Source organism: Excalfactoria chinensis, chromosome 1 (genome assembly GCF_039878825.1).
Source record: "Excalfactoria chinensis isolate bCotChi1 chromosome 1, bCotChi1.hap2, whole genome shotgun sequence".
In the NCBI taxonomy this organism is placed as follows: Eukaryota; Metazoa; Chordata; class Aves; order Galliformes; family Phasianidae; genus Excalfactoria; species Excalfactoria chinensis.
Genome location: NC_092825.1, coordinates 67,785,517 through 68,285,585, shown reverse-complemented (window position 1 = coordinate 68,285,585; position 500,069 = coordinate 67,785,517). Strand labels below are relative to the sequence as shown.

Genomic DNA, 500,069 nt, shown 5'->3' with positions numbered 1-500,069 from the left:
TCAGCCTCACCTCCGTCCCTGGGAACATGATGGAACAGGTGATGGAATGTCATCGCAAACAATTGGAAGAAAAGAGGGTTATTGGGAGTAGTTAACATGGATTCCCCAAGGTGAAATCACTCTTGACCAATCTGATAGCCTATGATGTCATGACTGGCTGGATAGATCAGGGGAGGGCAGTGGATGTTGTGTACCTTGGCTTTAGCAAGGCTTTTGACAATTCTCTCATAATATCCTTGTAGGTAAGATTAGGAAGTGTGGGATAGACAAATGGACAGTGAGATGGCTAACTGGCAGAGCTCAGTGGGTTGTGGTCAGTGGCATGTGAAGTCTGTTCGAGGCCTGTGGCTGGCATTGTTATCCAGGGATTGGTACTGGATCCAAACTTGTTTAACATTTTCATCAATGACTTGGGTGAAGGGATAGAGTTGCACTCTCAGCCAGTTTGCTGATGATATGAAGCTGAGAGGAGTAGTTGATGTACCAGAAGGCTATGCTGCCAATAAGTGAGACCTGGACAGGCTAGAGAATTGGGCAGAGAGAAACCTAATGAGGTTCCACAAGGCAAATGTAGAGTCCTACATCTGAGGAGGAATAACCGCACACATCTGTACAGGCTAGGGGCTGATCTGCTGGAAGGGACCTCTGCAGAGAAGGACCTGAGTGTCCTAGTGGACATCAGGTTGACCATGAGCCAGCAATGTGCCCTTGTGGCCAAGAATGGCAATGATATCCTGGAGTGCTTAAAATAGAGCATGGCCAGCAGGTCAAGGGAGGTGATCATCCCATCATCCCCTTCTACTCTGCCTTGATGAGGCTACATCTGGAGTACTGTGTCCAATTCTGGGTTTCTCAGCTCAAGAAAAATGAGAAATTTCTGGATAGAGTCCAGCAGAGGCCCACAAAGATGTTTAGGGGCCTGGAGCATATCCTGTGTGAGGAACAGCTGCTTCAACCTGAAAAAGACTGAGGGGGGATCTTATCAACATTTACAAATATCTAACAAGCAGGACTGAAGTGGATGGCATCAGGCTCTTTTTGGTGCTGTACAGTGACAAGCCAAGGGACAATGGAACACAGAAGATCCATGAATATATGAAGAAACTGATTCATTTATTTAGTTCTTACTTCTTTTTGCAAAACTAGTTTCATTTTCACCTTCTAAAGTTTGAGCAGACAAAGTCACTTCTTCTCCTTTAAATTTCCTGGATGGAAAGAAGCGTACTGTTCCTCCAGTACACACTTTGCTGAGGCACATCAGTCCTCATCCGCGTTTGGGTCTCGTTTTGTCCCTTACCTTGAAGATCCTGACCCCATAGCTCAGTCTACTGACATTACTGTGTAATCTCAACAGCGATTGCTCTTAGAGATCCAGGCACAGCATCAAGTTCGTAAGGAAGAGAACACAGTTGGAGACAATAGTAAATTCCAAGAATATGAAAGCAATTGAAATGAACATCAATGTTAGAATGCAAGAGAGTTTTTGATCCTGAGGAAAAAAACAGGAAATCCATGCACGTTGGTACACAGATGTGCTCTGGTAGGGATCCCCAATTGCACATTTAGCACTAAGATTCTTTTGTCCTTAGCAAACTGATTTCTGAAACTGAAGTGTGTTTTAATGACCCTGGTATGCATCAGTCACATCACTTTTCATCATTTGCAGTAAGATCAGCTTTCAGTTCATATTCCCAGGCAAGTCCTTTTCCCAAGATTCACTCAGCTAATGTTTCCTGTAGTAGAAGCCTCATGCTTGGCTTTTCAGGAATACTTAAATACATAAATACATAGGACTTTTTGAATTAATGCCACCTATTTATCTCCATGGAAACTACAACAGATATAAAACACAATAATGCTATTTGATAGAACTAGTTCTCAGCTACGAAACACCATTTTTCAACAGTCACCACCATTAGCTGGTTTGTGTGGATGAGTTCACCAAGATGTTCTTCATTTTGCAGTGTGACAGGCAGCTGTGCATGATTGTCTAGAACATCACTTGTCTTTTCACATCACTGTCTTCAGTTTTGAAATGCACCACCCACCCCCTTACTGTGCTCACATCCACTGTTCGGTCTCCGTAAATGCTCAGCAAGTGTTGATGAAGATCAGTGGGTGCCATTTTTTCTGTTTGGAGGAATACAATGACACACCTTTGCTTCATACCCCTCTCCCATGTCAGATGCCATTTTGTCAAACTGTGCCTCTGCTGCCATCTGTCACAGAGCAACAAATTATAATGGAATATTGTCAGGAAGTTTTAACCTCTACTGCCATCTCACCAACATCTGTCTCTAATGTCACAGACCAACATAATAAAAGAGGAGGCAATACTTTTAGAGCAGGCCAATATTTCTAGAAGAGCCTGGCCTCCATTTGCCTCCCACCTCCCTGTAGATATTTATAAACATTTATCCAATATCCTCTCAGTCCTCTGAACAGACCCAGTTTACTTAGCCTTTCCTGATAGGGGAGATGCTCTAGACCCTTAAACATCTTTGAGGCCCTCCACTGGATTCTTTCAAGGAGATCCCTGTCTTTTCTGAACTGGGGAGCCAAGAACCAGACACAGTAGTCTAAATGTGGCTTCACCACAACAAAGTAGAGGGGGAGAATCACCTTCCTTGACCTTCTGGCCACACTCTTTTTGATGTGCTCCAGGATACCATTTGCTTTCTTCGACACAAGGGCACACTGCTGGCCCCTGGTCAACCAGTTGTCCACCAGGACCCTCAGATCCCTCCGCGAAGCTCCTCTCCAGCTCATCATCCCCTAACAAGTACTGATGCATGCAAATGACATCACTGGCTCTTGCCTTGTCCACTGATGCAGTTGCACCGTCATAAAAGGCCACTAGGTTGGTCAAGCAGGATTTGCCCCTGGTGAAGCCATGCTGGTTCTCCTATATCACCTCCCTGTCTTCCATGCACCTTAGCATATCTTCCAGGAGGATCTGCTCCATGATCTTTTCTGACAGAGATGAATCTGACAGGCTTTTTACCCTTCTTAAAAATGGGTGTGATGTTGCCTTTTTTTTCCAGTAAACAGAGGCTTCCCCTGATTGCTACGACTTTTCAAATATCATTGAGAGTGGCTTTGTGACTACATCAGCTAATTTCCTCTTGTTCATTGCTGGTGAAAAATGCATAGCTATTGGTGATGGTTGTGTTGAAAAAGAGTGCTTTGTAGCTGAAAATTTGCTCTATTAAATAGTGCAGCTGTGCTCTTTGCATCGGTTGTAGTTTCCATAGAAATAATTAGAAGGCATTACTTTCATAGCAGCCTTCATAGTTGTGGCCCTAGACAATTCCTCTTCACTCAGTGTGGCCCAGGCACACCAAAAGTTTGGACACCCATTCTGTAAGCTGTGTCATCATCACATGTTTTCACATTCTGGATTATTTTGAATCACCTGGTATATTGCTCCTGCATATAAGGGAAACACCTTTCTACTGCTGTGAAAGAAAATACTCTCATGGGTAGGAGGGGAAGAGTTCTTGAGGACTGCACTGATTTAACTCCACTGCTCACAGGAGTGCAGCTTCTACTGATGGACAAGTTTATGCTTACATTTGGAAAGCAGGTGTCATTGTACAAGTCACAGTTCCAACACATGTTGACAGTGCTACCGCTGGAATGTACTTGAATGGTGCATCAACAAGTGGTTGTGACAAAGCTCCTGAGAACTCCAACCCAGCAATAGCTGACCCTATCAGATTGGGTTAAAATGCGTGGGCCCAGGAGAGCCCATGTCCTGGCTGGGAGCTAGAGAAGGGACAGTAGTTTCTGAGCCACAGTCAGGCTCCTGAGCCTGCCTGCCACTGTGGTGTCAGGACAATAAGGGGAAATGGCTGGGAGGAACCAGAGCAAGAATGTGGGGGAAAATCAATAGCAGGGAGCTGCGGAGGAGCTGCAGTAGGTGAAACCTATCCATGTGACCTACTTTAGCAGGTGTAGTTATTTAAATGGAATTTAAATCTCTGAAGATATGTGGGGAACTTCCTGACATCATGCAAAGATGGGCAGGGGCCAGGGCAGGGCTACACATGTCAAGTATGTGATTAACCATAACCATGTCCCAAGCCTTCAGTGCCAGCAGAGATTTCCACATGTGCTGGCTCATTTATTGAGCAGGCAGAGCTCCACAGGGGACACAAAATCACTGGTGAGGTAAGGCACAAAGGTATACCGAAAATAGGATATTTGGAACACAGTTCTGCAGTGTGCTATGTCTCCAGCTGCTGGTTTCAGATATAAGCTGTACCTGCTTTGTTCTTATATTGTCCAGAACTGAGTAACATCTGTCACCACTGTTAACCTCAGGAATTGTAAATAATTAGTTATTATTTATTTATAATTAGTTACTTGTCTCTCACTTCAACATTGCAGGATTTTGAAGGAAAAGATTGGGGAAAAAAAATTAAATTCAAAGGTATCTGCATATTCTGATCTTGCTTCTGGATTTTGTTTTGTAAACTACTACTTGCAGATTTATCCCCCAAATTTTGAATGCTAATACACTTTTTTCTCTTTCATCATAGCTTTTTTTTTTTCCCATCTGTCTTTCACTCCCTCTTTCCCTCTCTCCCTCTCTCCTTACTTTCTTACGTCCCTTCCCGACTCCCTGCCTGCCCGTTTCATATGTAATTACATGATTCAGACCAGGAGAATTAAGGAACAGGAAAACATATGATGAAACTAAAGGTGAAAGTAGAAAAGCCATCAAACTATGTGCTGTTACTGCAAAACATTCTAAACAAAAGTAAACAAGAAATAGAAGCTAAAGGGACAGAGTTCAAAATTTCTGTCAGATCACACTGAAGTGATTTACATTTTACAGACACTGTGGCTGGTTTATCCTTCGTCTGTTCACTTACCTCAGCTGCAGAGGTGAAGCATACTTTTCACAAAGCCTAATCCTCTCTATTAGTAATATTTTCACAGGCTGGTTCCCTTCTCCCCTCCCTTTTTTGGCATCCTTTTCTCCACAGGGTGAAAGGATTATAGCTGTCATGCCCATTCTGAGTTGTGGTGCACACTCTGTCATCCATGTCATTGTAACTCTATATCTTGCTGGCAGTAAAAGAGTGACACAAATTGTTTTCCTGCCAGATTAACATTGTCTAGTAGATTTAATGCTCATAATCTAATGTGAGGAATAATGTTATATGGGCAACAGCAGTCAATCTGCTTACAACAATTGTCCAGCATTGCTGGAAAATAAAATAAAATATAATTAACACCGCAGTTCTAGCCCCGTGGAAACAGTGCACCATTCTGCACAGTTCTGTACCTTCTGAGGCAGTTGCTTATAGTGACAGTGCTGCACAGCTGTAGGATGACATGGGAACGCAGCAAGGGAAAAGCAATTAATTAATGAAAAGGAAAGGAGAAGGAAAAGGAAACTCGAGGTCGAGTGAGAGTAGTGTGTACTCAGTGAGCTGCAGAGTCAAACCCTGGCAGATGAAAAAAATCAGTGTGAGTGCAGCTTGTTGCATAGAACTCTGATTTATCCACTTTTAATTTCAGCAGTTCCAGTGGCATCATAATGTAAGATTTTATAACCTATTAGATCATGCCTGATGTTTATGGGTGTATTTTAGAGTGGATGTGTTATAGATAGGCAGGAGCTGCACAACAGTTTCTTCTCAGAGGTCTTATTCCATCCTCATGCCCTTTTATAACTTTAGTTCAGAAACAGCCCAGTGTTAACCGGAGATAAAGATTTTGGCCAAGAATCAAAAAATAATCAACTTCTCAATTACCATTGAGTCATTCGGATTGCCCTGATCTGAATTGGCCCTTATTTATGTAGCTGTCTTCTACTTCCAAAAGCAGATCTGCATAAAAAAGGGTTAACAGCAGCAATCTCTTTGGGCTCTGCAGTCACCTTCAGAGCAAACAGGTTGCCTTTTCACAGGGCAGAGGTGGTAATCAATCTAAGTTGCTCACCATTTTTTTTGTCTGTGTGAAGGGAGTGGCATAATTAAGACCAGAAACTTGAGGTGACCCCTATATTAGGCTGTGAGATGGCTGAGAAGAGGCATAGAGGTGGGTGGATCTGGGTGCCAAGGTCATGTCCTTATCTGGCCCAACTCTCTGCACATTTCCATTGCCTATGGAGGGCCCCCGTGATGTCAGCCTGCATATTACTCTTAGCAGCATGCATCTCTGCAACTTTAGCATCTTTTTTGTATACCATTCACTTGAATGGAAGGAGAGTAGCCCACTTCTCAGAGGCAGCAGCAATGCCAGTGGTGATGCAGGATGTGGCACTGAATGTTTGTCCTGTTCTGGCTCTTGGTGCTAGAGGACCAGCTGCTGCCTCAACAGACCTCAAGGCATCTGCTTATGTGCACAGTAAGACAGAGGCTTAACTTGTTGGATGTGTTGCTCACACACAACATGCACAATGTCAGGGTTGGCAGCAGCAGCACCTGCCTGCTTGTGGTCCACTACCCCTTCCTATACTCATGTAGCCAGTCTCTCACTAGACACTCTCTCTCATGGCAGTCTTGCACTAGGCAGGCCCATCTGTGTGGCAACATCCTGAAGAAAGCTGAGGCTAAGTTTCGAGCTATACCAGTTGAGACAGGCTGAGAGAGCAACTGCAAGGAGAGGGTGGAATAGACAAGCCCTGTCAGCAGCAGAGTGAAAGGGAATAATGAGACAGTGGATTAGGATGGGAAGAGCATCGAAGAGGAGGTGAGGAGCAGGGTCTTAGCTCAGGAGGGGCTTCACCAGCAACTTCAGGGGGTGAGAGATTAAGTGAAGGAATGGTAACCTTGAACAGAGGGACATTCAGCCTACCTGCCTGGTACTTAGGAGGGAGTGATCTGCAGCCAAGGGATCTTCTCTATATCAGAGGACTATGGCACAGGGACTCTTGAGACCAGAAGGAAGTCTGGCTTTATCTACACAGCAAAGGTAATTTCATATTCCAGGGCCTGAACTAAGTGCAGGTATCAGTGGTCACAGCTACCATTCAAAAAATAAAGTTATGTTTCAATCTTAGATCGTATCTTACAAGTAGTAATTAAACTTTTACAACACCCATGTGAGGTAAGTGAATAATTATCACTCCTATTTTAAAGCTATGAAAGGAGAGATGGCAAGTGGTTTCCTGAAGGCTACACAATGAGTCAGTGGCGATGCTTTCATTAGCAGGCATCAGCTCCTGCTTCTGAGGCCTGTCCATGAGCCACAACAGCATTGCAGTCTACCCATCAAGAGATGAAAGCAAGCTGATTTCTCAAGCACTTTGATGAGAGAAGGAAGGTTAGAAATAGCCCACGGCTGCTTATAGAGAAAGAGTCAGGACTGAAGGAGAATTTCTAAAGTGAAGAGTGGAAAAGTGGCAGGCTTAGAAAAGGGAATGGTGATAAAGTAACTATTGAAATGTGTGGTTACGAAGGGAATAAATCTGGCAAACCAGAACCAAATGACAGGGAAGAAAAATAGGTCAGTGGTGAAGATAAATTTGTCAGAGAGCTTCATGGCATTTGGGAGGCCTAGGGAAGACGTGGAAAGGAAATGAGAGAGGAAAGAAAGACGGGGAGAAATTCCAGTAAAATGTGTAGAGCAGCATTTAAAAGCTGTTGCACTTGGAGGCAGGGAAGTAAAAGCCACTGAGCATGAGGCCTTTCAGTGCCTGCCCAATTACAATCATGCAATTGTCTCCCTCTCAGCAGCTGTGGATCCTGGAGTGGTCTGCCAGGCTAGGTAAGTGTTGGCACCATCATCTTGCTTGCAGAAGAACCAAGGCTCAGAGCAGTGTAGAAACTTACCAGTGGTTGTACAGCAAGGCAAAAAAATTATTACAATAAGTGGAATGTGAAATAGGAAGACAGATAGGGACACACTCTGCAGCATAGGAGAGAACTAGAAAAAAGATGACTGATGTCAGCAGCCCAAATCTATATTTCCTAGCTCTAGAATACATCACACTGAGTAAAATGGCAGGCAGAGGCCATGAGATATAGATTCTTTATGTTTTAAACTACAAGCTAAAGAATACTGGCAGTCAGATACATTAATATATGCACATGCGCGCAAATGCCCACAGACACAATACCCTGACAATGGCTTTGGTATTGTACGTTTCCTTAGATTAATTATTTCTGCAGTTTCTCAACTTTCCTCCTTTTAGCAAAATAAAGATAACAACTCTTACCTACAAAACAGACTCACCTATAACCTAGAAGTGTTTTGCAATGTTAAGTGTGCTTCATTTCCCAAAATGCTCTGTGATTCTCATCTGGAAGCTGCAAATGAGCACCATCCCAGGGGCCTCTTTGCTTTTTTGGTTGTCTTGTGTCATGGAACATGAGCCACATGTCTGACAGCTGGTGGCTGCCACACCAGAATGAGCATCACCTGAAAAAGTAGAACCTTAGAAAATAGCTGCCATCGCTACCAGTAGACTCTGAAAGACCAGCAGAAAGAGTAGAGTTTTCAAGGCTTAAGAAAGTGAGGTGCTTGAGTACAAAAGCTCCTCTTCATTTCAAAAACCACCCTTCCTAAAATCTGCTTCCTCCTTTTCCTCACAAAAAAAATAATGAAGAAGCTACAGCTACTTTTACCTTAGTTTGTGGAAGGCAGAGAAGCAACCTGTAATTTAAAGTGAGAGGAGGAAACCAATTCAACAGATCTGTTGAGTGATTCAGGAAAGAGCAGTGTATAAAATAATGCTTATTTTTAGCAACACTCCTTCGGTTTTAAAGTTATTCCAACTTCACCTCTTCCTTTTTTTGCAGCTTCACGGGCAGATCAGAGGCTCCTTATGCCACCTCTCCTTCCACCTGGCACAGAGGGCCATAGTTCTTCAGCTGTGCAGTGCTACCACCCTCTGGCCACTTCAGTTCCACAGTCCTCAATCTTCATGAGTCTCTGAATTCAGTCATATGCCTCCTACATCTACTGTGAGAAATAAATTTCACCCTTCAGGGTACCTAGTGAGAGAGAGGGGGTGATTTGCACTGTTTGATGCAGCTCTACACAATGCTTGTTTTGGCTGATCAGTTTATAAAGGGATTTCATCTGGGTGAAGGAAGCAGTTTGACATAGCCAAATACAGCCATCTAGCACATATGGCACTGGGGTTTTTCTAAAAGACCACCATCCATTTTACATTGGTGAGTGATTCCTTCTTGGAGGATATCTTTGGTGGGATAAGATGTTCCCAAATCATTTTGAGATTTAAGTGCTGGAATGGCATTTCCTGTGGTACCTTGACCAGGAGATTTTATCTTTCAGCACCTCAGCCACACAGCTGTAACACAGATATCATGCACCTTAGCTTTAGCACATGGGTGTTGCCAGGATGAACTTATTCATTATTTTGATTACATGGGTGTGAGCTTATGAAAATACCCAGTTATGTAGCAGTCCACCCAGATCGCTCTATGCTGACACTACCAACGCACTGAGACTTCTGAAGAGGTAGCTGTCAGTGGTGGCGAGCTTCTCCCTACCATAAACTGTGCTGAGGCCACTAGCTCGTTTCCCAAAGCACAGCAAGAAGATATAGGGTGGGAAGGATTGGAGGAGCAAAAACTAGTTTGCAACCAAAGCCTAAAGTACTCGGAATATGACAGCTATTTCATGTACTGTTACCACAATAGAAGAACAAGCTTATTTTGCAGAAATTGTCCCAACTTTTCATATTTTACACAATAATAATAAGCACAGAGATAAAAATAGGCTCAGAAGCAAAAGTGTGACTTCAAAGTTGAAACACCATGTTCTAGCATTATGCTTTTTTTTTGTGCCAAGCAAAATCATACCTTTTTTAAAAACCTTTATAGAACAAGGAAGTGTGAAGAACATAGGTAATAAAGTACTTTCATGCAGAGTCTTGCCAGCTGTGTAGCTCTTTAAAGGTGATGGAGGATCACTCTAGCCATATCCTGTGTGAAGGAGCAGTGAAAGCATCCATTGTTCTTTATAATTTCCTTGTTACAGCCTCCCCTTACAGGTGATAGGTTGGCACACTCTTTCCTAGAAGCATTGTGGATTAGGAGAGCTAAGACTGTGTAGAGCGCACTCTGAGACTTCACCCAGACTTCTCACCTGCTCTCTAAAATCTGTTTGAAGATGCTATTATGTTTGCAACAGAAGCATAAAAGAGGGAACTAAGAGGCAGCATGCTAGCATGAACCTCCATGTGGTCTTCTAAAGAACCTGGTTCAACAAGATGTCAGAAACGGACATTTTATCTGCCTCGACAAGCCAGTTGAGCATATATGTAGATTTTTCTTTTGGCAGAGTAGTTCATGCTGGAAGTGGTTTTTGGTTTTAATTCTATTGGTGTTGTTTTCTCCTTGTTGTGGTAATATAATGGTACAATCTCTTGTAAGGCGGAAATTTATTCACAGTACATGGTCCACTTTTTGCCTGATAATGGCTATATTGGCCTTATATACATTGAAAGTTGCAAGACAATGTTAAAAGGTTGAACTAGTGTCCCACGGGAAGAGTAGAGTCCCACAGTTGTTATGTGTAGGCTATCCCTGAGTGCCAGCAGTGCTTTTTTATTTCTCAGGTTCAAAGTGGGAGGAGTGGTCATAGTTCAATTTTATCTTAGAACAGAGTCTCATTTCATAGCACTCAAAATGTCTATGGGAGAGGGGCCTACTCTATGTTCTCTGCCCTGAATTACATATAAAAAATGAGTTTGATCCAAACAGTTCAGTCTGTAAATCTTAGTTTAGTCTGTAAATATCTGAATACTGAAGAGCCTATCTTTTCTCACTTTGGAAAAAGAAAAAATATATATAACAAAAACAACCAGAAGAGTGTGGTAGCATCTCTACATTTATGAAAAATAAATAACCCTATCTTTTCTTCTCATCTACTCTCATGTCCATAACCAAGTGCTTATTTATATAAAGAACAAAAACAAGCAAGAAAAAAAAAATGGAAAGAAAGAAAACCACAACCACACATTTACTGTGTCTAATATTTTGCTATGGGAATGTGCTTCACAAAATTAAAAACAACTTTCAAATCTCTAGATCTTGACACATCTGAACTCATCTTTCCCTTTTTCATGTCCATCTATGAGAGAAGTACTGGATACCTGTCTGAAGTAAGAGGAAGCCATGGCAAAATGAGTCACCTTGTATCGTGCCTTTTAGTAACCAAAAGTGGCTTATCACAGGCTGTAGAAAGGAACAAATTTCAAAGGTGTGGAAATTTCCTACAAAGGACGTGCTTTACCTTTCATTCTTCTCTGGGGACCAACAGAAAATGTGTGTCTTTAGTTGATTAAATTTGTGTTGAGCAAAGCTGTTGGCTTCACAACGTGGTTTGACTTTGGAGATACTGCATCTTAAGCCATTTTCTAGTGTTTGTCATATGATGTCCTAAATAATAAAAGAAATATTGTTAACAAAACACAACATAATCATCCAGTAAAGATTAAGTTCTTAAGTAAAACTTCTGATTAAATAAGATGCAACTTATTTTCCCAGCTGCTTTGGATTGGCAAGACATTGTTCCAGAAATACTGTAATACTATTTATATGGATTTGCACGTGTGCTGAAGTGAAAACAAAAGTTTCACTTCAATTGAAAAGAAAAATTGGAAGCTGGCTTTTGTGAGATGTTCAACTCTTCTACCAACCAAAAAGATGAAAGGGAGTGTGTGGGTGTGAAAAGCCCTAAACTCAAAAATACTTATTGACTTAATTTAACTAAAAATATTTAGTTATCTAAATTGGATGTGAAGAATTTGGTGTTTTTGTTTTTAAGAAAATAGGAATGTAAAAATGAGCTTTAGTTACTCTTTTATGAAACGAATTTCAACTTCTTCCAGAAGCTAAATGGCTGTCACTGAGACCAACAGAGTCTTACTGGACTCCTAGGGTGAAATACCATTTATCCATACATCCAGCTGCTACAAGTGAATCTCTTGGGAATATGGCAGCACAGTACTAGTTTGTTTCATAACTTACCATTTTAAAACCCAGACTGTCTGTAAACCCTCTGTTTATAGATGGTTCAGTGATAGCAAATGGAAAATAAATTACCTCAAGCTGTTTATAAAAAAGTAGGTTACGCAGATCTGTGAAGCCTCTCTCAGGTGTACAAGAGGTGATTTTTCTAAGTATTAGGACTAATATGAATTACATTAATCTTTGGGAACAAGATGACTTACAAGTGAAAATGCCATAATCTTATGTCATTTGCTAGAGAAGGAAAATTGAAACAGCTGATCAGCTGATCTATTCATGGCATTTTAATCTAATTTGCACAGGAGTGGGTCTAATTCAATGGGCCTCCTTTAATAAATTTAATGTTATTAATCAGTCATTTGAATCACAGCCCTTGCCTATTTATACTCCCCTCTGCCTCCTTCATGTACGTAATATTAGCTTTGCTGAGGCAAGGGCAAGAGACTGATAGGAATAAATGTTCAGGCAAGAGTCACAGGAATGGCCCAAGAGGTGATGGCCTCCCATAGCTACATTTTCTGATTTCTTGAGCCTGTGTTCACCTATGTCATGCTCCTGGCCACTTGATGGGTCACTTGGGAAGGGAATTGTTGTCAGGGAAGGTTTCTTATCTTGTCCCCCATGTGGAGTGTAACTAATCTGCACAACTTCCAGGAGCCCACAGACCATGCATGGAAGGTCAGCAAGTCCGTGGTCAGCAGCTCACAGCTGGAAAAACATTTAAAAAAGCAGGAAACCAGCAGCCCTTGGACTCCAAAGGCTGCAAGAGGGACAGATAAAACAGTCATTAACTCTCACCTCACAAGACTTGGCAGATCTCTGTCCTTGAATCGGGTTAGAGTTCTTCATTAATTACTATTATTGTCACAGCATTATCTTTGGTGTTTACCGAGGCCCTAATTGGATTACAACGCAATGAATGCACACGTACCCTAATTCTATGGATAAGATAATTAAGAGATTGATCAGGCATGTGCATGTTTCATGTTCCCGCAGTGCTTATGCTGGAACACGCCTGTCTGTGGGAGGACATCATTGGCCTCTTTGCATCATGTGGAAAGAGCAAGCCTTTGATTTGAGCTCCAGGAGCTGAAGCAATGATGGTATAGAATGCGCAGTTATGTGGCATGATGAGGACAGGCAAATCCATGTGTCTGACAAATCTGTTGTTTTCTTTCTTAAACATTATTTTCTGGATGTGGTGGGTCACTGTGAGTAAAGTTCTCAGCTGGGCAACTGTCATACAAATTGTGCTGGATGACTGATGAAAAAAATAGGAATGGCTCCCCAGCCCTTTCAAGAAGGTGCACAATTTCAAGTCAAAGCTGCCACCTCACCCTCCACTGGTAATAAATTAGTTCAATATGCCTGGATGTGCTCCGGAGATGGTCGGATCATACAGCTGAAAACTGTCACATTGTTATCAGCAACGTGGTTCTGCAGTGCCATCCTTACTACCCAGCTTCGCTGAGAACACAAAACTTTGGGTTTTAGTACCTCACCAGAGGAGTTTGTACATGGGAGTTCACCTTTCAAACATAAAACATAACAGAAAATGATGGAAAAGCAGCTAAGTACTTCCTGTGGGGGGAAAAAAAAAGAGAGAGAGAGAGAGAGAGTATGGGAACTCATTGCCTTGGAGAAAGGGTTTGTATTGTCTATTAATTTACCACCCTCAGAGACACAGATTCAGTACCCACATAAGCTATAATACAACCAGGTCACATGAATTGAAAGATGAATGAGTTCATGTGGATCTGATGGGTGTTAATGATGGCTTCCAACATGAAAAGAAATGTGGAAGGAAACAAGTCCAACAGCATTAATACTTTGTAACAGTGTTACCTCCTGTATCCAGGTGTTGCAAAAGTAAATGTCCTGCTACCTTTAGGAGGAGATCCTCATGCATGCGATAATCTTTTAAGGCCCAATTTTATCATGCAGTATCTTAGTATCCGTGTTTCCAATGTAAGGTTCATAATAAGATTAGCGGAGTGTAAATCTTTATGCAGTTTAAATAAATAGTCTCCTGAGTGTCTGGCATTAGGAATGCACTGTTCTATATTTCCCTACAGGCACTGATGTTGTGTGCTGCAATTGAGACATATTTGTCTGTATCATATTACAAAGCATTTGATTTAATTTTAAATGGCACTGTCCTATCTCTTCTTTGATTTGACTATCACGTCATTTGGGTGATTAAAATTCATTGGGTATTTCTTTCCATTTGCCACAAAAAGGCCAAGGCGTGTAATATGGTATATAGAAGGTAGCTATATGGAATGTCATTGGTGCAGCACATGGAACAGCTCAGTACAGATGCTACTGTTGTTACATCAGATTTATCCTATGAATCTTGTCTATCTTTTATAAATATATATGTGTGTATATATACGTATATGTATGTATATATATATAATTTCACACTGACTCAATCTAAATGGTTATTTCCCATATTAGTAACCTTATTTGTTTGTTCTGATATCTGGATGTTTCCTAAACCTACTGACTCATTTAGTACTGATCAGTTCTTAATATGGCCAAACAGCATTAAACATGAAAAAGGAAAAAACATACCAAATTCAGATGCCTCATCCTTCCTCAGATTTGTTGTAATTCCATTGTCTGCTTTACTGATGGACACCAAGAATTAAAAAAACACCAATGCAATCAATAGAGCTGGGAGACTCAAAGCAGTTGTTCACCTATTGGGGTAGATCAGTAACTGGAAGTTCATCTCATCCCATGGAAGACACCTGAAACAGGACAGAGGAACAGGCAAACTACCTTTTTCTCTTCACTGACTCCAGAAAGAGGTTAAAAAATAAACCAATGTCATGTAAATTCATGTTCCAAGCTGTCCTGTTTGTGCTGTGTAGTCCTAGTGTATTTGCCTTTTCTCTGTGTTACTCTGTGTGAGAGGGACCTCTGTTCCAAGGCTGAAAATACAACCAGCAGAGGTAAAACTGCTGTCTGGCTGCTCCTGAGTTGTGAACAGTTCTAGGATCATGACATTTGTTGTAATAAGTCCACTGGCTTAGCGCAGAAGGATTTATATCACTGTAAATCTGGAGTGAACTCTCCAATCACCTTCTTAATTCATCCACCCTGATGGATTTCACAGGATGTACAGATTTCACTTGATAATTCCTGCACCAAGCTTCAATAGTTTGGGGGTCAATAGATTGACTATCTATTTTGAAAGAAAATTCCTTGAAAAGAAAATTCTTGGTTGAAGGCTCCTCCAGCATCACAGCTCTTCCATATCCTCAGAGTTAGTTTCCTATGGCTTGTTGCACAATATGTTGTGAAACCATACGAGTACCATCCCAGTTCCCAGTAATATTCTGCTGGTAAATGAAAAGTTTTCTGTTTGCTTGCTTCTCACAAATGTGCTGTTAATCTTTTAATTACTACAAGGGAACAAAAGCTGCAAAGGTATCTCACATTACAAGACGCAGTTTTTGCTAAAGGACTGCCATGATGACTTCAACAGTGTTAAATTTTTCCGTGATCAATCACAGTAATAGCTGATCAGTGATAAAGACTTTGCTCCTCATGCAGACACTTATTTTAAAGCAGTCATCTCTACAGCACCACCAGCAAAATTTACTTCATGGTTGGCAGTGCTTCACAAAATGAGGGATCTGTGATAAACCTGCCCTTCCCTGTCAACTGCTCGCTGCTGAAAGTGCTCATAATTCACTGTGTCACAACTTACTGCCTGAGCAGGAGCCAGGCAAGGCAATGAAGCGAAGCCTGTGGCCAGGAGAGAGGGGCGGAGGAAGACAACTGCCTTACTGAAAGGCCAGGCCTACCTGGATGATTAGGCCTCCAGCATGCAGTCTTTGGGAGACAGCACTTCCCTTCTTCTTCATGTGAGCAGGACAGGTAAGAGACTTCACCATGTGGATCAATACAGAGTCTGTTTGTCTGTCGCCAGGTGACCTGGTGTAGGGACATGCTGCCCAGAATGTGGCCCAGCTGGCCACTATCTGCCCCTCCTCAGCCCCATTCACCTGCCTTTCTCACACTTTAAAAACAAAACAAACAAAAATGTTCTTGCTTTCTTGTTAGAATGAGTATGTCTATGCCTCTACCCACAGCTGCTATTTTAACTACTTTTAAAGGAATAACTGAGTTTCTTAGGTAATTTCTGGGCTCTGTGACCTGAGGTTTTAACAAACAAACAACAACAACAACAAACAAAACATGGCAACTGATTGACAACAGATCCACAGCTACTTTTACACCATCAGAGAAATATAACAAAAGCATTAGAGGAATTCTTTGGTTTTCTGACTCCTCATCTAAACCAATAGCAAGTTCACTGGAGCCATGCCACAAAGGCTGAGCCCTTGACGCAGACATTTCAATTACCCTGCAAAAACCCAGGGGTCTGTAGGCCCCAGATCAACGGTCAGAGCTGGCATAAGTGTCAGCGAAGGGGACAGTCTGGACTTTCAGACAGCTTTGCCCAAACAAAATTGAATAGCCAGGACTGGGAATCTGTTCTGCAGGTGGTTCCTCAGCTGGAAAAGGCAGATGCTAAGGAGACTTTGCTAATTTCCCCTGCCTGGATACTTGTAATGAGGCTCAGAGCAGGAGAATAGCAAAAGGGCACATCTGTTAGTTTCTCCTAAGCTGGAGAGGGCTGAAAGCCAAGAAAGATAGGAGAGAATTTGCTGGCCTATCTACAGCACGGGAGAAAGTCTGAGTCTAGGGGAAAGCTCCATGCATTCTGCCTCAGAGCAAGGAAAGATGATGAGTGTCACGAGGAGTTTAGGACCAGTACAGGCTATGGGACAGGAATTTTTTCATTTGCATTCAATGAAAACTCTAGTCATTCATGTTACACACATCCAGTGGATATGATCTGCTCTTTCCCAGCAAGGTTAATTAGCCAGTGCATTCAGGCTGTGTCTGGTATTTCTGGGTAGCGTACATATCAGTAAATGCAGTGTCCCTGAGGCTGTTCTTTGGTCCTGCTACAAATACCATGAGGCAGCCAATAATCACATGCCCATCCAAGTGATGAACAAACTGAAAGGGAAGTTGGGAGAAAGATACGAAAATAAATGCGGATTCCAATTTCATGCCACTACTTCAATCTGTCCTACACTCAACTGACGTCCCATCTACCTGAAATCTTGGGCCTTTTGAGAGTGAGTGCTACCATAATCCTGGAGTTTTCCTCTTCCCTTTCAGAATTTTGTCCATTCTGAGAGATGTTCCCATGCAAGTTTGCCATCACTCTAGAGCAAATGTGTCATGGCTGACCAACTGAGTCACCCCCTGGGATCCCCTAGCTGTATCGCCTAGTACTGTATCTGCTACAGAGAGCAAAGGAGCACAGGCATCTGGCACACTTCCTACAGATCAGTCCTACCTGCAGCACCTTGTCACTGGGCCTGTTTGCACCAGACAGAGCTGCACAATGTGTAAAATGCCTTTGCCAGCTAGTATATGGTGGATTCTGGCTTATAATTTGGCCTATGGCTGAATAGAAAAAAGCTTGATGCAAAACCACACTACATTTTTAATTGCTTTTGGAATCATCAGAACTAACCCATCCTGTTCCCATTTCTCTCTTCTTGTTTCTCTTCTCACACTCATCACGCTTGCACTTGGCAGGGGTTCAGAGCTGCAACTGGAAGCATCCTGATGCTCATGAGACCCCATATAAATGCTATTCTGTCTCAAGCCTAACAGCACAGACCTCTTGGAGAACCACACGATGATATGCTTAATTTTTAAACACATTATTGTTAAACCAATATTTAGAAATCCAAAATAAGTTAGCTGTGCTTTCCTAAAGACAGAGCTATTACAGAATAACTGGGATAGTTTGAAAAGCAAACGTGAAGGCCTAATCACTTGTGAATGCTGCACAGCAATAGCAGGCTGTCTTAATGGGAACTTGTGTCCTCCGTCAAACAAATGCTTGCAGATCACAGCAAACAGTCAAGCCCAAAGTCTAGAAAAAACATCTCCAGCAAACAGCACAGGGATTTCATAACTAAGCATATGTTGCAAATGCATGTCAGTAGTCTCGGTTCGGGAAAGAATATTTCTGCAGTCAATGTAAAACACAGTTTCATGACCATGAAGAAAGAAATGAATGGGCATTTATTATTTACTCTCTTTGGAAGATCAGAACTGAGGTGACAAAATTTATTTACTGTTTTAAAGTTATGATACTTTTGATCACATTCATACAACTCTCATTTCTCGTTATAACCACAGCCTCTTTTATATGCTGGGACTGCTACAACCCTGCTGCTCTTTTCACAATTCATTTGTTCTCTTCATTTAATTTACATCCTTATTTCTAAGAATACTGCAGGAAGTCTATGGGGAAAACAGATTTCTTTTTTTATTCCCCCTAAAAGCTGGAGCATGGACTTAGTCATTTGTTAGAACAGCACAGACCAAAGGCAGCAAATTCAGAATTGAAGTGCAGAGCAAGTATCCAATAAAATCAATCGATAAATAAAGCAAACAATCACATTAAACCTGTTCTCAGTCTGAGCAGCTCATTTGACTACTTGTTACATTACAAAGCAAAAGTTTTGCATCTTGCTTGAGGAACACCACACAAACTAGAAGAAATGCCAGCACTGGAAAGTGCAATGGTCTCAGATTGGTCTGCCAGTTGGGAAGACTGGTTTTCTGGTTGTGCTGCACTTGCCATGTTTCTTTTTCTATACCTGTTTTGTGTGAATGTTACTCACTATTCTGGGTAATGTTTTATCTGGAGCTTTACTGTCCCAGCTGAATTCCATCAGCTTCTATTCCTGTAATGTACACAGTCTCAATTTGTAAGACTAAACACTCTAAGGAATTTGAAGTTATGGTTTTTGATTGCTCCACTATCAATTTCACTATTTCATATAAGCTACCATTTAACTGGCAAGTTAGATTATGAATTAACTTCCCTGCCATCTGCCCTGCATGCTTTCTGCAGTTAGCTATATGTACTTGTAGGAGGTCTGGCATTTATTTCTATGAATGACAAAATGCAATAGGCAACACTAATCTCCTACAGGCAGACTTCCATGTTCCATTTTCAATATTTTGATGAATTCCACTGATTTCTTGGTATACTTTAGTGTATATACACAAATTGGTTTAAAAAGTTTTTATTTTGTCTATTATCTATTTAGCTATTATATTATATATATATATATTCATATATATTCTATTTATCTATTTTATTTTTACTGAAAACTTACAATCATGTCTCACATTAGTTACCAGCTACAACTAATTTTTGTGACTGAGTGCACCACCAGACAGTTTGATGACACCAAGCTGAGTGGTGTATTTGATACATTAGAAGGGAGAGATGCCATCCAGACGAACCTGGACAGACTTGAAAACTGGGCACATGAGAATCTAATGAAGCTTACCAAGGCCAAGTGCAAGCAAGCTCTTGCACTAGGGTTGAGGGATTCACAGGTACATGTACAGACTGAGAGAAAAACTCATTGAGAGCAGCCCTGCAGAGAAGGACTTGGGGGTTCTGATGGATGAAAAGTGGGACATGAGCCAGCTGTGGGCTCTTGCAGCCTAGAAGGCCAACAGTATCCTGGGATGCATCAAAAGAGCAGTGGCCAGCAGGGAGAGGGAGGTGACTGTCCTGCTGTACTCTGCCCTTGTGAATCCCCATCTGGAGTACTGTGTCCAGGCCTGCAGCCCCCAGCACAGGAAGGATAAGGAGCTGTTACAGTGGGTCCAGAGTAGGGCAACAAAGATAAGCAAAGAACTGGATCACCTCTCCTACCAAGAAAGGTTGAGGGAGTTGGCCTTTTTCAGCTTGGAAGAGAAGGCTCTTCCAGTACTTGAAGGTCTTCCAGAACTTGAAGGGAGCTTACAAACAGGAAGGAGACTGGACTTTTGCACAGTGTGATAGTGATAGTTCAGTGGCTTTAAACTGAAAAGGGGGAGATGGTAGGGAGAAATTTTTTACTCAGAGGGTGGTGAGGTGCTGGAACAGGTTGCCTGGAGAGGTTGTGGACACCCCATCTCTGGAGGTATCCAAGGCTGTGTTGGATAGGATCCTGGGCAGCCTGATCTAGTGGCTGAGAACCTTGCTGGTGGTAGGGATGTTGGAACTAAATGATCTTAAAGGTTCTCTCTAACCTAAAACATCCTATGATTCTATGATATTTTTGAAAGGCAACGTGACTATCAGGCAATACTATGAAGCCATATGCCTCCTACATGTTTTGAGAAATCAAATATCTCTGTTTTGCTCTGTGCAACATGTCATAATATCACTTAGATACAGTTTAGAAAAAATAATCCTTAATGACTATTGCAGGCATCATTTAGAGCAATGCATAAAATTAATACATAACTCTATTAGCTGACAAAGGGTTAGACAGCAATATGTAACACTGTATTCCATGAAAAAACCACAGTATTTAATCTTCAAGCATTGCATAGGATACATACTTACTTTTAAAACTTGCTAGGTAATAGTGAGACTATTATGTTTCTTCCGTCTGATGCTCCTTTAAAACCATGAACTATAACTTTTTGCTGAACTAACCTTTCTCCCAGTCAGCATACGTGTATATGAATTCCCAGCTATGTTCCTGAAAGCCACTTAGAACAGTGTTCTGGATGAATCATCAAACCATACAATCATCAGGGTTGGAAAAGACTTTAGAGAACTGTCCACCTATCACCAATATTTCCCCACTAAATGCATCTCTTAGTGCAACATCTCAACATTTCTTGAACATCTCCAGGGATGGCAACTCAACCACCTCCCTGGGCAGCCCATCCCAGTGCCTGATGACCATTTCAGGGAAGAAATTTTTCCTAACATCCAACCTCAACATTCTCTGGTGAAAACTGATGCCATTCCCTCTTGTCCTATTGCAACTTCTGCAGGAGAAGAGGCTGACCCACCTCACCACAACCTCCTTTCAGGTAGCTGCAGTGAACAATAAGGTCTCTTCTGAGCCTTCTCTTCTTCAGACTGACAATCCCAGCTTCCTCAGCCACTCTTCATAAGACTTGTGCTCCAAAGCCCCCACCAGTTTCATTGCCCTTCTCTGGATGTGCACCTCAATGTCTTTCTTGCAGTGAGGTGCTCAAAACTAAACACAGTACTCGGGGTGCAGCCTCATCAGGACTGACTACAGAGGGATAATCACTTTCCTGCTCCTGCTGGCAACACTATTTCTGATATTAGCCATTGGCCTTTTTGGCCACCTGGGCACACTACTAGCTCATGTTTAACTAACTGCCAACCAACACCTCCAGGTTCATTATTTTCCACACAGTCTTCCAGCCACTCTGCCCCAGTCCTGTAGCATTGCCTGGGGTTGTTGTGACCAAAGTGCAGGTTCTGACATTTGGTCTTGTTGAACTTCATCCCAGTGGCCTCAGCCCAGCTATCCAGCCTGCCCAGATCCCTCTGTAGGGCCTTCCTACCCTCAGGCAGATAAAAATTTCTTCCCAACTTGGTGACATCTGCAAACTTACAGACGGTATACTAAATCTCCTCTTCCAGATCATCGATAAAGATACAAAGCAGAGAATGCCCCAATACCTTGGGAAGCACCACACATGGCCAGTTCTTGAGGACCACAGTCTGAAACAAGCAAGTTACTCTTGCAGTAGCAAGCTGGTGGGAAGACAAATGCATTATAAGACAAACCTTGTGATGAGGGTTCTGGATATCTGATTCAACTCCAGGCTAGACTTTGAATACAACAATAAGAAAAATATTTTGCCTAACTTTGACATATCATTTGTTGCTATAAATTGCTGCCAATTTAGAACAACAACAGATCTATGTCAGCTCTACACTACTGCTGCACTACTCTCTTCTCTTTAAATTTCCTTATATAAAACAAAGGTTTGCTGTGTTTAGGAGGGCACCACTTGCTTTCTTTGTCCTCAGGCACATTATGTCTATGAAGACTGTAAGATGCTCAAGGGAAGGAATTCCTCTTACTCTGTGTTTATACAAGGTATGATACAACAGAGATCTGATCTTGCCTGGGGCCTCTAGTCTTTGTAATACTGGTTATTATTTAGTAATAATTAAAATGTATTAGCTTCTGAAAAATGAGCAGTAACTCATGTTTAGGTTGTTTGCTCAGCAGACTTTGAGAAATTTGGCCCAGAGCCTCCCTTTCTGCAGGCTTTGTGGCACAACATCAGTTTCTAGACATCTACATTTCTGCCTGCTGCTGTATACTGGCAGTATGTACCCTTCCTAAGGATATCAAATCATTTCTGGAATAACATACTTAATACCCAGCGCATTTGGCTGTATATGGTTTCAAAGTTCATTTTAGCAGTGGGGAACAGGCCACAGGCAGACTAAATGACTTACTCAAAATCACATGATGATAGCCTGCCTAATGGAGGGTGCATCCCAGCACTCTTCATCAAGTCACCAGGATTTTTTAGCATCATACCAGTAACATTTCCACAGTTTGGACATAAAATATTTAGTGTCCCTGCTCACCATAGCGGATGAATTATTCATCCACATTTTGGAGCTCCTCTCTCTTTATCTGTATGAGCCTTGTGCCACTGTGCACAGGCGTTAATACACAGCTTCCAGAACTACAGTTGCCGGAATTCACGACCAGCTCCCTGCTGCTGGTGAGTCAGTCGATGGAAAGTGCTCGGGTTCCACCTAGTGGCCACAAGCTTACCAGCAGTTGTGTCTAAAATTGCTCTTCCATGTCCATCTCCCAGGAATAGTATAGAAAGCATGAAAAAAAAAACATTCGCCAAGGAATTGGTCCCTAATTTAGTTTCTGACCAGCCTTGAACCCCTTCCCTTTTTGGCTCAGGTTTTCCACCAACCGATCACTGCCTTAATTTTACTCCTGTGCTAGGGCTCAAAACCTAGGAGCATCCACAGGTGAGAAATGCTCCAGCTTGGTACCACAGCTGTACAGTTTGCTGCCTCTGCAACTAGAAAAAAGAAATTAGGAAGAATGAAGTGACAAATTCATGTGCTTAACAATGCCAGTATGAGTGCTAGTGGGCCTAATGTTAACAATCCACCTTGCAAATTGCCCCTGGTGAAGCCAAGGGCAAATTGTGCTTGACATACTTGGTGTCCTTTTATGATAGAGTTACAGCATCAGTGTAACTGGCTTCATCTACTTGGATTTGTGCAAAGCATCTGACATTGTCATACATGACATCCTGGTCTCTAAATAGGGGGAAAATGGATTTGATGGATGGACCACTTGCTGGATAAGGAATTGGCTGGTTGTTCACACTCAGAGAGTTGTGGTCAACAGCTCAATGTCCAAGTGAACACCAGTGATGAGTGGCATTTCTTAGGGATCAGTTCTGGGAGATGTGTTATTTAACATCTTTATAGGAGACATGGACAGTGGGATTGATTGCACCTTCAGCAAGTTTGCAAAATACACCAATCTAGTACAGTTGATGTAATGCAGGATGCCCTGCAGAGGAGGCTTGACAGGTGGGCCCATGCCAACGTCATGAAGGCCAAGTGCAAGGCCTTGCACCTGAGCTGGGGCAGTCCCAAGTGCAGAATGGCTTGAGAGCAGCCCTGAGCAGAAGGATTTGGGGGTGTCAATTGAGAATCACAAGTCCGCCTGGAAAGCCAACTATATCCTGGGTTGCATCAAGAGAAGTGTGACCAGCAGAATGAGGGAAGTGGTTCTGCCCCTCTACTCTGCTCTCATGAGATCCCACCTGGAGTCCTATGTCCAGTTTTGGGCCCCCTAACACAAGAAGGACATCATACAAGCAGGTGCAGAGGAGGGCCACAAGGATGATCAGAGAGATGGAACACCTCCCATACAAGGACAGAGCTGGGGCTCTTTAGCCTGAAGAAGAGAAGGCTTCAGGGGGAACCCGGGCAGTCTGGCCTAGTATTAAATGGGGAGGTTGGTGGCCCTGCCTATGGCAGGGGGGTTGGATACTCATGATCCTTGATGTCCCTTCCAACCCAAGCCATTCTGTGATTGTGATTCATAGCAGCCTTCCAAGACCCAAAGGGGGGCTACAGGAAAGCTAGGAAGAGACTTTTTATGAGGGCGTGTAGTGGTAAAGCAAGGGAAAATGACTTTAAATTGGAAAAGAGTAGAGTTAGACTAGGTATTAGGAAGAAACTCTTTCCTGTGAGGGTGGTGAGACCTGGAACAGGTTACCCAGAGAGGTTGTGCATGCCCTACTCTGGAGTTGTTCAAGGCCAGGCTGGATGGGGTTTTGAGCCACCTGGTCTAGTTAGGAAGACAGAGGGGTTGGAACTAGGTGATCTAAAGGTCCCTTCCAATCAAAATCATTCTGTGATTCTATTATTTCTGATTAGTTTCTTCTTCATTCAATTTTCATCCTTTGTGACTGAACTTATTGTGAATTTTTAAAAATAATCTCAACATTTGTTTTGGGTTGATACCCAGTTTCATTTTCATTCACTCCATTTTTCCTTCTCTTTAAATTCTTGTCATTTTTCTCTACTATTAGCTTACTCCACAGGCCCTAAGTGACAATAATCTTTCATCTATGCAAAAGCACTTCAAGCAACTCCTGCAGATCTTTAGCTTCCCACTATCTCACAGCAAGAGGCATTGCTGAAAAGAGACTGAGGTGCTCAGGAAACTCTCCTTGCTGCCGTCTCTCTACTATTAACTCTTGTGAATTCAGGCTTATGCCTAAATATTAAGTAATGTTTGTGGAGATTACCAGTAGAGTGAATGATAAAACTGTAATAAAATGACAGCAGCAGAGCATGCTGGTGATTGTAATAAGCATCTTTAGCTGATGGCTGGAAGATTTTGGCCTGTGAAAAACTAGAGTGCAAGGAGGAATCTGTATACTTAGATAAAGCAGACAAAAGGGACATGGCTAATAATACAAAAGTCAGTCTGTCTGTCCTTCAGAAGTTAATAAATAGATAGATATACAGATAGACATAGATAGATAGAAAGACAGACAGAAAGACAGGAGGAGCATGAGGTGACATGAATACTCATGAGGCTGGAGCAACTTAGGTACAAGCAGGGGAATGCTTACTCCCAAAAGGATGATGGGAGAATTGCCTGATCTGTGAAGGTTTGCATAAACCTGTGTGCCCCTATGTGCATGTCTGTGTGCAACCAGATCATCTTTAACAAAAGTGTTTAGAAATGAGTAGGTGGATACTGAGATTTCATGAGTGCCTAGCACTGTGGATAATCTGTTGCTTCACCTGAATGTGTAGTTCACTGATTGCCAGTAAAATGTGCTAATAGTAAATTTATAAACCCCTTTGGTTCTGATTTTGATTTAAATAATTTGAACTGAGCAATTCTTCCCCGAGAGTCCCCTCACAGCACAGATTAGCCCAACTGCATTGAACTCCTAGAAATGATCTCCACCTTCTCTGATCAGAAGCATCCAGTGCAGCAGCCAGGCTATCAGTGTTAGAGTGTGATTAATAAACGTGGCTATAAACATTGCTGCTGAGTCTCTGTGGTTTGTTTGCTTTCATCTAAAAGAAGAAAGTGAAAATCCCAGAACAATTAACAACAGAATCTAAATACAGTGAAAAAAAACATTGGTAGAGGCTGGAGAGATGAGGAGGGAACTTATTTCAGCCAGACACAAATGATGTAGTACTAAGCCTGGCTGGCCTGCAAAAGAGGCTTCTAATCCAGTGCCTGATCAGCCTTGTATTTCAGGGCCGTATGGTTAATTCTCTTGTTTTAGAGGATTTTTCTCCTGGACTTCATTTTGCATGTGGTATTACTTCCTTTTTTTTTTTTTTTTTTTTTCTCACAGAGGATGCACTGAACAGCCACAGTTGATGTGATGTCTCCTAGCTCTTCAAGCCTAGCTCAGTTACAGAAGCATAGCAGTGATGACGCACAGGTGATGACCCAGGGCATGGGAGAGACGGGATAGGAAGCTTTTTAGAGAATAAAATGGAGTGGGTTGGATGGATTGAATCCAGTCTAGGAACTGTCAAAAGGATAAGTTTGATGTCAGGGATCCCCAGACATAATGGAAGAATATCCCCAGACAACTCAGTGGTGATCCACCAGTCTAGGCACATCCAGCTCAGCCCACAAGGCCACATGTGGCACACTCCCTGCCCTGTGCTATAAAGGTGGCTGCTCTTCTCAGCAGTCTGGCCTCAGGCACACACCAATAACTCAGCAATAACCACATCATCAGTAGGTCGTTAACTCTGCTTCAACTGAATCCAGGGTGTGGGGAAGGCAGTGCTGTGCAGTGCTGACTCAAGTGATGGCAAATAATTGTATGCATTGCAATACACTGGCTGAACATAGGGGTCTGAACAGTGAAGAATATGCAGCTGTGCTTTCACTTTTGATAAAGGAACATGAAAATAGATGTCAAGACTGCAAATAAAATCTTAACTCATGTTTACAACACACCATTTTCTGCTGACAAAAAAAACATTACCTGCAAATTTTCAAATGGAATGTACAGAGTTGCCATCAGGTATTCAACTCGAAAATCTGACTGTGTCTCTTTATCAGACTTCCATAGAATCACAGAATGGTTAGGATTGGAAGAGACCTTAAAATCATCTAGTTCCAAACCCCTGCTATACACAGGGACACCTCCCACTAGACCAGGTTGCTCAAAGCCCCATCCAGCCTGGCCTTGAATGTCTCCAGGGTGAGGGCATCCACAGCCTCTCTGGGCAATTTGTTCAGGGTCTCACCACCCTCAGTTCTTACCTTTGTTGTCTTCAACTTGAGTGGTGCACCTAGAGCCCTTGCCAGTGAAGACTTTCATCATCCCTATCTTACCAGAGAGAAATATCCCTCACTTCACACACTCCTTACTCATGTCATCTCTTTTTGGCATTATATACACTTGTGGACAACTATTTCCAGGGATGAAGTACAGGAAGAGTAAAATTCCATAAAGTAATCTCTGATGAATACCTTGAGGCTTCAAAGAATCACAGCCACTGCCACTGAACCAGACTGATGCTTTAGTTTCACCACAAAAAAGATCAAATATCCCAATAGTTTTATGTTATTGTTCCTCTTTTTTAAATGTTTTAAGAAATATATTTAAAATCAAAATGTTTTGTTACTTATGTATAACCACATAGTATATTTTAAGAGGACTGCTCTGAAAATAATGCAGTCCTCTTCAAAGTAATTTCATTGTGCTGGCCCATGATGTCCAAGGCAGATGCTGGTGGTACTGCAGTACAGGCTGAACCTTGCAGTTTGTTGCCAGATGACAGATGGCAGCAGAGAGACAGCCTGACAAAGTGGCATCTGATATGGAAGCGTGTATGAAGCAAAGGTGTGTCATTGTATTCCCCCATAAGGAAAAAATTGCACCCATTGACATTCTTTGAAGCTTTCTGAATGTTTATGGAGACTAAACAGTGGATGTGAACACACTGAGGCCATGGGTGGTGTGTTACATCAGTGGTGACAGTGGGTCACTTCTGTTGGTGCAGATTCTTACAAGCAAGACACGTAGGCTCTTGTTCATTGCTGGTGAAAATGCACAGCTAATGGTGATGACTGTGCTGAAAAATAGAGTTTAGTACCTGGGAATTTGCTCTATCAAATAGTGTTAATGTGCTCTTTGTTTTAGTTTCAATGGAAATAAATAGGAGGCACTCCTTTTGAAACAACTTATGTATATTCACTCAGTGCAGCCCAAGCAAGCCAAATGGTTGGACACTCATGCAGTGGTCCAAACACTGAGATTTATTTAAAGTACTGACTACTGGGACTGGCTTTTAAAAGCTGCAGACAACAAAGAATTCCACGCTCATTCATTGTTGTGAGGTGTTAGCAATAGTCAAACTTGGCCTGTTCACACTCACACAAACCACCACACTACACACAAAGTAGGTTGCAACAGGCTTGAAGCTTGGTCATTTTACAAACTGTAGCAAGAACAAGGATCTGGGATTTGTAGAAAGATATGCAGGAAAATCCAGTCAACATTAGGCAAGAACTCTGGATGAACACATAAGCAGTGAAGAGTGCCAAAGGAGTGAAGTTAGCTTTGAAGTTAGCTTACATCAAAGCTGGACATATGTGAATTGAAAGGCAGTTTTAATTCTCTTCTTTGGTCATCATTTTCATGCATGCTCCAGGAGCAGCCACCTTGATACATGCAATGCAACAGTGAAGCTGGAGCCCCATCACTAGCAGTTTCTGCATCCCATTTGATTGATAGCACTTGGGTGCTGAGGTGCTGCAAGGGCCAACTGTTCTGCACACAGAGGAAGCCAGGCACCAACTTAGTCCTAAAGGGCTCAGTCAGGGCATGGCCAATCTGATGACAGCAGCCAGGTTCAACAGAGAGTCCAGAGTGCAAGGTGGGTCTGTAGTGACGAGAAAGGTCCAAAGTCAAGTAGGGAAATCAGTCTGTGGACCTAGGCCAGGATCTGGCTTGTGGCCAGGCATGGCCATGGCTGCGATGCAGCTGTAGCCCAGCTCCGGGAAGGGTAGAGGACACAACTGCCAGCTTTTACCCCTTGGAGACAGGCTACTTCCATCTGCAGCCATCATGCCAGGTGCTGAGTAAATTGCCCTATGGCAAAAAACAAACAAACAAACAAACAAAAACAAACAAAAAACAAAAAAAACCACAAACAAATAAAAAAAACCATAATTCCCATGTTTGCACCAACTTTTAAGTCATTTACTTATGAGGTATTTATTATTATTATTGTTATTAATCCTCTCAGGTAGGGGCAGGCTGACATATTGGGCCCTCAGTTCCTCTCAGAAGGGAGTCACCTATGACCATCACCCTCCCTTTCTTACTGGAGGAGGCAGTCTTTAAGCATGGAGCTGACCGCCTCTCCTTAGAAAAGCTTGGAGGAGGCAGTCCTCCCACCTCATCCTCAGCCACTTCACCCTCTAGTTTCAGGGCTTCAAACCTATTACATATCGGAACCTAGCGGAACTGAGGTAGGTCGGGATGGGGGTTGCCCACATCACCAAGCTGGGACCTGCCACCATTCCTCCTCTCCTCTCAAGTTGTCTCTCTTGGTTTGACTATGGCAAGGGAGAGGGCCCACCACTGTCAATGGGTTCAATCTCTGTGTCTTTCTCACAGAGAGTCACACCACCAGTCAATCTCATGCTCACACTCTCAGATGGTCCTTAACCTCTCTACCTCCTCCCTAACTCACACCTCACACAAGTGGCATCCTTCCCATCCTTCTTCCAGCAGCAGCAGGCTCTGGCACTCCCTGCAGCCAGAGACCTCAACCGACACATTTCTGGGCAGGCCCTCCGTCTGAGTCGCCACAGTCTTCTTAAAGCAAGCCCTTCTGCCTTTTCAGTTGTGTTGCTTCTTATAAATAGATTCTGTTTGAAGAAGTTATTGGGGAAATCAAGTACCCTGAGCATTTGCATTTGCAAAGCATTATACCAAGAACCAGAATAAGTACAGTGAAGTTTCTCTCCTTTTTCCTCAGGACTGATCTCAGACCTCCCCTTAAGTGTGTTTTAGAGTGACAGAATGTGCCTGGCAAGGTTTGCAGCTTCTTTCAGCTTTTACTTTCCTTTCTCACTCTATGCTGTAAAACTGTCCCAGAATAGTAACCAGAAAATACCTCTGCCCACATAGCTCATGTCTATGACTGGATTAATGTGCAAATGCACACTGGAATTGACTGAAAATGAATACATGTAAATGACTGAAAGGTTTGCCTTATTCATGATTATTTTTTACTGTTAGATGTTGGCAATACATTTCTGACTCACCATCTAATTATCAGATAGCATTTAAACTAAATCAAGTATGGATCTGAGTTATGTAGTGTCTGACAACCTTTTGACTACTTAAGAATGCACATATACGCATCTGGGACATAAGCCAGCCCAGAACTACCCATTCATGTTCCTAAAGATAGTATTGATACTGCTGTCTGAAATGTGGATTCATTACCTGGTGTACAATGAGTCAGTTCCCACACACTTCCACAAATCAAGCACAATAATGCAAGTTTATTCACTGTATTTGTACATTAAATTCCCAGCTATTCCACCTATCTAATACAGAAAAAACATCAGCTACATACATATTCATACAGCAAAGCAATGATGCGCCATCCTCTTCAGGCTTCTTTCAGAGCACCCTGCCCTTATGCGAGGTTGTTTGAGAGTCGTATGAGTCTCTCAGTGGTCATTTCATGAATGTTCCCCTCACTCTTTTTATCCTAATGTGGTCACCTAAGAATAAGCTTAACAGTTTTCCTCTTGCCAGTTTTCCAAGGAGAGCAATTGTCCTTGATTAATCAGATTACAACAATGGCTAAGACATTCTGTATTAGTATAAGCAGTACTTGATCAAAGGAGTCTACATTCAGGTTCATTAAGCACAGACAATACTTGCGTTTTTCCAAGGGAAAATTATTGTTTCCATTACCTGTATCCTCTATGTATTCTGCTATCACAGAATGGCTTGGGTTGGAAGGGACCTCAAAGATCATCTGGTTCTATTCCCCCACCACAGGCTGAGTTGCCAAACACTAGCTCAAACACTAAGCCCTGGGGCCCCATCTAGCCTGCCCTACAATGCTTCCAGGGATGAGGTATCCACAATCTCTCTGGGCAGCCCATGCCAGCGCCTCACTACCCTCCCTGACATCTAATCTACATCTCCCCTCCTTTAGCTCCCAAACCCTACTCCTCCCCCAGCCCTGTGCCAGCGTCAGCAGAACTGTTTCTCATTTTCACACCCCCTCCTGGGACACAACGGTGAGCGCTGCTATTAACGCGTACCTAACTGCCAGCCGGGAGGAAGTGAATTAGCCGCGCCTTCTTCACACGGTCGCTGGCATTACGTGAGCACTCGAAGATGTTTGTTTTGCCGTTAACAAACAGAAACACGAAAGCACTCTGGAGGCGGATCCGCGCCCCTCGACCGCTCCGCCCCGCGCCTTCAGTTTCGATTCCGGCTGCGTCCTGTTCTGTCCTGCCGCGTCGAGGCAGGCTGAGGCGGAGTGGCGGCCATGTGCGACCCGGTGGTGTGCAGCTTCCTCACCAAGACCCTGTGCGCCTGGGGCGGGCGGCTGGGGCTCGAGGAACTCCAGCAGCACGTCGGCCTCTCGGCGCGGCAGCTACGGGAGACGCTGCAGGCTGCGGGTCCCGAGCGATTCCTGCAGCTGACGGGCGACGGGGTAGCGCCGGAGGTGCTGGCTCTGACCACCGTGCGGGTCTGTATGCGCAAGCAGTGCGACGGCTGCGAGCGCCTGCACCTCTGCAAGCTGCACCTCATGGGCAGGTGCGGGCTGCGACACAGGTGAGCCGACGGCGGGCGGCGGGGGAGGGCAGGGAGGTGACGGTACCTCTTACTTAGTTTCCACTGGCACCGCGCTTCTGTGTTCTGTCTTATTGAAGGAAGGATCGGCCCGCACGGCCTGTCTGGGAACGTTTATTTTCCAGGCTAACTGAAGGTGGCTCCTATTACAGAAAGAAATTAAAGTCGAGGGAACATAAATAAATAAATAAAAAGCACAAATGCAGGAATGCAAATCAAAAGCGTTTTGACAAGAATCTACAGCAACAACGATCTCCTACAGACTTTCCTGCCGCGCCCCCCTGTGTCCGGCATCTCACTCCGCTGCCAGGTGCTGCACCAGGCCTCTTCATGGTCTGCCCCGCCATATAGTTCTTACGTACTCAGACCTGAAGAAGCTGGAGGGGAAGGATCTTGTGTGCCTCCAAGTGGCACAAGCAAAACAGTAGATTCCAGGCTGGATGTGTCTCGGGGTAGCCTGGTCTAGTGATTGGAAACCACTGGCAGGGGGGCTGAAACTAGACGATCATTATGGTCCTTTACAACCCAGGCTGTTCTATGATTCTATGATAAAATTCTCTTCTGAATAAATGTACGTCGGCTTGCTGCTGGGTGAACTAAAAAGTGCAATGATTTCCTTTGTAATGCTGGAACGATGAGCTGTTCTGCCCTCTCAGTAGTGCTGTGTGTGTAACACCGCTTCTGTGTATTAGTAACAGATAAACAGAATCAAATGCCTTACAGGTTGTATTTATGGAAAGAAGGGAGATTGGTTAAAACAAGAGGACAAAAAGAGTGGACCACAATAGATCAAAACAGGATAGTTTTTAATTAATAGGAAAGAACCAAGGTTTGCTTCTAGATCTTGCATCATCTTTTGTGGGAGAGAAATTTGCCTACACTGGAGTCTTCCTGTTCAGAGATATCAGGAGTTTTAGTCAAATTGAACCTGTTTTTAACTTGTATCTGTCCAGTACCTTTCAACTCTTTTTTTTTTTTTTTCCAAATGTATTACTTAACACAGTTGATTATTCATCATTGTATTTTTAGACTGTTTCAACCTTTGACTTAGAAATATGTATTTAGGTGACACAGATCACCATGTGACCGTTGGTGGAATCTGATGCTAACTGTGAAGGAAAGCTGTGGGTGGCTCTCACCTTTGGCAATCTGCAGTTCCATTACCTTCATAGCCATTAATCAAGTGGCTGCAGAATCCAGTTTCCTTAGAAAACCACTTATCCAGACCAAAAATAGTATATTTCTGCCCCTCAAACCTTGTATTTATTTTTTTTACAAAGCAGTGCATATGACACATGGGAGTGGTGGTGAAATATCTGCATAGAAGTCTCTTGCAGATGGATGGCATCAAACACAGTGTGAAGTAAAATGTTATTAGAAGTTTCAGTAGTTAACCAGGGGCTAACAGGATAAACAGAGCAGAGATGTGAGACTGATAGAGTAGCAGGTACTTTTATTGAGTATACCTAGTGGTAATGCTATACTAAATGATGCTTTAGAACAGCAAGAAGTCGGGAAACTCTTTTACCACATTTATATATATATAGGCCATGTTTCTCCTCCTATTAATGAAATATATTTTCAAAGAGATGCAAAGAATGATCATCTCCCTCTCTCTGTCATTCATACTCCCTTAACAGGTTTGTCGTGGATTAGTAAGTGGCACCAACATTTTTATTAGTGCTGTTTACTTGCCTTTGGCCAAAACTTGGAGTTCATTAACTTCTGTGGATCCCTTTAAAAATTCTTTTTATTTTTTAACTTCCCAGTCAGTAAAGATATCATTGTGGTGTGTTCAGCTTCGTTATCTCTTTGTTTGGGGCTCTCAAACTGTTGTACCGTTCTTTACATTCCACACCTAGGACAACAACCTCTTGCATGAGAAAAATTGAGGCCATTGCTACTTCTACCATTGTTGATACTTATCCTCTAAAATTAGCATTATCTCCAGCTGTTCAGGTTGTCTGACTTGGCCTGCCACGTACAGATGTGGTTTTGAGTCAGTGCTTTCTGATAAATAGTCTAGCTACATTCATGTTTAAAATATATATATAATAACACAACTGTATTTCACAGTGATTATGCTGCTTGTTTCATAATCTAGCTAATTTAGTGACAGAGATGATCTGCTTGTTCAGAGACTTTCACAGGCACTTTTGCCAAAGTGCCTTTCTCTCCTTGTTTTTTTCTGAAGTTCCACGTTATCTGAGGCTCTTTAAATCATCTTGACTGAAGGAGTAAATGTCTGTTGTTGCTGTCCGTTTTCTTGCAGAGTTTGTAAGTACTCTCATGATATCACCAGTGCCGAGAACAAAAAAGTTCTGAAGACTCATGAGCTGTCTGGCCTAAATGAGAGTGAGCTGCGAATCCTGCTTCTCCAAAATGACCCTTTCCTACTTCCTGATGTGAGTTGTACTGATTTCTTAAGCTTTTGTTTATATGGAATGGGAAAGAGCAAGAAAGAAGACAGGGAACTGGTATTAATTTCAAACTTTTAAGTTAATTGGAAATATTAAGATGAGCTTGAATTGACTATAAATGGGAGTGGATGTGTGTGAAAACATCAGAAGAAATAATATAGCGTAAGACTTGTAAAAGCGCTATATACTAATAACTATAAATGTAAAACAAAAACAAACAAAAAAACATGTCAGAAATAATAATAATATTAAATATCAAGGAGCATGCAGAAGGGCTACTCTTAGATAAGGACGTGTCATATGTTACTTGTCAGCAGAAAAGAACAGGAAGTTGACAGCAAAGTTCCAGCCTCTTCTGTGTGTTATTCTTGTTCCTCTTAGCCCAGCAGCACAGCCAGAGAATTACTCAAAACAAGCAAACAAAAAATGTAAGCAGCTTCACCAGAGGTTTGCAGATGGTGAGGTAAGGAAGATGGAGGTCAAAGTTCACAATCAGCATAGATGCTTAGAAGGTATAAAAGGTCCTACGAAAAATAGCCAGCAAAACAAATTGTTGGCTCTTAGCCAAGAGATAATGGAGGCTGAGAAGTAGGTGCCCTGTTCTGTGTCCAACGTACGTGCTTTGATGCTCAGAAGCATGAGAAAAATTCATGAGAAAATGACCGACTGACAGTAGCCAGTTTTGTGTAAAATCCGCCCCTTCCAAAGTGCACCGAGGCTTTTGTACATAACTTTCCTACAGAGCTTTATTTGGTTTTTATGCAATTAATTGATTTTGTTAAGTTTGGCTGAACAATCCAGTCTCCTTGATGGCAGTGCTGTCAAGGTACTATTTCAAAGTCAAGTGCATCTTATTTTGCCTACAGCTGTTCCTGGTTAACAGATGAGCAGAGCTCTGCCTGTAGCTCTAGTCTTTTGGGAAGTTACGGTCTCCACAGATCTGTTAGCCTAACAGTTCTATTCTTTTCTTTCTTTCTGCTGTGATAGTGCTGGACATCAAGTGAACAGAGCATTTTTTTGTGGTGTTTTAAGCTATGGTGACTAGCAAGGATGAGTAATAATTTTAATCTATCTCAGCTGTGTCTAAAACTTACGTGTCTCTTGTTTAGTTATTCCCAGGTAGTAATAAATGAGCAAATAGTACCAGTCAGTGATAGCTGTTACTACTCATAAACTATCTGTTCAGATCTCACTGCTTGTGAATATCATTAACTGGCCCCTCCAACAGAGCACTGTAACTTCTGTTATGAAGTGAAATAGTGCAGGAAGTGGAAAATCCTGTTGCAGGCCATTTATAAAGCTGGAGTGAGGGTGTAAAAGCCTACTTTGCTGTTCTTGTTTAGAAATGCTGACTGGGTCTGTGTATGCTGATAAACAAAAATACTCGAGTAAAAGGAATATTTTTTTCTTCTGTGGTCTGAAGTAGAATGTAGTCCAGAATCAGGATTTTCTAATATTTTCCATCACCCGCTCTCAGTCTCTTGTTTTTCTTGGCAAATGCAGGGGGTAGTTTGCTTTCCTGCTGCAGCTAAATAATGCATTCCCAGTGTAGTTAAGGCAATACTTTCATCTGGTTTTGGAGTTTATTATGGTGGTTGTAAGAAAAACAAATCTTATGTGTCCCTTCTGTTGTTGTGAGAACCCACTTAAGTACAGCATCAGACAGACCTCTTTAGGGGTGCTGTGGTATGCTTTGCAGAACCCCATTCGCAGTGAGGTTCAACACTTTTGCTGTTCTTTACATCCTCATAGCATTTTTCCAAAATACTAGGCCGCAGGACTTTCTCTTGGTGATGTCATTCTGCTTGTCTTCTGTCGCTTCCCTGTCTTCTGTGTGCTCTAGCACAGCTTCCAGGAGGATGTGCAGGGGAAGGTCATGGAACAGAGGTGAGGCTGACAGGTCTGTAGTTCCCTCGGTTGTCCATTCTACCCCTCTTAACATGTCTGTGACATTGCCTTTTTCCAGTCATCAGGGACTTCCCCTGACTGCCATGATACACCAAGGTTCACTAAACAAGCATTTTGCTGTTATCTGTCTCCATGGAGCATGCTCTTAGAAACTGTGTGTACAAGCTGTATTGTTAAAGGCAGTCCACTGTCATAGCTTGCGCTCCTGCTGAATGACTGTTGCTTAACCATAACAGATGTGCCTCTACAGCCAGTACCCACAGGTAAACATTGCATAGGTTTGTGTGAAGTCACTGTCTCCTCTTTACAGCGTCTTCCACTGTGGTCCACTGCAGTGGTGGATATGTAAGGTAAAAACAGGTTCAGACTTCGTTTTCCCTGAACAGGAGAGAGATGGAGGTACTGGAGGAAGTTCAACAAAGAATCATAAAACTGGTGAGGGGACTTGAGCATCTCTCCTATGAGCAGAGGCCAAGAGAGCTGGACCTGATCACCTGTAGAAGAGGAGACCCAGGGAGATCTCATCATTGCTTACAAACACCTGAAAGGAAGGTGCACGTAGAATGGAAACACCTTTTCAGGGGTGTTCATTGCCAGGACCAGAGGCAGTAGACACAAACTGGAGCACAAGAGGCTTTCTCTGAATACCAGAAAGCATTTCCGTGCTGTGGAGTCTCCTCCTTGGGGATCTTCAGAAGCTGTCTGCACATGAATGTGTGAGGCCCTCCTCTGGGTAGCTCTGCTTGAGCAGAGGTTGGGCCAGATGGACCCAGAGTTTCTTTCAACCTCAGCCATGCTGGGATTCTGTGAACACCCTATGCAATTTTATCTTTATTAGACCTTACAGCAATTAAATGAAACTTTAAAGCATTTAACAGATATATATCATATTAACAGATATACATCAATATAGGATTTCATTTCCAGAATGAAACAATATGAGAGTTTATGTCTCTTTCCCCACTTCTGTGTCGTTTCTGCACTGCCAGTTGTGTGCTTTTATTGGGGAAGACAGCTGTAGCTGTAGTTCTCCAGAGGCCTGTGGAACTTGTAAATTGAATATGTTAAGCAAGATCAATTAGTATTTGTCTGTTACAAACCTGGACATAAGAACAGCATTGCCAGCAACAGCATACAAGCATTTTTAATATTGTGTAGTGTATTGGTCTTGGCCAGGTGTCCTGCCAGCCTCTCTCTTGTTCTGCTCAAGAAGATGAGAAAAATAACATGGAAAAGTTTAAAAGCTCATAGATCAAGACAAATACAGAGAGATCTCTTACAAGTTACTGTCATGGGCACGTCAAACTTACCTTGGGGAGTATTAATCTAACATGTTGCTACTTGATGCTGATGAAGACAAAACTGTTCTTTTAGAACAACATACTCCCTACCCTTTGGCCCAGATCCAACTCCTTCATTTCCAGTCTCCCTGTCTCTTTGAACCTCTGTCCCAAGCAGCACATGGGGATGAGGGTTGTGGGGTAAGGCCATAACAGTCCTTCTCTGCCACTCCTTCTTTACACTTTCCACTGATTCAATGTGATCTCTTCAGGATGCAGGGGAATCTCTGCTCTGGCCTGCTGTGGCTCCATCTTCTCTTGACAGTAGTGTCTCAGGGATTGTTTCTCAGCAGTGTTGCATTCTGCCACTTGTTGAATACGTTTTCCCAGAGTTGTCACTAGCTTGGCTTCAGCTGTGTCCTGGGGTGAGTCCATTGAAACCATCTGTGTCTGGCAGCAGACAGCCCCTGGCTTCTTCCCAGAGAGCTCTCTCCTGTGGCCCCCCTTGCTGCCAGCACCTCCACACCTACACCCAGCATGCATCGTAGCACCCCAGTAATGTTTTGTGACACAACTAAGCTTAAATATATAAATCTCTAATCTCAAAGTGTACTTCTAATCCTTTTTTAGAAGTACAGTCTTTACAGAAAGGCAGTTTTAGCTCAGTGAAATACCATCTCATTTGACCCTGTATACATATTTGTATGGCAAAGCTTGTTCTTTATTTATTTGTTTTTAAATGGAGTAACTAAACTGGTAAGCTATTATGTAACTGTCTTGCTTAGGAGTGCCAAAAATTAGTGCTTGTTGGATTGGCTCGTCACCTTTTTTTTTCTCGGGCAAAACCGTGTATGAGTTCACTCTCATGCCTTCTCTTTCTGCAGGAAACGTGGTCAGATTACTGTAGTCACAGAGAATGCATATTTTTTAGTCTTGGTTTTTCTGCTGTGGAGGCTAAGTGCCTGTGGAGAACAAATTAAAAAAAAAAAAAAAAGGATTCTAATACATTTTTTCTGTTTTATTTTCTATTTATCCCACTTGCTTCTAGGCCTGCAAATTGTACAACAACAGGGTTAATACCTGCAGCCAGCCAGACAGCTGCAACAGTCTTCATATTTGCCGACATTTTCTCCATGGTGGATGTAAATTTTTTCCATGCAAGAGGTCCCATAACCTTTTGGATTCCTGCACACTGAGAGTGTTGAAAAATGGAGGTGTTGATGAAAAGATGGCTTCAAACATCCAGAGTATACTTGATCATAAACATGCGGGTCCCTGCAAGAAGGAAAGACGTAAGTTGTAAGAAAAAGTAAGTTTAAGTTGAGTTTTGAGTTTGACAGAAGTAGAAAGAAGCCTTTTTTTTTTTTCCTTAACTCCCAGCCAATTTCCATCGTACTTGCTACAAACCAAGGATGACTTCAGAGGAAACTCTAACAAATAAAAGCAGTGAAGAACAGAAATCATCTTTGGAAATAGCTAAGGGCTCCACGGTGCATGTGCAACTTTCAGAAGGTAACTAAATAAGTACAACTTCTTCCACACACACAGAATCATCTTTCCTATTTTTCCCTCTTGCAACAGATGCATATATTTTTTTTTTCCTTTTGCTGTTGAATGGTGTCTCGGCTAAGTCATGTGGGAGGGAGAGCTGCATTCCTATTGCATGCAACATTGCTACTGGGTGGTAGTTTATGATTATGACTAGCTGGAATTTGTAACTGTTACTGCTGATCTGTCAGCAGTAGAGTGCCCTGTAAAATGATGCGCATAATTGTCTGCACACAAATTGAGGTGTTGCAGGCTAGCTAATGTTCTGGTCCAGCAGTGCTATTCATTCAGCCTTCTCATGCAGATCTCAGCAGCAACGAAACTCGTCTGAGCAAGCTTCACTTGCCAACAGGCACCAGAAGTAAAGTCGAAGGTATGGTTTCTGACCCTCCAGTCTTTAAATCAGTGGTTCTCATTGGGATTTGATTTCATTTACAGTCCTACTGTTGCTCTGGTGATGGGAAAGGAGCTTATGTCTTTACCCTACCATAGATTGAAAGTCAGAGTATTAGCCTTCAAGGGAATACTGAGATTTCTGCCCAAGCACTGAACAGCATAGTATGTGTGTGTTCAGTCTGGGGAGCTGTCTGAGGCTCATCTCTGATACTGTTCTGGACTCATTGCTTCCTTCCTAGGAAGGACATATTACTGTAGGTGTGTGAAAAATTTTCTTGCCTTCTGTTCCCAGAGAATGGATGTAGTTTTGTCAGTTACGTGGATATACATTCTAGCATATGAATAGGAACTCTTAAATCTCCTGCCCTTCTGGACAGAAGAGAGTTGGCTTCAAAGTACTAACTCTTAATTACGGAGATAGTCATATCCTGAAAGTGCTTAACTTGGCTACTACAGTCAACTTCTCGCTAATCATGGGATGAAATGAAATGGTAAACGCAATACCTTTCTTTTGGAGCTGTATTTTCAGAAGGGTGAAAGGACTGATGTGGTTCTGGTTGTAGATAAAAAAGATGATTCATCTGCCAGCGCTTTGAAGGACAAAAAAGAAGATAAGTGTGATGAGATATGCTTGTTCTATGTCTGGAAGTACTGCAAACATAATGGTAAGCCTTATTTGAAGTATCTTTGGAGTGCATTATCTGCAGAGGTGCTGCCCACTCGATGTCTCAGAGTAGTGGTGGCCTGTGAGTGTCAGCATCTCAGGACTGGCAGTGGTGATTGTGTCTTCTCATTTGTTTGCTTTGTAAGTCACTAGCAAATCCTGTGAAAACTGAAAATGTTATCAAAGTTAAGTCAGGTGGATACACATAAACCCTCTCTCCTCTCCTTTGTTCCTGTTGGATCCTATGTACATCTGATAATAGGACCATTCCTTCTGCATTAAGTACTTTAAAATGTGATGTTACAGAGTGTTAAGAAAGCACAGCTAAGCTAAAGATTGTTTTCATCCACCCTCTGTCTGTGGCTGTGGCCAATAAAAGGGGTCTACGGAAAATATAAGCATTTCTACTCAGAGACTGCCCCAGAACAGTCTCTTAACCCTCGGATGACTTAGGTTTCCTTGGTTTGAAGAGGTGTCAGTAGATTTTTCTTGTGGTCAGCTTGTCCAGTCAATTTCTGAAGTTCTACTCCCTTTATGACCGCTTGGTCTTGGTCAGAATATGTTCGCTTTTCACTTAGGAAGTGGATAGTAAGTTGCTTGATAATTGTTTGGCCTCAGATGTGTTTAGCATTTTTGTAGTGCATTTGATTTCTTGGAATTATGTAGTTCTCCCTTCAGAAGATCCTTTTCTGAATCAGGGGAGTAAAATACTCTTTCCCACCGTAGAGCTTTTATAATGCCTTTTCTCCACTATTGCTTGGAAGAAAGGCAGCACTTCAAAAATAAATGGTACATTTTATGGGTATTTTATGAACCATAAAAAGTGAAATCTGGCCGATATAGACCAAGTGTAGTTATGTCTACAAGTTTTTAAGTTAATTTAAGCATAATGTTCTCAAGAAAGGATATAATCATCCCTATCAACAGAAAAATCAAAAAAAGGAAGAAAGGAGTGAATTACACTGACTTCTTCATAACTGTGATTAGTTGGATATATACTGTGGTCAGAAACGTGAAGGTAAAAGAATGATGAAATTTGGTCCTGTGTAGCAGCTGCTCCAGTCTCATGTCATATGTCTCAGGTTCTCTCTGCTTCTTTAGGATGAGACTTGGCTTTCAAGTTTATGAACTTTTAGACTTTCATACTGTGAACAGTGCACCAGGCTCAAAGCAACTCTACTGTGACCACCAAATAGCTAAACTCAAATAGCTTGGGGAGTTAGTGTGTTTGGCCATGCCATGTTTGGCTCAAAAGCTGTGAATAAGAGCCTTGGTCCACACTCAGATGTGGAGTAAACAGCAGCTGCCATGACAGGGAGGTCTGGGGGGAAGGGAGGCATGTGCTTATGCAGGGGTGTTAAGCACTAAAATGTGCAGACCTAAATGTATTGAAAGCATAGATGACTTAAGGAAAAATAGAAGTCTTTCTCATTCTGTGTAAAGGTATGTGCGGTGCTGCTGCAGATCTTGCATGCAGGGCAACTGAAGTTATTGCATTCCCATTTTCTGAGAAGCAAAGCAGCAATTTACATGGGTTGACAGTGGTAGGACAAAGGGGAATAGTGTTAAACTAAGACTGGAGATTTCGTTTAGATATTAGGAGGAGGTTTTTCACCCAGAGTATGGTGATGAGGCACTGGAACAGGTTGCCCAAGGAGGCTGTGGATGCCCCATCCTTGGAGGCATTTAAGGCCAGGCTGGATGTGGCTCTGGGCAGCCTGGTCTGGTGGCTGGTGACCCTGCACATAGCAGGGGGGTTGAAACTGGATGATCATTGTGGTCCTTTTCAGCCCAGGCCATTCTATGATTTTATGAATTCCAACAGTGCCTAGAAGTCTTGAAGGCAGGGCATAGAGCTGCCTGTTCAGGGTTTAAATTAGAGTCTTTCTTGCAGGATGTTCTTCAGAGTATTGCAGTCCATTATGCTGCCTTATGCTTGAGGTGGACCTGAAGAAAACGCTCAGGCCTTTCACAATCCATTTTGTTAACCAGTCCATCATCTCTAAGGAGCTAGTGGAATGAGAACCAACTGTATTGGAGTGCTAATGTTTGTGTTACCTGTAGACTCGACTTTTTACAGCTGAGAAACATGATAATGTGATGTATAAACACAAACTTGCTGTCTGTGACACTGCTTTCCCAGCTGCCAAGGCAATGTTGCAGCAAAGAGAAGGCTGTGAACTGTTTTTTAAAATATGCTTGACAGTATGAGTGCTTATGTTGCTTTCCTAGATAAGACCAGAGAAACACAAAACCTTTATTGTTCCAGCACATTTCTAGTTACAGTGATCTGTCTTTATTGCTCATACCAAAGAGTGTAAAAAAAAAGTGTTTTTTTTTCTCGTCCTGCTCTCTGTGATTGCAGAGCTCTTAACTGTTGTCTGATCTTGTTACAGAGAAATGCACATCAGTTCATTACCATTTGCCATATCGATGGCAAGTGTATAATGGAATCACCTGGAATGACCTTTCCATGATGGAGGAAATTGAAAAGGCCTATTGTGACCCAAAAAACATCAGGTATACTGATGGCAGACTGCTTCCTTAAAGTGCTGTTTGAGCCTCTGATTTCTTCTTAGAGATCTCTTACTTCTGTAAATTCTAATTTGTGAGCTTCTCATAATCTGTCAGGATGTACAAAATGAGAGCTTTTTTTCTTTTTAAAAGTAAAGGTGCAAGGAAATATCACCCATTCTATCTTCTAAAGAAGAACGTGCCAGTATCTTGCATTTTAAACTCTCAGCAGGGTTATAAGAAAGAGGAGGATGGAATTCATGGTTTAGACTATTTTAATTTATTTTAAATAATTAGTAGTTAGGTCTCTAAACAGCAGTTTGGAACTAATCTTTCTACAGAGAAAGGCTGTCCCTTTCCTAAGGCAGCTAGTATCTAGAATGTGCCTAGAAAACTTGCTAGGGTCATTCATTGTCCATTTAACTCCTGTCTGAAAGCCACATTGTAAGTCGACTGGATTGGCAGGGGGCCGCAAGCTTGGCCTTGACATTGTTATTTTGGCTCTTGCCTCTTAAGGCAGCGGATATTTTGATTTGCTGCTGCATAGTGCAGATCACAAGATTTCCCAGATGAGGCCGCTATCAAAGCCTTCCTGCCTGAGGAGGAAGAGTTAATTTTTCAAGCCTGTGAGAAATAAAACTCCATGTAGCTCCAGGAATGAAGATGATACGCAGAGTTCACAGCCGTGATTGTGTCCTCCGTTACCACGGACTAAAGAACAGAGCTGATAACTGCAGATGTTTGTGTCAGACTGTCAAGTACTTACCCATTTTTATTTTTCTACTGAGATAAATTGCAGTGTGCATTTATTTACTGTACAAATATCTTTTGCTTTGCTTTGCTTGTAGCATGTCTGTAAAGTCAGTCATTTGGCATGTGCTAGAGAAGATAGTCAGTCCCTCATGGGCCATAGTTTGCTTCTGAATATTGGAAGCAATTTTCCAAGCTGCCACGTGTGCTGTGGAAAATATTCCTATTTTAGACCTCATTAAGTTTATACAGTAAGATTATACTAAAGAAAATTGCACCTATTTAAAATGAGGATTAGAGGATAAAATCTATACTGATAACTGTAATAAACTTCTGAATTTGTTCTTACAGTATAGCAAGTAAAAGTATAAATTTCCAGACAATGACCTGCGCCTCTTCTTTGCTTCGGCGCCTCTCTACGCCATCATCTGTTGTACATCCCACATTTGTACTGACTACAAAGTGGATTTGGTATTGGGAGAATGACCAAGGCCTGTGGACTGAATATGGAACACAGGTGAGTCTGCATCCTGTACATGTGTTCTTCATCATGTGTTTTGAATCACTCCTGAAGAAATGTGTGGAGCCTCTTCTCTTCCCTTGACTCAGACAAGGTTAATTAAGTAAATACTTGTGCTTTAATTATATTGTCAAGTAAGGCATTGAAGCCAGAGCTATTCATAACAGATGTGATAAAATTAAATCCGAGGCGTAGTGGAGGGATCATACCATTTATCCTTGCGGTGAGGTTCAATATTCTGTCTCCTTGTACCTGGATGTTGGAACTGCTTTCCTGACAAAGACCTGCTTGGTGAGTGCAAGAAAATGAAATTCCTTCATTTCAGCTTGTGTTGATTTGGTTGCTTTTGATGATGCATGCTGGTTGGTGTCATCAGATAGATTCACTTTTGGAGCTGTCCATGGCTTTACACGTTATGCTCGGAATACATTGCTTTTTAAATTATTCAGGGTGTAACCTTGCCTATCTTCTAAGCATTGCTCTGATTCCTTGGAGAAGCAAGGATTGCTGTCTCAGATCAAATTTCAACTTTATCCTTTGGTAGACAAATCTTCTTTGTTGGGGGAGTGATCTATGTGAAAAATAGCCACCCAGCGTTATGGAGACAGACAGGTTCTTTAGGGGTCTTGGGCAGAGTGAGGGTGCTAAGTTTGAGTTTTAATTAAATCTTTATTATTTCACATAATTTTGTAATTAACGTATTACCAGATCTTCTGATTAGTATAGCACAGAATTTTATAATCAGAAGATCTGATAAATATTTAGTGTTTGTTCTAATAGCCATGGCCTTCTGCAGATCAGGTCAAGTCTTAACATTTGGCATGCAGTATAGCAATCATAAACTTGGAATACATATAAAGGAATAGAAGTCATTCCCTGAGTCCTTGGAGGAAGCATACAATGGCAGAGGTGTCCCAGGCTACTGAAGGATCACACATTTTGCTATCCAGCAGCAGCTGCAGATCTGTAGCTGCTTGGTTTTATAAACAGTGCCTGCGTGCTGTTACGCTTCCCTGTGCTGTTGTTTGAGTCACTGCATCTTATTTGGCTGAGTGCCTGGGACCTTCAAGGCTGGTTGGGAGGGAAATGTTCATCTGGTGCCCAGGACCCTGAAGTCCAGAAGGGAGGAAAGAATTAAGCCTGGCACCCAAAACCTTCAAGGCCAGTGATTAGAGGGAAGACAGCTGATACATGAGGAGTTCACTTACAGATAATGGCTGCTTACTTTACAAAAATGACCTCGATTATGCTAACCATATTAACAGGAGTCAGGAGGAGGGGGTACAAGTCATGGACGTTCAGGAAAATAAATAAATAAGGCATCTTTTCTGTTTCCTACGCAGCTGCACAGATAGTTTTCTTGGCAGAACACAAAAGTGATCCAGGGAATGAGAAAATGGGAATGGTAGAGGAATCATAGAGTAGCCCAGGCTGAAAAGGACCACAATGATCATCCAGTTTCAACCCCCCTGCTATGTGCAGGGTCACCAACCACCAGACCACGCTGCCCAGAGCCACATCCAGCCTGGCCTTGATTGCCTCCACAGATGGGGCATCCACAACCTCCTTGGGCAACCTGTTCCAGTGCCTCATCACCCTCTGAGTGAAAAACTTCCTGCTAATATCTAAATTAAAGATATGAAGATTATGTTTATAGTAATTCTGGTAACGTGTGTTTCAATAGGCAGCTTAAGTGGAACATTTTACATTGGCTTGTACATTAAACAACTACACTTGTTATGGAAATTTAAATGGGATACGTGCATGTCTAGTGTTATGTATTTTCATGTCTGGTAATGTGTTTGGTAATCACAATAGACAATAGTTTTGTCTTTCACTTGTCTTCCTCTTTCCCTTTACCCAAACTAATTATCTAGGCTCTAATTTTGTCTGTGTTTAATCATTACTCTTTTTTTCTCTCTCTCTTTTTTTTTTTTCTGTTGTTTTTTTTCCCCCTAAAGGGGGAGCAGGATACCGTGAATTCGCCGTCTTCTGACATACTTGAGAATTTGTATCTGGCAGATCCAGATACCTCTGTACAGTTCAAAGTTGGCTTGTATTCCTACCAACTCAATTTTAAAGGTACTTAATTTAAAGATTCTTATTTACAGATAAACTGCTTTACAAAGATTTAACTTGCAAGCTATTTCAAAGCTTTTCAAAGCTATGTGACTTACTTTACTAGTGTTTCCAGATTTACTTAGTGGAAGCGTGGTAGTAGAGGAAGTGAATATATTCCTTGCAAAAGTACTCTTCCTGCTTACTCAGTGATGCCATCCAGACTCACACAGGAGCAAAAATTAAATGATCAAAGTCTTCAAAGAATTCATGGTAAATCTAAAGTGAAGTAAAGTAATTCCCTTAAAAATAAGGCATCTTCCTGTGCTGCTGGAGCAACATTTGAAGAGCATGAGTTACACTAGGGGGCAGCAAGCAAGACAGAGTAAATAACAGAGTTTCAGGGAAGAATAAGAAGCTTACGAAGGCTTTGTACAACTGTTCTTCAGGAGATATGATTGACAATAAATATGCTGTTTTTTGTTCATGATTGTCATTAATGACCCCATCTGCTGGACTTACTACATTTTTTTTCATTTCCCTTTCTCTTTTCCTCTCTAGAAATGACTCAGATGAACACCTCCACTAGAGCAAAAAGACTGGTCCGCAGGCGACCAGAGTTTGTGTCTTATGAAGAAGTGCAGAAGATAAAGGAAAGGTAAATTATGCTCTGTAGTTGTTTCATTTGTGTTTTAGAAGTAATTATAAGACAAAATAGCTGTAAGTGTTGGTAATAAACTTGCAGGAAATTCATCTGTTACTAGGAGCAAACATGTCCACTTGATTATATTGTGAACAGTCTACTTGGTGCATCACCTTATTTCTGAGATCCAGCCATGTCTTGAATTTGAAAAGAAAGAGGACTTTCACAATTGAATATCAGCATACATAGCCCAGCATATAGAATGAAGCAGTTTCCCAATGACTTTGTGGTTTATTCTATTTATTTTTAAATGTATTAATTGGCTGAAGGGGATACTGCCAATTTGAATATTCATAGCAGTTCTAGAATTAGTAACACCTCCTTTGTTTTTTTTTCCATTTGCAAGAGGTCAGAGGGATTTTTCTATTCCAAATCAAGCTTGTCCCCCTCACTGGGATCAATCTGCACTGCCTGACTTAGGATACAAGGTATCTTCCTTTTTCTTTTTCTCCTTTTTTTTTTTTTTTAATTCTGATTGAAATCGTGATTAAAAGGAGGAAGGGAGGAGAATAAAATTGTAACCGGGTAAATTCTAAAAAAGGATAATAATGGCATTTTGGGTGATTGTGCTAAGGATCTAAATGCTCTTCTAGGAGGTCCAGAAAAAGGTGACAAATTCTCATAAACTTCATCTGTTTTGGTTTGGTTTTTTGTTTTGGTTTGTTTTTTGCAAAAAAAAATCACCGAATTCAAGACAAAAAGGTACTAATGACTTTCCTTGGTAACCTGATGGACCAGTTAAGTAAGCGGCTTCTAAGAAGTGTGTAGAACTTCTTCACTGGAAGCTGGGCTGAGATCAAACTCCTTCTTTGTAGGCAGAAAAAAATCCAATATTTAATACTGCCGTGATTGTTGCTGGATAGAGTTTTGACTGGGAACTTAATGAAATCTCTGTATGCTGTTTCAAGTCACTCAGTGCTATCACAGACAAGAAAAATTTGATGAAAGAGTACAGCCTCAAGTAAAACCAAGAAGAAAGAGTGGCAGCCAGTGCTATCTAGAAACATAGACAGTCATCTCATAAGAAAGAGAGAGAGAGAGAGAGAGAGAAAGGGAGGAAGGGAGGAAGAAAGAAGGAAAGAAAGAAGGAAAGAGGGGAGGAAGAAAGAAGGAAAGAAAGAAGGAAAGAGGGGAGGAAGAAAGAAGGAAAGAGGGGAGGAAGAAAGAAGGAAAGAGGGGAGGAAGAAAGAAGGAAAGAAAGAAGGAAAGAGGGGAGGAAGAAAGAAGGAAAGAAGGAAGGAAAGAAAGAAAGAAAACAAAACCATAACAACAAATCTGCCACCCCAAAGTCTCTGTACCTGTTTGTTGCAGCTAGATCAAAAATGTTTTGTTTCTCTGTACTACTCACTGTAATGATATTCAGATGTTGTCCTTTAGGAAGAACAACACAGAGCAATCCTACAGCATGCTAGAAAAATGCTTTTCAGTATTGCGTTTGTTCATCTATATGGCTGTTTTACCCTGATTAAGGAACAGTGCATGAGTTTTCACATGAAGGCTTTCACTTGTTAACTCTTATAAAAAATCCTGTGTGATGCTGATTAAGTTGTATTGACACAGGCATGCTGACAACTAAAGGGAGGGCAAAAGTAATATATTTCCAGACTGAGAATTCTTTCTAGCTATTTTCAGTTGATGGGGAGATCCACTGTTATTCTTACTCTTTGTACTTGATTTTCCTAGTGTTGTTGCATTGGAATGGCATGAGAACCAGAAATACCATATTTCTTTGCTTCCTTGGGCTGGTTTCTGTTACTGAGTTTTGTCCTGGATGTTTATTTTTGCCCTGGCTACCTTCTTCTGTTGGATTATGCCTTACTCAATGTTGTACTATTTTCTAGCAATGTGGATATGGCTAATTAGTCTAAATTGAATTATTCTGAAGAATTAATAGGTAAAATGTAAGTCAGTTGCTCTATACATAAGCTTTCTTCAATAGTTCTTTTTCTTCACAATTAGTAAGAACAAAAAACAAACCTTATTTTTCCAGACTGAAAATTTCAGGTGTCTTAACACCTGCTGATTTTACAAGTAAGAGTTTGTGTGGGAGCCAGGCAGACAGACCTTTTGGAGATTCGGACCTGTGATACCTTGAGCTCTGTCAAAATTAATGAAGGAGACAGCTTATTAGTTGCTTAACTGAGTAATGTAAGTTTGAATGTTTCAAAAGAATGATCAGAAGATAGGTAGCTCAGTTCCTTTTATGTGTGTGAGCTGTGTGTGCTTACTGCTTCCCTTATTTACTCTGAAGTGTTTGGAGTGAATTTTATTTGATTCCATTCATTTAGGAACTTCTGGAGTCACTAAGGTGAATGTGCGAGGCTTTGGAACGTGACATGCAGATCCATGGTACCTTTTGTGGTACTGGTGGAGATGTGTGGAGGAAAAAAGTCATCTTGCTTCCTACAGTTTATTTTGCTTGCTGAACTGGAGCTTAAGACTGTCTCTTACCTTGTAAACTGAGTGCTCTTCACGTGAAAGGCAAAGTTAATGCTGTATCTAAAACAACCCCACAGTATCCTTAGGTACTGGAAATAAAAACCTGGGCTAGATTAAGTTATTTCTGCAGGGACCTAAGCATGTTTTTTTGCAGTAGGCAATATTGGGACTGGCTGGGATTCTGCATGCATGCGGTGATCATCGTAACATCTGACAGTTATGACTTGCTGAATTTCCTTCTCTTCAGACACTGGCATTTAATCCCAGCTAACTTCTCTGTACTGAAAGTAATCAATTATAAAAAGGAACACCTATGAGATAGGGAGGAAGTTTTCTTTTTCTTTTTCTCTTTTTTTTAAAAAAAAAAAAGAGCAGCTCTTCTTTGGTAACGTTGCTTATTTTTTGAGTGTTGAAGTGTCTCAATCTGTAAATCACATGGAGCCGTAGTTCCATAGAAAGTAGTGTAAATGAGAAGCTTATTAGACATTAGCAACAAACACCAGTTGGAAAATTGGCACGAGTCTCCTGTCTTTGTTTTACAGACGGAGTGGGGTTGGCACTTGGTAAACTATTAAAGGCAAAAAATAGTAATGATAATAATTGGTATTATCTTGGAACTTCTCTGTGGGTTTTAAATTGTATCTTTAATGTAGAACTGAGAAATGTGTGTGATGAAGACAGTGTGCTTTTGTGTCAAGGTTAATATTCATACAGCTGCTGAATCTTGACAAGACTGAAGATTGCTGTTGCTGTAATGAGATTGGGAGATGATTTGTCATAAGAAGCCTGTCCGTATGCTTTTTAAACATTAGATCTACTTGGGTCAGTGTAACTAATAGAAGCTGTTTTGCTTCCGAATCCTAAGTTAACCAGATATCAAGGTTTGATGTCCTTTTGTACTGAACTTGTGCTAATAATAAATTATTGTCAGGGCAGTGATTCTTTCTCTGCTTAAGAAATTCCACTCCTTGATTGTGGATTAGCAAATGCTTATCCTCTCTAAATTTTCCTCCTAAGGTCTAAAGATGAAAAGAGCTTAAGAAGTTCTGCTGCTGTGAAGCATTAACTTGCAGTAGCAAGGTGGTGTTACTCTTCATCAGCATATTTGAGGAAATAAAGGCAATCTCCATGGAGATTCTGTGCAAAATAGAACTGGCTGTGTTGCTTATAGGTTGTGTTATTATAAAATAATTGAAGTATCTGTCTTACAGCCCTGTATCATGTTTTTGACCTTCTCTTTTATCAAGGATGTTTACAGTTTCTCAGCAGATGTTATGTAGCTAGAGCGCATTTCATGGTCTACATAAACAATTCTCATGTATATCAGATGTAGTACTAAAATATATTGACATTATTTTCATCTTGCAGGGGGTGGTGAACTGTTGTGTAAAAAAGCATGCAGATAATAAATACTGTCTTGTCCAGATTATTTTGTGTTGCATTGTAAACAGGATTTGCAAAATATTCTTGTATGGAGAAACATGCAACGTGTTGTTTAACCTTGTAAAAACTTTTTAATAAATTCAGAAAAGTAATTCTTCCTTGTGCGACTGACTTTGTTCTTAATCCTTGCAATCCTTTCCTGTGATAAGCCTCTTCTTCAGTAAGTACTTAATGCTCAAACTGGACACAATGCCTAGGAATACATTCCTTTATATGTATGCAGCTGTGCAGTTTAAGTCGTATTTTATCTTCTCTCCAAACTCAGCCTTATAAAATGTGCATCTTTTGACTGAAAGATAACAATCTCATGTTACCTCCTAGGATGCCTCAGCTTTCCATCTTAAAACACATCGTCTTATAGGTGATTTTCAGTTGACTAAAGCAGCAATAGAACTGCATGACATTAGTCTGCCAGCATTAGCATTTCCGGTCTACACAATATAAGTACCAATTCTAGAAGATAGAAGACAAAACTAGAAAATTAATTAAGATGAATTTAAGTGTGTTTACTGTAACATTCCTATTAGACTCTTAATTGCTCTCTTATGCTTAGAATTGTAGCTCTTTTTTAATTGTTCTTAAACATGTATTCAAATGTTTTCACCTTCTATCTTTGAAAAGTTGAGTTACGATGTTCAAAAATTCTATGTGCTTAACAAGTAATAATGTTATCCAATATCATTGTTTTTAATCAATTTTATTATCAGTCTAAGTTATCTTTTTGAGATTACCCTTTCATTGGGATTTATGGTGACAAGTGTCGGCTCCTACTTAGAGGTGATAAATATTTAATTGACCTCCTCACTTTCCGTGTCCTTTCTGAAGAGCAGTGAGGTGTTCTTGCAGAGCAGGAGTGACATAATGATTTACACATTAATTGTTTGTTATTTGCAACAATTTAAAGCATTAAATCGACCTCTAAAAGCATAGTTTGAGGGCTGTTCTGAATGTATATCTGCTGCAGACAGGCTCCTTTGTGGAATATGAGCTAACTGAAGCCCCGTGTCTTCTGCTTTGGTTTATATTTTATAGGAAGTGGAGATCAGTAATATATCCTCTGAATACCAAGAAATAAAGGAGCAGTTTGAAAAGACTATGAGAAACTACACCATCCTTAAAGTACGCAGGATTCAGAATCCATCCCTCTGGAAAGTGTTTCAGTGGTTAGTATTTGTTTCGTCAGCCTCAAAGGCAAGGAGTTTCCAAGAACTGATGTTCTAAATCTATGTCCTAGGAAGGGAAAGAGATTGCCACCTGTATGGGCACCAACTGGAACACAGGTGGTTCCCTCTGAACATTGGGAAACACTTCTGTGCTGTGTGGGTGACAGAGCATTGACTTCCCAGAGGTTGTAGAGTCTCCTTGGGGATCTTCAGAAGCTGCCTGGATTTGGGTCTGAGAACCCTGCTCTGGGTGGCTCTGCCTGGGCAGGGGTGGGACAAGGTGGCCTACGCAGGGCCCTGCCAACCCCAATAATCCTGTATGATTCAGTGTGAGGAAAAAAAGTGGGCAAAGGTAAGGGTGTGCTTGAGCCCCTTTATTCCAGTCAGATTTTTTAAGGCTTACTCAAGAGTTTTAGTACATCTGCTCAAGTATTCACTGAGAGTGATTCCTTACACTTTAAGTTAATGATCTCTGTCTTGCAGAGCTCCTTTTTGTTTTCTGACATGTGCATCAGTGATATCGAATTCTTAGTACTTATGTCAAGATACATACTAACAGGTTAGTGCTGGCAGCAGGGACAGTGACCATGTTCAATCGAATGTTGAAGCAGATTGAGCTGTTGTGTAGGACAGTTGTCTAGTTTAAAACAAAAGCACAAATACTTACTGGTATTCATGAACTTTGTACTTAGACATGTGAAGTGACTCAATTCAGGAAGTTATCAGCTCATAATTTGATAAAACATTTCATCCAGCAGAACTTAGGCACTTCACTGTGTACTTTTTGCCCTCCTCCAATGAGGTGTTTGTGCTAATCAGACAGAGTTTAGCATAGCTGCAAAGTTGTCGGTAAACAAATCAGTCTGGTGCTCTGTTCTCCCCCTCTGCCTGGCTGTAAACTTCTTAGCTGATAACTTCCTGAAGAGTATTACTATGTTGTCTACTTTAGTAGGTTCCAAAAAGCTGCGGAGAGTTGTGATGCTGTGCAACAGTGATGGGAGATAAGTCTCCCATTGTGACTCCTCTTTTGGTACTGATCGTAGCTCACCGTTTGCTGTGGGCTCTAAATTATTAAGTTCTTCAGTGGTCAGAGAAGGGACAGTTCATCTCCTTCTGTTTCATTTCTTTCAGCTGAACTGATTTCTCTGAGGAGGCAGGAGCTCCAGGTGTCAGAGAGTTACACCAGAAGAGATGATAACAGGGAATGCTGGGTGTGCACAGAATGCCCATTTCAGCACAGCCCTGCCCTCTTGTAGAATGTCTGGCCTCATGTATGGCAGTTTCTGTTTACCAGGGGAACACTAAATAAGCTATATCTAGGTTTTACTTGCTACTGGAGCAGGGAGTCTTAGGGGTTAGTATGACCTCCACTCTGCAGAGAATCTGGGGGTGTATGGGAACAGGCAGGAGACACTGGAACATAACTAGTGGGAGCCTGCAGAGGAGCAAAAGCTTTGAGGTCTGTAGTAGTGTCAGTGCTTACTTAATTCTGTCTTTCATCCATTTTTCTCTAGATTTTATTGTATGGATAGTATCAGTAGATTGTTTGTTTCGTAATTTTTTACCATACTGGTAATCTGACTCCCAGGCTGAGTGAAGAGAAAGCAGACTGAAAATCTCATCTGTCTGGTATTTACATGTACATCCTGCCCGTGTATTTAATTATTGTTTATTTGCCGCTTTCTCCCTTTTCTTCCATGATTCATTCTGCCACTGCTTTTTTTTTTTTTTGCTTTTTTTTTTTTTTTTTTCCTCTTAGGCAAAAGGAGCAGATGAAGAGGCAAAGTGGAGGGAAGGAGGTAAAGGAAAAGCTTCTGTTCCATGGAACCTTGGGATGCCTACTGGAAGACATCTGCAATCGCAACTTTGACTGGAGAATTTGTGGGAGCAATGGAAATCTCTATGGGCAGGGTATGTAGGAGAGGACTCTAACTATCAAACCTTAAACTCCCCTGACACTAGGGCAATTACAATTTCAACATTCAAATAAATTAGTAGATAAATAAAAGGTGACATTGGAATCTTTCTTCCCTCTGAAGAGGACAAGAATTTGCTTTGTACAGGAGCATGCCCTTTGCCAGGGTGCTGAAGGAATTAATTTAGAGATTTGAAAAAGCCCTTGTTGTCACAGATGAAATCTTCTAAAGGCTCACAGTCATGATTTGAACTTGACAAGGAAAGGGCAGGGAACTAGAAAGTGTGCATTTGGTTGTGGAAGCTCTTCACGTTTTCTTGTCTCTCCCTCTCAGAATAACACACAAATGCTTATGTTGTTCTCACTTTGTGTGTTTTCTAAAAAATTATTATCATTATTCCTATCATAGTAAATTCCAGATAGAAATTGTACGGTGAAGCTGTTTCACTTGTAAAGATAAATTGTTGTGTGATACTATGTAGGCTGAGTAAGAGGAGACCTGAAAGTTGGGTTAAATGCCTCCTGGAAAATGAGGAGAGACTCAATTTTCACTGTCATTTTTTAGACATCCCTTTTAACCACGCGTTCTTTGTTGCTTTCTAGGAAGTTACTTTGCTAGAGATGCTTCCTATTCTCACACATACTGCAAGTCTACAGGAAAATCAATCATCATGTTCATGGCTCGCGTATTGGTTGGAGATTATGCTCAAGGCAAGGCATACTATGTTCGCCCCCCAACAAAGGGTTTTGATGGGCTTCAGTTTTATGACAGTTGTGTGGACAACACGGCAAACCCTTCAATTTTTGTTGTCTTTGAAAAAAATCAAATTTACCCGGAGTACCTAATAGAGTATAAGGAAGATCTAAAAAAATGCATTGTATCTTAGAGTGATCAGAGTTGTTTGTAGCCCTCGTGTTATCTTCTGCACTGCAGATGTTTACATGCTTCTTTTTAACACGATACTTTTGAGATGTTAACCCAAAGAATTTCAATACTGATGATGGTTGGCAAAACAAATGCTACATTTGTTGAAACTAATTGACTTACCTTTTCCTTTTTCTCTTCCAAATGAAGCATAGATATTTGGATAGCTGCAGTAGAAAAATAAATACTGTGGGACAGTAAATTGAATATTAGATCTTCCACGGGTAGATAAATGTAAACACATTTTCTTGGAAATAGAATTTCTCTTTACAAACAGGTTTGGTTAAGAGAAAAATTAGCAGTACGGTAGTTTTTAAGCAAGATCATATTAATGGTTCTCAAGTTTCTTATGGTGTTATCAATGCTGAAGGCTTTGTGGATAACTAAAGATCCATTTCAGCGCAGAGTACAGCTGTACTTGATCAATCCTCCTGTCTATCACAAATCTAAATGTGTCCATGGATGTAAGAATGACTCGAGTTACTTTTCAATGTTTGTTAATGCTAGTACTAGTTTCAAGACTGACATGATCAGTTGAATTTCATGTCGTAAGATCTCACGTGGAGAAGTTTCATCTGTACAACAGCAGGTGCGGTTCGGATCCAGAAGCTGTTGTATTGCATTATTTTTGCAGGTTTATGGTCACTTGCTTAGTGAACTGTTCAGAAATATGGATGAAGTGACACTGTGAAAGTTAGAGGCTATTAAGCTAAACTGCAATTTGGTGGTTTGGCTGCAGCTAACAGATGTATGCGTATAAAGGCTATGTCGCAATGAGATAGGCTTTTAATTGAATGTGGCCATTAATTATTCTTAATGTGAACACTTGCTTAGCAAATGCTATAGTGTAAGAGAAACATCTTAATAAACATTGATATTTTCTGTCCTAGTCGTCTAGGTTAATCTTCGTTTTTCCCAAAATCAGAAAGACCAATTGTAGAACTGCTATCCTGAGGTATTTGGTGTATGTTTTGTTGCCCACAGCGTGTTTGCATGAGAATTCATTGACAAGCATAGTTCCTCTCAGTACGCTGAGCTACTGATCAGGGCAATCCTGGATACTGCTTTTCCAGGTGTGTTTTCTGATAAACTTGTGTTGTCTTGGTCAGCAAAGCGCAACACTACAAATGATGGTTAAGCCCTATTTTAGGAAGTTACACATTTTCATGTTCTAAAAGAAAAACGTCATATAGAGTTTTTGCTGATGAGTTGTAAGTAAATCTGTAGAAACACGTCTTATTCGAGCAGGCCAGCTGTTGAGAGGGAAATGTGCTGAGGCCAAGGTAAATGTCACTTTCTGATAAGCTTTACAGTAACATGATCCCAGTTATTTGCATCTTGAGCAGGAGCCTACCGACCACATGTAATACTCAAAATCTGAAAGTTACCGAGAGGATGGGGGGGGAATAATGAAAGCTGGAATATCTTATTGTGTAGAAAAGACTGTTTTAGAACTAAATTGAAAACAAGCCAGTAACATACTAAGAGAGGAAGTATGACCTGAAGATCTCTCACTTTCATTTTGACTGAACCACATTTTGCCACGTTTGCAAATAAAATGTTTTCAGTCACTCTTCATCTTGTTTGTGTGCAATTTATCTCCATATGTAAACAGATGAGAAAATGAAACAGACCAAGTCAACCAGCCGCTGGATGTAGTTTTTCACCTTAGTATAGATGTCAGATAAGTATGAAAGATGCATAGGTCAATCCAAAAGTAATACCTCCTATTCATTTCCATAGAAACTACAACAGATGCAAAGAGCACATCAGAATATTTGATAGAGCAAATTCTCAGCTACAAAACACTATTTTTCAGTATAGTCACCAGTATTTAGCTATGCATGTTCACCAGCAGTGAGCAAGAGCCTGCATACCACACTCTCCACCAGCAGAGGTGACCTACTGTCTCCACTGCTTGAAACACACCACTCACAGCTGCTCTGTGCTCACATCCACTGTTTGGTCTCCATAAATGTTCAGCAAACGTCAGTGAATGTCAATGGCTGCAACGTTTCTCTGCATGGAGGAATTCAGTGACACACCTTTGCTTCATACCCACTTCTGTCTCAGACACCATTTTGTCAGACTGCCCTTCTGCTGCCATCTGTTGCATGGCATGTAAAAGAACATTGGTGGGAAGGTTCAGCCTCTACTGCTATACACCAGCATCCACCTCTGATATTGTGGGCCAACATACAAAAGAGGAGACGTTACTTTTGGATCATCCCTCATAGTATATAGTCTGATTCTTTGGCAATATACAAATGAATGTTCAGCTGAGATGTAGTCCTTTATATGAGGTACTATGGTAGTTTGGTTAGATTCCATGTAGTAAGCAACTGCTTAAAAGTCCTAGTAAAACCTAGGACCATAGCAGAACTGTTTTTAAAACACTGGAACAGTATTCAGGGATCCTTATTCTAAGGATGCCTTTGATTATCTAAAGGAGAAACTTATAAATCATTGAACTAAGCGCTGTGACACGTAGCGACGCACTTCCATCCCTCTGCTCCCTGGCAAAGTCAGCCCAAATCACAAATCTAGAAGGAGAGGGGAAGAAGCTACATTTTCACACTGTTGAGAATGCATTTCCAGAAGTGCAGCAGGAAATGCGCTAGGTGGAGACCACAACTGGTGCTTGGGACATTGGTTACTACTGTATGAGGAATGCATACCAACATGCACGCCAAAAACAAAAGACACATTAATCTGCACCACCTTCTGGACCCTCAGTCCCAAACCTTGATACCACCCATCAAACCAACCCCATGAATTTTCAACACATAGTTTTTGCCCCACTAATCAAATTTTCTGAGGTAGTTGTGACATTGCTTGATGCTGAGAGATTGCTTGCGGTGTAGTTGTACCAAGTAGAGCCACAAAAGGTTATTATGGATCCAAAGAAGCAGCAGTTGATGCTGATGGTCCAAAGAAGGGCAACAAGGCTTGTGAAGGGCTTGGAGAATATGCCCAATGAGGAGAGACTGAAGGGGCTGTTTAATCTGGGGAAGAGGAAGCTGAGGGGAGACCTTATTGCTCTCTTCCAATATCTGAAAGGTGCCTAAAGAGAGAGCGGGGTTGTTCTCTTCTCGCTGGTGACAGGACGAGGGGAAGTGGTCTCACATTATGCAAGGGTAAGTTTAAGCTGGATATCAGGAAAAACTTCTTTACAGAAAGGGTTGTTAAGCGCTGGAATAGGCTCCACAAGGAGGTGGTTGAGTCACCATCCCTGGACATGTTTAAAAACAGCTTAGATGTTGTGCTCAGGGACATGATTTAGTGGAGGGTTGTTAGAGTTGGGGTACTATGGTTAGGTCATGGTTGGACTCGATGACCTTACAGTCTTTTCCAACCTGAGTGATTCTATGATTCTGTGGTACAGTTAAGAAAGGCTTTATGACTCTGGCTGGAAGCCACCGCGGACCAGCGCCTGTGGAAACACAAGCACAACCTTTTCCCCAAGTTGTTAGCAGAGCTTTTATATTTTGGTGGCAAAAGTTATGCCATAACTACGTCTGTTTAAACTACATCTGTTCAAACATACCATGTACAACCACAACACCTGCCAGTTGACTTGCTAGTTTATTAACTTCCATTAGTAGTCCAAGCAAGGCGGTACAGGACCAAACATGTGCGATGAAGTAACACTCCTTTCATGTATTAATCAAAACCAAAAGGGAATATAGTAATGCAAATAGCTGCTTGTTAGACACCTCCTTCAAATATGGGCGGTCACAGTGCCACTGCATGCTGGTTGCTGAGTGTCTGGCAGCTGGAGTTCTCCTCCATGCTGTGCAGTGGGGCAGCCTCAGGGCAGGCAGCTGCGTGGCTCTTCTGTTTGGGCAATTTCAGCACAAGTGGCCTGGCCGACCACGTGCAAAGTAATTCTGAAGTCTAATTTTGTTGCCACAAACGCTGCAGCCATCATATTGCACTGATGTTGCACAGTGCCCACTTTATTATAAGCAACTATCATTTGTAAGAGGGTAGGCTTATTCAGAGGGCAGAGAACTCTCTGATAATCCTCATTAGCATTTTCTATAGCCATCTTTTGTAGCAATATTTCCCATGCCTCCTCATTTTCCACCTGTTTGTCCAGACTATCTTTCAGTTTATCAAAAATACTGTATGAAAGGTTCACCAGGGCCCTGCTTTATGCTGGTAAACGAATGCTGGGGCTTACTCTCATGGGGACCTTTAAAAAGGCACCAAGGCCCTAAGGCTTTGGATTGGTCCAAAGCCACAGCATTCAATTTGTACTTGAGACATTGTGGTGGCATAATTTCCATCCCCAGGCAAGGCTTCCATACCAATATCTTGTAATGGGTCCCCATTTGGTCTACCCAGATTCTCTATTGCCTTTTGTGGTGCAGATTCTCTCCAAAAGCTCATGCACATCATGAACTGAGTACTTGTCAAAATCAGTTGTGCCAAGGTCTTGCAATCACGAAGACAAAGAGCATACTGGTCCAGAGTCTAAAGGGTCAGTGTCCTCCTCATCCTAGCCATTTGCAGCAGCTCCCACCACAGTAGGAGCAGTGGGCTCTATCAGCATGGTGGATTCCATATGTTTTTAAGTGACTCAAAAACTGATCTCCAGGGCCCCAAAAGTTCTTTGGCCACAGGGCCATAACACATAGCTGCATCTCACAGCCTCACTCCCACTTCGTCCCACATTTCTGTGTCATAAATCATAGTGCAATATACTCCTACGTTACAAGAGACCCATACCAAAAGTCACCTTAAACCAATGCTTTCCACGTGGTGCTCCTGCAAAATCATTTCCGGTATTTGCCAAACTGCCTTCAGCTCCTTTGTCGCACTCTTTCCCATAGTTCCCCACTGTGCACCTCCATCCCGCAGAAGTGATTGTGGCTGCACAGCTTGTTCCCGTTTCCTTTCAGCAACCTTGGATCCTGCTCCCCTTCAGCTGCCCTGCCTGGGTTCTGCTGTAGTTCCAGAGGTAAGTGAGCTAATGGCAGAGCCTGAGCTCAGGTAACAAATGCAGCAGCTCAGGAAGAAGCTGTGACTCTCACTTCTGTAACTCTGTTCTGCAGATGTTAAAAAATACTGTCAATGCAAAAAGGAGATGCTGGCAGAGGAGTTACTGCCCAGGCTCACAAAGTTTGATGTGCAGTACAGAGGAGTAGCCACTTCTCTTAAACCAGAAGAAACGCAGAGGAGGCTCCAGGAAGGTAGTCTGCTCATTTCAGAGTGAATTGCTGAGATAAAACAAGAGCAAGGATGCAGCTGTGTTTGTGTATGCACAGTATGTGCAAAAAAAGTATCACAGCAAATGCTTCCATAATAGCTTACATCAGCTGATTTTCTACTGCTTCTATTGTTCCTGACCAAGCTATTTGTGTTTGTTTTCTATAGCATTAACTGAAAATGGTTCAGAAAGACAAGTTGGATCGTTTCAAATAAAAGTAAGAAGGGGAAGATAAGGTAAAACAAACAAACAAACAAACCAAAAAGTGCTCATGTACTGCAAAACCTGCAGTACCAGTGAATGAAAAAGCTTCCAGTCACATTATTCATGGAAAAAAAGACAATGCGTGTTTTATAGGTTTACATACTCAAGTTGAATTGCCCATTTAGAAGCCTCATCCTGAAAGGCAAAGAAGTCACACGCTTGTTGTTCAGCTGAGCTCATCTTTGAGTTTATTGATATAAGCAGACAAAATTCTGAATCACACTGTATCAAAAGTACTATAAATGTCATCCTTAGATTTACATAGCAGCTCATTGCTTAGGATACATTTTTTAGGATACATATTGCTTAGGATTTTGTAAGCAGGCAGCAGATTTCTCTGGCTTCTGTTGCCTAACAAGATTTAGTACATTCACTGAATATAAATTTATTTGCCTGAAGTCACTGCTTGAAATACACAGATTAGAAATGAGTTGTGCCGTGCCGGGGCACACTGACTTATTTGATATGCTGGGAACTACAGCTCTTCCCCTGATTCAAAAGGCTGCGAAAGCCTTTACATGGTTTCACAGACGGTCATCAATTTATAGCTAAAATATTTTTTCCTTAAATAAAAAAAAGGGTGGCAGCAAGGCACTTGCCCATTTCAAGTGCACGTGCAGGAACTCCATGGCAAGTGCAGGACCAGCTACACAAGTGCTTTGCATCAAAAGGATTACATCTGAAACTGCTGTGAGACATGGGGATGAGCCTGAACTGGAAGGTGGTGCAGGCACACATATCCAGGAGTGCTTACAGATGCCAGAGCTTAAGTAGTTAAAGAAGAAAGCATTTCTTTACTGGAACAAGAAGAGGAGGCCTTAGAATTGCTTTGAAATTCGATCTTCCTTCCATCAGGGATTTCTGGATTACTGCTCCAGGACAATATGTTACCTCTGCTACACTGCAGAGGTGGAAATCCAGAGGCACCAGAAACTCTCAGAGCTTCTTTCACATCTTCGGTTCACATCATGTCTTATTTGCAGCATCAAAGCCTGGCATGCTAAAGCTTTGGGTCAGTTACTATAAGCTCTCCTTCTGCAACAGCCCCTTCCAGTTTTATCTGCACCAAGATACCCAGTGTTCCTATCAAGTGCATGAAAGTTAGTTTTAAACTCTAAGCGCTAAGATTCCAACCCCAGCTGCAACTCAGATCACACAGTTTCAGCTGAAATTCGGGCTCAAATGTTCTTCATGAAAATCCACATGAAAACAGACTAAACCAGCAGTCAGCTACTGTCCACATTGTCTGGTTTCATTCACCTAGAAATTCCAGGAAACTCAGAGGCAACATCTTGAAATGAAAAAAATCTAACTTGTTGTAAGAAGGTGTTTAAAAATATGCAGCAAGAAAAAGATTCTGATGGCAGACATCTGTAATGCCAGGGTAATTCAAGTCTTAATGGACTGGCAGCATGACATTGTATTGGTTCAGGACCTATTCTTATGCTGAGAAGGTCAATTTGAAGAATCTGGAAAGTTTACTGAATATTTAACATATTGATGAAGTAAGAAACTGGGACAACCAATGACTGAAAGCCAGGCACTGCTACTGTACCGAATAGTAGCATGGTCAGAGGGAACTTCAAAGAAAATGGACTAGAAAAGCAGCGTCCCAGGAAGATTCAGATAGCTGTGCACAACAAGCAGGTAATCTTCTAATTTCTGTGCAGAATCATCCAAGATTTAAAGCTGTTGCATTTCAGATTGTATTTCCAAGTAAGCTGTCATCAGATCTCTTGCTCCTAGGGATTCTCTAGTGTGGTTTGCAGCACAGCAGCCCTCCGCTCCCAGCACCCAGACTGATTGGTAAGCTTATTGCTAGCAGAGGACAGATTTATGCCATTGAATGAACAGCCGCTGCCCTCCTTATAAGACGTTCCGTCATTGGTGAATTTGGTCTCATCACATCACGTTCTGTCAGGAGGCACCTGGAAAAGGAGAATAAGTAGCAAGAAAATGGGAAGGAAGCCACTGAGTACATCATGTTTTCCCATGCCAACAGTAGCAGTACTAGAGCAGGAAAACAACACCTAAAGACCAGCTCCTCATTTCCTTTCTAACACTGACAGAGACTGATAATGAGCACTCGGAGGGCACAGAACAATCATTCTGATATATTTTATCTGCTATTCTTGTTTCAAAAAGACTTCAGCAGGCAAACAGGCAGGGCTTCCTGTTGTCCTGAGGAGACAGGCGTTCTTTCAAGTGCACAGCAGGCTCAGTTAATAAATCTAAACACAACTCTACAGAGTCCACTGAGGAACATCTATGATTTCTGCTAAACAAAACTCTTGTGGTTCATACTAAAGCAAGCACACAAGTCAGAATCTGTTCATTTAACATGAACGCTTGAGTGTAATTTCAGTATGAACGTAGTTGTTTGGAGGTACTTTGCCACACCCTGATTTTAAAGCACTACTATCACCACAGAAAGAAAAAATTAACAGGAAAAATACTCACTTAGCAAGGTTTCGTTTGGCTTGGGATTTACAATTTAAAGCGGCGTGAATCAATAGCTGGCTGAAAACATCTCTCTGCAAAAAGAAGTCAGTAAAGAAGCAAGTTAGTAGGGAACTCTGAAAGTGTTGCTGGTTACAACATCCCATTTACCACCAGCCCCCACGTGAAGTGTTCCTGCTGCTATGTTTGAAAAGCTAACGCTGATGGGAAGTGTTTGCAAACAGGATTCGGTCACAAGCACAGTTCAGTTGTTCCCTTTTCTAAGAATCAAGGGCTCTTAACAATGAAAGCACCTGAGGGAGGCTAATGGAAGTGAACTGAGTCACATCTTGAGTCACATTTTCTATCTATGTCCTTTACCTGAGCATTACTGCCTCCCAGTTCGATTATTTGGTAACGGATCGGGTACAGCAGATCCACAGCTTTGTCACAATTTCCATTTTCAAACTCCACCAAAGCCTGGAATAATGGCAACCCCACACGAGGAGCCAGAGAAAGCACGTAGTCTTCACCAGGTTCTCTGTAGAACAAGAAAACGATAAACTCTCGCAGATCAAAGGAGAGATATGAATATTCAATGCCAGCCTGGCACGGCCTGCAGACAGAATGTTCTTTTTGACTCTTCAAAGCCTGATGATTCAGGTACTGTACTTAGACAGTTATTTTTGGTATGATGATTTTACTTTGGCCTTTTTATTACTCATCAGCAAATGGATTTCATTCTTCTACACATGTTCACACATGTCACAAGGCCAAGCCTTTGCCACGTATCAACTTGGTTGGGAAAAAAAAAAAGCCAGAGAAGTCTGCACTAGTTTTTCTGCCAGTCAAGGTGTGTGTGGAGGGAGAAGAATCTAGATGGGAGTGAAATTTTTAACTGGCAAACTGCAAAGAAATACCAGCAATTATGGGTTCAAAATAGCTCAGTATTTAAATATTCAAATCTATCAGTCACACTTAAGGAAGAGACTCAGTTTAGAGCAGTTATAGATAAATATTTATTAAGTACTGAACTTTTTCTCCTCCTCTCTTTTTATTGCAGGATCTGATCAGGCGTTCTATCACTTACAACTTTTAATCCACCAACTTTTGGGCTTAAAACCGTACCAGTCAGACCATTAACTTGCTTTTAGGATCTACCAGCTACATTTACATCATAGATAGATGAACTTTCTTAAGAAAAACAAAATAAATCACGGTCATTTACAGTTAGGCACTGCAGAGAGTGTGAAAAACACAACGTTGTTAAGTTGAAAAGCTTCAATGCACAATTTTCACAAATAAGTGAATTTAAAAGGAAAATTCTCAAAAACTATTTTAGTGTTGCTTAGAAATCAATTTCCCACACGGGGACTATGACAGTCACACTACCAGCTAACGGGGAGTTCCCTTTGAAACAGAGCAGAAAGAACCAACACAGACAGCTGACACGTTGCACAAAGTCTGTACTGTTATACAGATGACATCATTTATCTGCTGCACGGAACATAACTTTGTGTGAACGCACAGTAAGAAAACACAAAGCAAATGTTCACTTAGTGCCTGTGACAAACAGTACTTCAATTCACGTAACCTACTTGGCAAGTTCTTGAAGAGTTGTTAAAAGCTCTTCAGTCGTTTTGTGGTCTTTGGCTCCAAGGGAGGACATCAACAGGTGTGCATCATTGAAGAGAAGAACGTGATCTTTGGTGTGCTTCTTTGTACGTTTGAGGACACTGTTCCATCTGTCTCCAAGCTTTACACCTATGAGTAAAAATTACTTTTTAAAATAAAAACACCACGTACAAAGACATCACTTAGTAGTACAGTATGTATCAGCATCACTTGCCATGGATAGCACTGCTACTAAACTCATGAAAACAATCTCTCTTACAGACACAAGAGTACTACATACAGAGTAATGCTGAGTTACAGGCTGCCTTATCAAGGCAAAGGGTTCAATGACCGTGAGTAATTTATCACCAATATTTTAGACTGCATTATGTGAGGAACTCTCTTCGTCAAGATTTCTTCTGTAACACTGACCAAGCTTGCTCTGTATCTTCAAACACCTTTCTGACATGCTAGGGTGTGTGTTGGAGGGGGAGGCTAAAAGAAAACTGTTCCCCTTACTGCTGAAGAAGAATTACACTTGGATATCCTACCTTCCAGATGAAGCCTGTACAGCATTGAAGAGCTGTCTATTATATCCAGCATGCTTTTACCCGACTGGAGCCTGGGAGCAATCTGTAATCACAAGAGCTCCTGAGCTTGCTACCAGGAACATTCTCAGATAATCAAACTTCTGTGAACAGTACAAAATTATATTTTCTTTTATCCCAAAACACCTGTCTCACAATTGCGCTGCTAATTGCATTGTTCCCAAATATAGCAATTTGTAATGACAAATGCTACCACGTTGCTTTGCTTGTGTTGTTTTACCTGTTATGAAGTTAAACTCAGTAAGCACAGAGGGTCACCAGGTTTCTTGTTTTTTTCCCCAATCTAGTGCCATAAATGTTCCTTCACTTTGGCAGAGTTAGTAGACAGGAATCTGCACAACAACTTTCTTAATGACAACCTTACTTTAATAACCCTTGTAAATATACGCTATCCTACCAAATTTGATTTTATTTACTAAGATTCTGTTGAAATCTATACAGTACAGAACCAGAGCATATTAGCTCAAAATGGAAAGACTGGCTTCTTTTAACTTATAACTAAGGAGCAAAATCAATTATTTGTCAGAGTAACTTGATTTTATAGGACAAAAGTTTTACACCCTTTTAAAAAGCTTTTTTCTATCCCTTCCCCCAGAAAAACCTGAGACCTAAACAACACAAATAGGAGAGATGCAGGTTTTGAAGCATTTCACCAGATGAGAAATGACTTTCCTAACAACAGCTCTAAGTATCACACATGCACGGCATGCTGTGGAAGGTTTCAATTTCATGCAGAAGGAAGAAAGCACGTATCACGATCTGAAGCATGCCCTCTGAAAAATATTAAAGGCCCCTACTCACGTGATTGTCATAAATTGTCAAAGCAGCCTCATATTCACCCTGTAAAAGCAAACAAGGACCCTGAGACTGATATTCTGGTAGAGCAAGCAAGAGTGATGAGTAGCAACCAAAGATGTAAATACAATTAAGAGATGCCATAGCATTAATTCACTGTCTCATGACTTATGAAAAAACAAATAGAAAAAGTCCAAGATAAAGCAGGTTTCATAAGGTAGAACAACGTGGATATTGAGCTCATTTAGTAATGAGAACAAATAATGGTGTGCATTACACATGAGGGAGAAAGATGAGGTTTCATCTCTCTTTCTAATCTTCCTTTCAGGATTCTTTGAAAAACTTTGCAAAAGCTATGCTTTCTACGTCATTAGTACTAAACATAAGCAGCTGACACTGTGTTCTGTCCAAGGTATGGCACCTCTTCAACAAGATGGGATCAATTCATTAAGGAGTCAAATATAACAAGAGCTTAGCATTATGAAGTCTGAGGAAATTTTGGATTTCAACCTGATACACTGGGCAACTTGCAATCATTACAAAGAAGTTACATTACATTTTAAATGACTTAAATAACAGGGATTAGTAACATTAATGATCAACATAATTAAACATAAATAACACTTATCAATGATATTAGACAACAAGTTTAATGATTAGTGTCCTTTTTCAGTTGGTAATCAGTGAGATTTTCTTCAAAGATAAAATAGAGCAATCTTTCAACATTCTGGCAAAGATAATGGAACTTTGTTCAATGTAATTAAAAATTCTCAAAATAGTGGCACTAGATGACTCTCTTGCAAGAACATCACTGTGCTATTTTATAACAGCATCCCTTGAAACACCAGGAAAAAAAAAATCCCTATAAACACTAGTATTGCCTTTTAACTAGCATTGGACGTATTATCTGTAAGGACCATAAATCAGCAATATGAAAACATCTCATACCTTTTCTATGAAGCCTAAAGCCCAATGCCAGTAATTATGGGTAGTAAGCATATCACTGCCCTGCAAAGAAGTAAACAGAGAGGAATATTATGATTTACATAACAACTTCATTTCAACATATCTAGGCAGATTTCTGTTTTCCTCTTCAACCAGTGAGTGCTTCAGAAGACAGGACAGGCAACAACTTCACATCAGCTGGCCTACATGAAATCTCCCACTGTTACACTTGCTCCTTGCAATGTCAGGGAACACTACAAAAATCAAAGTTCTCCCCAAGTCTTTTTCCAGAGAAGAACCGTGCTTGGGTGCCTCAGAAGAATTCACTCTTCTGCAGCACTCCTTAAGGAAAAGAATACAAAACTTAAATATAACAAGAGTAAGATTTGCCTCATCTACAATGTAAGGGTCTTGACTGAAGTAACTTGGCTAGACAGCATGGAGAAATATCTACCTTAGGAAGTTATTCATCCTACTTACCTAGATTCCCACTTCAGACTGAGTAATCACTTCTTAAACCTAGGCCTTACTACTCGCTACAAAACAGATACCAAATACGTGGGCTGTTCCTCAGGTGAGATGAAGATTCACTGAATGGTACCAGCCTCACACCATCCTTCCCAGCTGACACCAGAAGTTCATAGAATCATAGAATCACCAGTGCTGGAAAAGACCTAAAAGATCATTCAGTCCAACCATAAATGCTCTTCAAATGCTCTAGGGAAGAGCCTATACTTCAAGGCAATGTAATTGCTGTTCATTTCTGTGAGCAGGCTGAGAATAGACAAACAGGAATATACCTCCATTATCTTTAGGTGAAAAATCCTAATACCAGAAAGGTTCTCCCTTCTCATTCTCCCTCAACAGAGTAGCTAAGTTTAATCTTCTCACAAGTGCACAAAGCATCTTCATTATCATGCCAACAACTGCTTCAGTTGCAGGAAGCACAAAGGTTCCTGATGAATGTCAGAACTTCACTGAGCTACAATAAGCCCTTCAGTTATCTTCATTTAATATTACACCACAAAATCAACAGCAGCAGCTCAAGTAGTTAAGTGTTTGGCATGAATCTGATCATACCATATTTACTATCATATGACCATACCAAACGACACATGTGTAAGAATATGGAATTACCTCTGTCATAGTTTTGTGGTGCTGCTGTCAATATTCCACATTATAACATCATGTGCAGTATGGATCATCCATACTCCAGTTCCGTAGAATGGTAGCATCCCAGGTGCTCAGCTCTCGGAGAAGAACTACATATCCCAGAGGACGCCGCGGCCAGAGATAAGTCACGGGAGGAGGACATTTATAATCTCGCTCCCAGGCTGGAACGCTCTCTCTCTCTCTCTCTCGGACTCTCAGGGAGTGAGAAGCATTCCTGCCGTGTCGCCTAGACTTCACAGTAGGCCTCTCGGTTTTCGGGGACTCTCTCTCTTTGTTTTGTTCAATTAATTAGCCTCAATCATTGTATTCCGATATCATATTTAGTAAAATAAGTTTTCCTCCTTAGATTGCTGCCACTGTTTTATTTTCCCTTCCTTTCCGGGGCCCCGGGAGGGGAGGGGAGGCCCTACGGGGCAGCTGCCCTGTCACGGATACAGGTAAATCTAGATAATCTGTGACAGATTATTGGTGGAGAATGCGGGCAGATTGCCAGCAAAAGTGGGCATAATTTGGGTAAAAGTGGGCAAAAACTGCAAAAGCTGCTGTTTTTCCTGCTGTCCTTTTAGTTTTTTACAGAGCTACGAGTTTTTTTTTTCCTTTAAGGAGCTATCTAAAGTTTACGTTTCTGCGCCTGGGAGCTTGACCTTGAAATTCCAGGCGAACTGTCAACATTCAGGAGTAGCTGTACACTCTGAGCATTGCTATCTTGCTTTCGTGAAGAAAGCAAAGAGATTCTCTTGCTCTCTCAGAGCACAGCTAGCTGGCTCTGACTTTCACAGTGTCTGCTAATTACTACCAGCTATGAATCTACTCTCCATTCCAGCTGCTCTGTTTAAGGGATTGAAAGCAATTATGATCTTCTCAACGTATTGGCCATTTGTCCATCCCATGATTTTTTGTTGTGGTATTATGTATATATATAACCTAATAAGGGCACTGATGGAGACACCTGCCTGGTATTTATATGTGATATGGTATAATTTGAATGTTGGCACTTACATCCCAGATGGAATGGTCAATTTTTCAAGCACTTGCTTCCCAGATGGAATAGACAATTTTACAGACACCAAAATTCTCAATCCAGTGTACAGGCTGTACTCTCAGATTGCCGCACATTTTTCAATAGCCGAGTTAGTGCCCATACTTGTGGCCATGTTATCAATATTAATGAATGTATTCCAATACATTCGTTCTATACGGAAGTCTTCTCTAAAACCAGAAAATGCTGACTGGCAGGGAATATGGAAAGGTTTAGGAAAGATCTTAGAAGCGTGGGGACCTGCAGTGTCGTGGGATTTCACTCTTGAACACCTGAGGGACCCTGAGAAATTAAGTGAATACTTGGGTCAGAAATCTAAGGAGGTAAACATTATTTGGGGTTTGGCTTACGCATACCGTGCTCTGTATAATACTATTCTAGAGAGAGAGAGTTTCCGATCTGAGATTCAAGCCAAAAAAGGAAAATCCCAAGTCAACTCTGATCAGTCACAGGAGGCACCAGTAACAATGTCAGTTGCCCCTGTGGAAGGCAAGAAATGGAAACGGGTGTCCACGCGTCTAGAACGAAGAGAAGGAGAAGCAGAGCAGGCAGCAGAAGAACCAGGCCCCTCGTCTGGATCGGCACCAAAAAAAGCAAAAAGAAAAACCAAGAGGCATGAAGAAGAGACTGATGATGAGGAGGAAATTACTTATCGTCGACCTCTGAAGCTGACTGAAATCCAAGCCTCAAGAAAAGAGTTTACACGGTGTCAAAATGAAGGTGTCCTTGCCTGGTTGCTTCGCTGCTGGGACAGTGGGGCCAACAGCTTGTCCCTAGATGGTAACGAAGCTCGCCAACTAGGAAGTATTGCCCAAGACCCAGGTATCGACAGAGGAATTAGCAGAAGTTCGGATGGAGATGCCACTCTCTGGGAGCGACTGTTAGAAGCCGTGAGAGAAAGGTACCCCTACAAGGATGCTTTGAAGCCTAAAATGATTAGGTGGGATACCATCCAGAAAGGTATCCAGTACCTGAGGGAAATGGCCATGATGGAAATGTTGTACAACCCTGGTCCAAACGAACGTGATCCTGAGAAAGTGAGGACCGGTCCTGACATGTGGCAGAAACTCACAAGTACAGCACCAGAGAGATATGCACAGTCACTGGTAACAACTTTTGGAGGATACGAGGACCAACAGAGAAGGCCTCAAGTTGTTGAACTGATTATCACACTTCAAAACATCGAACAGCAGCTCCCCCCACTGCGCGCCGCAGTTTCTGCCATCTCACGGCTAGAAGACCGACTAGATGAAATGTGCAAGAAAATGTTTCCATCAACAAATCGTAGTGATCCCGTGGTAGTATCAGAAACGACTGACGAAGGTCAATTCCCGTATGAGCCACCAGGTTTAGTGAAGGATCTGATCAAAGTATTCCAGTCCTACTCCTACCCTGTATCATCAAAAGTCTCAGCTATTAGACGCACACGTTTTCCAGTTCGAGCAAGGAACAACAGTACAATTCCACCACGTGTTTCCATGTGGCGCTACCTACGTGACCGCGGAGAAGACATGAGGAAGTGGCCAATGCTTTATCTTTATACTGACTCATGGATGGTGGCAAATGCCTTATGGGGGTGGTTACAGCAGTGGGAACAGAAGAACTGGCAGCGGAGGGGTAAACCTGTTTGGGCTGCTGAACTTTGGAAAGACATTGCTGCCCGAACAAAACGTATGGTTGTAAAGGTGCGTCACGTGGATGCACACGTGCCCAAGAGTCGGGCTACTGAAGAACAACAAAACAACCATCAGGTAGATAAAGCTGCCAGAATTGAGGTGGCTCAAATCGACTTGGACTGGCAAAATAAAGGTGAACTATTTCTGGCTCGATGGGCCCATGAGACCTCGGGCCATCAAGGAAGAGATGCAACATATAAGTGGGCCAGAGACCGAGGGGTGGACTTAACTATGGGCGCTATTGCACAGGTTATTCATGACTGTGAAACATGTGCCATAATTAAACAAGCCAAGAGGATGAAACCTCTCTGGGAGGAAGGGCGATGGCAAAAGTACAAATATGGGGAAGCGTGGCAGGTTGATTATATCACCTTGCCACGATCTCGCAGTGGTAAATGCTATGTGCTTACCATGGTGGAGGCAACTACTGGGTGGCTTGAAACATACGCAGTACCCCATGCTACCGCCCGAAACACCATACTGGGTCTTGAGAAACAAGTCCTGTGGCGGCATGGCACCCCAGAAAGAATTGAATCTGATAATGGGACACATTTCAAAAATTCCCTTATAAATACTTGGGCCAAAGATCATGGCATTGAATGGGTTTATCATATTCCCTACCATGCACCAGCTTCTGGTAAAATTGTTGAAAACAATGTTGAAAGCAATGGGTGGTGGAACATTTAAGCACTGGGAAAAGCACCTGGCAGAAGCCACTTGGTTGGTCAATACAAGAGGATCTGTTAATCGTGATGGTCCTAGCCAATCTAGCCCCCTACACACAATAGAAGGAGATAAGGTCCCTGTTGTACATGTAAGGAACATGTTGGGAAAAGCTGTTTGGGTCCTTCCAGCCTCCGGAAAAGGAAAACCTGTCCGTGGAACTGTTTTTGCCCAGGGACCTGGGTGCACTTGGTGGGTAATGCAGAAGGATGGGGATGTTCAATGTGTACCACAAGGGAATTTGATGCTGGGGGAGTGCAGTCAATAATTCTATGTATCTATGTATATATTTGTATGTGTAGTGTGTTTTAGTTATTATAATTATACATTTAATTATGTTACATTTAAATGTACTATTTAGCTATCATAGTTTTATATACGTGTATATATGTATATATGTATTAACCATGATGTAATAATGTAGAATAAGGGGTGGAATGTCATAGTTTTGTGGTGCTGCTGTCAATATTCCACATTATAACATCATGTGCAGTATGGATCATCCATACTCCAGTTCCGTAGAATGGTAGCATCCCAGGTGCTCAGCTCTCGGAGAAGAACTACATATCCCAGAGGACGCCGCGGCCAGAGATAAGTCACGGGAGGAGGACATTTATAATCTCGCTCCCAGGCTGGAACGCTCTCTCTCTCTCTCTCTCGGACTCTCAGGGAGTGAGAAGCATTCCTGCCGTGTCGCCTAGACTTCACAGTAGGCCTCTCGGTTTTCGGGGACTCTCTCTCTTTGTTTTGTTCAATTAATTAGCCTCAATCATTGTATTCCGATATCATATTTAGTAAAATAAGTTTTCCTCCTTAGATTGCTGCCACTGTTTTATTTTCCCTTCCTTTCCGGGGCCCCGGGAGGGGAGGGGAGGCCCTACGGGGCAGCTGCCCTGTCACGGATACAGGTAAATCTAGATAATCTGTGACAACCTCACTGAATAAAACAACCCCCTTCTTCTATTGCTGATTTTGAGTTCCGAATGAGATTAAATTGCTAAGTGAGAAGTGGGCAACAAACGGAGCCCAAATACTCTGGCAGTACAGATAGGCAATCCCAATCAGCAGAAAATTACCAATGGATCAGGCCAAACACAGGCATCTTTAGTAAAGGTCTTAGAGAGCTCTGCTTTCTAGCACATGATTATATTTTAACTGGCTTAATGATGGTTAAAATGAAAAAAAAGATTGCATAAGTGAACGTATACATTTCATTATGACAATATCAGCTGTTATAAGCCTTAACTATGCTGGACCAGGCAAGAGGATACATCAGACAATTCTACTTCTAAATCTTGTTTTATTTGGATAAATGCTGTGCATCACAAATAAAAATTAAGCTTCACTTGCAGGAAAGGACCACATGACAGACTAATGAAGCTGTCCAATACAATGTTTTTATATATAACAAACTTGTCAGGTAAACAAAGCAACTTCAGAAGACTAGTACAGAGACAGAAGTATATCTTCTATTTTCTTATAGTTGACGTAAGAAGCCTTTCACATCCAGAAGCAAAGAAAACTAACCAAACTCAAAAAAAAAACAAAAAAAACAAACAAACAAACAAAAAAAACCTAAAACCAACACCAAATGAACTGCATGAGCTTTGCTTTCTGAACTGTGTGCTTTTGATGTGCTATTTCACAGCCCATCTTTCGTTCACCTGAAGAATTTAGACAAATTCTTCCAGAGATGTCTGATGCTCAATCTAAGCAAAAGGCTTATGAAAAAAAATCACTGCCCACTTTGCTGCTCTGAACACATGCATATCAATGAAACATAGTAATCACAGTAAATTTTTATCTGATGCCACATCTGCCAGCAGTGGCCATGGCTTTATGTCACACAAAACATCCAGCCAGTTCCATCTGCTTAGACAAAAGTAACTGTTATGTGATTGTACAAACCATGCTCATGTTGAAAAGTGGAGTGTTGTTTTACTTAGACAATGCTCCCAGCTAACATAAGGCACTCTGAGAGGACAGACTGCGTGAATGCTTCCCAACTCGTGTGTAACTTGGCATCTGTGTAATCTCAGTAATGATGGCTTGAAGTGGTCCAGAGTATGTGCCCTTCATAACTGACACTTTTCTGCCTCTTGCTTCAAAATCCGGCATGGATAACAGCAGCTCAAGTGAAGTTTTCTACTCATTTCTGAAACTTGCATTGCTTGTAACACGTACACAGACAGAAAGGAATTAGATGAAGTAAAATAGCAGGACTTAGCAGGAACAGGCAAAGAAGACCTAAAGAGATACTTTTTGGAGATGCCATGACAAAGCTTACCTTCCAGTTGTCTTCTGTTTCCTTCATGAATGCTAACCCTTTCTCCACTTCTGCTTTCATTTCATTTATGTGAGCTATAGTATGAGCTGACCATGCATCTGTTCGATTTATACTCAAAGCCTACAAGTGAAAAAATGGAAATTGAGATGAGTCACTAAAACTGGCAAGTAAGCATTTATGACTGGGGTCATAAATCTGTACCAGCTACAAAAGAGTTGCATGCACAGGCATAATACAGTCTACGACAGTTCATTGCAAGCAATTGCTTCTTCCTCTAAAGCCACAGCCAGTCTGAATACTGAGCAAATAACTCCTTCTTGCTCCAAATTCCATGATATCTTAGCCATTGTTAAGATTTGTCAGCAGCAGTTTTGTCTTTGTCACCACCTTCAGCAATCTGATGCAACAGAACCTTGCCAAGTCACCCATTAGAGATTAACTGCATCCAAGAACCCTGGAAGACAGGGATAACCCTGAAGTCTGCGCAAGATCAAACACAGCTACTGTCTTTATCAAAAGCCTATATGCAGACTAATTTTGATCCCCAGGAATGTTGTATTCCCAACTGTTCACTAATCCATGAGTACATGTCTGGAAAAAAAAAAGAGGGACCCCAAACAGAATGAACAGTCAAGAGCAGATTACAGTAAAACAACTTAACATTCTTTAGTAGACATTAACAGCCAGTTATACATGGGGGATGCCACAGAAGGCAGAGAGGATTCCAAGGGATAGTTATTAAGAGTTCCTTGTTAAAATGAGCATTTCTGTGTTGAGCTTTATCTCTTTCTTTCTTCTACTAAAAATGGTGATGATGAAGAGTCAGCTCACAGCATTTGTGCAATACATCACTCAGAGATAGGGAGCACACAACTAACAGTTCTAAAAACATTTTACCATCAAGAACAGGCAGTTTACCTCACGGGCAAGCTCCTCAGCACGATCAAAGAAGTTTGATTCCATCAGTCCAAAAGCATAGTAGCCCTTCACGTAGCTAAGCAAAATGGAAAGGAACAACAATTTACCCACTCAGAACTAGACTTAAGTAAGGATTGAAAAACACACTAGAAACAGCATTTAACAGTCCTTGCAAAGTAATTCACAATACTGAGCAACAGAAACAGCTCACAGCCTATGTATTATAAATGCTCATACTTAACAGAAGACGAAGTCTTACTTATGCCCGACAGAGACTATTCTGGCTCCTCGGGCTCACCAGGCTGGAGGTGAAAGACATCCATTGTCAGGCTGGTGCTGGTGGCAACCCACACTAGGACTCAAGTTCACTAGAATTCAAGTTTGTGGAATACAGAACAACAAGCTACTCCGCATAGGAAATGGGGCCCAGGGATGCCAGCAGAGTAATCAGTGACAAGAAGCATACCACCAGTATTTAAGAGCTGCTGACATTTACCCTTTTGGATAAGCTAGAACTAAGAGTTGCACAGAGCAGTCATAAAAATGAAAAATTAGATGTTCGGGAGTAAGAAAGTGCTGTCACCAAAGTTATCCGAATATCTCAAAGGCAACACATAAGACTGCAGCCATCTGCTCCTTCTTCACTGCCCACTATATGCAAGCACCTTAGCACAGTGTGGCAAAGGTACTATCATTAAGCAATAAAGGCCCAAAGTACAGGGCCATTATATGGTTCTGGGAACTACCCAATTAAGTGGACAACAGTCTGCACCTTGGCAGAATTGTGCCAAAAAAACTTTGCTGTCCTGGCTATTGACGTACAGTGCATCTGTACCTCAATTCATACAACACCCAGAAAATTATACCTACCTATGGATAGACCTATGGAGGCCTTTTTGCCTCTCTCTAAACATTAAGTGTGAGTACTGAAGTACAGCTCTATGTAGATTGCAACCTAGTTAGCAGCTTTCAAATAATTACACAAGATGTAACAATAAAAACAACTTTACCAATTGTCTCAAGATATTTTTACAGTAACTACCTACTTGACAATACATTCAGACTATCCTGAATTAACCCTGGGAAACCAAATCTTTCAGGGCTAAGAAAAAAAAACAAATAAACAGCTACTTTCCTGTCAGTCTTTGCTGCAGCCGCCGTTACAGGATATCCCCAAACTCTGTTTCAGAGTTACACTTGAATCCTGGAAATTCCTCCTTCCACTAAAGTGGTCTATCAATAACAATCAGCAACAACAACAAAAACAAATGGACAAACAGAAGCCTAAAAGGGTTTTGCCACTGCCTTCTGGGAGTACACAATTCTATCTTACTGTGAGTACACAATTCTATCTTACTGTGAGTACACAATTCTATCTTACGTCACAGTACACGAGCCTTTTTTGACAGCAAAAATGACTAAATGAGCTGCCACTCACTTCTGAAAACTAAACAAAACAAAACAACCTCAGTGTCAGCAGGGATACAGGGGAGATGTTCGAGCTGTGGTCAGCTGTAATTCACTTGACTTCACTTTTAAGCCATTGATCTTGTCTACACTTCTGTTTCTAACAAATCCTATTAGTTAGATGTGTTTCAACCTAAAGCCAAAAAGCATCCATACAGCAGATAAAGAGCAATGTTGAAAAAGAAGCGTGACCTACCTGCTCAGAGGAACATCAGGTGTCCAGAAAGGAAAAACCCGAGCAACAGAATCTCGCATTTGTACTTGATATCCTATGGAGAAATAAGTGTCCTGGGAAAACTTGAGGGCTAGCAAGTCAGTCGGATGGTTCTGTAGAATCTGCTCCCATATATCACAAGCTTTTGGACGCTGCCTATAAACAAAAGTTTTGATTGTTGAAAGAAGACATGCACACCTGCCCTGCTGTTAGTTCTAAACATCTGCTGTTCTGAAAAAGAGAAGATTCAACACCAAAAACCTTTTTCCTTCTAGAAGAAATTTTAGGTAAGTTTGCTTTTTTTTCTCTAAGAAACAATGACATGATTTGAACAGGGCACTTTCTGGGAAATCGGATTAAAAAAGTATTTTTACAAAAGCTGAAAAAGACAAGGAAAAAGAGACACGCTTGAACCATAAAAGTTTTCCCATGAGACTGAACTTGAAGTTTGTACAGAGATCTGCTGTTACCTGCTGGGGAGCTGGAAGGCTTTGCAGATGGCTCTGGAGAGGCTGGATCAAAGGGCTAAATCCATCTGCTTGACATTCAACAAGGCTAAGCCCCCAGTCCTAGAGTTGGGTAACAACAACATCATACAGTGGCACAGACCTGGGCATGAGTGGCTGGAAGTTGCTCATCAGAAAAGGAGCTGGGGGTGCTGGCTGACAGCCAGCTGGATGGGAACCAGCAGTGCGCCCAGGAAGCATTCAAAGGTCAATGGCATCCAGGCCCACATCAGAAATAGTGTGGTCAGTGGGATGTGGGAAAGGATTGGCCCCGTACTCCAGAATAAGGAGGCTGCACCTTGACTACTGTGATTGCTTTTGGGCCTCTCACAACAAACAGTGATATTGAGTTGCTGGAACACATTCACTGAAGAGCAATAAAGTTGAAGGGACTGTAAAACAAGACGTTTCAGGAGCAACGGAGGGAATGGGTAATTCTGTTTGGAGAAGGTTGATGGGTCCACATGACAGCAGGTTGCAGGCAGGGGGGTGCCAGAGGAACGGCTTGCCTAGGGAAGTGGTGGAGTCCCAGTCCCACCATTCCCAGAACTATTTAAGAAATGTGTGGACATGACACTAAAGAACCTGCTGTAATGACAGAACTCCGTAGTTCAGGTTGGTCATATTGAAAGCGTTTTACATGCTAAGCCATTCTATAATTTGATTGTTAATCTACAGTCATATGCACAGACACCTTTGTTCCAGTGGGAATTGAACCCATACCGACAGCGCTTCGATAGCTTCCTCTTTACCTTTGCTATGAAATACATGAGGTAAAGCCATGTTCACTTGTTTGACAAATAATAAAAGTGAATGATTACTTTTCTAGAGTGCACAGAAATTCATCAGACTGAATGGAAGAACAATGCTTCACAGAACTACTGATACTGGCACCTCTCACTCTACATTCTGATGTAGGGAGCACTGGAACAGGCTGCCCAGAGAGGCTGTGGGGTCTTCTCTTATGGAGATATTCAAGACTCATCCAGATGCCTACCTACGCAACCTGCCTTAGCAGGAGATTTCACTCAACAACCTTTTGTGGTCCTTTCCAGTCCCTGAAATTCTGTGAAAATTACTTTTGAATAACTGCTAGTGTGAACCAAGGATTGTATTATATTACACCAGACCTTGCATAAAAGTACGCCGCTTCTGCCTAGGGCAGCAGTACGCAGCAACAGCAAGGAGGTCCTGAATGACAAAAACAGCCACTGTCCCCTTCCCCACAGAGCCAACCTCTTACCCACTGGCAAACATGTCCAACGCCAACACGTGAAGCTTCTCCCGCTCAGTCAGAGGCTGAGATCTTGACAGCGTCATCATTGTTTTCATCGCACTGTCCAGATCTTTGTTGAGTCGCACTGTGCTTCCAGTGCCAATAAGCTCTAATCCATTAGCAATGACATGTCCCATCACTATGGAAATCAGCAAGTTACAACATGAGCAGTACAGAAATACAGATAATTCATCTCTATATGAGCATGGAGAGGTTTAGGTTGGTTTGGTTGAAAAGGGGTCTCATTTGTAGCCAAAGAAGACTGAAAAGACTCATAATATGCTTCAAGTTTCCACTGTCCTTCATGACAGGCACTGGAAAAGACTCGAGGTGAAAAACACAAAAACATCACAGCCTGCTCTCCCCTCTAAACATTTACAGAATCCAGTTTCCACTTGCCAAAATGTAGTACAGTAAACACAAAGAAACAGGACAGAAGGGCTGCTCCAAAAGTAATACCTCCCATTTTATTATGCTGGTCCACAACATCAGAGGCAAATGTTGGTACAGCAGTAGAACTTTCCCACCAATATTCTGTAACATTTTGTTGCCATTTGGCAGCCAATGGCAGCAGAGGGGCAGCCAGATAAAGTGATGTCTAACGTGGAGATATGTATGAAGCAAATGTGTGTCACTGAATTCATTCACATGGAAACAGTGGACCCTACTGACATGACTGACTCTTGCTGTACACTTCTGGAAACAAAACAGTGGGTGCCAGCACAGCAAGGTGGCAGCTGATACATTTCAGCAGAGCCAACAACAGGCCACCTCTGCTAGTGCAGATCTTTGTGAGCTTGGCATGCATGCTTTTGGTCATCTCGGGAAAAAATGCATTGCACAATTGTTAAAAATTGTGTTTTGTAGCTCAGAACAAGTTATGTCAAATAGCAGATTCTGTACCCATTGTGCTGTCTGTACCCATTGCAATTTCCATAGAAATAAACAGGAGGCATTACTTTTGGAGATATTTACATATCGTCCAGCACTTCCCCTGCTAACACTTAAAGGTTATACTTACCAAAATTTGGATCTGCAGCCTTTAACTTGGAAAGACACCCTTCAATACCTCCTAGGTTCTCATCATTGCGCCACGTTGCATACTGTGAAAGAGAGAGACAGGGCCAACGACACTGGGCATCTTCTCATCCTCCATAGAACAGCAGAATGGCTTGGGCTGGAAGGGACTTCCAAGATCCCTACTTCCAAACCCCCTGCCACTGGCAGGGCTGCTAAACAGTCAAACAGGCACTAGATCATGTAGCCCATGGCCCCAGGCAGATAAAATTAAAGGAAGCAAAACAGAAGAGAAACTTTACACTTAGCACACAGAGTTTGCTTAGGAAGAAAACAGAAAAGATGTTTTCTTTAAGGTACTCTGGCCACCAACAGAACTAACAATCTTCACTTTTTATGTAGCACACATCTCTTTGATGGTACTCCAGTGTTAAGCGTGACAAGCCTACCAGCTGAATGTTCTCCCACACCTGCAACATTCAGCAGAGCTCTCTACTAACAAGGTTTTCTGCTGACAGCTAGTGCCTGATTCCCATGCTCTGTTTCCTCTGCCTACTAGCAGAAAACACAAAAGAGACCACAGCTTACCTGTTAGATTTGACTTTGCTGTGGACACACCAGCACTGTGACTGCTGGAGTGTTCTTTCCTCAAGAAATAAAACCAAAGACACTTTTTTCTCATCTTCCAGACAGTAAGAAATACAAAAATCAGCTACAGGAAAGACTGCTTGGTGCACAAGGCCCTCCAAAACACATCCCCTCATTTTTGTTTTAGGTCATACCTGCCTTAGCGTAGCATCAAATAGTTTACAGGCTTCGTTGCTTGCAGTGGTCAGGCCAAGTCCAGCATCCTGCCAGGCCTGCACAATAAACACAGTAAGAACCTGCTTATTCCACATGCTGCTTTTCCAGACGCAGCCAACAAACTTCAACAGCGACGATTTTCTGATGCTTTTCAACTGAAACTGTAGTGCACAGTACCAAACCACAAATTTCTGTTTTACAGCACACAAGTGTGAGTTCAGAAACAGCGAGAAGAAAGTCGCCGAGACAGCGGACAGGTCAGGGCTGCTACGTACGGGTCACCTGGCTTCCCCCAGAGGGAAGCGGGCTGCTGTTCGAGTCCCCAGGAGGAGCGAACCTCCCCAAACAGCGCCTCTCAGGACGGCCCCGGACGAGTTCACATGAAGGCAGGGCCGGCAGCCCACGGCCCCTCCCGGCCTCAGCCGCCTCAGCTTCCCGTCCGCGTCCCCGGGCCGCACGGCCCGGCACAGAGGCCGAAGCCGAGACCTGCTCGCTCTCGCCGCCCACTCTCCCGGCAGCTGCGGGACCCCCGGGCACATCGGGCTCGGACGCTCGGCGACCTGCGGCGGCGGGCCGGCCCCTCGGCTCGGCTCCCTCGTTACGCCGCACCTTTTCATGCCCACCCGTACCTTGCAGTCCCTCAGCGGTGCCATGGCCGTCCCGCAACCCCTTCACAACCTTCGCCCGAGCGACTCCGCTCTTCCCAAAGCACGCAGGAGAAGGGGCCGGGCCGGGCCGGCCTCGGGGGCGGGTGTGGGGCGGGGCCGGTCATCCTCTCGGCGCGGCGCCGCCGCCGATCCAGCCGCGCTGCTGCCGCCTGTGGCGCTCCATGTGGGCTGCGGCCCCTGCTGGCAGTGCGCGCGTCCCGCCGCCAGGGGCTGTTTCGAAAGCTGACGTGGGGTTTCTTGCAAGCGGTACCATGGAGGAGGGGGCGGCAGGTGCCGGTCCGCACGCAGAACGTTCAGGCTGCCGCTGGCAGTTGGCACTACTCAACCGGCAGCCGCCGGCAGGGCACGCTGCAGGACGAGCGCTTTCCCCCGCCATACCGGCCATGCCATGCCCGCGCTCCTTTTTCTCCTCCAGCTGCTCACGTTTTCTCAGCAAGCCCTGCGAGCCTCCTCTCCGCGTATGCTGCCGCCGCCCCTGATGGTCGCCTGCCTTGGAGCGGACGGACGCGGCTCCCGAGGGCGCAGCGGCGAGGGATGGCTCTCCTGCCCGGCGAATGGCACCTTGAAACTGCGGTACCAGCCAGCCCCGGGAGAGACAGTGCAGGCAGGGAGCAAAGAGAGGCAGCCTCCCGCCCCACCGCGCTGCCTCTGGCACCTGAACTCGGTTTGGGTGAAGAACACCTCTCTCTGGTCAGGGCAAGTCACGCTCCAGACAGGCCTCTCCTCGGGAAGCGCTCTTTGGCCCGCGGCCTCCAATCTCATCACGGTGCAGTGCTCGTCTGCCTCATGCGCTGCACCCGAGTGCCTGTACCACAACTTGAGCATCGAGGTGTCAGCGAGGTGGGTGACCCAGAATAGCTCACACACATACCGTGATCGCACGAGAAACACCGCCTGTTTGTTGCACTGCTCTGCTTTCCCCTTGGATCCAGAGAAACACCGAGGATTGGTGGCAAAAATGAACAGCCCCCAAAGCAGACTGGCACCAGCTCTCCTCAGAGTCAGCGACAGTGCTTCAGGAACAGCAGATCCGGCAGTGCTTCGCCAGGAAGCAGCCTGCAAATTGAACTCAGTTACAATTCAGAAACCTCCTCTTCACACCTCTGTCATATATCAGAAGAAGGGCACGGCGTTTCACCTGCGTGCCAGAGTGCTGGTGGACTGCAGCCTCCCCGTGTCCATAAAGCCCCAGTGGATATTCTACGCTGTTAAGGACATGAAAACAAATCCGGACTGGGATAAACCTCTAGATATATCATCATTGCATGGCGTAAACACAGTACAGTTAACAGTTCCCAGCTGGACTTTGGATTATGGAATGTATCAGGTCTATTTTACTGCTTCAGTATTTGTGATCGGGACCAAAAGATCCTTCAGTAAGACAGACAGAATTTTTCTCGAGATAGAGAGAACTAATCTTGTGGCGAGCATTGCAGGAGGCATCTTCCGAACAGTGAGCTCTTCTGATAATTGGACTCTTGATGGCTCTGTGTCCTATGACCCCGATTCACCGGAACGACACAAGGGAATCACATTTACTTGGTTCTGTACTAAAAAGCCATCAGACTACAGATACATGAGAATCGGTGTGGGAAATAAATGCCATCCAGCCCAGAGGGATTTGAGGTGGCTGACACCTTCAGGAGCTGTTCAGGTGATAGCACCAGAATCTCTCCCAGGAAACACTGTCTACCACTTTCGTTTAGTCATTCAGAAGGACACGAGAAGGAGTTACGCTGACCAAACCGTAAATGTGCAGTCTGGCTTTTCACCTCTTCTGGATGTGGCGTGCCTTGAAAACTGTGGCAGTGCTGTAATTCCAACAGAGAGGTTTACACTGTCAGGCAAGTGCCTCAACTGTCGAACAAGCAGCCAGCCAGTCTACCACTGGTCGCTTTGGCTGGAAAACTCTACAGAAATTAGCTTTGACTGGTCTTCCAGAACCTCAACAGGCAGGTTTGGTGCTTACCTTTCTATACATGCTCTGACTTTTACCAGTACTGCAGATCAATCCTACGTACTGCTACTGAAAGTGACTACCTGGGGCGGGAGCTCATCGCTCTACAGATATGCATTTAAAGTAAATTCTCCACCCCGGGCTGGCAAGTGTAGCATCAGCCCACACCGGGGTACAGCTTTTCTGACAAAATTTGTTGTCCAGTGCAGTGGGTTTTCTGACAGCAACCTACCTCTGACATACAAGGTCATAGTAGCTTCCGATGTATCCAAAACAGCCAAAATTAACTCAGTGGAGGACAACACGTTTGGCACAATTCTGTACTTTGGCTACCAGCCTAGAATGCCTCCATCACTCCTCCCGGTTGGTGTGCCCTCTCGGAGGTATACCGTGACGCTGTACGTTCAAGTGTGTGATTCTCTGGGGGCATTTACCCAACTGAGCCTGTATGTCAGAGCGCAGAACCCATTGAAAAGTCGACCACTAGCTGTGGTGTTCCATGAACTGCTTGCCTCGGTGAGTGGTTCAAGTGCACCCATGACAGCTTATCTCCAGACCGGAGACTATTTTAATGCAGGATATTTGGCTTATCTTGCAGCCTCTGTTCTAAACTACATCGAAGCTGTGCCAACCCTCCAGATACCCAAGGCTCAGTTGAGGGAAAGCCTGATTAAGACAGCCCTGAATATTTCGGTTGAGAGCACGATGGAAATCAACCAAGTAGTAGCCTCTCTTTTTCAAGTCACAGAGCAACCCGAGGAGGTGAGCGCTCAGTCACAAGAGATTGCCATTTCAAAACTGAGTGAAGTAACTGGAGTGTTGAAAACACAGAGGAACGAGAGCCATTGGTCTGAACAAACCGAAATTCAGACCAGTGGAATACTGAGATGCTTGTCCAACATCCTGAGAGCTGCTCTTCTGCGTCGCAGGAACGTCAATGTTAGTGCAGTCACACAAGTCTTCTCCATCATGGAAAACTTAACTGAGATTGTTTTCCAAGGCAAAGTCCCTGGGGAGGAAGACACTGTCATGGAAACCAAAAACTGGAAGATCACTTTGATGAAGGACGAAAACCGGGATGTTGCAAACGCTTTCTCTACCACAAAAGACTGCAAGAATTGTTTCTACCCAACACTAAAAGACGGAAACTATTCGAGATTGTCTTACGATGCTGTCATTTCCACTGCCCTGTTTGAGTTTGATGAAAACCCTTTCCCTTGGTTGGCTTATACTTCAGAGATCGCAACAACCATCTTGGGCTTCAAAATGGCAGAGACCAAGGCTAATGGGGACCTGCTAGGAATCCTGCCTGAAGAAGCAAACATTCTTATCGCTAGGAAAGATACCGAATCGTCGACATTTCAGTTAGTGATGGGACCTGATAAAACACAAACCTACACGACCGGAGGATTTAGTCTTGAAGTGAACACAGATACCAAGATCATATACTTCCAGATCGTGACAAAATTAGAAGTGGCTTTCAAGGTGCTGGTGTTTACAGGCACTAATGTCACTCAGAGTTTTCCCATTGCCTCTTTTGATGCTTTTCACAACACAACGACGGTGGCAAGTAAAACCAATACAGTTGATAAAGAGTGTAACATCAAGACTCCTTACATCATCTGTCTCCCAGAGTCAGTGCTGAAAGTTGCAGCTCAAGGAAGCGGTGCCCAGAGTCAAAACATTTCCATCGTCTTGCTGACACCCTATATCACAAGGTATCCAAACATGAGGCTGGTGAGCATCCACACTTTTAGCGATCACTGCTTGTTTCTGGGGGGAGTTCAGAACCAGTGGAGGGAAGACATGTGCAGGCTTGGTTCCCTGACCAACTGGCAGCGGGTACACTGTGTCTGCAACATGAAGCGAAGTCACAGAAGTCGGTCGGTCCTCACTGCCACAAATATATCCGCATTTGACATCAAGTTCCTGGCAGCCAAAGTCATTGTCACCCCCAACACAGTAGATCTTAAAAGAAACCTAATAGCAGACATCCCGAAGAACCCCGTGACTCTTCTAACGGTGCTCTTCATTTTTTCAGTCTACTTTCTTTTGTCCCTCTGGGCCATACGAAAAGACAGGGCTGAGATGGTCAGCAAAGACAAAATCATAGTTCTGCCCGACAACGACCCCTTTGATAAAGTCAGCTTTTTAGTCACTCTGTACACTGGCAGTCGCTGGGGAGCTGGAACCAGCGCAGATGTTTTTCTTCAGCTCATCGGACAGAATGGTGTGAGTGATATCCACTGCTTACGGCATCCACAGCTTCCTGCTTTCCGTCAAGGAAGCAATGACTGCTTTCTCTTAACAACGAAGGAAGACCTGGGAGACATTCGCGCCTTCAGGGTCTGGCACAATAACAGAGGCCCATCGCCAAGCTGGTACTTAAGCAGAGCCAAAGTTGAACACATGTCCACTCGGAAGACCTGGTTCTTTATCTGCAGGAAATGGCTTGCTCTTGACAAGGGGGATCGCTTAATAGAAAGGACATTTTCCGTCACCAACCCAAAAGCACCGCTTTCCAGAAGGGACTATTTCTATATTGATCTGGCCAATGGTCTGAAAGAAGGCCACCTGTGGCTCTCCGTTTTTGCTCAGGTTCTCACTGGCACTTACAGCAGGCTCCAAAGGTTATCTTCCTGTCTGACTATCTTATTACTAAACCTGTTTGTTAACATCATGTTCTTTAATGCTGACAAGAATGAAGAATCTCCAATACACTTGAGGTACTTGAGATCAATTGCCATAGGCATTGAATGTGCCTTGATTACAATACCTGTGGAAATGATTATAATGGCCTTATTTAAGTATTCTCAGAAGAACCCAAACGGAAGTCTACCCCTCCTTCCTGGAAATCTTAAAAACTGGAGAGAACGTTTGCAAAAACAGAAACCTTCAGAAACGTCAGAACAGTCTGGCAGTATTAGTTCCCCAGAGAATGTTCCTGGTCACAGCAATTCGCAGGGCCCGATGCATTACAGGCAGATGAAAAGTCAGGGAGCTGCCCAGAACAGCGATAGCATCCCAGTTTCAGAAGGAGGTGCAAGCATCACCGGAGACAAGGAGCAATCAGAAAAGAACTCCTCTCCAAAGATTAAGGCCTGGCAGAGAAGACTACTGCCAAACTCCAATTTTAGCAATAACTACGCAAAAGAAGCAGGTAACTTGCAGGAAGAAAGTGAGGTGCTCAGCGCTACCGCCGTGCCTATTCGCAAGAGACCACCCATCGTTTTTTGTTGGTGGTGTATCTATCTCTCCTGGGCATTAGTGATAGTTGTAAGTGGGGTATCGTCACTTTTCATTGTGCTGTATGGTTTGTCTTATGGCTATCAGACTTCACTGGAGTGGCTTTTAGCGTCAGCAACCTCCTTTATTCAAAATGTGTTCTTTGTTTCAATCATAAAAATCACTTGTTACTCAGCTTTGAACACAGTTCGTCCAAAATACTGTGAACACATTACGTGGTTTACCCATGATCTCTCTTCTGAGATTAAACCAGATAAGGAAGAAATGAATGAAGAAGAGAAGCGAGAGAAGCACTTTAAACTTGCCCAGATCAGAGACACTGAGCTGTATAAGCCTTTAAAAGATGGTGAAATTGCAAAGATGCTGGAAAAAGCAAAAATTAAAGTCAAGGCATTCATTTTCATAAAAGATGCTATCAGTCACCTTGTTCTTTTAGCCATTGTCTTACATTTTGCTTATTCTACTGAGAACACTAACAGTTTCCACTACAACCAGTTCATTCGGAACCAGTTCTCTCCTGGGCTCTCTGCTGTGGTCACGCTAGAAGATATTTACGTGTGGCTGAACGACACCTTCTTGCCTTTGATCCACAACAAGGTCCAGCCAACTTTTCTTACTGACAGCTCATCCAAAATCATTGGTTTGCCCAGGATGAGGCAAGTGCGGGCTAAAGGTACTAAGAAAAAGTGTTTCCACCCTCACAGCTTTGTAAATAAATTTGTGATCAGTAAAAGCCACTGCCTTCACAAATATGGCCAGGACATCGAAGAGAAAGGTGACTATGCTGGCACTTGGACAGAAGTTGCCAACCGTTCTTTTTTCAGGGATAACAGCAGTTGCCACGGGTTTACTTACCAACCAAACAGGACTCCCTGGACTTACTTCTCATATGGACATTTGCACACGTATGGACCAGGAGGATACACATTTTGCTTTTTCCCTGAAGAAGAAAGACATAATTCAACAGCGAGGCTGGATTTGCTGCAAGAGAACAACTGGCTCGATGAAAAGACTTGGGCTGTGATCATCGAACTGACTACATTCAGCTTGGATGGACATCTCTTTTGCAGTATCTCAGTCATATTTGAACTTTCTTATCTTGGGATCATAAAACCAACTTTGTCAGTACACTCTTTTGTGCTCCCCATTTTCTATCAGCAAACAAAAGGTCAAAAGGTGTTTCTTCTAACCACTGTTGCCTTTCTGTTCATGTACACCGCAGATGGCCTTTACAGCATGGTCCACAGAAAAAAATCTACTAGAAGTATTTCCCAGACAGTCAATTTCATCTTAAAATTGGTATTCTTCCTTTTTGTTTCTTTAGAGGTTACAAAGTTCAAGATGGGAGCGGATATTGTCCACTTTTTCTTATTTTATCCAAACAATTTCATTCCTTTTCATGCAGTTTCTCATTTAGATCAGAATTTAAGGAATACTTTGGGCTTTTTGGCATTTCTAGCAGTTCTGAAGACGCTGAAGTATTCTCGATTATTTTATGAGGTGCGTCTGGCTCAAAGATCAATCTTGGCAGCCCTTCCTGGAATCTCCTCTATGGCCTTTGTTGTGGTGGTGTACTTCTTTATATTTATGGCTTTTGGCTACCTTGTGTTTGGCCAGCGCGAATGGGATTACAATAATATGATTCGCTCAGCTCAGACCATCTTGTCTTACTGCGTGTCTGCTTTCAGAAATACTGAATTTTCATCCAGCAGGCTGCTGGGTGGATTTTTTCTCGCCTCCTTCCTGCTGGTGATGACCTGTGTTTTGATCAACCTCTTCCAAGCTATTATTATGTCTGCCTATGCAGATAGGAAACAACTTGTCTGTGAAGAACCATCTGAAGAAGCAAGAGTGGTTGCTTTTGTACTGCAAAGGATGAAAAAGATGGTGCGTTTTCTCATCTGTAAAATAGCCAAAAGAAATGACCCCAGTCTTTGCCGCAGTGCGCTCAACGTGCAGGCTGAGAGGAGACATCAGTGACATTCGGGCCTCAAGAAAAGAAAAGGCAACTAGGGGAAAAATGGTTTATCTTGTAATAAGAGCAAAGCGGGATTTTAAATTCCAGACCATCTCTACTCTGAAACGTTTCAAATAAATGCTTGTAAATTGTTTTCTGTGTCATTTTTCATGGCTTTTGTAAGATTTAAACTTTTGTTACTGATTGAACCGAAATTTTCTCAGCTGAGACAAATTCTTCTGACAATATTTTGCACCCATTTCAGTGGTAAATGTTGCTGGGGTGCGGTCTGCTGACCCAGCTGGGAAGGTAAGCCCCCAGTTGGTCGGTTTCTCACTCCCACACAGCAGGATGGGCAGAGAAATGGAGTAGCAAAGTAAGAAAAAACAAGTGTGGGTTGCAATCTGTGAAAGACGATTTCCTGAACCCCTCTCTTTTTTCTCCTTAACTCAAAGCTCCCCTGGTGAGGCCTCTTGGAAAGATAAGACTGTAACTGACTACTGGGAATTATCTAAGGGAGCAAGTGGTTGGTGTCACCGTGCCACACTACTTCTGCTTAGGATTGTAAAGATAAGCAGAAGGGGGACAAGCAGCATCAATGGAGAACTTGGAGCTATGCTGGAAACCTCAGTGGTGTGCTGTTTATCTTGCTCCACAGCTGCTGCTCTGAACAGCTTTTCTTGTATTCCCACAGTGGTGACTCTTCCTTTCTACAAAGACTCCTTGCTATTATTTTCACAATTGCTCTAGATAGCCATGCTGCTTAGCTTTTACAACTAGGGCCTTTGCCACCACCATCCTTGTCTGATGTGCTGGACACTGCCTGCCCAGGTAGGCAGTTATTATTCAAAGCAAGCTTTAGAAATAGAATAATCTCTCAATTAGAATGGATGCAATAATTTTTTATTACATGAAAATCCAGACTTTTTGTGATAGCATGTGATATCATCCCTTCAGGGAGATCTGTGTAACACAAGTACAAGCTAATGACCAAACACCTTTGTCAAATGACATGTATATATCAACCTACCTCTTCCTCTGTGCAGGAGTCAAGATACTTAGACTGCTATGGCAGTTTCCCTGATGCAGCTGCCCTGTGGTCATGTCAGTGACTCCTCAATGGGACTGACCAGCACAAAAGCAAGAATAAGACCTGTTCCATTATGCGGGTTCTGGTTTCCTGGGGAACCCAACATGGAAAATCATCGTTAACCTCCTGAAACTCCAAGACATTATTTTTTTATGCTGCAAAGTACTTCAGAGATGGCAGACCCACCTTCTAATTTATTCATAATAACCTGTAGAGCTCAGGAGACAATTATAGGAATAAAGGACCCTTTCTCTGGAAATTCAGGAAACTAATGTCCTTCTGTCAGATTTCCAGAAAAGAGGATTGTCTTATCCACCTAATGAGGCCAGCCTCTGCAACACAATCATCATGAACTACCCCTCCTTTCCTTCTACATCTCCATCAGGCCACGCTATGCTACAGATGTCCTGCCAGAAAGCCTTCACTCCTTGCCAGAGCATCACAGCAAATCATAGTATGGCAGCCTTTGAGTAAAAAACAAATGCTCTTCTGTCAATGCTACCACGGTCAAAATTGTAATTAATTGCAGGGGTGAGATGGTGGTGGGAAGCTAAATATATTTGTTCAGAAAGGTGTAAGGGGAGATTAAGTTTGTAGAAAGACAAAATGTCTTTTTCAAGACACAAAATGTAGTTAAAAAACAATATTTTGGTCATGAGCCTTTCTTCATGTCTTAGAGTGATTCATCAGTGTCACAAAGTGGGCTGTAGGGGTGAAGAGACATAACTTGCCTTTTTCTTTCTAGCTTACTCTGACTGAGGAACTTGCCATGAATTGGGGATATTACTGTTAACACAGAGCTATAGTAACCCTGTTTAAAATAATAATAATAATAATAATTCTTATATTAAATCTGTAGAGGACAGGCTTTAATTACATTAAAGATGCACGGGATCTCTGCAGGTGGTTTATATCTGTATATATTTTTCTAACTGTTCAACTAACCTGGAAAGTGAATTTAGCCAAATCCAGTTTTACATGTCAGTTAGGAAAGGAGTTAGAGGTCTGAGGAGGACTTCAGCTCAGGCTGCTCTGTAGTGGCTTTACCTTCTTGTATGCTGGCCTCTCCCCAGAAGTTGTTGTTCTTAAATCAGATGCAAATGGCTGACAAAAATAAGAAAAATAAACATGAGGGAGAGAAATCAAGTTACGGTTAGCACAGAATTTCAGTCAGCACACCTGCATTTCTGTCGCCTCAGGTAGAGCGTAATTAACCGTGCAGGAGCATGTACTGCTGTCACAGAGCAGTCTCTAGAGACACCTGGAGGTCATCAGCACTCTCTGTAAGGTTTCCTGCATGTAACTCATTAAAAAATTGTATTTTCTTGTCTGAGTAGGTGAACCGTTCCCTGACTTGTTTCTGCTAGCCCTTGTGTTGGGCTCTGGGAGCCCTAGAGGTAATGCTCTCTGACCAGCTAAGCCCTGAGCTCACAGAGATCACAACATCAGGTCACCACAGTGCCTGTGGGCTATGAAGCCCAGTTCACAGCATGATGTCTGAAGAAGGGATGAGGCTGTCTCTTGAGACTGCAGTTCACAATTACTTAGTCAGTTGTTCGTTCCTTGTTGAAATTTGGTGACCAGCAACATCCAGCTTAGCAGCTGCAACTGATTTCAGATGTCTTTTTCTCTTCCAGATTTCTCTTCCAGAGCCTTGTGTAGATGAGAGGGACAGCCTTTCACACCACAGAAACACAGAATTGTAGGGGTTGGAAGGGACCTCCAGAGATCATCGAGTCCAACCCCCCTGCCCAAAGCAGGTTCCCTACACCACGTCACACAGGTAGGCGTCCAGGCGGGTCTTGAACATCTCCAGAGAAGGAGACTCCACAACCCCCCTGGGCAGCCTGTTCCAGTGCCGTATTTTCCCGGATACATTAACATCATTTATACCGAATCAGGTGCAACAGAGCAAACTATACTGTATCATTTGTTACATTTGTAATTGTCACCAGTACTGGTTTCAAGGCCTTAGGTTAATAAGGCGCTGCCCCTTTAATGAGGGCGGGGCACGTCCCCGCGTTACGACGTCTCTCAGTCGAGGCGGAAGCGGCGCGAAGAGTTCCGCCGGGCAGCGATGGCTGACAGCTTTTAATGGTAGCAAAGCGGCGTGTGTGGCAGCAGCGTGCCTGTGGTCTGTAAAACGCCGCTCCTTTTCTCCCTGCCGGCCGGGATCTGCAGGCCGCGATCGAGGACCTTGGGATCCCGTCTTGAAGAGCGGGGCGCTGCGGCGGAGCGTAGATGGCGGCGGCAGGACGGGGCCCCGAGCCCAGGTGGGACGGAGGGGCGCTAGCAGCGGGGCGTGTGCCGCCACAGTGCACGGCTGACAGCGAGACGGGGTGCGGACGGGCCGGCCCGGAGTGCGGCCTGCTGCGCGGCGCGGGGCTGCGGTCACGGCTCCGTCCTGTTCTGCGGGGGGATCTTCGTGTAAACTCTTTTCTTGTCTGTTAGAACGTAGCGGCCACGGGTTGCTTTTCCTCGGTTGAGGCTGCCGCTGTGGGATGCGGTCCTGGAAAGGATTCCAGCAGCAGTGAATGGCAGTGCGAGGGCAGCGTGCAGTGATGCTTGTGGATGTGCGCAGAAGAGGAGCTGTAAGGAGCCCGGAGGAAACCTTTATGTGTCCCGTGAAGCCTGGGTGTTTCCAGTATGAGGTTGCACTTAAGCCAGGTGTTCTTTGGGATCGTGGCTTTGTACTGAGAGAACAGCAGAGATGTGGAGACAACCAGGCACCCAACTCCTCTTTGAGAATGAGAAGGAAACGGGCAGTTTGCAAGAAATTTCACAGGCAGTTCCACAGTTTCCTCCTGAATTTGCTCTGAGAACCCCCAGTCTCCATGTGTCAGTAACATAAGAAACGGCCTCTCTGCAGTAGGAGAGAGATTGGTCATCTCCAAGGCACTTGAGCAGGTAGGAGCATCTCCAGGTACATCAAACAGTACAGATGCCATCGAAACAGTTGTGTCTTTGGTGTAATGGACCAGATAATGTCTTGAGGTGTCTTCCATCTCTGTGCATCTGTGAATCAAAGAGCTGGACCTGTGCCCTGGCAGTTACTATCCTGGAGCTCACAGGTCTGTGTGTTGTGGAGTTTTTTTCCACCAGGATTTTCCCTCTGCTCTCATTTTACCAGTGTACCAACTTGGAGGGACCAGGAGAAGTGTGGCAGTGCAAAGACACCTCAAGTTGATTTCTTTCTCTTAATCGGTGTGGAATACAAGTTGTACTGATACGAACCCCTTTTGACAAACTAGTCATGTATGAGGGTATTATGTTAACTATACCCTTATGACTGAAACAGTATATTTTACATAGACAAAATTCAATCCTTTGTGCTCTGAGTTTCTGTGTAATTTCTTTTCTCATGCCTTTGTTTTCCAAATAACTGGAGAACTTTGCCAGACAAAGTATGTGTTACAACAGAAGCATCACTTTGCATGTTGCTTCAAGTAGAGGAAGGACAGCTCTACAAACACAGAATACTCATATATTGAGGAACTGTAGTGGAGTCCCTGACAATTCTAATCTGCACATCATGTAGTTATTAATCCAACTTGATGATGGGAATTTTCTCCCTGGGCTTGTTGAGTCGCTGAACTTTCTAGCTTGTACATTACTTTTGCACTGCCCTTTTTTTTTTCTTTTCTTTTTTTTCCTCCTGCTGAAACAGAGCTTTTACTGCCAAAAAAAGTCACTGAACCGAAAGTGCCATAAAGCGTACAAATCTTGTGATGGCTTGGGATTTTTATTCCTTATTTTTTTGAGTTATTATTACTTATGTTTCCTTTAGGCCAGAATAAAAGAGAGGGGGCCACTGAGTGTTTTGTAGTGTTCTTCTCAGTGCCTGGTGAAGAGAACCCCTTTTAACCTGTTTTTTCATTTTAAGGACCAGCTGACACATGAACCACACTGTCTCCAAAAGTTGTCTTCTCCTACCTGCTTATTTATTTTGTCATAACTTTCTTACTGCTAAGTAAAGTTATTTCTGATTAACACTGCTTACTTGTGTATATGTATGTCTAAAAAGGAGATGTGCATTTAAATTTGTAATAAATGTCAAAACATTTTAAAGTGCCATCTCTAGCTATATCCATTGCACTCTTAAAACACAAACAAAGGGCATATTGAATTTCTGAGTATACCCCATCTATTCTGCTACTTGGTTAGCTCCACCTTGCAGCCCATGTTCTCATACTTGATCTAAGTGGGATCTTAGTCCCAGTTTCTCTTGCTGAACAGATAGGGATTTGAGAGTGGGCTTCTATCCTTTATCAAAGATGCTAGGGATATCTCTCACTTTGGTGGCTGATGCTCATTGATCGCAACAGTTGGGACAGTGAAATCTCAGGAATGCATCTTTCAGGGATATGGATGTGCCTGCAGGAAGGTCTGTGGGGCTATATGCATTAGAGTGTTATGCATGTAGTAGGTACAGCACTTTGTTCTGTGTTCTTGGGCTTTCTCAAAGCTGATGATATGTACCCTATGCCACCACACCTCATCAGTTTTGTGTTTTGTTTTTAAAGGGACTGCTTAACTCCATTAACCAGATGATGCAGTCCTCACCTTGAGCTCAGCTTTAACGAACTGAGACCATCAGTCACATTTATTGGAAAGAATTCTCTTCCCCAAGTTGCTTAATGCTTAACATTTTGCTGATCTCAGGGAAAAACAAGCACTGCCTCTCACAGCAAGGACGTTGTAACATGCAACCCACATAGCAGAGGGTATTTCTATCAGTACCAACTTTGCTTCCTCTAGAGAGATAAATCACTGAAGCTATATTTATTTCTTTAAGGATTATGTCAAGTTGCGGTGTCTTATTCTCTGATACGCTGTTCCCCTCCTCCCGTATTTCCACAAAATCTTGGTGTTCCTATTTTTATGCTGTTGAACAGTGTCATGCTAAGTTTAAGTTGTACTTAACCATGCTGATACTTTGACTGGTACGTGTGGTCCATCATAACTTTTCTTAAAGGACAGCTAAAGGGAAGGATAATAGCTTACATATTAATAGTCTTACTATCTTCACCTTCAGCACCATGGTTATAAATCTAACAAAGCTGTAACGGGGAGCTGTAGTTTGGAGGGAAGACAAAGTCAGTTCAGGATGGGGCAGAATATGGCCATAGCATGCCTTATTGTGCCTATACCAGCAGGGAGATCTACTGAAATTAAACCTCAGATCTGTTTTGCCTTTCTTGCAAGGAATAGCTGTAATCCGGAACTGATGTTCCATTCAGTGGGTTCACTTGGTTGGTCTCCTGTGTTAGCTGCTCTTCCCCAAGTCCTTATAACTGCTGCAAGAAGAACAACAGATTTGCATTCTTTCAACTTATGGGCCATTTTTCCTTTAGAATCGTTAGGATGGGTAATAATCACAATGTGATAAGCATTGTGCTCTGCCTAGAAAGGCCTGTTGGAAGAGCAGAAGAAAAGTAATGAGGGAGATGAAGGGGGGGAAAAAATCACAAAAAAGAAACAACCCAGAAAATATCATATATTAATTTTCGGATGGGTGGAAAGAAAGATCCAGTGATACTGCTGCTCCCTGTGTCGGCACTGTTCTGTCACAACAGAGATCCAGCACTCACTGTGCTTCTCCAAACAGACATGGAAGTGGCCTCTACCGTGCGTACGTGGGCAACTTGCTTTTGTCGTATGCAGTAATTCACTCTTCTTGCTGGCCTTTTACAACTAAGGCCCTCCTAGCAGCTGAGCTGCTGAACCAGAAATCCCCAGCAGCTACCAATAAACGCTACAGCCGGAGCTGTGCTGCTCCGACGTTTCCACTGGGGGGCAATAGTGTGTGCCTGTTAATCAGCGCCCTGTTGCGCCATTCTTGCGTGAAGCTGTTAAATTCTCACCTAATTTGAAATTCTTTACTGAGAAGTGCTGTGTAATTCAGAGCTGGCTGGCTGCCATATTCAAGTAAAGAGTGGTTGGACTAGGGTGCTGGGTTTGTTTGTTTCTCTCCCATATTTACCGGTGCCTTTTTGAGATTCATCTTGTGCTCCTAAAACCTTTTTACATTAGAAAGTTTTTTAGTTTTAAAAAGTCGATATTATTCTGCTCCGTCATCTGGCATGCTCTATTTAAATGTTTCCCTCCAGGTGCTCACAAAACACGCTCACTTTCCCTTCTGTATCCACTTTCCAGGGCTGGCCCCATGGGATAACCACTGGCAGGGCTGTTTGTCCTGCTGCCATGGGGAGTGTCACTAGTTGTCATTAAAAAGCTGGACTTGGGGCCTGCTATCTGACCTCTACCTTGAGGGAAGCCTGTGTCCTGCTGTGATCTTAGTTCCTTCTGAGCAGAGAGAGCAATACCAGCACCCAGCTGAAGAGAGAAGTTGCTGCAACAAGTCAAGTTTAATTCAGTCAAGTGATCTTTGTGAGAAATAATAAAGGTAAAAGTTGCAAATGGCCACACTTGGCTAAACTGCATGTCTAGACTTATTATTCAGTGAATCCAGGGTAAGTTAGCTCAAAGAAAGATCAGCCAGCAAGCGACCTAAGTGTGCCTTCAGGGCGGTAGCATAAAGAAACTGGAGGGAGAGAGAGCTGTTCACCTGGGGATTAGTAAGCAGGAAGAAGGTTCTGCTATTTTATCTACTTGCTGGGCAGTGAGGCAGTAGATTCTTTTTCTGAAAGAGATGAGTACATTCCTGATGTTGAAGAGTGTTTAAATTTGTACCGCACCAAACACAGTAGAATAACTTGGTGTTTACTAGGCTATGTATCCAGTGGCTCCTAGCCTTTCAATAGAGAGCACTCCTTTCCATAGAGAATCAAGCTGTGAATATTTTAATAGATCATCATGATCATTGGATACAGCAGGAAAATCTTGGCAGGAGAAAGAATGGGTTTAATGGGAGAGGATTAAAGGTGTGTCAGTGTTGGTTTTATCTGACGCTTTTTCAAATGAAAGTCTACGTCTATTTGTAAGCAGTTTGTTTCTTTTATAGTTTCTTTAGTTTACTAGTCGTTTAGAAATACATGAGTCTTGTGTAATATCAAAAGGGGCTTTAACCTGTACATTGTAAAGACTTTGTCTAACAAGGTTCCAAGCAGAGAAAATCAGATTACTTATCTGTGTCACTGCTTTGCAACTGACCCTTACAGTTTAGTGGTGATTTATTATTTCTGGCTTGCCTTCCAGATCTGTTAGCAGAATGCTCCAAGCAGAACTGCCCTGAAGTTTTTAGGAGTCCCCAGAGAATTGCACTGAAAGCCATTTCCTCCATCTGTATCATGTATCAGTCACGGCATGGAGAACCACCTTTAGAACAGTGCTATATAACTTGCTCCTTTCTTTTGCTGCGATCATTTCTTCAGCATGGCATTCGAGTCTGTGCATTGACTTTCGCCGTGACACGTGGGCCAACCTCACATATGTCCTGCAGCGTTTTGGGCTTGACTTGGCAGGTTTCTGCTGAGCATGCTCGTTCAGTGTTTTGCTTCATAATCAAACGTGTGGGCAGCAGAATTGCTCTTTTCAGAAGAGCTATGCATGTGCTTAAAGTAAGTATGTGTTAAAAGTGCCTTGGGGCTTACAGCCAAGATGACAAATGCAGAATCCAGTTCTAAACAAGCTGTTCTTAAACATTTCTTCATTACATCCCATCCAGACGTTTGGCATGTAAATTGGACCTGCTGCTTAAAAAATCCCAGAGAAAGGAGAAATACCCAGTGTTAGCGCTGCTGATGACTTGAGTCCATCGAGGTGGCAGATTTGCCTGTCATGGTGATAAAAGGATTAATCTCTTTGGCTTTTATTTCCTCAAGAGATCCTTCATCCTGTAGTGGGTATGCTGGAGAGGAACTAATCCTCACTCTTACTTTGTACACCTGCTTGGAGGAGAGGCAGATACTTTGTCATAGTTGTCGTATTGGGCATCCTATTAAGATTGTGTATGTAGACTGTCGTTGTCTGTCTGTCCCAGAAATGCTTCTGTGCATTTGTTATCTGAGATAAAAATAAGGTTCTTTAATTGCAGATGAGCTTCTTGGAAGTACTAGAAGCTTTGTGTGAGAGTGGAATGTGTGTGCTTGGTGGTTTAGACTGAAGGTGTGAAGCACATGCATAAACTAAAAGTTTATTACACTTAATTTTATTTATTTTTTTTATTATTATTTATTTATTTTTGCAGAAATGTGTCAACCTTGCTTTGTTATGTAACAAACTTTACTTACAATTGGAGCATTGGTCCTGAAATCTGTATGTGTTCACACATACTTTGCACTGCCAGTTAGTAACCTTAACTTTCCTAAGTGCTGCTGTGTAGACCAGCTCTTGGAACAAATGCTATTTCCAATGAAGTAAAACTTGGTACAGCTGATACTAGTGACGTATAAGCCTGGACTAAAATGGAAAGCATTGTGAGTTCACCTGTGCCTTGCAGGCAGTGTCATATGCTTTTCAACTGGCATAGCCAAAAATCTGTTTGTACGTAGATATCATTCCTTCCCAGTGGTAGTCACTGAACAGATTCTGTTCTACATGCCAGAGGTTTATAAGAGAGCTGGTGTCCCTGTATCCAACACACTTCATCTCTGAAGCCTGGCTGTTCTTCTGACTTGGAATAAGGGCACATTCATTCCAAAGTCTGCGATCCCCACTGCCATAAATATCTTTCTTTTATGTTGTTGTTGTTATTTTTTTTTAATTGGTGTTTTGCTTTATTTTAATGAAAGGATCACTGTGAACATGTTGTCTGTTTTAATTCAAGTGACTTTCCTTACCCTATGGGGTTAATTATTTCCCATGTGTAAAAAAGAAGGTAACCAAAAATTGCACACGGTGTTCTAGACTGAATTTCATTCAGGCAGATGAGTGTCTTGTTATTGCTATTGGCTGCTGACACAAAGGTAACTTTAGGTATGTTTGGGGGACTTACTTATATGTTAAACCTAAAATGCAAGATTCAGAAAGCAGACTTCTTATTTCAGTTTGTGTATAGTTTGAAGAATCCTAATTTTAATACTCAGGGAGAAATATATACCGCATACGTGCTTTATATCTAACTGGAAAATCTGAAAGCATTTCAGTTAATTAAATTTCCTCCACATCCCTGTGGGCAAGGTAAAATACATAATATCCAAGGTTTACATCACTTTCCAGAAAATGTAGTTGCCTAAGGTATTTAAGAGTTGGATTTACTTATTAAATCAGTACCCAGACTCATTTGTGTTACATGTGAAGAACTCGTACCACTGAAATGCCAGGAATGGCTGTGGAAATGGTGGTGGTTGAAGGAATTAAAAGGTAAGGGTAACTAATCCTGAAGTTAAATTTCACAGTTTAACAGAGAAGGAATTTATGGACTGAATGGCTGTCAATGAGGCCTTGTAACATTTGAGGATCTTGGGGCTCCCTGTTCTTCTGGAATATTAGATGACAAGTAGTCACAGCTCTACTTCACCTTGCCCTCAAATCACCTTAGTAGCATATGTCTCTAAGGATTCAGTTTCACCACACAGGGTGAGCAGAAATAGCAACTTACTGTCACTGAAAAGGGAAAATACATGTCCCTTATCTCAGCCCTCCCTTTCTGGCACTGCGGTTTTGCTTCTTGCCATCTACTGCTGTTAGCAGTTGTTGGATTCCTCTGCAAGCCAATTTAGTTCACAAAAGCAACAGGAAAAAAAAAAAAAAAAAAAAAAAAAAAAAAAAAAGTAGTTATTTTGTAGTTATTTTCCTTTTGACTACATTAGTAGCTAGTAGTAAATAGTGTGATGCTGTAAGAGCAAGGCCATGAACCCATGTGTTTGATGCCAGGTACTGGATACCCACTCTGTATGCATCAGGGTGCTTCTAACTCTGTGTAGTCCTATCCTGTAGACCAAATGCCCTTTAGTTGGACATTCAGGTTGGAGCATATTAGGTATGCTTCTGGAACATCTTTCACTTGAGCTTTATCTGAAACTGCCTGGTTTATGGGCTTTCAGACTGCTCCATGATGCAGACCAATTGGGGACAGTCATACAATTAGTTCCCAAAGCATGCCCCTGTACTGGGCTGAAATAGAGACACACCTTTAGTGAATTGAATCAGCTCTGCAGGGGAAGCACGCACATGGAAAGCTAAGAGAAGGGGGGATGCTATCCTTTGGCAGAAGGGAGCTGGATGATGGCTGAGATACTGTCCAAATCTGAGTTCCTGGTGTCTACTTTCTAAACTACTTGATGCCAGCTCCAGTTCACTTAAAAAAGCTGACAGGTTTACAGCTGAAAACTGTATACCATACAAAGTGGGAAGACTTTAATTAAAAGTTCAAGTTGTCTTGCCAGGTGCAGAGTGAAAGTGTCCATTCAGGAAAATGGTGCAGGTGAGCAAGGATTCTTGAACTGTAAACAAGTGATTAGATTACATTCATAGACTCGGGCAAGTTTTGAGCACGCACATTGTTAGCTGTGTTTGATCTGATCATGCCTACACGTAAGAATCAGTCCTGGAAGAATACTTGCAGCACTGTGCTTTTTGAAAACTGCAGTGTGTGGCTCTCAAATGAAGTGATATCAGTGTAGGATAAGCTCCCAAATGGAAATCCATGGCCATGGATATTATTGTAAGCACCAGAGCTGATGGAGCACACCATGTTTCATTTTCCACCTTGTAGTTGATAGCAACATCTTTGTAGTGGGTGACTGACGCCTTTCAGAAAGAGGGACAATAGCTTTCCTGTATGCATGTTCTGATTTATAGAACTATACAGGCATTCTGAGTAAAGATAAAACAGTCTCCCTTCCCTCTTCTGCCAGTTTTCTTAAAAGGTATAGAACATAAACGTTTTTGAGGGGACCTGCTCCTCTGTCCTGTGTGGTTTGAATGGGCCAACACTCTCACTGTACAAGGTGTGACTACATGAACCTTGTTTCCATAGGGAGCCAGATAAGAACAGGGAGTCAGTGTTAAGCTCCCAAAACTACGAGGAGGTGCACCAGATGCAAGGAAAAAGACAACAGTTAATCTTTGCAGCACCCACCTTTCTCCTACCTGCCTCATCAGCAGGTTCCCAAGCCTTTTCACAAGCTCCATTTGTAGCTGGTGGGAAGAGATGAGCATTGCAGAACTGGACTGGGATTCTGCACAGCCAATGGAAAGTTGTGGCCTGAGAGGCACTAAGGGAGCATAGGACTTAGATTTTCCAGATCACAGTCATGTGCATTGCTACCTGAATTCTTTCATGGATCAGGCTCCAATAGGCAAGTTTTTATTTCTAGACTTCTGTCTAAGAAATCTGGAAACTTAACTGGGACGTGGGAAAACAACTTGGTTTGGGAAAAAATGTTTACTAGCTAGGATTTGCAATAGCCAATTTTTCATTGGAATTTAGTTTGCAATGCTGTTTGTGTCACATCTTCTTTCAGGCGTGCTCCCATAACTGCATTTTGGAGCTCAAATATTTTTGCTTATCTTGTTAATAGGTTAAAGATGGATCCTCCCAAAAAACCTGAGCCTACAGGAGAGTTCAAGTGTCAGCTGTGCAGCTTAACAGCTCCATACACATACTATGGGCAGAAGCCACCGAACACACACTCTATTGTGTAAGTATAGCCTTTCATGTTTTACAGACTTCATTTATGCTCTAGGCATTGGAAACCTTGTGCTGCAGAATAGCGTGTGCTATTTAACCCAGAAATATGCCATATTGACCCTGAATCTAAGGTTTGGTACTCAGTGACTTTCTTTTTCCATAAGAAAGAAACTTTTTTTAAGTGTCAGTGTTGATACTGAAAGCAAAAACCAGCTTTCCTATCCTGCTTCAGTGCTGTGGACAGACTTGTATTTTGCATATTTCCTAACTTAGTGGCCACCCTACAATTTACCTGTATCATAATTTTCTTACTAGAATACTGTTGACTGTCAGCACAGCCTTTCTGGGAATAGTCTGTGCCTCACAGCTGTGTCAGCTGAGCAACATGTAAACACAGGAGGAATCTCATAGGTATGGTAAATACACAGTTTAAGAGCTGTTTGACACGTGGAGTTTTGAACAGCAGTGCTTTTTGGTACTAGACAATCCATGGGCATACTTTAAAATGTGTGGCAATTTAGCACGTATTTACTTCTTAGAAGATTTAAGCCTTTTCTATCTCTGCCAAGCAGGGATAGTTTGACCAGAAACAATGCAGTTAATGCTTTGTCTGCAGACAGAATATTCACCACAAAACAATGCACTTAGCTTTAAGTGTGTGAGCAGTTCTTTTGAGGCCCTCCTGGTCAACAAATCCATCAGGCAAACATATTTCAGGAACAAACTGGCAATCAGGTGTATACTTGGTGTTTCACCCTTCTAAGACTGCTCGGTTTCTTATAAAGTGGAAGCAGCTGTTGATCACCAATTACTTTGCCTGAGATTAGATTTGTTATCCTTAGACAGCTGTATTTTTATCATTCCAAATCCCACAGTGCTACTGATTTTCCCTTTGTCCACTCAGAAGAAAGATGGACCTCCTTTGATCAGGTACTTTCGTAAAGAGTCTGGATTAAAGCTGAATGTAAATCTTAACCAATCTTAAGCTTGGTTATCCAGCTTAACTTAAGCTTGGTTATCCAAGCTTGGTTTTAACATCTAGACTTCAACTAAATTGTTGAGATTCAAACAGCAAAAGAATAATGATGCAGCATAACACTTCTGTATGTGCAGAAAAGACATAGCTTTATGTACTGTCTGTACTGATTTATTTTCTTATCTACTCACTAGTCCTAAATGCAGTGCCAAACATGAAGGCTTGTACAATGGCATAGACTCTATGCTATGACAATGACTACATCAAGCCTGAAAATCTTGCAAAGGAAGCTTTGCAAAGATAATCCTGTGTTTATGCACTGGAAGACTTGTTAAGGAGTTGATCTGCCATGTAAAGATGCCTGCTTCTTGCTAACAATGGAACAGTGAAAGGCTTAAGCCACACTACTTTTTGTATGAGTGGCGGGAAAAAGGAGTGCACCTACAGATGCTCATGTGCATAGATGTTTCTCTATGCAGGCAATTAACATTTGATAGTATGAGTTAACAGTACATTTTAAATATGTATTTTAATCCATATTACTACAGAAGTCGAGATTGATTATATGCAGAAATAAGCCTGCCTTGCAGGGTGCAGACAGACACCAAACTGACTTCTGCATTGTTTTGCCTAGAGCTCCCAGAAAGAATAAGGCTTTATCTTTCCCAAGCAGGCTGCCAATTTATTAATAAATGCAGATTATTAATAAATGTTACCCTGAAGCAAACAGTGCAGTCTCTGACACTAAGGAAGAATATATTGGATCATTGTAATGCTTTGTGCTAGCAGCTCCTGCTTGCAAGTGTTGAGAACCATAGCTCTACAGCACAGACATAACTAAGAGCAGTAAAATCTCATTTTATACTCAGTGTACTCAGCTTTGGAAGAGAAATCCTACTTAAAGTTGTGCAGTTTAGGTAATAACTTGAGAAAGTACTAAAACTGGCCGTGTGAAGGAGTGCCTGTCATGAAAGCAGACCATAAGAAATACTTGAAAGCAAAGCACTAAAACAATGCCTAATAAGACAGTGTTGGGTTTATCACCAATTGCCCCGATCTTGAAAGCTAGATAGTGGAGTACTGTTGACAGAAAGAGTATAGACAGTACTGGTTTTGAAGAAGGGAGCTGCGTAGCTGCTACACTGCCTTATGTAACACCAGGAGGAAAGACTGCCACCCTTTCAGCCTCCCCAATTTCCCTGTTTGAACTCTTCCCATACTGTGAGATTTACCTTTAAAAGTGTGAAATTATTCTCTTACAGGATTTTGGAAGACAGTTATGTCATGAAGGACCCTTTCACCCCTGACAAAGAAAAATTCCTCATCCTTGGGTCTCTGTGCAATTTGTGTAGAAGAACTGTGTGTGTTGGTGCTGTAAGTAACAAACAAAACAAACTTCTTCAGTCATTTATTTTTGTTCCAGTTCTGCTGGTCTATTAGAGAAGGACCACGCATCAAAAATCCAAACATCTTATTTTTAAGGCTGGTTAATTGTATGTTCCTGTTGATTTCCCTGTGATAAAGCTAATAAGCAACTTTAAATGTGCCATTTACAGAGGAGCACGCTCCAGCCTCACAAACACAGTGCATACTCTTTTCCAATTTCTCAGCAAATGCAAATGCAGGGGAGTTCACATATTACTTCAAGACCTCTAGGTTCCTCCTTACAGTATATTGTATTATAACAAAGGTAGATTTTTTTTTTTCCATAAGGAGGACATGAACATCCATGGATTATTAGGTTTGCATCTGCAACGCAGGCTCACCATTGTATTTGCAAGAGCTCACGTAGAAATTAAACAGAGAGGAGAGTTACGCAATGCTGTGATAGCTCTCTAAAGAAGAATGAATTTGAATAGCAGCCAGCACCAACTTTAAGCTATGAAATCTGAGTGCAGTCCAGAAAGGTGGTATAAAATTACAGTTGTCTTAATAACTTCTCCTCAGTGCTGGGCTGGTCCCTTTGTTTGCTGTGAGTTCAAAGCAAAAATGAAGACAAGTTATTACACAGTTATCACTGTCTGGAGGCTGTACTGTGCTTCTTTAAGGCAGTACAATGAATGAGAAAATTCAGGTTCTACTCCTTTCCTCAGCATGCCAGTTTTGTGGCTGAAAGAGACTTGGAACTCATGCAGTGGTCAGGGTGCATGGATGAGTCAACCCAGGAGGAAATGTCACCTGATCATTTAAATGGACTACAGCATGTATTTGTTCAACCCAACGGCACTGCCCTAAGAGCAGCCAAATCCCAGCCTTTCTTCCAGAGTGGTCATTCCTTATCTCAGAGCAATGTGCTTAAATCTGGAGTGCAGCTAATAGCATGTATCTGAGCACACCTTAATCTTAAGTGTCAGCTTCAGCAGTTTCCAAATTCAACCTTTTCAGCCCTCCCTTTGTTTGCTCTTTTAGGGGCTAGCAGCAGTGACATGATTCTTGACAGAAGTAGCTAGTAATGTGAGTTTAAAAACAGCCAGCCAAACAAAAAGGAAAAAATAAAAGACGTGCACTTCTAAAGGTGTGGAATTTTTTTCTCATGTTGTTTAGTGGCCAGATATGTTTCTAGTAGGACATCCTCAGAGCAGGAAGTGAGATAATGTGGGCAGCTGAGACAGTTAATATGCCAATGCCAGACCATTTCTGTGTTGGAACTGAGGAAATTCTCCTGAGTTAAAAATAAAGGTCAAGTTATGCTCACAAAATGTAGAGGGTTGGAGAAAAGCAGCTGAAAGAAAACTGAGATTCTTGGACAGGTGTAAGGGTTATTCTGAATTGCAGGGAATTTCTGCTGAGCCTGAATGTATTACGCTGCTCTGAGAGGAGTGCAAAATCAGCACTTTTTTCCTGATTATGTTTGTTTACCAGTTCTGAAGTCCATCCTGTCATGTCAGTGAAAGAAAATCACAAAAAGATCAGATCAGTGTTTGCAGATGAGATTTGCTTTTCTTTTGGAATGACCTGAAGATTCGTATGGGAATCGGATGAAGCCTGAGTGCCGAACTCAAGTTTCTATATAGCCAAGTAGCTTAAGGAAGTTGTGTGCATGTGCACAGTGTGGAGGTAAAGCTGTCATGTGAGCAGGCCTTCCTTGTGACAGTGAATGTCCTTGTCTGGGCTGGTGGTTGCCTCACTCAGACGCAAACAGCTGAAGTAATAGCAAGCATATGGGCAAGCGCAGACCACATAGTTAGGGGTAATGAGTTTGATTCTTGCCCTAACAAGTCATGTTTACCCCTCCTATGTAATGGCACAGGATTAGTAACTGAGGCACATTTTGGGCAAACTTGAGCTCATTTTGCTATTTGCATTCACAATTCAAGTGTGTTGAATTTATGAAGGATTTGGCAGATATTTTCAAGTCTGGCAATTAAATCTATCAGGAATATTGAGGTTCAGCCTCTCAGTGTTCTTCCCTGCCGTTGTCCTCTTCTGAATGCAGGTGTGGTTTTTTGTTTTGTTTTTTTTTTGAAAGATTTAATAGCAGTTTCAGTTAATCTAGAGTGTGACAGTATAGAAGACATTAGCAGTGAGCTACAAACAAGCCTCTTTTAAAACCTTTTGCATTCCTGCCTATTTTAGCTGTTGTGTAAATATGTCAGGTATTTGCTTTTTGCTGTCTGAGTCTTCAGGATCCCCCTCATGGTATCACCCAAAGCAAAACCATAATCATAAATTATTGAAAATAAATCACTTGCCAAACTGGCCAGGCCAGATAGTGAATCATTCATATAGCTATGGTTTCCAAATCTATTTAGCAATGCTGCTTAGGTAACATTGAAAGAGATCTGCAGAAATGATAATTAATGCTTTAAACACCCACACCAAAGTAGGTAAATACATATTATTCCTCTTTCACGTAGGGAAGTGTAGAGAAGTATAGAAATAGTAGAGAGGTGAAAACTTATCCAAGGCAATGGGGAGAGCCAGTTATGATAATATCTCTCTGGGTTGTTTCTGGTTCCTGCTATTGCTTGACCCAAGTACATCAGCTGAGCTTTATACAGTTTCCACGATGTTATAAGAATTGAAAGTAAGAAAATAATATTTTCTCAGTCCTCGTTTGCAAAGGAGCTGGAACAATATATGGAAAGCTTTCAGTGACAGGTTGCTAACGTTTCTCTGTTAATTCAAAAATATTGTACTAGACTAATGTACTAAAAATAAGACTTTTCTGACCTTAGGCTTGGCAAAGAGATTACTAGCATTTGTATCTAAGAAGCAGATTTTAGGCTTTTCTTGAGACACCCCATGTTAGTTGAAGGGTCTTTACAGCTGCTGTGCCAGGGAAATTCAAGATTTATGTTCTATATGGTGTTCATAAACTCATGTCTTCAGATTTAAAGATTTCGTCTCTGAGGTCCCACTAAGTTAATTCACAGTCAACTTGCATTGTACTCACCCTACTGAGCCAGTCTTTAGCGCATCATTGATAAGTATTTGGTACAACTGGAAGTGACTCTAATGGTTGTCTTAAAACATGCAAAGAAAAAAAACCACCCAAAACCAAACCAAAAAAACAAAAACCACTGTAAAAAGTGGGATAATAAAAATATTTTTTTAAAGTCTTTAGAAAGACTGAGTGCCCTTTTCCCGTTTCTCTTTTACTGAGGGGGAGAGGAAATGATGTAACCTGACCATGTTAGTCGTTTAAAGCAGGTATTTCCTTTTATTGCAACACTTACTTAAAAATAGGTTTTAAACACTTAAAAGAAGCAACTTTTAAAGAAGAAATGAAGAAAGGGGGCAATTTGCATCTGTTATTGCTCACTATAGCAGCAGCTGAGTAAACGGTGACCTTGGATGTGATTGTAGGTATTAAGTGATAAACGTAACACTACAACTGCTTTCCACTCAACTTTCAGTCATGCAAGGTCAGTCCTGAAGAAGGTTAGGTAGAACATTTCCTTTACATGGGGCTTCCTTTATAAGCATGCTAAAAATAATGCTGCTGTCTATATAACTTTTTGACATGACCTATGTGAGAAGAGAAATAAACTCTCTCAGTCAGCTTTGACAGCTCAGTTTTGCCTGAATTAAATGAATATCCCCCTCTCCTGACTTGGTTGTGGATGTGGTAAAACATGCTAAAGAATTAAAGAATTGTCCAGTTAAGGATGGAGGCCTGTCAGGACAGTGATCAAAGAAGGGCTTGGATATACTTCAAAAGTGTAATTTGTAGCAGGTAGGCTACCTTATCCCATGACTGAGAGAGGAGTCTGAGGACTAAAGGTGTGTGTACCTGGAAACCAGATGTGCGTGGTTCACAGGCATGATTTTGCATAAGCCCCATAGGTGGAAATCAGCAGAAGCTGGCAACTCCTTTCAGCTAAAAGAATGCAAGTTGAGCCCCTGTATATCTGTAAGGAGCTTGGTCTTTACATCTGAGTTTCCTATCTGCAGAGTGGGGCAAAAGCCTCTCCCGCCTTTGCCACTGCTGAGCAGTATCCTGGGGTGCACTGGTCATCCCTATGGAGCCATGAGGTTAACCTGAGGGCCTGGGGAGCTGTGTGCCATATTGTAATAAGAGCAACAATAGCAGGGCCAACTTAAACTCTAATCTTCCCTTTTTAACTGGCAGCTTAGTGTATTAAGGGTATCAAAGGACAAAAAACAATAGGCTGTGGAGACCACGCAGGGGGCTTTTCAGAGGGCAGGGCCTCACACAGCTCTGCATGTGGGAAAAGCCTGACAGCTGGTGCAGAAAAGGACAATGGATGAAGAGAAGTTATCGCATAGAGGCAAGGTGACTGTGATTTTGATATAATCAAGTGGTACCTACTGTTGAAGTGCAGACAGGGAGTGACAAGGGAAACAAAAGCGAGAACACAAATGCAGAAGTATCCAAACCAAGTTCTTAGAGAAAGGCCAGCCACAAACCATGGTGGCAAGGCGGAAAACTTTGCTATTTAGGTAAAATCCTTGCAGTAGCAACCAGAAAGATGTCCTGATCCATCTGAACTGATGTCTTTATTCATGCTTAAATCCCCAAGAATAATCCATCAGTAACACCGCTCTAGCTTACTTATTAAATCCTGTTTGGAATTTAGTGATCAGCACGCTGGGAGAACCATGAACTTCAGTCTCACTGCAGGGCAAAAGAGTAACACTTCAGTAAGCTTCTCCTCCGGTTGTCTGAACTCTGCACTGCAAATAGATTAAAATATTCCAGCAATTTTGCTTCTTCCCATTCAATAATTCTAGCATCTGGTTAGAGCTAACTGTGTGGAAAATAAATACAGGGCCTGTAACACTCTTTAACTGAATCAAAAGTTAACTGTGTCAGGTCACAGAGCCATTCCATTTCAAGGGCAGGGAAAACATCTTTGAGCACAACAGATTTTAATACTTTGCCTTCAGTAATTTGGGGAAGGGGTGTTCGCTCAATCTTTAATACGTTTTTAGTGTTAAATCAGAAACTGCATTTATTCAAGGTTAAGGAGGTTAATGGGTGAAATCTTGGTTAAAGGACAGAATCTCAGTTGAATCGTCTCAGCTGAATTAAATTCAGTTAGTTAGCTATTCTGATTACTGGACATCTGTGATATTACAATCTACTTCAAGTATTCTCCTAGGGTGACGCAAACATGCAAGTTACAAAGACAATTAAGTCTTCTGGTAGTTGTGGAAAAATATCCGACTAAATTCTCAGAGCTTACCATTCCTGGCCTACGTTCTTTGTGCTTGCGTTTGCCCTTTCGCTGTTTCATGGGAACTGGCGAGAAGAGCTTTCTGAGACTTCAAATCTCAAATGCCAGTTCAGGAAGCTGAATAATCTCCCCAGCAGAGAGAGAAACCTTGGGGAGATAAATGATGATTCAACGATAGAACTTTGCTGTTTAGGTGAAACCCGTGGAATCTGTTACCACCAGAAAGATGTTCTGATCTGTCTGATGTCTTCATTCGCGTTTAACTCTCCAGGAATAATCCATCAGCAACAGCAGCTCGGCTTACTCATTACATCCTGTTTATAATTTAGTGATTACACCAGGATCCACAGAAGAACCATGAATGGTTCTTGAAGGAAAAAGCCAATTGCAAGGAAATTGGTAACTGTTTCCTATAGTGTTGAGCTGATGAAGCGACATAATTGTTTATTATTTGGTTAGCTTTTGTTACAGTCCAGTCTTTATTTTTCACTCAGTACCTCAAATCAGATGTTAGAATTACTGAATAGAAGAAGGAAAATTGCTGCAGTTTTTTAACCTAGAAGAACAATTTAATTCAGAATAAAGATTCTACGTATAAATGTGGTTTAATGTGACGGGAATGTAAGCTTTTCTATTTCGTGTGTCCAGCTAATGCTGTTTTCTTTACAGGAATGTAGTCTGTTCTACACCAAAAGGTTCTGCCTTCCCTGTGTGAAAGAAAACCTACAGGCTTTTCCTCTGGAAATACAAGAAGATATGGATAAAAGGAAGCCCCAGTCAAAATGCTTGACTAGGAAAAAAATGGATTCAAGAACATAAATATTGAAAGACCAAGAAAGAGAGAGTTCTTTGGCTGAACTGCCTTCTCTCTCCTTTTTAAGACTATCATGTTGCTCCTTTTAAAGTAGTGACCTTCATTATCTCACTGCTACAGAAAACAGCGACACGTCTCTCTACAACTGCCATGGCTTCAAGCATTGTGGTGCAGCAATTGCAGCGCCAACAGAATGGCCTTGAGGTGCTGAGGAAGCAGGAAGAATGGCAGATGGGCCTGTTTGTCGTCTTGTCAAATGCAGGTAGTCAAAAACTAAACAGCCTTAAAGCATAGGAACGATATCCACATTTCCCACAAGCTGTTTTAATGTTTTGCATCGTTCTTGATGCTCCCTACGGTGTTAGGAAAAATCTGAGAGATTTATCTGACTTAATTTGCTACATGTCTACAAAAGTACCAACTGTTAACCTGCCATTGCTAGTTTGGTAAGATTACAGTGAGGAAGGAACTCAAGGCTTAATTTTTAAGTCCAAAATAAAACTGGTAGGACAAAATGTCATAGATAGATAGACACAGAAATACCGAAACTCAAGATTCTAATGTCAATACCAATATCAGTGCCTCTGTTAACGTCTCTCCTTTTCTCTACACTTTCGGCTCTGTCATTTGTTTTATACTTACACAGTCCTTTTAGGATAATCAGCCATGTATCTGTTAAAAGAAATCAACATAATTTTAATGAGTTATTTTGTGTTATTTAATTTATGATGTCCTGGAATCTTTCACTGTGTTTTTACTTAACCTCGCATATTGGTTTCTGCTGTTGGAGACTGGAATTTCTTGCAGTTACTAGAGGAGCAATCATGGATATATTACAGCTTTTTTCAAGCTCTAGTTGCTCTTGGGCATGAAATGCACGGACCTCTTTAATTGCCTAAAAAAGATACTTGTTAGAACTCAGTATTTCAGATTCCTTTCTGCAGTAATAAGAGGTTACTCCTTCAACTAAAGTAATGCACAGCTTGCTTAAAATTAATGGTATTAAATTTCAGTTTCATGTTACACAGAACTCCTTCTCCCACCCCCTCCTGACTTAACAGGAGATCCTAGGGTATGTTTACACAGGCAAATGTCTTTCTAAAACATTATCTAAGTTTTTATTTTCTTTATTTCACAATGTTTGCAGCTGGTTGTATGTTAACTCTTAGCCTGAAAGTAGGTTTTAAAAGCCTGCTGAGTGCAGTTTGCATCTGAATGAAAACGTGCCTTTGGGCTGTAAGATACTGGAGGCCTGGGAGGTGCACCCACATGGTGCTGGGAAGGACCTCTGCACTGCACTGGGAGCTGTTTTTCCTCTAATTCAACCTACTCTGTGCCCTTCTGTCATCATCTGTGGTCCCTGTGCTAGGAACGTTCGAATATTATTCCGTCGTTAAAAGACCCTTGCAATACTTGCGTATTATTTAGTAAGCACATGTAATACTTCCTTTCAAAAACATGTATTTGTTGCCAACCCCCCCAGTAAATGCATCTATTCCTACCAAAGCTCGCTTTATCCACTCTTGGACACTCCCTGGTGTGAAGTTAGGCAGCTGAATGTTTTCTGAAGCGGGGCCTTGGATATCAAATTAAGGCAAGCTTGTTTGAATTGTTAATTAACTATAAGAGCACTCCTGCCACTGGTGCTGTGTCAGGAGTGATGGCTGCCACTGTGAGCAGGCCTACCACCACCAGCCGCCCTGCACACCCCAGCTTCTGACTGCACACGCTGCCAAGAGTGGCCACATGAAGACATTGTAAGCTGTACAGAAGGTCAGAGCAGAACTATCTCAGCGTGCTTAAAAGTCATTGATGCGCGTATGGTCATTGGAAGGGATTCAGTTAAGATGTGGCAACTGCTTTGGATAAAGTGCAGTAAGTGGCCAGCAGCAGCAGAGTGTAACAGCTCTGCCTGCCTCAAAACCACACCACCACCACCACCATGGATTATTTTCCTGGAAATAAAAGCTCAGCACAAGTAATCAGGTTCATTTTAAAAATACTTTATTCTTTTTTAAACCATTAAGGCAAAAACATATTGCAAATTAATTGTGTTTACATTCAATCCTGCAGGATAATATTCTTTTTTTCTTCGTTTTAAAGCACAGAGGTTTCTACCAGTCTCTATACAAACAAACAGTGAATCCAACCGTTCATTTCTTAAAGGAGAAGGAAACCAAAACAATGTCAACAAGCTCCAAGGTTTTTCATTCTAGCTCGGTAGGCCGGTAACATCTGAGAAGCCATCATCAACATTACACTATGATGTGTAACTTCTACATTCACGCATGACTTTGTCTTTCCTGTAAGTCCCCGTGAGCCCAGGGCGGTCATTCTTTCCTGGGAATCCCAGCTGCATTTGGTCTGACAGGAAGACCCTCAGCATCCCGGCATGTGGCGCTGCGTGGGGTTTCACTGGGAAACACGTTCTGTGGGAATCAGGAACTCCCTTCAAGAAATGTCAGCTCTTTGCAATTAAGCACAGCCCAAAACTGCTCTAAGAGTAATCAGTAAAAAAATAAAAGGCGACTGGAAGCAATGATTTGTTTGTTGTTTTAGGGTTTGGTTTTTGTCCTTTTTCTTCTTTTATATCATTATCTTGATGTAATTAAACACTCATTAGCTCTACTGATTAGGATTTGGCAATGCTAACCAAAACCATGCTTCTTTCAATCCTATCAGATAACTGACAATTTAACCTGTAAAAGGTTTTAACATGGTGATGTACTAAACTGTTACGTTCCTAAAGAAAATCAGAGTGACTGTATGGTTGTGAAATACCAGGAGCGATATGAAATGCAGCTCATCTGAGAAGCTGATGGCACAGACAGTGTCAAACAGCAACGGGGGTGTTCTTTGTAAAATCTGCTCTGTTCAAAATTAGATTAGCTTTGCTATTACCAGGGAAGCCGTAAATCTTCTTCTTCTGAAACCAGAGGAAAATAGTTGTGGCCACTGAGTGGAAGCCACGGCCTCCCGCTGCCAGCCTGCCCACGGGAGCTGCCCCTGCAGGGAGCGGGGTGAGGGATTTCATTGAAGCAGCCTCTTCCCATTCCGTGTGTGCCTGTCAGCCGACATCACAGCACAGCTGCTGAGCGGATCTGGCGGCAAACACCATCACTGCAGAAGCTGAGAGAAGGCTCAAGCAGGCTCAAGCGCCTGCTCATCCCCAGCAGCTCCAAAGAGCGCAGCAGCAGGACTGATGGGGCAAAGGCGATGCTGCATCTGGGTGAAGGCAACCCCTACACCGGGCAGCAAAACCTTCCTGTAGCTCACAGATGTGCCTGAGGTAGCAAAGCCTGAATGTGGATGGCTCTATGTGTGGCAGCTTGCTTATGAATCACCCATCAGTTTGGCTAACGTTACGATTCCCATTACACGTGGCAAAAGAGATTCTGAACATTTATTGTGCACTCCCACGCAGCGGGAGGAGAGCGTGCCTCTATTTTGGTTGGATAATATTTTTCACCACCACTATTCTTTCTTTTCAGGGGCGAAGAATGCCATAAAACATTTTGCATTGGTCGTGCTGCTTTTGTTGGTTTTTCTTTTCCATAGTAGCAATTAATGCTCGTGCATATCCACCCTGAGAAAACATGCCCAAATACTTAACATGGCTTTTAAGTACCTTATGTCTGCTCTTGTAGTCTAGTCCATTCTTAAGGCCTGGCCTGTATGAAGATTAATCTCTTTTGTGCCTGTAGCCTATGCCTGGGCAGGGGCAGCTCAGCTGAAATTGAGGTCCTTGCAGTAGATATTCTGTTCTGAAACCAGGTTTCAGTGGAATCTGACAAGATAACATTGATTCAATCAGTCAGGAAGATTAAGGGGGAGAAAAAAGAAAAAGGCTTCAGAAGCTGAAGAAGTTGTAAAAACCTTTAAGCTCCTTGGAGAGAACAGACGAGGAATGCCCTCGCCCTAGGATGGGTTTAGTTAACAACACATCAATATGCCATACTTACAGTGTAAAGTGACACATCTGATGGTACCTTTTAAAACTTTCTTATCCCATTGCGGCCTAAGAAATTCAGAACAGGAGCAGCCATAAGGTTACTTTTCGTCCTAACCCGGACTTCCTTTAAGGAAGCCTATATTCAGCATGAAAGTGCAATCTTAACCCTGGCGCCAATTGCCAATGCCAAACGTTGACAAGTTGCAGAACTTGTGACAGGAACAAAGCCCAGGCAGGAATAAATAGATGCTTGTCTTTGACTTAAGGCCCACCAGCCTTACCCATAACAGTAAATCTTTCCTCACTGTACAAAAGGCTTCACAAAGCTAAAGTACGAAACAAGTATTTAAATTAAATAATTTACATCTTTTTTTTTTTTTTTCCTTAAAGCACCTCTGTAATATAATTTAGTGAAAGTTTATACCTTGCAATTACATTCTGATATTTTACAAATCAAAACGCGACAAAATGGTATTACGTTAATTAGAAAATTCCATAGCGCGTACCATCAATACTTTCAGATCAAACCCGCGTATAATTTAAATCTCTAGTAAGAAGGATAGCAGAGCTAATTAACTCTAGATTAAAAAAATATATATGCAACTTATCATCAAGAAAGCACTTGAGATACAAGCAAGTACCAGATACAGTACCAAACCTTATATTTGGACACTTCCTAAGGGATTGGGGTTTTCAGTGAAGGTCCGTTGTTTATAAGAACTTATCCTTAAGTAATAACCCAACAGCTGCAAGTGCATTTGTTAAAGGCAGTTGCAGATTTTCTACTAAGTAACATGGTCGCTTTTAAGGAGAGACAGAGCTGAAATTGTTCCTCTTTAGACACAGTAGAAGCAGCCACAGTGCAATCATCTCCAATTTCTTTGTCTGACGTGATGCGCAAGTTGTCCCGGCTTTCCATTAGAAATGAGGAGGAAATTTCAATATCCGAGTGTGTGACCCAGCTCCCGTGATGAATAAAATCTCCAAAGCTTTAGCAGTTTGAATAAACAAACAAATGTTTGGATGCTTATTATAAGCTCTTTGATTTGCAGACTTGTGCTTGCTCTCTCATGAGAACGGACTTAGTGCAACTGCTGGTATTTCCTAAATCCGCGCAGGCCAGAAATAAAGCTAAAATATGCTCTTTGGCAACACTTCAGCTTTCTAGCAGCTGGCTATAACCAGAGCACAAAGGCACATGGAAATGACAGAAGAAGAACACTTCTTTAAATGCCAAGAAAGATTCAGCTTCTGTAAGTGGAGAACATTCCAATCTACCGACAGTCCTTTTGTGTTTGAAATAAAAGTGGATTTCTGAAACTTTGATAAGATACAATGCAATGTTTGCTTTGTGTGGGTGTTTCTTACAGACAGCTGTGCACTAAAACAGCACACCTTTAAATAGTGCCTGACAGAGTTTGAAAACGAGTACTCCTCATTATTCGAAACAAACTCTTTTTGTTTTGCTTTTTCTTTTCCCTGCTATTAAAGTACCGGTGACTTACCAATAAATCAGAAACAAAGAAACCCTCCAAAGTGAATAGGTGGTAGGTTTGTTGAAATCCTATATTGTACCATTGCTCCTTAGCATCCTTATTCACCTGTTGCCTCTGGCTGTAAGCTCATTTGTGGCTACCTGGTCCCTAACGAGGGGTCTTCAATGCTATGACATTAAAATAAGCTAGCGTAGATAAGACTCAGATCAAAGCTATACATAATGAGCTAATCAGCCTTAAATGAATCTTTATCCTGAAGTCTGCTGACTTTATTTCCCTCCATAGACTGAACGTATTAAAACATTAAATGATCTCTATGACATGGAGATGCTGAAAGAGATGCTCATTAAAGACTCCAAACTTCTTGGAAACAAACACACATTGAGTAATTTTGACATCTAGTTGGCAAACCTCTAATTCAGTCATCCACACAAGGCTTAGGTGTAGCTTTTTGGAAGGGCAAGGTTTAAATTAAGAACTTCCTTTTGCACACTTAAACAAGTGAGCTGTCTGCTCTGTTCTTTGCAAGTCACACAGAATCACAGAACCATAGGGGCTGGAAGGGACCTCTGGAGGGCATTGAGTCCAACCCCACTGCTAAAGCAGGTTCCCTACAGCAGGTTGCACAGGTAGGCCATCCAGGTGAGTCTTGAGTATCTCCACAGAAGGAATCTGTGTGTACGTGCACAGTGCAAACCTGTAGACAGTGGGGTTTATCCAGAATTTTCAGCTATATTATCATCTGGTTTATACTTTTGTAACTCACAGATGTTTTCTTGCCATACATTTAAAGGCCTGCAGTTTAATTTAAACTAGAAATCGAATGCTGGTGTCCAAAGGGATTACTCACAAAATGCTTGCATTTTCTGGTGTTCAAAAAACAAAAGCATCTGAAATAGGGGGAAAAAAAATGCAAATAACACATTTTCCTAACGCCTCTGACGGGATCCTGTTACAAAGAAGCTTCTAATATAGATACAATGGTGTTTAGAATTCCTTATAATTTCATCAGATGTATTTCCTATGTAATTTTCAGGTTCAGTTAAGCGTATTGGCCTTGTTTGGAAACAATCAAAGGGAATATACATTTTCTCCACAGTGATTTTGTCTTCTTTTTGTTTGGTTTTGTGGGTTTTTTTTACTGAGAAACTTCAGTACGTGCAAATAATGGAAGAGAACTTTCAAATTCACATATTGCACGTGACTGTGCTTTGGGGGAAAATGCAGCTTACACTCCTTCAGCTGATAAACTTAAGCCAGTTGGCTGTTGGAGTTTCCAAGGTTAGAATTTCCGCTGCCATCAGCTGCACGGTGCTGAGCACTGCACACTTCCTATGCATGGATGCAATGCGTACAGATCCCTGGTATGCCATTGTGAGATTCTGACAACTTCCTTGAGTGAGCAATATTGCTTATCAAATATCTCAGTGCTGACTGCCTTACGCCCCAAAGCCACCATTTCATACAGAGACAAGGCCGACTTGAAGAATCAAGCAGCCATCACTGATAAAATCATCTTGTTATTTCCAGGGGCATAATATGTACTGCTGCAAGATACAGAAGGCAACCCATTTCTCATCTACTGTAAGACCAACAAGCTTCTCTTACTGAAGTGCATGAAGGAGCTGTAACAAAATGCTTATTCAACCCAGCTGAGGGGAGAAGAAGGTATCTGGCAGGGAAAGCAAAGGAGGGAGTTCTATGCATATATATCTAATTCTTCTATCGTGCCCTAGATAGTTACCAAATTTGAGGCTGGTGCTTTAGTATTGCACACTAAAATTTCTGCTAATGGCCATCATCTGGGTAAATACCAAACTGCTGTTACACCAGTAAGTTATTCAGCTCCTAGCCATGCCAGCAGGCCTGTGAAGAACAAATGTAACTAAATAAGCATTGATACATGTTGTTCTCACTTCATCCATCTTAATTTATCCGGAGAATGTTAAAGATTCTAATATTTCCAAATAAGCTACAATAAAAAAAGGAGAATGTATCGTCCTGTGGCAATGACAGCCTAACTCTTGCAAAAAGGTTAAGACTGGCTCCTGAAACCTTTGTTAGGAAACAGTAAAATATGGAAATAACAAACTGAAATTACCAGATGTCAAGAAAAAGAACTAGCATAGTGCTTTGCATGCAACTAGCACTTGCTTTCACATTTTGTGCATCAATCTCAGCAAGGGATCCTGTAAAATGCCATAGACAAGCAGTTTCCTTGTAGCTTATTTTGCATCGAGAGTAAGTAAGTTGTATTGAAAAACACTCAGATATATGATAAATTTACTCTCAGTTGTGCTCCCTTTCATAACATTAAACAACTGACAAGCTCAATTTTCTTGTCACTTTATCCACTATAGTTCTAATGAGAAGGAGAAAAATTGGCAAAATAATCCAGCTGTTACTTCTATAGGCAAGGTCTATGAAAGACCAGAAATATATCTGAATGGGTAATAGAAAAAAGAAAAAAGAAAAAAAAAAAAAGTATAAAAAAAATAAAATAAAGTGTACTCATAAGAAAAGCAAACAAGTTCAATTAACCCCATACTGCCAAAACGCAGGACAAGAAGGAAGGTACCTTTGCCATGGAATCATTTCTTCAGACTAAGCTATTACTGCACTACAATACTGTACAGTTGAAATTCTTTTTCCTTTTCCTGGACTAGGATCAGATTTTTCTGCCCGTCCAGAACCCTGGCTCATTCAAAGTTGTATTCTTAAGTCAAAACTGCATCTTGAGCTATTGCAAGTTCTCCAGGCTACGCAGCGTTAGACACATTTTTCCTTAGGGAGATTTTTGTATTTCCTTTCCAAACAACTGTTCTGTGACTTAGCACTTTTCCCCTCCTGGAAAAACCTGAATTGCTGCTATCTGTTGTATTTTAGATAACACTTGGGATTTCATTTCATTTCTTGAAAGTATTGTCTTTTCAGTGCTAATCCCAAAGTATACCAATGCCATGCTACGTGGAGCTATACTGTGCTTCATGGATTTCAAGCAATGGCACAAGAAAGGTCTTTCAATTATTATTTTTTTTTTATGTGTATATACAGTAATATGCAGTCATTCAATAAACCTGGACTGATTGACTCTAACAAAAACTACTAGTTGTTTCTCAGTTATCACCATTAGCCAAGAACGCGTCACCTTTATGACAGTGCTTGTAGCTGGAGAGAATTTGCTGAATTTGTTACTGTAAATCTAAAATGACTAAGCCAAGAGGAAACACTTTTTTTTTCCTTTTCTTTTTCATTTCCATTACTTAACATTCTGATTTATTATACAAATACATATTCTTTTCCAATCTTCGGATTTCCAAATAAAAGAACTGCTTTAAGGCGCTTCATGAACGTTACGATCGGTATTTTTCTGCAGCATTCAGTCAGAAGAAGACAGAAGAACTCAAACCAACAGACCTGTAGCACTCCAGTTACTTAGCTTTTACACTTTTCACGCTCCGAACCGAGTGAACAGCTGATAGCTGTGCAAGTGATTTTGCTCCCATCTATTATTAATATTGCTGTTGTCTTTAAATATCGTGGAAAAAAACCCACCAACTAAAAATCCTTAATACATGTCCCTGTAGATTTCCTGCAGTAAAGGGTGTAAATGTGCGTCAGATTCAGTCTTCTTGATTATCTGAACAAGTTGAGCGTGCTCTGTGACAAGTTGCCGGAGGTCAGCCATTTTTTGGAGGAGTTTCGGGAAGAGGAAGATATCATCAGGATGGTTGGTTTGCAAGTGCAGTTTCAGTACGTGCACAATGCTCTCCTGCATTTTTTCAATGTGTCCTACATTTACAAGACCGGGACGATCTATTCTCAAAACAGAAGAATACATGTCAAAATTTTTGAAGTATTCTTTATTGTAGGCTACTTTATAGATTCAATATTGTAGGCTGGTATAAATTTACATTGTACACTTGAGGGCAATGACAATAACCTCATCAACTTCAACAGGTTTTGGAACAGGCTTAAAGTAAATTAACGAAAATGTAGTCTTAGCCCTCAGGTCAAAGCATTTTTAATGCCCACAGTTATTTGAGGAAAGAGTTCATAGTACTAAATACAACCCATGTTACTGAAGGAAAAAAAAAGAACAACAAACAAAAAAACCCACCCCTTCCACTCACAAAACTAAAAGAAGCATTCAGCCTAGGAATCCATTTCTATACTCTGCATGTCATGATAAAAGAATTCAAATGGTAGGTATAAGGGTTAAAAACACACACAGCTATTTCTAGAGCCTTTGTCAAGTTTGGGAGATCGAATCAAGACAAAAAAATATCTGGCTTTCACCCTTGGTTCCCATACATATTGCCATAGCATAAGTTATTGACAGGACGTAGAGAAGTACCTATTAAGGACGTTTCACGCTTTCCAGCATAGGGTCCCACTTGCAGCTACTTACAGTCCTATACTTAAACTCTCTGGATCAAACTTCTCCGTGAGAAGTATGAGGTCACAAGCTAAATTTGTTTCTTGCAAACTTCAGCTATTTCCAAGGAGGAGAAAAGAGAAGAATACCATTTTGCCTGCAAAGAACTCTCTTTACTTTTGAAAACTCAAAATATCAATATGGTGCGCAAAAGTAACTCAAGATTTGATGGGAACTTACTGTCTAAACTAGCTCTTGAAGCACTTGAAAGTCGACAGACTTTCTCTTCACTGTTAAGGATGCTGCCACAGGTAGTGAAATGTCTATGAGTATGGCAGCGTATAAAAAAAGCAGGCAACCATGCCATTGGAGCTGTCTTGGTCTTATTTCCCTTTTTCAAAATGCTTATGAATAGTTTTGTATTTAACCTTAAGTATGAATGTCTTTTCTGTAGGAAGGAATGGATAACATTTGTGTTCTTTCACTCACAAACAGTGAGCATAAAAAAACAAAGCCACACTCCCAGGTGCTATGAAATTATTTTTAAGGCACCATAAACTATTTTTTGGAATTAGCTAATTACGTTGGGTTTTGAAAATAAGTTGCAATACTAAAATCAAAATGCAGGACATGCATCAACAGCACTGCATTTGCACAGAACTCATTACATGATCCAATCAGCAAGTCAAAGCTGAGCAAAGCTATAGACTACCTCTGTCTCCAGTTTCATTACAAACTGCTTTTCTGTCCATTTTGTAAATGTAAATACTGCCCTTAAACATGAAAAAATAATAATCCCCCAAACGTCAAACAAAACCACACCAACACTCTTTACATTCCACTTTTAAAAATACAGAGTAATTAGAACCCTCTTCAGCTTTAGAATTATTGCCTTGAAGGATAAATATGTAGCGCTTACCTCCGCAGCAAATGATGGCAGCGACAAAAAGTGATATATCACTATCATCCAGTTCCAGTGCATTGAATTTCATTGCAAAATCAAATTTTGGCTCCATTATATCACAGAATGGCTTTCTCAGACTTTTTAGGAACTCTCGGGTTATAAAACCATTTCCATAGGCTACCAGCATCCCGTCTTTGTTCATTACAGATGCTAACATGGCAAAGATGGCTTCATAAACTCCATATTTCAGTAGCGTCACTTGATCATTCAAGTCAAGATTGGAGAAGCCAGGGATAGATTTAGCAAATTCAGTAAGTTCTGTGACAGTCTCTACAGATGTACACTGGCAGCAGTGGAAGATTCGAACTTCGGCTTCCTTATTCTGAATTCCATTGGCAACCAATTTTGCCACCAGCGTCTTCTCTGCCATGCACAAGGTATCCATATCATGTATAACAAACGGCTACAGAGAAAACAGTATTAATTCATTGATAAAATAAAAGCCATTAGTCACTGTTTTGCAAAAGAACTGAATTTGGATGGACCTTTTAATTTTCATAATAATCAGTTTTTAATCTATCAATAAACTTTTGAGTTCTTTCATATTATCTGCATAGAAAGAAACCATGTATTACAAAACTATGAACTGCAATGTTTACAAGCAGGTCTGCTCTTCAAACAACAAGGTAAAAAAAACAAAAGGTCAAAAGGTATGACGTATCTTCAATCTACTTTTACACAGAATGGTAGAATCACAGAGCCATTAGAGTTGGAATGGACCTCTGAAGGCCATCTAGTCCAACAAGTCACAAGAACGTGACCTGTTTATTACTCTTATGTTCATTACCAGATTTTCATAACTATGTCACAGCTGTTCTTCCATAGAAATTGTGCTCAACTTGCCAGCTACACACAGTAAGTCTAAATCATCACTGGAATCCCATAAGGATGTCAGATGACACTAAACTTCAGTCTTGATCACAGTCTTTTCCGTAAATAAAACTCCCTTCAATTAAAAAAGATATACATTACAATCTGATGAGGTACTGCCAAGGTCTTAGGAGCCAAATATAGAAATGACACCTCATCATCATGAAAAATGCTCATTTATGCTGCAATGAATTACAGTAGTGTCAAGAATTAGGATCTCCTGAAATCAAATACTGACGCACTGTTCAGAAATAGGTAAATTATTAATGTGTGTGTTTGGCTACACTAGACTATAATACACCAAATTCCATAGTTTAGAAGACAGCTCACTTACAATATTCATAACAACCTTGTTTTTGTTTTAACTGAAATTAGAATTTTTATTTTACTGCTGATTTTATCTTCTGTATCACATATAGAAGATACATCTTCATTGTCAAACATTGATTTCCTTGCCATATTCCATCACTTCTAGGAAAACTCTTCTCATTGTCAAAACAGCAGGGCTTTCACTACAATCTTGGATGTTGTGCAACTGCTAGGTAACTATTTCGCAATATCTGCTAATTAGTAATGAACAAAATACTGTATGTAAAAATTCATAGAGAATATTCACTACTTTTTTCAAGACCTAGGATGAATTATTCTGAAAGAAAATTAGACTGTTGAGCATACGTGTCCCTACAACCTTGCTTCTCCCTTTCAAAGTAGCCATACAGTTATGACCAAGAAGGCTGCATGAGGAAGTGTGTAGAACTCTAGAACTGAGTTCTTTCCTTTCCTACAATTAATACTGTTGGGATTGTAACAACAGTAATTCAGAGCTGCCGCATGTTCTAAAAAATAACAGTATCTAATCTGGTATCTGAGGCAGAAAAGCATTTGAAATTCCCTTCCCCCCCCAATTCCCTTTCAAAATCGGATATTAAATTCAAGCCATTTTCCTCACCAATACCTCGATGTATTCACCTTCAGATACCCATGTTGTTTTTTGATTAAGAGCTGATTCTCTTTCCATTACATATCTACTGTAATTTCGAGGTTTCTAAAACTATTATCCGCACAGTGTCTAAAACTATTAAAAGTGTTTATATTTAATATAGGGATTTCTTTTTGTATATTTCATTTCTGTATTAGCATGTGGCTCATTTTCTAAAAGATATGCTTAAGAATTTAACAAATTATTATATCACCTTATGTCCTTCTAGCTTTACTCTAAAGTTACATTAAAATTACTTACTGGATTGTTGTTAGTTTTCCCTGCTAGGATGACTCTGGCTTTAACCTTGTTCATGTTGAAGTTTTTCAGGTAAGCATCATGAATTCTTTTGGCGAGTGATTTAAGATCTGCCATTTCTGAATCTTCTATATAATTTTCACCCGTTAGAATTTCTGCTTTCAACTTGGCCTTCTCAGACCTCGGCATTCGTCCAAAACGTATTGCTGATAGGAAGACAAAATTGTTTGTTTGTTTGTTTGTTTTTCAAAAAGTTATATAAAAACCTGTGCCTTTTCCCATTGCTGAATAGACAGCAAGATTTTCCATTCAGAAAAACCAAGGTAGGAGTAGCATACTTACTATGATAAACTCATGAGTGAAATAGTTCTTTCCAGCACAGACGATGACTGAGACCTGACTGATGAAACTCATCAAGTCAGTACACTAAACTGAAGGTAATTAGACATTTTAGAACACAGACTGATATCTGCAATGACGTAGAAAGCATGCCTTTTTCCTTCTACACTACCTCAATAGTTATTCTTTCCTTACTGTGTCTTATAACACCTAAATTGAGACTCAAAGTCTACCACGGGAATTCTAAAACAATTCAGTGAGGAAAGTTATGTCAGGAGCTTGGCAGAGAGCACATGTGCTGGCTGGAAAGCTGCCTGGGGAATTACTCTGCAGGGAGATGGGCCCAAATTCCATTGCTGATTCTGAACCTGCTAGGGCTTCAGCTATTTATGCACTGGATGTTTGCTCAGTTCAACTTATCTGTACTGTCCAGTGAGAACAGAACTGATCAGAGGCCCACATTTATGCTCAAAGCTCGCTCAACAAAACTTCTTACTAGTCCCCTTATTAGCTCACTAAGATTGGATACAATAAGAGTAGAGTCTGAGTATCCAATCTAGTTTTTAGGAGATTCTTTTGAGAGGCAGTTTGAAACCTCAATGGAGGTAGAAGTCTCTTGCTTCTTGGGTGACTGTTCTTGCCACTTAACAATAGAATAAAAAGCATGTTTCACATACTTCTTCAGTTTCATCCAAAACTTAAAGGAACTCCATTTTACATGGAGTCCTGCACTTTGATAGTGGAAAGTTTTGAAATTGCTTGCATGGTTGGTGACTCTTGTCTCATTTCAGTAGGTAACCAGTGGGAGGACAGAACCTCGCTGCTTTGACTGAGCAATTCCAAGCTTGTGCAGAATTAGCCCTTAAACATGCCAAGGAATGTTCTCATGATATAAGGTGATATGGGGCATGATCTGCAGCGTTGTTTTGGACTTCAGTGGAAGGTCTGCTCTGAATCTGGCCATGAAACTATCAGAAAAGTGGAAGAATCTCTCTCTTAAAGCAAAACTTGTACTGTGAAAGTCAATGCTGTTAACCTAATCAAGGTTTGTTTCCTGAGAAGGATGGCCTGCACTCTAGCAGTTTTTTCCCTCCTTTTCGGCCTCCAATATGTTTGCCCCAGTGAAACTGCTGCTTCCTTCAGCTGGAGCACAGGTACCCACAGGGAAATCGTTTCAACTGAGGACTAACCCCTGTTGGCCAGCACAGCTCTCTGCTCAGTTCCTGCTCCTGAGATGTTACTTTGATAGCTGGCACGTTCTTCCCAAGTCACACAGAGACTATACACCCACTCACAGTGCATTTTAGTATCAGTCATGGTTCCTCACAAAGGAGCCAGACTTCCCCAGAACCAGAAAGTTAACATTCCCAGTGTCACTTCCTAGGGCTCCAGACTACACTGCCATAGGCAGCTTCCTCAGCCAGGTGGTCACGCCAGCTATCTTGATGGCATTGTTTCCTTAGAAAGTTTGTCTTCCAACCCACAGCTTTTCACATAGCCCAGCAACTTACTCTCAGATCACACCTGCTCCCAAGTTCAGCCTCTGATTTACGTAGGGAAAGCAAACTGCTGTCATTTGGACATGTAAAATATTCTTTCTTGTGGCTTTGCCTCTCCCTCCCTTATCTTCTCCCCTCTTTACCAAAGTTGCTTAGCAAGCTACATACTGTACATAAAACTGCCTTGTGGGGTTGAAATTGGCCTGTAAGCCACAGACTTACCAGCCCTATATTAAGTCATTAACACAAACAATAACATAATTTTTAAACTGTATACCTAAATGCTTTAATTTTTTACCATTCCATTTAGCAAGCAACCTACCAGATACCTGCTCCACAATCAGCACACATGGTCAGCAACCTCCCCATCTTCCCAAACCATCCCAAGCCTACAAAATATTGGAACCTGGTCTTCTACAGATTTCTGTCCTATGCCTTTCTCTCTCACAATGAAGTAGTTCTCCTGCTCCTCTGAACTACTAAATTCATTCTGAACAAACTAAATTCACCATCACATGGACAAGCAGACAATTCACACAACTGTATAAAGTTCATAAGTGTATGTTTGGCAGGTGTTTATCAATTATTTCAACTAGTCATGAGAGAAACTGTTCTCCCCTCACCCCCCATCCCCCGCCACAATCTATACTGAAAAAAATATGAAGTTCAACTCATATATGAAGGTAGAAAAGTTTTCCAAATGCTTGCTTCCAGAAGCAGATCCTGGGTAGAAACAAGCAAATTATTAAGGGCACTCTTACCTACCATTATGTGACATTCCAACTGAAAGGCACTTTTGAAAACGACAGTATTGGCACTTATTACGATTTTTTTTCTGAATTTTGCAATTGCGATCGCATTTATCATAGATGAGTTTTAATCGGATTGTTCTCCTAAAGAAACCCTGTAAGAAGTTTGAAAAAACAACATGGAACGTTAAAGAGCTGCTGACTACTCAACTTTAAGCTTGTATGTCATTTTTTATTGTTTACTGATATCATAAGCGAAACAATGTGAGAAGCGTAACCTGCACAAAGGTATAAATTCCCTGCTCTATGCAGTGAAGTGTGTGTATGAAGTCGTGTACAGAATGGAAACCAGGAAAGGAGAGATAGTTTTCAGCCCCCTTACTTGTGAGAGAACTGAGAGCTTTGAGTACCGGAGTAAATTCGCTATTAAGGATCGTGTAAAACAGCCACAATTCCCTTTTGTATCTATTTTCTCAGTGCCTGACAGAAACAACCTTCATCATTCACGTGTGTAAGTCACACAGCACACAGAATGAGCACATTTCTATTCAGCAAATGTGAGGGGTATTACAATGCAGCACAGCATGTTGAAAGAGCCAAGAACACAAAATAGGCATTACAGAAAAGCCTATAACCCATCAGATCTTACCACAATGTCCTGATATTGCAATGTAACACCAGGCTCATACTAAGAAGTAATTAAAGGGTTAGCAAAGCTTTTTAAAGTCATTGCAACATTTTGCTTCACATGACATAGTAACAGATAGCATTTAGGAGGAGCATAATCACCAGAGGTGATTATGGACTTGCTCTCCATGACCTCAATGTCTAATAGAGTTTCTAGTATTATTCCATAAGATTTATATAGGAAATATCACCTGACATGGAGCAGGAGAGAAAATGGTACATATAAAATTATTTCTCTCACCTTACATTGTAATTTAGAAGAAAAAAAATATACCCAAAACTGAAACATGAGAAAGAAAAGAATCTTACAGTTCTTGGGCCATACAATTCCCAAAGATCATACGTTAATGATAACACTAATTCGCCTCAAATGTGTGCACAGGCTCCAAAACTACTAGAGGTACGATACTAAGTGATCCAAGCTGAACAGGATGGTGATGAGGTATTTGGGATTTATTAGTGTTGTAATGGAAATGTAACAAACTCACATGCTTCTCACAGCTGTACTCCCAACACAAATAAAACACTAGTGGAGCAAAGTAGGCTTTGATTTTTGGCCATGGTTTAGTGCTTTAAGTTGTTTTAGTTATTTAACTAACTAACCAGTTCCACAAAAGCAGCATTAAAATTTTCATTGTGAATTGCCTCTGCTTGATGAAGGTCTGGAATTGCGTTAAGGTATCCAGTTGCAGTAACTGAACAAACTATTTCCCAAGGAAGATCACAGATGTATTTATTAAATAGTTTCAATGGCTAAAATTATATTAATTAATCATTTACGAAACAAATGTTTATATAACCCTGTAAATAAAGTGACATGATCTAGGCTCTTAAAAAGAAAATTATGACTGTACCTTACAACCTTCACAAGCATGTACTCCGTAATGGTAGCCTGAGGCTTTATCCCCACAAATTCTACATTCAATGTTTAATGCTCCACTGGGTGATTCATCTATGCTACCTGGAGCTGTGGCAAAATTAATGGATGAAGGACTGGATGCTGGTGAAAGGGTGTCTAAAAGAAAAAGGAACACTTCATAATTACTATGCTAAACCAACAACAACAACAACAACAACAACAAAGAGCTTATTTGAAAATAATAATAATAATAGTGAGTCAGTAGTGAATAATCATAGCCATTAAGTGAATTTGGCAGTAAGTGTTTGAAAAATAATTCCTATTTATTATACTAGCAGAAACACAAACAGAACACAGGGCATACCTTGCTAATTTCAATGAGAAATACAATGCCAGTTGACAAAAAAGCCTTACTGAAGTAACTCTAACAACAAGAACTAGAAGGCAAACAATGGTTCCTCAAGATTCTCCAAGTATACTATGCACAAAATGAGAGAAAACTAAGCTTTTTTGGATTTTCCTGCATCCCATTTTTAACTCTGAATTTTTCTGGTTTTTATCTGTTGGATGTGAATATGAAACTGTTTAATTCCCCAACTTAAAATAAGTAAGTAAGAAGTACTCAACTAATATGTCACTCAAATGTGTGTGTAACTGCCTTCATTAATAATGTAAATATGAAACCAAGAAACAACATTCAACACGTATCTTCTACTCAAGACAAACAGCACGAACTATGACAGGAGGGGATAAAAACAACTGACCCAATCAAGAACATAGACTTCCCTCTTGCTTCAAGTTTGTATTACAATGGCCACTCAACCTGTCAATCGCTCTTTCCAGAAAGGTTATTAAGAGCTCATCTTGCTTTTACGTTTCCATCTCCTGTGCCATACTGTTTAGAATGATATCTATTACTATAGTATGACAAGGGACATATTCCTAGCTCAAGCTGAATTAGCCCAGCATTTGAAGATAACACTTACAAATCCCACTAATCTCAGAAGAGTTACTCGTAGTTTTAAACAGTGATCTTAACTGAGACCTAAAAAGCAGTCACACACATTCATTTTCTAAAGAAAGTATTTTCTTAAAGCAAAAACATATTCTTTCACTGAAAACAGATATTAAAAGGAAGGTAAATGCACTTCTGAGATATCCAAGCAATAAAAGCTTTGATCAAATATTTTACCTTTTGGATATAATAGGAAAATAAATCTCTGGAATGTTGTAAAATGAAATAAACTCTCAATTTTATTAGTAGATGAACATGTTGCAGAACCAACACCTTCCAGCTTTAATTATTTCAATTAATATTTCCAGCTCGTTTGAGGAAAATATTTTCTGAGGCCAGAATTTCTTTTATCTTCCATCTTGCAACTTGTACCACAAGACTTCAGCAAATTAATGGGTGTGTTATTTTAACAGAAAGATTAAGAAACACTTATGAATGTAGGTCAGCAAGTATGACACTGGAAAAAAACACTGGCACAGAACTCGGACTGCACTGCCAGCACTGCCAAGCCCACAGGCAGAGTCATCAACAACAGCCTAAAACACAGGATTTTTTTTTTTTAACATGTAATTTTCATTTCTTTTTACTTATGTCACAGAAATTGAGCTTTAAAAGATCATGTTTTCCATCTTCTCTAACAGAAAAACTAGGATCTTCCATCATGAACGCTGAATACTGAAAATAAGAAGGTGACAGTAGAAACTGATCCAAATTACCATAGGATTTGCACGCACAAACAAATAATTGTAAAAAAAAAAAACAAAAACACAACAACTTCATGTCTTAGAAGAGCTACATTATAAAGCTGGTACATCAAAACTTTTCCTGTATAAGGCATATTTCTAATTGTGAAAGTCTGCAACTGCAAGGGATACAAACCATATTTTGGACAAACATTACTTTGGGCAACAGTGCTGAGGGGCAGCCCTCCTTGCGCCTTCCAAAATTCACACTATGCATTTCAACCACCTGTAGCACAGATGCTCACCTCAGCTTTGTTAGTGCAATTTTTATAAAATGAAGTAGTGATCTAGTGACGGCCTGAAATCAATTCGTAGTTAAAAAACAAATAAATACACACATAAACAAAAGAAAAAGAGAGCATAAAGCAATGAGAAAGTTAATCATAAACTGAATGTTAAAACAGCCCTACCACTAAAAGGTTTGCAAAACCACAGTTTCAGAAGGAATGCTTTATTGATATAATTGGAGTGCCCTGTTACAATTCAGTGACTTTCAGTTTGATCTCCCAAACCAAGTCTCACACAAAAATGTTCTGCCTAACAACTAAGTGCTATATCAGCTCTCTCCGATTTGTTACTTCTACCAGAATAGAAACCCTTAGTTGACCGATGCTGCTCTTGAGAAGGGAGACAAAAACAGTAATTTAAAAACACCAGCACATTAAAATACAGTGGAATTCTAGGAGTGCTTTTCGGGGTTAGATCCTCAGTGCATATTTCATAATACATTTCAAATTCATATAGCCTGAAGAAACTAAAGAAAGGGGGATTATTTTTAGCACAATATTTTGACTTGCTGTATGACTAAACTACATAACTTCTTTGCTAGTAATTTTTTAAGAATTAATTTGAAAAAGAAGGCACTGAAACTTAATAACTTAAATTATTAAGTATTAAGATAACTTAAAAACCAGCAACTTTATGTTACAATCTAGTAAATTAATTATACCCTTAAGTATTTTAAGGCAAATCTATAATCAGCTTATATGATTTTAGTGTCATTTAGTCACAAACAATAATTATTACATTAAAATGGCTTTCATTCCTATCACTTCGTATTTATAAAAGAAAGCTTTATGGTAACCTTTCTTACCTGTTATAACTGATCCATCTGATCCTGGACCATTTCCCAGTGATTGGAACTCTGTTAAACTTAAAGCTCCAGAGCTATCATCACCCAGAGACTGAGAAATGTCTTGAATGTTCTCCATATCTTGTAGAAACTCTCCAGATAAAGGACTACCTATGTCATCCTCCTCCAGGGGAGTAAGTGGATAGAGCTGGTTTTCAGTGTCCACCATTTTGGCCAAGTAGAGCAGTCACTTAAACTCCTTTATGCTGGAGAAAAAAAAAAGTTAAAAAAAAATATAGATATGTATCAGCACATACAAATTCAGAAATGTATATATATGTAAATATATATTTCCATTTGATTCTGTTACACACAGTACATTGGATAAATGAGTTCTGATCTGATAATGATAATGAAATATTATACAGAATTCTCTTTTTCCAGAAGGCTTATGCAGTGTGAATCTCTGGCAGGTCAGGAAGAAAAAGTCCACACAATATTTCAGTATAAGGAAAATATGTGACAAAATGAATTTGTAGATGTTGTTTTCTCTATTTTGTAGTTAAAGGTTACATACGAATTGTGTTTCTATAGTGGGTATTATGCACTTCCCACCGAAGTTAACTGAAAAATAACAAGTATCAATATGTGTGCATAACACGTTAGAGTACTCCTTTCTCACCTTAGCAAGAGCAGGTTTAGGTATGCTGATTGGGTCCTCTGTTCTCACCTCTTAAATTTGTTCTCATGACACTGAGAGAACAAAGTACTGCCATTTACAATACATCTTTACAGATGCTAGCAAAACTAATAGTTTTTGTCCTACTTAAGTCAATGAACTTACATCTTCAGCAAGAATGTTCCAGCATATGCAATCCAACATACTTAGAATTCCTAGAGTAAGCTTTATTTCCCACAATGAAATAAGTTTTCAAAGTTGCCTTCCAAACTCACCAACAGTGTCATCAACTTTGAGCAACATCACAGAATCCTAAGAAAATTTCAATTATTCTTCTATTGCCTTATTGGGTGTTGAATTAATAAATGCACTGCAGAATTAATTAATGCTGCTCCTGCTGCCAAGATACACTTCTGCTAAAAGAAACTAATTTATAGACTGAGCAGCTAACACTTGTCTACACACACAAACACGTACTGATGCATTCAATGATTTTGTGCTGGCTTTCAGAGAAGCTTTGGCTGTTCCCATGGTTGCCACTCAGTGCTGACTTTTGCAAAGAACCATATTTTTGCTGCCATTTACCATAGAGCATGAAGCATGAAGCTGCCAAAAACTGGCTATGTAGGGATATGCAAATACCCCTTTTTCAATTAAAGTGCTAGCTTATGATAAAAGCAAGCAACCAAAAATTAAATCAAAAACAACCCAACCTTCCTTGATGTTATTTAAACTTTCAGATAGAACTAGTTTGGTTTCAGTGACACTGAATGCTTCATATTAAGAAATCACAGAATCACAGAATGACTTGGGTTGGAAGGGACATTAAGAATCATGAAGCTCCAACCCCCCTGCCTGGCAGGGCCACCAAACTTCCATGTTTACTAGATCAGGTTGCCCAGGGCCCCATCCAACCTGGCCTTGAACACCTCCAGGGCATCCACAGCCTCCCTGGGCAGCCTGTCCCAGGACCTCACCACTTTCCTAGTAAAGAACTTCCACTAACATCCAATCAAATCAATCCATGTATCTGATAATCTGTAAATGACAGACTCATCCTATTTGCGTAGGGTATTTATTCAGGACAAAAACTCATGATTTTTTGGCTATATAACTGACCAAAAGATTACAGTTATGAGTGATACAAATAGGTTACTATTGCTTTACATATTAAAGAGGAAAGACAGCCATCACTTGTATTTGGTTGTATAAAAAAAAATCTGAAATTTTAGACAAGCACGATCCCTACAATCAAGCCTTTTCTCCCCATGTTGATGGCAAAAGTCTGCCTTTGATTATGTTTGTGTAACTTCACAAGGTACTATTGCACAGGTGGTATAACTGGGGCAAAAATGATCTACTCTACAGAAGAGTAAGAGTTATGCTTTCTACAACCTGCAATGAACATGCAATTTTTAAGTGCATTACCTTTCAAGCGCACTTAGCAGTATGCACTCCTACTTTATGCTATTTCATGGAAAACCAATGGTGCATATGTATTGTTCCTATGGTGTTTCCCGATGTACTCATTACATGATATTAAGGCAAAAAAAAAAAACAACAAAAAACCCACACCCAAATCTGTATCACTTAATAAGGCTTTCTATCTCACATTCCACTTCCTTCTTAGCATTGACCGGCCAATCAATGTTATTTTAAATATATACAGTAGACTTGTCAGAACTTTCCTCTGATTTTCTAGAGTTCCAACATTTTTAAAAGTAATACCCAACGTCTACAGAAGTACAGCCAGTATACCATTAGCCATTACTCATGTATCCAACTTGATACATTAATTACTCAGAACATCCTACCAGACTGCCAGCAATGTAACAGAATATTTATCAGCAAGGCAGTGATTTTCATGTGTATCTCAACCTCAAGAGAATCCAAGCAGCAATGGTTGAGATGCCCAATAATTTTAGAACAGAACAGGACATCACAATGGAAAACAATAACTCCTACCACATAGAGTACTGAACTGTAATTGCTATCCACTACATACAGTACAGAACTTCCATAATTTGAAACTATTTAGTAAAATCAATTCCAGATGTCACTTTTGAAGCTCAACAGATGTCCTTTCTCCAGGAATTGTCTTTGTTTCTCTTGTAAATTCTACTGGCATGTAACCTGACAAATACCTACATTTGATACTTAATAGGCTGAGAGAGGATATAACATTTAAATTAAAACTGTAGTAACACACATCATGACCATAACTAATGCTGAAAAATAATAAAAATGATATGAATGATGACAAAATAAAACTTTCTTCTTAAAGATACTAAAAAATTATCCTCATACTTCAGGAATACATGAAAATACCACAGAGTATTGTACGTTATCTGAGAAAGATTTTATAGCTGAACAGTCTGCATGGATTCAGAACAAGGCTTTCAAACTCATGAAGACTACTGCAAAATAACTTTGGAGATGTAGAGGCCGTTACATAGCACTAATTTCACAACAAATGAAAAAGAAGCGACTGCAAACCTTTCTGTTAATCATCATTTGTTAATCTCTACCAACCTTCTATTGTAAATGTGTTTGTACAATGCTCTAGTAAGGCAGCGTGAACTAGCTCTTGAAAACCAAGAGCTGTAGGTTGTTATTAGGTATCTATCTAGCGAAGTCCTAAACAGGTGCCTCCAGCATTATATTACACACCTTACTCTTCCCAGATGAAACTGGATTATACTCCAATTGAGAAATGAGGAATCACTTTTATGTATTTTACTTGCAAAAATAAAAGCTAAATAACTATCTCTTTGCTTTTCATTATGAGGGAAAGGAGTAAAGAAATCTTGCTGTACGTAATTTTTATAATGGGAGAATAACAGCAACTGTTCTCTGGCAATCCAAAAAGGGACTACCTAATTTGCCTCCCCAAGGAGCCATCAACAGAAAGGGAAGTTTGCCAGAGAATTTGATCAGCACTGTTCTGTTGGTGTGCTCAGTCTAGCACAGACACATTACCTTCCTCTGCAGACATCATATATATACTTTGCCTGAATATTGCTGGGGAAGTTTCGGGAAGCACAGGGCTTTGCATAGCTCAGCATTACTCTCTGCTCCTCACTGAACCACAACCACCTCTGCAAGTGCTGTTTATTAGCCTACCACAAATATTTTTAAAAGATTAAGTGAATATTGAAGTTCAACTTTCAGTAACATCGACATTGTTTGATTAAACGCTTGATATCTGAACTCTGAACATGGCAATAGCTCTTTCAGCAGTACAATCAGTTTTGCCCAAATTGCATCATACTTATCCACTTTTACAGTAAATATTTAAAATTCACCAGCCTATTTAGCTGGATTTGTATAACAAACTAACAGCTAGTGAAGTATAAACAAAGTACTTTTGTTTTTAACTATTAAATGACATACCCTTTTGTACTTTCAAATATTACTTGTAAATTACTGCTGCTTAATCATTACTGCTTGTGTCAATGGTTAACTAGCTACCTTAGCAAGCACAGCTATTACATAACCATTGCTGAAAACTGCCAAAACACACTAAATCTTTCCACTACTGAAAAATTCTATGCATTTCTAAATCCTTTTTTTCAGAAGCACCTATACAAAACCTTAATCCAAATCATCTAGCATGTATGCAATAAGCCCCTTGCCTTTTGTATTCTCTGTATCTTGCGCACGTTCACACATGCACATGCTTGCATTGGCAGGTTGCATTTAATACACAAGGATACTGTTCACATGAAAATAAAGTCTCTAAAATAAAGTGAGTAGTGAGTATGAAGATTATATGAATGATATTCTCAATGTGTATTTTGCTCTGCAAGTAAAGCTATACATGCTAAAAGATGGTGGTAGCTGCGGAGTCTACACACACGTCTGTACGAGCCAATATTTATTCTTAAGACTTCAGAAAATCCTGTGCCACAGAGACATTGACAGAGTTTTCTCAGTTCCCTACACAACATCAGTTCTCATGCCCACATACAAACACACGCACAAAGTCAACTGAAAACAAGATGGTACGACACAGAAAAATGAGAACACAATTTCATGCAATTATGGCTTTAAAGATACACAGGTTTGACTAGCACTTTCTCACAGTCTGGTATCTCTGAACTGTGCCTGTTTTATGAAGATGACCCTCTCCCACCACCACACTGCAAATACCCAGTGAGTAACTTACCTCCAACTTGAGGTGGATTTTAAAGAAATCAGTCAGATTATCAAAGAAAAACGCCCACTCATGCAGAAACCCACTTTTTTTGCTTCATTTTTGGAAAGGGGCGGTGGGAAGGCCTTGTCATTCCACATTTAATACCTGCACACTAGGGGCAATCCCTGTAAGGAGACCGATCTTTGAATTGCAAAGGTCTCTGAGAAACAGTAACAAAGTCTGGATTAACTGCATAAACAAATTGATCGCGTAAAGGGCTTGCTTGCAAATACCAAGGTTAAAGTTGAAATGACCATTACCTTTAGGTCACTCTCAGAATGTTGAGGTTGAACATGAAACATTTAGAACTAGGGGGTGCAGATAGATGCTTTAGAAAGCTTAGGTGAATAGAAAGAACCTGAATGAATAAATAAACTGCAGGCTATTTCCAATATTCTGCTTAAACACATAAAAATGGTCAACTGGAAATAAAGCTGGGCAACTAAAACACAAAGTCTAATCTCCTATTGAGGAAGAAACACAAGCTTTCTCCTTTATCCTCGGATAGCTTTATTACTTTGTGACCTTTCACACCAGCAATGTTTTGTATATTTCAAAGCTTTAGGAACCTAAGTCAAAGAAAATTTACACTGAATGAGATGAAAATTTTAGCTGTGCTACATCTTCATCAAGGCTGCCAGCTGGATGCATGCACATACACACAAACTGAAAAACTGTGGGTTTTTTTTCCCCTTTACACAGCTGTACTCCAAGATACCATACACAACTTGTAGGTATCCTTGCCTTTAAAACAAATCAAAAATCACATACCCTAATTTTCAAAGATTACACAGAACTTGAAAGGTTGAGCTCTTAAAAATTACAAAATTAAGAAGTTTATGCAACCTTAACTATTTTTAGGCACTATGACAGAACGTTAATGTATACTGCACTGTGCTCTTTCCCTAGATTGTTTCCCCTATAACTGGGCAGTGCATTAAGCAAAAGTGGAATCACAGCTTGTATGACAGCCCAGTCTGTATTAGCCTGCAGCAGGAAAAATGCTGTCCATTTTTTGTTAAGAATACTCTTTGCCTAAGAAAACTGGGAGAAAAGAGGGAGAAAATAAAATTCTCTTTCCCAGAATCAGAAGTGTTTGCAGAAACAGAGGAACACTAGAGTTTCTTGAAGGAAAGATACAGGCCACAGAATCCACCAGCTTACATGAAGTGTGATGAAATGGTGAGTTTTAACTACTTCCCCGAAGAGGCTTCTCTAATCGCATTAAGAGATGAAGAGATACCACACTTCTTATCTCACACTGAATGTATTGTTAAAATTCTGACAATCTGCAAGATGGGAATATTGGTTTGTTTTCATATTACTGAACCAAAGCCCAGCAGAACTTACTAAGCCTGTAGGTAATAATTCTTGGGTCCTAGGCTTTTCTGTCCTGTTGGATTTTAAAAGACATAATCCAGAAAGAGAGAAGAAAGGCAAGATTTTCATACTGAAAATCACCAGTGCTTTTCCAAACATAAATAATTGGTCAGCACCATAAGGAAGCACTTGTAAAGACAGGATTAAAACATGAATTAACGTGCTGCACAAGTAAATCAACAGTAAGAAGATGCATACGAACACTGCTGACTAATGACAGGTCAGGTGTGAACAGTATAATGTATGACAGACTATACATTGCACTAAACAGAAGCACTCTTTGACTAGATGTACTGTGTCACATTGTCAGGGGAATACACAATCCTTCTGTGTTGCAGCACCAACTATTAGCCCACCACAAGTGGGAGAAAATTACTGAGAAGGCCAATGTGGCTTATTTAGGCAAAGTGATAGGATTTTAAAACCAAATGACATAAGCAGAACAGATGTTTTCCAGCTATTTGGAAAGGTACAGCAATGTTCTTTAACTGCATAACATTCAAAGACACAGTTCAAAGTGCAACATTTGCAGCAATATCATAACCTATGAAGACCAAATAACCTCAAACACACAATGGAAATGATTGCTCAGCTATGAAAATTCAGACAGACCCTACATAGAAACAGACAGAAAAAGATGGGGGAAAAAAGCGAATAATCAGCAATGGAAAAAAAAACAAAAAAACAAAAACAACAGACACAGACTGAAAAAAATCAGAGGCCAATGACATAATCATTAATGGTCAGTATGCAATTACTCTGCATTTACTGAGCCAAACTCAATTCCTGCTGGCACATCCCTGCAATCTCTTCCCAAGATGTAGCAGCAGAAAGTAGAAGCTCCTATTTACAGGTCCTAGATCTCCAAAGTGGAGTTTCACTGCCTAGATTATATTGAAGAAAGATAAATGTCTCTGAACAAGGCCACTCATCCACTTCTAAATACAAGATTTCTGCTTTAAAACTATTCAGATGCAATCTATAACTTCATGCTCATATACTGATAATTTCATCTGATATTTTTAACTACATAACACATTCATTACACACGTATAAGTAGTTATATAACTATGTAAGTTGTTCTGTCAAGATTGCTTTTCAACCAGCAACGGAACAGCAGCAACACCGCATAGGAGGTAAGTATTTATTCCAAACTGAATACCCTCTAACATTAACACAACTGAAGCAATTACTAACGGAGAAGAAAAATTATAAAAGCAGAAATCAATTTGCAGTAGACAGACATAAGAGAGGTATTCACCTTACTTAATGGCAAGCACCCCCCACACACATCCAAGCCAAGCGAAACACAATGGATTTTCCAGTGTGTGACTGATTGGTCTTTGAGGCCACAATCACACATTTTCAGAGTTCTTCAATCAGATCATTTCCCTGTTCCAGTTCTGTGTTTGATCCACAACATTAGACTAGTCAGCCTCTAACAGACAGATCTGGACTTACGATATGAAGAAATACCACAGTTCTACGTTATTAGCATGATGGGATCCAAAGTCTGTCTTTAAATCAGTCACTGCAAACCGCTTGAACAACAGGAGCCAGTTTTGACTTCGTCAGCAATGGGACATCAAGGTTTTGCAATCTTGCCTTCAGGCTCCAGAGACAAGACTTACAGGTCTATTGCCTCAAGTCTACATTTATCTGAAGCCATGCTTGCTTTTTTCCACATAAATAGACATCAGATGTAACAAATAATACAGGTACTCATGGTTGCATCCAGGCCCTTCTGATAAAAGAAGAATTCTGTTTTACTTTGCTCACTGCTGTAAGGAATGGAGATCATATTGTTGCTTGAACTGATATGAAGCTCAAATAGTTTCAAGTCTGCATGCATGTATGGAATAACAATATGATAATCAGAGAGCTTTTCTTTTGTCCTCTAGATATAAACTATTAACTCAGTTATTTCTGTATTTGGAATAGAAAGATCAGAGCTATTTCCACATGGACATTTCTGATTTTTTCCCTCTTCTGCAGTTATCCACGTTGTGATTCCACTTTAATATCAAATAATGACCTATGACACATGGTCGATAATTGCTTAATATTAGATTAGGGCTGCTCCAAAAGTAATGTCCCCTAATTAATTGTTAGTCTACAATATCAGAAGTGGATGTTGGTGGTAGAGGCAATATTTCTTACTGACAATACTCCATTATATTTTGTTGCTGTGCAACAGACGATTCCAAGGTTCTATCCTTTAGAACAAGCTCCTGTGAAGAAAGGCTGAGAGAGCTGGGGCTCCAGGGAGACCTAATAGCTGCCTTTTAGTATCTAAAGGGAGTGCTCTAAGAAAAAAGGGGACAGACTCTTTAGCACTGTCTATTGTGACAGGACAAGGAAAACAGTTTTAAACAGAAAGAGAGGAGATTTAGACTGGATATAGGGAATTCTTTGTTTGTTTGTAAGATAAGGGTAGTGGAGCACTGGAACACATTGCCCAGAGGTATGGTGGAGGCTCATCCCCAGAGATGTCAGGCTGGATGGGGCTCTGCGCAAACCGATCTAGTTGTAGATGTCCCTGCTTATTATAGGGGAGTTTGACTATCTCATGTTTAAAGGTCCCTTTGAGCTCAAATGATTCCACAATTCTATCATTCTATGACAGATGGCAGCAGAGGGGCAGTCTTGACAAAATGGTGTTTGGCATGGAATGCATACGAAGCAGAGGTCTATCAGCAAATTCCTCCATGCAGAAAAAAAGGCACCCATTGACATTCACTGGTGCTTCCTGAACATCTATGGAGACCAAATGGCAAATGTTAACACAGTGAAGAAGTGGGTGGTGTGTTTCAGCAAGGGCAACAGTGATCTGAAAGACAAGCCATGTTTCAGACAGCCGTGTGCAGCTGTCACACCACAAAACGAAGAGCTCTTGTTCATCACTGGCAGAAACGTACAGCTAGTGGTAGTGAATATGTTGAAAAATAGTATTTTGGAGAAGAGAATTTGCTCTGTCAAATAGTGTTATTGTGCTCTTTGTAGCTGTTGCAGTTTCCATGGGAATAAATAGGAGGCATTACTTTCAGAGCAACCTATACAGAATAGGCACATTATAACTAGCATTTCAAAAACAGACAACACCTGACAAGACAACAGTATGTGGGAAGATTATTCAGTTTACAATGTTAGTTAATTATGTATATAAAGCAAATATTCAGTTCAGTTACTAAAATCCAGTATTTTGAGACATAAATACAGACGAGTTAACTTTTTTCAACAAGATACTCAAAAAAACAACAAGAATTTGCATCAATTAACCTACAGCAACAACTAACCGTTATGCTATAGTGTAGTTGGTGTACCAGTGCACTCTGATACGTGCTCTCTTTCAAGTTCAAACACAGTTCCCGATGTACTTCTAACAGCCCACCGCAGTTTCTAATAAAAACTCCACTGTTATATATACTTCTATGCTTGCAATACACTCTACCTTTTTTTTTTCTTTTCCTCTTTCCAGATAATCTCTAGATTTATTCTTTAGTCAATGCTGTATGAATGTCCATATCTCTTCAGGTCACTGTTACATTCCACTCATATCATTCCATACTTGAGCGAGATTCAAATAATTACATGTGTTAATCATAGCTGCTGTAGCAATTTGCTCTTCAAACTTTCACAGATTCTAAATCATCCATGACAGCATCGTGAAGGTAATGCAGCTCAAACAACTTAGTGCTTTGCACAAATATGCTTTTTGTGTTTGCCAAACACTTACATCTGAAGGCCACAACAACCAAAAATATGTACTGTTTAAGAGGCCATTTTCTATACATGTACATTAAAATCTAGGATTTGATTTATGATTGATATTTGAACCAATCTAAGGTCACATTCAGACAAACGTGGTGTTTATGCATTTGCTATTTGATCCAAGAACAAGGTCACATTCGCTCAAATGTGTCCTCCGACTACCTGCTGTATTTTTATTATCCCGTTAGTGAACTGAAAGCTCCCTGATTTTTCCCCATCTGTCCCAGAACTCCTTATCTATCTTTGTGATACTGTCTGACAAGATAATTACCTAAGCCAACTGTTTGAACCAATTCACAGTTCAGGTCACCTTATGTATACTATGTCCACTATTAAAATAACTTGAACAAAACAACAACAACAAAAAAAGATTGTGATTTATGAACTACGTGAATTTATTAGATGCCTTAAACTATTTTCAGTGCTCATTTCTAAAAGAAAATAATATATAATACCAAGGTTTAATGTTCAAGTCAAGGTCTGTTTCTGTGCGTACAGCATTTACAAACAGCCTACACATCTGTCCTAACTTGCTCCTCACTGGAAACCTGATCCTCGAGACTAAATTGAAATGTTGCAATTGTTTCCTTGCACGTGTGAGTAATGCATCTTACATTATGCAAAGTGACTTCTCAACGATACTCTAACCATGCTCTGACATTCTACAGCAACGTCATTTGCTGGAGGATAAAGATATACAAGAGTAAGAGGCAAATACAAATTGCATTTTAACGTGGTGACTAAATGGTTATCTTCAATATAATCAGGTTTTGAGTAAATAAAATGTAAGCCTCGTGCTAAGTCTCCTGCAAAGTACATTTTTACTACATGTGGTAAAAATAAACTTCAGAAGGTTAAAAATTAAAGACATCTGTGCAAAAAAATTGTCAATTGAAATTATAATCTAACACATACAGAGGCAGTGCCAGGCAAGTTTCTTGGTTGTTTTCCATTACACTTACTGATGATACTGTAATATAAACATTTATAATTCAGAATTTTTACTTGTTCGTGTACTTGATTAAAAACAAAGCAAAAAACATCACACGACTGTCCCGTTCAGAAAGATGTCACTTTCAAAAGCAAAGACGTCTAGTAGCTCCTGCTAACAAATGAGATGCTTTAGACAAAATATTTATAAATAGAAATTAAAATCAATTGTCGTTAGTTTATGGAATCAACCAAAGACTCTGCGGATTCATTGAGAAGCAATTTCTAAACCTTCAATAATATTGCAACAGTCTTTAGGGTTCATGTATATGTACAAAGGTCTTAAAATGCATTCCTATAGACTAGGATGTAAGAATTTGTTTTATCTCCACAGACCCTTACAGGTGCTATATATGTCGGTATGTATTGTTAATAATTCCTTATTGACAGGACTGGTAATAATGTACTCCTACGACTAAGAATTCTTACTGTGTTGCATATAGAAATATCTGCCTTCAGTTTAAATTAAAAGGCTGAGGAACTGTTTTGTGATATCCCTGTATGACTTCGTCTTTGATGATCATTCAAGACAGCAAAGAACTGTTCCTATAACAAAAATACTCCAGCTGAATACAGCCTAATACCAGGCTTGATATTCTGCAACATGGTCTAAAATATTTTAAGAATACCAAGTAGTTTTAAGTTAACTGCTAACAAGATTTCTGAAGTCTTACATAACTTCATGAGATCAAGCAAAGAGATAAAAACTAGGCAGTATTAAGCTGTGACAGTATACAAATATGGAAGGTAGAATTCATATTGATATGTATTTTTTACTGTCAATAGCATTGAAACACTGGGAACAGGGCAACTGTTGTAAGAAGAAATAAAAAGCTTTGATCTCTACTGATTATCTTTCAAAGTCATAACATTTTCATGCCATTGTCATCCTACAACATCCTTCTGTGCCTCCCTATCTTTCCTTCTGTCACCATACTTCCAGCTACCTCTCCCCACGCAACATCTCTAAACTACTGACTGCACAAAAAGTGCACATGTGCTGCAGCTGGCTCAGAGCTGCATGTTGCAACTGGCTCACCACTGCCCCTGTGCCAACTGGCAACTGACAGGCCAATCAGCACAGATAATTTTCAATTTCATATTGCATCATTTCCTCAGTGGGATCAATAACACGTTTTCCTTTCTTCTTTCCAGCTTCCAGCTTTTATAGAAGTTCTACTGCTTCAAAGCCTTTGCAACCACCACTCATTTGCCAAATTGTGGGTTTGAAAACTTGTAGGTTCAAAGCTATTGGAAGAGGAAGGCAGACTGTTAATGCGTAAACCTGAATTTCTGAAGTAACTAGACTAAAAGATATGAGAAAATAATCCTGAAGATGGTTATTAACATAGCAGTTTAGAAGCATAATTCTTTTGATATTTTACTCCCCTTTAAAAAATACATCTATTACAGTTTGCTTTCAGTGTTAGTTTTACATTTACAAAGATCTGTAGAACATAGAAACTGCACGATGGATGCTTGAAGTTATGTCAGTACTTGAAGCATTCTACAGTTTCACAGGGTCCTTTACTTCGACATCTAATCACATACTTTATTAAGAAAAGGACAACTGGCTGCCTTTGAAATAGTGTTAAATATTCACTTTGGCTATGGACTTCTGACTTGTAGGCAAAAATAGTAGTTCTTAGAGGGATTGTAGTAAGAACAGTCTTCCCAAATAAAGAAAATAGCTATTGTTTTGAAACAATACTTCATAACCAAAAAAAGAGAGAGAGGAAAAAAAGAAGAACGATGGATTCAAGTAAAGCTACTTAATACAAGAAGGTGAAGGATGATTTGTATTCTCTAGCATATTGTTTCAAGATTTTTATCTTTAAGATAACACAAAGCTTTGACTGAATCTTACCTGTCCTTCAACCACAACCTGAGACTTGCTGTCTCCCCTTTTTAGGGCACCTGTCAGACACAGCTTCCTCACCTGGTAAACTCCCCAGCTTTGCCATTTCTGATTTCATCATACAGACCCAATCCAGAAAAATCAAAATAAAAAACCCACAACTTTGCATCTGTCTGTGCAACTAGAGTAGCGCTTCTACAGGTGCTCGGCATTCTTTTGAAAGGTACCTCTTAATCTACAGATTAATGTTCCATCTTGGCTTGGTCTCCTTGTTTTGGCCTGAGACAAACGCATAGTTACTTTGACATGTAATGCTACAGCTTCTGATTTAGATATCAGCAACACTAAAAAAGTCTTTTTGTACAAGGAAGATCTTCTTTTCAGCCTCCAGCACTCTCCCCATCCACAAATCTCAGATTTCAGTTTTTGGCTTCACATCAGCATGCTTCGTATCAATACTCTTTCAGCTGTCTTAGCCTTCTCATTCATAAGCCATGTTAACCCACCCTCAAAACACCTCCTTCATCTGCTCGAGTCCTCCAGTCTTCTATCTCAGCTCCTGTAGTATCTGCACAGCTGCACTCCTCTCACCATCTGCAAACCCCTGCATGATTCATCATCAAACATAACAGACCATGATTATTTGCTAGTTGAAAAGCTACAGTGAAATTTACATCTGTTTCTGGAAGAGATTCAAGAAGCCTGAATTTGCTTTCTTAGTGGAGAAGAACATCACTGTCTGTTTACTGTGGTTTTATTTCACTGATAAACTTCACTCCCCTGCCCAGATATAGTAGCATGACATATTTGATTATCTAATTTCAACTCAGTAAGACTTATATCCAATAGAAGAGACTGACCTTCATACAGGATATTACAGATTAAACCCCTCTCTCCTTCTGAAAGTTAATAGAGAAATCTCAGTGAGTTGGCTTTTGTACTCTTCTACCTGTAGGCAAAATCTAATGTCTTCTTTACACAGCATCTAGAGGCTAGTTTATTCTTCAGGGTATTGATTTTACTCACTCCTTCAAAGTATTTTTACAGGCTTTCATCGCTCAGTGATTACATTTAAATTTAAAACAAAAACCAAAACCAACCAAACAAACAAAAAAACAACTGCTAAAAGTAAACCATATTTGATTTAATGGCATGCCACAACTCAGAGTACCTAGAGTGCAATGTGATACAAAATTCTTTCACTTCAGTTTTGTTCCAGTAATTTAGAAATTCCTGCCAGAAGCAGTTTTTCTTCACGATCATTTTATCACACAGAAACAAAGTCTACAACAAATTAACACTGCACACTGCAGTCCTATCAGTGGGTATGAATGCAATGGATCTACATTTTTTGGCAAACGGACATCGAGCACTTGTAGTTCCAGGCTACTGACAAGTCAGATAGAGGATACACTTGGTTCACATGACTTCACAGTTCTAAATCAGGTCATTTGCTACAGTATGGAGATCACAAGCCTGTCACTCCTGCACGATCAAAAACATCAAAATACAACCAATTGTATTCCTAACATCTAAGCTCTCTGCTTGCCCTTTGTAAGATGTAAAGGGTATTTACCTACTTGTTTAACAGCACTGCATTCATTGCAGCGTCACCACTTCTGCCTGCCTGCCACTCCACCGCTCCTCCCCATTTTTATTTTTTTTTAGTAAGGAAACAACTACATTACAGGAAGATGGAACAAAAACCATCACACTAACAAAGCAGTCAGGATAAAAAAAATCTTGTTTATGACATCATATATATGCTTTCATTACTTTGTAATGTACTTTGTGAGACATTTTAGCTGACTGAGCAAAGTCTGAATAATCAGCTATAGGGATACAGCATCTATAACCCCCTGCAGAGTCAAACAGAAGTATGGTGCTGCAAAATAAAGTTGTATTAAGAGTACAGCCAGATTAAGTAATCTAATAGCTCCCTGACATCAAAAGAACACCCCTGCCACTGCTCCCTGACATTGTCAGTCTCCTATCTTCCCTCTCCATTTTCAGCCCTGCAGCCTCAGCCTGCCCTTGTGTTGGCTCTCACACCCATCTGACCTCCCTGCCCACATATATAGCAGTAAATAAAACAAAGAGTGCAGGCTTGAGCCAGACTAGCGCTCTCTTTGACACCATTTTGGCCCATCTTAGCCCGGTGCTCTCCCGGACAAATGCTCAGGCAGGGTTATGGGGACAGCAGAGGCCAAACAGTGAACTGTTCTCCATTGGCAATTCAGATGCAGCCACGCTGGTTTGGGAGGAAGCCCAAACTAGAGTGCAACCTTTCCACTTAGCTCTAGGCCCAGAGAACAGTCCCTAACATATTTTATTACCTAGTATAGACACAGCCTCAGTGAAACAATTTGGCTCCAGTAAAAACATAACATGGGAAAAATGTAAATAGACAGAGATAGCTGAACAGACTCACTAAGGGGCAGCAATGAGGAGGGACAGAACCACACAGCTGACAGCAGAAGAGAGAAGCACAAGCAGGAGCATGACTGATCTTCAACAGCAATTGCCAGATAAGCTAAAGCCATGCCATGCAATCACACTTCTTGCTACTGGGCTCTCAGGAACAATAGAGAAGGGACATCCCATTCTATTGGTTTTTTTCATACACATGCTAGGTAGAAAAGAAATAAAATGTTTGATAGCAGCAAAATAAGCAATGCCATATTCTTAAAGGATAACTGCTATTGAAGAATTCTCGTAGAATTTATTATAGGATTTATAACCTTGAGAAAATGCAATTCGTTGTAACCTTAGAATTACGGCAGAATGCTGAAAATAAGGTGCCCCAAACACCCATATAAGAGCTCAACATTTAGCAGCTGTTTGAAAACATTGGCTTGTTTATGTACAGTCATATCTCTATGGAAGCACAATACATAAGAAGTGCAGCTGCTGCCTTTTTCAGAAGCAGCATCCTGTGCTAAAAACTACTCTCGTCTCACAACCACCTGTTTTATAAAGCTACTACCTGACTTATCTCTAGTCAGTCTGGCCTGCTTCTGTCTTTTTTTTCCGATGAGAGTAAATAAGTAAGCAAATAAAATAATAAAAATTATTTTCAGGGTAAAAAACAGCTCAAAATTCTTACATGCTCTTCTCTTTGGGCAGCTACGCATAATATGAGCACACACACTAGACCACTTTTAAATTTCAGACACGTACAGCTTAATAATATAAATATACTCACAGAGCAAAATTCTCTGTAACTAACCTGTCAGAATCAACAGAGGACAGAACACTCTCCTGTTTGTAAGGCTCCCTTCTAATGAAACTGCATCCACACAGCTTCTTGCATTGACAAAAATAAATAAAATAATAATAATAAAAGAACCCACCCAGAAAACCACAGTAACACATCACACTTACTCCAAACTGTACATTTATCTACAGGCTAAAAATGATTTGAAGATCCACTTTTAATCTTTTCCAACTTTCCTGACGAAATGTCAGTGTCCAATATTCTGTGCATAACTATGCCGGTTATTTTTTTCAAATTCATCTTAGAACTACTAACCTTCATGACAAATTAGTTCTAGCCTTCATCAGGGACATAATGTTTCCACTGGCAATGTGGAGTTCCTGTTATCTTCCCCTGAAAACTGCCAACAATCCCACGATATTCACTATGAACTGCGGGCTGAAATTTTGTTTTATTTTCACATGCGAGCAGGTAAATTTGTGGACTGCTGTAACAGAACAGTCATCAGCCCCATGGCAAAGAATGCTATCAAGCACTGTCTGACAATAAACCCAGGAGTCTCTAAATCAGCCTCTTTTGACAAAGCACTCACCATCTCCATGTTACCACCCTCAAATCCAAGTGGTTTCATACCATATTTTTCATTCTAACTACTCCGGGAAATATTTTTCATGGGTACTGAATGAAGATGTGAGAAGGGTTTATTTTCTTTTCTACGAGCCCATAATGTTACTCTAATGCCATGTGCTTAGTAACATTCTTGCTGAATGTGTAACTAAGAGACAAGTAGGAAGCGTCAACAGTAATGGAAGTCTTCACTTTCTAAGAGATTTTACTAATAGACAAAAGTTCTTACCATCCGGACACTCACATTCTGGTTTTAGTTCAGTGATTTCTTCTGTGAATTGTTGTATCAGTCATTTCTGGTAAATAATTAAAATAAAACAGGCATGTAGCAGTCTATGTGCTATAAAAAATGAATTACAATATGAGTCTACATGAGGATTTAGAACTTTCTCAAACAGTGTCACAGTGCTAGATATGTGGACATATCCAACAAGTAGCAAACCCTCTTTCAAAGCCTTACTAGAATAGTTTCAAATGACTGCTTTGTTTTGTTTCAAACTAAATAACATTAGGACAGATAGAGATATCATTTTTTTTCATGCAAAACACATCAAATTCTAAGCTAGTCAACACTAAATGCTCTCATCTCCAGGATTTTTATTTATTTTTTTTTACACATTTAGATGAGTAATTTATTCAGCCAGCAATTCTCCTGCATACCAAACACCAGTTCTGATCCCCTTTTACATACTTACCAACAAGCTGGACTACAGGAATATGAAAATACAAAATAGGAAAATATTGGACTAACTTGTTTTCACATGCATTACAGCTGGCTGGAACTTTACAACCTCAGCAGCTGCTAAGAGCCAAGAAATTACTCTCAGTTTCTCAAGGCAGATGCTATATTTATTTATTTATTTATTTTGGCCAAGATTCTTTTGCTATTAGGGAAGTTTAATAATAATTAATCTATTTATAAATAAATTTGAACAACAAAACCAAACATTATTGTGCATCAGCAGTTCTAGAGAAGGACAGCCAACCTGCCAACTGCTTGCTAATATACCTCATACTGTCAGTGTTTCCATACGTATGAGACAACTTGAACCTAAAGTGATACGTTCAGTGAATATAGTACAGCAGAATGAACTATCCTCTGGGCTAGTTCTCATCTTTCAAGCTGCAAAGCACAAAAAACTTTCCACAGCTTGCGCGTAGAGCACTTTAAAACTCAGAGAAGAAACATAGTGATGTAAAAAGCCTAAATCAGGATTAGAAAACTGGTGAGTAGAATTTTATAATTTGTAATAATCTGCATAAAGAGTCGTTCACTGGATACTGATTATACTTCACAGATATTTTAACATATATGCAAGCCACTTATAAATAAATACTGTTTCATAAGCAGAAACCATTAGAGCTGGTATGAGGAAGTCGAATCACATTTGGCAACATCTCAATGCCACATGCAACCTGGTCACACAGCAAACTGCCTATATCCAAACAATGTTTGACAAACATGCCAAACATCACACTTTTTAAGACAGAGTGATTTTCACTTTATTTTGAGTCTAGTGCTGATTTAGAATCTAAGCTTACGGGACAAACACTTTTTCACACAGTTGACCACTCAGCGTTCTCCTTCAAAGAAGAGTTATTCAATATTTAACCTCATACACCTGGTCCTGAGAGATGTTGAACACTCTGAAACACTTCTAAAATATTAAGAACTCAGAATTCTACTGGATAACACCTTTACACACGTCCTTCTATGTAGAAGTGCAACACAGAAGATGGACACCACAGCATAAGAAAATCTTGCTTATTCTGTTCTCCATGACCTTCCTTTCATCAACTGCTTGCACAACTTATTCCGATTTCTTTCTTGGTCAATTGACTAGTTTTACAACAATTCCTCCTTACAGATATACTACCTCAAATGTTTTTTCTTCTCTACTAGTTCGGAAACACTGCCAAAGTAGTTCTCAGCCCACATATTTACTCACCACTTCACGCAGCATCTTGCAAAGTTGAAACAGAAGCCGCTTTCCATAATCTGTTCCCTTTCCATTTCATGTGCACATCGGTCAAAGCAAGTGGCTCTTCATTTAAAAAGAAATGCTGTTGATAGTCTTTCTATTAAAAAAGAAAAAAAAAAATAAAAAAATCAGCAAGTTTCTGAAACCTTACCAATCTAATTTTATGTTGATATTATTAACACAATGGTTTTTCTCATTCTTTATGTCCCTTCAGAAACAAACAACCAGCAACCAATGAACACTTATTTCACTTGGGTGAATACTATTTATTTTTTTATATGACCGAGGCTGTTAATACACGCTTACTTTTACATCAGGGCCACGCTGACATCTAGCTAACTAGCATCCATACTTCTGTTTTTTTCACTATGTACTGTAAAAAAAAACACTTTTACTCATAAGGAGCATTCTCACAAATGTTCAAGTGTTTATGTGGACAAACTGTTATGGTTTTTGAGGAGGACATGCATGCATCCCACCAGATGTCTTTGCAACTGGCCTTTCAGCTACCAATCACACCCCAAAGGGAGAGATTTTACACGTGTAGAGTTACAAGCATTACAGGAAAAAAATGGCAGCACATACATAGCTATAAAAATAAGTTATAGTCTGTTTAAGTTGACTCCTCTGCCCATTCAGCTCAAAACCAAACTAATTAAAGCTTTGCCAGATTTGATTAAAAATGTTAAAATTCCAAAATGCTGCAAGAAAATTTTTTCATTTATAATAGATACAAGCATCATTTATTTTTCTGGAGAAGTATGGCATCCTCTTGTTCCTCTTGTAACAGATACTCCAGTTGCAAGAGCGACAACTCAGTGCTCAGATCTCAGCAGGTAAGTTAAAACAATTAAAACAGGAGGTTAAAAAGCAAGTAATAATATTAGTAGTAATAATAATAAAAGAGATTTTATTTGCAATTTTGAAGAAAGAGCTTCTTCAAAACACTGAGAATTAAAAATACATATGCATTCCCCATCTCTGATCAATTCAGGTAAACAGTAAGTGCTATAATCCATTTTCCAGAACAAGATGAACACCCTAGGCTGCCTATCCTACTGTGCCGTAGAATGCTTTCTCCCCTAAAGTTCTCCCCTAACATTCAACACAGACTATTAAAATCAACTGAAATGCAGTCTCTACCCCATGGTTTAAACCTCCTAACTCCCTTGGAAAGCATGACAGTTTGGAGGGGCATGCACAGGAAATTAAGATACTGAAAAAAAAAGAATCCAACCAACCAAACAAAAAATAACAACCCACAACCCTGAACTACAGGTGAGAAAAATGCCAGGTTTTTAGGTCTCATGAGATTATACAAGGCAACAGAATTCTATACTGCCTGACTGTCCAGGATTAGAGTCAATACAAGGCATCAGCAGACTGATAAGAACTTTTTTTGGCCTATGTCAAGTGGTCCTTCCAAAGATGGGAAAAGCAATAGGGTGTGCTATTTACGCAGTTGGACAAACCTCTGATAAGGTCTGCGCGTGCACTCATCCTTCTGAAACTATACACTGTGCTACGTAAAAACCAGAAAGTTGCCATGAAAAGCTACTAAGAGCCCAGGGCTGGACAGCTTGTGCCAGAGAACAAAGGTTACGATGCTGCTTTAGATTTGAGCAGCGTGTGACCACATCACATGTACCACTGCTGCCCTCAGTGCCAGCATGCAGCCAGGTATCCTCAGCATTAAGACAGGGATTCAAGATACATCAAGGGAGTATTTTAATGGCTTCTCGCTTTACTACCTGCAAAGACCGTGCTAATTTCAGCCAAATAATTAGCGTGAGATACTAACAGGAAAGTCTGCAGGTGTTCTAAAGCACAAGAACAATTGGATCAAATCTTTCCTTCCCAGCAAAACTTGTGCAGCGTCTTTGTGCAGCACTACCAAGGCATCTGATGCCAAACTGCTCAATTATATCTGTTCGGATGAGCCAGCTGCCAAAGCCCGTACTCGTTCAGCTTCCATCTGGGAGCACAGGGCAGCTACTCGTGCCTGCGAGCCCGCGCTGATCTTAATGCGAAAGTACCAGGCAAGCCCTCGTAGCACTCCCTCCCGTGACTCTCTGAGCGCAGTTTTTCCGCTCGGTGCCAGTCAGACAGCGGGCATGCGGCCCCGCAGCACGCCGTTCTGTCAGCCCACAGGCGATGCGGGAAGCAACTTCAGACCCTCCTCACTGCGATACGCGACTCCCGCTGCCAACCGCTCGGGCAGAGCGCGGCCCGCCCGGCCGGGCCGGCCTGCAGGCGGCAGCTCGTGTCCTGCCCGTGTCCCGCACCGCTTACGGACAATTCACACCTGCTGCTCTGCGGCTGGGCGGACGCAGAACCCTGTGCAAAGCAGCACCTGGAGTGACGGGATTCTAGAACCAGGCATCTCTACGGACACTTCCAACCCGAGCCACCCCGATTGCTCCCCAGCAACCGACGTTGCGCGCAGCCCCTAACGCTGCCCCCTGCCTACACCCCAGCCCCACTCAGGGCCGGCCCTCGCCCGTCCCTCAGCTCCCGGCACCCACAGCATCTCCTCGCCAGCAGCCCCCTGCCTCGGCTAGCGGAACGCGGCGGTAACGTACAACACAGCGAAGCACAAGGAGAACAGACGGAATAAGGAAAGCCACGCCATCGGCTGCACCGGCCCGCTCCCTCGGCCCGCTCCCTCGCCCCTCGCCCTCGCCCCACCATCAGCCCGGCCGGGGGCTGCCCCTGGGCAGCGCCGCGCGTTCCTTCCGCCCGCAGGCATGGCCGGCCGGGCTGGGGCCGGCGGCGACGCGTCCCCCGCCGAGACCCGCCCCCCTGTGCCGCAGGCCCGCCGGCTCCCGGCCTCCCAGCGCGAGCAGCTCCCGGAGCAGCAGCCCCCCGAGGCGCGGCACGCAGTACCCAGCTCCTGCGCCTGGCTGACCGGCTCCGGGCGGCGGTGACAGGTACCGGAAGTGAGGTCGCGGCACACACCCCCCGCGACGGCCGGCCGCCATTGGCTCGGCTGGCGGGCGGAGGGCGAGTGCCGGCGGCGCGGGGTGCCTCCTCGCCCCCTTCTTCCCTTCTCGCACCGCCATTCCGCTTCGATCCCCGTCCGCTCGCCCGCGCCGGTACTCACCGCGGTCGGAAGGGAGAAGGCGAGGCTGAGACGCTGAAACTTTCCGTCAAGGACGGAGGAGGCCCCGCGGTGAGGAGACACGGAACGACTGAGAGCGAAGGCGGCCGTGTGGGGACAAAGTCTGCGCTCGCAGCCCTCTTATCCACCCGCCCGAGCTATTTGTGGCAGGGGCCGGGCGCTCACGTGAAGGCGCGGCGCTCGGGCGGCACGAGGGGAGCGAGTGACCGGTGCCCTCCCGCCCCATTCGGCGGGACCCGGCCCGCGGTACCCGCACGGGGGCTGCCCTCGCCTCGTCCTTCGTTAGTGCGGCCCCTCAAGCTCTTTCTCGCCTAATAAAGCCCAGACGGGTCTCAGCGTGCCGTGGGGATAGAACCGCTTAGGGACTGTGCCCCGAGGGCCTTCGCAGTGCCCTCAGGGGGAACGTGAGTAGGGCCCGAGGACGTGGTGATGAGGAGCTCCGTTCTGTTCTGGAAGTAATGGCAACATCTACAGTGTAAAATCCTGAATCTTGACTAAAAGACAGCATGAACCTAAACAGAACTTTGTGAAAGACTTTCGTTTCTTTAATCTCTTAAATCTTCTCAAGGTAACCCAAAACACAAATGCTGTGGTTTATAAAGGAGACGGCCTTCCCCCTTCTCCCCTCCCCCTCCAACCCCTTCATTACTGCTCCTTGACTGCTTATGAATACTGCATTTCTTCATTATCATTGTAATTGTTGTGGTTATCACTACAAAAATATATCTCACTGGATTGCTTTTTGTAATTGTATAATTGTATTGTTCATTTCGTATTCTTACTCGTTACTGCATGGAGCAGTCAATGGAGAAAACACAACGTGTTTCAAGTGCTTCCAAAGGGAAGATCATTTACATGTATCGAGCATACTCACATGGCTTGCTTATTTTTATTCCTACGGTTCAGAAAATAGAAACATGGGACCAGAAGAGAAAGAAAGACAGCTCTGCCATGGAGCCTCAACATTTCTCAGCCTTTAGGTTAAGCACTTGGACCTGCATGCTGGAGCACTCGCTGCAGAAACAGCAATGATAGAGACTGTGGCATAACCAGAGAACATGCCTCAGTGAAAACAGTAGCTAGCAGCAGAAAACCAAAGCTAAGGAAAGCTGACACATACCATAGCAGAAGACCTTTTCAAATGTGTTCTGGAGGCAGCCCAACTTCTCAACCAGTCATGCTGTTCCAAGTTCATCTCAAGCCAGGCCAACACCCAATGCTGCAAGAATTAGCAGGTTTAGAAAGTTAATTCCCAATTTTAACACCTACATATTTCTACACAGTCTGTATGTAAGGGAGCCCAGCTGATAACGAGGATCACAGACAATAAGAGGTGTTATCTGGGATGATCAGCTTTTCATTGTTTGCTTTTGCTCAGTTGTTGTTTTTTGTTGTGTTTTTTTTCTTTTTTTTCATTTGTCTCCCTGAAAATATATCCAGTTTAGATGAGCTTCTGTACAATTACAAATATAATTTGTTTTGATTTCAGTTAACGATCAGCCCTTAAAAATATTACTCGTTGCCCTCTTTCAAGGAAGCCACCTAAAAGTTACCTAGCTTTAGGTGGTTTGTTCACGTGCATACTTCTACTGCTAGTCTTGGAGATGGCACTGTACAAGAACTACAGTAAAATTCCAAACAAGAACAAAAACAAAAGCCTACAGTTGCAGGCTTTTGCCTTTCGAATTTACAGATTATAGGGATTCGCCAGAGTCAGGGCTTTGCTTTTCCAGTGAGAAGTGTGCCAGGCTTTGTCCAAGCTCTTGAGCTTAGCTGTCTTTCCTGAGGACCAAGAGATGTTTTCTATGTGTTTTACTGGGTTGGACATTAATGTGATCCCCCACTGAGTAAAAACTTAAAAGTGTTTACTGGAATTTAAAATAATATTTGCGGGCCATTTCCTGTTGACAAGCCATGGGTTCCCCCTCCCACGCTGTTCGATAGCCAAGCTTGCAGCAGTCTCTGTCTGCAGCACAGTCAGTGAAGTACCACGTGGCCCAAGACCCCTCCACTGGAATTGTTTTCTTTTCCATAAATTGTATTCAGCCCATAGAAATGGCTGGTGTTGCAGGGTGTATCTGCAGTACATACATCCTGCATCTCAAATATTTATGCGGGAGACCTTGCTCATTTCTTTGGTACTGAAAGTGCTTTTTTGCATGCAGCTTCCCGACAGGGTTGCATGAATTCGTATCACAATTCAGATCTTAATGACACACTAAATATCTGAAACATCCATTAGTTGTTCAAATGTGCAAGCTTTTAGAAGTCTGAAATTAGATTATTTACCAGGCTTTTAGATGGAATAAGCTATAATTACTGTTGCATTCTATTAAAGTGCAATAACAATATTGGTGTTGCTCAATGGATCGACAGTTGTGAAACAAGCAGTCAGACTTGTGCAGTGGCTGATTTTCCATCTTTTCGGCATCTAGCTGGTTTTGTCAGAGGTCTTCATCACACGTAGTCTTTCTGCAATAAAATGTTTTCATTTGCAAAACACGAATGTCTTCCTGGCTGTTAAACAACAGGCAGGGAGTCTTGCAGCAGCTATGTGGAAGAAGGTGAGCGAATCCAGTCAGCTCATGGATCACAACTTTGGGAATGGGATCAGCAAAGGCTTGCTGTGCCTTTGCCAGCTCCTCTAGCTCCTGGTGATATGCAGGAAATGGGCTGCCCCTGCGCTCAAATATTTGCTGTGGTTTCTCTTGCTTATCCAGTGATAGGAATTTTAACAGACAATGTGTCTCAGGTCTGCTGTGTCATCATGAAAGACTTTCTTAACAAGGTCACTACGAGATGTAAAGCGGGGCCTTCCCATTAGGCATTGATCTGAACAGAAAGTGCAGCCCCAAACAGCACATCCAGTGTTTCATAAGCTGGAAAAGCACACAAATTCCATTTCTCTTTCAGTGGCTAATGATTTAATGATGGGCTACTGTTCACTCACTGAAAATTATCTCAGTTTAACTGAATTACTCCCAAAAGAACAAGCTTTACGAACAGAACTCACTAACAGACGTATATCAAAACTTTTGAGTGTAATTTAAGATTTTTTATGCATAATTTTGTGCAGGCTGGATCCTGCCCATTTGTGATCTTTCAGAATAACATGAAGCCAAAAGTCCCAAGTGATAATAAATGGAAGATGACAACGCAAGTTATATCAGTTAAATACACGGCTTAGTGCATATGCAATATGCAAATTATTCTTAAAGGACTGGTTCTCTCTCCAAATCAACCCACTTACACAACCAAGCTGGTGAAACAGAAGCAAATGTGAGATGAGTCCATCCTTGCCTTTCTTGCTGAAACCCTGTCCCACTGCAAAAGTGTCACAGTAAGGTTTGTGCTGGGATTAATGGTTGTTTTAGGGCAGGCTGTCTATGAGGGCTGGTTGTCTTTAGATGCAGGTCCCTGGGCCATACTAGAGCAAACTTCTAAGAGTGCTTAATGAAAACATTCTAAGATAAATCACCTCAAGCACACTTGCCTCATTTTAATATGACCAGTCCTGGACAGAACCAGAGAGCACAAGCCTAATTTTCCACAAAACTCTCTAGATATTGGATTATTCTTTAGTCTAAGTAAGGTTTAATTTCCCTACAAAATAAGAGATTAAAATTGATAGCTATATTTAACTGTATTTAATTTCCATTACAGATGTTTAAGCTGCTGTTCCACTTGATGTAAATTGAGACTAAGACAGTAGTTTCTAAGGTAATCTTGCCCAGGTGGCCAAGAAGGCCAACGGCATCCTGTCTTGCATCAGAAACAGTGTTGCCAGCAGGAGCAGAGAGATGAATGTCCCCCTGTACTCAGCACTGGTGAGGCTGCACCTTGAGTACTGTGTTCAGTTTTGGGCCCCTCACTGCAAGAAAGACATTGAGGCCCTGGAACGTGTTCAGAGGAGGGCAACAAAGCTGGTGAGGGGTTTGAAGCACAGGTCTTATGAGGAACAACTGAAGGAGCTGGGAGTGTTCAGCCTGGAGAAGAGGAGGCTCAGGGGAGACCTTATTTCTCTCTAGAACTTCCTGAAGGGAGGTTTTAGGGAGCTTGGGGTTGGCCTCCTCTCGTGTCATTAGTGATAGGACCAGAGGGAATGGTTTCAAGCTATGGCAGGGGAGATTCAGGCTGGACATTAGGAAGTATTACTTCTCAGAAAGGGTGGTCAGGCACTGGAATGGACTGCCCAGGGAGGTGGTGGAGTCACCGATCCTGGGGGTAGTTCAAGGAGGAACTAGATATTGTGTTGAGGGACATGGTTTAGTGGGAGCTATTGGTAATAGGTGGACGGTTGGAATGGATGAGCTTTTAGGTCTTTTCCAACCTTGGTGATTCTATGATTCTATGAATTTCTGTCCAACTTTGAAAGTGAATTTACTCGTTACTTCTTACTTGTTTGTCAGAACTTCAAGCAGAAACGTTCCAGATGTCAGTACATCTCTTTCTGTCTCCTGCCTCAACAGTTGTATATGAGATGCCAAAACTTACCATTTAACTCTTCCGGGCCCAAAGTGTTTAGAATTTCTCTAATAAACAATATCATTTTCATGCTGATGCTTTTAGAATTGCTATTGGATGGCTATTGTTATTGAAACAATGATGAGAATTGTGGATTTACCTTTTGCTTAATGTGGTAATTCCCCCAACATAGTTACTGTAACTCATTCATTTCTCCATTTAAAAAAAAAAGGGGGTTTTGTGTGTGTGGTGTTTTTGTTTTTGGTTTTGGTTTTGGTTTTGGTTTTGTGTGTGTGTGTGTTTTGTTTTTGTTTTTGTTTTTGTTTTTAAAGATGAACTGTTGTTGGTGAACAAACACCTTTCTTACCGTAACAGCGGATTCATACATTACGGGTAAATGAAATGGGAAAGGAGTCCTGTCCAAGATCTTCCAGAGGAGAAGCCCACTCTTGACATTTCTGTAACATGTTAAACAACCATCGGGGAGAGTATTAGCTTGAAAGTGGTTTACAGGAGCAAGCAAGTACTCTTAACAATTATCTGTCTGGTTCCTTCCTAAATACACTCTACCTCTCATCCAAACCCCTTCTTCCTCCAGAGTAAGATTCCTTTCCTCTGCATTTTGGTTTCACTTGGCACTCTATTACCAGATTCAGCAGGATTAAGCAGACTGAATGCTATTTAAACGTTTCCTGCTTCAAAAACAGCTTTTTTCCTATCCAGGCCTCTCACTTCCCTGCTTTTGCCCTGTTGGCTCAGCAAATTCTGCCTCTTTTTCCCCAGTCTGCATTTCGTATTTGGTGTTTCATTTGTCACACTGAGGTTCTCCTCTTGCGCGACATCTTTAAAACCTCTCTGTCAACACCACCATCACTGTGACTCATGTCTTATTCATTATTTACTATTGCAACATATTTTTTGGTCTTCCTTCTTCCCACTCTCCAGTTAAAGCTATCCTTTACTGTCCCTCTCAAGCCTCTCTAGTATTTGCAACAGCTCTGTACTCCTTTCTGATGGCTGCTTCCGACAACCAACCTTTCTTTCCTCTAATATCTTTAATGCTCTGTGCTCTGCCTACTGTGCATTAATAATCATGCCAAAATCCACCATTTTCCCGAAGATCAGTACAGAACACAGAAGCAAGAAAGAAAGCATGGTGGATCATGTTTCTTAATAGAACTAGCAGCTTATGGTCAGTTCTCTTTAAGACTTGTACTTTGTCCATTATAATACCCACGCAATGTGTGCGTATGTCCTTGCATGCCTGGATTAACACACACCGTAACTGGTAAGTTCTCCCAGCACACTTTGATCAATACTTATTTATTCTTGTCTGGCTTAAGTTATAGCCTTAGTCTAAGCTTCAGAAGTTTATGCATCTTTCTTGTGTATTAGGAAGGAATTACCATGTCATGTCAGCTTCCTGTGATCTCAACTCTTCACAATTAAGTAAGCCCAGACACAGAAATCAGAACTGAAGTTGTAAATTCTGTTTGCCTCCATACTAGGGACTACACTTTAGTCCACGTTCTTCATGCACCAAACGTTTAAGTATATTAATTTAGCAAGCAAATGCAGTGATTTTAAAAGTTACGTTATGGCTGGAGCACCCAAGCAGAGTCAGTGTGAATCATGTGCACTTATATTTGTTTTCCTGCAAAGTCCAGTGGCTTGGCTTAAGCTGCTTTTGAAGGTGAGTTTAAAGCTAAGCATCTGGTTTGACATTTTTTTTAGCAGAGGCAGTTAAAGGGAAAGTACAGGTTGCATGCTGCATTGAGTGGGGCAGACGTTCCACTCCCAGAAGCTGAAAACACACTGGGAGTTAATAGGACTTTGTATCCTCTTCAGTGCATTTTCCATAGCCCATCTAAGCACACTTTTCCACTGCTCCAAGAACCTTAAAGCAAGAAGTTTATTTTTCTAGTTGCTTTTGCTACAGCATTAGGAAACACCTAATTTTATTTTTTTTTCCAGCCTGGAGAAAGAGCAAGGCATTTCTGTCTGTGTAGGTTTTCAAGTACATCATATCAAGTAGAAATTTTGAGTTTGGGTACTAGGGCGTGTAAATCTGATACTTATTCAAAGCAATTAGCTGAGTAACTATTCTGCTTAAATTGTTTTCCTACCCTGTTTTCCAGGCCATGACTAACTCTCACTGTGCTACACCCATTTTTTCCAGCATTCATGAGTGATACTTTGAGCACATGCTAGAACAACCTTTCATGAAGAACAACCACATATTTCATTTCTGGGCTCTTTACTCAATTATTACAGAAGTACAGGTCAGATTTTTAAGCGAAAGAAGCTTGCAGTTGGGCTGATCCTTTCAGGTGCCGCTTTTTCCTTCACACTTCAAATTGACCGTGTTGTCATAGAGGTATTTCTCACTGTTCTTTAAATTGATTTTCTTAGTCATGTGAAAATCACAATTAACAGGTTTTTGAAAGCAAGACAGGACTTCTAACATCTTTTCAAATGCTTGACAAAATAATTTCCAAACAAGACATCTTGCTTTATGGAAGAGGCCAGATGAGATCTAAAAATGCATGCAGATTTACTGTGCCAGTACATATCCACAAGCTTATTTCTTGCTAGATGTTCAGGGCTGGCTCATCTGAGGTAAGCAGCAGAAAGGCCATAGTTTCCCAATAGTGCAGACTCAGGAACATCTCAGCACTACGTTCTCACTGTTTCCTCACTACCAGCAATTTTTAGGGCTATTCTGTGAACCGGATCAGGAGACCTGTTCAGCTGAAAAGTAATTTTTAAAAGCAGCAGGAAATAAAAGTCATTTCCTGATCTAATTCCTGGCACGTGCCCCATGCGCTGAAGAGACTGTGTGCTGTGATGAAGGAACACTGTCTGATACCTTCCATCTGCAGTACCACTGGAACCTGCCTGGCACCTGCACAGTCAGGCCTAGCCAAAGAAACTGAGGGGATGACAGCAGTGAGTGAGCTGAAGAATCAGAAAAGAGAAAAGGGCTCACTTTAAAAGGTAGATGCAGGAAATCCTGAAAAAGAAGGTGATTCTCAACTGGATGAAGAAGAGCAAAGCTAGAAAATGTCTTCAGGACTGTTGCAGGGCCCCTTTGTTTGGATATGCAAGCAGAAGTAGGAACCATGACATTCAAACCCGCTGAACTTAGGGAACCGGGGAAAGGAAGTGTTTCACCAACACCAAAGCATCACTACTTAACACTGTATTTGTCCAAACTGTAATGAACAGTTTTAAGTAAGAAGATCTTATGGAGCCGTGTTTAGCTGGAATATCTGTGTGGGAGAGGGGCGGATACCTTTGGACTTTGTTAATAATTAGCTGGAGGAGTGTGCTAAAGCCTATGGAATGGATAGTATGGCAGTAAAAATACCATGACTCACTGAAGTCTGAGGTTAGCAAACGGACAGAAGTAAACAAAATCGCGCATGACAGATCCTTGTGCAGATAGACGTGTTTCTCTTTAATGAAACTGTGTCTGAAATGCTTCCCTTGCTTCTGGAAAATGCATGGGAATAAGATGATACTAAACCTGCAAGAAATAAAAATCGTTGCATTCAGAGCTGGATATGAATCTAGCATGTTCTCCACAGCTTTCCTATGATATTTGTGATATTCAGCCTATCTTCAGAACATTTTTTCTCATAATAATCCCTATGTTAACATCTTGCCAGTTAAACAAACAACACACACACAAAGAAACCTTTTCTCAGGTCACTTTGCTCAAAAGGAAGTGAGAGCCAGGATAAAAATGTGGATATGTAATTTAAGAAAGCAACAGAAGGACATTCTGTGAGCAGCAGGCCTTTCTAGTCTGCTTTTCAGTATATGGGTGTCACTTAATGGTCAGTTTTAAGCTGAACTGTTTTATAGAGCTTCCCCATTTTTAAAATTATTATTTTACCTGTATCATTATAATTATCTCCTGATACCCCTTTTTATCTCATAGCTTGAGGTAATGCTCAGCTTGTTGCTGCATTTGGCTCCAGGAACTGGCAGATAAAATTCCTCCTGTTGGAAAGAAAAGCAGCAAATATTCCCAAGTTGCTCTCCTACCAGCTACCCACTGCTTGCAGGGTTCGCATGTACTTACTGGGGGGATTGCCTCTTTTGACAAACATAGCTGGGGACCTCAAAGGTCCCCAAGCCACTGGAAGCACCAGGAAAAGTGCACATAATGACTAAGTGCTGTTCCACAAGAACCAAAGTGCAAGAAGCATGGTACAGGAGTGTTTAGAGACTCACATAGATTTTGCATCTGTTTTAAATCATGCTACCCAACTGCAGTTTCTTTGATTACTCAATCCATCCATGTGCATGTCTGCAAATATTTGTTGAAGAACTTGAAATATTTGCTGTTTATCCTGGGGTGTAATATTTCATATGTTTGCTTAATGTCCAGACTAGGATTTTCAAATGTATCAGCTTGCTCAATATACCTTTAATCTATTTCCAGTTGCTCTAGAAAGAAAATAATTTCCTCTGTATATGTATATAGACCCCATGCGTCTATTCCTGAAATGTTTACATTCTAGGAGTTAACCTGTTGAAGCTATGTAAAAGATTAAGCTCCCTGTCCCTCTCGCACATGTCAGCAGGTTTGTCATCAAAAGAAAAAAATAATTAAAAAGCCTTTGCTGCAACATCCTTGCAGTGAGCACCCTGCACCGCTGGAAAAATAGGGTGAAGACAAGGCCCTGCTATTTTATCATGGGGTAAATGAGGCTAAGATTAATCAAGGGTGTGAGGGTGTTGACATCACCTAATTGCTTGGTAGTAGAATTACAAGTGCTGTCTCTCCACTTGAGATTTTACAGTTAGATTATCTATTACATATTACCGTGCTCTAAGACAAGGGCTTTGCTGTAAATAAAAACAAACCGAAGCCAATTACAGTACAAAGTGAAAATAGACCTTATTCTGAAGGGCAATGCCATAGTTTAATTTTAAGAATGGAAAATGAGTGACAGGATCACGGCATGGATGAGGCTGGCTCTGGAGGCCACCAGGTCCCACCCCTGCTCAAGCAGAGCTCCTCAGGGCAAGGTGCTCAGGCCCATATCCAGGCTGCTTCTGAAGTTCCCCAAGGCTCCACAACTCCTCAAACCAAGATGTCTTAGGCTCTAGAGCAGCACTTAAAGGCGATTATGGCAACATAATGTATGGCAACAGAGTATTCCTTTAGGATTATGCCGATGTCATCACTCAGCAGTGTTGGAAATAGAAAATTCCGTTCCCTCCCTTCAGGCCCGTATCTCTGTCATTTACATGCTTTGGGCTCAAGCAATTTTCAGACCCCCAAGCAAGTAAAAATTTGACAAAGATTAACCAAGTAAAATTTTGGTTAATCTTAGTCAAATTTTCACTCATTAAGGTGACGAAAAGGCTAGATAATTTTCTGTAGGTGCATGAGTTGGGCTGACTCATTGAGGAGGCAGCAGACAGCAGAGCAGGTCCACAGGAGAAGAGACAGCCTCAGCCAGGGCAGGAGGAAGCTGGATCTTCCCTGTCGCGGCTGTTAGTTGTTACATAAGTACAGTTGTTGTTAAACCACACCTGGGACGAAGGTGGCAAAGGCCACTCATTGGGATGTTTAAAAGTAGATCAAGGAGTGGCTGAAATCACTGGTGGGTGGTTTGGTTTTCCACATGACCAAGGTTAGTTATTCTTCTTTTCTCCCCACCTTCTCTAAGCTCCTTGACTAGGGCAGTGTTCCCCTTAGCAAGCCTCCCAGTATCCTTTCCTGCCATCTTTGAACCAGTCCTTAAAGCCCTATTTATTCTGCAAACTTTTCGGTTTTTGACATATTTTTAATTGACTTCCATCAACATAATCATACTAGAGTTGTTGCTCCTGCTTACCCGAGCAACCACGGCAATTCTTTGGGACAAACATCTCACACTGTTCAGTTCTGTAGAGTGCTCTCTGTCTATAGATAGCTTAAGATTCTGAGGTATCTTAACAGCTTTCATTTGCAACTAGCTGCAGAAAAGTCAAAGACCTGAGTCAGTCATTATCTTTAAAGAATCCTCTGAACCACGTGCAGGAAAATACATATAATTAAGTAATACAATTGATTTACCCATTTTTTAGAGGTTTGAGCCAAATCAAACTGTCCTTAATCTAAACTCATTTTATCCCCAATTAAAAATAAAAAGATTAATATTATACTGAATTTTTAAATAACTGCAGTTCCTAGAAGTGCTCCCCCTCCACCCCCCCTTAAATTGACCTTTTTCACTCCAGAAATAGATGTTTTACAGCTGATATATATATTATGCTTATGATGTTTTCATTTAGAAAGATACCTACAGATGTTAAATTAATCTAGACAGATTTTATTTACCTTTGAGACTTAGCTACAGTGTTTTCTCTTGGAAAGTATTCGTGTTTTATTTGGCTCCATGGTTCATGAAAGTCTGGCTTTCTCTGCACAAATTATGGCTGATCTCATGCTTTTTCTCAGACATCCACTCATGCACATACATATGAAAGATGTATATAATACTACCTGAGGATGTACTTCAGAATCTGTTTTTAATTCGATGGCCCTGCTTTTTCCTTCTGAAAGCAATTTTAGCGTCGAATGGGACTGAGCCTAACAATTCTGTTCTCTAAGTAGCCTCCTGATAGAGCTACTCTATACTGAAGAGATAAGCCAGATCTCAAGATAGATATAAGTTTGGCAATACAAATGTATGAAAATCTGTCTGTTTGCAGCTCTCTCAACACGTATGGCTGGACTCTACTGCTCCAATGTGAAAAACCAGGCTGTACCCAGAGCAGCCTGTACCGGATATGAGGCTTCTGATAAGCTCCTGGATACCAAAGGTTATTGAGCAAACATGTTTGATACAGCAGTATGCTATATTATATTGTTTTTTCCATTGCTGATCACAAGTCATTAAAGGGTTAGTAAAAAGTAAACATTTCAATTCCAAGGCTTTGGGCTTCAGCAAAATTAAAACTTACTCTTAAAAAATCTTCATGCGCCTTAAAATTAAAAACAGTACAGGTTGTTTTTTTTTTTTTTTTTTTTTTTTTTTGTCTGGATTAATCACTTGGAGCAATGTGCTAAATACAGTGAGCCATTCTTCTTAGGATTGCACGGATCAAGCCTCAGTTCTTGGCAAGCACATCCTTCATACCATGCATGCTGCAATCCACCAGTGTTATTTTTTATTCATGGCAAGAGAGCAGAATGATTACAGCAAGTTAAAGGATAGCTCCTCCCTGAGGATCTTACGCTATAGCAGGAGCTACCGCAGAGGAGGAGTGGGGGAACACAAGGGTTGCCATAAAGGTCATGACAAAAGCTTGATGTGGCACGTGATGTTCAGACTGGGGCTCAGTTGTAGGTAGTTGGCATTAAAAACGGGGAATGAATGTACTGCTGAGATGTACCAGATGCAAAAAACACTGTGAAAGGAAGAAAAAAAAGACCTTCAATTGTGCATTGTTGGTAGTGGAGACCTTGGAGTGGAGTCAGAAAGCAGAAAGATTCTGTAGACACTTCAGTCCTTTAGTCCCCATTAGGACCAGACAACCTAACTCACCCCATGCCCTGTAGGGACCTGAGCAAAATGACAAGGTCTTATCTCACTGTTTATGGGTGTTCTGTGAGAGAAAAATCTTGCAATTATTTTTGCCTTGCTGGATTCACCAATGTAGAAGTGATACAAACACAGAAAGTTATTAAAAAACCAAATGGAAACAGAAAACAAACAACAAAAAATATCCAGGAAAATTGCATTCCAGTCTTTCACCAGTTTCACTACCAGAAAGTATCAGTGGTCATTGTGGTAAAATTATAGCATTAATTGTAATAAGGAAAAATTGCTTTTTAGGAGAAAGGAGTTAATGCCTAACTATCAAAACCATGTTCTGTTCATATCAGGCAGAACGAAGCCTCAGATCTCACATGAGATGACATTGAACGTAAAGAGATTGATTAATGTATCTTTTTTTTCCTCCAGCACAAATGGAAACTACATCTACCTTACGCCGTTAGAAACTGCATCATAGCATCCTGGTACAAGGGCACTGACATATGCTGCAACCATTTTTAGTAACTGCTCAAAGCAGGAGTTCTGCGTGCCCTGTTAGGGATGATACAGAGCCTCTCTTTACCTGATACTCACAAGGCCATACCTTCTGCTGCTTCTCAGAAGGTCACAACTTTTAGCTGTGCTTCTTTCCAGATGCATTTGTAATTATTGCTTATCTATCACACAACCTGGGTTTAACTGCAGCGTAAGAGCTGCAGCTCTTTTGCATTCTTATCTATATTACTATTTTCCTTGCCCTGCCACCACAGATTAGATGGCTTTTTGCCAGGTTCATAGTACAGAAATAAAACACTTACTTTTCCTCACAACTCCTATACTTGAATGCAGAAATGGCAGTGGTATCAAGAAACAAACGGAAAAGTTGCCTGCTAGAATAAGTGTTTCTTGCTATAACAGTACTAGATATACCAATGTGCTTCTGAAGCCAGAAAAAATCATTATTTAATAAAAGTAGTGAAAAACACACACAATATGTATTGTAGGGATCCCAGGCCTAGTGACAACCCAGGAAGTTTGATGTTATAGTTGATACTTTAGCATGACTTCAACATTCAGGTGGCTTATATGACTATTCAGCAAGCACCATATGTAGCAAATGAAGATTAGTGCCCACCTAAATTACATGCAGATTTGCTGGAAGGCAGACAATAACTATTAGCTTTAATAGGACCAGTTACTGTCATTTAAAAGTATTTGTCCTTTCACTGACAAGAACACAAATACATGATTTCCATTAAGCTCTTCTGCTTCTTATTCCCAATAACAAAATATTGTCCCTACAAAAAGCAGAGAATATCTGCCCTGGAAATCATTTAAAAATAAGAAACAATATGTTTTATGTTTAAATTAAATTCCAGTAGGAATGAAACACTGCATTCCCTCCTCTGAGGATGTTTTCAGATGCAAACAAATGAGAATCTATGCAACTTAGTCACGAAAACCACTGAAGTAAACCTTAAATCCAGTTTTAGGAAACCATGAAGTACTATTTTACAGTGCTCTGTGAACAGTTTCGTATTACCAGCAGCTGGCTTAAAATAGTAACAGAACAATTGTGCCATCCTCAAAAATAATCATCCTGTCATGAGAAAAATATTTGCGTGAAGTAAATGGACATTGAGTAACTGCGAACTTTTGTACCGGTGGCTTATGTTGCATCAAGTCATGTTACAAACAAAGTGGGAAGACGGACATACAGCAGCTTGTACTCTTTTTGTGTCGTGTATAAAAGTATCCAAACAGTGACAAAAAGGCTCACCTTTACTACAAATCCTAAACACACCCAAACAGAACAAAATAGGCTTGCAGGCCCAACTCTTGCTTACTGCTAGTCCTTCTGACTGATACTTGGTGCTCTGTTCTTCCATCTGAAACCATCTAGCAGAGACATTCATAGCAGAAAGATTAGCAATCTGTCTTCAATACTGTTTGAGATTTTTCGTACTAGGACAGGTCCTGACAGCAATGCTGCACTGTGAATTGTAACCCTTAGTTACAAGTTGAACCACACTCACTGTTGAAGAGAGGGGAAAGTGATGCCCCAGCACACACAGACTCGGGATGCAGACTCCCCATGTACAGACCCTGCAGTTGGATCTATGAGAAACTGATGTCTTTGTCCAGATGCTGCAATTTGGAAACTATCCTTTCATTCCCTCTGCTTGCTTGGAAATTGTAAGAAAAAGGTTTAACATCTCTAACAAAAGAAGTCACGATTCACCTGTGTATAGGATTGGTTTTACAGCTGGGTCTAAGGTTCCCTGATTTCAGAGACTTGGGAAATATTGAGGATCTCTAAATTTTCACTGTATTGCTTCTTTTAAAAATGTAATTCTTTTTTAAAACCAAAAAAGAAAGACGAGGCTTTCTCATAAGCTTGGTATTGAATGAAATAATCACAGTGGACCTTTGCGCACTAAAATTAAATCCTACTTTTTCCTCCATTGTAAAACACCAGTGAAGGCACAGTAATTCTTTCTCTGAGTGAAAAGTAAGTATTAGAACAGTGGAAAACGTCTAGATTGTCACTAGCAAACCCAGAAATTTGAAGTGCTGCAATAGTGTCAGTGCCTGGGTCTGATCAGGGCTCACACAAAGGGCTCTGTCCACATGGCCTTATTTCTGGATAGTTTCTGCCAACATACTGACCCCAACCATTAATTTAAGAAGGAAATGCTTGCTGAGATGGTGTTTTATCTCCTCTCCAAAAAGCAAAAAAAAAAAAAAAAAGATCCATAGAACAGAGGAATATCATGGAAATAATTTCATGGAAGGGTTGGTTAAGCGTGAAGTTTCCTTATGCTGAGCTGCTTTGGCTCTTTAAGTAATGCCATTAATCATCAGGAAGTACCCTGCATGCATTTCTAAGTGACTGTAAGCTTTCTTACTAAATCCCTGTAGCACAAGCTATTGCATGCTGTTGGTCTGTAGATGGCATCGTTATAAGATCACTAATGAGTATTCATAGCGAAACGTGATGATGGGAGAGAAATAGCACAGGTTCTGCTCTCTTTTGCACTGATGTGTGTCCAAGTCAATAGGCAAACACTGATCTACTCCACTTTTGATTATTCAGTTGCCATTTTTTTAATGTATTTTGTGGGAAATAGATTTCTTTGAATCTATTATTCCCCTGGCACTGTGGGGTCTACGTCGCCACACTGAGCATAATCCCGCTGTTCACCCACCAGAACCTCATCTAAATGCAGGGACATGCACGTCCGCCACCAAAGGAGAAGCACATTCATCTGTTTTGCACATTGCTATAGAAAACTTCCGCACACGATTCAGAAAGTGCAAATACTGCATCTAACATTTATTTCCATCACCATCACTAATGTGAAAGCTATGATTTCCCTGTTAACTTTTGTCACTTCAGGAACTCAAATTAATGCATGTATCTTCTTCATGTGTCTGGAAATTTCATTTTCATACATAGCAAACAGCAACGCTCCCCAGGAAGTGTTACCAACTAGCTTTCCCAGGGTACCTGCTAAAATATTGAACAGTCTGAGTTAGTCTGAGTTGGTGATTGGGTTTTTTTGTTCTTTTATTATTATTATTATTATTTATTTTTTGAGTATATCAAACTGAGAAAGGCACAAATAACACATCACCACTGTGACACGGTATGTAAGAAAGAGAATAATTTTATCCAGTTTGGAGAGATCTTATTTTCAAACTCTGCAGTACTAATAGTCATTAATGACGCTAAAGACAGTGATAAACATCTGACCTCTAGTGGCAGCTATCTCAAAAAATGCTTTAAATACGAAGAAGTGAAGGAGTTGGAAAGAGAAAAGAATGTGGTTAAGAAATAAAGCGGAATTGTAAAAGGTAACCCGAACTTTCATTAATTCCATTGCTTGTATTATTTTTTGATAGTTTTGCTTCGAAAACTTTTATTCTCAGATCTTTGAAATTGCTTAAGAAATATGTGAATGGTTTTCCACAAAGAGGTTTTCCGAAAGAAATGCAGCAATATTCTAACAAGCTTTATATCTTCATGCAGAAATTTTTTAGTAAGTTGGTCACATTGTTTGTTCCCCCTTTGTGTATACACAGTTAATCAACAAGCACATTCAGATTCTCATTAGACTTCATTCTTTCTCCACAACCAACACGTAACGTTTCCCAGTGAAAATTGATGCTTCACAGTCAGCACTCCCTACATCAAAACTGGTGTTCCTGTTGGACTAAAAATACTGTAGCTATTCCATAAACAAAGGTCACAGCCTTCCTAATCAAGTGGCTAATCCAAACATTAAGTCCCCTCATGAAAAACAACAGTGTTGTTTTAAACCACATAGGATTATATTTCAAAGCTCTTGCTAGCATCGTTACAACACAAACGTTCTCCTGAGCCAAAAACATTAGCTGCAACCTAAACCTACTTTTCCTTCCAGCTTCACAAAGGCTTCAGACCTGTCTAACAGTCTTGTTAATGTGACAGTGACAAATCTGCAGAGTGGCCAGGGCAATATTAGTTTCAAAGGTTCATTATTTTTAGAGTTTGACTTAGAATAACTTGGGCTTATTTCCTGAAGCCAGAATGAAAACGGAGTTATGTAAGACTCAAATCTGTTTGCACTTTAAAAGCAAGTTGGTACAGCTATGTGGAGATACCCTTCTGTAAGAAAAAAAAAAAAAAGCCACAGTAGCAAATATTGCAGCCCCTTTAAATAATCACTTATGACATAATAGGGATAAATTTGTGTTCTGGTTGACAAACACTGATTTGAAAAGGGTCTACTGTAGGCCAAGATAAAATTATTTAATTTTAATATTTCTCATTAAAAATGATTAAACTCTCACAGTTATGTTTAAACATAGTTTCAAGGTTGATCCACTTACTTATTTTCTACTTAAGAGAAAAACTTCTGTACTGCTTCCCGTTTGGAAGCCTGTGAGAATCAGATTTTGTTTGGTCTGTTGAGACTAGTTCAAAATCTCCTTCCTCATCTTCAAGGTGCTTTGGCAGGAGCCCAAGATATCCAATGGCTTGTCCTACACAAGATGTCAAAGTAAATTAACAGAAAAGATGTGAATTTACAGTGAATGTAACTAGCGCACGTGTAATTCCTTTGTGAACACACATTTAGGAGTCAGCTGGCCATAATTACCTTAACTTAATTCACAGTTGAAGTGAATTAAAATGAAGTAAACTGATGGTTTATCAACATGGGAGAGACACTGTACAATAAGCTCATTGTCAATTCACAGTTCACCAACAACTTTGCTCTGACTTCTCTTGCAGAAATACAACATGCCCTCAAGGTGCTTTTGTATGAGGTAATTTAATTTTTTTTTTTAGGGGGAAAAAAAAGAAGCTATATATTGAAGTGTAGGCTGATTGATAGCAGGTGCAGAAGTGATTGTATTCCAGCAGTGCTACATGTAGGGGAAAAAAAAGGTCAGCATCTATCATCTATTCAGCTGAAGTTTCTCTCACGTTTTGTTACCATAATGGCACCTTCTACACTGTAGGGTCCAGTTTGACAGTTTGACTGCAGCAAAGTTGTCTGAGTCAGAAGCATTTTCATAGCAGGGGATGAGGTAGCAGATGAGTGCCAAGTGCCATCCTTGCTTATTGCTCAGGAGCTTCACCTTGTGGGAGTGTAGACAACCATTAACTATTTCTGAATAAAAACATACAAATGCAGTTACACGCTTCAACTTGACAACATTATCCAGTTTGGTTTAGCTTTACCAAGTATTTCAGCATTAATTTCCCCCTAAATGTCCACTAGACTTAATGGCATTTTCTGTCAGCATAAACAAACCAGTGCAATAAGGAATAAGGAGAAATATTTGTACATGCAGTACTCCATTTAAATTTGATCGGCATAGTTAGGCAGACCCTGACATTATTATCCACTTATGAAAACATCACTGGTTCTATTCATTCAGCCATTTCTGCTCATTTTTCCAGGCACAGAAAGTTTGCACTGTAGCATTCCTTGTCAGATTTGGTTCCCGTCCAATACCTGATGAGCACATTAACAGTGCTCCCATTCATATGCTGCAGACTGCCAGTTCTATCTAATTTTAGTTCAGTGGCTATTTATAGGTAGATTGCTGTGTTTTCTCTTGTGAAAGCATTGCAACCACAAGGCGCAGGGGGAGGGTGGGTGGATGTATATTTTAGTTCTGTTTGGCATTCAGAATTTTCACATTTGTAAGTTACCTACGTCCAAAATACTTTGCCGTCCTCCCAGTGTAACACTGATGCTCCCTGTAACGATTCACACAAAAATACTGTGGCACAGTTGGCTATTTGTCTCTCAGCCCACCAAGATATGCACTGTGCAAATTGCATATGCAATCCTACTGTTGCCTATACATAAGTAAGGCAGGTAGTATGGAATCATGGTCTTGGCTACATATGATTTTATGAAGAAAGATTTCAAGGTCCAAAGGATAGGGGTGATGGGGGAAAAAGGAGAATGAACATACCAAGAAATGTCACTTAGCTACAATCAAATAATCCTATCAACGTACACACATCCTAATGCATACAGGTATGTATGTATGAGAAACTGAGAGATAATAAGAAGGAAATTAATAATACAGTTAATTTCATCTTGCAGTAAAACACGAATGTGAAAAGTGAGCGCTTCATTACCACTTCCTTTAGAAATGTATAAATCATATATAGCTTAGTGCTGTGAAGTAGTATAATGATCTTTAGGCAAACACAAACTGGACTCTTAAATAAAACAGACACGTCATTACATTTTTTAGCAACTGGTAATTGGTTTGCAGTTTTGGTGACCTGACAGGACGGCAACCAGACAGGTGGATGAAAAATTAGCTTTCATGTTTTTCAGTTGAAATTCAGTTTGTTTTCATCTTGTGATTTCAAACTGAATTCTGATCTCGACAGGAGGAGGATCTGGAGACAGAGTTTCAGCCCAGACTGGAACATTCTGGAGTCAAAAGACACTAAAGCTGATAATTTTTAATCCTCTTTTGTACTGCTCTCTGATATTGGTAATACTTCACCTCCCATAGCAGGTGTTGTTTATGTTCCTCTGACGTCTTATCTTGCATACATGGAATACATACTCTTATGATGCTTCATTCTTGCTCCAATAGCCACAAGAACTTAGAAGCCAGAACAGATGAGAATCACAATATAAGAGCCACAGAAAGTCAGAAAATAATCTTATCACTCAGCTACCTCAGTTGTCATCTGAGTCCTAGGCAATATGTGTATTACAAGGGTATCAAATCAGCATAGATTTTTATGGAGTTGAAATTCACATTCAGTCTAGCTGGAATTATTCTGAGGTTGAGGTGAACTGGAACTGAACCAGAAAAGTAGTTGGAGGAAGAAATAACGGTGTGATTTGGTGGATACCATGACTCGAATGACAGAGAATAATTTCTGCTCTACTGATTCATATCTGACTGCCCCACATGTTAAGAGTCTATGACCACCAGCCCAGCGGTCATGGGGCTACAGGGAACAGCCATTACTCTAAGGAGGCAGAACTTGCTTTCGCTCTGCAGTGACATCAGTGAGGCTATGTTTTTCCCTCTCTCCTCCCCAGCCCAACACAGATGTTCCAGAAAAACAACTAGTTTAGATGTTACTGTAGATACACGCTGCAGCATTGCCTAATGAGAATTACAGGTAGAGCTGTAACACTTAGAGCTTTAAAAGGGCTCTAGATTAACAAATATTTATATCAGTTTGATCTTGATTTATGGCGGATGAAAATGTTCCGCGCATGTTACTGGCAGGATAATATTGAGAAACCTTTGCAGCTGCAGGCGTGTTTGTTTTCTTTAGAGGGGATGTAGAAAGAAGAGACTCGGCGTGAGAGGCAATGGCTTTGGCTGAGGGCTGAGAGCCCAGTGAGCTTTGAGCTCAAGTGTCCCTGCCAGAGCCCAGCACCTGCGGGGTGGATAAAGCACGTGTCTGTGCATTTGGCCAGCTGAGCTGGCTGGCATCACACCCATCTCACTCTGAAGTCCTCAGAGCTCCACCTGGGGCTGTTCTGCCACTGCCTACTCCAGGCCCTGCGTGGCACAGGGCCCGGCAGCATCCCCTGCACACCCACAAGGGACGCCTGCTCCCAGCTCTGCTCCCTGGGGACATGCGGTACTTTCATCCCTTCTTCCTCCTCAAAACAAAAGATGTGCAGCACACCGAAACACCTTGCATTTCCCGTAGCATCTACTGAGCAAATTTAACTACACTCTACTTCCTCTTTGCGATGACTTATTTTTACTCTATCAGGCCAACACTCTGCACACCGTATCTTTTCCTTCCATCCACGCCTCCTCGTGGCTCGCGATAGCCGCCCGGCCGATTCCCGTTGCTAAGGTCGGGCCCCGATTTAGGGCTCGGTCAGCACCGCCCCGTACGAAGCCCGCAGCGCCCCGCGGGGCTCACCGCTCAGCCGCGGCCGCCTCCCAGCGGTCCGGCCAGGGCCCTGCAGGCACTCAGCGCGGGGATCCCGGCCGCGTTGCCCGGCACCTCATCCTCTGCACATCCCAGGCCGATTAGGGTACTGATGAGCTTTATTACGGTCACAGAACAGTAACCGATCAGAACAAAGCTATGTTCTGCAGCATCTATCGTTTTAGTCTGCACGTGGACTATTGGGCACACGCTGCATGTTGTTTTGTAGCCAAAGCCTCTCTTTTCCATCTTGCCTGCTCTCTTTGCTCTTCATGAAAACACATTGTTTTCTTAGACTAGGAGAACATCACTTCTGTAATAATTTTCCCAACCAAATACACTACGCAATTTTTAAAATTATTTATTTATTTATTTATTATTATTATTATTATTTTTTCCCATGTAGATTTCATGCTGTGTAATACATTTGTGTATAAACTCTTCCCTGAAACATTAAAATTAAACCAAGAAGCTTACTGCTTACATCAAAGCCAACACAAACAGGCCTCCGCTGGGGACTGAAGGAAGCAGCTCTGCAACCCAGATCTTGGGGGAGAAAGAGCACCAAGTTGAAACAGAACTATTCAAAAGCGCCAAAAGGGAAAGTAATTCTTCTTTCAAACAGCAGCTTCATGTTTAGTCAGTAACACTTGCAAAGGAGTTGAGAAATTGTGTAGGAGAGCACTGTTGTACTTGGAAAATAAGTAGAATTTACATGAAGCAAAGAAGGAAGATGCTGAGATATTCATTTTGGGGGTGTGTAAGTCACGAGCACTAGAGCATCAGTGCTTTTCTTTCTCATTTCTATTGCTTCTACTGATTTCCTTCATTAAAATGTCATAGAATTTCAGGTGTCTCACTTCCTGTCTTTGCTTGGGAGCTTTGTGTGTACATCCCAGACTCTCAGCACTAAGACAGGACAACAACTCTTCCACACCGTTTCCCAGGGTTTGGAAGATGAAGCCCCAGATTTATATTTCTGATGTCTCTGCACATGTCATCCTTCACAGCTCTCTGATGACCGTGTCAGACCTTCCTCCATCCCCTCTTCACATTCTCTTTATTTCAGTATGATGTGTTATATTGAACCAGGATTACATTATTTTTTATCATCTTCATATACACATACTGACAGCTTTAACAGTACTGAAACACTATCATTTGCAGCTTCTGTGTTTCTTTCTTATTCCTCCCTTTGCCATTTCTTCCCTATTTGCTTCAATATTCAGTGGACATTTACACCTGCAAGTCAGGAACTGTGCTTCTAAAATTTCTTCTCCCCTGACTCTTTATTCCATGACTCCTTGCACACTGGGAATGCAAAAGCTTTAACATCTGTTGAATATTGAACTGCAGGAGATCCTTCTGGCTCTCACTTGGCTCGCTAAACCTCACACATTTGAGAGTTCTAATGTTGTTCTAGGCAAATTTTCATTCTCAAGGTCGTTTGACATGGAATTATTTTAAGCCAATACATGCAGTTCACTTGACTAGAGTGCGTCCTGTTGGCCAGGAAGAATCCACACTTCAAAAAACTCAGATTGGATTGATCAGACTCATCTTCTGACTGCCTCCAGCATCAGATTTCTACCTCCTGACTTAGCTGACTTCTTCCACTACTAGTTCATCTTGCTGTCCTTCTGGCTCAACAGATTATTTTTCCAACTTGATCATGTTGCATATATGCAACCTTGCATTTTCATGACCTCTTGAGTCACTCTCTACGTCCTTCCTTCCTCCTGCTTCTATTTTCCATGTTCATGATTTTCCTCTCCTTCAGGAGAAAATGGACAAACATCATCTTACTGGCTGTCAAATGTACCTTGGCTTGTATTACTTTTAGCCTACTAAACATCTGGTTTTAGCACCAGGCTGGATACATTTCAGGGTATGAATTACAACTACCAATCCATTAGTGTATATCCAGACTTCATTCTGCAACTCAGGAACTCCTGTACTTAGTTACGACATACTTAAAATAAGCAAGTAAAAGACCACTGTGCCTTTACTACATTTAATCCATCAGTCAAACCAAAAAGCAAAAGGAAGAGACAAGTAGAAATTTCTCCCTGCAGATTTCTTTCTTTCTCTTTTGTGTGTGTGTGTTTTAAGAATATCACTGTTCCTCGAATACTTGAATTTCTTTACAATATATTTTGGGCTCATTTCCCTTGGCTTTACCTTCCATGTCATCCTACTGATAACAAGGCAACTGCCACGAATACAGTGAAAAAAAGGCAAGGTTTGGTGTAAGGCCTATCTTTTGATAAATAATTGCTGTTCAGTGTTTGCTGTCATTGTTTTGGTTTCTTTCATTTTGGTGTTGGCTTTTTTTTCTTTTCTTCTTGAAGTTAAATCTTTTAACTGCAGGCCATACATTTGGTTGCTTTGATTAGTGTGTCCTTAGTGATGTAAACAGAGCTTCAGTTGATAAGAAGAAACTCTGGTGCTTTTTTATTATTATTTTCTTCTTATTTTTTTTAAGCCTTCTCTAGCTGCAAAATGTCTCTTACATTCTAACAACAGCTGAGTGGAATATCTCCAATTCAATAAGCTTTGTGAGGTTTCTTACAACATTCATGAATGCAAGACCTATCTCTACTGATCCAGTCAGGTGCATGTTGGCCACAGACACAAGAATGCAAGAAAAGTTTTGGCTGCAAAGACTCCATGTCTCACTTTTGTTTGGAAATGGATGAATGGATGGCATACCTGTGGAAACTCGGTATGGATAGAAATCAACTTTTGTTCAAAGATACAAAGAAATGTTATGGTCTCTAGCAGAAGTGAACTCTCATTTTTTGGAAACTGATGTCATTTTGTGTGAGAAGCTGCTTATATATATATTAAAAACAAAAAACAAAAAACAAAAAAACTTTTTTATTTTATTTTCAGATGTTTTTATTTTCTGAGGAAGAAGTGCTGAGAAAGGAAAGCCATCTAAGCTGTAAGTATTATTGCCAGGTCCCATAACAGCTGTCATCCTCTGCCTTTTCTATCTGCAGAAAAATTAGCATCAATATACTGTTGGTCCAGGGCGACCATCAGTGTCAGGACTAGAGCATGAGGCACAAATAGGACTCTATTGCATCTCAGATAACAAAGTTGTGCACTTTTCTCACTGGAAATATTCTAGACTTTGCTTGACAGTATCCAGGATAGCCTAACCTAAGTCTCTGTTTCCAAGTGTGGTTTGGACCAGGTGATCTCCAGAGGGGCTGTCTGACCCAGACTTTACTGTGATTCCATCAGGCAGACACAGTGCTCAGAGATGGGAGAAGTGTGTACAGAGCCAGGACAGGCTCAGGACACAGATCAACAAGGGTCTGTGTGTTGTTAAACATCTACAGAACATCTTGTCAAACACAGCTAACATGAGCAGAGTCTGTCTGATGCTAAAGCATCAGCGAGACATCCTCAGAACTGCTGAGCTTACTTACAGCCAAAAGATAATACATTACAGCAGTGCTGTCATATCCATTAATTTCCAAATGCAGTTACTCCTGAAAGTTCAGAGATGTCTGGTTATTTAGAACACAGGAAAATGTTGCCAAGTCTCTTAAATTAGCCAAATAACTCAACAGCTGATACACTCGGCATGTAAAGCAAAGGGAGATCAATGTGTTCAGTTAACAGGATGTCTTTATGCAGTGTGCACAGAGACTCACTGGATAGTATTATTTGAGAGGCTTCTTAAGTGAAATTGAAGTCTAAATCATCCAATGTCTCCAGGAAGAGGCCTATATATATTTCAGATGCAAGAGTGAGAGATTGCGTCAGCGGATTTATATGTATCAGTTTACTTTTAATTAAACTTTGTGCTCTGCTCTGGAGCCTGTAGCATTTATTGCAGCTGGGGAATTGTGGTTTACTGCAGCTCTTGGTTGACATTAAGTAGGCTATAGAGCCAGAAGAGTGTTTACAGGCCCCCGTTATTGATTCATGGCTGTTTTCTGCTTGTAGCTATAAAGTAGAAAACTAAAGCTGTAATAAGAGTTTGAGCTTTTTCCCCACGATGAGAATCTAGATTTACCAGCAAAAGAAAAACAGGCATTTTCAAAGTTTAGAACTGACCTGTAGTTTCTGTTCTTATTTCATCAGTAGCATGGTTTATATTTGAATGTTTTCTTGCATAGAAAACAAAAGGCTTCATTCACCTCCAACCGTTAGGTGTACAGCAACTGCAGGATTAAAAGGTTCAGCCCCTCCAGTTGCTGTTTGATAATTAACCGGTATCTGACAGCCACCACAATCTAACTTAGCAATACTATAGAAAATATCCAGCTTTTCTGTCCTTAAATTTCCAGCAAGTCTTGGAACAGAAGCAGAGAATATTATCCCTGTTCTACAGATAATGACATCAAGTGCCTCTATGTTGGTACAGTATTTTGACCTTCTGTTATTTAAACGTGTGTAACAGCAGCAAGAAGCACTGCTGCAATACAGTTTAAGCTACGACTTTGTACGTTCACTCTATTACAGACTCCGAATTGTGTGTTGCACTGGAATGGTTGTAATTGAGTGCACAAACCAAGTGCAAGGACAAGAGGCTCCTGATGGAAAGAACAGAACCAGCGGAACATCTTCATGTATAAATCAGGAGCATGTTTTTTTACAGGTACAGAAGCATAATGTACAGGGGACTTTCACCCCTCGCAAAGTCTGCTGTCAATTCGAGATGGCTTTCAGTTGCAAGTCTATTACCTAAACGAAGTAGGGATGCCTCCCAAATTGAAGCAGCTTTAAGATTTATCTTCTCCATGTTCATCTCCAGAAACCCTCTTTTCCAGCCAAGTAACTGCTGCAAAAGCATATCAAAAGGAAAAGCACCTAAACAAACACAAGTGCCATAGAGTTTCTTGAAGAAACTCTTTTGAGATAGAGCTCCTACCAGGAAAAAAGCCTTTCACAACTTTCAAACTAAAATGAAAAAGCCTCTTCTCAAAATTAGTCTCTAACATTTGGAGGAGCCATCCTGACTGAGAAAGGAGTACTACGCCTGCTGTAGCCATTCACATACATCTCTCTCTCACACACCTCTCTTTAAGCTGCTGTTGTTGACCTTGCCAGGGGGACCATGGTGTGCTCAACAGAAAGGAGTATCTCCACCACTTAATCGTAACAGCTCATGAAGAAAAATGTCTTTTTGACCTTTCTGAACCTGCCATTCCCTAGGTCTCTTACAGCATGAGGCAGGACACAGCTGTTCGCTGCTCACCTTCTCCACATCATCAATAGTCAAAGACTAAACTGAGTGAAACTCCACTTAGCAAACACATAGGATCTTCTGATGAGATATGATCATAATATTGAAAAAAGTAGGAGGTAGCATGTTCGGATTGTGAGAAGTTTTGGCAAATGTTCTGTTAGTAATGACACAGTATATTAGAAGCACACTGTAAGGAAGGATTGATATAGCCATTATTCTGCAATGCCTGATGCAGTGTTAGCATTTGCAAAATACATTGGTTTTGATGTCACTATTTGCAGCACAAACCATGAGGACACAAGCATGAGGAATTAATTGGTTGGAAAACAGAGAGGTGGAGAACAAAGGGATTCCAGGAGGACATACATCTCCCCCTCCTGGAGTATTAAATCACTCACCATTCCTTCAGTAGCATCCTGGAGGATGCCATGTATTTCAGGAGAAGACCTGAGCCACAACTTTCCAGGGCAGCACTTTGAGACACTGCACACGGTGGAATAGGTTTTTTTGGCCATCAGTTTGGCCATCTGATGCCCCATGAGAGTCCAGGCCTCCAAAGATAGGGTTCTTCAGATGGGGACAATCAGCCAGTGAAATTTCCAAGGAGCATCCAAGGCCTGACCTGGTCTGACTTTCCTTGCTTTAGGAAGAGCTTGCAGTGCATTATATGAGAGAACTGGAGACAGCATTGCTCTGGAAGCTAGCAGGAGAAGGTACACATTTAGATGGCTGGATGCCTTTCCTAAATAAATAGTCATGAGATCCTTGCTATCACCCTATGCTGTAAGCAGAAGGGAGATAGATGCATTTTTTTTTCTCAGATAGAAAAATAGTAGATCTTTGAATGAGAGGGAGCACACCAGAGCTTGTCTTATTAATGAACAATGCTGTAGCTGGAGGCTGGAGGGGATTATGGCACTTGCACAGAAGAGAAAAAGTTCCTGTTCCCAGCTTCTGTTTCAAGTCCAGGGTCTCAGCAGTGTGTGTTGGCTCAGGAGTTATTTGTTGGCTGTCATTACAGCTTTCTACCCTCTGGCCAGCTGTTTTGCGTTGCATGCTGGCATAGTGTTCAGTGCAGGCTGTGGTCCTGCAGGTGACTTCATGCAGCTCTGCCCTCATGCCCATGTATGGCTTCTAAGTCACACATGGCACAGCAGGGACAGCACCTGGGCTTTTTTTATGTGCTACAGTTTTGAGATAATTGATGAATACATGTTAAAAGTATTATAAAACAATTACTTACAGCATTATTTTTCTTGTCACACCATCACATTGAGGAAGTCAAGTACAGCTGTTGCTCCACTTTTCTATGAAAGCCTATCATATATTATTTTCCTTCAGCATCAAAAGCAGAGAAACTGCAGGATGTGGTTAACCTAGACAAACACAAGTAGGTGACACAGCACAAGATGGCACTCGTACTGTGGGATACCTGTGTGCCCCAGTGATATGCATCTTTCTGGCACTCTGTAAGTAAAATTAATTCGCAAATGATATTTGGGGATTTCTTACGTGTACTAAATCATAATAATGATCACCTGTTAATGGCAAAGCCTCTCAGCCCAGCTGACTGCAGATTCCTCCCCAGCCAGATTTGTCACAGCCAGCCAAAATCCACTTGAGATTGAAAAGGCGTGAGCTGTAAATAAAGGGAAATCCTGGATCACCACAAGGTGTTCAGCTCCCACACTTTGACCTTCCTTGGTCCCTTCTATGTTTTGTTAAGATTGTGTTACTTCATGCACTGCATGGTTTAAAAGCCACCGTAAATCTATGGTGTGCAGCAAGAATAACAGAGAAGGCACTATGTAATACAAGGGCCCATAATTCCATCCAAGGCATTCAGGAGTGGTCATAAATCAGCATGGTGGAGCTTCAGCTGGGAGAAGCAGGACTGGAGGCTGAGGTGGCAGCAGTCTCCATCCTCCACCTGCTGCCAGCCCTGCTGCAGTGACAGCCCTGTCATTGGAGTGTGACCACCTACTGCAGCCTGCCTTCCTGCTGCAAAGCCTGGGGCTCCTCAGGAAGAAGACAAAATAGAACCACAGCTAAATGGAGTTTAGGGGTGATTTAGAGGTGTCATGCTGGAGGCAGGGGAATAAGGATCGGTGTGTTTGAGGGGTATGGATGGGTAGATGTCTGGAAGGGTTGTAGGCATAAGAAGAGGTCATGTAATTTCCAACAAAAGCCTTAAAGGGATTAGAGAGCTTTCCTTATCACTCATGGTTCCCTTCTATTTTCTTATCAGCATTGTTTTCCATGAAGTACTATGAGGCTGTGCTCAGCTCTGGGAAGCTTGGACAAGGTCCACCCAGAACCAAGCAGGATCAGGATGGCCACAGCCTAGGATTGTCACCAGCAGCTCAATAGTGTTTGATGGGGAGCAATTTGCTCCTGGGTCTGCCCACTTCCAGTTGTATTTAGGGACAGGGATCAAACTGTAACCTCAACTCAGCTCCCTGTGCTGCTTCTCCCACATCAGTAACAGCACAGCACTCTGCCAGCCTTCTCTTCCCTTCTGAGGGTCCTCTCCCTCTGCTGATCCCTCACAGATTCATTAGGACCAGAGGAGAGACCTCATGAGGTGAGTGAAGGCAGATTGCGCAGAGATTGCAGTAACAACTAACACATTCTGAGCATTTTCTTCTTAGTATTTGAGACACATAGCACAGTTTGCAGCCAAGCAGCACCAAAAAACGTTTTAAATACTTATTGTGAAAATGTGCACCTCATCCCATTGCAAACTTTGGTGGAAAGAAGCTGCTGAATGAGGCCTGCTGCTGGTTGACACCGGAGCGCTGTGCTCAGTGTGCAACAGCAGGCTGAAACCAGCTCCCACCCTGTTGCCTCCCTGTGCTCCAACATGCTTACCTCCACTTGGCATCACCAGCACAAACTAACCACCGTGTGTTTTGGCTCATGGGCAGTCAAACCACTTCTTTTCTTCCAGCTGCACGTATTTGGCAGAGTTCAAGAGGCTGAACACAGGAACACACGATCTCCAGCTGAGGGTACTTTCTGTGGCTGTTTCAGCTTCACGTTAGAAACAACCGTTCCTTATTTTGCATTCACTTACTCAAAGTAACACACACAGCTCAATCATTAGAAACTTGGACTAGCTGGAGCGACAGACACACACCGTACGCTGGATAACACATTCTCCTTTGCCTTGCTTTAATATGGAAAATCTTCTTTCAAGCATGGAAAACGTGTGAAGGATGTTCTCTTTCTGCACAAATGTTAATGAAACTTGGGAATGATTACTTTTCTTATTTCCTTTTCTGTCACCTGGTACAACACACTGAACGTCTAAAGCTTAATGAATTGTACAGCTCTCATTTTGCTACAATGGGAGACCTGAACATTTCTTAAGTTTTGGAAAAGCTAATGAATTGCAAAGGGGAATGAGGTGGAAACTAATTTGTCCATTCGAACTTCAAAATGTCAGCAAGGTTTGATGAAGAAATAAAAGTGAAATCACTAAACTCTGGACTATCAATCATTGTATTTTACTTGTGGTAAATGATAAATAATAATAAAAATTACAACCACAGGCTTTGGACATGTTGAAACTTCAGGAGAAAAAGAAATAATAGTCTAACTCTGTCTTACATACCTAGCCACAGTGGAATTCACTGTGATGCAACAGGAAGCCAAGGCTAAATAAAAATAGGACCTATGGGATACCAATCTGATTTTCAAGTAGTGGTTGCCAGTACCCCATTTCTAGATCTCATAGGGCAGCTTTTTAGCAGATGTAGAAGACATGGTGCCAAGCTCAGGTTAAATCCAGAGAAATAACTATGAAGCGGCCACTTGGGAGTCACCTGCTCAGAACAGGCTGAGGTGGACATGAAGCTTCCAGGCCACAGGTTGTGGCAAGTCAGTGTTTGCTCTTCACAGTCCCACAGGTAGTGAGATATTTTCATCAGCAAAACTGAGATGGTTGAAATCCTGCCCAGCTGTGTGACAGAAAAAAAGATTAAGCTGCCACTTTTCAAAAAAGCTAAGAGAGCTGTTCCAACAGCAATCCCTCCCCTTTTATTATGTCAGCCCGTGAAATCAGTGGTGGATGTTGGTGGCATGGCAGTAGAGGTTGAACCTTCCTGCCAGTATTCCATTACATTTTGTTACCACGTCACAGGTGGCAGCAAGAGGGGCAGTCAGACTTAATGGAATCTGACATGGAAGACATGTACAAAGCAAGGGTGTGTCATTGTGCTCTGTGTAGAAAAATGGCACCCGGTGACATTCACTGATACTTGCTGAATGTTTGTGGAGACCAAATGATGAATACAAGCACAGTGAGGCAGTGGGTGGTGCATACTAGTAGTGGTGACAGGGACATAAAAGAAAGGCACATTTTGGATGGCCATGCATAGCTGTCACACCACGAAATGAAGAGTGATTCCATCACCTCATCCATGTCCACTGGCAGATTATGACCAGGGAACTGTGTATGGAGCTGAACATCAGCTTTAATGTGCAGGAAACAATGGTGGCAATGTTGGAACGTTGCAAAGTTAGAGCCAGGTGAGTCCCACAGATACTCACACAGGAACAGAAAGAACACTGTATGCAAGTTTCTCAGGACCTACTGAACCAACACAAAGGTGACAGGTGCCTGGATTGCATCATTACTGGCGACAAGACATAGTGCCAACAGTAGTCAAAACAGCAGTCCATGGAGTGGTGACATGCAAATCCCCCATCAAAGAAAAAGTTCAAGATGTAGCCTTCAGCAGGCAAAGTGATGGGCACTGTCTTTTGGGATCGGAAAGGGGAGATCCTTCTGGATTTCCTGAAACCCGGACAAACCATCAACACTGCCTCCTACACTGTGATGCTGACTAAGCTGAAGGCCTGAATTTCCAAAGTCAGGACAGAGAAGACAATCTTTATATTGCAACACTGTTAACACCACAACCCCAGTTTGAAGACTGTGCAGCACACCGCCAGCCGTGGTTAGGCTGTCCTGTCATACAGCATATTCCAGATTTGGTGCCTTCTGAATTCCATATGTTTGGGCTGATGAAAGCTGGACTGCATGGGCAATGTTTTCCTAGCAACAACACCATCATAGCAGCTGTGAAACAGTGGGTCAGCTCCGTTGGTGCAGTTTTTGATGAACATGGCATGAAGGCTCTTGTTCATTGCTGGTGAAAGTGCATAGATAATGGTTGTGATTATATTGAAAGATAGTGTTTTATAGCCTGAGAATTTGCTTTTCTCAAACAGTTCCATTATTGTTTCCATGGAAATAAATAGGAGGCCTTACTTTTGGAACGACCTAAGTGAATGCCAACTGCCTTCCATGAGATCAGAAATGACTTTATTTTCCGTTTAGATGTTTACGATGAGAATATATGAAAGGTGCTTTTATATGTGTCACTTTTAAGTGCATCAAGTATTTTTCTCTTCCAAGTGTTAATTAAAAACATGCACTAATATGCAAACTGCCGCACACTTTCAGTTGATTGAGAGACCTTTTTAACAGGCTAATGCCTTTGTTTGCACTAGGAAATCTCATTTGGGCTCCTCAAGGATGGAAATACGATTGTTTACATTTGAATCTGCAAGCTGGACAGGGAAAATCTCTAGTGTGAGCTTCAGGCCCTGGCTGGAATACAAAAATAAGCCACATCAGGCAACGTGGTTACAACTTGGTTGTCTCTTAACCTGGTAACTCATCTGGCTTTGATTTGTGCTGGAGACAATGCTTGCTCAGTGTTCCACAACCAGACAAAAGCCTTCAAATGATCAAATGCTGAGCACAACTGGCAATTGTAACTGTTAGATGTAAAACAATTAAAAGTGTCAAAGTGACTTAGGAACACAGAGCTACTTGAAAATCAGAGGGACATTTGGCCTAGTTTTTTTGATGCCTTTGTTTTGCCTTTTAAGCAGCGTTGGCACCGATTTTTCATCTGTGACCTGGTCATCTACGTCACTGAGTCCTAGATCCCTGTAGGTATCTTCACATCTCCTATCCCTCATAGTGTTTCTAATGAAAGCTGGTAGCTGGGTACCTCCTTAGATCACTTAGAGCCATGTTCATCAGAGCCATGCCAGCACAGCTATGGACCCGGGCCCTCCCATGGGCTCAAGCACTGCAAAGGACAATGTGTTTGAATACAACCAGGAGTTCATGACCATGACTGGAGGCTGTGCAATACAGCCCCTCTCTGCCATATAGAGCTCTGCCCACCTCTGGCTGAGGGCACTGAGAGGGTTTAAAGCAGGTATGCTTCAGGAGCTGACTTGTGTGGCCTACCCCGACCTCTGAGAAATCAATAGCATCAACAGGATTTCCATGGTGCAGTTGTTGCCTCTCAAAGCTAACATCCTTGTGATGGCACTGAATCACAAAGGCAAAGTGCTTAAATGTTTTTCCTAGTAAATTTTGGTAGAGTTGGTGCCAGTCTTTTCGCTTCAAAAATAGCAAGCATCAGCAGCAAGCGGGGCACAGTTTGGATCACCAGTTTTTTGTCTGCACCTGGAGGAGCTTCAGCTCTCCCATTTCTAACAAATGCATTAACTCACCTATTAACTCAGACCAAAGTACAGAGCTACAGGTGAAAAGCACAACAGAGAGAGATGCGGGGATCTAAACATGCCTTGTATTTACAGGGCACTTATGCCTCTGCTCACCATGCAGCAGTGCAGCACATGCTGGGAACTGCCTGATGCAGCCTTCAGAGCTGCTGCCCTGCCCCTGCCAGACTGGCCCACAGCTGCCTTCTACATCCATCCACCTGCTGAGAGGAAGATATGGTGTTTTCCAGCTCGGAAGGTCATTTGGTAGTACTTGGCTTTTGTCCCTTCCACACCTTCACACCTTTGATTTGCTTATGTATTCCACAATCGAAATGATTCCTTTAGTAATCTTGGCAACCATTATTCCCATAGCTAGCATGTATTCATATTCTGAGACCTGTATAGCATTAGTTACAGAAAACCTCCAAGCCCAAACAGCTTTCTGCTGTGACATCTCTAAGGTAACTACTGTGCACAATCACACTCAAGGTAATTAAGATACATTCAGACCTCCAGTTCTTTGTATTACTGAGAAATTTAGTTCTCATTTAATAGTTGATAGTTGTCTCTTGTTTGAAGCACAGTCGTAGGAGCAGGTGGGGAAGCTCTGTGAGCACAGGGAAGGCAGGCATTTTTCACCAGCTCTCTGTGACTCCTGTATAGCAATTCAGTATGTCATGCTGAATCTGTAACACCACCAGCTGGCATACCTGCTATGATTTTACTGCATTTCTGGATCCACTGCCTGTATAAATCCCCTCTGTAATTTGCCCTTTCAAGGAACATCTCAGGAACTATTTCTTTGTTCAAAGCTTTTGCCCTCTCAGGTCAGCCCCAAAGGTACAGCCTCGCAGAACACACCTCGTGACACCCATGCACAGCAGCAGTGCAAGTTTTTACAGCTGGTAGCACACACTTTTGCCAGAGTTATCCAGCTGGTCTGAAAACGTTTCCATTTGTTTAAGTCTTTTACCAAACTGAAACAAAATTTTCGCGCTGGGCATTTGGCTTAGGAGAATGGGGAGATTCACATGTAAAAGTAAAACCCGAAACCACAACACCATTGAATGGGGCTCACAGAAGATGTGTAATGTTCTACACATCCATGAGACAGAGATCTAAAACCTGTGAGCAGTAACCTTCAAGGCAGAAATTTGACTGATGGTTCTTTTTTTGTCTGCGTGACTGACCTTGTCTCAAGAAAAATGTATCCTTGCCAAGGCAGAAAAGGAGAGCTGACACCTCCTACCCGAGGATGTTGTGGATGCCCCATCCCTGGATGCAGGGATGCTCTGGGCAGCCTGGTCTGGTGGTTGGTGACCCTGCACACAGCAGGGGGGCTGAAACTAGATGAGCATTGTGGTCCTTTTCAACCCAGGCTATTCTGTGATCCATTCTGTGATTCCATGAAAATCCTGGTCTCACAGAAATCCCGCGCACACTGATTTTCACCTGGTCTGCTATAACCAAACGTACAAGGCCTTGTTCCAGCAGGAAATACTCAGCTTCTGCTCACCAGTTAGTGCTGTTACACCAAAAAAACCCCAACAAAACAGCAAACTTAAGCAGACATAGGTTATAAAATCGCACGTTATATAGCTTATGATTGTGTGCTCTCCTCTCACCTCACGAGTGCCACAGAGCAGTGCATGATCTCAGAAGGAACTAATGCTGTCTTGAGTTTAAAAAAACATCCTTGTTTTTAATAAGAATTCCAGCTGAAGCTACTACTTATGTTTTGATACTAGAGTTTTCTGTATACAATTCTGAACAACATCTGGCACCGTGGAGTTGCGCTTTAACGTTTCTGTTCAGTTCCCATTAGCTGTAATGACACCTACTGCTAGGGACAAACCTGATTAACTGCAGGCTCACACGCTGCTAAATACAGGCACATGTAGATCCTAGCGAAGCAAACACTATGGAGTTTTTTTGGCCCTTTGTTTTAACAGGATTGCCAGGATGACAAGAATCTGAAAACTCACAGCTCATTACCAAGAATACAGAGCTGATCCAGACAGAGCCAGAGGACTTTAAAGTGACTTCAGGGACAAGATCTAGCAGGCTGTGGTAGAACATGGAGAACATTTTCCCTCTTTTTACCCCTTTCACCAGTATGGAATATTCGCTCCATATTTACTGAATGTAAAACTAAGCAGGAAATTTGCAGCCAGTTTTGCACGTTGGAGAGGAGCAGCATGTTTTAAGCTACACACAGTGCAATCACTACTCACACTCATCTAAGATGTTTCTGCTGCAGCTGTGAGCCTGCACTTCCAGCAGAAGAAAGAGTTCAAGATCTGCTAAGCATGTCCCAGAGCCCTCGAACATGGCCAGCATGGCGAGTATCCTTACAGCAGTTTTAAATTAAGAGATCCTCTTTAAACTGTGAGAAGATTAAAACCAGCCACAGCACTGGCTACTCTCCTGAGTTTTTCAGACACGGAGTAATTTTTCCTCTTCTACCAACTGTCTTTATCTCTATGAACACAGGTCAAATAACATTCCTAATTGTTTATCAAAGGTATTAACAAATGGCCTTGTTCTGAAGCATTCATTGACCTCAAAAACTCTCGGAGTCCAGATACGTGTGATACTTTTGGACTAGAGAAGCGATGAAATACCCGGTTCTGCTGCTGAACACCATGTTAGTTTATTTGCTCTAACCACGGATGTCTGGGGCTTGCCTAGCTACAGATATGACAAACTTAAACTTACATTCCAATTTACAGTAATCAGATGCTGCGTAATTAAAATATACACAAATGCCTCTATGTAACCAGCTTGAAACCTCTGATCTTAAGTTAACTGTCAGTTTTACACGATTCCCATTTCCTGAAATGTTTTGCGTGTGGAAGAATGATTTCCACAGTTGGGGTGGGTTTTTTTTCCTTTTTCCTCTTTCCATTGCATTAAGACTATAGCTTCTATTCCAAAATGTCTAAAATGGCCCCAACTAACATTCCCTGTCCACGATTTTCCAGTACAATTTGTGCCTTTTAGATAGTCAGCAAATTCACTTTCAGGACTATTTAAATGCCATGAAATGAGACTGCTTATGAGCAACCAAGGATACAAAATCAATGCGTGTTTTTGTCTTTTCAATCTGGTCCTTGATTTTCATCATCACAGCTTTTTATTTATAACATAAAATTGATCTGCCAAAGAGCGTTGCATGACAATTATCTGTAAAACACCGGAAGATTCTTGAGAGGGTCGGAGGGCTGAAGAAAAACAGTGCACTGGAAGTAAAACTTGTTGCATTCAAACTAAAGTGTCCAGGAAATAAAATACGAACAACTTGAATGCAAGTCCACAGCAATTTTGGAATCATTTCCCTGAATACTTCACTCCTCTGAGATGAACCAGAAAGGAAACAAATCAAGAACAGACACACTTTTGAATAGCAAAGCTTTTTTAATTCAATTTTTTCCCATAGAGACTTAAAGAGAGAGAATTATTTTGTAGGCAGTTATTAAAAATAATGCCAGACACTGAAGTTAGAGGTGTTTGTTAGGGACAGGGTAACAACAAAAGTATGTAGACTTACTTTGCTGGTCACAGAGGTCTATTTTAGCCCTTGGTTTTTTATTTTGTGAATTAAGACACTGATGTTATGCTGCCTATCAGGGAAGGCAGTAGGTTGTATAGTTATCTCCTGATTGGGGCAAAATCACTACCCTGAAACCACACAACCTACTACCTCATCCTGTTAGAGCATCAGGAGGATCTTCTGAAGCAAACAAACATTTCACCTACCATAAATAAGATTCCTTAGGCACTTTCTAGACCACATTTCTTAGTCTCAAAAAGAGCATAATTACATCCAGTCAGCCCTTCCTCAGATTTCTTCCTGGAAGTCCATCAGCATTGGTGGGGTGACTCTACAGACAGAAGAACTGCAGTGGAAAGCACTCTCCATCCCAAATTTGCATTATGCAATAAAGCATCTGTTAAATCACCGTTCAAAAATTGACTCAAGAAATGTCTTCGCTTAGGGGTCAAACATTTACTGGCTCCAGGGCAGAAAATGAGACATCCTCTTTGTCTTACTATCCAAGTCATCACTTGTTAGTTTCACCAACAAATTATGCTAGGTAGATTTACTTAACTGCTGAAAAAGTGGCATTTGCCATTGAATAGAAATCCACATGCCACAAAGTAATGAAGAAATGTATCACCTTTTTCCAAATGGCCACTCTTGAGAGCACACTGGCAGATGGAGAAAGCTGAGCATAAGCAAACCCTGTAGATTAGGTTGTACATCTGTGCCCTCTCACACCCCACTTTCTCTGAGAAGATGAAAAAAAGGAAATTGCTTTCCAATCCAAATGGTAGAGGAATATAAACACTTTAAGGACATTTCTTTTCTTTCATATGAATCAAAACCAACACATACACAGAGCCAGAGCATGTTGAAATATATTTGCTTTGCATTTTGAAGACATATCCAGCGATGATATCACAGCCACTTCAGGAAAGACAGTAGATTGTATAGTTATCTGACAGGCAGGGCATAACCCTAAAACTATACAACCTACTACCTCACCCCAAAGGACAGTCAGACTCCGATAGGAAAAACCACACACTTATATTCCCAGAAAGCTGGATGGCTTGGTGATAACCTAGAAGACAAAAAACTCTGGAGACAAATATTATCAGTCTTCATTCTGAAGGAGTTTGCTATACACCATTTATGACATTTTGCTTAATGAGCTCTAGTTTCACATTTTGAAAGCTTAATAGATTTGCAACATGTGAAGTCATGTCAGTGACAAAATACACAAGAGGAAAGAGGATATGGAATTCGTTTTTAATGAATGCATTTTTGTACCTCCAGCTCTGACATGACTGCATCTTAACAAACCAGTTTTGTCACTTCAAGAAAGGCATCACAGTGACTTAGAGAGTAGATGCTGAATTAGAGGTATTTGTTCTGCTCTGCCTCCTAGGTACTCCTCTGTTATCCTAGCAGGGAACAGCTCAGTTTCACTTACTGACTTTACCAAGTTTTGCATGTGTAAATCTTTAAGACTGAACCAAGAATTTGCTGTCAGATAATGTTATGGTTTACTTAAGCAACATGCTACTTCTAAAGGACAGTACCTCACTACTGAATCAGTGGCCAAACTAAATGTACTCTACTGTACGTATGAACATTGGTTCATATGACTAGCAGAACTACCACTAGTGTACTGTAATCTTGCACCAACAGTAGAATTTCAGGGTGCTCTCACTCCCTACCACCTGGTTTCATGGACTACAACACACTGCATTCAGGGAAAATCCAAATAAGTGATGAAGACTATGATATCAGTCCATACTTGTAATATAAATAAAGTTTTCAAGCAAATATTCCAACTTAATAAGCTAACTTAGAATGACAGAATCATAGAATGGCCTGGGTTGAAAAGGACCACAGTAATCATGTGGCTTCAACTCCCCTGCTATGTGCAGGGTTGCCAACCACCACACCAGGCTGCCCAGAGCCACATCCAGCCCGGCCTTTAATGCCTCCAGGGATGGGGCATCTACAACCTCCTTGGGCAACCTGTTCCAGTGCGTCAGCACCCTCTGTGTGGAAAAGACTGCCTCCTAATATCTAACCTAGAGCTCCCCTCTCTCAGTTTAAAACCATTCCCCCTTGTCCTATCACTATCCGCCCTCATAAACAGACATACCCCCTCCTGTCTATACGTTCCCTTCAAGTATCGAAAGGCCACAATGAGGTCTCCCCAGAGCCTTCTCTAAGGAAACCTTTTTTTTTTTTTTGTTAACTGCAAACTAAAGACAAGAATACATGATATACACAGAAAAACTAAAGCCATGCTTTATAACAAAACAGATCTCACCCCAAAGTAGGTAGTATGTCACGTTTCAGGGCAACTGATGGGTACTTCCACTGCTCTTAGCACAGTCACTATGGGGATGCCGAAAGAGAAAACACGCATGTTTCAACTTCATTTCAGTGCACGCTGAAACAATTATAAGGTGAGTGACAGCAAGTGAAAAAGCAGACAGCAGCTTCTCTGTACATTTCCTCAGAAGGCCAATCACAGCACCAGCTTTCTCTTTCCGTTGTTATTATCCCATCATACCTCAGCACAGGAGCACCCCTAATCTGAAAAAGACAGGTGAGAGACAAAGAATAGTGAAAAACAGAAAAGGTTGTGGGTTTTGTTCTTATTTTAGATTGACTTTTTAAGGTATTTCTTCTTCGCTTTCTGGGAAAAACACACTTTTAAAGGAACTAGAGAAGGAAGGAGAATGCAAATGCCAAACCAAATTAGACAGCAATGTGTTAATCCATAACAGGCAATGTTACACTGTTAGCTTCAAAGATCACTTAACTTCACTGGACTGAGGCCACCTGTAGGAAGAGGTTACAGATTGGTGCCAGTTGTACACGGAACATACTTGTGACAGCAAACCACAACTGTGCAACTGTCCTATCTGAGACAACCATATCAGAGAAAACGTTGTACAGCCCTGATTTCACAACCTGCAACACCAATGGCACTGAAGGTCAATGTAGATATTCTTCATTTACTATACAAAAAGAGTACCAAGAGAGATTTCAAAACCTGTTTAACTAATAACTACTGGTAGCAGAAGCTGCTTTTTAACCACTATCAAAGGAATAATCCTCTGGAAAACAAACAAACAAAAAAACCAAACAAGCAAATTAACACAGAACGATTCTGTCCCTGTTTTTTTATATAAAATGTTTAAAACTGAACATCTTTATGTCACAGATCTTAGTGTTAGGAGTTCACAATTTGCACTGGAGCCTTGGCTAAAATTCAGTGCGGAGGCAAGTGAATTTTGGAACCGCCAGGTGAGTGAGCACCTGTGGCCTATGCAGTCACCTCACAGAAAAGGCTTCCACTTTTAAACAAACCCTATCCTTATAAAAATATATATCAGCATTACGTAGCATAATTGGAGGAAAGCTGCATATTATGTGTTTTACCTCAAAGTGAGACCTCCGAATAAGCATTTCTGTTAGGGTGAAAGAAGAAAAACAAAGTAACCCTTCAGTGTAGCGCTCTTTATACTGGCCAGTCCAGTTAAAACAGTTCGAAGTCATTAAAATGATATATTCCCAGTAGTGAAAAGCCCAGGTTTTCCAGCAGACCCAAATCACTGGAAACTTCAGACGAAGATCCTAAACTTGAAGTGAATCCAGAGACTCCAAAGGCAGAAGTGAAAACATAGATTCGAACACTGGCAAAATTTTGGCAATCCTGACCATGTGGTAATGCTTTACATCGCTGCCCACCTGTAGCACACCTTGGCTTTACTTTCACTCACGGGTGCAGTTCTCATTAGAAGAAGAGAAAATGTTCATGTTTCAAAAGGATTCACTTATTTTCTAGTAAATACAGCTGAGCTTTTGATAATGCTAAAGATCTTTTTTTTCCATACGTGAAGTTTTGATATAACATTGCCTTAATGTATAATCTGCCACATAAAAAGTAGTAATTTAGTTTACGAACACTGAAATGGTTATTTATAAAGTGCTATGAGCTTTCTGTCGTACTGTTTCCTATAAAATCTGTTATTAGGGGTATGAAGAGTTTAAAGTATTTATTAGCAAACAAAAAAGGAAAAGAATGTGTTTTATTCAACATTTAAAATTAATTATTCTTCTGCTCTCACAAACCGCTCATAAACTCACTTCAGTTGATTAGGTCACAAAACAAGGATGAACTTTAAAATACTTAATGAAAGTGCATGCTCATTTTCTATGAAGAAGACATGCATACAAAATAACTATCTGGCAAGAGTTATGCTTAAAGTTAGCAACTGCTTCACACTAAGCAAAATATGACATCCCCATATTTTAACTCCCAATGTTCAGCGAAAAATGTATTGGAACAGATGCTAATAAATACCTCAGCAGTCGCTATTAAAAAAGTGCAGAGCCAATTCTTCTATTTCTATGACAGTTTTAAAGTTGAATTGTTATATAGCCAAAAGCCTTAATAATTAAACTCTGGGACAACACAAAACAAGCACTTTGCAATTTTTGGAGCACCTTCCACCCAAAAACTCTGAATGATTTGCAAATGCAAAACCTCCCTGTGCTCACAGGAAGAAGGCAAATGCCCCAGGTGCACATGTGAATATGTGCACGGTGACTGCAGTGGGGAAATGTGCGGCTCAAGGCGAGCCTCATGGGACCGTGTAAGGCTGAGGGGCTGCATGCAGATCAGATCAGAGGCTTGCAGCTTGTTTTCACTTAATGATTATTTTCTGGCTTCCAAAGTGGCTTCCAGTCGCCACTGTGCTCCTGCAGGCTGTTTATTCATTATTATAAATGTCACAGACTTTCGCTGGAGAGAGTGGTTGCAAAGTAAACGGCTGAGGTTCTGCTACAGTGGATTCTGAGACCAAGGGAAGCTTTCTGACTGCATTCAACAGACTCTAGAGCAGAAAATGAAGCCGCTGCATCACCCTGTCAAACCAGACAGAGCAGTACCATGGCAGGTAACTGTTCTGAAGATTTCAGGCAGAAGCTAGGTGGAGGAGAGAAGGATCATCTCCTGGGAACTACATATAATAAAGTTCACATATGTATATACATGACTTATATAGTGGCTTAATCTGTTCCTGAAACACAACTGCTTCTAAGACTGGCAGCAACAGTTCTTTCACAAATTGTGAAACATTACATAATTTAATAAATTAGGACAGACTCTGATGCAGCTTCAGATGGGCACAATAGGAGATATTCACAGCATCAAGTCTACTGCACTCAGTTGTTTGTCTAAATATCACATTAGAACAGAATTTAGAAGCAACTGACTGTACTGAGCCCTAATTCCAATTAGATCAGTCACATTGTTTTGTCTGACCTTTTAACTTTCATTATTGCACAGAACATTATAGATACTGTAACATGTTACTACCTATTAAATAATTTCACTGAAACCATTTTCTTTATCAAACTGTTCAGAAAAATTTGGCAAAAAGTAGCAGTTACACCAGAACTCTGTGGAATACATGTCTCTGAGCTCTGTAATAATTGATGGATGTTCCTAAAATCTTGAACATTCTATGTATGGGACAAAAATGGCAACAGCATGTGAAAACACACATCAGTGTAAATAATTACAACTGACACACTGCAGCCTTACAACTGCAGACATGTATAAGGCCTTCCTTACTCTTATGTGGACCCTTGCTAACTTCACTTGAATTCCTCCACAGAAATGAATGCTTAGATAACAAATTTCATAGAAGGTTTACAATGCTACATAAAAACGAACATGCTTAATAACTGCTGCTTTAACCTACCAAAAGGGTGTGTAAGAATCTGGCTAGAATTAAAGACAAAGAGCTGGGGCTGGGTGTACATCAGAGGCGTCCTGCATCTTCACAGACAAGTTCCACACATGTATGTCAAGCATTTCGTAGCCCAACTGCTGTGAAATGTCTTCAGTGTTAAACAGATGCTTCGAAAGGGCATGTAGTAGAAAAAATATCATTTTCTATCAAAGCAGCACCTTATTTTTCTTGAATGTTGGATCATACCTTCTGTTTATGCCAAACTGTAGCACTTACAATGACATATTTTTCTTCTATTCCATTTATTTCTGAGTTCTGCTTATGTAGCACTCCAAAGGCTAAAAAAAGCCCCACAAAGCTACCCAGACTGATAAAAACACTCAGCATCTCTCAAAGCTTCCATAAAAAGAGGAGTTAAAGCAGGGCTAACCACTGGCTAGTTTGAGTGTTGCACTTGTACTCTTCAGCAAATCAGTATTTGAGGAGACACCTGTTTTTGTTTTGTTTTGTTTTGAAATAAACTCCATAAGGAAGCAGAACTGTTCAGTGTATTAGGAGCTATTGGTTTGTACAACTTAAATACTTGCCCTTGATGTTTTCCTAGCATAATTCTTCTGTCCGCTCACTTACCAGCTGATTTGCTGTGCTGGCCCTGGTGGGCTTTCTGTTCAGCCTAAGATGGCTGCCTGGCGTGACGTAGACAGCTGTGGGATCTCACCCTGGGCTGCGCTTCCTAGCTCTCAAGGGCAGAAATGATGTTCGACAAATCCCAATGGGGAAAACAGGGTGAAGCCAGCATCCACGGGAGATAAAACCTGTGTAGGAAAGGCAAATCCACCAGGAGTAAGTGAGATATGTCTTATGAAAAACAAATGTTACAGGTATTCTTCATACCCCACCAAGCATGAAGGCAAAAAAGTAAGGGCTGGCTTATCAGGGAGATGAGTCTCTGCAAGAGGAGGTGGTAAAGCTGTGACAAATTAGGGAGTGTTTCTTGTTAAGAAAAGAGCTAAGAAAATGTGTCAGTGTTATTTTCTCTTGTCAGAGAGAGCAAAGAACAAAACATGCATATAACCCCTTTCTTAACAGTAAGCATTTCCTAACCATTCATAATGCATCTCCACACACTATCTCAGACTATATTCACACAGATGATAGCAAAACGAAATACCAATGACTCCCTTTCCCCACAATATGTTGATTTTAGGATGTTGATTACTGGTCTGTTTTGTTGGAAGAACCGTCTCCTCAGCTTACATCACCTGGATTTGCTTAATATCTTTAAACATAAAATCTGACACTTAAACTATGCATCCTATCTTTTATGTGTAAGTGATGCCCAGCTGTTCAGTCACACCTTTCCCATTCCCTGTGGAAATAACGAGTCCAACTGCAGGAACAATCAGGATCAGTATCTTCCAACCCATCTTGCTGTATACTTGACCATAGCACAAGCAAGTTTTTTGAGTAATGTTGCCAAGCACTTTTTGATAGAAAAAAAGTGCTCATTACACAGAGAATCTTAAATAAGGCATATGCTTAAGTCAAACAGACGTGGCTTCTTAATAGGTGCAACTTATACAGTGTCACACCTAGCCTATGTGCCACCACTGATTACAAGCTTTATTAATTGAAGTTCTTCATGTAAACGAGGAAAACCATGTCAACCAAAGTTAAAAGAGATTGTCAAAACTGTTAATCTGATGTTCTCATACAAACTGCCATCCTCACTGCAAACTCATTTTCGGGAAAGCTGAATTTTCACTGTGAAAAGGATTTAAATGCTTAGAAACTGTTTTTCTCTGTAAAAGACGTGCAGTAAAACAGTTATGTGTAAGTTCTGACTTAATTAAGCACCAAGAGAGAATATCAGACAGAATAATACATTCTAGGTCTCAGCAACAAACTAAATTTCACATTACAGAAATGCAGATGCACTAATAATTCTTGTTTGTAGAAAAATGCCTTTTGCAATTTAGTCCTTAGTGAGATAAGGCAGTTTATGAGCAGTACTGAGGAAATCAGAAGTCTGGAACCTAGGATTAGACCAGTCATCTACATAACTCAGCTTTACATAGATTTAGCCTACAATTTTCTTTTACACCTATGCACACTTTTGTTTGTTATCAGCACAGTCACGATAAAGTTAAGGGAGTGCTAAGAAATTATAAGCTTTGTATTCTATCAGCTAAGCAAAGTCTGTAAAATGCTCACTTTACATGCGGTATTTGTAATTGTGGATAGCATTATGTGAAAAACTGGCATAAAACCAGCAAAGTATGTAGTATGTTTGCTTTAAGACACTGTTGAAAGTTAAAAATTAAATTCCACCTTTGAAAAATGTTCTGAGGTTTGGGCTGTATTTGGCTTGAGTTGCTGTGCTTGGTTCATCCTGATGGTGAAGCAGAAGCCTGGAAGTCTACATATATTAAGACAGAGAAAATATTTGTGCACTCCTTGCAAACCATAACTGCACTGGGCTGGTTATTTCTGGTTACTTGTACTTTTCTTTCTAGAAGCTACACACCTGAACAAAAAGTTCAGTTGCAAAAGCGGAAGTATTTACATTGACTGTTTTAGACTGCAATCAATCCACACTGTTTAGAATCCTAAATAGTTCTAAATTCACAGCCAGTGCAGCCTGTGTAAGGACTTCTACTGTATCACCAAGGGACCAAACTAACATTGCGAGGCTGCAACAAGAAGCTCTCACCAGTGAAGCACGCTGCATTAATGTACTACCTTCACCCACGGGAGACTTCTGTGGGGACATCAGTGCTGGAAGGGGATGCTAAGCACAGAGAGAGATGAGGCTCCATCTTTTCATGGTGTACCAGATGACAGTGAGAACTTCATCTGAGGTTTGGGCCTTAAGACCAGGCCTCCCAGACTGTGCTGGCCCTCAGCATCATGACCTGCAGGAACACTTCAAGCACAGCAAGCTGATGTCAAGTGCAAGGGAGGCAACTGCTGTAGATTTGTGTGCCAAGGGAGCTGAGCATGGCATCTGGAGTGCCCTCGGGTGACTGGGGCAGTGACACCAATACAGCACACGAACGAATGCTCTTCATGAATTGCAAGCAAGGATCTCGGGTGGCCAGACACACAGCGTTGCTGGCTTTCAGCTCCCTCTGTACAACCTTTTGTTTTCTCAGGTGACTGAGGCTCTCAATAGATTTACTCCAGCCTAAGTCTTTTTACTTGAGACTAAAGCTTTCACTAGTTAAACATTCATTAATGAACTCAAACCATGGCTTCAGGTGGTGGAGAGTAAGCAGATCTTTGCCAGCATTCAATGATGTGTTAGAGACTTTGTGTCCATTATTCATGATGTTGTTGCTACAGGCTCTAATTTTACATAAACCAAAGTCACAAGAGAAATGTTATGATAAGCAACTGTGAAGAGTACAGGAAAAGAATGACATATCAGCTGGTATTAAAGACACAGTTCAGTACTGCATTTGCTGATTTTGAAGCCTTTTGGGAGTGAAAATAAGAAATTTTCTGTGAAGAGCAACAAGGTAAAACATAAAATTTTGAAGATGGTCTTCAAAGTTAATTTGTGTCTTCTAGACAACTCAATTCAAATTCCCCAAATATAAAAAATACACAATCTTTTATCTATAAATAAAACGTACTTTACAGTTACTTTTAGATTCTTTTCAAGAACTACTAAAATTGTATCCTAGCTATCATGTGAGCTATTGCTCTGCATCGTCTCTGGTATGCCAGAACTTAAGACCTATTGGGGAAATATGTTATACCATCTACGAAGTTATAAACGTGCACACCAACAGCACCAACTCACCAACACAGCAAGAAGGCTTAAGGTCACTGTCCAAAAAAACACACTCCCTCTCCCTTTATGTACATAAAAACCAGGCATATGAAAATACCGGCTTTCCTATTTCCCAGCATTTGTAGTATGTACACAAGACAGTAATTCAACTCTGCCTGCAGGACAAATGACTTAAAAATAAGCTTCAGGCTCAGAATCCATGACATGTAAATTAAGATACACTTCATATGATATATCTTAGTCATGAAAGTGGGTCATGTGTTTAAGGCATTTCTAGACTATATTTATTGATGCAAATATTCTAAATATATTCTCATGTTCATAGAATAATACTTTAATTATTTATCACATTTCATTCTCTATGAACAGTAAAGGAATTGGATTTCTTACAGCCCCCAGAGGGTGAAAAGTCTGGGTACTTCTTTGTAACCTTTCACAATTTTATGTAACACATTCCCCATTCCAAAGGGAACTTCATACTTGATCTACTATATATAAGAGGTGGTGCAGTAGAAAAAGCTGATGGGTGAAGATCACACACTGCACATGTAGGGATTCTGACTTAACAGTGTCACCAAATTTTCAAAGTATTACTACCTTGTAGTGTTTTAGGACTAATAGGATTTCCTCAAGACTTTTGGGTGCTGAGTATTTGTTCAGCTGATTGTGACCAAACCATTCCAGGATCAAAGCTAAATTAAAAAAAATAGGAAAAAGAGGGAAAGTAAGAAAGAAAGACCGAGACTTTATGTGTTTAAAATATGAATTCAGTTTGCAGGCCAGAATGTATATTCAGGCAACCCAAACAACCCAAGGAAAATTCAAACTGGCACAACTATCAATATATCCACTAGGTGTCACAAAATAATCATACAGATGAGAAACAATTATACGTACAATGCATGAGTGTACTACATCAATGAAGTGCTGCTTTGAAATCAAATCTATTACCAGCACAAATGCAGGAAAATGTTATGAATCTCATGAATATACATACTGTCAGAAGTGTATGGGAATATTAGACATGATACATCTGGTAAGAGATTCAAGTACAAATGTGTAATAAAGGCCCCATTAAATCAAATCTTCCTGAATCATACAATCAATATTACCAGTTCTAAGAATCACAAGTCTTAGGCTGCTTGGTATTTTTTGTGCTCCGGGTAATGAATTTTGTACTTTTGCATTTTGTCAGATTTTCTAGAAGTATGTGAAATTCCCTCCTGACTACAAGGAAAATGCTGCAGAAAAAACAAGTTCTGAGGAGTTGGGGGATAAGAAACAGAAATACTCTATTGTTATGAAATCACAACAAATGGCGAACACTAGAACTGAGAATAACATAACGAAAGAAGTTTCTCAGATGCAGACTCTTCTTATGGAAGGGTATACTATGAAGATTTGAGTAGAAGAATTACCAAACTGAGGAATTAACCTCAAAACTGGAGGTATTTAGATGTGCTTTTAGTATTCCTAGAGCATTCTAAATTCATCATGTATGTGACAGCACTCACTCAAAACACCGACAGCATTAAAAGATCAAGCCCAGACTGCTGAAACAAGTACTCCAGTTTCCCAAATGGCTCTGTAATGACAGTAACTTTTTCTCATAGCTGCATAAAATTTTTATGGGCCGCATAGCCAGCGGTGTGATTTACCCTTATCCATGCATGTATGCACCACACTCAATTAAAAACATTGTAATCAACAGCATATGCAAGATTACAGAGTAGAATAAGTGAGTTAGGTAGGAGGAGAAAACATGCCCTTGATGTTTCTATCATCTGAACATAGCACAAAAAGGCTGCTGACAAGTGTCATCTTAAAAAGCCAATCTAAGCAACGTTAATAACTCTTTGCCCTCTTCAGAAATACAGTAAATAAACATTTGCTTTAATGTTCACACAGCACTTTATTTGCTTTGTCATAGTAAGCTTAAATGTAATTAAGCTCACAATAGGATCTGGACTTTTTACATAATATTTCTTTGTAAGATTTACTTTGTAAATGTCAAAGTTGGACAACAGATTTCAAAGTTTTGAAATAGTTTCTAATTTCAGGATCATGGGAACAACACTTTTCTTCTATCCCCAAGTTCCCCTCCACTTTTGAGCCAATCAATTAAATACTTGAGCTTACAGGTACAGGTACAAATCTGACACAAAACTCAACAGTATCATGAAGTCAATAAGAATTTTGTTATTTGATTTCAATGGAGCTATGAGTTCACTTCAGAGACAGTCACATAGAAAAAAAAACCAAAAAACTGGTCCTACTTATCACAGAATCCAATAACCATAGAATAATGGAGCTTGAAAGACCTCTGGAAATATCTCATCCTCCTCAAAGCAGGTCTAATGAGATTGAGTTGCTAATGTCTATATCCAGTTGAATCTTTGATGCCTATAGGGATGGACACTTGTTGCAGTGTTTCAACACTCTTTGGTAAAAAGCTTTTCTTTATATCTGACTGTAATTTTCCAGCTTGTGTCTGTTAGCCCTCATTCTATTTCTGTGGCACCTTTGAGAAGAGCCTGGCTTCATCTTTTCCTTACCCTAACACCAACCACGTAGCTGTAGATAATGGTAAGGTTGATATTTTGACTTTATTTCTCCATTTGGGCAGACCAAGCTCTTTCCTTGCTCACCATGTACTCCAGCCACATACTGGCCAGCCTGGGGGCCTTCCACTGTACTTGTGCTAGCAAGGTGGCTGCCACCTTGTACCTTAAAACTGAGCACAGAACTCCAAATAGTCTCACAAGTGCACCATTCTCTACAGCTGCTGCCTTTAGTCTTGCCAATGCAACACTAACTGCAAGTTGGTTCTGCTGGAAGGGCATATGGCTACCTGATATTCACCTTGGGTTTCAGGACTAACAGATCCATTTCTACTGAACTGACTCCCACACAGCTGGCCCCCAGCCTGTATCACTATCATCTCACTGATGACACTACTTCTCAAATTAACAATATTAAGAAGTTTTTTCTGTTTTTTTTCTGTTTTTTTTTTTTTCTTTTAATTTGAAAGCACAAAAAGTAGAACAGCTTAATAATGAAAATGTATAGCAAGTGTGCATTCTATTACCCTACTCAATGCTAGAGCAGTACTTCCACTCTAATCTCACAGAAGCTTTAGTTTATTAAAAGATATTAAGGCTCACCAGCAGCATACCAGGAACTTACTTTTGGTTAAGATACACTAGAAAATCCATGTACTTTAGAGGTCTAGCACTTGTGTAAATCAGTATTTCACTTAACAATGGAATAATTTAAAATTAAATTAAGAACTATAATTATACTTTACTATCATTTAGTTCTTTATATCCTCTGCCACTGGAAATAAGCTCGAAAGAAGACATCCAATCCCAACTGCACTGTTCTTGGAAAGTTTATATTACATGCGAACATTTACACTCATAACTACATGATTTTTTCAGCTTAATTCAATATGAGTAACTGCTTCAACTTGGTTTCTTCTCATTAAAGAGCAGTTGGAAGGAAATAGTTAATCCTTGTTTGCCATCTGCTGTAGACAATCCACACCATACAGAAATATTTTTTGCAGCCAATCTAAAACCACAACGCACAAAGACGGCAAAAGGAAAATACTGTTTTCAGCTATGCGATTTTTTCAGTGCATGCTAAAATTGTAAATATTATGTGGTTAACCCTCTCTCACTCTCTGACAGCACTTTCTTCTGGACAGTGGTCTCTGTGGTACATACCACATCATTTAGCAGTCCCTATAAAGGTACAGCAATAGTGCTGTGGAGACGTGTTAGTGGTCTGCTCAATAACAACTTAATCATGGAGAGCAAACCTATGAAACCACAAGGCCATCTTTCAGAAGGTCAGAAGGCTGCAGGCCACATGCAAGATGCCACCTGTAAGCTTTGCTGTAATCTAGAAAAATTATCAACATCAATAGTCTCAGCTTTTTCTCTCCCATTTTTCTTTACATGTAAATAGTAAACCACTTCTGAGTACATCACCTCTCCCCCCTGCCCTGATCAGATTTCCTAGCCCATAGGCCCTTTCTATCAGTTCTCTCATTTCTGCAGTTGTCCCAGGAAGGCTCTGAATTCTCTAAACCTCTCCAGGCTCTTTTATCAGAAACAGCTCTACGTTTCTCTAAACATAAAGTCTATTACTTAAAATGTATCAAGTCAAGAAAATGATAAATAGAAAGAGAAATGAAAGAAGAGGATTGGTGACTATTCATACTGTTTTCTGGCTCATTTTCCCCATCTGGTAGTACTGACAAAGAGCTGTGTCATAATTAGAGAGGGAAGCAAGTTGCTATTTTTAGGTTGGTTTTGGAACCCACAATCTTCCACAAAAATTGTATTTGTTTCAAAATGAAGAAAAAGACACGTGAATGATGTAAAAAATATTCCACTTAAAAACAGAAAGACTGCTGGGAAAAGACAGTTCATGAAGTTTTATTAAAACACACATTGCTAGTAGGTGACAAAAATCAAAGGAAATACTAAGAGTGAAAAAATCAATACCTCTAGACCCATTCTCCTATCAATGGTCTAGCACTAGTGGCCATAATTCAGGTTATTGAAATCTTTTTTCAAGAATGAGTAAAGTTCATTTTAGTAATATCATCAGGGATGCTTGGTTCCAATGATCTTAATATTGGGAGTGCTAAAGACTGCAGTCTTCTAGCAGAAAATAAAAGCTTGTTCCTCTAGGCCTTATTGCAAATACAGAGCTCACAGCATGTTCAAAGGCCTGTCAGTCAAAATATCTTTCCTTTAAAAATTCTCATAAAAAGAACACCAAGAAATAATCCCCCCGACTTCCTTCTTTTGCAAGCCATAAACTTTAATCATCCTTCTTCTATTTGCAGATCTCCTGAGATATGTAACTGGGGAGACTTATTCTTACACATTTATGAAACCTGCAAATAGCTTCTAATTTGGGACAACTTGTACCACCAGAGATCTTAAAAGGGGATTATCCAGTAAGCCTTTGGAGACTTCAGTGTTCATGACCCAGTGTTGTCTAATATGTACTGAGGGACCTGCAAGAGAGTACTGAAGGAAGTCCCCCTCTAGCAGAACTTGCTACAAGAGTTAATGAGAACATTGCACAGTATAAATGCAGAGTTTTCCAAGAACTCAGAAAAAGATGTTTTCAAATCAGAGAAGAGTAAGGTGAAACACGGAAAAGTTCTTTGGATATTCAGAAATTTCAGAGAACTGGATTCATTTCACAACTGTACAATGGATTTTCAAGATTCTCCTCGTCCTCTTGTATGAGTATTTTCAGAAAAATAAGTTCAGTTCTCTCGGTTTCTTCAGGTGCTATGGTAACTAGTCAGACTTTCAAAGGCAAACTACAACGCTGCTTATTTCCCCGAGCTGATCCATGCTGAATGGTTTTTAAGTATCACTGTCAAGGCTGTATGTCTTGAAATGTTCACATCTGCCTTTCATTTCCAGACCTGTAAAATAAGATGTCCCTACCTTTATGAACTGAGGAGTACAAATTTGTAATGTTCATGAACCAGCCTTGTGAATCTTTGGTGGTAAGGTCACATTGATAGATGGAATCTGTTTCTTGGGGACCCAATCCCACATCTGTCTTAGATAAGAAGGGAACTGTAATTCTACAAACCCCAAAAGCATGATCAGGAGATGTCACAGATGTCAGTAAAATAGACTGCCCTAAGCTGCAGGGAGTCTGGATTTTGAGCCAGTCCCAGGAATGAGGAAGGTACTTTTCACACCTTTCTTCACGTGACTAAAGCGTCCCTTCTCAGATGTGTCTGTGATGATTTCAACTGTTCACTGTGCATGTTGTTATTATTCTGTATCTTATTATAGAGATATTTAGATAAAGATCTGACTTTCCTTTCTAAACATGGCAATGCTTTTACAGTCACACAGTACTCAATCAATTCTGATTGTTTTTTAGAGATTAAGACTATAACTATACAGACACCTTAAACCTACCAAAAAGGAGTCTTACAATTCCCTGCATCTACCCATAAAAGTCTCTAGATTGTTTAAAATTTAACTAAAAGATTTGATCTTGGATGCTTTAGGAATATTGGACCAATTCTCAAGACCAAAGTCCTGGCACTCCAAATCACCCTAGGTACTTAAAAGTAGCATTCTCTCAGATCGAACGCAGCTTTTCTTGAATGTGTTTTTCCAGAGCTGCTCAGAAATGCTGTAATTCACTGCCCATAATGGTGAGACTGGCATAAGCGGTGACCTGAAACACTGGCAGAACTGTCTCATTCATCTCTAAGCTGGACCCAGCAGAAGCTGCAAGTCAAAGGCCACACCAATAGGAATTTAATACCAACTGTCTCCACATTATGCAGCCATTTTTTTTTCTAGGAAATTCTTACAAGTTTGATTAAAACGATCCATCAGGAAGATCCATCAATAGCTCTCTACTGACATGTAAATAAGTAAAGCAGATTATTGGTATTAGAATATCATCCCTAAGCCAGCAGAAATCAGGCACATTAAAACATAAGGCATGGCCAAGTATATGCAATCAAGACACAGCTATATAGGGCTGTACTCTTGTAGACATGACTCAAGGCATATAAGAAGTCCATACTCTGTTCTTTTCTTCTGGATAGATCTGTGTCTTTGGTTGAGGATTACATATTTTGATATATGTTTTCCATTAATAGTAACAACCATTTCTGTAGCACTTGACTTTTTATCCATATCCTCTGCATCACTACATCAACATTTATTTGATCTATCAGTGATAGCATCCCATCAAAATTTAATAGCCATTTTCTACAGTTCAAGCATGTTAACTCTTGCTCTCACTTACGGTACAGCTTATCCTTCACCTTCTTTTACAGTTCTAATGATGTATAAAATAAAGTGCCTTTATACAGCGTGACTCAGAAATGCATAATATTCCTTTCTTCAACTAATGGTAAAGGAAACAGGTACAAAGAAAAGGCAAAAGAGTTCCCTATTCTCATCTATAGTTTTATATTGAAATCTTGAGTGTCAAATGAACAGGGCTTTTAGGAAAATGTCAGCAACTGTAAGAGTTACATAAGGTAGAGATAGAAAAATATTTTGCAAAGAAAAATGACAGTTAGTCACTTGAGAAGATGATTTATACTTCAGTTTCAGAACGCGAGCAGCCAACATGTGACCTGACATTTGCTAAAGAAATCAAATAGACATTCTGCAAGATTACAAAAGCAAAAGCATTAATTGTTCTATACAAGCAGTTCCTCTCCGTACTAGAGAAAGATCTAGAACACTATGAAAAAAGAAAAAAAGAAAGAAAAATAATAAAAAGAAAAAACAGAGACATCACAATAACAGGTCTTCCTGTGTATTTTGTTTTAACTTAATTTATGAAAGCCAACTTATGGTGCTTATGCTGGCCCTTCTGCATTACATGTAGTGTTCTCTATGGATAAGAAAGATTCACAGTTCACATTCCCTGTGTGTTTTAAGTTACTTTGCAAGAGAATTTGACTGTTAAAGCAGTGCATAAGGAATGCATAGCTGTTGACATACACATTCCACAGCTGACAGAATATGATGAAAAGGACAACAAATGCAAGAATGTCCAAAGAAGGAAGATGGTTGGTCAGCTGGCTTAGATTGTGAGTTCTGTTATATACTTCCTGTATGACTTGAAATGATTACTCGAGCCCTTGGGGCTCTGTTCCATCACTTTTTAAACTGAGACCATAATTCCCTTTCTCACAGTGATACTGTAAGGCTTATCCATTAATAGGTTCTGTTCAGTGCTGGGCAGATGATCAATACAAATTTTATGCATCACTGAAGAACCATTTGACCTCAGATCTTAAGTGGCATATAGCCTTGTGTCAGCCTCTTAGCAGCCACTGTATAAATATTACATATGCACACTGCTAAGAATATTTGAGGGACATGAGTTGCCAGTAGTACTGATTCTGCATTCCTCAAGTTACAAATCTGCAGAACAACAAACTTAAGAGAACATATCATTTAATTACAAACAAAACAAGTACTAGCACATTTATTTGCAGTGGTTATACACGACAAAGAAAAGAGAAAATGGTATAACTTGTGCACTAAGTGTTCGAGTGCAGTGATTTAAATGAATTCATGAAACAATTATTTTAAAGCCTCCAAAACTGACATTGTCTGGAAGGATTTTATTTTGGTGCTGGGAGAAGCAGTGTTTTTACCAACTCTGCCAAGAACACAGATCATGAATGTGATCATCTACTTCTAGAAATACAGCTACAATTCAACACTGTAATGACTTTAAAGACGTATCTTGAAGATACTTTTAGATATATATACTTACTCTGGCATTCAAACAGAAGAAAAAAGTTATTTTCAAAACGTCTTTTTCAAGAACTATTTTTAAAGTTTATTGCCAGAATGTACCATGAAGACCTCCACACCAGCAAGAAATTAATATGCATTGTGATTGCATAGATACCTTGTCATTTTCTTTGCATAGATGACCAATCTTCACTGTTCTAGCTTGGATATAGTTCATCTTGTAACTTGGCTCCCCTTAGGTCATTTCTGTGTTTCAAAAAGGAAAGAAGAAAAAAAAATGTAAAACATTTCTGTTATCCTTACGAGGCAAGAAAGTGAGAAATGGACATACAGACGCAAAATGCAGTTCTTCCAAAGAGTTCTATCTGCAAGGAGTTTGCTTCAGTATATGGGCAGCATCCCACTTTAAACTTGTTTTGAAAGCCTTGATCAAAGGTAAATGGGGCATTCATGGCACTTTGCAGGAGGGTGACATTACCCTCAGGGAAACACTATGACTTAAAATTACCAAGACTATTCAATTTAGTTGCTACTAAACTTGAAAGCTTCAAGTAAAAAAGTCTCCTCCATTTTCACAGCTAAACAATTTTGAAGTAGTTACCAGATAAATTTTTTTAACCTTTACTATCGAGCGTTGGAATTACATGCAGTCCTTTAAAATCAGTATGAATAGTGCTAGTAGAAAGGCTACCTGTGCTTTGACTGATCAATCAGGAAAAGATATCAATACATCAGGTCTAAATTATTCATAACATGCAGTAGGCAGCAGCTTAGCCTCTGCAGCCAGCGATACTAATATTTTTTTGGACACTATGTGTATCATTCCCTTTATGATAATCAGACATCAATTTAGACACCATTAATTGTACACAAAAATATATACAGCGTGGTAAAATAACAATCTTTGTTTTCTTGCATTGTAATCATTTTAGGAATGCGACATGACACCAGATAAATCATTCTAGGTCGTCCCAAAGAAGTGAAGTTCTCTGCCTATTCATCAATCTGTTCATTTATTCTTTCTCACTCTACTCACCTATTACCGACTTCTATTTTCTCCAGCTAATTTTGCTGCTTTTTTGATGAAAGGTTATTCTTTTCCACAGTGTCCTCAGTATTTGTATATGTAGAACGCAGCAAATCGCCTTGAAACACTAACTTTCTCCAATAAGAGACACCAACGCTTACTCACTGCTCATTCCAACCCTTGTCTGTCCGTGAAAATATCAACTGCGATAATGTCATGCTTCTATAAACTACTTTTGTTTTGCATTATGTATCAATCTGCTTCATTATTGCTCTCTCGTGCCACAGTTTACCCTTATACCATTCCCACATTTTTCTTTGGTAAGATTTTTCTCTCTTTTACTGTTACCTCCATCCTTCCCCTGAGTACTAAAACAGTCAGGCCTATTTTTCTCAAAGCCATGATCTTAGCATTGCTTTATTTTTCTTTTGTGGTCAGAGATCAGCTCCTTTTCTACTCATCCAGTGACATAATACTTTCTTCTCTATTTGACTTACTCTGAAATTTGGTAGTACATCTGCGTGCCATTCTCACAGCTAAAAGAAGAAAAATGCAATATTTTCCCTTGAAATAGAATACAGGTACTATAAAAAACATACATGAAAATAATCCTTAGCTTCAGTCAGAAACATGGCAAATGGGATCCTACCAGCAGAAAAAAGTCCAGACACAAGATGGGACAGAAATATTGCTGATAAAGAAATTCTGCAAACTTTACTGCCTTAATGCTCCATGAAGAACATGTGTTGATCAGTACCATATTGAGATTTTATAGACATGGTTTTCAGACTGTTTCAGACTGTTGCAGTAGGCTACAATCCTGCAGATGTTTAGACATGAAGAACTTCAGTCATGCCAGTATATTTATTACTGGTTCTTACATTCCTTCTCCAGAGAGTTAATGAGAAACCCCCTCACTCTTACATTCATAATAGAAGAGAGGCAGTTGCTAGGTATTCTTCCTGTTGAAGCATGGGAATGTATTACAAGAAACATTAAACTTCTGTCTCTTTTTCTGATAAAGCATTATGCCTATGCTTCAAACCCGTCAAAGTCTTACTTAAATATGCAATTCAAATTAAAGAAGTCTACATGCTGTTTTGAATTGGGATATTACTAAACATCGTTTGAAGGTCATTGGGATAAGCCATCCTTTTTAACAGGTTTGAGCTTCTGGCTTCCCTGCTGTGCACAAACTTAAAAGTTTCCTGGCTCTTTGTTTTTACTTTCTTGTTACATGTTTAAATCCACATTTTACAGATGTCTGGGGCAATTTATCAACTTGGTCACAAAGATGGACTTCTAGTAGCGTATAAAAAGGAAAAAAAACCTAAGGTGTTGAGGGGGAGGGGCTCTGTACAATTTGGAATACTGCTAATTTGACAACTGTGATGTAAAAGATTTTCCTTTTTTTTTCTTTACTTGCAATATGGTTAATCCGTATTTTCTCACTAATTCCTACTGTACACAACAAGACATACAACGAAGAGGAAGAATAAAATATCATGCATATTCAATGTAATATATAAATGAAACCTGATGGTGGCCATTTAATGTAGTGAATTAGCAAATGAAAGATGGCTGGCTTGTTTACAACACCCTGGAATAGCAATCCTACACTCAGAATAGGAATCCAGCAAAGTATAAATGTGAAGCCCCAAACCATCACTGGATAACTGAAACAGTCATGGAAAGTACAGAAGCGTCAAAATAAACATTTCCTTGATCCTAATGTGATATATATTTTTTAAAAGCCTACTTTAGGAATGTATGTATTTTAAAACAAGAGGAAGATTCTCTGGTTTGGGAGCATAACTAGTCCATTTCAACAGAAGGAAATATGTAGAAGTGCTAGCAGGACAGCACTCAGCTCCTCTTTTTTAGTTCATGGTTTTATTTATCTTATTTTTACTAATAATGACAGCAGTGTAATGCAAAATGCCAAATTTGCCATGTAACTAACAGCTAATGTACACCGAAGCAGTAAAGACAGAATTCACTGTGCAACACTGCAAGATGTTCACTTCAAGGAGAGAAAGCTTGCTATCCTTGTATTTGATTAAACAAATGAACACAGACCACAAAATGGACCAAAACCTTGTTGCTATTTCTTTTCAACTTCTTAAAGTGTAGACTGCAAGCATTTTTTGGAGGATTTGCTATGATAAGCAGTATGTTTCAATTCACATTATCTCTCAGCTGGCTTGTAGAAATCAGAACACCACTGTTCCACTTTTACTTGAATTATTTCCTTCATGTAGCAGAACATTAGTAAGTAGTAATTTAAGTAAGCCCTAAGTAGGCTACTGCATCTTCAAAACTTCCACAGGTTCTTCCACCTGTACTGGTCAGACAGGTCTTTTTCCCATATTCAAAGTTCCCTGCACATGCTATCTGATTCCTGGACTGAAAATATTAGGAATTTTTATTTAGAAAATGCTGATATCTGATATGAGTGTTCAAAGAATTGGAAGTACTTCTCCAAGTAGTTCTTGTCAGGGAAATATTTTCTTTCAGAAATATACTCACAGTGCTGACATAGCCTATAGCATCCAGGTTTCAATAATCAAAACATGAAATTTTCAGTCACATTTCTATTGACTGCATTCCCATAGAAAAACTCTCACTTTAGATAGTGAAAAGAAGTTCCTAAACTTACCCAATTAATAGCACTCAAGTAAAACCAACCCAATACTCGTTCCTGTTTCACAAGAACTAAAGCGTTAGTTCACTGAGACATACTATTAAAACCTGACCACAATAAGAAATATGTGTCAGTACTCTGAATTACAGAGATGCTACTTCTACTATCATGACCAGACTGGAGTTCAATTCCTATAAAATGTTTTACTAATACTTGTAATCTTAAGGTAGGATTCTGAACAAACCGTTGCTTACACTCAAAATTGTCCCTGAACTAAAACCCACTAAAAACTAACCCTACTAAAATGCAGTGGACAATGCTCAAGTAGAATCTTCATGATATGGCACCATTGATCTCATTGTAGAGAAGTGCTGTCCTAGACTGCTAGGTTGGCTTTTGGTCTAGTCCAGACTGGTAATTCTTAAATTCTTAGGATTTTTAACTGAGAAGACTGTGCTCTCAAGCTGAGCTTAATAAAAATGCCTATCAAAATTGCTATGTTGTAATAATTTACAGTCAGATGCTGCAATGGAATACAAGCAAGAAGACCATCACTGCAGATAAAGAATTGCTAGAATTGAGGTAGTTAATTCAGATCCTGCAGTGCCTCTCCATTTCACTGTGGAGTACATTCCACAGCAGAAACTGTTAGCCACTGATACCTCCTAGTTCTAGGATTCACATCTCACTGAAATTTTGAGTGGAAAAGGCTTTGGGAACAAAAATAAAGTGCAGACATCACCAAGCGTGCCTTGTAAAAACAAGTCTGAAATCTGTAATGGCAGATGTGCCCTTTTACAGAAATATGGCCCTACACGCAGGAGCCACACCACCACCAGGAGGGTGTTCTCAAGACCAACCTGAGCATGACCAACAGTACCTTGTGGCTTTGGAGTGACGCACCAGAGCACCACCCCTTGTGGCATCTCTGGCCCTGCCTGGGGGACCACTAGGCCTTCACTGAAACAAACTTAATGCTCCTTTATGCCAAACATGGCAAGTGCCCATCAGAGGTACTGATGTGAATGGTTCTCCATGCACTGCTCATGAAAACCAAGCCAAAAAGTACATGGCTCGGTGGGTTTGATAAGTATTTTTTCCTGTGCTGAATCAGTAGTTTTATCTGATACTGCTTTGATCCTTATTTTTTGTCTTTAACAAAGAATATGTGTAACTTCTTGAGTGAAACCTCTGTTCTGGAATGTGCTGAACAAATATTTTATAAAAGAGGAAAGTTGAGCTTAGAGTAATTTTGCTGTCAAGTGATTTCTTAGAACTCAGAGCCAAAACAGGTAACAGCCCTAAGGAAGTGCTGCGCTGCTTAAAAGAATTTAAGTCACACTTCACACACAAAACAGAGCACTGGAGCTTGGGGACAAGGATGGGAGCAGAGTTTCGCCAGTCAAATAAAGATTTCCCACATGATAACGCAAATTCCTTCATCAAAACCCGATAAAGGAGCAGTTAAAGAAATGCATACTTAATGAGGCTACACACTAATGAGGTTACTTCTATATTACAGAGATGGGATTAGCCAGTTAATTTTTCAAACTATCTAACTTGGAAAATAGTGTTTGGCAAAGTCCCCTGACATCTGCCACAACTTTATTTAGCCTCCCGCATTCCCTGGAGGTACTGCACATGAGCTGCTCTGCAGTACCACACTAGAGCAACTGCAGACAGAAGGGAATGTAGACAGACATGCAAAGTGTTTAAAATAGGAAACACAGGCTCTGTGCTGGGGGCTAGCACAACAGGTGTATATATATTGGGAGCTTATATTAATGAGGCTTCTGTTACACATGCACAAGGCGGCCGGCAGCCCTTTCAGAAGTAGCTGGTATTTTGGTAAAAGTCAGACAGAGTAACCTCATAGTAACCTCTAGTCTGGCTCACAGCCACCAGGGAGGCTTCTGAAGGACTGTCCCTTGGTGCTGCATTGATTAGATTTCTTTCCATAATACATCCAGTGTTTTTGCTCAGCAAACCTTACTGACAATTGAATCAAGAATAAAGAGTGAGGGGGGAAATAAAAGCTGATCTCCACGTGAAAATAGGCCATAAAATTAACAAGGTTCTCAACATCAAATAATTCCGTCTGCTTTATTGTGGTCAGAAAATCAGTCTGTAAAATAAAAAAGCAAGCACAGAAGGAAGAAAAACAAACTGAAAAAAATCAAAATTCACGCGATGTAGAAGTCAAGTACTTAAACACACTAAACAAAAGAAAGCTAAAAACTTCTCCTAGTGAAATTTAAATATTTCCATGCCCACATACTGCACATGCATCACTTTTGTATACCAGCTATGCTGTAAAATGTACATTTTCTACAGTCTTTTGTGGTGCTGTGGAAATGCTAATATAAACATTTCTTAATTTCCATGTCTCGCAGCATCGTCAGTGCATGGAGAAAGCACCTTCATCAAAACAAACAAAAAGGCCACACACACTTAAATGAAATGTGGATGATTAATTGGGACACAGCGAGTCTGCAGTAGAGTTCTTTTTCTTCTAAGAAAATTGGTACATATATATAGTAGGGTACGATAATTCTTCCCACCCAGAATACGCTCTAATTAAGCTGCTGGATGCAAGAAGTGCATAGTTGTCTGTGCTGACTTACTTCAGTGAAAGCTGACTGAGCCTGTCTGGTAGGACACGTTTTGAATTCACAATACTTTAATTACCACTGTAAACAGACTTTCATAGAAACTTTTCAAGTGAACGAGAATTTGTGAATGCAACGCTTCAGCACAAAAGTCTCTCAGACTTGCTGGATTCTTTAATAACATTATAGTCCAATGCTTTTTGCAGCATGCTTAATGTGACTCCTAAGAGAGCTGATATTGTCTGTACAAAAGGTTAGGCTGGTAGAAAATCAGGAACCTGAGATTTTTTTTGTGTCTTGCCAATGATTTTTACTAGAATGATCCCTAATTGCTACAAAAAGAAAGCAAACCCCGAATCGTAATCTGTGGAAAGACGATGGTAATGTTGAGCATTGTAAATAAGCTGCCCATTCATTTAAGAAGGGAACACCACCTTCTATAACCAATGAATCATCTAATCTGCAAATAACAATTACAACTCTCACCTACTTGGTAATTCATAGAAGAAAAGCTATGATCTTTCTAATGTAAACACAACCCCGTACAAAGCATTAAAGTAGGCAGGATGAATAGGACTGTCATGACTTCAGCTATCCCCAATGCATGATGAATGATAAAGCAAGATAATGGGGTATTTTATAATATCTAGAGAAAAACAGGAACATAATAAACAGGATTGCTTCAACAGGAAATAAAAATAAGCAAATAATTCCTTTGTATCTTCTCTAATAGCAAATGCTCTCAGAATGATTCAAAAATGATACTCATAGATAGGAAAACTGGTGGACCACACATCCTGATTTCTTAAGTTTTATAGCCATATCTGGATACCAGACTAGATCTAAGCTCCATGTATTCAAGCTGCCAACATCATCACAACTGGAATCTGATGTGCAAAAGCAACAAAAACAAAATTCTTAAAAAAAAAAAGCTTCTTGCTACATGAAAGAGTTGTCTAATATCAAGGGGAAACAATGGTAACAGCCTTCAAATACTGGTATTTGTTTGGGAGTTTCTACCTTGTTTTATTTTAAGTCAATGAGTTTCATAAAGTAATGCCAAGAAGAAAATAATGACATAAAAACATCCAATTATAAAGATATCAGCAAAGGAAGTCTAACACAGCTGATGCTGAATTGTTAGCAAGCCTTTTTACTTTTTTTGCTTAAAAGACTGATCTGATCATCTCTGACCCTTTGACATTAACTACAAGAAAGGAATGAAAGCTGACCATTCACCTGGCACTAGCTTACATTCCTGGTCACTGTTGATCTGTAGAGACCTGATGAGCATCCAAGCACTGTGCAAGCAAACTGCTTGGAAAACTGCTGCAAAAAATTGCAGCCTATATTCAAGAGGAGAAGATTTATACTTAACATTAAAAATTAATTAATTAATTAATTAATCAATTACAAAAGAAATCCAAGCATGTTTAAGAAAAAGGATCAGGGTTTTTTTTTTTTTTGTTTTTTTTTTTTCATGGAGCTTTCGGAGCTTCAATTGTGTAGCAAATTTATTTTGCACAAGCAGGACTTAAAATATTCAAACACAACTCAAGTTTTGAGTGCCACTGCCTTCCCATATCCAACATCTTCCCATAAAAGGCTCAGAAGAAAAAAAAATCAGACACTTGACTGACACTCCACTGTGAAAGTCTGTCCTCCACCACTCAGGCAAACAAAGCATAGAATTGTATGAAGAATAAAAACATTTATTAGCAATGTACCCTACCAAGAGGCCTACTAGGTCTTTCATTTATGCCACAGACATTTAGGTATGAACTAAAAACGTATACAAATATATTTGACGCACAAAAGTGCAGTTAACTTAAAAAAGCATAAAGAGCATGAGAAAAAATTAGCTATTTCTGCAAACTTCTGAAAAAGACATTTTTGCATAGAGACTGCAGAGTTTTGCAGGGAATTTACAGATTTTTTCATCCTTTCTGTCACCTTAACATTCAGGGCAAAAAAACCTCTAGGCTGTTCCCTTGCTTTGGACAGTATAATACTCAACAGTCCTTCTCAAATTACTTGAAAGTTAATAGATGTCAGCTGAGAGACTCAAAACTAGAGTTATTTACCTATTCAGTTACTGGATGCACTCTTGACTGCTCTGCTAGAGTACATAATTTATGTTATTTCAGAACGGGCATATTCTAGCCTGCATTTGTCCTCTGAAATTTCCACATCACCAGTGTGCCACGAGGATACCAGAAATGACACTGCAAGACCCTCTCACCTCTCAGTTTCTCTGTCAACATGGAATGCAGTTTCTGACATTCTATTAATGAGAAGGAAGTAGTCCATGGAACATACATGTGGATAACTTACCACTAAGCACTTTGGGTTCTGTGCAGACAAAATGCCTGCCTTTCTTCTTTCAGCGCCTGCCTTCAAGCCATACTGGTGGCTTACATACAGTAATTTGATGTACTAAGGTTCAACTAAAAATAGATGGCAACGAAGTTCTGCCAAAAGAGGTGTCTGCTCTGGCTCATTCCACCAGCAAATGGCGCTTGCAAAAACTATGCGTGGAACCTCACATGGCTGCTTTCCAGATGTCAACATAGCAGACACATCTCAAGGAAGCAGAACATGCTTGCTGTCTATTAAAATTAAATATGTAATGGGAAGGGACCTAAGGGACCAAGTCCAGTTCCTCGCTGCCAAAAACAAGCATAAAATGTAAGCCCTCATTATTGCTACTTTAAAAAAATGAAAAAATAAAAAAACATCCTTTGAGATATTGTCTAAGACATGGATTATCAAAGGAGTAAATGTTTTAAAAAAGTCTTAGGATAAATACTCGTATTCTGCTTGCTGAGGTAACTGTCCCTAGGAAGGATGTCTTTACACACAAAAATCACAATAATATGCTGTTACAGTTATAAACACATGATGTACTGTCACAAACCACCTTGTAGTTCCAAGGTGGTCATTTTGAACTAATGGAAAAACACTTACTAATCTCCCGAGGAAGCTGATTTGAGACACTATGTTAAAAATATGGCCTTTTGTAAGAGGAAAGCAAACCTTATTAACTCCTAGTTATACCTTCAGAGAATTGACTAGAAATCCAGATGTCTTAACTCTGTAACCTATGATCTGACTCCAGTTCATTTGCTCTTTTGTCACTAATTTCACCTTAAATTTGCTTTCCATTCAGTTTCTTCTTGTGACACAAACACCAATTTGTAGAGGATATTTTTCAACTGAAACCTAAAATCTCTTTCAGAATTTTCATCCTTTATTGTCAGAGCAACAAGAATGTTAGAAATTAATTAATAATTCATGTGAAATGACTTTGGACAGAGAATGACTCAGTAGTTCTCAAACATCATGACTAGAAGTAGGTGGGAGACAGGCCCACAAAAGAGAATGGCATTTAAAGCAAAGTTTTAATGGCTCTCAGACACATGGGTCAAAGAATGAAATTCTGCAGAAACTTGGAGGCCCTTCTCATACTTGAACAAGAGAGATGGTCAAAGTTTTGGACTCCACCTGCATAATCAGAACCGACACCATCTTGCCACCTATGATGGTACAGGAGTCACCAACTGGGCTGCCTTGTCCATGAGGTGCTTGATCCAAACTCTCTGCATTCACTACCCCTGCTACTGACACAGACAGCAGTGGAGTGGATTCAACACATCTTTCTTCGAAGTCTAGCATAACCACCTTTTGATATTCAGTGCAGTATTTTGGAAAGTACACCAGAACTGCAATATACATTGGATAAAACATGCAAAAAAGGAGCAATTAGTGAGTATAGAAAGGAAAAAAAAAACAGTTTGACCAAACTGAAAGCAATGTCAATTTAAAATTTCACTCAAGTGTCACCAGATTTACATTCTGCTCGACACAGATAATGGATAAAGATCTAAATAGTGGCAGATGGAAATCAGTGAGTTTGTGAAATTGAAGCTGACTGAGATGCATATGAAACATAAATGAAAACACTGACTATAGTTACAACCACAACATGACTTCTGTTATACATGTACACAGCTAACGCTTCTTAAGAAACTCCCTGTAGTGACAGTGCGAAGCATACTACAGCTGTGACACTGATTTAAGAAAATAACAAAACAAAACAGAGCAGAAATGGTAACTGCAAATGAAAATAAAGAAGACAAAACATCTAGATATCTCCTCTATCTATAACTGCTCTTCAGAAATAAAAGAAAAAAAGGTAAGAAAAATCCAAATGTGTCAGACGTGCTCTAGTAGGAGTACCTAAGAGAACTAAAACAGACTGGGAATGACTTTTGCTGACACAGAGGCCTGCTGACATGGAGAACTCTCTGCAAGATAACAAAGAGACACTATAAAAACAGAGGATGGTCCAGTGCAATGATCGTATCAGTTTGATGACTAAAAATATCACTGCCTCTTGCTGATTTTAAAAAACAGAGCCTTTGATCAATACAATGGGGTGAGGGTCAGTCCCAGATTGGTCAAAATTCAGTGAGCAACTGAAGAAAATATCAACTTTTGAGATAACCTCTATGTAAATAAAAATATAGGTGATATGGTTATAGAAGTATATTCTCCAGAGTCTGGAGCTGATACTCTCATACTCATGTAAAGATAAAAGTCCTCTGAGTTGTTAAATCATTACCATTACTGAGTTACGTAGTTCACATTTTTATCATGAATGACATAAAAAGTGTATTTCTAGTGCACTGAAAGGGCTTCAACTAACTTACACACACTTATGATAAAGAAATATCAATCCTTATTTTGCAGGTGAAGAATGCATAAGCAACTACTGTGCTTTTGTGTGCATCACTGTGGCAGCAGCAGAAACTGAACTTTTATGTACAATTACCTACATCTGCATGACGTCCATACTAACAGCTTTCTGAAAAGAATCTGGTAGACATAGGAAGCTGTCTTGAGAAGAAAATGGGAAGAAGCAATTTTCAAAGCCATTATCCTAAAGTAAGGCATCTGTATGCATCCTCCACCCTACAAGCCAACAATACCCAAGAAAGCCCAGCATACACTATATTTTTAGAGAGATCTTCAATCAGGTGTGGCAATTTCTTTGCCCCTCCTCACTCAGTCTATAACTGTGTTCCTTACATGGCAACTAGTCTTACTCAAAGTGCTCACTCCATTATATAATTCCAGATTTTTTTCAGCAGCTTTGAGATCTTAATGTGCAAGTCTGGGTAAAGAAGAAAGGAAGAATAATTCTATAGAAGTAGTTTCGTATGCTTTTTCACTATTGTATACACCATTTTCTGAGGTGTTTGGCACTAAGGGTGCAGTGTATTAAAATGATTGATTGATTGCTTTTTAAAAATAGAAGTACCGTTCTGATACTAGGATTAACTATTATCATTAAGATATGGCAGAATTTTAAACAGCTTTGAATCTGCACCCTACTGTGAATGTAAAGCGTCCTTCACCATCCCCCCCTGCCCACATTCTATGCACAGAAAAGAGTTTCTCATAAAGGAAACAAACAAATGCCACTAACTGCACTCCTCAGTTAGCACCCCATCCATAGGACCACAATAACAATTTCATAGTATCCCTTCAATTCCTGTACTACATTTTCAGTTTGCTTTCAGCAAACTTGGAACCTCCCTTCCTCCCTTTTTTTATTTTCTGAACAGCATTGGTTGCTCTATGGGAGAAGCTTAAACATAGTGATTTCAAAGGTTCTTATTTTTAAACATCCTATATACTGTAGATCAAATATCTGTCATTGAAGAGGCTGCAAACAATACTCATAATAAATAGCGTAAATTGGTGGCCTAGTGCAATGCAAGCAGGTTCTGATTCAGAGCTGGGTTAGTGACTGCAGCTACAGGGAGATCCTGCCAGCAGCACGTTCATGCCAACAGAAAAGAACAGTTGATGGCATCTACCCAAGGTCAGCTCCTCAAATTCAGGAGCTGGTCTTCTTCCAGACACTGTGAAGTCACTTGTTTAAATGCAGCCAGTCGGCAACAATTAAGCATCTAAATAAAACATGCAGAGTTTGTACTCCTTTTGAAATCTCCTCCATGCCATGCTGTTTATTTTCTGTTTCTCACAGTCTTCATTATCCAACAATCAGGCTACAAAATGGCGGTCAGAGCGAGGCAGACATTTTGTAACTGTCTCATTAAAAGCTAACGGAACAATGGAAATGCACTGAATGAAAAGAAGCAATTTGAGGAGCCAAAAGGAGCATGTAGCATTACAGCTACTGAGCTTTTAAGCAAATCCTTTATCTAACTTTGCAGAAAAGTTGAAACAACGCCATACTGAGACTAAGTCTGACCATATTTAACCCCCATGTGTGTAAAATATAGCCCGGCATGGCCCTTTTTTAACTGAAGCACAGCTCTTCACCTACTGGAGCAAAGGCTCATTTATCCCCCTATCTACTATGCACTATATGGAGTCAAGACCACACTCAGTCGCTATAATCCTAACCACATTCTTTCCTTGAAAGTCCAGAAAATAGTGTTTTCTATTACAACTCCATGAACTTCACAGTGTTCAGCACAGCCTTTAAAGCACTTTCACCAAAAGCAGCAAATGAGCGTTTAAAAAGGGGAATTTTTCTTACACTGTTCCCTCTGCAAAAGAAACAAACAACAACAAAAAACCCTAAACCAAACCAAAACCAAAAAACTCCCAAAAGAACTTGAAATACATAGGTTGCTGCAAAAGTTCTACTGATTTCCATGGAAATGACAATGGATACAAACAACACAGTAACGCTAACAGAGAAAATTGCCAGCTACAAAACTTTTTCAACATTGTCACAGATGAGCTGATCTGGACACTCTTCATTTCATGGTCTGACAGCTGTGCATGGCTGTCTGGAACACAGCTTGTCTTCCACGCTGCTGTCACCAGTTCTGAAAGGCACCTCTCGCTGCCTCACTGTGCTCACATCCACTGCTTGGTCTCCATAAAGGTTAAGCAAGCATTAGCGAATATCAATGGATGACATTTTTTATTTTTTTTTTTGCATGGAGGAATTCAACAACACAGCTTTGCTTTATATGCACTTCTGTGTCAGACATCAGGTGTCATTTTGTCAGATTGCCCCTCTGCTGCCATCTGTCACATAGCGACAAAATTTAAGGGAAAAGTGCTGGGATGGCTCTGCTGCCATACGATCAACATCCGCCTCTGATGTCGTGGGACAATATAATAAAAGAGGAGGCATTACTTTCAGAGCAGCCCTCATTAAAAACTGTGTTACATGGGTATACTGACATCAGAAGAAGCAAGGCTAAAGAAAGACATCTCTCACTCTGCTTTTCTTACCAATGCTTGCACTCCAGCTCAACACCATTACTCCAATTCAACAGACCAAGTCTCAAAACAGGCAAAGTGAGAGGTCAGAGGAATGGGAAGCAGCAGCTCGCTCTCAAAAGCTGGAAGCTTGTTCACCAGGTATAAGCGCAAACAACAGAGTGAATCAGCTGCCTGAACAAATAGCCTGGAGAGGCTTACTTCAAAACTTTGTATCTTGCTGGTAAAAGAGAGGAAGCTGGTGTGCCTGGCTGCACTCAAAAAAAAAAAATGACTCAGCTCCAAAGTCAGAGGGTCAAATGTTCTCAGAAAAGGCTAAAATTTAGCCTATAGTTTACCAACAGCAGTAAAAGATCAACCAATAACGCTGTTTCTCTCTGTGCCTTTACATGAGAGAGATTTCCAGTCTAAGCACTGCACTTCAGAAGAGATACAGCAAGTGAAAGGGGATTTGTTCTGGCAGGCTGGACCTGCAGTGTATGTGAGAGGACAGAAGGAGAACTATTACTGCAGCCTGACCCCTCTGCTGAACCCGAGCCATTCTGTCTGGGCATATATGCAATGCTGTTCACATGTGGTGGAGGTCCCACTGCAAATGCTGCTGCAGCCAGCCCAGACAGAGATGCATTTGAAGAGACCAGCTGCTTGCAGCCTCTGTGGTACGCCAGTGAAGGCTGAATCTTACAGCACAATATAGCCCTCTGTGTTTTATAGATGTTATTTCTCTGAGACATTTATTTCAGTGTCCCATATCTTCGTGATGGGGCCAGAAATGTGCCGCACTGCTGTGACAACATATGGGACAGCTCCTTCAAAACACAGACCTGTGAAAATAGGGATGCCTGACAAGCTTATGCTACATTCAAAGGTTACGAACCATCTCTAAAACCACTGATTCAAACACTATGTGGATTACAGTTGTGCTTTGCTTTTGTTAGAGTCCTCCAATCATGGAAAGAATTCTGAGTTTCATTACAAACTCTGAAAACAGGCCCAAGTTGATGAAGACATTCCCTCAGGGCCGTGATCCTTCAGAGGATCTGAGGTAGAAGAAAAGAAGCTCTGAGTTTAACACAGGGTTTCACACTGGAAGTGTGGGAAACTCGTGGTTTCACAAGATTTCCTTGCAAAAGCAGGTGAAGTTCAGTGGTTTCTCTAATATTTTACCAAGGGTGTCTGGGTTCCTTTCAACTTCAGACTTACAGCAGAATCCCGTAGCAGCAAACTTAAACACGGCAAGACAAAGATTATGGAAAAAAAAAAACCCAAAACATTTGCATGAGCTCCTGGGAAAATAATACACTGGGTTCTACCTGCTGAGACTCAAGAAACCAAAAGTTTCCACGCTCTGCTGTTCATCTTTCACTTAAATAAAAACATTAGGGAGGTATGATGGAGGCATGCTTGCACAACACTTTTTACTTGTCAAAGTAAAGAACCTGAGAATAGGCTGCAGAATACTTGTTAACTTCCCTGCCCACTACTTTTCTTGCAACTGGTCATGTATTTCTGGAAGTTATGCAGTGCTGTCCCCACAGGAAAATCTGCTGTATTACAGCCTCCCCACCAAGGCTATCAACACTTACTTTCAACAAACAGGAGAAAATGAGAGAGAAGTTGGTGCTAGCTCTTAAAGTAGGGCAATGTCAGTTAAAAAGGCCAAACAGTCACACTGAAGCAGAATTTCGTTTAAAATAGCACTTTTCACCTGTCTCCACTATATTTGCAGGTTTTCAAGGCTGGCAAAACAAATGGCTTGGAGTCACTTCCAGTACCTCCATGAGGTGAATCATACTAGCTCATGAAACTGTGAATCTCTGTGATATTCTGTGACAGCTAGCTGATGCTGAACTTTGAGCAGCCTCAGTCTACTGGCTGCAATAAAAGCCAGAATATAAGCCAGAGAGTCAACAAAGTATGGAAGAATACCATTCACATGGTCACCACTGGTCTACACCAGTGGTATCAACTTTGTTTTGTCATATGTTAGAACAGGAACAATTGCAGGGTGTTTGCAATATGAAGATTAAGAAAACAACATGCAAGAATTTGGAGAGGGGTTTAGAAATCATACTGAAAACCAGGTAACGGGGTTAAAAAGACAAAGGCTGTTAATTATAATATGTTGAATATCTTTAATACATATTTTTAAGTACTGTAAATGTTTTTAGCAGTGAAAAACACTGTTGTTTAAATTTGATTCTACTGTTAAATCCCTAGAGAAAGAAAAAAACTCTAAATTTTGTCAGCATTGGTTTTTGGTCTGCTTTGGTAAACTATTTCTTAACCACTTGTGAATGCTGGAAATTATATATGCTGATTCTAGAAAAAATGTTCCCCAGAATGCTCCTTGTTCTCCAGTTACAGAATCATAGAATCACAAGGTTGGAAAGGACATACAAGATCATCTACAACAACCATCCTCCCATTACCACTGCTACCACAAGCTACTAAACCATATCTTGTAGCTCCTTATCCAGGAGCCTCTTGAACACTGCCAGGGACGGCAACTCTACCACCTCCCTGGGCAGCCATTCCAGTGCCTGATCACTCCCTGAGAGAAGAAGTTTTTCCTTATGTCTAATTTAAACTCATTTAAATTTAAAGAGCGTAGCCAGCAGGTCAAGGGAGGTGATCCTCCCCCTCTACTCTGCCCTGGTGAGGCCTCATCTGGAATACTGTGTCCAGTTCTGGGCTCCCCAGTACAAAAAAGACAGGGATCTCTTGGAGAGAGTCCAGCGGAGGGCCACAAAGATGGTGAAGGGCCTGGACCATCTCCCCTATGAGGAGAGACTTAGGGAACTGGGCCTGTTTAGCCTTGAGAAAAGAAGGCTGAGAGGGGACTTGATCCAGGTTTATAAATACCTGAAGCGTGGGAGCCATAGTGGCGAGGCTGGTCTCTTTTCAGTAGTGCGTGGGGACAGGACTAGGGGAAATGGGCTGAAACTTCAGCATAGGAAGTTCCGCACGAATGTGCGCAAGAACTTCTTTACGGTGAGGGTGACGGAGCACTGGAACAGGCTGCCCAGGGAGGTGGTGGAGTCTCCTTCTCTGGAGATATTCAAGACCCGCCTGGACGCCTACCTGTGCGACGTGGTATAGGGAGCCTGCTTTGGCAGTGGGGTTGGACTCGATGATCTCTAGAGGTCCCTTCCAACCCCTATAATTCTGTGATTCTGTGATTCTGTGAAACCTCTCCTAGTACAACTTGCAGCCATTTCTTTGGGTCCTGTTTGTTGCCTGGGAGAAGAGGCCAAACCCCTTCTCATCACAACCTCCATTCAAGAAGTTGTAGAGTGCAGTGAGACCTCCCCTGAGCCTCCTTTTCTCCAGACTAAACAATCCCAGCTCCCTCACCCACTCCTCACAAGACTTTTGCTCCAGACCCCTCCAGTTTCACTGCCCTTCTCTGGACATGTTTCAGGGCCTCAATGTCTTTCCTGTAGTGAGGAGTCCAAAACTGAACACAGTACTCAACATACAGCCTCACCAGTGCTGAGTAGAGGGGTTGACTACCTCCCTGCTCCTGCTGGCCATGCTATATCTAATGCATGCCACCGGCCTTCTTGGCCACCTGGGCACACTGTTGGTTCATGTTCAGCCAAGCATCAACCAACACCCCCATGTCCCTTTCCTCTTCACAGTTGCCCAGCCACTCAGCCCCAAGCCTATAGCGCTGCATGGGGTTATTGTGGCCGAAGTGCAGGACCCAGCACTCGGCCTTGTTGAACCTCATCCCATTCACCTCAGCCCAGCAATTGAGCTTATCTAGATCCCTCTGAAGGGCCTCCCTACCTTCAGGCAGATCAACACCACCTCCCAACTTGGCGTCATCTGCAAACTTTCTGAGGGTACACTCAATCCCCTCATCTAGGTCATCAATAAAGATACTAAACAAGACAGGGGACATCACTTGTAATGAGTCGCCAGCTGGACTTAACTCTATTAACCACTACCCATTGGGCATGGCCCTCTAGCCAGTTCCTTACCCAAAGAAGGGTATATCTGTCCAGGCCACAGGCAGCCAGTTTCCCCAGGAGAATACTGTGACAGAGCATGTCAAAGGCTTTGCTGAAGTCTAGGCAGACTACATCAGCAGCCTTTCCCTTGTCTACCAGTCTGGTCACCCAGTCGTAGAAGGACATGAGGTTTGTCAAGCATGAAATGCCTTTCATAAATGCCATCTGTGCTGGCTGGGCCTCATCCCCTGGATGCCACCCTACGTGCTGTGTGATCTCACCCAAGATGATCTGCTCCATAACTTTGCCTGGTACTGAGGTCAGGCTGACAGGCCTGTAGTTCCCTGGATCCTCCTTCTTGTAGATGGGAGTCAAATCAGGACTTTATCCTTTAACACAGCAAAGCTGTAAGAAAATTAACTGTTTATAACAAAGTGTTTCAAACAGATCTCTTTGGGAGTTACTACTCCATTCTCCCTCATGCTGTAGTTACTGCCTATTTGACTGAGTGAATTTTAGGAGAAGGGCAGGAGTGTATTTTACAGACAATTATGAAGTATAATGTCTCTCTTTTTTTGGATGCCGTTCTGCATCCATATTTGATAAATATGTTTCCTAGTGGAGGAACTTAATAGTTGCACGATGAGAGAAATGGATACTGTGATGAGTATACAAGTGTACATACAGTATCTTTTGACTGTGAACCTGGATAATATTAAGCTGTAAAAAAATCATCTCTAATAAAATGAACTACAACAAGTAGAAACTCCAGAGTACTTTCTTGTTCATGTAAAAAGCAGTGGGTTTACCATTACGACCAAATGTATCCTATTATCACTTTCTCTTCATCATTTATGTAAAGCCAGTTGCCATGACAACTAAAATAATTGTTTTAATAAAGCAGCATCCCCATATATTTTAAATACTGCAGGCTCCAGAGAAAAATCTGGTTTTCAACTCCAAAGACACAAAATACAGCAAGAAAAGAAGTTGACAAAAAACAAACAAACAAACAAAAAACCAAATCAACCAACAAAACAACACAAGGTGTGAGATACCTGTACAGTGAAAGCATTTAGCATGGAAGTGGTGTTTCTGATCCACAACACTAAACACAAGCTAACTGCTTACTATAAACTTTAATATACTTCTTACTACTCCCCATGGCACAAATCGAATTTGTGTCTGTTAACTCCACTACAAAACACATAACCATAACAATGCAGGTGGTGTTGTGATGATATAGTTTTAAATGCCAAGATCTCTGTACAAGGCATTGGTTAAATTCAGATGTGAGGTAGTGATGAAAGGTTCATGAAGTGTCAAGAGTTGTTTCTGTACATCTGAGCAAGTAGCATTCAAACCAGTCTACAGATGAAGTAAAGGAGATGTATCTTTGCAGGAAAAGGTTCTCATAGGGTAAGAAACAGTCCTAAAGATTATTCTCATTTGCAGAGACAAGGAAGAGTATTGGTGAATGAAGAAAAAACAAACAAACAAAAAAAGCTGGTCGGAAATTATGAGAAGGAAATTGTGAACATCTTGGTTCACAGGAATGAAATGCTAATTCTATAAATTATGTATGCATGTTCTTCAGATATGGATTTCTGTGTTCTTTGTGCTGGCCTGGAGTGACAGCTTTCTATTCTACAAGGTTACACAGCTCACTAACAGTTAATAGAGAATGTATAAAAGAGAACACTGTCAAGGGAGATGAAATTAAATATCCCAGCAGACATTCCTGTTCATATGGCATTCTGGCCAACATGCTTCTTCAGACACTAAAGTGATAACAACACAGTTAGCTTTCTTATTAATGTTAGTTCAGAGGGAATTCAATTGAATAAATAGTTCAAATTAGCAATTTCTTTCAGCAATTTGGGGATGACAGCATAACATCTGTATCTGTCTCTGTGTAATACAACAACAGATAGCTTGAACTTCAAGTTTGTCTCCCCTGCAACATTAAGCATCACATTACTAATGCAGAGCTAGGTTGTCGTTCTCCTTCTAACATTAATGCATTTTAAGTTATCTGAGTGGGGTTTGAACTAACAAGAATGGGTAGTAGCAGCAGCAGCATAGCCACTGCATGGTGTGTGCAAGGGACTGGATTATCTGCCTCAGAAACTGACCCCCTACAATGCTAACATGCAGACAGGTTCTGGGACCCAGATTGGCCAGCCAGACCTTGGCTTGGCTAAGTTTTGCTAAGACACATTTTTGGCACAGACTTCAACCTAGTTCTTGTGTGACAGTGACTCCACTGAAGAACAGTGCTTGGACTACCAGAATGATTTGATTAGTGGCACAGCATGACTGGATTAGCATCTGATACACTGTGTTAACTCAAGTTTCAAGTCTCTCGTCACTTCTCTATTGCATTACCCATTTAAATATCAGTAGCACTTGTTCTTCAAATCAGGCTCCCAAAACCACTGGATTGGCTGACTCAAGTGAAAAGCATTACCAAAAAACTTTATGGGTGACTGAAGTTACCAGTAACAGCTGAGATGGGTCTCCAGTTAACTCCCTCATCAGTATAGATAGATCCTTGTTGTACAGATGCAGGCTCAGAGTACATACGATTTTTAATATTCCTTTTTATCCCCCCCATAAAGTATTTATTTTCTTAACTACTTTGATGACTGCGTAATTAACACCATGTTTCTAAGTTTACAGAGCGGGCTGTGTTTTAAGACATTTTGAAGCATAGGCACTGATTAATCTATTTCATATACCTTTTTCACTTTTCAAAGGTTCCTTCTGATAGGTCACACGTTTCTGAGTAGGAATCACGTACAAATCAGTCGGGTTAGAATTGTTACTTGCATGAGTTTTATGTTCAAATTTTCATTTTCTTATTTCTTCGCAATAGTGAAAGAGTTAATCTCACATCTAAATGGGAGTTTGCCCTTAATAAGAAAGCATTAAAGCAAGCCAACAATAATAATCTAAATGAAGGCCATTCTTTTGCCTTTTGTCAATATTTTCATAGTGACAAAAAGATCAAACACATGATATTTTTTAAGGCTTGTATTTTTTCCCTCTTTGTAAATCATAGATGCTTTGGTATATTTAATTTCAAAATGAGCTCCCTGGGGATTAGGCTAACACGATGGATTAAAAAACCTTCAGAAACTATTACATCTTAGATGGAAAAGTACACAAAATGTTCGTTTGCTGCTTTCCCCTGCTCATTTGCTGGCTGTTTCTTTTTTTCCTACACCTAAAAGAACCAAGCTGTCTGCATTAATCAGAGAAGTTTCATAGTCTTGCTCTCAGACTTCAAAATGCCTTAGCACTTTTTTTCTAATTAAATTAAAGATTTGAGACTATATTCAGAGGAAAGTACTTGAGCGCCCAAGTATTTTCTGCGCTACACAGATTTGGCATATTCATGTGGGAAAGGTAGAAAACTCACTCCTGAACTATGAATTCAGGCCTTGAAAAGAACAGGGTATGCTTCCATCTTGTGACAGTCTGCACAAGTATGACCTGGTGTTTGTAGAAGAAGTATTTGAAATGTTTTTGAAGACCCAAGTGCCCATTACTCTTGAATCTCCACTGGTTTTAAACAGGCCTTTCTAAACAAAGATAGAAGACACTTCTCACTGAGCAGCATTTCTAAGACCTGACTAACTTATCCCTGCAAGAGCATAAGGACAACCGCTCACTGTCCAGACATGGAAATTATTCCTCTTGCTTATCAGAGGGGATTTATTTGGTGGACTTGAATGTCCTTTCTCCTATCCTGTCCTTATCAATTGCACACCACTGGAAGGCTCCTGAATGATCAGTTCAGCTCTTAACAACAGGGAGCTGGGAAAGGCTTTTCCCCCACTAGATGAGTTCCTTCCCTGGAAAAGGCTATTGTATAAACTATGAACTCTGGTCCAATTGCAGATGGAAGCGAAAGAAGTGGTGGCAATGTGACAGCCCAGAAGTCTGCCTGGATAGAGAGACTACCAAAGTCTCAATCCAGATGGGGAACCTGGGTAGAGCCACCTCCTCTTTCATGCAACACAGAATGGCATTTTAAAACTAGAAGCAAAAGTGATAGGAAAAGCTTTCTGTTTGAAGAGTCGTCAGCTCTTACAGCTGGCCCTGAGCAGCAGTGATACCTTCCAGCAGGAGACAAGTCCATACAGAGGTGTCCATAAGGAGACCCTGGGATCAGCCCATTCCTATGTGATGTGAGCACTGTCAGCACTGAGCCAAAGCCAAAGTGTATCCTCTGGAAATTCTGCCACAGTGGTAAGAACCATTAGAAGGACAAACCATTGGCAAATGGCAGCCAAGGTTTTAATGGATTTCTCTGAGAAACAAAAGTTTCAGAGAAACAAAAGCTTCTAAAGTTTATGAATCTCAGCTTTAGCAAGGATGCAGGTTTGATTACTTACCATATATGTGAAACAACTGGAGTGCTCGTTTTGTTTTTTTTTGCTGTGTTTATTTTGGAACTGGCTATTTTTAAGGTCACAATCCCTGCTGAGGGAGGAAACTGTATCTCTAGGGTACTGGGAATTAAACAGAGGAAAGAAAAAGGCAAAGAGAAAGTAGCTGCCTTTACACAGAGAGCTCAAATGTTTTGTTTCCTTCCTTGTTCAGTTTGTAGTAAAAAAAACAACAACAAAAAACCTTTACAGTAAGCACTGACTCATGCATTTTAAAAAACAAATTCTGAATTTTTTTTAACTTTTTCTCTCCTGGAATCCCTTCTGACAAACTGCAATATAAAGGGACATTATCACTTCTTCACTCATTTTTATCACTTCAGAGGCTAGGCTTACCACTCTCACTGTGGTGACTTCAGTAATGAGACCTCTGTCAAGACAATTATTTCATGTGGTGTCCTACTTTGGAGATACGAATAAGGAGGTAAAGAAGGTACAAAATGTTTCCAGAGTCTTGGAAAAGCCAGCTGATATAGAAATCAGCTACTGCAAAGGGCACACATTGCACTGACACCAGACTTCTGTGAAGACAACCAAGCTAACTACATGGTAGTTAAATGCAGAACTTTACTCCTATCAGCTCTGCCCATGCTTGAGGAGGTCACAAGAGATGTTACCACAACAAAGCTACACTGCATGCTTGACAAGGAGAATTCACTCTGGAGTGTTAGGTGGTAAATAAGGCAAAGTGGGATCAATGCCAGCTGCGATATGAAAATAAGATTCATAACTTAATTGCTCATCTGCAAAATATCAGTGTTATTTATTTAAGCAACTATGACCTTTTTTCTGATGCACTAGTAATGTAATGTTCATGTGTGAGTGTCAGAAGAGAATCGTGATGATAGAATAGTAATACCTTAGATCAGGAGTTGCCCGATTTATTTTGCTGCAGTGGCACCCTTACAGAAACAGAGCTACAGCTCTACCTCACTGTGCTACAGAGTAGTATTCACTGTGCTACTACAGCTGTGCCTCACTCAGACAGGGATTACAGATGTTTCCAATTCTAACCCAGGCTCCGTATTTGCATTGGATGCATTTCTCAAATGCCTTTTTCTCACGTGTGAACCACGAGAAATACAACAATATTTTGGAAATCCCTCTTCATAGCCAGCCTCTGTTCTTCTGCTTGCATCCCAGATTATGGTACGTCAGATATGCTCTCCCAGCTGCCAAGACGCATTAAGGCACACAAGATGCTTTCCATGGCTCTACTAATACAGATAAAACACACACAGGCAAGGAACTGCATGTGCACACCAGTTCACAGGATACCTAATGTCCACTACAGTAAGTCAGGGAACAATATGACTAAAAGAAAATCAAGAAGGCTAGGAATTGTAGGAAGAAATTGTCATGCCTTAGCAATGGTACAATGCTAGACATAATCTGTTCCTTACTGCTTTTACCAAAAAGTCAGTAACAAGATGTAATCATTAATCAGAAGCCCCTGCTTGCTATTTGGGCCTAGTGCGGGTAAAGAACACCAATGTAGTGTAGCAGTTATCAAAACAGAAGATGAACAGAAATTCTGGAAAAGGGTGGGGTGAGTAGATACTTGTACAAGAGTTCTGCATAGAGGAAAAGTAAGGAAGAATTTATCCAAATGTTTCTTAGATAGGGCTATTTTACTTGAAGAACTGGGCTCTCTCACACTCAAGCACCTTCTAAGAAACTACCTATCCACACTCAATTTATCTTTAGGTGATATCTATATGCTCATATGCAGACCGCACACTTGCATCCTACCTTCAAGTGACACAGTGGCATAGCTTTTTCTTTTAATCATCCATGTATATATTATGTAATATATGTTAATGTAAGTATGTAAAAATACAGATCACAACTAGTGTAAAAGGAAAACTGTGTGACCTCTCCATCCTTTCTGAACACATCAGTAGGCTTCAATAAAGTCAGTCCACACTGTTAGCTACATTAACACAATCAAACCATCCCTGAGGTGTAAGGGAACAGAGCCTGCTAGAATGGGAGCACTGGTACACTTAAGAACTAACAGTATTAAAAACCATATGGTTACCACATTAGAAATAAAGCTTTTAAGAGTTCATGAAGGAGATCAAGAGACTGCAAAGCATATTTAGATAGTGAATACCTAAGGATTAGGTGTGTGTTGTGGAACTAACTTTATTTAAATTTTGCTGTATAGCAGCCAATACATGGTTCTGAATTTAATGAGAAACTCCCAAAGTAGATGATGTTGAATATAAGACTATTCTTCCTGACATGCAGAGGAATGTAGGCTTACAAAGAAAGGTGTAACAGAAACAAATATCAAATAATTAATTCTGAAAAAATGTGGAACCTTCATAGATACAAAGGGCAATGTGTTTCATTTGACCATAACCATAACACAGTGCCGAAGAGCTGTGAAGTTTTCTACAAGTTTAGGATGTGGCAGGATGTTCTAATTAAGTATAACTCTGTACTCGGCACTGGTGAGGCTGCATCTCGAGTATTGAGCTCAGTTTTGGGCCCCTTGCTACAAGAAAGACTCTGAAACCCTGGAATGTGTCCAGAGAAGGGTAACAAAGATGGTGAGGGGTCTGGAGCAGAAGCCTTATGAGAAGCAGCTGAGGGAATTGGGATAGTTGCAGTTTGGAGAAGAGGAAGCTCAGGAAGATGTTACTACTCCCCACAACTACCTGAAAGTCTGTAGCGAGGTGGTGGGGCCTTTTCTCCCACATGACAAGCGGTAGGACAAAAACTAAGGGCTTTAAGTTGTGTTGGGGGGGGCTTTCAGGTTGGATGTTAGGAAAAATTTCTCAAAAAGTGTAGTGAGGAATTGGAACAGGCTGCCCAGGGAGGTGGGAGTCACCATCCCTGGAGGTTTTGATGTTACACTGAGTGACATGGTTTATGCTGATGGTTTGACAGTTGGACTTGGTGGATCTTAGTGGTCTTAGTGGTCACCTTAGTGATTCTATGATTCTATACAGGAATGTGCTGGTTTTTATTCTCCAGTTTTCTGGCGTTACGAACACTTTACAAAATGTAAATGGCCTGCGATTTTAGCAACGTTTCTAAAAAAAGTATACTTTAACTATGAAGGAGCAGAAAAAAAATCGGCTCATGCCAAGGACCATCCATGTTCTCAACTCTTAACAGACTTAGTTGACTGACTTACCAAAATGCTTCTGTTTGGAGTCAAGGTACTTCTCAGTCTCCCTTATTAGCTCTGAATCATATCTGGAAAGATGACCAACAGGCTGATTCCGGTTTGCATCTTATCAATGAACCTAAAATAAAAATTAATAATTTTGTTCAGAATTACTTTTATTCTCTATGCCTCCAGAAACTTAAGCACTGTAAAACTTATGTAATAATACACTTGAAAATTCCACTGAGCTATTAAAGATAACATCTCTGCTCATCATATTTGACTCCATACAAGACAGAACACTAAGTGAAGGCAATTTTAAGATAAGGTTTAATCTACAAAAGCTTCTTAACCATAACATTTAGAGTGCAGGTTACATTGAGGCATAAGTTTGAATCTCACTTAATTTTCTCTTGTAAGATGTGTTTTTAATGACATGCTGTTTTTGAAATAGTTATAGTGAGAATCTGGAATTCAGGAATTGACATTTTTCCAGTTTTTTAAGCAGTGAATATTTATTTTGTATACTGTTATCTTACTGCTAGAAGATACAGGTACAGGTATCTGAAGTAAAGAAATCCTGTTGCATCCCATGCAAGAAATCAGCCGTTGGGAAAAAAATCACCTACTTCCTACAGTATGTCTTGTAAAGTAGGAATAATCCCAAATTGCCTTTCAGAACTGTTCAGAGGTTGTATCATATCTGCTCAGTGCATTTAATAAAATATCACTGAGCTGCAAAATCCAATTGTAGAGACAAAAGTGTTTGCTATGAATGTAATTACTCCAAACATCCAAGCTAAAATAAACCTGCCTCTATTAGAAAGCTGTTGTGATGGTAATTTTAGTTTCACGAAACCGGAACTACACTTGGTAAGAAAGGACACACCATAATAATGGTATTTTCTATCATCTTCAGGTCCAAACTCTTCAGAATGTTATATAGAAATGCATGTTCCCATTCTTCCTGTGTGAGAGCTGTTTCAAAAACCAAACCAAACCAAAACAAAAAAACAGGGTTGCTAGCAGAAGTGGAATGAAAACCAACAGTGAAAAAGCCTGAAAATGTCATTGGTAAAATATCTCTTAATTAAGAAGTAAAGCACACCCATGATGGAATCTGATCTGTTTTTTACTACTTTTAATACTTTATAACTTCCAAATTTCAAATAGTGTTATGCTTACTCTTTTATTAAGGAAACACAGCTTTTTAACATATCACCAATGAGCTCTGGTTGCTGTTATTTGTATATTCTTTCAATCTTTCTTAAGGTATGGCTCGTTAAAGAACAATCAGGTGGGACTTGCTATCTTAAAGGAAAACACTGAAATAACACTACACCAGCAAAATATAACTTCACTCAGATTTCTTTTTCTCATGTTTCAGTGCTCCTAAGGACATAAATAGTATTAATAAAATACTCTAAGTAGCAGCTCCTGTTGTTATTCACCGAAACATCTAAAAAAGAAATTTGACGCAGCTTACAATAGATTCAAATAATTCACAATTAGCCTCATTGTGTCTTTCAAGTCAAAGGAAGTATATCAGGATCCTGAGTTCAAAGACACAATTTATTACACGTTTTTTACTACGTTCCTTCTGCTGCAGGTACTGAATGGGCAAAGCATTTGTTATTCTTGAAAGCACTGCACTGAAAACACACACATGAATTTAAAAAAATGTTGTTCACTCAAAAAAAGGTATGTGTGAACTGAACTACATCTGTCCCCGTTCAGACAGACATCTGTATATTCCTGGACTCTGGCAGTTGTCTACGAACAGTTCTCTCTGTGGGGTGCTTTGCTGTGATTTGATTTTTAAGGAAGGGAGAAATGGTACTTAGTCTTGCTAATTACATGTTCCAGAAAGTGCTCCCAACACATTCTTTCCCTCCTCAAAATCATTTTTATGACTATCAGTACAAATTGAGATCCTAAGAATAGACTGTTTTCTTAAACACACAGCATCAAGTTGAACAGACCAAAATGGAATCTGTTTTCTTTTCTTCATATATTTTTTTCCAACAATGGATAAAAAATTCTGTAAATCCATACTCCAGACATTGCCCTATTATCTTTTATGAATAGTATTTTTGAAAGCTAATGTGGAGTAAAATAAACAACCTTCTAAATTATAAGTAAGAAATTTAAAAAAGATAATCAATACTTGGCTTTCACCATCAAGCCTACCAACTCAAACTGCTCTGCTTCTATAAAGAAAGTTTTATGCCACCAGTACTGAGAATCCAGTGTGAACCTAATCCTTCATACAGAGAATGTCTTGCCTTTTAACCAGACTCTCGAGGCCAGCTGTATTCTGGTTATCTCCTTCTCACACCACATACAGCATCCTACAGCCTCTTAAGCACAACTCATTGCTTTCCACAGAAAAGATGGTGACAGTGTTCACGCAGTATTTTGCGTTCCTACAAACAATAAGTGCTCATTTCACAGACTGAAAAAGGTTTACTCCACTGTAAACACAACCTACGCATTGTAATACTGCTAGGGATTTCCCTTTGCTTCACTCTATCATGAGCTTTACTATATCACCACACATTATAACCAACGTACGCTCATCTGTGCACATACATATCCATAAATATATGTTCTACACGTTTACTGCCTGAAATACAAATTAAGGAAATGCTGTTGGTGACAGCCTGCTCTTTTGTCTGTGCATTACTAACAGGAGAACAACAATGCACAATGGATTTCAATCAGGAATTAAAAAGAGAAATATTCTCCATTTTTCCCTTTCTTCATATGCACAAGTAAATCAGGTGTGTCTTCTTAGTATTCCTTTTCATATAGTTATAAATAATCACAAGAAGAAGTTAGCAGGGAACAAACACATAAAAAGCATTACTGCTTTTGTTTATTTATGCACTGTATTTCACAGTGCTTTTTCCTCTCATACATCAACCAGCTAGACACTGCTGAAAGAAACAGCAATGGGAAAAGAAAGCAAGCCTTAGAATTATTTTCTCAAAGAAACTAAAGGCAAAATAAAACACAGGACAATATTCGAACAGTGTTATATTAGAAACAATATACCAGATTCTACCAGCTGGGGGAAAAATGGCAAGCTAGGCATATCCCTTTAGGTCTCCCATTTTGTTAATTCTTCACGGGCATATCTACCTACACAAGACTTAAACTGAAATCCAGTTTAATCTCTCCCTAGACTATCCTGGAGACATCCTATTTCAATATGTTCTCATTTTCTACATGTCATGTTATGTGTTTCTTCCCTGGGAGTGCAGTGTGTTGGCCTGAGAGGGTAATGCAGGTAACATTTAATATGTAATTGTACGGTAATAGTAGCATTTATCAACTCCGAGTTCCACTGGCACTATTAATTCTCACAGAATATATACGCATGTAACTGAGGCCACATACTCTAGGACACTGAAACACTGCAAACCATTTTTAACACCAGACAACACAGAAAAGGGAGCAAAGTCAAGAGCAGTCAATCTGCACAGAGACCAGTGACTAAAATGACTCCGTGTTCCGGTTCCAAGAGCTGCCCTTAGCATTTTCTCTCACCCGCCTGAAAATAAAGCATTTTGTAATCACAAAGGAGCAAGAAAAAAAAAAGTATCCATAAACACACTGGAGCTTCCCTTTCAGTGGCTTCTAATATTTCTGTTGTAAGTTTTGCACAGAACATTCATTAATTCAACAGTAAAACAATGGAACGACCATGGAGTATAAAAGAAAATATTTTGTTTAGATTTTCTTTGTATAATCAATGTAAGAATATGTCGTGGGTTAGCCTGAAATCTACCTGCACCCGAGACAGGGGGGCAGTCGGCCCGCAGGCCGCTGGCCCAGAAGGAAAAGAAAAACAGGGAAAAGGAAATAAATACAGCGGCAGCGATCTAAGGAGGCACACTTATTTACTAAATACTATATCGGAATACAGAATAACACAATATAATACAATATAATTGGAATTAAGGCTAACGAATCGAGTAAAATAAGAGAGAGTGAGTCCCGAAACCGAGAGGCCTACTGTAACTCTAGGCGAAACGGCTGGAACGCTCCCACACGGCTCTCCCCCTGGCTGGCAGGATCCAAGCGAGCGAGTCCAGCACTGAAGTGAGATTATATAGTCCTGGTCATATGACTGACCGTGGTGCTCCCTGGGACATGTAGTCTTCTTTCTGTGAGCAGCAGATTCGTCAAAATTATCTATGCTTAACATGATGTTATGATGTGGAATACTGATAGCAAAATTACAACATTGCAAAACCATGACATTCCACCCCTTATTCTACATCATTACATTATGCTTATTACACACACACACACACATATATAGTTGTGAGCAATCAGCAACCTTATTTTCTATTTCATGCAAATCCTTAGGCTGAAAATAAAACTTTATAACTTAACACCCTATTATTTACTAAGTTGAGGAAATGGCAAAACTGCCGGAAAAGGAATATGACAACGGTGGAGGGAAAAAAAGGGAGAAAGGCAGCACTAGCGGGGCGTCCCCCACATCAAGGTGCACTCATCCTTTCCCTAAGCTACAGGGCTGCTGCACGGAGGACTTCTTGGGACTGTCCTCCTCTGTCTCCATCAATCTGGATATCAGGTCAGGAGCCCAGAGCATAAGCAGAGGGGAGAAGCAGACCAGCATCACTGCTGGTGGTATGGCCATCTTCCAAGTCATCCATTCCCTTCAGTGGAACAGAATCATCAAGGAGAGGCTCAGCAAGAAACTCCCCAGCAGGTGATCACAGTATCACAGTATTGTGCGAGTTGGAAGGGACCTTAGAGGTCATCGAGTCCAACTCCCGGGATTCGAGCCCTCTGTGTAGCAGAGCGGCACTTCTACCACTTGTGCCACAGCAGGGATTCAAACCCAGGCCTCCGGTGTTGCAAGCGGCAGTTCTAGCACTGCGCCACCGGGGCACACGATTGTGCCAGCAGCTTCACATCCTGGCCTGGAGAGTTCAGCTCCAAGCCCTCGTAGGGGAACAGCGAACTCAGGCCTCGTGGCTGCAGGATGACCCCCCTCACTGCGGGGTGGCTCACTTGGCACATCCACACCATCCTCACCATGGGCTTCTGCTTCATGCCCAGGTGACAGGGATAGGAGTGGAACTGCTGGGGCGGTGTCTGGAGTACCATGACTCCATAAAACTTGCTTCTCCAGCACTAATATGTTATTTCAGGCGATAGCATGGGGTACTGGTACTGCGTATGTTTCAAGCCACCCAGTGGTTGCCTCCACCATGGTGAGCACATAACGCTTACCATTGCGAGATCATGGCAAGGTGATATAATCAACCTACCATGCCTCCCCATATTTATATTTTTGCCATCGCCCTTCCCCCCAAAAAGGTTTCCTCCTCTTGGCTTGTTTAATTATGACGCATATTTCACAGTCATGAATGACCTGAGCAATAGCATGCATAATTAAGTCCACCCCTCGGTCTCTGGACCACTTATATGTTGCATCTCTTGCTTGATGGCCCGAGGTCTCATGGGCCCATCAAGCTAGGAATAATTCGGCCTTGTTCTGCCAGTCCAAGTCTATTTGAGCCACCTCAATTTTGGCAGCTCGATCAACCTGATGGTTATTTTGATGTTCTTCAGTAGCCTTACTCTTAGGCACGTGAGCATCTACATGGCGCACCTTTACAACAATGTTTCTTATTTGGGCAGCAATGTTTTTCCACAGTTCAGCAGCCCAAATAGGTTTACCTCTTCGTTGCCAGTTGTTTTGTTCCCACTGCTGCAACCACCCCCATAAGGCATTTTCCACCATCCATGAGTCAGTATAAAGATAAAGCATTGGCCACCTCTCCCGTTCAGCCACATCTAAAGCCACCCCTCATGCCGGACAGCTGGGCCTAGCGGGCTGGATGGGAGGCAGTGCGGCATAGCGGTGGGTGCCTGCTCAGCCCGGAAGCGCACCAACCCCTTCCAGATATGGAACAGACCCACCGGGGGAGCCGAGACCGGTGTTGTCCACTTGGGGTTGCGCTGCTCCGCTACAGGCTGCCTCGCCTGGGCTCGGGAAGGAGCCTTGCTCTGACCGGAGGTTGTTACACTCGGACTGGAGGGCGTCGTGCTCAGACTGGAAAGTGTTGCACTTGGACTGGAGAGTGTCGTGTCCAGACTGGAGGGTGTCACACTCGGACTGGAGGGTGTCACACTCGGACTGGAGGGTGTCACACTCGGACCGAAGGGCATCTCGCTCAGACCGAAGGGCGTCTCGCTCAGACTGGGGTGTGTCTTGCCTGGACCAGAGGGCATCAAGTTCGGACCGGAGGGTGTCACGCTGATATAGGAGGTCATTTCTCTCAGCTCTGAGACTCTCCATCTCAGTTCTGAGACTCTCTATCTCAGCTTCAGAAACTTTTTCCCTCTCTGCCTTTTCAGCTCTGAGACTCTCTCTCTCAGCTTCAAAATTGAATAAGGCCCAATAGGCATTAGCCAGGCCCCAAATCATTTGTGCCTCCTGAGATCTGCCTGTGCCGCAACATTCCTGCCTCAAATATGCGATCAAGCTCTCAGGATTCTTCAAGTGTTCAGGAGTAAAGCTCCATGACGCTGAAGATGTCTGCCTTTTTAAAGTCTCCTCAAAGCCTCTCCACACTCCCTGCCACTCAGTATTCTCTGGTTCTGGGGAAGACTTCCTCAGAATGTTATAAATCCAGATACTGAGTGAGATTAATAAAATAACCAACAGTATGTTCAGGGAAATTAACAGTGTGGTCAAATGGGCATTCAAAAACTGCATAATGGATTCAGGGAAGGGACAAGGAGCATGCAGTCCCCTGAAAAGCAGTTTTACTAGCAGTTTTAACAGAGCACACATTTTTTTTCCTCTCTTCAATAACGAGATAGCAGAGCTAAAAGTTTACAAAATATTCCGGGGTATTGGCCGTCCGCCTGGACTTTCAAGGTCAAGCTCCCAGGTGCAGAAACGTAAACTTTAGATAGCTCCTTAACGAAAAAAAAACTCGTAGCTCTGTAAGAAGCTAAAGGAACAGCAGGAAAAACAGCAGCTTTTGCAGTTTTTGCCCACTTTTGCCCAAATTATGCCCACTTTTGCTGGCAATCTGCCCGCATTCTCCACCAATTAAATGTCATAGGTTAGCCTGAAATCTACCTGCACCCGAGACAGGGGGGCAGTCGGCCCGCAGGCCGCTGGCCCAGAAGGAAAAGAAAAACAGGGAAAAGGAAATAAATACAGCGGCAGCGATCTAAGGAGGCACACTTATTTACTAAATACTATATCGGAATACAGAATAACACAATATAATACAATATAATTGGAATTAAGGCTAACGAATCGAGTAAAATAAGAGAGAGTGAGTCCCGAAACCGAGAGGCCTACTGTAACTCTAGGCGAAACGGCTGGAACGCTCCCACACGGCTCTCCCCCTGGCTGGCAGGATCCAAGCGAGCGAGTCCAGCACTGAAGTGAGATTATATAGTCCTGGTCATATGACTGACCGTGGTGCTCCCTGGGACATGTAGTCTTCTTTCTGTGAGCAGCAGATTCGTCAAAATTATCTATGCTTAACATGATGTTATGATGTGGAATACTGATAGCAAAATTACAACATTGCAAAACCATGACAGAATAGTCCTCTGAGCAAACACACTAGGCACTAATATATCCTCATCTAGCTCTAAGGATCTAGATATGTAAACTAAATGATGTATCAGCTAATATGTATCACTAAATGCAGATATAACCACAAAACAAAAACAAAAACAAAAACTGTCTATAACGCTAGGGAAAATACAGTTTACAAAACGATCACCCTGTGCTTTTTACCAGCTACTGGCACATGCTGCTTTAACCTGAAATATTATTACATTTTTCAGAACATTACACTGAGTTCCGTGGCTCCTTTATCATAAGCATTCTAACTCATTCCAGCACGTGTCACTGGAATAGCACGATACAAATCAAACTTGCATTCTCACCCGTACTCCTTAAATTCTCCTAAACTGCACTGCTGTCCTGAGAAAGTACAACGCCTGGGATAAATCCAACAAATGCTGCACTGTCCACCACTAACAGCACACAGAAATAACCTGAAAAGTTCAGATGTATGAAAAAAGTGACACGTATGAATGGGTCCACCTACATCTCAGAGAGGCTTACCCTGACCAGTCACCAAAAAGACACCAAACCCCAGTCAAGCGAAACATCTATGTCCTTGCAACAAGTGCATTTGTCGCCCAAATCCATTTTCCAGTTCCACTGTCCAGAAAGATGAGCTGTGCTTGCCTACCTGCTGGTCTATGTGTCAGCCTCTTGGCCTCTGTTCCTCCTGAAGGCCACAGATACCAACACTCTGCCTAAAGCATGGCTGGTAGGAGATTTGCTGTCCTAAACTCATGATCAGTGGCCCAAGGAGGATGCATACAGAAATGAGCTACGGCAGGTGGCTCAGAGCACAAGTTCACACATGCCAGGCAGAAATCCAGCCTTTCTAGAGACCTAGGAGAATCTCAGTATCCACTCCCCCTGTGTGTTTAATAGGCACAAACTGCGGAATTTCCAAAAATTGCTCCTTTAAACAAAAGCTGATCGACTGGCACACGCCAGGTTTGGTGGCTTTACAGTCTCAGGCTGAACAGCTTAATTGAGCCCTGACAAGCAAAAAGACATAAGAAAGCACTTCTGTAGTTGGATGCATGTTTTCTTCCAACAGTAACGTGCTAGCTCCCGAATACTGTAAGATAGACAGAGCACCTGAAAACAGTTCTGCTATGTGCATTTTATGCATTTTTATTTTCATTATCTGAGGAGAAAGAAGTTTAAGTTTAGAAGTTAAAATTCATTAGGCTTCTAAGCTCATTTGTCTGCGCAGAAAAGGATCAGCAATTGAAAAAGAAGCAAAAAATATTTTCAATCATCAAAGTGACACAGACTAATATGAAGGAGGGAAGGGAATACTTGTATTTTGTTTTAATGTGCCATTTTAATATAATAGCTCCTTTGATATTTGGGAGTTCACTTAAATGTTTTAATATTCTAAACTGTATCTTCTCTGAACTACATCACACCAGCATACATTCCCTCTACCATGTTCACTGAAACAGAAACCCAGTAAACAAACATTCACTTTCAGAAACTTGAAGTAAAAACAGAGCCATACCTTTGCCTTCAACCTCTGTCCATCTCTGCTGTGCCCAGGACTATTTTCATTTGCCAGTGATTCCTTAAGCTATAAATGCACAGCAAGAGACACAATTGGCTGCGTGACCGAAATGGCTCTCCGGAAGGAGGATGCAAAATCTGAACTGTCACCTCCAACTTTGTTTCTCAGTGACACCAAGGCAGAGTTCCACAAATAGCTGGGAAGTTATATTAAGAGGCTGTGTGATGTCCTGCCAGGGTCTTTACTAGGCCTCCAGAGCACAAAGGTTATACACTATTTATTTATAGAGGAGGATGATACTGTACAAACCATATGAGGTTTTAGTAAGCTTCAACTTCTAACCTAAACACTTCTGTCATTCTGTGGAATAATGATTGTACACAATTTCAGGAATGGTATTAGAGTACACCTGTGACTGAAAGGTGTCCTCTTTAGCATAAGAATGGTCTTGGTTCAAGAAACATCATCAGACAACATACTTAAATCTCTCTTAATTTGGATATAGCTTACCTTGTGCTACGCTTTAAACCGAATTTGCAGGAGATTTCTGTCTCTTTTACACAGTTAGACTGAGCAGGGCTGACATGAGGATTACCTTTTATTATGTGCTTGTACAGTGCTTAGCACAGCCATATTGCTTTTCTCTAGATATACAATGACTTTCTCCCTTGCATATGCACAGTACAATGAATGAAAGTATAACCACCATAAATGCACTCTTCTCAGTGGTAACAAATGTGATTCTATCAGAGTCTGTTTCATAATTTCTCACCCCAGTCATGCCATCCAGCAATGGTGGTCTTTTGGTCAGATCACTTCTGGGTCAGGGTAGGAGAGTGCTTTGCTAGACAGCTGTTGTGTGGCTTATTATCTCCACAAAGAAAACAGAATTACTGCATAATATTGTTCAATGTCTGTCAAAAATCTCAGCACATCCATCAGTATTTAGAGTACATACAAATACACGCTGTTCTCTAAAAGCTGAACACCTTTCCCCCCTTCTTAGCTAAAGAAGGGTCTGAAGTGACTTTAAGTCATGCTGTGAACCCTGTCTTCACATATAGCCAGGCTGAAAAATGATACAGCATCTTGTGCACCTCTCTCCAGATGATGTTTTTCTTTTAACGCTACAAATTTTCAAACTTCACAAAGCTTTTATTAAGGAATTATATAAACGTTGAGTACCAAGCCCAAGTGTATGAAAAACACTCCATTTCAATCTGCCTGAACAGCAGCATACAGCTTCAAGAAAGGAAGCAAACAGTCAGAATTATGTAAGTATTCTGGATTAAGATGCCTCTGTTGTACCTGTACAGACCTTGAGTACACATGAGACTTAAGCGCTCGCCAGAAGATCTATAAATTCACAGGTATTATAAGTTTGTATTTGATATTTTTGCTTAGGCTGCACTTAATTTGATAATAAGGAGCATTCTGCCAATTCGACTTAGAAATAAACTGAATTCCTACTGTATCTGAAAAAAATATACCTATTGGTGATCTTCCTTATTACATAAATCTGGCCATTTCTGCCCCATGCCAATACCATAATTGCTCTTTTTGTCGTATCTTTTATATCTTGATGGTTTTTTTTTTTTTTTTTTTTTTTTTTTTTTTTTTTTTAATGGTTTCCATCTCTCAGTGCCTGCAATGTACTGTTTATGGCATTTTCTTACACGTTCTCTCTTATTTCTTTTTTCCTTTCCATCTTTATGATGGCATTTTATTCTTTCTGAGGTGTTTCTTTTCCCTTTACTGCATGCCTCCTTAAAAAATACTACAAAAAAAGCCAAACAAACCCAGAAACCTGCATTGTTTAAAATACAGGATTAATACTGAGAATCCATATTCACTTCTTGTACTGAACCAGTTTTTGTGTTATCTAAACAGTTTTTGTGTTATCTAGTTATTGACATTTAGTTCCAAGCAGATTTTCCAGTGCTAGGAGCCCACTGCTGACATCAGATCACAAAGAGAACTCAGCACCAACCCATTCTAGCATCAGTTCTTAGCTTTAGACAGAGCCAATAGCGCAGAGTATTTCTGAAAGTTCAGCCTTTTGTTAACTGTCTAAATAGGATTTTACAACTTTTGACACTCCTTATCTTTCAGTGCCTCACTGTGTCATGTGAAATATATATATATATATATATAAAAAAGTGTTCTCCCAACCTTTATCTTTGTATAAAAAGAATTTAGGGTATAAATGATCAAATACCGAACTACACATAGTCTGAGCATCAACCCAGAACTCTACCATGTCTCATTTAAGAGCACAACTGTTATAAAATACAACGTCACATATTTTATTTACTTTAATAATTTGCCACAAAGAAGATTCAACATTTAAGTTAAGTTTCAGTGGACCAAAACTTTCAAAGTCTGTTTGCATTAAAAAAACCTCAGAATGAAATCTAGTAAGGAGGAACTCCCACAGGCAGCCAAACTTAATAGTCTCCCGATGTCACACTTTTGTAAGTACGTCTGGCTGATTGCTTGGTTTTGCATAAGGAATCTTAGCAGTCTGCAAAACTGCATGTGTAAACAGTAATTTTAATACTTTGCTCTTTACATTGCTTTCCATTTGAGGCTCTTAATGTCTTTTACAAGCATAGCAAAGAGATGCGCTTTTTATTTTACTTGTTACAGAAGACGTGACAAAGAGGTGACTGCCTCAGAAAAAGAGCACCTCAGGCAGTCACAACTTTCTCATCTTCAGCACTGCACAATGCCCACTGCAAAGGACAGATGAACCTGCTCTGTCTTCTCATTCCATAACTCAAGAGCTTGTTGATGGACAGAGACCACAAGGAACTCTTATTATTATTACACAGGTTTCACCCAAAAAGCTTCAGAACAGACTAATCTTACATATGGCTTCTGACTTTTGGCAACATCCTAATTTATCCACCTATCTGCTCTACCAGCATACCAGCAATCTCTCAGAAGGTAGAAATACTGACAACTTAACAGTCTTTTGGATCTTTGTCTCTTTAAGTTCAATTTGAGCATTTATTAACACATTCCAGGGAGATCTTGTGTCTCAGTATGTAACAGACTGATGACTCCTTTCCTTGTTATATTCTTTAATGTCAGGGTTCACAGTGCACCTTTCCCCTTCAATTCCCACTTCTCACTCCTGGTCAGATCTCATCTGCTGGAGAACTGGGTATTACTGAACTTAGTGATCTCAATGAGATTCCACTTGTTTAGGAGGAAGGAATGAAGGAAATCTAACACATATCAAATGACAGCAAAGTATGAAGTATATGGTGAAAATCAAGCAAGTAGGTAGACATGATTTTAATGTACATGTTCCAGCACCATTTTATTTTATAAATACAAAATATCTCAATATTAAAACACAGACTCAGTAAACTACCCTAGCACGTCCTCAGTCTGAAACATGGTAGTAGAGTTAAATATGCTTAAACACTTCCTTAAAGTAGAACCTGTCATGAGATTTTCTGCTGTAACCAAACATGCCCATGATTTGAACTGATATGGCAGCTATGACATAAATCCCCTTGGAGTGCAGACCTTTTAGGTTAGTACTTCTCCCATCTACAAGGCTACCCTATCCTGGACTACTAAATCACGCTGACCTACCCCACTAAGCTAACATCTTCCCAGAATGACTCGCATTTCAAAATATCATCTCAATAATCCTTTACCAGCTCTGCTGTCAGCTTCTATAGTGCATTCTTTCATCTATAACGGAGGAGGAGGAAGTTCCAAATAAACAAACAGGCACTGGTTCTTCATAACACGTGTGTTAAGCTGTGGGACTCCAACAGAATAATGTAGATGCTCAAAGTTTACAGGGCTCAGAGGAAGAGCACACAAGCTTACAGAACAGAAATCCACTGTGGTTACTAAATACAAAGAAACTATGCCTGGCTGAGTACACCTCTAGGATGGCTGAACACCACGGGATAATTCAGCAGAAATATGATACATAATTTCCTTGTTCTTACTCACTTCCTTAGGCATTCTGTTTTGGCTAGAGCTGAGGACAGGTGACAGTTGGAAGGGGGGACAGCCCACCTCTCTGCTGAATGAGTCCCGGGACTCAGCCCGTGGGCTCAGATCTTCCATCCTTTCCTCAGGAGATACTGTAATGTGAGTAGCTCTTTGCTCCCTGCTGTGAGGAAATAGTCAGAAACAGGTCAACAAAATGTAAAATACTAAAGATTAAAGTCGATTGTTCCTGTCTCAGTCTGTCGGCCAACTCTGAGCATAACATCTTTCAGAATTTTTTAATTCTCTTATTTTCAGAAGAAAAAAAAACAACACTGCATTTTCAGTTTCACCCAAAAGTAACCCCACAAGTAGTTTTAGTATAATGCATTGTTATGAATTTTAAATATAGTTCACTGCTATACTCAAAGCAAAAATTAAAACAAAAAGTTGATGGCATTCAAAAAAATCAGAACTGCTTTGCTGACCAGCAATCTAGACGCACAGTAATATTTTCAGTGAAGACACTGAGCAGAAAAGACTGAACGTGTGGTCTACTCTGTTTCTTCCAAACACCAATCTGCTCCTATCAGAACTAGATGCAAGAAGGAATTCCAGAGGAGTTTTCCTCATAAGTCTGCCAGCTGATTCTGCAAATTCAGTTGAACAACAGACTTCTGTGCACTTCTCTGAACAGATCCTCCTAATGACTCCTAACAGGGTATGGGAATAAAATTAGAGAAGAGGTGGGGTGGACACGATTCAAGGAATGCAGAAACTTGACATATCTGTATGTATCATTTAATACTTAGCAAGCAGCCAAGTATTTATTTTCATCTTGAAGGTGGAAATTTTAAGATGGATTATAATTGTGCCGACTGATTCAACAGAACTTGGCAATCGATTCCTCCTCTTACACCTCTCATCATCCATAAGAAATTATTTGGCTTCAACATAACACAAAGGACACAGTTACTTGGAAACACGGAAGCATGCTTTCAGTCTCTGGAATGGAAGGCAGATTTTAACATTTTAAGAAATCTACTGCCTTGTTTAGACTGAAGGCAATAATTTTGCCTCCCCTCTTTATTCTCAGCAACGCAGTACTTTCCTTCAGGTGCTGAAATTGCCTTTCATTACCAAAATTGAAAGCATGCTTACGTAGTTTTAGGTAGGTGGGACTACCATCAAGGTGAACAAACCCCACATAGTGCTCGAGGTTCAGGGTCATACTCAGTATTTTTTTTTGACATTACGAGAAAAATCAGGACACTCTGAGGTTTGGAAGCCAGCCCATCTTTATATCATTTTTCATATTTATTTTCCTGTGGATTAAATCAATCCTCCCACTATCCATGAGAGACTTCTGGGATCTTTCCTGTGAAACCCCTTGTTTTCCCCTAGTGTACTTCCCCGTGATGATCTCATTCTCCACTCATATATCTTCACATCCCATCTGTAGGCTGATAACTCATCAATTTACCCCTTCTTTCATGTCTTGTCTCATTTCATCTCGTCCCAGTTCATGTCTCTTCTCTGGTGTTTTGTTGTCAGTTAAATTATAACCCAAGCTTAATCCACATCTTAAATTCTCTTCTTTCCACAAGTAACTCTTTACTATTTAATATACAATACTGAGGTCCAACTTCTGCCCAGCAGAAGAAGGGGAAACAAATCATTTATTTTTCTGAACATTAGCAAAAAAACCCCAAACTTTCAGACCACAAGATCTGGAACTTGCAATATGACGGCAGTCAGTTAATTTTTATTTTTATCTTCTTCCCCAGCATCCTCATCATATTTGGATTTTACAGCTGATATTTAACTACCATTGCTACATTTGATTTGCTCAAGCTTGGGCTGCATAATAGGTGCGACGATGTCATTTTGAAATCCAAACATCATCGCCAACAGCAACCAGACATCACTGTCACCATTCCACAGTGAATCCATTCCAAAAAAATAGTCAATACTATGGCACTTTTTGAAACCATTGCCTTGGTTACAAGATGTAGCAAGCAGGAATGAAAACTCTGGCCTATACATTTAACTGGAATAATCTTGCATCATGTCCTGTATTAATTCTTGTATTACTTGTATGAATGTCCTGTATTACTTCTTACTAATACTTCCTACACTCAACGCAGAGTCTTTTGGAATAAGACATAGTGGGGCTTTAAGAGTGAAGCTTTGCACTCTGGAAAGTTCCACTTAAAATGCCATCTTCTAGAAATACTGTGTTAATATACTGATTTCAAGTTGTTCAGGTCCCAAAAATCACAGACAATTTCAGAAACAGAACTACTCCTCTGAAAACTAAAATGAATAAAAATTTCTCAAATATAACAGCATTCGTGAGTAGTTTTATTGTAATTACAATTTATTTAGAAAATAGTATACTGGGATACTGGTAGAAGTAAAAAAGTTTCGCAGTTAAGTATTATGTGCAATTTTTTACTCAAAGAAGAAAAAATGTTTCCTTTCTGAAGTAGCTTGTTAACTCATTGTTATCCAAATTACATATAGTTTGAGATTTCTAAAAGGAAAATCTCACTTCTAGATTTTTCTTATTGTGAGGGAATCAGATGTGCTAGAATGATCGCAACCTGACATTCGAAGTCAAGTTTATTTTCCCCATGATTATGAGATTTTGAACTACGTAAGGTCTGTAATTCACATCTAAAATGGATATTTGACTTGACCACCAGTTTTTTTCTCCTTTGGCTATGAAACTCGCTCCTAATTTCAGGTTATAGAATATTCTCAGAAACTATTCTTCCTACCTATTGTCAACAGAATTTGGATGAGGCTCATTTGCCCAGTCTTACAGTGTGAACTCTTTTCAATTGAATGTGTAACTGAGTAGTTGAACACTTCAGAAGTTAAAATGATTTAGATTAATCTTTCTTATAGGAATATAATATCACTCTTGAAAGTTGAAGAAACATTTTCTAATTGTACACTACCAGCTTCTGACAGAAGTTTCCTGTTCTTTTCTTATTGCTCCAAAATCAGAGTGGGGATATTTTTGAAGGCCAGTGATCTGGCTCAAGGTTCAAAAACACTTGGAAGAAAACAAGGAATTTTTGTTGCTGTCACTGCATTTTAGGATGATGCTACTAGCAACTGTTTGCATTGGAGGACCAATGTTACAAAAAACAAAAACAATGAAAAAAAACACCCGAACAGCCAGTAAAGACAAAACAGATAAATGAGAATGCTACGCTATCATTTACTGATCCCACATCTTACACCTGTACTATGTGTAGCAAGATCAGGTGCTTCAGTTATGTATGCAAAGCATCTGAGGCTCATTCAGATGAAGTAAACTGTACAAAGTCAAACCAGCAGTTTAATAGCAAAATTCAAAGGAGTACATCAATATACTACCAACATACGGCCAAAACCACTGGAATGCACGCATAATAAAACATGAACATGAATAAATATCTGATTGCTGATACAGTGTATAGTTTAGGAATTAAAGAAAATATTTAGAGTGACTTTGTTATTTACTTGTGTTTACTTTTCAGGTGGTCACATAAGGTATAACATTTAACAAGGATGATTTTTCACTTAATACTGACACAGCTCTTAACATATATTCTTTGGAGGTACCTCTGCTTCTGATGGTGGGTTTTTTTTTTTCAGCTTAAAATATGTGATCATGAACAACAGTTCGCAACATTATGATGAGATAATGTAAGACTGACAGGATTATAATACTAAAACATTTTCTTAGAATGCCCGTTGTTTTGAAGCATTCTGTGAATACTCTTACCTTTAATGCCTGTTAGCAATCCAATCTGCTTCACTGAATTAATCAGTTATAAATGAATAAAAATATAAAAACAGTATCACTACACCACTACTGTAATAGAAAAATGTATGTGATTACTTGCTATTATGTCACTTGTTTTCACATCTGTAGCAGACCTGTCATCACCTGCTCACAAGAAGCTTTGAAAAACAATCACACAGTCTTTCTCCTTGTTTCACTGAAGTATAGACTAAACAGATACCTGCATTACTTTTCCCTTTACACAAGTAGAAGAAAGATCTATTTTCCTACATCTAGAAATCTACAACCTTGCTCTAAACTGTCCTTGCAATCCAGCTAGAAAGTCTAGTTTCTACAGTGGAAGAACTGCAATTGCCAAACTATGTTCTACTGTGTTCAAGATGTTTATACTATTTCAATCTTAACAAAATCCTTGGAGTACACAAAACCTCCAGTCACCTCCAGGCACTCAAATGAGTTTCACCCTCACAGTAGCCTCACCAGTGGCTTGCTCAGATCCTAGGATCTTCCTGGGATCACTGGGAGTTTGGCAGTGCCTTCTTCAGATGTTGCTTTTTCACTTTTCTCTAGTGGAAGTCAGGAAAGAACCAGCTTTATCCTCAGCTCCTTACATGGCTGAGAGTGCTTTTGGGTAGTAATAAGGTAAAATCTGCCTTGGCTGACAGATAAGACACAATATCCAGCAGCTTAAACACGTATTGAACTTCAAGCTGCACCTCTTACACAGTACCTGTTCAATCACAGCTTCATCTATTAATTGCAGCTTTAATGCTTCTTGCGACTTTTTCACTTACGTTGTTTTATCATCACCTTTTGTGAGTTAACACAAATATTTACTATCAAGCCTGTAAACTGCAGAGTACCTTGCATCAGGCAACAATTACTGGTATACATAATGAAATCACAAATACCTGAACACCTTGAAGATCAGTCTCTAGTGTCTTCTTCTTGTGCATCTTGATTTCATTTTGCCAGACTACTACATCATCTTTTTCCAGGCAGCCTGAGACAGATAAAGCGTAACAGAAGAAGAAAAAGCTATCTGAGCACAAATTTAGTCAGAAAATGCAGAATAAACACACCAAAGGCCAAAACATCATAAAATAAACATTTAAGTACTGTTACCCCCTACAGCCTGTTTTACTGATAAATACGACACATCATGCAGAGCAGATAAACAAGAAACAGTAAACAAGCCATGTCATTTCATAGAAAATGATGGAAAATATTTCCACTGTTCCTTTAAGCAGTGGTTTTGAAATTTTGGAAGCGAGCTGCACTCAAGACTATTGGCAGTGCTTGATGCATTGCTTCATTTAGATATTCTTTGCCCCCCTATCTTTCTCCTCATTTTACCCCCTTTTTCAGTTGAACCAAAAAAGCACATTAACTCAAGTGTTAACGTCTCTCTTATCATATACAGACACCTCACTGCCTTAAGACTGCTGACTCAGAGTATACACACTAGAGCAAAATTACTCTTGAAACTGAATAAATTTTTCCCCCATTCAAGAGCTGGGAGAGTCAGAAACCATTTGTAGCGTGCTAAGGCCAAAGCATCTGCCATATATACCAGCATAAACTTGCTCTGAGTATACTGCTCTGCCAGTCCATACGAGCAGAGAATTTGGTCAATGCATGTGTAACAAACCACCTCTGTGAAATAATTTTATCAGAGCAAATACCAGAGGGAGCACTTTTCTCTCCAGGACACTGAGAAGTAATTTTTCCCGTGAAAGCATCAGATTGCTGATATTAACATAAAGATCAATCAGTACATACAAATACTGGATCTTCACATAGATCTGGATAAAAATGAACTACACAGAGTTATTGCTGACATAACCTACTCAATTTTAGATTCACATACATGTGAAAAAAATAGCTGTCCATGTGATCTAAGTATTAAAATCCCTTATATCCTATCAACTACAAATACATATATATATATATACATATATATATAGTGTAAACTGCAACTGGTAGCTGCGTGCAATACTTAGTTTTTTATACCTTCATAAGTTAGCAGTCACTGAACGCAAGCAGTCCCATCGACCAAGTGTTGCAAGGGGCCTAACAAGCGTATGTGTAACTCCCTACCAACCAACTGCTGCTGCAGGCCTCTGCCTCACCCAGTTACACCAGATTGCAGACTAATGTCTGAGGTGCTCAAAGGTTGCACAGCAGCATGCAGGTCTCGTTCAAATCCAGTTCCAGTAGCAGATGACTGACGTGTTAGATCTCTGTTTGAATCACTTCTACATGCTTAGTTTTGCCTTAACAGTAACATCAGAACCTGCACATTTCTCTGACAAGGTTCTAAAACACATCTACTGTGCAGGTAAAGGACTCCTGATACAAGTATCCTTTTATCAATACTGATAAGTTTTAATCTCTCTTGAATACTGATGCAAGCCTGAAATTTTCAAGACATGGGGCTCTGGTTTTAGATGTCATCTTCTGGATCCCTCTGAGCACTCCTGAGGCTGACCATCCAAAATCAGTTCATATTTTCCAATCTGAAGGCTAGACACTTCAGTGAAAAGTTCTGGAGTGGACATTATTTGGAAGAGATCAGATGATTTACACATCAATGGCACCTCACAGAGTTCAAAACTACATCCTTTCCTGGTAGCCAAATTCGGCCATTAGCAACAAGTACATAATCTCAATAAAGTAAACTGTAGGGCTAGAGCAGTAAAGGATAGATAATGAAAACTCTCTGCACTGAGTAGCCGCAGGGAGTCTAAACTGAAGATCTAATAATTGGTCTTATCTCTATCAAGGTGCAACAGAATAAGCTGAGAAGTGCAAGAATGTCTGACAAGGCCCCAGGGCTCTTTACAGCTTGCAGTGAAGCTTCATTATTGTGAAGAATTTTAAGGATCATCTCACGTGGAGAGAACAAGAGGAATTTCTTTTTCCTGCCATGCTGCTGATGCAGATATATGCAAGGTGCACTTATGTAGATAAAACACACTTCTCCTTTCACACAAGCCATCACAATACTGAAGTTTCACTGTTAGGCTCTCCTTTACATGTCTTCTCAGGCATGTAAGCAGCAGGTGCACGAAGAATGGCCCCTAGTTGAGGTGAAGGTCAGCTGTCTTGTGGTGCAGGAGCCCAAAGGAAAACTCACTTCAAAGAGAGAACTCCTCCTTGAAGTTCCCACATTTCCATGTGCTCTAGCCAAGCCTTATTCAGGACACATTAGTATATTCCTGCAAGTGTTTAGATTAAGAGATTTATTGGTGCTTGTAAGATCACAGCGGTAGCTAACACTTCACCTTCCAAAATGAAGGGAACATTTTGTACAGTGGGAAAAGAAGTGGTCCTTCCTTCCCCAAGCTTTAACATAAGCTGAATACGAGCAGGTAGAAATGCAGGCACACACTTTGTGTCTTTCTATGTACGATGCCTAAGTGTCTGAGCATCAGGTTTATGAAACTTTCTCCAGAACCACAGTAGACTCTGAAATATGCAATTGATATGGCATCATGACAAACAGAAGTCCATGTTGCATCACTAATATGAAAAGATCCTTATTTGTCTTCCAAAACAGTTCCAGTGCATTTAGTTCACAACAACTGTGCTTTGTTCTGATCCAGACCTCCAAGAAACACTTTGCCTTTTAACAAAAATAGCAGGGAGACTGCCACAGAAGAAGCAGAGCAGTAAAACAGTGGGACTTAGGCCACACCTGAATAACAGCACAGTTAGCTTATGGTGAGATACAGTTACCATGTCACCTGTTACGTATTCAAAGCATCAGTTCCTTCAGGGTACATTACAATCAAGGTATAGGAAGACGTTTAGATGAGCAGGCTGTAGCTGACTGAAACCATGCTCTGCAAGCAACACAGTGGAGATCACTTTGAGTTGGCTGTACAGTATAAAGGATGCATCAACATCGTGTTTAAGTCTTGCCTTACAGTATATCAGGCATGTTGAACCCACAGCCTGTGGGCCACATGCAACCGAGCACAGCTCATAGCGCAGCCTGCTCCCTGCCCAGAGCCATCACTGCAGCAGCTCTTCCCCACCAAGCTGAGCATCAAAGCACTACAAACCCCACCTGGGCTGAAACCAGAGCATGGGGTGCAGCGCAGAGACAGCACAAATTACGGCAAATAAGTTGGTGCACTTTGATACACTGGCTGAACACAGTCCTGTGAACAGCAAAAAAAAAAATAATAAAAATGAAGCTGTGCTTTCCATTTTGATAAAACCTCATAAAAAATCTCTACTGATCATCTTGAGAACTAAGTTGCAGCCACTGAAAGAGACTGATGCATTGGTTTCACATAAACAAGGTCAAATATCCCTCTAATTTTGTTTTTATTGCTTTTTTATTGTTATAATAAAAACATTAAAAAACAAAACACTTTGTTACTTTTTACATACATTAACTTTATTATACACTTAATGAGGGCTGTTCTGAAAGTAATGCCTCCTCTTTTATTATAATTGGCCCACAACATCAGTGGCAGATGTTGGTTGTATGGCAGCAGAGGTTGGCCCATCCTGACAATATTCTATTACATTTTGTTGCCATGTGACAGATGGCAGCAGAGGGGCCACCTGACAAAACAGCACCTGACACAAAGGTATGGAAACAAATTCTTCCACACAGAAGAAAATGGTACCCACTGAGGTTTACTGAACAGTTATGGAGACCAAACAGTGGATGTGAGCACAGTGAGGTGACAGTTTCAGCAGTGACAACGTTAGGCAACCTCCAGTAGTACAGAACCTTACAAACATGGCATTCAAGCTCTTGTTCATTACTGGCAAAAATGCACAGCTAATTGTGATGACTGTTGAAAAGCAGCATTCTGTAGCTGAGAACTTGATCAATCACACAGTTATTGTGCTCTTTGTAACTGTTGAAGTTTCCACAGAAATAAATAGGAGGCATTACTTGTGGAGTAACCTAAGTAAATCCTATGTATGTACATACAATTCCTCTTTACTAGGTGTAGCCCAGGCAAGGCAAAAGTCTGGATACTCATGCAGAATCTAGTTCAGAAAATAACAGTAAGCTTTGTTTATGAGGATCATATATCTGTACAGGTGAAAGTGCTTCACTGTCCTTCAATTTTAGGGCACGGTCATTACTAGAATAGACATGATTTGACTACCTCTTCCTTCTTCATCAATGTTTTGCTGAGCAAGCAGAGCAAATGCTTTAGCACTGAGTCTCAACTGCAGCATCCTATGCAGCAATTAAGTGAGCTTTCCACAAACAGCAGTTCTTGTTCCACAGGTCATCTCTTCAGTTATTTGGAGGAATAGGAATGTTTCAGAAAATCCTTCCTATAGCTGTTTTCAAACCAACTACAGCATGGGTCTCTTGTAGAGTTAAAATATATTGACTATAGCTTGGTCAAGCAAATGGTTATGTCACATGATATTGCTTTGAAGTTTACTGATGCTCTCACACAGTTCTGAGCCTTTTTTTGTGTGTGTGTGTTTTCTGATAGAGACAAAAGAGACCGAGTTAGAAGAGATGCTAATGGGAGGTTTGGGTTACCCTACACCGTCCTTTCTCAGGCTGATGACAGATTCTTACCTCTCATTCTTAGCTTGTGATTAAGTTTTATTAGTTGAGACTAGTCAAAGCTTTCAAGTCTAACTTAAATCACCCCAACATCAACCAACAAAGCAAAACGAGAGCTGTATTTACACAACCTACAAGAAATTATTACTGGCAGGCCAAAGCACAGACAAACACGAATGTCTTAGTGTCATGCCTTGTAAAAACAGTCTCTAGCGCAAACCTAGTAACTTTCAAAACCCAGCAGTTGCACAGTACCACTTTCATTGATCCTGGATGAGGAAATCCACATGGAATAACATTTAAATTGAAAATCTGACCCATAAAGTGACTGACTCCAGAGATCTGCTCTCTGCCAAATACAGCTTGTCCAAGTCTGCCATCATTCGTCCCATCTGTCCTTCCAGTTACACTGTACCAAAAACCCACTGTGCCAATAACCCACAGTGGAGCTTGCTCCAGGAAGAGCCCCAGTGCTGCATGCAGAGAGGGCAGATGGGGTTTGCAGCATGCCACAGCATGATCATCCTGAGGAAACCGTAATGTACGGAACAGACTGAAATGTAGATAGTGGTCTCCAATCCGTGAAGTGGACTAACGGCACTGTACTGTCTCACACAGCTCTTTAAGTCCTTGACAGGAAGAAGGCTGTGAAAAACTCACATGCTACAGGAACAATGATCAGAAGCCACAAGCAGTCTTTATTTCTGCTGAATGCAAATAGTATTACCATTTGGAAAAGCCAAACTTACCACTTAGAACGTTAACAAAGGATTACGACATGAGTGGAGACCTGCAAGCTAGAAGATGTACCTTACAATAAAGTAGTTCATTCAGTAGGTACATCTAGTTCAATGAGTCTGTTCATACAAAATCCATATTGCTATCTTTATTTCCATGCTTGAGATAGTCACAGAAAAAACAAGCTAGAAAAATCACTCAAGTAATCGTAGCAATGCAAGATGCCTGTATTGCTCTGGCATGTTCCACCAAGAAATTAGTTCACAATGTTTTGCCTTGAAAGTAACATTTAATACTCACAAATACAGAAAACAAGACTAAGGACAAAACATCTGTATTCCAAATCCAGCAGTCTGAAGCATGGAATAAGAACGTTCATCCTGTCCTAAGAAACAGTGTGAAAGACTATCCAAAGTAAATAAATAATTTGTAAAATGTTACGCAAAGGATATTTTTCAGTTAAACACTTCTCTCTTAATCCTTTAAGGACTAGAATATTGTTAGCCTAATTCAAGACTACAAGCTATACTTCCTCCTTCCCCTCAGAACAAGGCCCTATCAATCAATGTGCATTCGTTTTGCAAATCAGCCTCTGCGAGTGGCTTGCTTTCCTCAGCAGCTGTACACTAGCTTCACCGCAGAGCTGAAGTCAGCTGCTCTAATGCTTGCCACTAAAACATAGAATGTCAATCACTTGCACTACTCACGAGAATTAGCACAACACAAGTCTAATTAGAAACTAAACACTGTATTATCTGCAACGATTTGGAGATGGAGTAAACCGATGCATGTTTTAGGAACCTTTCTTGCTGCACAGTAGTTCATGATAACACCCACCTCACAGCTCATTAGCAAATCAAAATATTATACTGTATAAATACTACTTTGCTCTTTTACATTTTACAGAAGCCCTGAGTCTCAGGAGCTGCCATTACAGCGTATATGTGATTTAGCTCTATTGGAACATTATAGGAAATGGAAAGCAGCCCCGACTGTCCAAAAACAGCAAAATGGCAGCCAATATACTGTATACTTTGGTTCTCTCCCTATAGAAGTAGTCCTCCAACCAGCCTCAAGACGTTTTAAACTGAAATACATATTGGCAGAACACAAAGAAACTACATACTGTATGACGCCGTACATGAATTCTCAGTACTTCTGCGCTGGATTTCTTTCCTTCTCTTGTTCTTTTGTGCGGAAAACAACGTAGCCCACTGTAAGTGTAGAGAACACTAACACGAGCTTCAACTAAAAATCCAAAAGCAAGGAGGAAGAAACCCAGCAAAGAACAGAAGTCAAAGATGCAAATGTTTAACAGCAAAAAAAAAAAAGACATGAAAGGATACACAGCTGTTTTCCTGCATGGTTTCTCAAAATGGGAATTGGAGAGCACAAATGCAGACCATGTTCTCACTTGTAGTTGAGATAAACATTTACAAGCTATTCATTTTAAACAGGAAGACATAACATCAGGACACGACCTTTAATTTCACTGAGGCTGCGAAGGCAAACAACCACAGCTCTGCTGCAATGCAGTTCACATCCAGGAAGAGATGCATAGTATTCCCTGCTTTGTTATTACAGGTGTAGTTGATTTTATATTCAACGAGGAAGGTGCAATTTTATGGCTGTGTGGAAAAATCTTTAAAATGCTTGCGGGTGGATGTCTAATGATGCCAGACTGGTGTTGTAAAACATAATACAAAGATAAAGTATTGAAGAAATTGTCTATGTGCCAATGAATGAGCATCTAGGTAAATAATCCTAAACCATACATGCATATATTTGGTGTCATAACACTGTTATTACAGATGTGTACCTTTCTTTTGCTGGTTTAAAAGAGTGCAATTCTGATGCTTTATGATTAGCATTCTAGCTGGAAGCTGATAGAACTTGAAAGATACTAACAAAAGATAGTGAAAGATTAATTTACAAAGAAAATGTGCACATTCTGAAAAGCCATAATCTACTTGTAGCTTAAAAGATGAAACAAATTTCTAGCTTGTATAACATTACCTACATAAAAATCTATAAGCAGACTTTTTTATTATTATTTTTTAACATAGGAAATAAATACAGAAGACATCTCTCCATTTAACAAAAAAGTATATATTTATGGCATTTTCTTATAAAAATGAGTAGGCAAAAAGCTAGGTGACAAGTTTGAACTCTTGTACCCCCACTTATCAGTGAGACTTCTAGGAAAGGCTGAATGATTTGAAACCTTAGGAAGGCATACTGGCTACATCTTAAGTTCAGTTCTCCAACGTTGGTGTTTTCAGAATTACTAGTCATTTCTAAACCCTGGATTGCAATCTTTAAAGAAATGTTTCCTAATACCCATGACAAACCAGGTCAGAACACGTTAGTTAATTCCTCCTAGAAAAAAAATATTATATATATATATAAAGGATAAAACTATTCCCCAGTCTATAACTGGCTTCTCATCATTAAGGACCTTAAATGGTACCTCCGATTTAGCTTACTTTTACTTGCCATCAGAAGAGAAATGAGGATCCCTTCAAGACCTTTATTTCAGGCCTTGAATATTCAGTTTCACCCCAGGCTGCAAGAGAGCACCAAAGCTCTGGAACAAGCAATAGCAAAAGCTTGAGAATTCTTTTTAAAGAAGTACCAAACCCAAAGATGACACAGACACTTGAACTAACTATATTGAACAAAAAGGACTTTCACAGTATTTAACAGCCTGGTAAAATGCTAACAATTTACTTCATTTTGAGAAATAAATACTATTCACTTTAAAGCAAATATATTTTCTTTGAGAAAAATATACAGAACTATTAGAGGATCTAGAATTCTTAGATAGACCAACAGTATGGAAAAATCCTTCTACCTGAAAGTTTTTCCCATTCCAATACACTTCCACTGACATTTATTTTTCCTCAATAATAAAACGCGCAAAATCAACATTATTTGTCTCTGTAGCAAGTATTTTGAACGCTGAAAATGAGATTGACTGAAACTCCACGTTCTACAGTATACAGCGGCTCGATGAAAACAAAAATCAGCTAGATAAGATGCACACAGCCATCTTGCACATGATTTCTGAGTTCACTGCAGACTGCGAAGATGTCTAGGAAAGGTCTTACACATTTCTACAGTTCTACAAGTAGAACTGTCAGTGTACTCAAAAAGCATGACTGAGATCTTTCAGAAGCTAGCAGCTTGGTGAAACCAAAGCTTGGAGAGATATGCAGGAAGCCTATAGAAGAACTGGGAGCCACTCAATCCCACTTCTTCAACCACAAGATCAGCTTCCCTGTTAGAAGACTAGCATGGGAGGTATGACAGAAATATCTTCTGCCTCACCACTTGGGAGGAAAATGGTTTGAAATCTTATAATGAGAAGAACCCATCCAGCTGTTACCAAGTTTCATTAACCATCTAATCCTTGAGCACCTTGTCAAGTTTTAGGAACACGTTTCAGAGTACTTGGACCACAACTTGCTGAAAGCTTGGATTCAGATTTCTAATTCCAAGCAAAGCTCAGCTTTACACAATTCCAGGCAGGGATAGGAATTATCTAAATGCTTTTGCTAAATTTCCATTGAATCCCAAATGAGGGTCTGAGATAACTGAAATTACCGATCTCGATAAATCCCAGAATCACAGAAGAGCTGTGGTTATGTTGGATGAAGCCCTTAGAAATCATCTAGTTCAACCATATGAATATTTGGACATATATGAATATACGTACAGTCCATATCCAGTTCAACAAAACACCAGGTCTTGCTACAATGGGTATAAAGCTGCATGTTCTTCTTTTTGTTCCAAGACTGCTCTCCGGTTATAAATACTATGAGCTGGATTTTTTTTTTTTCCTGAAAATTAATTGCTATGAATCCAGGCCACTGTGCTCAAGTGAAAAGCAGCACAGTACAGGACTGAAAAATGAGAATATCAGTGAAGTCTCGAAACACCTTTTTAAAGGCAATGTCTTAACAAATACGACATACATACTTAACATGTACATGTATGTTTTAGATAGTTCTCTATATCTGGTAGTAAACTGTGGTTATTACAATGAGAATGTTAATTTGTCCAAACCAAACCATAAATAATAAAGGCCAGCACTTGGAAATCGGATTTGTATGGGTGGATTGTTTTTGCATCTATGTGGATTCAATGGCAGGATCAAAGATTAGGAAAGCCAGAAATAAACTCAATCTGAATACTCCTGAAGTAAAAGCACCTGGCATTTCCAGTACAAGGAAGGTTCTGTTTTCACTGACACCCACCCACATGCTTGATGAGCAGAACACTTTCAAAACAGTTAAAAAATTAAAAACTCATATTCTTCTCCCACCCTTCCCACAGCAGCCAATTTCTACTTTATCTATTTCTTTGAGTTATGAGTTAGGTGAAGGGAACAGAAGAACAGGCATCTTGAACCTCAATTTTTCTTACTATTCTAAGTAAAATTAGTTGAGCTTAACCTCCTTCCCCCAAGCTATGTATCTAGACCTGATTTTCTTCTAGCTTTTCCAAGAGACAATGTTTGATTTCATTTCAGTTGTTCTGAAAGTAATCAGAGAATAGCTATACCCATTACGAGTAATGACAGCAAAGAGAAGAGGCAGATCTACTGACTCCTACTGAGGAAACTGTTGACAGCTGACACACACCGAGTCACTTGATGTTGACAACCGGACATGAACTAACCACAGACAGTCCTACTTTTGTTCAAAATCACTGAGAATGCTGTGGCAAGTCAGGTTCAAGCATCTGAAGAGAGCTGCTCTACTTGTCCAAGGTATCACAGTGCTGTGTAATACCATAACAATAATGAGAATTTGTTAAAGGTACATTTGGGAATCTAGACATGAACAGTCCCTAGAACACAGCTCCCACTCATATGGGTAAGAGGTTAAATACTATGGTCAACATTACGGACAGAAGCAGCCAAAACAAAGTCCCCCCGTCCCCTTAATTTCTGTGAGAAATTCAAAGCTAACCAACAATTCATCTGATTTCCATGGAAACAAGATTTCAACTCATGAATCAAAACTGCACAAGGGCCAAAGAAATGCCAGAGATTCTAAAAACATTTTTCCACACTGAGATTCTCTAAATAAAAGCTTAATAGTTAAACAGAATAGAGATAAATTCACTAGGGTCTTTATTTTCCCCCACATCGTCTATACCATTCTTCTGTTTGATGTAGTACATATCTACCTTGTATACACACAGTTATATTGTTTGAATTAAATGCCCTTGATTAAAGACACTTCCATATTTTTAAATATTTTAATAATTTAAAGAGCAAAAAGTGTCCAAGTGGGGAAAAGACACAGTGGTTCAGTTTTGCGTCTCACCACAAGTCACCTCTGGATCTGGATACAAAACACTGGTACTTCAAGGGGAACAGTTAAATAGATTTTTATTCTATTTTCCAATAGAAACATACTAAGAGCATTCTCGGTTTCAGAATTATCACTTGTGTTGAGTACCTACAAATAATGAATTATTCCTCTGGAACTACTCTGGAAGTAGTAGCTGATTTTCCTAAACAAACCTGGGTCACTGTTATACTTTCACGTTAGTATTAACAGGCCCTTGCAATAAATACTTGCAGTACTATTTAACTTTGGCAGAGACAAAATTGTGTAATAACTAGATTATTTTGTAATTTTCAGTATTTCAGTGAAGGAGGTTTTATGAGCGATCCTCCTTCACTCTACATTTCTCACCACCTGTGCAATAAAGTTAGACCTGCAAATATCCATTCAGACCCAGGCATACAGGTATACAGACTTTTTAAAATGAGTATTTCTACCCTACTGGAGCTGAAAGCTAGAGCATTAGTAAACCAGCGATCCTTTTGTAGACAGAGGTAGTTTAATTGTGTCTGCTCACCCTAGAAGCAATTCCAGTTCTCATCGTTCATGAGAGAGAACAAACAAAAGCTACATTACCCTTCCATATCAGCCAGAAGCACACAGACTCAGAAAGGTAACTCAACTGCAAACATCAGCTGCTGTACCAAACATTTATAGGCACAACATAAAATAATTCAGGAAATTTGAGACCCAAATCTGCTCAAAGTTTTAAGGAAAAGAAAGTACATGCATTTAAACTCAAACCCAGTGCTTGACTCAGTAGTAACCCAAAGAAAGTGTGGCACACAGTACATTAAGTTAATAAAAAAAACCAAACAAATATACAGCTACTAAATCTGAAAATTCAAACCTTAAGTTCCTTGTTATAAAAGCCACAAGTGACTTTCTATGTAGAACTACCCAAACCACTGTGCTTCGTCCCTCGAGACAACCATTTTTCCTTCTCAACTTCCTTGCTCCTTTTGTAATGAAGTACAAAAGTTTAGTTGTCTGGAGCTCACCTATTTTCAGGCAGTTTTGAGCACTCCCCAGTCAAGGGATGAGATGACCATATGTGATGACAGGACAAGGTTAATTCACAATTTCTGGTTGCTGTTAGTGTTTCACATAGCACATGATGAGTAACAACAGGAGAGGCCTCTATTCTTCTAAGATGCAGTTGGCACAGAAATACAACCAATAGGGGTAACATTCAGGTTATGCTCAAACAGATTATCTTCCTCAGCCTCTTTCAAGCATTATCTTCCTACTTGTCCTCCTCTGGGAGCTGCAGGCAGGTCATCACAACTTCTCTCCTGACAGCTGCTGCTCTGCCCTTCAGGCAAGCACTTGGTGACCAGCCAGGCTAGGGGCTACCATCCCAAAGACACCTACAGATTGGCATTTTCCGCCAACCTACTTAATCCAGTTTAGTTTCATACACTCCAATGTAATACCATCACCTGCATCCTGTTATGCTGAAACAGAACTAGCTCACACCATGCCAAAGACCCACTGAAACGCCTGTTGGCTTCACTCTGACCTCCTCATATCTGACGAAGGCTGGAAGCCCACGAGGTATCAGCTGTCCTCATACTGCAGTCCTGCTGCTCCCTATTGAGTTACACTCATGAATGCATTCCTACCAACCCCATTGCTCACTGCCCTCATTCCTCTGTGGCCTCACCACACTGCAGTGGTAGTGCTGCTGTCTCCATGCTCCCACCACCCTCTGAGATGCTGCTGATAGAGCAAATACAGTTGTTGCAACCGGTAGCTGAAAAAATACCTGTCAGCCTGCCATTCCTGCAGTGGGCACATACTATTAGACGTTGGATTTACTCAACTCTTGCTGCACATTTTCTCCTGTATCCTGGCAATCTCTCTGTAGCTTTATGTATACCTGTCTTTCCAGAAGAACGGCTGCACACAGCACTGAGCCTCTTGTAGTGATGATTTGCATGCTCCTTTCAGTACATGCTCAGTACTGGTGCATTATCACAGCAGCACCCCCTGCCCTTTCATCCCTGTCTTGGATTCACTTTTCTTGCATTAACTCAGACCACAGCCTGAGCACTGCACAAGTGGCGATCATTATTTCACTCCCTTCCCTGGACATTTCAAGCTGCTCTTCACAATCTTTGCTTCATTCCTCTAGGGTTAGATGTCTTTTTCTCAGCAATTCCTCCTATAAAGTGGAATCACATGTCCCACAAATGATCCTGTCTCTAATTCGGAAATCTTTTATGTCTCTGAAGCTACATGTGCATGCCAGAATTCTCAGCTCCACGATGCAAGCATCTCTTCTCTGCTTTTTGCTTCTGGGATTTAAGGAGAAGTATCCCTCTGCTACTTTGGCTGTATATTTTCCACAAATATTTTACAGCTGTCTCAGCTGTTTGCATATTTGCTCCTGGCAATTTTATTTCACTTTCATTTCGTCCTGTGAAAATATAAAACAGCTGTATCTTCATTTTGCCACTTTTATTCCCATTGCCAAGATCATATGCAACAATAATTCTTCATATACACATGAAATCTTCATGGCCTGCAAGTCTAGTATTTCTAGTGGTCCAGTTCCTTGTAGGGGGTTTAATGTGCCCATGCCTAGTTGCTGATAATCTGATTTTTCTCTCTGTGTGCGTCTCTCTCAGCCTGATGCTAACCATCTCTGATGCTAACCATCTTTCCACATACAGTATGCTATGTATATAACTCAGAGATTTCATCTTTTTGAAGCCCACCTCTGAAGAACTCAAAATACACATTAGTACATATAGTACACAGATGTATCAACGAAGCACAATGAGAATAATAGTAATAAAAAAAACATCTACTTTTTCTGACTGGCAAACGATGCTCCTCTTCCCAAGTTCCAGTTGGGTTGCCACAGCCAGTGACAGGAGGTTGCTCTGACAAGTGTGGCAAACACCTCCAAATCCTCTCAAGTCTCCCTCACCTCTCTTGTTCCTAAGTAAAGTAATACACCTCTTTTCCTACATTTGCAGTCACTACGTTAAAGTAAACTACAATATTCTCTAACAGAGAGCTTGCTCAAAAAAGAAAAAAAGTGACAGTGACAGTCAGTCGGTCCCAATTAAAGACCTTTGCTTGACAATTTCTGGAAGCTCTGCTTGTGCCTAACAAATCACCTAGCAGAACAATTTTCTCTTCTGCAGCAGCACAGCTTCTCAATTCTGCAGCAGGCAACCCATCTCTCCATTAATTCATGCCTCTAAGAGCTTCTCGGCTCCATAAACAGTAGGATTATGTTTTAATCAAGAGTGGAAGCTCTGAAAAATAGTCAGAAGTTTTGCTCAGGGAAGATGCTGAAAATCTGTCCCTCCTGTAGCACTGAGGTGCTCCACAGGTGCCTAACGCCTCAATTCCTCCTCCTGCTGAGTAGCTCTGTTGAGCCACTGCCAAGGGTGTGTGTCTGTGGGGCACTGCCTCATTGTGCTCCTGGACTCCAATTTCACACCTGGAAGTGGTGGTTAGTATCTCCTAACACCAAGCACTTCCAAATGGGTCACATGTAATAACCCCCACAAGGAGGGACTCAGGACAACAAATGCAGCATTCTCAGGTCAGCAACAATGCAACAAAGCAAAAACACACTGTTTGGTGTTCTTAGGAGAATAAATGAAAATACTGCAAACAAATATGCAAGAATGGAAACTGTTCTGAGAGATTACTACATGCTTCATTTCACTTAGCCGCCATCACCGAGCCACAATGCCAAAGAACACCTCACATGTAACAGGCCCGTTCTCAGAACTGCAGTTCTGGATTCAGTCCTCCACTGCCTCTCCTGGAAGCACAAGTGACAGTCAATTTTAAAGGCTAAGATTTGAGATTGATGCAGGCCTTTCCTTTTGCAAATGCAATTCGAAGGCTCAAAATAATTGTTGCTAAAAATATGATAATAGAAGGGTTCCGGCCTTGTGCTGTAATGAACTGCAGGCTCAATTGTCTGAAGGAGTAAAATTACATTGATGAGATGGGATCAAAGACAAACTAAAAATCAGACATTTCCTCTTGAGGGGAACAATTTTAGGAGGGTCACGCTTTTTCAAGCGGTCCCTACCACAGTTAAAAGGCTGAGAGAGCTTGTAGTCAGGCTTATTTCATTATCAAAACAACAAAAAGAAGTGGGTACACAAAAACCGCAGTGCCAGAAAACACTCAAAGAAAAGCAAATGCAGCAGTTCTTACTAGCAAGTAGAATGCATGGCCAGTATTTCTTTGTTTCAGAAATTAGCTGCAACACAGATAACAGAATGGCATTAGTAACAGCTCCAACTGTCTACCATCCCTAGGCAGCACGCCTCCTGTAAAACTTCAGAGGCGCCACCACTTTTTTATTCCTTGCCAACATGCACATTTGTCACACCTGTTGGGATGCCAACCATTTAATGGCAGAATGCGAACAGCAAGAGCTTTAAATCCAGTGAATACTGAAAGCAGCTTATGCCAGTTACAGGATCTCACTCTAGAGCTTCAGAATAATACATCACACAGTTGTGACAATTAAACGTAACAAACGTAGAACTGCTGAATCCTTCATGCTTTCATTTTTAAATAGAATTGTTTATTTGAGGCAGTTTTCTGAACATGAATTTTGCAGACATAGATTAATCATCCAATAATGTTCATACCAAGAAAATTGAAATTTAAAAAAAAAAAGCAGAAAAGACAGGAAATTTCCTGATCCCAGGTTGTACAAAACCAGTTTTATAGCTGTACCTTCTTATTATGTCAACCATCATGGAAGACTTACTTGCAGTTTGTGGAGTGCTTCCATACATGGCATTGGTGAATTTTATGTCTAGCTGTTAAACCACAACTAACAATGGGAAAAGACACATTGCACCTTCTTTGTACTATTATCCTATAATCTGCATTTGAAGTCAGAGCAGTAGAGGCTGCATGAATCTATGAACTTAGAGCAGCCTGTGCACCAGTGACCACGGCACTTTCACATTTACGTTAGAAATAACATGGCTTCAAACTTACTTTTCATTGACGTTCTGTATTCTAGAGTCTTGACATAACAGAAGCAACTCTCACCCACTAAAATTGAATTCATTAAAAATACATACATGAAGCATATCCTGATTATCGCGTGTCTAGATCTAATCAAAGAAAACCTGCTATCTTCTGCAAAAAGGCTCTGATACCTTCAAGATACCATCTTTTCTTAGTCTCCTATCAATCTCAAGAATTGTTACAATTGTCTGTAAGTCACATCAAGCTGTACAGAACAAAGTCTCCAAAACAACAGACATGACTGGTAACGACAGCAACAGACAGAGCCCTAAAATTGGTTTCTTAAAAGCAGACCCACACTGTCCCTCTTCTCAGGCCACCACAGGAGAACTTACCTTAGACGTTATTAGAGGTCAAAACTAAAGAAAAACAACAAAAACTCTTTTGGGTGGTTCTTATGAGCCTGTCTCATGAGTAAATGCTAGCCACCAGTTTGTAAACAGGAGCAAAGCTATAGCTTCTAGTCAATCATCTAGAACAGTTTTGTGAGGTTGGTGAGAAAAAGCACCTATCTCACCTCACTACCTACACAGAAATTACACCTAGTGTTTTAAACATAACAACTACACACATTTTATTTTTATCTCTCTCAGGTTCCTCTTTAGGTAGCTACTTAGCGATGAGAACTCATATATGCTAATCGTTGTTTAATAGTTCACATTCACTAAGTACTAATAGAAACAAATTATTGGAAATACTGAAGTTACTGTGAGGCTGAAAATACATGGTATCCTGTTTGATAATCTGTACAATTTTAAAATACATGGAAAATAAAAGCAAGAATATGACACCTACCAAAATACTTCAAAGTATTTTAATTGAACTTTTGCAGCCTTTTTACTTTACTCCAAGTTACCTAGCAAACTTAATTACCTTTTTACTCTATTCCTTGCAAGCTCCTTTTGTCTCTCAAATATTCAATATTATTATTATTATTTAAGTTAGCTATAGCTCAGCTGCTTTTTGTTACAGGTCTTCCTTTTGGCATAACATACAGGAAAAATAGCAACATACTGAGGACCACTGTTGCATTCATTTCAGGCAGCAGTCTTTACCCTCTGCTGGTTTGAACATCTAAGTACATCTTGCTCATAAAAAGTCAAATTCATTTGAATGTGCATTTGCATCTCTTCTCAAAATGTCTCATTCCTCACTTTACAACAGGTAAGACAAGACCAGACTGATGGACACCACTTACTATTTTTACTTGGAGTGATGCAGTGTGAGCAGTGCTGCTGTCAGAGAACCTCGCCTATCAAAAAAGCCCAAAGCAGGGAGAACAATTTCTCCTCCCTCAGAGTATCCAGAGTAAGTGTACTTGAACGAAGTTCATTGGGTATTGAAAGACTTCCGAACTGTTACAAAAACAATTGAAAACCAAGACAACCTTCTGTCCACAGAAGGAATAGCAGTTTTCAGAATGAATCTAGATGTGATACAAAATATCCACCAAAAGAAAGAAAGTACCGCTCACAGCTCAACTGGTTAGTATCTGTTGTCACAATCACAGACTGTTTGTCTGTAAATTTATTTTAATTATTTGTTGAGATATCATTGGGCATTACTTTGCCTTAGCCGAATTTCTTTCACAGAGAATGAACATTAACTTGCAAAGACTTTAACCTTAACAAGATGTCATGCCATTACAACCCTTGGATTAGATCACCCTGTTATAAACACATGATGCTGGAGACTGCAATTTAGCTTCTGATCTTGCATTTCATTCTGAGGCTTAGTTCTCAGGAGATGAATGTATTACTAGACTTACATACATTGTAGATTGCATAAATACCTATTTTCTTAGTAGCAACAATGAATCTCTTAACTGGTCTGGTTTTCCCCTCTATTTTTTTTAATAATCAGATTATTAAGGTGAATTATTTATGTTTTAAATTCAGTGTGAAATACAGGGGGACACAAATCTCAGCTGTTTTAACATCACTGGCAGGTAATTCAAGACAGGAATCAAAGATGGAAACTATCAAACTGCTAACATTCCAACAATGGAAGTTAATACTCCATCCACATATTTTCAAGCCTTGAAATCTGGTCCCCCAGTGCCTTTCCAGTAGAGATCCACACTCCAAAGATGTCCCTAGTTTTTGTAGAGATATACGATCTTCAAAGCCAACACATACATAGTGCTTTAAACTAAGCAGTGTTGGGAATCAAATCATAGACTCAAATGGCCCTTAGATAAACTGCATTGGCTAGTAACCTTGTTCTTGATATAATCCATAGCTGGACCATACAGGCTACAGGTCAGTGCTATGGCATCATAAAAGCAGTTTATTCCTAGAAATCAGACACTGATGTAATGATTAGTAAGTCTTTGCACAATTTCCTTAGTATCTTTGATAAGCTGTGGCGTGTCCAGCACGTGGTATCAGGGTACAGATATCATCTTATCTACATTGTTTGGAATGATAACAAAACAAAACAAAAATGCATGCATGTTTTGCCTTCATTGCAGACATTCAAACGACTGGGGAACAGGGGAAAACCAGAGCTTTATTTTTTAAAAAAGGGATCCGTGCAATATTGACTGCCCCACAAATACTTATTAACCAACTGCAGTGTTTTCTACCACAAATATTCCCTTTAATGTCAGCAAGAAAGAAGAGATGCAAAGGCTGCAAGAATGTTTATGCCCACTGCTGTCTTAATTATAAACTTGTCTGACTACAAACAAATGAAAAATAAGTTGTTTGCATGCCCTGGCCAAATTCCTAAGGTTATAAAGAGAGCATTCCATTATTTATTATAGGAAGCATTTTACACCACTGTGAATATAAATGCTTGCAATAATAAGAACTGTACACATTTAAAGAACCAGGTCTTTGGCATGAATACTGCTTTGGTGCTAGCACAGGCTGCCCAGAGAAGCAGTGGATGCCCCAACCCTGGAGCAAGGCCAGGCTTTTTTGGGCACTGTGCAGGCTGCCAACCCTGCCCACAGCAGGGGATATGGAACTAGATGATCTTTAAGGTCCCCTCCAACTTAAGTCATTCTATGGATTTTAGTTATAAGCATGAGATGAAAGAGGAGCAGGAATAAAAAATAATATAAGAAAGTACTGCTATCCTTTGTATAATACTCTGTATGTGAAACACTACAGTCACAGAGAAAACATTAAGTGATTCATGCTGTCCTAACTCACACTGAAAGTTATACACTTCTTTGTTTGGAAATAAGCTATCAGAAACAGAAAAAACAATGTATATTTTCATTTTTGAATAGCAAACGATATTTATTGCAATATATACTCAAGGTAATGAATACGGGCTTACTGTTGTTCCAGTTTTCGTTACATGAAGAAACAAGGCATAGAAAATTTCTTACATGGAATTGCTCTGAAAAACATTTCAGCATAGAGGTCAATTCACAAACACTATCTTCTTCCCTGACCTAGAACTATACCTCTATGTTTCCTATAAACTTCTACTTTACAACTAAGTGTTCTTGTTTTGTTCTTTTTCCAACTTACCACAAGGTGCGTAAGAGTTTTCTGGCAGTCCTGAAGATGATGTGGTAGCAAACTTCTTATCCTGCATTTTGAAGGATGGTTCAGACAAGGAAGAGCTACTTCACTTGAAAACTCAAATCCCGCTGCCACGCATTTCACACATCTGGGTTACATCCAGGCTGAGACACTGGGAAAAAAAACACACACATATATATTTTTATTGCCACAAAGAGTCATGGAAATATGCATCAACTAAAGTAGAAACTGTATCCAAGAGCTGTCTTTGTGTTAGCCGTAAAAAAAGATACCTCAACACTGCATTTAGATCACACTGTGCTCATATCCACTGTTGGGTCTCCATGAACATCCAACCAAGGCGTCAATGGGGGCCATTTTTTCCACATGAAGGAATTCAATTCCACACCTCTGCTTCATAAGCACTTACATGTCAGACATTACTTTGTCAGACTGCCCCTCTGCTGCCATCCGTCACACGGCAACAAAATACAATGAAACATTCGTGGGAAGGTTCAACCTCTACAGCCGTAACGCTAACATTCACTTTTGACATTGTGGGCCAACAGGCATTACTTTTAGAGCAGCCCCCATACATAAGTAAAAGTTGAAGAATAAAAGATTTACAGAAACATTCACTTTTAAAAACTGGATCCTGTATCAGAGAGTAAGGCATGAAAGCACTTTAGTGAACACATTTTAACTGTACAAGGGCGGCAATTCTCAATCAGATGCTTGTACAAAGATTTTATTCTTTCTGCATGCCTTTTATTGCAACACCGCTAGATATTTCTCAATCCATTAGCTTTGTGATTGTGCTCCACAGAATGACAGCTTTTGTCAGCAAACTGCCCTGCACCACTGTGGAAAAAGCAACAGAAGAAGGAGCCTGCACATATATTTCAAGCTGCTCTCTATACAGCAAAGCAAACTATCGAAGAAAAGAAGTTATCTGCATCATAAAGCAGGATGGCAGTATTGTTTTGAACTGTACTGTACACCCTATGCACTTCAGTGATGTGAAAAGGACAGACACCTGCTTTTTGACTCACAAGTCACATAGTCTGTAAAATAACATAACATATACATACGTATGCATACACATATATATGTAGATACATACACACACACACACAGGTGTAACGTAACCCCTTCTGAAACATGCTGTGGATTATTTCTTACAGGAGTTGTTTTCCAGCACAGAGATTGCTAGTGCCTCACTCTGCAATTGTGCAGCCTGTGAAGTCAGACTGCGGATTTCTTAAGGACACAGCCCAGCATTCAGGAAGCCAGAGATGGAATCGCAAGTTTGAATCTAGCTCCAGGTAACTCATGGCTGAAGTCCGGCTGTGCTTTTTAACAAGACCTCCACAAAGGTAGCCATCTAGGTAAAAACTCATCCTGCAGCTTGTGGGAGAGAAGCTGATCTCAGCATACTGGAAGAGAATCATTCTCATCTACAGCATCTCAGTGATTCAAACCTTGCAGTGACAGGAATGCATGCTGCCCCACTCACACACGTGTTTCTTGACAACTGCAAGATTTGAAAATCCTAAGAATTCGACCTTCAGAAGTTACTACAGCGTGAGATTTACTTTCAAGAATGCTTGTCCTGGACAGGTAGATGTGTAATAAAAACCTACACATATTTCATAAGCAGAATGTATTTTTTCCATTTAAATTATATGTAATATGTAAAATATTAAATTTAACTCTATCTATGCAGAATATGGAAACGTACAACTTTCTCTAGAAACCAGATGCTGCCGTACTTGCCAAGAAATTTGTATCATGGCAAGGTGATCGATCTCAATGCATACTTCCAAGTTTGTATTTCAGAGTATTAATATAATTAAGATAGGAATATATGAGCTCCTCTGCTTAGCACCTTAACTGCTGTGCCAAGCAGATGAACACATAACAGCAGCTACCAATTTAGAACTTGACAAACATGGTTCCTTATACCAAGAAAAAAACCACCACCCTCATCATATGAGTATTTACTTTACAGAAGTTTGAACTATGCTAAAAAGCAATAGACCTTGATCTTGTTAACGTGGCTTAATTTGATTCTAACATCACAGATTTCATGACATTTGGCATTGTTCTTAAAGACCTACTTCCTGCAGTCGTGCAGTTACAAGACAATTAACAGTTTTAAGGACTAAATATATTTATATACATACACACACACCCTCACTCTTATTGCTAAATGCTTAAGGTGTGCATCTCAGCCACTCAAAAACCACACAGCAAACTAAAAGAAACTCGACAACATTTTAACATCTTACATCATTCAAGCTATGTTCTGATTCTTGAATCTAGGTTAATATTTCCTTCAATTATTTCCTTAAATTGGTAATGCCACACCATTAATCCAGGAACCAACTATGAAGGCCAAGATCAGGCTAGGCAACAGAGCCAGCTCCTGTCAGTGCTTCCAGTTGAAGGCCAGCAGAACCATCTATAGACTTAAGGCAAGCTTGGTGAGAGTAGCATTACGCATGCTCTTGCGGAACCAGCCTTAAGCTGGACCTACATATGACAGCCCCAGTACTCACAGCCAGGCCTCCCATCACTCCTCAGCTTGCTAAGCCCTACAGCAACACAGACAGACAAAGGAGGAAGACCACTACAATAACTGAGGGGCTGAAGCATCAGCACTGTGAGAAGAGGCTGAGGGAAATTGAGCTTGGTGGCAGCAGCACCTCCATACCTGAGAGAGACTACCAAGAAATTGAAGCCAGGCTGCTCACAGTGGTATGTGATAGGAAGACGAGACAACAGTAAGCTGAAATATGACAGGTTCAGGCTGGAAACAAGGAAAAACTGTGAAGCTGGTCAAGCAATGGAAGCCAGAGACCTCGTTAGCTTCCATGCGTAGGGGCCTTCAAGGCCTAACTGGATGAAACCCTGACCTACCTAGACAGACCTCAAAGGAGACCCTGTTCCGGGCAGGAGGACCAAGTAGAGACCTCCTGATCTATGCAGCTTGAAGGATCCTACAATCACATTTTGTGTTGTGAAGCACCACTGCCTTCCTGCATCTTTTCTGGAGTTAATCTCTACTGAAAAGATTTCAGCTGCTCTACCCACTTAGAGCCCCAGATCTGACACCCTGAGAGAGCTTCTCATCTGACACCAGTACTTTTTTCTTCTGAGAGAGAACTATTCTTTCAAGCACTTGAATCCCTAAGTACATTTGATTCATTTTTCAAGTATTTTTGAAGTATTTTTGATTCATTGTTGCTATCTAGTAAGTAAACCTCCTACACTAGCAACATGCAAAGCTGAGAAGTGGTAAAATATTTTTCCTCATCACAATTCAATTTAGTTCAAGCCATTTTTCCCTTTTCTCTTCAAGAAATATAACCTCATATGGTCCCGACATATCCTTTCTTGTGGGGAGTCAAATCAACTGCTGAAGCTATTGGTATAAACATATTTCCATTGTTTTTTTCTCTTGTATACATTATCAGCTCCCAAAGCATTCTGTTGGGAAGGCAGGCAGCTTTCACACACAACAGAAAATCAGAATACATGAACAGCAAGATCACTGAAACAGATCTACACAGTAGTACCTGTTTTTATGACTACTGTAATGTGGAGACTAAAAATGCAGTACTTGAAGGAGTTGGGAACCAAGACTGTTGAGGTACCTAGAACGTCTACTGTCTGATATTTAAAAATGCTGCTGATTAACTGTTACATAAAGTCCTGGGTACACGTTGGTACAGAATTTATTACTGAAGTCTAAACATATTGAAGAGTGAAACTCATTTAAAAAAACCTGAACACTCCTAGTAAGAAATACAGTCATAGCCAGTCACCCCAAGGTACCTGTAAACCCAGTTAGAACGTATTTATTCTACCTTTATTAGAAGACCACCTTCCTAATGCAACTGGTTTTCATTGATTCCTGGAGTGCTTTAGTTTTGCTTCTTTTTCTTTGTCTAGCAATGCCCTAGCTTCATTCTGTTAATGTATATAATGTTCCCTATGAAAAAAACATTCAGGTTTCTTCTTCTGGCACCAAGATAATACTGAACTCGACAAGCTATTAAGAAGTCCAAATGATAGCAAAAGTGTCTTCCAAAGCTTACTTAGAACAAGTATAAAAAACACAAGTCTAAGCATACCAGAGTTTGTGTCTCTTACACATCTGGAAGGCTGCCTCAGAAGAAAAAAACAAAACTCTATTATGTATGAGATCCAAAACATCTGTGGTGAGCTCCAAAAGCCAGATTCAGAAGAGCTGGAGACAGGCAGGGCTCCCAGCTGTACTCACCATCAGCAAGAGCCTAATGCCTGTCTGGAAGCAGGTGACAGCGGGGTGGAAAGATCTGCCATTGCAAAGGATGGAAAAAATATCAGGGGGAAAGGGGCACATGAAGCAGAAGAACAGGAACAGAGAAAACATGACTAAGGCACAAACATCAACCCATGAAAAGTTTTGCAGAAGAGTCCTCACCGTGCTGGCATGGCAGAAGAAGCATACTGAAGGTAAGAAGGAATATTAGACTGGCTGTAATATGGACCAAAGAAACCTCTACAGCAGAAGTCAGAATGAGAATGGCAGCAGAGCAATAGGAGTGAAGAATCTGAGAAACTTGCTTATTTAATCTTTCTTCTAAAGAGCTAAATACATCTTTCCGGGTTAATCTTACAAATTTCCTTAATACTTTTGGCACCCCTTTCAACTACAGTCACTATATGTAGGCATATTAACTATCTGCTTCTATGCATGCCATACAGCTCAATAATGTTTCACTTCCAAAAAGGAAAAAACATAACTTTTTTATCTCTAGGAGCACTGAAACTTGAGTTACACTTAATCCTCTCACCAAAGAGAAACTGCTTCTAACTTCTAGGGGCACACTGTGCATGTATCTTTTTGCTGTTCAGGGAAACAGGGAAGAGAGAGTTACGTTAAGTATAAAGGAATACTGACTAGGCAAATATGAATAAATCTTTCTAAGTAACTGCAGCCAATTCTGACAGAAAGCAAAAACTATTTACTTCCCTACGTATGCCAAATTCATCACAAGCATTTGTCCTGCTATGTAAAAATACACGGACTTTTTAAACACTGCAAATTAAGCAAGGGTTTCACTGATACTCCTTGCTAAAACACTGCTCATCTCTCCAGGGCTAGGGTTCTACCTGGAATTTGAGACTCTGCGTGGAGTGATCCTTTAAACCCCTACAAACCTTAGAAAGGGCACTGACATTCACACTGTGGCGGATCTTGCTGTCACACATCTATGTCACTTTCCCAGCGGTTGCTCCTCCCAGCTGCTGGAGATTACGACTCTCTGCTTTCTGATTGAGCCTGGAGACCTAAGCATATTCCCACAGCTTAGCATAAAGCCATGAATTTTACGCCGTTTGAGCAGAACCTGGGGTTTTGCAATGAGGCAGCTAAGGTGTGGGCACACGCTCCCAGCTGCAAATTCTGCTGAGGAAGCACTAATCTCCAGCGAAGGGTGGAGCGGAGACTTTGGGACAGAAACAACTTAAACCACTTCAAGGTCTGCCACGGCTTGTCTGTCAGCACCACGGCTTTGCTCCTGTAAAGAAGCCTATCGACATCAAAGGGACCGTGTGTGCTGGTGCAATTACTGACATCCACGTACGCAGAGAAGGCCAACTAAAATATGTAATTTTTAAATACATGCTAACGACATCATTTTCACTTCACTAAAATACTACGCATACTTGCTAGGAAAAAATATATATCTATTGCAAAGTTATTGCTCACTTATTTAAAATAAGGTCAATTTTGTACAGCAACATTCACAGAAAATTTCCAAACAGTACTCTTGCTAATCTATGCTGATCTGTATACACCAGCAAAACCTTGCTACAAAAGTGCCTTTATATATCCAGGAATACGCTTATGCCTAAACAGGGAATTTTAAGTTGTTTCCCAGACTGTTCCTGTATCCAATGCAACCTGTTTATTTTGACCTCAGTTCTTAGAAACTGTTGATGCCACGGTAGAAATATGCTGTGTGTTCCAACAGGCAACAAACAGTCCTAATGACAGAATACTCCATCTGTGCTGCCAGAGCGTGCAGCATCACTCTATAGCTTGTATATGCTTCAAGCAGGAAGGCTCAAAGCACAGAGAGAGCAGGGATGCAAACGGCACTGCAGCTCACAGTGCTATGTGCATTCTGACTTTACCAAGCCAGTCAAAATGGGCCTTTGAACAGTCTACTATCTACTGAATTATCTACTTGACATTAGCATACCCCAAATGCACCAGCAGCAATTTTGTGCTATCCTCCCTGCTCTGAGTTTAAGTACGTGCTTCTTAAGGTTGTTGGTTTTTTGTTTTGCTTTTTAACGTTTCAAGACTACAAAGTCAAGAAAGCTGATTTAAAACTGTCCAGTGTTATCAAAAGGTAAAAGTTAACGTGTGCAGAACATATGGCTCTATTTATGGCAGGACAAATTCAAGGGAATTTTCCAACAACCCCATACTTTGCAAAAGGTATATTACAGAAAAACGCATGTGGAGATCCTTTAATTATTCTTACAACTTCACTTAGAAGAAGATTCTCTTCTTACACGATGCAGCTGTGGAGCAACATCCACTGGTAGTGGTAGCATGAAAGGGCAATCCTTTTCTTTTACCAAGGTCTGGTACCAATTACCATGGATTTAGAGGCACTATATAAAAGACAGTGCTGATTTGTTTCTAAATTTGTATCTTGATTAAACTGTCAGACTACAGCAAAAAAAAAAAAAAAAAAAAAAAAAAAAAGAAAAGAAAAAAGAAAAAGAAAAAGAAAAAGAAAAAGCCGCCCCTACCTGATGTTAAAATGCTACTGCAATATATTACCCAAGGAGCACAGGACGATTTCCAAACACTTACAAATGGATCTATGCTACATTTTATGTTTAAACTTCAGATTTCTGTCATGCCGAATCAAATGCAGCAGAAACAGCATTTTATACTTGAGCTGTAAATTCAGCGTGTTCCAAATTTTTTTTTTTTTAATAAAATAAAAATCAGCTATTTAAGCTAATAACAACTACGTTACTATTTTCAAAATGATTTTAAACATAGTACCAAATAATAATAACAAAAAAATAGGCAGAACCAATTTCTCAGGAACACAGATGGGTCAGAATAGCATTTTTCAGCATTGATCTCAGTAAACAGATCGTTTGGTCTCACCCTGTTAAAGCTAAGTTATTTCCCCTGCAGTGGCTTCAATGATATTGAATATATTTTAACTATCTAGAATTTCAACATCTAGGATTAGTGCTGTAAACATGCATAGTGATTGCGGTCTAATGAAAGAAAACGTCAACATAAACACAGGGAAGCAAAAGCAAGATCAGCCATGCAGAACTTCCAAAAAGTAGTTTAGGAATTAAACTACTGTTATTAAAACAACTGTGATTAAAGTTTTAATAGTACACTAAACTACTCGGTACAATGCATATATTACCCAAGAAGTAATGATTCGTTTTCAGTTGTGACTGGAAGCCCTCACTTTTCCAAAAGCCCCTGTTTTCCCCTATTGCTATTCTACGTCCTAACACAAATTTCTGACTTAATTGCACATAGCAGCTGCATAAGGAAATAGCTGTTCTACACCAATTATTCTGAACGCACGCTTCCAGAGCGGGAATATATGATGAAGTACTACATCATGAAGATCAGGCATATTTTTGGATCCTCAAAGTAGAGTCATTGATCCTCCCCTCTCCCCAGATTCAAATGTGGAACTGCACTGCAATGGGTTCTTTCCCACACAAATCAAGCCTTAGCTCTTTTGAATTGAAACAATATGGGATGATTATTGTGGGAAATTTTTTACTGTTACTGTAATTTAAAACTTTCTGTACCCAATTTTGCATTTTCTATAAATCAAAAACCCATTTCACTTAGGGCTACAATTAAACAGAGGAAATCAAAGACTAACTTCTAAGCAAGTCTCGCTATTAATCATAGGATGAACTAGTAGTACAACTACTTTTACTGCAGTTTCTTTCTGCCCGAGAACTACATTTTAATCTAAAGCTTGAACTCTTCGAAGAGACTGTCCCACAGATGAGAAAAATTAAATAAAGGTACAGTAAATGGTACAGCACGGCATGCTATTTCAGATGTAAGAAACAAAGCACACTGACTTGTGTCGTAAATCCAAAAAAAAAACAACAACCCACCAAACCCAAACAAAAAACTAACCCTGAATCACTAGTGACAATACAATCAATCAAGGTTATTCATGGAAGGCTCTCTCACCTTCTGACACAACAGAAGCCTGGTAAAAACTACAGCTCGAGCAATGTTTGCCCTAATGCAGTGCTACTGGGCAGGCAGCTACTGAGGGTCCGGTGCTGCAGTTTACAGGGGTTACTGGGCTTCTCCCTTCAACACAAGACACAGTCACATCTCTTACTTTATGTCCCTGAACAATTCTTTCTCTTCACCTTTTAAAAGAATAATTTACAAAAGTAACTGATCTCAACATCAACATTTAAACTTAAAATATGATATGCCAACACAAAATGCTGTTGAAAAGTGAACCTGTGGGATACACAAACTTAGGGCTTCCGTTTTTAACCCAATGGCTAGACAAAGTGCAATACCAACTCCTAAATCGCTGAAATACACATTTTATCAAGCCTTCCTGATTTATTCTTTTTTTCCTCTGTCTTTCTCTTTCAAACAAGTTTCCAACATCTCCATGGTTTTTGCATCTCCACTGCCCAGATATGTGGAGGGATCATTTTAATGCTGTAACGTACACCACAAAGGAATCTGTCTAAGCCACTGCATTATCTGCAGCTGTATGCTGACAGTAAGAACAAGAAATAATAGCAGCCAAATAACAAAATACACATTCAAAATAAAAATTGACTTTTACTCAAATCATTTTTGTACTGCGCTTGTCCTCTGCTAAAGGCAAACCTTGTCTTGATTGTGAGGTAAAACTAAAACATCTCCAGTAAAATTCCCATGTTTTTCCATTTGGAGAGGCCTCTTAAAATAAAACTAAAGAACTAAACTAAACGGAAAACTAACAAAACCTTTCGTGACACTGAATTGCTATTTGAATTGTCACCTCCTAGCATAAGTATCAAAGGAAGCAACTGACTTCACATAGAACACTGCCCAAAACACTGTTTTACTGCTCACTTTCTTCCCAGCTAAGATTCCTGATCTTATTTGCAGATCCCTTTATCTCTGACAGTGAGCTCCGGAAGCAATCAACATCCCCGTTTCTCAAAAAGTGCATTCAAAACACATCAGATGGTCTGTGATATGGTGAGTCCTCCAGTCTTTGCTTCGGCATGGTGAAACTTGCTCACCGTTTTGAGCGCGCTGTACACCTAACTGAAGGGAAGGAGAACTTCTAATTTTGTCTTCCTTCTGAGCAGCAGGCAAAGGCAGGCACGGGCTGCAGAGGAGATGCACAAGCCAGAACAGTTATAGCAGCCGTAACACTCTTGCCTTCCAGTAATTTTGGGAAGACTGGATCTATGAATTGACGTAAAGAGAAAGAATAAAAAACAAAAAACAAAAAAAACCCAAACACAAGCAGTATGAATGAAGAGAAGCACTTGCTGAGGACTAACAGGGAACATTTCAGAAAACCCCGGCTATAGGCCTCCTGCATTTTCACTTGTTGTTCAAAGCACTGTTTTTCATACAGTTGTCACCAGCTGCAGATAAGAGGAGAAGCAGTGGTAGGAGACAGAGAGGACAAAGAAGCCATATAGTCTGGAAAATATGGAGATAATTTGTTTATGAACTCTACTAGACTATCAGTGGATGCAGAATTAAGTCCTGGGCAATCACAGTGCAGAATCTGACTGTCACATGCACATAAATTAGAAACATAGGAGGAAAAAAAAGCATTTTCACAGTCCTAAGGAAATAAGAGTCGGTCTTCTGCAGTGATGGAAGCAGCAGCACTCGGGCTGGCTTGAAGTTGCCCATGAGGTGGAATCAGCATGGCTGTCCTCCCGTGGTCTCACCGCCAGCTTCCCAACATCACACACTGCCTGCATGCCCAAGGCATGCTCTGTGTATTTGTACCCTGATGACAGTGAAGCCTGCAGGCAGGGCAGCTGAGAAAGCCTGCCTCACACTTGAACTGACTGTACCCTGCTACATAATGCCAATACTGCAGAAATAAGGTATGCTTACATACCCTCTGGAAACAAAACACTTGCAGTACTGCGGAGAGGCTGCTACAGTGGTATATATTCCTAGGGAAAAACAGCAAGGAAAAGAACCAAACTATCCGAGTGCCATTATTTTTTCCAAAAGTTCCGTCTCAGTTTGGTATCCTGCAGGGAGCACACAAAGCACTCTGATCTGTAAGTTTTCATTTCCATGGTCCCTGTTTGATATTCTGCAAAGTTACTGTTTTCCTGTTTTCTGGGGTTTGGGTTTTTTTGTTTGAGTCCCCGTACCATTTTATGACATACTAGACTTTAATTACTCATACAGCAGAATCCTAAATTGTAAGGATAATAGGCAGGCAATTTCACCTCACCTTCCTGTGAGCTACCCTGATCAGACAGGGACTTGGATGTGGGCTATTTCTACACAGATGTTGCCCGTGTTGCAATCTTTCCAATTAATTCCAAACGGATATAAGAGTGACTAACGTGAAAGGTGGAGGCAAATGAAAGAAACACCACAGCAAGTAAGCAATGGCAGCACGTAACCTTCCATTCTGGTACTGAACTGTGGGAGGCAGAGGAGCCTCCTCCTACAGCTCCAAGCGAAAGCCTCCACTCAAAGGAAGCGGAGGACTGGAACAGCAGCTGCAGCACAGACCAAGACACAAGATGCAGCCTTGTGCAAAACAATATTTAACCCCTCAGATTCTGTAAGCACTGCCTTGCAAAACAGCATACAGCTCTTCTCTCCTCTGTCTGTTTATTCAGATCTCAGCTGTTTCTCACAAAAGAAACCTCATGGCCCAACATCCAAGTTACCTTCAAGCAGAAAGTGCTCTGCCAGAAGAAGAAGAAACCTGAGGCGTCTCCCACTGCTGCACCCAAGGCTGAATGTGAAAGTATCTCTCAGTTTCTTACTGTTCATCCACACAATGGACTCTCATATACCTTATGGAGGCCTAGTTTCTGGACAACAGCATACCTAAGAGACATATTTTACAAATCAAATGATATTTATATGAAAAGGATAGAAACTAGACAAACTCTTTGGTCTGCGGCTTCCACTGATCCTAAGGAGTTAATCCCACTGAAATTCATGACACAAAATTACTCTTTCTGCTGTCTTTCTCCCAGAGGCTACTCCAGAAGTAGTTCATGGTCACAGGACAGAGAAAATCAGGGTGCTATCTGAAGCATTCTTAGTGGGACTTCAAATTCAGCATGCAAAGAATGGCTTTCCTTTTTAAAGCTGCCATTAGAAGTAACACCAACCAGGCAGTGATAAGAAGAGCAGCCATTGATTGCCAGGAAAAACTTAATTATAAACATTTCTCAAAAACACTCATACAGAGCTGCAACAAAGCCTGCAAGTGCACCAACAAAGTAATTTTTCACCTCCTTCTCTTAACGCTAATAGAACTGCGAGACTTTGTATTTGTTTGCCCACTATTGGCGATTCTTAAACAAGTAAGTGCAGTTAAGACGTAGGCTTGAGTTTTCACCGATGGATTTGCAGGAAAGCTCACTAGTGCTCATTCCTGCACCTTTAATTAATGTGTATTTTGGGTTAGATGGTGTTTCAGGAGGAACACACGGATGACATATGAAGCTAGGAAACCCAAGGACGCGACGCTCACTGCCTCTGACCCTTCTCCCTGTGAATTCTGGAGCAGCACCACGTGTGCGCCTGCCCTTTAACATATTCGGCTCAGCAGGGAACAAAAGTTAAAAGGCTTACAGCAATTATTTTGACAATAATGGAATTGTGCTTCTGTGTACAACCCAGAACTTCACATAGGTGTAAGGCAGCCATACCCAATCAACTGTGAAAGACGTATATATTTTGGAACGGCAATTATGTTCCCATTAAGTTCCTTCTAATTTGTTAAAACCAACTGCAAGAGGCAGACTCTTCATGATGTTAAAGCTTTTTTTTCTTTTTAAATCCTTGGTGAGACAAAGCAGATCAGCTTCAGCGCTCACCTGACTTCTGTATTGGCCTGCTTTTCATACAACCACCTTTCAAGTCTGCTTTTCTCTCTGACATCGGCCCTTTCTCTGGACTCAGGAAAAAACTCTAGATCACCTTGTTCCCTACTGACTGTACCTGCAGCCAAGTGCTATTCTTTACCTGCTTGCCCTCAGCCACACCTACATTTTGACTCCTGCAAGTATTTTGGAGCAAAAAATAGAAACTCATGAAAGATATCATTTTTATCCTGTCAAGTACGACCCCGAGAGCATTCTGTATCATACGGAAAGAAGGAACTGCCACCCTAAACAAGCAGTAACTAAGATCTTAAATGTGTACACCTGAATATTGCATATTCGACTCGAGTTTTAGCTACACCAAGTAGGATTGTGTCCATAGGAAAACACAAAGTCTCGCAAGTGAAACAGACATATACTGTAGAGCAGGTTATATTTTAAACGTAATAATTGTACAGAGATATTCAAAAGGCACCAAAGAGACAGTAGAAATAATTGTTTTAGTATCATTTAAAATGTAAATGTTATGTAATATGTAATTTAAATGTAAATCTGCACCTTAAACCTTCAATCCATCAATGTAAATCTCCAGTTAAGAAACAAAATTTCCATGTGATCATGTTAATTCCTCCTTCTATAATAATTAGAGAATGAGAAACGTATAACCTCCCATTAAAAAAAAATGGTAACTATCTTCATAACAGACTGAATAGGAAAATTATTTAAAAACTGGTTACTAATAGAAGTAGATTTAAAAATGTAAATGGTTTATTCTTACATCCAAGCAACAGAGAAACCGTACATTTCATACCGCATTAAAAACAAAACCAAAACCCACAATGACCCTCTAACAGCAGAATTTCTATGCTCACACCCCTCGGGCCCCCCTCTTATGGAGTTTCCTTCCATTTTGGGATAACACAATCAATTCCTTCCTAGGAATCTTGGAATTCATAAATATATGCTGGAATAGGGAGAATACCGATAGGAAAGTAAGATTTTGACACTCCTCAGTTTCAACTAGACAAAGAAAGAAGGCAAAAGGCTAACTGCGTTGAGTCTGTAAGGTCACACAGAACTGAGCGTTCTTTAAATGTACTTGAAGAGTCATTCGAGTTCAAGCTTCCTGCATCAGGTTTTTAAATCAGCGTTACTTCAGTTTAAGAGTACAATCCAAAACACTCCGATATCTGTGGGAGACTTTCCACTGACTCAGGACTGGACAGCCTAATTTTCCTACAGGCAAATAAGACAACAAATCTCGTGTGCCAAAATTAATAAAAATAATCATGAGGACTCCCTTAAATTTTTTCTTAAAAAAATAAATAAAAAAACCTTGAAAAAATAAATTTAAAAAAAAATAAAAAAAAAAATATATAAAAAGAAAAAAAAGGAAAAAAGTATCCTATAGAAGAGCAAAATCTTTTCAAAATAATGCTTTTTGGATATACAAATGCACATGTAAATCCACTGGAGCTGTTTGAGAATCAAAACAAATAGAGTGAATAAAATCTCTTTGATGCAGTCACACAGCTTTCCTATCCTTTTGCATATTGAATTGCAACGAAAAGCAAGAGTAATACTGTAAAGGCTTCCAAGGCATTTAAGAGCCTATGTCAAAGCCCTGTGCTTTTCCCGAACTGAATCAAGTAACTGTCTATCCAAACTACTGGAAATATTTGCAATTCTATGTTTATCACATCTTGTGGATAAAGCTACGGAAGCATTCAGATTTTCATCTTCTAGGCAGAACAAAGTCCCTTCTATCACCCAGCCCACTGCAACTCTGTATTACTCGTGACTGTGAGCAGCCTATTAGAAAAATATAATGCAACTTGTATAAGAAAAAAAAATCAGCATTAAGTGCATCACCTCTACAAAAATCCCAAACTGACATCTCTGTCTGATGAATTAACTTAGATGTGAAGCATTCGGGCCTGCCATGACTGTAAATCACAAAATCACTACCATGTCCTTTTCTAAACTACTCAAGTGTCACCGCCTGCCCCCCCCGCCAGCATTAAAATAGACAGACTCAATGGTGCTGCTTCTTGTTTTCCAGCTCTCTATAGATACTGGGTCCAGTGTCCTTTTTTATTTTGGAAATTAGCTAAGACAAGGAAAAATAAAGACAATAAAGAAAACAAGGCCCCTTTTAAATAATTCATTTTTTCCCCCCCAATTTGGCACTCTAAAAATATTTGTCTGCAGTTACAGAAGCACGTGATCTCTTTTATTATTAAAATTAAAGACGCATTCTTCTCCTGCAAATGCCCATTTACACTGACAAAAGAATTTCAGGAGCCAAATGAATGCTACTGCAAACATATCTGTATGCAGGTATCTGAATAAATGGGCAACATGCAGAGCGTACATCAGATTTAAAAGGTTATAAAATATCAGTCAGCAATTCAGACATAATTAATCAGGGACTATAGAATATTGTGACCTAATTAATATTTAATACAGGCATATTGGCATATTATAATAATTTTATTTTCCTTCAGCTCATCTTCTGTACCCTTTGCAAAATTTTCTATCAGCACACAAAGCAATTTACTCTCAATTTAATCTATTTGTGTTTTAACAAGTTTGAGAAAAGCCAATCACTATGAAACTCCAGAGGGACTGGACAAGAGCGAAGCGTTATCCTCAGCAGGTAACACCAGGCCATGACAGCTGAAGTAAATATCAACTTGTACATATACAAATGTATGCTAGCTGAAATATATGGGCTCCTTAAAAACATAAACAACAACAAAAGAACAAAAAACCAACAGAAAAACACCCAAAAAACACAGACCCCTCCCCCCCCCCCAAAAAAAACTGCCCTTATTTAAATAAAGAACACAGAATGCATCAACTATGTACATAGCAGACAAGCAACACTCACTTTTTTTATTCATACAACACTCATTTGTTTGCAGTGAGAAGCAGCTCTTTGGAGGCTCCCTGCCCCCCCCCCCACTCGCTCTCCTTTTTCTAAAAAGACTAAAACAAAAATAATCATGATGAGTGCTTCTATTTGCATTTTGGAGTGCTGCTGCTGGACAACAGTTACAAGAGTTCTGAACAAGTTCTGTGGAAGATCCAGAAAACCGCTGCAGTAGTCAAGTCTTTATTGCAAACTATTACGTATATAGGCTTAATTCAAATCCCATTTGAAGTAGATGGAAAAACCCCACTGCTGTCAGAGGCCTCTGGATCAGACCTTTTGTTTCTAGAGGTACGGCACAGCACATTTCAAATGCATGCAGGAGAGAAGAGCACGCAACCACCGAGCAACTGGTAAGACTAATCTTCTGTTAATACTAGTCTGTTTTTACAAAGGGCAACTCAAATGATAAGAGCTCACATTTGATGGTGTATATTTTTAAAAGCCAGGCTGCAAAGTGGCTGATTACAGGCGTTTTATTTTGCATATACGTCTACCAAACAAGCATCATAGACAGAATTATGCCTGATTTTGAAGATCCTAGCGCAGACTTTCATGAAGACACGACAGCACTAGGATCACTAGGAGACTTAAAAACATCCCATCTAAGTGCAGGTAGAGCTGCAAACCAATTTTTGCAGCATTCTTAGGAAAAAAAAAAATAATAAAAAAATCACTAAGTGGTTTGCTTGCTAGTGTTAAGTCAAAGGCAAGATTCAGTAGTGACTTCCACCAAACATAACACATTAATGAATATCTGGGTAGAGAGGGATGGATCTAAAAACCCATCAAATTTAACCGCATTCCCTCTGTTGCAGCCCAGGCACAGAGTTAAATGCACAACAAGTGCAGATGTACACAGTCAGTGCAGTTTACAGCAGTATAAACTAAGGACTTGCAGAAGTGCACATGCGCTTGAAAAAATCTGCCCCGCCATTTTATATCTACTGGGATCACTCTCCTCGTGAATGCCTATTGTGCTGGCTACAGCCATTTCAACTTTTTGTCTTCTGGTTGCAATCATAAGTCTAGCTAGCTGCATGCATGCTGAATACATGAATACGTATCCTTGCAAAAACCAAATGCATTGTGCAACAACACGCGCTATACGAACACACACATGGCTGTGAAGAAACACGTTTTACGGTATGTCTTAAGAAACAAAGACATGAGATCATCATATTCCTAAATTTACTGTATTTTCAATCCGGTAGAGGCCACATAAATCAAAATTAAATCTGCATCACAGAATTGCTTTGTTCTAGATGCGAGTCCCCCCACCACCACCACTGTTGCGGGGGGAGAAGGAGGGAGTGCTGATTACCTGCACCTGTTTCAAGCTGAGAGCAACTGATGCAGTTAGCAGGCAAAATGCCTAATTAGTGCGCATTTCCATGTTCTGGAAGGAAGGCATCACGACGACAGGCCTGCCTGCACTGCAGCACCATGTGAGGAGCCACAAGACAGGTGAAGGCCCTGGTCTGCCAGGAGCACACCTTGTGTGGAGCTGGGCCTGGCCACAGGGAGCCCACCTGCCTGCAAGGGGCTGCCAGAACGCGTTGGGGATGTGAATTATACACGCATCACCCAGAAAAACTCCAGGAGAAACCTGGATGCAACAAGGCCTTCCTTTCATTCCTCCTTTGTATTCCTCCTTCATAGTTACAAAGCGACCATGAATTCTTGGCAGATGTGAGTAAAAGGCAGTACTGTACCAATGCACCCATACAAAACAGAAGCCAGCCTGATGTTACCGCCTAGCTTCGATGAAGGCAACAACTCAGGGCTGCACCTAACATCTGAAAGCGTGAACTCCTGTTTCATTCTCTTCCCCTTTCTCTACCCCACCTCCTTCTTTCCCGCTCCCATTTGCCCCCAGCAAAACCTCCCTCAGCCCGATCCAAACCTCGCAGTCTTCACCAGGGCAAAATTCCAATTTATTTCAAAAAGTTTAGCCGGGATGAGAACGTCACACATCCAATTAAGCATTTCCACGCTTCACAATCCATCTATGTGTAAAACACCACAGGCCGTCCTCGTTCCATGCATGCTGCCCTCTCCCCTCCACGTAGCAGAGCTCTGTGCAGCCCTGCATTGTGCTCACGGGCCTAGCAGGCATCTCTCCTGCACTCCCTGCCCTAGCACCACCTGGTGAAAGCCATGGTTTTGCTCAGGAGAGCTGGGAGCCTGAAAACATGACCTTCATTTGCCAGAAACACCTTACACCCCTTTCTGGAAGATAAAGATCCACTCGGAGGTAGGGGTGAGGGAGAAAGACAGTCTGAAGCAAAAACCAGTTTCCTCTTCTAACAGTGTATCTCAGATTATTTTCACAACGTCCCACTAAATTATTATCTGAAAATATGCTAAAAAATTCATGCTAGTCAATTATGAAAAAACTATTTTCACAACAAGAAGTATTGCCTACGCTTTCAATTTTTTGTTACATACACCAAGTATTTTTGAGGGAACTATTTGGCAGTTGGACACAAAATGCTTTCAAATGTAAATGCTCCAGCTCACGTGCATAATTCCTGAAGGCATTCATCTGAGAAGCGGAACATTTCTACCAGCAATTATATTTCAGGTTCTAGACTAAAATAATGTTGAATTTAAAACCCAATCTCATCAACAGATTTTAATCCTTCTCCTCCAATTAGCATGCACGTGATCTTTATGCACTGCTACGTCCACGTCCAGCGCAGTTGAAGAAATCCTTGCCGTGAAGCAAGCCAGCAATAAGTCACTTCAGCCTCTTTCACTTGCACAGCGATCATTTCTAGCAAGCCACCACAACGAACTCGCACACCAGAAGCAATTTTAGATTCCTTTAAGTGCTACTATTCGGCAACAAGACAGCCCCAGCAAGTGGTACAACCTACGAGAAAAATCCTCTTTAGATAAACAGCATCATTAGGGGCAATATAATTGAGCGCTCTGAAATTCCACAGAGAAGACTGGTTAGGAGACTGCAGTTTTCTAACAACTACTACGAGATAAAAATATTAGTTAATATTTTCTCTGCACTGCCCTGTGCAGCTACTACAAGCCTCTGAAAAGCACTTGGGAGAAATTAATTGTAGCTGAGCTATCACTGAGCCATACGTTCCTAAATTCCTTTCTTAATCTGCATAGTTCAGCAAAACATTCTCTGCTTACTCGGAGTTTGATCGGCCAATAAATACTACTTTACTGCTTAAAGTTACGAGTTATTTGTTTCAGTTTACGTTACCATAAAACAGCTCAAATGCAATGTCAGTACCGAGATGGTTTTGACACAATACTGACAATGGCCTGAATTTAAAACTATTACCGTGCAAGCCACTGGGTATTTCCTAGTTATTCTGACGAGGGGAAATAATAATAATAATAATAATAATAATAATAATAATAATAATAATAACAACTTGGATTTGCTTTCTTCTATCCATGAATTTAATTTAATAAATAAATAAATAAAAGGAAAAGATTCAAATATTTTACATGAGCATCCGGGTTTCTTCAGTGTAGAAGAAAGCATTCTGTTCTACAAATACAAATGGAAGCACTAGATTTCATGGAGAGGCTCTTTAAAATATACTAATTTCCAGACGCTTTAGCTTGCATGTGCATTTGGGTACATAAAGCACAGAAAGCGTTACAGGTTTGGCAGTTTCAGAGTAGTTATAAATCTGTGACCCTCTGCCAAACGATGCCTAACTCAGAAGATCTATAACTGCATGCTTACGTTCAGCTATAAATGGCATCAGTCTAATATTTAAGTAATATACTTAAGTAAATTCCTTCGTCAACACCCCAACAGCGAGTGAAAGAGAGGGTCCGAGCGCGAGCACCTACCCGCACACGTATGGAGAAGATCAAATAGAAAATACACTTACAGCACTTACGGACCTTGGCAGGCTATTAGAAAAAAAATCATTGTAAAAAGAGATGATACAAGCGGCAATTAGAAAGCAATCCTGAACAATCCCAGGTGCTAGAAAAATTAAATACGAACCCTGGAAATACTTGTGGCCAAATCCACGTCTGTACGACAATCGGGATGCGTGACCGCAATGAGATACAATTACGGCAGATCAGCTCTCAGTTACCTCAAAAATACGAGTTCAGGATGGGTATGCCGGTGCCCAGGCGTACAAATGGCACTAAACCCTGTGGACTCATTCCCAGGCGCATCGTGACTGCTCTGCACGCCGATATCTAATAACGCCTGGGACGTGCCGAAATATTAAATAGATATAAAAAACTCGCACCGCCCAACTTTGTTGGTTTCTTTTCTTGAGCTTCTTTCTGTTTAAGAAATAAGGGAGGGGATTGCCATTGAAGCCAGCAGCTATTCTGCAATCAATGAAGGCAAGACTGGCACAAGTCCTGGAAGATTTGCATTCAGAAATAAAAGCTGTGATCGACCTTTGTCTGCTAAGAAAACGAAGCCCGCTGCTTCTCGCCAGCCTGGCGAAGGGAGGGGCCGCCTCGCTGGGCAGGGAGAGTCCAACCTAAAACCCGCCGGCGGTGGCAAGTATCGCCGCACCGCGTCCCTCGCGGCCAGCCCTGCGGGAGGGAGGGAGAGAGAGAGAGAGGGAGGGAAGCGGGCTTCGACCTCGCCGCGCTGCCGGCGGCCCCGCCGAGGCGCGATGCCGGCGCACTTTCTTTCCCCAAGTTGCGGTCCCCGCTCGGCGGGGCTCGGCTTACCCCTGCGCGGGCTGCAGACCGACCTCGGGCGGCGGCGTCTCCGCCTCGCGGCTCGGCGGCCGCGGGAAGGGCGGGCGGGCGGCGAGCCGGCGGCCCCGCAAGTGCACGCAGGCCTGCGAGGAGGGAAGGCGGTCCTTACCTAGCGGGCGGCTGGCGGCTCCTCCGCACGCTCCCCCTGCCACAGCTGCTGCCAGCTCCCAGCGACAACAATGGGAGGCTGCGAGGGGTGGCATGGAGGGGAAGGGAAGGGAGAGGGGAGGGAGAGAGAGAGGGAGAGAGAAGGGGAGGAGAAAGAGAGAAGCATGTTAAGCTTGTCTGGTAGTTAACAAGTCTTGAATGAAGAATGTTAGCAAACAGACAAACAGCATGTCTGATGCATGCTAATAGTCCTGGCTTCACCGCTGACACTATGAATAATTCAGTAAGAGGAGGGTGAAAAAAGAAAAAGAAAAAAAAAAAAAAAAAAGGCGCCCTCCACCCTCCCTTCACGCTTTCCAACGTCTGAAGAGAAGACAGGAATAAAAAGTATGCCACAACTTTCTCCTTCCGCCCTGCAGCTCGGGAATACCCGGCGAAGAGAGGCCGGCGAGGCAGCGCGCTCCCGCCAGGGCTCCTCCCGAGGCTCGCGGCTCCTATTTTTGCCGGCTATTAATTTCCCCCCCCCCCCCACTCCCCCCCTCCCTCTTTACAGCCTATTCCACTCCTTTTGTCTGGGAGCTGGCACCTGTCCCAGAGGCAGCGTTTAGCTGCACATCCCTCTCCCCTCCGCCGCGGGGAGCAGACGGCCCCCGCTCGCCGCACAGCCCCGTGTCGGCCATCGCGGAGGGCTCGGGGTTGGGGGGGAGAGTTGAGGGGGGAACCGGAGCCCCGCTCCGTGCGGTACGGACACCTACAGCCACGGAAACAGAGCTGTAGTAGAGAAGCAGGCAGAGCGGACCGGCCGTTCCGTGAGCTGCGCGGTGTGCCGGTACTCTGAGGAGGTTGGGGGGACGTGACAAATAAAAGCCCTCATTCTCACAGCATACAAACTAGCGAAACCCGATTCATCGCTCGGCCAAAGAAATCAATTCCCCTTAACCGAGGAAAAAGAGAGAGAGGGATTGAGAGAAAAGGATCAGCGGAGGGGAAAATACTCGGAGTTTTAACCTCAATGTAACGACACGTACAGTACGGCCGAGCCAAGCGCAGAAGGGACGGGAAATTAATCCGTTCTTCAGCAGTGAAAGGAGGGTTAAATAAAGAGAGGAAAGAAAGAGAGAGAGATGAAGAGGGGAAAAAGCAGCAGCGCCTATGTACGGCATTTTAAAAAGTTGTGCTCTGGCAAAGGCCGTCTGAAGGGGAGGCCCTTGCAGCAGGAATGCGAGCGGCGGCTGCAGCCTCGTTCCAGAGTCCGGCCTCCCCCTCGCAGCGACTGGAACCGAGAGGCGGAGGAGGCCGCGTTGGCGCGGCGCAAGGCCGGGGCTGGCGGTGGGAGGGCGGCACGGCACCGCCGAGCGGCCGCGCACAGCGCACCGCAGCGAGGGCCCGGGACCGTGCGGGCCGCGGAGGACAGAGCAGCCGTGAGGAGAGACAGCGGGGCCGGCTAATGGAGCTTTTAATTGGGGGCGGGAGGGGGGGGGGTGGAGTGGGAGGGAAAGGAAAGGAAGGTCCTACGGAAATATCTTCCGGGATTAGAACAAGGAGCGCTGGACTCCCATCTAGATGTGGCCCTGTAGGAAAGCGCTGCGGGGACCGCGAAAAAAGCCGCTCGGAAGAGCCGCGGGGCTGAAAACGGGGATTGGAAAGGGAAAAAAAAAAAAAAAAAAGTGTATGGTGGGTGTGACAAAAAAAGCTGGGTGATTCTGTTTTCTCATGCCCTCGCTCCTCCACCAGCTGCACAGCCAAGCGCAGGCTGCTTGGCCCTTATAACTATCTTGGCACGGAGTCAAAAGCTGATAAGCATTTGGGCGAGACAGCTCAACTGCTGTGCTGGAAGAAAAACAGCTGCCATGATTTCTGTTTGATTGAGAGCGCTTACACACACGCACAAAAAAACACATCGGGCTGCAGAGACGGGCCACGAATGCCTGAGGATTCAGCTTCAGAAGAGCAACGCACGTTTCCTTAAAGGAAAAAAAAAAAAAAAAGGAAAAAAAAAGTTTTATACAGTTTTGCCTCCGTTCCTCCTCCCCTTTCTAAAGAAAATGCGCTGCGTAGACTCGCTCCTCTGTTTCCCATCCCCCTCCATAACCTCAAGCAAACTCGAGGAATTGTGCCAAAAGTCCCGTTGCTAGTTACCGAGCGCGTTTTTTTTTCTCAACGTCCCTTTGATACTTCTTCCCCTTGTGCTTGCCATGGAATATGCAAGTAAGATAATCTTTCCATTACTTACGAAAAGCAATTAAAAATGAAAAGAGCTTCTAGCAAACCTTCCTTTTTATACTTTTTTTTTTTTTTTTTTCTTTTTTCCCCTCTGAAGGGGCAGAAGAAGGGAGGCGAGGGAGAGAAGAATATATATATTTTTTTCCCCCTCTTTGCAGAGTCCAACATTTGGCTTTTTCCATTTGTGGCAGATCACTGTAACGCTATTGTAAAACAACTTCCTGCCCCTTTTGGCTCCGGTTCCAGAGGCTGCTAGGCTAAGTTCATAGCGCAAACTTTTTTTCCCCCTTGCCGAAGAAAGAAAGGCAAAAAATAATAATAATAATTCCTGCAAATGATGTTCCTCCTCCTCTGGCTAATGGACTCACGAGGTGAATGCACTGCAAGCTCTGTAAGAATGTCACACAAGAGGCAGCGCTATCCCAGCTGGAGAATTCATGAGCTGAAAGGTGGGGGCATTCTAACTATACGTCTGTCTGTTTCTCTGTGCGTCTGTGCATTTTAGTTCTGTAAGTTGCGAGGCTTAATACAGGTGGATAACGAGCTAAGCTGCTTCATCTGCTCTACTAATTTGTGTATCTATCGCAGTGCAGATCGCTGGTTTAGTGCATACACCCTCCTGCTTTCCCATTGCTCTCGCATTCCGAGGTGACCTGCTCAACCCTCCCTCCCTTCCTCTAGATGCTGGGTCCAAGGAAAATGCCCACCGAGGGCCGCTAAACCCTCCCTGCTAGGAATGAGATGTAGCAGTCTGCGATGCGAGCCAAAAGGGAGAAAAGAAGGCCTCCACAACTTGCTCTCTCACGATCTCCCTCTCCCTCTGTTTCTCTCATAGCAACAGCATTTCTTGGTACGCCTGCTTTGGCATACATCAGCATTTCTACCCGTCCAAGTGTCCTTTTGCGTCACATCTCGCCATTTCACTCAACCAATGAGATCTCCTGGTTGCAGTAAAAATATATCTACTTTTTCTGTTATTGGTATATTCAAATTTTTTTTTTTCTTTTTTTTTTTTTTTTTTTTTTTTCAGTGCTTTCCTAACAAAAAGCGTCGAGCGTTTGGTTTGCCCTTAGTAAAAAAAAAAAAAAAGAGGGGAAAAAAAAAAAAGGCCTGCAGGATTCAACCTTGTGAAGTCTCCTTTGTGGAAAGTACGTTACCATCAGGAGAAAGGGAAGCAGGGATTACATGGCTACTTAAGGAAAGCTGTAGTCGTCCCCCTGATTTAATATTTATTTTGCTTATGCTATCGTTGCCCCCCTGATGTACTTTTCAAGCAGCTGGACAGTTTCAACTAACTGGAAAAGTCAATACTGTGCTGCTTCTAACACTGTTACAAATATTCCTGAGGAAAAAAAAAAAAAAAAGATACTGATGTGTTATTCCTCTAAATATTGACTGTGAGATGATAGAAAAAGCCAGATGGAAAAGCAGTAGATGTGTGCTCCTATTCCTCTATTCCTTGCAACTCGCAGATCGGCAGCGATCCTCACCCCTTCTCCCCCCCCCCCCCCCTTTTAGAGGCTGCTCTCAAACCTACAGCTTTGAAATGCAAGTTCTTCCAAAAAGTACAAGAGGTCTTCACAGCCACAGAGGTTTTTTTTGAGATGCATTTCTCTCTTGCATAAACTCAGTGACTTCTAAAAATACAGGATTTAAGTGATCTGCTGTGGTGATGACAGTGACAAGACTTACAGTAGGCTTGTAACGTGGCCATCCCAAGAGCTGCGTGCACTCCCGCCTGATACAATTGCTAAAAGCAAGGATTACAAAGAACAGGGTATCCTGCATTTAGCAGGACGTGCTTTCCCCTGTATATTATAAAGCATATTAAAACCCATCTCATTGTTTGCAGATATGACGCTCCAGACACAACGCAGTAAATGTGATTACATCTGCTCTATTAAAATGCACAATATTAGCTAAGTCTAGAAAGCACCGAGTGGCATGTGGGTCTCAGAATGGCTGGCTGAGCCACATCTTGAATGTACTGCAGTGACATATTAAGGGAACCTCTGCTGCACATTTTTATCCGGCCTCAAATCTCAGGAAAATGCTCACCACTGGCATTCTGAGGAGAATCAACAGTTCCTTTGTAAGCCAGATACATGTTTTATGGTCTACCCTTACCAGTTTCTAGGGTTGTTTTTTTTAATAGTGTGAAACCACAAAATGTTTTTAATATTTATTTTTAGGGAATTACAGTAAAAACATACAGGAGATTATCAGGATGTATCTGATAAGATATTTAAACAGCAACTTTCCCACCAAGTTTTGTGTTGGTAAAATCATACCTAGAATTTCTGAACTCTTAATAACTTTTGTGCCTGCTGTGGATGGGCCGTTGGTGTGTATTCATAAATCCTGAGTGCTTAGAAAGTAAAAGTAAGCGTTACTTCTGGAGTACAGACTTAACAACAGATAGCTGCAGTATCCTGATAAAAACTCAGATGGTTTCTGTTTTGAAATGATGATGTCTGTGATAGGAGTTCTTTTTTGCAGACACGCACAGATGAGAAATGTTAAGATTATAAGCAGCGGTGCATTCGACAACTTTTGATGCCAGTGTAATATAAAAGACACACCACTGCTTTAAGAAAGGATCGGGCTCACATGTGCGAGCAGCTTAGCTGGCACTGTTTTACTTGCATTTAATGAGATCTCCCAATGGCTTTTTGCCCTTTCTCCGTGACACCATTTTCAGCTCCTTACTTATTACTGTATTTTTAATATAAAAATACAGATCTCCTTGTCCGTTACTCTTTATACCTATCCCTTTCTCACTTTTTATTCATAAAAATGCTAGGACAGCTGAGTTTCATCTCTGCTTCTGCCTGCCTCGTAACAGGGATAACTGCTGCACTTCGAGGGTTAAAAGTGCATCTCATTCACAGAACTGCGGCTCAGCCTCGCTCACTGTGTATTATCCTTCTACAAGGAGATACGCAAATACATCGTATCTGTCACCATAGCTGTAAAATAAGATGGCAAGTCGTCTAACTGAAGGTTTCTGCTGTACTAAAAAATAAGGATTCAGGAAAGCAATTTGGGGAAGTCTAACTCGCAACTTCAGAGAAATGGAATTCCCAAAAAGGAACCAGAGGAATTATGTTAGCACTCATTATCCCTGAATAGTTTGAAATTGTGCAAGTTCTAAAACAGCCACAGCTTTGAACTGAAGTTTGTTTGTGCTATTACATGACTTTACAACACTTTTCTCTCCCCTTATCACAAGTTCTGTCTATTGGAAACTCATTTACTTTCTAAAGCACTGATTTGTTTTCTTTCATTTGAACTTGGAGCGCTGTCACATCTACGGTTCGTGCGGTACGGACATCAAAACATTTCTATACAGATTTGCTATTTTTTCTTTCTAAATAATACGGATTATTTCCAATATTGGAGGGCTTCTAATCTAACAACCTCCAGAAATGTTTCATAAAATATGACCAGCTACATGTTTTTTAGAAAAATGATCCAATCCAATTTGTTATGCTTTTAAGATAAAGGTACCCATAAGAGTGAAAATTCAGAGTTGTGAATTTTTACTTATATCTATAAAACAATGCCAGTATATGTTATACAGAGCATCACCAGGAATATCTGTACTTAATATTTGTAGAGATTTTTTTTTTTTTCTCCCCCCTCCCCCCACAAAAAAAAGCATCTTTTAAAAATAAAAATAGAAGCAGAGCAGTTTGCCCATTGTTTCCTGATGGGATTGAAGGTGCTCTGTGGGATTATAGCTGATGTACGCATCGTAGAAGCTTACTTCATTGAATAACTCTCATTAATTCCAGAGGATCAGTAGCATATTAACCTAGAGGGGAAAAAAACATTCAAAATACCAAATACAGACAATTTTGATGTGATTCTGAAATGTAAAGGCACAGCTGAGCAAGGATGCATTTCCAGCATCCACCCCTACCCACATAACGAAGCATTTTGCAGATATGTTTCCTTCAGTACGCTGTATATTAACGATAATGTTTTGCAGCAAACTTGGCATTAAACTGGTACCAACACAAAGGAAACTCTGGCAGTAGGACAAGCATTTTGTTTTTTAATATTTTTTTTCTCCCAGAGGAAGGAAGTATCAAGCAGTGCATGACATTAGCAGTTTTTGAAAGGGCGTTACCAACACAGTTTTGTTTATCGTGCAACTATTTTATTTTATTAACTACACGGAGCTGTATGCTCAAAACTGATGCTACTAATATTTTTTTTTTCTTGTATACCATTCCTACGGATGCAAATTTACGTCTCGAATAACAAATCCAAACCCAAGATAAGATTTTATTTACTGGCTTCTACATATTTATCACAAATGTGCTATAAACTTCCTGGAGGCTAATTTAACTGCAGTATATATTTGTGAGGGAGATGCAGGCTGGAAGTTAGGCAGCGGCAAAGTCACGTCAGATAAGGAGAAATCTCCTCAGCTGTAAAACATTGCGATTTTGTTTTATTGACAGTGCAACTAAACTTTAAACCACGTCCAGTTTACCCAGGCATACTACTTGATGCCCTGACAGTCTGCAGTCCATTCCTCATGCTGAGCTCAGACAATGCAGCTCCATGCTGCACATCACTGTCTCCTATGATTTTGGGAGCCCACATCATACCGGTCCCCCCCAATGCCTCAGCTCTGCTCTCCTCAGCCCCATAGGTGCGGGTGCTTCCCAGCCCGGTCCCGATCCTCCTGCTGCTGCCCAGAGGCTCACAGCCCCAGCGTTGCCTCGCGACAGCAGGCAGCCAGCCCAGGTCACAAATGGCCACCACGTTGGTAATTCCAGCAGAAAAAAAAACAACAAAAATAACAACCCAGCTTTTTCCTCTAGCTGCACTCAGAGGAAAAAGAGATGGCACTTATCCCAGGAAATGCCATATTTCACTTGCAGTGCTTAACTCTGGAAGCATTAAAAGGACTTACCCTCCGCTATTCCTGTACCTTCAGCAGTGACTGACAACTCCAGTTCTCGAAGTTCAAGTGCTCTGCTCCAGCACTACTTTTCTTCTGATTTCACTAGGAACGCAGAGTTACAACAAGCTATTGGATTTTATAACACACCCCTGTTTATTTAAATGGGCAGGTCTGCTTAAAATTGCATGCCCTGAAGAAACAGCTACTAGAGCAGAAAGGGGGGGGGGGGGGGGGGGGAGTGAGAGAATTAAAATACAAGTATATATAAAAAAGAAAGTGAATATCATCTTGTAAAAAATATATATATAAATATATATATATACGTTAATTTTTAGAGAATATAAAGCTGCAAAAAAAAAAAAAAAGCAGATAGGCATACTGAAATCTGCAATGAAAAACTGAAATTTCTTAGGTCCACAAAACAAGGCATTAAAATACCTTCATATTGCAAACTACTCATAGGCTTTTCAACTAGGCAAGAGTTGCCGAGTGACCAAGTTTTGTATGAAGAGGCTCTGTTTTTTATCTATTTTACAGTGAGGTATTACAGAGTAAATTGTAGCGGGAAGAGAAAGGAGAAGATACCACAGAAATTGCTTTGTGGTTGTTTTTTTTGCAATGAAATGTTAGTAAGGTGACAAATTCACACACAGTGGGAGAAAATGAAAGGCACTGTCCATTGCGATGACACAATTGTAGCACAGTTGCAATTATTTAGTATACATGAAGATATTTAACCCAAATTGGTTGCAGATAGTGAATTCATAGGCACTGTATCCATCTATGAGCTGAATGTTAATATCTTACCAATTTTATTTAGCCAACTTCAGTTTTGCAGCTCAGTGAAATATTTCTCTTTAACCTTTTAAAAATAAATTATCTAACGAATCACGTGCATCTTTGACTCATCTGTCTAGCTGGGCTATCTGAAGTCTCAGAGGGTAATAGAGTGTATTGGCATTAAATCCCCCTTCTTAAAAAACAAACAACCTCTTAACATGAATGATATTGACTCATAATTATATTATCATAAAAAAGTATACCAGTGGTATGATAACACTATTATGTATTTGTATGTACAGATAATACAGGCTTTATATTCTTTATATTAATTGCAAGTATAGTTTACAGTTGAGAAAAAGTAACAACCACATTCAATTCAATGCTTTATAAAATTCCTGTTCCACGAACTGTCTGTGTGGGAATCCTTTCTCCCCCAAGTCATGTTATACTTAGCAAAGTTGTCACACTTGTATTCATTACCAGGCTTCCTATATTTTGAAAGGATGTCTAAATTTACATATTGGGCTTTAACGGTATTCTGCTATTTTTCAGCTTTAGTAAACAAAATGTCACACGTACATGTGATTCTGTATTTCCTTTGTCTAGAAATTTTTATTCCCATGCACAGATACAGTAAAGCATTCTGCTTATATATATATCTATACACACACACCCCTCATATTTGACAAAAATGACTGAATACACATCAAGGATTTTAGTAAACGTGAACGGATTGCTATCCCACTCTCACAGACACCCTGTGGACAATGCACTGGTTTATAATGCATGCACTGGGGAAGTCCAAGCAAACTCCACCAACAGCAGCTGCAGCAGTGCAGTTTTGGCTGTGGAGCTCGCAGGCAGTTGGAGCAGCAAGGCCTCGCTCGGTTCAGAACGGCACCTCTGAATCAAACCATTTATGATTGTACGGAAAGAAGGGACCTTTACATTATATTACCTTGGCTTTGGATATAATGCAAAGTATTTTTTAAAAAGCGTGTGTCATCTCAGTACTGAAAGCAAAAAAAAATCTTTCTTTATAATTCCTCACTTTTTTACTTAGTGAAAAATTATTCAGCGTCCCTTCTGATGAAAAGTACGCCACAATTTAATGCCCATTATTTTAATGAAGCTTATTGCAGCTAAAACATTCCTAAAAGCAAAGTATTCACTGGGGGCGAATACTTTCTGTGCTGCCTACCCCAACAGTACAACGTGAGTGATAACAATAGCATCTCCAACAAATATTAAAAATAATGAAAAACCACTTCCAGATATTCTTAATGAACTATTTTTTAAGTTGCTTAAAACCACTTCCTTTTCAGAATACTGAAAGTTCCCAGGGGATATCGGTGACGAATCCATGGAAACTCCAACTTCCAAACTTAACCATTTCTTGTCAGGGCATTTTACTAGAGATTTTAGATGGATGATAAAAGCAATGAAATCTTATAAGCCCAACTCTTAAGTTGATTCTCAGAGCACAGCATCAGCATTACATTGCATGCAAGTGCCATGTAATGAGTTTTTCTTGGTTCACCAGAAAACTTCAAGAGAACTGTATAATGCTTCTGGTGCAACGAGTAACTGGGTAAGAAAATCATGGAGGGAGAGAAAAAAAAAAGACAGTGACACCTTTTGTCTCCTGGCAACAAGACAGCGAGACTCTCCCTGACTCAATTAAAAATACATCTGCTTTTCTAAAACTTTTTAAGCCAAATACCAAAATTGGAAAGCCTAAATTGCTTCCATCATTCCGCAGTACGAAACTATTTTCTCTACCTCTGACAATTGTATTAAAGAAATGCCATATACTTCAGCTCTTCTGCGTGTATGTGCACACACGTGTGCTGCGTGTAACATGGCAGACCAGACATACCAAATGAATTTACAGTCCAGTTTAGTGTGAATCCTGTGAGAGCAAGGCTATACATCAATATTTGGTTTACATAAAACTGCACAATGTAAATCACATTAATAACTCAGCCTGAAGATTATAATAAAGGGTTACATTTGAATAACAGGAAAATCTTGGAAGATACTGTTTAGGACATTTTTCTTCTAGTTATACAAATAAACATGGCATTTAGAGAATGTTACAAGCTATCTAATGATACAAAATATTTGGTACTACATCAACAGTAATTTTATCCCTTCGACTTTATCGTAACAACTCACCCCTACATTCAGAAAACAAGTACAGCTAACTAACTGCTCTGTAACTACCTGAATTTAAGACCTCGTTCCCTTAATAGACCTGCAACAATGAGGGAAGCGGTCATAAAGATCGGGTATTTCATCTAATAAAGCACAGCACACACGAACCAAAACTCTGTTCCAGCGCTCAGTTGGCAGCACTAGGAGTTTTCAGCACAGAAGGGAAAGCAAACAGATACTTGAGATTCATTGTGGGGATTCGTAAAACACAATTTTGCTTTAATACAGTACTTGCACACATGCTCAGATAGCAAATGGTTATGCCATACGTACAGAGGAAGATTTTTATAGGTATATCAGATTTACAGTATGAGCATTCACCTTTTGCTGGCCAGCAAGTGGCCAAAACCTTAATCAGGCTGAGAAATGTAATCCACTGGAAAAGATTATTTCGTGCTGGAACTACTGTGTTGTTCTAGCTTTTGTCTTCGCGTTTCCCTAGCAGAGAACGCCATTTTGAGGCTGTCATACAATTCTGGGTCCAAAGCGGATAATGCCTGTGGAAAGCATGAGATATTCCCAAACCGCAGAAAAAGGTCACAATGCAGTGCCACAGAAAAGCAGCATTTTTATTTTTACAGGTGCAACTGAGGTTTGTCTTGTATTTTCTGGTATTAAAACCCACATTTGTAACTGTACAATACACAACTATCTGTAGCAGCATTTTGAAACTTTTTTTTTTCATTTAAATCCAAATATTCAAAGGAAAGAGGTAGAAGAAGAGGCTTCACCTGAAGCCAACGTGGGCAAATACACATTAATTTCAAATGGCTGTTGCCGAGTTACAGCAGCCCTAAACCATGTATCTGTCAGTTCGGTACTTAGAAAAAAAGGGAAATTAAAAAAATAAAACAACAAAACCATTCAAGAATTTCCAGCGTACCTGTGAAGCCTGACCAAAACCACACTCTACTGGGATGGCTTTATAACTTTTTATTTCTTCTCTCCTTAGAAACGTAGCAAAGCATTGCCCAAAGGATCGGGAAAATCTGCTTGTCATAGAAATGGCTTAATATTCAAGGCAGAACAGGCATGTGTGTAATGGTTGCTTAACTGGGGGAAAATGCTTTTCAATATGAATGGTTCTTACTTCGTCTTCACTTCAGGGGGTCACATTTGGAAACAATTCTGATAAAGCAAGTTAAGAAAACGTAATGCAGGACTTCAAATCTCTAATTTCCTAATTTCAGTCACATCTTTGTCTAGGAAATAAGAAAGGTCTTGAAAAGACTAAAACAATGTTTAGGTTTATCATGTGCACTGACTGGAAAAATCACTGAAAGAAACAATAATGCTGAGGATTCATGTTCACGCAGTAAAATAGACTACACCCTGCTTACTCTTTTCATGCAAATTTTGCCAGGGATAAAGCTCTTTTTAAACTGCCCTTCTTGTTGTTGTTTTAGATAAGATGATTAAATAAGCAGTAAGGGGAAGTGGATGGGGGGGGCTATGCTCAAATATGTCCAAAGCAGAAAATCTCATAAAGGCTCCACTCAGTAAGAATCTCTCAGAAGTGGTGCTTTTACTATCATATGATAATACTGTACGTTGAAGTATTTAACATAGAGAAGAAATAGCTTTCCTTTCATGTGGACGTGTAGTATATTTTTATGAGGTTTCAATAATTTTCAGAGGAAAAAGTATTTTAAAGTTTGAATATTAGTGGAATGTTTCCTTCGTTTTGATTTTGCCCTAAGCAGCTATCCATATTTTAAAGCTGTCCTAAAACACTTCAGCTCCAGAGCAAAAGCAACCCCATCAATGCTTTAAAGCAAAACAAAAACACAAAAAGCAAACCCACAAGAAAAGCAAATGCAACAGACATTGCCTTGATGCTTTCTTTAGTGTTTTAAATCCTGCAGGTAACCAAAAAGCAACACCACTACTGAAGAACGCACGGTGTAGTGGATGGACCTTCTATTTTCATTACTACATATACTAATTTTAACTAATGAACATATGGGAAGAATATACACGTGCTAACCTAACGTTATCATCTTTATTGGATGGTAGGCACAGTAAGCATAGCTTTACCCTGTCTCCTATTAAAATGTAAAGCAAGCAGTCTTGGCAAATTTCAAATAACGAATAAAGAAAACAGAAGTGTCTATTTCAGTATTGCTGAATTCAGTGTCCCTTGCTACTGACATACTAACTTTGTGCCCTTCTTGCTTGGCTCAGCTTTAAATGTGAGTTTTCATTAAAACAGAATGACATTTCAGTTGCTTGGCCACAGTTTAAAATGTTATTTTATTAATTTTTTAATAAGAAACAATTATTTTGCTACTTTACTAAATACATTTTTAAATCTAGCAGTAGACAACTGGAAATGTTTGTTTAAACAGCACAACTGCAAATAAAATAAGAGGAAGATGTTAACTTTTTAATTGAAATGTATGAAACACCAAGTAAACAAATTAAAATGGAGAGAAAAAGAGACGGAAAGAGAAAAGATTGCTGTCTCGCACAAAAGACAATTACACTGCCCTGTACTGAGTAAATCCACATTTCAGCATGTAATATGAAGCAGCTTAAAAGGAGCTGCAAGAAATACACATGTGGACAGTGCAGCAAACGGTATTAGCAGTGCTGTTCACTAAGCCATAAGGAAGACCCACCCTGAAACCTGTTACAGCACAATGGTAGTCCTTTAGGGATTTATTGTGCCATAAAAAGTGGGGGGAAAAAATAAAATCGGTATGCCCTGAAATGCCCAAGCCTATGAGCTAACACCTATTGTAACACAGATTTTTACCTTGATGCTATGTTTAGATCCATGTACATTCCCCATCTTGTGAGCCCCAAAAGTTTACTACTGTAGTGTTACTTATTCCTGTGATGGCACTGTTGTGAGACCCCTGGACACATATCACCCACCTGTGCTCACTGCTTACCATGCTGGCTTTCACACTGCTTGCCTGTCATTAGCAATTACGGGCTTTTTCCCCCCCTTCCACTGGATAGAAGGAAAGGCTGTGGAAAAGAAGTATTTTGACTGAAGATTTGTTTGCAGTTCAAGTAATTGCCTTGTTATCTATCATTTTATTTCACAGATTTTACTGCAGAACCAAGAAAAGCATAAAGAAATGAAAAATAACAAACACCTTTCAGTGAAGGGCAATGGTTTTCTACTGTGAATTTCCCAAATAATTTACCTCAGATACAACGTTTATGAATGTTCACTGATCACAACAAAAAACAAGGAGATGCTTCACACTTTGCCACCAATTACTTTTAAAAACAAAAACCCCACCTGACAAGCTGGTTTGTTTCTTTTTAAACACAGAATTAACTATAAATGAGAAATTCCCAGTTCAGTCTGGCTTTGTATGCCTCAATTACTATATTGGGCTTCATGTTTGCTGTGTGTGTATATTTATGTCATGCAATGCTGGAAAAATGCAGTGAAAAAGGTTAAGAGCACAATCTGATGGGACACAGCATCATGTTTCCTTACAAGCTGACTGTCAGCACTTGTCAATCGTAATATTCTGAGACCCAGCTGTGACCTTGGAGGCCCAAGTTCAGTGCTGAAATTGCCACAGCATTTTTCTTTCAAAAGAGAGAAATCCCGTGATTTTCTCTCGCCTAATGCCTCTTCCCTTGGAAAAGTCCAGTAAGAGTAGGGGGGAACTGAAAATAAAGAGAGGAATCGAGTAGTGTGCCCTGTGGTGACGGGCCCAAGCAGCACGCTCTCCTCAGTGAGGTCCGGGCGGCCACCAGCAAGCAGGGAGCTGAGGCCTTCCCTCCGGTATGCTGCCATTCTCCGCCAGCACGCGCCGAAATTAGTTCTCCATTTTGTGGTGGCCCTTGGAGAGCAATTCCCATTGAGCGGGGAACAAAGGCCGTGACCCCGGGGTCAGAGTGTAATGCAGGAAGCATGACCTCCCCTTTGTTCACAACAGCACTGTTTACTCTGCCTAAGTAAAGATCACCAATACATTAACTAAAGAGGATTAAAAAGGTCATATCCCCAGGGATGGAGCTCATGCAAGTGGCAACTCTCTTCAGTCACTAAATCATTCCACATTTTCTTTTTTTTTTTTTTTTTTTTTTTTCCTTTCCACTTCTTCAAACACAGAAACACCTTCAGCCGCCAAGGCTCAATGGCATATTATTTCCTGAGTACAAATACATACAAAACTCGTGTAGCCTTCCTTCCAAAACCAGGCTAATTGCTGCACCGCTAGCGAGCTGTTTTGAAGTTCCCAAAACATTTTTTAAGTGAAAACTACCACCTCAGTACACTTTGTTTTCAACATCTCTGAGAAAGTTCTAAGCTGATTTAGAATATTGTTTGGGTCTTAAAACAGTTTTAAAGCCGTAATATTTTGTAGTTATCATAAATGTAAACTTTCCAATATCTCTCAGCATACCAATACGCAGAAAAAGTACCATGATGCTGGAGAACATCATGGCCAGCTCCAGGAGTAACTCACTAGTGAAAAAGAAACAAGAAAATAAAGGAAAAATATGCTGCCTATTAGAAATCATGCATGCCACTATCTAGGTTTAATCAGGTTAAATAAGCACTTACTTTGGCTGTCAAGCTTTCTGTTAGCAACTCGTTTACAACATCCCGGGACAACGTTATTAATATGAGATTTATCAACAGAAGCAAGGCTTCATGTGTAAGCTTCCTTATCTGTGGTGGTACCGCTTACCAGGATGAAAGATGTTACCACCACTTACTCAGCCACGAGGGGAGGAAAAGAGCATGTGAATTGAGCGGCCTAGACTAAAATATTTTCCCCTCCAAAATGGTAAAGGCAGGTGCACTTCTGAAGAAGCTAAGCATTGCTAGGGGCTCCAGAAGAGAATATGATTAAGGCCAGGCAGGGGTGCCATGCTGACCGGAGTCTTTGGAGCAGGCAGCTTAGTATCACAGACAGACTCCTCAGAGGCTAAGTGCAGTTGAAAACGAGCACTTGATTATCCATGTCAGCAGGCTTTCTAAGGAGGCCCAGGAGTGCCAGGCTCCAAAACAAGGTCCAAAAGCAGCAGGGTACGGGAGTTATCTAGATTAACTATTTGAGATAGGAAGTGTGTCTTTCAGTTCTTAGATACTTTGTGTAAAATAACACATTTTGAACCAATAACAATACATGTAGTTCTCAAGTGTCTAGCAACAGGAATTGTCTTATTCCAAATGAAGCAATCCAGGGTCTCGTTATACCCAGACAGCATGCCCCTTTCTTCTGCTAGTTGTGCATTCTCAAGCAACATGCAGGATGAGAAAGGTTCCTCCTCAGGATATCTGAGAAGTGACTTTTCCTGTTTGCAAGCTTTTTCATAGCAGGAACCCATGCATTTCAATTTGCTTTATAAGGATCTGAAGAGAGAAATGAAATCAAGAATCCCAAAGAAGTAACATTACATTTGCTTTACTGTATATTCTGCCTGTGAAAAGTACTTCACTCACCCTCATTGTTCCTTCTTCCTGCTGTTTCTGGTCTTTTCTTAACCCAGTAGGAAGAGAGGGAAAGAGACTATCACTGGGAAAACTGAAAGGATAAAGCCTCTGTAGCATACACATACCACGGGGAAGCATGAGGGTTAGGGCTCACAACATGAAAGAAACTTCCAGACCACATGTTGGCATCAAGATGGGTGACATGCCCACTGCAGGTAGGTGAATGACGGGCACTCAGTGCAATCCCCTACATTTCTCACCTCTCCACTTCTTTGTGTAGAATATAAGAATTTAATCCCATGGTTTCCAGTGACTGCTATTCCCCAAATCTAGAAGAATAAATATTGAGCTTTTTAACACACCAAGGGTCAAAGAAAGAACACTGATGTTGGAAGGTCCTGACAAACGGCTAAGTTTAAAAAAAGTCAATGTCCTTAGCAAAACAAGCTCTTAGGGAAAAACAAAAACCTACAACAGGTATTTAAAACAACCTACTGGGAAATCCAGTAACATTTTGTCTCATTGCATGTTTATCAGATCTTCTCATTCACTTAAATGGGAACACTCTGCTTTTATGCATGGAAGATTATGCAGGCACAGCATACTGGTTCAAAATAAAGGGAAACAATCGCTAAACACAGAAGTATGTGGACAAGGGCAAATTGGGTACTGAGAAAAACTACATAAATCGAGGCAAAGAGGTGCCTTTTTTCAAAAACAAAAAGCACTGAACTGAAATTAACAGAACAAAGAACGTACTTACAAAGTAGTATTTAAAACAGATTAGAAGCATAAGGGAACCAGAGAATGAAAGACATAAGGACAATTTATTGACATACATTAGAAGCAAGAATACTGCACAACAATTGTCTGGGAGGTTTGGAATAGTACGGGGGGAAAAAAAAAAATGGAGTAAATAAAGAGGAGGAAAAACTGCAAAAAAGATAATGTCTGATTCTGACCTTGAGGTCTTTAGTCATGCAAGAGTGAACTCAACTTTTTGTATATATGGCCATGTTAACATTTATTGATGGCTGGGTTCTTGATGAGAGCCATATTAAGAAAAAACAATCAACCAAACAGAAATCTCTACAACCACTAACCCTCCTGAAGAAATGCAAGTCTATACACCTCCTTCAGCCTGCGTGTCCTTAATTCTCCAGTTCTTTTTCTTTTACACCAGCCAACAGCAATATCTAAATGCAAAATGGGAAGTAAAACCACACTACAAGAAGTTATGGAATCAGATGTTTCTTCTCTGGAACAGGAAAATGTTTGGAGGAAATGTGACTCTGTGACACAAAGTTCTTGCACAGTTCAGTTTTTCTGGGTGGAGCAATACTGACCACTCTTTCTCCCAATGTCCAAGAATCCAGAAAGACCAAGAAGCAGCCTTTAGCTTAAAAAGAACAACTTCTTTTTAGGCCTAGAGCAGGTAGAAACCATTGAAAAAGGTTTGCACTAACAAAGTCATTAAGTTGTATTTTCTGAGCCCTCCAGATTACATCTTGTTAATCTCTTCTTCTCCAAGTAAAGGGTAAAAGAGCAGCAGATAACAAAAGAGAAAGTGCAGAAATAACTGAATAGTTGGATAACCTAAAAGGCAAGACTGGCTGCTCGAGGTTGAAATCAGCATTTCCAACAAAAAGAAAAGAATGCATTCTTCTATCTGGAATGAAAGAGTAGCACTCCTTAAATGGCCACAGAAATAATCCACATTGCATGCCAATGAATTCTAGCATGTAATAAAATGGTTGGAAGCCTACCTGAAAGGATGTTAACCTGAATGTCTAAAGAAGAGGTTACAGAATGGAAAGAAAAACAACACAGCTACTGTAGTGAAAAATGTCTTTTTTATATTGGAGTGGATCTGCAGGTGAAATTATTATTTACTTAGCTGCTCAAAAGGGCTTTGATAGTGACTCAAAGATCATAAATAAAACAGAGCAATTCTGACCAAAACTTAGGCTTCTGATTAAAAACGATCTAAGCGGCCCAAAGCAAAATGTAGGAATAAAAAAAAAAAGACACTAAAGAAAAAGATTAGTATTAATCATTATTGTATTAGTATTAGTATTATTGTATTATTGTATTAGTATTAATTATTATTGTATGCAGAAGTTACACTTGCAACAGCTTTTGACACTATTTAGTAGTCTGGGAAAAATCAATTGTAAAATAAAGTGGCAAAATTGACACTTGAAATATATTTGGGTTACTGAAGAAATTTAACAGAGTTAAATGAATATGAAACAACATGATAAATACTTTTTGGTACTTATTAAGTAAGTTGCATAGCAACATTCTCAGCAAAGGAAAAAGATCTGGGTGCCATCACAACAATTCAGAAGCACTGTCAAGAAAAAAGGCAATCTTAACAGTGCATGCAGAAAAGCACAGAAACTATAATCCTAGTGTGTACCTGACAGGGAAATACCTTCAAGAAGAATACTGTCTACAGTTCTTTTACCTTACCTCATTACAACCACAGAGCGTGAGCGTAAGGGCAAGTGACTAAAATGATCTGGCTCTCGAGACAAATGCCATGTAACATGACAAAGCGATGATGTTATCAAGCGCATGAGCAACAGGGAACATGACAGAGACGCACACTTTGAAAGTCAGAACTGTACTTTTTTTACTTACAGTCTTGAACAGGAGATCATGCAGCAAAATTAAATGAGCAGTGTTAAAACTATGGGAATATATTATCTTACTAACTGTAGGCTATGCATGTGAAAAACCAGTGCCACAGTTCTTCATTAACGGACATCAATGAGACTTTAAAAGAATACTGTTCTATGCACAGCCTATAAAAATATAGCGTTAAATAGGATTGTTTGCTGGAAATACCCTTGCACAAATGTGTAACAAAGCCATTGGACAAGGTATCTGGCTGGCCCATTTTCTGACAAGGACAGGGTATTCCAGAAGGATCAAATGCTGGTTGTTTTTGCCTTGCATTTTCTTACCAGCCAACCCTTCATGAGAACAGTCTGGCTAGACTTAGCATTAATTATACTGCAGATCTAATCCAGTGCAGTAATTTCTGCATTTAAATGTTTGCTATGGTCAAAAACAATGATTCCCCAAAGCCTCTTCCCACCCCTACTACAGTGTAGTAAAAATGAAATAATTTATCCTCTAAGTTAGCTGCTGTGCCTGATGCAATGCTGACAATGCATTCCTCAGACTTCACAAAAATACCTGGAAGCATGTATTTTTTGCTAACTGCTTTTCCTCTCACCCTAAAAAATCAGGAAGAACTTACAAGATTCTAAGATTCTGCTTCACAACACAAATGTGTTTCCTTATTTTATTATCTTTTTTCCCCATCCACCCATCATTATTTGTAAAACTCATTTAGTAACTCAGAGAGATTCCAAGATGTGTGTCAGATGCTGGGATACTGCCACTCGTGTGGTGGTTTGCCACACTTAGCCTTCAGTCTTGTGGCTAACAATTCACCCAAAATGTGATAATACCTCACCACAACCCACACACTGCTGCTCTTCAAAGGAGAACAAGGATACATAATTACGAGATGATGAGCTCAAATATAAGACAGGAGATGAGGGAACAGATTCTGTAACCACACCTGTGAGCGGTTAACTACTGAAGAAGCTTCTGTAGCTCCACTTTCGCTCACAGCATCAACAAAAGACAGGCATTTTCAGAATACTTGAATAACGTTTGCTACAACAAAGGAATAAATACAGTGATAATACCTTGCCCCTGCAGAAGAAAAGGTTTAACACCTATTCAGAAAGTAAATAAGCATTATTAACAAATAGACCTTACAATCAGTGTAAGCAAGATACGCACACTTTTACTAGAAACACTGTCAAGATCTCATTCCTCCAGATTTTTTACTTTAAAATATTCCAAGTCTCATCCCAACCTTTTGTGATCACGTAGTTTCACTCACAACGTAAGGAACTACAGAAGAAAATATCTGTGTCAATTCAGGGGCTCAGCACAGAAATTAAGAACTGGTTACAGACGTCCTTTAGAGCCTATGAGATCAGTTCCATGGTGGATATTCTTAGTAAAGAAAACATCAAAGCAGTATCCTTAGTAGACTAAAATTGTTGCAACTAGTTTTTGTGGGTTTTGTCATGATTAGTGAGTCAAGAAGTCTGGGGCAATACAAGACGCAATTAAAGACGCCATCAAACTCAACAACTGTGAGAACTGACCATCCTTTCAAAATGCGCATTAATAAGAGATTAATGAGTAAGGATTTAAAAATAACAGGATTACATGCCTACTTGATTTCTCATTGTTAAAAATAATAATAATAATAAAGAAATCTCTTTTACCTAGAAGTCTTCCTTCTGTGAGGTTGAAGGATCACAACCCCAAAGCCAGTCCCTGCCTGCACAGCCAGATTCTCTAAGAGGCAGCCACACCCTCCTCTTCCTCATTTTTTTCCACTGACCATGAAATGCGTTCCAAGCCAGGCACTGAAAAAGAACAGAAAAAAAAGATCGTAAGTACATTTTTAAATGGACACCAGATACCACAGGGCTGATTTAATTAAGCAGATTAGAAACAAATATTTATACAAATATATTTTTATTTTCTGTTTCATTTCAAACAAATTTGGTAGGCTTGATTTGGCTCTATTCAAATCACAGGAAACGTCATTGAGAATGTTCTGTACTGACTGTAGAATCAAGCCCTCTCGCCCTTTTTAGAATGTAATATTTTACTTATGCCATTGCTTCTGTAAAAACAGCAAATGAGAGGCTTCTCAGAACATGTTGGAATAAGCCAATGGACTTTGTAACAGAAACAAAAAGACAAGCTTTGACAGATGTTCCAGAGGTACTCTCTTCAATGAATTGGATCACCATATCTTCAACAAAATAATACTGCAGCATCACTCAACACGTACTTACTGCTGTTATATTTTACACAATTTATGTCATCAATAATTTCACAGTACATAGAACATTATAGAAATTGATTGTTGTTATAAACAGTTTTGCACACTGTATCATCTGCTGGCTTTAATCCATTATTTAAACGACACTAATTACACCACATTTCATATTCTATTTAACCACAGAATATTGAATAGAAATACAGAACCATAAAAACACCTTTTTCCAGTACCTCAAAAAACAACCAAAAAAACAAAACCAACACAACAGCCACCCTCAAAACAACAACCCAGCAACGCACTTCTTTTCAAGTAACTGGCTACGAGATTCAACAACAAAGCAAAAACACGTATGTAGGGGTGAGCAACTTGATTTGAAGTGCACAAAGGATCAGCTCTCATAAGGGCAGGGAAATCAACAGTAAAGTTTCTTTTTTTTTTTTTTTTCTTTTCTTTTTTTTTTTTTTTGAATTAAAACTAAATAATGTGACAAAAAAATCTGCAGCTCATTGCTGTTGTTTCTTGAATGAACAAACTGGTATTAAAAATAAAAACGTTAAGGTTATATTCAGATAAATGCCTGAGGATGACAGCATTTTAGGCAGTACAGTAATTATAAAATGCCAAGGCCAAAATAATTTAGAATCCCACTTATTTATTCATTTATGACTCCATCAGCACAGCAAAATACTCTTACAAACATTGTGCTCCTTCAGTATTAGAAGGGCTGTTCACAAAGGCATTTTACATGCTCCTGCATCCTAACAGCTTGCCAATATACAGCATATATTCATAAATCTCAAAGCCTGCACAACACGAGGTTAGATACACAGGCTGTATACACACTTGCACATATAGTAAAGTACAACTAACTTGCAGAATCGCATCAACATCACTGTGTTTATAGACATGTTTACTCATGCAGAAGTCTTCTTTCTCTAGACTGCAGAGTATTAGGCAATATGTGTACCTCTCACCATAACGGAACCCTCTGGCACCCAGTGCTGACTTCTAAACCCAAGTAAGATGAGGGCAATGTTACCATGTCATTATTTTACCTGCCTGTAACAGTCACCCCCTGCTAGGCCCTCCCACTCACATCACACGTGTCAGAAAAGCACACTTTCTCCAGACATCCTGAATTCATCTCTAGAAAGGTGCTCCACAAGAAAGGGAACAAACAGAAATCCAAGAGTAAACAGGAAAAAATCCCAAACAACAACGAACAGAAAACATAAAAGCCAACAGAAGCAAAATCCCCAGTCATAAAGAAGGCCTTGCAGGAAAAATAAAATCTCCAGTAGATGAGCGCCTGACAAAAAACAAAACACACAAAAAACACAAAACAACAGATAATTGAGTGTCTCAGCAGTGCCTGGATACAACCTTGGGATTTAGGCAACCCTGAATTACAAGGACTATTCCCTTGAAAACCCAGCCTACAGTCCCCATACTGTTTTCTACCAATAACACATCTGAACTGTGACTAAACACCTCATTATGCTTCTCTGGCACCGTCTGAAGCAAATGGATTGTACAGTTTTATGCAGCACCTAAAAGCAGAGTTAGAAAGAAGCTGTTTTCCTTACAGACAGCACAGGCTTGCAGGACCACCGAGTACCTCCCTCCCCCTGAATCCATTTCTGCACTTGGCAACAGGTGGTACAATACAGCCCCCAATCTCCCACTTTAAAGTAAGAAAATTTACCTCATCTACAAGACATCTTTGTTGTAGTTGTTGTTTTTAATAATTTAATAATTGAGAGAAGAGGTTTAACTGGGCCCTTATGCTGGTTTCACAACTTAAATGCCTTTCTTAACGTTCATTTGCAGATTATAGATGTTTCATTTAAAGAAAATCCAGCCCTCCCAGTTACAAATAACAACCAGCGACTTTAGGTAACAAGCCAGTTCAGACAGATCTCACAAGAAAAAAAGCAAACTCTTAAAGCATTTTCAAAGGAACTGTATATGCCTCAAATACTTCACTACAATCTCTTTCTGCATTTACTTGCTAATTGAGCTTAAATACATAGATGAATTATGAGGCAATAGCCTCCAATTTTCTTAGTCTTACTCCAGATAAACATTACGTTCTGATTTATGAATATCTGAAATATTTAATTTGCTGTTTATGGCACTTAAATAGTTAATCTAATTTATGAAAAGAATACCACATGAAAGATTCCTGCTATTTTCTCCTTTAAGCCTCACCACTTCAAAAACATTTTTTTCCATCCATTATTATTTAGAAGCTTGTGAGCTCCCTTGTGAGCTGGACATACTAATATAGTTCACGAGGCCATGTTGGCAGCCCGGTTTCTTCTCCAGTCTCCATGTTATTCATTAGGCAATTTTGCTCCGATACGTACACAAGAAGCCGGTCAAGTGCAAGAGATGACTTTCCACACGCAGTTGCGTCTCACACACTTCAGCCAAAAGCCCTTAGGAGAAAACACAAGGCTACAAAATGCTCGGTTTCTGTCTCTGGCCGTTTCTGAAGCCTTACAGTGCTTGCAACGACAGCATTTCTGCAGCGCCGGCACCCTGTCCTCAGCAGTACACCTGTGCCCTTTTAGGAACCCCCCCCCTCCCTGGCAGCACGTTAAAGGATGGAAAATGCTTCGATTTTGTTAAAACCTATTTCTCGATTCGCAATTAAAAGGAACCCGGCTTTAAGGGCGCTATTTCATGAAATATTCAAACGCTTAAATGCAGCTTTGCAATTTGAAAGCTCTGCAGGTCTTCCCTCTGCGAACAAACAACAGATCCGTAGCGCCAGCGTGGAGTACCTGGTGCAGCAGATGGTTAAAATTCTGCATCATTTTTAATAGCCCTAAGAGCAAGCACTGCCTTTTTTCCGTCGGGGGGGGCGGAGGAGGTGGAGGGGGGGGTGGAGGAGAGAAAAAAAGCTGAGGACAGCAATTTGCAGACTTTTTTTTTCCTTGACAGCAGCTAGCCACGCCTCGGTCTGGCCCTTCCTCCAACCTCTGCTAACCTAAAAACCAGCGCCAGGCTGGCAGCGGGCCATATATTCAAAAGTAAACATTGTTCTCCTGCCATTTTTCAGCGTTGTTTATCGCAGCCCGATCTTCCCGCCTTCCTTCCCCGCTGGAGCTCAGATTCCCCGTCCTCACCCCGGTTTGTTTCGCTCTGCAGCCTCACCGAACTCTCAAAGCCACACAGTTACCCAGCACAGCAGCTCCCAGCACACACGGCGCTGGCGGCCGCGGAGCAGCAGCCCGTTTAATAGGGAAGAAAGGAACCGAGCGCATCTCTAAATGCTGCAGTCCCACAGAACGAGGCGGCACGTCCTCCGTCGCCGCAGCGACGGCTAGCTCCAGTACAACGCATGCCCCCTGCGAAAGCTCTAGTTGCCATCACAGCGCGGCTTTTGCCTCCAAAGCGTTTTTATTGCCTTATTTAACGGCACCGGGGCTGCTGGAAGCACAGGCCGGCTCTCACACACCGCTGGCGAGGTGCACCTGACTGTCAGCCCGCTCCCGGTCCCCGCCGATCCTCCCGCCCCGCGGCTCTAACAACTCCGCACTGGCACGACTGGCTGCCGAACGCTGGGATTTTGTTCCGTTTTCACCTAACCATTCGCTGCATTAAACGGGCAGTCCGGAGAAACAGTGCCAGAAAAAAAAAGCGGCTCAATATACAAACACGGAGAGAGAAAAGGAGGGCGGGCGACAGGCCTCAGCGTCACCTGGTGCCGGCAGCGCGCCCCGCGGCGGCCATGTTGCGCGCTCACAGGCCTCCCGCCGTGGAGCCGTGCCAGCCCAGGGCGAAGCCCGCTGCCAGGCCTCTCATTTGTGTCATTTGTTCCCCCAGGTCCGCGAAGGGGCGGCCCGGCAGCCGCAGGTGGGCGGCAGGTAGCGCCGGGCCCCGCTGTCTGCACAGGGAGAGCGCGGCGGGGTCGGGAGTGCCGCGGGGCCGCCGGCAGGCTCATGAATAATTGCGAGCCGCTCGCCATTTCCATATTTAAATCGCGGAGCGGCGGGTGATTAATTAAGAAGACAAAAAAAAAACAAAAAACAAAAAAAACCCAACACCCCGAAGTAGCCAGCCGGCTGCCCGCCTTAACCCCTTCCTCCCCACCGGCGGCCCCCCCGCAGACCGCGTGCGCTCGGCGTGAATGCTAATTGCGGGGCGGTCACGTGGGGCTGTGCGCGGCTCCGCGCAGCCACCAAGTACGGCAGGGCGGGCTGCGAAGGGGGGGGGCAAGCTCCAATGTGGATCTCAGCGTGCAGGCTGCAGCTGGGATGCTCGGGCGGGAAGGAAGACGCGGGGTAACTCCGCAGAGCGCAGCAGTCAGAGCACTTGACGGCTTAACAGCTCGACTCCGCATCGCTCTCGTGCTCCCAGCGCAGCCCAGCGGTACCGCACGCCTCCCGGCCCTGGCCGCGGGCACGCTGCGCTTCTGGCGGCCCCGCTCCACACGCGAAAGTCCCGCGTCAGCCTGCTGCTGCTGCTGCTGCGGAGGTGCTGCCGCCCTCCCCGTAGGTGTGCCGAGCACTAAGCTAAAGCTGTTGTGCTTTGATCAAACCAAGCATGTTATATTTCAACTTATTTAAAAAAAAATAAATAAATAAAAAATTTTTTTCTTCTCTCAAAGTATGAGTTCTGGATATTCGGGGAATCATAGAATGCCTTGGATTGGAAGGGGGCCTTAAAGGTCTTGTTCCAACCCCCTGCCGTGGGCAGGGCTGCCAGCTGTTAGATTAGGCTGCCCAGGGCCCCACACAACCTGGCCTTGAATGTCACCAGTGATGGGGCATCCACAGCTTCTCTGGGCAGCCTGTGCCAGTGCCTCACTGCCCTCTGAATCAAAAACTTCCTCATAATATCTAACCTAAATTTCCTCTCTTGTAGTTTTAAACTATCCCCCTTGTCCTTTCCCTACCGGGCCATGTACAAAGAGGATCTCTCTCCTGTTTATAAGCTCCCCTCAAGTACTGAAGGCCCCAATGAGGTCTCTCCGGATCCTTCCCTTTCTCCAGGCTGAACAAGCCCAGCTCCCTCGACTTTTCTTCATAGCAGAGCTACTCCAGCACTTTGATCATCTTTGTGGCCTTCCCCTGGATCTACTGCAACAGCTCTACAAATTTCTTGTGCTGGGGAGGCGTCCTGAGCAAGGATGGAAAGGAGAGGGAAAGTGAAACATTGTTTAGGCCCCAGTTTTTGGTCTCTGATATCACCCACACGCACATCTACCAGTCTCTCTGTCTAAAATGACTGCAATGACAGAATCTGGGGAGCTGAGGCACTGCTGCTCTAGTCAGCGAGGGCCAGGTTCTACTTCTCCTTCCCATGACCAGCCTTCTGAAGGAGTTCTTACTGTGTGTCATCTGTTCTTCTGCCTTGGCTATACATTGCCTTAACACGTCAGAATAAAGGACATTCTCATATGCAATGTGGGAAGCAACTTGTCATACCCACAGATTTTGCTTTTGTATTTAGTATCTAAAATTAAACAACAAAAAGCATACTGAAAAATCATAGCCCATAGAGGTAGGCCCGAAGTATTTAAATCCATATTTGTTTTTAGAGGCTACGTAATATTTTGGAGGACTTTATAGCTCTAAAAAATATTAATAAATGAGTTAGAAGCTTGCTGTTCTCTCCTATGAAGTTTGTGTTGTCACAGTAGCAAAACCCAGACATTTTATTAAAAAGAAGTGAAGGCTGCATACATACGAATTTTGCTTATTACCAGTGTTGCTGTGCTACAGTCAAACCCAAACAGCCAAACACCCAGATAAAAATATCACTACATCTTTATTCTCTGGTTTCTAATGTAATTATTAGAACACGTAAAAATAGCTTTTAAAAATAATTTAAGGTATGTTGTGGGTATGAAATCTGAAAAAGTCAAGGACAGTTTTAGTGTATTTTCTTGCATTTCTTACAAACAGGTCCAATTAATCACAGCCATCCCAATATTCTGAAGGTTATGTTAACTGGCTGGTGATTGCAAACTCACCATGCTCACTTAAAATGATCTCCCTCTGCTTTGTAGCTCCAAGCAGTATGAGGAAGCTGCACGCCTGTATTTAGCTGAATTTTAATGGAAAAAAAGACTCCACTAAAAACCTTAACTGCATTATTAAATAATCAAAAAATATTATAGGTGGGGCTGGCACAACTGCCAACTGTTAGGATTGCCAGATACCTCCTGTTATAAAACTATGTTTTCAATTGCTTGTAAACTTTGCCAAACATAAACTATTTGGCTGAAAATTTCTCTCACCAGGTGTGTGCCTCAGGGATAACTTATCTGCAAATCTGCAGCCCAGTGCTTTAGACCTTTCCAAGATCAAGCCCATGGAAGCACCAATCCTTTGGTCCACTTTGTGAATCACAGAAACCTTTTCTCTGCATCCCTGTGCTTGGCACAGAGATGAGGAAGGGAGGGAGCCCGGTAGGAAGTGCCTTTTGCCACTTCATTTCAGTCAGGCTATAAACGTTTGGAAATGGCAGTTCACATACACTTGCTAGAGACTTGCTGAAATTTAAGAGGAAAAATTCCCAAAGATTCCACCTGCACCAAACACATGGCTTCCCCTTGCAATGAAACTGAGCTTCTTGGGCAGTGGAGCAAATAGGAGCAGGCAGAAAGGTGCCAACAGACGTCAGTGCTGAGAAGCCAGGACACTGAATTGCTGATATCTGCGTCGCTTCTCTATAGAGGTGCTTTACATAGGGAATTATCTCCTTATTGCCACCAGTCAGCTTGAGGAGCAGGGCACTATAGGATGGCTCAGGATACTCCACTCCTTCTGGTGACTCATTTAGATGTTAGCAGACTGCTACAAGATATAATCTCTGTTTATGCAATTTGCTCTTCATCCCCCCTAACTTGCAAAAAATTACATGCGCTAACATGTGCTTTCACAAAACCGTGTGCATGCATACATGTGTTACAACTGATTAAAACAAGGGTTAATCTTGTTCAAACAGGATTAAAAGGTGCAGAATCTAACCGAAAAAAACAGAAATAAAACCAACAGTGTGGAGACACTTCTTACATACCGTCTTTGTGCGACACAATCCTCAATCTCAAGGCTGTATTCTATCTTTTCTGTTGAGTCCTTGCTTTTGTGAAACAAGACAATATCAGCATTGGCAGCCCCTCAGTATTTCGCATTCACATCACTGAACAACCTGAAGCTCCATGCCTTGCTTACTCGATTCTCCCCTCAAATTACTGCCCGAATTACAAGGTTTTCCTGTGGCAGTTCAGTCCCTGAATGCTTCTCAAAGACCTATTGCTTTATCTTCACAAATATCTCTTGAGCTGGAAGGAGAGATACTACCTCCATTTCAGACACTAAGGATTTGGCACAAGCATCCATCCATTCCAGGCACCCAAACTGAGAGCTGAAGAACCTTGCTTTACAAGTTAATCAGCTGTCTGCAGTGCTGTGTATATTGGCATTGTGTGTTGGAAGCGCCTTTCCCCCAGATTTCACTGGCGGTGGCAAATGCTTGCTATAGATCACAACCAAATGAGAAAACGAGGAACCAAACCTAACAGATTTATAATTAACCTGCCCTAATGCATTTTTGCCAGATACACACACCTCTTTCTTAAAAAAAACCCACACAATTAACTCTATACTGAATGGCATAATTTGCTTTACGAAGCATTTTTCATTCTGTCAGCTTATTACAACTATTCTTAGCATTAAAGAAACACAACATCAAACTGGTTTAAAAAAATATATATTTTCTACTCCTAAAGATCTTCATTAATAGGAAGTACTAGGATCTGACAGAAGTTTGACTCATAAGTTTTCAATGGTGCAGCCTGCAGTACCAGCTTGCCATGTAACAGCTTGCCATGTTCCAGACAGCCATGCAGATATTTATAAGCAGGGAATGCAGGTTCTTATTCATTGCTGGTAAAAATGCATAGGTAATGGTGGTTACTACATTGAAAACTAGTGTTTTGTAGGAGAGAATGTGCTCTATCAAATAGTCTTAACATGTTCTTTGTATCTGTTGTAGTTTCCATGGAAATAAACAGGAGGCATTACTTTCAGGCAACTTACATACTTGTGACTAAAGTTCTCCCGTGTAGGTATAAATCTAGCAAATCAAAAGCTGTTTACAGGTGCTCTTAGTGAATTTAGTACAAAAACCAACAGGTGATAAAAATACAAACAAATATCAAACACCACCATAACATTAGAACTCATTTTATTGAATGATTCACACTGTGTTGGCTTCTCTGGATTTTCTTTCAAATTTTCACTTCACTATTTTAAGATGTATTATTTTTCATCCCAATTCTGCTATTCTACCTACACCAACATAGACAGAATTTTCTACGTGAAATCTCATTGAATGGAGAATTATGGATCTTTTGCAAGGCAGTCAGGCAATGCGCCAACCACAGCACAGCGTAACCCCAGAAAGCCTTCCACACTTTTCAACTGCATAATGTCAAGATTTAAAGCTAGAAAATAGGAGGGATTCGTTTTCTTCTTTCATGAAGCAAAAGCAATAGAGGACGGTGCTTTGTGTCCAGCTTTGAGGAACAGTGGGTGTACTTCACAGCAGAAAGATGAACAGATTTCACATACTCACATATCATTTGTGATATGGGCAGAACCTCAGAAAAGGCAAGTTGATTCTGCAGAAAGATACCAACAGGGATACAGATCTCAGCCTGGAAGGGGTTACAAAAGGACAAAACTCATCTGGAACTTGAATGCTTTGTAAGAAATTCTCCTACTTAGAGCCCCCACAGATGTTTTGCCTGAATCTGTCTGCACACGCAATTAGCAGAAAATGAACAGAAAATTGCAATCATTTAGGAAAGGCCAGGGCAATTATTTAAAAATATAAGTCGAAGCTTTTATATCCAGAACTTTCTGTTCACTTAAGGTACACCACCACTCCCCATTTAAAAATGAAAATAAGACTTTTCCTTCATCATTTAAAGGACACTGAGGCATCCTGTGCAGTTTGAAGATTTCAGAATTACTGAGCATCTAAGTTGCAGCAGCTTAAGGGGACAGTAAGTGGGCCGGTCACGTGTCAAACAAAGATGAGGATACTCTAAGCCTTCAGGGCAACGGCACGTTCTACAGATTAAGTAGAAAAAGCCTCACAGATCAGTGACAATCAATTTGAAATTTCACTTGGACAAATGAGAGTTCAAAGGTATTTTTGTGTAGGTGTAAGAACTCAGCAGTTGCAAACAATTAGGTATTAATTTGAAAAACACTACCTTCAGCACCTCACCGACTGAATAAATTAAACATTTTCCTGTTTTTTTTCTTCTTTTTTTTTTTTCTTTCTTTAAATATTTGTTACTCTGGAAAGTTCTTCTCAAATTCCATTTTAATGCACGGTGATGTTTTTTTTCCCACAGTAAGAAGTTTGAAAGATAAAAGACTATCTCCAGAGTACCTTTTTATTACACTGATAATGAAATAACAAGAGCGAGGTACTTCAGTTTGGTGCTTGCATTTTTTTAGTTGAGCGCTTTTTACATAGAAAAACTTACCGGAAAAAAAGATCAGCATACGTTTGAGTTTTGTTTACAAAAAACCAGTCTAGTTATTGCTGCAGTTATCCTTTTTATGTGTAGCTGGGGAACAAGTTCGTGTTCCTTTGAAACAATGGTTTGTTTTTTTTCCTTGAGTTTTAGAGGTAGATGAATACTAGTTGTTTCAGAGGTAGACAAATACTAGTTGCTGCAGCACGCTGAGCTCTTGATATATAGAATAGTGGAGGAAATAGTCTCAGAAACTATGTAAACTGCTTCCAGCCTGAACTTAGCAGGCCACTCTTTGCCAATATTTCAAAATATGTTTAGCTGAATAAGCATATTTTAGACATTACAACAGTATAATCTTTTTTTTTCCCATCTGATCTGCTCTACGTATGTGCTTTATTACAAAAAGGTGGAAAGTTATACGTGGGGAAAAACAGGCAAAAGAAATTCAAAGTAATAAATTACTCAAAAACATCCCCCCCCTTGCCCCACCCCTTCACCCAGCAGCCTCCCCACTGAAGTACATGAAAAACCTCATGTAAATAATGAATGCATTACTCATGGAGGAACCTCATGTAACTTCCTCTTCTACCACAAGCTTTCACAGGATTTTTCTCTCACTGGCACTCGCTACCATATGGTGGATGGACTTTGCCTGAGATGTTTTCTTTCACCTGAACTGAGTTAAACAGCTTGAGCACTACCTAAGAAATTGCTCCTTTTAGGGTGTGGAAGCTGCTCACAGAGAAGGATAAGGATTCCTCATGTCCCTACAGACCAAGTAATCTGCCTGAAGCTGACATTTATCTCCTGAAGCTCGGGATACTGAACATACCAGGACACAATGCAAGCATACCCCAGTATATGAATGCCACAGGACTACATGCCTGATTCCCTATTCCAGGCCAAAGATTTACTCCTTCTGATCCGTGAGGACTCAAGATTTCACCAAGTGCAGCATTTGTTTGGCATTACTGAGAAAGGCTACTAGAGTGGCAAAATAGAATCTGCGTGTGTATGAAGTAAGCTGCAGAAAACAGCTTCCCAAGTGCTCTCTTCCTGGACTTCAAAGGAGATGCCTTGGCTAGTGCAAACACCCTATAATTCAACTGCAGTAAGATTGTTTCATGTCAGCTCTGAACTTTGGCTGTGCATGGAGAGTTAGGAGGCCAGTACCTTCGTGAGGGCAGCCTTCATGTGATTCAGTCTTCTTGCTTGAGAATGACAGTTCCTGGGCTGAAGATATCACTATGTTTCATCATTTAGCATGGAATAGCAGAATATGTGGTTAAGAAATGCAAGCTCATGCTCCTGTGTTTGTGATCTCTGGCTAATACCTGGCTTCAAGCTCAGTGAAGAATATTTGAACACTTACACAGGCCAAGTGTCAAAGAAATGGACGGCTGGATGAAAATATGGCTGTGTGTACAGATAACAACAGGTTAAACATTTTCAGATTGTGCCACTTAAAAGAAAAAAAGACAGAGATAATGGTCAAGATATGAAAGAGAGAACTGCAAAGTGCAGTACACTATGGAACTTTTCAACTTCTGATCACTTTTTGGAAAAGAAAAGAGTTTAGATGGCAATATTTGACCATTACCTGCTCTCCAGAATTCTCTTTTGACACTAATTAGTGCTGTGGAAGTAGTTCAGATCCCATCTTTGTTTTAGGGTACTGTCGTGAGAGGGTCTGCTTTGGAAAACTTACAGCATTAATATAGATACTAATGAGGAGGAATACAATGCAGAGAAAGGCTAGGAATGAGAACAGTGGTTTGAGGATATTAATAACCAGTCCCAGGCAGCAGTAAGAGTTGCACACAGAAGCGTGAGGAATGCAGTGTTAGGGTGAGAACAAAGCTGTATGGTGATTGTGCACCAAGTTAAAGAAAATATATTGCCCACAGATTATCAATAATCATGTCTGTGAGATCAAGAGGATGGTCATTCAGTGCCATTTAGTTCTAGTGGGCGTAACCAAACAGAAGGGTACAATTGCCTTTCCTCTGATGTAGCAATACCTGCCTGGTTGGGTTTACACTTCAACATAGATTCTGTTTATTGTATTTATTTGTTACTGCAGCTATTTGCATTCCTATTGTTTCATGGTTAGTAAGGTTAAAACCTAATTAATAATGACAGGACTGAATTAGGAAAGTGAGGAAGGGCTGTGTGGTCATACAGACTCGAAGATTTTGCATCAGCAAAGTGAGGATGGAGAGACTTGGAGGTGAGCATGAGGAAAGTGCTGTAGTGCTGTGTTTAAAACAAGCTCTGTAGACAAGAAGTGCAAATATGGATTATCAAGTTGTATCACTAACCTTCGGTCTTCCTTTAGTTTCAGAGCTGTAAGTTACATACATGGGGACAGAGTGGACAGGAGGAGGGGAGTGGTGGAGCAGAGCTAGACAGATGCAGATAATGAGAGAGTGCTCACTCAAAATATGGAGCCTGGTCTTTATAAAATTCAAGTAAAACCCAAGAGATTAGGGCATACAGCACTTTCAGCACAGTTGGGCACACAGTGCCCTCTTCTGCTGTTTGTATGATGTCAAGTGATATCAGTGTTGAGATCTGCAACCATTATTAGAGCAATTGAGTTTGCTTGGGGTGAGCAGGAGCAACTATATGTATTTTGTTTGAGAGAAAACTCATGCAGCTCTCATTAGTCAACTAATGGGAGGGGCCATCGTCTGTAAATGTTCATCTATTATTTAGAAAGGAAAATGCATTACAGTGTTTTCCTCCAAACACCAGACTGTTTCCTTAGCTCTGGAGGGCTGAATATTACCATTTATGAAAGGACAAAAATAGCTTTTGAAAGATATCATGGTATTTTCCATGTTACGGACAGTCTCCGTGAAAACCAAATTATGCCTCAAAACTCCACAAAATGATGCATCAAAAGCTATGGAACTAAAGGCAATTTCCACTGGTACAATGGTTATTCTGTTCAAAGACTGTTACTCATTACATTTACTTGCTGTTTCTTGTCTAGGCTACAACCTATCTACAGTGTCTATTGGCATAAGTTTACAGGAGAAGGCCCTAAACTCTGTAAAACAATCAGTAGAACTACAGTTTTTTGTTTAGCTTAGAAAAACTTTGCAAATCTCAGGTCTCATTAACTTCCTTGGAGACTGAACCAGGGGTGAGCTATCTGCAGTTAAGTCATTTCTGACTTGTTTCCCACCTCTCCTTTGCTAAGCTGAACTCAAACATGCTGAAGGATGGTGAACTGCACTGCACTCTGGATTCATTTAGAGCTTTTGCAGGGTCAGCCTGCTAGAGAAGAGCCATCAGGCATTCTCTCGGAAGAGACCCAAATCTCAGAGTACTCTCCCAGCCAACTACTAGCTGGAAGGCAGAAACTAGCTAAGATACAGAAGATTTGAAGGCATGTCAGAGGGCTAAAAGCATGCTGTGCATTTACAACTTTTCATTCTGTAGGTGGATTTACATTTTTGAGTGCCAAGGAGTATTTGTGCATGCATTGTTTACAAAATGACATACCACAGCATCTTCTGCATTTAGAAGGCTCCAAATGCCAATACAGAGCATAAGCATAGTCCAGCCTACTTCTATCAAGATTACCTTTATAATAAATCCATAAAGATTTATAATACAAATATTTCTAGTACAGTCCTGGTGGTTTTGCCTGAAATCCACTGGTTCCTACTGTATGCAAAGACTGTAGCCAACAGCTATACAGAAGCTTTCAGAGAATGTGTTAGGAGTTAGTAAGTGAATTAGTTTTTTTCTGTTTTAGAATCCTTTCAAGAAATGAACAAACTACGATGACAATAGAATCTTTAACAATATTACTCAGACAAATGTTTGGACATCTGACACGCTGGAGTGAAGCGTGATAGTCTCTATCACCAACTGATGAGGTATGATTATACAGCGTTTCCCTGCAACCAGAAGCTGTGTCAGATTAAAATGCTGTGCTGGAGAGGCAGACAAAAAACTTCCTTGCAGAAACATCATCACACAGCCTTCACAGACTTCCCCTGCAGATGTCAGGAAAGGAACCTTAAAGAAGAATTTCAGGTGTGCAACTGGCAGCACTGAGCAAGTGGCTTTCTCTGACTGCCTGTGGGAGTTATACCTATGAGATTATCTTTTGGATATTTAAGCACACAGTGTATTTAAACATAAGACAGTTGTGACATAGTCAAATTTATGGATATGATATGGATATCCTTATGGATATGGATCTTCTTAAGTGAGTTGTGCAATGCTGACAGAAATGCTGATACAAACATAAAACTGTATCTCCATAATACGCTGGAAAAAAATCCCACTCATTTTTATGACTACACCGGGGCATTCCGCATTTTTACTGGGCACTACTTCAGCACTTGTGTTTTAAAATCAGTTACTTTCGTTAGCAGAAGTTTTGCTGTGCAAAGATCAGAGATCTGGAATTTGTTACGCTCCCTAAAAGTATCCTAAATGTTTCTTACGCAATGGAATGCCACAGTTTTCCAAAGACTGATATCTGGAGACTATTAAAGGCCTGAAACCATAATTTGCACTCAAGCGAGTGCCACTTGAGGAATAAAATACCCTGTTTCTATTCCACCAAATTATCGGATCTTAAAAGTGTGCCACTGATCTGAGACTGAATGCCACAACTGCCGTACTTCTTTATTTAGGTCATAAAACACATTGGTGGTACGTGTTGATTTCTCTTACATTTCTGCTGTTCTGAAATAACTGAAAATTCTGGATATTAGAAAAAGCCATGAAAGACCTGGATTACTGAAAAAGAATTGCCTAAACACCAGTATTTCAGGTGGGTATCACCATATTGGTAGATAGGATAGTAACACAATGAATCCGCCACATGCACTTGACACAGACATATACTGGAAACTTATATAATCTATATATAAAACTCCATGTTCTTCAGGGAAGATCAAATGATATTCAGCCTTACCTTTTAGTTCATTTTCACTTTAATCAGAAGCATTACGAAATGCTAAAATAATTAGTTCATCTCTCTCTCACGCAACTTAAAACTTCCTAGTAATGCATGTACACACAGAAAAAAAAAGAAAATGGCTGCAGAATTGGACTCACTATCCTTAAAGTAATCACAGCACAGTACCGAGCTTAAACAGCAATTATTATTTTGATAGCCCCTCCAAATTACAAGAAGCAGAAGACGTAGAGCTTTCCCTCTGTGAGCAGCACTCAGATCCCACCAAGGGAAGTAAAGTACTCCTTGCGATGCCTGCCAGAAGGAGCCCCAACCAAGCATTGCATCTTCCCTTTCGCAGACACCCAAAATTTACACAAAGCGGTCAGAACTGGCCACGCTCCAGGCCAGCATTCCCTGCAAAGTGAAAATCCTTTGGTTATGTCAAACAAAATCCCAGAAGAACTATATACAATACCTAACTCAGTTTAATGTCTGGCAAATACAAGTCTGATAAAGGCAACTAGTGCAAATCCTTCTTTTTATAAGAAACAAACCTTTTATGACTGGCAATGCCTTCAGTGACTTTTTAGCCTGCTTCTACACCATATATTTACCTACTCATTTTCAGTCTGTGCATGCGCCTTCTCACAGGCCAAGTGGAAGGTAAAGTAGTGCATACAAACATACTGACAACAGGAAGGACAGGAAGGGAGCAGGCTGCTACAGACCTCCCTGGTTTTCCACTCTGGTTCTCCTCCAGGCCTTGCCCAGTGACCCGCCTGCTGCACACCATCCCATCCATCCCACAGCAGCTACCAGCTCTTACACACATTCAGAACTGAATGCTGTGCCTCACAAAACAGTGAACTAGGATAGGAGAATCATCTTCACAATAAAAACTCATAGCATTTCCTTTTATTATAATTATTGTTATTATTATTATTATTATTTTAAATTACACAGAACAATCCCTTATTACATCAGGAACTTTGGTGTGAAATACTGCAGAGCAGTAAAATTAACAGGGAAGATATTTCTAATTGGGGCAAATTTGGGCTCCCTCTGGTGACCTTTACCATGGTAAGGTAGTTTGAGATGTCCTTTTTCAGATTTAGCTATTACTACAACCGCTTTAGACTTGAAATTGGCAAAAACAGACTAACAAGTGCAGGTCTCACACAATGGCAAGCACAAGGAGACAGTTCTCCTCATCAGTTCCCCCAAAGAACTTCTGCATTAATGACTTATGTCTACACAAGAAATATCCTTAAAATTCCAGTGTATGCAGCGGAAATAAAAGAGGATGATCAAATAGAGCTATGATTAATTCTTTAACATAACTAAATATATTTAAAGCAACATTGTGTAGAGTACCCGTCTACTTCCAAGTCCTATTTCATTATGCATCTGGGCCAAATTCACATGCACCAGATACTGAGATACGATGAAAAAGACTGCCAAAGTTTAGGTTTTAGACTTACAAAAGTCGGTACTGATGCTTTGTAAACATAATTCAATTTTTAACCTAACTGTTCTTAAAAACTTAAGACTTAAAACCAGTATTCAGTTTTTAGAGCATCTGAATTGAATGAAAGCAAATGCTTAGAACTTCCTAATGTGATTAATTGAGGAAATAATGCTGAGATAAATAAATCTATACTTAACTGCACAATACATTTTTGTGCTGAAGCCCACGTGTACAGAAACAATGATTAAAATGTTTCATAATGAAAAGTAGTTTCATTTCACTATTAAAATTAGAGTCTTCGTGAATCTTCATTCAGTACAGGCCTGGTCAGGCCTAATTTTCTCAGTATGAGCGAGTTACTCTCAGCACGTTCAGAAGCAGAGGATATTAGAGGGTACACTAAAGTTAATGAGAGCAGGAGTTTTTTTCTGATCTTTCAAAGATTTGACAGGAGGAGAATAAGTCTCCTTTGCAGGGATCCTAGCTCTGCTTGTCAGCTGAATTTGTCCTTTAAGTTTCCCACTGTGCCCTAGTCCTAACAAGAGGTGAACGGAGAAGAGACACTTCCTGAAAATTCTTCTGTCACAAGAACTAAAATCTGTCACTAGGTCTTCTACTATCCACCACAGGGAAGTCCAGGCAATTGCAAGCCTTTGCAGACCCTGCTTCCAGCTCACGAACCATGCTGTATGCTTTTGGACTTGGGTTTGGGGGGGGTGAAAATGCAAAGAAAGCGGTTAAAAAAAAGAGAACTTAGGATCAGCTGGCATCTATGTTAGCAAATTGCAACTATAATATCCCGAGGGGGAGACAATGACAGGCTGTCACAGCTCTACAGGGAAACTGTGGAGGACAGAACACTGGGCTGAGGCTGGTGGCAGGGATGAGGCCTCTCCTGAGGCAGGGGTAGCAAGACTGAAGAAAATGAAGCTCAGTAGGCTGCTGGCAGTATCAGAGCATGTAAATACGTGTCATGTTCACTGCCGTTTCTTAATGTCTATGAAATGCATAATGACACAATGAGGAAAACCATCATTTGTTCTAATGGTGAAGCATCAAAAGCATCCTACCTCCTCAAAGCCAGGGTATGCATATTGCTGAAGCCTGGACATAGCCATAAGTCCACATGCAGAGCTAGCAGGAGACAGAAACTGTGACTCAGAGATAAAAAGCAATGCCAGAAACAACAACAATAACAACAACAAAGCAGCAACAAAAACCAACAAAAAAAAAAAAAAAATAAAATTAAAAGGAGAAAAAAAAAATAAAAAATGTGGAAAACTGAAGAATCAGGCAAGAAAGTCCCATATCCCCATCCTTCCACACCTTAAAACAAACCATCTAAGGATGATTTACATATTTTTTCTTTCTGGAAAACTGAAAGCTCACAATAGCTCTAACTGTGGGATCTCTGCGAATGTCCGCATGCTGCACATACCTAACCAAAGGATTTGTCTTTATTCAGAATTACTGCAGTATGTCAGTATTCTACTCACTCTGTTTTTGTGGCACAGAAAACTCAATAACCAGTTCCAGTCTTCTCTCTCCCCCACTTGCTACCAACACTATAATAAAAAAATTAAAGAAGTCCCTTAGTTGGTCAGGGCTTCAACCCTCACAGGATAAGAAAAAACTGGAGGATACCCAAAGGCAACACAAGGCATCCAAACTGTGCCTGCAGTTTTTGCTTGCACTTGCCAGAAATCCAAGGGTTTTATAACTGATGGAATCCACCTGAATAAAAGCATGTGCTTACACAACGGCTGCTTCTCCTACATTAGAGCAGTTACAAATAAGGTGCCTTTCACACTGGGTTAGAAAGCAGTGTGTATTTTTGTAAAAATTAATCTCTACTCTCTAAAACAAGAATTAATCTCTATTCTACAGTCATTAAAAAATCTGTTCGGCCTGTGTGCTTCTTACCTCCTTAATTCTAAAAGCCACTGAAGAGCTCACGCACACACGCAACCTATAAGAAAAGAATAACGCCAAGAAAAAGTGTCATAAATCTGATGTAATATGCAGGAATTACTGGGTTTTAAGAGCAAAATCACTGGCAAAAAAAAGCTAATCTAAAGTTCTGTGCTGTGTTAGCGCAGTCAGTAGAACTGGAGAGAAAAATATGATTTATAAAATGGTTTTTTTAGTCTAAAATATGACTGTATCTACATGCTTGTAATGTAATCTAGTTTTGTTTACCCTGTCTTCAGAACCAGCTATCAGGAGCTTCCCATGTGCTGAACTGAGTCCATGATTATAAAAATACTTCAAACCACAGAAAGGATCTATGTGCAGATGTGCTTTCTGAGTTAGCAAATAACCCTTTTCTTACACCGAATGCTTTGCAGATAGGTTGCTACTCGCACGCATGCAGAAGTTAATGCTAAATGAAATTATTAGTAAATGAAAGAACTTTTTTCTTATGCAAATGCATGCCTTACAAATGGTTAACAAAAAAAAACCCACAACAACCGGGCGAGTGTAATAGCAACAACAAAAAATCACTGTTATAATTACAGTATAATAGAGCTACTAACAAAGGTTATCTATTTTTCAAATAGTGTCATAACTGAGAAGCTCACACATACAAAGTATAGAAGTATACCCTAAGTTACTAAAGCAAAGGCTAGCAGATACAAAACTTCTGAACTGCATTTACACATTTCTCCATATCCAAACCTCAGCAGTGAGTGGAATTGATGGGATTCAGCCTATGTTTCCACTGTGTGAGTGGTAGTCACCCACATCACTGTATTAAGTGTTCATTTGTCCATTTTGAGGCTAAGATTCAAATCTGATTTCAGAGCGTGACTGCATTTACAGTTAGTTTATCATTGCTCCTTTACTAAACATTGGAGCCATAAAGCAATATCTATCCAATTGCTGAAAACATTCTTAATATATCAGTCATGCTACTGCTTCTAAAATTGAATTTCTGTCTGTGGCAAATCATGTTGTCCATCAAAATATTCAGAATTGAAATCTCGTGATGGATTTTAAGAGTTAATTTTTCTTTTTAGTTTTATAATAAATTTATTCCCCAATGAATTTCCAACTCCTGACAATTTTATGCTGTTTGCACCATATTAGTTGTTGTGCGTTTGGTACAGCTTAAGAAAGGAGATTCCTAAACTATATATAGATGTGGATATGTATTTGCTTGATAATATATTCTAACTATGGTATCTTTTAATACTATATTGTGTAATTTGTAGAATGCTTATTCTATGAGTAGTTTTTTTACATTAAGCCTTAATATTTGTAAACATTTCCATTTAAAGCTTGCTTTTGCTATTTGCATGTGTCTTATCCAATATGGCATTTTAAAATAGCATTCTCAGCTGTATTTCTAAAGGGTCAGACGCAATTTGGCATGGAAAAGACAACGAACTGCTTATACCTAAGCATTTGTTTTGGGGTAATTGTTTGCAGCTAGTGCAGCTGAAGAGTTAAAGCCATGTGCTGAATTTAAATCTATAAACATGAAAGATGGTGCCAAGTTGGCAGCGAATCCTGCATTCAAAAGTAAACGGGTCTCCCTGGCTGTTCCAAATGGAGGCATCAATATGAGGTTTAGCTGCAGCCTCTCTAGTTTACAGATGCAACCTTCCCTGTCTCTGTCGCCTTTTACTCAAAACAGCTCATATTTTGCAGAAAGACTCTTCAAAAGAGACCAACAAAGGTCACAGTTTGCATTTCAATGAGAATATTAAAAGGAAATCTGGCATGTTTTATAATAAGAAAAATCTCAGAACTCGAGATACAACTATAAAAACAGATTATTATTATTATTATTATTATTTTGTGAGTGATTTTTAAATAAATCAAATTCAGGTAGAGCTTGATGTTTTCAGAGTGATGGGGAAATGAGATGTCAGCTAACAAACCCGCACCAGCACCTTGCACAGCGTACTGAGGCACACCACTTCAAATTCAAAATGCAGTTTGGAGGAAATCAAATTATGGATAAATCTATATTTCATTTTAATAACCGCAGAAGGCCAAACCTCTTCGAAAACCAAAAGTTGAACAACAAAGGTAAGGAAACGCTTTCTTTGGGAAACGCATTCTTTTTATATAGATTTTAAGCTTGGCATACAAGTTACCAGAAGACCGGGTTATCGGCAACATCCCAAGACTGTTTCCATTGTGTATCTTTATATGTGATTACTACAGCTATATCAACAGCTTCTAAGTCCTGGATTCTGAAGCATGCCTAGCCTTTGTCAGTCCCAGTATAAATGAAGATCTCCACATAATCTCCACTTGCATTTGAGCAGGAAACATCTCAGAACATAGCCCAGAAGTATCTAAATGAAAAACGGAGGGGAAAAAGAACCAAACCAAACAACACCTCAAAACCCCAAACAGAAGAAAGATTAAGCTAATGCAATGTTTTCTGTGAAAGGACGAATGCCATCTTTTATTCAGCTGGACTCTTTCTCACAGAAAAGGAAAAAAATAGCAGCAATACAGTGCACTGGTGAGCACTGCCCTCTCACTGTCTCCAGATGTACTGACATTTGATTTGTTGCTGATTAGTATGGGCAAAAGAAGAGGGGGAAAAAAAAAGCTGGCATCAAGTCACGTCCTCCATCTTAGTCCCAGCTGGTACCAAGCTCCAGAGAAACAAAGCGACTTCAGACTGTGCTATCATATATTCATGACCAAGAAGAAATATAAAAACCAGCACGTTTGAATTCCTGACAACCATAGAAGAATAGTGCATTGGCATGTTGAATTTTTCCAGCCAGCCTTTGCTGACCTATAAACCTTTGTGACTGGAACAAATGCAAATAGAGCTGACTTGCCTCACAAACTACTGAAGGGTATTCAAACTGAGTTGTGTCTAACAGGCTAACAATAACCCACTGTCCCACCCATGCAAAACACACAGTCTGGGAAAAACAGCTTTAGAAAAGCACTTGACGGAGACATAAAATGCAGACCATGCCAGGAAAAAAAAACACAAAACACAAAACCAAAAACACAACAACCCGTTTTTTCATATTTCTTTACCTAAAATGGCATAATAAAAAAGCAATTTGGAGTAAAATTATCTGAAAGTGAAATAAAGAGTGAGCAATTTTAAAAATAGGCTGGGATGCAGGAATGGAAAATATCAGGGAAGGCATTGTCTAATGTCATATCGGGCTACAGCCATCAGATTTCATGGCCATTTAAAAGCAAATCTACATTAAATAACAATGCATAAATAATGATGATTGTGTGCTGATGAATTACGTAGTAGCACTGAGCTAAATTACACTTTGGGAAGGCGTATATCCAGAGTAAAATGTCTGCTCCACTGCGAAGTCCCCAGACTACATTACTCTTTGAACGATTGTTCATGTTGTATTTTTACTCAGGGAAGTGAGCTACCTGAAGGTACTGACTTCTCCAGCTTCAGTATGGCCCTAGTGATAGCTACAGATAAGGAAGATCAGACTTACATAGTAATTTAGCAAAACCCTTTTATTTCTGAGAAAGGAAATAAGGCACCAAGTACAGGACATTTATTCGGCGGAACACTTTCTTTTTGTGATGGAGTTCAAATAGGAAAGAAGTGTCTAGCGCTTGAGCATCTGCATGCCCTCACTATCCTTTTGTTTCACTCCACACAGCTCTGTGACCGCATGGGCCCAGGCAGCCATCTCCTGGTCTGCTTCCAGCAAGGGCTGAGTAAAGCAGCCTCCCCCTCTGCTCAGAGAGGAAGGGAGGAACAAGAGCAGAGCTGTACAAGGGAGAACGTGGAGCTGCCTCAGTGCTCCTGCTGTTAAGGCGGTCGTTAGTGCACTGCTCTGACCCTTGGATTCATCCTGTGCTTGCACTGCTTCAACATTAAGAACGAATGTTTATCCATGCAGCATGTTGTATCATTTTCATGTTAAGACTGACAGACAAGTGTAGGATTTCTCCCACCTAAATTCACGAGTTGAGACATCTCGTTTTCAGAATGAGGATTCTGTCATTTTCAGAAGCCATGTATGTAAGCTCTGAAGAAAACTGGGCACTGATGCTGAGAATTCAGATCACTAAGCTGGAGGCCTCGTCTGAGCAAGCTCATAACCTGGTACTTTAATTTAGTTCCCAGGCCTAATCTCCCTGAAGCAAAAAGCATCCGAGCCCAGCACCAGAGCCAGAAGCAGCAGCCACGAGGCCTCCTGCAATCAGTAAACTACATACATGTACAAAATTGGCTGTACACAGGCTTATAGATCCTAAGCATGACAGATACATTTCTAAACCTTTTCAACATCTGGTCACTCTGGGAGCAGAATGTTAAGGGAAGCTGAGTAGATTTGTCTCGAGTTCCATTAAAGTTAGTACGATATACAAGAAGTTCATACACATCCCCCCCATGTTCTTACAAGCTGTGGAAGCAACTAGCACTCCAAATAGCTTAAAAGAAAGCACAAAAAAGAGAATTCCGCGTTTCTGTTACTTATTAGCAAAATGTAAGGCATAACCCTTGTGAGAGACTCCTGAATGTGAACAGGAAAGCAGGAATCCCCGCGGGAGCAAACTGCCATGTATGCACACACCAGAAGGTTTAAAATGGAGCTTAGTAGCATGTGAAAGCACTTCAGAAATAACTGACTTATATGTGGCAACAGATGCAAGAACTGGCTAAAATGTGAAAAAAAAAAAAAAAAAAAAAATAAAAAACATAGAATCATAGAATCACCAAGGTTGGAAAAGACCTAAAGATCATCCAGTCCAACCGTTCACCTATCACCAATAGCTCCCACTAAACCACGTCCCTCAACACAAAGTCCAGTCGTTCCTTGAACACCCCCAGGGTCGGTGACTCCACCACCTCCCTGGGCAATCCATTCTAGTGCCTGACCACCCCTTCTGAGAAGTAACATATTTGGGAGTAATTCCCACTGATGGATTAAAAACCTGCCCTTATGCCATGCTCTCTAAGAAAGGAGACATCAACTTCCTTGGACATTTGGGAGATTTGGGCCCATAGTAGTCTCCAGGCTCATTCAGGCTGAAATTCATCCCACAGTATTCAGTATGAGGTACTGAATATAACTTGTGCTTTTGGCTGCAGGTACGGTTGGTGGAACAAGGCAAAATGATAGGTGCCTTTTGAGGTGACAGAAGGCCCCTCTGCCTATACAGGTAGTACAGGAAGATCTCTATGACCCCAAGGGGTACGACACGTCTGTTTTACAAAGCAGACATACTGCCCCCAGTTTACTTAGATTCCACCATGCTGAAAAAACAAATGTTAAACAAAAACTGGTACTTAATTAAAACTCTGACATTCGCCTCTTCATGGCACTGCTGCATATATTTTTATTTTTTACATATATTCCATTTTTAAATAACTTTTGAGTGGCATTAGAATTGACTGCAATATTGATACCAATTTGGCTGGATTTTTGGTGGGCTAAAGCATGCAGAAAGGCAAATATAAGAACAGGAAAGACACTGATTAGCTCCTTTTGGCTTTTCTATATCAGTGCTTGCTAGAACAGCATTTGCAGTGCAGGGATTAAGCAATATTCTGCCATGTGATGAAATGAAGGGTGAATAGTGAAGACAGATCACTCCATATCCTAGCTTAGAAATACCTAGTGGAGAGTTTTGCAGAATTATAAAAGGTCTCTTTTAGATTTAATAAGAATTGGGCAAATTCATTTCATGGTTTAAAGAAAGCTTACATTGGAAGTGTACAATAAAATACACAGAGATAAATTAACTTGTTACAGTGAGAAAAACTGGACCGACTTTTATAAATCTTCTCTAACAAAAGTTTAAGGACTCAAAGGGTTGGGTGAATTTTATAAGTACATGATATAACTTCTCCAGAACTCTCATGCTACCCTATGAAACTAGAAAAATTAAATCAGGAAAGGTGTGTAAATAACTAAAAGCTGAGTTCCCAGCTCTGCTCTCTGGCTATCACGCTGTCCGGGCATGATGTTTCACACATTTTCTATCATTAAATATGCAGACCACTGTTTCTCCAAAACAGTGAAATCACTTACCAAATAAACTCCCTTTGCTTTCCTGAGCTCAGGGTACTGCTCAGTTAACATAACATACAGCCTACAGGTTTTAAGATCACATAACATTCAGCTATTTAATCATATTATTTCTTACTGTACACAACAGAGTACAATGTATTTTCCAAAAGGCCTGCTACCTTTAACAGCTCCGTCGGCTAGCTAATTACAACTAGAACCGCTAATTTGGTAGTCATAAACAACTCAATTCTCTTCACCCTATTTTTCTGCCATTGCTCTTTACAAAAGAAGCACTTATCATTTTTACTGCTGGCAAAGAAAGATACAACACATTCATTTAGGCTTTCAGGCAAGATAAGTTAAACTTGCATGCTTACAGTGGATGCTAAAAACACCCAGCCAAAAGAGTGTAACTTCCACGGTACTTCACACATATGTCATGTCTGACAGAAAGCACAAGAAAGGAGGAAAAAGAAGCATTTCTTAGCATTTTTGGAAGCAGCAGATTCCACCACGCAGTTGCCCAGTTTCTCATTCTGCAAGGAGAATATTCGACTGTGTGTTTCAGCCCATTTAACTTTGAATCCTGACAAAACAGCCTTTGAAGTCCAAAGGCTTTTAAAATAAATTGCTATACATCAGATGGGGAAATCATCAAGAGCAGAGATTAGACATAAAAAGGTATTAATGAGAATGCTTTGAATACTGTTAACACCTCAGAAAGCTAAGAAGCCCATGGGTATGACAGAAGCAAACCCAGCATTTTCAGAAGGGCACCCATGCTAAAGATGAGCTCACATACCTTTAAGTGTAAGAATGCACTCAGAAAGACTACCTTCTAGGTTTGTTGTTCTGCCAGCTGTCCTCTAGCAGCCTTTCACTCTTTCAAGTCACAAAAGCAGCACAACACTTTACACACACAGCCACAGGAAAAGGACTCCAGGTTTGCTTCAGCCAGCTACCTAGTGAAGGGAGCCTAAAACAAAGTGCAGAACCAGTAGACAAGCACTGATCACTGCTTTCCTGAAAAGCACTTCATTTTAGAGACGCTAATGGAGAGATGCTTGAAAAACATCATTTTGGAGGATGAAGAAAGTTGTTGTTTGCTAGGCAAGGCAAGGTAAGATCAACTGGGAGAAATATACTAAACAGCTAACATAACTTTTGAAGCAAGGCATGAATGCATGCAGCTGAACATTTCCATTCTGATTTGCCTGTGCTCCCCTATGGTTCCAGAGTTTTTAACCTCTTCAGGCAACACAAGACCTTACCAGACAGGCTGTGGAACTCTGTGTGATGTCTGCTGCCAAGCAGATCTGGGGAAATCCCAATCTGGAAGCTGAAAATGTTGGCCCAGTTTTCCAGAAGGCAAAGAAAGAAGACCCTGGTGATAACAGGCCAGTCAGAAGTGTGAGAATATTATTCTGGGCCTTACTGATAAACATCTGACGGACAACACAGTTACTGGTTACTGACAACGCAGATTCACAAGCATTATGTCCTGTTATTTGAACTTAATCTCCTCTTCTGACAAGTCTACCCATCTAAGTGACCAAGGGAAGCCAGTTGATGTAATCTTCTTGGATTTCAGCAAAGCTTTAAATACTGTTTCACACAGCATCCTTCTGGACAAAATGTCCAGAACACAGATAAACAAATGCATAATGCAAAGGGTGAACAACTGTCTGACAGGTCGGTCTCAAATAGTAAATAGAGTTCAGGCTGATGGCCAGTCACCGATGGAGTCCTGCAGATCTCCACTCTAGAGTATTTTCTTCAATGTTTTCATAAATGACTTGGATAGAGAACTTGAAGGTATACTAAACAAGTTCGTGAACAACGCAAAATTAGGAGGAGCTGTTGGCTCCCTCGCAGGTAGAGGCCTTACAGACATATCTTGACAGATTGGTGACTGAGCAATCACCAACCATGTGAAGTTTAACAAGTGCAAGTGCTGTATTGTCTTCATCTAAATTCATGCAGACAGGTTTGTTGAAACGAGATATAAAGAACAATCTAGACAAATAAACAAGGACTGTAGAAAGGATTTTGTTCAGTCTCAGAATCAGAAACGGCCTCAGACTCTGAGTGGAAGTTTTTGTTGGGTTGTTGGTGCTTTGCTTTAAAAATATGGGATCTTTGTATGAATTCATCCTACAGAATGGACATCTCCTCACATAAAATCACAGGAATTTTGTAAATCTTTCTAAAAATGTAAATGTAAATATGTAAATCTTTTTCCATAAAAGGAACATCTGAACTTGACATTATTTTTCTCAGGAAACTATAAACAACCAGTGGATTTAATCGGTAAAATAGGTGACTTGGATCATTTTAATTTTATAAGGATGGCACAGAAGGTATTATTTCAGAATGACTGTCACAGAAGGCTTTTGCTATGGGATTTGGGATGAGCAGGTGTTGCAAAGCAAGCAATGTCAGTGAAGTCCTGTTGGACCAAGACACAGTTAGAGATGTAAAAATATAGATATAGATACTTTTTAAAAGATCCTTAGCAGGTACAGCCGATTTACAATGCAATAATGACCATGCATTTAAACATTGAAACGTAAGGAGGAAAAAATATCACTGATTTTTACTACTTCTTTTTATGTCATCAAAACCTTCAGTAGTTCAAAAAAGTTCTAGTGAAAAGCCTGCTATGAACTTGCTTTGAGTTTGCACTTGAGCAACTCCTTTCTTTAAAGAAAAATAAAAGTGGTTAATTTTCAGTTTAGCTTAGCACATAAATCTCCAGGAAATACTTTTCCCAGTTACATCTGCTAATATTTTTCCAAGATTATTCTTCATGGTGTTACGCACACTGTTTCCCTGGGGCTGTCTGTCCTCCTTTTGTGAGCCAAAAGGGACAACAGAATTCTTCAGAAAAACGAGTTGCTGCATTTCCTTGGAAAAAAAAAAATACAGTTCATTATTTTCTTCTTTTCAACATAGCAGCGTGGACAGCAGCGCACAGATCCTGTCCCACTTCAATCCGATTGCAGAAGATTTAATCTTCTTCTTCATCTCTGTGATACTTTCTGAACATAACATAAGCATCCCTAATTACTCCACCCGAAAGTCAAGTTTGGGAATGGTGCTGCAGTGCAGTGGGTGCTAGGCCTAGTATCTGTGCAAGTCCCAGATCTGGGACTTGCGATAACTGACCAAATTGCATTTCACTATTCATATTATAGATGCCACCACTGCTGCAATTCACTGCTTGAATCACACTATGTTGGGAGAAAACATATGAAAAATGGTATATGCTGAAGATATTGACAGATCCTGAGGAATATTATGTTGTCCTATGACAGTGAAGTCAGTTAAACTTTTACTGTTGCCTCCGATAAAAGTAGGATCCATCCTCTTCAATTCTGGACTTTGCTGTAATTCAGGTTGTTGTCATGAATTATAGATCAGAGCTGTAGGAACTTATGGGTAAATGTTAAGAGACTTGCACAATTAGCATGAGACTCACATCTGTGTGACTAGGGAGACGAATCTTTCTGATTATTCATTCCATTAATTTAAGATGCTTTCTTGTGCTCAGATACTTTCTCTAATATTCCCATAAGTAAGTTTATGACTGAGGTAAATACTGCTTCACATTACTTTTAGAAATAGACTCAAAAAAGCCTAACAAGAATACTATCCATAATAAGACAAAATGGGAAGCAATACAAGGTTATATACCTAGCTGTACAGATGGGTTGTGTGGCCAAAACATTTGGAGTGGATCATTAGGAAGCCTCCCAGTGCTGAATTTAATAGCCAAGCAATACAAGTACACCAATTGTTCTGCACTGAGGCAGTCTGTAGATTGCCTGTGCAGTGGGAGGCATTTCCCACGCTGGTTCTGGGCTGTGGTAAATCACCTGGGTTGTTCCATACAACCACGAGGCTACAGTTTGTCACAGGTGCCACAATGGAGGGTGGGGAGTGTGCATCCTATGTGCCTCATATCCCTGTCAAAGATGGCAATTAATAGGATTCTGTAAATTAATCTCATCTTTGAAATAAGCATTTTCATTGTTAGGCTGTTCATTCACAGATAATAATATAGAAGAAACATAAGTTACTATGCTAAGGCCATTGTAAAAAAAACACACATTAGCTAAACCGGGAACAACAGAAATGATCCGAGATCTACTTGATATTCTCCAGCACTCTCAAAAGCTCCAGTAGTCTCAGAAATCATTCTGCAGTAATGTCAACACATTCTCCTTGATAATCTTCTGTTTTAGAAAGTATTTTTGTCCTGTATTTGAGTCTTTTTGTGTAACGTAATAGCAACAAAGCATTGCCTTCTCTCCTAGGGCAGATTACTTTCATTTAACTCTCTATTCTGCTCTTTGTGGTCTGATTTCATATCACTCTGTTTCTTTTCTCACATTTTTTATTTCTAGTACAAATACAAAAGCTACATGGATTGATGAAGTGATTCAAGGTCGTGATTAAAGAACACTAAAAAAGGCTTTGGACTAGCTTCTTTTTTTACGTATCTGACTTTAATGCCCACGGATATCAGGTCCACACATGCCGGTGAATTTTCCAGATGTAGTCTCTCTCACATATCTACAATGCTCATCAGATACCTGGATAACAGTTGTTTAATAATGAAATACAAATTCTGTTCATTGCACTAATAACAGTATTTAAAATAAACTGCCACAATATTCTGCTGTCATTCATTCACAGTAAAACCTTTTGCATTGTAGGCTCATGTTACTGATGTGAGGGAAAGAAGCACAGTTAACTTTATCTCAGACAAGAATATTACAAGAAGAATGTTCCAGGACAAATATGATTTCATTAGCTTCTCTTTTTGATTTGCAATCTCAATCCGAAGCATTTTAATGTCCCCGTGTTTCATATACACCTATCATGCTGCTCTTGAACTTCATTCTTTGGACTAAAACAGATGAGGAAGAGCAAGGCAAACAAGGTAAATGTCTAACATTCTTCTACAGTACAATTTCTTCTAGCAGAAAGCAGCATCAAGTTAGGCCAGAAATATTCCTATCTATCTGCCCTTTTTCAGAGGATGGAATGTGCTTTATTTTTATCATCTCAATGCCCTTTTTGTCAGGCCTGCTCCCTTGGGTAGGAGGGGCCATATCCCAACACAAGAACAGACAACTCAAGAATTTGGAGCTCTATGCTCTCTACGTGGAACAGATCATGCCAAGCCCTTGAGGGTCACATTTTTTTTAAGGAGATCATCTCTCTTAATCAAGGCCTGCTCTGCAGAAGCACCCAGATCTCACACACACACAAAACAGAGGGAGCAGAATTTTAAATCACTGAAAATCCTGTTCCAGGTTTTGAGTACCGTACATAGTTAGCTCTAGTCTTTTAGTAAGACATGACATAAAATCTCAGAGTCCTGGAATGTAGATGAGGATCAGTCATGTGGGACTAAACATACCACGGGAAAAGACTGCAGGACTGAGCCCTCTGAGCTGAGCTGTCAAGGATGCAGCCATTGCTATCAGATGAGCATACATCCCAGATCTAAAGAATACAGGGAAGATACAGACTGATTATACAGACACATTTATCAGAACAACTCCACAAACTCCCACAAACTGCTTTTGTAGCAGCACAGATTATACACAAGCTCTGTGAAATCCTCCAAGGACAAAGGGGAGGAATGCAAAAGGGAAAACTGTATTAAATATAACATTCTTCTTAGCAACGCAATTCTTTCCATTACTTTCATTATATATATGTGTGTGTGTGTATATATATATTTATTGTAAGTCGTAATGCAGATTTCAAAGATCTGCATTATTTTACTTAAAATGGGAAGCTGCTGTCACAAAAGACAGTATCTGCTTACATGACACCTACAAGACAGATTGAACTCTGGCTTCAAAATGCCACAAAGCCTAAGGGAAGTTCAAAACTGAGCAAAGCAGCACAGAATAAACTGAAGACTGCCTAGGTCAGCTGTGTAGCCAATGCTAATCACCTGCGACTTCTATTCACCTCCTCACAAGCAGGCACAACAACCTGCATGATATTTAATTGACATACATTTATTTAGATGTATTTAGTATTTAGATGTATTTAGTATTTTGATGCCTGTTGATGAAATGAAGCTAAATTTCTTTTGTCTTGAAGAAAAAAATCCCATCACTGACGCACAACATTTGAAATGGTTTGTAAAAGATACCACCAAATGCAAAACCATATAGTTGATGCCTGGTGGATAACTCAATGCTTAAAGGAATTTCTGTTCAGGTCAATAGTAAGAAAGTATGCACAAGCAAATTTAGTTAACTTAAGCACTTGGGGTTTTGGAAGAAGAAAGAAGATGCAGTCATGTGAGAAAACAGACATTTTTCATATTATTCCTCTGAAATTTTCATGTACAAAGCAAAATATATCAAGGTTCATCTGGCACTGCACACATGGCTTTGGTGTTTATACAACAGTATTTATATTTTGATACATGACTTGAGCAGCCACTTTTTAAATATCACTACATGAGTGTCTTTACCTCACATACAATTCCTGGTGTTTCCTCCCTGGCTTTAAAACACAGACACCAGAGGATGGGAGGAGAATATTCTGTTTCACATTATCTTTAATGAAAAGTCAGTTTCATGGCTAGTTTAATACAGGAATTAATATAAAATTATTTGACTGTAAGTAGAGTTTTCTAAATATAACAAAATGCCTTACTTCTGCAAGGCAGTTCCCTTCACATGCATCAACTTTGTGCAGCAGATATGTCATCTAGTTGTAATTTTGGAGAGTTTTCTGTTCATAACCCAATTAGGATAGTTTGCAATACATTACTACAAGTTTCCAGGGCTCAAATCCTTTGTGTAAAGGAAGGAGAGCAATACACATCCACTTAGAAGAAAAGCCTTCTCATTTCTGTCTTGTTAACTTAAGACTTGACATATGAGGGCTCATATGAAGCTAACACCTCCTCTTTTATTATGTTGGTCCACAGGATCAGAGGCAGATGTTTGTGGTATGGCAGCAGAGGTTGAACCAATATTTCCCACCAATATTTCATTATAGTTTGTTGCCCTGTGGCAAGACAGCAGCAGAGGGGCAGTCTGACAGTATGGTATCTGACATGGAAGTGGGTATGAAGCAAAGGTGTGCCACTGACTTCCTTCATACAGAAAAAAATGGGACCCAGCAGCGTTCATTGATGCTTGCTTCCTGTTTGGAGACCAAACAGTGGATGTAAGCACAGTGAGGCAGTGGATGCTGTGTTTCTGCAGTGGCGATAGCAACATGAAAGACAAGCCATATTCCAGACAGCCATGCACAGTTGTCACACCACAAAACAAAGACTGTCTCCGTCAGCTCACCCACAGGAATTGGTGGATTACAGTCAGTGTATGGAGCTGAATATCAGCTTCAATTCATAAAGTGGCAGTGTGAGACTGTCTCAAAGTTTGCACCAAGTGGGCTTCATGAATGCTCGCAAGGGCTGCTATTCATCACCAGCAAAAATACGTATTTAATGGTGATGTCTACATTGAAAAATAGCATTTTGTAGCAGAAGATTTGCTCTATGAGGTAGTAGTATTATGCTCTTTGTAATTGTTGTAGTTTCCACATAAATAGATAGGAGGCATTGCTTTCAGAGCAAACTACATACAATTGTCTTTTTAAATAAGGCATTTAGGAAAGCAATCGCACATTGATCCTACATTGGATCGTCATCCATATTTCTATTATTCATTTTTATCGCTTTACTTCTAATTAAGTGGGTAAGAAAGCTGCCTTCATAAAAAACATTTTGCATATTTATAATCCAGTTTATAAATACTTCTTGTTTTGGAGTGGCAGCTTTATGTCTATTATCTGATATTGTCTGCTATCCTTTGCTATCTGTTATCTTGTAGTGTGCACTTGCAGCCTGGAAGGCCAACTGTATCCTGGGCTGCATCAAAAGAGGGCTGGACAGAGGAGGTGATTGTGTCCCTCTGCTTTGTCTTCATGAGGCCCCATCTGGAGTACTGCATCCAGGCCTGGGGCCCTCAGCACAGGAGGGATGTGGAGCTGTTGGAGCAGGTCCAGAGAAGGGCCACAAAGATGATCAGAGGGCTGGAACATCTGTCCTACAAAGAAAATGTTGAAGGAGTTGGGCTTCTTCAGCCTGGAGAAAAGAAGTCTCTAAGGAGACCTCACTGTGGCCTTAAAAGGGGCTTATAAACAGGAAGGAGACAGATTTTTTACACAGGTTGTGACAGGACAAGGGGGAATGGCTTTAAACTAAAAGAAAGGAGATTTAGGTTAGATGTTATGAGGAAGATTTTACTCAGAGGATGGTGAGGCAGTGGAACAGGTTGCCTGGAGAAGTTGTTGATGCCCCATCTCTGGAGGCATTCAAAGCCAGGTTGGATGGGGCCGTGGACAACCTGATGTAATGGCTGGTAACCCTGCCTTTGGCATGGGTGTCAGAACAAGATTATCTTTATGGTCCCTTCCAACCTAAGACATTCAATGATTCTGCTAATCACAAGATGACTAATCTGTAAAGACCAAAACAAAACAGATAATCAGAAAGGAGTGTCAATATGATATTAACACCACACATCATCTCATCAGATATTCTGTATCTGTAATGAAAATACCATAAGCATTGCTTTCTTTCCTCTGTTTTCCTATAATGTGTCATGTCTGCCACTAAAACCCTCAGGGGTGAAAGGAAAAATAGAAATAATATTTTTTAGAATCACTAGTTAGAACCCAACTTTTTTTATATACAAAACTCACGATTCTAAATCTCCATGTCTCTGGAGAGAAGTAGTAACAAGTGCCGTGTGTCCCAAAAACTGCGACTTTCTCCTTTCTGTTAGTATAAAGACTTATTTCACGCAGATCTTAAACATGCCACTGAGCCATTGACTAGTGTGGACCTCTGGGCACCGGGCCAAAGTAATTTGGGGGGGAGAAATTCCACATATGCAAGGGGAAAAAATGAAAACGTTTTCTGGCAGAGATGTATGTGTGTGTATGCATGCATGTCTTGCTAAAAGTAGCTTTAAGTTACTAAAAGAGATTATGGAAGCTCTTCCAGAGATCTTGTCTTGATGAACCAGCTACCCAGTCAAAGACATATGACCGTTACTGCTTTATTTATGGATACTGTCCAAATGTGTACACACATACACGAGGACACTGCATACACACACGAAATAAACCATTTCAAAACTACTAAGAAAAGTAGATGTTGCTGTTCCTATAGCTCGGGGATTAACTGCTGTTGTCCTTCCTGCTTCTGAAAGTGAAATTCTTAATTTCAGAACAATGAAGGTCTGATAGTATTGAGCGAAACAGTAATTCTCAAAAAGCCTTAGTTGTCAAAAATCAGAAATGCTGAGACTGAAAAATGTAAATGAAATACCTAGATCTCGTTGGACAAGCTCAGACATCCTGTCCATACTGAGGGACAGCTCTCATTTCTAATCACCCAAGCCAGAGGAAAACTGATGATGTGCTCCACAGATTCCCTTCTACACCCAGGACTGTAATTGGAAGGAAAACAGGGTCTGCCAGCAGCACGGTCACATCATGCAGTCAGCTTACAGCAAGGACGCTCAGCTGGGAACAAAGTATCAGAGGTACAAAGCAAAGGAAATCTGCCCTTCTTAGATAAACTGCAAACATCTCTTGTCCAAAGCTAACAACAGACTCAGTTGCAGAGCTGCTAGGCATCTCCAAGTTCTATTTAAATCTATTATTTCTTAATTAACTATTACCATCTCAATGTCCATACAAAACATCCACATAGGCTTAAGTGAGCTCATTAGACAAACCTGATCATAGTTTCTTTTACCATATGCATAAGAGGAAGATTCAGTGAAAATCGTGAACACCATGAGAATTTGACATAAGCATCACATCAATCACAAAATTTAGGTAACTATCAGAAGGAAACATGTAAGATTTTTAAGCTGTGATCATCCTTTTTTTTTTCTTTTGTACGGTACCTATAACCATAAAGTAATGATTTCAGTTACTGGTATGACAAGCATAGAAAAACCTTTGGAATCTTTAATGAACTAAGAGGGGAATTTGTGTTTCTAAATAGTAGGCTGCTGTGCTATCATGCAAGAAATACAGAGCAATACATAACATGATGAATACTTGCCCATGTTTCTTTAGAAATGTATACATTAGAAAAAATGTAAGAGAAGCACATTTAATGTAAGATCACATTAAATGTAAGATAAGAGGGAATAATTTTGAGAACATTCATTTTAACTTTCCAAGTATCTATGGATATATACGGATATACATATAAATATATATATATATCTGCATATATATAAATATATACAGATCTAGTATCATTCTAACTCTTGTTTTCAAAAGGAGCCTAACAAGTGATGCAGTAGGTGAGGTCAGTAATGGATATGTTATCAATACTGTCAGGGATGGCGGCCTTGTTAGAGGAGCAGAAGATAATTCCCCAAGTGGGTTTCAGAAAAGACATCTCTGGCTCCTCTGACTCTGCCATGATAACTAAACTCTGTTGTTACTAAAAGTTCACACAACTCTGATTTTGCAGAAGTTATAACTGTAGGTACTATCAGAAAAGCTTACATACGCAAGAACAGAGCGTGAAAAATCTGTCAGTGTGCTGTTCTTTTCTGGGTCTCTGAGCAGTGCAGCTGATGGAAACATTTTGCTCTCCAGCACTTACACTCTCAGGAAAGTGCAAAACAGCTTGAAAAAGGCCTGGATGAAAACTTCTGGTTTCATCTGAGTCAGAAAATGCAGTTCTTTGACTGTAAGAAAATGGCAATGTTCTAGCAGGCGAGAGAGAAAGTTGACAGAATAGAACAACGTATTTACACTGTCTTCTCAGTTCCACATAGCCTTAGGACCATGTGTCTACATTGAATATCACAGAATCACAGAATCACCAAGGTTGGAAAAGACCTACAAGATCATCCAGTCCAACTGTTCACCTATTACCAATAGCTCCCACTAAACCATGTTCCTCAACACAACATCCAGTCGTTCCTTGAACACCCCCATGGTCCTTCACTGCTACAGAAGAAAAAAAGGAAAATTCTAGAAAAGGTCCATGAAATCGGTTACAGAAGGAATTATATACTCACGAGAGAAAAATCAAATGTTAAAACAGAAAATGAGTGAGTTGCCTAACAGAAATGAAATTCTGTGCACACTTCCAGAACAACATTCAGTGGCGGTGTTGTGACTTCTGACTGAATGCTCCGTAGGATACACTGACATGGTACCCTCAAGTTGATTCTCATACAGGTTAAATAGAAAAACCAGATTTCTTCAGACTTTTTTTGAGCAAAAGTCTCAACCTTTTGCTGAGAAAGTCATAATTTCCCAAGGAACTCAGTTCTATTTAAAATGTTTATTACATTACCATATTGTCAACTCACAGCAGACATGTTTGAGCAACACTCTCAACACGTGCAATGTGTCCTCTGCGAGGCCCACTCACTGGGGCCAGTCAGGAGCAGGTGCTGGCAGTGAATATAGAAGAGCCCCTGATTGTCACTGTGATGCAGGTCATCTTGTTCCCAGAGAGAGCAGGTCTCTCTGGAAGACTTTACAACGTGCTGCCTGACAGCTCAGCCTATATAATATGAACCATATTAAACAGTGCCATGTTCACACAGTACTTTTTGAACCTTAGGTTTGAACAAAAATTCCAGTGTTTTGCTTTTTCTCTTAGCTAAAACAAAGGACTCTAAAGTTAAAAGCTCACAAGTCCTACCAGCATTTCTGCCTATTACTGTTGCAGAACAGGAGAGAGCTGAACTGGCCTAAAGCTTCGGTCAGAACTTGAGGGGGCAGACAGAAAGGGGAAAGAGAATTTTGGTTTTTAACATGCATCATTTATCACGCTGTTAACAAACAGAGCTCAAGAATTTCCCTGGAGTTGTGGAGGGGCGACAACAGAGCTGGTGACAAATTTTTAGGACTCACAGCCACAATACAGTGCCTTCTTACCAACACAGTGGTCTGTCAATGGCCAGATAACATTATGAGTGTTTATGAGGGTGGTTAGTGATAGGAGGAATGGTTTTAAACTGAGACAGGGGGGTCTAGATTAGATATTAGGAGGAAGTTTTTCACTCAGAGGGTGGTGACGCACTGGCACAGGTTGCCCAAGGAGCTTGTGGATGCCCCATCCCTGGAGGCATTCAAGGCCAGGTTGGATGTGGATCTGGGCAGGGGGATTGGAACTATATGGTCTTTGAGGTTCTTTTCAACCCAGACCATTTTGTGATTCTATGATATGATAAAATTAAGTCAAAAGGACTTGCACAACCTGTCAGTTACTGGTTTGAAATTCAAGTATAATTGCAAAGCCTCTGATGGTACTCAAATGTGTCTAATTGTCCCCTTCAGCTCATGAGGACTGCTCACACAAGTTAAACGAGGCAGGAGCAGCAGTTTGCAAGATGAAAGGCCCATGGTACTATTTTCTTTGTGGCTTACGGTAACAGCAGAGCAGGACTGCCTTCTAGCAAACAACTCAAGCACTTCTTGCCAAGATGGACTAATGACATTTTAACCAACGAATGCTACTAGGAAAGTGGAGAGCTGTGGCTGCTGCTAACTCTATTTGTTTTCTCAGATTGCTCCTCAAGCTGTCCATACTTACTTCTGTTGGCTTACATTTGCCTGGGCCTTTCTCATGTACCAGCTGGTATTTACCCCAGTGTGACGCATGGTAGATAAACTGACACAGAGTATACCCTCTCCCCATTCTGCACTGCTTACAGATCCTTCTTAATATAAACAAACAAACAAATCATGCTATGCAACAGATGTTCATCCTTTTACGACTGCCTTTTCAGTAAAAATAAAGAGTCCTTAAGTAAAATCAGAGGATTTTATAAAGTGCTTCTTTCAGTAGTCACTAAATTCATCCAATATGACATTATAACTTTTTTACATACTGAGTTGGGATGCAATTTCAGCTTTTGTGTCAATAATATTCTGTTTCCATAATTCAGGTTAAATGTCTCTGAAATTTAACTGCAGTCTTTCTTTAGCAATAAAGGGAGGGCCAGCCCAAGCCGCTGTCCTCCAGAACAGTCTGAATGCATGTTCAGTTGCCTCCAATTTCACCTCAGCACCTTTCTCTCACTGCCTTCCGCAATCCTTTCGTCCCTTTGGCAAACGTGTTTGTACACTTGAGCTCTTCTTTTCCAGTTCCAGTGTTGGGAAACTAAATTTGAGAGAGTTTTGGCTTTCATTAGTAAACCATCAATACCAACAAAACCAAACCACAAGCAACAAAAAAAGCACATCAGTATGCTTTCCAGCGCTGTCGCTAGCTGCCGTCTTCTCCTTCCCTGAGCTTTGTGTGTTCGGGGGGGGGCGGGGGGGGGGGGGTGATTTTTTGTTGTTGTTTTTTAATCAGTTAATCTAGACTATTGAGCATTGAGAAGGAAAAGAGAGACAGTCCTTTCATTTTATAATTAGTGGAAATTCAGTAGTAGCATTAACAGCTGTCTCTTTCAAAGAAGCTCTCAGCATCACCCATGCACAACTTACAGCACGGGCTGGGAAGAAGCACTGACGACGCATTTCACATCCATACCAGTGACACACTAGCAATGGCTTTGAGCAGGGGACAGTCCAAACCAGTTGCTCAGGCGGGATAACAGCTTTGTTTTGCTCTTTTCTTGAACGGAACTTTTCATTTTTCACTTTTTGATTAACAACACGGAGGAAAGAGCGCCCTACAGAAGCAGACAGTAAGACAGACAGAACGTCCCACATGATGAGATCAATTAGGCAATCATTCTGGACATGTTCAGACAAAGAAGGTGGTCTCCTTGGAAACTGCAACCGCATGCACACACACTCAGAATAACTTCTCCCACATTCTATTCTCTGCTTCGTACAACAAACTTGGATGTCAGCTCCGAGGGGCAAGCCGTACATCCAGTGTCTACAGGCTTGTCAGTATTTCAGATCCCATAAAACAGCTCCCTAGGCTCCTCTCCAGAAAATTTAGTAAAGATTGGTTTATTAAAAGGTGCATCGGGAGCATGGCAAGGAGTGGGCAGGCGTAACTTCCAACATTTAAAAGCCAAAATTAGGACTGTCTAAAAAAGGCAAGATGGTATAAAAACGCCACTTACAATCCTGAAAGACTTCAGAAAACTCAGACAGAAAGCAGTTGGAGCATGTTACATATCTAAAATGAAATACTGGCCGTAACTTTACTACTCAGACAAGGAAAAATCCCACACACTGAGGAGATGTATGATTTTGCCATTTGATAGAGGGAACAACAATTTACATCCGTATTTGCAAAAAACATTTCTTCAGAGCACAGTGTCCTTATTCACTAAAAGTACTCTAATACTGGAGCAAAACCAAACCAAAACAAAACAAGAACGGCCCTTCTTCAAAACAGTGATGTAATCTTTCGTGTTATGAGTGATGAAGTGAGATGTTACAAAAATTGGTATGAACTGTATTAACTGTTATACTGACAAAAGGTGGCTATTTGAAACAGATGACAGCAAGCTTAAAGTCTTTTTCAAGTAAGTACAATCACATAAGCCCAGACTCCTCCAGTATAAAATATTTCTGAGTCTCCAGTAACATTAGACACATAGGAGACTTTTAACCATTTTTAATACCCTTCATTATATTCATTTCTTAGTATTATAAACATACTTACAGCTTAGTCAGTATAACACAGACTTGGTACATTGTACTCAGATGAAACAGAACTGAATGTCATGTTACATGAAATTAGGTGAATCTCTTCCTTAGCCTTCTATTCATAGGCTTCAATTAACCTTAAAATGAACTTGTTTTTTTCAGGCAAAAAGGCAAAATCTTCTAATTGGAATCTTTTATAACCATACAGTGCCAACATAAGCACTGAAAGGGCCAACTATCCATAGCAGGAAAAAAAGATGATTTATCAGCACTCCCATTTTACTTCATGCACAGTTCATCATCATTGTAACTCTCTGTTAGGCCTATTGCAGCAACTTTAAAGTTAGTGTACAATAACATGGTGTGGCGCAGGTATCAGTGGAGACCAGATGAACAATCTTGGGCTGCTTCAGTAACACTGAACTCATCGGCTGATCTTTAACAAAGATACTATTAATTTAGAGACTAAATGATAATGGAAAATGATGAATTAATCCTCCACACTACATCAGCTAGTTAGTCTGGTAAAGACATTCCCTTTTCAGATGTTGTCATTAAGTTTTTCTTTTGCCACCTGAAAGCAGATGCAGATTGGAGTACATAATAAATTGTTACAAGCACTTAAAAAAGGACAAAATAGTGACAAATCCGATCTGAATTTACAGAATCAAACCACAAAAGCTCTGCTCCTTTACAGTTTCAACTTCATGACTTCATCTATTTAATTTTGCAACTGCAACACATCCTGCCTCTTACCTATAATTGGACACATTTAAAAAACAAATTCTTATGTTCATAAAACTACAAATAAAATATTTTCATTAAAACCAAAAAAAGACAAAGATACAGAATTGCTGCTGATTTCAGGGAGAGTCTCAAGGGTTTAGGGGGTATCTCATTTCTGCAACAGTCCCAGAGCCATCTATTGCATAAACTTGGTATGTGTTGCTTGTTATCACTGAAGAAGTACAGGGCATTGTGGGGAATAAACAGAAGGGGATTCTTGGACCAATTTTCAATGTTACACAGCTAGCCCTGCCACTAAAGAGTAAAACTGATTTGCATGTGTTGTAAATCAAATCTCAGTGTGCTTTAAATAACAAAAACTTCTGAAGATGAACTGCTAGGAATTTGTTTTCAAAATTCACAATTGTTGCTCTTATTTCATTGATGCATTTTTCATACAGGACGGTGGCTCTAAAAACAGTAGCAGTCTCCTTTAAACCTCTTCAGGGCAGTTATCCATAGGAAGCATTAGAAGTTCTGCCCAAGCACAACCTGCCCATTTTAGAGCTTTGTCAGTTCCATTAACTGCACATCAATGTCCATGAGCCTAGTCACACAGGCAGCCTAAAATATCTAGGGTTTTAAAAGTCCTTCTTGATAATCTGTTACCTTACATTAACATGGCTTGTTCACATTTTGATTCTATATCCTCATGTAAGGGTGATCCTACAGTTTGTTTGCAGGGTCTGACGCTTATGTGTCTGACCTGGAAGAGGTTTTCCTTCTTCCCTGTTATTTAGAAGTCCTTGGAGTCAGGCTTTCTGGCCAGCTGAACTGGATAAATGGATAAATAAAACCAAGAAGCTGCTTGTGTGCAGAAGTCATCCATAGGCATCTGCTTTATTCCTTTGTAGACACACAGCACGACTGCTGGGAGAGTAAGAGAAGGAGGTTGATGGTTGAGAATAACCAACTCCTTTCCAGTTTTTTTCCTTACTTCTTCTATTACAGACTTTCCTGTCTAGGAAAGCCACTAGCCAACTAGCCACTCTGCTGAGATTTCATCTTTCCTTGTTGAAATCTTACCATCCTAATCCATCTAAAAGGAGGATGTTTGTTTTTGCTATTGTCTTGGAGAACTGAAGAGTCTTCCTGTGAACTCAACTGGTTTTACTTTACCAGACACAGCCAGGAGAGACTGCAACTTTCTAATCCAAGATGCAAAGTCCCTCAACAAAAACAATGACTTTTACTTGAAATAGTATTTGACAGGTAGGGCTTTTCTGTTTGTTTGTTGTTCTGTTTTTGTTTTTATCCAAGACTTGAAAACCTCACATTCAAATTTTAATTGTGTAGCATAGAAAACCACTGTTGGAAATACTAATAAAGAACAGACTGGTACTTGCAGTAGGGTGGACAATATTTCTAATCACCGATAAGCCTGATTTGCAGGTTATCATCAGAGTTCTCACTATGCTCAACAGCGTTCCTTTGGAGGAATTATTTACAGGAATACGTAATAATCTATGTCTTTTTATATGAAAAGTAGATGTTCCCTACTCTGAAGAGGAGATGGGATGCATGGGATGGCATAAATCACATTAAGAGAGTTAGTGGAGGGCAGCCTGATCTCAAGAGTCCCTGATGAATCCATGGGAGCTCACAGGGCCAGGCAGACCTCAGTGCAGGCTTTAATTTTGCACCAGAATACTTACATGCTTTATAAAGGGTTTCTTGTATTTTTTACAGATTACAAAGCCGATGCTGATGCAAATTACGGGTAAGTAATTTAATCAATGTTAGCACAAAGTGGGCTACAACAAAGCTGTGAAAGGACTTACTTCTTACTGTATTAAACGCAGGCCTTCCCAGTTATTGCAGCCTCCTAAAGGCCAAAGTTAAGAATTGTCTAAATGTGTGTAACACTTTCAGAATGAATCCTCACACATGAGGGACGATTTGGTGCATTTCTGCTGTAGAAGCTCATAAACATAGCATTAAAAGATATTTTCAGAAACAGCACTCTTTCTACTATTAAGCATTTTTGAAAAACATTTAATTAAGATGATAGAAATTCACACTTAATACTCCTGTCTCAAAGAATATAAGAGTAGGCAAAAACATGTAATATCATGTTTTTGGTTAGGTAAACACTGTTGCCTAGAAGCTTGATCAGAACCAGGAATCCCATGACAGAAAAAATGGTTCAATAAAAAGGTGAAAATTGCTCCTCCTTTACAACACCGTGTATCTGCTACTGTACTGACTTGTTCAGAAAAGCTCTTAAGTAAAGGAAATCATACTGAAAACAAAGTACAAGTATTTGGCATAATGTAAGCTTCACTGTAAACTCAGTGAAAGCAATGAAAAAATGTACTGCTCAAATCATATTAACAGCTACCCTTCTACTGCCTCAGAAGTTACAGTATATCACCTATTCTTCTTTCCTATGTTTAGGCATGCTAGTTTTGCATATATGGAAAAACACAGAGCTCCATTTTATTGCCAATAATTTCTGCACACTTTCCATTCTTTCCTACACTGTTGAGTCATGTAGATGAAAGGATAGCATAGGTTCTGCATTGGGATAGACACTTCTATCCACACTGCAAAGGGAGGAACATTAAATGGGGCATAACTCAGAGCTTAACTAAATGGGTTTCTCAGTGTTGGAAAAATGCTCATCAGGTGCCTCCTTGGTAGATGAATGCTAAGTTTTCGGATAACTCTGTGATGAGTCATCTCGACGTGATTCTGCTCCTACCTTCTAAAGTTGGCCTGAGAAGAATTTGGCAATAAGTAGCTTGACCAGGTTGCTTCCTACTACTTTCATTTTCTTGGACAGAAAGAAGAAGACTATCCTGATTTAAGTCTGAAAAATATCTTGTGCTTCTCACAGAAAACAAAACACCTGAACATGTTGCACTCTGGACTGCTGAAAAGGTGAGCATATGTTCACTGAAGTTAATGAATAAAAATAATTCTAGAGGTATCAGTTGGTTCTGGATCAGGTGATAGAAGCCTTCCTAAATGATAGATCAAACCAGAAACATCTGAGGTGGGATCTTTCTCGTAAATCAGTTAAGCTGTAAGTTAAATAACACACTGTTAACTTTTAGTTTCAGAAAGTCTCTAACAATGAACTCGGAGGAAAAAAAAAGATGAAAGCTGAACCCCAGGAGAGCTGTGTACTTTTCATTCTAATGAGACATAAAAAATATAGAAAACTGGATCAGAACTGAAATTACTTCTATACACGTTAGTAAATTTTAGAACCATAGCAATAATTTTGTGTCAAACACACAGTCATTTTCATTCTGTATTGGAAAAAGGACTTTTTTAATGTTTTTTTTTTTTGCTAAATGTTCCTAGACTAGAAAACGTACACATGCATTTTTAAATTTTACATACGGAAATGCATAAGGTATTTAAAATTATTAAGAATGGCATATTTTGAAACAGAAGCGTAAGTCAAAATACACAAATTAGGAGAGCAATGGGGGTATGGAAACAGAGACAGGAAATGACCGAGTGTCTCTGACCAAGCTTCATAAGATCATATCACTGCATGGCAGCACACACTCAGAAATGAAAACCCAGCCTCAGCTGGAGCTATCTGCAGTGTCACCTGCCCTTCTTGTATGTGAGTTTGGGACTCTTGCTCAAAAAGCCTATATGTTTGGCCCTATGTCAGGCATATTACAGTGACCTCAGGACAGATGGACCCACTGAGGACAGCCTGAGTCATGCTCCTTCCAGCTTTAATGGAAGGAAGGCTACTCCTTGGCCTCATGGTAAGATGGGCTCAACTCTTCTTCCTCACAAGAAAGTTGCTGGAGCTTGTACTTGATGCACAGATTTGTAGGCAGCTCATTGTGGTACAGAGCGAGGCTCCAGATTTCAACTCTCTGTAACATCTTTGTTAAGGCACTCTCATTCAGGCATTCTCATTAAGAAACATCTCAGAAGGCTTTCAGGCTTTCATCTCAGAAGACATGTGTTCCCGTCATAGAAGGAAGAATGATAAAGAAGAATTATTCTCCAGCTGTATACAGCTGTAAACATTTCAAAAGTTTCTACAAATTCAAAGACTATTTGGATTTGGAAGGGACCTCAGGAAGTCTCTGGTCCCACCTCCTGCTCAGCATAGGAACACATAGTAGGTTACATTCATTCAGTTGGGTTTGAAATCCTCTAAATCTGAGGTCACCACAACCTGCCAATGAAGCCTGCTCCACTGCTTGGCTGCCCTCTTAGTGAAAAAGCTTTCCTTACATGGGGTCTGAACCTCTCCTTTCAATTTACATTTGTTATCTCTATGTCCTTTCACCATCCACTGCTGTTAAGTCTCAATAACCTCTTCCTGGATACTGAAAGGCTGCTATTAGACACTTCCTATCTCCAGAGCTTTATTCTGGGCATGACAGACCCAGTTCCCGTATCCTCTCCATAAGCAGCAGCCCCAACCATCTTGATGGCCCTTTGGTGAGTTCTACTGCTTACCAGTGCCTTTCTTCTATGCAGGGGTCGTAAACTTGATGGATTTTTCTAGGTGAAGACAAAAGAATAGTATGTAAGGTGAAAGGTTGTATCTTCCCTTAATCTACCGACTATGCTCCTGCGAATACAGCCAAGGATGCCTGTATTGGATGCAAGGATACTTGGGAGACTTTTTTAATAAAGTCTTGCTAAAGTTATGATAAATTGTATCTACCTCTCTCCCTTCCTCATCCACAGCTTCATCCAGCTGTTTTATCATGGAGGCAATTAGTGTAACCTTGATAAATCCACATGAAGTGTTTCCAGTCACTTTCTTCTCCTTTCAAACAATATATTACTGTTTATTATTTACTCAGGGCCCTAACATGCCATCAGTGTGTGGATTGCAAGTAGAAGGTGACAGGCTTTGTCACTAAATCTTTCAAAATAATAAGTATTAATAACCAATTCTAACATATATACACTATGTACTACTATATGTACTTCAGCTCTCATAAAAATACTCTATAACATTCAGTATGCAGTTAACTACCAACAGTTGTGTGCTACAGTTCTGGCCAATAAAGAATTAGAGATGATCAATTAATTAATCATCTCAAAAACAAAAGCATAGCAATGAAATATATACATTTTAAAGATAATTTCCACAGAAAAGCACAGATTTATTTAATCTCAGTAAATTTCTACAGTCTTTTCCCACAGAGGGATATTGCCTGAAATGAAAAATAACACATGCAGCATGGGGTTCTTTTTAGCAACTCTTATACCTGCATGCTCTTGAGACCACATTCTTGTTTCTGCTGGTAGGTGTTATATAAATTTGTAATACAGACCATCTGATAAGTGCTTTCCAAGACTGCTTCTTCCATATGAACAGAAATAAATTCTCAACATGTGGATGTCACAGCATAAAAATGGTAATCAAAAACCAAATTTAGAAGACAAGTATCTGGAAGCAACATAAACATAATGGAAATCTTAGGTAGAAGCATAAAACTCTTTAGTAGTCTACATTTGACTAGCATAAGAATTGCTGCCAAAAGTGATAAACTGACCATAGTGTGAAAAATGTAATATGAAGCAAGGGAAAGCTGACCTTTCTAAATGCACTAAGTTTTCCAAATGTCCAACTCTATCAAAAGGATTCAGGTTGCCACATTTTCTGTTCATGTTTATAAAATTGCTGTTGTCTTGATAAACACAAGTCAGCTAATTCATTCTCATAAGCATATGACAACTGTAAAAACCTCACATTTTGTACCATTAAATACTGGGGAAATTAACATTACTAAGTTGAGACATTCACCATGATTTCTACCTTGGTGCCTCGAAGAAAACATATTTGAGAGTGTATTGTCTTGACAACCCATTCTGTGTTAGTCACAGTAATGGCAAGATTACATTATTTTTTTCTAAGATTTTAGTGCATCTTTGTCACACATGCAGTTACTGATAAACAGATAAACATCAGTTCCTTCTGATGTGAACCTATAACAGACAGAAATTTATTGTGCCTTTCTATTTTATTCTTTCTTTTCTGTGTGCTATTTTATTTTAAATATATTGGTTGCATCTTGGCTAATGGCTATGGATTTATTTTCAAATTTTGTCTTGCTTCTGCACTCAAAAATGAAGTAGTCCCCTGTTGATGTATAACATGAGGGATTTTTTATGAAGTGACTGAAAGTCAAAGCAGAATCTCCGTGAGATATAGTAGTACAAACTGTTTGCTCAGTTTTCCAGGAGCACTTTAAAAAAAGTTATTAAATTTCAGTTACATCACTCAGATCTCCACTTCAGAAGAAGCCGTACCTAGAAAAACATGCACAATTTGAACATATTGCATTCTCAGAAGCCACCTCTACTGTGTAGTTTAGGTACCTTTACATTAGCTGCACAGAAGTTTGCAATATGAATATTTAAAAAAAAGCACTAAAAAGTGCTTTCTGTCTATAAGCAAAATTTTGCAATTTGACAAAAGTGCATTTCAGAAGTTTGAGACAGTTAACAGACCCCACTAAGAGTCTGTTTCAAAAACAGTACCAAGCATTTCAGTTAGTAAGCTTTTAAGCACTTAATGTTTGAGAAACTTCAAAATGGGAAATGAGAACAGCAAACAAAAGCAAATGATGAACAACAGTGGAATGTCTCTCAACCTTTGTCAAGAATAAGGCAAAAGATTTTAAAAACACTAAAAAAGACAGGGAATCATAGAATAGATTGGGTTGGAGGGGACCTTAAAGATCATCTTTTTCCAACACTGTGCCATGGGCAGAGTTGATCAGGCTGCCCAGGGTCCCATCCAACCTGGCCATAAAAGGTTCCAGAGATGGGGCATCTTCTCTGGGCAGCCTGTTTCGGTGCCCCACCACCTTCTGATTAAAATCTTCCTCATAATATATAACCTCAACCTCCCACCTTCTAGTTTTAAGTTACTTCCACTTCTCCAATCACTACCTACCCATGTAAAAAGTCTATCTATCTCCTTTCTGTTTTTAAGCTCCCTTTGAGTATTGGAAGGCAAGATCTCCTCAGAGCTTTCTCTTCTCCAGGCTGAACAAGCCCAGCTCCCTCAGTTTTTCCACAGAGGAGAGATGTTCCAGCCCTCTGATCATCTTTGTGGCCCTTCTCTGGACCTGCTCCAACAGCTCCACATCCCTCCTGTGCTGAGGGCCCCAGGCCTGGGTGCAGTACTCCAGATGGGGCCTTATGAGGGCAAAGCAGAGGGACACAATCACCTCCCTCACCCCTCTGTCCAGCCCTCTTTTGATGCAGCCTAGGATACAGTCAGCAATGCAATCTATTACGCTAAAGTTAGTTGCACAACATGCAGCTCTGTTCATTTTAAGAGCATGTGGAACAGCCCAGGGCTTGTTGCATAAAAAACAAAACAAAACAAATAAACAAACAAAAAGAAAAAAACACCTTATTTTTTGTAATCAAACTTCTCTTAAATAATAACCTCTATATGCAGGCACTGCTCCTTGTTATAGCATTGTTTTTAAGTAACTGGTATTTTTACTCCTTTCTAAAGGCAAAAGTAGCCTGGTCAGAAAAGATAAGGCAAGTGCAAAACACGTGAGTGAATGGCACAACCAAGTCTTCATCCTAGCAACATATATATTTGTCTGGAAACAAAGATTTGCAATAGAGAGCAATACAACAGATAAATTGAAGAAGAGGAAGAAGACTGGAAACTACAAGCAGCTATAACGGAATCAAACCTGTAGTCATTATGTAACTATAGTTAATTACACAGCGTAAGGTTAAACAATATGTTATCAGTCTCTCAGGACTGTTATTTTCCTTTCTGATATATCTATCTTTCCTTTGTACAGGCAAACATTTGAATTCTTCAGCAAAATACTCTATTTAAAACTGAAGTTAATGTCACTTTCCTGTAAGACATCAACTCTCAGTTACTCTCCAAGCTTTCTGACCAGATTAATAATGAAACTACTGAGCAGGAAACATGCTTAAAATAAATGAGTTTTCAAAGCTTACAGCACAGATTACATGAAATCTGTTTCACATACTGAGAAAGCCAAGACAGCATTTAACCCCTAAGATATGTCAGAACCCCATGCTTGTCCTGACAAAACCACGTCTTTCAGCAGACAATGTGAGGCTATTGAACAGACTGGTTTTCAGATGGGCATTACTTTTGTGATAAGAACTGGCTTTAGCCTCCCACAGATGAGTTTGACAAATACTTAAATATCTGTCCTTTTCCCCACCCTGATCTCCTCTGTAGCTCTTAGAACTAGAAATGCTAGCCACAGAGATTTCTTCCAAAAGAATGGAAAAAGTACCCGTTGCAGAGATTTTTCAGTAGCAAACTTTGGCAGTACTTATCTAGGAGCTCTCTTGATAATAATTTATCCTGATAACAACATTCCCATAAGCACCTTCTTTTCTACTCAGTTACTTATATATCTGGATTTCTTACTCTTCCCATAACTACCTTCACTTCATCTGATAACAGCATCATAGTTCCAATGTCTACAACTTAGATTTATAAAGTAGGAATTCAGTGGATACTCAGTTCATGCATCAGTGTTTCCTGCACATATTTATCTCAACATGAAACACAACAGCCCTTAATCACTAACAGATATGATCTGTTGTGCTACACAGCTTTACATAATAGGTAGACCTAACTGTAGAAAGTGGAAAAGAGGGTTCAGTTCTCTTTTCAGCTTTAGGCTGCATTACACCCATTGGTGCAGCAACATCAGCCAGCAGAACAGAAATGTTGAAGCCATACTATTCTTCAAAAATAGATGTGAGATTCATGGTAAGAATAAAGTGAAATCACTATGAAAGCAGTTTTGCAGGCTGGTGAACAAGATTCTCTCTAAGAATAAACCCCTCTGGTAGTTCTTGTTCACATTCCCTACCTTAAGACCTCTCTTCATGGAAGCAATCTGTATGAAATTCTGAATAAGCAAAATACATAAATGGTGTGGGAACTCTGACAGCAAACTAAAACACTGGCCTCATTTCTGGGCTGTACTCCTTGATGTTCAAACACAGGCAGAGAACCCTGGAAATCCTCTCCGGAGTTTTTTGGACAAGTGTGGACATCCCTGGGCATGTTGGAGACCTGGCTGGCTTCATGCTGCTACTGCTCAGAGGGTAGTGCTAGAACATACCTAATTCATGACTTGTTTCCCCAGCTCTTCTAGGAGCATTACTGCCACTTTCCTTAAGAAATATATACCTCTATACAAGCGTGACTGCAGTCTCATAACTCAAAAGTTGACCAGCTTTCTAGAGTTTATGACAATGTCATCTGAACAAAATAAATCCACCTTTCCATCCCCTCAAATCCTTTCTGTAGATGCAAGCATTTATTTCTAGCATTCAGCGACTTACTGGAGAAAATGTAGGTGAAATAGGAGTTACTTTTTGGATTGCAGAAGATGCAGAATATGATTAAGTCTTAAAACTCTTTGATCAAAATGAACCATAGGATTACTTGTAACTTCCTGCACTAAAAAGTACTATATGTTGGCAAAAACGTCATGTCAATCAAAGACATTATGTATTTAAAAATATAGCCCGATTGATACTTCAAAATCAGAATTCATTTTTGTCTTGTCCTTATATATGGTATCAGATTGAGTAATAATTCAAGTCTCAGGGGCAGCAGGGGCATGAGAAGTTGAATAAACTTCTGTGTTGGTTTAATCACTGACTTACAATAGCAACATTGCTTTACTAGAGCAAGAGAAGAATAAAATCCACTTCTTTTAAAACAAACAAACAAACAAACAAAAAAAAAAAAAAAAAGAAAAAGAAAGAAAGCAAAAGAGAAGGAAAAAAAAAGCAAACTCTTGCTCTTCCTGTTATGTTTCATGCTATCTTTTAAAAGTTCAGCAGCTAAATGCTACTATGAAACAAGCCAGAGTATTTAATGAGACAGAAACTGGCAAATAATGCTTTTCATGGGATTAAGTTATTCACTACACTGTGTATTTAATGTAAGAAAATGATTGCCTATAGGTCTATAAAAAAATAGTAAGGACAAGGCAGAAATGTGCTCATTTGGGAGAAACTGTTGCTGTTTATACCTCAGAATTAAATTTAAAAACTAAACTAGTCAGAGCAAACAGAGTCTTTTCATTTCAGCTGACAGGTACAGGTAATGCCATGAACTAGTATCTACATGAAATGTAACCTATGCTGTTTTAACCAACTGCTATTGCAGTTTGGTTGTAAATAAGGTGAAGTCAATAAAAATCTGTCCCTACCATTTAAACATTGCTTATTCTGTGCTTGAGGTTTTCATTTAAATCTCTACACAGATTGTTCTCACTGTTTTTTACATCAAACACTTTTTATAATGGTACCATTGAACATCACTTTTAGATTCCTTCTTCCTTGTTTACACTTTGGCAGTCATGTATCTTGCCATAATTTTTGCTAAAGTTTGTACTACTCACTCACAAACTTTACTTTTCAAGTCTTGCCCCAATAATCTTCTCCATTCTGTATTACTCGATGCCTTTCCACCATATCACACTGGATGGCCATGAAACCTCTACATGCTAAGAAAGCTCACATGCATCAGAATCCTTCTTTTCCAATGATGCTAATTAAGATACCAAATTGCCAGCTCAGTTTCACATTTGATTCCATCTTTCTTCTCCCCTTACACATAATGGATCTCAGTAATTTGGCTTTTCTCCTTGCATTTCCTTGTATGTTCTGTTTTACGATTCCATCTCGCAAGTTAAAGTTCATGCTTTCATTTCATCAAGTTGCTCATCAATATGCCATCAAGTGTTACATCTCACCCTTCAGTCCCCTTGCACAGAGTATGAAAAAGCTTTTTTACTTCCCCTTCCTCAACTCTGATATCAGCCTCCTATGTGAAATCTTCTTGCACAATATACATTGATCCTTGAGTACAGGGCAGTGTACTCAGGGATTATTCTTGAAACAAAGTCTCAATTTTTAAAACTTTCTTGAAATTTTTGCTTGAGTTTTGCTATATCCATGCCGAACAGAAACCAAAACTATGTAACTTTTCTCCTACAAAACCTCATGTCTTATTATTCAAATGTAAGGTATGTTCTTACTGGCCTTTCTACTTGCAACTCTAACAAACATTGTTTTTGCCTTTCTGTAAGACTACTAAAGGCTCATCTGGAAAGAAATATGCTTTTAAAAAAAGAAATAAAAACATGTATCGTATAATTTGTGTCAAGGCCAATGTGTCGTCATCTACTCTATTAGCATTTTACAATCATTTAAAACCAAATCCATAGTATTGTATCTAAAATAAGAGAGGCTACTTACAAAGTCATGTGCAGAAGGAAGCCACAGACTAACGACTGTGTACATCTTTCAGGTCATTCAAAGTCCTGGGCTATTAGGCTATTAGTCATGAAGTTAGTCCTGGAAACAACACAGGAAAATGCTATCCGAAATACTGATGTTGAACAGTTCTGTCCAAAGAAGAAAGTAAATGTGCAAATGACAGAAAAGAGATTTTAAGAGCAGTCATGCAAGCTAACACCTCGTATTCAGATGTTTTACCATTAAGCCACCCCCAAAGTGTTCCACAGAAGTCCTCAGGTCTCCACTTCTGTACAACATCACTTGCAATGACTCAAGGAGAGCAAATCCCAAACAGCCTCTAAGTCATGCAGCAGTTTTATAATGTATTCTTGGAAGAGGAGAGAAGAAATGCAACACAAGCAAGTATCTTGTAATTCAAAAGGAAAGTATATGAGTTGCATCTTTCTCTCAAGCCTCTTAGGATTTTTCTGCAGTTTTGTGGTTTGGAGGTTCTTTTTAAAATGTATTTTCTGTAGTTTTTTGTTGTTGTTGTTGTTTTTGTTTGTTTGTTTGTTTGTTTTTCTGAATTACTGGAAGTAGAAGCATAGTGATTCGCCTTTATTCTCTTGCTCTTCAAACTGAGCACCAAAAAATCTGTCAAACAAAAATGAACCTATCCCTGGAAAATTTATTCTTGCAGCTTTAGGAGTTGTATCCGGAAACTTTTCTCTTTAGCCACTGAAAATTGAGTGAGTGATTCTGCCCCTGGGAATGTATGGTCATCGGCAGTCACATAATATTAGCATTCAACATATCCATGAGTGATCTCATCTTCCTACAATCCCAGGGTATCATTGTTTTTCCAATTTTCCAGCATTCTTCCACCTGAATTGGCACTGCAGTTATTGCCAGCATTAGTCAAGAATTCAAACCTTCAGAAAACTTGTACACACATACAGAAAGAGTCACCTACACAGTCCAGATGGGAAAGTAGTCATAGAGGTCTTCTGTATTTGGCATCTTCATGTATATAGAGCAGAGCTCAAACAAACATCTGGTCTGATAGGTTTCGAAAATGTGAACAATTTTATCTGTTCTGAAGAAGTACATTCCATCTCTACTCTCCAGTACAACTCAAATGTCCACAGGGGCTATTGAAAACTACTAACAAAAAAAAAAAAAAAAAAAAAAAAATGAAAGCTTCTAAACAAGCTAAAAGCACTTATTTTCAAAAGTCAGTGTGTATGCACACAAAGCATGCTCATGTAGCCAAACCAGCTGCAGGAGAACCTATATTCTTTCTTAAAATCATTTGTATTACACATAGCTGAGAGTTGGGCATCTTCTGACTCACAACTTATGCTCATAAGTTGTTAAATGGAACCAAACTTATGATTTGGAACTGGATGGTTTATGTCACAAAAACAATGAAAAGCAGAAAGAATTTAGATGACCATTACTGCAGTAGCAATAGACTTGTGTTTATGTCTCACTAAGGAATTATTGAGGTACCAATGAGTTCTACACACAACAAAATGACCCATCACCATGCTCATGTGACATTGTACTACTGTTCTGGTTAAATATAACGGTAAAATGTTCTCTAACAAAAGAAGAAGCATCCTCTATCCAATTACTGGCCCAATCCCAACATGCTCAGTCTTGGGACACCCTATGGGTTCACAACAGAGACATATCACAGACACTAATACCAAAAACACTTTTGTTTTACTTCTCTTCCAAAACAGCAGTATGGTTTTCCCTTTTCAGGGACTCTGGTGGTAGAAAGGGGTTACAGTTTGTTGCCTTTTCACAACTCAGAACTGGGCAATGAACATCTTAATTTTAATTCACTTGTGTTCCTAGTGGAGCTTTTATAACCATTCCACACATATGTTGGAAAACCATGTTTTGTTTTGTTGACATCAAATTTTCCAGTTTGGACAAGAGCTTAAGACCAGATCCCAGAGGTGAGAAACTAACACAGTGAGGGCTCCAGAAAGCTGTATTTCATACAGAAGATACAGATCCCCACAGGTAGGAAATAGATTTGCTTGTCTGATTTGAATTCATACTGTTGAACTTTATTGGCCTTATGGTGTCAGCAGACATAACCTAATTTTAACATGTTTAACATTGAGGAGATTCCTCAAATCCAACCTGTGGACAATACTTTCCAGGTTTGTTTTTACTGTTCCCAGCGTAGCATAAAAGAAAAAGGAAGTAAAGGCTGAAGACTAAAACATCTGGAAAGCACCTGTTATAATTTGTTGTGCTGCCATTTGCATTAGTAACTTTTAAATCCAGTTGTAGCACTGCAAAACACAAATTGAAACTTTATTGCTGCTAAGTTGCGAAGGCAATTGTACAGAAACAGTGGCTTGCCTAGTCAAAAACATTAATTTCTTCTAAAGTTTATGCAAATGCAAAAAGCAGTTTATTTTTCTAATGTGACCTAGATTAAATGTAAACTAAGGGAAAACATATAAAAAAAACCCAAAAGCCATCTACTGGGAGCAAATTCTAAACTTTAAAAGAGAAAAATAACAATACAATAGAAAGCTCAATAATAAAACACTGCAAACATAATTTTCCCCAAAATCTGAGACTTAACACATACTTCCCCCAACAGAAGGCTGTATCAGTATAGTACAAAAGTAATATAATGTTCAGTAACTAATCCTAGTCCTTAGCAGGACAGTTTACAATGCTCTTCCAACATGACAACCTTATAAAGGCATCACCCAAATGTGATAAAAAAGAGATCTGCCAGAAATGTAAACAAATGTTAATTTGAGAAATTCACCCTGAGTTTTAGAGTTAACCCAGATAAAGATGGGGTGTAAGACAGCAGTAGCTCCTGTTTCTATTTTACAGGCTGAGCCAATGCATTGTATTTTGACCAAATCTAAATACTCTGCTCATAATAACAATTAAAATGAACAAGCAAACAAAAACTTCCACAAACTTTAGCAAAGAAATAGTTGTGCAGGATGAAAAATAAGCAATATTTAATTTATTCTTTATAAATTCACTAATGCTCAAAAATTTTACTCTGTAAATTGTGATTCAAAGTTATTCACCTCTTATTTTCTAACACTTTCTATGTTTATCTCACTTTTTATCATGCTAAATAAGTGTTGCAAAAGTGTCTGGCAGCTTTCCTTTTGTACTACAGATACTTCAAGAAAAATAAAAATTGACTTAAGGACAGTGAGTCTTTGAAAAACAATACTTTAATCCTTTTATTTTAGTGTGAGCTGCACTGCTTCTATACTTTCTCTATGACAGAAGACAACACAAACTTCACACTCAACATAGTTTGTCAACAGGAAGGTAGGATTTGGGCTTAATGCCCATTCTGTTGCTGACATATTGAAGGTAAGTTTCTCTTCAGACACTGTGTAAGATGTCTTCATCATTTAGGCTGGCCATCAAAGGAAAAGCCCAGAACAGCAGAGCTTCTCAATATAGATAACACAGTCAGTCTGCTACAGACTACTTATTAGAGATAGGTGTCACTGCTGTTTAGTGTTTAAATAATCTCTACTGGGAGGCTTACCAAGTACGTATCAAAGATGAATATTTCTAAACTTGGAAGTAACACCACAACATACAGCTGGTTCTTGAAGACAAATGTAGCATATAATAGCTATTTTTAGTAGAAGCCCAAATTCCTTCCATGATCTTAAATGAAAGTCAACAACAACAAAAAACAACCATGGTAGACCTGTTAGTTCCTACTAGGCAAATAGAGCTGAATAAAAAAGAGAGGAAGCATCAGTTTTCTCTTTTGTTTTATTACTAACAGGATGATAACTAGCACTGTATGCAAAATACTTAACACAGTCTTAGGTGTAACTTCTAAGTGTAACTTTTGAGATCAGTAACTTACATGGCAGTTAGGCTGGCATGATGTACCAGTGGTGGGAAGAACAGCCCCTTCCCCACACTGCTTCCCACTGCCTCTATAACTGAGAGAAAAACAGACTAAGAACTGTGCCAACATGGGCAGCTGGGTGAGGAAAATGAGGCTGCCCTTCAGATCTGAAATCAAGTGAGCTCCTGCATACAGCCCAGATGGTTTTACAGACCATAGGCTGAACTTTAAAAGAAAAAATATTCTCAGGCATTTTCTAGGAAAGAGTTTGCAAGGTCTAAAATTGCGCCAGGGAGCACGGTTTCAATTTAATAGCATGTGATGAATATCCATTGTTTGAGTCACCTGTATCTTGGCCCCAGTCAGTTTGGCAGGTTAGGTGTTGACTTGCTTTCCACATGGACTTGGATGTTGGTACCTGGCTCCTCAGCACAGAAGCGGAAACTTTTGTTGGAGAACCAGCAGGGTCAGCTCAGTGTCAGCAGCCCAGCAGAATGCAAACAGACATCTATACAAAAAGACAGTCTTGATAGAGAAATCTACTCTAAGCTTTATTGAAAATCACAGGGTCCATGAAGTTTCAAGGGGAAGCAGAAAAAAGAAACACTAAGTATTTCCTTAGAGACTCATATGACAATTAAAGGGAACATAAACATCTGCGGGCCTAATTTCAAGAACAGCTGATTCCTTGGTTATGACTGCTACCCTGTTCTTGACTGAGTTGTATGTACTGAGATGCAAGACATACTTCATGTGAAGTTTGTTTTCCTTGTACAAAAAGATAAGAAATTAAAGGAGATGTACAAGTGCAGTGCACTGAGCGAATCTCAACTCTCTTCAGAGACATGAGAGGAAGAGAAGCAAGACAGGTCACTAAAGCAAACCCAGATCTTCGGTGATATTAACTGCACAGCCTTTAAGAGCTGATACAATCCAGTGCCATCTACTATTGAAAAGTTATGAAAGGTTAGGACTTACTCAACCATCTCTATGAAAAGCTTTACAGATGCTCCTGCTTAGTGAAGCAGTTAAGAGCAGCTTCCAGTCTGTTTCTAGATGAGGTTCCTACCTATGTCTGTTCAGATGAAGTGACTGAGCTTATAAAAATTGGTATCATAGTATTCAGCACTTTGGATCCCAAACAATTTTGATGCTTATTTTATAACTGAAAAAAACATCCTGGTTATTTTAATATAAACAGTAAGATTGTGAAAGTACTTGAGCTGTATTCTGCTGTGGGCATTAGCCACAACCAGTCAGCTAATTTCCAACTGGAGAATCTTATGGCCTGTGAATGAAGCTCTGAAAGAACACAGAGTGGTTTTCAATTTCAGTCCTTTGCTGATTTGTAATAAAGTGAATCTGTAAGTCATTGAGAGAGAAAAAAAAACAACACAAAAACAAAGATAGGGAAGGGAATGAATTAAACACAAAATTCCCTGGATGTCATGCTTAGTCATTCTTCCAACCATTAACACACTTTGGAAAGAATTAGCACTCATGCACAGTAGAGAAACGGTCTTGTAGTTACTGCCTTTCTACAAAACTACAAACCACAGAAGTCTCACAGGAAAAGGAATAGCTCATCTTCTGAGCTGTAGCAGTCCCTGAGACAGAGAAAGACTACAGGATTGCAAGGGATGCACTGTAACAAGGACTGAACTACAACACCGACAAGTGTTACATCAGACTTCTAGGTCTATCAAGAGGTACAAATTTTACCTTTATGAGTAAGTTTAGAGTAAAATGCTACAAATCTGTATTGATTTCTGGATGGGAAACAGTAAATCCAAGGAATAACCTAATGGGAAATTTTACCCAGGAAATAAAAACATCGGTGACAGGCTGTGAGGTTTACTATTTGTCTAGCAATACTTAGTTGTCACAGTTAGGGATCAGAGCACTGCCACTTTGAGTTTAAAGAGCAGCACTTTTAAGTATGGATGCCTACAGTCACTGGACACTCAGATCAGTGAAGAGGCTCTGCCATGGTTCTTTCCATTCATTCTTAGTATAGAGAAATTTTGCCCAAGGAAAATTATAATATCCATGTCATCTGAGAAAATGTTTTCTTCCTTTTGGTCCTTTCCGAAGAGATAAACAGATAGAGCTCTCTCTTCTTCAAAACAGAATTTAGTACTGAATTAAAAAAGCAGAACTGTAACTTAAGTTGTACTCTCAAGTCACTTATCATCATAGTATCATAGTATTGTGCGAGTTGGAAGGGACCTTAGAGATCATCGAGTCCAACTCCCAGGTTTCGAGCCCCCTGTGTAGCGAAGCGGCACTTCTACCCCCTGCTCCACAGGGGGGGTTCGAACCCGGGCCCTTTGGTGCTGCAAGCAGCACTTTATACCACTGCACCACCGGGGGCACACTTATAATGGAATACTATATCTGCCATCCTGTTCACGTGTTTTTCTTTATATCTGTTAATCCCTACTTGTGAGTAGCAACTCTCGTTTAACCCATCCAAAAGTATGGAACTCATTCCTTTACACTGCAGTGTTGAAGGTTTACATAATCTCTGTATCTGTTCAGCTACAGTTAGGCTGCCAATGAACAAACTGACTTGTACCAATTTTTGTGGAAATGTTTGTAATCCAGACACTTGTAAGAAATAAATACAATTTATTCACTAAAACTCTCTTACACTAAAAAATGAACAAACATTCTGATGCCTCAGTTATTAAAAACAAGTTGGAAGAAGTGACTTCTGAAGAGTTGCAGCCACATTATCTGCTCCTGCAAACTGTGTTGGCCTTTCCTTTTCATCCAGTAGTTGATGTCTCTAGCAGACATATATTTCTCTAACATACATACATCTCTTCTCCTATGTAATCTAGTAACTCTGTTTACTGGCATTGTATTATAAAAGCACAATTGCATGAGATGCAAAGAGAAGCATAAATCAAAAGAATGTACATGTGCATTACATTTGGGACAACATAACGATAAAAATTAAACTGTGTTTTTCCATTTTGTCTATTCATTTAGCTAAACCCTTTAAAGAATGCTAACAGCTCTCCTTACCCACTTCCCTTTTTGTCTTTTTGGTGGCTTACCACAGATGACTTTCATCTGGCCTATAATGAAACTATTTGATGACTGCTTGTCATATAATTACTCAAATACATTTTAGGATGTAAGCACATCTGTAACTTTCACAGTCTCTAAATTTAAAAGGTTCCTGTTTCTTGTTAAGGAAAGTGGGAGATGATGCAAGTGGCTCTCTTATGAATGGAGTCATTTCTTCATTGTGAAACAAGGTCTACAGGGCAGTTCATGGCTATAAACACAGTAAATATAAGCATAGAAAAAGATATAGAATGTAACATAGGAATGGGATCAAACGCTGAAATCTTGGTGATAGTGAACCAATAAAAGCATAAAGATCAGAGAGCTTGAAACGGGTATCTAATGGGTTTTTAAATCCACACATTTCAAAGTTAAATTTAAATGACAAGAAACTTAACCATAATGAGATGTCCACTTTAAATAAATACAATGTAAATCTCAGTCCAGTTCCTACCAAAGTTAGGAGATGATTTGCTGCTGAGTTCAGAGGGACCAGATACAAAACTAGCAGACTTGTTTATGTTCTCATTCCACCAAATATTTCAGGGGTGTTTTAAAGAATTTTTGTAAAATTCCTGTAAATGACTGCCTGGATATTCTTACTTCAGTTAAAAGTATATTTATTTCATTTAGATTATGTCAAGAAAGTGAACTAAACTGAAATAAAAGCTATTCCTTTAACCTAGAATTAAACACACCAAGCATTACATTATTTGTTTGTATTTTCATGTATATTGTTCACACTACAGTGGTATAGTAATACCAGAGTATATATGCAATATATATATTGCACAGAAAGATGTCAGTCAGAAACTGAAAGAGCAGTGTGTCCCTCAAAATGAAGTTTGACCAAATCAATTCCATTTTGTCACTACAAAGAGTGACCAAAAAACCCCAAACAAAGAAACCCAAATGAAACAACAAAAAAACATAGTGTAAAGCTGCAATCACAACAAGAAGCTGCATTATTGTTTAAAAATTAAAGTGACAATTACTAGCAAAAAATTATTTCTAACACAGAGGATTTAATGGGTTGGCTTTTTACACAGTCTGACAATGATAGGACAATGGGGAATGGCTTTAAACTAAAAGAGGGGAGATTTAGGTTATATGTTATGAGGCAGATTTTTTATTCAGAGCATGGTGAGGAGCTAGAACAGTTTCCCAAAAGAAGCTGTGGATGCCCCCAGTTGGGTGGGGTCCAGAATAACCTGATCTAATGGCTGGCAACCCTGCCTATGTTATGGGGATAGGAAAAAGATGATCCTTAAGGTCCTTTTCAACCTAAGCCATTCTGTGATTCTATGATTCTGATTCCTCCAGAAAAATAAATAAATAATTAAATAAAAATGAAAGAATGAAAATGGAAGAAACTAGATTGAAACCTTTTCTACTTCCTGGGAAGGAAACCTTCTTCTTTCAGAAATGAGCACAGTGTAACAGAATAATTCTATTTCAAAAGAGGTGTTGCTGGTCTGTAAGCAAACCTGAATACTTAACTCTGTATCTACTATTGTTAAGCATCTGCCTCACTGCAGCAGTGTCTCTGAAAGAAAATAGTGCAGGAGGAACAGAAGCTGGGAATTTATTTACAAAGTTTATTTGAGTTATAGAGTTAAATATTCAGAAACAGCTAAAAAAATTCATCTTTGTGAAGAAATGAATAATTATTTTGTGGCTTTTACTGCAATGAGAGAAACACAGACATATTTTATCAAGAGTGCACTTTTGGAAGCCAGGATCAATATTCTGAAAAGCTGTCACCTAGAGTAAGTGGAAAATCCAGCCTAAATGCTTTAAAAAATCTCCCCTCAGGCTGTGTCCACTCAAATATTGTTTGGATTCCTGCTATCCCCATCTTCCCTCTTTAACAGCACAATAGGCAAGTCCACTAAAAGTAAATGTTAAACCCAGATTAAAAAAAATATAAAATAATAACACTGGATTGAAGCATGCATAATTCTATTGGTATTTCTCTTCTAATGATGGCCTACTTACTATTTACATACTCTCCAATTCCAAACAGATTTGTAAGCAGGTTGTTTTGCTAATAGTGATAAGTAAAAAAAACTCCCCAGACTAGGACTGACTATTTCCAGGAACATGAATAAAAAAGTTCTTGGGCAGATACTCACCTCCTTCCTCTGGAATCAGACAAACAAATGGATCTTCCCCCGACTTCTCCTTTCTACAAAGCAAATGCAAAAAGCTCACAAACTTACTTACTGAACTACTGCAATTATTCAGGAGACAGACAGTTTAGCTATTTAGTGGTCTGGTGATCCATTTTGCCATCAGAATCACTGAATGCCTTCGTTTTCTCCCATCCTTGCTTGCCACACAAAAAGACCTTTTGTCTACCAACTACCATTAGATACACCATGTGATGCTGATGTCTAGTTTACTGCATTCATAACCTCTCTTTGACAATAACCTTACAGTAATAACAGCTTTTGTTTACACACGAGATAAGCTGCCATAAAATGACTCTAGTAAAGTATTTATTTGTTATACTCTTTATCAGTGGAAATAACTGCATGTGGAGAATTCTTAGGGATTGCAATTACAGAAGACTTGGAATTACCAATTACTTTGGGGAGAGCATATACATTAAAATTAGTGCTGACAAAACTTTTGATGAATGTGTAATCAACTAATACACATTCAGACTTACAATAAATGTGACAAGTAACATGGTGATGGCCATTGTGCACACTACTGTTAGGCCCTTTTCCACTCTTAATTCCCCCTAATTCTTTGTCCTTCTTCTCTTTCCAGCTGTCAAAGCCAGAGTGAGTTAAAGAACGTAATTTCTGTTCTTCACCTGTATGCTTCTAAGAAGAAAATCAGTCATTACAAGATGCCAAAGGCTATTTCTTTGTCTTAGAGGTTCTGCTTTTCAATTCTATTTTATGTTCCTCTTTATTTTTTGGACAGGAGGGAATAGTCAGCGTCACCTGACTGGTTGCTTTGGCTCCTGTCCTGAAAGATAACTATGCCTTTACCTCCGACTGGCCACCACCAGAGTTAAGAATCTGTTTCCAGGAATTGAAAAGGAAAATAGCAACTGCTAGGATGAAAAGAAACAAAGTGCCTGTGTTTCACAAGAGAAGTGCATATGGCACCTGAAAGCCAGGTGTAACAATTTGGAGGCACACAAAGGAGAAGGAAAATATGTCTGCACCTAAAGTTTGTGTGAATCTGAGACAAAGAGCTGTGGCACAGTGCATCAACCAGCAGTGTTGATTCCTTTATAGCCTCATGGTTAATAATTTTGAGTAGTAAGACTGTGATTACAAAAATAGAGATAGCTTAAAACACAGAAATATCATCTATAAAACTCTTAAAAACTTGAAGTGAATCAGTTTTATCAAGCAAATCCATGACCTGATGTGACCACTTATCAAATGTATGGGTACTCCATCCATCATGCCACATTTCATGTAATAGACTTTGGCAATACTGGTGATTTTAATGTTGTCTGATCAACAATATTCCACATTCATTTTCATAATCATCATTTGTATCTCAGCACTAAGAATGGCAGGATGTGTTCACATAAGGCAACACTTATTAGATGCAAAGACAATAGTAACTGACTAAATAATATATATACATATTTTTTAATTAAATATTGTTACAACAGTCACATACAAACACTGCTTAGCCTGCATGTGATTCAATCTGCAAACTGATGTCTCAGTAGCGGCTGTTATTAACAATGTATTATATTGCATGTATATTCATTATTTGTTTCCATCTCTAGTTAATTGGTTACAACTAGAAATCACTTCTGCTTTTACTGGTGGTTTCTTGTGCTGTTGCTGTTTTAAATTTTTCTCTTTCTTTTCTTTTCTTTTTTATTTTATTTTGTTTTGGTTTTGTTCCTAGGTATCTGAGTGAGACTGTTCCAGTTTGAGTCCAGGGCCATGATTATGTGGCAAACCTGATCGGATTTTCTCACTGAATGGTTCTTGACTCTATCCCTCTGTCTTGGAAAATTTTATCTATCTCTTTTCTGTGCCATACTGTAAGTATTATTGAACATATGTATTAAAGTACATGGCCAATAATTTTAAACCACAAATATATATATTTTTATCTTACTGAAAAAATTACGACCTATGGAGAACTGCCACTGAGTTGTCACCAGTTTCTCTCAACTTTTCCTTTATTTTATAACTTCATCTCATCATCTGGGGTACTCCAATAGGAACGATCCATTCAGAGTCTGACTTCAAGTCAATTTTGTTTTTCCTATTCTAGATCAGTTTCGTTAGCCAAAAAGTTAGATGACCTAATTAATATCTGTTACATGAAATGTTTAAGCATGGCTCCACAAAGAAAACCAAAAACCAAAAAACAACAACTGTAGGAAAGGTCACCAAGGCTTACATAAATCCTGCATATTTAAACTATCAAAGAAGTTTGTCTCTTTACACTCACAGTGCTTCCTGCAGACCCACTGCCATAAATATATAGAGATTAAATTCCTTATATTCACAGTACCCAAGGCTGGGCAATTCGGTACTCTGAAGAATGAATAACAATGATTTTGCAATTCCCTTCCTTATATTCTCTGGACAACTTTTGCCTTATTCCACTAGGAGGACAATCAAAGTTTTTATCTACATCCAGATTCTTTATCTCCAATATATACACTAAAAGCACTCAAACACTTCCAATAATAAAGCCAGAAAATGAAATAGAAAATAATATCACTCAGTCGATTAGAAGACCTGCTGGACCAATCCTGCTTTTCAGTATATTTCAAATTATTTTTGGTAACAGTTCACAAAAATGAATGCGTGTAGGAGAATAAACCTGGATATTAAACTACCTGGATTGTGATCTCCAGGCAGCACAACACTACGGTTCAGTACATTGCTCCCTTGCTTGGGCTACAAAATGAGAGTCTTTGTTGCTTTACATTCTCTACAAGAAAACAAGGGAAGAGAGTGGGACAAGTTCATGCTAGTTTCACCTGCAAGTTAACCTGATGACTCATTGTTAATTTCATACCTCTTCCTAAAGCATTCCATAAATCTAATGCTCATGGTCCAATCTTTATTACATCAATTTTTTTAAACTTCTATTTTTCCTTCCCCTGAAAGACTGATGTCATTTTACATGAATTACATTCAAAGCAGCATTACTAACTGCCCTTTCCTGATATTGAGAGATTATTTCAGAAGAAAAGCTTCTAAGGGAACACACACTGCCACAACACAGCACTACATCATTATTCAGGAACAACTCCTTTTTGCATCTTGAATGAAGTTCAGTTCATCTTTAATCTTAATCAGTCTTTCAAGGTTCGCATATACTCATGGTTGGGAAGACATCATTGACAATATAAGACCGATATCAATTATGCAATTAGAATTGATTAAGAGATAAGTGACTGTTATTGGATACTTTGTTGCAAGTGTATTTTCTTTACCAAAGATTTCCTCAATGATTTCACTAAATGCTTCCTCTCCTCGAAGATGTCTTACACAACATGCATTACTACAGTCTAACATCAAAGGTTTCACATAGAATAGTTCAACTTTTCTAACTTTTTACAACTTCTGTATTTCAAACTACTTGATAGGAATAGTTAGAAAAGTTTAGAAGAGAGGACAAGAAAGACGGAAACAAAAAGAAAGATGAAAGAGGAGACAGAAGGATAGAGATTATGTCTATTCAAGAAACCAAGTCTCCTGAACAGACCATGGGAGCAGGCAGGGACAATTCCTTCAAAATGTTTTTATTGTTATACGTTATTTGAAGTAATCAACAAAGTATTGCAAAACACGCTAAAGAATATTTAGGCAGAACATACTGCAAAGAAACAAATCTCCTGATGACAGATAAGGCACACAGTGGTATGCTCTGGAGTAAATTATACTTTTTCCTTGCTCCTTCTTTCAGCACACAAGACAACAGATTTGCTGAGGAAGTGAAATTTTTCCACTGTTTTGTTCTTCTTCCCCTTTGTATATTCAAAGAAAACGTGAATTTATGCTAAACAGAATGAGTCCTTAATAAGTGCAAAGTGCTTCCCATAAAAGCATAATCAGTCTATGTAAGAGGCCTTACTTTGAAGTTTGTAGTCTCATTATGTTTTATAATTTCCAAGGAAAAACTGAAATGAGTTAAAGAGAACTCAGCATGATGAGTAAGGGCTTCTGGGATTAGACCCCATATAACAAATTATAGTATCTTAAAATGTATACAACCTATTCTATTTTGAAGGGTGGTCTCAGGGTCAGTGCATTCATGTAATCAAGAAATCAACAAGATTGGAAATGTTCTGTCAACATGTTACTTCATTTGGAAATGCCAGATCACTCTAAGGAGTTTTCATGCACCAGATAAAATTTCTAGTTAGAGAGAACAACCCCCTACAGAAGACAATGGCTCAGTCATTAGTGCACTCATTTGCACTGTAGGAGATACGGCTTACAAATGCTTCATGTTATGCCTGGTATTCTTTTCTATTCATGTTTTACAGTTTGCATACTTAATTACATGTTCATTGGGCTGCAGAGACAGATTTTCACAGTCTGATGATTTGGACACTTATCTAGGAAGTAAGAGATCCAGGTGAAAGTTCCCATGCTGTCTAACTCTTCAGAAAGATTTAAAGCCAGCTGAATGCCTGATGGATTACACTGGTCAACAATCTCTTCTGGTGTATCCTAATTTCTTCTCTCTTCCCTCTGAAAACTCTCAGAAAATTTCCTCTTCTAAAGATATACAGACAAAAAACTTAGTGCTATTCTGAACAAACACTCCTTCACAGTCTAAGTACCACATCAACACAGTGCAGCACCAGCACCTTATCATACTACAGAACCATAGAATGGCTTGGGCTGAAAAGGACCTTAATGGTCATCTAATTTCAACCTCTCTGCCATGAGCAGGGTTGCCAACCACTAGAAAACCACTTTGGAAAAGCAAAGCCACACTCAGTCTTGCTTTCATGGATCTAATTCAACACAGAACAAAAATGACTACATTAAGGACTGCCAAATCTTCAGCAGATCATGCAGCTGGTCTACAAAATTTCCACAGATCTACAAATCCAATTGGAATAACAGGGACACAAGTTTTTCTTTCTCCTTCTGCATAGATGATACCCTCATTCTCCTTCAAGTATGAGGCCACAAATTCTGTGCAGACTTTGCTTTTCCCCATCCTCTAAAAAGAAAAAGAGAGATCTCTATCTCTGGGATCCTTTGTTCATGGCTTTAAACACCATTCTGAGGAATCTTTAAGTTCATGATTAACAGAAACTGTCTGCCTCCTGATGTGGGGAAAGTACTATTCATTTCTCTCTCTCTCTCTCACTTTTTTTTATTTTTTATTTATTTATTTATTTTTTAAAGTATTTTTAATTTTATCAAAGACTGGTCCTAGATCACAGAAGTCATGCCCAAGGCTTTGGCTTCTATGATCTTCAATAAACTGAGAAGGTTGACACAGGATACAACACAACTGACCAGGAGGGGCAAGAATATATCAGACAGCAAGTTAGCTGTGCTCATCCTTAAGGCTTTAAACTACACTTGATGGGGGAATGGGATGTGCTGCTGAGAAACACGGAAGAGTCAGGGAAGACTGTCGCTTTGGGAATTAGCAGGGAAAACCTCAGATTGGTCCCAGAGGCTCCTCAGAGGGCTTCTCCAAGAAGATAATACAGCTGAAAGCCCAGCTGAAGTGTCTCTATACCAATATGTGCAGCATGGGATATAAACAGGAGGAATAGGAAACCATGGTGCAATTGGAAAACTATGATCTTATTGCTGTCACAGAAACATGGTGGGATGACTGTCATAACTGGAATACCATAATTAAGAGCTCTAAGCTTTTTAGAAGGGATAGGCAAGGCAGGAGGGGTAGGAGCAGTTGCTCATCAAAGGATCCCAGAGGAACTCACTGATGTGGTTGCCAAGCTGCTCTCCATCATATTTGAAAAACTGAGTCTGCCAGGCAAAGTTCCCAGTAACTGGAAAAAGGGACTGCTGAGTGGTGCAGTTGGCACAACAGAATGGAGGGACACCATCCAGAGGGACTTGGACAGTCTTAAAAATTGGGCACATAATAACAATGAGTTTTAACAAGGCCAAATGCAAGGTGTTGCACTAGGATCAAGTCAATTCTAGATGTGCATTGAGACTAGGAGAAGAACTCATTGACAATAGACTTGTGGAGAAGGACTTAGGGGTCCTGATGGAAGAAAAGCTAGACGTGAACCAGCAGTGTGCTCTTGAAGACCAGAAGGCCAACAGTATCCTGGGCTGCATCAAAAAAGGAGTGGCCAGCAGGGAGAGCAAGGTGACCTCCTTGTCAGGCCCCATCTGGAGTATTATGTGTCCAAGACTGAGGTCCCTAGTATTGGAAGGATGCAGAGAGGGACCCAAGGAGGGCCACAAGGATGTTCAGAGGGCTGGAGCACCAATACTAATGAAGAAAGGTTGAGGGAGTTGGGTGTGTTCAGCCTGAAGAAGGGAAGGCTCTGGGGAAACTCTGCTGAAGCCTTCCAGTACTTGAAGGGAGTTTACAGTCAAGGGAGGGACCGACTTTTAATATGGTCTGATTTTGATATGACACGGGGAAATAGCTTTAAAGGAAGGGAGATTTAGATTACATGTCAGGAAGAATTTTTTCACTCAGAGGTTGGTGACACTCTAGAACAGTTTGTCCAGAGAGTTTGAGCATGCCCCATCTCTGGGGCATTCAAAGTCAGGTGGATAAGACCGTGGGCAGCCTGATATGGAGGTTGGCAACTCTGCACACGGCATGGGGGTTAGAACTAGATGATTTTTAAGGTCCCCCTCCAAAATAAGCCATTCTGTGATCCTATGTTATGATAACTGGTTTATGTTTCCAAGATAATCTTTTAAACAAAGATAAGGAAATAATATACATGAATCTAGACACTGGTAATACAAGTAGACACTTGTGTTGCCTTCTGTGAAAGAAAGTTTGGAATATGTATTTCTATAAAACGATACAGTTCTTATGTACAAGACCTCCACAGATAAGGTGCTTTGCAGGCATTAAAGTAAACAAGTACCTTTATTTTATTAGTAGTCATGTTCACATCCGGGCATAGATACAGAATTGAACTATCCTAGGAAGGAAAAATAACCACCACTTCTGTGCAGAGCAGAAAATTTTACATGCACTTCTCTCTTTCAGCTTAGCTTGGCAGGAATACGCAATGGAAAGAGACATTCACATCACCAGAAGAGCCCTGCATAATTTAGCAACAAGAATTTCCACTCATTTCTGAATGAAGTGCCAAAGCCAGGGAATGCTGGTTAGGGAAGTACAAGCAACTTAAATCAATATAATTCACCTGAGGCACATGAATTTTAATGGATGATAACTTACATAAGCAGCAATTTTTCTAAAAAATCCTGCTCTCAATAACATCTTTAAATCAGAGGGGATGTCTCAAGAACACAATTCAGCAATTGATATAGAAATACAAATCTCTTGTCATACTTACCAGTCAGATTTGCTTCAGCAGGAGAACAACTTCAGAAAGTCCTATTTTACCATTTACAAGAAAAAAGTGGTAGTTTGCCACATTCAAAAAGGGTTCCCTTTCTAGAAGCATCCTCAATACTGAAAAAATAGAATTCATCTTTAATATACAGCAAGCAAATTTAGGCTTAAAACTTGCAACTAAATGAGACTATTCTGGGAAAGGTAATTTTATACTTTTGATTTTTTTTATGAATTGATCACTCAATTCTAGTAGAACCTTTCAGTATTTGTACAGGTAAAATTTTGCACTTCCGAAGAATTGCACTGAAAACAGAAACAGAAGTGACATATGAAAAATGTAGTATCTATTTAAACCTACCACCTTAAAGAATAACTAACTAAACTATTTTCCATTAAGTCAGGCAAATTGAGCAAGTAACAATTGAACTTAAATCACTTCCTTATGCTTAAGACACTGTTCTCTTATGTGGTTTTAAGAACTTCAGATGACAGAAAGTTAACCTTAACTGTTCCTTGTTTAGCTTGCCCCATTTAAATAAATAACACATCTGTTTTCATAGATACAACATATTTATACGTTCCTCTCCACCCCCACATTGGGAGGAAGAAGGGCATTTGTCTGCTAATTTTGGTCTCTGTACATGGGAAATGTTATTCATCATACTGAACATGGATACAATTAAGTAACCATATTGAGAGCTGCTGTTCTGTCTCTTAAAGCCCAAAGTTAACTTGAGCTGACTCTGTCCTTATCAGAGTGGAATGGTTCCTTCAACCAAGCTGGCAAAGTTTAACTGAAATGTTGTGCCTGTAACGCACACACTAATGACAGACAGATGCAGACAAGTGAGGGAACTCGGAAGATGAAAAGAATGATAAGGACTTTAGAAAACAGTACTTTCCAGCTGGAGTGGACTGGGCATCTCTATGCTAGCAAGAAAAAGTTGAGGACATGTTAGCATGATCATAAATGTATTTGAAAATGGTTATTAATGACAGCAGTGTGAAGATAGTTATTAACAACAGCTTGATTAACACCAGGCTGTGTGGTGTATTAGACATGCCGGAGGGACAGGATACCATCCAGACAGACCTAGACAATCTCAAGCAACGGGCCCAGGTAAACCTCATGAGTTTCAACAAATACAACAGCAAGGTCTTACACCTGGGTCATGGCAAACACTGCTGTCAGGACAAGCTGGGGGAAGTAAGCTGGGCCAGGCTCTGAGTAACCTGGTCTAGCTGCAGATGTCCCTGTTCATTGGAAGAGTTGGACTACATGACGTTTAGGGGTCACTTCCAACAAAAATGATTTTATGATTCTATGATTAAGACACTGAATGTCCAGTTTAGCAATGCCCACGTGGTAGGACATGTGGGAGTTTTATCCCACGGCACGAAGAAAGAGACTGACTAAAACAGGTTACCCAAACAAGACTGTGGAACATGCACTGTTGGATTTTTTATTTATTTATTTTTTTAAATGAGTTAAATAAGCACCTTTCAGAAGTAAGAAAAGTGTTGTATGATTAACGTTTGTAGGTATTATACACCCTTCTAAAGGCGTTTTTTGTTGTTGTTTTTTGTTTTGTTTGCTTTGTTCTTTACAGTTCAGGAATTTAAAAATACTGACTGTGGATAAAATAGCTTTTCCTCTTAGAGTAGGAAAGCAAAGCATATGTCTTTATGGCATCCGTTTTTCCCTCTCAAAGGTAAATCAGTTTCTGTACAAGATAAAGTAAATACAAAATTGGTATTTGAAGAAATTCCAGTTTTATTCCTAAGACCCTTGGCAGAACAAAACAGACTGATTAGACTTACTGTGAAGTTAAAACTCACTGAAATCGTATATTCAGGCTTTACTCAAATTCTATGTGTTAGCCTGTTGAGGTTTTCATACTGTTCTTTAAAAATAACAGCCTTTTCCATGGACTTCCAGGATATCAAGACATTACCTCCAATTATGCAGTTTTTCTAAAAAACCCAAATTTCTTTAGATGCAAAAGAAGTGGAGTGCAAACAGACCACTAAGTGAGCACAACTGCCTGTCCGTCTCTCTGTCCCTCTCCACCTTGTCACCACCCTCAAGACTTCTTCCCACCTCCCTAGGCACTGGAATGGACTGCGCAGGGAGGTGGTGGAGTCACCAACCCTGGGGGTGTTCAAGGAGCAACTGAATGTTGTGTTGAGGGACATGGTTTAGTGGGAGCTATTGGTAATAGATGAATGGTTGGACTGGATGATCTTTTAGGTCTTTTCCAACCTTGGTGATTCTATTATTCTATTCTATGATTCCTTATATCCAGTCTAAATCTCCACTCTTTTACTTTAAAACCATTTTCCCTTGTTTTACAACAGGCCCTGCTAAAGAGTCTGTCCCCTTCTTCTTTATAGCTCCCCTTTAGATACTGAAAGGCCACAGTAAGGTCTCCTCAAGGCCTTCTCTTCTCCAGGCTGAACAGCCCCAGCTGTCTCGGCCTGCCCTGTAGGAGAGTTGTTCCATTCCATGGGTCATTTTTGCAGCCCTCTCTAGACACACTCCAACAGGTCCATTTCTCTCCTGTATTCAGGACTCCACATCTGGACACACTATTCCTGATGAGGTCTCACCAGCAGATGGACAGAATCACATCCCTCAACCTGCTGGCCACGCTTCTTTTGATGCAGCCCAGGATACAGTTGACTTTCTGGGCTGCAAGGGCACATTGCTGGTTCATGACCAGCTTGATATCCACCTGTACCTCCAAGCTGTTTTCAACAGGGCTGTGCTCTATCCTTTCATCCTCCAGCTTGTACTGATAGTGGGGGTTGTCACGCCCCAGGAGCAAGCCTTTGTACTTAGCTCTAGCTAACTCACAAACTAACCTCATGAAGTTTTCCTGGATCCATTCCTTGAGCTTGTCTAGGTCTCTCTGGATGGCATGTCAACTACACCACAGTTTGGTGTCATCAGTACACTTGCTGAGGGTGCACTCAGTCCTATTGTTGACATCACTTGATGAACATATTAAAAGCATCAGTCCCAGTACTGACCCAAGGGACACCACTTGTCACTGACCTCCATCCAGATATTGAGACACTGACCAACATATTCCCATACTCTAAGTATGACCTTGCAATAGGTTCCTTGCCCATTCAACAGTTCACCCATCAGATCCATGTCTTTCTAATTTAGAGTGGTGGATAAGTCCGGATATATGACATCAGTGGCTCATTCCTTGTCTAATGATGCAGTCATGCCATCACAGAAGGCTACTAAATTAGTCAGGCAGGACTTGCCCTTGATGAAGCCATACTGGTTGTCCTCCATCAGCTTGCTCTCTTCCATGTGCATTGTTTCCAGGAGGATCTGTTCCATCATCTTCCCTGGTACAGAGGTGAGGATGTCATGTCAGTATTTCCCAGGGGTTGTTCTTCCTACCCTTCTTAAAAAACGATACTTCACCTGACTGCCATGACTTTTCAAGTTGAGAGTGGCTTGGCAACTACATCAGCCAATTCCCTCAGTACTCTGGGATGCATCTCATCAGGACCCATAGACTTATGGATGACCGGATTCCTCAGGTGGATGCAATCCTGGTCATTGCTTTCAGTAGGAAGGATGCTGAACTTCCAGTCCCCACCTTCTCATTGATCTGCTCAAGGGCTGTGTGAAGAGTGGTTGCAGTTTCAAGGATTTCATTCAAAGGAAAGGTGAACAACAGCATTGTTGCCCCAAAGGATGGTGGAAAACCTCTGGAAAATGGCCTTCCTATATAGAACTAGCAGTGGACACAAAGCTTCTTGAAAAAAAAAGATCAATTTAAGGAAGAAAAATAGGCAAAAGTGATAAATCATAAAGTTGAAATAAGCTGGATTCTGAGTTACTGAATGAGAAAAAATGATTCTTTGGGCACATGATTGCTTAGTACTGAAGAAAAATAAAACAGAAGAGGGTAAGGCCAACAGAACAACATGTGGTGCCACAGAGGAAAAGACACCAAGAGAAATGTAAAGAAAATTGTGGAGGCAGAGGCTCTGAAGCATTTTCACTGGTGAACTTTATCTGTAGCATTCAGAACATGTACAGAAAAATGTGATGGGAGAGAAGGACCGGTGCACACACTGACTGATCTATCGTTTATTGTGCCAAGATCTCTTAATAGTTCCATGCAACTCTAAAATCCCTCAGTTTTGTAATTCTTGCTTATTGAGGTACCTAAAATAGCTCTGTAATGTTTTGTGGCCTGGAGTCATAGATATTTAGCCTCATATTTAATTCTTCTAATGCAGACTTTGCCAAGAATATATGCCAGCATGTTACAAAACTGTAAAACAAATAACTTTAGTGAAGTTACTTCTTAAAGCACAGTGCTTGGTTTGAGGTAATCACAAGGTGCTTTGGCTGTCATGGCTACAGACTATTAAGGACAGAACATGGGAGCAACTGTTCCCATTCTTGGAAAGGACCCAGGAGGTGGTATTAGGCAAAAGCCTTTTCATCTAGAAAACTCATGGCCTGGGTAACAGAGTGCTCCAATCCTGTTTGTGCGCATGAGTCACTGTGGTGCTGTGGCCAAATGCTGGCGTTAAATCCCCTAGTCCTTCCCCTTCATTTTCAGTGGGATTTTGCTCTGCTGCCTTTCTGTCCCAAAACCAGTGCAGTTTGGGCAGATTTGCTGGGCAATTTTAAACAGCTGTTGTACATCACTGTGAATTCATCGTATTTCTGTGGCAGGTGAAAAGAGTTATATATTTCAATCTAACTGTAAATACAAATGATAAACTACAACTTTTTAAAAGCACTGACAATAGGTTTTTAAAGTATTCTAATAATCTTAGAAGAGAGCAAAGGTATTGGAACAGTAATTGGAACAGTAATTAGCAGAGTCCTACACTCTACTGATGGAATTCCAGTGTCATTGATTTGTGGTCATCTTACAATTTCTACTTAGAGAAGAAAATCAAGCTTTACTTTTTTTTTTTTTTTTTTTTTTTTTTTTTTTTTTTTTTTCTAAAATAGTCATTTTCTGCCTACGTTTGCTAAGTTATAAAAAAAAAACAGATAGGAAAGACTGATTGCTTCCTGGCTTATCACTTTTCCCAAGTAAGCATTTTATGGCAAATGTACTGTAAACCTGCTAGATATTAGAAAAAATCACCGAACTAAAAATTGCATTGCAGAATACCTCACATACAGCAGAATACTGTCTGAAACATATATGGAATGGATTAACTCCATTTAAGAGCAAACACAGTCCTAAAATGGCTGGTATTTTACCTGTTTTTATATCCTACACTTTCTCTATGGATCAGCACAAAAAAGGACACTGCATATTTTTGTTAGTTTCTTTTCTGTGCTCAGCTGGTGTCTTAAAATGAGAGAGTGAGAGCTTCCAGAAGTAAACTGGTAAATTTTTAGTAACACAGCTATACTGGAAGAAAGGATTCATTTTAACAATGAAAAAAATAGTGTATTAAAATCTAGCATGAATAAGACAGTTGAGATATAAGAAGTGTTAATATGCAGAGAATAAATTCTGCAGCCCAGAAGCATCCCATAATAAGGCACGTGAATTATAAGCATGCTTCTCAGTAATTACCTATTGTCAAGACGCACACACTTCTAATACTTGAATAACCTCCTGGTAATGACTAGCCCTCTTGATGATACAAGCAAGTTCTAATTCAAGTGCCTCAAGGTAGGTGGGATTTTTCCTTCTACCTGGCCTTTTAACTCAATTTCATCACCATCAACTTCACAGATCTTTTCCATATCCTAAGGAATCTGTTGGCTTAAGAAACTTTTGTCTTAAACAGATTTTCACAGAATGCCTTACTTAGATAAAAACAGAGAATTACCAACTCAGGTCATCCAGCTGAGTCACTGTACATCATTAAATACTGCTTCTATAGAAATAATGCATCAGGAAGACAAGACATTGTGAAGTGCCACAAAAGTTTTCCTGGCACCGGAACAGACTCAATATTACCCACAAGTGATAAAATCGTAGGTAATCTTACAGGTTATTTATTGTTGATAAAATCTTGACACATCATGTCTTCCTCCATCAGGACTATGCCTTAAGAAAGACTACAGAAGTTACACTCATCCACGGGAAAATCCCTACCTCATAAAATGATTATTCTTGCTCTTGGTAGTCTTTTTGCTCAATGTCTGACTCTAGCTTCTGTTCTTTTTCCTTAAGGAGAAAGAAGTGGTACCTTTTTGTCTTTGTGAAACTAAACTTCAACAGTACTTAACCAAATCAAAACCAACAAAAATCTGTTTAATATTTTTAGAGAGACATTTTAAAGACACTTATACACTAAGAATGCAGATGATCTTTCACATCTTAGTTAAAACAACCTCTTATGTTGCAAACAGTGGCAGCACTGGGCCATGCTCAGGCAGGTGAAATAACTTCTTAAAAAGGCACATTTCAGAACATTAATACAGTCTCTTTTAACACCGAACACCTACAGAATTGTTCTCTGCAGCTACTAAAAATAGAATTCTCTTTAAATTGCCTTTAGGGAAAAGGTGTAGGTATCAATCTCAGCATATTGCCCTCAGTGCTCCTTTAAAGTAGGCAATTTACTGCATTATTTGCCAGGAACCTTTCTCTCTATTATTTGATTGTTGGTGTTTTTGTTTTTGTTTTTTGTTTTGTTTTGTTTTTGTTTGGTTTTGCTTTTTCAGAGATGACAGTTTGCCATTTTTGCTCTTTTTCATTTAAACACTACTGATCTTATACACTAACATTCATTGGTCAAAGCAAGTGCACTGCAAATTTTCTCCCTGCATATGAGTACAAGATCCTCATGCCTTGGTAAAAGGCTAGGGTAAAGGTCTTCAGAGCACTGCTATCTTGAGATAGTTAATGCAGCTGAGTATTTTATTGTGCATGCTTTAGGAAAGTACAAAATGTAGAACAATTTTATAACATCCCACCTCTTAGTGATCTTTGAAACCTTGAGGAATCCCTGAGAAAGCCAGGCAGATTTTGCAATGTTAGTTTTAAAGCATGGAAGGGTGTACAGAATACTGCATTAAGCCTCCCCCTCAGTTTTTGGCAAGATTTCTGGTTCATCTTTAGGAGCCATGTCCACAGACTTGAGCCACTTGAGCAATATAAATACAAGGCTCTGCTTTTGCCTTCAGTCTGGCAGCCCATATTCCCTGTCCACCTCTTCAAGTCCATCTACGGTTTAAAGAGTAACAGAATGATGAACCCTGCCTTAACCCTCCCTTTCAGCATCTTTTTAGGTCCACATTTCATTGAAACACACACTTACCAGATATTGTTTCACCTTAACTGTAGTTACACTCTATTTACCAGCATACTTCTTTGAATTTGCTTTGCACAAAACTGAAATGATCATTTCGGTGGGTGAACAAAGAAAGTAAAGAGAAGAGATGCCTGCCAGTGTGCTTATCCCCATGTCTTCCTTCCTGGCCATGCTGTCTGAGGCAACTGAAATACACCTGATACTAAGTATAAAAGTTTTCCTAGAACAGCAAGTTCTGGGTAATAAATCATTATCTGAGTAGTGAAGAACATAAGACAATAAGATGACAGGCCCCTTCTTGTCCTTTATATCTACTATTTGTCTCAAAGCAAGATCAGTTACTGTACTTTGAAATAGCTATGATCTTAAGGTAAGGCTTGAAAAGGGCACAATGGCACTCACAGATTCTTAACAACTCTCTGCTCAAGTAATATCCCATCTCTCAACTCTGCAAAGATAGTACCTCAAACTGCATTGCACTGTTATAGATTGCTTATAGTATTTAAGTCTTCCACATAATACATTTGAATAGGTATGAAAAATTGCCTTCAATTGAATAGATTATTAAGCAGCAGGTGTTCTGTTTATATTGTGGTGTTTTGTGCCAAAAATTGTATAAATCTGTTGACTGACATCAGTACTGACATTCAGTCACTGAAAAGAGTTTTTATAAGAGACTTGCCATTCATCAACTTGTCAGTTACTAGTTACTCAAGTAACTAGCTATTGAAGTTACTAGGTATTCAAGACACTGACTAATAAGAGCTATACTCCAGCATGTCAAAACCGCTACCACCAGTAACATTCAAAGAGATTAGGTGGCTCAGGTAAAGAAGCCATGATCTACAGAAAGAAAAGAAAAAACACAGAGGCTACATCTATAAGCTTAACAGCTGACACAAGTAAGTGCAATCCACAGGTCCCTTGACAAAATGCAGAACATACTGCAGAACATTCCCTCAGAGGTATGCCAATGTAGCAGTGGCAATGAAGTGTGTTTAGGACCGATACTGATGCCATGCAAGACAATCAGTGGATTTAGACTGCATTCAACCAATGATTTGATTACATCATTTAAGATACGGATGAGGACACTATGTACAGTTTATCCGTTCTCTGGAGACTTGAAGTGTGAATGAGATCACTGATTACATCCAGACTAGGGCCACTGAGGCAGAATTGCAACAAAAACATCTGCAGACTGAAAAGCTCCAGGCAAAAAGTGAAGTCTGAAACTGGGGTTCATCACCCCAAATCATATTTGGTAGGCAGCTCCATTAGCCAGGCAAATTATGCAGGCTGCTAGGTGACCACATGCATGTACTTAAAGAACAGGGCTTTACAAAGAGTGTTTTTGTTATGTTTTGATTTCCTGCATTTTGAAATACTTTATTTTCAAAGACTATGAATTCTTTAAAAAAAAAAAAAGCTTTATATACAGGTATACTATTTATAGACTTTGTGCAGGAAGGAATTATCATTAGTCCCATTAAATGATGTGAAAAAGGGAGCATAGAAAACTGAACTGTTTACCCAATACAGCAGACACAGGGAGTATCGGAACCCAGGTCATCTACTTTACAGACCAGGCCTCATTGCCTCTAGATGGAGAAACTGAAAAGGAACAGAAATAAAACGACTGCCTTACTACAGCAGCAAATTAGTATAGTTATCTAAAGGCTCAGGAAGAGCACAGACCTGCTGCAATCAAAGAAAAATTATTTTATCCTTGAGTTTCTTTCCACGTATGGATGCACAACCAAATAAGCACCTATGTACAATAAAAGCTTGACTTCACTGCTATAAAGCTAGACTGATAAACAGGAGGATGGTACTTAGCAATTAGGTAACAGTACTGTCCAAATACTGCAAACCTTAAGTTGCACCAGGAGAGGTTCAGTTTGGATATTAGAAAATTCTGTTTTCAGAAAGAGTGGTAATGCTTTGGAACTGGCTGCCCAGGGAGGTGATGGAGTCACCATCCCTGTAAGTTTTTAAGAAATGGGTGGACGTGACTCTGAGAGACATAATTAATGGGCATGGCAATGATGGGTTGATGGTTGGACTAGCTGATCTTAGTGGTCTTTTCAAAATTCAATGATTCTATTCCATTCTACTTGAGAGATACCTTCTATCCAGTGCAAAATATGAGTAAGATGCTATTTATAACACCTACCACCTGGAATGGTATACCAATAGGATTATGTTACTGACAGCAAAATGTTTTGTTTTTTTCCCACTCATATTACTAATCACATAAAGGTTATTTAACTGAGTTAGTAACAAAATAAAAGCAATCTAAATGACATACCACACTTTTTAAGTGTGCGCATTCTTGCAATGCTTAAAGCAGCAAGAGCTATAGTTCACTTGAATTTACCATTTTGTCCACCAAGCAATATGCATTACACCAGATGTCCATGTTTCTGCATACAACAGCAGAGCAATTTGGACAACTGATTTAATCAAGTTTAAGCAGAATGGAATGGAACAACTCTCCTACAAGGACAGGTCAAGACAGCTGGGGGTGTTCAGCCTGGAGAAGAGAAGGCCTTAAGGAGACCTGACTGTGGCCTTTGAGCATCTAAAGTGGAGATACAGGAAAGAAGGGGGCGGGGTCTGTAGTGATAGAACAAGGGGAAATGGTTTCAAGCTCAAAGAGAGTAGATTTAGGTTAGATATAAGGAAGAAGTCTTCTTTTATACTGAGGGCCATGAGGCACTAGAATAGGTTGCCCAGTGATGTAGTTGGTGCTCTGTCCCTGGAGACTTCCAAGGCAAGATTGGATAAAGCCCAACCTGTCCTAGCTGTGGTGTCCCTCTTCATTGCAGGGGGATGGACTAGATGGTCTTCACAAGTCCCTTCCAACCCTAAGTATTCTATGATTCTATGAGTCTATGAAAAACACAATATACTGGGATTTGCAATCAAAGGAAACCAATGAGTTGTTTTTCAGTAGTACAAAGCTCCTATTTGTTTCTAGTAATAAAACAGGAAACAAACAAACAAACAAAAAACAAAAAACAAAATTTTTTTTTAAGAGTTCTAACATAAATATTAATCCAGAATGTGTTACTGAACCACATGTGAGTTTTGCCTGTCCTCGACCTCAGACGCATACAAAACAATGCAGGAAATTCCAAATTCCACCAAGGGAGAATAAAACAGTACTGTCTTTTTCCTTTTTTTCCCCATCACTTATTGCAGTGGCAGCTGCTTGAAAGTCACGGAGTTAAAATCTTAAAATCAAAGTCATGGTGTTAAATTACAATCAACAAAAAATCAAAAGGTGAAATATGTCTTCTATCAGCCTGATTTTATGTACACTGTAATGTCTACATGCATTTACCCACAGACAACTGTGCAGAATATCAATTCTGACAGGATATCAACCAGCGTCTTCTCAATGCTTCCACTCCTTAGGACGTCTACAGCTTCATAAACTGAGCACCTTGACTATACTAAAAAATTAAGGTCATGCACGTAAATCCATTCAGGAACAATGATTTGCCAATGATTAAACTTCAGAACAAGTTGCTCAAACTGATTTTTTTTTTAAAAAGTAACTTTCTCTTTTTTTTTCAGTCTCAGCTTAATCTGTCAGAGCATATGGGAAAACACTTATTTTTCTGAGAAGAATATATCTTATATTTCACCTTCTTCTGAGTCATTTTACCTCTTCTATCACAAATTGAACTCTACTGAAAAATCCAAATGGCATTATGCATGTCTAATCTATCAGTTCTCTTCTTCTTTTTATACATTAGTCTAATTCTCTATTTTAAAAATGAAAACTGGAAGGCTTTTTTATATTCTGCAAAAATAGTCTGGAATAAATTTCTCTATAACCTACAGCAATGGAGGGTATTCTGAAAAGCTCTATTTGAGTAATTTCAGAGAATACACTTCTTAACATCTGCAGAGATATAGGGGTGCGGGTTCTTTTTGTCTTTTGTTTGTTTGTTTGTTTTTTAAATTACTTCCTATGCATTATTATTACTGCTTCTCTTAAAGTCAAATACTAAGTAAGACGAAGATTAATTTCTCACTCTCATTTGATAAAAATAATTAAAATTTTACTTGTGCTCACTTAAGGGAAGCCTATGCTTTTTAGAATGCTTTATAGATGTTGACATGTATGTGACATGAGGAAAAGTATAGCAAAAAAGTCTCACATCCCTTTTATATTTCAGCAAGCAGTTTTCCTTAAAACTTGGTAATATTCTTACGAGTCTATCAGAAACTATTATACCAAAAACCTCAATAGTAAGAGTTGATTGAGCCCTGAAAAATGACTGGGTTTCATTGAAAATAGAAATAAAAAAGAAAAATCACAGAAGAATTGTAACAGCTTCTAAAAAGTACATAATTTCTTTGAAGCAGCAAATACTTTGTAAGACAACTTCATATGCAATCACACGTTATCCTCACAAAGGGTCTAGTGGAGTCAATGATGTGCCTTCTGAGGAGAAATGCTACCCAAGTTGGATATGTGTAAACTACCTGACCTTCTGGAGGTAAAAGAAAAGCCCCCTGGAATGTTAGTACAATTAGGAGATTCTATTTTTGATTGCAATCTCAAACCTCATAGGCCACTCAGTCTTATTATTATTATTTTTTATTACATTTGATGAAGAAAATAAAAATATTAATCAACACTCTTACAGTGAAAGCCATTACTGGATGAAAAATAATTCAAAATACACAGATCGGATGTTGTGCCAGAAACTGAAACAACATCTTGGCTGTAGTCGCATTTTATAGTGATAGAATTTAAAATAAAACAACAGAATATAACACAAGTTTCAGAAAATTCTTAGGTAATCTGAAGGTAGTTCTAAATCCTGATCTCGCAACTATGAATTATTTCCATCAAAACGTAAATGGCAACGAGCATTATTTCAATACCTAAAAAATACCCAGTTTTTAGTAATCACTTTGAAATTTCATGTTTTCTCTGAATAATCATATTTACAACTCTTACATATACTAAAATCTCTATTTGTATATTCATTTGTATCTTCACACAACACACTGCTTTACTGCCTTATTTCATTACGCTGATATTTATGTCTGCATCCAGAAAAACGAATATGAATTAAAAGTAAAATCTTCTGGCTAATGATTTTTCAAATTAGTACTTAGTCTATTGTGTCTTTCATTATTCAGAGACATTACAAAAACATGTGCATTAAAAAACAAGAGTGCTTCAGCTCACTAAGCGATGTTTAAAAAAACCCAACTAACCCTCCAAATATTTCCGATTCCCTAAGAACTTCATACAATTTCTTTTTCCTACCTGTCTTTTCTATCACAAAACATTCAAAATGAAGGAATGAACAAAAATCAAGCCTGCTGCTTGCAATATAAAAGATGATTACTGGGAAGAACTCGAAAGAAATTTATTCAGACTGAAAGCATTAAAAGCAATTCGAACTTTCTGGATTACATCATTGGAAGCAGTATGTAATTTGTTCCAATTGATGTCACTTGCTCACATAAAGCCATTATTTTACAAAGCACCTTAGCATATTTATGCTTTCCTTCCTCTTAATGCTCAGATCAGACATGTCGCACCTGACATGTCAAACACATGAGAAGAACAACAGAAAAAAAAATAAGTAAACTTTTGCCCAAATCCAACTAATATTAATATATAAAATGCTGCTTCACATATACTTTAAAGCATCCTTTTGAGCCCAGAAATGTGAAAAGAACTGTCCGCATTCTGTTCATACAATGACCTTGGATAACTCAGATCTGTTCTTGTGGGATTTGCAACTCTTTTCCTGAATGGATTCAAGATGAGGTAATGCCATTCAAAAGGGGCTGAGCAGTGAAATGTTACATATAGAACTCAACTATCCTGGCCTCAGTTCGAAACTTGTAATTATATTTAACTGGGTCAGTGGAATTTCTTAGCTTCCACTACTTGCCGCTTTGCTTCCAGATTTTAAAAGAGTCAGGTTCATATGGACAATAAAATGATAGACAATATTTCAAAGTAACACTAGGAAAAAAGCAATGGACTGCAAAAAACACAGATAGGTGCAAATGATACACGGGTCACAGCAATTACACTTTTACTGCTGGCCTACAAGGTGGCTAGTAAGCTGCTGCGTGACACTGGCTGTGCTCTGCTCACTGCACTGGGGCAGGGGCAGGCCCTCATTGTTCTGCTGCATCACTAAGACAGGCACCCAACTGCAAGTGCTGTTTTTCATTACCAAGTGATATTCCTTTTTAACAGTGCCTTAAACAACAGAATCTGTCTGAAACGTTGGATAATTGTTTGTTTAAAATTACCCTGAAGTCCATTAAAAACAATCTACTTCAATGCACACTGTTAGAACTGAATGAAGTTGGGGAAAAAAAAAATGTTCTGTTTCATTTGATCTGGCAAAAAGGAAATCCAGCAGTTGAAACTCTTTAGAAACATAGTGGCGTGGTCAATGGAACTGTTAAAATATCACATTTCTTTGCACATATTATGAAAAAAGTAAGCTATCTGTCCCAAGCTATTTACACCACAAATATATCATAATATATAAAACCCCAAAAAGAGAACTCTCCGTAAGAAGAACTTCAACTGGGCATAAGCTTGTGCCATGTCAGACAAGATATCCATGAGCAACTTGCACGGATATACAGATGCAAATAGATACACAGGTAGATAGATATAAATTCTCCACTCTGTTTTCTTTGCAGAAGATTCATCAGCTAAGTATTTGAAGGTTATGCAATGCAGACTTGGAGTTTTAAAACAAGACTTCAATTTATATTTGTCAAAGTTATAGTGTTTTTATTTTATTATTATTATTATTAATATTAAGTGTATATTATCTCGTCTTAAAACAATACAGTAAAAAATGTCAAATTGAAAAAAAAAAAAAGGAGAAATTAAAAAAGACAAATAGAAGTAATCACATCTCTCCCTCATCTTTCTCATCTCATCATCTGCCTATTTAAAAAATCCTTTTTAAAAATGCAACTTTGAACCGACACGCCTGACAATAATCTAAATCAGAAACGTAGCATAAATAACTGTATATACACAGCATTAAAAGGCACATACCTATGGTTTCAATCCTGCACTTTCTTCAATACAAAAAAAAAAAAAAAAAAAAAAAAAAAAAAAAAAAAAGGAAAAATAAAAAGACATCATAGTAGAAAACTATAAAGTGTGCAGAAGAATGACAGAATTGCATATTCTCTCTAAAGTGCAGATGGTAGTAAAGCAGATTTTAAGATAAAGATGAAAATTAAACCTCATTCACTCCTCCTTGTTTCTCTTCTGGGAATACACACACACCCCCACACACAGCACCAAAGAAAAAGCAATATCAAACACATTCACAGTGTATAAGATATTTGCAGCTTCTCACACTGGGCGATCTAAGTAAGAAGAGAAACACTGAGTAAGAAACATGAGAGAGAAACAACTTAGAGCTTAGAGACTTTCTTTTCTAACTGGGCATAAGTTGACAGCCCCAGTTACAATTAATACTTCTCCAGTTCCTTCTGCTATAATGAATTTGTGCAGCAGAACATCAGAATTAGTCATTCTTCACATAATACAACTAGTGATACGTCAGAAGTTTCATAGACAAACACTGGTGCAAATATATTTAAAATAAGTTTTCGTTTTAAAACTTCTGTCAGAAATCAGAAGTGAGTGGTTAGAGCCCTTTCCACTCCAATGTTATATATCAAAAGTCAGCATGCCTTGGACATTTCCCCTTTCCAATTAAACTTGAACTTACCTTGCATAGTCAAAAACAGCTAGTGAAACTAAGCTGCTAGAAATCTCAGTTCTTTTGTCCGCTATCTCATCTCGATGTGCTTATTTTTCCATTCTGCTGCCATCTGCTGGAAGCACCCTTTTTCTACATGGCAGCAGGCGGTTTGATACTCTCCTGCTGTACTTAACGCTGTTACGATATGACCCTTATTTTCCATGTTTCTTGGCCAAACGATCAACCGCTGCTAAACTTCCAACTCTGACATTTTCAACATTAAGCGACTGTATTTAAGGATGGACAAGACTTTCTTGGCTCTCAAAAAGTATGCTTCTAAAATGCTGTGCATGAAATATCTAATACTCACAGCTAAAAAAAGTCCCTCTTTTTCACATCAAGACTGCAAACATATTTTTAAGCACTAGTAGAACTCTATGTATGCCGTAGCTGTTCTCATCAAGTGCAGTATTCTACCTTGAAGTTTCTATGAAACCACTTCCTTGTGGGGTTTTGTGCATTTTCAGATAAAATTCACACAAGCAGTAAGATGTTATCTTTAATGTTATCTTCAATATTCAATGTAACTCCAGAAAAATAAGCTTAATAACTTGTGCAGCATACTTTTAAGCTAACTAGTTTTTAATTAAGATTCCACTTTAAGAAAGTAAAGTGTGTTATAATCTACTACATTAAAAACATCATATTTATGCCTGAGCAATGAAAAAACAACAACAACAACAAAAACAAACAAACAAAGTAAAAATGCTTTTACGATGGCAAAACACTTTGGAACACTACTTGTAGAGCACAACACTTTCTAATGAGAAAAATTCAGCATTATTACACTGAAAAGGTATGAGGATGAGACCCTGGACTACAGCTGTACTTAGCTGAGTAGTGATAGGAGGCAGTATTGTTGGTTTTCTAGAAGTTACAAGGACAACTATACACAGACAACACACACAAAAAAAAAACACTCCTTAATGAAGGCAGCTTTTGTCTCTTTGTATATGGAGAAACATTTATATCTTACTACAGAAAGCAAGGCACTCTTTCCTAGCCAGTAGCTAGGAGTTCAATATATGCAGCACTGTCCCAAGGACTACACTGACAGATCTCTGCAAGGAGCCTGTGTGTCTTTACTGAGCTGTAGTTCTGTTCTTTCATTTTCAGGTACCACTCTACGGCAACAAGACCCAAGCTGTGCAAAGTTCTCAAACTACAAATGCACAGAACTGAACAGCCACACCGTGCTTGAAGATTTTCTATCATTTTCAAGGCACCTGACAAGCTCTTTCTTCATCACAATAATTTAGCTAAGAGAAATTAAGTACTCTGTGTGGGCCACAGTGAGGTATTACTTTGGCTATAATTTTCCCCAGCTAAAATCCACAAAAGCTTTTGTTACTGAATTTTTACCTTCACATGCAAGAGAACTGAAGGATCCCTAGTAGAGTAGACCATAACACATTGCACTGATACAGCTTTACTCCAAACAGAACACATACTGTGATTTTCTCCCAAAGCTGCTTGAGCATGACTGCACTGAGACATGTCTGCTGCCTCAGTACTGGACACGTTTCACTAAGAAGTCAGAAGGCTGCCCAGCAAAGGGCCTTCGAAAGGCAAAAGGCCTTATGAGTCACTAGGCTGATAGAAATCTTGCTGGTAAAGACCATCTCTGTTATCTCTAGTGCTCTGACTAATCTGAAACTATAAGCTGGAAAACTACACGAGCAATTTATCTGTCAGCATCAATAAACATTTCAGTACAATCCTACTTCCTACAAAACCTGCATGCACAAAAATATCTATGCTCACGTATGCATGTTTACATATGTAGGGCATACTGAAATACCCTTGCTAAAGACAATAGCAAAATTTATCTCAGAGAAAGTAGGAACAACTGATGGCTAAGGACAGGCACTTCATACTGGAAAAGCAAAAGGAAAATCTATAAGATAACGAAGTCATAATTTTGGTGGAGCTTCGAGGTACCTCAACAACAGGAGCTACAAAAATAATTTTCAAGAGAACTTCAACAGCAGCAAGATTTGAACAATCTGCTCTTTGAAAAGTTGATGTAGAAATGTCCATTTTTTTTTCATGTACAGGAGCTGGAGTAGAGCCAAGCAGAGGAAGTAAAGTTCAGATACAGCAGTTAAAGAGGAACGTACCTCTGAACATGTAACAGATACGTTTGTTACATCCACACAGGTATGTTACTGGATTTCAGAGAAAGGAATCTGAAGAGAGAACACTGACTGTTCCATCTTACTGAACATTTGTGCACTCCTGAAAACTGTCATCCTGGTGCATTAGAACTACTGCAGTACACACAGCCACTTTAATCCCAAGGTGATCTAAATTCAGTGATTACTGTGAGAAAAAATATCATCTTTATAGGAAACTAAACACGAGATTCCTTGGCTTTAGTGATATAGATAGAATTTCCTTTATTCTCTTCCTAAAAAACTACATGATTCCAATAACATATTCCATATATATCTGCTAAAATTTAGCTTGAAGACATTCTAAGCAACCTTTCCATAATAAAAATTCTTATTTTCATGGAGAACACGTCAAAATACTGAAATGTAGAAACAAGAATTATGCAAGAATAAACAAACACAGACATGAACACAGACATGTATGCTTAGCCATGCATTTAGGTAGGCAGACCAGGAGGAGTTTTCTAGGTACCACCATATAATTGATATAATTGACAGATATGTGTCCCACTTTACTTCAAAATTTCCTCATGTCCAGTACTGAGAGAAGTAGCTTTTTAAACTGGAGCATGGTTTACACAGACCAGATGCGACCATAAAAATACTAGCCACTTGAACCTTAATAAAATACACAGTAATGAAAATGTCGTAAAACAGATACTAAAAACATAAAATCCTAACAAGCTTAATCACAATGAAACAGGGTCAAAGCCACTAAGTCCAGCCGTCATTTGCAGAAAGCCAACAAACACCAGATGTATTTTGGTTTGGGGCAGAGGGAGGACAAAATTAACTATTTTGAGAATTGTGACAATCTAAAAATGATAGGCAGACAAAATAGCTAGAGCTTTTAGTATTTCAATAACTTGAGAAGTTCCAGTTTTGTAATAAAATTCATTCAGTCACAACTCATAATCTGTCCTATAAAAGAGACATCTGTTATGTGTTAATAGTATACAAACTGAGGGACAGTTGGGAATTCTCTCCCCACAACCCCTTATTCAACAGCATCTTTGAAGAACTTTGCAAAACTCCTCTGAAACAAGCAAGTCCACTTTAATGCAGATCTAAGAATTCCTGAACGTTACTTTTAAGTCACAGATTCTTACAGTTTAGTATTGATACCCTTGCATGTATATGAGGTTATTTTATGCCACGAAGAAGTATGTTTGTGTGAAAAATGCCTGAAAATGAAGAAATACTCACATTTAAAAACAAATGACAATGTGACAAAGCAGGGAACAGCCTTCCATATTCCTCCTGAGATTGAGTTTGAAGGACTTGGATAATCTACCACATCCAAACAATTCACAGTATTTTCTTTTTTTTTTTTTTGTGGGAGTACAGTTTTCTGACTACCAAACTTTCTAAATCCCTTTAATTCCTTCTAGGTGGGTGCTACACTCCTTAGTACGGTTTGATGATGCTATGATTGCAAACACCATTTCCCATGGTTTCAGAAAACAGCATTTATGAACAACATAGTTGTTCATAAGAACATGTTCATAAGAACTATGTTCAGAACAACATAGTTCTCAATGAGGATTCTGCAAGAAGCAGAAACATATTTTTTTGGTTATAGATTTCAGACATTTGGAATTCTATTCTCTGGGTTGACTTCTGTGCTTGTACAGAAGCTGGGGAAGATCATCACATAACTGGAGGATCAAAACCTCTAATGATATGTGGCACAAGCATTTTAAAAGCAAGCTTTAAAAAGTGGCTGCTAATTCCTTTGTCTTCTCTTTTTTAAGCCCATGCAAGCATTATTCCTCCAGCTGAGGTAAGAGGGCACAATGTGATGGACACCTTAATTTCTTTTTCCTTCATAAATACAGGTGAACATCTGTGGCTTACTAACTGCAGATTCAGGAGAAACACCAAGGAAGGCAAACACGAAAATCATGAAGAACTGGCAAGAATTTATTATTGTAGAATTGAAGTATGAGATTGCCAAAGGAACTGAACAATTATCTAGCGGCCAGGTTGCTCACACAGTTTTCTAAGAGCAAATAGCACTGCATCCCAAATCATCACAATAAATTATGTAGGAGATTTAGGGGACTCTAGAGGGGCAGGGAGAGTTAAAATTAAGGATAAATACAGGAATCACTGCTGAGAATTGCCTAGGGAGACTGTGAGATCTTACTCAGAGGTTTTTATGAATAGGTTAGACAGAATTCTTTTGGGAATGAAGTAAGCACTTTTTATCCCTTCTCTAGGAAAAAGGAGCAGTTGCCATAACATCTGGGTGTCTCTTTCAACCCTACTTTCTATGGCTTCCACAAACCAAGCTTTGCAACTGGAGGAAGAAAAAATGCTTTTTAACAATATTAAAGCTCTGTCATCATGTGAAAAAAATGGGTTTTTAAAAGAAAAGCAGGGCAGTGAAAGTTCTAAAAGTTCAAGCTGGACATTCTTTACTTGATATCACTGTTTTCTTGCTCAGTGGATTTTATTTCCTGGATTACTTATTAAATCTCCAAACATGATAACAACTGACAGGTTTGAAATTCTTGCTGCTGAGAATTCTCTAGATGTTACAATATTTTTTCTTTTTTTCCTCCCCCTTCATCTGCAAAGGAAATTCTTTAATTCTCCTTTAGGATACACGTGCAGAGACAAGCAGCTATTTAAAAATAATCTATCAACCCTGCACTGATCTGTCACCCACCAGCCATCACCCTGTAAATCTCCCAAAACAGTTTTGTTACTGTCAGGTAATACTCTTTCTAAACACTGACCTTTAATCGCTGCTCTAAGTGGTTACATCTTGAACTAGGCGGATAGACACTGTCACCTGATATTTAAGATATCCATCTTAATTTTGTTTATGTGCGCACATGTATATGTATAGAAAAAAAACCCTCTCTGGGGAGAAAGAATAATTATAGGAAATATGACTAACATCATAGCAAAGAACAGAGGAGATCAACCCAGGTGAAGCACTTTCTCACTGAAATCAATGGAGCTTCAGTCATTTTTACCAGGGCTCACTCTGGTCTTGATTCTGACACATCCTCCTTGGAATTTTTATTTTAAGACCTATTTCCCTCTTTCCAGTGAGACCTAAAAAGGCAACTCAAACACAGACCTAGAGGTGGACTGTAGCAGGTCAAATTCATTCTGCATGAATCAGAAGGGAAAAGTGAACTCAGAGGTTTGTAGCAGGACCACTGTCAGGCCCAAGTGACTTCTTCAGAGGCCCTGGAGTAGCCAAAGCTGAACCAACTGTGAAATGCTGAGAGTGAAAACTAAAAAAAAGGAGAAAACTTCTCTCAGTGTCAATACCTGTGAAGAAGCTAACAGCTTCAAATAAATGGCATGAGTGATTAGACAAACATATTCAGAGGGCTCACTCTGCCCTGTAGGAACTTGCTCCTGCTTGGCTGCAACCTGCTATTTCTGCAAGGCACAAAGGCTGAAACAGAGCAATAGAACAACAGATGTGAGCCACTAATCTCCGCTATCCCACAATCAGGCTGGTGCAGCCTATTAGAAGCCAGATCCCAGCTCAGACGTGGTGATAAACTGATGCTCAGCACTCCTAAGTAGAAACTTGTCCCACACCTCAGCACTGCAGCCTATAAGGGCAATGTTGCCTTCCTCTTCCAATGCCAGCTCCAACTCTGATGACATCATGTTTGGCAGCACAACCTGAGTATAATCTATTCCTATCCATAGTCTTTTTGCACTGAGATTTGAAATCTGATTTAGACCTGCAGAAGGGAGAGAACTGGAAACAAAACAGAACTTCTGGGTTGAGATGATAGAAACAATTTACTGAGACAGAAGAGGAAACATGAAACAAAACTGTAACTATAATATACACAGCGACAGTGCAATCACTCACCCCCTGCCTACTGACGTCCTGCAGCCATCCCCTGACACCTCCCTGCAGTCTCAGTGCCATCCACATGGTGCCACAGGGTTCAGATACCCCCAGCCTCATGCAGGCCCTGTCCCAGATCTGCTTCTCCCCTGCCCCGCACAGTCACAACGGCAGCAACTACACGCCATCACTCAGCAACAACCCAGCATCAATGTGCAATTAATGCTGTTTCAGCTGAAACCAAGATACATAAATAATCATTTTCTTTACATTTTCAGGTAGGCGTTTCTCTGCAAACTGTATATCCATTTTCTGTTTCTAGGTATCTTTTCTAACAGGCTAACTACTGTTAAAGGGTACCACATTAGATGAATCAAATGATGTACAAATTTGAAGCCTACTTCAAATTCTCTATGGAAAAGAAGAGGTCACTTCTTATATTTTCACCACAGTTCCTACTTTCTCTTGATGCCATTTATTTCTGTGTTTCAGAACCATCTAAAGGCTTCTCATCAAATTCTGCTTAACCCACCTCCCATCCCATCAAAGCTTGGGAACTACCATCTCCAGATCGTACTTCTTGCATACACTTTTCAAGTTGTTTCCTAGGCTGCACTAACTAGTTGGTTTAAGGAAATGATTTGTCATCTCCTGTTTCAAAGCCAGAGCCCGGTGGGCAGGAATACATCCCACTTCTAATGTTGCAGGTACACTGAAGATGTCAAATGCAAAAGGTTTCTGAATCTACGAAACTTTAAGAAATCATTTTCTATCTGTGTATAAGAAGGCAATAGCCTGTATCTTTTCTATTTAACAGTTCCATTTGGTCTTTACAAAGCTAAATGTCTTCATATTTATTTCAACTACAGACTGCTTTGACACACTTATTAACATATCTGTATTTTAAAGCAGTTTCTAAAAATCCCGAAGATAGTTTTTTATTCCCAGTTGTAACCAAGCCATTTGGGTGCAGAAGCACCTCTTAAAATGCAGAAACACGCATGTAACTCTGAAACAGAATATGCCCTAATTGGCTATTGTAACTTACAACACAGCTGCTATAATTAAAATAACAATCAGTTCTTCCATAAAGCCATCTAAACTTACACCAACTCCTTTTTATTGTAAAAAAATTCTTTCTTTATCTACGAACATACAGAAAGAAATGAACGTATGTATATACTATACCTGATGAACATATTCAGATATGTAGATAAATTTAATGTAGAAAACTTAAAGTAGCATCATCAAAATAATTTCTTTCTTTGAGTAAAGGCTTCCAGACTAGAGAGGAAAAGAAAATATTTCCTCAGATAAAACAACTGATCATATTCCTTTCCTAGATAGATTAATTACACTTGAATTATTCAGAGATGTATCTTACCTTTAAAAGAATACTACTCGATTTATCTTTCTATATCTGAAAGAAGCAGATTTTGTTTTAATTTCTCCTTAAATAAACAATTAATTTCATATAGATATTAAAATATTTGCAGTCTAATCATCATTTGATTATTAGATTTGATCACCAAATTGGAGAAAAATGGATTTGACAGTTGGACCATTCATTGGATAAGGAGTTGGCTGGATGGTTGCACTTAGAGAGTTGTGGTCAACAGCTCAGTGTCCAAGTAGAGACTGGTGACAAGTGGCATTCCTCAGGGATCAGTGCTCGGATCAGAGTTATTTAATGTCTCTGTAGGCAACACTGACAATGGGATCTACTGCACCCTCAGCAAGATTGCAGATAACACCAAGCTGAGTGGTGCAATTGACATGCTAGACGGAAGGGATGCTATTCGAAGGGGCCTGAAAAGACAAGAGAGGTGGGCCCATGCCAGCTTCATGAAGTTCAACAAGGCCAAGCGTAAGGTTCTGAACCTGGGTCAGGGCAATTTCAAGCACAGGTACAGGATGGGCAGAGAATGGCCTGGGAGTAGCCCTGAGGAGAAGGATTTGGGAGTGTGAAAACCTCAACATGACATGGCAGTGTGTGCTTGCAGCCCAAAAGGCCAACTCTATCCTGAGTTGCATCAAGAGACATGTGACCAGAAGGTCGATGAGGAGAGGAGAGGGAGAGGAGAGGGAGAAAAGAGGGAGAGGAGAGGAGAAGGCTGTGGAGGGACCTTAAAGTGGCCTTCCAGCATCTGAAGGGGGCCTATAGGAAAGAAGCAAAGGGACTTTTTAGAAAGGCATGTAGTGACAGGACAAGGGGAAATGGCTTTAAACTGGAAGAGGGAAGATTTAGACTAGATATTAGAAGAAATTATTTACTGTGAGGGTGGTGAGATGCTGGAACAGGTTGCTCAGTGAGGTTGTGGATGCTCCCTCCATGGAAGCATTCAAGGCCAGGCTGGATGGGGCTTTGAGCAACCTGGTCTAGAGGGAGGTGTCCCTGCCTATAGCAGGAGGGTTGTAACTAAATGATCTTTCAGCCCAAACCATTCTGTGATTCTATGATTCCACCTGGGTAACTAAAGATGCAAATAGGCACCCACTACTATTTCAGCTCTTATCCTCATTAGCAGACTTAGTTCCAAAGTTTGCTTTGGGCAACAGTGTTTGATAGCTGTACTGTCTATTAGATCACCAGGAATACCATTACATCTGTCTTTCTGAGTTCTGTGTTTAGTGTTTACATGTAAGTTGAGTTAGATTGAAGAACAGAAGGATACTCTTCCAAATCAGGGAAAAAAATAAAACAGACAAAGTGAATATACACAAACAATTTGCAACAAAATGCACAGCAGGCATGTGAATTACACGAAGACAGGATATAAAATACCTAATTTAGTTATGTAGTAGTTGTGCGGTACTAGATGTATTAAACATGCTCTACTTCTGTCACATTAGTTTCTCCTAAATCAAACTCTAGCTCTGAAATTCCAGTTTTTAATGTTCAACTAAATCTCTACATCTATTTTACTTGCAGCTTTAATGCTTTGCTATTTAATCATAGCATGTTTTGTTTTTCTCTGAAGTAAAATATAAATCTTGAGTTGTATCAGTTTATACACAACAAATAGTATACAGCTAAGAAATTTTCCATTAGCAACTCAGGCACTATTTAGAATTTAACAGGTTAGAAATACTTGTGTAAAATCTCCCAATAGAAATACTGCATTTAGGGATGGACAACATGGGTAGGAATCCACAGATAGCTATCATAAATGATCTAGAAACAATAATAATTCAAACCCCTCAAATAAGAATGAAATATTAGAAGGCTGACATTTATTCTTGTATGGGAGATTGGTAATCACAGCCTGAACCTCTGATTAATCATCTGAGGCAAGTATGGGGTCAGCTGCGGGAGCACAGGTGAGAGTAATGTAGCTGTGCTCCTGGAAGGGGTGGAGCTCAACTCCACCTCATCTGAGACCTCATTTAAGGGCTGACCCCCACTGAGGCAGCATCTCTTGGAGACTGTTTGTCAGTGAAGACTTCTCCAGCTTCCTCAGCTAAGGCATCACCACTGGTGTATTTCTATTTTGCTTATAACCTTTGTACATTTACTATCATCTTTGCTAACATCTGTATATTAGCCACCAATACAATTCTTCAGTCTCAATATGCATATCACCTCAAAATAAAAAATGAATAGCAAAGATTTTCAATCTTCATTTCCTTCATAACTACTATAAAATAGAACTGTTCAACGTAACTTGGAATAAATGACTGTTGTGTTTAGCTGAGTGACAGAAGTATTAGTCAACTATAATTCTGCTCTATCAGGATATGTGACATGAAATAAATTGGCTTGAGTCTGAAGTTCTCCTTGGTGCCACATATTTGCCTGAGCTACCACTGCTTTCTCACAAATAGGTCACTATACTTGAACATCTCATCTCAGTGCATGCATAGTCACACTGTTTTTCCAATGACAGATCAGTCTCTGAAATTCTCAAGAAAATGAAATGCTGGTTTTTAGTACCAAATAAAAGCCAGTCCTGAATTTAATGCTGTATATAACTATTTAACAATACTAATAATGAATAAGGATTTTTAAATAGATTATAACTACTGTTTGCTTAACTTTAATGGCTGTTTAAAAGAAGGTAGTTATCTTGCTTACTTTCAACTTCACAACCTCAATCTAATCAATTAAGATTTCTAGTAATAAAAAGAAAGCATTATTATCACAGAGAAAACAAAAGCTTCTAATGCCATACTACATTAATGATCATGCTTGCATAAGTAAAAACAATATTGCAGAGATATACTGAGATTTTTGTTTTTCTTTTCTAGGTCCTTGAAGCCTCTCTAGATCTTTAGGGCAGATGTTCAGCTTTTCAAAACCATTATATTTTAAAAAGTTAATATTCACAGCTATTGTATGTAAGCCCTGGTAAATGGGGTTCCCCTCTAAGATGAGACATAAAGCCAGTCATGTCCTAGAGAAATTTTCACTACTTCTTCTCACCTTAAGAGAACAAACATCTCCACACTGTTTCTAAACTCTGCAGTCCGAGTATACTGAACCAACAGCCCCTAATTTATCCAGCTCTTCCTTCTACAACTTAGAAGCTAATTCAGCCTTACAAACAGATTAAGATCTTCCCCATTCCAAATCATTAATAATAATTCTTGGACTGGGCTTTACAGTATGTTACACTCAGGTATGACCAACACAAAGCCAATGGACCACATGCAGCCTGGCCCAGCTCATGATGGGGACTGCCCCCTGCCTCACCCCATCATAGCAGCAGCTCTTCCCAGATCGGCCCAGACCCTCAGCACCAACCAAACATTAGTGCATTATGAGCCCTATCTGGGCTGAAACCAGGGCAAATTGTGCAGTGCAGTGACAACTCAAGTTATGGCAAATAAGATTATGCATTTTGATACATCGACTGAACACAGTTCTGTGCACAGCAAAAAATATGAAGCCATGCTTTCCTTTTGATAAAGGAATTTGAGAATAGGTTTCAAAATTGCTGAAAAGGCCATCATTTTTTTATTTATTTGTGATACTCCATTTCAATCAACATAAATACATAACTTGTGAATTTTTAAATTGAATGTATAGACTTGCAATTAAAAATCTGATCATGTCTCTTGACTAGAGTTTTTCAAGATCTCTTTTATGGCCTATTGCTTTAGTTTGTATTTAAATGCTACTTGACTCAGTATACAGTTTGTAAGCTGCCCTTATCTTCTGTGAGCATATTTTTAAACATACTACTTACACAAGTTTCTGGCTACACCTCCTAAAAGGAGCACATCAGCTAGTACATAAATTCTGCTCTGAGGAATGATGGGGGCCCAACTGATATGCCTGGTGCTGCAACAGGAGAAAGGACTTACACTGGGACAGGCCTGAGGCACAGATGCCATCTACCCTGTATCAATTAGCTAACTTTTAGTGTACAAGACTTGCTAGCTTAGTAGAGAAAGATGGGAGCCTGGGTTTAAGACCAGCTCTAGAGCAGTTACCCTTAATTTTATAAAAATGGGATACAGATAATAGCAAGGAAAAATAATAGTTGGATGAAAAAGGGATAGCAATTGCACTGAAGTATTGACCTGGACATCTGGCTACCAAACTGACAATGAGTCCATGTTAGGCTGCATGTGACACTGGGAGCATTACTGATGCAGAGAAGTCAAGTATGCCGTGTGCTCAAAGGCCTTGCTTGGCAGTGTTTCAAGCATTCACAAAGGTTTGCGGGTTAATTTCTAAAAGAGTTAGAAAGAAGAATGTGAAGCTGGCAGAGTGATGAGTGAAGCATGATTCAGGTGCCAAAATATAGGTGTCTACTGCCATTTTAAAAAAAAGCAAGGTGTCCTGCCAGTTCTCCTTTAAGAGCATTTCATGTCTGCCAGCCCCTTCTAGGTGTTTCATACCAAAGGCCAGAAGAAAAACATCATCAGGTGCTTATATGTAGACACCTGAATCCCACTCACTGTTTCAGAGACATTTCTGAGAGTAACTGATTGTTATTATCATTATTACGCTTTGACTAAGAAAAATGTTCATTTACAATAATTTCAGCTAAATGTGAAAATAAGTCTAATTCTACCAGTCTGGATGGTTCTACAATGGGTACAAGAGGGCAGGAAAGAAAAGTCAGTAACAGCATTATGATCAGAGCTCTCAATAGCTCCTACACCAAAGTGTGGGAAAAGAATTACCAAAATAGAGATATGGCTTTCTAACTCTGTAACTCCAGAGTCAGATGAGAAGTTTCACAATTGAGAACAAGCTCCAAGATCTTTTCATCTTACATTCTGGCTCTCTGGTAGCTGAAATGAGCACAAAACCAAATGCACAAACTTGTGAGGCTGATGCTCAGATATGACAGCTCCTGATAGTCTGGGTTGCTGCAGATAGGAATTGTTACCAGAGAGGCAGACAGCATGGCATACATAGCAGGCTCCATCCTTAGCATCCTTTTCATTGCAGCATGTGTCAGATCTGGAATTGCTCTGTAGTTATCCAGGAATACTGTGCTTTAATGTGGTCATTGCAGCATTTTTTCCTACAGTTAATTCAGTCACAGTCTGACTGAAAAAGCAGGCAGGAAGGAAAAGTATAGCAAAATACACATCATTTATTTCTTTAAGAGTTAAAAGCCAATGCCAAAAGAGGTGGTTTTGCTTTCTTTTCCAATCGACCATTACCACTAGTGCTGACCTGCTTAAGCAAAGTATGCAAATAATGAAGAATGTAAGAACAAATACTATCAAAAAAAGATGCATGCTCCAAAATTGTATTTTATTTACTAACGGGAACAAATCATTAGTGAGAAATATTATTTACAGAATAGCTTGGATTGAAAGAAACCTCAAAGATCATCTAGCTCCATCCCCTGTGCTTTGGGCAGGGTTGCCAACCACTGACTAGTTCAGGCTGCACAGAGCCTCATCCATCCTGGCCACGCATGTTCCCAGGGATGGAGCATCCACTGCTGCTCTGGGCAACCTACTCAAATGCCTCACCACTTGTCTACATTAATCTCCCTTCTTTTAGTTTAAAACCACTCCCCCTTGTCCCATCACTAACTGCCCATGTCAAAAGTTGGTCTCTGTCATGCTTGTAAGCTTCTTTTAAGTGTTGGAAGGATATGCTGAGATCGCCCTGGAGCTTTCTCTTCTCCAATCTGAACAAGCCCTCAATCCTTCTTTGTAGGAGAGGTGCTCCAATACTCTAATCATCATTATGGCCTTCCTCTGGACCTGCTACAACTGCTCCATATCTTTGGAGCACCAGGCCTGGACACAGAACTGCAGGTCAGGCCTCACAAGGGCAGACCAGATGGGACAATCACCTCTCTCTCCCTGCTGGCCACTTCTTCTTTGATGCAGCCCAGATACAGTTGGCCTTCCAGGCTGTGAGGAGTTGGCAGGGAGCCAGCTGTTGCTCAGTGACTTGCTGGGCATCAGTTGGCTGGTGGCAAGTAATTGCATTTTGCATCACGTTTTGAAGGTATGTATTACATTTTTCTTACTACTTATTATTGTTATTCTCCTTTTCTCTTCCTTATCTGTCTTACTAAATAGCTTTTATCTCAATCTACAAGTTCTACTTTCTTGTGTTTTCTTTTCCTGATTCTCTCAGTGGTACTGTTGAGTGAGTGAACAACTGTGTGGTGTTTAGATGCCTGCCGAGTTAAACCACAACACACCCACAAATCTGTTTTCTAGTTCCCTCCTTCCACTGCTGCTGTCTTACTACAAGATAATTTGTGTTTGAAGGAGGCACTTTTAATACAATACTCCATGAAGCACAGATTCCCAAGAGGTTTTGCAACTAAAGTCTCACTAATGTAAAGAGAGACAAGAGTTGATCTGATTAACTAAGAAACCTGAAATTCCCCTTTGAAGTATAAAATGCTCACAACACATCCACTGAGAGTAAGACACAGGAAAATGGCTTTCTGCAAGCTCTTCCCTGCAATTACACATATATAATGTCTACAGTAGGCACTATTACCATTCCTTAAGTCCACATGAAAACACAGGTGGGAAGAAGTTGGAGAGAGGCTGTAGCACTGCACAGCAGCATGTATTGTGGCTGCATCAAGCTGGGCCAAGCTCTCAGAGGGATTCTACTAAAAAAAAAACAGGCCTCTGCTGTGGATTAGCATTACAGTCCTTCCCCATCACTTTCTCACAACCCACCTTCCGTCACAAGTTGTGAAGGTCTTATCAAAGAGAGGAGCTTAAAAGACAAAGAAAAATTACACATCTTGGTGCATGCAGTGCTGTCCTCCAGCACTCCAGGTTGAAGGCAGGAGTATTTATCAATATCAAGTCTTAAGTATCATTAATCCAACTTTGTTATTTGAAAATGCCAGCACTATTTCATTTCTTTGTTCACTGTAAAATTTATCCCAATGGACTGGCAAGAGTCATTCAGTTCAGAGGGCCTATGTGTAGTTTCTTATTTCAGAGAGGAGATTACAATGAAAATGAGGAACAGGAAGAAGCCAGTCAACTCTACCTTCATCAAAGTGGTAAACAGATTTTCTCTCAGTCTTCACAAACTCATCATATGAAGCTCCTCCAAACTCCACCAAAATTCTCTAAGTTGTTTAAAATGCAGTTCAAGGGGTCTATTTACTAAAGCCCCAGATGAGAAACTTACCTTCATACAGACATTTAATGGAGGGCTACAATATATACTGAACAAATGACACTGGAAAAACCTTGAAGCAAATTCTCAAAAGATGCTAATGGAAGTCATTCAGTCAGTGCAATATGATGATATAAAAGGCAGGTAAACTGAATATAAAACATTACGAACAGATTCTATGACATGACTTTATGGCAAGAAGAAGCACTTTCAGAAAGGTGGCCACCCTATATCTGGTAGACATTACACACAGCACTTACAACACATCCTAATACTAATGGCAAAAAGAAATACTCTTATCTGGAAGTTCCTAAGCACCAGAGACTGTTTCCTAAACTGCATGTATAACATCATACTTTCCCACCAAAAATAAGTATATTTGTTTTTAAAAATTCTGGTCATCTGGAAGATTGCATTAAAGGCTGAAGTGCTCCTTGAGAATGATGCCTATTACCCTATTTATGCTTATGATGGGGCAAGCATGTTAGGAAGTTTTAAGTTACAATGCAAAATAGCTAATTCACTTGCTGAAATTACCAACACAACCTTTGCTTTATGCCATCAGTTATTTTATCTTTTAAACTTTAGTGACAAGTGTATGCATCATGTTTTACATGATATAAATCAGACTCTTCAATTTCATTCATGTTAAGTTTTTAAACTTGTGCTACAGCATAATTTAACAAATATTCTGCCATTAAAAAACAAACGAACAAACAAAAAATCCTAAAAACATTTGATGATATTGAATTTTTTTATTTTTAACTTATTTTAACTTAAAATCAAATATTGCTTTTCCAGGAGTTTGTCTGGTAAGAGACCTACTTTCTGATATGTTTTGCATCATCACTGCTGTTATGTTAGCACATGTTGCACTTTTTTACTGATCAAGTATGCACAGCAATTTCAACAATACATATTTTGGGAGAGTGATTACAGATCTCTATCATTTAACTAAGAATTCTCTTCTATTAGATTCACTTACATCTCAAGACAGCACTTTTGTATCTAATTGCTGAATTCTTTCATATGTGTTTACCTAGCCCCTTGAGAATACAATCTGTGATACCTGAGTAATCTGTTCTGCCTGAGTAAACAATCAGAAGCCTCTCTCACATTCTCTTCCAACACAAGTTGCTGTTTCTCAACTTTGCTAATTCTCTTCACCAATGTAAGAAACTGACCCTCCCCTCTCATTACAAACTCTTAACCATCAATGGCCATCACTGTGTAATATATATGGTTGTGGGCTTTAGGCTTGTGGACTGAACAAGTGGCTTGGAGTTCATTAAACAGGGGGAAAAAATGTGGAGCTAATTTTGACAAGAGAATGAATTAAAGGTCACATGAACAGGGAAAGAATGCAAACAAAGAGACAGGAACAAGACAAGGAGAGAATTATGAATGTACAGGAAAATAAATAAAAGTTCCTCAGGAAAGGGAACTTTATAGAAGAGCGAGGACCAGGTGGTGAGGGAAGGAACGTGGGAATACACCAGCAGAAGACCCTGGAAAATGTATTGAAAAAGGAATAGAAGGACAAGTTTGCAACACTCATAATTGCATGTATTTTTTATTCCCTTTATTATTATTTAATATTTTATCTTGGGCCATAACAAAATTCTCCGTTGTTTTTGAGACCATCACCATTACATACAGTGGAGAGTCCCTCAAATAAGCGATATGATCATTATCATTGCTGTTATCCTAGTACTTGCAGACAGATATAATCAACAGTAATGGCCTGAAAAAAAAAAAAAAAAAAGGCCACCAGGAATATCTTCCAGCTTCCAGTCTCTTTTGAAGAAGAAAATAAAACAGACAAAAAAAAAAAAAAAAAAAAAAAAAAGCATCAAAACCAAAAAGCTACAACCAACCACAGCTATCCTAGACAAGCAGTATCCAGCAGCAACAGCAGCAGATGATGTCTGGGTTGCTGAGTAAATGACCATAGGTTGAGAGAAAGCAGATAATCTTCAACTTATCAGTTAACTGGTACTTAGGTGTCAACACTCCTGATACGTTCATTAGGTCAACAAGCAGTCCCACAATCTATTAGCTACCTCTCTTCAAGTTTATACTGCTGAAATGTGTAAATAATTCTAAGTTGTTGTTACATTATTTATCCTGCAGTCAAAAAAGCTAATCCATTTCCATGTTGTAGCTAGCTAGCTAACCTGTTTTCCTGTACGTTGATCATTTTATTCTAAAGAAGTGAGTTACTGACATTTAGAGTCATCACAAAAAAAAACTCTTATAGCTCAGCAAATCTGTTCCTGTGAGTATTTTAAAAACAGCTGGACTTAATGCAGGTGATTACATGAATCCAAAAGAAAGCACACTAAGAGAAGGCTAACTGGAAATTTCAACAGTCTTCTAATCCTCTCACAATTCTTTATATTACCATAACTCTCCAGGAAATCCACCATCAAAATCAGGCAATTGCAAACAGATGTGTGTTGTATTTTAAACCCTTGTTGATGTCTTGGTTACTAAGTTAAAGTACCAAACAGCTCACAAAACAAGAACAAAAGGAGGTAACAATGCTCCCTGATTTACTCAAGTAAATCAAACACTACTGACTTCATAACACTACTTATAGATCCAGAAGGCACTTCTTCTACTTTTGTAAACAATTATTCTTTCCTTCTTTTGGATAAGAGTAACAATTTATTTTGGCATTTGAATCAGTATATAATCATATAATCACATGATGAAACTCCACATACTGGCTAGCAGTTAATACTATTAATGCAAGACCATGGTATGAATGTAACTAGAAAATAAGTCAAGGCTTGAAGTAACATTTTCAGTACAATAGAACTGTCCACATTTCAAGGTTTAATACATACCACTAAGCTACAATCAATATGAATTATATCATGAATGCACTCTTAGTGTGTGAAATATGTCCAAACATTTGTTTTTATCTACTAAGCTTACATATGCAAATTTGGGAGTCCAAATAAATCTGTATTTGCTATTGCTACTATTCCTTCAGCTGGAAAAAAATGAGTAGGTATAAAACAGGGGAACAGCAAAAATAAGAGAATAAAGAGGAGAACATAGAACAGAATAAATATGACAGGATATTGTTTTCAGATTATATAATATAAATAGAATTACTTTAATAAAATGATAATCTCTATGAAAACAATGAAGTGAAAGCATAACTGAGATCCTGAACTTAAAAACATTCAAAGATGCATTCACCTCAGTTACCTGCATCAGTCAAAAAAACTGAACATCTCTTCTAAGAATTTCATTCCACTTCTTTCTGAAGCCTGTCATTCCAGAGGCAAACTGATTATCTCCACTGGGGGCACTGATTTTAAGATGGTATGATTCGCTGCTTCCTCTGACTTTGAAGGGAGAGGCACAAAGCTTTCAGATGGTTAAAACAATATATGACAAAAATCTGGGGTTTTCTGTTACTACTTCAGTCTATTTTCCCTGGAAGACTGCAGAGAGACAGTGAAGAGCTACACTCATTCTGAGATGGTTGGATTCTGAAATCTGCTTTTCCAACCCCAGACCGGCTTTCTTGAAAAATCTTAGAAAATATATAGAAAAACAATGTATTTTTTAATATTGCTCTTAGTGGAGCACTGAGATTATAGTCCAGTAACAAAGATGGGTAACTATTGTCAATTGATTTATGTATTTTTAATTTTATTTATTTATTTATTTATTTTTTAATCTTCAATGAGTACAAAACTGAAGAACAAAACAGGAGGGTTTGAAAAAGGCTCCATATGTACCTGAGAATGATCACCACATTTGTTTGGTTTGCTGTTCAGATGCATAATTTTAGAAATGGATACTCATTGAAAGATCAGCAAGAGTACCAACTAGGTAAGGAGTAAAAATGTAGTTTATGAAAAAGATTTTTATTTCTTCTTTACAGAGCAAATGAACTGAATGATCCAAAAAAAGACAAAAGTCCTATATTACAAAAAAAATTATATAAAGTTGCGTGAGACAAATTTGTTAAATGAGGCCCTAAAAAAAGAGACATCTCATACTTCATTGCCATCCCATCAACAGCTAATGCATAATTAATTAGGGAAAAAGGCAGAACAAGCCAGAAATTCTACAGTAAAGTCAAAAAGAGTGCACAAGTCTGAATGTTAGAACCTTCCTTCCGCTATTTTATATTTATACTTAGTCAAGTTTGTACAAGACTTCTTTTTCTCTAGAAAGGCACCTTCTTCTTCTTTTAGTTTCCTAAATCAGTTTTACTAAATTACTTTCATAATTTTTTTTCAAAAACAACACACTAGATTCTCTCATCTATCTGTCTAAGTAAATGCACTTTAGAAGACAGATGATAAAGTCTTAGCATGAATAGCTTCAGACATAACCAGAAAAACGCAGCGACTATAGAAAAAGTCATTCAATCCAAAGTCATTGAGAACCTCTGGGTAAACTTGCAGAGGTCTTCTCAGAAAAAAAGAGCAGTATGGCATGTTACATATACTCTAAAAAAATGGGTACAGCACTATGAAATTTTCTCAGCACTAATATTTTTTCTTATCAGTACAAAGGATATGCCATATACCTGTCATCATGGTGAAATCTGGACACTGCTTGCTTATGTTCCAGATGGCAATCCGACTCAGGCACTTGACCAGTCCCAAAGCAAAGCATTAAAAAAACCACAAAAACAAGGACAAAAAATCCCATCAGCATCTACATTTGCAATGTTTGGGCACGCAAACACCTTCAATGCCATCCTATCAATCTCTTTGCTCTTGTGTGCAATTCATCATTTAGTTTGTTCCGTGATAGAAAGGACAAAAAATTATGTCGACCTCATTTAGGCTTAGCCAGGTAAACACTGATATCTGAAGAAAATAATTAAGCCTGCATATTTCTGAAGCATACTGTCAGAAGCATTATGCCAAACACTAGCTATCATCTTGGCACTGCACATTGCCACATATTTTTGTATACTACTTAATAAAGAATTTCTAGCCAATATGCCCATCTGTCATGTAAAGGAAAATAATCCCATACAAATAAAACATGGAAAATATGCTTAGAGAACTAAAACAAAGTTGTTTTTCTATTACTAGTAGCAAAATTTTATGAATGCATGAATATAATGTTATGTACAATATTAAGTGTAAATATTCAATGAAGAGTTATTTGTACAAAATCATATCTGAAGTCTATTTGAAGATTAGCACAAGTTACACAAAGCTTGAAGTATTTTTAAATAATGATATGTTGAAAGTAGTTACTTAAATACAACTCTGAAGCTGAAAGTTCACATCTTAAAACAGTCTGGGAAATTTGTAATTCAAACCTGATCTAGGAAGCTAAAAGTCTACTGTGGAAAAAAAAAAAAGCTATCTGTGGCAATAAATCTTGCACCAAAGTTAGAGTTGTTCACAGTCAATGAACTAGAACAAAAGACAACATTTAGGGACTGGTCAATGTGCTTGTGACAGTGACAGAACCAATTTGCTATAGACAGCTTGTTTCCTTCCTCTGCTACCGAACGTTTTGGCATCTGTTTATTTTTAACTTGGACCTCATAGTTATCACATCCAGAAAGTTAAACAATACTCTACCTACATTTAAAAATAACAGAGGACTATTTAAATTCAGCATGGAAGGTGAATATATGAGAAGTCTACATTCACTCAAAGTTTTAATATTTGACTGAATTCAACCTCTAAACCAAAATGTTTTGTTTAGGAATGACAAGCTTGAGCTGTCAAAAAGCACTGAGTTGAAACCCCATGCAAAAAGCGCTGTGAGAAAGCCAAGCCCAAATAAAGATGGCTCTTTTTTCTTCCAGAGGAGAATGAACTTGTACTCAATTTACAGGTGAAAAATACAGACTGAAGGAATACTTTCATATTTGTTAAAGGTCTGTATCTTGTAAAATTAAATCATATCTAAATCCAGTTCTTAAGTATTGACTTTAAACAATAAGAGCGTTAACAGTTTATACTAAAATGATATTACATCTGAATGAAACCCTAGATAAACACATAAAAAATACATGGACTATAAAAAGTTTGTACAAACTCCTGAAATATTTACAGGTTAATGAGTTATTTTCAGTATAAAACATTAAGATGAAGCAGACTGAATGATCTCTTTGGATGCTATACCATACAGACACATGCAATGATTTTTTTACTGTACTAGTTACCTCTAAGAATCTCTCACCACCACTTGCAGTCATTCTGTAGCACAAAGTTAAATAGGAATATCTTAGTTCTTTTTCATGAAGGAAAATAAATGTTATCTCCCAGGCAGGTTAACATAAAATAGAAACCTTTAGTTATTAGCTATTATAGCTGCCAATCAAAATTACTTTATAATGGCAAAACAAAAAACAAACAAACAAAAAAGCCAACAAACAAAAAACAAACAACAACAACAACAACAAAAACACAAAAAAACATCCAATATCCATTTGATACTCCTTGACAAACTGAAACATCTTCGTACCATGAATAAAATGTGTAGCAGCTAATGGCACTATGGTCCTCAAGTCTCCAGGGTATCTGAAGAGATCCACAAGCTGTATAAAAACTTTCATGCAGTTGGTAGCTGCATCCTTGCTGTCATCAGATGATTCACTGAAACTAATCATCTCAATTGGCATCCTCATGAATAATCTTTGTAGAGGCTCTGAACTGCTTGAGTGTGGGACTTACCTGTTCATCTCCTGTATTTCCTACAGGTTACCAGCTCTACACAGGAAACCTTAATTTAAAAAAAAACAAACAACAAAACCAACCCCAAAACATTTTCTCAGTGAAGTAGACTCCTCCTTATTTCAGCTGCAATTGCTTTAAAGACAATCTCCCAAAAGAAAAGATTCTCATTTCTCTTAGTCATGCTTTTATTTAAAAAAAAAAAAAAAAAAAAAAAAAAAAAGTAGAACATAAATATATATATATAGGAGAAAACCTGATCAGTACAGAGCACTGACAAAAGATGTCCATTACGAGCTAAAATTCTTTTGACAGAATATTCAAAAGTGTCCTGAGAGTAAGAGAGAACTGCCCGCAGCCTTCAATACATTTAATAAAGCAAAAGTCTGGACATTTCTCAAGAAATAAACTATACAAAGAGCTCTATAGAAAAGGGGAGGAAATGCTCTTCATGCATTTTGAATTTCACCTCCTACAATTAGACACAGTACACTGAAAAAAAATCATTACTGGTTCAACTTGCTGCTATGGAAATTGTACTGGATAGCTATTCCCCCTTGGCAATGGAGATACTCTGATTACAACAGTTGAAGGAGAAGTAAAGTTCTATTTGCTTTCACCTGATCGAAAGAAAACTCTTACTTCAACATCCAAAGCAGACTCAAAACATTTTCTTCCACAAAATGAACTGGAAGCAGCCTGTCTAAAGCACATCACAAATTCTTACCATCATATTACTGGTGTAAAAAGGACAGAATAAGTCACTTCAACTAAAATGTGAAATAGCAAATGAGATGAAGAAAAAAAGGTGAGTCTATATCATCAAAATAGCATCTAAGCTGAATAAGTGCTCATTAAGTACTTAATAAGTAAATGGGCTGTGTACACTGTGCTAATTTTTGAGTTTAAGAGGTTGGTAATGGCTTATTATTTTAAATTTATCTGTGTATAAAAAATGTGTGTTCAACACCACAAGTCATATATATTGTAAAATTACTGTGACATAATCCCATCTGACATAATCTAGCTTTACCACACATTACCATTAAACATCAAGTAGCAGACATCAAGTACTTAGTGTTGCTGCTCTTCTAGGAATATATCTTACCTACTTCTCTGTAGGTCTGATTACCCACATAGCTGTTTATCTTCTCCCAGTGTACTGAAGACTATTGTACATGACACAGTGTATGACAAAATATTATTCTTGGTACACACGCACAAAAAAGGCTCTCGGTAATCCATCCCTGCGTAGACATGGCAGACTTAAACAAGATACACATTTGCAGAGTTTTTTATTTAAAAAGAAAAAATACATCCAGACTCGGGTGTTTTCGTTCATGGTACTTGAAAGAATTAAATAGACATAATAATGTTCTCAAATACAATGGTCATAGAACATTTGACTTTAAAAATTACGACTCCAAGTTGTGTGTGAGTACAAGAAGTAAAGTGTCTTTGCTTCCAATAGAGTAGATAAGTTGTTCAGGCTCTGGTTCCCCATAGAGAAATATGACCTCTGTAATTGCTGTCAAGGTCAGTAAGAACAGTGAAAGAACATAAGTGCTGAACATATAATTCACATCATGCTGGAAGAACATTAACATGATTTTCAACTTTCGCAACCTGTTTAATGTTTATCCAAATGCTACAGTTTGGGAAAATATAATTATTTCAAAAAAATAAAAGTTATCGTTTGAGCCTGTTTGACAACAAGTGCTTTCAAATATGTGTAATGTTATTACTCTTATTTTTTCAATCATTCATAAGAAGCTTTAGAAGAATTGTGAATTTGAATAATTAAACTGAAGTCAAATGACATCAGTTTCCCTTTTGAAATATCAAGTCAATGGAAAAAAAAAAAAAAGCAGAAACAGAAATGGTAACTTTTATTTCCTCATAATTTCAAATTACATTTTTTGTGCAATTAGTTAACTGCCATTAACATTTATTGAATATAGCTGAAATATCCCAGTTCTGATACACAGTCTGCAAAGTAGAGTCTCTGGGCTACATCCGTTAAGAAAACGCTGCTAAGAGAAAGCACATTTGTTTAGGTTACAAAGGAATGTGTTCCCAGTGGACTCTGGTAATAAGGCTTCATTGGCAGTGAAATGATAGATACCTCTAAGGATGAATTTTGACCCAAAGGTAGGGTTTATTTACCATTCCTCGTTAACACCTCCTTAAACCTACTTGGTGCAGTTCTAAGATCAAAGTGAGCTGGGATAGTAACAAAACAAAATTGAAACATAGCTCATTAACTAGAGCAGAAAACATTTTTCTTTACAATATTAAAAAAGGGGGAGGGGAAAAGGAAGCAAAAGAAAGACTGTTAGTGACAGAACCAGAACAACAGGTAAACATTAATGCTAAGAAAAAGAGAACAATGCAAAAAAAAATGTTTTGGTTTGTTGTTTTTTTTTTGTTCCTACCTATAAGTAAGAACTCATACAACTCTAAGACTATGCTAAACTTACCATAAATGCAGTCCAACCTTGTTCAAGTTGGGACACCTAGCACAGCTTACCAAGGACTGAGTCAGGTTTTGACTATCTCAACAGATAGAGATTCCACAACCATTCTTGGCAGCCTCTTCCAGCTTCACTGAATCATAGGGGTTAGAAGGGACCTCAAGAGATCATTAAGTTCAACAACTCTGCTAAAGCAGGTACCCTACAATAGGTCACACAGGTAGGCATCCAGACAGATCTTCAGTATTTCCATAGGAGACTCCACAATCCCTCTGGGCAGCCTGTTTCAGTGCTCCATCATTTTACTGTGAAGTTCTTCCACATGTTACTACAGAACTTCCTATGTTTTAGTTTAGGCCATTGCTCATTGCCCCATCATCATGCATCTCCAAGAAGAGCCTTCCTTTGTTTATTTGTAAACATTTATCAGATCCCCTCTCAGTCTTCCCCAGGCTGAACAGACCCAGGTTACTCAGTCTTTCCTCATACAGGAGAAGTTCCAGGTCCTTTATCATCCTTGTGGCCCTTCACTGGATTCCTTCTAGGAGATCCCCGTCTTTTTGGAACTGGGAAGCCCAGAACTGGATGCAGTAGTCTAAATGTGGCCTCGGCTGGCAGAGTAGAGGAGGAGGACCATCTCCCTCAACCTGCTGTTCCTAATGCACCCCAGGATTCCATTGGCCTTTTTAGCCACAAGGACACACTGCTGGCTCATGGTCAATCTATTGTCCACCAGAACCTCCAGGTCCTTCCCTGCAAAGCTCCTGTCCAACAGGTTGTCCCCTAACCTAGACTGATGCATGTGGTTATTCCTCCCCAGGTGCAAGACTCAACACTAGCTCTTGTTAAACCTCATCAGGTTCCTCCCTGCCTAACTCTTCAGTCTGTCCAGGTCTTGCTGAATGGTAGCAGAGTCTTCAGCTGTGTCAGCCACTCCTCCCAGCTTTGTATAAACTGCAGACTTGTTACGGGTGAACTCTATCTCTTCATCCAGATCATTGATTAGGATATTGAACAAGACTGGATCCAACACCAGCCTCTGGGTAGCACCACTAGTTACAAGCCTCCAACGAGGGTTTTTGACAGCTCTCACAAAAGCAAAACATTTTTCTTGTTTTCAGATTACATGTCATGCATTCCCATGCATGCCAGGGCAAAGCAAAGAAGAAGGATTCCTTCCTCAACCTGCTGGAAGTACTTTCCTTAACACAGCCAAGGGTGATGTTCACCTACTTTGCTGCAACAGTGTTCCTGGATCATGGCCAGCTTAGTGTCAAATAGGCTCCTATCTCTGCAGAGGTGCTTTCCAGACAATTGGCCCCAGCATGTACTGGTACATAGAATCATTCCTCCCCATGTGCAGGATACTGTATTACTTCATGTTGAACTTATTGAGATTCTTCTCTGCATTTCTTCAGAAAGTCCAGATCTTTCTGAATTGTGGCACAATCATCTGGCATGCAGACTCTCTTCCCAATTTAGTCATTTATAAACTCAAGAGATCGATGTCCCATCATCTGGATCACTAATGAAAATGTTAAATGGTACTAGCCCTAGTATTGACCCCTGAGGTACACCACTGGTGATGTGCCACAAGCTACACTTAATGCCACTCATAGTTTTACCAGCCCAGTTAATTCTTAGACCACCTGTCTAATTATCTAACTCATACTTCATCCTCTTAATTATTAGAATATTATGGGAAACAGTGTCAAAGGCCTTACTAGAGTCAATGTAAACACCATTCATTTTCTCCCTCCGTCCATAAAACCATTCACCTCATTGTTGAAAGCTATCCAGTTGGATAAGCATGATTTCCCCTTCAAAAATCCATCCTGACTACTTACAATTACCTTGTCCTTCATCTTTCTGGAAATGGTTTCCAGGATTAGTTACTCCATCATCTTCTGAGGAACCAAGATGAGGATGGCTGGTCTGTAGTTCCCCTTAGAACTACAAGGGGATGATCCTTCTTGGTTTTCTTGAAGATAGAATGGTGTTTGCTTTATTACAGCCTTCAGAAGCCTCTCACATTTCAAAGATAATCAAGAATTGTCCCACAATACATCACCAGACAGCACAGTACTTTTGAGTGCAATCTGTCAACCCCATCAGCTTATATGCATCCAGCTTTAGTGTTCTCCAAACTGATTCTCCTCCACCATAAATTAGTTTTCTTTGCTCCATACATCTCCTTGGGTCTTGGGCTGTGGATTTCTACAGACATGCCTCTATATTCACAGAATCACAGAATTGTAGGGTTTGGAAGGGACCTCCAAAGATCATTGAGTCCAACCCCCCTGCCGAAGCAGGTTCCCTACACCAGGTCACACAGGTAGGTGTCCAGGCAGGTCTTGAATATCTCCAGATAAGGAGACTCCACAACCCCCTTGGAAGCCTGTTCCAGTGCTCCGTCACCCTCACTGTAAAGAAGTTCTTGCGCACATTCGTGTGGAACTTCCTATGCTCCAGTTTCCGGCCGTTTCCCCTTGTCCTGTCTCCACACATTGCTGAAAAGAGTCTGGCCTCCCCCCCTCTGCCCCCCACACCTCAGATATTTATAGACCTGGATCAGGTCCCCTCTCAGTCCTCTTTTCTCAAGGCTAAACAGACCCAGTTCACTTAGCCTTTCTTCATAGGGGAGATGCTCCAAACCCTTCACCATCTTTGTGGCCCTCCGCTGGACTCTTTCCAAGAGATCCCTGCCTTTTTTGTACTGGGGAGCCCAGAACTGGACACAGTATTCCAGATGAGGCCTCACCAGGGCAGAGTAGAGGGGGAGGATCACCTCCCTCGACCTGCTGGCTACGCTCTTTTTAATGCACCCCAGTATGCCATTGGCCTTTTTGGCCATGAGGGCACACTGCTGGCTCATGGCCAACCTGTTGTCCATCAGCACACCCAGATCTCTCTCTGCAGAGCTCCTCTCCAGCAAGCCATCCCCATATTAATGCATATTCACGCATATCTTAACATAATGACTAAAACCAATGCATTTCTAGTTCTAATCCTATTTCATACTCACTCTGTAGAAGACTGCACACAGACAGTAGTATTTTCCTTCAGTATTTCTCTACGTGTGGTTATTTTAAGATAGCAACTGACTTTGCAGTTCACAATAATATCACAATATGTAGTAAAGAAATACGTGTAATACTTCTGCAAGCAAAGGAAAGTTTACAGAAGACAAATTCCATCAATGGAACTATTCAAAACAAACAAACAAAACACAACAGAACACAATACATTTCTGGCTTGAAGAACAAGACAAAGCTGTGTAAGGTTACAAGATTAAATTGCTTTCAAATAATCTTTAGAGTAGATACATACATTACTTCTAACAGTGATGAAAATAAATATTACCCTCATACATGAGTTTTTTGCATGGTTTTCCTTGTTGAGGATATTAAGGCTACAGATAGATTTGTAGCAAATTAAGGATTAGAATAGAGACATACCAAAAATTATAACTACAGTGTGTCTCATGTGAAGCCCATCAGAAAAAGCATTCTGCCAAATTGGTACAATAAATTCTATGGCCCTTCAATGAATCAAGCTCAATTAATTAATTTACAAACATAATAATATGTCAAGCAATTTTACATGGTTTTATTTATTTTGTGCTGCCTCCCTCCCCTCCAAATCTGTTGAAGCTGTGTTACATTTACCTGATACAGTTGCTGTGAAAAGAGCTCTGAAAGGAATATAAATTTCTCATCCAGGTGACTGCAATACTACGCCACAGATGGATGCATTTTAAGACTGCCTGTAGCAGTTTTTGTAATTCACAGAGATGACACACAGGAAGTAAGTACATAAGTAAATTCAGATTAATTGGAACAGCAGAATGAAGGACTGAGATTCTATCAATACTGTAAAATCATTGCTTTTCACAGTGCCATCTGGCAAATATCATTTAAGTATCATTAAGGGGAAGTATAAACATGAGACAAAGGCATATGTACTTCCAGATTCTGTGGTTACTGAACTAATTTCTAATGAAGGCTTGGAAAATGCCAGGTAAGATTCTGATAGACATTCCAGCAGGATTATAACAACATGCCTAACAGTCATTCAGATATAAGTAATTCTGCTATGCCAGACTTTGATTAGAGACAAACTTTGAAGCAACGAATCTTTGTTGTATATGCAAGGCTGCAGCAAATTACATACATGCATCCTAAGTACCAGAAGTGTTCTTTCACACATGGAAAAATATTGTCTATTGAGGACAAAAGAAAGTATGGATCCAAAATCTGGGTGCCAGACATGCTGTAAAACTGGAAAAAAATATGGAGAGAGGAAAAAGAGAAAAAGCAACAAAACAGCACGCACACGCACACAAGACAAAGAACGCAAAGCCACACAGTGACCAGCTGCAATAAGCCAACGAATACCTCAATAAGAAGCAGAGTTTTTCCCAGCAGTAACTGGAAATACATTGTCAACTCCAGGGCATACTGCAGACAAAAATGAACGAAGCCCCAAAAATGTAGCAGGCTTATTATGGAAGTGACAGGAAAATTAACTTCACAGAAATCAGCACATGGAACTGCATTGTTTCTTGGTATGCAGAAATCAAACTAATGAATGTTTTTGTTGTTGTTATTATGGGTGTTCCAACCCTCTCTTGCCTTCCTCCCCAGATACCAACAGTCAGTAGAATTCTTCCTAATATCAAGAACAGAACCATCTTTATGGGGATGAGTCCATCAGTCACACTGGCACAATTAAACAACTGTCCAGTTCATATGTAACAATCAGATTTTTACCAAATGCCCTATTAGTGTGATGCTAGAGTTAACTGAACTAGGTTTCCTCGGTGTTCTTTGCTACAACTCTGCTTATTTAGATTTTCTGACAAGTCTTTATGCTGATGCATTTAACTGAAAAATGCAGAATTATACCTTTAATCACCATAGTATCTGCAAAAAATATTTTTTCAATCATAAAGTAATAACCATATTTCACCCATTTGCTTGTATTTCATATTAACTGCAAACACAAAGATCAGATACACCAGCATTTCTTCGTTTCCTTGATTTTTCACTTGGCTTTTTAAGTCCAGAAAGCCACTAAGAAAGCCTACATGGTAGGTAATAGAAACAAACTGAAATTATAAAACTAAATACAGCAACAATTTCTCATGAGAATTTGAATTGATTTTTACAATTACTCTGAATTTAACTTCTATCAGAAAACACCTGTTTTGTTAGCAGGGGAACCTCAAATTCAGAGACGTAAATGGAAGGATCGTATTGGAGAAGGGAAGAAAGACATGACCAGAACACTGTCACCAAACAGATGGTAATGGCTTTGGAGTAAGTGTTGTAGTCTGCATTAAGCAGAAAAGCTAATGGGAGCAAAATGGAAGATCAAGGTAGAGTTTAGCTAACTTACAATTAAATATAAAGATGTGTGTTTACTACATATTCTGCATGTTTAGGAATAATTTTTAATTCACTAGAGTGTGTCTGGACATGTAATGACTTTGGGATCAAAATAATAATACTCCTGGATTTTCTATGTAGTAGTAAAATACAGCATCAGTATTCTTTTTAGTTATTATTTACACATTATGACTTATTAAGTGTTGTCTCAGTGTCATTCTTCTAGAACAACAAAGGGGGGAAATGTTAACATCAGTCTAAAATGAGTGACAGCTGTGCAAAGGCCACCACTTCAGTTAGAATAAGGATCACTATTCTTAAAATACCTAGAGTGTGTTTTTAGGTGAGGCTTACAAACTATTACAGAATAAATCTCCACACATTCACACATCACTATACATAAATAAAACCACAATATCCAATAGATGTTTTACTTCATTTTTACCTAGGAAAATGGGACAGTTCAACAGAGTTAATCCACTCGTGCTTTCATCAAAATAGGAATACTGAACTCCCCATTATCATTATTTTCCTTTCATTTTGCTGCATTATGGGAATATCTACTTGCTGCAAGTTAGATATTGTTCCCTCAAGTTGTACTGAGGAATTAATTTAACTGATAGGATGCTAAACTCACAACCACTTAACAGAATGAACTTCCACTGTTTTTTTCAATAGGTGCAAGATTGTAAAGTTTTATATCTACACAGTTATGATAGAAAAAAAACAAAAAACAGTATCATTATTAAAGTCCTGCTAAAGGAGCTCCTCAAGCTCAAAGTGACTGACAGGCCCTGCCCGTGAAGTCCTGACAGCCCTTATAATGCAACTAGAAGACTCTGCTTCTACAGCCTCAGTGCTTGGGACAAACAGCAGGCAGTACTCCCATAACACAGGTGGCTCCAAGTTAGGAACACAACAACTACAAACACAGAACTTCCCTGCTCTGAGGCAAAAATAAGAACAGACCTACCAGTTTTCAAATGCATCCTGTCTTTACATGCAAACTTCTTAATTGAAGATTCCATTATAGAAAGTGGGTCTCTCTGGTACTTTGTCTGGGTACAGCCCTGACAAAGAGGTATCACAGTTATTTACCATTAGAGGAAAAACAGGCTGTTACCATAACTTTATTGACACAGATGATTATTGAGAGGTACAAAGAATAACTACAGTGTGACTCTGAGAGAAATCAACACACTGGGTAGAGCTGCTGGGAAAGGAGGAAAGTCAGGCAGCACAGGGAATGAGTAAACCGGTTAACAGAGCAAAGAGCAAGCAAAGGCACAAATGGGCATGCAAAGTGCAGGGACAGAGACATCTCATAACATATGTATGGAAAAACATTGTGTGAAACAATGTGGGAAAGTTATTTAGGAAATTTACCTCAGATATTCCATGGCAAATTTTGATATAGGATTTATATAGACCTTGATGCTGCTTGCTGCATATTGTGCAAGAGTTAGAGATGATTTTCAGGAGAATGGAGGCAGTTCTCACCTGACTATTTTTTCTTTTGGAGCAACAATAAATGATCGGCTTTCCACTTATCTCAGTCTATGAAATGGTCTATCACTTAAATAAAAGCATTTTTAACTGATTGATTTTTGACATCATTAAAATAACATATTGAGAGATGATGAAAGACAGCACTTATATCACCTCTATTGCAGCTAAATTAAATGTAAATAAAACAAACCATTTGGCTGCAACTACAAAAAGCAATTTAGTCACTGGAATTCCATGCTGATTTTCTCCCTTCTTGAAAAGGAGGAGCATGAAAACCTGCTACCGACATATAAAACACAAAAGAGCATCTGTTAAAATACTGCTTTATGACCTTTAATGAGCAGGGGTGCAGAAAACACCCTTACTTTTAACTGTAGAATGGAACAAATTATTGAATTCATCAGTTCTTCAAGTTCTTTTAGGACTTTGAGTTCAAAGTTAACAGTAAATGTTGACAATATTAACTTAGCAACATCCTTTTATGAAATACAATGAAGAAGACTGACTTGATGATGTACCAATGGCACGACTTCTTTGGGCTGATACTGGTAGTTTTAACGTGGCCACACAAACACTCTTCCGCTCGTGTTTTTATTTAGAACAAGAAACCTGTCAGATACAGTTACATCATCAAGCACAGGACAGGCTCAAAGGATGTTAGGAGACAGTAAATCAGATAACATTAGTCAATTAGCTTGAATGCCATGAAGAGAAGTATTTTTGTTGGGAATATTAAGCATAAGTGAAAAATATTAGTAGAAATAATAAGACTAATCTAGGAATCCTTTTTCTTTAAAAATGTTACAGACCAAGTAGTAAAACAGCGACTGAAAAGCTCCAAGACATTCATATTATATAGACAGAGAAGAGGAATTCAGTTTCTTCACACTCACTTAGCTCAAAAAGGTCAGTCAGATACTCACTGGCAGGGAAAGTATCCCATAAACAGAACACTGATTTGATATGAGATTATGGTTAGTTTTGTACAGAAATGAAAGACAAAATACCCAAAGGGTACACTGTTGATTTAGGTCTGTCATTCCCAGAATGACTAAAGATTTTTTCTGCTAATAAGGGAGAGTGACAGCTTTTTTCTTTCATATTGGTTTCCTGAGTTTTCAGTTCTGCTATCAGTTTCTAGTGTGCTTTTATAGTGCTTGTGATGATCAGTCACCTTGGATACGCAATTATTCTTCTCTATTTTGTGATTCTATGCCAATTTTCAATTAAAAAGTATAGCAACTTAACACAGAAGTAAAGACTTCATAATGATCTCAAACTTCAGAAAGAAACCTTTGACCAAAATGCATAACAACAGGAATATCAGTGACATTATTACTTCATTTCATCCATGTTTTCATAATCAAAATATTGATTTTGCAGATACGTTCAGAAAACTAATAAATGGTCATGAACATCAAAGAAAATTCTCACTTTTTGCTTAATAAAATGTTGGCTGGTTATTCATGCTATATTCACCAAGTCGTAATTAGAATTTTCTGTGGTAACAGCCACACTGAATCCTCTGCAAAGTTTTCTCTATAGGCGAATATACATAATAATTTATTATGTATAATCTCTGTATATGGTGAAACATGTCTGTTTATAGCAAGCAATATAAAAAGGATTAAGTAGGATTTGTGATAAGGATTTGTGCATGATTTGTTCCAGTTTAGCACTTTTTAGACACTATGACATCATAGTTAATTCCAAACCTCTTGATATAGTTAACCTGATTTATAACAGTATCGTATTCCCACTGGGTTACACGAGAAACAGATACTAAATATCACAGCTGATACAGTTCCCAAAGGCACCATCAAATATTTCACTGAAGATCTTAAGCTGTAATAACCCCAAAGCCCAGCCATTAACAAACCTTCACACACGAATGTATCCACTTACCGTTTCAATGCTTCCAGTACCAAAGCTGCAGCTCTCCCAAACAAGATTCCTTGTTTCACTTTGTTACCATCTATGAGCACATGAGGCAATGGAACTGAATCTAAGGAAAATGAGCCATTACTCACACGTTGCATTTATTATCTTACTAATGAAATTAATAATTCTGAAAAATAAGTAACACTCGAGACTGCAGCATGGGATCTGACTTCACTGTGCCAGTGGCAGCCAACGTGCACGCAGTATGGCTGAAGTACAAACTTAGACTTAAACTTCCCCAAAGCAATCAGTTCTGCAAATGGAGCAAAATATTCCCTCTACTATCAGTTCCCTCTATTCTTTATTTTCAAGTATTTCTGCACAGAAGATTCCATCACTGACTGCAGCCTCCAGGTAAGCAAATAAAACTTCCCTCCCTCGGTTACTCCCTCAGAAAAGCAGTTATCACAGTTAATCTGCTGCCAATTTCAGTGAACTACGGCACTGTTGTTTCGGTAGGTATGCTGCAGAAAGGCAACTTTATCAGGCAGATTTAAACAAAATCTGAAATAAGGCGCTATAGAAAAAAACTCGTTTTGAATTAGCAGTAAGTGAAGTCCAGCATAGAATCATGCCACACACCATCCTTACGCTTAAGTGTAACAGAAAAAAATACACTTACTAAATTGACTGCATAAGCTCTGCATGTCCTGATGCAGTTTCAAAGCTAATACAGTGCCTTTGCACCCAGCAGATGACACTTAAAGAGCTCAGTATTCAGGCATCTGCCACTAGGGACTGGAATTGCAATCAGTTGCTCTGTTCAATCTAAGGAAAGCCCAGTGAGACCATGCAATACTTGCTCCTTGGACTGCAGCAAACATTTTGTCCAAAAAGTAACGATTTCAAGTACAAGTATTACCTTTTCAAAAACACGTCATATTCAACAGTACAAATGAGCAGGATATTTGGCTGCTGCCGGACTGGTTTCACTAAAGAATACCTCTCTAACTGAAAGCAGGGATTTCGTATATAAACATCAATTATGAAACACCATCTTCCTACTGAAAGGTGTAGGACATAGCTGAAGCCATATATCATTGGTCTTTCTGAATGTTGAGCTCAAGAGCATGCTTTGCTTTCCCTCAGCTTGCCATCAATATCCATTACCAGCAGATCCAAAGCACACAGTCCTTCCCATGCATACTGATAAAATATCTTTTCCACAAGACCTGCTGCAGCAATTTGGAGCTGTCCCTGCTTCCTGTATTATTTTCTTCTTTCACTTTAGCATGTTTATTTTTTCCTTCTCCCCAGACTCAACGCTCCACAAGAACTCCCCAATTACACAACCTCTCAGTCCACAAAATGCAAAGAGAACTGCTAACTATACAGTTAACGTCTTGGTCCCAGGAAGGTGACTGCTTAGGCCCATATAGGATGTGCCTTTTGACCTGCCCCACTGACCTTGTCCTTCAAGGCTGGCTCATTCAAATCCAACTATATTTCATCCACTCCATTCCCACTGTCATCATTTTAACATTTGGGATTAAAATATGAAAACTGGGGATGAGAGAAATAAATAGCAGGGATAAGAACTGACTCAATTTTGGAGCTACAAACAGGGTCACATAACAGATATTCAGTGAGGTGTCATTAAAACCTATTTGATGGGTTGCTATTGATAGATGGGTTTTCAAATATGAAGATTTATAAAATCAGAATATGTGCTGAAATATATAAAAAATACTTAACGTTACAAGTATACTTTATTTTCATGAATGCAGCATTTTTTATTTGCTATTACTCAAGGATACCTTTATAAAATCGGTAACTCAGGTGGAATGAATTTAAGAGTTTCCAGTAAAGTTTTCTGTTCCCATAGCAAGACAGACTGTGGGACCTGGCCATAACTGCATGATCTGAAATGGAAATTGGCACAAGTATATTTTAGCTAGGAGAGTTTTTATTTTTTGAAATGTACACTTAGAAACTTTAGCCCAGCAATTTATTGCCTTATGGATCTGTAAAGAAACGAGAACCACATGAAAAAGTTCCATTAGAAACTGAGCAAGAGGACGCTCCATTTCGATCAGCATCCATGGGTAGACTTACAAGTTTGCACTAGTCTGCATACAGAAGCACATTAGAAGGCTGCAGCACGAACACTGCCTTTTTCAGTCACTTAAGAATCTCCAGGACAGCAAAAGATTTTTTTGGTGTCTAATAAAGGCTGAGCTCACACATGGTGAGGATAACAATGCAAGCTACCTTCTTTAATTCAGAGAATTCCTTTTTCCAGAGTTATACTAAATGCTTTCCCAACTTAAGTGAATGGTCATCTAAGAATTTCAGTTCATCAGCAGTGGGCCATGCTTCTCCTCATCACAACATACCTCAAGTCCTTTTGATAATTCCTATGCTCCCAATGATTGGAAATTAGTTTTGTCTTGCATGCTTCCTGGGCAAACAGCAGCCTGTGTTGCACCCTCAATAAATGGCACTTTGCATCTCTGACACAGCCATGCAAGGCAGCTTATGGGCCAGACCTTGGGTCAAAAAGTATTATCAAAACAGCGACTTCTGTCAAATTTGGCTAAAACCGGATAAGACCAATTTAGAGGTTCCTAGTGGGAACATGAAAGACAGACAGCTGCTGAGTAATTCACATCTCAGGATATCAGGTCAAAATAGATGTTTGAGGCACTACTGGTCTTGAAGATATTCTTCTCTGAAACTGTACAAGTCAGAATTCTAAAACAATAGTGCTGTACTGTGTAGGCTAAAAGCTTAAGTTTCAAAATGAGAGAGAGCTATACCAGCACAACAACAACAACAACAAAGACAAGAAAAACTAAACCACCAAGAAAAAAGAAGCAAAAAGAATTTTCTGAGTTGCTAGTGCCATTTTCTTTGCTTCCCACTGTGTTCCTTGGTTGAGTTGCAATGCCAGATAGGGTCTGATACTGTAAACACTTCCAGATGTAAAGATCAGATTTAATACCCCATGTGGATGTAAATCTTATTCCCACTAGTTACTGTTTGTATAACCCTTCTGAGTTCAGCCTTTAAAAAAAAAAAAAAAAAAAAAAAAAAAAAAAAAAAAGTAAGAAGTCTATATCCATTATAATGTTATTAACTTACTTATCCTCTGTCAGAGATGAAGAAATGCAGGCCTAGGCAATCAATCAAGGTTCAAAAATCATCAATTTTATTAAGATTAAATTTTCATTGACTATCATGGAAGTGGGACTTCACCCAGATACTGACAATCTGAATGAGGACCAACAGAGAACAGGAACATGGGGTAGAGCGCAACCAACTCCTTAATCTTTCAATGGATCCACAGAAACAGCTCATTGTTATAAGTCTACTCTATACCAGTACATGTGACCTACCATCCTATGGTAAATATCCCACAAGACATTCTAAAGGGGCAAAAGAAAGCTTTTACCCAACTATCCATGCAACCGAAACAGCAGAGCACTTCTTACATATGGCATTCTTTAACCACCCAAGTAGTAACATTAGCTTCATATTGGATCCAATGCTGCTTTCAGTACCATCTAAGCAATCTTTGAGCACTGGTATAGTTATTTCTTTTTTTCCCTATTAATTCTGAATCCTCCTTGAAACTCAGACCAGAGGCTCAGTGAGGTTACAGATGTAGTAGTGCTAGAAGAAAACTGCTGTGATCAGGTTTATGGTGCTGACAGCCCTTCTGTGCCCCAGTGCACCCTGAAATGAGAAATCAAATGGTTCCTTAAAATGTCAGGAGCATGACATGATCTCTATGACTTCGGACTCTGCTGCAAACAACAGGAATTTCTACTACTGTCCAAAAATTCAAGAAGTGTCTCAAATAATGTAACTTCCCTAGACAAGCACAAGTAAATATACACATCAAAAACTGCCAACGTGTTACAGGATGCCCAAGGATTTTCTGTATGTTCTGTTCTCTACTTCACTGCAACAGAATAATTTTTTGAGATATATCATTTTGTCTCTTTGGGAAAAAAAGGAGTCAATTCTTTTTCTTCTAAAAACAATGTCAAAGATGCTCTGCTAACGTAAAATTAAGAAATATTTTAAAAAGTAAGCCCAATAGCACATTTTAGACAGCTTATGAAAGAAATCACAAAAGCACCTCTTGGGTGCTGGAAGCATTCGTGCTTCAGCCTTTATGCCTTTACTGTGGCCCCATCATGTGTTAATGATTATATACATTTAGTAACAAAAAGTAGTTTCCTCTTGAATTATGCACAAAGAACATCTGTCCACAGTGACTCTGAAGCTTGACTAGTCTGCTTTGGTTATAGTTACTCCTCGTGTGCTATCAATACCAAAACATTTACAAGCTTAATAGTAACGGTTACACAATTGGTAGAATAGGGAAATATACAAAAGAAGCCGTGCAGTTTCAGTGTGCTCGCTGTCTTACAAGAAATCACTGCTGGGGCTGGAGAAGAGAGAAGGATTTGAGGGACATTTTTCCAAGTACAGACATACATCATTTCAGGTGTCAGACTATTTATACATATTTTAAAAGTTAACCGCATCGAAGGCCCTTGAAGATTTCTCTTATATTGCTTTGAAACCCTGTATTTCTCCCCCTATTTTTTTTTTTTTTTTTTTTCCTCTGGATGCAGAGAAAAATTGCTCCATTCCTGCTTGGAATCGAAAGGAGAACAGGAAGTAACGTCTGAGCTCCATAGAGATTCATTTTTATTTGCTTACAGGACGTGGCAGATTCAAAAACTGGCTTCATTTTTCAGTATCCTTAAAGGACCTGGCTTTTTTTTTTTTTATTTTTTTTTCCTCCTTCCTCTTTTTGGCGGGGAGCACAGCTGGAACTTCAAGTTCAGCCAAAATAGACAATAAAACAGTAAGAAGGCATAATGCCAAAAATGCAAAGGCATCAGCATCCAGAGCATAATTCCGCCCTTCTCCCTCCCCCAATGACTTACACAGGAAGACATAAAAAACAGAAAACCCTCTCTGTCCTAGAATGAACTCATCATATTTTAAAACAGCCGATGAACATCTCAGACCCACTGGAGGCGAGCTAAAGAATGACACTGCTCATTTGAGCTGACAGACTTTTTAAAAAAAAATCCATATGTTTTATTGTTATGCTCTTTTGAATATCATACTTTGTTCTGCTTCTTGGGAGAAAACAGTTGTATGAAGTAACAACATGTGGAATCTCTCACACCACACAATATGTGATTTGGTTTAAGACTAGCTTTTTTTTTTTCCTCTTCCCTCACAATACAGTTTTAAACATAATTCTCACTGGCAGTAAGCCTGAGCCGACCTCTAAGCCAAAAGAGTTCTATTTATTAAAACTCTCATTTTGTTGCTGCAAAAATGATTTTATTTTATTTTTTTTTAAATTATTTAGAGGGGCTTAACCAGCAGATAATGCCACAAAAACAATGAGCAACTGCTAACAAAGATGCAAAGCTTCTCTGTGAGGATGTGTGCAAATGTTTCCTCACATTTACAACAGGAAGTCAGGCAGGATGGGTCTGGGGGAAAGTCTGGAAGCTTTATAGCGGACTGGAGGGAAAGACAAAAATAGATTTTGAAGAGGATATTGTCCTCCGTGCTGCATTAGTCCTTCTTTGGAATTAGAAGCTAACTATGTCAGCATTTCCTTTCCATTGTGTAAAAGTCAACCTATATAATCTGCAGAAAGTACCCAGAAACTGCACAACGCCTTCCTTTTATTAACAAGAGTCAAATAACAACCTTTGCCAAAGCATGTATCCAGCTTGGACAGGAAACAAAAATGGCAGAACGGGGGCTATCTGCTTCTCTTAAGAAAGGCACAGCACCCCTAAAAAAAAAACCAAACCATTAACTTTTTTGCTTTCCTATGCAAGAACGTAAAGTAATACTGCAACATTTTGCATTAAAAGGTTTCATGCCACTGACATTCGGGGTTTCCAGGTTCTGAAAGGAAAACAGTAGCAGGTACAATAAATTTAAATACAGAACAGATGGCATCTGCATAGCTGTGTGCTGGTCCTGCGAATAAAACAAGGGAAAACAAAACAAAAAGCCAACCAATCAAAAACACGGGAAGAATAAAAAAGAAAGGGAGGAAAGTAGGCTCAGAAAGGATAAAAAGAATGGGCTGCTACAGATTATTTAGCAAATCCCTGCAACTTTAAAGGGGGGAATAACAGATTAAGAGGGTGACCCCAAAAGTAATGTCTCCTTTTTTATTACATGGCCCATGACATCAGAGGTGGATGTTGACGATATGGCAGTAAAGGCTGAATCTTCCTGCCAAGATTCCGTTACATTTCATTATTGTGCAACAGATGGCAGCAGTGGGGCAGTCCAACAAAATGACTTCTGACATGGAAGTGCACATGAGGCAATGGACTGTCATTAAATCTTCCATAGGGGAAAAAAAACAAAATGGCACCTATTAACATTCATCAATGCTTGCTGAACATTTATGGAGACCAAACAGTGGATGTGAACACTGTGAGCAGTGTGTTTCAGCAGTGGCAACAGGGCACCAACTCTGCCAGTGCAGATGTTTATGAGTGCAGCATGCAGGATTGTTCATCACTGGCCAAAATGCATAACTATATACTTACTTACTCATACCACGTTCTTCATTAAAGACATGAGAGAAAAAAGCCTGCCCCTGCATCCTGCGTGCCACCCCCATGAACACACTGCCCTAATGACAATAGAATGTCTAAGAGCCCTAGAAGGTCTACAACCAAGAAAGCAAGCTGAGGATGGGAGAATGGGAATCAAGCCAATTGTCTAGACAGCAGGTAAAAACAAACAAACAAAAACACTGGCTAAATTTAATCAGCTGCCATTTTTATTTTCTTAAGAGAATGGGTAGGTTGTTGCCAGGGTGACACAAAATTTGTGATTGAAATTTCTTATTTAGTTGTTATTTCAAAAGAAAGAAACTTCATCCCAGTTCTGTAGCTGTCGTACTCATTTTTGCATACTGAAATCAAGAGCCATTCTTCAAAATAAACACTGGCTACAGACAGACAGCCTCCAAATTCAGCAGTGATTCTATGCTCCTCTTATCTATATGTATTCTTCTTCTGATCCTCCAACTTATCACCTGAAACAGAAACGGTCCCACTTTTTCAGGATACCCACAGCTTTCAGTTCTCCACAGAGAGCCCTCTAGGATTCAGACTAGCAGATTCTTTCTTGAGAAGTGGGCAAACTTGGAGAAAAACAAATAATGTGATTTATAATATGTACTGGCTGTAAGTTGCACAGACTACAGTACGTAACAGCTGGCAGGACAGTGAAGGACACTCAGAGATCATGCATCATGAAATTCACATTGCAATTTAAATAATCTCTATTTCACAAAGTATCAGCAGAAACAAGATGGACTGAGAGCTATTTATAGGCTTTTCATAGGATGTCTGTAAAACACAAACTTAAGTAAATGGCATCCAATTCACGGATAATCACTGGATAAAGAGATTATATTTAAGTGAATTGCTATGAATTGCTATATTCACGGCAGGTTAGTGTAATCACAAAATAAAACACTTTCTGCTTACCAAAAGAAAGCATGCATACTTTATTAAACTAATGAAGTCCCCCCTAAAATATCTGTCAACACAATTATGATATGTCAGTAATGGCAGTTGAAATGTATATATATACGTGTATTTCCATATACACAGATAAACCCCAGTTCTTTAATTTTTTAATAGTTGCACATACTGGGGAGAAGGAGGGAGAGTGGGGGGGCAGAAGAGAGCAAGTGAATCTATATGGAACCAGCAGATCACTGTTGGGTTAATCTAGAAAAAAAATACCACAGATGATGTGGTGTCAACATGGCAGCCTTCCATTATCTTTTGTATCAGGCTTGCATGGCATTCCATGATGCACGTGCATGATGCAAGTCAGCAGGAATGAAATCAGTACCATCTGTAAGACAGGCTACAATCCTAAATTGTTTTTTTACTGGAATCACACTTTTGTCCTAAAAAAGATCCGGTTGCTCAGTGTTTGGTACAGCTTCTGTGACTGCTTCACCTCTCAATACGGAATAGCTGCCATAGAGGATAAAACAAACTTCAGAACAGGCTATGAAATCCATATTCAAAGCATAAGGCATCTAAAATACTGCCTTTACCTAGAGCAGATTTCATCCTTCATTTACTAACTTGGATGTATTGCAAGAGTAGGCAAGAAGGTACACATAGTGAGCTAAACATGAAACAGCAAGAAAATAAGATGAAGCAAAAGTGTTACACTCATGAGAGTGAACAGCTATGCTAGCAACTCTGTAAAAAGCCACAAAAACAGGCAGGAAAAAAACAAAACAAAACAAAAAAAAACACATAAGGATGAGAATATGAATAAATATAAATGACCTAGAAGAGCAAAGTGAAATGTATTTGATAAATATAAAAGGGATAAAAGTTAAATGAATAGACATGTACTGGCAAAAGGCCAGCTCCTAACAGAACACAAACCTCCTAAGACTTGAGTTCTGGTTTTGATTTGAAACTCATGAACTTTAAGTGGATTTGAAATTAAGCAAAACATGTTCATCCATTCCTCCTCATAACAGGAAGAGAAGCAAGTTCTAGTTTGGAAAAGGCAGCTGTGACACACATCATTCTTTTGCTTTCCAACCTAAAGACTGGTAAAGCGGAGCAGTTGGACAATGCAAAGGAGCAGCTCACTACGGGCAGCTCTCCTCCCAGAAGACTGAGAAGTGTGCCAGCCTGCTGGTTCTGATTCTCCCAGAAGCAATCTTTGGTCTGCTTTTTTTATGTTGTTATTGGTTGGGGGGGAGGAGGAGAGAAGTTGCCCCTTTTCCCTCCCATCTTTTTAATCAGGCAAAGAAGAGGGGTGATAAAGCTCCTGTAGAGCTGTAATAAAGGCAAGACCAGTTCAAGAAGCACTTGTGCACACACTGTAGCAGTGACATTACTGGAACCACCATGGTGACGAGACATGATAGACAGATTACTAGAGATTATTTCAGGCATATGCTCACTTCTACTGGAGGCCTGCAGAAAAGCTGGTGCATCTGAAATCTTACTAGATTTTTTCATGTCACCATCTGATCCACTACAAAGTATTGTTTCCCTCTGAACATATTTTCAAACTAACAAGTTTTTGAAAATAAATGTATGACTTCATATTTTGAAGCCCACATCTGGCTTCAGAACTGAGTGGCAGACACACAGCTAGTTCTGCCACTGGTCCTTATGCTATGTTCAGTTGCAGTCTTCCACAAAGATGCTTTGTGCTTTACCTGAAAAGATTCTCTTTTTACAGAATTCTTGTAACTACACTTTTAATTACCTGAGAAATGCAGGTATGAAGAATGACAGCACCATAGTTAGAACACGTTCCAGACTGATATCCCATATCATTCACACTAGGATGTCTCCCAAACACTACATATCTGGAATAGCCAGTGCAAATAATGCAACAGTGCACAGAGGTTACTGCCTGCAGCAGAGAATACCAGCAGTGTAATGACAAAGAAGAGCATGAAACTCATTCTTCAGCTTTCTCCTCTTTCCAGTGAGTTCAATCAGAGCAAATTCTTTGGCAAGAAAGTGAACAAAAACATCCAAGAAATCAAACATAAATCTGGTAATCTTCTGAGAGGGGAAGAGTACTGGCAGGCTGTATCACTAAATACACTGTGTGTTATCTAGCAGATCCAAGATTAACATACAGAGATTGGATTCTGTACAGGAAATCTATTACACCAATTGCTCTCCAGCTATGTATATTGATGATTTCAGAAAGCCAAATGTCTAACTCCGGATGCACGAGGAATGAATGCGTTTCCATTGAGACAGACTTAGTCAAAATACTTCCAAGGAAGTTGTTCCTCAGCAGTAAAACAGCTTTTCAGTGTATTCTTCCTTCTTTTTCTTTTTGTGAAAAGTATCTGCATTTGGATGCATTACGGACATGAGATCCAGCTAGAAAACCAGGGCCCTGGAGCAAATAAACTTATTTTTATAACCATAGCACAAAACATTCCATTTTTCATTTTAAAATTCTAACTCTTTGTTGGGAACAGTTCTGGCTGTGACCTCTTCTTAAACCATTTCCATGCAGAAAATCCCTTCAGAATTCTGTAATTTTAGTAGACTTTAGGGATGATAGCCATACTCTTTTTCTTCAATACCGGTTTTTTATTAAATAGAGTTTCAAGGGAACACTGATCACATAAGATTAAAATCTATCCTGATCTTTTTAAGTGCAAAGGACGTTTAGTACCTCTGCACTTACACCATCAACCACTGGCTGCCCTGCTCAAAGGGAGCTCCAGGAGAGTTCAGAAAATGTTTTCTTAGCATGGGACCATCCTGTATTTGCCCCATAACAGGCTTTGTCTCACTGCTCGGTCCTGTGAGCCAGTAAAAACCTGCAGAAAGAAGAGCTTTCACTGACACATTAGCTCAGTGTTTTTCAGTGCTAGAATTATTGCCAGGAGGCCTTAGACATTTAAACACTAAAGGTTTCTCAAGATAGACACTGACTGACATTCTATGAGGCTTAGTCTCCTCTGGGTGACACTTAAATGACAGTTTAGGTGATTCCTCAGCTGTGCTTTCCATAATTCTACAACAACTTGCTTCAACCAACTAATGGAAATTAGACAGGGATTTCACATCCTTGTGTTTAGAAAAGTATCATTAAAGTTTTATTCCTTGCCATTGAAAAATAGACTACATTTAAAATAAATAATACATGTTAATACTGATTAATCTCTCCATTTTTAAAATCAAGAAAATCTTAAATTAGGGTCTTTTAAGCTACAAAGATTTTCTATCTAGTTGCTAAAAGCCCAGCCTTCGCTATTTCAGCCAGAAAAAAAGTGCTCCTAGGCAGAAACCACAATATGAATCTACAAGCAGAGCAAAGTGTTTATAGAAAAAGTTCTAAATCCCTGAAGAGGACTATCTGATATCTGAAGTGCTGCCACAGACTGCTCTGTAGCAAAATGCATAAAAAGACCTTAGAATCAAGCAAGGTACTTTTGACTTACAGAAATCAGTGTCTAGAAAAACTGCATCTCAAAAGTAAATTTTCCTTAGACACTTCAAATAAACACAGCAAGATTCAGTGGTAAAGAAGAAGCAGGCCATGTTGATTTCACCAACAGACTACCAAAATTAACTGCTTTTCTACATTTTCAATGAAATCAAAGACTTTTACACACTTGACATTCCAGAGTTCATTTTGGAAATATTCAAGTTTTCTTCTTTGGAGAAGACCTCCAAAACTGTGATCCAAAAGATTATTAAAATTAAGATAAGATCAATAGTTGCCACAAACACTTTATATCTGCTCTGTGTAGTTTCCACTTAAAGAAACATAAATATATGGAGTATAGTATCTTTCCCCCTCCTCAAATCAGCAAGTGTTTCCACTGTGTCAACTGCAAAACATCTGACATTCTAAAGCATTCCTGCCATGAACTTTTCATTGCAGTATGAATTCTACTGGTTAGCTACAGCAACATGTACTTCTAAGACATTTTTCCAATGTAGCCAACAGTTTTGTGTTATTTTCTATAGCTGCGATGCATCAGATTATTATTATTTTTATACAAGATGTTGATCTTGTACTGTGCAAGAGCACTGATTAATCTCAGAAGGACTCCTATAGTCAGATTTGCTTGGCTGTGTTACAGAATTCAGCACCTAAAATTCAAAGGACCACCATCTACTCTGGTTTAACATACATTACCTATAATTCAAAACTGATCCACTCAACTATGCTGACTCCATAGCCATAAAACTATTGAGTCTGCCTTTTACGTCATGTGAAGCAGATCTGTGTGTTCACAAACTTGCATCTGAGTACTAAGGTGGATTCACAAGTAACTCCCTTTGCTTTGGGATATACATAAGTCACTTACAAAGCAATGCCTCTGACTGATTTCCTTGGAAACTATTACAGATACCAGCAGCACAACACTGCTATTTGATAGAGCAAATTCTCAGCTACAAACCACTAGTTTTGAATGTAGCCATCACCATTACCTGTGCATGTTTGCCAGTGATGAGCAAGAGCCTGCATGCCATACTCGTAAAATTCCACACTGGTGGAGGTGACCCACTGTTGCTGTCACCACAGCTGAAAAGCACCAACCACCGAATTTCATACCCACTTCCATGTCAGACACCATTCTGTCAGACTGCCCCTCTGCTGCCATCTGTCACACAGCAACAAAATGTAACAGAATACTGGCAGGAAGGTTCAACCTCTACTGCCATACCACCAACATCCACCTCTGATGTGGGCCAACATAGGAAAACGGGAGGAATTACTTTCAGAGCAGCCTTCATATTTTAACATTTCTGAAAGGCTACACGGGATAACTGCAGAAATACAGAGACTGTATTTGCAATATATTCTTAAGAAGCCAACACAGCTTAAGCTACTCTAAACCATTCCAACACTTCAACACTTTTGTTGTTGCAAAGTGAGAGAGAAGCCTGTGAACAGACAGTATGCACCCACTTCATCAACCCTTGTATGCTCTTTCCAGTATATCTGGAAGGGTATGGATAACTTAGCTTCTCTCTAATTCATCTAAGCAGAGGACAGCCTTTCCTCTTAGCACACCATTTGAATCCAATGTTTTTATAACCTCCATTAGTTGTAACACTTCTCGAAAGTGAAAAACATTACATAAATATGACAACTGAGTGCTGGATTACAGCAGAACTATGCTGGTATATATTGTTAAGCAATCATTCATCACTAAGCGTTTCACTCCCACTAAAAGGATTATTTGTTTACTTTAAGGATATACACAGAAAGCCAGAAGAACCAAAACACTGAAATTATCAACACCAATCTCCACTGAGCAGGATAGGGCAATGGCTTCTTAACAGTTGGACTCCAGAGCCCTGATACACAATGAAAGAGACTATTTTGAACTCATCAGGGTGATAGTTCTGAAAAGTTTCAATGACAGAGTTAAGAAAAATCCTTTAATGTAAGAAAATCTTTTTCTAGTGTACCATGTGGTAAACAAGCAGTATTTTCTGCACCATACTACATATACAGTGGCTCTGATAATAAGCGTGCCACCGCTTCCACTTATAGCTGTTAAATAACCAACACATGTAGCTAAAGGATTACAGTTTTCACAAGGAAGTTCAGCAAGCAATATATTTTATCCATATTTAAAATCAATTTTGATTTGTACAAGTAGAGCACAGATAAATTAGCACATGCTTCGTCTTTGCAGAAGGACACAATTCAGACTTAAGAATGTCCATTACAGTATCATTCACTATCACAGTATTACACACGAAAGATAATGCATTAATCCTGATAAAGGTAAGACCTGGCTGAAAAAGTAGACATAGGTATCATTTCTTGAGAAGTCCTGCTACAACTTTTAAGCCAGCCAAGACAATTTTGACTCAATAGGTTGGAGCAGCTATATCTGTAGCTTTGTTGGCAGAACTTAAGGGTGGTAGCCTCTGGCAAAGTTAAAAGTAAAACAAAACAGCATAAAAGGCAACTGCAAACAAGTTTAGTTGGCAGCCACATACCAGTTGTAGCCAAGAGCATGACCAATCCTACCTTACATCATTAAAAATAAACCTTAGTGTGCCCCCAGTGGCGCAGTGGTTTAAGCTGCTGCCTGCGGCACTGGAGGGCCCGGGTTCGAATCCCCCCTGTGGCGCAGGGGTAGAAGTGCCACTTCGCTACACGGGGGGCTTGAAACCCGGGAGTTGGACTCGATGATCTCTAAGGTCCCTTCCAACTCGCACGATACTATGTTACTATGTTACTTAGAGATCCTTTTCTCCACTACTGGAATGTTTGGTGGGATCTCTTCAGATTTTACAAGGCAAGCAGGTAGCGACGCTTCACCCTTTCTGTCCACTGCAGGAGTTGCTACTTGGATCCACCCTTTATGGAGACAGCTACAAGTCTCAACTGGAAAAAATGAACACCTGCCTGCCTGACAAGAAAATATTCTATTCCATTCATAGCTAGCAGTTGCTTCTTATGCAGATACAGGCATTCCCTTCAGAAACTGGAAGAAGGATATGATTGATAAAAAAGAGACTGGCAAGCCAGAAGCTGGGTATTTAATGCATATTCCATTGTATTACTATATTCAGAGCCTGTATTTTTATCATATGCAGGATGATGGAAAGCTGCCAGCAAGTACACATAGGACTGAGAACAATGAGACTGCTGTTTTAGTGTGGACATGGATATACACTATCTAGGTGAAGATGTTTTATTTAAAAGCCAAACAATATCCACTCCTGTTTGTTGTTTTTATTTCACATTAAAATACCAGCAAGTATTAAGAAATTATTAAGAAATAAAAGCAGAAACAGACACAAGACCTCAGCTGTTTGCATTTTGAAATTCAATGTAAAAAAATAAGAACTTTCAGCATTCCCTTTTATCACTTTCCTCCAAAAAACCTTCAGTAAAATTTGTAAGGTGTATTTTATTGGAAGTATCAGGAGACACTAATAATTATTTCAAATAGAAATTAGACCTCTCCAAATTTGCTGGGCTGAGGAGATCTTTACCCCCAGTAACAAAAATTACAGTCATCAGTGTACACTCTTTTACTGTTGGACCCCAAGCATGGGTCTATGAATCTTCAAGAAACAGTTGTTTTATGCAAGACAGTGTATCATTTGGTAGAACAAAAGAGGTGCTACCATCTGGATTTCACTCACCTTTTTGAACAGAAGTAATGACCGTAGACCAGCGTTTCTCATATCTGAACCACAACCCTCAATGAAGTAACAAGGGGATACAAAGGGTGGGTAGGAATTGTGAACAGGTAGGGGAAAACTTAATTAAAAATTAAGCTATTAAATAGTAACAAAAGCAAACAATAAAACCAAATTACCGTTTTATGGCTGGAAGGAGCTCACTTCCTCCAGGGGTGTCAGAAGCTGTAGCAGCTTATTTCCTGATGGGCCATACAAGGAGCACATGATAATGACTGCTGATTTCCACACCTTGAGGAGCTCTGCCACTGCAAGTAAAAGTAGCACAATACTAATTTCTTCTTTGGGGAGTGCACAAAAGTAGATGAACTCAAATTGTTCATATTCGTTCACTGAGTTTTTGTTCACACTCATCTACCCTACTCACTGCTTCATCAGTAAAGAGAATCTCCGTCATCTTGCAAAAAGAGCTGATTAATGCAATTAAACATACCTGAAACCAGAACCATGCTATTTTTCAAAGCTTCTGAGAAGTTTTCTCTCTAGATATAATGGAATTGCCCAGTAACTGGGGGCAAGAAAACACACAGATATCCATACACTAATACCTGTTTTACTTTGTTTTACCTGAGCGCTGCGTGAGAATACCATGTGCACGTCACTCCCCTCAAGCCATAGGTGTTTCCAAGAAACCATCCACATCACAAAAGTGATATGATATAGCATCACAGTGGGTACATGGAGCATTCCCTATAAAGCTTCTTAAAAACATGGTCTCCATCTCCATGAAAATTTGGTTTTGCTCACTGAAATGGAAAAGCATTTCATCCCAGCTGCTACATGCTCACCATGTAGACTAGTAAATTTTCAGATGGTACAGTTATGTAATGGGTAATCTTTTCCAGCAAGTCTTCTAATCACGTATGGGGCAAACATATCAAACAGTATTTAAAAGAAAGCATCACCCATACACAGTTTCAGTATGAAACTTCTGGACGTCTGGTGAAAAGAATACCGGCAGGGTGGGTTTAGTTTTAAAAACCAATGGTTATTTTCAGGTGTTTCAAACTAACAACTTCACCTATTGCTTTTGGAAAAACCTATAGCTTTCAAGAAATTTACAATGCTGAAGCTTCCCATTTCTGCATTCTTGCACTTATATTCAGCTCAAAGGTTCATCTGTGCCATGAACTAAAATAATAATAATTATTATTATATTTTAAATTTAAGAATAAATTAGGAAAATTAGTTTATCTTATTTCACAATTAAAATGTGCTTTTTATTATTACTGCTTTTATTTTATAGCACACTTTTCTGTTATCACACTTCACAGTAGATAACCGCAGAAGCAGAGGTACTGCAGAATCAACCCCAATGTAGCAGAGGTTTCACCCCTCGTTCCCCTCAAGAATAACTGCCATGGGACAGGGGGATGCTCTGTGCCCAAACCACATTAATCACGGCAGGTCTTACAGCCTAAAGTACCAACCTTTGCCTTCACTGACACATATTTTCAACAGGAAATTATTAGGAAATTTAGGCGCACCACCATTCAATACTATCTAAGTTGATCAAATATTGAAAAGTTCAGAAAGTTTAATAAACTGATAACTTGCTGTTACACTACATTAATTTCTTACTTACACATGACCTAACTAAAGACTGATCAAAGAGAGATGGATAGAAACTGCCTATTTTCAGGCCATCTTGGCAACAGGTATTAACAATAGCTTGGGAAAGACACCATACTGAACTGAATAATTTTCATAAATGAACCTATTCTTTAAGAAGGAAAAACAGATAAGAAAAAAATTACTCCTACACTGCCAGCAGCTAGCAGGGAGTTACAAATGCATTCAGACTTACTAGTTCAAAGAGCTGCCTGAAGAGGGAGAGATTAAGAGAGAAGCATCACTGACAATTAATTCCTTACTATTCCTTATCCCTTAACCCTCATCCATCCCACCTGGCCAAGTTAAAGCTCAGAAGGAAACCCCTCCTTCTGCTCTTTGACAACTTCGACTTATAAAGAGCAGGCAAACAGGCCACCTAGCAGAGGAAAACGACTGCCATCTGCCCGCCTTACTGCCCCTTCCGTCCTTAGCGAAGGCGCCACACACACCTGTCACCCCGCCCAGCCAGCCCCCACCACGAGACTCCTTCGCACAGCCCCACTCACCGGGCAGTCTTCCTCTCTTCCACCACAGACCCTTCCTCAAACCTTCTGTCTTCTCGCCACTCTGCGACACTCACACCTGGGTGGAGGGGACACCCGAGGCCGCTTTCCTCAGCCACCCGCCGCTTGCAGCTCTCTGCCCCTTCCGCTGAGGGCTTCCTCTGTTCCTCCAGACACAGCCGCGGCGGGCTCCCCTCAGCCCCGCTCCGGAGAAGAAAACCTTTCTTTTATTCTGGGCGGCGGGAGGGATTCTGTGATGCGATTCTTGGTGAACCTGAGTTCTTCAGAATTCTAACGCTGGCTCCGCTCAACGCAATGCCCTCTCACAACCCTTCCTGCACCGCGCACCTCCGGCAGCCCAGAGAGAGCACCGCTGAGGGCGGGAAGTAGCCTTCATCCCTCAGCCCGGAGCTCTGCGCCGCCTTCTCACCTGTCCCTCCGCAGCTGCTCACCCAGGAGTGGCGCGGGGCAGCCCCCTCTCGCTCCTCACTCACCTCGGGCTCGGGCCGCACCTCGGCGGGCAGGGAGGCACGGAGCGGCGCCACGCGCACCTGCTGCCGGCGGCTGTTGGGCAGAGGCTGCGGGAAGGAGGGTGCGAGCGGGGAGCAAGTCGGGGAACGCGAAATTAAATCCGAAAGCCGGCGATGCAGTGGCTTATCCTCAAGCCTAAGAAGCAGGAAACTTGGAGAGCTCGCAGCACGGTGCTCCGCCGGTGAGCCGCTCCCGCAGCGAGCGCCTCAAGGGTGCTCAGGCAGCGGGAAGGAGGGCCGGGGCATCGGTAGTTAACCTCGGGACCTGGTGACAGAACTTGGCGGGGCACTTCAGAGCGACGCTCAGCCTGTGTTTTCATGTGACTTCAAGGATATTTGGGGAGGTGCTCGTGCTGTACATTTCTTAAAATGAACTTTGGAAATACTGAAGAGACGGATGAAAGGCATTTGAAAGTATTTCCTACTAAAGGAAGCTCATCTGAAAGACACTGTTCCAACATCTGTGCAGTATCTTCAGTCCAACCCAGTTTACAAAGCAGGGCCGTGGCTTTGGTCTGCAGAGTGTCCCCTTGCAAGGCCCTACAGCAGGCTGTAAGCATTCAAAAGATCCAAGTTCATAGGGGGTTGTGACACCAACAAGCCATGGGCACTTCAGGATAATGAACAGCACCCCAAGAGCCTAGTCTTGTGAGCCGCAACTTGCCCATGGCAAGGGGTTGGTACCCGATGGGCTTTAAGGTCCCTACCAGCCTAAGCTGTTCTGCTATTCTGTGATTCAATTAGAAAGAGTGATAAGCACTCCATGCCGTAGCAGAGAGGGTGATTTTTATCCACATGCCTAATTCAACTCTGAGAAAGAGTGGTCAGCCTGGAGTGGGACATCACCTGACTGTCTTTATGTTGTTCAGCCTTTATGCAGTAAGTAAAATGGATCAGTTGCCCCAGTCGTACTTGGAAAGAAAGAATTAAACAAAAGAAAATATTCAATATCTCAATTTTGAGTGTATCAAGTTAAAGGATTCAACAAATTACTTTATTCAAATCTTCATTAAGATGTCAAACAATGGTATTTCCTGTGTATTTTGTACATCTTTTGCAACCAGTCCCAAAGAGATGACATGGTCCTTCCACGTGCAACTCAGCACACCTGTTGATAGTATTTCCAGTTCAAGTTTGAAAAAAGTAGGTCAGGAGCTCTGTATTTGAAAATACCTTCAAACAGTACCATATAATTTGCTATAGCAATTAGAATTGTATATAAATAATGATTCCACTAAGCATACATTTGGAATTTCATAGTAATATACTAAGCTATGAGCATACATAACCCTACTCGATACTTTTTTGATACCTGTTCTATATGTTTATGCACGTGTTAGAACAAAAAAAATAATATATTGCTACAATCAAATTTCAGTTGTATTTATCACTTGCTCATAACTTTCCGATTTTTTTGTTTCAATCCCACATAAAGGGTATTTCATGTGTATATGTGTGTGTTTGTGGTTGTTTGTTTGTTTTGGTGTCTGGTGTTCTTTTTTTTAATATATATCTTCATAACCAATGCTGGGGAATTCATCTGTATCTTCCCACCAAGGACACATATGAAGGCTCAAGTGAATTAATTTGTTTGGCAGTGATTCTCTTTAGTATTAGGCTGGTTTCATTTATGCAGGTCCTTAAGAAATCATCCATCCTTAGGCACAATCAAATTAAGATGTTAAACTCAAGTCTACCTTCTGTTATATCTACTTTGAAGAGTTAGACTTTCTGCACTGTCAAGCACTCCTGTTGATAAGAAGTCAAGGCAATCAATGTAGGAGGTACACCACACACACACAGAAGAGAGTTCTCTCAAAAGCTTCCTTGAGTAATTTCCATCCATTTTTTCTTGACTTCCTGTATGCCATTCCTAAATCAAGCCCATTCAAAGAACTCTGCATTATACAGAAGTGAATTTAGTGATTGAATAAAAACTGCAACTTTTACCTAACTGTGGAAAGGACCGCTTTCCTGGCATATCTGTCCAAACATCCTCAGGAAGCAAAAGGCAACAGCAGCGTTTTTTGAAGTAGATAGTGGCGCTGCCATCTCCAAATCTTCCATTCTGAAATCATGTTCTCTATATATTATATATGCATATATATCTTAGAACAGCATATTGTCCTTCTGTTCATTTTTAATGAAGTTTGAAGTTATATAGATATAATGGAAAAAAGGACAAAAACCTTAGAAAGCTCATAAAGTCTTGACTATGATGCTGGTTAAATGAGCTGCCTTTAAGAAGATCAATATTTTGTTATTTCCCAAGGTTGGATACCAGATTGTGGCTTCTGTACCAAGCAAGATAATCACAAGCTATTGGCACTGGTTTCATTATAATTATGAAGTGGGAGCTGAGAGCAAAATTTCTTAGGAGGATCAGCTGGAAATGATGAAAAGAGGGTATTTTTAAAATGAGAAACATGAGAATTTTGCATCGTGTCATGACAAAATCCCATTACCATAGTTAAAGTGATTTTGCTATTGAAAAGCTATAATTTGGGCAAGAAGAATTAAATATGTGAGGGCATTAGATGATAATCATTTTCATTAGCTCTCTCCTTCAAACTTAAAGATTCACAAAACCTAACAAGAGATCTAAGTTAAAATAGATGTCAGTGAGAACTAATACCCTGCCTCATACAGGATTAGCATCTGGTCAGATAAATGAAAACAGACGTCAGCAACTCACATTTGAATTAGGATCTAGATAAAAAACAGCGTATTGCAATTCTGGATTACTTGACACTTATTTTTGAACAAGTCTCTGACTGCAGTTAAGCAACTGAGTGCTAACCACAACTCAGGCTGACCTAGCATGGGATCAGTAATCAGGTTCCAACTGAACAGAAATGGCTTATATTAGTAAATGCTAGAAATTTAATAGAAATTAAACTGGAAAGGTATATATTTCACAGCCTTAGACTCCTTAAAACTTGCAACTTGCAAAAGACCCACACTGATGCCTAAATATATGCATCCATCTTTTCTTTCCAAAAAAAGTGGCAAATCATTTTTAAAGGCAACCAGAGAAATAGGTTTTCACCATTTTACACAGTCCCTCACATGTTCTTATAAAATAAAACTAGACCACCAACTATAACACAGACCTCCTCCTCAGTGCCTACAACACTAAGTTTCCAGGTCATTCTCACTTTATTTTTCTCTCTGTAGTCCAGAAAGACTCCAGTTCCCCACGTACCTGTCTGTGTTTCCAAGAATGCTGAGAGAGAAATGGTGCTTATATGATGCAGCAGTTGAAGACAAGTATTGTAATTGCTTTCAGTATGATCTGGCTAGGCAAAACTGCCTAGAAAACTCTTTTGTTTTCTTCATTTTTTCCTTCCTGACTCAGCTGTCTCAGAAAGAATAAGAGTCCTGATGCAGGCATGTTTTCAATGAAATCTGTTCTTAAACCCTAAAGTGCCGAAGCAGAAGATGACAATCGGTATTGTTCCTGAAATTTCCTAAGAGTTTCTGCATGTGTTATTTGGGCAATCTGAGCCAAGCAAGTGAATTTCTACACCTCTGAAAATCCACAGGTAAAAGGGCTTCAGCAGGCTATGGAAATCCACCTGCATAGACCTGACTGTGTGTCTGATGTCATAAACTGCAGCCTGATTATCTAGCCTTCTCCAGCACTGTTTTCATTGAGCCTCAAAGGGCTGCATCTCACTGAAAAATATTAGTACAAATAATTACAAAATCTCCATCAGATCTTCATAAGTTTATAATAAAGCCCTTGTTTAGCTTTTTAAATCCTCCCTCAGTTGCCTATGTAGATAAGCCACGCAGCAAAATACCCATGAGATCTCACAGGATCAAGATTTGCAGAGAGAAAATCAGAACGGAGAAGATTTTGTTTAAATCGCACCTACAATTACAGTGAAATAAGTAGAAATGTTAAAAAGTTACTGAAATCCAGTTTCCCACAAAAATCAGAAGCATCAATTTTCTGTGGCTGCTACAGTCATTAAGTGCTATGCATCTGGCATGATTAACGACAGTCAGCACACCGATTATAACTTGATCCACTTCAGCATAGACTGTGTCACAAGAGGGACTAGAATACTGCTCTCCATAAAAAGGTCACTGAGAGTGCTGAGATTAAGAGTATGCCAAAAGGATAAGGTCTTCTAACTGCTGCACTGGTAAAGATCCATACAATTTTCGTCAGTGCTGACGCGGAACCACAGAGGCCCAGAAGATTAAAAGAGGGCTTGAGTACGATTAAAAATATAAGCTCAGACATTGTTGTTTAATTTGCAATGCAAGAGGACAGTAATATAATGACCACTGGTTAATAATCATACAGAAATGTAAGTATTTATTCACATGCTGCATTTCATATCTTAAGAGTCCAACACAGTTGCAGCTTTCAGTTCTTTGGGATATCATAAATGAGTAGGAAAATAAAATCACTATTTGTAGAACAGAATGTCCCAAACTGAAGCTTTTCTAAAAAACCCAAAACATTTCTTAATCATTCCCAATTGTCAATAACATACGTTTATACCTATTTAAAGCAGGAGTTTCTTGCTTTCTTTTTTACCATGTCTTGAATTAACCATCATCAGAGTACAATCAACCTTGAATCGAGTACTGTACAATTGGTTAAACTGATACAGGAAAAGGTTGCCTCACTTATGAGAAAAGTAATGTTTTGGGTTAATAGACCAAATCTGTGTTATCAACATTATGGTTACTCAGAGCATCAAACAGAAACAAGCGTAAGGATGTGTATTAGATTTAGCACTCTTCCATTTTAATGTGTCAGAACAGTGCTGCCAACATACGTGCAAGCAGTTTTAAAGACTGCTTTTAACTTGGCAATATTAGCTTAATGGCTGAACAACAAGGGGGAAAAAGGAAAGCATTTATTGTACCATAATTATATAGTAAAATTGGCAATATCTACCAAATGTTAACATGTTCGGGCCTGCTGTTGAAACTGAATCAGCTGGAAACATTCTATGCACCTTTGGGAGAGATCTACAACAAGAATGATGGAAACTACAAATTTAACAGGTTTTATTTAGTGCTCTCATATTTCACTGCATTAGAAAGCATGAATGCTTTAAAAAGATGAGTTTACCAGGTAGGCACATTGTCAAAACTTGTTTCTGTAATATATTTGTTTTTAATAATACACCAGTCTATAATAACTCAGAATAGTAACTCAAACTGACATTATCTATAAGGTGTAAGCTCCAATATGATTCAATTAAATACCAATCTAACAATTTTTATGCAAATTTCTTTACTGCATCTTGCACATTCTTTTCTCTCCAGGGATCATTCTCAATTTCCTTTTCTGAAGCTTTCCTAGCGCTACGCTGCATTTTGGTAATATCACCACTGAAGCTGAAGACAATATTTCAACTATTAAGCCTACCAGAAAATTAGAGTTAGATTTATATCTGTTTTACTCATACAGCTTTACTTTCCAATGATTTTTCAAAGTACTTTTCCATAAAGTCTAGAAAGTTAAGATAGGATACAAACATTGTTTTTAATCTACTCTTTCAGACTTGTTTTCGGGTATTTCGGCCTTTGTACAAGCATGCTTGTTAGAAAAATGGCTGTTAGCATATCCTAGATTGCCAGACTTCCAAATTCTAAGCTCTAGTTGCTTATAACTTTGCCAAATATTAAATGTTTGGGCTGAAATTTTCCGTTCAATGCCTGTGCCTTAAGCTGAGATGCGTTGGAAAGTTTTAGCTACAAAAATACAGCTGTTTCCAAGAAAGATGGTAGGGGGAAAGTCAGTGTTTCACTCATGAAAAAAGGAAAACAAACTCAGCCATTTTCACTGAAAAGCTTACTTGTTGTCATGCGCTACCCTGAAATTGGCAGGAAGAAATCCTTTTGTTAGGGAGTTTGCTGTTTCACTTTCCTCAAGAAAATCAACCTATTATGGACTGTTTATCAGCCCTTGAAAAGTTGTGGCCCGTGTGCTTTACTAGAGCATGGGATTGGCAGGAATTACCCAATGGTTTGAATGGATTCCCATGCAGTCGTGACAAATGTGCAGATGCACAGGTCTGAGAGATCCACAGAAACTTGGCAAGTACTCCTGTAAGCCCTTGGTCACAAAGCACTTTATAAAACTGTTATAGCATACTGAAAACATGAAGAATGGAATTAAATACATTATGTCGGCATGCTAACAGGGAAAGAAAAAAAAAAAAAAAAAAAAAAAAAAGTTGTAAAAATACTGGTGGGGAGAAATTGCTAATATAGTCATAAAATAAAATTTCCAGGTGACCTAAGGGCCAGACTGCTGGACAGACTTTGGTTTACAGGGGAGGGCAATGGCACTTGGCAATTTGATCTAGGAGGAAGAAGATTCCTCTTGACCCCAGATATGGACTTGTGTTCTAGCAGGAACCATTACTGGCAATTATACCCACTTTGCATGAGAAAGAACTAGATATTCATCTCTAGCCTGGGCATGACCAGGCCATATTTGTGAACAGAAAATGTCTCTCCAGTACTTTCAGTGACCCACTGCTGCTGACAAAGGAAAGTGATTAATTCAGTAACCAAGGGGAACAAGACAGCCCCGCAGCAGCAGCAATGTATGTGAACAAAGGGAATCAAATGGGAAGAGAAACAAGTCAGTCTGAGTATGAGTCTTGTTGGGGCAAAAGAAAACTGCAGCATTCAACAACCCACATATGGCACACACATGGCATTTTTAACTTAACTTTGATATCCAAATGATCTCAGAAGCAAGGCTGTCCTGCCATCAGCCTTTCACAGATACAAGCCATCACTTTTCTGCAACCACAAAATAGCTGTTTGCAAAGACTGACTTCCTTGATACTCAGTTTTATAAGTCATGACAAAAGCAGGCAGTACCCCAGAATCAGGATGGGCACTAAAGTCCTTATGAGGGTGTGCCATCAAGGAAGAGAAAAATTTCAGCTTATCTGAATCTGTTTTATGCCATCAATTCCTATTTTGGCATTCTTAGGCAATTTTGCTCGTGTTCCATGAAGCTTTCTCATAGAGTACTCTAGTTGTGTTTTTTAGCACTTTGTGGTTTCTTCAGAGGGGCTATATACAGACACAGTCACTCCAAGTGAGGCCAGAGCATTGTTCTCTGCTATTTTATGAAGGGACTTTATGCTAATGAAAACCTGTTGTTACAAGGGCATAAAATAGTTAGCTGCCATCAGCCCAACATTTTACACTAACTGTACTATCCACAGACCGAGTGAAGACTGAGAACCAACTTCAAAGTAATAATCATGGCTCATTTCTGTACCAGTTCAGGCTATTACTTCAAATGCAGTGGTTGAAGAGGTTTGGAGTGAGTTCATGTAAATTTATTTTTGCATGTGAAAATTCTAGAACCATTGCTGGTCAGGCAGAAAGATTACAAACCATTTGTTTTCTCCTCATCTGCATCCTATAGCTGCCACACGCCATGATTACGGAGTGAACCACATCAACTGCATGTACTGTGTTCTTTCTCCAGATTCTGCATGCTCTATCACCACTCCCAAATATTAAGGAACTGAAGATGTCTACTATGATGAGGTAATAAAATTGCAAGTGGAAAAGACCTAGTTTGTATGCCTTGAGTTCAGGGACAAAGCAACAGCGTTAATTTTCTGTGGAGAAGTGCTATAGATGTGACAGAAATCAGGTAAAGAACAAGATTTGCCTTTTCTGTAGAGGTCCTGTGTGGTAGAAGAAACCTTTTCCACAGCCAGACACCTAATCACATGGTGCTTTTCTGACTGGATTCAAGGAGAAGATGCGCAAAAATGCAGAGCTGCCACAGCTAGAGTTCAAGTAATTGAGAACTGCAGCTTAAGCGTGTGAAGTACAATGAAGATGTGAGCTCTAAAAGCTCAGAAACCTTGAATTAGGCATCTGAAATTTGTGACTGCTGACCATCAGGCAGTCTTTGCTTTTGCATATTGACAATTTGGAAGTTTTCAACTTAAAATTCCCTGAACTAGAGGAGGAAGGACTCAGTGCCATTGAGCAGCCTGTCCCAGTTTAGGTGTCTCTCATGCAAAGACTTTATAGGTTTTGACCTGTATTAAATCACGTGTTTAAGTACATAACTGAGTTGCTAAAATATTCATTAATATGAACATTAATCCTATAGAATTAATGTGAAGAAAACAACAATGGAACTCTTAGTTAAAAATGGAAGTCTATGTTTAGGAAGTTCAAAGAAGTTAAGTAATACAACACAGTGGTAATTCAACAACACAGAAGAGCTCTTACGGTATATACCTCTTACGGTATATCCTATGCGACTCAAAGGTTTCTATTCAAATAAAGTGGTATATGATGTTATGATGACCGAGTTAACTTTGAAGGTGGCTTCTTGAATTTCTTAAGAGCTTGGCCTCTCAATCAATGCAAAGAATTGTGCAGTGTGATTAATCATTAATTTTGTTTTGAAATTAATAAGGAAATTAGGAACTACAGTGAATATACACTTTGTTAAATATTTAAGGAACTATATTACAGTTAAATCTTTGTAAAGAGGGAAGAAATCCTAACTATGCTTAGACACTGTAAGTTCTTAAGTCTCCTTAGGAGTTTGGAGCAACTCAGTCATGCTAGGACAATAAGAGTACAGAAATTTTAATTCGTTAAGTCCAATTCTTAAGCAAACCTATACAAGTTAAATGCTTGGACTATTCCCAAATTTTTGGTTGATTTATCCAGTCAAAACAATCATGAGGTCAAAATTGTAAGCCTCAGAAGTTAGGTCTAATTTCCCTCCATATCTCTAGCCAAAAGTCTACAACTCACTCTTAACCACATCTTCAGTGGTCAGAGCTCAGCCTACACTGAATATTACTTTCCAGGTTGGATAAATTTAGACTAAGAGCTTCTGTCTGCACTAAATGCTTGTAACTGAACACAAGACCCAAATCAGCAAGTCCTTTATGGTACTCACTAGCAGTATTTATTTAGGGTCAAGCAAAAAACCTGAAATCAAATACTGAACTGTCTGCTAGTCTTAGCTCTCAAATCAGATCCTAACTGGTAAAGTATTTGGTGATCCAGGAAGTATACTGGGAATATTAAAAAGATAGTACTTGTACAGTTGAAAGCTATGCGCAAATAAAACGAAATTTTACAAGCCACAGTACTTACTATGTAAATAGTAAAAAAGAAAAACGCAGCAAGCAGCAGCTGTAGTCAAAATGATCCCTCCACATATGTTAGTCAGGTGCATATTGATAGGCCGAGATAAAAACCCTGTCTATTACATAATGGAGAGTTTTAACCATCATGTAAAGCATGTATTGATAATCAAATTGTGTCCACAACCATCCCCATACATGCATCCCGTTCCACAGTATGCTACTGTTAAAATACTGTGTTTGGGAGTGTAGCCCAACTTCTTTTAAGATTCACTGATGTGATTTTCTTTTTTTTTTCTGATTGTAATTGTTAGTAGTAAAAGTAATTTACAGACCCTCCATAGTTAAATACCAGACTAAAACTCAGTTTAAAGCCATTTTAACAGGGCAATCACTATAAACAAAAATATTCCAACTGCAGTCAGTAAGCCAGAGGGCATGTGAGGATTAAAGCATTATTTTAGGAAACTTGTAGAACAAAATTAGCCAAATTCATTATAAGTAGGTCAGTAAAATAGCAGAGAATAAAATACATATTTATTAGGACAGTGACCCTTCAATTATAATCATTATATTTCAGACGAAAGGGAGCTTCCAAAGCTAATAAATCTGAGCAAACAGATCCTATGGACTGCTACTTTTTAATCTTGCAGACAGCAGAAGGTTCCCTCACATAAATCAGTATTTCATTAATGGCAATGCTGTGTTTATACATCTTCTGACTTCTTGTAGAAAATTAGTTTATGACCAGTAAGAGATCTGCATGGATAGGTAGTAAATTTTGGCCACCACACATGGGTTGGAGTCCTAACAACTCAATGTAGAATTGCTCCATGTACCAAGAGCCTAAATCTGTAGGATATAATCTCAGAGGAACTATGGTTACAGTGCTGGGAAAATGTTACACTTTGTTTTCACGGCTTTGAAATTAATCAGAAGACATCACTGAAGAGCAGTTATTCTTCTAAGGAACTACTAAACTAGTCTTCTCTGGTTTTGTTTCAAATCACCTTAAACAGCAGTTTCTTATAGCTAGATGCTGTACAATCTTGTTTGCATGTTTAGCAGAACATAATGCAGAGGACAAAAAGGCAATGGATGAAAACCACCAGGTAGTACTTATTTTCTTTGTTACTGAAAGAAGCTCGAGTGGACAAATTTATGGCCTTATTAAAAAAATCATTGAAGAAAAATTTGTAAAAATTAGTCATGTTTAAGGCAGTTGTCACCTAGAATAGTTGTAAGGAATACAAACAAAGGAAGATGTCTGAACTAAGGAATCCTGGCTGTGGAGCCATACAGAGGGTTTGCAGTAAGACAAGGGGTCAGTAACAAGAGATTGACCATCCTGATTCAAATATTATTTTAATTTACATGTTTTAGATTTACTGACATAATTCACAATCACAGAGTGGCACAGGTTGGTAGGGACCAGTAGGGTACCATCTGGGCCACCTGGAGTGGGTGGGAGGAAGAGGAGTAGGCTCCAACTATACGGAGACAGCTTTGGAACACCACGAAAAAAACACCACAGCCTCTGGACAACCTCCATGTGGACTCACACACTTTCCTGGTATTATCAACTCTAAATACGCAAAAGTAGAAGTCATTCTTGCAGGTGACAACCTAAAAATAACCAGATTGTTAAAAACATCTTGCATTATTTTTCTGTTTCTAAACATACAGATTGTAATGAAGTCAAAACTGCATTCAGCCATTTTTCCTATAACCATAAAAACCAAAGATATTAATTAAAAATATATTGTTTTAGGAGATGACATTTCTGCCTTCTGTCACAAGTTTAAGGCGTGAGACAAACATGCAGCTTCCACTGCTACAAGCTAATCTACGTAGCTTCCTCCTGTGATCAATCTGTTTTACTGGAATTAGCTGTAATTATGCCCTTCGCTTAATGTTTGTGGCTGCCTGAGTGTATCTCAGCTTAATAGTGCAATTGCCATGTATCTAACAAATCACTCAGCACTACTGCTCAAACAAGATCAGTCTCAGGCCCATCTGAGGCTAGAGAAGAACCATTACAAGTCTTTATTATACTTATAACCCATAATGAGATCATTGCATCTAGCCGCTTATAATTCCTAAGAACTACTGATGTTTAGGAAGCACTAGAAATTATAAAATACCTACTTATTACAATTTTCCCAAATTTTGAACAAAAACATTGGATATTTAAAAATTGCCAAGCAAATACTGTATTAAACAGCATAAATACACCTGAAAAAAGGTTATTTGCATAAAGACTATTTGCCTCCAGACAAGAGATTGCATCCTAAGAAGCTAGGGCTGTTGGTTGTTCAAGCAGCTAGTAGTCGCAGCTATTCTATTCTTTGTTCTACACCCTGGGGAGAAGATACCAGAGACATCATGGGAAACTGGAATATTTTCCTTCCACTTCCTTGTAAGCAGTAGCAACTCGCAGAGACTCTAGATACTGTTTTTGCATACCAAACACTAATGTACTTGAATATTAGCTGAATATAAAGCTGTGGCCTGATGTTTACTCAGTGTTTATGTTTAGTTAGTTGTTTCGTGGCAAAATTCTGTTTTGACAGCTTTCCTATGTTCGAGCAGCTACTCAGAAGATAGTGGTTCATGGCATGCTGACTTTACCCAGGCACTTGCTAGTCATCCAATGCCACACAAAATTATAATCAATTAATAGCATAAAGCTCTAATAAATTTGAGCAAGTACTTACATGCTAATAAAGTCTTTAGGTCTTAGGCAGGCATATGGTTTAGTACTTTGAGTTTCTAAGGAAACCCACAATAAAAGTAATTTGGGCTTAAACTTTCAGTATGTTCACAGTACATTTTAAGAATTAATCTATGGAACTACAGAGATTTTTATTTTTTTTCCCATGGATATTATTTAATTACTGTACTTCTGAGTTTATCTGCTTGTTAGATTAGAGAATAATTGACATGCCTTCCTCTCTACCCCTTCCCATACATGTGCTGAAAAGGGAGCAACATGTTGACAAACATACAATGAAGGCTTGAAACACTCTTTTAGTAGCAGTCATGCTTTGTAACTACTATAATATCAAAAGAGTGCTAGCCTGTTCTGTCCAAAGGCCTTCTTTTGCTTTGTCTCCAGTCAGCTAAGGGAGCTGCCCTTAGGCAATCAACATGCAGGCAATTATGGCTGAAAAAAAAAACAACGAAAAAACCTGAAAAGGGGTGGCCTTTATTTACACACAGTGCTGCCTGCTGTCTTGCCCACTTCTCTGCCTTAACCTGTTGGTCTGTCCCACTTACACGTCTTGCAGCTAAGGGCCAAGGGTGAGCCTGTGTTTTGCTCCAGAATCTGGTACCAGCTAATTTGATCTGTAAGTATACTGGAAACCATTCCAATTGAGTATAATGCGATCCTTGTTTCTTCTCAGCAAGCTGGATATAGGTAGGACCTTCCTTGAAAGTTACTTCTACTTCTAGTCACGCTACTGCCATGCCTGTACACATTCCAAGGTCAGTGGCTCCTGCACGCCTTCCTGGCTACAGAGAAATCATCTGAAGCTGTTCTGTTAATGCTATCATGTGCCTGTGTTACCTCTTAGGGCAGTCTTGGTGGAGGTTGATCTGGGAAGACTGAACAGAGTTGCCCTTCTTTGGTGAGTTCCAGTCCATGATCATAGTTTACCCCAGCAGTGATGCAGTGTGGGCTTTCAGGAAGCACCAGGTAGTCCAAGGGTGGACATGGACTTCATTGTCCACATTACAGGAAGAAAAGGATAGGATATCAGAAGTATCCTGTAAATCAAAGTGGTCACTAAGAATCTGTTTTAAAGATGATGTAAGTTCCTGATATGTATCTGTTGTACATTATTCATTTTGCTCCATAAGTGCTATGAATAACACGATCAATCACTTAATTTGTAACAGCACTCACATAACATATAATCTGCTTTGCAAATACAGCCAGAGAATATAATTCCTGACAGACTATTTCAAGAACAATGTCAGCCAATTCTGTACTTTACTCAGCAAAATTATTTTCTACAAGTAAAGCAGCTGGTGATGAGAACGCAAACCTCTGAGACACCCAGATCTGCCCACTGGGACCCCAACATCTATTCTGGTCAAGCAGGATTAGATTGCCTTGTTGAAATTAACAACCTAACTTGCTTGAATAACATTAACATTTGGAAGCTATTGCACAAACCATAGTCCAGATCATGGAACAGCATGCCTAACCTTAATGTACTCTATAGAATTTACTTCTTTGTTACCATTATTTAAGGAGAGTTTAAGTGCAAGTTTAAGCTATATCTGTAAAAAAAGGAATTGCATGTATGAGGACTTCAGGTGTGGTTACAATATATAAGTTTTAAAAAATCATTTATATCAGGAAAATCCAAAAAGATCAGTAAAAGCTAGTAGCATGTTTAACTAATATTATTTTACTTACAGGAATCCAAGATTATTCTACTGTCTTTGCATAGATACATGCAAGTATATATTTACATTAATTGTCATCTACTTCTAATATGAATATGGACTCAGAGTCAAATGGAAGTGTCACCTTCACTTAGGACCATAATAAACTAGAAATCCCTTTTAAAAGTAAGGTTGACATGAACATGGCAAGTCAAACCTTTATAGTCTTTTTAACTGCCCTGGAGGTATAGAAAACAATCTCTAATATCCCAAACAAAGACTTTGTGGTGATGTGGGGGTTAATTACAAACAACAGAAGTTCATTATACATTCCACAATGTTGTTCTCACACACAAAAGAAGCTCCCGCTTGTTAAATGTCTAGCCTAGACTATCAGAAATTGCATTACACTGCATGCCCCTCCTCTTATTCCCGGACTTTCTTACCCTAGCCTTTTTTTTTTTTTTTCCCCCTCCCATCTCTATTGAAAGATAGTAATTAAACACTAAAGCCTCTCAGTTTCTGCAGCACTGCAGGGGAACTCCTCCCTGTAATAAGCTCCAATTACTGGCTGCGACTGCAGCTGATGAAGGATTATCCTCTCACTCAGCTACGGCAAGCTCTAGGGTATAATCTTCAATTAGTTCAATTCATGTAGCACACTGGCAGGCAGGCCACTACATTTCCCACGACTTACACAAACAGCCTTTCTTTGACACCCCCCAACTCCGCACAGATGGTCCCAGGACTGTCTGTTGCAAAGTTCAGTGCATCTGGCCCCTAAACCCACCTAATGCAGGCAGCAAAACAAAGAGTGGGACTCAAGTGCTCTACAGTACCTATTTGTTTCAGTAACAGCAGGCTTTTTCTTTTCTTTTCTCTTCTTTTTTTTTTTTTTTTTTCTCCTTTTTTTTTTTTGTTTTAATAAAAGAAAGAATTTATTCAAGGAGTCAGAAAACAGGTGGATAAACAAAAAAACAACCAACAAATAGTCTGGAGCGTTGCTATAAATTACTTCATCTGGTCATTTTTAACCATGTGAAAATTTTAAAAATTCAATTTTATGCTAATATAATATGTCTGCTACAGGCAAAAGCCAAGGAAGGCAAAATTGAAACTTCAAGCACATTTTCAGCTTTCCCTTTGTACTTAGGTATTTCAGATAACCTCCAGAAACAGTTGGTCTTCGATGCAGAATGTTTGTACGATGCTTAGAGCAAAGACTGTTGTGATCATATTCAGTCTAATTTCTGAGTCCTTGGCTTCTGTGTTCTGATATTTTATATGCTGTACGTATCAACTCGTGTTTGATTTCTTTAACTGCTGATTGTAAAACGGAACACAGGTTTACTGAAGGAAATATTTAAAAGCAGATACAATGTAATGAGTTTTTTCTTTGTGTTTCTGACATGATTTTGTTATATGGAAGCTAAAAATGATAACTGAATAGATAAAATAGATTAGTACCACTGACACTTTACACTGAATAATTCTGTTGCAACTGCCTTCACTTTAGAGGAGTTGTGATGACCAGAGGGAAGCCAGTACCTGAAGGCATGCTGTCCCAAACACCTGCTTTTATGGCTTGATATTTACATCTGTCAGCTGCAGTTCCCACTGCTGCCTCCACAGTGCTGCCTAAGAAGAAAGAGAGGATGTTATTTCCCAAATGGAATCTCGTCTTCACATGTAAACAAGTGGTGTAACCTCTAATTATAGCAAATAGTTAACCAACATCATGAGAAAAATAAGATCACAATGGTAACTGCTTTGGTACTGACTCCTTGCACAAGCTGGATGCAGAGATCTCCCATTTCCAAACCAGTAAGTCTAAAATTGTGCATTAAGATGATCTGCCCAATGCTCCACTCTGCATTAGTAACAGCATCAAGTTAGTATTTAGAAAATGATCCCTCATTTCAAGGCCTCTACTCCATGCCTCATTCCACTGAGCACAGTGGGATATCCTTGTGCAGGATCACTGCTCAGCAGCTCCTCTTCTGCCACCCCGAGTGCAAACTTGGGCACAGCCCAGCAGAGCAGGAAACATCAAGAATGTGAACATGTAAGATACCAGGCACTACAGCTGCACAGCTTCTGAGTGCTTGTGAAACCAGAGCATAGTTTTTCTCAGCGTCAGGGTGCACACTTTTGTCTATTTGGTACACAGGCTCTTATACATCATCAGATCTAAAAAAGGGCTTGCATGTCTAGAATTATTATTATTTCCATCTACATTAACTGATCTAATGAGGTGTATTCAATTCACAAATCTTGATTCAGCCCCATCTTTGTCCCCTTATGTAATACTAAGAAGGAAACTACTACACACACTTAAATGTGTATATTGTAAATTGTAAATGATACAGTCCTAAAAACAGACAGAAGGCCCACATTCCACAGAATCAATTTGGAGGGGACCCACAAGGATCATCAAGTCCAAACCCCGACTCCACGCAGGACCACCCAAAATCCAAACCCTGTCTGGGAGCGTTTTCCATGGCCTGCAGCAGTGTGCCATCAGTGCCCTGTGCAGCTTGTTCCAAGGCCTGACCGCCCTGTGGTGCAGACGCTGTCCCTCACCCCCATCTGCCCCTTCCCTGGCACAGCTCCATGCCGTTCCCTCGGGCCCTGTCGCTGTCACACACAGCAGAGCTCAGCGCTGCCCCTCCGCTCCCTGTGAGGAGCTGCAGCCACCATCAGGCCTCCCCTCAGATCCTCTGCTCTGGGCCCAGCACACCAAAGGACCTCAGCTGCTCCCTGGACACCTTGCCCTCTAGAACCTTCCCCATCTTTGTAGTTCTCCTTTGGGTTCTCTTTCATAGAAGCACGTCCTTCTTTTATTTTGGAACCTAAACCTGCACATGGTGCTTGAGGTGAGGCAGCACCACGCAGAGCAGTGAGACAGTCTCTTTCCTCACCCAGCTTGCAGTGTTGGGCTTGATGCATCCTGGGGTACAGTTGGCTTTTTTGGCTGCCAGGGAAAGCTGCTGGCTCAGATTCAACAGTACATTAACCTTAGATCCCTTTCCATGGGGCTACTCTCCAGCTGCTCATACTCCAGTTTGTACATGTGCCCAGAGTTGCCCTGTCCCAGGTGCATAATCCAGCACTTGCTCTTGTTAAACTACGTGCAGTTGGTGACTGCCCAGCCTTCCAATGGGTCAAGGTCCCCTCTCTCTCAAATTGAACAGTTTGACTACTAAATGGCCAAATAAGATAGCAGGAATGGGCTCTTGTTTCCATTGTCTACTGGGCATTTTAGTTGCAGAGAATCAGAGGCAAGTACAAGTAAGAGGGAAAAGTATTCCCTTCCAAGTAGTGTGGCCTCTGAATTTTGAGCAAATGGAAAACAAACTAAAGAAAATCAGTGAGAAGTGTCAAGTGAGCACCTAATTACTGATCCTTGTCAGCTACACCCAGGGGCAAGCAGCAAGTCCTGACTGTCACCATGCAAGCATTGCGTCTACTGCATGATAAAAGATCACAGGTATTATGACTCCTTTCTCCACTCAGTTGGGAAGAAAATTTAAGTGAGAAAGATGTTCGTCAGTCTTATAAAGACTTCAAAAATTTGTGAAACACCACAAAGGCAGACTATAGAGCACATGCAAACAGTGATGGATTTTTTAGCCTTCCATATGCCCTGAGAACAAAACCTCTGGCCTAAAAGTAGTAGTACTTTGATAATTGAATACGCAATATATATAGAAGGCACACTGGAGTGTATTCATATGAAAATAGCACTACAACAGTAATTGCTGGGGACCCATTTTTTCTTTCTTTCTTTAGTTTGTGTATAAGAAGCAGTTGGAATTCTGCCTTAAATATGACTTATCACAATGCATCACAGACAGATTCTAGTCTCGTATCCTAGAATTCTAAAATCTGGGTTCTAAATCCCCAGACCCTAAAATCTTTAGTTCAAGCTCTAGAGCACTATCGGGTGTCAGTCTCAGCTAGTAGTAAGACAGCTGTCACAGGAACCTAACAGAAATCACTTCACCTGATGAAGCATCCCATATAAACATATATACATCCACGACATTATACACCTTAGAATTTTCAGGTTTAGATGTGAATTAGTAAAATAGTAAGCTGAACACAAATCACTGGATCCGAAATCACAAAAGAAACATTTACTTCTTCAAGGGGCCAAAAAGCCTCCTGAATGTACCTGTTTTAATACAAGTTCAGCTGACATCAGTTTGTTAAATACTCACTTTGAGGTGAGAAACACTGGTTTAACTGGTGATTAATCTTTCACTACCTTATTGGTTACTTGCCTGCTCTTCTACAGAACATCTAGTTTTGGATGCATCAAAATTGAATTCTTCAGTGTTTACAGTCCACCAAATGCTGTATCTTCGCAGATAGCTGATGTCTCATTCTTTATACACACCTGTAATTTCAGCAGAATATGACCGTAGACTCCTTCCTGAGATCTCCTATGTCCATACAAGCAGGGAATACACCAGGGAAGCTCACAGCATCCAAAACACATTAGTGTTTTATTGCCTGTCCTGTCTATAGGCTAGAGAAGTGAAGACAGTGAATTATAAACAAAGCTCAGCTATAAGAAGCTATATTCATTTAAAAAAGTGATGATGAAGATGGTCATGAAACATGAAAAAGTGCACTAATGAGTATGTGCTGTACAAGACACAGTCAAAGACCTTATCACTGTGAGGGGTGCTTTTTTCTGGGTGTTCTTCAGGGAAACAAGATGTCAAGAGTTTCTTTTCTAGGAAAAATTGCCCAGTCAGACCTACTTCAGAAATAGGATAGCTGACCTGAGTCAAATATGATGATGGTACTAATGCTGTGACTAAGCAGAGAAGCTGTAGCTCCAGAGACAGCAATCTCTGAACAGCACTGAAACAAGACAAATGCATTTTAGTAGCAGGAAGTTTACAATGGAAATAACATTTTCACGAGAAGATAAAAGTAAATATAAGATAAAAAGGAATTTTACAGACTTGCAGGCCTGAAAATGAGCAGAATCTGAAATCTGTTTGTGAAGAGAACAATTAATTTTCATTTAAAGCACAGTCCAACAAAGAACAGTGAGTATCAAGGGTCCAGTCACCTGCTCAAAGCTAGGTGCATACATAAAATCTTTTCTGGATCAAGACCGTTATTGGCCGTTGATATAAACACTGGAAAGGACTGTGTCAAATAGGTTATAATGCATCTAAGGAGCAAATTGTGCCTTGAACACTGCACTTGTATTATTGTATTCTGACTTGATGAAGCATACGTAATTATAGTGTTTGCTGTCAACAAAGTACTATGCTTCATGTAGACATTGTAAATAGGAGGCCAACTGAACAAAGAATTATGTAGTTGTTTCATATTATAATTGAAAGCAGAAGTTTAAAACCTTTAGGTACCATTAGTCTTGCTCTTTTTAAACTGTTGAGTCACTGAAGTACAGCTTTCTCTCTAGATCTATAGGAAATAGAAATAAAACATAATTTATTAGTACTGAAAATATTTTTAAGACATTAAGAAAACCTGCAAACCTTACTAACTTTGCAATATCAGGGGCTTTATTTATCAGGATGTAGATATAATTTATTCCCTGTAAAAACTTACCATAAATATTGAACACTATATGTAACAAATGACTGGGCAATAAAAAAACAAAAGGAGCTTTATTTCAAGACACAAAGGCAAGCTGACCTTTTATTATTATTATTAATATTATTATTATTCTACCTTAAAGAAAAGGAGTTCTCATTCAGCAGAGTTAAATTGCAACAGGGAATCTGAATGATAATCCTGAAGAGGACTGTACTTGTTAGAACTGTGTGGAAAGGTAACAAGTTGTAACAGAAAATGTTAGCAACCCAGTCAACCATGAATATGATCAAAGCTGTAAAAAAAATAATCTATTTTGACATTTGACTGTTGTGTTTAACACGTGTGGATCTGAGGCATTTAAAATATGTTTGTGAACAACTTAGCTGAGGGAGTGACTATTGGTATAATTTTTTCTTTACATGACAAGATGAAAAGATGGAAAAGAAGAAACTCAGTGTCACTGTATAACACATCTTGACACATCTTTTTAGAGCGTGTGCATTTTGTATTTCTTTAGGAAGATGCAAAGTTACTGAGTACTTGGAAGCCTTACCGCAACACCGGCTGGAAAATTAAGTCTCAAAGCTCATGTAATTTTCTTTTGGAGAAATATCTTTAAATAATCGGGCTATGCAGTGTGCAAGAATATCAAGATAGCCAGAAGCTTTCTTCTTTCCAGTCTAGAGGAAAGAATGCAAACAGTTTGCTAAGTATTGAAATCCAAGATAAGCACTGTAACTACCAGTCTAACATAACTCAGTACAATAGTTTAACTTAGTTTAGCATCAAGTTCAATTGCACTAGACGTTACATTGAAATGTAACACAAGAACTGTAAGGTGGTAAGGGACTCAGTTGCTTCTAATTGGTACCATATTTTTGATGCAATATCCTAGTAGTGGAAGTCAAAGAGCTTTTGCATTGACCAGGGTGGCATGTCTATAACTGGAACTCCTAAATAATAACCTAAAAAAAAAAAAAGAAAAAGACTCAAATGTGATGTGTGTAGCAGGAAATAAGAAATTGCAGGAAATAAGAGCAAGAATGACTTTTTCAGTGTTTCTTTATAGTGTGCATATCTGAGGCAGGGCTTCAACTATCAATGTTTCTGGCAGAACTTTGAATAAAATATCCCATTCTACAACCCTGTGAAGGCCGCTTGATTCAGCTAGGACCCCATTCACTGAACACAGAACAAATCGTTCTGTCACCCTCACCACTAGGCACAGGGGTATTAAAGAAGTAAAGTTTAGATTACAAGATTCCTGACTATGCCAATCCTGAGAGCCAGCAATTTAAGACACTGGAAGATGACAAAAAAAAAAGTCCCACAACCATGCTCACCTATGCTGGCTGCTCACCATCAGCCAGTGAAATCCAGGGGCCCAGTTCCAGTTTCCTTCTTTTCTATTTTGCTTGCTGATTGTCATTTCTGAAGTGAAAGGGATGGAAAAATAATCTGTTCTTTGTGGAAAGCAAATAGAAGAGGGCTAGAAGGCTGGTATCCTGTCTTTATCTGCCACAGTGCTGATTGCTTCCTGCTCTCATTGCTCCCTTGCACTCTGACCAGGTGCAAAAAGCAAGCTAGAAGTGATAAATACTAATCACTTATTTGTCCTAGTACCATGCCAAAAAGACTTTGAAAGTGGAGCACCATGGAAATGAGCAGCCTTGTCTCACAAAACTAGGGTTTTGAGTGAGTGAAGAGCAGACAAGTGTGGCAGGATGAACACACTGAACTGGCTTCACCGCTTCATACATCCCACTCAAACAAACACTGATAAATCTGAAGCAAAGACTTCATGGTTCCAATTAGAGGCCACATTGCTACATATGAAGTCTCAGATCTTAGGAGTGGTAACTTGAGCACACTAAACATAAATCAGGAAAAAAACTAGTCACATGGAAACAGCGATGTAAAGAATTTCTACCCCCATACAACCTTCTACAGGCACCTAAAACACTCCATCATAAGTCTTGGAAAATGAAGTTTGGATACAAACATAGACTTGACAGTTTTGAATGAGACCTCTGAATTAGTCTCAGAAAGAGCTGACAGGCTGTCCTTGCTCTTGGAGTATGAAACACTGATGGGCCTGTCCTGCTGTCACTTGTGCCACATGCAGCTTAGCTGTCGGTGTCACTTAAAACACAAGTCAGCTTGTCACTCCCAGCTATGCAGAAGTGAGCAAATCTCAAGCAGAGAAATGTTAACCAAGAGGAGAGGTTTTTTGTTTGTTTGTTTGTTTGTTTTGGTCCAAATGAAGTAATTACAACCATTCTGTATTTGAAAAGCTTATTCTACCACCCCTTGCAAAGCATACCTTAGTGGGCAACTTAGAGTATTACTCAGCAGGGCTTCACAAAGCAAACCCAGACTCATTTTGGTGATACATATCACTTGACACAGCAGTCTGCCATAACCTGGGTGAATGCAACTCTCCTGTGCTCCACCTTTGCAGGGTACAGAGTTGGCTTGCTGTGTTCACATCCCTACCCCCAGCCAGTCTGGATAGGCAGCTGCCCACTTCACCAGTTCACTTTTCTCTAATGCTCTCCCCACAATCATTTTCCCTCCCCTTCACATTTTCCTCTCCAATTTCCTATGTTTCCCATTTTCTTTTTATGCCTTGTCATTTTCTTCACTCTTCTTCCTGTTCACGTATTCCAGTACATACACGAGTTTATATCTCTCCTCTCCTGACGGCATTTCCAAATTTCTTATAACATCCTGTCTGACTTCTCAAAACACAACTTCTTACTGCTCCTGCAAGAATGCTAATAACGCCACATCCACACCTCCCTGTCTGGCTCCTATCACAGGTAGTGTGCTACTTCTTTTCTCAGTGGCAGCTTACCTGCATCCTGGCACACACAAACAGCCTTGCTGGTCTTAGGCTGTAAGAGATCACAATGATAGCTAGAAGTGCAGAGACTTTCCTAAAACCAAAACAGTGTAGAATCATTTTGCTTTCTTTCTGTGATGATTTTTTTGAACCTTAGGGTCAAAGTTTTTCTCTCAAAACAAACAAGCAAACAAACAAATAACCCTCAACCCATGAGCATTAGAATGCTTTTTCTTTTTAATTTAAAAGACAATGAATTTGATTAGCATTACCAATCTGGAAAATTACCTAGTTGCAACTCTCTGTATTCCTCTCAAGATTATAAGATGCCTTTTTGTTCTGTTGGTATAGCACCTGAGTCCTGTCAAAAGTATTGTATGAACGCTAATAATCACAGCAGATAACACTGTCACTTGGCTTTGATTTCTCACAGCATACTTCATACTTTGGTTAAATTTTCTTTCAAAGTTTAGAAAGCAATCCTATGATTCTGACTGCCTATTTTCATCTTGGAAATGATTACTCAGAAGACAGAAAGAAGCAGATCGGTCTCAATAACAGCAGTAAGAGCTAGAGAGAATCTTTAGTGAGGAATGCATAATATTTCGGTCAACTTTATTGCTACGCTACTGCAATAATTGTTTTGGCACAAATTACATGCAGCCAAGTTACTCAGTTGGGAAATAATCCTGCCAAAGTGTTTATACTGCTTCCACAGTCATAGCAAAGCTGAAATGAGAGCTTAGAAATGTTTGAAACACAAGCTGGTTAACATTTAGTTGTGTGTCAATGCATTGATTTCTTCATAATTATTATTATTATTTTTTAATTTTGCATAATATGATAGCTTTGAGACTTGCAGCAGTCACGCTGGAAGATACAGAAAGCACTGAACCCATTGTGCTTCACTGCCAAACTCAGGAAACATGCTGAGAAATATGTAATTACATTTACTATGCAGTAGTCCTCTTAGATCTTGTATCTATGGTGATATCCTTTCTAATAAAGTCATGACAAGGGAAAAGGAAAAAAAAAAAAAAAAAGAAAAAGAAAAAGAAAAAGAAAAAAGAAGTGCCTAATATGTGAATGAGAAGCCTTCAAGAAAGCAACAAAACCGAAACCGCACTACCCCAAATTTTGCCCTTAAGCTCTTCCTACACAGCTCTTTAGGGAATAGAATCATAGAATCATAGAATCACCAGGGTTGGAAAAGACCTGAAAGATCATCCAGTCCAACCGTTCACCTATTACCAATAGCTCCCATAGTTACACTTAGGGCTGAAGGGATTGATGTACAGGCAAGATCCAGCCACTTTGAGTTCACAGAAAACAAAATAAAGTAAAAGAAAATAACAAGGTTAGACAGCACTGTTTGGTACTGATGTATATTGGGCTTGAAAGAAATGAGAAGAGGCAACACTAAAAGTACAACAGTTAAGGCTCAGACTGGAAGAGATCTGCAAAAAATTTTCCTGAAACAGCATCATGATCTGCTGCCAGAAGCAAACACAGACAGAAACATGAAGCTGAATATAGGCAGAAAGGCATGTTATTGTTATTACAGTACTAGGTTATATTAAGAATTGGGTTATAAGAGACCTTCGGCAGTAAATAAAAGTAGGAGGAAAGTGGCAGTGCTGCAGGTAGGATTTTGTTATTCTAGAAAAGAAATAGCAGATTTGTCAAGGATTCACCGAATCTTCAGAATTGGTTTTGGTAAATAGTGAAGGTGTGATAGATAATTGCAGAAAGATTGATTTAATGTTGATGGCAGTTTGATAAAGCTGCACGCTGTGCAGTGGGGAGTCTGGGTACTCCAAGATGTGTTTGGTAGAGTCAGAATAAAGGGATGAAAGAATGCTATATCATCTATCTAGCATGGGACAAATATTTTGGATCCAAACTAGGGGCTCTTAAAGCAGAAGTGAGAAGAGTCATCTGGTTATTTTATCACTCGTTGACTGTGAATTGCTGATATGACGCAGCTATGGAAAGACATTGGGATATATTAATGTTTTCCTGAAAAATAATTGTGAAATCCACTACAAAAGCACTTTGGAGACTTCATGCAGATTATCTTTGTGTGCTTTTGGTCACACTAAGACAAAAAGAGAGAAACATGGTAGCAGAGGAATTTAAAGTAGACTGGAAGAGAGTTTGACCTGTGCAGCCTTGGTTTAAGACTCGATAGGGAATATACAAGACTACAGCTGTTCAAAATCAATAGTAGAAGAGGAGAAGAGCCATTTAAATGAAAAACAGTTTCACCCCTGCAGAAGATGATAAAATATGACCAAAACTGGGACCAAAATTAGAAAAAAAAAATAAAAAAAATCATTTAGGATCAGCCAGCTTGTTGAAACACTAAGCAAAACTGCTCTACTTCTGAGGTGGTAATGCAAGCTTACAACAGATGAGCCTTAGGCTTGGGGGTATTAACTAGTCACGTGTCCCAAAACAGGTAGATTTGAAGAGAGCTAGTATTAAAAAATTGCATGAAAACCCATTTTAAGGAAGCTGCATAATGGAACTGAGACAGTGTGACACTTGCCCTTAGTTTTGGCACCTCTTAATTTTAAACCTTCCACACCATAAAACTCAGAAGTTTTTTTACAAACTTGGGTACACATTCAAGTTTATATAGCTTTGATAGCATTAAACTAGCTAAAAGACTATGAAACACACATGGGTGATGGTTTATCTGACAGACTGATTGTAGGAGGTAAATTCAGACAGTGAAACACATTTTCACTGGAGTTTAATAATGCTGTTTTGGAGCAAGGCTGAAATTCTTTCTAGTTTGTTTCATAACACTGCCCAGCTGGAATTTCCATTTCAAGTTATTATAATACAAAGCTTTACAGTGGTATTTTAACCGTTCATTCTAGATGGTTTTCACACAGAGAAGTTTACTTGAATACCAGATATACTGTAAACATACTGAACATCTGGTAATTAAGTATAGTGCACAGTAATCTCTGTAAAGCCTGTATCTGTGGTGAAATCTTTTTAATAAATAGTTGATAATGGAATGAAGCTATTAAAAGAATTACAGTGCACATGGCAAAACATAGCAATTATTAATTCTGTAGCATGAATAAAAACTTTTAACTGTCCATTTTACCAAGAATATTTAAGATGGAACTGTTCTGAAATGAGTGTCAGTATAGAAATATCCCATTTGCAACAGAAAAAGTAGACCAAATAATCCACTGCTGTAACTGTTCACATCCCACTTCATGATAGCATAACCCCCAAAGCCTTCTCTAATCTGGCCAGGACCATCATTCACTTCACAAAATGGAAATGGAGGGTTCCTGGGATCTCCACCCTTCTGCTTCACTCTCTTGTAAGAAGTATTCCACTGTAAAGTAGTCAGTTCACATCATTTTGCTTGTCCATTTCCACCCATGTGAGCAGAAGAGGAGTTCTCCTTGGACTGTATTGAGACCATGCCAGAACTACTGTGAGTACCTGCTCCTCCTTGTTTAAGATTCCTGAAGAGGACTCTAAATGCAGTGGCACTGCGCAGACATGGATTCATTCATTCTACCCACACACTGAAGGTTCCAAACTTTGAGCTCAATTCATAGTCAGCTGACAGCATCCTGTACAAGACATTATGCCATTAGTCTTCAATGTGCACTTCCTGTTGTTCTCCTACGTTTCATTTGAAGAAACACTCACTGCAAGACACAAATATGAACATTTTTGTACCCCCTTCTGCTAATGTCAGCTTAAAAAAACACTCCTGACTTTTCTAAATTGGAACTTTCTTCTGCATTTGCCAGTGATTCTTATTTTTAAATCAAGTAATCCGAGGACAAGCTCATCCACCTTGAGCTACCAGGTTTAGAGGGCAGTATCTCTTCAGATCAGTAGGGAAAGCCTATTTGTACTACTAGGCATTTTTCAATGTCAGCTTTTCCACTGATTATTTAAGGCCTTCTGTACTTTTCCCAGTAGTGCTGGCACACTGTTTAAATCACTAGTATGACTCATTAACTCATTCTCTATTTTAGCCAGCTAAGTTCCTCTATCTTGCACTCATATATTTTCTTTTTTCTTCATGATTCAGTTGCCGTCAACTTGTGAGCTGGTTGACGGTTGTCAAGCAAAATATGAATTCATGCTAACATCAAAGGTCAATGTTTACACCTCAAGCTATCCACATTTACTGCTTTTAGCGCATGTCAGTTCCCCGTGCCTGTAGGGGAAAGGCCCTAACCTGGAGCATGGGAAGCTCTGCACCGATATGCAAAGGTGCTTCTTTACAGTGAGGGTGAAGGAGCACTGGAACAGGCTGCCCAGGGAGGTGGTGGAGTCTCCTTCTCTGGAGATATTCAAGACCCGCCTGGCTGCCTACCTGTGCGACCTGGTGTAGGGAACCTGCTTTGGCAGGGGGGTTGGACTCAGTGATCTCTGGAGGTCTCTTCCAACCCCTACGATTCTGTGATTCTGTGATCTGTATTCAGTTGCAAATAATTCCACTACCATTTTGTTCCAGATAGTTCTGGACAGGGTATCGAATACAAAACAGTGATAACAAAATTCCGTTACCGGCATTTTTCAGACACACTCAAATTTGTTCACCTCAGGTATTTTTATCAAGAGAGAATCTGATTAATTTCTACTGTTCAGTTCTCTGCCTATCCCATCTCCACAGTACGTCCATAATCTGACCTCCCATTGTAATCTACACTTCAGAATCTCTCCATTTATTCAGTCTTTCAGCCTCCTTAATGCCTTTGTGGGTGTATCTTTATGGTTCTTTGCCTGCTGTATATTCCCCAAGTCCACAGATTAAGCCTTTGAGCTTTAATGGTCACTCAAGCAAGGAGCTTCCTCTCCCTTCAGAAGCACAAATTCCCTGGCACCCAAGCTGAGTAGAACCTCCCCAGCACTGGCAGCGTACTTTAATGGAGATAGAGAATGTCTCTTTTCTAGTACTGCTGGCGATTATCTTCCAACATTGTTCAAATGCTGGAGCTGGCATTACAGCATGGTTTCCGGTGGTGGATGGGTGCTGAGCACAGGTTGACTGCAAAGCTCCTGTTCATCTCACCTGCACTTTCTGCTCCAAGTAGTTTGAGGAGTAGCTATTACATGACCCTGAGGAAGTGATAGCTATGATTTGCCTCCACCATGCATATGCCTACAGTGAAGGAGGCAGGAAAAGCTGTCAGCAGTGCGTCTGACCTGTGACAAGTTTCTCCAAGCAAGAACTAGTGAAGCCCCAGAACAAGGCAGGGACATTCAAACTGTTGTGCAAGTTCAGCAGCATTGTTCCTTAGGTCAATTCCTACTGCTGTCTCACCCTCCCACCCACATGTATGCTCCCTCATCCAAAAAAGCATTAGTTCAGAATTGTTTCTGAGGAGTATTAGAGCTTGTTTCAATCCTAAGACAACCATGTGGCTCGAGTTTATATTTCCCCATGCTGGCACCTCACAGAAAAGGGCTAGAATATGGGCCAAGATTTTTTATGGCAACACCAAAATCCACTCAGGGCATATTTTTGAAATGTAGAAATACTGCATAACTTTTGATAAGTTCAGTAGGTATTCACCAGAACTGATATAAAAGCAAACAATACAGGAACCAGAATTTAGCTATCCAAGTTCAGATAAGTTGGCCCCAACTATCTTTGAACCTCCCTCAGCCCTTCCCTCTCCTCCCACCAGAAGAAAACCCCTCTTTCATGTGGCAATCCACCCAGCTGTACAAACAACACAAACTGCCACAAACCTTACAGTTGTTTGACATGCAATTTATACAGGGGAGAAAGGCAAAAAAAAAGAAAAAAAAAGAAAAAAAAAAAAAAAAAAAGGAGGTATTTCATCAGGATTTCAAACTCCACTTTGATCTGACTGCTATTGTAATAGGGCCAATGAATAGCTCCACCATCCAGCCTTCACTGCATCCTTCTTTCAGCTAAAGCATGTGTCTGGAAACCACCCTGGACTCTTAAAATGAGAAGATTTTTAGTGCAACATGAAGTGTTAATTCACCACCAGCTCTAGAGCTGTAATGGAGTTTTTGGCACAAAAGTAACCATGGAGGTCCTGTTCAGTTGTTTTTACTACTTGGTATAGTCCTTTTCCTTTAACTTGCAGTGGCTTTTCTCCAACAATAAGCAAAAATGAGGACAAAGCTTGAAAGAAAAGAAAAAGGGAATTAATATGTTTGACTGCAAATGTATTCAAGGAATAATCTAAAAATGCTATGAATTGCCAGTATTAGCTTCTAGCCTTGATTTTTAAGTCAGTCATTATTCTTCTGAACAGAAATGGTCCCTTTCCCTTTTTATTTGCAAATATTCTGATGAGGAAGTATAAAGATCTGTGTTCTCCGAGTTGAATGGAATCAGATTCCGAATTCTTTCTAGGAAAAAAATGGAGACACTTTCTGAAAACCTGAAAACAAATTTCTAGTATTCTGTAGCCACTGACACCAAATTAAGTTTCGTGTACCGATTAAAAACATCAGAAGTGCTGCAAGAATTACTGAGCATATCTGAAAAATACGCAGTGCTAAGCCCTTGCAAATCTAAATTCTTGCCCATAAAATGTATATATATATATATGTATATATATATATATATACGAGCACTGCTTGTGCAATGCACTTACAATACTAGAAATCCAGTAGGTGGCAAGGGAGAACTTACTTAAAATCTTCTTATTTCATTAAAATACTTTCCCAGTGCCAGGTTCATTAAGATCTTTCTGTCACTCCCACCAAATGATGCTTCTACAAATACACAGCAGAGGACGGTGGGAGAATTCTGCTTCATTTTCCCATTCAGCTCTTTAGTTTGCAGTTTTCAAAGTTCATGTGTTGATTCAATGTGTTTGAAATTACAAGGAAAGACTTATAAAACACAGGGTGATTTTTCCCAAACTTAGTGGGTTCTTCGTTTTCAGATGAAAAAAGTACTGCCGACATGATGTAGCATTTGTTTGCTATGCATGCCTTGCCAGTTCAAATTGCTCTTCAGAACTGTGAGATCAGGTCCGTATTCAGCGCCAGAGGGGTTACCTGTTCATGCTACTGTAACGTTCTGTATCCTCTGCCTTTCTACCTAGCTAGTTCAAAAGTAAAAGGTAGTGTAACTTCACATTCTGCACCCAAATCAATGTGATGAAACTTGTAGAGGTGCTCACATCTGAGTCAGTCACTGTGTAGAGTCTCACTGACTGGCAAAGCTGATGAAACCAGAGTGAACAGAGATACAGGCTATAAGCGACCATAATGACTAGGTGGTGAAGCAACTATCTGCAAGTTTTCACCCTGAGCTGTAAACCTTTTGGCTAAACGAGAGCACAGCCAGCAAGCCTTCATTCTGTAATGCAGGGCTAACCTCATGAACCATGCTCTTGGATGAGGTAATGAAGTCTGACCTGAGCTCTTTTCTACATACGTAACTGTGCTGCTACCTGAAATACCCACTTTAGCAGATTTAGAGTACTTCATAAAACATTTTGCCTGCATATCTTTGGAACAGGTTGCCCAAGGAGGCTGTGGATGCCCCATCCCTGGAGGTATTCAAGGCCAGGCTGGATGTGGCTCTGGGCAGCCTGGTCCGGTGGTTGGCGACCCTGGACATAGCAGGGGGTTGAAACTACATGATCTTTGAAGTCCTTCTTAACCCAGGCCATTCCATGATCCTAAGAAATTAGTTTGCTTTGATCCAAACTAATTGTCTACAGCTGAGCAGTTTAGATATATTGGTAATACAATTCCACTTAAACAGCAAATCCTATAGATTTACAGTGAAGCAAAGCCAATTTAACTGCAGGTGGTGTCCATATAAATTGAAGAGATGAGCTTCCACAGTCTTATTTCTTAACTTCAAAGGCCATATCCTGTACGTACCAAATTCTATCTATCTGTTGTACCACTCATGAGCTAAGGAAAACATTTGCCTACAAAACATATCTGGGGGGGGGGGAGGGGGAAACAACACATTTATACTTGCTTTTTTAATTTGCTTTTCCACTCAGTACTTTCTTTTTATGAAGGCCATTTCTTGCATAATTATTCATCAGAGCTAGTTGGGGAAAACAGATCAATGTTTCCTTCTGTACCACCACTTTTATATGATCTTGCCTTGGCCTTAAAACTGACCTGGGCCTCTCAAGTCCTGAAAGAGTTCAGTTTTTTTCTGGATGCAGTCACTGAGCAAAACCCACCATTCAAATTTCAAATCTTACCTTACAAGGACCTGAAGTAGTATCTGCCTTCATAAAGCTACCATATCTCCCTTTGCCTGTCAGATTGCTAAGCTAAAGGAGACATAACCACACAGATCATAAGCAATTGTGGTTAACCGCATCACAGAAGTCGTCTCAGGTAAAATATTTTCTGCTGTAAAGAGACACTTTGCGACTACTTTGCAGACTACAGCAATCCTGCCTTATGCTCCACTGTGTCATCTTATGTATATTAGATTAAAACTTTAATAGATCTCCAGGCTGTATATGGTACAGAATTATCAATAGCTGCCCACTAGCAGATCAAAAAAGGAGAATAAGGAAAGAGAAAAAATAAATAAATTGGATGTTAAGCATGTAGCCCTAAATGTAAGACTTTGAAATAACTCGAGGGGGTTCCCTAAAATAAGCACAGTGATTCTATCTCAGCAAAGAAAAAGAAAAGTTTTCTGAAGAGATTAAGATGGTGAGCCAGATTTTCATTTACTGCAAGCCAAAATTGATCAGATTACTTCTAATCACCAGTTTTCACCAATTTGGGCTCAAACTCAGAAGCTGGAGTTCTTTGGTTTTTTTTTTTTCTTCTTTGTACATGGCAGGCATTTATTATTGTTTGCTGATTTTCCATAATTAGAAACAGAGTGCATGGAAAGGAGCAGCACAGGTAAGCCTGCATTCTCATCTAGATTGAAGCAAATATTGCTGCACAGAATAAAAGGAAAAGAACACTTTCTGAAAGCAAACATTTCTTTTTACTGAAGAGCTTCATACTGCTTACTGAGGAAAAAAGATTTTATCTAGAAATATTTAGACATTGCAACAATGATGAAGGGAAGAGAGAATGTGTACTTATATTTAACTCCAAACGAAAGGATTTTACAATGCTTAGATTGAAATTCTGCTTTTTTCATAAGGATCTTATATTACATTTCTGCTACAGGAAGTTAGCCATTGTAGGAAAACTCTGGTTTCATACTATGGGATTTCAGCTAAACAAATCACGTGTCAAAGCATTGCAAGCACAATTATTTTCCCTTTTCTCCCTCCTCCCTTAATGAGCATTTGTTTCTTGGGTATTTATACTGAAGTAAAATAGCAATGTTAAATCCTGAACCAAGACCCTATTTCACAGCGCTACATGTAAAAGCAAAACAAAAAAACACTCCCTACTTTAAAAAGCACACAACATGAGAAAACACGAAAGCTTTAGTTTCAATCAAATATTCAATCCATAGTAAATATGAAAGTATCTGGGTCAAACATGTACATGCTAGAGATTCATCAGGAAGTGATATCTAAGGTTACTCCATGGAGTAAGTGGGCAGGAGTCTACCTCTGATTGTACTGTACAGGAGAGCTTCGCAAGAGGAAACGTGTAGTCTTACATTCCACAGGGAGAGGCTAAAAAGGCCATAACACAGCAATGGGATTTTCCCCTCTTTTGTTAGGGCAAAGTGCACATATGACATTATTTACTTGGTCAGGCAAGTGAGGTCTCAGACTTTCAAATGTGTCTCAAAAGATTCTTTGTTTGGTGCAAATAAGAAAAGCAGTTGCCTTAGGCAAGTTTGGCATTGCAACTGATTGAGACAAACCACAATGACAGAACTGTATGCTATGGGTTTATCCTTATTATAGTAAGTATATTTAAGGCCCTACCCAGCAGTCTTTAGTCACTTGACTATGGTGTTTTCAAATAGTGTTAAGGAAATCAGGTACATTTCAATGTTACCAGATTCCAAGTAGGTTAATTTTCATGGGTTGCACTGAGCAAGCTATGTCAGTTGAAAGAATTAAAACCTGGAAAAAAAGAAAATCCTTTCCCTTAAGGGAAGAACACAAACTAAATATAAACTGATAACAAAATATGCGGTTTGTTTTCCTTCTAAGTACACTACCTTACTGTCAAAATGAACACCTCGCCAAGAAAATATGTGTAAGTCTGTGGCTTAAAAATATATTAGGCACACTCACATGATTCCAGGAAATTCTTCAGTTTTTGATCATAACTCTCAATATTTTCTTGCATCCTGACATTCAAGATACCTATAACATTAGAACAGAAATCTTCCTATACTAGTTTTTTAGTGATCTGTATATGTCAAGTCCAGTATTTCTTCCACCCCACAGTGTGAAACCACCTTTAGTCTCCACTATGCCTCTGAGTTTCCACTTGCTCTCAAAACAAGTATCATGTTGATAAAAACAACGAGAGCACTTGAATAAAGAAGCTATTCCAGTCCCTACCTGCATCTTTATCTGTATTCTCACAGAATTACAGCTAATGAATGCTTCTGTAATGTTGACCAAAATACCTGCAGATTCAGGGTCTTTGTTCTCCAGATAATGGTACATACAGAAGAACAGATTACTCCTTTCACCTTCCCTTCACACTAAGTTCAGTGTTACAGCTCTCAGGGGTCCCTTTCAAAGACAATGAGGTCCTCTGAAAAAATTCAATGCCAAAAATGTAGAGTTAGTATTAAGCAAAGCTCCAGTTATTAAAACTAGCATACTCTTCTGATTACTGTTGTCAGGAACTACCAACCAATGCATAATAATCACAACTACTCAATTATCCCAATCCTTTCGTGGCAGTGCAGCAAGGAGTAACAGATCATGGAAGTAGTGTGGACTGAGCTAAGTGCAAGAAGAACGACAGTCCTGAAACCCAAACAGCCACCACCCTCTCGTCCTTCATATTCATTCAAACACCAGCCAGTCTCTGGATCATTGATACTGAATGTAGCCCTCCATCCGCCAACAACCCTAGGTGCTCTGCACAAATGAAACCAAGCCAACTCGGACACATCATAGCACACTGTCCTCATATAACACTTAAAAGAAATATTATACACATTATCACAATTTCCGCATTGTTGTTAGCTGTCTAAAGAGTGTCAGAAGCAGTAGGTTAAAAGTCTGTAATCATCACCATGAAGACTAATAAAACATACTTGCTATATTCCTCTTCACAAGTAGTGAAATAGAAAGCAACTGTTCTGCAGTGAAACCTTTGGTTTACATCACCTAGCAAACACTGCACAGTCAATCTTACCTTGTTCATCTGCCACCAAATTGATGAGCACAATGAATCCTCAGTTATCATGTCCTCTTTAACATTCTGTACAGGTGTAGAAATCCCAACTGCATTAATTCAAGAGTCTGACCACAATAACCATCCAATGCTAAGTATCAATTACAATTTGCTTGCAGCCTCCCAGCCCCTCATACACTATAAATCTTGTCACTTACACTTCCATTATGTTAGCAGCCTCAGGGAACTGCAGTAACAGATGACTGCTTCTCTTTATGTTAGGTTGTGGTTTTGGTGGTCTTTGTATCTGTGTACATGCTTCCATTTTTTTGTCATTATTTCAGCTGTGTAAAAACCTCTCCATCATACCCACATGCATCTCTTGAGCTCTTTCTTTTCTGCCTTAATACCATCAGAAGATGACACAGCCATAGATACCTACAAGATTCTTACCAAAATGTCCACCTGTGATGACTTTACTTTTTGATTCCTTTATAGAATCACAGCAAGCTTCATGCAGCTCAGCTAGCAAAGCAGATACAGCCCTGGACATTTGTGACAAGAGACTCACACACCCCTGCCACCCTCCATCCCTGTAAGCCTACACCTATATTTAAGCAAGATTTTATCATTTTATCTATTGAGGAGATCAAGAGAGCTTACTTACAAAGCAAAATGTTCCTACCACTTGAACTGTAACTAAGAAACTTGAAGATAATTAAACCCTTTCCTTTTTACCTTTGCTTCAAGTGCCTGTGACAGCAAACCACAGGACTGATGGAATGTGCTGTTCCAATTTTATTGGGTTTGACCAGATGAGGTAAATTTTCTTACCTCTGACAGCCCAGTTTCTACTTGTCTAGAGCTAACATTATGCGTCGCCTTTATGTGCTGTAGTGCTTTACACTACAGCATATACAGAACTGTTCAGCATGTTGATAGCACAGTTACATCCAATTAGTACTTTGATCTGTACTCCCTGCTTTGTCTTCTGGGTGGCCTTCCTGCTAATAACACAAAGTGACTTTTGACGAGGCACCATTTAAGCAGGACACATGGTTATGCAATACAAGATGACAGGCAGTGCATGGTTGGGTGATTACTGTATGCCTCAGGTAGCAGTAAGAGGCTAAAGTGCAAGTGACTTTAACCACCCAGCAATTACAATAAACCATGCATACTTTCAAAATCCATCTTGATGGGAATATCAGGGAAAGAAATCATTCATCTGTATTCAACGTGTATTATGGGAACAAATACCATTATTAAAAAGTTTATTCAGAGTCAACCCATAGATCAGAAAATTCAGAAGTATTGCCTTTTTCTGTTGATCATTTCTACAAATTGATTTTCTATTAACACAGTTAACCTCCAAGTCAGGTCCTGCTCTCCTTAACAACTTATACTCAGCCGCAGAGAACTGTTCAGTGGTCACCATTACACCCAGGAGAATAAGACAAGTGCTGAGGTTAACTCCAGTAAAGACAATGCAGTACCCTCACCCATAAGGAAGACTGAGGCAATGACAGTGCCTAGCTCTACTAAAATTCCCTGACCAGATGAGATGAGATAAGATGATCTGGGCTCCAGCTAGGGAGCACAGTCAAGAAAACAGGAGTCAACCCTAGAAACGAGGCTACCAGTAATATAAATTTTACAGCCAAGGACGAAGACCAGAGACATGACCAGACACAAAACTGCTTGCAACACAGCTTTAGGATCCATCCCAGAAGACCAGTAAGGAAACACAGGAAGCAGACCTAAGCTCAGGCCATGAAGCACCTCAAATGTAGGTCAAGCTACCCTGACTGAATAATGGGTGTAGTTTGCAGGGGGCAGAGGCCCAAGGTGGGGCTGTTAAGGATAGTCATGGCCACTTAGTGCCCTCAGGTCCTGACATAGTGGAGACAGGAGCTTTGCCATGGTAGCAAGAGGTGGTCATGTAGAAGTAATAATCTTCCCGTGCTCCTCAAGATTGGTTATTCATTCACTAGGACATCTGTGTTCTCTTGCTTGGCCCACTCAGCGGTGAAAGATTAGGAAAAAACACAGAACTCACAGACCTCGGTAAGTAAAGCTTGCTGATTTGAGCATCAGGCTCACCCCTACCCCTGAAGGCTGGCTGTTTGTTCTTACCCCTGTCCCTCTGAGTCATTTCCCCTCTGTTTTGTACCATATCAGCTTTCCCTTTTTTCCCCCTGGCTCTTGAGGCATGGTATGGTTTAGGACAGAACCCATTCCATCAGTGAAAATGGTCTTCATAATACCTAGTTTGGTAGCTTCTTCTATTGATAAAATGGTTGACTTTGCCCACCTGTTACAAACATTTTTTTCTGCACTGAGAAAGAAATGTAGAAGTGAACAGTAGCACCTGCATCAATGCTTAGGATGAGGTCCAAGGCTTCTTTTGTCCTGATAGAAGTTTACACAAGCAAACACATGTACTGCTATATATCTCTGTGACTCTTTTTGGTGTGTGTTTGGTTTTGGTTGATCGGTTTTCTGGTGGTGTTAAAGAATGATTAGAAAGTGTTTGGAAAGTGCTGTAAATGTTGAGGAAGCTACTGAAGTAGCTTTCTGAAGAAATAAGAGTAAAAATAGCACAGTTTGAGGAAGTTTTAATAAAAGAGTCAATGCTCTATTTCTTCGTGTACAAGACTGAAGACTGCATATGGGAGTGAGCACATTACCTGCAGAAATATTCAGAAGCATTGTTAGTTGAGGAGCATTATGAGATCCCAGCTACAATACACTGTGTTGCCACAGTGTAAGGCACAGTAGGACACCTCACAAAAAGAGGCCCCCAGTAACATCACAGTTCCAGAAAAGGTAACTCTTCTGCACAGAGTTTTGAAAACAGATGCTACAATTTCATTACTGCAAACGACTTTATAGTTTTCTCTAAATCTTTTTAATACCCTTCAGTACTTGAGCTTTCTTCTATTTAACTCTCACTAGTTGTACTAGACGCAATTTTCTGTCTCTAAAGAGCCTGGTTCAAAGCAAATCTTACTCACTGCTGCACACATAGGTATGGGAGCTGAACACTCAAAAGTCTAATTTGTATGCAATAGTCTTAAATGCAGTCAAGTCCTTCAGCCTTCAGATTTCATAGGAAAGACAGTGCTTAGTATCATTGTAGCTGCTTATCCACGCAAACAAGCTTGTTGCAAGTAGCTGACAAGCACTGCTGGAAGCTCAATTAATTACACACCAGGAAAGCTGTCCTGCTGGAGGGATGGTTTTAATATTGTTTAAAGTGTGCCTTAAGTGCCCCTCTGTTGCATAACACCTATGTACTGGGACAAAAGTTAGGAAGAGATGAGCAAGTTCCCTGCCATCTGAAGAGATGGATATGAATGTGGGCTGCTAGTTTTTTCCACACACATGCATTCAGCATAGTTCCTTCAGCAATATTAATAAATGGAAGAGTCTGAATGTCCCTGAAAAAGCTTTCCAAGATATAGGACTTCTTTTCTTCTTAGTTGCTGATCTTCACTATATTTGCAGTGGGAGAGGTACTGTTCCAACACCTGTACTATCCAGTGTTCAGGACAGAATGAAGAGTGTATCTTCCCTATGTGCAGGAAAATATGACATTATGTTCAGGAGAATGCAAAAGCTGCCCTTGACATACTGATCACCCAAATGGCACTGTGCTAATTTCCATGTGCCTTGGAAAAATCTGGAAAGCATTTTCACCTTCAGGGAAGGAATGGCTTCACTTGCTGCTGAAAGGGAATATAAGCTTTCTGTTCAAGTGAATCATGAAAATGCCCTATTTTCCCTCCTTTAAGTAAGTTGTCTTTGTTAGATTTCTGATCATTCCAGTCTCATTTGTGTTCCTCTCTTGAAAAGAAAGTTAAAGAAAAAAGTTCTGATACAACAGGTTAAGGTATGAATGGAGAAGACAATGCTACCTGCTAGCAGACAGGGGATGGCTAGAGCTATGTTTCTTCTCCCCCCCATGATACTTTTTGGTGGAATAATGCAGTCATTGCCTTCATGAAGGACAAGGCTTTTATTTTAGTGTGCTCCTGCAAATATATTTCTGAAGCTTCTTTCTCCCCAGTATTCAGGCCCATGTGCAACCCTGGATCTACACTTTGACTAAGCAAACACATACACATATGGAAAATTTACTTCCACTTGCATTGGGCCCCGTGGAATTTTCCATAAAACCAGGCCAGAGTTTTCTGTTTCTAATAAAACCAAAGAAGTCTTTAAATCCAGCTTCAGGCTTCATTGCAAATATTTCTCACAATGTTCTGGAGCAGGAATAATTACTATTCTTATTTATCAGGTAGATTATGCAAATCCCCCAGTAAGTAAATTGTAGGATTAAGAGGAAGGTTAATGCGCTAGATTAAACTGACATATTTATTTACTTCTTCCCAGAAGGAAAGACTAAAGGACAGTGACCTACCATGTCTATTAATTCAACATTTAACCCTGACTCATCTCCAGTTATTATCTCTGAAAGAGACAAGTCTCAGTTTAGCAGACTGTGGGGCAATACTTCACACACAGAAGTTCTATTTATCTAATATATGATATCTTCACAGCTCATGATTTTTGATATCTTTACAGCTCATGATTTTCAGGATTGTAATGTGTTGTACTTTTGCAACACCTTCTCTCTTGGAGTTTCAAAGGGCTTGATGAATTACATTTGCAGTCACCCTGCGGAAGTCATTTCTTATCCTAATTTTATTGATACAGACTCCAAAAGAGCTAAAAAAGACATGTTTTCTATGACTCATCTGGACGAAATGGACAATTTGTACATGATTTGCAGTCAGCAAGTTCTCTGTGAGTGCTTAAGAGTGGTTTCCCTATTGTAAAAACCATAACCCTGGCTCTAAGAATAACCCGAACTGCGCATAGTTCACAGCGAGAAGGCTAACTGGATGTCCCTCTACTTTCTGATACCGGCGCTAGTATTGCAATCATGTTGCCTGGGGGCTGATGCTGCAGTTGAGGACAATAATGAAAAAACAAAGCAGAACTTCACCTTCTGTAGGCTCTGTAACATCAGTGCATGTATGCTTGAATGGTGGTGACCAAGCTGCTTCGTCTTTCAAGTAGATTCACTTTCCTGTATTTCATTTTATATCAGTAGGAAAGTTTCATGCAACAGCACTGCCTGTGATCATGCGTTGCACATGCTGCCCCAAAGCAGATCACAGTCTACAGACCAACATTACACATTTTATCTATCCACCGAGGTAGAACTTTCTTACAGCACAACATGTGCATCTCTTCACCACCCAACTAGCCAATGAAAGGAAGAAAAATAAATAGATGCCAAATGGAGAAGCAACTTTCCTGCAATCACAAATAAGGCAAGTGGCAGAAACAGGACAGAGGTCTCCTCCAGTGCTTAAGCTACTAGTCTTAGTATTATGAATGTTCCATGAGAGTGGGATGAGGTAATCTGTTGCAACGGGCAATACTTTCTGATGTAGACATGTTGTTCCCCACTCCAGCACTAGTGTCATGCCTTCTCCACTCAGGTGACCATTCCAGGCTAACTTGAAAAAGACCCTCATGCACATGCCACCTAATATGTGTATTTGCCACCGTGCAAGTTGGAAGCAGGTTTGGATTTCACACTAGAAGTCTAGTGACATGACCATAGATCTGTTCTCCCCACCTTAAATAAAAGTTTCATCCACACGTGCTGGCCTTGACAGGTTTCTATATTTATCTGTTCTTATTTTAGGAGGCCTGCAAGAGAAATGTATAGATTACAGATGTGGTGCTCCTTGTTTTAGCTCCTTGTTTCCTATAGGGATAGTTGTTTTGGGATAGGATCCCAGCCTAGAGCTGTTTGCTGCTAGGCTGCCAAATGGGGCTGCAAGCTTTGCCAGTGCTCTGCTTGACTTAGATTGAGCAGTTCACAGACTCTGAGACAGGGAAGGAAAATTCCATCACGACATAGCTGTTTAAAGTGCTGGGTCCCTCAGCGACAGTAAAGAGTATTTGCTAATACTAACACAGCTTTCAGAAAGAGAATTGAAGTTCAGCTTTCAGAACGTGTTTTTGCTTGGGAAAGGGACCAAATTAATCTCCATCGGTTCAAAACTTCAGTGAGTTTTGGACAGATAACCAATTCTGATTTGGCAGCTGACACCAGTTTTGCAAAACAAGAGTTGTTGCAGAGAGGAGGAGGAGGGTAAGATAGTCCAATGACATATCTCCTGCACACAGAAAGAGTACCAGGCTCATGTCCCTCAGTCATTGGTGGGATTTCGCTTGCATTAGGAATGGCTGTGCAAGAAAAGTCTAGGAAGCAATCCTGAAAAAAATATATAACTTTATTCAGAGCTTTACGTGTATGCAAAATTTACATTGTATACTATCTTGGCGACTAGTATCTTCACAAAATCCCCTCCACTGACATGCAGTTTCAGCTGATAGCACAATATGTAGAGATAGCAAAGACAAAAAGGAAAAGCCAGAAACCGCAATGCCAACATTTAGCAGAGATTCCAATAAAGATCATTCTTGAGATCCAACATAAACTAATTTCCACAAAAAGAGGCCAAAAAAGAGAATCATTCTATTTAGAAATTTAGTTCCTACTGAAGAATGATCTTCATTTGCCATGGTTAAATAGCCTCAGCATTTTTGTGTGTTTACTTTTGATAACACTCAGTAGAGATAAACATATTTAATATTTGAAATGTAACTTTACACTGGACATATTAAACATATTACACAAGATTTGTAGGAAAAGAACATTAAAGACTATTATTAGCTCCAGCTGCAAATATCCGACACGAAGAACTGCCTGAATGTGAGTTAATTGCCTTCAAAATGGCAGGCCTTATTTAAAACCCTTTCCAGAGAATGCCTTTCCACTGATTTCAGCAGTCTTTGGGTCAGGCTTTCTTTTATTAGGAAGAGATGTAATTTAATAGTGGGAGGAAGAACTGAAAAGCCAGACGCAAATGTTTCCTTTCCTTTATCATGTCAGGCAAGGTTACTCAGTGTAATCAACAATCAAGATTTGGCACATCTTAACCATCAGAAAATGAACATCAGATGCAGGAAAACATCTTTGATACAAGATCAAACTAAATGGAACAGAATTTCAGATGGGGAGCTGGGGCTTGCTCCAGCTACCACTAAATTCACCTGAAACATTTCTACATGCTTCAGATAGTGCTGGCACTAGCTGCTCTCTTCTCTTAGATGCAGTGGAGATTTTGCCACTGACTTGAGTGAAGTTAAAGCTGTGTGTATTGGCAAAATTATACAGATAGGCATTTCCAAAGGAAACGAGGATCAGATGGCTACATGAGTTACATCAGCTTTTTAAAGGACAATACTATATGTGGGGAAGGATAATAAATATTTCAGTTCTTCTAGCACTCTAACTTTCCTATGATGAAGTAAGATTGCTACCAATGACAATAAATCCTTTGGTTTTTGTTTTTTTTTTCCTGGAGATAAACTAGCAGATACAAGAAATATGATGTCTAATAGAAACAAGGCCACAAGAGATACATCAAATACTGATTCATTTTTATTTTAATTTTGACCAGTGAGTTGTGGCCGGTCAATTATCACATTAGTCGGCTTACCTCTATATTGCATCCTTCCAAAGCATAATTTAATCAAATTGATTTAAGTTTCTCCATACCCTTCACAAGCAGGAAAATCACATGATAGATTAGGCCCAAGTGGCCTATCAATTTATACCTGCACACATGGCCCTACCAAAAAAGGAGAAAATCACAGTAGCAACAGCCCTCAGCAGCCTGTCACTGATGAGATTTCTAGGAGAGGAGGTCTGTGATCAAAGGCTGCAGGATTCATCTCTCCAGGGATCCGGCACAGCTGGGTCAGGCCTTGCCCCTAGGGAAGCTGAGGAAAGGAATCACATCTGTCCACATTGCATGGGAAAACCATAAGGGGAAAAAAAAAAAAAGAAAGAAAGGTCTGTGCAGAGCTGTTTTTAAATCAGTGGGAAAGAAAAGACAGCCAAATGGATAATATTTTAACTTTAGGCTCGTCTTTCAAATTGAGCCCACGTTGTCAGTGGATGAAACTTGTTATCAGGGTTTTTCTCTTTAGGCTACTTCTTAGTAGTTACTATAAGGCTGCTCCAGAGGAGCCTTGCTTTCTTTCATCACTGCTACAGTCTGAAGTGGGAAATATTTGCAGAAGACATCACCCTAATTATGATGTTTTAGCTACACTAAATAGCTAAGAAGTTCCCATTAATTTCAAAAGTAAAAGTTTGTGCCATGTAAGTGGAAGAATTCAGCCCCACAGGCCTGTATAAGCTGTTCTATATTAACAGGCTGAGTAATTCTCAATTTCACTTTCTCATTCATAACTGAAATGGATGATTTACCTAGAAGGAAGGATGAAAACTGTCTTCCACTGACTGCAGGAACACCAGTGGATGCACCTAATTGGCATGTTATCACTCTGCATTGCTTTCTAGGTCTCTCTTACGTCTTTTGACAGATTTAGGATGATGTCTTGTTGTTTGAGTTCTTGGTGTTTCACTTGTTTGTGAAGTTACTTGGGTTCTGGGGTATAATGAAACATCTGATGTTCTGCTTTCCTTCTCAGTATTAACCCACTGACAATGAACTCAAGTAAGCATTACACTCACATTTAAATCTGCTGTATTTCTTATCAATTTATAAAGATTTCTCATCCACTGTGTAAAGATGATGCTTTGAAAAAGCCAACACCTTATTAACACTGCCATGAGTTGAGCAAGCAATCATCTTTTGAGGGAGCTTCAGCAGGTTGCAGTTATGTAGTTACTCTGCTTTGAGGAAGCACAGAAAGATGCATGCGGGAAGGAACCTCTGTCCAACCTTCTGCTTAAAGAAGGGATGACAATGAGATCAGAGCAGGCTGATCAAGGCTTTACTCAGCTGGGTCTTGAAAGACTCCGAGCATGAAGACAGCACAACTACTCAAAAAAACCCCACCTGTTTCCTTGCTTGACGGGCCTCATGATGAAAAGGTTTTTATTTATATTCAGCATGAAATTTGATTGTTTCAACTGATGTTCCCTGGCTGTCATCTTCCTACCACTCACCCCTGTGAAGAGCCTGGTCCCATCTTCTTGATAACCTCCCCGTGGGCAATGGAAGGCCCTTAATTGCCTCTAAAGGCATCTCCCCACCTATGACCCATTGCTTCTGAGCCTGACCATCCAATCATTTTTTCTGCATTTATTTATCCACCTATCCAAACTGTAAAGTCCTTACTTAGATGCTACTCCACTGTGGGAGACAGTGTTGAAAGATGTTGTTAAGGTGATGTCCACTGCTCTCTCCCATTGCAAGTTGTCTGGTTTTATCACAGAAGTCAAGAAGATCAGTCAGGTATGATTCACCTATTCAACACAACCTCTCTCAGCTTTTTTGTTTGTTGTTTTGTTTGTTTTTTTTTTTAAAGGTTGTGATTGGCATCAAGAAGAAATCCATACCTTCTCTTAAAGCTGGACTTCTACCATCAAATAATAAAAAATATGCAATGATTTATTAGTAAGTACAACTCAGAGCTCTAGAGAGCCACCATCAGTGAAGCAATGACTAAAGGCTATAAAAAAGACCATAGGCTCAGCATGATTGAGAAACAAGGAATTGTAGAGATCAGGTGAAATCTTTTCTCAATTAGGATACAAGGATGAGGAGAGGATTACCAGCTTTCGGTCATAATCTGGTGTCCCATCAGGGGATGTGCAGTGAAACTGCAGGTTGCAGAGATCCTCAAGTCACCCCTGATTAAGAGAGGACAAGCATGGGCTTCAGAAGAATCCAGCTTTGTAGAAGCACTGCATCCGCTCTCACTCCTCAGAAACATCACAGCAAATTGTGCTCGCTTACTTTGCTTCTCACTATTTCCCTGCAGGCTTTCCCCACCAAAATAATCAGGATCACAATAAAAAATGCCACAGCACTTCGCCCCAGCACAGATATGCCTTAGGCCTAGAAACGAGACTAGGCTGTTATCATAAAAACACAGATCTCTTAAATATATAGCAATTCTTTCTGCTTGTATTCAGTAACTCCTCCAAATCTATCCACCTGTCTCTTCAGCTTACAAATGATGACTCACTGATAATGTTAATGAAATAAGAGAGGGCTCCATCAGTTTGTAAACAACTAGAAAACAGCAACTGACTACAAACGAAGGAGACGAATGAGGAATGAGACTTCTTGGCCTTGCCAGTGGAATTTTTTAGGCCTGGACAAGATGCTGTTTTTATACTTAGATAAACAGTTTTGTACAAAGAAAGCAGAAGTTGCATCTGTTCTCAGAAAATCAAGCACTCTCTGGGCTCTGAAACCCCTTTAGAGGTAGACTGTACTGTGATGCACAAAGGGAAAGGTTATCAGCTGGACGTGGGACAAAAGACAATCATTCTCTATAGTAATGATTGTACCATTTTCAGCCTTGTAATGTATAAGCCAAAAACAGGACCAGGATGCAGAATGCCTTATGAATCTGGGCAAAACAAAGCTTAAGATCAGGTATCCGTAGATGTTTACACACCCTTAATATAGCAGATGCTTGTAAACAGAGTATCAGCCATACATACCCAGGGAAGATGCCACCTACCCCAAACTTTACTGCTATTATTCTTGGATGTACATATTTATGCTGGAGTTTCAATAAATGTACTTCTGGCTGTTCAAAGCACACAGAGTTCACTTTGCATTGGCTAAGTTTAGGCAAAACAAACAAACATACAAAGAACAAACACAAAAAAGCAACAACAGCGAAGTCAAGGAAAGAGCATGTAATCATATTCCTTAAGTTTTGTTACAATGTCATCTAAAGTAACCTTTTAAAATGTATTCACATATACACATTCCATATTATTTGCAAAGGCACATAGAAAAATATGAGAAAATTATACTTTAGATACAGAACTACTAACTATAAAGTAATCCAGTTTTCCCTTTTAAAAAACAAAGGAAGAAAGGGAGCAAAGAATGTTTTGAAGATAGGTCACAAAATCGTTGGCACTGCAGTTTAAAGATGTATCAACAGATTTTGCTGGAGCAACCCAGAGCTCCTGGAGGCATGCATCTGGACGTATGTGTTGTCTGATGATAACACATTTTACCATCAATTTCTGCATTCCTGAAACAGATACAGCACAGGAGTTACACACAACTACAAAGCTGAAGCTACTGAAGAAGTTATCATGACATGTTATAAATGTGTTAAACAAGCTTTAGTTCTGTGTGCTTACAAAGTATTGATTGTAGAGTTTTACTTTTTGTTATATTTTGTTGAATTAATACTTGTTTTGATGTACGCCCTTTAAAATGTTCCCCTAATGCAAGTCATCGTTTCTGTCTTTCCATACTCTTAACCAGAAAATCAATCTCGCTCTTGTTGCATTTTGCAAAGAGTAGGTGGAAGTTCCTCTAACTACCAGTCCTCCAAGCCTAGAAGAAACTTTGCAATTGATAACCTTGAAATACAGCATATGTTTGACCTGTGAAGAGAAGTATACAGGAACTAAATAATTACATGCAGATACTATGATGCTGGGGAAAAGCACGCAAATCTGATCCTCTGCAGTCATTGTTTTGTTGAAAGTCAATCAAATAAACTATTCCAAATTACCATCTATCTCTGTCACTGCCTCTGTATCAGAAGACCAAGTACTGCCTGCTGGGGAAAATATGAAATGAAAGGTTTAATTCTAATAATGACACTACTAATAATAGATAATTTACACTACTGTAATAAAAAATGAAAGGGTCTAAAACCAGAGCAGCATGTGGCAATCAAGCTACTTGAAGTTTCATTTGTTCATGCATTCACGAGAGCAAAACAAAGTGGAAGGCTGAACTACCAGATATCTGAACCACTCCAGGCAACCAAATCTAATGTTGAGCATCCTCATCTATTGCTTCTTTTAGCTGTCAGCACACTCCTAGTAAGGTGCAAGAGATGAGATCATTTTATCTGCTCAGAGTAATCTTCTAAATGTACATGAGGTTGTACATTATCAGAAGGATATTGCAGTAAATTTTAGGTAATGAATTAAATGATAACTGCTATGTATAAAGAGTTCTGTTATTTAATAAATTCCATACCTAGAAAAGTAAATGTAATGCTAAGTGCTTAAAGTTAAACATTCTTCAAGAAATAGTCACAGCTTCAGTTTTCCTGCCCATAAAATGTCATATATCCATTTTCTAAATAACTACAGAATGTTTAGATGGGATTCTCGACATTAGGGCATAGTAGTGCAATTTTCAGTCTCTCTGTGCACAATACTAAGTGCAGCGCTTCCAGAAACATGCCCTGTCTACTATACTGCAGAGTCAAGTCTGATTTGAAAAAATAAAGCAGAGTGAGTGATCAAGCACACATTACAGCTGTGCCACTGGGTCAGTAAGCGAGAAGTTAAAATAAGAAGTTCATTCAATAAAATATTGATTCTGGAAACAGATTACAGGAAATCATAGCATACCACTAACTTAATTTATGAGTATTTATATTGCAGGAATTATACCAATATATCAAACAGAATGTCTTCAACCTTAGTTCAAATGAGAATTTTATCTCTAAGCTTTAACAACAGGACTGAAAATAATTCAGATTATATGGGCAGCATTTTAGCAGCCCATTTTCATCTTCTTTAAAAGCAACACTCTAATGCACGATGGTTAAGGATCAAGTTGGGATTATGTGGAGAACGTTAAATGTACACCAAATAATACATCTGTTTTGAATAAAATATGTTACATACAGTTCCAGTTCATTTTTGTTCAACTCTTTGCTGTACGTGTTGTAGCTGCTAAGTGAAACCATGCATGAGACAAATACATCACTTAAGCAACAGATTGCTCATCAATTGTCTGACATTTTCTGAAATATGTGAGTTAAAAATACTTGGGGGCAAAGGTTTTCTAGTCGGATAACAAAAAAAAAAAAAACCAAAAACAGAAAAAAACAACAACCTGCTTCATGTACTCTTTTGGCTCATTCTTTCACATCTGACCTTTTAGGAGCTCTACATTGCCTTGAGGGAGGTGTAAGATCACTTCCTCCATTCTGGGAAAGCATCAGACCTTATCACATGTGCTCTGCCCAGTTAGCTAGCCTGACTCAGGATGTGTTTGCTGATCTGTCAGTCTCCAGCCAACAGACTGCTCCCTGTAAGACAACCACCAGTGCAACCTTTAATTGCTCTGTCTCGTGGCTTTAACATCAGTATGAAGCAACCAGTTTTTCAGAAAATGGGATTTCTGTTCATTTAGAAATCCTGATGCTTTGATATGAATATAAATATATTCCATTGGAATAGGAAACTGAAACATTTCCATAAAGTACAGATTGTCAAAATCACTAAATTTGACTCACTAATAATTTCATTTCAACAATGTCAAAACATGACACTACAACATATTGAAGTTCGATAACTCAGTTACAAAATCTGTGCAGTAATATTCTTCATACCAATTTTCAAACAAAAAAAAAAAAAGTACTTTTTGAATTCACCGAAACAATTGTTCAGCACCTCAGGTCCTTGCAGGAGCAACAAAAGAAGACCTCATGAAGCACCAGAGAGGGCTGTTCAACACAGGAGACCTCTTCCATCTCTGCTCCCTGTTCCATGCTGACTGACCCTTGTGTCCAGGCCTGTTAACCCAGCTCCCTAAACACAGACCTTCAAGATCTTCATCTCACTGGGCCTGTGGTCAAGACCCACCTGAGGACAGGCCAGAGGACACAACCAGCCCCAGCAGTGCAGGCTACCGAGAAAGGTCTGCCACCACCTTCCTTTCCCTCAACAAGTTCCTAGCAGGGATGGTCTGGGGACTAATGGGACTGTCATGAGACTGAATAGTGCTCAGCTGGCACACGGTTGCTCAGCTGGCACACTTTATGAGCTACTAGTGCACCTCACACAGCTTTCCCAAGAGGATGAGGCCTACCTTGAATCACACTCTTTTGCCTTGAGTGACTCCTGTGAGGAGCTACAGCTGACCCTACAGAGCTCCCCTGCCTTATAGGCTTCCCTGCTCACTTCCACACATCCTTTGTGGAATAGGAGACATGCACACATTTACAGGGCTTCCTGACCAACGACACTTTCCAATATAAGGGAAACTGAGTGCACGTGAATGCTGTATGCTCAGCTGAAGTCACTCTTCTGCTTCCTCCAGAACTTGCTGAATTTCAGGCAGCATCCTTACCCTTTTCTCTTTACTGATACCCTCCCCCTCTGCACCCTAACCTTTTTGTTGGCACAGGAGCTCTCTGTCAGGCTCTTCTCGGGACAGACAGAGAGGGTATTTAGTTTTTCGTTTGAGAGAAAAGAGTAAAAATGGCTACTGTGAGAAGCCTAGAGAGGATTCTAAGATCAGTGCAATTGTATGGAGATGCTTGCTTCAGAAAAGCTTCACTGAGGAAATAAGTATATTTTCTTCTCACTGAGTATTTTAAACTCTTTTTGATGCCGTCTACTTCTTGTACTGTAAAACAACATTGAATATTCAGTCCCTCTTTTGCTTCTTCACTCTGGTCACTCACTTTTCCTGTTTTACTGGACAATGATATCTTTCTCATGCCAAAGTCCATAGGCCAATTGATTTTGGTCAAAGAGCATCACAGTCACATTTCTCTGTCTGCCAGTACTGCAGCCAGTCCAAGTCTTCTCACCTACATGTCAGGAAGAAAGAGTAACCAAACAAGTCCACACACTACAAAGGATTTGGGAACTGCTGGATCCCAGGAACACGACCATTCTGACATCATCAGGTACCAGAGACTGACTGCTTAGTAAAAATGCAGTCATCACCTGTCATCCAGGATAATCTTGGACTGACCCTCAAATATTTCTTCACTAGTGTAATATCCTGTGGCTTTCTGATAACCTAAGGCAGATGCATGTGATTACAGGAGAAACTCTTTAAACCTGATATACTGCTGTATTATTTTTGGGACAGACTTTTACAGTGCTTGTGAAGCAGGTGGAGAGAATTAATACTGTAGTATCTGCTAAACACCAGGGTCATTTACAGTTCCACTGTGATCTGGCTGCAGACCTTTCTACTACAGGTAGTAATCATCCCAGAGTAGAATTTTATCATTAAAAAGCTACCGCTGCAGGGGCATAAATGCTCAGTGATTCTGAGGCAAAGAAAATCTCATCACAGCAGATTCTTTTGCAGCCAATGGAAACTGGCATAGACACGAAATGTAATTTCAAGGGAAAAAAAACACATGATTTATGGAATGGGAAATTTTCAAAGGGTCCTGTCTAGTCCAAACTACAAGCCCTGCCAGCAACCCTTAGTGCCTTCTCAGCGTCCTGTTCTCAGCATCCTTTTTTTTTTTTTTTTTCATCGCTGTCCTCACATAAGGCACATCTAAACTACTGGCCTAAATAAGCTTCAGACACAGGATTTGTCTGCAGTTGCCATCACCGTGAGCGTTACACCAGCACACTGGTGTTCTGCATTGTTAGATGCCAAAAAAAGATGTGCTGCTGTGATCACAGCAGGCCAAGAACACAGCGGGTTCATCTGGCAGCAGCTTTCTCCTGGCAGCACAGTGTCTAAACCAGGAACTTGCTGGCTGAGCTCCGTAGGGCAGGTGTGATTTTAATATATATATTTTTTTCTTTTCAATCCAGGCTAACATACTTATGTGAGCAAAACTTTCTAAGGTAGGCTCTATGAGGAAAGTCTCCAACACTGATCTAAAAAGCAGCTCTCCATGTACGAACAAGCTTCCTTGCACTTCAATTCCAACTACAACATAATTAATATATTTCCTCCAACAAAGAGAGGTAGAAAGAGCAGTGACTCTGGCGGATCACAGAAATGCTTTAGTTTTCCTTGAAACAGCTTCTTATTACTGCTGCTACAGAAAAAAACAACACAAGATCGTAATCAGCATTAGAGCAGATAAACTTCAGCTTTGAAGAGCAGATTAAAAAACCCACTGTTTTTAGAACTGGGAGAACCACTGCCTTGCAAAGTCTTTTTAAAATGGGAGTTTGGCTAATTAGCAGATGTCCCAATTTCACTCCTATTAGAAGGCTGGGAAAGTAACACAAAATTAACATACATTTGGAAATGAATCAAGACATTAAACATTAATTCCAGATTAAATATTTACTTGTTGACATGTAGTATCTTTTTGCTATAGGACCTCATTCAGCTTGGATGAAAAAAAGCATTTTTGCATGAAGCTTCTAGGACGTACAATATAAGCTGGAGATCCCATATTGCTTGACAAAACAGATTTGAGTAGTGAAACAAAGTGATGTGAAAGGGCATTTTCATGTACCTCCTATTAAAAGAAGATTTGTCAACAAGGAAAGAAGAGATAAGCAGGTAATGTGTCATCCCAACTTGTGTCAGGCTCATACTGCGTTACTAATCTCTGTTTTGAACCTCCGTCACCAAGTGCATCCTCCATTCTTAACACTGCTATTAAATGTGTTATAGCCTTTTCTTTTTCTGATTCACTTCATTATTAAAGACAGCAATATACACTGAGAGAAATTCTGTAACATTTGCAACAGATGCCACAAACCAGGACTAGTCCGATATCTTAGGCCATGTGCCATATAAAAAAGAAAAAATGTGCTAATGCAGTATCAACACTGGTCATTTTGCATGTTATAAATCAGGAAAACTATGGTATCAGGAGAATTATGACATAAAACACTGTTAAAGTCATATTCCCACAAAAAGCTTATTATTTTGCATTTCCTGACTTCAAAGAAAATAAATAATTTGAAAACCTGAAACCTTCATAAAGTTTACAGTATGGGGCATTTATAATAATTTGGTAAGTGTTAAGTAAGGTTAAATTCTGCTGCCAAACATCGAGGTTGCCAAGTTAACAGTGACTTGCAGAGAACCATTATCATCATGGAGAATTTTTCCTGGATAATACCATATTCAGTTTTCATAAATCAAAGCAATCTTTAACTCATGTAAAATCTGGCAAACAAATCTGAACATTTTTCTCAGTGAAGGAAATCCTTTGGCTCTATTAGTTCAATAAAAGACGAACAAGAACATGACCCCATGGGGCAAAGGTTCAGCCTTTTGCCTTTGGGCTGGGATGTCCATTTTGCACTTTCTGTTCCAAAATCAACGAAGATGAGATTTGACCATTTTGTCCTTTAGTTCACCTGGTAGCTTCTCTCTAAACTACTACTGGAAGGACAGGGGAAAACAGGAATACAGAGAGCTGCAGTCTACTCCCATTCATCTGGATAAATCACTCTCTCTTTTCATTTTCATTAGAAGTGAACAGAAACATTTTACAGAAGAAAGTACCGTACATATTACTAAATTTTTTTGGGTTTGGATCTACCTAAAACAGCATTTATAAACTTGAGATGGTTGATGAAACCGAAACACCACCTATTCACCTTTTTAAAATCAGCGCTGCATTTTCCACGTTCCCTTACAAAATCATGATGTCCTGTAGAATTCTGCAACATTCATAGAAACATAAAGTGACCGAACACAGCCAGGATGCAAAGATCTCACTGCAGTAGATATATGTGTGACAAGGAAGCAAAAACAATACTAACAATCAATAACAAGAGAATTATTGTTAATTATTATTATTGTTAACAAGAGAATTATTATTATCAAGAGAATTATTACACACAGAGCCACCCTCCACAAAACACACACTACGTGTGCTGTATGAAACTTAATCAGCACCCACAAAAGCACATTTTTATCATCTGGAGAGTTTAATTTCAGTATATTATTATTTAAAAAAAAAAAAAAAAAAAGTGTAGTCGGCAGCTGAACTGTCCAGACCAGTATATATATATTAAATATATAATATATAATATATACTACATATATAATATATAATATATACTACATATATTATATATATAACAATTGGTCAGACCCCGGCCAACCACCACTGCTGCATCCAGCCTCTCCAAGCACTCTTGTCCTGACTGTCTTGAAAATTAATCCCAGTTGATCCAGATGAGGGAGAGATCTGAAAACTAGATTAGATAACACTCCCATCTAAAATATAAAAACAAGAAAATTTGATTAGTATACTTTAAAGGCTTCCAAAACAGCCAAATACATTTAAGTGATAAAAGAAGGTTAGAGAAAATCACAGCAAGCAACAAAGGGGCCTTGCTGGGAAATTGCTTTTCCAGTGTTAGTGAATGCCTTCTACATTTCACTGTTTTCTTTTCTTTTACAACTTTCTCACTTTATACCTCTTAAGAAAAAGCGGATGTAAAGAAAACCCTTCCCAAGAATCAGCAATATTCTCTTGAGGTTGTTTTAGGCAATTCGAATTTTACTGTTTCCACTTCATACTGGATAAGGATCTTGGATAGTGTCAGAGATCTGGTATGTGCACAGAACCTTGACCTTGAAGCACTAAGTTGTCATAGCTACTTCAGATGGCTTCTAAACATGACCAAATCCACAGCAGCCTCCTTCTGAAGTTTAAAGGTCTCTTTCACAAAACATGGTTTCAAAGTGTTTCAAAGCAAATCTTGCTATTTTGCCTATCTGTATATTTCCAGATGCTATTTTACCCTAGATCTTCATTACTTTCCATTTTTGGTGCAAGAAAGAGGAGCTGAATAAATTCTGAATTGTAAATTGCTGAAAGAATAACAGAGATCCTTGATTCCAGCAGTGACTACGGAGTAGATTCATAGCAGAGAAGATAAAAGAGAAAAATCTAGAAAATGGATACTATTTTTTTAACAAGCTCTTGAGCAAGGCCTACTGCCATAAAATAATGCCATTGAAATTAAAAATAAAAAGAAGTAAATAATAATTTTAAAAGCCCAGCTTAGTAGATTCTGTCTACTCTGAGCAGGAGATTGGACCAGATCACCTACAAACATTCCTTACAACCTTAATCATCCCACAATTCCAAAGAAACTGAAACTTTTGTTGTAAACATACTTGTTCAAGAGATTAAAATGGATTTAAAAATTGATCTTGGTTGAACAAGTAGTCACAGTTACAGCCAAACAGTACTGAAAATAGTACTTCTTCAGTAATACAAGTAATACAAAAGATACTGATGCTATGGCTTGATCAAACAAGTTTAAGTCTGGGTACAGAAAAATATAATGGATGAGTCTTTTAGAACACTTTCCCCAAGCTTTCCCACTGATGAAAGACAACCTTTTGGTGATGCCCCTCACTTCTTCTCCCACAGTTTCAGTCCTATGCTTGTATTCCAAAAGACCCGAAGAAACAATGTTGTTAAATACCATATTTTATGAATGTTATACAATAAGGACCTACTGAATAAATTAAATGTTTCAGCTAGGAAATGTAGGCTTAATGTGGGTAATAAGCAGAGTACTTAATTTTTATTGCCTTGTTGGTTAAACATTACAACTCTTAGCAATTTTTCACCAAAACAGGAGAAAATTTTACCTTTTTTTTTTTTTTTTTTTTTTTTTTTTTTTTTTCCTTTTACACCACTGGAGTGCACTGGAAAGTATCACAGATGTAGACAGAGGAGCATTTTTGAACAGCGGTGTTAGTGCTCATAAATTCACTCTCAAAGAAACTTGCTGTAAACAAACAGTAAAATGCAATATGAGGCGGACACTAAGGTAAATTAGTAAAGTTTACCACCATGAAGTAATGAAAATAGGAATACTTTGGCAGCTTTAGTTTCAGATGCATGTTAGGTGAATAAGTATAGTTGTTTGTACTGTTTTTCCTCTTTCACTTGTATCCCATAGTGGTGCTTCAGAGTTCCAGTGACAGATATGAATGTAGCAGGGCAAGGTACAAAACAGATGCAAGGATGAAACAGTTGTTAAGGCTCTTCTAATACCAATGCACAAGTGTGGGCCCAGCCTTGCATTACCTATCTGATGTTTCTATACTCACTTCCACCCCACCTAATATCCTCAGAAGAAATGTTTTTTCTTTCAAGAAATAATTTAGAGTTAAAATAGACTATGTTGCATTAATTTGAACTACAAAGACAGTATTTTTTCCTAAAGCTGTTGGAATACATCCATAGAGCTTGCTGGTACAAATGAGGTCATTTGTATGCTTTTGTTTATGTGCAGTCAAACAATCATGGCATTGGTTTTGATGGGTAACTTTGGCAGTCACCATGCCCATCCCTGTGTTTCCCAAATGTTCTGAGGTGAAGTTTGGTTTTATGTCTCCATGCAAGTCTGTATCAACAGCAGTTCAAGACACGGATAACACAACTGGCTGCAGTTTACTAGTTGTAAATATTTATGTGCACTCCTCTCTCAAAGAGAGACTGAGCTGTTTTCTGTGATTGTAGGTAGCTATCAGTAAAGACATTCTGAAAGCAGTTAGACACCATTTTCACTCCTCTTAGTGGAGGAAGCAAGCTGTTATTGACTGACAGGGTTTTCAGCTACTGTTGATAGCTGCCCTCTAGCAGTCAGGATGACTTCTCACTCAAGACACATGAAAAGATTATCTATGTGGTACCACTATGGGTCAAAGGGATAGCTGGTAAAGGCAGTCACCAAGATCAGGCCCAAAGCAGAAAGAAAAGCCTGTACTATTGTCAGTATTTTCTACTACTTCTGCTTTTATCAAGACTTTGTTAGTAGCATGGTTTTTTAATCTGAAAAAGACGCAGTTTTTTCTCACAGAAAGATGTCATTCCTTCATGTGGCCTTCTAACTTGAAATGATAGGCTTTGATTTCCTTTGTAGTACCCCTTCAGACATCTTTAGGACATACCTTTGTCATAAGGAGCAGCGGAGACTTCCTGGGACAATAAAAGTGCAGAGACAATACAAGTCTCCCTTCTCACCACAAGTGAGTCACTGACACCTCTCACTCTTCTTCCTTAGTTTTTGTTTGTTTGTACTGTGTTTTGTTTTTTAATGTGTTCCTTCTGTTTCTGTTTGATTTGGGTTTTTTCTTTCTTTGTAATGACTATCGACTTGTAAATGTTTGTTAGAAAGGTTGGCCTGTCTTTCCTCAGGCAGAAGCAGCTTATCATCAATATCTGTACAGTATTTGCAGTTGTTGGCCATTACACAAGATGCTGTAAATGCACCAACAGTTCTTCTCATGAAGAGCATACAATTAAGTGTCTGGAAAGAGACAGCAGTTAGACACACAAGACACACATACAAGCAGGCACTAACACAGACAAAAGAGAGAGACTCCCTTGTCACTTAAGATAAACTCGCGAATTAATGAATCACTAATAAGACTTAAATGACTGTATGACTACTATCCAGTTCTGTTTACCAAGCCCAGCTAACTACTGGGAAAAATTAATGCCAGCTTTTTCATGGAAGTTGTGTTTCTTTCACCCCTTCACTAGGTGAGAAAACAGAGTACTGGCAGGTCATCACAGCTGCTCTAGAGCAGAGAATTTTGGCTTTGAGCCCAGCAATCCTAAACATACCAGATGAAAACCTCCCTGTCCTTCCCAGAGGACCATATTTTCCGACCTTTTTTTCTGCAGTCTTTTTACAGAAACCTCTTCACAGCCACGGTCAGTGAGAGAAGAAGATCCAAAAATGATAAGTTTCAGTTGCCTGGGGTACCTGCAGGTGGAAGCCTCTGCAGAGGAGATGCAATTTCCCTCTTTCTAGCCCTGCCTTTCATATCAAACCATGGTACCCGGGGAACATTTTAGCTTAACTATAAACAAAAAATGTGCTATACTCCAGCAAGGCAAAGCTAAAAGTCTTGATGAGGAAGTGCTGCTGGAAAACATCTGTGCTTTGTTTTATGCAACCGAGGAGTTAAAAATATTTTCATAAATACTATAATGTATAAAAGCTGTGAACAACCAAATGTAGTGTCAAACTTCCAAATTGTATAAATGTATTTGTCTCTCATATTAGTAAACGCTATTTGAACAGAAATGGCACATTGTAACAGCCTAACAAGAAGCAGTCTTTCTGATGACGTTTAAGACTTCTTTGCTCCACTGTATGGAAATATTTAAGACCTAAAAGATTTATATTAGAGTGTAGCATTTAAAATGGTCCAGCGCTGTTCCCAAGAAAGTCAAAGAGACTTTTTTACCATCAACTTCAATGGAAACAGCATAAAAATGAAGATGCCTTTTAATTTGATATTTGTTCCTATTTTACTCTAAGAGACAGTCCTTCCCTCCCATCCCCCAAAAAGCTACTGATTATCAAACATAAGACCTTGTCATGTCCAGAAAATAATGTCAGTTGAGACCTCTCTCCAGGTAACACTAAGCGGGATGCAAATATCAGATTTCTATGCAACATTGGGTCCAGTGAAACACTGTGTACTTCTACCTCCATATTGGAAAGCTTCAGTGCCAAATTAAATAAGATAAAGTATGAAATATGACCGGTAATTTCTGAAATGTTTCTTAACATACCAACTACAACAGGACACCAGCTCTCAAAGTGAACAGCTATCACTCCCATAGACTACTCAGCCATCCATCTTCCTAACTGCACCTCCCTGATGTATCTGAATGAGGGAATTTATCTCAAACTGCTGCTTTTCCGTTACTTGTGTTGGCACATCTAGAAACCAAAATGAAGAAAAATACGGGGACAAAAAATAATGGAATTTCTCAGTTAGTTGTGTGGTTTGATGTATTTAAAGAAAACTAAAGGAAAACTAAGCTTCTAATGAAGTCAGAGAGCTGGGAAGTTGGTGACTTTTTTAGTTACCAACTATTAAGACATTAAACTTCCCCAAGATCTCAGATGGTAATAATAACCTTTTATGTCTCTTCCCTTTTTTAAAACAAGTTATTTAGACGTATAAGTTCAGTTGGAAGCTATCTATTGTGTGTATGTACGGTGCCTAGATGTGTTCTTGATCTAGATCATTACTGCTAAATGGAGCAAATATGTACTGGTCACAGATGAAGAAAAGACACAGGTTTCCTAAAGGTTATACTTAAAATGAAGTTCTCAGAATGTTTTTTAACATGCTAATATACATTGTATACACAGTTCACCTGGTATGGACCTCCAGGCCTGCGTGGTCTTTTCTCCTCAGTGTGTAAGTAGGGAGTACTTTCTGAAATGCTTGCATTGTGGTATTTACATGAGCATACTTCAGAGAGTAGGTGGAAGGGTTACAGGATAACCATTTAAATTGCTTCCCATGTATTTCAAGCAGTGAATACTCTGTGAGTCAACTTCTCATCTGAATCTGGATTATGATGTTTGGAAATGGATTTCTGAAATAAATAAATATGATAATTATAAGGATTTGCCCACCTGCTCTTTGTTATCATTTCCGTCCAGTATTTATATATAAATACATACCGTAGAGATATGCATAAAACAAATTACACTAAAAAAAACAAAAAACACCCACAACATTCTAGATTGCCTCCCTAATTCTTTTGTCAGTGAACAATCAACCTAAATTGCTACAAAAACTGTGTGTCCATGGGTGAGCAGCAAGATGTACATACGCAGATAAACAGAAGGAAGGCTTTCACCATAACTTAGTGTTTCTAATCTGCTGTTAAACTCTTCCATAACCTCCTGAAGTATGTGTAGTCTGGGCCAAAGTCACTCTCATCCTACAATCCAAACCCCACTGTTGGAGGCCTTCAGCCTTGCAGCTGTTCAGGAGCAGGCACAAGGTACAGTGCAGTGTCCCCAACTTGCACGTGCTGTATGACGAGTCTGACAAGGACCCAACACCAGCAATCAGCGCTAGTCATTGAGGCATGGAAACAACATCACACACATATGTGATGTACCCACCTCTGTTCCAGTTGCCACGGGAAACCTAGCTTTGATTTTCCTTGTATCTCAGTGTAAAAACAGCTGGGAGCATGCAGCATCAATACAGAGGGCCTGGCTTTGCACCTTTTGGGTACAAACCTAAATAATACAGGTGTCGGAGTGAAATCTTTATGAACGTTTACTCCTTTGGTGTTGTGCCTCATTGCTGCACTGTTCGAGGAGCTCTAAGTGACCCTTTAAGCTTCAATGCAGCCAGACAAACTTTTATCCCAGACAATTAGGAGGGAAAACACGGTAATGTCACGCAAACGTGATCCAGTGACTTAATTAGAACCAAGTTAGCTGAGACAGAGAGGAGCTGTAAATCTCTTGAGACTGATGGGGGTGTTGAGGGCGGGTGAAGCCCTTGCAGCACTGCGAGAGCACGCAACAGGGGGAATAAAAAGAAAAAAGAAAGAAAGAGAGAGAGAGAAGGGGGAAAGCCTTTCAGACAGAACAGAAGAGCCGAAAGAGTTAACTCGCAGCCGCAGCCCTCGCAAGGCAGCCCTGGGCAGAGGCCTGGGAAGCAGCCCGGCGCCCTCTGGTGCAGGAGAGCAGCAGCAGTGGAAATTTCCTCTGGGAAGCAGCTTTGTTTCGAAGTTCAGACGGATTAAAACGACACTAAAACGTGCCGGCGGGACGGGGAGCCCCGCCTGGACGCATTTTGTTCTCAGGGTGTTGCGGGGACCTTCTTCTTTCTCATTATTTTTATTTCGATTTGTTATGTTTTTTAATTTATTTTCCACTTCGGGGCTGAGCCTCACGTTGAGACGTGACGTGAAGAATGGAGCATGGAAAAGCGGGCGGTAAATGCCGAGTTTAGAGGCTCTTTCAGAGCCGAGAGATGTTCCTTCACTCCTCAGTTTCCCCGGAGGGAGAACCTGAACGGGCGCCGGGCAGAAACGCCTTCTTCCCACATTACTCCAATACTAAATGGGGCGATCCACAAAAAAGGCAGCCTTGCTTTCAGGCAGCAGTACGTTGCCATTGAAGAAATCTGCACAGCTCTAGGAGAGCTTATTTTAGCCGTCAGGAGAGTGAGGAGAACCCTGTGCCGTCAAGCCGAGGGTGCCGATTTCGCATATTTGCAGTGTAAGCCGGAGCAGGAAAAACAAAAAAAAAAAAAAAAAAAACAAAAAAAAAAAAAAACAAAAAAAAAAAAGCAAGTAATTGTAGCTGGGATTAGGAAGCAACACACGCACAAACGCCTGCCTACGAACGGCCGAAACGGGAGAGCAAAACTGCAGGGTTAACATTTTAGGTACCAGGTCGGGAAATGCATTACGTTCATTATTACTATTACTAATAATAGCAATAATAAAAAGAAAGAAAAAGATGAAAAGAGAGAAAAGGGGGGGAAAGAGAAAAGGAAAAATAAGAAGCAGTGATGTCAGTAGAGTGGAATACATCGACGTAGCTCCGTAGCTCCTCTCCCGCAGCCGCCTCTCGCCCTTTCCCAACACCTCCAAAAGCGGCCGGTCCTGCAGCAAGTAGAAGCGCCGGGCGGTGGCGGCCCCGGGTCGCTGCTGTGCTGCCCGTGGGGCTTCAGATCGCCCTGCACGCCCGGCATTCTCCCGCGGGAGACAGCGGGCGGCGGGTTGCTCCATCACCTAAGGATAAATCTGACTTTAAAAAAAAAAAAAAGAAAAGAAAAAAAAGAAAAAAAGGAAAAAAGAATAAAGAGTGTGTGTGATGTGTGTGTGTGTGAGTGCGTTCTTTTGCAATAGGCGCTTTCAACCTCTCTTCTGATTACCTGAGAAACTTTGGGAAATATGCGGCAAGTCCCCGACGTCCGCTCTGCTTTTGCGCACCGACTGAAAGGCTGAGATTTCTTCCAGCCACACATTACCCAGGGAAAGAAAAACAGAATACCACATAAGGACACCATTTCTCTCATATGAGCCAGCAGAACGTTGCTGTCACATCGCGGGCGGGGCCGCGCACCTGGCCCGCCGCACAGAGACACTGCTTGGCCACTACGGGATCCCCAACGAACTGCTTGGAGAAGGGGATCGGTTACATAATAAAATAAAATAAAATAAAATAAAATAAAATAAAATAAAATAAAATAAAATAAAATAAAATAAAATAAAATAAAATAAAATAAAATAAAATAAAATAAAATAAAATAAAATAAAATAAAATAAAATAAAATAAAATAAAATCCCACTCTTCAGCCAGCCAAAGCACACTGTCGCTGAGTACATGTAGGAAGGATCGTATGCAGGCGGACTTGTCCTATTAATAGGACACAGGAAGAGACGGAAGAGCAAACGCTTGTCCTGGAGATAACGTGGGATGTTATTTGGGCAATAGATTAAAAGCTGGAAATCAGCAGCAAATGCGCTGGTATTTCGCGTTAGCCTTTTCGAAAGCAGCGTCCCCGCTTTGCAGAGCGTCCTTTCTTGCAGGAGAGAAACGCAGCATTGGGAAGCGGCAGAAAAGTGGGGGGAAAGGAATACAGATGACAGCTCCCGCCGGGAAGCGAATCAAAGTTATAGAGTGGAAACGTGCGGCTATCACGGGCTGCTCTTCAGCGAGCGGTTGGAAACCATAAACATATAAATACAGAACTAATTACGAGACCGCATCGGAGGTTATCTAAAAATGTCTGGGAAGTAACAGAGCCAGCTTTGAAAGTGTCGCTGCCTCTCAGGGAAGCCCGTCGGTGCTGGAGGATTGGAAGCCGAACGCCAAATGGGGAGTGGGGGGTGAGAGGGGGAACCGATCTCTCCAAGCTGCGAAACGCAGCGAGACGCGTCCGTTACAATCGCAATCCGTTGCGATTTGTGTAGTTCAGGAGTACGAAGTATCGGTCGTCACCGTCGTTGTTAAAAACCGGCCAGCAGCAAGCGATTGGGGTGTGCGCATTGCTCCAAGTATGACCTCAAGAGTTGGAGAAGGAAGCACCGCAGGTGACAGGACTCCGGCTATCATTCATTTTCTTTAAACAGAAATAATTGATTGTGAAAGAACTCTTTTCACAACAGAGATTTCACAAAAGAACAATTGGGTATTTTTGCTTATAAGTACTTTATATATATATATATAAACATACGCATAATTCGGACTTTTCTTTTATTCCTCGCTTTGTGTCCGTGCTTATTACTATCCAGTAGTATTTCCAGAAGAAAAAAGCATTGCACAAGGTAACGAGGGCGCAGTGACTACATTCGTGCAGGCATACAGGGCAACAGGACGCGGCCCTGGGGGAACGACTGCCGGGTGCCTCCGCAAAGAACCGCTTTCCTTTCCCTCTCTCCTCTCAGCCCTAATTGCACAGAGCGGGGCGGTACCTCAGCCGCAGGGACGGGACCTGCACCCTCCCGACCTCTCCGCCAACCTCCGGGGCTGTGCGCTCGCGGGGAGGTCGGGTACCACCGGGGGCAGCGGGACGGCGGGTCGGCTCATCTAGGGAGTCGGGGAGGGGAAAGAGGCTCCGAGAGAATTAGCACCCCGAAATATTCCGCCCTCACTCACGCCGCAGAGACATTGTTTTATTAACGACCCATTAACTACGTTAATGACCCGAGATATTTAATCACCAGGGAGCCGTGAAAATTATTATTTATTTGAAACTCCATTGCAATTTCCAGCCACCCTCTACTTTCCGAGGGTATAACACACAGTTACAAGGAGAGCGAGAGGGCTCTGGAACAGAGGCAGCCAACAGAGCGCAGAGCAGCGCTACGCTACTTGCCAGCCCCGCTCCCGCACAGCGCTCCCCCGCTGCTCGTGCGGTGCGAGGCGCGGCCCAGCGGGAGGGCAGGGCAGCCTTCCAGCAGGGGCCTAACCGGGGGCTTAGCAGCCTAACCTTAAAGACCGGCATTTACCAACGGGGAGCTCTCTCCGACTTCGCTGCGTTTCTCAGCTCCACGCTCCCGAGGTGACATAAACAGATGTGAGCCCTGGAGGTACGGTGCGTGACAGTTAAAGCACAAGAGCAAAGTTACGCTATCAGAAACGCAAGGCTGCATTCGCACGGCGGTGGCTACGCTTTGCAGCTCGCTGAGCGCACCCGTTCGTTCCCCGCGAGCGGTGCAGATGCGGTATTGCAGGGAGCCCCGAGCACCGCGGCCGGGACATCTGCAGAGCAGTCCCCGCGAAGAGCCGCCGGGGGACAAGAACCCTTATAGCGCCGTCCGACTGCCTCCTAGTGCTTTTACACTGGGTCTGGCCCTTTGCAACAGTTCGGAGTTGTGCTCCGAGGAGGGAGCAAATAAATAAACCTCGGTCCCCGACGGTTTAACCGCGATGTGCCCGGAATGAGGCCCCGAGCCCTCGGACGCGGCCAAGAGCTGCGGTGGCGACGGCTGCGATGATCACGACCCGGGCACGGACTCTGCCCAAGGGCCAGGCCCCGCCTCGCTCCCTGCGTTGAGCCAGCAGCCTGCGTGGTTCGGGAAGTCACGGCACACCTAAAGGCAAAGCGCTGCTGTGAGGGCAGGAAAGCAAAGCAGTACATATACATATATATAAATAATAAAAAAAGAAAAAGCAAAAGGGAAGCATAGGACGGAAGGTCACCGGCACAGTGCTCTGTGCTCCAAATTCCTGCGTGAAATGTTGCCCTGATTCCCCGCGTGCTGCTCACATCACGAGAGGTGGGAGCATTCTGTGCTCCTGCAGTGCTGCTGTCTGTTCTGCATCTAAGGCAGCAACCGCAGCTCCTGAAACACATCAGAGTCGAATAGGAGAATGCCGAAGACTGAGACATCCTGCGACCAATGTTTATTTTATACAAAACTCTATAAAATGTTCAAACGGATCCGGGATAAATAAGACCCGAGGTAACACAAAGTCAGTAAGCAAAGCAGACCTTCTATCCAGGCACTGTCGTTATGCCTGGTTCACACAGTGCTCAGTAAGATGGATTATGGATAGGTGAATCTGAGCAGCACTATCAACTGAAGCGATACAACGTGACCGTACCATTCTGCTGCCTGTGCCTTCCAGGCAGGTTTCTCATGGTATGTTCCTCAGCCACCACTACCTCCGCACACAGCAGGCTGCTGCAGGCTGCCAGGATTGAAACACATCATATAACCCAGGAGAAAAAATAACTACCTAAATAAATAATAGTTTTAGCCCCAGCGCTGCCCTACCTATTCAGGAGGTCCAAACACATCGCCTCTACAGCCAAGTTCGGTAAAAATTGTGACGTGGGAGCTACATATGTGGTTTGAAACAGCATAATTTCAGCTACCTTGCCTTAAAAACATGCTTTCATTGTGTATGTGCTCCTGAATGTCATCTGTCGTATTGCACGGAGCAGACAGCAGCCTTCTGTTTGTTTGCATTTTGCTTATTTCTTACAACTCACGGAGTACCAAATGGAAAGATAAACGGGAAAAGACTCTCCACAAGAAGCAGGAAGCTTCCTTCGCCGGTTTTAACCGTTTCCACACAGGCCCCAGTTCTTTGGGGTTAAATGAAGGAAAGTAAAGGAAAGCAGAGGGCAGGCTGACATCACGCAGCACTGCAGCATTATTCGGGGCTCTGGAAG

General features: G+C 40.0%; 5 protein-coding genes across 12 annotated transcripts; 3 read left to right on the top strand and 2 right to left on the bottom strand.

Annotated features, from left to right (window-relative positions):
* Positions 1-30,820: 30,820 nt before the first annotated feature.
* On the top strand, positions 30,821-54,779 carry LOC140247143 (protein mono-ADP-ribosyltransferase PARP12-like). Of its 3 annotated transcripts, XM_072326524.1 has the most exons (14): positions 30,821-31,229; positions 33,520-33,652; positions 37,904-38,147; positions 38,236-38,367; positions 38,708-38,776; positions 39,363-39,464; positions 41,860-41,983; positions 43,079-43,244; positions 45,209-45,329; positions 45,867-45,963; positions 46,355-46,436; positions 50,923-51,053; positions 52,813-52,964; positions 53,572-54,779. In XM_072326524.1, the coding sequence occupies exons 1-14, from the start codon at positions 30,940-30,942 to the stop codon at positions 53,853-53,855; spliced, it is 2,127 nt and encodes a 708-aa protein (XP_072182625.1). In that variant the 5' UTR covers positions 30,821-30,939; the 3' UTR covers positions 53,856-54,779. The 3 variants fall into 3 exon arrangements, with proteins under 3 accessions (XP_072182625.1, XP_072182627.1, XP_072182626.1); XM_072326526.1 differs by lacking the exons at positions 50,923-51,053; positions 52,813-52,964; positions 53,572-54,779 and adding an exon at positions 49,465-49,974; XM_072326525.1 differs by lacking the exons at positions 50,923-51,053; positions 52,813-52,964; positions 53,572-54,779 and adding an exon at positions 48,297-49,974.
* Positions 54,780-59,540: 4,761 nt separating this feature from the next.
* Positions 59,541-79,623, bottom strand: TTC38 (tetratricopeptide repeat domain 38). The gene is made up of 14 exons (XM_072338153.1): positions 79,503-79,623; positions 78,852-78,929; positions 78,074-78,155; positions 77,020-77,191; positions 75,253-75,426; positions 73,590-73,665; positions 72,672-72,791; positions 65,777-65,836; positions 64,835-64,873; positions 63,977-64,058; positions 63,410-63,575; positions 62,193-62,352; positions 61,833-61,906; positions 59,541-61,300 (listed from the first exon to the last, which is right to left on the bottom strand). The coding sequence occupies exons 1-14, from the start codon at positions 79,524-79,526 to the stop codon at positions 61,207-61,209; spliced, it is 1,401 nt and encodes a 466-aa protein (XP_072194254.1). The 5' UTR covers positions 79,527-79,623; the 3' UTR covers positions 59,541-61,206.
* Positions 79,525-86,839, top strand: PKDREJ (polycystin family receptor for egg jelly). The gene is given in 4 exon segments (XM_072334220.1): positions 79,525-79,624; positions 79,729-79,925; positions 79,927-86,754; positions 86,756-86,839. Coding segments are annotated over 4 exon segments (7,209 nt in total).
* A 2,988-nt stretch (positions 86,840-89,827) lies between these two features.
* CDPF1 (cysteine rich DPF motif domain containing 1) lies at positions 89,828-110,864 on the top strand. 4 transcript variants are annotated; one of them, XM_072326758.1, is made up of 5 exons: positions 89,851-90,064; positions 90,243-90,698; positions 99,218-99,337; positions 101,566-101,677; positions 107,617-110,864. In XM_072326758.1, exons 3-5 carry the CDS (start codon positions 99,225-99,227, stop codon positions 107,764-107,766), a joined length of 375 nt encoding a protein of 124 aa, XP_072182859.1. In that variant the 5' UTR covers positions 89,851-90,064; positions 90,243-90,698; positions 99,218-99,224; the 3' UTR covers positions 107,767-110,864. The 4 variants fall into 4 exon arrangements, with proteins under 4 accessions (XP_072182857.1, XP_072182859.1, XP_072182858.1 ...); XM_072326756.1 differs by lacking the exon at positions 90,243-90,698 and having other exon boundaries at positions 89,828-90,064; XM_072326757.1 differs by having other exon boundaries at positions 89,851-90,698.
* A 71-nt stretch (positions 110,865-110,935) lies between these two features.
* PPARA (peroxisome proliferator activated receptor alpha) lies at positions 110,936-387,676 on the bottom strand. 3 transcript variants are annotated; one of them, XM_072333930.1, is made up of 19 exons: positions 387,621-387,676; positions 356,139-356,237; positions 314,143-314,188; positions 304,979-305,122; positions 285,098-285,175; positions 265,191-265,356; positions 245,928-246,019; positions 228,133-228,244; positions 203,174-203,262; positions 191,557-191,741; positions 149,210-150,663; positions 146,291-146,420; positions 144,571-144,637; positions 127,643-127,887; positions 124,787-124,947; positions 123,262-123,400; positions 120,662-120,864; positions 118,507-118,954; positions 110,936-117,025 (listed from the first exon to the last, which is right to left on the bottom strand). In XM_072333930.1, the coding sequence occupies exons 14-19, from the start codon at positions 127,848-127,850 to the stop codon at positions 116,778-116,780; spliced, it is 1,407 nt and encodes a 468-aa protein (XP_072190031.1). In that variant the 5' UTR covers positions 127,851-127,887; positions 144,571-144,637; positions 146,291-146,420; positions 149,210-150,663; positions 191,557-191,741; positions 203,174-203,262; positions 228,133-228,244; positions 245,928-246,019; positions 265,191-265,356; positions 285,098-285,175; positions 304,979-305,122; positions 314,143-314,188; positions 356,139-356,237; positions 387,621-387,676; the 3' UTR covers positions 110,936-116,777. The 3 variants fall into 3 exon arrangements, with proteins under 3 accessions (XP_072190031.1, XP_072190040.1, XP_072190049.1); XM_072333939.1 differs by lacking the exons at positions 191,557-191,741; positions 203,174-203,262; positions 228,133-228,244; ... (5 more) ...; positions 356,139-356,237; positions 387,621-387,676 and having other exon boundaries at positions 149,210-151,940; XM_072333948.1 differs by lacking the exons at positions 149,210-150,663; positions 191,557-191,741; positions 203,174-203,262; ... (6 more) ...; positions 356,139-356,237; positions 387,621-387,676 and adding an exon at positions 148,360-148,373.
* Between the last annotated feature and the right edge of the window lie 112,393 nt (positions 387,677-500,069).

Excerpts from the sequence above, each read along its gene's own strand:
- LOC140247143 (XM_072326524.1), top strand. The coding sequence starts at position 30,940 with ATGTGCGACCCGGTGGTGTGCAGCTTCCTCACCAAGACCCTGTGCGCC. Across the intron at positions 38,777-39,362 it reads CACCAGAAGTAAAGTCGAAG|ATAAAAAAGATGATTCATCT; the intron begins GTATGGTTTCTG and ends TTCTGGTTGTAG. Across the intron at positions 45,330-45,866 it reads CTACCAACTCAATTTTAAAG|AAATGACTCAGATGAACACC; the intron begins GTACTTAATTTA and ends TTTCCTCTCTAG.
- TTC38 (XM_072338153.1), bottom strand. The coding sequence starts at position 79,526 with ATGGCACCGCTGAGGGACTGCAAG. Across the intron at positions 78,156-78,851 it reads TTGATGCTACGCTAAGGCAG|TATGCAACGTGGCGCAATGA; the intron begins GTATGACCTAAA and ends TCTCTTTCACAG. Across the intron at positions 62,353-63,409 it reads ACTCTTCAAGAACTTGCCAA|AGAACCTGGTGAAGACTACG; the intron begins GTAGGTTACGTG and ends CTTGTTCTACAG.
- CDPF1 (XM_072326756.1), top strand. The coding sequence starts at position 90,033 with ATGGCGGCGGCAGGACGGGGCCCCGAGCCCAG. Across the intron at positions 90,065-99,217 it reads GGACGGGGCCCCGAGCCCAG|GTTAAAGATGGATCCTCCCA; the intron begins GTGGGACGGAGG and ends TCTTGTTAATAG. Across the intron at positions 99,338-101,565 it reads CCGAACACACACTCTATTGT|GATTTTGGAAGACAGTTATG; the intron begins GTAAGTATAGCC and ends ATTCTCTTACAG.
- PPARA (XM_072333930.1), bottom strand. The coding sequence starts at position 127,850 with ATGGTGGACACTGAAAACCAGCTCTATCCACTTACTCCCCTGGAGGAG. Across the intron at positions 124,948-127,642 it reads AGATGGATCAGTTATAACAG|ACACCCTTTCACCAGCATCC; the intron begins GTAAGAAAGGTT and ends TTTTTCTTTTAG. Across the intron at positions 117,026-118,506 it reads TGCCATCATTTGCTGCGGAG|ATCGTCCCGGTCTTGTAAAT; the intron begins GTAAGCGCTACA and ends TTTTGAGAATAG.